The following is a 576,716-nucleotide window of genomic DNA, read 5'->3' on the forward strand; positions in this document are numbered from 1 at the left end:
GATCTTCAGGTGCACCCCGCTGCATGGCAGGGGAGCGGTGTGCTCCTGAAGAAAGAAGATAAAACCCCTTTAACACAAAATACATAAATATTAATTATGAATATCTCTGCAATAACTATTACCAGCAATTACTAAATTACCACCGTGATAAAATAAATGAATCATTGACTTAGTGAATACAGTCTCGTGTTTGAAGAATTTACAAATAGTAAAAAGTAACTAGACAATACTTGAAAGAAATAGGAAATAAAATGTCATTTTATTTTTAAAATCAAACCTTAGAAAAATAATGAGATTCACAGTAGTAACCCCATGCAAGTGAAAGCTATGTAATACTGAATACGATTGAAAGCTTCAAAGGTTTATTTCTAGGAGCATCAAAGTGTTTCAAGAGATATATTACACCATTTGACATTGTTCTGCTTCTACCACAACATCACAAGTCATAATAAGCAGTCCCATAGAATGGAGTAGAAAGCACCCACAATGACCTTTTAAATGGGACTATTGAAAACGGACAAAAACACAGCGAGAGGAGATAGTCATTGTACACAAAGGCTGCACACCTAGGGGAGTTGGGCACCAAAGGCGATTTTGAGTTACTGGAAGACTGTGACTAATAATCAGCAAATTTAGGCACAGAAAGGTTAATCACCATAAATTCTACATTTTTTTTTTAAAACATCACTAAATTGAGGAAGTCACCTACAAGTTAATACAGGAGTAACAAAATATTGATATGACGGAATTTGTAGACAATCCTGTCACCATTTATTGAAATTGTTCTGGAGATATACGGTTATAAATCAAATCTCAAATTAATACAGTATGTGACATTTATAAAGAATTCATTTTCACACACTTGCATAAGGATTATAAAAGACAAGGGTTCTGGGTATTGAGGGAGCTTAGAACAGATTGGTGAATACAAAAAAATATGGGTTGGAGAATATAAAAAATTCAGCAAACAGTATTTTTTTTTTTCCCTAAGCTACAAAGGTTCCTTAACACATTCCTGCAATGAAAACATGGATATGTTGCTAGTTTGTACTTTACATGCACTTGTCTGTAAATTGGGTATTCTGCAGGCTTAAGGACCATGCAAATGACACTATCTGCCTAATCAACTATTGGGACAAAAAATGGACATAAAACATTGGACACTTTATAATTTCGGCATACATAAATTTTTACTCTTTTTCAAAAGTATCCTACAATTTATATGAATCACATAACAATAATGGCCACAGAATTGCATTAATATAAAAGTCAATTTGTGAGAAACGTCAAAACATTTACTTAAATACATCATGGCTATGATCTTATGCATAAAAGTGGTGCCTGTATAACATGCAAATATCATATAACAGCTTTGTTTAAAAATTGCTTTCCCTGCTTGAATATGGAAATTCTACATTATTGGAGTACAAGTATAAATACTTTATACATCTTCACAGTTACAAACAATTTTCCTTCCCCCTTTTGCAGTCTTCAAAAATGCGACAAAATTGAATGGTTTTGATTCTGCAGCATTAAACCTTAAATTGCAATTTCTGTACAATATTGGATGTAAACTTTTCTTAAAGTGCCGAATGCATGATCCTTTTAACATGTGAGCACTGGTATCATCACTGAGCTTTGTGTTTATTGCTCTAAGAGATTAAATCCGCAAAATATGTCTGTCTATTCCATAAATCTTAGGGAAAATAAATTAGGCATATTTACTATTAAAGCACTTTATTATTAGGTTTCTTAAAATTCAAGTAATTCTAAAATATTCCTTACGTATATTCTAAACATATCCTAGACCTCTACACTGAACCACTGAATAATCTTTGGTGCCGAGTGGGCATTTTGACAAATACAGTAAACGCTCTTCATAAAAGGGGTTGTAAACCGCACAATGCTAAAACACACAATACATGTTCGGATACAGCAGCCCATCAAGATGATAACATTTTTATATTTTTTAATATATATATTTTTTTAGTTGATAGTAACGGAAGCTCCTTTACCTGCCAATCAATCCTGCAGCTTCCCTTGTGAACACAGAAGTGTCGGCTGACAGCACAGGTCTGCTGACACCTGCACTGTCAGAGAGGCCTTAGCTGACAGCCAATTGGAAAACAAGGATTTTTTTCCCAGCCATCTGATTGGCTACATGTCTTTCCGCGGATTATTTGGTACTCCATCTCCCGCTGTCAGCCCTTACTTGGAGGAGGAGAGTGGCTTTATTCAGTATTTGGAGTGTGAGATGTTCCCATATTTGCTACATAATCCTCAAACCAGAAAATACAAGTAAATTTATATGGGGCTAATGACCTCCCTCATACAAATGACAAGCCTCATTACCTTATTTTTCATCTAATGACACATTCTAAGTTTACAACCCCTTTAATAATAATTGATATGTATTACGCTAAAACAACAATCCTTAGTATTGTTAAAAGTCAAAATGATCAACAATCTGAAGACAATACATCAGATTTCCTATAATGTATGAATGGCACTGATATTCAGCTGCAGAATTTTCTTACATTTCTGGTTTAGAGACACTTTAAATAATTAGGGACTGGATAAGGAACAAATAAATCAACCATTGTCATTAATGAAGCACTGCAATTAACTTTTTTCTCTCTAAACCCGTGTATGTGTGGGGAGCACGGTGGCTCAGTGGTTAGCACGGAGTTCAAATCCCACCAAGGACAACATCTGCATGGAGTTTGTATGTTCTCCCCGTGTTTGCTTGGGTTTCCTGCGGGTTCTCCGGTTTCCCCCACACTTCAAAGACAGATAGGGAATTTAGATTGTGAGCCCCATTGAGGACATTGATGATAATGTAGGTAAAGCTATCATATAAGCAAAGCATAATTATAGTGTAGTGTTAATATTCTCACCCAGTGCCGTCTTCTCCGGTATCCATGGCCGCTCTGCTCCTCTTCTGAGACACATCACCGCTCTTCAGGCTTGTGGGATCTGGAAGTCGGTATTACAATTTAAGCTTCGTTCTGACGCTCCACAGTCCTACACTGGAACAGCCGCTTTCTGGTCACACATAGCGCAGCGTGACCCGGAGACTCTGAAGAGCGGTGGCGTCACTCAGAAGAGGAGCTGAGCTGGATACCGGAGAAAAAGGCAGTAGGTGAATAATCACACTGACACTACATACACATGGTTAGGAGAAAAAGTTCATGGGAGGGCTTCTTTAAAGTGGTTGCCCAGGACTTATGATGACTAAAGATGAGGGAATAAACTTGCAGAACCCGGGTTCAGTGGTCAGATCAGTATTCCGTGGCAGTTGTGACCAACTTTCCAATAGCTTTCCAATGATGACATTGCGCCAGGCCCCAAAGAGGAGCCGCAGATGTCATCAGGTTCTCAGGGCAGCTAATCAATTTGCCCACCCCTAATGATGACCTATTAGGTCAATTGTTTAATCCTGGAAAATGCCTTTCATGGAATCCCTTAGTATATTATTATGGTTTTCTAAACCAGAGAAATCACAAAACATGAATATTTGGTCTGATGACGTAGCGTATTTCGTTAAGAAAAAATTAATCATATACAATAAAAACTTTCACCCAGTCATAAAATAATAATAAACCAAACCTGGACATGGTTAAAATAAGTCACATATGATAATATTAAAAAAATATATAGAAATCCTGGAGAAGTGAATGATTTTCTTGCTGCCCACGCTAGAACAAGAAAATCACTTGGATACAGCAGGCAATTCAGATTTTCAATCAACAAACACCCTCTGTCTCTCTTACTGCTTTGTTCTCTCCCTCTCCATCATCGAATGTACAATTTAGATGAAATGTTAATGGTCTCCAAGCACAGCTCCTCAGAGCGGGGACGGCCGCAGATTAGAACGCATTGTGCTTGTCGAGTAGAGTCGGCTTTTCTTTCCATAAACTGCGTAATCTACGGTCTGCCTTTTAGGGTTAGGAATAAAATGACTCACAATTCACCAAAAATATTAGGATAAAAGGTGTGAAGAACAAAATACAGCAAGGCAACAGATTTGCTATTGAATGGTACAGTACGATCCCCCATCCCAACCAATAAAATCCTAGTGTAACAGTGTTGTAGCTAGCCGTCAACCGTTTCATTTTGCTACATTGGTGACACCTAATAAAGACACAATAAAATCACCTCGAAATAACATAAAACAAGATCGATTCTCAAACGACGATAAACTATTAACAGATGATTCAACATTAATAAAAATATTCTCTGTTTCTTTATAACTGTATAATTAGACTTCTTCATCATAAATAGTGCAGTGCTCAAAATGTTAAAGGGAAATATGCCAGTCTTCAAATCCTGCCAAGACAACAAGGGAGTAACACGAGAGCACACTTCATATTCAGTGTTTGTGGTCGCTATATTACAGTGTTCTCAAAAGGACAGTGAATTGCTCGACTTCAGTTTGCGTTCTGCAGCTTTACACAACTGTTGCTGGCCTGCGGCCCATCTCGGCTTCCAGTTTGACCATCTGCTGGATTTCCTTTGCCTAAAGTTTAAAAAAAAAAAAAAGTAACAAGGAAACGAGGTTACTATGTTCTACCATAAATGGCTGGTTATGTGCTACAACCATAATGAGGACTGGTGTAACAATGTATCACCCCCAAAACTGTATCTAAACACTTCTCTTATTTAACGGGAGGGTCAGGTATTCCACCCATACGTCAGTGGAAACCATGTCATTCTGGAGAGTTGAGTTCTATTATCTGAGGACAATCTCCGATCCAAAACTGAAGATGTATTTTTGGCAAAACTGAACTTCCATTCCATTTTTTTTCCCAAGAAGAGCATTCTAAAATCATCGGACCTCAGCTTGCTTTATACAGTCAGGAATGAATAGTTCACAGTAATGTGTGAGGTTTAGAAGAGGATTGGCTATGGCCCCCAGTCCTGCAGCCCCGCTCACACTGAGCAAATGCCCTTAGTGCTCCCTTATATATAGGATTTGGGAACATGATGGGAGGAGAGGTCAAAATTTTTGAAAAAAAAAAAAAAAAAAAGAGCTTTAAGTAGGTGGTACAAAATAGACTGTAAAGGGAATCTGTCAGCAGGTTTTTGCTATTTAATCTGAAACTAGTGCAATGTAGGAGCAGAGAACCTGATTCTTGGGATGTCTCACTTGCTCAGCATCTTTCTGTAGTTTCAATACAATCAGTGTTTTATCAGCAGGAGATTATTACTGCAGGACTAGTTGTAATGTGCCAGGAAGCTAATCTGTGTAACTCCACCCCCATCACTGATTGGCAATGTACACAGGAAGCTGCCAGTCAGTGGTGTGGGCGAGGTTATGCACAGCTCAGCATTCGCAGCACTGCTACATGTACAAGAGAGAAAACAAGTATTCATTCAAAACCGCACCAAGCAGCCCAGTAAGTGACACATCACTGGCATCAGGGTCTCTGCCCCTACATTATGCAGCTCTTTATTCCATAGCAAAAGCCTGCTGACAGATTCCCTTTAAAGTATGTTTCTTTAGACATGATAAGAAAGTAAGTTTTATGTTAACGCTTTATGCTCTTCACTTATAGCAACTTTTACCAACTTTCTGTGTGCCCTTGCTCAGCAAGCCGTTAACAATAGTGATGAGCGAGTATACTCACAGCTCGGGTTTTCCTGAGCATGCTCAGGTGATCTCCGCGTATTTTGGCCTGCTCGAAGATTTAGTTTGTGTCTCCGCAGCTGCATGATTTGCGGCTGATAGACAGCCTGAATACATGTGGGAATTCCCTAACAAACAGGCAATCCCCGCATGTACTCAGGCTCTCTAGCAGCCGCAAATCATGCAGCTGCGGAGACACAAACTAAATCTCCGAGCACATGCAAATACTCGAAGGACACAATGAGTATACTCGCTCATCACTAGTTAACAATCATCAAATGAAGTTTTAGCAGTTATATAGGACTTTAGACCTCTGTCATTAGTATAGCAAATGGTACTAAAATAAATCACAATCGCATTTTCCTAAAAATGATGGATAGTGCTATACATTTCTACAAATAAATCTTCAAACTAAGGCTCTGTTCACATTGGTCTTTTACTTTTTTGCTGACAGAAAGAATAACAGAATCAGCAACAAACGGTTATATACTTGTCCAGACTATACTAAGGCAGTATTCACATGGCTGACTGCTCATTTAGGACCCCAGTCTGAATTACTGAAAATCGGCATTGAGAAGTCCCTCGGATGGAGGCAACGGAATCCAAAACATGAAACTACGGACTCTGTCTGATCTTCTTTCCAGCAGCGTTCATCTTTTTTCTTCGGACACATTATGGCAGTAGACTACAATAGTGTCTTCAGCTAAAAAGACAGGTACCACTGGAAAAATGGTGAAACGGAGGCCATAGTTTGGGATTTCGTTTGCCCCATGAATGTATATCCAGACAGAGGCCCCTGATGCAGGGCTGAGCGGGCAGCAAAACGATCCAGCAGTTGCTGTTGCACAACCATTGTCCCCATTTACCCCCGGCCAAAATACATTCATTCATGCATTAGAGTAAGAACATGGCGTTTGTGTTCTTCACTGACAGTAAAAAAAAAAACAATAAATGACAATAAGCAATGAAGGAGCGGCATTACCTTGTGAGTGAGACACAGCGTGACACGATTTCAAAAGCTGTTTGTACAAAAACAACAAACAATGTCAAAATTATGCAGCATGATATGAAGCAACAAAAGTAGAAAATAAAAGTACTGAAAGCTTGAAGAATGCATGATAAACATCGAAATATGCAACACGATGCCAGATACGAGACACTAGTATAAGGTGAAGGACCTTACACAATGTCAGCTACGAGAAACTACTATAAGGTGAAGGACCTTACACAATGTCAGCTACGAGACACTACTATAAGGTGAAGGACCTTACACAATGCCAGCTACGAGACACTACTATAAGGTGAAGGACCTTACACAATGCCAGCTACGAGACACTACTATAAGGTGAAGGACCTTACACAATGCCAGCTACGAGACACTACTATAAGGTGAAGGACCTTACACAATGCCAGCTACGAGACTCTACTATAAGGTGAAGGACCTTACACAATGCCAGCTACGAGACACTACTATAAGGTGAAGGACCTTACACAATGCCAGCTACGAGACACTACTATAAAGTGAAGGAGCTTACACAATGTCAGCTACGAGACACTACTATAAGGTGAAGGACCTTACACAATGCCATCTACGAGACACTACCATAAGGTGAAGGACCTTACTCAATGCCAGCTACGAGACACTACCATAAGGTGAAGGACCTTACACAATGCCAGATACGAGACACTACTATAAGGTGAAGGAGCTTACACAATGCCAGCTGCGAGACACTACTATAGGTGAAGGAGCTTACACAATGTCAGCTACGAGACACTACCATAAGGTGAAGGACCTTACACAATGCCATCTACGAGACACTACCATAAGGTGAAGGACCTTACACAATGCCAGCTACGAGACACTACCATAAGGTGAAGGACCTTACACAATGCCAGATACGAGACACTACCATAAGGTGAAGGACCTTACACAATGCCAGCTACGAGACACTACTATAAGGTGAAGGACCTTACACAATGCCAGCTATGAGACACTACTATAAGGTGAAGGACCTTACACAATGCCAGCTACGAGACACTACTATAAGGTGAAGGACCTTACACAATGCCAGCTACGAGACACTACTATAAGGTGAAGGACCTTACACAATGCCAGCTACGAGACACTACTATAAGGTGAAGGACCTTACACAATGCCAGCTACGAGACTCTACTATAATGTGAAGGACCTTACACAATGCCATCTACGAGACACTACCATAAGGTGAAGGACCTTACACAATGCCAGCTACGAGACACTACTATAAGGTGAAAGACCTTACACAATGTCAGCTACGAGACACTACTATAAGGTGAAGGACCTTACACAATGCCAGCTGCGAGACACTACTATAAGGTGAAGGAGCTTACACAATGTCAGCTACGAGACACTACTATAAGGTGAAGGACCTTACACAATGCCATCTACGAGACACTACCATAAGGTGAAGGACCTTACACAATGCCAGCTACGAGACACTACCATAAGGTGAAGGACCTTACACAATGCCAGATACGAGACACTACCATAAGGTGAAGGACCTTACACAATGCCAGCTACGAGACACTACCATAAGGTGAAGGACCTTACACAATGCCAGCTACAAGACACTACTATAAGGTGAAGGACCTTACACAATGCCAGCTACGAGACACTACTATAAGGTGAAGGACCTTACACAATGCCAGCTACGAGACACTACTATAAGGTGAAGGAGCTTACACAATGCCAACAACGAGACACTACTATAAGGTGAAGGACCTTACACAATGCCAGCTACGAGACACTACTATAAGGTGAAGGAGCTTACACAATGCCAGCTACGAGACACTATAAGGTGAAGGACCTTACACAATGCCAGCTACGAGACACTACTATAAGGAGAAGGAGCTTACACAATGCCAGCTACGAGACACTACTATAAGGTGAAGGACCTTACACAATGCCAGCTACGAGACACTACTATAAGGTGAAAGAGCTTACACAATGCCAACAACGAGACACTACTATAAGGTGAAGGACCTTACACAATGCCAGCTACGAGACACTACTATAAGGTGAAGGAGCTTACACAATGCCAGCTACGAGACACTATAAGGTGAAGGACCTTACACAATGCCAGCTACGAGACACTACTATAAGGAGAAGGAGCTTACACAATGCCAGCTACGAGACACTATAAGGTGAAGGACCTTACACAATGCCAGCTACGAGAAACTAAGGTGAAGGACCTTACACAATGCCAGCTACGAGACACTACTATAAGGTGAAGGACCTTACACAATGCCAGCTACAAGACACTACTATAAGGTGAAGGAGCTTACACAATGCCAGCTACGAGACACTATAAGGTGAAGGACATTACACAATGCCAGCTACGAGACACTACTATAAGGTGAAGGACCTTACACAATGCCAGCTACGAGACACTACTATAAGGTGAAGGACCTTACACAATGCCAGCTACGAGACACTATAAGGTGAAGGACCTTACACAATGCCAGCTACGAGACACTATAAGGTGAAGGACCTTACACAATGCTAGCTACGAGACACTATAAGGTGAAGGACCTTACACAATGCCAGCTACGAGACACTATAAGGTGAAAGACCTTACACAATGCCAGCTACGAGACACTACTATAAGGTGAAGGAGCTTACACAATGCCAGCTAAGAGACACTATAAGGTGAAGGACCTTACACAATGCCAGCTACGAGACACTACTATAAGGTGAAGGAGCTTACACAATGTCAGCTACGAGAAACTACTATAAGGTGAAGGAGCTTACACAATGCCAGCTACGAGACACTACTCTAAGGTGAAGGACCTTACACAATGCCAGCTACAAGACACTACTATAAGGTGAAGGACCTTACACAATGCCAGCTACGAGACACTACAATAAGGTGAAGGACCTTACACAATGCCAGCTATGAGACACTACTATAAGGTGAAGGACCTTACACAATGCCAGCTACGAGACACTACTATAAGGTGAAGGACCTTACACAATGCCAGCTACGAGACACTACTATAAGGTGAAGGACCTTACACAATGCCAGCTACGAGACACTACTATAAGGTGAAGGAGCTTACACAATGCCAACTACGAGACACTACTATAAGGTGAAGGACCTTACACAATGCCAGCTACGAGAAACTAACGTGAAGGACCTTACACAATGCCAGCTACGAGACACTACTATAAGGTGAAGGACCTTACACAATGCCAGCTACAAGACACTACTATAAGGTGAAGGAGCTTACACAATGCCAGCTACGAGACACTATAAGGTGAAGGACATTACACAACGCCAGCTACGAGACACTACTATAACGTGAAGGACCTTACACAATGCCAGCTACGAGACACTACTATAAGGTGAAGGACCTTACACAATGCCAGCTACGAGACACTACTATAAGGTGAAGGACCTTACACAATGCCAGCTACGAGACACTATAAGGTGAAGGACCTTACACAATGCCAGCTACGAGACACTATAAGGTGAAAGACCTTACACAATGCCAGCTACGAGACACTACTATAAGGTGAAGGACCTTACACAATGCCAGCTACGAGACACTACTATAAGGTGAAGGACCTTACACAATGCCAGCTACGAGACACTACTATAAGGTGAAGGACCTTACACAATGCCAGCTACGAGAAACTAAGGTGAAGGACCTTACACAATGCCAGCTACGAGACACTACTATAAGGTGAAGGACCTTACACAATGCCAGCTACAAGACACTACTATAAGGTGAAGGAGCTTACACAATGCCAGCTACGAGACACTATAAGGTGAAGGACATTACACAATGCCAGCTACGAGACACTACTATAACGTGAAGGACCTTACACAATGCCAGCTACGAGACACTACTATAAGGTGAAGGACCTTACACAATGCCAGCTACGAGACACTACTATAAGGTGAAGGACCTTACACAATGCCAGCTACGAGACACTATAAGGTGAAGGACCTTACACAATGCCAGCTACGAGACACTATAAGGTGAAAGACCTTACACAATGCCAGCTACGAGACACTACTATAAGGTGAAGGAGCTTACACAATGCCAGCTACGAGACACTATAAGGTGAAGGACCTTACACAATGCCAGCTACGAGACACTACTATAAGGTGAAGGACCTTACACAATGCCAGCTACGAGACACTACTATAAGGTGAAGGACCTTACACAATGCCAGCTACGAGAAACTAAGGTGAAGGACCTTACACAATGCCAGCTACGAGACACTACTATAAGGTGAAGGACCTTACACAATGCCAGCTACAAGACACTACTATAAGGTGAAGGAGCTTACACAATGCCAGCTACGAGACACTATAAGGTGAAGGACATTACACAATGCCAGCTACGAGACACTACTATAACGTGAAGGACCTTACACAATGCCAGCTACGAGACACTACTATAAGGTGAAGGACCTTACACAATGCCAGCTACGAGACACTACTATAAGGTGAAGGACCTTACACAATGCCAGCTACGAGACACTATAAGGTGAAGGACCTTACACAATGCCAGCTACGAGACACTATAAGGTGAAAGACCTTACACAATGCCAGCTACGAGACACTACTATAAGGTGAAGGAGCTTACACAATGCCAGCTACGAGACACTATAAGGTGAAGGACCTTACACAATGCCAGCTACGAGACACTACTATAAGGTGAAGGAGCTTACACAATGCCAGCTACGAGAAACTACTATAAGGTGAAGGAGCTTACACAATGCCAGCTACGAGACACTACTATAAGGTTAAGGACCTTACACAATGCCAGCTATGAGACACTACTATAAGGTGAAAGACCTTACACAATGCCAGCTACGAGAAACTACTATAAGGTGAAGGACCTTACACAATGCCAGCTACGAGACGCTATAAGGTGAAAGACCTTACACAATGCCAGCTATGAGACACTACTATAAGGTGAAGGACCTTACACAATGCCAGCTACGAGACACTACTATAAGGTGAAGGATCTTAAACAATGCCAGCTACGAGACACTACTATAAGGTGAAGGACCTTACACAATGCCAGCTACAAGACACTACTATAAGGTGAAGGACCTTACACAATGCCAGCTACGAGACACTATAAGGTGAAGGACCTTACACAATGCCAGCTACGAGACACTATAAGGTGAAGGACCTTACACAATGCCAGCTACGAGACACTATAAGGTGAAAGACCTTACACAATGCCAGCTACGAGACACTACTATAAGGTGAAGGAGCTTACACAATGCCAGCTAAGAGACACTATAAGGTGAAGGACCTTACACAATGCCAGCTACGAGACACTACTATAAGGTGAAGGACCTTACACAATGCCAGCTACGAGACACTACTATAAGGTGAAGGAGCTTACACAATGCCAGCTACGAGACACTACTATAAGGTGAAGGAGCTTACACAATGCCAGCTACGAGACACTACTCTAAGGTGAAGGACCTTACACAATGCCAGCTATGAGACACTACTATAAGGTGAAAGACCTTACACAATGCCAGCTATGAGAAACTACTATAAGGTGAAGGACCTTACACAATGCCAGCTACGAGACGCTATAAGGTGAAAGACCTTACACAATGCCAGCTATGAGACACTACTATGAGGTGAAGGACCTTACACAATGCCAGCTACGAGACACTACTATAAGGTGAAGGACCTTACACAATGCCAGCTACGAGACACTACTATAAGGTGAAGGACCTTACACAATGCCAGCTACGAGACTCTACTATAAGGTGAAGGACCTTACACAATGCCAGCTACGAGACACTACTATAAGGCGAAGGAGCTTACACAATGCCAGTTACGAGACACTATAAGGTGAAGGACCTCACAAAATGCCAGCTACGAGACACTACTATAAGGTGAAGGACCTTACACAATGCCAGCTACGAGAAACTAAGGTGAAGGACCTTACACAATGCCAGCTACGAGACACTACTATAAGGTGAAGGACCTTACACAATGCCAGCTACGAGAAACTAAGGTGAAGGACCTTACACAATGCCAGCTACAAGACACTACTATAAGGTGAAGGAGCTTACACAATGCCAGCTACGAGACACTATAAGGTGAAGGACATTACACAATGCCAGCTACGAGACACTACTATAAGGTGAAGGACATTACACAATGCCAGCTACGAGACACTACTATAAGGTGAAGGAGCTTACACAATGCCATCTACGAGACACTATAAGGTGAAGGACCTTACACAATGCCATCTACGAGACACTATAAGGTGAAGGACCTTACACAATGCCAGCTACGAGACACTACTATAAGGTGAAGGAGCTTACACAATGCCAGCTACGAGAAACTACTATAAGGTGAAGGAGCTTACACAATGCCAGCTACGAGACACTACTATAAGGTGAAGGAGCTTACACAATGCCAGCTACGAGACACTATAAGGTGAAGGACATTACACAATGCCAGCTACGAGACACTACTATAAGGTGAAGGACATTACACAATGCCAGCTACGAGACACTACTATAAGGTGAAGGAGCTTACACAATGCCATCTACGAGACACTATAAGGTGAAGGACCTTACACAATGCCATCTACGAGACACTATAAGGTGAAGGACCTTACACAATGCCAGCTATGAGACGCTATAAGGTGAAAGACCTTACACAATGCCAGCTATGAGACACTACTATGAGGTGAAGGAGCTTACACAATGCCAGCTACGAGAAACTACTATAAGGTGAAGGACCTTACACAATGCCAGCTATGAGACTCTACTATAAGGTGAAGGACCTTACACAATGCCAGCTACGAGACACTACTATAAGGTGAAGGAGCTTACACAATGCCAGCTACGAGACTCTACTATAAGGTGAAGGACCTTACACAATGCCAGCTACGAGACACTACTATAAGGTGAAGGAGCTTACACAATGCCAACTACGAGACACTACTATAAGGTGAAGGACCTTACACAATGCCAGCTACGAGACACTACTATAAGGCGAAGGAGCTTACACAATGCCAGTTACGAGACACTATAAGGTGAAGGACCTTACACAATGCCAGCTACGAGAAACTAAGGTGAAGGACCTTACACAATGCCAGCTACGAGACACTACTATAAGGTGAAGGACCTTACACAATGCCAGCTACAAGACACTACTATAAGGTGAAGGAGCTTACACAATGCCAGCTACGAGACACTATAAGGTGAAGGACATTACACAATGCCAGCTACGAGACACTACTATAAGGTGAAGGACCTTACACAATGCCAGCTACGAGACACTACTATAAGGTGAAGGACCTTACACAATGCCAGCTACGAGACACTACTATAAGGTGAAGGACCTTACACAATGCCAGCTACGAGACACTACTATAAGGTGAAGGACCTTACACAATGCCAGCTACGAGACACTATAAGGTGAAGGACCTTACACAATGCCAGCTACGAGACACTATAAGGTGAAAGACCTTACACAATGCCAGCTATGAGACACTACTATAAGGTGAAGGACCTTACACAATGCCAGCTATGAGACACTACTATAAGGTGAAGGACCTTACATAATGCCAGCTACGAGACACTACTATAAGGTGAAAGACCTTACACAATGCCAGCTATGAGACACTACTATAAGGTGAAGGACCTTACACAATGCCAGCTACGAGACACTACTATAAGGTGAAGGACCTTACACAATGCCAGCTACAAGACACTACTATAAGGTGAAGGAGCTTACACAATGCCAGCTACGAGACACTATAAGGTGAAGGACATTACACAATGCCAGCTACGAGACACTACTATAAGGTGAAGGACCTTACACAATGCCAGCTACGAGACACTACTATAAGGTGAAGGACCTTACACAATGCCAGCTACGAGACACTACTATAAGGTGAAGGACCTTACACAATGCCAGCTACGAGACACTACTATAAGGTGAAGGACCTTACACAATGCCAGCTACGAGACACTATAAGGTGAAGGACCTTACACAATGCCAGCTACGAGACACTATAAGGTGAAAGACCTTACACAATGCCAGCTATGAGACACTACTATAAGGTGAAGGACCTTACACAATGCCAGCTATGAGACACTACTATAAGGTGAAGGACCTTACATAATGCCAGCTACGAGACACTACTATAAGGTGAAAGACCTTACACAATGCCAGCTATGAGACACTACTATAAGGTGAAGGACCTTACACAATGCCAGCTATGAGACACTACTATAAGGTGAAGGACCTTACATAATGCCAGCTACGAGACACTACTATAAGGTGAAGGACCTTACACAATGCCAGCTACGAGACACTACTATAAGGTGAAGGACCTTACACAATGCCAGCTACGAGACACTACTCTAAGGTGAAGGACCTTACACAATGCCAGCTACGAGACACTACTATAAGGTGAAGGACATTACACAATGCCAGCTACGAGACACTACTATAAGGTGAAGGACCTTACACAATGCCAGCTACGAGACACTACTATAAGGTGAAGGATATTACACAATGCCAGCTACGAGACACTACTATAAGGTGAAGGACCTTACTGCTTTCATCCAGGTTCTTGTTCCCACTGCGGCCTCAACTTCCCTTATCATACTTGTGATGTGATGCTTGACGAAGCAGAACAAATATTTTTAGATTTTTTTTTAAAGATAGTCATTAGTGATGAGCGAATGTGCTGGGATAAGGTGTTATTTGAGTATGCTCGTGTGCTAACCAAAGGTCTTCAGTGTACTCAAAAAATATGTTCGAGTCCCTGTGCCTGCATGTCTCACGGTTGTTAGACAGCTACAACATATGCAGGGACTGACTAACCAGCCACAAGACATACAGCCGCGGGGTCTCAAACATATTTTTTGAGCACGCCCAAGACACTCGGTTAGCACCCGAGCATGCTCAGATAACGCCTCATCCGAGCACACTCGCTCATCACTAATAGTCGTCTACCTCTCCACCTATCTTGGAATATATTCTGAGCCAACATGAAAGGTAGGAGAAAAGCAGAAATGGAGAATCTGGGCTCTGGACCACTGTACCTGTTCATTCTGCTTCTCCAGAATTTCTAAATGTTCCAGCTGGGCTTTCTTTAACTGATCCATTTCCTTTGATTGTTTCATTGCCAGCTAAAGGGGAAAAAAAACAACAGAATATGTGAATGTCACTGCTATTAACCAAGGTGACACAATTAAGACTTTCATCATTTTCCATTACACAACAATTGCAGCTTGTTATTCTGCAGTCAGAGATGTCAGGGAATAAAGCGTTCCACTAAGCAGAGTAGTGACAGGCTGGAGCGGTTGTCATGGGAATGGTGAGGCTGGCACCGCGCCGGGCGCACCGCTCCTTCCTGCCTGAGATCAACAGTTCGCTTCCATTCTGTGCACAATTCCATGCGTTGCTGTATTGTATAGCACAAGAACATCTACAGCTCTCTACACTATATGGATGGAGAGGAGCCAAGGTCTTCAAATCATTGCCTAATAATTCTAAAAAAAAAGAGTCATTTTACCTAGTTATTTTAAGTGGATTTCCATAAAGTGTGTTGGTGGGCGGTGGGTGTGCTAGGGGAATGAGGGTTTGTTCTTGACCGGGTGAGAAATCGCTATTAATTTGCAAATATGGGGTGACCTGCAGATTAAAGAGGTTATCCACTACTTTTACATTGATGGCCTATGCTTTGGATAGGTCATCAATGTCTGATCAACAAGGGTCCAGCACCTGGGCACCCCTGCCGCTCAGCTTTTATCAGTGGACGCGGCTGCCGGCTGACAGCACTTACTTGTGGAGCTGGCAGTCTACTTGTAGTGTCCGGGGCTTGTTACTGCTTCCTGTTGATTTGTGTAGGAGGCAGATGTTTAGTACCCTGCGGTGGCCCCTACAAGTACACAGCCAGATACCCAAGTAAGAACTTCCGGCTGGCATCTGCCGCCATCGATAACATCTGATCGGCGGGGGTGCTGGACCCCACATTGCTAACCTATCCTAAGGATAGGCCATAAAGGTAAAAGTAGTGGGACAACCTCTTAAATAGTGTTCTGAAGCTGCCGGGTGCCCTGAATGAAAGCTCGGCTACTGGGAGAAAATGAACTTTATTCCTTGTGGAAGCCTGTGGCTTTCAGTCACTGCTCAGTCCATAGACAGCAGCAGCTGTAACCGCGCCCTGACTGACAGCCGCCTCAGCAGTGCATCAGTACAGAGTCGGTTGTCAGAGCTGTGACGCGGTTACTGCCTCCGCTGACGATGTACTGAGCCGCGCTGGCCGCATGACTAAAAGCATATTTTTTTTTTTTTTTACAATTTTTGCATTATAATTGGATTTTTAAATTAATTTTTTTTGTTTTCTACTTTACAATTTATTTTCTTAATAAGCTTTTATTGTTTTTTTTTTTTTAATAATCATTGATTATGAAGATTATTAATGTTTATTATGACTTGTATTGCAGTTATTACCTTCCAATGTTTTACTAAGGGCTCATTCCCACTTGTGATCCATTTGGGCGAGTGCAATCACATAAAAAATTGGTCTGCGCCTCTGGTTGTCTGGATCTTAACCCACACCTGGGATGGAATCAGATGTCTCTATAATTCGGATACTATGCATTGGATTTGTCCTGTCTTCCTAAAATTTTGAACTGACTTAAATAGTTTAGCATTCTCCACCACTGTTAGCTGGGGGGCGTGGACCTGCATGAGGGAGGAATCTAGATTTCTCATTCTTTACCCCACACCACCTACTTCCCTGTCCTCATTCCTCTCCTCCTTTTCTTCTTCTGTCTCCCTCTTTTCTTCCTCTTTTCCTTTTCATCTAAAATCTTATTCTCCATACTTTGAATTGTATATATGTAATTTAGCTGCTGTTGTTACTGTTGAATCTCTTACTGACTATAGTGGTAATAATAACTAATGCTACTGAGCAGAAGAAAGGGTAATTTTTGGTACTAAACATAAAACTACAGAAAATGATATGTGGAAACACAGAAAAAACACAGTATAACAAACGTATAAAAATACTCTGCTGTAAAAAAAAAATATATATATATATATATATATATATATATATATATATATATATATATATATATATATATACATACATATAATAGTAGACAGCAAGTGCTAGTAAGATGATAACAAAAACAGGGAATTTAATTGATACGGTTTTTGAAAAAAATTTATACTAAGCCGCTCTACCAAACGTCAAGGTATACCCATCTCAGAGCAGTCCTAACCAATGTATTTAAAACCTGACCATGTGAATAGTACCTATATGAGCAGGATTCAGAAAGGTAATGCCTGATGTGGACACGCTGTGCAAGACGGCTTTTTATGTGCATGGCTCACAAGAGAGGGGCAGGAGCCTCCCAAAACTTGCAAAAGCAAGAAACTAATAGAATACAAACGCATGAGCCATGCTCAAAATATTTTTTACAACAGAGTATTTTTATGTTTGTTATACTGTGTTTTTTCTGTGTTTCAGTCTTTGGGTGGTGTGAACACTGTCCTGCCGACTTGTTCACTTTGTGCATGGCTCATGCGTTTGTAGAAAATGATATGTTACCTACTTTAAGTTCATGATACAGCTATGCTCTCGCTAAATAGAAAGGATTGTATTTCCATATTGTTTATGCAATTTATTAAACATGATTTACACAAAAAAATTGGTCTGTGCTCACCCCAATGTTCTTATAATGGGGCAGCTCACATCTGTGATTATTTTGTCATGCTGACAAGGCATGCGAAAACAATTGCACCCGAAAATCGGACCGCACACACTTATAAGTCTAAGAGTGCGTGTGAAACATTGCACTGCACTCAGAAATCACCCAAGTGCAGTGCATTTACCGCCAACGCCGGCAGCAGAGGAGATGGAGAAATTACATTCTCTGCCTCCTCCGCAGCTGTGCTCCGATTGTCTCATGCGAGGGGATTGGAGCAGAGAGCACTGATGCTCGGCTCAGGCTCGCAGCAGAGCTGGAGAGCAGGGTCACTAGCATAGTGCATGTAATACTCTCACATGAGAGAATCATCAGATGCTAAGCGCTAATGTGAACCCGACCTATAAGGCCCCCGATAGCCAAACTGTAAATATGTTTCATATTTACATATGTTCACTCTACTCCAGCCCAAAAAGTATGGCTTTAAAAAAGACCTGTCATTTGCCAAAAATATGCATTTTTTCAACCTGGCGTAAATGCCGCCATTTTCCTGTATCTGGAGCTGTTTTTCCTGCGATATGGGCCTCTTTTCCCCGTGTATAAATCTAGCCAAATGGGTGTGTTTTTTTTCTTCTAGAGTTTTCTTGAGGACCCCGCCCAATTGGCTAAAAATACTAGATTTGTACACAGGAAAGAGAGGGCCATCTCTCAGGATCGTAAAGGAGCAGGGACAAATAAATAGCATCATTTACACAGAGTAAAGAAGTTACATATTTATGGCAAGTGATAGGTCATCCGTAAAGGAATTTTGCCATTTTAGACATAGCGACAGGATATTTAAAGTTGTGAAAAAAAGAGAAGATCCCAGCATCCAGATTGTATTTTAAAAACACTCTATCTTAGAAACATGTTAAAATTCACTGTTTCTATCACTGGTATTTATTACGATTTATGTGGGTGATGGAAACTATGGATTTTAATATGTTTCTACAATAAGGTGTTTTTAGAAGGTAGTCTGAACGGTTGGAACCGTCATTTTTTCACCTCTTGTTCATGGCACTTGCTGAATTACAAACCTCCATGCATCGAATCTTATAATTAGGTAAGCTGACCTTTTGTTTCCCATTTTTTAATGTAATTAAAGGTAATTTATCAGAAGGTTTTTGCTATGTAATCTGAGAGCAGCATGATGTAGGGGCAGAGACCCTGATTCCAGTAATGCCTCATTTACTGGATGGCTCAGTGCAGTTTTATAACAATCTTTGCTTTCTCCACTGTAGATCAAGCAGTGCTCTGAATGCTGAGCCTTGTATAACCCCGCTCACACCACTGATTGGCAGCTTTCTGTGTATACTGTTCAGCAAGCTACACAGATTAGCCTGCCTGCCTTGCACACAACACCTAGTGTTAATCTCCTACTGATAAAACACTGATTGTTCTGAAACTACAGCAAACTGCTGAGCAAGTGACACATCACTGGAATCAAGGTCTCTGCCCCTATAGTGTGCTTATTTCAAAATAAATAGGAAAAACCTACTGAAAGATTTCCTTTAAGTTGTTATAGGAGGGGGATATCATCTAGATGCTTCTGTATCTACCATATACTTCGAATAAGCGAGAAATCTCCATTCATTCTGCACATGAACTCTGCCTCGGTCTGCAGAACCTCGGTGAGCAGAGATGGGGTTACCCCCCTGTTTATCTTGGGAATCCAACAAATGAGCCTTTTATTTTTGAATTTCTAAAGAAAGTGGAATCTCGAATATTTCACCATCAACCATTTTTCCAGAGGATTGGATAAAAGAAATGCATCGTCTTCCTCAATGATACGGTGGGTCGGTGACTATGGTTTATGTTTATTTAAAAATAAAACAACCTTTGAAGAACTTGTTGTCAATCCAGCCGGTAGGAAAAGGGCAAGAGAGGAGGCGGAATGGGCTACAAGATGCATTACGTGACTAACAAGCAGCAAGCCATAATGTTCGGCTGCACAGGATGACAAGATAGTGACTCATTTCTACTTACTCTTTTCCTTTCTTCAAGGAATTTCTTTGTGTTGCTGCTGTTCAATTCCCTCACTCGTCTACAAAAGATCAAAGGAACATAAATGGAGACAAAATGAACAGCGCGCAGCTCCCCTTCCTACTAACACAAAGGATCGCGAGGCATAAATACTAACACAGCCGACACAATAACTCACGTGTAATATGCATTTGTATTTAGGCTGATCAAATACTAAATAGTGATTGCAGCATTAGTCATGGTCGCGCTATCTAAGGTGGCAAGGAAAGAGTTGAACCATGCTGAAAGGGTTTCAGGGTGAAGCATATAAATTTAACCCATTACATTGTAAGTAGAGATGAGCGAATATTTCGGATTCCGATCGCCGTATTTTCAATACTCGCTAAACGCCACTGGAATTAATGGGAGTACAGATGAGCGAATGTGCCCAGAAACGATCATCAAACATAAATTCAGCACGGATATGGTGCAAATATGGCACGTTCGGATTTGGCAATCGCTTTCAGAACATATTCGCTCATCTCTAATTGTAAGCTCTTGTTATCATGCTGTAAAGAATCTGCTACCCACCAATGCATAGAGATCTAACTTGTGATACCGATGGAGAATTCACCCTGAGGTCATCAATGAAGCCTACGTTGTCATACTCCATGGTTCCGGCCCCTTTCAGAAGTCAGTTTTTCTCGCGTATGACCAACTATATTACCGTAATAAGACTTAGATAAGAGTGTGTTCCAAGTGTCATCAGTTTTTCTAGCGAGTGCACATTAAAAAACCCTTTCTCTACCTCCTCCTTTCTGACAGTCCATGAGAGTGGGGCCACACTTGGATGTCAATCGAAAGAGGTCTGATTTTTTCATGGACTCAGACTCTCAGATCAAAATTGGACATGTCTCCATGATTTTCCACGGTCCCCCAAAAAATCATTAAAAGGTGAATGTCCCCATAGACTATCACGAGTATGAGTGCTATACTTGAAAAGCACAAGAATATCAGATGTCTAAAAAAGGCTTTAAACAGTTATTCCAATGTGGAAAGGTAGTTAGACGAGACTCGCACAATTCTCATGCGAGTCTCTTGCATGAAAACCTGGCACTGCCACCGGCACTCGGACCGGAGCGTGCGGCTACATGTATTTCTATGCAGCCGCAAGCTCCGGTCCAAGTGCTGGCAGCAGTGCCGGGTTTTCATGCGAGAGAGTCGCACAAGTCTCTCTCAAGTAAGTATGAGCCCTTTCACTGTGCCTCTGTTCTCTTATCTCACCGTTTCTTTTTATTTATTGCTCATTACCGAGTATACTGGCCGCTAATGCCGTCTAGCAGCAGTGGCTGAACATGCGGCGTGCTTACGGAGCTTTCAAGCACTGCCCGGTGACTTCCTGGGATTGCTGGAGAATAATTACTTCCTAATCGCATCCAGCTTCAGCCCCATTGTGTTTCTGATACTACAGAGCAAAGTTGCCTCATGTACCAGAAACAGGAGCACAGAGAAGGATCCAGCTTCAAGACTAAAAACTTTCTTGTTGAATCAAATCAGCTCCAAAAGTTAACATATCATAAAGTCCGAGCACCTTCCATGACCGGATGATCTAGCGACCTACACGTTTCAGGTGTAAGCCACCTTTAATCATGTTAGCATTGCATGTTTCAATAGTTGGTCGTTCTGGTATGCACAACATATACAGTGCAGCCAGTTGGTAAATTCAAAAAAGTTCATTTTTTATCATTAATGTACACTTTGCATCCCATCTTTACTGAATAATACAGAAATGTAGAAATTTTTGTAAATTTATTAAAAAAGAAAAACTGAACTATCACATGGTCATAAGTATTCAGACCCTTTGCTCAGTATTGAGTAGAAGCTCCCTTTTGAGCTAGTACAGCCAACTGACTCCTTCACATTAAAGCAATTAAAAAAAGTCTCTACACATATTTGGCATCACTGCATTCAGAATCTATCAATATATAAAAATAATTAATCCGATCGGTAAACGGTGTAACGAGAAAAAAAAAATCAAAACAACACAATTACATTTTTTGGGCTTTCAAAATGGTATCAATAAAAACGTCAGCTCGGCGCTCGAAAAATAAGCCATCACCCAGCCCCAGATCCTGAAAAATGGAGACACTACCGGTCTCGTAAAACTGAGCCATTTTATTTTTTTGTTACGGACGTTGGATTTTTTTTAAACCGCTTAAATAAAAAAGAACCTAGACATGTTTGGTGTCTGTGAACTCGTAATGACCTGGATAATCGTAATGGCAGGTCAGTTTTAGCATTTAGTGAACGTGGCAAAATAAAAATATGAAATTGCTATTCCAATACAGTATATGGTAAAATCAATGATGTTATTCAAAAGTACAACTTGTCCCGCAAAAAACAAGCCCTCACATGGCCATATTAATGAAAAAATAAAAAAAGTCACGGTTCTGGGAAGAAGGGGATGAAAAAAAGAAAACAGAAAATCCCAAGGTCATTAAGTTAAAACTACAATGTCTACAGTTCTTAATTCTTGAGGTTAGGGCTCATATTTTTTTACAATTTACCGTTAGGTCAATAAGTTACAATTTTGATTTTCCTGTTTTAATAACTAAGCATGAAAATGCTAAAATGTAATAAAAAAATGAAATGTGAAAAAATACATTAACATGAAAAATAATAGTAGTAATTATAGTAATAATGTTATTATTTTTATGACTACTATTGCCATTATTGTTATTTTTTCAACACATACCTTTCACGTTCAGCTTTATTTTTGATAGATTTATCCTGACTTATGGCTTTACTGTTTTCCATGGAAATTTTAGCTTGATTGGCCCTCATCTCCTTGCTCTCGCTGCAAATATACATTATAAAGGAAAGTTTATTCAGTAAAAGCAATATTGTACAAAAGTACACGGTAATGTATTAGGGCTGACAAGAGACAGATGGGCCAGATATGAGAAAGGAGGGGTTGTCAATTTCAGAACTCGGTGTACCCCTATCGATCCATCATTTAATCGTTGCCATTGCTTACCGATCATGGGAGAGCTTCAGCTGCTGTGACTGTTGTTCTTGGACGGTGATCAGCAGTTTTTTGAGAAGTTCGCATTGTTGACCTAGATGTAGATCTTGGAGGTCTTGCACTTCAGCAGCTTGTGTGCTAAGCAGTTCTGACCACTCTTTCGTATGCTGAGCAACAATTTCTTTCACCTAGCGGAACAGAAATGTGCTACCTGGTTAAACATAGACAGTTTGACTTGAAGGACTCTACGGCAGCAACAGGTTGCTGTCATTGGTTTTTGCGCTCTATCAACTCTTTACACTAATTTTTGAAACAATATGGTGTTTTCGTGGAAAGGGATTGAGTCTCATTTAGGAGACCTTCTGAATTCTATTGGAAATGCTCACTGGGTGTAAAGTATAAATCTTAGCGCTCTCTAGTATAATAAAAAAGTCAAAGAGACAAGCCAGGCCAAAGGCCCATCTACCGACAACTGTTTTACTGTGATTGCCCCGCAACAGTGTAGAACAGTATGATGCCTATAGCACTATGTATTGAAATTCATGGAAAGACGAACTCTTGTGTATATGTTGTAGTCATCCATGATTTATATAGCATATAGCCATCAGTTAGCTTTTCGGGGCATGGATCTCGTATCCCTAACGGCGTTCCCTTGACTTATAGCTACTGTATCTTTTGCCCCATATACTTGCACACTTGGTTTGACTAATGGTGTAAAGGGTTTGTTCAGATCTGTGATGAAGTGTGCAGTTACTGTATGTGACTTCAGACTTCTGAATCTTCGCGAGGTGCACTGTCAGGATTCTCCAATGCACGTTGCAAGAGCGAGCGATCATGTGACTGCAAGTATGCAAATTTCTTATTTCTGGCCACATTCCGACTAGACTTGTGTGGTCTCACTCAATGCTAGTAAAATCGATAAGGCCACGCACGGTTAGTCGGCATGTGGCCAGAAGTATGCAAATCGTGAGTGACTGTTGTCGGTTATCACAAACCTGGACAACACCTTTACGTACAAAAGATGGGTTCTATTGAATTTCAACATGCCCAATAGGTTTTTTCCCCATTATAGGTTGAATAAACAATGCCTGAACATCTCATATACTGTACATTATAAAGTCAACCTCTGTTAAACGTTAACTCAAATAAAGTTCTAACTAAATTGTGGGCTATTAAGAGTCACTGAGGTCAGTGCTTAGCTGCAGTGATGATGCACGCTGTGGACGTGACATCGCCGCTGCAGCCAAAATACTGAGGTCTAAGCAGCATAGGGGAGCCAGCACTGGACCTGAGATGGGTGAGTACCTGCTCTGTTTGTTTGTATTTTATAGTATGTGTGGTCCACTTCCCTGAAATTTGAAAACCCCTTTAATCCGAAGTGGAGAAATCACGTAAAATTATTAAATTGCTTTAATTACTTAGACAGCATGACAATAAGAATGTTTGCTTTCTTATCCTGTCTGATGTCATTATTCTGCCATGAGAGATTATCTTTCATAGTGTATAGCTGATTTCCATTGAGCTCGGCCACTAGAGCCTGTGCAGACCCTGGCCGAGTGTGTGCAGTAGGTAAATTCCAGGAGAGGGGTTAACTCTTGACATGTCAGCCACCTCTCTCCAGCCCATTGATTTCTATAAAGCAGTTATCTACTTACCTTCCTGCCCCTCCCTCTCAGCTTTTGACGAGCTGCTGTTATAAGTCCCGTTAAATCACCAGCCTGCAGCTTTCATAGCAGGTCTCATAGTCACTCTGTCAATGTCCAGAGCTCTATGCTTGTTCAAATGCCCTGTTATCTCTTTACGTAAATACAGTGAAAGCAGTGTAACTCAGAACAAGCCACTGAGAGCTGAAAGCGTTACAGCAGAACTTGTGCTGAGCTTTATAGTTCTACTAATACTATAGTTCTACTATTCATCAGAACTGTCACTGAAGGAGGAGAGCCGCCCTACCAGACACCGGGAAGTAAGGAGACTGCATTGCTCTTAGCTGCTCAAGAGACAACTTGAGAATACCCCGTTAAGTAGCTACATTGTAAATGGACAGATGTCTCACAGCACATCTAGACAGTCATTACAAGGAAATACTTCTGGTCATCAGATTACCCTGACATTTCGCAGTGCACAGACAATTTCTAGGACCATCACCATTTAGTATATCTTTTTGTATCAAAACTTTTTAAATATTCACAATTTTAATACGCAATATTTGTAATATGACATTTGGCTGTACCTTTCAAAACCAGCAATTGAAATGACAGACTTCCTTTGCTCACCCACACACATACAGTAGGTGTTTGATTCAATATGAATATTAACAAAAATAAAATTCTTACCAGCTAATAACAGCACGTAACCAATGGAAAAATTATTGCAAAAATGTAAAGTGGGATCTGGGTTTGACGCCACTTTCATGTATAAGTCCCCAATTTCTATAAAGGCAGCAAAGAACTCGGGGCTGATGCACCGCCATGCCACTGACCCACAAGGTCACCAATATCAGCTGGGTATACAGGAGCATGGCATGTGATTAACGGAGAAACTTCACTAGTCTGCTTCACATACATGTCATACATCTACCAATCAAATATACAATCCTAATAAAGACATTGTCTTCTCATATCCAGTTGTAACCCCTCACTTCTAGATGCTGCATATATTGGGTAAAGCCCCAGTCTCACATAACAAGATCGCTAGTGAGATCGCTGTTGTGTCACCGATTTTGTGACGCAACAGCGATCTCACTACGTGTGACACATAGCGGCGATCGGGCCCCTGCTGCGATGTCGCTGATCGTGCTCGAATGTCCTGGGCCATTTTTTGATCCCTGGTGTCCCGCTGGCCAGCATGCATCGTTGTGTTTGACCGGGACAACGACGAACGACCTCAATACTACAGGTCTGAGAGACAGGGTCCCAACGACCGTCGTATCGTTCCATATCGTTGCTGGGTCGCTGTTGAGATCTGACTGTCTGACATCTCACTAGCGACCTCGTAGAGACGCACCAGCGATCCCTACCAGGTTGCATCGTGTGACGGTACCCTAAGGGTCTGGAGATTGGTTTTCTTGTGGTCCTGCAAGTAATGTACAATTGGGACTAATTACAATTCTTTGTCTCAGCCACAGGCTAAATCTTAATCACTCACTTTGAAAACAATGACGACATACAGAATACAGACTAATGTATAATTTCCTCTGCAAAAACCATTAGAAGTACAATCATTTCCATTATTGACACATCTGAAGTCTCATTTAATTAGCAAGCCAGCTTAGACCCACTCATGCCTCCTACACTCTGTCTGCTCTGTGCTTCGAGTGAACAACCTGGGGTACAGTAGGAAGTGTTCAGCCAATAACTCTGCAGCCACATGTACACACTCTGGGATTTTATTATACGAAAACTTTAAAAAGATTTATAGTAACAGAACATCACTTCTCGCACTGAGGATGGATGGGTGTGCCTCACATACTAGGTAAGGGTATACTGAAAAAAGAGAGTGGACCGCACCCCCAAAATCATACATTGATCTAACACCGCTGGGCAAAAATATATATAACTGAACGTGAGGTTCTTAGTTTACCATTCTGATCATTGTGTATGAAGCCCACTGCTAAGTCATGGTGAACCCCTCAGTGACTACTAACTTTTGTTGCCTAAGGGTACGTTCCCATGATCAGGATCTGCTACGGTTTTGATGCTGCCGAATGTCAGCACCATTTCCGCACCTATTATGCAAATTAGCGGACACACATTTACATTTTTTACATATGCGGATTTTCCTCATTAAAGCAAGTCAATGGAGAAAATCTGCATGTGTATTCACAAGAGAAATTGACATGCTGCGGATCTGAAATACGCGCCGCATGTTAGTACATACAGTTAGGTCCATATATATTTGGACAGAGACAACATTTTTCTAATTTTGGTTCTAGAAATTACCACAATGAATTTTAAACAAAACAATTCAGATGGAGTTGAAGTTCAGACTTTCAGCTTTCATTTAAGAATATCCACATTAAAATTGGATGAAGGGTTTAGGCGTTTCAGCTCCTTAACATGTGCCCAGGCCCGGATTGGTAATATGCCCAACTGGGCATTTTCCTGCTGGGCCGCTGTCCTGTGGGCCGCGGGCGGCAGCGCCCGCTCATCTGGTCGCTTGTCAGCTGATGCGGCCACTGGCCTGGCTGTTGTTCCTGCCACCGGCCCTCTGCACGCTCTGCAGGGAGATAAGCCGCCACGCACCCCATCCTCGCCCTAGCTTGAGACACCCCCCCGCGCCGCAGTCTTTCTCCCTCTTTCCCTTCTTCAAAAGTTGGGAGGTATGATAGGGGCGGCATGTGACCAGGGGTCTGGTTGCCCAATGGATAGCAGTTCTGCCAGGAATTCTGTCACCGTGCGTACAAAAGGGGACAGAGCTTTGGGAGGAGTACTGTGCCTAAAAGCAACAAATAGGACTGAGCTGAAATACTGGGCGCAGCTGTGACTACATGTTATATTGTCGTGTTAATCTCCTCTCACTTCTTGTAACCTACAAGTGTACAAAGATATTATATAGTCACCATGTGACTAGTGGGCCTGTGTAACTTCAAATGCCAGGGCTGAATTTTAGTCCCAGTCCGGCCCTGCATGAGCCACCCTGTTTTTAAAGGGACCAAAAGTAATTGGACAGATTAAATAATTGTAAATAAAATGTTCATTTCTAGTACTTGGTTGAAAACCCTTTGTTGGCAATGACTGTATAGAGACACATCTAGAAATCCCATCCACTATGCTGTAACATCCGACTGAGGCTTTTCTGACGCTGCATAAATACACAGTGTCAAAACCACAGAAAATACTGAATGTGGGAACGTAGCCTTAATGGAGCAATATATAGTTTTGTCTGGCGGCATTTGAACAATGTATGATTGTTTGAAGGTACAGCCTATTCTCTTATTTTTAGCGTATTGCATGCTCTGTCCCCTTTCTTGGACCAGTACTCCTCCCATTTGGCACAGATGATATTAAATTACCAAGAGATAGCGAAAGGGGGTCCAGACTATTTTTGCTCTCACTGGAGAGCTTGAGGAAGGTGAGCTTCAATGCTCCTTTTATTTGGTGATGTGACGGCCATTGTTGCTGTGGTTTTGTGCTTGTGGACTCAGTCTTGCAGCATGGACGCTGTGAGGCACTGGGCCATCCGCCCTTCTGGTGCACTGTCACTGTGACGGTGGTTAGCGCACAACGCCGCTCCTTTAAGGCAATTACTCTGAGTGAGTCGCTGTGACAGTGGGCTTCATTCCGTCTGATCAGAATGTTAAACTAAGAACCTCATGTTCAGTTATAGATTTTTTTTGCCTAGCGGCATTAGATCAATGTATTATTTTTTGGAGGTGCGCTCCATTCTCTTTAGCTAGGTAAGGGTATGCCACTCTCGGAATTAACTAAACTTTTTTTTAGCCACATTTCTACAATAATAATACAGGGATACCCAAATACGCAACCCTCATCAATTTTGATGTCTACAAAAAGAAGAGCGATTAATGGGTGTCGTAAAGTGCAATAAATCTATTACAACACACTGGTGTACATGTACTATATCCTAGCCATAAGTTGGTGCAGGACAGAGAATATCTAATGTGCCCGGCAAGGTGCACTAACTGTAATAAGTCATACCCACCAGGTGCTTCCTGTTATTGACCCAATCTCATAGCTCACGAGAATAGCCATAGGTGTGCAGCTGAGAGCCGGGCCCAATAGCTAGTCATAGTGATTATGTGTTAGTATTGTCACACTGTGAGGCATTAGTATTAGTCCGGCACTCGGCTGCACATCTATGGCTATCCTCTTTTGATTACTCACCTCTCGTCCAGACGGCATTGAGCTTCAGAAGAACGCAGCCGCAAAGAACAGCAGCCAACACCTGCAAACAGTTTTTCATTTGTGGTAGTCCTGATGAAGGATTCTGATGGTCTCTGAAACGCGATGACATTAAACCACTTTTCACAATATCCCTCAGATCGTGTCTAAATCAGCAGCGCACATCATAAATCCACTCTACCCTGGCATCTCCCTGAAAACGCCGGTGGATATTGCAGCAGCTGACATTGTTTGCCTGAACAGTGGTTGTGTCTGACACAACCTTATCAGGTGAGTTTATACCTGTTTAATCCTCACCAATTTACTTGGATAACATCCTATTGCACTGTGCATTTTTTTAATTTAAAATTGGGGCTTTGATCTCGACCTATTCTACATGTATGGCACGTGCCCCAGATTTCCCTTTGGGATTCACTACACTTCGATATGTAAAAACCTTAGATGTGGCTCGGACAAGTTACCTACACCTGGAACTGAGGAAGAAATATGTATATAACAAATACACCCCGAATGCATTCCAGCTACATTTTATGTGGACTGCTCAAAGTGAACATCTTTCAAAAGGGAAATCTGGGGAAAGTGCAATGCATCTAAGAATTTATCTATACATGAGTCTAAATACACGGGAGTGTATACATTACCTCAAGTGGTCCTTTTTATCATTTCCCATAGTACTAGTTAATGCACTATTATAAAAATTTTGGTAAAGTCCGGCATGAATTTCTTATAGTAGCCAACGAAGCCCAGAAAAGCTCAGTACTGCTGAATCATTTCAGAAGATCTCAATAATCATAAGTAAGCACACAATCGCTTCCCACCTCCAAGATGATATTAATTTTCCATTTATAAAACTGTAGATATGTGAGCTGTAGTGATGAGTGAATGTGCTGGGATAAGGTGTTATCCATCCGGGCGTGCTCGGGTGGTAACCGAGTGGTGACTCCTCGAATAATATGTTCGAGTGCCCATGGCTGTTTGACAGCAGCAATGTATACAGATATTGGCTGACAAACAGGCGATCCATGCATGTGTTGGGGCAGTCCAGCAGCCGCGCGCCACGGATGTTTACTAACTGAGTTTCTCACAGGTAAAAATAAATTACCATTGTAGTCTATGTGGCTATTCACATGTCCACAAAATATCACGGACACGTCCATTTTTTGTCTGAGTCACGGTTCAAAATTACCCATACCAGTCTACGTGTCCGTGAAGAACCCGGATAGCACATGGATGACATCAGTGTATAATCTGTGTCCAGTCCGTGATTAACATTGCAGTGGATTGGAGAAGTTTTGCATTTTTAGATCACTATTGAAACACTAATGGTAAAATGCGAAAGTCTGATGAAACCTGGACCAAAAACGATGTTGAGAAAAGTTCCATGTTTTTATGTACGATAAAAATCACGGACATCTGAATGAGGCTTTAGTAAATGTATTACCACAATTGGCATGTAACTTTCCATTCATATGTATTTTTTTTACCTGATCTAAGTGCTGATGTTCTCCTGACTCTGGAGAGTATTTCCATCTTTGTTCCTGTACCTCTCCATCCTTCAGATCTAGTCCCATCCTACTTGTCTGTAAGCACCAGATTCAGGAGAACAGCAGCATTTAGACCAGATCAAAGAATTCCATATCACTGGTTGGTGACAGGCCCTCCTTAAGTTAATGTCTGGTCCTTTAATGAGCCTTAACACATGAGCTGTGTCATCAGCTAAACCAGTGACAGTAAAGAGATCCACATCCTTTTTGGGATGGTGAAGATGGCTCAAACAGCAAACCACTACCCTGTCCTGGATTGAAGATTCTGAACTTGTGCTTTCTACACATTATGTCATAGTTCTTGCTATAGGAATCTATACGGCTTGGATTCTCTGTTCTGCCGGGGCCTCAGCATACATTGCCTGTGACAGCACTCCACAAGGGAAATGAAGAGGTCTGGCTGCACTTCATACATAGTTTCTTGCAAACACTATAAGAAGACTCATAATTCATATTTGCATGTGTCAAAAAAAAAAAAACCTTTAGTGATCATATTAACTATGTTTTCATCTATTGCTCTCAGATATATTCTAAAACTTAGGCCGGAGTCACACACAACATATAAAAAAAATCGGTCCGTTTTTCACGGACGAGAATCGAACAAATGTTTCATGAACAGTGATCCGTATGTCATCCGTGTGCAATGTGAGGATGGGATTTTCTCGCATCTAAGCATCCGTGTGACATCTGTATGGCGAGATTTTCTCCCCGGCTTGCAAAATGGATATATAATGGATCCCAAAGACAGGTTAACAGAGAAAAGAAAGAATCTATATCTATGGTTAATCTATGGCCGCAGCCATACACTCCGGTCCCACGCGCCGACGGCAGTGCCGAGTTTTGAGGCGAGAGACTTGTGCGAGTTTCTCACATTGCACTCGCAAGTGTGACCCCGGCCTTAGTGTAAATCTATCATTTAGATCAGTGGCCTCCAGCCTGTGGCTCTCCGTACATTTGACAAAGCCACAACTTTAATCCTTCCTTGAAAGCCTGCAGCAGCCGTGAGCTGTACGTCTTCTGCGGCCATAGATTAACCATAGATATAGATACAAGGGAAAGCAAGTAACACAGACTGAGATGGATATATAGCTTGATGGGAGTGCTCCCCTTGGTTCTTCCTGACCCTCTCCATTAGTGACTAATGGCTGCCATATAAATTTGTAGATACACAGCAGCAGTCAAATCGCTGGTGAGCCAGAGTAGAGGGGTACTTACTATTAGTCAAATATTAAAATATTGCAATAATGCAAATATCCCTATAGTGTGCTGCCCCTAATCAAGGTTACGACTTCATTCCTACAATGAGTATTTGGTGAGTTTTTGATGTTGCAGATTTTCTGAAACATTCATGCTGTGACAAAACTCTATTGGTACAGTCATTTGTAGACTACATACGTTTTTTACCTGTGGATTTTCTGCATTTAATGCAATGTTATGGGAAAAAATCTGCACATAAAACTCGGTGTATCCAAGAGAAATTGACCACAGGTCAGTTGATGCAGAATAAAAAAAAGCCCATCCACTTTGCTGGAAATATACGGCATTGCGTTCTCTGAGCAGCGAAAATACGCAGCGTCAAAAACTCACCAAAAACTCGTGGGAACTTTACCTTAAAGGGAATCTGTCACTCTTTGTATCCCCTATTAGCTGCTGGCATAGACATCGGGGGCTTATCTACAGCATTCTGTAATGCTGTAGATAAGTCTCCGATGTAACCTGAAAGAGAAGAAAAACACATTATATTATACTCACGGAGGTGGGCGGTCTGGTCCGATGGGTGTTGCGGTCCGGTCCGGCGCCTCCCTTCTTCATGCGATGACGTCCTCTTCTCCCGTCCTGAAATGGCTCCGGCGCGGGCGCATTGCTCTGCCCTGTTGAGGGCAGAGCAGAATTCTGCAGTGCACAGGCGCCACACCTCTCCCGATGCCTGCGCACTGCAGAACTCTGCTCTGCCCTCAACAGGGCAGAGCAATGCGCCTGCACCAGAGCCATTACAGGACGGGAGAAGAGGACGTCATCGCATGAAGAAGGGAGGCGCCGGACGGGACGGCGACACCCATCGGACCGGACCGCCCACCTCCGTAAGTATAATATAACGTGTTTTTCTTCTCTTTCAGGTTACATCGGAGGCTTATCTACAGCATTACAGAATGCTGTAGATAAGCCCCCGATGTCTATGCCGGCAGGTGAAAGGCCAAAAAAAGGGTGACAGATTCCCTTTAAAGAATATGGGTACTTTCAGAGGCATTTTAACTTAATGTGAGTACTTTTAGCTAACATTAATTTTTATGGTAGGGTTTTAGCAAATTTTTTTAACTATTTAGCTACCTACATCCTCTGTGTATCGCAGTGCATAGCAGACTGCAGAATGAGTTAGCAGTGACTGGCCATTTTTATAAAACTTAGATGAACCTAATGAGTTTTCCTACCAGAACACGCTTCTGGAAACTCTGTTTTGGTCACCTGTGTTTTTCTCCTGGGTTCTTTTATAGTTTTGGGGAAGTCTTTCTTAGGCCGGTGTCACACTTGCGAGTGTGATGTGAGAAACTCGCACAAGTCTCTTGCATCAATCATCAATACCCGGCAATGACGCCGGCACTCGGACATAGAAATACATGCAGCCACACACTCCAGTCCCAAGTGCCGGCGGCAGTGCCGGGTATAGATGTGAGAGACTTGCGTGAGTTTCTTACATCACACTCGCAAGTGTGACCCCGGCCTTAGTATCATTTTCCGGTCGCTTTTTTTCACTCAAATAAGAAAACCACTAGTGTTTTTTTAAGCAAAATCTAAGTCAAAATGCTCAAAACTGTCCGGGTGTCTTCTGAGATTTCAGATTGACTTGTATTGTAAAGTACAGAATGTCTTCCGAGTGGAAGACACCAGAAGAATGGACGTGTCACTTAATTTAACTTCTTGGCATTTTTATGGACCTAAAGTTGTTAAAAGATGTTCAAAAACCTGAACCTGTGAAGAGCAAGTTGTACTGTGATACAGAAAGGCTGTAGAAGTCTAATGCCAGAAAATATTTACTGAAACACTATTGGAAAAAATATTTTTAGCCAAAAATACATACATCTAGGAGAAAAATAAATTACCCCTGAAATATCCATCAAAAACTGAATATAGAAAAATTGAATTTTTTTTTCCAGACATTGAAAAACTAGAGTTGGAGTAATGTTATACTTGGCATCAATTATTTTAAAGGATTTGTGATCAGTTCCTGAAGTAAATGATTCAACTGATGACAAAAGCAAGAGTTAAAACAGCCTTAAAATATATATTTCTTTTTTTAAATGAAACAAGACTGCTCCACGGACAAAAAACAAACATGCAGAAACAAGCGGATCACGTGTGTAATCGATGGCCATACAGAGCAACAGATAGAAACTGGCACCGGCACATAGAGAAGAACAGAACAACACAAACCACCAAATTGGTTTAAAGCTTTTAATGAATGCCGCATAAACCAAGCAGTAGAAACTGATGACAGAAAGCCACACACTACAGTTTTCAATATAAGCTATATGGACCTAAAAAAAAAAAAATTCTACACATACGTATATATCACAGTCATGGCCAAAAGAGTTGGCACCCTTGAAATTGACCCAAAAAATGAAGTATTTCTCCCAAAAAATTATTGCAATGACACATGTTTTGCTGTACACATGTTTATTTCCTTTGTGTTTATTGGGACAACACAAAAAAACAAAAAAACAAAGAATAAAGGCAAATTGGACATCATTTCACACAAACCCCCAAAAATGGGCCAGAAAAAATTGTTGGCACCTTTCCAAAATTGTGGGTAAACAATTTTGTTTCAAGCATGTGATGCCTGTTCATACTCTCCTGTGGCAAGTAACAGGTGTAGGTAATATGAAAATCACACCTGAAGTCAGATAATAAGGTGAGAAGTTGACTCAATCTTTGCATTGTGTGTCTGTGTCTGCCACACTAAGCTTGGAGAACAGAAAAAGGAGGAGAGAACTGTCTGAGGACTTGAGAACCAAAATTGTTGAAAAATATCAATCTCAAGGTTACAATCCATCTCCATAGAACTTGATGTTTCTTTGTTCACGGTGCGCAACATAATCAAGATGTTTACAATCCATGGCACTGTAGCTAGTCTCCCTGGACGTGAATGGCAGAGAAAAATTAATAAAAGGTTGCAATACAGGATAGTCTGGATGGTGGATAAACAGCTCCAATCAAGTTCCAAAGAAATTCATGTTGCCCTGCAGGCTCAGGGTACATCAGTGTCAGCACGAACTATCCGTCGACATTCGAATGAAATGAAGCGCAATGGCAGAAGATCCACGAGGATCCCACTACTTACGAGGGGCGATCCAAAAGTAATGATAATCGGTTATTTCAATTGCACACAGAAATTAAAATAAAATGTTTTCTTCTCTCTTAGGTACCCACTAGTCCAGGAAAAAAAAAATCACTTAAATAGGCCGCGATTCCCGGGAGCTACATTCATTTGAATATGAACTGCCAAGGAGTGAACATCAAAATGGAAAAAAACGAGCTCAGAGCTGTCATCAAATACCTCTGCTTGAAAAAAGTGTCTACCAAAGACATACACAGCGACTTGGTGGAAACATTGGGGGACTCTTCTCCTCCATATTCCACAGTTGCACGCTGGGCCAAGGAATTTAAGCTGGGAAGAACATCGACGGAAGATGAACATTGCGAAGGACGCCCATCCACGTCCCTCAATGAAGAAAACGTGAAAAAAGTTGAAGAAGTTGTGTTGGCAGATCAAAGAGTGACTATCAGGCATGTAGCTGAGGTCACAGGGATCTCATATGGCAGTATTCAAAGAATCCTTGCAAAAGAATTGCATATGAGAAAGGTCTCCGCGCGTTGGGTGCCAAAAATGTTAACCGACGAGCAAAAGAAGAAACGAGTTGACATTTCAATAGCAAATCTCGAAAAGTTCCAAGCAGACAAGGAGAATTTTTTGTCACGTTTTTTGACCATGGATGAGACCTGGATCCACCACTTTGATCCCGAAACTAAACAACAATCGATGACATGGAAACGAGCCGACGAACCGACGCCGAAGAAATTCAAAGTGTCAAGCTCAGCAGGGAAGGTTATGGCGTCCGTTTTTTGGGACGCTGAAGGAATTATTATGGTGGACTATTTGGAGAAGGGAGCCACTATTACGGGCTCCTACTACGCAGAACAAATAAGAGGATTGCGGGAGGCTATCAAGGAGAAAAGGCGCGGCAAACTGCAGGCTGGAGTGCTGTTTCACCAAGATAACGCACCGGCTCACAAAGCTGCAGTTGCCATGGCTACCATTCAAGAAGCGGGCTTTGAACTGGTGGAACACCCCCCCCTATTCGCCAGATCTAGCCCCCAGTGACTTCTTTCTCTTTCCTCAGCTCAAGGAACACCTCCGGGGCAAGAAATTTGACGACAATAGCGACGTGATAACCGCTGTTGGGGAGTTTTTTGAGGGTCAAGATCAAGAATTTTTTTCGAAGGGAATTCTAAGTTTAGAAAAGAGATGGACTAAATGTATAGACTTGTTAGGAGACTATGTAGAAAAATAATTTTTTTTTTTTTACTATATTCATTGTGTTTATTATTGATTATCATTACTTTTGGATCGCCCCTCGTACATAGAGACATAAAAATATCTACACTGCAGTTTGCCAAAATGTACGTGAGAAAGCCAAAATCCTTCTGGGAAAGTGTCTAGTGGCCAGATGAAACCAAGATAGAGTTTTTTTGTGAAGCACATCCTTCTACTGTTTACCGAAAACAGAAAGAGGACTACAAAGAAAAGAACAAAGTTAGCTACAGTCAAATATGGTGGAGGATCAAAGACGTTTGGGGGTTGATTGGCTCCCTCTGGCACTGGAAGCATCCAGAAATGGATGGAAACAAAGTACAGGAGAGTTCTGAAGTGGCCAGCAATGGGTCCGGATCTAAATTCCATTGATCACCTATGGAGAGATCTTAAAATTACTGTTGGGGAAGACACTCTTCAAATATGAGAGACCTGCAGCAGTTTGTAAAAGAAGAGTGCTCCAAAATTCCAGTTAAGAGGTGTAAGAAGCTTGTTGATAGTATTGCAGTTATTTATTCCAAAGGGTATGCAACCAAATACTAAGTTGAGGGTGCCAATAATTTTATCTGCCCCATTTTGGGGTTTTTGTGTGAAATTATGTCCAACTTGCCTTTTTTTCCCTCTGTTTTTTTGTGTTGCTCCAATACACAAAAAGGGAATAAACATGTGTATAACAAAAAGTGTAATTGCAATAATTTTCTTTCTTGGAGAAGTAGTTACAGTATATACTCGTGTATAAGCCGAGATTTTCAGAACATTTTTTTGTGCTGAAAATTCCCCCTCAGCTTATACACGAGTCATTGTGCAGAAAGCAGGTTGGGGTGGGTGAGTAGCAGGAGTCGGCGGCTGTGACATCATACTCGCCCTCCTCGTGCCATCGCTGAATGTCCCTGCATCTCCATTGTCCCAGCAGGGCAGCTCTTCCTCTGCTGAGCGGTCACATGGTACCGCTCATTAAGGTAATGAATATGCATGCTTCTCCACTCCCATAGGTGTAGAGCGCATATTCATTACTTTAATGAGCGGTACCACGTGACCGCTCAGCACAGGAGAGCTGCAGGAAGCTGGGATAACTGAGACACAGGGACGTTCAGCGGTGCGAGGAGGGTGAGTATGACAGGGGAGGACGGGGGAGCACGGAGGATGAGGGAGCACGGAGGAGGACAGGGGAGCATGGAGGAGCACGGAGGAGGACAGGGGAGCATGAGGAAGCATGGAGAAGGATGGGGAGCACAGAGGAGGACGGGGGAGCATTGAGGAAAACGGGGAGCACGGAGGAGGATGGGGAGCACAGAGGAGGACAGGGGAGCACAGAGGAGGAGAGGGGAGCACAGAGGAGGACTGGGGAGCACGGGGGATCACGAAGGACGGGGAGCACGAAGGAGGACGGGGGAGCATGGATTAAGACGGGGAGCATGGAGGAGGATAGGGGCTGAGCCATACATAGAAGGATAGGACTGGGCGGAGTCGAGCAACGTATAGAAGGATGGGACGGGGGAGCCAGACAGAGCAGGACCGGGACGAGGGGACAATGCATGCCCAGCTTATACTCGAGTCAATAAGCTTACCCAGTTTTCCGTGGCAAAATTAGGTGCCTCGGCTTATACTCGGGTCGGCTTATACTCTAGTATATACGGTAAATGTTTGGAATAATTTCAAGGTTGCTAACACCTTTGGCCATGACTGTGTATACATATACATATATAAACACACACAGTATATTTAACTGTTGGTCTTTACTTGTGGCACAATATTATTCAAGTTACGTATTTTTCAAAATTTGACATTTTCTTATAGCTGCAGATAAACTTTCAATATTTTTTCCAATAATTTATTTTCCAATATTGAAAACTGCATTGTGGTCCATTTATACTGTGATAACAGTGGAAAAGAAAAATCAAGAGAAAAAAAAAAGATTCTTCTTGAAAACAGATATGGATGCAGAATTGAGTTAACCCTTTCACCTCCCTCGTTGCGTGATGAGAGTTTGATTTTTCGAAGAGAATTTTTAGTGCAACAAGTGCGGTTAGTTGTGGTCAAGTCATGTTAATAAACGAGTGATCAGCGTGCGAAGAGTCCGGATGAGAAGCTACGTGAATGATGGTTGACATGTTCTTACCTTGGATTTATGATCTGACGTTAAAACCTGAATTTTATTTTCTGTTTCTTTCTTCATTTCAACACAGTTATTTCCTCTAAACAGTAAAATATTTTGTATAGTTAGATATTTTATGGCAAGACTTTTTTTTTTTTTATTAACCACATATACCAGTTAGAAAGGTTTACGTTAGACCTTATTATATCACATGTGACTAGTTATACAGGATTTACCGGTATTTGACGTTATATTTATAGTTTTTGATTAATGCTTAATTCTATTCATTGACTTAATTTACTTTAAAGCTACGAATCTAGGGAGTCATTTACAACAGAGGTGGCACAGGAATAGAGAAGAGCTCATGGTAGAATTTGCAGTTATGAGTTTCCGCACAAGATTTTTGATGGACAAGAAAGGGAGTGTTAATTGCAGGGTGTTGTGTAAGTGATTGAAGAAGATTCTCAAAAATATATACAAATTTATTGCAAAAAAATGCACAGAATATTATAAAAACACTTAAAGGGAATATGTCAAAAAGTTTTTGCCATCCCATCTTAGAGAAGTATAACGTCGGGAAAGAGACCCTGATTCCAACGATGTATCACTTACTGGGTTGCTTGCTGTCAATTACATAAAATCACTATTTTATCTGCTGCAGATCTAGCAGTTCTCTGAATGTTGAGCTCTATGTACCCCGTCCTCACCACTGATTGGCAGTTTTCTGCCCATGCACAGTGCACACAGAAAGCTGCCAATCAGTGGTGAGAGCAGGGTTCTACAGAGCTCATGAATATGGAGGACCAGCAGTCAGCAGGTTTGCGAGTCATCTAGTGATAATCTCCTGTTGATAAAACACTGATTTGAACAAAACTACATGGAGCAGCCCAGTAAATGACACATTGTTGGAATCAGGGTCTCTGCCCCTTCATCGTGTTGCTTTTAGATTAGATGGTAAAAATCTGTTGACAGATTCGGTGACATAGATTGGGCATGATTTAGGTCCACCAAGTTGAAATCTTTCTCCACCAATTTTGGCTAAGATAGTCCAGGAGTCATAACCACACAGACTCCTACAATAAATATAATTCTTACTTCAAAAGAAATGAGATACATACAACAAAATACAACAAGTAAGCAGGGTGGTATTTTCCCTCTGTCCCCCTTTTGTAGTATTCTATACAGTTGTGTATGGTAGACACTATTACTGTTACTTTTGGCCATGGTTTGTGGTTTTAGAATTGGGCATAGCTTTGGCGATTTAAGTGCATAGTTTAATGAATGATTTAAAAGAACCATCTACCGTAATCTTCTTTTTCCAGTAGCTTGCTGGGGAAAGGGCTGGGCGGTGCTCTCCTGAAAATTAAAGAAAAACGGCCTCTTCTGACAGAATGAAGAGGTGGCTGGTAGTTTAGGAAAACAGCCTGTACCCATTAGAATTAGAAAATCCCTCCTTTTTCTTGAGAACAGAGAGGATTTTAAATAAGAGGTAAGTTGCATTTGTTTTTACAGGTTGTATACTTTGTAGATTTATGGTAAGCTGCACTTGCACTTTAGGTCTTACTATTTAACCTGAGATCAGTATTTTTTTGTATTTTCTTGCAGGTACCTCTTATTAATTTTGAGCTAGGCATTATGTGTACTGTGCAGGATTGTGTGCTTAGGGCTCTTTACTATCTATTTTAAAGGGAACTTGTCACGTCCATAAATGCTATGCAGCAGCCGATATAGCGATAATCTGCAGGTAAACAGCATTTACATCATATCTTGCTGTCTTACTGGAATTGTAGCTACAGGGAGAAACTGAAATCTTATTCTCCCTGTAGCCGCCTGTGTCCAGTCATCGAGGCGGTGCACTGAGCTGCTACAATCACCGCTCACTATTCAGTCAGTGCGCTGTAAGTCAATTCATTTTATTTTTCCCCTTGGCAGATGGGCTTTCAGTGTGACGGGAACTTTAGAACATTGTTCGCCTGCGCATTAACCCCATATCTGCAGATGAATATCATTTTATAAGACTTTCTTTAGCTTTTAACATTTTCTGTGCATGTCTTTTTTTGCATAATAAAATTGTATATACTTTGGAGAATTCACTGCGTTTTCTCGATTGGGATTATTGGCCCTGTTGCAATGTGTTGCCTGTGCAGTCCATATTTTAGCTGTCTTAACCCCTTTATCTTTTGTAACCTACTTTGAATGTCCTATGGTCTCCAGAAATGTAAGAGACACTTACTCAGCCAGCAGCACCTCTGGCAGGTTATGTTGGGCTTGGCCATATTTACTCCAATGTGCATGTGCCCTTGAAAAGGACCATGCCGCTGCTTCTAGCCCAGAGGGGTGCTGGTTTGTAGGGGAAAATAGTCTTAATATAATTGGGGGCTCCTGAGGCTAGACCCTCCACGACCACAAAATGGAACCATATCCCAGCAATATGTGATTACTTCTTAAGACAAGGTCACCCTTTATTCTGATGGTACATTTATTGACCTGGAATAGAAACCCAAAAAGGAGATGCACTTTGTCAATTTAGTATAATTATGTCTACACTTGTCAGTCGTCTCGAATTTTCCTGGACTGTCCTGTGAACCGGAGGTGAAAAATGGGAGGATTAACGAAAAAAAACACACTGTCTTGTGGGCGGATTGGTAATTCCTGGGCATTTTGGGTGAAGTCTTGTGAGGTCCAAAAGGTAGTGCTAAGCATTTTCCCTGTTTTTGCATGTCTTGAGCGTGTCTACAGGCAAAACCTGGAGGATATTTTAACTTTTTTTTTTGCTGCTACTGACTTTACAGATGCCAAAATTTTGCCCAAATTCTGGATGCAAAATTGGAAAGTCCAGAAGTGTCTTTTTGGTTAAAAGTCTGCCCTGTACCATTTATGGAGGTAATCTACCAAAGATGAAGATCTCTCCACCCAAGAGTTAACTATGTGAATAAAGTGCTTGAATTGTTTATTCCCGGCGCAGCACGTAACGCCGTAGAGTACCTCATTACATATCAAAGAATAGTGAAATATACAATTGAAGTAACTATGGAGACTAAGACACTACATCTCATTTTGACAAGAGCTGCTGCTATCCTCATATAAGGCTGCTATTCACAAACTTCACATTAGATACTGGGGAGGATAATAAGGAGATCATCCGATTGACCCATAATGAGTTTACCGTATAAACTAAGGCAAGCAAAGAAGGCGCCTACCAGAGATGCAAAAATGCAAGTATCCTTGTTACAGGCTGGCCGAGCATCTATCCACACATAGTGAGAATGTGTCATCATAAAATGACCTATTAATTCAGGTTCTTGTGTTAAATGTATTTCTTTTAATGTGGCAATTGTTGCTTTTTTAACTTGTCATATTCTGTTTACAATAAAAAAACAATAATCTTGCAATTTTCACAATGGCTACTGGATTTTTAAGACTAACTTCCTATTGTTTCAGGAAACAACACACGTACATAGCCACAATGGTCAGTCTGTGCAAAGGGTAGGGGGCGCAGGGTCATCTGTGACATCGGCTATTGTGATTGGTGAATTCTGTGCTACTATCATCTGTGTATAAAGGCATTACCTGTCATTGTAATCCTGCCTCTGAGGAAATGAAGCCTTCCCTAAAAGTACAGGAAGTATCACCCCAAATCATCACCGCCTATGCGTCTGTTTTTGCCAAGTTTTGAGGGGTTTTGTTCCTTTTCTACTTGTGCCGTTTTCAAAGTTTTTTTTTTTATATCTGCTTGCCTGATTTTTTGTTCTGTTTTCCGCTTTGTGGCCTCAGTCTATGTGAAGTCTAAAACATTCCAGATGTATTTCACCTTCTAAAAAAAAAAAAAAAATCCCTAAATTTGGTGCAACTCCCCTCCTAGGGTATGTTTGAGTATGTAAAACTTTTGGCATAATTTTTATGACTTTTGCTAACAAAAGTCGCAAAAATAGCTCAAAACAGGAAGAAAACCCATGTTTGACTTTGCAGCAATTCATGAATCACGTGTACAATTTTGATGAATTTGGTACCAAAAAATGGCAACTAATACTGCAAGACGAAAAAGGAAAGGGACTTAAAAAATAAGCCTAAAAAAGCCCTAGTGGCCAGTGTGAAAATTGCAGTATTTACTTTTTTTTTAATAAAGAACGTAATATATAAAAATTTCTCAGTTTTTTTTTTTAAATGCATGTATATTATCTGACAATACACTATTTTCAAAGAGAATCTTTCAGCAGGTTTCTGCTATAGAACCTGAGAGCAGTGTGATGTAGGGTAAGAGATCCTGATGCCAGCAATGTGTCACTTTCTGGACTGCTTGGTGCAGTTTTGCTAGAATCCTTGTCTTTTTTCTGTTGTAGATGTAGCAGAGTTCAAATTGCTGAAAGGTGTATAACCTCGCCCACACCACTGATTGGCAGCTTTCTGTGTACATTGTGCATTGCGAGCAAGCTGCCAATCAGTGGTGGAGGCGTGGTTACACAGATTAGCTGGTTTGACAGGTCTAGTCCTGTAGTGATAATCTCCTGCTGATTAAACACTGATTGTATTGAAACTACAGCACACAGCTTAATGAGTAACACATCCCTGGAATCAGGCTCTCAATGCGTACATTATGTTGCTCTCAGATTAAATAGCAAAAACCTGCTGACAGATTCCCTTTATTTCTAATGCATTTACTGCCCTTATTTTTAAGTTGCAGTTTGGGATAACTGGATTCCTTGTTTATATTTTTTCCTCATTATGTTTTCACTTGTTAAGTTTAAGCTCTTATCCAACTGAGTATTTAAATGTAGTAAAATGCACATTTGATTATTTGCAATTTTTTTAACATATGTGAGTTATATATTTTTTCACGATTTATGATACTTCTTTATACTGTATCTATCTTGTATTTTTTTTCGTGGTTATGGCTGTTTTTAAGCTAGTCTTTGGTCTTACCCTTTCTTCTTGATTGCTTTTTCTAAGTTCTTCTCAAGAGACAACTTTTCCTTATCAAGTTGTGCCACTAATTTGTCAGCTTGTGTGCAGTGTACCTTCCGCACAGAACTTTGCTCCTGGAAAACAGTAGCTTTATTTCATTAGGCAATTAAACACTTGGTGCTTCACTTGATGCATTGGAAAATTGTGTATTCACTTGTACGCCGTGACCTACTCCAGACGGACAGTGCCGTTAAATGCCACCACTACCAAGGTCAAGTCATCAAAGCCACACATGTCATCCACTGTTTTGGAAAATGATTAGCTAATAATGAAATATTGTGTTTACTACAATAAACGAGCTGATCCTGCAATTTGAGGAAACTGCTGAAAAATGGCAAAATGAGGCTCACGTTCACTCTGGTTGCTCTCTTCTTCCTAAAACGATCCAAAAGTTATCTGATAGACACAAGTCAGAAAGTCATACGGTTTTTCATCCACCATCCATTATGGTGACCATAATTCCTGCTGAGTTTACAGTTTGGGAAATTAGCATTGGTTGGGGTTCACAGACTTTACTGATTTGCATGTGTTAAGGCCCCATCTCACATAGCGAGATCGCTGATGCGTCACCGATTTTGTGACGCAACAGCGATCTCGCTACATGTGACACATAGCGGCGACCGTCCACCCCGCTGGATATCGCTGATCGTGCTCGAATGTCCTGGCCTATTTTTTTTATTGTCTGCGTCCCGCTGGCCAGCATGCATCGCTGTGTTTGACGCCGACGAGCGACCTCGTTGGCGACGCAGAACTCAGGGACGCAGGCTGGAGTCGTTCAGAAAAGCTGCTGTGTAACAACGCAACAGCAATCCTTACCAGGTCGTATCGTTGTCGGGATCGCTGGTGCGTTGCTATGTGAAACGGGACCCTTAGAGGGAGGGGTTAATGTCCTCAGACCTGACAAATCTCATAGGGTGCGGTAATTCTCATTACTCACTGAAACAAAGACTTGCTGAGTGGTGTGATTAATCTGGGTGGATGCAGGGGGTGTCTTTACTTATTATGCAGCTATGTGTTCTGCTACTTGCTATCATGTAGGAAACGCCTAACTTTATGCATATTATGCCTATATTCATGAACGGTATAAACAAAAAAGATCTTCAGTTCTTTGGTGGAGAGCTTTGGAAATCACGTCTGTGCATTTACTTGTTCCTCGCCAGCCGTAAAATGAATCCCAGAAATTTTTATATTTTAGTTATGTGTCTATGAAATAGCGAGAATTGTATTTTAAAGGGAACCTGTCATGTCAGAAAAACGCTATTAACCTGCAGGTATTGGGTTATTCTGCATGTTAATAGCGTTCTAAAACTCTCCGGCCACTGAACTGAAAGCCCGGCTACAGAGAAGAAATTAACTTTATTCCTTGTGGCCGCCTCCGGCTTTCAGTGATAGAGGCGTGGCTTCAGTTCACAGTGAGTGGTGGCTGTAACCACACTCCTGGCACTGACTGACAGCCGGCTCTGCACTGATGCACTACTGATCCGGCTATATGTTAGTATAGTTACAGCTGCCGGTCAGTTTGTACTGAGAGGTGACTGAAGCCCCATCGGCAGCACCTTTATGACTGAAAGCCGGAGGCTGCTGGTAGGAATAACGTTCATTTCCTCAGGGCTTTCAGTGCGGCAGATGGACAGTTTTAGAATGCTATTAACTTCAGTTTAACCCCATATCTTCAGGTTAATAGCATTTTTGACATGACAGGTTCCCTCTAAGTGTTTTTCTTCTATAAGAATTGTTTATAGATATAGAAATTGCAACTACTATTTTCAGCATGGAATTTATATGCTGCTGAAGTCTGATCTCTGGATTCAGTTGTCAAGGACTGTGCAGTAGGGATGTGTGGTTACATTTATCCAGGTGTCTTTACAGAGGGTCTATGGATGCACTGAGTATCGTATTTAAAGAGGTTGTCACAAGTTCTTAAATGGGTAAAATTGCAAAGTGCTTGTAAAAAGGCACTTTAAATCTTATTGAAAATCCTCTCCGCTCTCAAGAACGGAGAGATTTTTAATTCTATAGTTTAGATTGTTGCCTAGGTTACCAGCCACCTCTGCAGTCACAGAGTAGCCAGTTACCTAAGCAAGAAGCAAGTGCAGATCGCAGATTCTATGCTTTAGACCGGGTGTTATAAAAAAAAAAAAAAAACATATTAGCAGAGGTTCATTCACTACAACTGAACCTTATACAGCAAAGCGACTTGAGAATTTTTGAATGTTTTTGACATTTCCGACCTAATCTAATCTATAACGTACCGTGTACAGAAACAGTCTGTGCAAGACACATAGTAATAAATAGTAAAAAAACGACCCAAGAACTTCAACACACAGAGCCATGGTAGGCAGAGGAAAGTCTAAGCTGCATTCCTTCACTTATGTAAATGGGCGCATGTGAACACTTATAAGGGGACTTTACTCTTCCTTGACCCCCATCATCCCTTGTTTGCTGGTCAGTAGTAAGAAAGTAAAACTTGCCATATGTTAGTTCTGCTGACCGCTATTTCCCCTGGCCTCCCCATCAGTGACTGTACAAGTTTATTTCAATGATGAGAAGAGAATAAGCCGGTGCCAGACGCCTCCAGCAGCAGCTCATCTTCCTCCAGAACATGTCGTCAGGAGATCGCCACACCTATTACACCAAAAGCCGACTCTAACGAAAATCTACTTAGACCTTTTATGTATATTCAACTCAAAACAGATCTTGCACTAGATTTCACAATATAAACTTCATGTATTATTAAATAGATTTTACACCTGATGAGGCTGGTGAACTTTTTCTGAAAAATCTGTGCCAGAATGGCTGTATAAACCTGACATTAAAAAGAGCATTTTAGGAGTCCACATACAGATTTAGAGAGCTCATGACTCTAATTATATTTTAATCTCCACCCACCCGAGCCTGACTGACAGCCACAGTTTGTTCTGAGCAGTGTGAGGTCAGCAGCAGCAGGGAGGAAGGTCATTGAGATGCTGTCAATCTTTTATGTTATTTAAGGAATGTCCTTTGTTTTGGGGCCACATAATCACATTAGCATATTTAACAAGTCAATTAGTAATGTATATGTGAAAAAAGTGGAAACAGAATTTTTGATAATGTATTATATAGCACATTATTGTAGACCATATTATGACAGCATTAGTCAAAAATATGTACAAGAATAAATCTCAAAAGATAGTTTACATGCTTAATTATTGCACAGGTGCAGAAAGTGTTATTAGTTAAAGGGTTTATCCAGGACTTTCTTTTTTTTTTACTATGTACCTAAACACTAACAGGCAGGTAGTTGATACTTACCTGCTTGTTGTGCCCAGTGCCAATCTTTGCCTGCACAGTGCAATCACAGGCCGCTCCTGCCGACAAATTCAACGGCTTCCAACGTCAAGCTGGCAGAGTAGCTGCTTCTCTTCTGCTCTGTTTACGGGGCGTGAGTGCCAACGTCATGCTGATTGACAGCTGGATCCCCGCTAACTGCGGGGAGACGACTGTCAATTAGCATGATGTTGGCTGTCATGCCCCATCAACAGAGCAGCCCGGAAGACTAAGATCTGCTCTGTTGACATAGAGCAACTGAATCGCCGTCAGGAGCGGTCGGTGACCACCCTGGGCCGGGAAGAACAGTTAGCAACTACAGTTTTTAGACCCATGATAAAAAGAAAATACTCCTGGATAATTCCTTTAAATGAGAAGAAGCTGACTGATTAGAAGTACCTACAAAATTAGAAAATCCCCCCAGTATGATATTATGTATGCTAATGTGATTATTCTAATATAAAGTGCTGCTAATCACTGTGTTGACAAAGCCTCAGTAATTTATGAGCTGGAACGTTGCCATGTGACACATCGGCGAATAAACCACTTAGCTTTTTAATTTCAAAACCTCCTGAGTGCTGCCAGCATTTATTCTTCTACAGATGTTGTGACCAATTGCCCTAGAATGCCAAAAGTGGGCATGCACCAATTGTGGCATGTAAACTGGGGCTGCATAGGTTCATTTTTTTATCTATCTATCTATCTATCTATCTATCTATCTCTCTCATCTCTAAGGCCTCGTGTAGACGCCCATATAACTTGAACAAATGTTATCCGTTGTTTTGACGGATAGTACTTGCCCTCATGTTATTTTATGGGGTTTGCCGCACATATTTAATTTTTTCCTTGGTCAAGTCGCTCTGAGAAAAAAAGTCACAGAATGCTTGGTTTGCCCCTGAGAATCGGATGGCACTCGCCCATTCAACTATATGGATCCCTGGAAAAAAATAGGACCGCAGATGACATCTGAGTGAGGTCTGATTTTCACGGATTGAGGTGGTGAAACTTTTTTTTCCCTCTCTCCACCTCCTAGAAAATCAGCTCACACTTTAATCAAACTCTGATCAGAAAGTGATTAACATAATCAAATCAATTTTCTTGGAAGTGGAGAAAATGGTTGTCTGCACCTGCCCCTGCTCATCTCTAGCTACCTCAGTCTATTATAGCTTTACATCTATGTTTGTCTATTGTCATGTTTGGTTGGGTTCATTTAACCATTTCACATCTAGAACATTTGACATTTAGCAGCGCAGGGCCACGCCGTCCCTCAGTACCAGCTGCCGGTTACCGCACTGACACAATCCGTAAACAGTAATGACAATTGCTGAGCGCTGACAGAAGACAGCCACCTACTCTGATCCGCGCCACACGTGCTGAGACCTGTGATCTGCACCCTGCGCTGGAACAATCCATGTCATTTCAATCATAATGGTAGTAATAGAAAAGACTTGTGCGGCTCCCAGATAAAAAGCAATCTCATGGCCCTTATTAAGCTGTAATGATTTCCACCCACAGTGGTGACTCATCAGCAATCTGAAGCCAGCACTTCTCCCCGAAAAACACTTTATTCCAGGAGAACATTTCTATGTAACCCAGTGTTAAATGACTGTAGATAAATTCTAGTAGGAAATGGGGATTAAAGATGCATGACTGCATTGGGTGAAACATGATGTCTGACCCAAAAGACCAATGAACTCTTTAAGGCAAACCTGTCAGCAGGATTTTGCTAAGTAAACTGCAGACATTGTCAGGTTGGTGCTGTTATACTGACTAAAATGATACCTAGGGTGAAGAAATCCATCTTGTGGTTCTTGTGTAATCAGTGTTAGACGTTTTCAGCTAATGATATGCCTGTGCTCTGGGGCAGGAGTCTTATCTTCCTGCTCTATCCAGCTCTAAACCAGAGAAACCAAGGAAAGACCTGTACAAAGGTCGCCCCGAAACACAAACATGTTCCTCATCATAGAGACAGAGGAAGAGAAAGACTGTTCGTGCTTCAGGGCGGCCTTTGAGCAGGTCTTTCCTTGGTTTCTCTGGGTCAGAGCAGGCAGATAAGACTCTGCCTTCAGTCCAGCCCCGGAGCATGGGCGTCTCATTAGCTGAAAACTTCTAACACTGATTACACAGGAACCACAACACGGATTTCTTCACCCCAGTATAACAGCGCCAACCTGATTATGCCTGTAGTTTACCTAGCAAAATCATGCTGACAGGTTCGCTTTAAGTAAGTTATCCAGGACTTTACAATTGAAGGCCTATACTCAGGAAAAGTCAATGTGGGTGTAGCATTCGGGGATGAGTGAGCGGTTGCCTTGGGTGTAAAAATTAGCAGTGACATCACTAAGGCTGGAGACCCAAGGCAGTGCAAATGGCCAAAATTTCTGGTCAGAGGTCCCAAATCACTAGGCTTTATGACGTGTATCATTATTAACATGATGAACAGCTGTATCCTGCGATAGAGCAGGGAGCCATAAGCTGTCCCATTACTCTCTCTTTCATAAGTTGCAGGTTGTTGTAGGCTTTCATCTGCAAGACAACAGCATCCCTGAGCAAGTGGCGTAATAACGTCACATAATTATACCGCCTATGACAACCCACCCTGTGTGCAGGGAGAAGATGGGCTTGCTCAGATTAGGCAACTATAAACTAATTTGTTGGGGTAGGCACAAAGGTGACAAGAACAGAAGAAGGTCCATGTGCAAGAAAAGTCTACTGGCCCTCTGTAGTCCAATAGTTTGTCATAATCCACCGCTTTATGAGTCTATGACAGATGCTGCTTTGGGGGTGGTAGGACCCTTACCTCCAGGGCCCTTGTGTGGCTGCACAGGTTACACCGACGGTATGTCTGCCATGGGTAATTATTTTGGAAGGAGCACTCAGAGGGCATCATTACTTTCTAAGAAAACACCAAGGGGACATTAATATTTTCTAAATTGGTAACTCAATCTCAAAGGGCATTATTTGTTTTAAGGTGTTTAAGGCACTTATGGTTAAAGAGTGCAATACTTGCCTTGGTCCAGATGCCTGCAACCCACAATATGATTTAACCGAAAAGAAAACTTCAGGTTTCTGCACTTAGTGCCGGTAGGGATGTGGCCTTGGGTTTTGTTTGTTTAATGGCCAGTGTGAACATGCTCCTATTTGGCATACATACCCAACCATACTCTAGCTCATTTTTTCAGTTAAGTTTCAGGTTTCTGCATTTAGTCCAGTTAAGGGTGCGGCCTCTCCCTTTTGTTTGACCTGGACATTAAGTTTATATAGCTTCACATTTTCTGGGTGTCCATTCGGACCCCAGTCCTGCCGTTAGTCACATTGACGTCACTTTGACATATGGTAAAGTTTTAATACTAGCGGTTAGGCCCAATCCAATTTGGAACAATTAAGCATTAGGTAGTCATCCACAAAAACAACCGTGCAGTATCCCATTCAACAGTAGTCTCAATGGTTACACACCTCTAACAAAGCGAATGGTATGAGATATAATAAATTAATTGTAGTAAAATAAAACAAAAAAATATCAACAAAATTACAATGCAACACAATCCTATGATAAAAGTGTGTTGGGTGGTCATATAACAGACTTCAAACCTAACATATAGACGAACGAAAAAAAAATAATGACTGCCCATCAAGGAAATTCTATTCCATAAAAAATGGCAGTTTCCAGAAAAGGTAAGATGCCGCTTGCTGTTGACACCATGCTGTCTTGTGTTTTCCCTAAAATACAGCCAGTACACAAAAAATGAAGACGATGGCGACGACCGCACACTCTGCTCCCCATAAGCAAATGTATCAGGATCGGACGCATCAGATATTCGTTATCGTCACCTGTACAAGGTTCCTTGCTGGCTTGAAAATTATAAACATGAGATTTTCTTTTTTGATGAAGAGAGATGTCTAATGTCACGAGTGATGACGGGCGTTGTGTTAGAAATACTAATCCACAGTGTGAGCACCGGCATCTCTCTACCTACGAGCAAGTAAAGCAATCTATACCTTTCCTTATGTCTCCTCCTCATCATTGGTGTAATCCGGGGATGGGGAAGACTAACTATATTATCACTGCAACCATTTAGGCTCTGGCATTTTTCCTAATGTTTACAGCCTAATTTCACTAAATCTCGCACTCAAACACACAGTAGAGACGATCCATCTTGTATCGCTATCACATCTATCTACTGTATATCTCTATCTACGTATCTATATCTATCCATCTATGTATCCCATATCTAGGAATACAAAATGGAAAGCAGCACTCAAGATTTAGCAAAAATTTAAGAGCACCATGCCATGTGGGCCTAATAAAGTCGACTCTTATATTTTTGCTAAATCTGGAGTGCTGCTTCCCATTTTGTATTCCTGCATATTTGGCAAGTAATACATATATGATAATGCCCAATATCAGAGAACGAGACAAGGCGGTGACCATGGTCCAAAAACGCCTTGTGCATGGATTACCACTCCATATGCTAATCTTTAAAAAGGAGAAAACGGAGTAACGGATACAAAATATATGCAAAAGTATAAATTTTATTAATACTCACATCAAGTGCTGACAAGTATACAAGTTGACTAAAATAGGGGGGATAAGCCCCAATGATACAACAATCAGGACAGACAAGGACAGGGTAAATAAAATGATACCAGTGCTCGAAATCTACATGGCACAACGTTCAGTCAGCCCATGGGCATTGCACATAACAGACATGTGTCTAATTTTAAAAGATAGTCAAATATGGCATACTCAATTAAATGTGTATTGTACATAGTTGTACATGTCTAGAGCGCCAAAAAAAAAAAAAAAAACCATCCAGAGGGGTCAATGTGCAAGTCCAATGGACACTGAACATAAATGAATCAATGACATGTGGAAGGATTCTTACATAGTAAATAACATATGTATCAGCATATCAAAACTGCGCAATTGTGCCAGAGAGAACCCGGGAGACGACCCGCCCAGCGGTCCAAATGACCGAAGTGTGGAAACAAGTAAAGGCAGGCTGCTTACCGGGGAGCAGAGGAGGTGAAGGCCCATGCAACGACACCCGACGTACGTTTCGCACCCGCCACAGGCGCTTTATCAAGGGAGTCAAAAAAAAAAAAAAAAATATTTGGCAAGTATATGGATTAGTTTCTGGGAGGCCTGTGCACCCACTTCATTGCATGTGCTGTTCCATCTTTTTTCTAACTATCCCATATCTATCCAGGGCTGTGGAGTCGGTAAGCCAAACCTGCGACTCCGACTCCTCAATTTCCCTTCCACCGACTCCGACTCCACGACTTCGACTCCCACATATATTGCTTATATTTAAGTGAAAAATTTATTGTAGTACAATGTGAACATCAGACATTTAGGCTGTGTGCCCACGATGCGATTTTTAAGCGTTTTTGCCGCGATTTTCGGCGCAAAAACGCTGCGAAAACGTTTAAAAATAGTGTACAGAAGGCCCCCTATGCTTTTTTATGGCATTCCGCACATGCTGTGCTAATGCTGCGCTTTTTTCCGAGGCGGAATCGCATAGCGGAAAATATCGCAGCATGATCATTCTTTTGTGTGGAATCGCAAGGAATTGCCGCGATTCCGCACCCATAGGAATGCATGAGAATCGCTTACTTCCCGCATGTGGCTATGCCCACCATGCGGGAAGTTAAGCGTCTCATGTGCGGTTGGTACCCACGGTGTGGAGGAGAGGAGACTGTCCTCCAGGCCCTGGGTACCATACCCCTGTAAAAAAAAGAATAAAAAATAAAAAATCGGGGTATATTTACCTTCCGACGTCCCGCACTGCATTCCCGGCCTAAGCGTTCCCAGTAATGCCTTGCGGCAAGGTCCTGTGATGACGTAGTCTCGCGTGACTCTAGCGGTCTCGTGAGATCGCTATAGTAACGCGAGACCAACGTCATCACAGGTCTCGCAAGGCATCGCTGGGAACGCTGATGCCCGGGATGGCAGCGCGGGACGTCGGAAGGTAAATATACCCCGATTTTTTATTTTTTTATCATTTTTCACATTCTATCTTTTACTATTGAGGCCGCATAGGCGGCCTCAATAGTAAAAACCTGGTCACACTTGTCAAACACTATGTTTGATGAGTGTGACCAACCTGTCAATCACTTTCCAAGCGATGCTTCAAATCGCTTGGAAAATGCTTTAGAAAATCGCAGCAAAATCGCGAACAGAATCGCGGTGAAATCACGCGGGAAAAAAACGCGCAATTTCTGGGAAGGAGTCCGGTTTTCATTGTGCATTTTAACACGCATCGTGGGCACATAGCCTTAATCATTTTTATGAGGCAATAATCAAGACATTTAGATAGAACATAATATATATTTATTGGAATACAACTTTAGAACACAAAAAACTGTAATAAACTGTAAATATGTAATACACTATGTAATATCGATTACACATATATACAGTGTATATATATATATATATATATATATATATATATATATATATATATATATATATATATATACACTCACTGGCCACTTTATTAGGTACACCTGTCCAACTGTGTGTTAAGACTTAATTTCTAATCAGCCAATCACATGGCGGCAACTCAGTGCATTTAGGCATGTAGACATGGTCAAGACAATCTCCTGCAGTTCAAACCGAGCATCAGTATGGGGAAGAAAGGTGATTTGAGTGCCTTTGAACGTGGCATGATTGTTGGTGCCAGAAGGGCTGGTCTGAGAATTTCAGAAACTGCTGATCTACTGGGATTTTCACGCACAACCATCTCTAGGGTTTACAGAGAATGGTCCGAAAAAGAAAAAAAATCCAGTGAGCGGCAGTTCTGTGGCCGGAAATGCCATGTTGATGCCAGAGGTCAGAGGAGAATGGGCAGACTGGTTCGAGCTGATAGAAAGGCAACAGTGACTCAAATTGCCACCCGTTACAACCAAGGTAGGCAGAAGAGCATCTCTGAACGCACAGTGCGTCAAACTTTGAGGCAGATGGGCTACAGCAGCAGAAGACCACACTGGGTACCACTCCTCTCAGCTAAGAACAGGAAACTGAGGCTACAATTTGCACAAGCTCATCGAAATTGGACAGTAGAAGATTGGAAAAACGTTGCCTGGTCTGATGAGTCTCGATTTCTGCTGCGACATTCGGATGGTAGGGTCAGAATTTGGCGTAAACAACATGAAAGCATGGATCCATCCTGCCTTGTATCAACGGTTCAGGCTGGTGGTGGTGGTGTCATGGTGTGGGAAATTTTTTCTGGGCACTCTTTGGGCCCCTTGGTACCAATTGAGCATCGTTGCAACGCCACAGCCTACCTGAGTATTGTTGCTGACCATGTCCATCCCTTTATGACCACAATGTACCCAACATCTGATGGCTACTTTCAGCAGGATAATGCGCCATGTCATAAAGCTCGAATCATCTCAGATTGGTTTCTTGAACATGACAATGAGTTTACTGTACTCAAATGGCCTCCTCAGTCACCAGATCTCAATCCAATAGAGCATCTTTGGGATGTGGTGGAACGGGAGATTCGCATCAGGGATGTGCAGCCGACAAATCTGCGCCAACTGTGTGATGCCATCATGTCAATATGGTCCAAAATCTCTGAGGAATGCTTCCAGCACCTTGTTGAATCTCTGCCACGAAGAATTGAGGCAGTTCTGAAGGCAAAAGGGGGTCCAACCCCTTACTAGCATGGTGTACCTAATAAAGTGGCCAGTGAGTGTATATAACACTATGTAATAAACTATGTAAGTGGCAAAAAACAGTTTTCAACAAAAACATACTAAATAACATTTGTGCAGTCTATGAATTTGTTCTAAGAAATAGAATTGCCTCCATCAGATCCTCCTTCATAGATGAACTCAAGTCTGACCTAATAATTTTAAGGCCAGAGAACAACCTCTCTGCACTAACTTGGGTTGGAGGCAAAGTCGTAACCACATGGGCAACATCTCTAACAATTTCCAGGTATAAAGGAATTGCCTCATGCACAGTCAGTTTTGATGAACGGTTGAATTTTTCTTTTTCTTTGAGAGCAAGTGAAACATTTTGCTGAAATATGGTCAATCTTCTTGCTATAGGAGACGGAGTGAAATCTTTTTCCTTGCAGCAACGCTTTGCCTGCTCCATGTCATCCAAATACTTGTCAAAGTCACACTCCTCATCTGATGAAGATGAAGATATGGCAGCAGTAGCACTGTCAGGACCCAAGTCCTCTTGCGCCTGGCAGTCCTCCTATAGGCCACTCATCCTAACTGCTACCTCAGTCAGAGCTTCTTTTCCTTTAGTAAGCTGTTGATCATCAAGCAATATACGATAACTTGGGTCCACATAAACAGCTGCCAGAAAATTTTTATTTTCCAATAGCTGTGTCTCTCTCCGTTTCATTGAAGCAGAAATGCCATCTGCGATTAAATCTCCTCTTTGGGACAGTCAAAATAGCAAGTTCTTCCACTCCCTTATGAAAATGCCAGGAGTTAAATCCTCAGCTTGTAATTTTTTAAGCAATTCCTTCAATTCAGCCACCTGTGTCCATTGACCTTCATTTAGGGTTACCAGATCGTTCGCCATATCTATGAGAAACGGTTTTAGCCAGGATCAAAACTAGGGGGGCAGAACCTCATACTGTTCCGCATAATTTCATACTGCACACCTCAGCTGCTGCAGAACCTTATACTGCACACCCCTACACTTGAAAATAAAGCCTGCACCTTAAGATGCGGTGAATGCAGTCTATTTATTCCAACTATCAATTGATGTTGATGTGTTACTGAAGACGAGCAATGCCTGTCCTGGGCGTCCTTTTGGGCAGGTATGAGGTGTACCTGACTGGTGCTAAAAAAAAGGAGTGTTAGTCTGTGTGCTACCCGGCTTTCATTCTTTTTGGTATAGATAAGATATGGAAAGACAGATATGGATAAATGGATAGATAGAGCAGATTTGTAATCTGCTTTTGCTATTGAAAACATTATTTATGAGCTCAAAAACCTTTCAGGTGATGCGGTTTTTTAAAAAGCTGATCTGCTTTTGCAGCTGAAAAACGTATCCTCAAAAAACGCAGGAAAAACGCTGTGTGTGAATGTAGCCTTAGATCAGGAATAGAACAGCCATTTATAGGGCATTTCATAACTTTCCCAAATTCCTATGAAAAAATATTCTGCACATTCTACATTGAACTACTGTACCCAATTTATTATATATTGTCGGAGTCGGACCATTTTATACCGACTCTGACTCCACCAAAATGAGCTCCGACTCCGACTCTGAGACTCCGACTCCACAGCCCTGTATCTATCTATCTATCTTGCTTGACAAAGACCGTGCTGTGAGGTCGACACGTTGCACCACTTGGCGCTGGATTAAAGTCCACAAAGTCCACAATTTTCCCTTTAACTGGAGTGCTGCCTGTTTTTTTTCTATTTATATTTTTGCGTTGGACAACCGCATTATTCAGGACTATTGCACCCAAACTCTGCTCAAGTTTGTGCTGCTATCTCTTTTATCTATCTATCTATCTATCTATCTATCTATCTATCCCATATCTATCTATATATCTATCTATCTATCTATCTATCTATCTATCTATCTATCCATCTATCTCTCTCATATCTAGCTTACTATGTATCTCTAGCTATATATATCATATCTTACTTTTAGGTAGAAGCAATTAGACACTCTACCTTAATTAGACCACTTACTTTGTCGTGTTTCTTCTTCATGGAGTTGATCTCTTTCTGCTGCTTCTTTAGCTGTTTGATGTAGGCCTAAAATCAAATCCAATAAATATTTATAGAAAGCATACCAATAACAATCATCAGAGGATAACAATAAGCAAAAAGCTACAGAGTAAAAAAACAGTGGGTTGAGGACCTGGTATATGGCGACTTTCTGCCTCTGCTTGTAGGTTTTATCTGACACCATATAATAAGCTCATAAAGTCTTGAGCGGGAGTTTATTGGACTGAGCTTTTCAAGTGATCCCCGTCAGCCCATTATAAAAGTGTCTCTAATTCTGATCAGTGTTGATCCTGAAGGCCAAAGCTAAGGAGGGGAAAGTGGCGGTCATCCATCATCTTACCTTCATTTGTTTCAAATCTTCGACTTTCACTTGTGGAATTTGATCTATAGCTGGAAAAATCACATAAGGTAATTGTAAAGACCAGAGTGAGATTTTCACTAATGGGAAGAGTTGTGAGTGAGACCTGTACCTTTCTTAACTTCACTTGCTGTCCCGGAGGAGGACGCAGCTGTCGGCCTGAGCTCCGAGCTTGTTTGGGGAGTCACATTGGCTTTGGCATTATTGGTTTTCCCTTTTTTATCGTTCTTTGTGTTGTCATTTGGCACATCTGCGATGTCACTCTGAAGAATGACAGAAACGTATATAAGTTAATTTATAAAATGTGCACAGACATTGATAGCTAATGTGTGCAACATGCTGGATCCTTTTCTCCCCATACAGCATCTGCCGGAGGACCAATATGCATTAGATTGTCAGCTGGCGGGTTAGGGATCATTACTGGTGATGAGCGAGTATACGCGTTACTTGAGATTTCCTGAGCAAGCTCGGGTGATCTCCAAGTATTTGGTGTGCTCGGAGATTTAGTTTTCGTCGCTGTAGCTGCATGATTTGCGTCTGCTAGACAGCTTGAATACATGTGGAGATTCCCTAACAAACAGACAACCCCCACATGTATTCAGCCTGTCTAGCAAATCAAGCACCTGCGGCGACACAAACTAAATCTCCGAGCACGCCAAAATACGCGGAGACCACCCGAGCAACGAGCATACTCACTCATCACTAATCAGTATATATAATCCGATTTATGTGTACTTACTGTTTCAATACCCATCGCCCTCATCTGATCGGCCCTTTTCTCAGTAATGGACAGGAACTTCTTAGGATCTGATAAAGCATCAACAATATCTAAAGAGAAAGAATCCAAATACAATGTGAGATATGGAGGGGAATATAACAAGGTTTGATATGAGATATAGTGAAGTACATATATAATTAGACTGTGTGAATGTGGCATTATTGACAGGCTCACGTGGCTGACTACCTAAACCTATAAACTACAGAGGTACAGAAGTGTCCACTTATATTTTTCTCTTTCGCCCTTTTGCCTTCTCACATTTCCTTTTTTTGGCGGACCAACCCGTGACATCCTACACCACTGATGCATATGTTGGCTGCTGCTCCAATAGTATAAATCGACATAAATCATAAAAGCCTAACAGATTAAGTTTGGGACTTGTTTTATTTCCTATCTTTCATCTTACCTCCAAATCCATCTGGAACGTAGGTCTTCAGAACAATGCTGCAGAAAATGGTTGGCAGTGAAAGGGGCTTGTTGCCTTCATTCCGAAGTGAAATGTGCCGATATCCAGCCTGGAGACCATCTAATGGCAATATCCGCTGTCCTATCAGTTTATTGTTGTCATCATACACTGCTATCCTTAGCACAGCAAGGTCAGGTAAGATAACCTGGCGGTCAGAGGAAAGTAATAACAACATTGTTTGTACTCTGTTCACATATCCAGTATCTGTTTCCATTTTTGGATCCATTTTTGATTATAAAAACAGAAAGAAACTGCTCCAATTCAGGACCGATGAATGCAAGTGTGCCAAAAGGTCTTCCCTTTGCCTTCTTTCCAGCTGCTACCCATTTTTTAGGTGGGACAAAAAAATGTAGTCTGCACAACTTTTTTTTCCGACCAAAAAAAAATAAAACAGATACATTTTTTTTTTTTTACATAGAAGTCTATCGGAAATGAATCACAACGGACGTGCATTCATGATGTCATCCAATAAAGGATGCGATTTTTAGCATTGCCCATGCCTAAGAAACTATAGGTGTGAAGAAACACCTAGTTAAATGGATCCATTACAAACAAGCAAAATGGAAACCAAAGCGCACGCTCTAAAACTGATCCATTTTTTTTATCGATGGATCCATTCAAAAGCGAATCGTTGATTACCATTTTGTATCCATCATACTCCGTTTGGAACAGATCTTTTTTTTGTTAAAACTGGATCCATCACAAACAGCTTGACATGTGAACAGAGCCTTACCTGTTTACTTTACATATAAATCATTGGAATCAGCTCTCACCTTTCGAAATACAAAAGCCTCCTCATTATACACCGGGTTCAGTCCATTGTTCATGACCATACGAGTCCGGAACTCTTTTCTTATGGTGTCAGTTGGCAACCCATACATGTCCACCTCAACATACGTCCCAATTTTTTTGTCTGAGAGAAACTGTCCAGATATAACCTGCGGGGATATACAAAATTCTCAGTCACCCTGTGTAAATGGTCTGAATTTGGGTAATGCTGCAATAAATCAAATATAAAACCCTCAAAAAACTATATTTACATTATTATGTTTCTCTAGGACTTTATAGAGACATTAAGCCTTCTCAATACCTGAAATATGACTTATAGGGGTCGTCTCGTGAAAACAAGTTATCATCTATAGATAGGACAGGTGATACCTTACTGACTAGTGGGGGTTTGACCACTGGGTCCCACACCAATAAGCATAACAAGGCACTTTCCCCCGCCCTAATTAGAAGTAGCCATACACATGCTCGACCACCACTCCATTAATCCTGTAAGGGGCTGTCGAGCTTTTTGGCAGCCCCATGGAGAATGACTGGAGTGGCGGTCAGTCATCCGACCTGCCTCTCCGTTTTGTAACCGGTATAAGTTCCCACGGGAGATAGAAATTCCCCATTTTGCTGATCAGTGGAGCCTCCAGCGATAGGATTCAAACCAACTAGTAAATTATCACCTATCCATACCTATTTTCACTAAACAACACCTTTTACTCTAGCAGTGTGTTCACACATAGTTTTTTTATGTAGACATTGAAGGGCATCCACCTCAAAACCCACTAATAACGCACTCTCTCTGCACCTATAACTTTGAGATATGGACAGGTGTTTAGTAGGGTCTTTGAGCTATAAAGCTTCTGAAAGGGATTGACAAGTTTAGAAAACCCAGTTTTAGATCCCCTACTAAGGAGTTGGAGATCCATAGAGAACCGAGGAGGTCCTTTGTGCAATATCCTCATTTCTTGGCCACAGAGGAGAGCAGTTACTAAGAATGCTTTGTGGTCTAGAGAGCGGACCCCACTACAGACTATTACTTACGGTACATACGGGTGTATTTCTTTTCCAACTTAAAATAAAATCATACCCAACAATTGCCTGCATCTCAAACTAATGGATCAATGTTGGCGAAATTTGAGAAGAGCAGGATACAAGGGTTTGTCGTAGAGGAAACAGTTTTTTTTTTAGAAAGTCCCAGGCTTATGACTCAATGAGCCTTTCCCATACATCTGGATCCCACAGATCGGATACAGCAACCTCTTTATAAATGTATGAATCTGGATCACTCTGACACCACTAGATTTCCTTTTCATGGCAACAACAAGTTGTATACCTGAACAGAGCAGGTAGCTGCAATCACTCCATCCACTGGAGTCTCAGAGAATGGGTCAAATGTCCTGTCTGGACGTCTCATGAAGTCTGGTTTTAGTAGGAACCTGATGAATGGCAATAAAATATTTAAAAATATTTAAATACAAACTAATATTCATTAAAAAATTAGACAACTGCTATAGATTTACAACCGCTGATCAAAAAAGTCAAAATCAGATCCGCCTACGACAAAGACTGTTACTCTACGCATACAGTAACAGTCAAACAAATCATTAAAGGGAATCTGTCAGCAGGTTTTTGCTACATCATCTGACAGCAACATGATAAAGGGTCAGGATCCCTGATTCCAATGATGTATCACTTAGTTTACTGGGTGCAGCAGTAATGATTCTGTTTTCTGTGCTGCAGATCTAGCAGAGCTCTGAATGCTGAGCTGTGTACAACCCCGCCAACACCACTGAATAACAGATATCTGTGTACATTGTATATAGGGTTGACGAAGAGGTATGAAACACGTTCTCCTCTAATGATAATGTCCTGCTAATAAAACAATGATTTTATTGAAACAGAAAAACACAGCCATCACTGAAATCAGAGTCTCTACCCCTAAATCATGGTGCTCTCAGATTATGCAGCAAACCACTAATGACAGTTTCATTTAAAATGTACCTGTCGTTTCAGGTACGTTTTCCAAATATGCTGCTTTGTGCATAAAAGAGGAATAACACTATGTCTGCCTATTTTATAACTGGTATCCTGCATTATTCTTCAGTTTTACCCTGTGTGGGGGCTCTATGTCAAAAGTTCAGTTCTCTAAGAGTTAATGGATAACAAGCTACTTTGATATCTCCCATACACAGCACACAAAAAGATGAGGGATTCCTTCTCTTCTTTCTCTATAACACACACAAGAAGTGGTAGAAGCATGGAAGACATTTATACAGCAGTACTGAACAATGTGGCTGTGAATCCAGCATCACGATCTGCATATGTCTCCTGGTCTCTCACTCCTCCTCCCCTTTTCCCTCATCAAAGACTTCAACTCATTATGTAACCTGTCACCTCACTGTGGGAGTAGTCAGAGTAAAGGGCCTGTCACACTAAGTGATATCGCTAGCAATATCGCTATAACGTCACTGGTTTTTGTGACGTTATAGCGATATTGCTAGCGATATCGCTGTGTCTGATACTTACCTACGACCGCTCCCCCGCTGGTTATCGCTGATCGCGCGAGAACGTCCTGGACTGTTTCTCGTCATCAGCTTCCTGCTGGGCTTCCTGCTGTGACGACAAGTGACACGTGGACGCGGGCGGGAGGACGTCAGGATCGCCTCGTCTGACAGGTAAGTAGCGATCCCCGTCTCCTGCGATGTCGCTGGTGAGATCTGCCTGTGTGGCAGCTCACTAGCGACCACTTAGCGATGCACCAGCGATCCTGACCGCGTCATATCACTGGTCGGGATCGCTGGTACATCGCTAAGTGTGACAGTACCTTAAGACAGAATTTATCTGTTTTTTTTCAAGTAGATGGTGAGTTCAGGAGAAGGGGGAAGAGGAAGAAGTGGTAATAAGTGGAGAAAGAAGCATATTTCCCTGATAAGATACATTTCTAAGTTTATTATATTCACTTGTACTATTGATTTATGCAAAGTTTGCTGACCATTAAACTATAAGATTAATTTTCTACTTTCTGTGATCTTACCCACAGGATCCGTTGTATTCAAACTTCCCCTGGTTCAGCTGCATTGCCAGATCTATTGAGAGAAAAATATTACTAGTTCATCATACATAACCGATCAGTTCATGCATGTGCATTAGACCATCGCTGTTCGGTCACACCGGCTCATATGATTCACAAGAAGTGATGCGCTTGTCATTGGGTGACATAACAAGTCTATGAACAATGATGTATGGGTGTAGTGATACTCCATAATGACCTCAAAGGCAACATGGAAAGCCAATGGCACATATATCGGCATAAGTCTATTTAACCCATTTACTGACATCATCATAGTCCCGTAGTGATTTAAGTCAGATGCAGCCATGGGAGATCTGGCATTGGGGACATCATGTGGTTGTTAAAATGTGCATATATTACGATTGTGGAGAAAGCTGCCATTGTCTTGGGATGGTTTACACATATTCTGCAAAGGCATGTTTAAAAAGAGCCTGTCTCCTTAGAAAACTGTATTTACCTGCAGATTTCAGGTTAAAAATAAATTTATTTCCACACAGGAGCTGCCGGCTTTCAGTTAGGTCCACAGCATCGCTCACTATGTGTGCCGCAGCTGAAAGCACTTTGATTAACCTGATCCCAGTGCACAGATGCGCTGAGGAGCAAGATGTCAATCAAAGTGTTGGGACGTGCTTTCTGCTGCTTGCTGCTTACAGTATAGATTTCAGTGACTGTAATCCCTCCTTGCTCCGCCCTATGACTGAAAGCTGGCAACTCCTGTGAGGAAATTTGCTCATTTTCTTCTGGTTACCGCACTTTCAGTAAGGTGACCAGGGAGGAGTGTTAAGCTACTTACGTGCAGACAAACCCTATGTCTGCAGGTAAATAATTTTTCAAGGTGACAGGTTCCCTTTAAGAACTATCAAAGAGCACTGTACCACAGTAACATTCCTTTCCCTCAGTCACAGGGGTGATGGCTATAAAGCTTCTCACCCTCAGTTTGGCAATAGCTGTAGATCCATAGCGTTAGAGACCTTTGGATCTACAACTATCCTAGAATGAAAGTGTCGCACTTTCTGCTCTATGTATCCATCAAGTTTTACATCTCATTTCATGAGTAAAGCCTCATTCAGGTGCCTGATTTTCAGGTACGAATGGTATCCGTGGTTTTTACTTGTGACAGTCTATTGGGCCATTCATATGACTGTGATATTTTACAGACTGAGTGGTCTGTGGAAAAATGTCAAATTTTGATCTCAGGGTCCATGAGTCTGTGAAAAAAATCGGACAGTGCCCGGATGACACTCGACATTTTCACGGACTGTCGGAATGGAGAAGGTGGAGAAACTTTTTTTTAAATATTTCCATGTATGAGAAAACTGAGATCAAAGTCTGATCAAAATAATCAGAGCGTTCTTCTCCTATATGTGAATGAGACATAAAGCTTTGTACTGTACATCTTGGTCTTCTTTCTGGATAAAAACAAGACAACGCTGGTGATTTCTATGGGAATCAGGACTGAGGAGCTTTTATGACATGGCGCCATGAGTTGTATCCATTCCTCGAAGGAATCAAAGAGCCTCCAAGATAACTATGGACATGCTGCCATTCTTCATCTACCTACGTCATTTACCGTCCTCCAGGACAATTCTGAAGTTTTCTGTAGGAAGATTATTTGCAGTGAGCAGGGTCCTAGACACATTTATCAGATTCTCCATGGGGTCTCTGCTGCTTTTTTTTTGGCTAAACCTTTTTTGTAAACCCAAATAACAGGAGACAGTCAGGGATCAGATAATGCTCAGATTCTACTTTTCTCTGTATTTCTGCACGACAGTAAATTAGAATTCTTAGCATTTTCCACAACACATTATCCCAGTCCTCATTAATGCCGCATCACTTGTCCATTTGCTAATCACCATGCAGAACACACGGCACTTCTATATATACCCTGACTGCTCGCTGAGTCCATGACTTGTCAGTAAACATCTTAATATCATTTGTGCGGATTCCATTTCCAATATTAAAAGCCAGAGGCGTTTTTGTAGCATCTGTTTTGGAAGTTAGAAAGCAAAGGCCTCCTTGGCTTTCAGCTTGACTGGGCGTCACAACCTACCTGGGGTCTGATAGTTCAGAGAGACCATCTGGCAGCCGGCGTTCCAGAAAATTTGAGGCATATAATTACTGGAATCCACTCGCCCACCCTTGGGGTAGATGCGGCTCATCTGCCGCTTGTTATAGCTGTGAATATTGTTAAGGAAAAAACAAACTGAAATATTCTCCACAACACTACATTTGTTGCAATGCTACATTTATTTATTTTGCTTGCTCATATAGCACCATCATATACCACAGCGCTATTCAGACAACATCAATGTCCCCATTGGGCTCACAATCTAAATTCCCTATCAGTATGTCTTTGGAATGTGGGAGGAAACCGGAGAGCCCGGAGGAAACCCACGCAAACACGGGGAGAACATACAAACTCCTTGCAGATGTTGTCCTTGGTGGGATTTGAACAGAGGGTCCCATTGCTACAAAGCAGCAGTGCGAACCACTGAGCCATTGTGCTAACCACTGAGCCACCCTGCTGTTTCAGTGTGGCAAATGACAAATTCTTAACGAATAGTACAGTAATAAAGCATGTAATGTTCTTAGGCTATGTGCATGTTGAGTTTTTGCAGCTGATTTTGCTGGAGCACAAACCAGAGTGTTAGGCTACTTTCACACTAGCGTCCCCTGCGTCGGGGTGACGTAGCGTCGCACGTTGTGAAAGTTTTGCCCAACGGGGGCAGCGGATGCAGTTTTTCAACGCATCCGCTGCCCCATTGTAATGTCCGGGGAGGAGGGGGCGGAGATTTGGCGGCGCATGTGCAGTCGAAAATGGCGTGCACGCCGCACCAAAAAACATTACATGTAACGTTTTTGTGTGCGTCGCGGCCGCCAAAACACGACGCATCCGTCGCACGACAGATGCGACGTGTGGCAATGCGTCGCTAATTCAAGTCTATGGAGAAAAAACGCATCCTGCGGCAACTTTGCAGGATGCGTTTTTTCGCCAAAACGACGCATTGCGACTTACGTCGGCCGACGCTAGTGTGAAAGTAGCCTTAGCAGTAAAAACACTGCAAAAAATATGAGCGGTTTTGCCACATTTTTATATGTGTTTTGATCTGCGTTTTTTTTCCCTTTTATTTGCCCGGGTGAAAAACGTTGCAAAAATACTAAAAGAACTGACATGCTGCGGACTTGAAAAAATGATTTGGTGCAAAGAAATACCAACAAGAAATGGAAGGAGTTTCCAGCTCTCCACAGCGGTCTGTAGTTCTCTGGAGCTCGAATCAACGCCATTACTCAGGTGGGGAGACAAGTAAATGAGCAGGAGATTTCAGAAATCTCATTCACTTTGCTGGTACTGGAAACCGCTTCACTTTTCACAAGGAACACGTGTGCGGAAAAAAGAGGCAAAAAGGCCAAATGTGGCCCATTGCCACCACTGCCTGCTTATGGTCTCCTTTGGGCCCATATGTATCGGTGATGTTTTGCCTGTAGCACCATGCCACCATAGGTGTCCTAGTGCATCGCCGGAGCCCATCTACAGCCTTGCACCCACACGCTTTCAGTGCTGTTCTCATAGAGTTTGTGCCCCAATATCTTGTACTTCTGTGTGGTTGCACAAGGGAATAGTCCACATTCTCACCTTTAGACCTCATTCACACGTCCGTGTTGCATGTATGTGATGTGTCCCCTTTTTCGCACAGATAGGACATGTACCATTATAACCTACAGTTGTGGCCAAAAGTATTGACACCTCTGCAATTTTGTCAGACAATACTCAGTTTCTTCCTGAAAATTATTGCAAACACAAATTCTTTGGTATTATTATCTTCATTTAATTTGTCTTAAACGAAAAAACACAAAAGAGAATGAAGCAAAAAGCAAAACATTGATCATTTCACACAAAACTCCAAAAATGGGTCAGACAAAAGTATTGGCACCCTCAGCCTAATACTTGGTTGCACAACCTTTAGCCAAGATAACTGCGACCAACCGCTTCCGGTAACCATCAATGAGTTTCTTACAATGCTCTGCTGGAATTTTAGACCATTCTTCTTTGGCAAACTGCTCCAGGTCCCTGATATTTGAAGGGTGCCTTCTCCAAACTGCCATTTTTACATCTCTCCACAGGTGTTCTATGGGATTCAGGTCTGGACTCATTGTTGGCCACCTTAGAAGTCTCCAGTGCTTTCTCTCAAACCATTTTCTAGTGCTTTTTGGAGTGTGTTTTGGGTCATTGTCCTGCTGGAAGACCAATGACCTCTGAGGGAGACCCAGCTTTCTCACACTGGGGCCTACATTATGCTGCAAAATTTGTTGGTAGTCTTCAGACTTCATAATGCCATGCACACGGTCAAGCAGTCCAGTGCCAGAGGCAGCAAAGCAACCCCAAAACATCAGGGAACCTCCGCCATGTTTGACTGTAGGGACCGTGTTTTTTTCTTTGAATGCCTCTTTTTTTTCTCCTGTAAGCTCTATGTTGATGCCTTTGCCCAAAAAGCTCTACTTTTGTCTCATCTGACCAGAGAACATTCTTCCAAAACGTTTTAGGCTTTTTCAGGTAAGTTTTGGCAAACTCCAGCCTGGCTTTTTTATGTCTCGGGGTAAGAAGTGGGGTCTTCCTGGGTCTCCTACCATACAGTCCCTTTTCATTCAGACGCCGACGGATAGTACAGGTTGACACCGTTGTACCCTCGGACTGCAGGGCAGCTTGAACTTGTTTGGATGTTAGTTGAGGTTCTTTATCTAACATCCGCACAATCTTGCGTTGAAATCTCTTGTCAATTTTTCTTTTCCGGCCACATCTAGGGAGGTTAGCCACAGTGCCTTGGGCTTTAAACTTCTTGATGACACTGCGCACGGTAGACACAGGAACATTCAGGTCTTTGGAGATGGACTTGTAGCCTTGAGATTGCTCATGCTTCCTCACAATTTGGTTTCTCAAGTCCTCAGACAGTTCTTTGGTCTTCTTTCTTTTCTCCATGCTCAATGTGGTACACACAAGGACACAGGACAGAGGTTGAGTCAACTTTAATCCATGTCAACTGGCTGCAAGTGTGATTTAGTTATTGCCAACACCTGTTAGGTGCCACAGGTAAGTTACAGGTGCTGTTAGTTACACAAATTAGAGAAGCATCACATGATTTTTGGAACAGTGCCAATACTTTTGTCCACCCTCTTTTTTATGTTTGGTGTGGAATTATATACAATTTGGCTTTAGGACAATTCTTTTAGTGTTTTTTCATTTAAGACAAATTAAATGAAGATAATAATACCAAAGAATTTGTGATTGCAATCATTTTCAGGAAGAAACTGAGTATTATCTGACAAAATTGCAGGGGTGTCAATACTTTTGGCCACAACTGTATGGTGCTATTCACATGTGAATATTTTTTCACAAACCCTGTGTCCATGCAAAACTCATGGAGACTTGTCCGTTTTTTTCAGCAGCATGGATGAAAAGGGCCAAAACAAGTGTATGGGTCTGTGAAATACGCGGATGGCATCAGAAGAAGCTTTGTAAGTCATTTATCCACTCATGACACTGATGGGAAAAACGGGCACACGGACCGTACACTGACGACACGTGTTTAAAGGGAATCTGTCACCTCATTTTTCCGATATGAGATGCGGCCACCTCCATCAGGGGCTTATCTACAGCATTCTGGGCAGTGCACATGAGCGCTTTTTTTCACTGACTGAATCTGCGTGTGAAAATAATCACAGCCTGCACTAGTTTACTTGATAAATCGGACGAGACTCACCCATTCAAAGCCACTTTTCTGGATGAAAGTAACTGACTTTTTACACAACTACCATGAGAAGTGGCAGTAGGGAGCGGATTGTACGCACAAGTGCAGTGGAGAGGGAAGAAAGTATCTCAGGAAGGGCACAGAATACAGGTTATAGACAAGTAGAAAAACACATAGAGCGGAAATAAGCAAAGTATTGGAGCTCTGCTGAGACATTAACACAAGTAAAGACAGCAGCACCCTGGATATACACAGACCTCACATCCAGCCTATATTACAGGGAGAGACACTCCACATAGGAAAAAAAATCTGAAACGTATCAGGCTGAAAACTTCATATCAGGGGTCTGAAAATGGATATGTCAAAGATGTTCTTAGACTTTTATGGTGAAAACCTTTCAATTTTCTTGTTCTTACCCTGATTCCTACATATCTCACATGCCAGCATTTGATCAGGATTTACTTACATACATTATTTTTTCATAAGTGGAGATTTCTGTCCTAAGCTATATTACCTATCCACCGAATAGATGATTAATGCTACCCCGGTGGGGGTTTAGGTTTTACAAAGAAACTGTAAGGATACTTTACAAACTCAATAGCATGGGTCTTCAGATACCCCAACCCCACTGACTCATTGAAGGATGACATGTTGAAATGAATGTTCCGTTCTAAAGAAGGAATAGAAGAGAAAGTAACGTTAGCATGTCATGTTATTCTCCGCTATTATATCTGTTATTGGCATTCACGTCTCTGCACACCAACATGGGTTCTATAAAGGCAGCAATCACACAGGGAATCAAAGGGCATCATTTCCATAACAATCGCATTTGCAGGAAAGGTGAAGCCCTCAGAACATGATATGTTAATCCCTTACTCAACATACATCACATTGATAGTAAATGTGAAACCAGCGGCACAATTTAGCCTGAATAGTGGACAGCCATCTGCTCTCGCTGTTTCGCTGTTATAAAGCTCCCTCTGGTGGATGAATGACTAACTACAATCATAAAAATGTGCGTTTTCTTGGGGAGATTTATTAAGCCCGGTGTACATTATACCATAACCATCTAATATATAAAGCTCAAGTGTATGTATGTGTGTGTATATGTGTGTGTGTGTATGTATGTATGTGTGTGTATGTGTGTGTGTGTGTATGTCAAGGATTGGCATCCGCACCGTCGCAGCTACAGCCATAAAATTTGGCACAGTCACACGTCTGGACCCCGAGAGCGGCATAGACTATGTTGTGAGGCGAAATTTTAACCCCGCGCGTTCCAATTCACCAAATAATTTTGCCCCTATCTACATAATGGGGAAAAAGTGTGTGTGTGTCAAGCCCCGCCCCCTCATTATGATGTCATAATGGTTGCCATGGCGACGCTGATGTCATCATAGGTTGCAAGCCCCGCCCCTCATTATGATGTCATAATGGTTGACTATGGCATGGAGGATGTGTGATGGGTATATGGGCACGGGACTATGGGATGGTCATTGCTTGCGTTGAGAAACATGTGATGGTGTCTCCGCGGCTTCTGTTTTGCATGTTTTGCATATTTCCCATAAGGGATGGGGGCAGTGCTCTAGAATCACTGCGTTGAGAAACACGTGATGGTGTCTCCGCAGTGTTGGATGTTGATCTCCATGAGGTCATTCATCCTCATTTTCACAGTCTTTTACTAGGCATTGCTCCTACCAGCCAGTTTCCTACTCCACACTGATGAGGGGCAATACCCCGAAACAGCTGTCTGTGGATGGATACCATGTTTTGGCACAGGTGGTTTCCTTCATTGGAGACTTCCCTTCCCGTGGTTGTTCCTTCCCAGGGAAAGACCTGGCTAGTCATTGCTTGCGTTGAGAAACATGTGATGGTGTCTCCGCGGCTTGTGTTTTGCATGTTTTTGCATATTTCCCATAAGGAATGGGGGCATTGCTCTAGAATCACTGCGTTGAGAAACACGTGATGGTGTCTCCGCAGTGTTGGATGTTGATCTCCATGAGTTCATTCATCCTCATTTTTCACAGGGTATATGGGCATGGGACTATGGGATGCAGGATATGTATGATGGGTATATGGGAACGGGACTATGGGATGGAGGATATGTATGATGGGTATATGGGCACGGGACTATGAGATGAAGGATGTGTGATGGGTATATGGGCATTCGACTATGGGATGGAGGATATGTATGATGGGTATATGGGCATTCGACTATGGGATGGAGGATATGTATGATGGGTATATGGGCATTCGACTATGGGATGGAGGATATGTATGATGGGTATATGGGCACGGGACTATGGGATGGAGGATATGTATGATGGGTATATGGGCATGGGACTATGGGATGGAGGATATGTATGATGGGTATATGGGCACGAGACTATGGGATGGAGGATATGTATGATGGGTATATGGGCACGGGACTATGGGATGGAGGATATGTATGATGGGTATATGTGCACGGGACTATGAGATGAAGGATGTGTGATGGGTATATGGGCATTCGACTATGGGATGGAGGATATGTATGATGGGTATATGGGCACGGGACTATGGGATGGAGGATATGTATGATGGGTATATGGGCATGGGACTATGGGATGGAGGATATGTATGATGGGTATATGGGCACGAGACTATGGGATGGAGGATATGTATGATGGGTATATGGGCACGGGACTATGGGATGGAGGATATGTATGATGGGTATATGTGCACGGGACTATGAGATGAAGGATGTGTGATGGGTATATGGGCATTCGACTATGGGATGGAGGATATGTATGATGGGTATATTGGCACGGGACTATGGGATGGAGGATGTGTGTGATGGATATATGAGCACAAGTCTATGGGATGGAGGATGTGTGATGGGTATATGGGCACTCGACTATGGGATGGAGGATAATGATAATTTGCTATAACTAACCACACAGTTAGTTACTATGCCTGGGCAGCGCCGGGCACTTCAGCTAGTTCTAAATAAAGCGCACAATGGTGTAATATGTGGGTGATTTACAAGCGGTACATGCTTCTTACTAAATTAGGCTCATCATAGCTTCCAGCATAAACCACTTGAGCAATCTCCGCTGGATCCTCATGAGACAACAGGTGAGTATTCCCCAGTTACTGATTTTAAAGCCATCCGTGCCTAAAGTTAATTTACATGAACTTTTTTACTGGTTTTTTTTCTCCCAATATCCCTTATTTCATCGCTTTACTTTCCTCCATAAAAGGATTTTCAATTTATTATTTTTTGTAAAATTTAATGCATGTACTGTGATATTTCTATGCTTCTGTATGAATGAGGCACAGCATATACCTAAGTATGTCATAACGGTAGGAAACATTGACAGTCTTGTGGGCCTTTAGTGGACCATGGGGACTCTAAGCTTCCAAATCTTCTCTCCACTCATTAAACTCAACCTTTAATTTGGTACATTAAATAGCAATGTTCCCTCACACCCAAAAATGAGAAAGTAAAATAAAGGGCGGTAAGCCCAATTAATTGCGCACTATTAGGGCATTAGAGCCGCACTTAACAAAGGAGACACCAGATGGCGCCATTATCAAATCTGTTCAGTAATCGCAGGTATTTTGCTCTATTTCCAGCGTTTATTAATATCGCTTTGATTTTAACGTCAAGTCTTGTGGTAAAACCTATTAATGCATCTTTGTAGCTCCATCCTTGTGTCTTAATTATTATACATTTGTGTTATTCATCTCATATGTGTTGTTTGCTCCACTAATGCAGTGTAAAATGAGTGCAGTTTTTCCATGGTGCGCTATTATATCCTGGTGTCACTATAAGGACCATATTAATTACTTAGTCGTTAAAAGCGGCTGACTCGGAACTCTGGTACAATTGCTGGTAGGCTTCAGTACTCACCTGCAATACTTTAGAAGTTAATGATTGCAGGGCTCTCATTTCCGGACTTTATAGATTAAATATTTAATAGCTTCCCTGACAGGTTTCACCTTAGCTGTGGCTTGATCAGGGGGTAATGGGCTATGCACTATGGAAAAACTGCACTTATTTTATGCCATATCAGTAGGGTAAAGGGCACATATGACATGAATAACATAAAGGACTATTAATTAAGATGCACAAACAGAGCTATAAAAATAAGAGATGCATTAAGGTTTACAATAAAACGTTAAATGAATTGCTGAAAGATGAAAAATTGCTGGAAATAAAGGAAAATATGCGGATACTGAAAAATTGCGCAAATAGCTCCATCTGGTGTCTTCTTTGCTAAGTGCAGCTCTAGTACATATATCATGTGATACAATTACTTATGCTCACTTCTTGCTCCCTTTTTTTTTTAACTTTTTTACTGATTTAAAAGTTGTTTTAATAATTTTAATGGGTGAGCATTTCTTGACTGAGGTTGGGAGGTTGCCCATTAAGACTCCTTACCAATTCTTCCCTCCCCTCTCCCCCATTTTTTTCCTATCTAATCTTTCTTACTATCTTTTAATCTTCTTCCCAAGATCTTTCTTTGGGGAGGAGCGAGGACTAAACTACAGCTGTCATCCTGCCCCTGATGTCTGACATTGGGGTGGAGCGAGGACCGTGCACTACAGCTGTCACCTTGCCCCTGATGTCTGACATTAAGGTGGAGCGAGGACTAAACTACAGCTGTCAACCTGCCCCTGATGTCTGACATTAAGGTGGAGCGAGGACTGTGCACTACAGCTGTCACCCTGCCCCTGATGTCTGACATTAAGGTGGAGCGAGGACCGTGCACTACAGCTGTCACCCTGCCCCTGATGTCTGACATTAAGGTGGAGCGAGGACTGTGCACTACAGCTGTCACCCTGCCCCTGATGTCTGACATTAAGGTGGAGCGAGGACTGTGCACTACAGCTGTCACCCTGCCCCTGATGTCTGACATTAAGGTGGAGTGAGGACTGTGCACTACAGCTGTCACCCTGCCCCTGATGTCTGACATTAAGGTGGAGCGAGGACCGTGCACTACAGCTGTCACCCTGCCCCTGATGTCTGACATTAAGGTGGAGCAAGGACCGTGCACTGCAGCTGTCACCCTGCCCCTGATGTCTGACATTAAGGTGGAGCGAGGACTGTGCACTACAGCTGTCACCCTGCCCCTGATGTCTGACATTAAGGTGGAGCGAGGACTGTGCACTACAGCTGTCACCCTGCCCCTGATGTCTGACATTAAGGTGGAGCGAGGGCCGTGCACTACAGCTGTCACCCTGCCCCTGATGTCTGACATTAAGGTGGAGCAAGGACCGTGCACTGCAGCTGTCACCCTGCCCATGGGGGCATCGGCCACATGGCGGTGTGACAAATATGCCCATTATAATGTAGAAACTGCCTGCAAATCTTACCCAGCATTCTTTATCCACAGGTTTTAGGGCTGCTCCAATTCCTCTAATTCAGGAAGAGTGAGATTTCAATGACATGATTTGAGAAAAGCGCTCCCTGACCTGAGCGTTGCTGCATGGAAACATCTCACAGACATAGTGTATAGGGTACGGCTTGTGTCTTACCTTCTGCCACCTTGAAACCTTGAAATTTTACTGGCTGCGCATAGTTGATCATTGTAGATAAAAACGGATGTATGTTGGTTGTGGCGCCTACGTACTTATAATTCGCCATCCACGCTTGTTCATCATCTGCAGTTATTGCGCCCTAAAATGACAAATGGGTGTACACCGTCATCACTGCTCACATCCTCATCTATCCTGCTACGTACAGGATCCATAGTCACAGCTTCAACATCTGCAAGGTATAAAAGTCTAATCTCTCACAATCCTTACTCTCTGAGTTCAGCCCAGTGTTATCACTGGGACAAGTGTGGAGCTAAATTATCATTTACATCTGAACTGGCTTCAAAAGGTGCAGCTACACGTGTCTGCTGAAACAGTTTCAAGGGGTTGTCCACTTCTGCAAAGCCTCTTATTAAATGCTCTAGTGCCGAATATGAATTTAAAACAAAGTCTTTTGGCCACGTGCATATGTTGAGTGTTTGGCGAGTTCTTTACCTCAGTTTTTGTAAGCCAAAACCAGCAGTGGGTGAAAAATGGTGACGTGTTTCTAATATACTTTTCCTCTGTTCCACTCCTGATTTTGGCTTACAAATACTGATGTGAAATACTGACCAAATACTGAACGTGTGAGCGTGGCCTTAGAGTTAAAAATTGGCAAATCACAGCAGCGAATACTGGAATTTATCATCCAACAATGCCGCCAGTGCCCTTCATGAGCCTGAAGTACCGTATTTTGCGGTTTATAAGACGCACCAGATTATAAGACACACCACAAATTTTGAGGAAAAAAATAGGAAAAAAAAGTTTTTTTTTTAAATAAAATGGTGGTGCTTCTTACAATCCATGCGTCTTATTGCTTACCGGGGTGGTGGCTGCGGTGAAGCGGGGTCCCAGGGTCGCTGTTGGTGGAGGCAGGAGTGGGGCGATGCTGCAGACCCTAGACTGGGAGAAAGGGGTGTTCAGATGTGCGACACTGCGGGTGTTCGGCGGTGCGGGGGCTCCGCTGACATTTTCTGAAAACCCGGAGCCCCCGTACTTCCATAGTTTACTTTGCGGTGAACTCTGGGAAAATGGCTGCATGCGCAGAAGGAGATCTTGGCACAGAACTCATCTCCCGGAATCTTGGTGCCGAGATCTCCATCTGTGCATGCACTGCCCCCGGCAGTCATTTTCCCGTAGTCCACTGCAATGTAAACCATGGAAGTGCGAGGGTCCCGGGCTTTCACAAAATGTTGGCGGAGCCCACACATCACCGAACACCTGCAGTGTTGCACCTCCAAACACCCCTCATCCCAGCCTGCAGTAACACGCCACTCTTGTCTCCTCCAGCAGCGACCCTGGGACCCTGCTCCACCGCAGCCAGTAAGGTATATCCGCATTATAAGACGCACCCCCATTTTCCTCCCAAATATTGTGAAAAAAAAGTGCATCTTATAATTCTAAAAATACGGTAATTCAATATGTCTGGCAGGTGAATGATGAGGAACGTTTGCTCGTCAAAATGAATTATCGTTGACGATCATGTAACCAGTTGACAATCGGTAACTACGGTCACAAATGGCCATTTTCACTTGAAGGTTTATTAACCTCTTAGTGACCGGACCAAATTTTTTTAAATCCGGCCAGTGTCACTTTATGTGGTGCAATAACTCTGGAATGCTTCAACATATCCCAGTAATTCTGAGATGTTTTCCCTGTACATTGTAATTTATGAGAACTGTTTTTTGGGGCTTTATTTGATAATGCATATGGAATCTATGTTTTCTGTGGTCTATTAATACCCAAAAAGACAAGACTTGCTGCTATCTATTGGTTATACAAGAGGTTTCTCTATATTTGTACAATAATAGCCTGTGTATTATAGTAAGCACTATCTTTCATCTCTTTTATTTGCTTATTGTTTTCCCACCTGTAGTTTATAAGGGTCATTTAGGGTGAGTCTGGGACAGCCGCCGCAGAGTGGGGGCGCCAAATCGTATCTTTTAGGGTGCCAGCCTCCACTGTCAGGAAGGGATAGCAGGCTAGTGTAGGGCTATCGTAGGTTATTATTGTATAGAGTTTGTTAATTGTGTTATTGCACTAGGGGGGTGTTTTTTACCTCAATTTATTAAAGTTTCATATTTTTAATGGGATTATATGATTGCACAACAGCAGAGTTGCTTTATTCTCACCTTTTTGTTATTGTTTTCTTGTTCAGGATCTTCAATGACCTAAAAAAAAAGAAACACAAGTAGAATTATGATTTCTCTGAAAAGATGTATAACAAAGTAGCTTGTTTTTATGTCCGCAATCGATTTACGAGACTAAAAAGGATCATATGATCTGCTCTGCATTGCCAAAAATTAGGGTCTTTCTTTTTAGATGCTGTTTGGGCCATTTAATGGGTGTAATTATACCAACTAGTGAACCCAGTGGCATAACTAGAGTCTGATGGGCCCCAATGCCAGATTTGGATCGAGGTGCTCCCATCCTGATTATATAATGTCCTCCATCCTGGTCTATATATATACTGTATGTGCCCTCCATTCTCAGATTAATGTGCCTCATCCTGATATATGTCCCTTATCTTGGGTCCCATGCTTGTACAGTTGTGGCCAAAAGTATTGACACCCCTGCAATTTTGTCAGATAATACTTAGTTTCTTCCTGAAAATGATTGCAAACACAAATTCTTTGGTATTATTATCTTCATTTAATTTGTCTTAAATGAAAAAACACAAAAAGAATTGTCCTAAAGCCAAATTGGATATAATTCCACACCAAACATAAAAAAGAGGGTGGACAAAAGTATTGGCACTGTTCGAAAAATCATGTGATGCTTCTCTAATTTGTGTAATTAACAGCACCTGTAACTTACCTGTGGCACCTAACAGGTGTTGGCAATAACTAAATCACACTTGCAGCCAGTTGACATGGATTAAAGTTGACTCAACCTCTGTCCTGTGTCCTTGTGTGTACCACATTGAGCATGGAGAAAAGAAAGAAGACCAAAGACCTGTCTGAGGACTTGAGAAACCAAATTGTGAGGAAGCATGAGCAATCTCAAGGCTACAAGTCCATCTCCAAAGACCTGAATGTTCCTGTGTCTACCGTGCGCAGTGTCATCAAGAAGTTTAAACCCCATGGCACTGTGTCTAACCTCCCTAGATGTGGACCGAAAAGAAAAATTGACAAGAGATTTCAACGCAAGATTGTGCGGATAAAGAACCTCGACTAACATCCAAACAAGTTCAAGCTGCCCTGCAGTCCGAGGGTACAACAGTGTCAACCTGTACTATCCATTGGCATCTGAATGAAAAGGGACTGTATGGTAGGAGACCCAGGAAGACCCCACTTCTTACCCTGAGACATAAAAAAGCCAGGCTGGAGTTTGCCAAAACTTACCTGAAAAAGCCTAAAACGTTTTGGAAGAATGTTCTCTGGTCAGATGAGACAAAAGTAGAGCTTTTTGGGCAAAGGCATCAACATAGAATTTACAGGAGAAAAAAAGAGGCATCCAAAGAAAAGAACACGGTCCCTACAGTCAAACATGGAGGAGGTTCCCTGATGTTTTGGGGTTGCTTTGCTGCCTCTGGCACTGGACTGCTCGACAGTGTGCATGGCATTATGAAGTCTGAAGACTACCAACAAAATTTGCAGCATAATGTAGGGCCCAGTGTGAGAAAGCTGGGTCTCCCTCAGAGGTCATGGGTCTTCCAGCAGGACAATGACCCAAAACACACTTCAAAAAGCACTAGAAAATGGTTTGAGAGAAAGCACTGGAGACTTCTAAGGTGGCCAGCAATGAGTCCAGACCTGAATCCCATAGAACACTTGTGGAGAGATCTAAAAATGGCAGTTTGGAGAAGGCACCCTTCTAATATCAGGGACCTGGAGCAGTTTGCCAAAGAAGAATGGTCTAAAATTCCAGCAGAGCATTGTAAGAAACTCATTGATGGTTACCGGAAGTGGTTGGTCTCAGATATTTTCGCTAAAGGTTGTGCAACCAAGTATTAGGCTGAGGGTGCCAATACTTTTGTCTAACCCATTTTTGGAGTTTTGTGTGAAATGATCAATGTTTTGCTTTTTGCTTCATTCTCTTTTGTGTTTTTTCATTTAAGACAAATTAAATGAAGTTAATAATACCAAAGAATTTGTGTTTGCAATCATTTTCAGGAAGAAACTGAGTATTATCTGACAAAATTGCAGGGGTGTCAATACTTTTGGCCACAACTGTATATATATCCCCCATCATGGTACATATCCCCCGTTCTCACTCTGTTCTTTAATGTATAAAAGAAAAAAATAAAACATTAGACTGACCAGGGGAGACCTAGCAGTCATGGGGCCTCAAAGCAGAAGTATAATGCACTCCCCATAGTCCTCCCTATAGTACAATGCACCTCTCATAGTCCTCCATATAGTATCATGCTATAACAAAAAAAAGAACACTACCTTTTTCGAGCTGTTTGCCGCAGCCTCTTTTTGACTCAGGTCGTCCGCTGAGAGCTCACTTCCAAACTTGTATTCGGGGTGTGCTTCCTCCTCCTGATCGGCTGAGATAGAAGAACAAACACATTACTTAAAGGAATGTTTAATGTTTCAGGGAATAATAATATAGTTTTACAATTTTCCAATAATACAAGTTATACTCATCCTCCCTAATCCCCTGCAGATCTCCTTACAACACTTATATAGTCATTGCTGGCCTATGCATCCTGGTCCAGTCCTGACATTTAATTTTTCACTTGATAAAGAAGCCGGCATGGCATTGAAATATGTTGTGAATAAAAAACCTTTTTATCATCATCATTGTTGAAGAATCGTATTACTCCAGCAGCGGAGCACACCTACATATTTCGTCCAACTGGTCCTGTCCTTTTTATCTTGCATTGTTTAATTTTTCACTTTTTACGATTTTATTAGTTTTACTTATTTCTATTTTTTTTTTTATTTCCTATGTCTCGAAGAAACTGAGATAGCTGTGTAATCCGATCATTCCTCTGTGTGCCAATCACCACATTCGTGCACCATATTTTTAAAAAGACATGAACACACTGGAGCAAGTTCAGAGAAGAGCGACCGGTCTGCAAACCATGTCCTATCAAGGATTGGAAATGTTTAGCTTGCAAAAGAGAAGACTGGGAGGACACTTAATAGATGTCTACAATATCTCAAGGGCTGTCACACTGTAGAGGGTTCAGCTTTATTCTCATTTTGACAGTGAGGGTGATTAATGAGTGAAGCAGGCCGCCATGAGAGGCGGTGAGTTCTCCTTCAATGGAAGTCTTCAAACAGAGGCTGGACAGACATCTGTCTGAGATGGTTTAGTGAATCCTATATTAATCGAGCAGGGGGTTGGACACGATGACCCTGGAGGTCCCTTCCAACTCTAACATTCTGTGATTCTATGATCACAAATAATAGTGATCTAATGCCTGCTGTTGACCAATAGATCACTATTAACAGGGATCAACTCAATAGGATGGAGGGGAGGGTATCGATTATGTTACTCCTTCCCATCAGACTTTAGAAAGACCATGACTTCATCCAACCATGACAAGTTTCCATTGCAATGGCCTGAATACAGAAAGGAAGAGCTTCCTGCTTTCAGGTGTTGCAAAACAAATCAAAAAGACACTGCAAAAATATTTAAAAAAAAACACTGTCACACAATGTATTAAGTGAGGTATAAATACCATTTTCAATTTCTTCCTCAATGTCATCTTCAAGGATACTAGCAGGGGCCACCGTCTCCCCGGCCTCCATCACACTTTTTAAAGCCTCCAGTTGTTCTGTTGACACAAATGACAATTGTATAAGACCATGTGGTAAAACAAATAATAATATCTGTATCATACACTTAGGTGACTGTACTACAATGTAGACGATAGAGGGTAATGGGACGCAAAATAATTTTCAGTTTTGGGTTAGTTCAGACTTTACTATTTATGCTTGACGTTTATGTTCTATTAAGTATGTGGTACAATCTAGCAGATATGAAGGCAGGGCATAAATATATTCAGATGAAAAAAAATAAAAAACAGATTAAAAAATATAAATAAGTGCAGGAAAGTATCAGACACATATAGCAAGATGTGTGAACCAAAAATAATCTGCAGCTATAAAATTTGTTAGGCTGTATTGGTATCATTATGCATCTGGGCCCATTATTTTGCTGGTATATTGCAAAGTATGGTAGGCTTTTTATTGTCTTTATGTTGCCAACTAGAGGCTTTTAATGACTCACATACAATAAGTCATAGTGTCCGGAAGGGCTCACAATTTTTCACACTGGGATCATTCGTCCTGAGGCGTCTATATGGGCATGTAAGTAATAAGAAGCTGAATAAAATGATACCTTGATATCTGCGATACCATAAAAGGTTCCTGAAAACTAAATGTTTTTCTTAATATGTAAATGAGCTGTTAAAGATCTATGGGCCGGACACAGATCTCCCTGAGAATCTGCCTCCAGAGCTTGTTTTAAATGAAAGGGGCGTTACCAGTGTGAGACATGTAATGACTGACAGTCTGCTCTCCTGATCTACATGTCTCACGCTGCTAACGCCCCCTTTTATTTAAAGTAAGCTCTGGAGTCAGATTCTCGGAAAGATCTATGTCCGGCCCATAGATCCTAACAGTTCATTTACATATTAAACAAAATGTGGATTTCTCAGGAACTATTGATCAGATTACAGAAATTTCCTTTTCTGTCCCTAACGCTAGGGGCGCCCTAGCTCAACTTGTTCTCTCCTAGCCATGCAGCATGAAGCTATCTCTGGCAATCAGTGCTTGCCAGGGACCAGATAATATAGGAGATGCTAGTGGCTAACAGTGAACACCTAAGAGCCTTAATGCAGGAAAGCTTGCAAGAGCTGTCAACTGAGATTAACCCCTGCACTGCTAAAAGAAATCTGCACCATTTAACATGAAGTTGAAGTGCTTCTAAAAAGTGCAGGAGTAGGAGAAATCAGACACTGCGGTATTCTGGCTCCTCACCATCACAGTAAACCCGTGACACTACATGTCCGTATAGAAGGTTTAGGAGGGTTGAATTTACTGACAAATTCCCTTTAACGAGGGCCTGTTAACAAGTCAAAAGTGTATTCACTCTTACTTTATTCCCACTGCTCCTCTGGGGATTTTTCTATTTGCATTTTTTTTTCTTAAATCGACATATGTTCCCACAGATATGGGTCTTTCTATTTGGTCCTAATTTTTATGGTGTTTACTAAGGGGCACTGGTAACAACGTAGTATTAAGACACATGAGACACCCCCTTGGTAGAGACCATAAAGAGCACTAGAGATGATAAAACCCGAATTAAAAGTTCAGGGTTCGTTCAGGAGATCCGGTGGAAGGTGGTAAACACCGAACATGGACTTCTCCCAGAAATCCTTTGCAAAGTTCGGAGTTCCGAGGTGAGTCCATTGGAGAGCAAGAGAGGGAATTATTTCCAGATCCAAAATTCAGGTCTCCGTTGTTTCAATGGGGTTTAGGTTCGGGTACAGTTCTGGTACCTGAACCAAACTTTGGACTAAAGTTCGGATTAGGTACCAGAACTTCCACAGGTCCGCTCATCCCTAATTGGCACTAAATAAAAAAAGCCCATATCTGGGAAACTGTATTGCGTATACAAAAAAAAACAAAAAACCAAATTGGAATAATTACATAAGCAGCAGGAATGAAATAAGAGCAAAAACTGGACACTTTTGATGTGGCGAGAGGTACTTTTTTAGTGTCCAATTGTGACTTAACTTTTTTTTTGTTATTGTATGATATATTCTATTTATTTAATAATACTGCAGTAATTATCATGCAAATTAATATTTTTTTTAATTTATTTTCTAAATGTGCAATACACTTAGCTTATGGTTATATAGATAACAGAACATATTAGGGAAATGCATTATGTGTAATATCTCTAATATACAGTCATCAGCAAAATCACAGATACAATCTGATAGGGGCTAAGAACAACCACAAGACATCTGATTTCCCAGGAGCTGTCCGGCACTTATGATTTGTGATTTGACTGATGACAATACATTAGGGAATTATTCTCAGCCTAATGGAATTTGCTTATTTTTAAGCCAAGCCGGAGCTGTGCTTTAATGTGGATTTTTGCATTTTTCCCGCAGAAAATAATTCACTGCCGTCACTTCTATTTATATACTGGTTTTGTAGAGTTATGCACTAATTTAACCAAACAATTATCATGGTACAGTGTTTGTGGTAGCAATGCAAAGAGAAGGATATATGGGCACATACTTTTTTCCACTTCAGGCTTTAGACGCTTGTTCTTGATGAGAATTTTTTTTTTCAGGTCATTTGGAGAAGGTAACGATTTCCCAGGATCCAGCTGAAAAATAGGATCAAGAAAAATACGCCAAAAATGCAATTAGTCCGATCTCTCTTGGGTCACCGCGCCCCATGAACGTCAATAACAATAGTGCGAAACATGCAGGCGTGCAGAGCTCCTCATACGGTGGGAATGCGGCTGTGTTTGGTGTACGGTTGCACACTCTTGTACTTGACTACATCCTAGATGTAAAGTGTTGATCACACTGCTTGATTTACTTTACCCACTTTTCCAATAATCAAATGACTTTTTGCAAGAAGACAACAATTGGGTATAAGCCTTAATATACATACTGCACGGTGCTCAATGTGTCGAGAATTACTGTTAAAGGGTTGTCAATTCTAGGGCATTCCTTTTTGGCAGGAACGTGCCCTGACCACAAGCTTAAAGCATTAAATGAGATTTATTACACTAATTGTTCCCTCCTAACCATGCAGCATGAAGCTAGCTCTGGCAAAAAAAGTGTCAGGAAATATCTGGGACTAGCCCTGTCAGACTTCAGACCGGCTCCATGAAATTGTTTCACGGACACGAGGTTCTATACATCTCGGCATTAATTTAAACAAGGCACATTACTACAGACTGGAGAATGTTTCCTGCCTCCCAGACTAATTGTTAATCCCAGGATCACTGGATTTTCCATGCATACCTACATGATGCCATCTTACATGTCAGTTCCAGTTGCATATAATGGGGCTTCAGGGGTTCAAACCCTGAAATCTGAACTCTACCAATAATGGAAGAACAAACGCATATACGTTTTTGGTCATATCTGTTTTCTTACTTGTGTAACATACACTTTTTAACCAGATAACGATCAAGTGCGGAGCTTGTTTGAGGTTTTAGCCTATCAGTATTGTAAATTTACAGCGCGGGGTTAAAACTCCAATAAAGCCGGATCAGTTCTGGTCCCCAGATGTCAGACACAGCTTGGTTTTCTGGGGGTAGAGAGAAGCGGTTTATTACCACTCCTGTATTCTCCTTTATTGGCTAGATAGCACTCCGTGAGTACTATGTAGTGAATGGAAGCACCGATGCTTCTGGAGGACCTGGCGATCACATGATCATCGGGTCTCTGCTGTCATAGCCGAATCGCTGAGTCCTATCAGACCCAGTGCAGCTTTGCCTGTGTCACATGGCACAGCAAGTGACTGTTTTCCCCTGTAACTGGGGCTCCTATGAATGCCCTAGCCACAGTGGGAAAAATGAGCAATAAAAGAAAAAAAAAAATCGACACATATTAGGTATCCACATGGCTGTAACAATTCATTTAACAGGTTATTTGGTATGAAATGTGAAAATTAAAACATCTAAACCAAAAAATTAAATAAAAAATAATTTTTTACTTTACGTGCATGGCGTTTTATACTGCATTGCATTAGATTTGTCTCTTTTTCATGCTGATACAGTTTACCGCCTGTTGTGCCTGAGTTTTCTGCACCAAAACCTGATAAGATAAATGCGTTTTTGCTGCGTTTTTCCACTTACTCGTCGCTTTCTATGGCTGAAAAGACGTTGCAAAAACGCTGAAAGAAGGGACACGCTGCAGTTTTCCAGTTCAGTTGGGAAAATAAACAACGTGTGTGTATGAGATTTCTGAAATCTTTTCCTGTCACTGTAAAACGCAGCTTTTAATTTGGATTAAAAAAAACTGCAGCGAAAACGCAACGTGTGAACATAGCCTTAAAGTGCATCAGTTTTTCATCAGTTTATAATGGATTCAGTTTTTTGATTTACTGGTTTCACTGGACATGTGAACTCAGCCTTATGGCTGTTCTAGCATCCTTCATCACCTTATCCTTCCCCACAGTCTTCCCGCTCCCACTCCCTTACAATTTTTTCTTATATTTTTGTTGAACATTTTTGGTGTCTCTCCCTCTTTTCTCCCAGGTTGGTTCTTTAACATTCTGTTTTTTTATTTTTTTTTTTACATTTTATAATGACTTGAAAATACAGAGGCAGGCCTGGAGCCCAGAGATCTAAGCTCGCTATTACTTTACAGCAAGCAATTTCCAGTTCACAGTTGTGTAATATTTTACTCATTTTGTACTATCATTATAATCCCTTTTTTCGCTTTGTAAAAAGACCCAAAAGCCTGTCACTGTGTCTGATGTTTGGATCTGGTTCCCTCTCTGTGATTCTTTTCCATGCAAAAATTAAGCAAAAATAATAATAATTAGCAAAATGTACTTTGCTAATATAAGTATCTGTTTACATACATATTAAAAGCCTAAAGGACTAAAAAAAAAAAAATAAAGGACTAAAAAAAAAATATCAATAAATCGCCTCCGGTCCGGTTTTAAAACCTACTTGACTATAACTTTAAGCAGGACTAGGAAGTGCGAAGTTTGATGATTGGACTGATTTAAAATTTTTGCAAAGACAGAAATATAGTTGTTTTTTTTTCAGCAAAAAATAATATAATGAAGAAGCAATGAAGTCATACCGTGTAAGAAAAAGATCAGCAACAACAGTAGAAAGCAAGTGATATTACTCCCAGGCAAACCACCCAATGTATAGGCGTCCTTAGAACAGCCAGCCTCATGAAAATGATCAGGTGAGGCATATTCGGAAGAGGGACCGGTCGGCATACCCATAACGGTGTAGCTGAACAAGCTCAGAAAAAATAAAAGGACTCCTACAGCAGGTTTTTGCTACCCCATCTGAGAGCAGCATGATGTGGGGACAGAGATCCTGATTCCTGCAATTTGTCTCCTGCGTTACTAGGTTCTGCAATTTTGATTAAAAACTCTGTATAACTCCACACACACCAATGATCAGCAGCTTTCTGTGTGAATAATCTGTTGCTGAAAAAACAGTGGTTTTGTAAAACTATAGCAAGCAACCCAGTAAGTGACACATCGCTGGAATCAGGGTCTCTATCTCTACATTATGCTGCTCTCAGATGAGACAGAAAAAACCTGGTGACAGATTCCATTTAAGGAGCATTTTCTTGTACTATTTTTATGGAGGAACATTGGGAGATGTGCCCGAGCACCAGCAAAAACTCAACTCCAGGTCAGTGCCCAGGTACCAAAACCATCAAGGCTATGCAATACATGACATGATGCAATAGAAGCAACAATGAGTTCTAAGATTAGACAGACAGCTGAGCAGATCTGGTGTAACCACATAAGAAAGAAGATAACAGTCTATATCATATGCACACATTAACGGATAACACATATGTCAGGCCTACCGAACTGTTAACGTTGCCATACATATCAGATGAATTCTGCCTGGACCCACAGGACCTGCCAACATGTAAAGTATATGGTGGCGTCCCAACTCTTCACTGATGGCAGAAAAAAGTAAAAAGAAAGAAGTGCTGGATTTCAACATACCTGATCGTTTTGCTCTTAAGGGAGATAAGCCACCACCGGAGGTGCCACCACCGGAGGAGCCTATCACCTCCATAGAGAGAGGGGAACACATCTCTCATGTGAACCTCTGGTGGTGGCTGATCTCATCATGAGTGTTCAGGGCAAGGTTAAAGGGATTTGATGGCTTTCTGAAACATATGACTAAGGGGTACTTCACACATAGCGAGATCGTTAGCGAGATCGGTGGAGCGTCACAGGTTTTGTGACGCAACAGCGACCTCGCTACGTGTGACACACAGCGGAGACCGGCCCCCCGCTGCGATATCGCTGATCGTGCTCGAATGTCCTGGGCCATTTTTTGATCGTTGGTGTCCCACTGGCCAGCATGCATCGCTGTGTTTGACGCCATAACAAGGACGAGCGACCTCGTTGGCGACTCAGAACTCACATCTATCGAGGTCTGAGTCGTCAGAATAGCTGCTGTGTGACAAGGTCCCAACGACCGCCGAGGTCATTACACGGATCGCAGCATCGTTGCTGCGTTGTTGAGTAGATCTGCCTCTTTGGCAGCTTACTAGCGACCATGTAGCGACGTACCAGCGATCCTTACCAGGTCGTATCGTTGTCGGGATCGCTGGAGCGTCGCTATCTGTAACGGTACCCTAAGTCCTCCATATTTACTAATGTATAGTTGCTAGTGATGAGCGAGTATACTCGTTGCTCAGGTTTTCCCGAGCATGCTCGGGTGATCTCCGAGTATTTGGATGTGCTTGGAGATTTAGTTAGTGTCCCCGTAGCTGCATGATTTGCGGCTGCTAGACAGCCTGAATACATGTGGGGATGTCCTAACAAACAGGCAATCCCCACATGTATTCAGGCTGTCTAGCAGCCGCAAATCATGCAGCTACGGGGACACTAACTAAATCTCCAAGCACATCCAAATACTTGGAGATCACCCGAGTAACGAGCATACTCGCTCATCACTAATAGTTGCCTCAACTATGAAATTCTATGGAGTCTTTCACCAAGCACCTGAACACAAGATACAGTCCTGCTCTGGCCATCTACTTCTCTACAAGTTTGAGTGCTCAATGTGATGTCTCGATGTTACACCAAATTATCAACTTGGAGACCGCTGTTTTCTTTGGACCTTCGCAAACACAGAAGCCCTTTAATAATCAAAGTGTTTTGTCCCAAAGAACAATAATGTTCAGCTCAGATTTAAAGAGTAACTACCGTAATTTAAATAATTATTTTCTTACTTTATTACCATATTTTACTTCCTTTTCTCCCAAACACTATACTGCAGTGCTATTTCAATACTAAGTTGATGCTCCTTTAGAGGCTGCTTTCAACTGCTGCTCAGAAAAGATCCATGCACTATATTCAAAAAGCCTGTGTAAGGGAATTTACTTGTCTAAGCACTGTCCTAGAGAGCAGAAACGTTCAGCTAATGAAGATCCCGTACACAGACTATTTGAATATAGTGTACAGATCTTGCTGAGCAACAGTTGAAAGCAGCTTCTAAAGGAGCACGACTTGGGCATTGCAGCATAGTGTTAGGGAGAGAAGAAAAAAAAATCTGTTAATGAAAAAGTTTAGCTATTATTTAAAGCAAAATAGACTTCTATGATTAGAACCTATCTGTGCATGACCGTTAGGCCGGGGTCACACTGCGTTTAGGCAGTCCGTTAGACAGACTGCGTTACACCGCGGTATAACGCAGTTCATTAACGCTACCATTGAGCCCCATTGTCGGGCATGCTGTAAAGCGCCACGTATTCACGATCCGCCGTCATTCAGTGACGGAGCCTCGGACGCGGCCTGCAGCGTCTGAGGCTCCAACACCGCTAGCGCAGATGAATCATCTGCGCTAGCGGGTATAGCATAACGTGATTGCGTTATGCTATACCGTTAACGCAGCCCGTCAACGCTATGCGATGAACGGGCTACTTAACGTAATGTGAACCTAGCCTTACAGAGGCGAAAACCTGGCTCAGATAAGTGTGCAAATATTTCCATCTGAAGAGGGTAACTGGCTAAACCTTTGGCAGCAGCAAATCTCGAAGAACCAAAGAATCAGGTATGATGATATCCAACATTTCCGATCTTTCTTTCTCGCTTTCCCTTACCTGCCACCGTGGGGGAGATTAAAAAGACCCTCATACATTATTTAGATAGGTGGGTTCAGCTGATATATACAAAATGAAATGAGGTGACTTGTGGGTGCCAATGCTTTTCTTTGTACTGTGTTCTCGTGTTAGGTTGTATTACGCTTTTTATAGTACAGCAGCACAGTTAAGGCCCCGTTTCATATAACCAGATCGTTAGCGAGATCGCTGAAACGTCACCGATTTTGTGACGTAACGGCGATCTTGCCAGCGATCTCGCTACATGTGACACATAGCGAAGACCGCCCCCCCGCTGGACATCGCTGATCGTGCTTGAATGTCCCAGGCCATATTTTGATCGCTGATGTCCCGCTGGCCAGCATGCATCGCTGTGTTTGACGCCGACGAGCGACCTCGTTGGCGACGCAGAACTCAGGGACGCAGGCGGGAGTCTTCAGAATAGCTGCTGTGTGACAAGGTCCCAATGACCGCCAAGGTCGTTATACGGATCGCTGTATCGTTCCTTCGTTGTTGAAGAGATCTGCCTGTTTAGCAGCTTACTAGCGACCATGTAGCGACGCACCAGCGATCCCTACCAGGTCGTATCGTTGTCGGAATGGCTGGAGCGTCGCTATGTGTAACGGTATATTATAGATGTTAAAAATGTAAATATTTTATAGACCGGGTCTGTAACCTTCCAAACGTTTTAAACCTGATCCGGTAGATAAAGCCCAATCTCCTCCTCACCCCGCCTGCAGGACTCCTGATGAATATGGCTTTCTGTATTGTATATGTAGTTAATATGTGCATAATCTGTTGGCTCCCTACAGGATGGGGTTAGTTTTATAATATTGACTATATTGGAGGAACATTTTTTCGATCCATGAAACTTCACCTGAATGAAATGTTTTCATGTTTCGCCATAAAATGAAGGAATTGGTGACACTCGGACAGATCTATTTGCATCATGTTTTACATAAGCCTCATACTTTCCACAAAAACGTGTCTGTGCAACAACAAGTCCCAGCGTGTAGTGTGTGCGCAACCTCTACCTGAAGACTAAGGGCAGGATTGGACGGTGATCGGATGTCTTAAGATTGGATGTATACAAGCCTGAATCATGCCTTTAGTCTTATGGATTCCACCCAACATCCCATGGATAAAAAAAGGCCGATAGGACACAATTTAAACTAGACAGAATTATTGAGCCGCATGCATCAGCATAGCCTGACACGTCAAAGCCATGGCACTCCTATGGATAGCTGCAATTATTTTGGTGTCAGTAGGTGGCAGTAAAGCTGAGGGTTTTTACTTCATGAGTGAGCTGAGCATGCGTTCCTTTGCCTTGCTTGTTGAATGCAGTGACATATTCCTGTGGGAATGAACGATAGTTCTCAGCTTCATACTCTGCGAGTTCTACAATGAAGTGAACGACAGTACAAGAAGAGAAAAAAAAAAAGGACAACTTTCCGCCCCGACCAATAAAAGTGCACAGTAAATCACATACCGGATGTGTTTCCAGGGCTTGCTTCAGTAGGAGATCCCCAAATATTTCTTCACAGTATTTGGACATCTTGTACTGTTGATATTTGCTAAAACAGAAGTGAAATATTACGTGATGCTTACCAACTTAGTCGCTAAACTTAGGTGGTAAGGACATTTTCAGTATCGGTCTTAGTACGGTAAGTACCATATGCTATTTTCTTAAAGGGAATCTGTCAGCAAGTTTTTGCTATTTATTCTGAGCGCGGCGTAATGTAGGGGCAGAGAGTCTGATTCCAGGGATGTGTCACTTATTAGGCTGTGTGCTGTATTTTTAATACAATAGGTGTTATCAGCGGGATATTATCACTGCAGGACTAGGTGTCACGTGTACGGCAGTCCGGCTAATCTGTGTAACCCCGCCTCTTCCACTGATTGACAATGTAAAATGTACACAGGAAACTGCCAATCAGTGGTGTGGGCGGGGTTATACAGGGCTCAGCATTCTTGGCACTGCTGCATCTACAACAGAGAAAACTGGGATTACAAAATAATTAGATATCAAAACTGCACCAAGCAGTCTAGTAAGTGACACATCACTGGAATCAGGCTCTCTGCCCCTATATGATGCAGCCTTCATAATCCATAAAAAAAAATAGCTGACAGATTGACTTTAAAGGCGCTGTCCGACTGCTAAATAAATGTTCGAATTGGCAAGCATAATTGAAACATATACTGTAATAATATGACGCACATTCATGTTGATTCAGCGCTGGCGGTTCTGTTGGTCTCTGATGACATCATGTCCAGTCACCTGAGTTGAGGCCTGTGACTGGCTGCAGTGATCAGGTGACTGGACATGATGTCACGGAATGCACCTCAGAAGAACAGAATGTCATCGCTTCCTGTGCTTTTGGAGGATAGTGCTGGATCCATGAGGATCATTTTGTTATGTGCAAACCATCCCTAATATCTGGAGTATTCTTGAGGAGTCAGACAGACGATTTAAATTCCCACAATTGAAAATAATCCTTTATCCATTTCTGGCTTTCTCCGGGAGCCCTACAATGAATGGAGAAGAGGTGGCCCATGTGCACCTGTGCTCATTTCAAGACAGGGTTCTACAAGCCTCAATTTCGGGATCCAGATGCCCGGTTTCAGAAGCGCTGGGGATCTCAGTTGTCCGACTTCCAGCGATCAGTAAGTTAACCCCTATTTTATGGATAAGGGATAACTTTCAATTGATACCCCTTTAATTCTAAATGTGACTCCTATCACATCAAAGCAATTAGCACAACCTGCTAGGATGAGTGGGGGAAGAGTAATGACCACTAATACTTGTTAGACAGTGGAAATGGGGCAAATCTATACATATAAAGCTGAGGGTATGTATGTGTGTATATGTATCAAGCCACGCCTACTACACATAGCCCCGCCCACTGGTGGCTGGAGAGCGGGGTTGCAGAGGAAAAGCGTGGAACGGCGCATGGAGAGCGGGGCTGTGGAGGGAGAGCAGGACACAGATGGAGAGCGGGGCTGCGGAGGGATAGAGCGGGACAGCGCATGGAAAGCGGGGCTGTGGAGGGAAAGAGCGGGTCTGTGGAAGGAGAGCGGGGCTGTGGAGGTAGAGAGAGCGGGGCTGTGGAGGGAGAGTGTGATCGCAGGTGGAGAGTGGGCTGTTAAGGGAGAGCGGGACGTGGGTAGAGAGCTGGGCTGCTGAAGGAGAGTGGGACAGCCAGTGGAGACAGGGGCTGCGGAGTGGAGAGTGGGACGGCGAGTGGAGAGCAGGGTTGTGCAGGGAGAGATCGGGACAGCCAGTGGAGACAGGGGCTGCTGAGGAAGAGAGTGGGGCTGCGTAAGGAGAGAGAGTGACGGTGGATGGAGAGCTGGGCTGTGGAGCGAAAAAGGGGCTGCTGAGAGAGAGAGCAGGACGGCCAGTGGAGACAGGGGCTGCGGGGGGGAGAGAGCAGGACAGTGGATGAAGAGAGGGGCTACTGAGGGAGAATGGGGGACGGCAGGTGGAGAGCTGGGCTTCGGAGGGAGAGAGCGGGACGGCAGTTAGTTACTATGCCGGGGCAACACCGGGCTCTTCAGCTAGTCAGTAATAAACATGGAGCTGCGGAGGGGAATTTGTTTCCACTCTTTTAGACATCTGTAATTTATTTGTTGCTTGAGGAAATTCTCTTTAAGCTTTTACAGATTTTCAGAGCTTGCTGAAAAACCTTCATTTTACATTACACTTGGTAGTTGTACTTTCCCATAAATCTTTTTTAACCAAGAGGAAAATCTGACCTCAAGACAGGGAAGAGGGAAAACACTACTCTCATTCTAATCCTCTAGTGATTAGGAAAAAAACAAGCAACTGAGACTGGATCATTCACATATGATGTGAAAGGGCAAAAAGTAGGATATTCCACAACTAGACTGCTGTTACTGTAAAGAATCCATTTTAAAGTTATTTTTTCTTTTTTCAGGCAAAGCACTCCATTATGCTATTTGAAGACCCTATCTTTCCCACTTCCCAGTGGCCATACACCATGTTCACACATCATCCCTGGAGCCAGGTGATAGAGGCTGTCAGGACACCATGGAAGTAATGACAAGGGAGCAGCAGGGAATTGGTTTGTTATTTTTCACCTTTTTGATCATTTTTACACCTAAACCTGCAATGATGACAAGGGGGCATTCTTTACATCTAGTGGAAAGGAAGTTTAATCATCATCACAGACAGAGATTCCTTACTGTAAGAGCAGTGAGACTATGGAACTCTGACAAATGATGGGGTAATGGTTGATTCACCAAAAAAGTTTAATGAGGGTCTGGATGCATTTTTTGATAAATATAATATTACAGGTTATGGGTTCTTGATTCTGTAATGGGAGGATGATCCAAGGAACTAGTCTGATTGCCGTATGTGGAGTTGGGAAGGAAATTTCCACCTTATATGAGGCAATTAGCATCTGCCTCATGGGGTTTTTCCCTTCCTCTGGATCAACATGTAGGATTATTGGCTGAACTTGATGGACTAATGATTACTTTAAAAACTATGAAACCTTTGCCAGCTATTTCTAAAAGATATATTAGAGTTGGAAACCCCCCTTAACGATTAAGTCCTATTCCACACAGTTGAGGCTTTAGCCCTTTTCTTCTATTTGAAAAGAATTCTCTCGTTTCCCCGGATAATCCAGTTTTCCATCAAAGCTGAATTACTCAATGCCTGCTTCTGAGTGGTTGGTCACACATCCCCAAGTGCTGGCATGAGTGCAGCATGGCATTGGTAATGTGCAAAATTTGGGTAATTTACAACATTGTTGGCTATTTGTAAAAATGTAATGTGGCTAGAAATGCTCTGTAAGATTAAGTCCCTGTCGTTTTAGAATCTATCCCATCTTGCCCAGCACATAGTCATCTTCATGATGCTTGGCAACTCTAATTATATTTATCACAAAGCCTGGGGAACTTATCTAAATGCTATGGGCAACACCAGCACTTTTGAGCTAAATGCTATTTCGTTTTAGGCAACACCAGGACTTTTTCATTTTAAGCAACACCATCACTGTTTCGTTTTAGGCAACTCCGACACTTTTGATCTATATGCTATGGGCAACACCACCGCTTTTGATCTATATGATATGGGCAACACCAGCACTTTTGATCTATATGATATGGACAACACCAACACTTTTGATCTACACTCACTGGCCACTTTATTAGGTACACCTGTCCAACTGTGTGTTAAGACTTAATTTCTAATCAGCCAATCACATGGCGGCAACTCAGTGCATTTAGGCATGTAGACATGGTCAAGACAATCTCCTGCAGTTCAAACCGAGCATCAGTATGGGGAAGAAAGGTGATTTGAGTGCCTTTGAACGTGGCATGATTGTTGGTGCCAGAAGGGCTGGTCTGAGAATTTCAGAAACTGCTGATCTACTGGGATTTTCACGCACAACCATCTCTAGGGTTTACAGAGAATGGTCCGAAAAAGAAAAAAAATCCAGTGAGCGGCAGTTCTGTGGCCGGAAATGCCATGTTGATGCCAGAGGTCAGAGGAGAATGGGCAGACTGGTTCGAGCTGATAGAAAGGCAACAGTGACTCAAATTGCCACCCGTTACAACCAAGGTAGGCAGAAGAGCATCTCTGAACGCACAGTGCGTCGAACTTTGAGGCAGATGGGGTACAGCAGCAGAAGACCACACTGGGTACCACTCCTCTCAGCTAAGAACAGGAAACTGAGGCTACAATTTGCACAAGCTCATCGAAATTGGACAGTAGAAGATTGGAAAAACGTTGCCTGGTCTGATGAGTCTCGATTTCTGCTGCGACATTCGGATGGTAGGGTCAGAATTTGGCGTAAACAACATGAAAGCATGGATCCATCCTGCCTTGTATCAACGGTTCAGGCTGGTGGTGGTGGTGTTATGGTGTGGGGAATTTTTTCTGGGCACTCTTTGGGCCCCTTGGTACCAATTGAGCATCGTTGCAACGCCACAGCCTACCTGAGTATTGTTGCTGACCATGTCCATCCCTTTATGACCACAATGTACCCAACATCTGATGGCTACTTTCAGCAGGATAATGCGCCATGTCATAAAGCTCGAATCATCTCAGATTGGTTTCTTGAACATGACAATGAGTTTACTGTACTCAAATGGCCTCCTCAGTCACCAGATCTCAATCCAATAGAGCATCTTTGGGATGTGGTGGAACGGGAGATTCGCATCAGGGATGTGCAGCCGACAAATCTGCGCCAACTGTGTGATGCCATCATGTCAATATGGTCCAAAATCTCTGAGGAATGCTTCCAGCACCTTGTTGAATCTCTGCCACGAAGAATTGAGGCAGTTCTGAAGGCAAAAGGGGGTCCAACCCCTTACTAGCATGGTGTACCTAATAAAGTGGCCAGTGAGTGTATATGATATGGGCAACACCAGCACTTTTGATCTAAATGCTATGGGCAACACCAGCACTTTTTATCTATATGATATGGGCAACACCAGCACTTTTGATCTATATTATGGGCAACACCAGCACTTTTTATCTATATGATATGGGCAACACCAGCACTTTTGATCTATATGATAAGGGCAACACCAGCACTTTTGATCTAAATGCTATGGGCAACACCAACACTTTTGATCTATATTATGGGCAACACCAGCACTTTTGATCTATATTATGGGCAACACCAGCACTTTTGATCTATATGATATGGGCAACACCAGCACTTTTGATCTATATGATAAGGGCAACACCAACACTTTTGATCTAAATGCTATGGGCAACACCAACACTTTTTATCTATATGCTATGGGCAACACCAACACTTTTGATCTATATGCTATGGGCAACACCAGCACTTTTGATCTAAATGCTATGGGCAACACCAACACTTTTGATCTATATGATATGGACAACACCAACATTTTTGATCTATATGATATGGGCAACACCACCGCTTTTGATCTAAATGCTATGGGCAACACCAGCACTTTTGATCTAAATGCTATGGGCAACACCAACACTTTTGATCTATATGATATGGGCAACACCACCGCTTTTGATCTAAATGCTATGGGCAACACCAGCACTTTTGATCTAAATGCTATGGGCAACACCAGCACTTTTGATCTATATGATATGGGCAACACCAGCACTTTTGATCTATATGATAAGGGCAACACCAACACTTTTGATCTAAATGCTATGGGCAACACCAACAATTTTGATCTATATGATATGGGCAACACCAGCACTTTTGATCTAAATGCTATGGGCAACACCAACACTTTTTATCTATATGCTATGGGCAACACCAACACTTTTGATCTATATGCTATGGGCAACACCAGCACTTTTGATCTAAATGCTATGGGCAACACCAACACTTTTTATCTATATGCTATGGGCAACACCAACACTTTTGATCTATATGCTATGGGCAACACCAGCACTTTTGATCTAAATGCTATGGGCAACACCAGCACTTTTGAGCTATATGCTATGGGCAACACCAACACTTTTGATCTATATTATGGGTAATACCAGCACTTTTGATCTATATGATATGGGCAACACCAGCACTTTTGATCTATATGCTATGGGCAACACCAACACTTTTGATCTATATTATGGGTAATACCAGCACTTTTGATCTATATGATATGGGCAACACCAGCACTTTTGATCTATATGCTATGGGCAACACCAACACTTTTGATCTATATTATGGGTAATACCAGCACTTTTGATCTATATTATGGGTAACACCAGCACTTTTGATCTATATGCTATGGGCAACACCAGCATTTTTGATCTATATGCTATAGGCAACACCAGCACTTTTGATCTATTTGATATGGGCAACACCAACACTTTTGATCTATATTATGGGCAACACCAGCACTTTTGATCTATATGCTATGGGCAACACCAACACTTTTGATCTATATGCTATGGGCAACACCAGCACTTTTGATCTATATGATATGGGCAACACCAACTCTTTTGATCTATATGATATGGGCAACACCAACACTTTTGATCTATATTATGGGCAACACCAGCACTTTTGATCTATATGCTATGGGCAACACCAACACTTTTGATCTATATGCTATGGGCAACACCAGCACTTTTGATCTATATGATATGGGCAACACCAACACTTTTGATCTATATTATATGGGCAACACCAACACTTTTGATCTATATTATGGGCAACACCAGCACTTTTGATCTACATGCTATGGGCAACACCAACACTTTTGATCTATATGTTATGGGCAACACCAACACTTTTGATCTATATGCTATAGGCAACACCAGCACTTTTGATCTATATGCTATGGGCAACACCAGCACTTTTGATCTAAATGCTATGGGCAACACCAACACTTTTAGTTAGATCCATTTTTATGCAGTAGACCTAATATATTTGCAGATTTTGCTTCCCTTTATAGAGCACAAATTACATTTTAGGATTACGGTGCAGTAATGGAAGGAAATTAAATATTCCTTTTTACAAACTCACAAAAAATACACAATATTTCCAACGATGGAGAGAATGAAGCTGAGTACCTGCAATGATTCTCAAATGACAGGATTACAGGATATTCCGACGTGACAAATGCTGTCTCCTTGATGGCTTGTATTACATCCTGTAAAAATCACCAGAGAGGTAGGGATTTTTAATGATTTTTTTAATGGCTAAATAATCGTAGCAGGTCATTATGCCGAGAACTGCAGCCAGCAGCTTCTGTTACATAACGTTCAAATCCAGGGACACAATAAAACCATATGAAGTGCAATAAAATGATATTAGAACAGCCGGTCCAAAATCAGCTCTAAAAAGAGACACGGGATTGTATTTACTTATCTGACATCTGGATTTATTTGCCAGCCTTGCTTTTAGGGTTAAAGATTGCAATAAATCACAGTACTACAGTACACGGTTTGGCAGGACCCATCACTTGCCATAAATGTTTTTTTTGTTGTTGCTCCAAATGCCACAGTTCTCCTGAAACTGTTGTTGCTATTTTTTCATTATTGTACCACTCTATTCTTGAGATTTGACTCTTCTTCCTTGTGGACAGATTTAGTCTGATTAGTCAAGGGAGTGTGATTCTGTAATTCTCAATAGGACACCCATAGAGAACAATTCAGGACCATTCCCATTTGGATAAAAAAGACTGCATTTACATACAGGTAAGGTTGGTTTCACACTAGCGTTTTTTAGCGCAGCGCATCGTGCACGTACATGCGCATGCGTCCTGATACCCTATCTTTAACATGGGGGCGCATGGTCTAGCGTTTGCACGCATTCGTATGCGTTTTTGTGCGCATGCGGTTTTTTGTGGTGTGCGCCCAGGCGCGCCGGACGCAACCTATTGCATTTTTGGTCCGTCCGACCTGTCTCAAAAAAACGCATGCGCACGCGTGCGCACGGAATGCGACGAAAAATCACATTACAGTCTATGGGAACGCAGACGTGCGCATGAACATGCACACGTCAGCGTTTAAAATCGCATGCGTTTTAAGAGTCAATATGGCTACAAACTGGTTAAAATGCATGCGCATAAAATAAGAAAACGCATACAAAACGCTTGATGTGTTTTTTGTATGCGTTTTGGACAGCGCACGCTGCACAGCGCAAAAAAACGCTAGTGTGAAAGTAGCCTAAGAGGCGCCATATCTCAGGAATATACAGACACAGGAACAAAACAAAAACAATACCAGATTCAATAGGGCAGCTGGTTTAAAAAAAAAAAATATATATATATATATATATATATATATATAAGTATACATATATATATATATATATATACACAGTATTTATGGCTAGTGACAGGCCCTCTTTAATGAGTGCATCTCCTGGTTGACATCCACTGAGCAATCAAACTCCATAAACCAGTCTGTACAAGGTCTTATGCATATGGTACTGCTATGTGCACGGACCGTGTGAAGAGGTACTTGGAGTTCCTAAGGTTCCATATTCCAAAGACACTATGTGTACTTCATATGGCACCGATTCGCCTCCAAAAACAATGCTCTATGGTATCCAATTTAACAGGGAAGCATTTTTTAGCCTTTTTTCACATTAAGAGCACAAACCTATTTGCCTCCATATTAAAGAGTAGGCACACATAGTTATACTGTGGGCCTGCAGATATCTACAGTTGTGGCCAAAAGTATTGACACCCCTGCAATTTTGTCAGATAATACTCAGTTTCTTCCTGAAAATTATTGCAAACACAAATTCTTTGGTATTATTATCTTCATTTAATTTGTCTTAAATGAAAAAACACAAAAGAGAATGAAGCAAAAAGCAAAACATTGATCATTTCACACAAAACTCCAAAAATGGGCCAGACAAAAGTATTGGCACCCTCAGCCTAATACTTGGTTGCACAACCTTTAGCCAAAATAACTGCGACCAACCGCTTCCGGTAACCATCAATGAGTTTCTTACAATGCTCTGCTGGAATTATAGACCATTCTTCTTTGGCAAACTGCTCCGGTCCCTGATATTTGAAGGGTGCCTTCTCCAAACTGCCATTTTTAGATCTCTCCACAGGTGTTCTATGGGATTCAGGTCTGGACTCATTGCTGGACACCTTAGAAGTCTCCAATGCTTTCTCTCAAACCATTTTCTAGTGCTTTTTGAAGTGTGTTTTGTGTCATTGTCCTGCTGGAAGACCCATGACCTCTGAGGGAGACCCAGCTTTCTCACACTGGGCCCTACATTATGCTGCAAAATTTGTTGGTAGTCTTCAGACTTCATAATGCCATGCACACGGTCGAGCAGTCCAGTGCCAGAGGCAGCAAAGCAACCCCAAAACATCAGGGAACCTCCGCCATATTTGACTGTAGGGACCGTGTTTTTTTCTTTGAATGCCTCTTCTTTTCTCCTGTAAACTCTATTTTGATGCCTTTGCCCAAAAAGCTCTACTTTTGTCTCATCTGACCAGAGAACATTCTTCCAAAACATTTTAGGCTTTTTCAGGTAAGTTTTGGGTTGACACTGTTGTTCCCTCGGACTGCAGGGCAGCTTGAACTTGTTTGGATGTTAGTTGAGGTTCTTTATCCAACATCCGCACAATTTTGCGTTGAAATCTCTTGTCAATTTTTCTTTTCCGTCCACATCTAGGGAGGTTAGCCACAGTGCCATGGGCTTTAAACTTCTTGATGACATCGCGCACGGTAGACACAGGAACATTCAGGTCTTTGGAGATGGACTTGTAGCCTTGAGATTGCTTATGCTTCCTCACAATTTGGTTTCTCAAGTCCTCAGACAGTTCTTTGGTCTTCTTTCTTTTCTCCATGCTCAATGTGGTACACACAAGGACACAGGACAGAGGTTGAGTCAACTTTAATCCATGTCAACTGGCTGCAAGTGTGATTTAGTTATCGCCAACACCTGTTAGGTGCCACAGGTAAGTTACAGGTGCTGTTAGTTACGCAAATTAGAGAAGCATCACATGATTTTTCGAACAGTGCCAATACTTTTGTCCACCCTCTTTTTTATGTTTGGTGTGGAATTATATCCAATTTGGCTTTAGGACAATTCTTTTTGTGTTTTTTCATTTAAGACAAATTAAATGAAGATAATAATAACAAAGAATTTGTGTTTGCAATCATTTTCAGGAAGAAAATCTGACAAAATTGCAGGGGTGTCAATACTTTTGGCCACAACTGTAGAAGCGCCAAACTATGGATTCACACACGTGGGCTTTAGGCATAAGTAGCAGCACAGGTGAATCTGTCCCTGAGCGGTTTCTTTAGTAAACTGTTTCTAAAATCACAATACAATGGTTTTTCCTACAGACCTATGGACATTTACAGATATTGGCCCCTATGCCACATGGCATCACAATGCGAATTTCAGCCTTAAGGGCCTGTCACATTAAGCGATATCGCTAGCAATATGTTATAACTTGTGACATTATAGCGATATTGATAGCGATATCGCTGTGTCTGATACTTACCTACGACCGGCTCCCGCGCTGCTTATCGCTGATCGCGCGAGAACAGGCTGGACCGTTTCTCGTCGTCAGCTTCCTGCGGCGCTTCCTGCTGTGACGACGAGCGACGCGTGGACGCGGGCGGGAGGACGCAGGTTCGCCTGGTGTGACAGGTAAGTAGCGACCCCCGTCCCCAGCGATGTCGCTGGTGAGATCTGCCTGTGTGGCAGCTCACTAGCGACCACTTAGCGATGCACCAGCGATCCTGACCGCGTCATATCGCTGGTCGGGATCGCTGGTACATCGCTAAGTGTGACAGTACCTTTACTGCGCTGTCATCTGTTAAACATAGAAAGGTTATCTCCAATAAATGTAGACAGCTAGAAAAGAGCAAAGTTAAGACCGGCAGTAAAGTTGGCAAGATGACTTGGCACAAATTTCCAAACACTGGAAGTACTGCAGAACGTCGGCCTCATTTTCTCGATTTTTTATAACCCATCATGTCTGTACTCCCAACGTTCAAAAAAATACAGTTCTCTTGTCTCGGTTTTAAATCAAGATGATAAATGGAAATATTAGGTGTTTGCTGTGCGGGGAGACCAGGTTCATGGTTTATTGCCAGTACTATTGGCTAACATCGGGGAAGCGGCGACTGCCCCAAACATTAGATGCTATATGAGCCAGGAGAGCTGAGGAGCGCTCATGTGGGCTAGAAGAAGAGGACCGGGGCAGCACTGTAAACCTGACAATACAGCGATCGGTAAGTCCCCCGATTTCCCCTACGCACCATTAAATACATAATCAGAAGGGTTTACGGAATAAGAATATTGCTAAGACTTTGCTTTAAAAAAATGTATTTACGTAGGGCTGTAGTTCTACAACAAGACACCTTTGGAGGCATTCTTTTTACTTAAATCTATGTATTTTGGCAAATCCATGGCTTTGATTAAAAATTTTGCACCATTTACCTTCTATAGCCCCTGTGCTGCACTGCGTATTGCTGGCTGCAAAATGCGTTAACTAGGAAACCATCGGTCGTCATGTTCTGACGGGTAGTTTGTTACTCTTACGTCTGTATTTTTCTGAGCTGCTCTCATGTAATATATAACCACCTCAAAGTTGAGCTGAACTTTGATGTGGTCAAAATACAGCTCAGAAAAAGACAGATACTATATAGGAAAACACTCTGTGTCAGAACCAGCTCACTGACAGATTCTCTGTTAGCTCATTATGTAGTCAATAAAGTGCCTATAAAAGCCAAAAGGGCGCAAAACTTTTACTGAAACCAAAATGCAAAAATACCACCAGAGGTGTCCATATCTTTTAAACCCACAGGCTTGAGACCACTGTTTGGGACGATCCAATCAGGCAATACCGTACACTTCATAAAATAAGATATAGAATATATTGTTAACACTTAATGTATCAGTACCGTAGACAGTATGGTACACTGCAGATGAATGGATTCACATGCAACACTATTAATACCTTAAAGAGGATATCTGTGCACATCGCCTTCCCGTGTGTTATGATAGGCTCCTGATCTTCACCTTTACCATCCCAGCAATCCAATTCAACGCACCTTCATATGAAATAAAAATATATGTAAAGTTCAAATATGTAAATGTTAATTCCACATTAAACAAGTTTTCCCAGTGATTTAGTGGCTGCAGTTTCTCGGTTATTCCTACTAGAAATCTGTGAATAAATTGGCAACTGGGTGTTACCAGTTGGGGTGTGTGTCCAAACACAACATGATACTGCCTAATCATGACTGACAATGCCAGGCGGTAAGGACACACAACCTCTGATAAGGGGGATGGTAACAGCCTGTAGCCTGTCAGAGGATAAGGGCAGTAAGCAATAGAAACCTCTTAATCAAAGAAAACTTAAAGGGAATCTGTCAGCAGTTTTTTGTTATCTGAGAGCAACATGATTTAGGGGCAGAGACCCTGATTTCAGTGATGAATCCCTTACTGGGCTGTTTGGTGCAGTTTTGACAAAATCCTTGTTTTCTCTGTTAAAGGTCTAGTAGTGCTCAAAACACTAAGCTGTGTATAACCCCGCCAACACTACTGATTGGCAACTTCCTCTGAACACTGTCAGAAAGTAGCCAATCAACGGCGGGGGGCGAGGTCACACTGATTAGCCTGACACGCTTGCAGGTGAGATCTAGTTCTCTAGTTATAATCTCCTGCTGATTAAACTCTGATTGTATTGAAAGTACAGCATACAGCCTAATAAGTGACACATCCCTGGAATCAGGCTCTCTGCCCCTGCAGCAGGCTGATCTCAAATCACATTGCAAAAGCCTACTGACAGATCCCTTTATGAAAATTGCCTACATATGAACTATGATTTATTGAAATGTAGTTTTGTAAGGTATTTGGTTTACAATACATTTACTGCACTTTTTGTTGTGTATCTAGACTTTAAATTACCTTGAAAATCACACGGCTGTTGTGCTCATCAGTACACTCAATAAGATATACAGTTGTGCTCAAACGTTTACATACCCTGGCAAAATTTTTGCTTTCTTGGCCTTTTTTCTGAGAATATGAATGATAACACCAACACTTTTTCTCCACTCATGGTTAGTGGTTGGGTGGAGCCATTTATTGTCAGACTACTGCGTTTTCTCTTTTTAAATCCTAATGACAACCCAAAACATCCAAATAACCCTGATCAAAAGTTCACAAACCCCATTTCTTAATACTGTGTATTGCCCCCTCTAACATCAATGACAGCTTGAAGTCTTTTGTGCTAGTTGTGGACGTGGTTCTTTATTTTCTCAGATGGTAAAGCTGCCCACTCTTCTTGGCACAAAGCCTCCAGTTCCTGTACATTCCTGGGCTGTCTAGCATGAACTGCACGTGTGAGATCTCCCAGAGTGGCTCAATGATATTGAGGTTAGGAGACTGAGATGGCCACTCCAGAACCTTCACTTTGTTCGGATGTAGCCAATGACAGGTCAACTTGGCTTTGTGTTTTGGATCTTTGTCATGTTGGAATGTCCAAGTACGTCCCATGTGCAACTTTCTTGGCTGATGATTGCAAATTTGCCTCCAGTATTTGCTGATAACGTGCTGAATTCATTCTTCCTTCAACGTTGACCAAGTTTCCTGTGCCTTTGTAGTTCACACATCCCCAAAACATCAGCAATCCACCTCCGTGCTTTACAGTAGGAATGGTGTTCCTTTCAACATAGGCCTTGTTGACCTCTCTTCAAATGTAATGTTTATGGTTGTGGCCAAAAAGTTCAATTTTGGTCTCATCGCTCCAAATTACCTTATTCCAGAAGTTTTGAGGCTTGTATCTGTGCTGTTTTGTGTATTGTAGGTGAGATACTTTGTGGCATTTGGGCAGTAATGGCTTTCTTCTGGCGACTCAACCAAGCAGCCCATTTTTCTTCAAGTGCCTCCTTATTGTACATCTTGAAACAGCCATACTGCTAGTTTTCAGAGAGACCAGTATTTCAGCTGATGTTATTTGTGGGTTTTTCTTTGCATCCCGAACAATTTTCCTGGCAGTTGTGGACAAATTTTTTTGTTGGTCTACCTGACTGTGGTTTTGTTTTTATACAGCCCCTGATTCTCCAATTTTTAATCACAGTTTGAACGCTGCTGACTGGCATTATCAATTCCTTGTGCCATGATCCAAGGTAGATCTGACAAGTAAATGGACAAAGTGAACTTTTTTTCCTTTGGCTTGGTGCCAAAGTGGTGTGATTGCCCCCGGTGGCCATTAGAATTATTACATGTGGTGTCGTTCATTCTAAGCTGCCCCGGTGGTGGGTTTCTTTGGTTTAATGTGCACGTAATTATAAATCTGGTGTGAGTCTCTATAAAAGAGTCAGGTGTGTTCAACCACTGTTGGTGATATTGTGAGTTAGTCATTCACAAGTAAGCCTGGGTGAAAGAAGGAGCTGAATGAGAGTCCTGGGCAGCCCAGCCAGAGGGGTTGAGTCAGCTATGGAGTCTGCATGGAGGGCTGGAATGGCGTGGTGGAGTCGCAGTTTATGGTGTCAGCAGGAGGTGCTTGCATGGCTTGGTGGAGTGGCGACGATGGTGAGAGTTGCACTCAGCATGCTGGACTTGGTTGCTGAAAACTGGACTCAAACATGCTGGACTTTTTGGCAGAAGCTGGACTCATCTTTGGGACTCTGGTTACTGGGCAGCTGCAACTGGTGGTGGACTCTGCTCCAAGGCTGCACTATGGTGATGGATCCGGTTATGGTGATGGATCCGGGTGGAGAAGATACACGCAGGTGGTGGCTCTGTTGCTAGGAGCGTACGCAACAGAGCAAAGCTAAGTGGTGTTCCCCCTGTATTGTCACTTTCCCTTGTGTGTGTTTAGTGCAGTGGTGGGATTAGTTTCCGCACCGACCAATTCCCTAGTGAGGGTTTAGGGTCAGGGCGAGTCAGGGTTTTAAGGTTCCTGTGCGTCGCCCGGTGCGGAACCGGCATAGGGAACTTTAGGAGTGCAGGGACTCTGGCTCAGGGGAGTGCAGGAGGTCTCCAAGTCCCTATTTCCTATCGCAGGGCCCACCATTGTTAATGTTACCCAGGTTCCTCTTTATTATTTAAATTTGCCTTACTGGAGACGGGGTTTCCAGATTATTGTATAAATACGTGTAATACCTAAATTTGCCAGTTGGAGGCGGTGTATCCAGGGTCACGTGTGTCATATGGGTTTGCCTTGCGGTACTCGCTGCGTCCAGACACACGTGACCGTGACACCTTGGATATCTTTTTGTATCCCTTTCCTGTTTTATACAGTTCAACTACCTTTTTCCGTAGATCCATTGACAATTCTTTTGCTTTCCCCATGATTCACAATCCAGAAACGTCAGTGGCTGGATGAAAGATGCAAGAGTCTGTCTGGATCCCAGACACTCACTCCGCTTTTATGCACACACACTAATTACAAGCAAACAGGTCACAGATGAGGATGTTACCTTTAGTAGGCATTCAAACCCATTTGTGTCAACTTTCGTGCATGTTATGAGGCCAAAATCACCAGGGTATGTGAACTTTTGATCAGGATCATTTGGGTGTTTTGGGTTGTCATTATGATTTAAAAAGAGAAAACACAGTAGCTTGACAATAACTGGCTTCACCCAAGCACTAACCATGAGTGGAGAAAAAGTTTTGGTGTTATCATTCATATTCTCTGAAAAAAGGCCAAGAAAGTAAAAATTCTGCTGGGGTATGTAAACTTTTGAGCACAATTGTACCACGACTGCATGATGGAAACCATTTAAAACTTTTATTACTGCACTGGCTCTAAGAATAAAGTATAAAATACAAAAAAATATCAACCTGCATCCAGCTAACAGGACCTGTCTGTACATCTCTACTGAAGATTTGCCTCCAAACTGTCTGCCGGTAAGGTACGTATTGTGGGAGGAGCTAATAAAGTAGTGCGCCAGCGGGTGCTCCATCTCCTGGTACAGCTCCAAGCGGTCTAAGAAGACTGGTGCGTTCTCATCAGACATCAAGTATCTGCAAAATCCATCACTAGAAATGTGGCCTGAAAAAAAAACAAAACGAAGAAATGAATAAAGACTTGGTCTTTATTGTTGCAGCACCCATGGCTACCCGTAATTCAGCTAGATTATTCCTGTCTGGCTACATGCAGCCTAATTTTACATGAGACAAGGAGAGGAAAAGGCCAAAGTAATTGAGATTAACATCGCATTGTGAGCCGCGGAGATTTGGAACCTGAGCTCCATTTTCTAGGTCGCGGGGTCAGTACTGTCAAATTTTCAATGAACGGCTTGTTTGTGGTCTACTTGGCCGTTCTGGATTACATTTTGGATCTCCGTTCTTACAGACGAGATGTTTTCACTGTAAATGAAGCTGGCGGTATACGAGTCTGGGCAGGTTATCAGGAAGCCCATATGGCTTATAAATTGCTCTATTATGCATCCCCACTGCCAGGGCTAAAGCGCCTCGCTATTTATTTCGCTGGGGTGCCTTTGGGCATGAGCAAAATAATTACACAAGGGGAATTGTCCTGAGTCCAGACAGCCCTACCTCTTTGCTTCAGTTCTTCATCAGGTTCATACATCTCTACGATCTGCATGGCCCGCTTAGTGTCAAAGAACGGGAACAAGATTTCATTGAGCCGAGGGTCTCTTTGACTCTACATATGAAAAGGAAATTAGGATTAAGCAATGTGCATGCTCCTCACAGAGCGCTACATACCTGTGTCACAACAATGGCTGTACCATAGGTAACTGTCAGCATCATGGTCACTTGCTAACAGCTATTTTTGCCCACTCCCCCATGACCCATAGACATGTATGCTCGGCTGTTGTGAATTCCCTGGCTCAGACTTCTGAGTCGAAGCTCCCTCTAGTGGTTACTGGAGGTAGTGGAGCTGGCCAGATTGACAGAGGTCTGCCACCTGATGATGATGATGACGTTTGGAGATCTGGGGTTACTGATTGGAGTATTTAAGTCTGCAGACTTCCTGCAATCCCTGCTGGTGATTGGTTTCCTGTCCATTCAGAGGTCTGATGTCTCCTGCCGTGATCCTGCATTGTTCAGCTAAGTGGTTCATTTGCTAATCCTTTGCATCGGATCTGGTTTTGTCTCTCTCTGCTTGTTGTGCGGGTTCAGCTTGCTCCTCTGGGGGCTGTGCTGGACCACCGCTCCATATGTTGCAGCCTGTGTCAGTTTGTTCAGTCCCGTTATATTGGTCTCTTTTGCTTTGCTTCCAGTTCATACCGGAGTGCTGATATAGTGGGGGGCGAAGTCGTGTGACTTCAGTGTTTTTTTGTACATCAGATGTGTTGGATTTTTCAGGGTTTTTGCGTGATTGCAGACAGTGCCTTTCCTTTCCTTTCCTGTCCTGTCTAGTCAGTTTGGGCCCCATCGTTTGCTCAGTCTATTTTTCTGCCTGCGTTTGTGTTTTATCTTGTCTCACCGACAATATATTTTTGGGGGCTATCTATTTATTTTGGGGTCTGCTCCAGGGCAGTTAAGATTTCACCTTTCTTGCTTTAGGCTTAGTTAGCTCTCCGGCTGTGCCGAGGCATCTAGGGCATCGTAGGTACGCTCCACGGCTACTGCTAGTTGTGTGGATAGGAGCAGGGGTCTGCAATCCGCTTAGTTACCAACTTCTCTGGTTTTCTAGTGGCTTAGCCTGTTCCTGCCATCCTCCTTGGTGACCCATTCATAACACTCGGCCTAGGGTGCTCTGAATGGGGATGACACTTCTGGTGACAGATGATCAGGAGAGAGTTGGAACAACCCCATATACATTAGAAGGCTTACGGGTCTTGCCAAATTCAGCAGGTATGGCCAATACTTATCTATCCCATATGGGCAACTTAACAGGATTGTCCGACGCTGCACTGTGGATCCAGTGCAGGCCACCCATGGGGTCACCACACTGTCAAGTCCTGTTTGGACACTAAGACCAGTGACTGCAGCGGTCAGGTACAAGGAATGGGATGTCCTCACATGCCTCATCTATATATATAAACGCCTTATCATGTCTGTCTGTAACCGAAATCGCGGGTCGCTGATTGGTCCTATCAGCGACAGGTGCAGCTGTTTGTAACGGTAAGCTGCGCCTGCAGCTGGCGGCCTCGACCAATCAGCGGCGGGCGCAGTCAGGCGCAGCGCTCAATGGGGCGGCAGGCCTTGATCTGTAAAAAAGAGAATTAAAATAAAAAATTATTCTCTTCTTCCGACAACCTCACAGTCCCAGTAATGCCTTGCGCCTTAGACCGGAGATGACGTCACTCTCGCAAGAATGTGACGTCATCAGCGGTGTTTCGCGCAATGCATTACTGGGACCGCGAGGCTGGGTGCGCGGAAAGAAGATCGGAGGCTGTCGGAAGGTGAGTATACAACTATTTTTTTTTTAACAGAGACCACGCATACCAGGAAGGGGGGGGTGAGGGGGACCATGCATACCAGGAAAGGGGGGTGAGGGTGACCATACATACCAGCAAAGGGGGGTGAGGGGGACCATGCATACCAGCAATAGGGGGAGGGAGGGGGACCATGCATACCAGCAATGGGGGGAGAGGGAGGGGGACCATGCATACCAGGAAAGGGGGGTGAGGGTGACCATGCATACCACCAATGGGGGGGTGAGGGGGACCATGCATACCAGCAATGGGGGGAGGGGGACCATGCATACCAGCAATGGGGGGAGGGGGACCATGCATACCAGCAATGGGGGGAGGGGGACCATGCATACCAGCAATGGGGGGGAGGGGGACCATGCATACCAGCAATGGGGGGGAGGGGGACCATGCATACCAGGAAAGGGGGGTGAGGGGGACCATGCATACCAGCAATGGGGGGTGAGGGTGACCATACATACCAGCAAAGGGGGGTGAGGGGGACCATGCATACCACCAATGGGAGGGAAGGGGGACCATGCATACCAGGAAAGGGGGGTGAGGGTGACCATGCATACCAGGATAGGGGGTGAGGGTGACCATGCATACCAGGATAAGGGGGTGAGGGTGACCATGCTTACCAGGAAAGGGAGGTGAGGGGACCTTGCATACCAGGAAAGGGGGGGTGAGGGGGCCATGCATACCAGGAAAGATGGGTGACGGGACCATGCATACCAGGAAAGGGGGGGTGAGAGGACCATGCATATCAGGATTGGGGGTGAGGGGACCATGCATACCAGGATTGGGGGGTGAGAGGACCATGCATTCCAGGATTGGAGGGTGAGGGGACCATGCTTAACAGGATTGGGGGGTGAGGGGTACCATGCATATCAGGATTGGGGGGTGAGAGGACCATGCATATCAGGATTGGGGGTGAGGGGACCATGCATACCAGGATTGGGGGGTGAGAGGACCATGCATTCCAGGATTGAAGAGTGAGGGGACCATGCTTACCAGGATTGGGGGGTGAGGGGTACCATGCATATCAGGATTGGGGGGGTGAGAGGACCATGCATATCAGGATTGGAGGGTGAGGGGACCATGCTTACCAGGATTGGGGGGTGAGGGGTACCATGCTTACCAGGAAAGAGGGGTGAGAGGACAATGCATACCAGGATTGGAGGGTGAGAGGAGAATGCATTCCAGGATTGGAGGGTGAGGGGACCACGCATTCCAGGATTGGGGGGTGAGGGGACCATGCATATCAGGATTGGGAGGTGAGGGGACCATGCATACCAGGATAAGGGGGGAGAGGTACCATGCATATCAGGATTGGGAGGTGAGAGGACCATGCATATCAGGATTGGAGGGTGCATTATTGCATTATTTTTAAAACTTCATAAATAAACTACATGCATATTCTAGAATACCCGATGCATTAGAATCGGGCCACCATCTAGTATGACATAATGAGCTAATGAGTGAAAAACATCCCCACAGCATGATGCTGCCACCACCATGTTTTACTGTGGGGATGGTGTTCTTGGGGTGATGAGCTATGTTGGTTTGACGCCAAACATAGTGTTTACCTTAGTGGCCATAAAGCTCAATTCTGGTCTCATCTGGTCTGAGTGTTTGAAATTTGGGTAGGAGGTAAATTCAGACAAACCCTTTAAGTTGATTTTTCTGTATAATTGTTTTAATGAAAAATGATATCTAACATGCAAGCACCGCTGACAATACATAATCATGAAGCTTTTCTAAAAAAAATAGCTAAATAGTATAAAACATATTTTATATTGCAACAAGTCTAATTGTTCACTATTTTCAGATTTAGGCCGGGGTCACACTTGCGAGAAACTCGCACGAGTCTTGAGTCTCAATACCCGGCACTGCTGCCGGCATTCGGGATTAGAGTGTGCGGCTGCATGTATTTCTATGCAGCTGAGCGCTCCGGTCCAAGTGCCGGCAGCACCGAGTACTGAGACCCGACACTCATGCAAGTTTCTCGCAAGTTTGACCCTGGCCTTGGACATAAATTTGTGATGTAGGTGGATAATTTATAGCAAATCATTAAAGGGAAACTGTGACAAGGTTTTGACAATCTGAGTTCAGCACAATATAGAGACCCTGATTCCAGCAATGTGTCAGATACTGAGCTGCTTGCTGTGGTTTTGATAAAACCACAGTTTATCAAAACCAACTGTCATCTAGACTAGTCCTCCATAGACATGATCTGTCTATAACCCCGCCTCCAGCACTTTCTGCCTATACACAGTGTACACAGAAAGCTGCCAATCAGTGATGTGGTCAGGTTTACACAGAGATCCACAGTCAAAAAATTGGTAGATCTGTAACAGATAAAACAGTGATTTTATCAAAACTGCAGCAAGCAGCCCAGTAAGTGACACCTCACTGGAATCAGGGTATCTGCCCCTACATCATATTGCTTTCAGATAGGGTAGCAAAAACCTGTTGACGGATTCCCTTTAATTGATTTTATTACTGATATTTATTTTACAGTACAGACCAGTACAGTACAGGGACGAAGGACGAGCATCCGAAACGCGCGTCCGGGCACACGCGCAGACCCCTGTAACCCCCACCGTGCCGCTCACTTGAGGTAATGTTGTATTTTATGGCTTGGCAATGCATAATGAGTTATAGCTTTATGACACTTGTCATCTCACCAAACAGGCTAGTAGTGAGCACGGTTCTCCTTGGCAGCTAACTGTGTCCATCAGGTGGTTGTATTTAACCCCTTTGGTTGATGTACTTGTGGCTTTGCCTCTGGTCAACTATACAAGTGACACCGCAAATTTATTGCTATACTATCTTATGTTCCACTCTTAGGTTTTCGGGGGTCTAAGCGTTCTTTGAAATACGTTGCGCGGTTTGTCCGTGCCTGCACTTCCACCTGTCACTGTCTTTACCTGCATAATACTTAATAAAGATTTATATTGTTTTATGATTGGATCTGCAGTCGTTCATTCGTGGTCTTTTCCACTCCCCCTTAAAGTGAGGATCACGTAAAGTTACCCAAGTGCTGAGGTGCAAAGGGCATAAAACTCGCCTGCTGACTCAGTTACTGCAGAGCCAGACCTCTTCTGGTATCAACATCAGCACAAAAATCTGCATGCCCGATGCTTAATGGCACATGTGTCCATGGGCGAGCAGCTGCCTTATATCACCAAGCACAATAAAAAGGTTATGTGTTTGAATTTGTTTCACCAAGTTAAAAGTGTAGGCGGATCAACATTGCTGGCAAGTTGCCCTTAAATATGATTAGTAACTAAAGTTGAGCAAAAAGATTCACAAGATAAATGTCCAACGGCCATTATAGTAGACAGACCACTTTGGTAGTCCGAGGCTGCCAGACCAGTGCCCTGCGAACGTCCTCCTACCTGGCATCTCTTCTGATTGGTAGGCCCATTGCGTCGTCATGCGTGCGTTATGCTACATTGATGACGTCGCACCGGACCTAATAATCAGAATAGGGATCTGGGATCCAGGCTGATTGGAGGAGGTCGTAGGGATCTAGTCTGCACTACCAACATGGCCATTGCTCAACTCCATCTGCAACACATGCTACATCCATGGCCGAGATCTAGGAACGGCGTCAAGAAATGATTATTGTTTTACATAACTCCAGTAATTTTACTTACAGATGTATAAAAGCAAGGACAGAGAAAAACGGAATGTTCTTGAAACATAATAGAAATTGAAGTATTATTACGTTTTTGTACGTAGCAATGATTTATTTTTTCATATAGTGAAACAAGGGATCATTTTTCAGTGTCACCCTATGAAACGCCTGCCTGCTTCACACCCCATCGTGAATTCTCACCGCTGTCACAGATGGCGGTATAGTGCGCGGTGCCAGGCTAAGGGCCACGTAGGAAGGTGAGCAGGTCTAAAAGGAACAACTAAAAAAGGAAAAGCCTTTTTTCATTACCTAACTGGGAGTTGGAAAGTCTGATCTGAGGTCAGGAATCTTGAGGCTTTCTAAGTGAATTTGATTTTGGAAGGAATCCCATAGTCATGATGATCCAAGACTTGTCTTGGCAATGTGTCCGTATTATGGGGATTGCCTGGACTTGTGATTATTTTATTTTGCATTGTCTCTTCGCTATGCAGGGTTTAGATGAGAGATTGAAAGACTGTTTGTCCGTAAAGGAAAAACATATTTTTATTAGATTCCTCAAAAATATATACAAATAATGAACTGTTTAAAACCCAGGAAAATCATATCTGATATATTCTATATGCAATAAGGTCAATACTAAAACACAATATTAAAGGGAATCTGTCACCCATATTTAGTGATATCATGTAAAGATATCACTAAATTGTGCGTCCCATAAGGATTCTATTCGGGCTTTTGACTCCCCCCGACCCCGCACATTTGAGGCATAAATACCTTTTTTAGCTTGGTGATGCATGCAAATCGCTGCGGTCCGGACCTATGGGCGTGGCTTAGTTGTCTTCTCCCCCCCCACCTCCTCGGCTTGCTTCACGTAATCTTCGTCTGTGAATACCACAGACGCCATTGGTTTCCGCACTTGCGCAATGTAAAGGCCCCCGGCGCCTGCCCAGTATGCTTTGCCCAACTGTGGGCGCCGGAGGCCTTTTGCATTGCGCAAGCACGGAAACCAATGGCGTCTGTGGTATTCACAGACGAAGATTACGTGAAGCAAGCCGAGGAGGTGGGGGGGGGAAGACAACTAAGCCACGCCCATCGGACCGGACCACGGCGATTTGCATGCATCACCAAGCTAAAAAAGGTATTTATGCCTCAAAGGTGCGGGGTCGGGGGGAGTCAAAAGCCCGAATAGAATCCTTATGGGACGCACAATTTAGTGATATCTTAACATGGTATCACTAAATATGGGTGACAGATTCCCTTTAAAGAAAAATCTACAAAACAGCCCCCGTCTGATACTGAGAATCCACAGCACTTCCTCCCCGTATGTGTAAGTGCTCTGCTAAAAGGTGAGCTGCAGGGGAAACAAGGGGCTTATCTTTTTTCTCTACTATATAACCCTTTATTTTATGAATTACAAGTTGTGTTTTTTATCATATTACCACCCATCTACAGAGGTCATGGACCCAATTGCTGTTGTACGTACGACCTATTCACCCCCTTGGTATTTTTCATGTCTTACTACCTCACAACCTGGAATTTCACAGGTTTTTTTAGGGTTTGGATCAGTTCATGTATAGAACATGCCTACAACTGTGAACATTTGGTTTTCTTTTGATTGCAAAGCAAATAAATAGGACAAAATAACTATAAACTTCAGTGTGCATAACTATTCACCCCCTAAAATTAGTCCTTTGTAGAGCCTCCTTTTGCAGAAATTACAGCTGCAAGTCGCTTTGGATAAGTCTCTATGAGCTTTTCACATCTTGCCACTGGGATTTTTGGCCATTCCTCAGGGCAAAACTGCTCCAGCTCCTTCAAGTTAGATGTTTCTTTTGGTGATCGGCAATCTTCAAGTCTGACCACAGATTCTCAATTGGATTAAGGTCTAGGCTTTGACTAGGCCACTCCAACACAATTTACCCGCTTCCCATAAAACAACTTCAGTGTTGCTTTAGCAGCATGCTTTGGGTCACTGTCTTGTTGAAGGTGAAAGTTCATCCCAATCTCAAAGAACTGACAAACTGAAACAGGTTTTGCTCAAGAATATCACAGTATTTAGCATCATCCATCTTCCCTTCGACTTAGATTATTTTCCCTGTCCCTGCTGCCAAAAAACATCCCCACAACATACTTCCACCACCATGTTTCACTGTGGGGATGGTGTTCTTGAGGTCATGAGCTGTGTTAGTTTGATGCCAGGCACAGCGTTGACGTTGATTGCCAAAAAGTTCAATTTTGTTCTCATCTGACCACAGCACCTTCCTCCATACATTTAAGGAGACTCCCACATGTTTTTTAGCAAATTCAAAACCAGTCTCACAATTTTTGTGTATAAATAAAGGTTTTTTTTCTGCCCACTCTTCCATAAAGGCCACCACTATGGAGTGTACAGCTTATTGTAGTCATATGGACAGATACTGTAGTCTATGCTTGGGAACTCTGCAGATCCTTCCGGGTTACCTTTGGCCTCTGTGCTGCCTCTCTGATTAATGCCCGCCTTGGCCAGGCTGAGAGTTTTGGTGGTTGGCCTTTTCTTGGCAGGTTTGTTGTGGTACTATGTTCTTTTTATTCGATGATAATGGATTGGGATATTTTTTATAACCCAACCTTGGCTTTTACTTCTCAACAACTTTGTCCGTCACATGTTTGGAGACCTCCTTGGTCTTCATGGTGTTTGGTTAGTGGTGCATCTTGCTTTATGGTGTTGCAGCCTCTTTGGCCTTTCAGAAAAGGTAAAGTATAGACTGACAGACATGTGACAATAAGGCTGCATACAGGTGGACTTCCTTCCACTAAGCATGTGACTTATGACTTATGGGGGGGGGGGGGGCGATTGCTTGCACCAGAAATTTTTTGCACGTCAATTTTTATTTATTTATTTTAGCCCATAAATTTAATTTCTGCCTATATTTTTCTCACTTCACTTTACCAACTTAGACTATTTAGGCTTTTTTTATGCTTATTTTCAGCTGCTTTTTACAGTACCAGCAAAGCTTATGAGATTTCAGAAATCTCACACACACATTGGGTTTTTTTGTCATCAGTATTTTGTGCCTTGCATGTTTTTTTGGACGTAGAGAATGTCACTACTTTCAGCAGGTTTTTAGTGTATTTCATCCATTGACTTGAATAGGTGGTGAAAAAAAACTGAAAAAAACGTAGGTATCAGGTTTTCCAGCGTTTTTTTGTGCCAAAATCTTATTTTTTGGAATAGGAGGTTTTTTTTTCAACACTAAACTTTACCAGCACGAACAAGAAACAAATTTAGCATGTCAAAACCGCCGCTAAAAAAAGCCGCAAAAAAAACGCAAGGAAAAACATGCTTCTTTTACTGCAGCTCCTTTCCTGCCAAGAGATCAGGCTTTGCTGTAGAAAAAAATGACGAAAAATCATCTAATATGAACTCACCCTTAAGCTGGCAAATGCACCAAAATCGGTTTTAACTTATTGTGGAAGGGGGGTGAAGGCAACAAGACCACACTTTTTCAAACGGTTTTATCTGAATTACAGGTATCATTATCTATTCACAATCAGTCCAGAAAAGATGAATGAGGGATTATTAATTTACCATCACTTTACCATGTGTTTAATTACCTAAATCCTTGGTGCTTGTGTATAGATCGTATAGGTCTGCCATGGAGGACGATAACGTACTTAACGACCGTCTGTATTCATTTCTATCAAAGCAAACCTATTATTGAAAGGTTTTTTTTGGACGGTACACAGCACTATATCTTACACAGAAAAATTATGGCTTTAAGGGAATCGGTCAGCAGGTTTTTGCTATGTAACCTGAAGACAGCATGAGGTAGGAGCTTAGACAGTGATTTCAACGATGTGTCACTTATTAGTCTGTGTGCTATTTATGCAATACAATGAGTATTTTATCAGCAGGAGATTATCGTTGCCTGGTGGTGAGACCTGGTCCGACCACACCCCCAGTACTGATTAGCAGCTCACTGTCAATAAACGATGTAAATCGAAAGCTGTGGTGTGGGCGGGGTTAGCTTTCTAAGCACTGCTACATGCTCCATCTAATAACTCTGACTGTGTCACAACTGCTGCACCCAGTAAGCTAAGTGACACATAATTGAAATCAGGATCTCTTTCTCTACATTACGTTGCTCTCAGATGAGGTAGCAAAAAATCTGGTCACAGATTCCCTTTAACTCCTTCATGACCTCTGACATTAATGTTAACCTATTAAGTGGGCTGCTGTCAATTTCTGACAGTGGCATCTACCGCACACCGGCAGGGGACCACGTAATTACACCAACCCATCGGCGCGCCTATAACGTGATCACAGGGCGTTGGTGGGTAGCCATGACACCCAGACGTCTCCTGATGACCCCTGTGCCTGATATTACGATACTCCTGAGAAAGCCAGCGTATAGCATAGGAGATCTGGATTTTTTTTTATACATTGCAGTCCTAGTGCACTGCTATGTACAGTACAAGCGATCAGACAATCGTACCTTCAAATAAATTAAAAAGGTAAAAAAAAGTGTTTAAAAATATAAAAAAATAAAACAAATGCAAAAGTTAAAATCACCTCCCTTTTCCCCCATTAAAAATGAGCAAACAAAACTACACATATTTGGTATCGCTGCGTTCATAAAAGTGTAGTCTTGTAGTTCAAGCAAGAAATCCTAATCGACTTGCATGAAAATCAGATGTTGAGGGAAACTGAAGTGGCGCTCATCTCCTGCAGTGGCAACTGCTGAGAAAACACGGTATTACGGAAGGCTTATTAAAATCAATGGTTGTCCATATTTTACAATATTGTCCAAACTTAAAGGGAACCTGTCACCTCCTTTTTCCGCAATAAGCTGTGGCCACTGCCTTTCGGGGCTTTTCTACAACATTCTATAATGCTGTAGATAAGCCCCCGATCAGACCTGAAAGAGAAGAAAAAAGTTTTATTATACTCACCTGGGATGGGGGGGGGGGGTCCGGTCCGATGGGCGTCGCAGGTCCAGGTCCCCCGCCTCCCATCTTCAAGCGATGTTGTCATCTCCCTTGCTTCGTGTCGTGGCTCCTGCGCAGGTGTACTGATCTGCACTGCTGAGGGCAGAGCCAAGTACTGCAGTGCGCAGACGCCCAGAAAGGTCAGAGAGGCCCAGCGCCTCGCACTGCAGTATTTGGCTCTGCCCTCAACAGGGCAGATCAGTACGCCTGTGCACACGAAGCAAGGAAGATGACGACATCGTATGAAGATGGGAGGCGCCGCAGCTCATAGCTGAGAAAAGGAGGTGACAGGTTCCCTTTAATCAGAACAATGGTCTCACATTTTAGCCAATGTATCCAAGCAAAAGGACATCTATCGTTGATGTTTGCTTTTGCAAAGCCACCAGGGTGATCAATTTATTGACTCGCTTCCCTTTCCCGACATGCCCAGCTGATTTTTAGAGATCCCAATTCGAGGACCTCTGTCTACGATGTACTGTACATCTCTTGCTCAACAGAACATAAGAGACAACCCCATTAATGAAAAACTATTTTCTCACTGTATTCTTTCACTTGACAAAGAATACATGACACACCATGAAGATAGTCAGAAGAAAGTTTAGAAAACAATCAGAAACAAAATAGTAGTCAAAAGATCAATATAGGCCCTATAGTGGTGAAATACACTGACGCACGTTTCGCCATGCTTCACTAGTAACAATGATTTGGATTGGTGGTGAATATTTGTGTCAGGAACACCGCACTGCACTTGCGCACTTAGCCAGTGCGTGTGCCCTGAGTACAAAAACTGTGCACAAAGATACCTGCGGAGCGGGGCAGCAGTGGTGACGATGCATGCTCCAGGCTCAGAGGACCTGAAGCACGTGACTGCTGGGGGCGTGGCCTAAGCTCCACAGAGCTAGGAGCTGCAGGGAAACTCCTAGAGAGGTAACTACTGGACAATATTACCAAGGGGCATAGACAGAGACAGAAACCAGATCAAGCCGAGGTCAAAGCACGAGATAGCAATACAGTACCAAAGGGTTAGACAGAATGGATAGTCAGGACGTAGCAATAGATCAGAAAACCAGAACAGGCAATAGATGGTACAATAGGGGTAAACTGTAACTGAGTAACGATAGCCAAGCCAGGAGGTCAGAACCAGAAAAGACAATAGTACCAAAACGAGAGACGGAGGACAGAGTGAGGGAACAGACTGGGTCATACACGGAAAGCAAACAAGCAATGCAATACACAAGTACACCAGGGGGGGTCAGACACACAGCCAGAATAACAGTATGGCTGACAGAGAACCCTGGTAAAGAGTGAGTATAAATAACCCTCCCAGATCCAGAAAGAGGCCACGTACACTTAACCCTGTGAGTGCAGGGCAAGAACCCTGTTCAAACCATGACAATTTGTTTTGATTATGTATTTATTTATTAGTTTTTATTTATATGTTTATTTTTATTATTTATTTCACATATTGTGCTCCTCATAAGTGGATAAAAGACCTATGCTAAGCATTTCAACATTTATTTATTTTTATTCCATATTCCCCTGAACTGGGGCTGTTATACTGGCCCCAGTTACAGTGGAAATCAGTCTCTTGGCTACATATCAGAGCTGAGTCTTCTATGATCCAGCAGTTGCTGCTCTTTTCCTACACCCAGCGATCACGAGCGCTGGGTCAGAAGGAGGAAGCGCTGTTGGAATTTCCTTTTACTGTATACACAGTGCTTGTTATGTTCTGTGTATATAGTAATCGACGGCAGAGATGGTAATAAACTTCTATGGGAACCTCAGCTGTCCGTGCAGTTGCTCTACTTTGCAGTGACATTTTAGAACATCATTGCAGAGTAGAACGTGGACTACCCGAATGTATACGTTTTATGGGCAGTCTGCAAGTAGTTAATCTTCTGTGCATGCATTATTTATTCTATACAACACTTTGATGGCTTCCTTTGTGTAATTCTCCCAATTTTATACTTTTATAATTATTATTCATTGATAATGATAAGATTAATTTGAATATATTTTTGTTGTCCGCATTGATTTGTGGCTTAGTATAATAGTCCCGAGTTAGACCCAGTAGCCATTGGCAATCTCTCCTATGGGTGCTTGGATAAGTTGTCTTTCAAGATGGATTGGTGTTGTTTTTCAGATTAAATGAAGACGATGCCACTGGACGGGTTGGGGGGAGAAGTGTCTCCTTATAATTGGAGAAAGAAGCAGAACTCTATCATAAGATGTATTACTTATCGTATAATTGCTTCTATTTTTAATTATTCAAAACTTGTTGTAACGACAATGATTATTTAAGGCAGCAAAACTTAAAAATATACAGAAGTGTCCCTTCTAATATTTCTTGATTTCCGACCAATTTCTCAATAAACAAAAAGCATAACTTGCTAGTTAAACCCTCAACAGGGCGCAATACGCATCCCAAACATTGCGAGGCTACAGATAGAAATACATGACATAGACATCTATTGACAGCATATCACAAAATCATTATTTTGATTTTTTTTTTTTTTTTTAAAATAACCGGTAATTTCAGGCTACACACTTCAGGATTTGTTGAGACAAGTGAATGGGCAAGGAAAGACCAAAACCATGCTGAGACGCTGAATACGCATTGAGGGGCCACTATTGTATATATGTATATAATCCAATGCTTTGGATGTTTCATATCTGGACATATGAAAAAAATACAGTAGTAAAGTGAATGGCAAGTGAACATCTGTTTTCTGCAGTTAGGTATAAACATTCCCCAGGCTTCTTATAGATGATTTAGGGCAATTACAATACAATGGCTTAGCGCGGGGACAAGCTGCTGCATCGGGCACAGTCTGCAGCAAATCCTAATGTGTGCCACTGTAACAGAAGCTCTTTAGAACGAATTAATAATATTTTATTGCACATTTCTGTTCATCAGATTGCGCAGCATGACAGGCGGAAGAAAATCGACTGCATCATTACAACAGAGGCATGAGGAATAAATACACAGTCAAAAAAAAAACAAAAAACAATAAAAAATATAACATTTCTGCAGAAAAACAATCACCCAACAAGAGGAGCGCATCAGCACATATATGGAGCCATTACAAAGCCACTGAGGAAGCAAACATGAAATAGGAAAAAAGGGAAAAATGGGGAAGCAATTCACCGGTTGCACCTAGAGGTTCACATAGAACAAGGCTAGGCAAACCTTCAGCTGGACCAGATGCGGCTAAATTACCTTTCCCGTCATTGTTGGTCAGTAATGGGAGAGGTGATTTAGCAATGGCCGACAATGCAGAGGATTGCCTACTCTTGTAGTAAGGAAGGAAGGTCAGCAGACCAGAAACACAGGCTGGTTGATTGGATGACACATGCAATGGTAGGTTGTAAGAGGCAAGCCACGGCAGACAGACTTTCATAGAAGTTAATGTATGAAAAAGCTTACTTCATTTAGAAAGCTCACTAATTGGTCTACCGTTAAATAATCAGATTTGTCTCCATTGCTGAAAAGAAATTTATTAGAATAAGTAAGTTTCCATAGAATATAGATATGTAGCTTTATATATAAATATCTAACGACACACTGATGTAACTGCATTGAAAGTGCTAAACCGTTAGTTTTACAGTGTATCCTGCATAACCTAGGATTGTTACAGTACTTAAAAGAGAACAACCAGACAAACTATACAAAGATCCCTTTAAATCTCTAACAATCCCCATTTTGATAGTAAGAAGTTACTTGGCGTCTACGAGAGGAGCTTCTCTGCCAGTGTTCTGATGTGGTACGTACACTATAAGAAGTCTCGGGGGCACTGTTTCTCCTTGTCAACACCAACAAACTGTTGTAAAAAGATAGGTCAGGCCTTGCCACGTAATTTAGGATATTTAGTCAGATGAGAGTCTTCTCCAAAAAAACTCCATCACAGGAAGCTGTTTCAGGGTTCTTGCCCCTCATCAGTGCTAAGTAGTCTACTAATTAACTGGGTAAGAGACCTTTGACAGAGGTTTAAAGAGTATTGTTTCTCCTTTTTGAGAACTGCCTATCTAGAATAGAAAGAGGTATAGATCTGGCAATGGTCCATGGGAAAACAGTTATCCAAATTATATCTATTCTAAGAAGTAAGTTAGCTCTTTAGAAGTCACGTATTGAAGGTACCCATACAAATGAGTTAAGGTCCATTTAGAAGCCCCTCCACGACTTAGCATATCAATCCTTCCTATTGGAGGAGAGCTTAGGGAAAGAATGTCAATAAGACATTTCATTTCTTAATAATCTGAGAAGTCCACCACTTAGTACAATCAAGGGGTTACATCATGGTGATGCTCCTGACATCTCCTTATGCACTGAACGGAGGACTGTTACCATTCCCTGGTAAGTAGGTGGCTGGTAGTGCTACCTTATATCTCCTCAAGAGACATATGACCCCTTGTTATTGGAAGTGTAGACGTCCAGGAGGTTTGACTCCCAAAGATCAAAATACTACACTAGACATATGCCACACCATTTTAAAAAAGGAATACCCTTTTAATTACGTTTTTCACATCGTGGTTATTATAGGGAGAGAGGAACTCAACCAGTCTTACATTTTTAAGCTGTTCTAAACCGGATGGGGAAAGGAGGAAGTAAGTTGCTATCTTCACGTTTGTGGGTCCCGGCTGAGTCTGAACCACCCCACAAAACAGGATTTGGACGTATTCGCTGATGGGTCCATAGACTATAATGGTGCCGGCAGAGAGAATGTGGCTCTGATGTGCATCATTTTCTAGTGTATACGCCTACTAGAGGACACCCAGACGCTGTCTACTACATCTGAGTGTCTGCCTCCAGTAGGAGTATACGCCCGAAAATGATGCATGTCAGAGTGCACAATCACTCTGTCGGCACCATTATAATCTATGGCACATACATACAAATCCCGTTTTGAGGGAACCGGGCACGTGAATTGCTGCTTCAAGCAAATGTGTTCTCTTCTAATAAGAATAATCATTTTTTTGCCATTTTTTAATATTATTCTGTAATATAATTTTTCTAGTTGTTCTCTTTTAAGTAATATTCATTATAGGTTTAAAAAAAAACATTTAAAGCAAAATTATCATGAATGTGCTTCAGCAAATATAGTCTATTAATTTTGTGTTTAGATTAGTTTACAAGTTTGTTAATATCTAATCAAGCCAGTTAATCTGTAGATAGTTAGTAACAGCCAGACCGAAACAGGTGTCAGGTACATCTGTAGCATGCTGGAGTTAATGGCCTCAATTATAAAGCTCTAATGACATTTACATATTTAACCAAATGAAACATCTGTAGATGTATAAATTACATAATCGTGATCAGTTACATACAATTTATAGGAAACTAAAATCTAAACTACTTACATTTTTTTAAAGAGCTCTTCTATGTCCGTTCTGGGGCAAATCTTTTGCGTAAGTTCATAGAACTTCTCAAATGTAAAAGCAGAAGGCTCAATTTCATCATTCTGCAAAGTAGAAACAACGTACATGACATACACTAAACACATGCATGCTTCATGCACTTTTCAAAGGTTTCACAGTCAGTTAAAGGGTTATTAATACAAAACAAAAAAAAAAAAAAAGTTATCCACTAATCTAAGAGAGGGAAACTGATGCTGATCACTGGGGATCCCAACGGCTGGAACCTACAATTATCCCAAAAAAGAGGCTCATCCTCAATGGAGCGAAGGAGTGCATGCTTGATTTCTACTGTATTCATTATCTGTGCGACTCAAAGGCAGAGCATGCACATCTCCGCTTCATTCTGTACGTAGCTGTGAAGCACCATTGTCGAGATTGCTGGAGGATTAAAAAAATTACTGGGCTAGTGGGAGTCTCAAAACCTATACCCTGTTGCTTGCCTATTTGGCGCTGAACGGCTTTTTTCTGCTTTTCTGGGAGAAGTGGGATTGTATTTGGACCATAGATAAAAAAATGGTTATTCCTATCTTAGTAAGTTATAACCTGTCCATCGGATAGGTGATAATTTGCTGGTTGCTGTGGGTTAGTCAGTAGGGATCCTCAGTTACTATGAGAATAGGACTCTGAATTATCGTCTTAGAGTACAGCGATGGCCACGCATGCGCTCCATCTTTTCATTTTTGTGCTATGTGAGTGCTGGAAGTTACTAATTGTTGCACTTGTGATAACTTGCTAAGACTGCAGTAACCATTTAGGTATAGTTTCAAGGTGCAATTCCCATTCCTTAATGTATTTTCAGACCCCATGATGTAGAGTTTTCCGCTGGATCCAAGTTTTATATCTTGCTATGGTGTAATACTGAATATGAGGTCTGTGTCTTCCGGGTGCTGCTGCCTTCGCTTGCTGTCGTGTAGTATCTCAGCTCTAATTCTTTACGTTTTTTCTCTCCATGTGCTTTCCTCCTCATCTATTACCTTTAGTCTATACCCTCCCTGAGTTACTTTCTCTCCTCTCCACTACAGAACTGTGTACAACCCCTTCAATCTTGCTATCTGTAACACCGAGAGAACTGAGCGAGAGCAGAGAGAGCTGTCAGAACCAGGAACCCTGAAAGACTTGAAGCTTTTTTGTACAACCAAGGAGCCTGATAAGAATTTGCAGTAAAATAAACAATAATTATAGTTTTGTACCAAGGTGTACACAGCCTTTCAACTTCCAATCTAAGCTCATATTAAATAAAAGAGGGCGGAGAAAAATCTGGGTAGAGTCAAACGAACACATATCTTTGTTCTAGAGATGATGGTCACAGACCCCAATAACATCGATACATTTGAAGTCAACATGACACATGAGAATTTTTTTTTTAAACGAGGGTAATTCATTTCCTTCTTTTCTTGCTGCCATCTACTTTTTCTCCTTTTGTGTTGCTAGCCATCATCCCATGTCCTCTCTGCTTCCATAGTGATCATGTAGTCATGGAAGCAAATTGGAAGTCATTTCATTGCATAACATTTGCAAACACCGAGAACTTGCGACTACCAGCAGAATTAAAGGGTAAATACAATTTTACATTTTAACACAAAACAATCTACGGTAATTTACCTCTTAAAACTTCTTTAATATTAGGTGTATTTTTTAGAAATTTAAAGACAGTCCTATACCATCAAAAATGACGTTTTATGGGTATTTGCGTATGGCATTTTTCAAGCGGTTAAAAAATGCTAAATAAACACATAAAAGCATGAACATGTAAAAACAACTTACTGTTCATATATCCAGTCTCTTTCAGCTTTTTTTAACCATTTTAGTTTCACAAAGCGATTAAGAGAAGTGACCGGTCTATTCTTAAGGGGCTTCCAACTTGGAAGACACTCAATATTTTACACACACACAAATAAAATAAAATAGGCACATATACACAGACTCCAGAAAAATAGGGAGTCCTTTCTTTTGGTAAAGTTTTTCTACTTAAATCTAATAATTTATTATCTCCATTTTGGTAAGAAAACAGATTAAATGCAGGAAAGTTTTCTAAACTTTTCACAAATTCCATCCTCTTGTGTTTACAGAGGACCTGATAACACTCCTGACTTATCTGTAAAAGTGAATGAACCGTAATATAATAATTCTTCTATAACTGCAATGTGCCATTCCAAAACGTATGAATAAATTGACAAATGGGTGTTAACCTTCTCTTTTACATAGGGGTGTGTCCCTACACTGCTTGAGACTTGCGGCACTGACTGGACAAGAGTACGTGGCAACACAGCCCTAACTGGTACATTTCTGTTAGGAATAACACAGGAACTTGACAAAAAAGAGTTCTAAGCAAAAAAGTGAATACTAATATGTAAGTATTTACTAAAACTGACATTTCTGCATTTCTAGCAGTTCCAATTTACATATTTGCTAATAATCTCCATTTGGCTGAGTCAACCACATTCCTTGCTGCTTTGAATGTAATTCGGGATGGTCCCAAGAGCGGGCCGAAATGGTCTTACATAGGCCCGCTGGTCTTCACATTTTCTAAAACTTCAAGGGGAGGTCCCAAAGTAACATTAATTTTAATCTTAAATATCTGTCTATTTAATGTCATACTCTAATCTCTTTCATAATATACAGTACATTAATTTAAAATTCCTTATCATTCCCTCACTACGCTATTGAACGGCTTTTCTTTTTTTTTTTACTTCCTGTTTGATGACGCTTTGTTTGAGGACCTCCAGTGCTTGCCGGGATTCTCATGCCATACGTCATCAGGTGACAGAGGCTGAGGTCACTGCTGCAGCCTCTGAACCTACCTTGAAGCGAAGCGTCATCAGTGACGTCCGTTTGTGGGGCTGGGCTCTACTGAGCATGTGTCAGTTGCCATTTCTGACGTATGCTCAGTAGGACCTTGTCACTGTGCAATATTAATTTTAATGCACAGTGACAGTGCGCTCCCTCGTCAAGAAGTGATGAGCCAGCAAGAGAGTGCACTGTCAGTGCACATTGTAAACAGTGACCACCCTTTGCTCAAGCAATATCTGAGTGGTAAGAACTTAGACTCTGGATCTATTGTCTAAATATGTCAGAAAAGAAAAAGAGAACCTTAATCTCAGAAGAAAGGACTTGGATGAAAAAGAAATAAATATGTTAAAATTATGTTAATTATGGGGTTGTGCGTTTGAGTTTAAGGCCAAAAAAATGCAATAAAACTAAATAAATACCTTTCCACTTGGAAGACCTAATTCTTTAAGAACTTGAAAGATCACTTTTTCTGTTTTTCCAGATGCAAATGTTCTTGTAATACTGTAAAATAAAGGAACATATAGATGGGAAATATTCATGGCTTATCTAAAGAGTATCAAAAAGTCTAAAATAACATCAATCAATCCAAGTTTAAGTATTGCTCAGGAGATGTGGAGCGCCCGCTGAAGTTAACTGGCGTAAAACAGGCATGTTCCTTAAGAGTTATTTTCTTGAAAAATGAGAGTGTGAAGGACTTACATTACAATGTCTGCTTGATAAATCCAATGAAAGGTAATCTGCCACCAAGTTTTGGTTACCCTATCTGAGACGAGCATGATACGGGGCAGAGACCATGATTCCAGCGATGTATCAATTACTTTACAAGTTGCTGCAATTTTGATAAAATCACTGTTTTCTCTGCTACAGATCTACCAGTTCTCTGAATACTGAGCTCTGGATAATCTCTCCCATACCACTGATTGGCAGCTTTCAGTGTACACTGTGCATAGGCATAAACCTGACAATCAGTGATGGGGTCTGGTTAGACTACATGGCAGCAGATTCACTAGTCCTCTAGTGATAATCCCCTGCTGATAAAAGTGATTTTATCAAAACTGGTCTTGCAACTTGACTCCTTTCATGCTAATTAAGAGTGAGATGCAATACCAGATACAACCTATTACCAAGGGTGGCGTTGCTTCTGGAAATGGCAAAGACTGTTTTGCTCATCTCAAATAACTAAAGGTCGAATCAAAATCAGCAATGCAAGTCTATGGGTCTGTGAAATAACGGGACTGCACTCAGATGCCATCATAAATGGGTAAAATTGCATTTTACTTATTATTATTATTATTATTATTAATAAAAATTCTCTCCATTCTTGAAAGCAGGTGGATTTTAATTTTATTGTTTACTACTTGTTGCCTAGGTTATCGGCTAACTCTATGCAGTCTATCAGCAGTGGCCAGTCTCTTAAGCAAGGAGCACAGCGCTTACAAGCAGTTTGCTATAAAGCTTGTAAGCGCTGCTGTGAAGCTGGCTGGATTTCTGGACCTGGCCAACTTCACTCCCCATGCACCCCACTGATGCACCAAATCTTCAGGCCAGCGGCACTCGGATGTCATTGGCCCAAAATGTCAATCAACAGGGGTGCACTGTCTTTGGCAAGCAGGACTCTGGGAGGCTGGGAAGTTGGGCGGTCCTGAAGAGTGAACATCAGACAACCCCTTTATAGGGAGGCTGAGAAAATGAAACTATTTAGTATTTTATAGTACTGTAATAGTTAGAATAGATAAAGGTAACAAAGTAACAGAATCTACACAAACGTGGCATTGTGCTGTGCTAAACATTCATCCATAAATGGCCAACTTAGGCAATTTCCTTAACTCAGTTCCGCAGTAAAACCAACAACCGATGAACACTGACTGTGTACTTAGTCCACAATTGAGTTATAAGAGGACATTGTTAAACAGGAGATCTGGAACATCGACAAGTGACCGGACGGTAATTTGTAACAACTAAACAGTAGAGTTGGTGCAAAGTAATTCACAGGAACCAATGTATCATCCACGTCAGGAATCTGCGGCTGATCGACAGAAGCCAGGAGATCCACTTAGTGTTCCCGATCTCAAGGTTCGGGCGCAGTCTGATGGCCTTAAAAGTCAGACCGAGATCGGACTGCAATGCCCGGACTGGCCGGCGGTTCTCCTGACCCAAGTGTGACAGCTACATAGAAATACATGAAGCTGCCACGCTTGGGTAAGGAGAGCCGCCGGCCAGTCCGGGCATTACAGTCCAATCTTGGTACGATTTTCACAGCCGTCTGACTGTGCCATGAACAATGTAGAAGACCAAACCAAAATAATGAGTAAGTAAGTGATGTCAGTGAAGTAAGTGATGCTCTACACGCAGCGGCTTTACACCAGGCAGTCCTGTGCCGCTGTGGTCTTCACATTGCTGTTCATACAGCGAGTTTTTTTCCAGCAAGGAAAACCCTGCCAATCAAAAAAAAAATTGATAATGATTCATAGTAGAATTAACTCAAGACTTGACATTGTCAGGACAAAAAAGGTGGGAAAAAAAGCCTTCAAAAAACTTTTCGAAACAGTCAGGTTTGTTGGTTTTTTAAAAAAAAAAAAGTCCACATTGGGTTTCAGTAAAAAATTTGCACCAAGTTCTTTGTGTCTCTCTACATTAAACTTTGACGTGGTCTTTAGTCATAAATCAGCTAAGAAGAGCTCAGAAAACAGGTGCAGTGAGGCGGCCATACAACGAGGACGATGACGGCATTGCAATGCTCAGACTGGCCGGCGGCTCTCCTGACTTGAGCGTGATAGACTCAGAAATACATGCTGTCACGCTCGAGTTGGAAGGGCTGCCGGTCAGTCGATCAGAAGCATTGTTTGCCGCACTGCCATGCACATGACAGTGTGGCAAACACTAGATGTTCGGGCCCCCCATACAAGTGAATGGTGTCTGAGTTTGGGTACTACTCTGGTACCTGAATCTGACCTTTTTTTTACTGTTCAGCCATACCCAACGGACATGAACATCCAGGGGTTCGCCCTTCTCTACCTGTTAGACCATCCAAGCGAGCTAACTGAAGGATTCTGTTAACTTAATCCTGATCCAGCAATAGACAGTGCAACAAAGAGGCTATAGAAAGCAAATGGGACAACATTTTGAATTAAACCCAATTGCAAAAATTATTTTCCCTACAATGACATGCATTTAGATAAGAAAACAAAAATTCTTCCCAAATGTGAACAACCTCTTTAAACCTCATGTACATATCTGAATTACCACTCTAGGCACTCTAGGAGTCAAGTTCTTACATGTCACCCATAGACATTGGTCTGTGCTGCACTTTCACATGCCTTTAAATTCATGTCACAAATCATGTCATGTTCCATTAGACGGCATACTGCTGATATATACTCTCTGGGGGACAATGCCGCTGTAATAGAGTGGCAAAATATCAGTAGGAGGAATCCATAGGGACCAAGAGAACTGCGGTGCATGCTCTGAGCACGACGGCTCTGTCATATACATCAGCCCTGAAATTGTGATTCTCGGAAAGGGCGAGCAATGAGAGTAAATTACTTCTATCCCAGTGACCGCACCGGTGACGCATTCACCAAACTGTATCATCAAGAACGAAACAAGTCACCATCACTGCTCGCTGTGTTGTATACTGTAGGAACACGATGTACCGCCCATATATAAAGCCTTACCTGCGGACTGGGATTTTTCCATTTACGTTTGTGAGAAATGTGAGTTTCATCCAGCTGAAATACACAAGAATATGTCAGAAGTCTGTAATGTCGAGATAACGTAGATCAACAACATCCCATAAATAATAAAAATCTCTCATTGCCCCCAACTTGGGTGCCCACAATATCTGCCTCTTTTTCTGAATCACTATTGAAAAAAAAAATAGTGACATAGCGCACAAATTAGTGGCATGGAGGCAAATTTCTGATACGGTTCGTTTTTCAAATCCGCACAGTTTGCAAGATCTCGGCTTACTGAGAGAGAGACATGAAGCTGGAGAGATCCCAGGAAACGTGCCGGCTGAAGAAATGCCCTCACTCACTTGGAGAGTTACATGAATACTTTACCAGAGTTGTAAAAAACTTTTAAGCATTCTTTATTGCTGCTATATAAAATGTCTTGAATTATATCTATACCTTATAATACTTTTACAGTGGATAATAGTTTTCAAAACTGATGATGGTTTCTGTTACTATTATAACTCTCAAAATAAAATAAAATTGTTAAAGCCAAAATACCAATTCTAGAGGCCGCAGTACATGGGGACATAGGCTTCACACCCCACAGTCCTCTGGAGTACATGCTTGCACATAGCGTATACATGGACTATACCATGTCTGTACCTCTGACCATCTATCCATGATGCTCTTATATTTAATTTCTATCTTTTTACCTTTAATAATGATTGCCATACAGCTAGCCACAAAAATGAGTGTTACCCCCAGACAAAAATAATGTAAAAAATATTTTTTTCCAAGAAACATATTGTCCATATTTACCACGAAAGGGCCGAAAATATGAAAAACGTCTCCATCAAATTTACCACACAAAAGTAAAAAAAATGTATAAAGATGTAAATGTTGGTGAGAACAAGCTGAAAACAAGGACAAAACAATTAGTGTAGGGTTAACAGTAGTGATGAGAGAACGTGCTTGGACACAAACAGACAATCCCTGCTTGTGCTGCATCTGTCGAACAGTTACGAGACATGCAGCCGCGGGGACTCAGCAATATTATTCCAGCACGCCGAAGACACTTGGTTAGTACACAAGCATGCTCAGATAACACCTTATCCGAGCACGGTCGCTCATCACTAGTTAACACCTTTAGGAGCACTCTCTATAAATCTTTATAAAATTTAAAACTCTGCTTACACCTAGGACAGTAAACATAGCAAAGTGGCATTTTTACTGTATTAGCAGTGAGAATATGGATTCTTTACTGTACTATAGGTGAAGCTAAGGATTCTTTAGTGTACGAGGAGCGATACTGTGAAATCTATACTGTACGAGCAGTGAGACTGGATTCTTTACTGTACGAGCAGTGAGACTGTGGATTATTTACTGTACGAGCAGTGAGACCGTGAATTATTTACTGTGGAAGCAGTGAGACTGTGGATTCTTTACTGTGCGAGCAGTGAGACTGTGGATTATTTACTGTGCGAGCAGTGAGACTGTGGATTCTTTACTGTGCGAGCCGTGAGACTGTGGATTCTTTACTGTGCGAGCAGTGAGACTGTGGACTATTTACTGTATGAACAGTAAGACTGTGGATTATTTACTGTATGAACAGTGAGACTGGATTCTTTACTGTACGAGCAGTGAGACCGTGAATTATTTACTGTGGAAGCAGTGAGACTGTGGATTCTTTACTGTGCGAGCAGTGAGACTATGGATTATTTACTGTACGAGCAGTGACTGTGGATTCTTTACTGTGCGAGCAGTGAGACTGTGGATTATTTACTGTACAAGCAGTGAGACTGTGGATTCTTTACTGTGCGAGCAGTGAGACTGACTATTTACTGTAAGAACAGTAAGACTGTGGATTATTTACTGTATGAACAGTGAGACTGGATTATTTACTGTATGAGCAGTGAGACTGGATTATTTACTGTATGAGCAGTGAGACTGTGGATTCTTTACTGTATGAGCAGTGAGACTGTGGATTCTTTACTGTATGAGCAGTGAGACTGTGGATTCTTTACTGTATGAGCAGTGAGACTGTGGATTCTTTACTGTATGAGCAGTGAGACTGTGGATTCTTTACTGTATGAGCAGTGAGACTGTGGATTCTTTATTGTATGAACAGTGAGACTGTAGATTCTTTATTGTATGAACAGTGAGACTGTAGATTCTTTACTGTATGAGCAGTGAGACTGTAGATTCTTTACTGTGTTAGCAGTGAGACTGTAGATACTTTACTGTATGAGCAGTGAGACTGGATTCTTTATTGTACGAGCAGTGAGACTATGGATCCTTCATTCAACTAATGTTTTGATGGTTGCTTTACTGAACAAGGTCAAGGTGGCCCTATATGCCTTTCATGATAAACGTAAAAACACAGATTATGTGTACTAAACTCTAAGAAGTGACGCTGATACAGTTAAGTAGTCTAATTGCCATACGTGCAGACAGGAAGGAGTTTTTTCTCTAACAAGGAACAATTAGCATCGGCCTTATGGGCTTTTAATTTCTCTGGATTGACCTGTTCTGTTATAGGTGATGGACCTGTGTCTATGAAACTACTATTGCATGCCGGATGAGCCACGTTCACACCAGCTCTGATATTCACTGCACATTTAAGACTGTGCTATAAAAAAGCAGTACTTAGGCAGTATTATGTACATGTCAATATACTGGTTTTCTCTGTAAATAAAAACATTTATACCAATATATCAGTATTTACAATAATAGTCCATAAAGTGTGAACAGAGCCTTCTATGATTTGTTTTTATCTTCAATACATTCTCCAATATATTTGCAGTAAGGTGTTAAATTAAACCCTTCGCTACATTAATATGTTTATTGTGAGGCAGCAGAGGAGCCTGGCAACATATAAAATGCTGTAAACCAATAATGAGATCCTTACATCAAATTCTCAGATTACTTCTCCGGTGTTTTACATTCCTTCCCTCGTCACATTGTAATCAGTTGCCATTGTGCGGCGGGGGGCTTCCTACCCCCAAACATCTGTGACTGCGCATAATGCCGCAGTGGCGCAGTTACCACCAAGATCACCTGTCAGTTGTCACATCTACTGCACCAGGAGATCGGGGAAGATCTGTCGGATGTAAAAGGCCATAAAGGGACATGTGTGCACGGAGGGATAGTTGTAGGAGTAACTTTGGAGGGCTTGACAATTTTATGGATAGCCAAACATGAGATAATCCCTGCTGGTCTAAAAGTTCCCTGTAGATCATGACCAGGGCAGGTACTGTACAGAAATCAAGCTACCAGATGAAAGGGTCAGGCGCAGTCCTGTCTATTGAAAACCAGATGCTGCTACACATTAGTTTATTCTAGACAGGTTTTTTTTTTAATTTTATCTACATGATTATATAGGCGGTCATCTTGTCTGAGCGTCTGTTAACAATATTAAGATATGTGCTTTACAACAGCTACATGGACTATAGCCTGTAATAGACGAGCTTGATTCCTACTGATGACTGTTCTAGGCATGCTCTGTGATCTGTGCAGAGATCATTCTGCAGAGAGGGGGAAAGTGAACTGTGAACGGTGGTTCCCGTGTTATCTATATATAATTAGCTCTCACTTTTCAAATGTATTCCTGCCGGTTACAACAGCAACATGGACTATAGCCTGTAATAGACAAGCTTGATTCCTACTGATGACTTTTCTAGGCATGCTCTGTGATCTGTGCAGAGATCATTCTGCAGAGAGGGGGAAAGTGAACTGTCACCATCTCCTATTGTGAACGGTGGATCCCGTGTTATCTATATATAATTAGGTCTCACTTTTCAAACGTATTCCTGCCGGTTACAACAGCTACATGGACTATAGCCTGTAATAGACGAGCTTGATTCCTACTGATGACTGTTCTAGGCATGCTCTGTGATCTGTGCAGTATGATACTTATGTATGGTATAAGGACTCCAATGGCGTAGGGCAATCACGGCAGAGACACGCTTAGTGAAGCAAGTGATTTATATACAATTGTGTACAACAAACGTGGAAATAAGTAACGGGTTCAGAGCACAGACGTACAGCAGTACATAGCAAGGGTTCAGCGAGGATGGTGAGTTATTAGGAGTCACTGAGTACGGAATATAACTGGGTATTGCAGGCAAAGTCCAGAATCTAACAAATGTCCAGCAGGATAATGTTCAGCGGGCACCGGGTAACAGCTACTAACCAGTGTAGTAAACAGAAGTCCAGTAGTAGCGAGCCTCTGGTATGATGAGTCCAGTGGAGATCCAGTAAGGGGACCTTCAGTGGGCACAGACACTAACCGGGTACGGTAGCCAGAAGTCCATCGGTATCCAGAGGTCCCGAGAGGTAAAGTTTCCAGCAGGAAGCAGGGTTGGTCCAGAGTCACAAGATCTGGGAGAGTGACAGGGCAGGAGCACACCAGGAATCAATATACTCAAGCGATTTGCTTGTGCTTAGGGGCGGGTTTTTATGCAGCTGGAGAGGAAGTGATGTAAACGAAAACTCCATCTTAACTAAGGGCAGCTAAGAGGAAGTGATGCGACAGGGCCAAAAACTCCATCTTAACCAAGGGCAAGGTTCATTCAAAAACAGACCGGAAAGTCCTAGGATCCTGACATGCAGAGATCATTCTGCAGAGAGGGGGAAAGTGAACTGTGAACAGTGGTTCCCGTGTTATCTATATATAATTAGCTCTCACTTTTCAAATGTATTCCTGCCGGTTACAACAGCAACATGGACTATAGCCTGTAATAGACAAGCTTGATTCCTACTGATGACTTTTCTAGGCATGCTCTGTGATCTGTGCAGAGATCATTCTGCAGAGAGGGGGAAGTGAACTGTCACCATCTCCTATTGTGAACGGTGGATCCCGTGTTATCTATATATAATTAGGTCTCACTTTTCAAACGTATTCCTGCCGGTTACAACAGCTACATGGACTATAGCCTGTAATAGACAAGCTTGATTCCTACTGATGACTTTTCTAGGCATGCTCTGTGATCTGTGCAGAGATCATTCTGCAGAGAGGGGGAAAGTGAACTGTCACCATCTCCTATTGCGAATGGTGGATCCTTTGTTATTTATATATAACTAGGTCTCACTTTTCAAATTTATTCCTGGCAGTGATGATAGAGAGACTACTGATACTTCATATTTTGCAGAGATGACTTATCAGCCTAATATCAGGTTTAGTGGTCAGAGTAAAGATTTTTTATCAATAGTAATATTGAAAATAAAAAAAAATACATTAAACAAAAACTTGATTTAAAACAATAGGTAACTTTCTGATGGTGCATCCCTCTTAAACAACTCCAGAAGCTGCTGGAATAGTTGAGTACAGGAATTTTACAACTATCACTACTTCCTTATCACTTACTAGCAACTGCTCTATGTGAAGGGCCAATCCAGCGCCGCACACTTCCACATCGAAAGTTGAGCGCTGACAGTGACATCCATCTACAGACACCTGCCAGGTTGCCGGTGTGTTCAGCAGGTGTCGGTAGGCGTAAAGTCACCAACTCTGCTCACCCACCGATGTGGAAGTGAAGGGAGCAGAGGGCTAATTAATGGCTTAGAAAATGGCATGTACAATGGATCACAAGAAGAGTCAGTAATGAAGAGCCTCATATAATGCAGGCCCCAATTCTTATCACAATTACTGACAGATTTATTGGGCTTTAGTTTTAGTGGGAGAGATATCATAGTGACTAATCGTAGCTTGTGTATATATATTTATAGTGCATATGTCCGTGATATTATTATGTATACACAGATAAATAAATGAAATAAACACATTAATACAAATACATTAAACACATGAACTTACAAACAGTTATGTTTGCATTCCTGATTAAATAATTTTGAAGCATCTTTCGAAACTCTGCATTAAAGGGGTATTCCAATCTCCAAAATCTTATCCCAAAATGTAGTAGGTTTAACAAAAAAATTATAGTAGCAAACACCTCCAATTAGAAACATAGTGTAGTTCTTCTGATTTTCTATGTTGCTCACCCCATGTGCAGGGCATTGCAGCAGCTTAGGTATCCATGGTTACAACTCACATAGTGACAGTTAGATAGCTAGATGCTAGTTTTCGTAACCATAGATACCTGTGCTACTGCAATGACTGCACAAGAGGAAAGACATATAACGAATCAGAAGAACTATACTACATTTTTAATTGGAGGTATTTGCTATTATTATTATTATACCTACTACATATTGGAGGAGGATCTTGGATATGGGAATATCTCTTTAATTAAAACTCTGCACTACGTTCCTCTGTCTTCCCTCCTGGAAATGTAGCAATAAACTACTGGGTGTCACTATTGTTGTTTCCAGGATGGGTCTTTACACACACTGACACTGTCAGTGTAAATTACACAGTCAACCCCTTTGATGTAGCGTATAGTAATACTTAGTTACAAATTTCAGCACATTTCCAGCAAGAACAGCACAATAAGGAGGCCCGATTCATCATTTGCAATTTGTTATTTGCCTATGTTTTTTGCATTAAAATGGAGCAGCGGTTCGTGAATTGGGTGCCAAATCAAAAATGCTCTTTATTTTTGTCTTTGACCGATTTTTTTTTGCAACTTTTATGCACAAGTAAGTCACAAAATCCTTAAAAAGTTACAACTGTGCCAAATCTAAACTTTACTTTAGGTAAGGTCAGAAGTGAAACATTTGAGAAAGACATCTGGATAAGCAAAAGTTGTTGAGAACAAATGGAAAAAATTTTTTTTAAAAAAGAAAGACAACTTCAAAGTGAATCCGTCAGTAGGTTCAACCCTCCTAAGCCGTCAATATGGGCACGCGGGTCATAGGAAGCTGAATAAAATGATACCTTGATATCTGCGATCCGATGTTTTATGACAGAGAAATCCATGTTTTTCCTATATGTAAATGCATTTTTTGGGACTATGGGCGGACATAAATCTCCCTGAGAATCTGCCTCCAGAGATTATTTTACATGAAGGAGGCGTTCCCAGTGTGATGTGTGATGGCCGCTCTCTGCTCTCCTGATCTCTCTGCAGAGCTGTGTGTGATTATACCCGACACATCTGCAGGGTACTCTCAGCTTCAGCTTCCAGCTCACATGCAGATGGGGTTGTATTATTGTTTCACTACAGCAGAGCTGTGAGAGCTGCAGCTGCTAACGTGTTTGCTATGAGACAGAGTTCAGTTCTACTGTACTGTGCTAGTTACTGGCAATGCCTCCTTTTATTTAAAATAATCTCTGGAGGCAGATTCTCAGTAAGATCTGTGTCCAGCCCATAGTCCTAAACAGCACAAATACAAGATGTCCAGAGATCAGATCGCAGGTATCAAGGTATCATTTTATTCAACGTCCTATGATCTACATGCTCAGATAGACAACTGATTCATCCTACTGACAGATTCCCTTTAAAAATGGCAGAAGACTTATAGCGAAAACGGCGCACATACTTACGTCACTAAAAAAAAGAGCTAATTATTCCATAAAAGTGGAAAAACAACAATGATGAATCTGGGCCCAGTGTGGTAAGAAAAAATAAAGTTCTAAAACTGTTAACTGGCAGGAAACCCACAGAAGTCAGGAAAGCTAATAGATCGTTCTAAAGGTGGTAAAAATCCAGTCAGACCCACAAGTCAGATTTATGGAACCATTATGCAGTTTTTTTTAATAGGATAACATAATAAGGAATAAAAGATTCATTAACAGCAGCTTATACTGAGAAAATCAATGTGAGAAGACCCTGAACATATTGAATTAAAAGGGATTTAGTGCTTCCTCCCTGTACTGATACAGTTAAAGAAAATGTGAACAAAGAACAACGATGGAATAAATTAAAATACTATGGTCAGATTATACTTAGTCTTTAATTAAAACAAGCCAGTAGGTGATAATGCAGCCAAATTAAAGGGCTATACAGATCTCAGCCATTTATTGCTGAAGGGGGAATATCCGTCTGTGCCGGCCATACGTGCAGGCTGCATTACACTGCTCCCATAACTCCAATAGAAGTTGATAGGAAAGGCAGAAAAAGCATAGGGCAACCCATCTGACTGTTTACAGAGTCCTGATCTGCAAGGAAACAGATATTTCCATCTCAGCTCTTTAATTCTGTCTCTCAGGGTAGTAAATTGGGACTGTGGCTGTAAGCAGGCGGCCATGTTCCATCATCGGATTAGCGATCCAGTACCACCATCACATCTTTCGTGACGAGGCATCGTGTTTTCTTGGCCAAAATACATAACAGTAACAACACGAATACTGTACAGAAGTTAGAAAACAAGCAGACACATGGAGGACACTTACTGTTTTTTCAGACATGTCATTGGACTGACGTTGTTGGCTCTAAAGTTATGCGTGATAGATTTTAGCCCTTCTACCCATTGCTGAAAGACATACAAACACAGAGTACAAATAAGCAAAATCACCCCATAGAAGACATACTGAGCAACAAAAGATCCACATGCACCGGCCTCTTCATAGCTAAATGGATTTTTATCAATTAATAATCTTTATTTTTATATAGCGCTAACATATTCCGCAGCGCTTTACAGTTTGCACACATTATCATCACTGTCCCCGATGGGGCTCACAATCTAAATTCCCTATCAGTATGTCTTTGGAGTGTGGGAGGAAACCGGAGTGCCCGGAGGAAACCCACGCAAACACGGGGAGAACATACAAACTCCTTGCAGATGTTGTCCTTTGTGGGATTCAAACCCAGGACCCCAGCGCTGCAAGGCTGCAGCGCTAACCACTCAAGACCGAAGAAGAAGAAGAAAGTTGTATAACGGCGCTTCACATGTGGGTGACGACACCAAACACACACACTACACCTCTCCAAAAAGTGATTCAAGCATGATCTGTTCTTGACGGAATGGAGTCATCAACACAAATAAATATCGTGTCTGTCACTTTGGAACCTCCGGCCATCACTTTATAACGATCGGGGCCAAACTCTTGGATTCCAACCATTATCTGTTCCCATCTACTCGACAACCTGCTGAGTGTATGTAAAGCAAAGGAAAGGGACATGGCAGCGAGTCTGACTTTAAGATCAGACCACACCGGGGTTTGACTCTTCTCTGTTAGGGCGCGCCGTTCACAACTATGATTTTTCGTTCACGAGTGCTATTCGTGATGTAACCATGATATTCTATAGGGATGTCCAATTTTATTCCTCGGAGTGAATGGTCTGCAGAAAAAAAAATCTGCTTTAAAGATACATTTATGTTTCACCTAGAAACATTCAAGGGTTTTAACATCACTTATTTTTACATCTCATTGAATATTAATGTAAAAAATATTGGAAAAGTAAAAATATAAATGATTATTATTATTAATAATAATAATAGTAATAGCAATAATGAATACACACATGTAATCTATTCCAAGCTTAAACATATGCATGGTCATTATTGTATATTTCAAATATACATTGTAATTACATACAGCAACAAATTCTACGAAGTGATCGACGAGAACATGAACAAGAAATGGCATCACAGACAATAAACATGTCTACAACACTAGAAGCTTTCACTGTACTGTGACATCATTTTTGTGGGGTCATCGATCGCTAACATAGATATGGTACATAGTATACATCATGCTATTATATATATATATATATATATATGTACACACACACATATATATAGAGTGGCACTTTCATGGCTGGCCCCGCTCCGCTGCACTCACTCCTGTGTTACCCACTGGTCTCAGGGCATCAACTGGCAGAGGAGACAACATGTGACCGCTGCAGCTGGTCAATGGCTGCTGATTGGCTGCAGCAGTTCCTTGACACCAACTGGCCGGGAATACAGTAAATAATGCAGAGGAGCTGAGTGAAGCCAGGAGCACTGCATTTTTTTATTACACCACCCTGGCACCATTGATAATAACTTTTAAAGTAGTGGAAAACCTGTCGAGACTGTCTTTCTGTGTGTCAGGCTGCCTGTTTTTTAACTGGACTCCTCACTCCTCCTTCCCCCTCTACTCTCCATGATAAGAGGGGAAACCTGACTCCTCACTGTACATCTTGTTTGGAGGGAGAACAAGCTGAACTGTTGTTACTGATGAGTTCAGGAGGCAGGGGAGGGGAAGAGATGTCTCATAAGTGGGGAAAGAAGCAGGATTCTCTAATAAGATATATTACAAAGTTTCTTCTTCTATTTTCCTTCAATATTAATTTATGCAAAGGCTGAGTACAATTCTCAATTAATTAAGATAATTTGTTAGGCTTACCGGAAATCCTATGTAAAACAGAACATAACACATTACACCATTATGAAAAGTGATGAATAACACAATGTGCGCTTCTACATTATATATGCATTTCTAACACTACATCTAATGCATTCATTAAAGCTGCCAGTAGGGGGCGATGCAGGGCCAACAAAAAATATTCCCAAAATGAAAAAAAAAAAAAGGTTTGCTATATATTTCGAACTGTGACTATCATCATCATACAAGCAGTTCAGACCCAGAAATACAGTGGGAACGGAAAGTATTCAGACCCCTTAACATTTTTCACTCTTTGTTTCATTGCAGCCATTTGGTAAATTCAAAAAAGTTCATTTTTTTTCTCATTAATGTGCACTCTGCACCCCATCTTGACTGAAAAAAACAGAAATGTAGAAATTTATGCAACTTTATTAAAAAAGAAAAACGGAAATATCACATGGTCATAAGTGTTCAGACCCATTGCTCAGACACTCAGCAAAAGTCAACAGTAAAAGTCAGTGTGATTTTACTGTACACCGCACATGAACTGCCGGCGTTTCAAAGGACACCGGTGCGTAAAAATCGGCCAGCGCTCGCATGATGTAAGTGTTGTGCAATTTTTTTCTCGCACCCACAGGCTTGCATTGGCGAGTCTTGGCCGAACCCCGGTGACAATCGCAGCACGCTGCGATTTTACGCGCACGCAGTATACACCCGAGAAAACACACGCTGCTGTGAGCTGCCCCATAGATTAACACCGGGCCAAGTGCTATACGATGTTTTCTGGCAGCGCACTTGTCCATATTCTACGGTAGTGTGACCCCGGCGTAAGACTCAAACCCATCTCACATTCATCTTTATGTTGATTCTATAGTAGAGTAATATACAGCAGTAGTTTATAACATGGTGTGCAACCGAATGGAATAGGCATTTTTTTTGCCCCATAAATCAATAGTACATATGAAAATAATAAACCGTGTAATATATTTTATCAGAGAAATCTGCTTCATTCTCCACCTGGATTGATCTTTCATTCTGAACATTCTCAATTCGTGGATAAAATCCGTCTCCAGTGAATACAGGTTTTTTTTTTTCATTACTGGAATAGGAGATGACAGTTGGTGCTCATGATGTTCTATGGAGTGAGGAAGGGAGGCGCTATAAGGCAGACACAGACATTCTGCTGCAAGGTTTTCTGAAATGACACACTTTAAATGGTTCCTATCTATAATGGGTCACATTACTTGTATAATAGAGAGGGGCATCATTTTATTCTGGGGTCATGAGAACCATTATACCACTCACGCTGTTTTCGGTACGCCTTGTGAAATTCATCTGTCAGATGCCAATCTGTATTATTAAGCAATGTCACACACTGACAGACTTGGCAATAGTTTCAGTGTATAAAGGAGATTTTCTAGGCACAAGCTTTAAAGGTAAAGTGTGAGTGGGACATGAATTGCACTTACGGCTTTTCCAGTCAATTTTCGCTGAAGATTGTATTGGTTAGTTAAAAATTACTTGTCATAAATATGTCATTTTTTTATCTGGTGTAAATTCGATTCTTCTGTATCTGGTGGTGTGTGCTTTTTGTTCCTGCGCCCCTCCAATCATGAGATTTGGCCTGCACTTCCCTGTATGTAAATGAAGTCTTTTTTAGAAAACTAGGTATGGCTCTCAAGAAGACCCACACAGAAAAGTGTTGAGGACCACGCCCACTTGGCTAAAAGGACTAGACATATATAGGAAAGAGTGGGTCTTTTTCTAAGATCAGAGAGGTGAAGGGAGAAAACAAAAACAAATCTAGATTCACAAGAACAGCGGCATTGAGACCAGCTAAAAAAATACATATTTATGGCAAGTGACGGGTCTCTTTTAAAGGGAAGTCTTACACGTGACTGGAGCAGTGAGTGAAGGGGGTTGGGTTGACTGATTATTTTAATAGTTAGGCCAGGACACTTCTAACTTCATTCACTGCTATGGTCACATGCCAAATGTGTTAAGGACCCCAGTGGTAGTTAACCAGAACCAGAGTGCCGATCGAGCTACGGGGACTAATATTAAAGGGGTTGTCCGGCCTTATGCTACAAGTCTGCGGTATGTGACTGCAGACTTGGGAATAGTCACATTGCACACTGTAAAGATTATCCGGTGTTGGAAGCAAGTATGTGATCTGCATACACGCAGTCACGTGATGGCTAGACATGTGCAGCCTCGCTCAGTGCAAGTGGAGTGGCGAGGCCGGACACGTCTAGTTGGAATGTGGCCGGAGTATGAAAATCACACACTTGTGGTCACATGACCGCCCGCTCCTGGCACCGCAGAATCCTCACAGCACAGGATTAACAAGTCTTCAGTTACATAGAGGAACTGCAGACTTGTAGCCTAAGGCTGGACAACCCCTTTATTTCTACTATTTGCAGATCATATAGACTTACCTTTGGGGGTTAAAAGGAGAATCTTCTTCATACACATGAACTAAATAGACATCCGATACAAAAAACATAATACGCAGTGAAAGTCTTGGAATCTGGTGTTAATCGGGCCTGATAGTTGGCAGATTACAATACTAGGAACTGACGGAATGGTGGAAATTAGAGCGGTGTTCTTACACTAGGACACAATTGGCTCTGCTCTATAGTGTTGCTGTGATGACTAAGGCTGGTTTCACATTAGCGCTTTTTAAGCGCACGCACGGCCGGGGGTAGCTCCGCCCTCGAGCCGGCTCTCTGCCCGGCGTGCCCGCCCCTTGCTTGTAGCGCCGCCTCCTAGCGCACAGCGGCACCTGCGATCGGCACACCCTATCTTTAGCATAGGGTGCGCAGATCGTGCGCAGGCCGTGCGCTAGTTGCGCTTTGACCTGCGCGCTTTTGACGGTGCGCCGTGTGCGCCAAAATCCGAAAAGTTTGATTTTGGCGCGCACGGCGCACCGTCAAAAGTGCGCAGCGCAGGTCAAAGCGCAACTAGCGCACGGCCTGCGCACGATCTGCGCACCCTATGCTAAAGATAGGGTGCGCCGATCGCAGGCGCCGCTGTGCGCTAGGAGGCGGCGCTACAAGCAAGGGGCGGGCACGCCGGACAGAGAGCCGGCTCAGGGGCGGAGCTACCCCCGGCCATGCGTGCGCTTAAAAAGCGCTAATGTGAAACCAGCCTTAGGCTACTTTCACACTAGCGTTTTTTAGGGCTGCGCTTCGTGCGCAATAGAATCGCATACAAAAAACGCATCATCTAGCCATGTTAACTCTTAAAACGCATGTGTTTCCATAGACTGTAATGTGATTTTTTTTTTTTGCGCATGCGTTTTTTTGAGACAGGTCGGACGGACCAAAAATGCAACAGGTTGCGTCCGGCGCACCTAGCCGCACACTACAAAAAACCGCATGCGCACGAAAATGCATACGAACGCGCGCATACGCTAGGCCATGCACCCCATGTTAAAGATAGGGGCGCAGGACACATGCGCATGGGCGCGCACGAAGCTCAGCGCTAAAAAACGCTAGTGTGAAGCCAGCCTTATTAATGTACTTCTAATGGAAAAAAAGCAAATAATCAGGTTTCAAAAACTGAGTCTTAGAGATTAGACGAGGTATAATTCCAGCGGGACACAGAGTGAGATTGCTCTATTACACAGCTACTTCCCGCGGCTTGTCGGCATACCGGCACTACATGTTATGACAAGCAGGTGTAATAGGTAATGAATATTCCCCCAGTCTCATTATTTCTACATTTCACATTTCTATTCTTCCTCCTATTACTGTATCACTGGGGGCTTCAGAGGAAGGGAAATAATCACTACTTACTGTTTTCCAAACCATAAACTACATTCTAGTATGGGGACAGCCATCTAAAGTTAGGACCATGGGTCATAGAGATTAGAAGATGCCACCTAGATTGCACCTAAGGAAGAAGGCCTGTAAAGCTGCCCACAGAGGCATATCAATATCTGGTTTAGTACATTAAATTACCGTAATAGTTTAAAAAACACCCTAATGGGACTTAGGGTTAAAAATGTTAACAACAATATGTGTTAACAATAATAATATTTAAAGGGAATCCGTCAGCAGTTTTTTTGCTATGTAATCTGAGAGCAGCATGGTGTAGGGGCAGAGAACCTGATTCCAGCGATGTGACACCTTACTAGACTGCATGCTATTGTTTCAATAAAATCAGTGTTTTAGCAGCAGGAAATTATCACTACAGCGCTAGCTGTCCCGTGCCTCCTTGTCTTCCTGCTCTGTGGATCTCGCCGCCACCCCTGATCAGCAGCTTTGTATCAATGTCCAGTGTACATAGAAAACTGCCACTCAGTGGTGTGGGTGTGATTATACAGGGCTCAACATTCTGAGCTCTGCTGGATCTGCAGCTGAGAACCTGTGATTGTACCAAAATTACCTCATGCAGACCAGTAAGTGACACTTCGCTGGAATCAGGGTCTCTGCCCCTACATCATGCATCTCTCAGATTACTTTGTCCAAAACCTGGTGACAAATTCCCTTTCAATAATGTCACAAGTATGACATCATTTCGTATCAAGTTGCCCTCTACTTATAAAAACTGGTATGATAAAGTTATGACATCTGGGAAGATACTATCAATGATTTAAAAAATTCCTATTGCAGAATTCCCAGGACTTTATTTCTTTATCTCTATATTCTGCTATAACTAAAAACATATTAATTATACATTAAGATTTCACACACCAGTATACAAAAAATCTACAGCTGAACAGAGATAAGGCATCAAACAGCTGTATGGTCTAAAAAAAATATGACTACGTTTCATCTGAGCATCTGGCCCTGATGCGAGACGCCACAACCACTCATTGGCCAATAAACCAATTAATGTGTGTGTCACTTGCCATAAATATGTGATTTTTTTTTTTTAGCTGGTCTAATTGCTTCTGTTCTCCTGGTTCTAGAATCTGTAGATTTTTCTTTTCTTTTGTTTGTATTTTCACTTTTGTTCTTTCCCCTCTCTGTTCGTGTCTTTATGCAAATCCACACCAAGTGGACGTGATCCTCAGCTCTTCTATTGGGCACCTTCTTGGGCCTTGGCTAACAACACTATATTTACCTACAGGGCACAAAATGGAAGAGGGGGCCATATGTCAGAATCATAGAACAGAAAAAAAAAACAATGCCTGATTAAGGAGAGAAGTGGCATTTAGACCAGGTAAAAAAAAAAACTACCTACTTAAGAGACAGGTCCTTTTTCAATAATCCAGATGAAATTGAAGGAGTGAAACGTACAAAGCCAACATGTACATATTGGCTGCATTGAAGTGATGATCCTGGTGCTGCTGTCCATCTAATTTCTCTTTTTAATGTAGGATATTTGACATAATGACATCAATAAGAATATAATTTTATTTGCAATCTGCTTCTCTGTAGGGATCAATACTAATGTAATACAATACAGGGAATATATTCATTGTATTGAGGAACTGCATTACAGGACCAAGCATATCTACAGTGATTCCCTGAAAATCTTCATAAACCTACGGCATATTGCAAGCAAGAAGTGATCCCAGTAAGAGTGGTAATTCTCAAATATTTCTACTTGGGGCCAATATTAAAATTGAAACCTAACATCTTGCTCACCTGACAGTAATTGAACCCCAAAATATATAATAAAACCCTATTTAGCAGGACACATTCATATGTTTACACGCTTGCCAAGAATGTGTATAGGTCTATGGTTCATTCACCGAAGAGGTTTTCTAGGAATATAATGATGACCTATGGTGAGGATAGGTCATCCATATTAGTTCAACGTGGGTCTGACAACCCGCATCTCCACCGATCAACTGTTTCAGCTCAGGCAATGGTCAGATGTAAAATGTGTATGTTCTCGATTACTGCAGCTCAGCTACAATGGAAGTGAAAAGGAGCTGACCTACAATATTCCTGGTGACTAATTGTCTCTAGCTGCTCAATGCTGCATATCGTTTTTACTAATTAAGCCCATTAACAACTGCTTAAAGGGATTCTCCAGGAACAGAAAAAAAATACACAGAAAATGCCATCATGAATAAATTTGCTAAATATCTTTGATTATCAAAGTGCACTTGTATTGTCTAGGGAGATAATTACTATAGTAGAATGAAAACATCATCAGAAACCAGTCTTAGAATGTTAATAGGACAGGAGACTAGGATCACGTGGAGTAGGACGCTCTGCTGTTGTGACCTGGAGAGAACAGAACCCACCAAGGCCACAGCAGTTTTTCAGCATTTACCGTATATACTATGGACAGTAATGTGAGGAGCCTCTTACCTCAGTAAGATATCTCCAGTATCAGATTAGACAGAGACAGGGTGGACAGCAGTGTAAGCAGTCTCCTCTTACCTCATCACTCCTGGTATTTCCAGGATTAGATCAGACAGGGTGGACAGCACTGTGAACAGACTCCTCTTACCTCAGCACTCCTGGTATCACCAGGATTAGATCAGACAGGGTGGACAGCAGTGTGAGCCGCCTCCTATTATCTCAGCACTCTGGGTATCTCCAGGATTAGATCAGACACATATGATAGACAGCAGTGTGAGCAGCCTCTTTTTACCTCAATACCGCTGATATCTTCAGTATTAGATTAGACAGACACGGTCGTCAGCAATGTGGGGGGTGATTTTGTTACCTTAGTACAGTTGAGATTTCCAGTGTTCGATACAGACATGGTGGACAGCAGTGTAATCAGCCTCTACTTACCTCAGTACCGTTGATATCTCCACTATTAGATCAGACATGGTGGACTGTAGTGTGAGAAGCCTCTTCTTACCTCAATCCCCTGGTATCTCCATTATTAGATCAGTTCGACAGGGCAGACAACAGTGTGAGAAGCCTCTTCTCACCTCAGAACCACTGGTATTTACAGTATTAGATCAGAAGGTATGGTGGACAGCAGTGTGTGGAGGGAGCCACTTCTTACCTCAGTCCCCCTGATATCTTCAGTATTAGACCAGTTAGATAGGGCAGACAACAGTGTGAGCAACCGCTTCTCATTTGAGAACCACTGGTATTTACAGTATTAGATCAGAAGGTATGGTGGACAGCAGTGTGAGTAGCATCTTCTTAACTCAATACCACTGATATTTTCAGTATTAGATCAGCTAGACAGGGTGGACAGCAGTGTGAGCAGTCTCTTCTTACCTCAGCACTGATATTTCCAGTATTATATAGATAAGGTGGACAGCAGTGTAATCAGCCTCTTCTTACCTCAGTACCGTTGATATCTCCAGTATTAGATCAGACATGGTGGACTGCAGTGTGAGAAGCCACTTCTTACCTCAATCCCCTGGTATCTCCATTATTAGATCAGTTCGACAGGGCAGACAAGAGTGTGAGCAGCCTCTTCTCACCTCAGAACCACTGGTATTTACAGTATTACATCAGAAGGTATGGTGGACAGCAGTGTGTGGAGGGAGCCACTTCTTACCTCAGTCCCCCTGATATCTTCAGTAATAGATCAGTTAGATAGGGCAGACAACAGTGTAAGCAACCGCTTCTCACCTGAGAACCACTGGTATTTACAGTATTAGATCAGAAGGTATGGTGGACAGCAGTGTGAGTAGCGTCTTCTTAACTCAATACCACTGATATTTTCAGTATTAGATCAGCTAGACAGGGTGGACAGCAGTGCGAGCAGTCTCTTCTTACCTCAGCACTGATATTTCCAGTATTATCTAGATAAGGCTGACAGCAATAAGAGCACCCCTGGCACTAAACATGCTTACATGCACCTCTCCTATTAACAATTAAGAACAGGTTATTGTCAATGTAACCAAATTATGGTGAATACAATATACTATAGTGATTATCTCCAAAGACAAAATACATTTATTTTGCTAATCACAAGTATTTGGGCATTTATTTAGAATGAGATTTTCTTTATCTATATGTATTTTTTATTCTATTCCTGGAAAATCATATGAAGTTGAAAAAAATGGGTGTCGGCAATTTTCCGTGTAGTGGCACAAGACAAGAATAAATAACTATTACACAAAGCCCAGTGAAATCCATGAGACGTCCATGCATTGACATGCTGGGTAGTGCAGAATGAGAGAGCGGCTGCTCTACCCACCGTCTTACAGATGAGGGTCCTGAACCCCATATCCAGATGGCATGATGGTGGACAGCAGTGTAGAATTGTCTTCACACTGACTAGGAACTTGTATCGCAGAAGTCTGTATACAAAAGTTTGTGCATTCTTCGTAATAATCAGTCCTTGCCAAGCGAAAATAAGTCATGTGGTAATTGACAGGGGCAGATTAGAGTAGTCACAGAAACCTAGTAGTAACATAAGCAGTGTTTAATTGCGGAATACCTTAGCTACTTCGACACTCTCTGCGACCATGTAAGTGAAGTTGATGTTCACCAGGTCTGTGCCGGAACAGACGCACATTACCCGGCCGTCAAGTTCATTCTCGGCTTTTCCAGCAGACTCCAGTGCAGACAATATTTTTGGATCCTGAAACAAAAGAAAAAGTTTGATTCAATATCACAAGATTTCTATTGTTATGTACATCAAATTCCTTACAGCCAACAGCTGGCACATCTAGATGTGGCTCTAAACCAGTGCGATCTACATATGAAGGTCTCTCATTTGGTTGAAAATCAATTTTCAAAGCTCAATAAAGGGCTGGCCTTTACCTGGCGTTATAAGAGTGTTCCCCAACTCCAGTCCTCAAGGCCCACCAACAGGTCAAGTTTTCAGGATTTCCTTTGTATTGCACAGGTGATGCAATTATCTCCTTGGCAATACTAAGGAAATCCTGAAAACATGACCTGTTGGTGGGCCTTGAAGACTGAAGTTGGGGAACACTGCGTTAGAGAGACAGCTTATTTCCTTCTAGAGGGAAGTTATTTGCATAAATATTCTTGGGGTGTATTGATTTAATGACTGGATCTTCACAAAGAAAATACGAATATCCTACGGTGCAACCCGAACAATTGGCAGCGTCATCAGCCATGTGTATTTTACTCTGCAAACACAGTGTTTTGGGGTGTTGCCCCTGTTCAGTGCAAAGCATGATATCGGCTGTCTGATTTGGCTGTATGAAAGACCTATGATGGGATCTACGGTCTATGGTTTCGCAATTTGGATACTTAATTTCACAGAGAAGCATTGCAAGGCTTAAAAAGCCTCCTTACACTGGCATGTCAGGCATGTCACTCTCTAGTCTACAGGGAGAAATGTTACCATTTAGATCTCAATCATAAGCCTCTTATATACAGCCTAATCAGATTTCATGCTTTGTACTGATGAGGGGCATCACCCCAAAACAGTGTCTGCAAACTGAGATTCTGGTTTGGTTTTAATCCTTAGTCTATGGCCAGGTTTGTTAAAGGGTCGATATTGAGTTTTAGGATTGCTTCTCCTAATATGTGGCGCTAGAGTTCAAGTCCTCTTCCTCTCTTAGGCTATGTACCCACGTTGCAGAAATGCTGCGGAAATTCATTTCCGCACTCCCGCCACGGGTAAAACGCATGCAAATTCGTGCAGAAAACAAGCATTTTGCAAGCGTTTTTCGCTTGCGGATTGCTTGCGCATTCCAAGCGATTAGCATCACTTGGAATGTGAAGGCGGGATGTTAAAATAATAAAAAATATTGTTATTCTCACCTTCCGACGGCCCCTGATCTGCTCTGCGGCGCTCCCAGCATCTTACGGTTCCAGTAATGCTTTGCGCGAAGGACCTGAGATGACGTCACGCTCGCGAGACCGTGACATCATCACGGTCATTCGCGCAAAGCATTACTGGGACCGGAAGATTCTGGGAGCGTGGTGACAGGCGGGAAGGACTCCGGGGGCCGCTGGAGGGTGAGTATATCACTATTTTTTATTTTTGCTCTATTTTTTACAGGATTATGGTATCCAGGGCCTGGAGGAGTGTCTCCTCTCCTCCAGACCCTGGGTACCATCCGCACATGATCCGCTTACTTTGCGCATGGTGGGCATAGCCACATGCGGAAAGTAAGCAGATCAATGCATTCCTATGGTGCGGAATTGCCGCGATTCCGCAAAAAGAATGAGCATGCTGCGGATTTTACCGTGATGCGATTCCGCAGCGGTAAAATCCGCAGCATTAGCACAGCATGTGCGGAATCCCATAGGATTGTATGGGATGGGTTTTCTTAGCGTTTTCGCAGCAAAAATGCGAAAAAAACGCAACGTGTGAACGCAGCCTCAAGAGGTAATTTGTATTTTTTACTTTGAAACACTGCAACAGGTCAGAGACGCCATACTATTCCAGCTGGGGAGTGTGGACCCGATTCGTCAAAACTTTTATGTCGTTATTCTTTTGGATAATTATGGATAGAAACATAAAAAATATTTTCCTTTTTCCAGTATTTCAATTTTTTTTAAATTTCCCACATGAAATGATCTCCGTTTCAGTGCAGGGATGTTAGGTGGCATGTACACACTCGGTACAATGCTTCTCTATGACATTTAGTATTTGACATTTCATGCTCATTATTATGAGGTCGCTTACGGTCTGATGTCATTTGCAGTTTGTCACTTGTGTTATCAGCTTGCGGCTGAGCAGGATCTTCTTTCCTTTAACGTCTTATTTAAACCACAGAAAATCTAAAGGATTTTATCTTGAATTTTCACATACAATCAAGGGGAAATAGAAAAGCTCCAAATCAGATAACCTTTTCACAGCTAATTAAAGTAGCGCAACACAGCAAAGAAAGAAGTTTTTGTACAAGAACCAAAAAAAAAAAAAAAAGGTTCAGATGACATTACCTTTGGTATTATGCCATAACGTATACTGTTGATTAGAGAACATTCTAGGACCTGGCCTTCCTATAATGGAAAAGAAGAAGAATACTTATAGTAAGTGAATAATATTTAAAGGGTTCGATCGTGACTTGTAGGATTGCTGCCTCCCACAGGTGGCGCTATATAGTCCTCTTCCACTCTGAAAAGGCAATTTGCATATTAAAATAAACTATAGAATGCAAAAATGAACTGACTACCATACAATCAAGCTACACAATGATGAGAAATGCACGAAGTTTGAAGAGGATACTTGTTTATTTAATTACATGTATGTATAATGAATGAAAAATTTTTTTGCAATTGAGTTTCATTAAAAATTGTACACCTTTTGCCTTCCGCCTCTGTATTGCCCTGTCTACTTCTGGCTGCAGAATGAGTTAACAGTGAGTCAGTCATTACGCTTTGATGGGAGGTTATAAGTGTTACTGATTTATGACCACATGAAAGTTTAGTTCAACTTTGGTGTGGTCATAAATCAGCAGAGAGGAGCAGAAAAAGACTGATAAAAGAGCAATCTCTCTATCTGAACCAGATCACTGTTAAGTTTTTAGTTAACTCATTCTGTTACCCCCAATGTGTAGGGAAATAAAGAACCTGTATAAGCCAAATGGTGCAAAATTTATAAGAAAACTCAATCACAAAAATGATTTTTAACCCTAAATACATATATTTAAGTAAAAAAAAAAAAAGCCCCCTAACGCTATCCATAATCCTTCAAAGGATTTTTATAAAACCAATTACAATTCCCTAAAAAGGCTACAAACTAAGCTTTTCACTCGGGAGGACCTGGGCTATCCTCATTAGGACTCGCGCAGAGTATAACTTGGACGAGTGTTCTCGTCATTTTGATGGGTAGCACTTATCCCCATGTTAGTGAATGAGGCTGGGCACATATCTAATCTTTTCGGCAGAGCGAGTGGTCCGAGGAAAAAAATGGCAGCATGCGCTAGATGCCTCCGATCAGATCACACTCGGCCATTGAAGTCTATGGGTCCTTGGAAAATATCTTAGAACACGTGGATGACATACGAGTGTGGGTTGATTTTCATCCATTTTCAGACTGAATGGAGAAAGTGGAGAAACTTCCTTTCTTTTTCTCCCCTTCCATGTTAATCAGATGACACTGTGACCAAACTCTGATCAAACTGTGATTAGCAAAATCGAGAGAATAGTAGTTGTGTGACCCTAGCCTAAAGAGGGTTTTACACATAGCGATATCGCTAGCGATATCGCTATAACGTCACCAATTTTGTGACGTTATAGCGATATCGCTAGCAATATCGCTATGTGTGATACTTACCTCCGACCGCCCCCTCCGCTGTCCATTGCTGATCGCGCGAGAATGTCCGGCTCCATTTCTCGTCGTCAGCTTCCTGCTGTGACGACGAGCGACGCGTGGAGGCGGGCGGGAGGACGTCAGGATCGCTGTGTGTGAAAGGTAAGTATCGTGCGCTGCGTCGCTGCTGCATCGCTGTGAAGTCTGCCTGTGTGACAGCTCACTAGCGATCATTTAGGCTACTTTCACACATCAGTTTTTGTGCATCAGGCGCGATGCGGCGAAAAGTGTAAAAACCGGATCCGGCGCCTGTTGCCACCGGATCCGTTTTTTTCCCCATAGCGTTTCATTATCGCCGCATCGCGCCTGATGCCTATGCGGCGTATCCGGTTTTTGCCAGATCCGACAAAAACAGCCGGTCCGGCGTCTGGAAAAAACGTTCTCTGCAACGTTTTTTCTCAGCGCCGGACCGGCTTTTTCCACAGCGCATGCCCGGACTCTGTGAATGTTAACCCCACAAGTGCCCGGTGAGAGAGAGAGAGATCTCTCTCTGTCACCCAGACACTTGTGAGAGATCTCTCTCGCCGGGCACTTGTGGGGTTAACACTCACAGTGTCTGGGTGAGAGAGAGAGATCTCTCTGTGGGGTTAACCCCACAAGTGCCCGGCAAGAGAGAGAGATTCTCTCGCCCCGGACACTGAGTGTTAACCCCACATGTCTCTCTCTCTCTCCAACCCCCTCTCCTCTCCCCTCCCCTCTCCTCTCCTACTCTCCCCTCACCTCCCTTTCAGCAGCTGTCTCTCTCAGCGGCTGTCTCTGTCCACCTCCTGCTGTGGCTCCTTTAAATCACGTCCGAGCCGTATCAGACGCCGCACACACATCCGGTGTCACGGCTGCAGGCCGGATCCGGCGGCCCGGCTTTTCGCCGCACGCCGCCGGACCCCACACACCGGATGTGTGAAAGTAGCCTTAGCGATGCACCAGCGATCCTTACCGGGTCGGATCGCTGGTCGGATCGCTGGTGCATTGCTAAATGTAAAAGGGCCTTTAGGGTAGGGTCACACGACTGTTTTCTCCGCTTCTATCTGATTTTTCTGATCAGACTTTGATCAGAGGTTGACCAGGGTATGATCAGAGTGGAATTAGTTTTCTTAAGGGTACTTCACATATAGTGAGATCGTTAGCGAGATCGCTGAAACGTCACAGGTTTTGTGACGCAACAGCGACCATGCCAGCGATCTCGCTACGTGTGACACATAGCGGCGACCGGGCCCCCGCTGCGATATCGCTGATCGTGCTCGAATGTCCTGGGCCATTTTTGATCGTTGGTGTCCCACTGGCCAGCATGCATCGCTGTGTTTGACACCATAACAATGACGAGCGACCTCGTTGGCGACTCAGAACTCAGCGATGCCGGTGTGATTTAGATTTGTCTTTTCAACGCCCCCTCAGCTCCAATTGGTGGTCTCAAATTAGGATCTTTGTAGCGTTTCCTTTTATAGGTCAGCTATCAATTATATGCAATCATAACATTTAACATGTACAGTTATAATAATCGCGTGTCCCCGTGTCAGTGACTGTGGATCCACGAATAAATAGTGCAGTAGCAACTCAGACAGGGACGCTGAAGCAAACCGCGTAGTGATAGCGCAGTAGTGACCACCAATCGGAGCAGAGGGGCGTGGAAAAGGCAACGCTGAAGCACGCCTATCGAGGTCTGAGTCGTCAGAATAGCTGCTGTGTGACAAGGTCCCAACGACCGCCGAGGTCATTACACGGATCGCCGTATCGTTGCTGTGTTGTTGAGTAGATCTGCCTGTTTGACATCTTACTAGCGACCATGTAGCGACGTACCAGCGATCCTTACAGGTCGTATCGTTGTCGGGATCCCTGGAACGCCGCTATGTGTAACAGTACCCTTAGAAGTGGAGAGGGATAAAAAAAGGTTCTATACCTTATACCAGGGTTCCCCAACTCCAGTCCTCAAGGCCCACCAACAGATCATGTTTTCAGGATTTCCTTTGTATTGCTCAGGTGACAATTGCTTCACCTGTGCAATACAAAGGAAATCCTGAAAACATGATCTGTTGGTGGGCCTTGAGGACTGGAGTTGGGGAACACTGCCTTATACAATCTCTCTGTCCATGAAAATCAGACCACACTCAGATGTCATCTGTATGGGGTCCAATGTTTTCCACGGACCCATAGACTTGCATTCCGATTTTTTTTTTTGGATCAATCAGCACATCATTTGAATCGGACATGTGCACAGCAACATACTGTATAATATCTTAGGTATGAGGGTTATTCGTGGTGAAAACCATGGATAGCCTTGTACGAGGAGATCGATTGAGTCCTGGGAACATTTGTTTTCCTTTTAATAGATTGGCTAAACATGAAAAATATTCAGTCATTGGGTGAAATGATTTCTATGCTTGTTTAAAAATCATCCCTCTCTGAAGCACCTTGTGTTGGGTAAGGGTCTGTTCACACGTGTTTTTGCAGTGTTTTTCCATGCATTTTTGGACCATCAAAGTGAATGAGATTTCTGAAATCTCACGTTGCTTGTTTTTTCTTTGCAGATTTTAAGCCGTTTCATATTTCCAGCATGTCAATTCTTTCAGTGTTTTGTAGGTTTTTTTCAACTAATCAAATTAATGGGGGAAAAAAATGAGTAAAAAAAACACGTAAAGACGCACGTATTTTACACACAGTTTTTTCTTGCCAAAAGACAAGTTTTGGTGCAGAAATGTCTTATGCAAATACTTAACGTGTGCACAAACCCTAAACGGGACATTCATTGCTGAGAACAATGATATTCTATTGCACAGAACGATTATAATAATGATTGTCCTGTGCCCATGGAAGTGCAATTAGTCTCAAAGGCTTTTAAAAGTCCGCTGATCGACTTACATGTAGCTGAATGGCGGTCTTTTAATAGCCGCAATTGGCCAATGTAAATGCACCCTTACTTTGAGGCACCGATAGGGAGGCCCCCTCTTAAAGGGTAGTGATTGTCCAAAGCAAAGAACTTCCCCCTATCTGAAAGACAACACAGAAGGTTAAAGGCTTCCAGAATATGTGAGTAACCGAGGTTCTTCCTCTTCGTATATTGAAATCCGTAAACAGAATATGACACAACCATTATGAAACTCCAATTCGAAGTGCACCTGGTATAAAAGCGCACCGCACGCATGCTGGAGAAAGGTGATGGTACCCGAAATGTAGCAAGGGGTGGAATGTGGCTAGCTACCTACTGATGGGAGCTATATGCACCCTCTTTATTCTTTTGGACATTGGGCCAACACTGGGGCTTTCGCAAATATTCAGTGAATGAATGTCTTGCATTTTATCACTTGAATTTTTGCACCTTCGCAAAGACTGTTCGGCTGTGCAACTCTCTATTTGGAAAAAAATATCTGCTCATATCATGGCTTTAAGCGATTATACCTAAAACCAGGGAAGAACAAAAAATAGTATCTTTGAGAGATGTAACAAGTACGTCTGACTTCAGAAAAAATCTTACATCATAAAGATGACAGAGTGCCAAAAAATCAGAACTTCTGAGAAGCCTACAGATGGCCCCGAGAATTTATTGGGTAAAAACGAAAAAGATAAAGCACGTTGAAACGTTCTAAGAGCCCCCCAAAATCACAGATAACTACATCTCACCTATGTGTAGTATTAGGCAAAGAAGAAATTATCTTTTTGTAAATTAAATTAAAAAAACCTGCTAATAAATCAGGGCTGTGGAGTCGGTAAGCCAAACCTCCGATTTCACCTCTGACTCCTCAATTTCCATGACACTGACTCCACGACTCCCTCATACCAGGGCTATGGAGTCAGTAAGCCAAACCTCCAACTCTGACTCCTCAATTTCCAAGACACCGACTCTGACTCCACGACTCTGACTCCACAGCCCTGTAATAAATTAGTAGACTACCTGGACCTACAGTGCACACGATCGGAAATTTAGGCTAAGTGCACACGTTGCAGAAAATTTCTGCACAAAAACCTGAATCCCTTCCCAGAAACCGCACCTATTTTTCCGCGGCGGTTTTTGCGCGTTTTTTGCGCGGTTTTGATGCGTTTTTTACCGCAGCGGTTTCTAAACGCATGGGAGAAGCCAAAACCACGGAAAAATCCGCAAAATTAATGAGCATGCTGCGTTTTTTACCGCGATGCGTTTTTATCGCGGTAAAAAACGCATCAATGTACACAAAAAGTGCAAAATGCATAGAAATGACTGTGCAGCTTATTTTTAGCGGTTTTATAGCGGTTTTATAGTGAAAACCGCGGTAAAAACCGCTAAAAAAACGCTGTGTGTGAACACAGCCATATAGTCAGGGGTTGATTAGTGAAACATGCCTGGTTTCTGCCACAAACACCTCTATATATCGTATTTTCCAGCGTATAAGACGACTTTTTAACCGTTGAAAATCTCCTCAAAAGTCGGGGGTCGTCTTATATGCCGGGTGTCGTCTTTAGTGAAGCAAGCTGCATACATCCGGGACGCCCGGGGCATGGAAAAAAGAGAGCGAGCGGCCAGCGCCGCTTCACTCTAGTCCTTAGGAGTAGAGATGGGCGAACCCGAACAGTAGAGTTCCGCACTGCTTGGGTTTGGCTGCCCGAACACCGGATGTTTGTCGTGCAGTCATGTGTCATTCTTTCAAGTAAAGGACTTTTTCCTGGATGTCTGTTTTCTTACAATGTGACTATAGGATTAGTAATGGATGGGTGTCTTAAAGACGCCTCTACGTTACTAAACCATGGGCTTCATGTCACCCGACAATACAAAGTTGACATCAACCCCACAAATATGAACCCCAGTTGCCACCAAGTCAAGTGGGAAGAGACGGGCAAAGCGCCAGAATTGGCGCATCTTATAGATATGGGTTTTCTGGGCAGCTGCGGGCTGCTATTTTTAGGCTGGAGGGGCTAATATTCATGGCCCCTTACCAGCCTGAGAATACTAGCCACCAGCTGTCAGCTTTAGCAAGGTTGGTTGTCAAAAATGGGGGGGGACCCCATGCCGTGTTTTTTTTAAATTATTTATTTAAATAATAATAATAATAATAATTTTATTTCTATAGCGCCGACATATTCCGCAGCACTTTACATTTCAAAAGGGACTTATAAAGACGATAGACATTACAGCATAACAATAATCACATAGATTATAACAAATACCAAGAGGAATGAGGGCCCTGCTCGCAAGCTTACAATCTATGAGGAAAAAAGGGGAGACACGAAAGGTGGGTGGTAACAGTTACCTAAATAATTAAAGATTGAAAGTTACCCATTACCTGTGTTAAGGCTCATTCACACGTCAGTATTTGGTCAGTATTTTGCATCAGTGTTTGTATGCCAAAGCCAGGAATGGAACTTACCAAGGAAAAAATATAATTGAAAGACTGACTCCTGTTCTTTATTTTGGAGACATTCCTGGTTTTGGCATACAAATCCTGATGAAATACTGATCAAAATACTGATGTGTGAAAGAGGCCTTATAGTGAATAGCTAGTTTCCAGATCGCTGGGGGTCCGACCGCTTCAACCAGGCATCAATTTCACTGAGAACTGGGGCTCTGAAGAACCCCCTTGTAAATGGAGTGGTGGTTGATTGTGCGCACTCTCACTCTTCATTCTTACTGTAATGTCGAGGTCAGCGCTCAGCTATCTATGGTGGTCACATTAAGAATGGATGGAGCAGAGTTGAACATTTACAACATCTGTTCTTCAGAACTTTGGTTCTCGTGGGCAGTTTAGGTCTCAGCAATCAGACCCACATCTATCTGGCCAGAGAATAACATAGATAGGGGATATCTTCAAACTTGAGAAATATCTATTAGAAGCCATATTTCAGTTTTAAAAAAAGGAATAACTAAGAACCTGCTGAATAAAATGTTTAAAAATGATACAATTTTGGGAAGTCCTGTACAATATATTGTGAGACGATAACCCATTAATACAACATACCTTGCCTTCACTTTTCCATGTGAGAAAAAAGCCAAATTCATCCACTTTAAAGAGGCAATTTGGTTCAAACACAAATGATTCCTAAAAAAGAATACAAGACAAAACTGATTAAGAAATATCACTGCAGATATATATATATATATATATATATATATATATATATATATATATATATATATATAAATTGGGGCAACTTGGGGGTCAGTAAGCTGTCAGGATCACTGTCTTCAGATGTTTGGCACAGAAAGACTACCACACCGACACAGTGAATTGGGTTCAAAACAGAGCTGCGACCAACCTTATTATTTTTATGCTCAGCAAACATCTAAATCACAGCACAAAAATATATTCGGGGCCGTCTAGCCTCTAACCTCTTGCTATCAGAGGCTCCTTCCGTACGATCCAATACAACTGAAAGCACTACATGATCCTTAACATATTTCAAAATGGTGACTCTCAGAGGCCTTGGCCCTGTCTGTCCTTCCCCACTGTATGAGCACAAAGCACCTTGGAGCCTTCACAGCTAGCACCTAATGAGGCTTGATAGGCAGCCAAAACCCTGGACCAACCTGAATCTATCTATCTACAATCCAAAAACAAAGAGTGGATTCTAATAGCCATTACGATGTGACGTTTCGACTAAAAAAATAATGATATTTTACCAACCAACATTATATTTAGCCACATATGGGCTAATAAAATCTGCTATTTTTGGAAATATTTTGGAGGGGTTTGCTGTCTATTTTTGGCTTCTATATATTGGAGCCAGTGTTTTGGTGATCGAAGAAGTGCACCCAAGTAGATCATATACTTGTGCTGCTTTAATTCCTGATCTATCTATCTATCTATCATTATAATGTGATATTTGTAGTTACCGTACATCAACCACATTTTTCGCCATCGCATCCTAAAGTGACTATCACCCACATGCCGTTCCTTGGTCCAAAAATGCAACTGGTTTCCCATTTCCACACAGGATCCTCCTTGTAATTCTGTCCTCATTACAGATTTGTCTCAGTAGCAGCAATAAACCATTCTGTCTCTTACCTCTTCATATCTGTCAAACATAGCTCCATCTTGCATGAAAGAAGGAACAGGCTTCTGCCAATTGAATTCATATGGTTTGGCCATGTTTACTTTACAGAGGTCTGGAAGATATAACACAGAAATATGGTGACATCCCATGCGCACAGGTAAAACTGAAGCAAACACATTTATTTGGGATACACCGAAAATATATTTACAGGATAAAATATAGCTACACCAAATGTTCAAATGTCGCCCAGTGGTCACACATCTTGTGGTTTACAGGAGACAAACTGCTAAGGCCTAGTATTTAGCACCTGGTAGATATATTGTGGCACAGCTGGGTCGGTGCTCAAAAGGGGTTTCAACACCAGAGTAATAGTTAAATAAATTTTGCCACTCAACTTGGAAATAGATGATGAATTAATTTTATTTGCAGTCAAGGGTAAACATTTCGGTCAATACATCTGACCTTCATCAATACACCAACTGCTCCTGAGGTGTCCGTATGACCAGAACATGGGAGATACTCATAAGAGCTTGACTCCCGATAAATCTACGTGCAAGGTCCTGAGAGGGCACTGTGAATTAGTGTAGACCAAAAAATGGCCCTCGAACCAGCAGTAGACGCCGCGTTCTTTCCTGGCAGATGATACCACTATCCACCACCGATAGTCTTCTCATTCAGTTGGTCCCTACTGAACACGACTTTGTATGGTCTCACTATTGTATAAACATGCAGACCCAGTGATCCTTATATGAAATTCGTGCTGATCACCATTAATTGATGATTCTATAGGTGGAAGACACCTGTACCACATATAATATTGGTCTCGTATTTGAGTCCTTTTTTGGTCTACACTAATTCACAGGACCCTCTCAGGACCTTACACGTTGATTTATCGGGAGTCAAGCTCCTAATGAGTATCTCCCATGTTCTGTTCATACAGACACCTCAGGAGCAGTTGGTGTATTGATGAAGGTCAGATGTATTGACCGAAACGTTTACCCTTGATTGCAAATAAAAATCATTCATCATCTATTTCCAAGTTGAGTGCCAAAATTTATTTAACTAGTATTTAGCACTTGGCCACTCTCAGACGGGATGTCAATCTGTCCGTATAGTCATTTGTTCCTGAGGTTCCTTGCTCAGCGGTTCCTCAGATCTCAGCAGACAGACCTATTGTGAATACATCTCAGACAGAATGTAGTGCTAAGGACGGGGTCACACTTACAACTGCAATGCGAGAAACTCACGCATAATTACCCGGCAATGCCACCGGCACTGGGGACCGGAGAGCTCAGCTGCATAGAAATACATGCAGCCGCATACTCCGGTCCCAAGTGCCGGCGGCAGTGCCGGGTATTGAGGCGAGAGACTTGTACAAGTTTCTCGCATTGCACTCGCAAGTGTGACCCCGGCCTAAGCAAGAATTACAGAAGTCCATAACATCAAGCTGAGGAATCGGAGCAGAGGTTCCGTACAGCTCTTATCATTGCAGAAATCTCTGACGGGTGATATATACTCACGCTGAAGAAATGTTATTATTATTTTATTATTATTATTATGCTTTGCTTCTATAGCAATATTAATTCCACAGCACTTTACAGACATTATCATCATTGTCCCCTTTGGGGATCACTATCTAAATTCCCTATCAGGAAACCCACGCAAACTCCTTGAAGACATTGTCCTCTGTGGAATTGGAAGCAACAGTGCTAACCACTGGGCCACCGTGCTGCCCATGTCTATGCTGCATGACGTGGACAATCTGCTACAACGAGAGATGCTCTGGCTAAAACAGGAAGGTCCTTTTTGGGGACCTGTTCTGTGACCTCTTATTAGGACGCATTGAACATGGTTGTTGCGCTGAAGTGTGAGGCTGTGATCCCACAATCAGTTTTTGACGCTGTGTATTTTTGCTGGGTCATAAATATAGAAATTTACAGTTACAGCAAAGTGGATTTCATTTATAGAAATCTCATGGCCACTGTGCTTTTTTATGCAGTGTAATCTGATCTGCGGTGACACAAAATGTCAAATTTTATGAATTTTTAGTCCGCAGGTAAAAAAAACGCATATAAACTTTTCATTCCGAAACGACCTAAAAGGCCGGAGTCACACTAGAGAGAAATACGGACGAGTGAGAGGCGCAAAAACAATGCATTGCACTCGGACCAATGTTTCTCTATGGGGCATCTCCCATCAGCCGTATATATTTCTTGGCCGTATTTTATGGGCTGAGAAAATCGCAGCATGCTGCGATTGTCAGCGTATTCCTCCAAAAATACGCCAATGCAAGTCTATGGGGGCGAGAAAAATACGGATTACACATGGACCAGACGTGTGACTTGCAAGAAATATGCACCCGGTGTCCTTTAACAAAAGCCGGCAATTCAGTGCGCGATACAGTAAAATCACACTGACATGTTTAATAAAGAATGGAAAGAATAGATCCAGACACATAGAATACATATATACTGTATATATATATATATATACATACACACATTATATATATACATGTCATTGAGACACACACACACATATATATATATATATATATATATATATATATATATAAATGTAATTACATTTCATAGAGTTCAACATAGCAGAATAGCCGCTAAATCAGTTGTCGGCTTCCATAAAATCATTCCCCAACCCGACATGAAATTACACATGGCTTACATACAGTAAACCATTTCATTTCATTTACAGGGCAATGGGAATAGAGAGGCTAAGTGCCAGAAAATGTGCACCTTTTCTGGGGTGGCTGGGGGCAGACTTGTTTAGCCGGGGGAGGGCAAAAACAATAGTCCCTCTCTAGGTTATCAGGGTGTGTGCACACGCTGCGGATTGGCCTGCGGATTGATCCGCGCGGATTTTGCAAAATCCGCAGGTCAAAAAAAATGCGGTTTATCTGCGGATTAGACTGCGGTTTTGCCCTGCGGTTTATCACCTCTACAATGGAGGAGATGGCAAACCGCAGCGGAATCCGCAGAAAGAATTGACATGTCAATTCGTTCTGCGCATTAGAAACCGCAGCAAATCCGCACAGAAAAATCCACACCATCTGCACTGCGGTTTCCATTTCCCATAGGATATAATGGTACTGTACACCGCAGCAGAAACTGCTGCGGATCCGCAGGGCCAAAACCTCTGCGGATCCGCAGCAGAATCCGCAGCGTGTGCACATACCCTTAATATCTGCCCTCACTCATTGGCTTTCCCTCTCTGGTGGAGAAATTACCGTGGGAGCCCACGCAATTTTTTTCAACGAATTAACCCCTTAATTTAACACCTACATGCCCCAAATTTTACACACATACCCTAATCTAATTATTAGTCAAAGACATATAAAAAAAAATAAATTAAATGAAATGTTTTACTGTATGTACCATACAGTAAAAGTAAAGATCTATTCTTTCATATGTGTTTTAATCTGTCATAGGGATCCATTATATGTCCATTTTGCAAGCCGGTGAGAAAATCTCGGCATACGGATGCCATACAGGTGTCATATGGATGCTTACATGTGCAAAAAAAATGCAGCAACGCCTTGCCAACGGATGACCTACGGATCACTGTTCAGGGAACTTTTCTGCGTATTAAGACCATAAAATACAGACCGTATTTTTATACGTTAAGTGTGACTCCAGCCAAAGGCATTTACTCCACACATGACTGTATCAATAAGGTTTTGTGAAAGGAAGTTTTGATATCAGAAAGTATAAAAAAGGAAGACAGATTTACCTAAAACATGAGATCAAAAAGAGACAGAAAACGCAGCATCAAAAACACTAAGACCACGTTCACACGTTGAGTGTTTGGCTCAGTATTTGTAAGCCAGACCAGTTATGCAAATTGCCTCTTCAGAGAAAAAGAGGACTTGAACTCTATAGCGCTACCTGTTGGTAGTAGCGATCCTAGAAGTCACAATCAACCCTTTAACGAGTCTTGTAATATGACTTAGGATAAAAGCCAAATTAGAATCTCAATTTGCAGACACGGTTAGACGCTCCTAATCAATTTGTTACTTGCATTAAAGACAGCTGTCTTACACAGTCACCTTTATAAAAGACTCCTGTCCACAGACTCAATTAATCAGTCAGACTCTAACCTCTACAACATGGGCAAGACCAAAGAGCTTTATAAGGATGTCATGGACAAGATCATAGACCTGCACAAAGCTGGAATGGGCTACAAATTCATAAGTAAGACGCTGGCTGAGACTGTTGGAGCAATAGTAAGAAAATGGAAGAAATACAAAATGACTGTCAATTGACATCGATCTGGGGAACTATACCTCGTGGGGTATTCATGATCATGAGGTAGGTGAGAGATCAGCCTAAAACTACAAGGGGGGAACTTGTTAATGATCTCAAGGTAGCTGGGACCAAAATCACCAAGAAAACCATTGGCAACACATTACACCGTAAAGGTTTAAAATCCTGCAGCGCCCGCAAGGTCCCCCTGCTCAAGAATGCACATGTGCAGGCCCGTCTGAAGGTTGCCAATTTACACCTGGATGATTCTGTGATTGATTGGGAGAAGGTGCTGTGGTCAGATGAGACTAAAATTGATGTCTTTGGCATTAACTCAACGCGCCGTGTTTGGAGGAAGAGAAATGCTGCCTATGACTCAAAGAACACCATCACCACTGTCAACCATGAAGGTGGAAACATTATGTTTTAGGGGTGTTTCTCTGCTAAGGGCACAGGACTACTTGTCAGGAACACCGCACTACACTCGCTCACTGAGCCAGTGCGCGTGTCCTGAGTACAGAAACAGTGCTAAAAGATACCTGTGGAGCAGGGCAGCAGAGGTGACAATGTGTGCTTCAAACTATTAGTGTCAGGGTCCAGTCAGCGCCGGAAAGTAAAGAGGCACAGGACCTGCGGACACTGAAGTTAGCAAGCTGGCACAGGACCTATAAATACTTATTTCCACCACTGTAGGTAAATTAGTATACTTGCTTTCTTTTACATGAGTTTTTATCACATTTTTGACACTGCATTTTTGTCTCCTTTGGATACGTCATGTATCACATAAAGCTGCTTTGCTTTTGATACTTCCCAGTATTTGGCTTTGACAAAACTTTATTGATACAGTCATGTGCGGATTACATGCAGCGGAAACGCACTAAAACCACATGTGCATTTTTAGCTGTGGATTTTCCGCATCTAACACATGTCTATGGGAAATATCCACACATAAAACTCAGCGTACCCGCAAGAAAAAAGTAACATGTTGCGGATTTGAAACACGCAATGAGGGTCAGTTTACGCCGATTAAAGAAAAGCACCATGGGTGTGAGATTTCTATAAATCCCATCCACTTTGCTGGAACTGTAAGGCGCAGTGTTTTTGAAATAGCAAAAATATGTAGCATCAAAAACTCACCAAAAATTCATTGTGGGCACACAGCCTGAAAGAATATTCACATCTCATAAAGAGATGACATATTGATGATGGGTGGGAGTCAAACCTATGGGAGACAGATCAATCCTAAATATATAGGTAACACCGTACTGGTATACCACTACATCCCTTCTAGTTTTTCCTTGCACAGAGGGGCTACGGACTGCCCACTGTTCTCTAGCCAATAGGCACCGTTGTGGAGGCAAAAAGAGGTGATGGGGATGCAGCGTGCCTCCTTTATTGTCAGGAACAACGGGGTGGTCATAGGGCGGACCTCCCTTCCTGGACTATAAAAATGACGGTAAATCTTAGCGATAGATTGTCAGTTTATAAGATGAGAAAAACCTTTGTAAGTGGCCTGTCATGAAATTGTCCCCAACTGGGGACAGGGACTGTTCGTGTGGATATTGTGACGACAAGAAAACAATTCCTGACGTCAAAATTAATCAGTAAATGTTTTGTGTAACTTGTAAAACCCTCATTGGAGTGTGAAAACACCCAATAAAAACATACAATAAGAGAAAGAAAGAGAAAAAGTCATTATGATTTCTTCGATCGTGTGTTTGTAGCCAGTTACATGGTTAATACTCGGTGATTTAATATTTATGTTAGGACACATCCTGGCAACCAGCATCAGTTTCTTGAAAGCCGCCTCTCTCATAAATCAAAGTAAAGCCTGTCTGACCATAAATCCAGTCTTAATTAGTTTATGTCTGTGGGCGGATGGAGGGATGCATTAGAGAACATTTCCCTTTAAACAGCTTCCTCGCCTGACCTCCTGGATTAGACGAAAGTTGGAGCATTGTTTTCACTTTCAGCCTATGTGCAAAATAGGTCATGATTCTGAAAATGCCCAAAGATGACGGAATAGCGTTTTATATAAAATAGGAATAAAATAATAATACGGAGCCTCATAAGAAACCAGGAATCACACGATGGATGAGAATACAACCTAAGGTTCCTTCAAGGGATCACAGATGAAGTACCCTAAGGTAAGACGCAATGTGATCTGCAGAACACTATGGACGTCATTTTCCGTATAATGTGACAATAGTAAAACAGTGGTTACCATCCTCCACCTCCCGGAATATTACTTACTACACTCATGATGTTTCTGCATGCTCGGCCTAATTGAATGACCTTATCTAAAATGGAATGTGGGACCTTGGAGGAGATGCCAAATTTCACTTCCATGCCAGGGTACTGATTAAGTTATTTATTTTTGCATCCTTACATGACATGAAAGTTTGCAGCTAACAATGCTCACTTTACAAACACAACGTGAACATTTTTATTCTCATGTATTTGCTGAGAAAAGCTTCTAACGTGACTGCAGACTAGTGAATCCTCTTGGCGCACACAAATAGTGACTGCAGACTTGTACTCTAGGGTCGGACAACCCCTTTAACTGGCAGCTGTGGCTGATAGAACAATGTCATTCATCACCAATAAAATCAAATGTGTTTAATGGATACCTTATATGCTTCTCATAACAAATCTATTAAACCAATACAATTACAATCTATGGGTGACGAATGCCACTGTTAGGCATCCATTTAATGGGGTTGTCCAAATTGGTGATATTGATTACCTATTCTTAGGAAAGGTCATCAATATCAGGTCAACACCCAATATCCCCAACAATCAGGTGTTATGAGCTCTGTTGGATAGGATAGGTCATCAATATCAGATCAGTAGGGTTCTGACTCCTGGAACCCCTCCGATCAGCTGTTTTAAGATGTGATGGCAGCCAGATGTAAACAGAGAACAGAGCTGGGAATACCACAGGCCCATGCTCTGACATGAATGGGAGATGTGCTGCAGTACCGAGAATAATCACTAGTCAGCATATGGCGCTGAGGTGTTCCAGATTGGTTTACAAATTACATAATGACGCTGCAAGAATTTAAAGAAGCACTTCCTCCACCTATCAAGGACTTTATCCTGCTAATATATTGCAGTCATCATATTATATAGCACTGTATACTCACAATTGCTCATTTTGCCTTTCTGAAAGTTAATTCTTCTCTGCTCCCTCCGCCCTCTGCCAGGGACTTTTGCAGTGACTTAAGACTCATACAGGGAAAATTGACCTGTTTCTACATAGAGCTTAGAAGGATTCAGCTAATCAGTGTTTAATCATATCATATCATAGGCCTAATGGAAAAGAGAAGATTTAGCTGGGTAGAGAGGCAAAATGAGCAATTGTAAACCCACAGTGCTATCTATATATATAAAATTGAATGTATGTGTGTATCATCAACCAATCACGAAGCATCTTTCATTTCACCAGAGCTGTTTAAAAGAAGCTGAGCTGTGATTGGTTGCTGTGAGCAACAGTTTTCCTTGCAACCAATCACTATCCATCTTTCATTTCATCAGAGCTGTTTAAAATAAGCTGAACTGTGATTGGTTGCTATGAGCAACAGTTTTCCCACTCCATGACAACACCTCAGCAGACACTGACTGGGTGGGAGAAATCTAGCATCCCCGGAAACATAAGCTCCCAGCCATTGTCTGCCCCCAGAAAGGAGCAGAGAGCACATGACAGAAATGAATCACCCCCTCCCGTGCCTATATACCCATCACACATCCTCCATCCCATAGGCACATCTTCTCTCTTAAAGGGATCTTCGGTATGGAAGTTTGGGCAAATCCACTCAGCGTTCTGGTTCTGACCCCAGGCTCTCTTAAAGGGATCTCCAGTATGGAAGTTAGGGCAAATCCCTCAGTACTCTGATTCTGACCCCAGGATTCCATTAAAGGGATCATTGGTATGCATATCAGGGCAAATCCACTCAGCGCTCTGGTTCTATCCCAGGCTCTCTTAAAGGGATCCCCGGATGGAAGTTAGGGCAAATCCACTCAGCGCTATGGTTTTGACCCCAGTCTTTCATAAAAGGGATCATTGGTATGGAAGTTAGGGCAATTCCACTCTGCACTCTGATTCTGACCCCAGGCCCCTCTTAAAGGGATCCCCGGTATGGCAGTGAGAGCAAATCCACTCTGCACTTTGGTACTGACCCCAGGCCTCTCTTAAAGGGATCTCTGGTATGGAAGTTAGGGTAAATCCCTCAGCGCTGATTCTTGCCCCAGGCATCTATTAAAAGGATCATTGGTATGGAAGTCAGGGCAAATCCACTCAGCGCTCTGGTTCTGATGCCAGGCCTCTCTTAAAAGGACCCCCGGTAAGGAAGTTAGGACCGTTCCACTCAGCGCTCTGACTCTGACGCCAGGCTGACAGGATGATGTGGGACATTAGGGGTAGTAGTCCGGGGGCTCTGGCTGACGGGATGATGTTGGATATTAGGGGTAGTAGTCCGGTGGCTCTGGCTGACGGGATGATGTGGGATATTCTCTCGCGCATCACCCCTACTCTGGAACTCTCTACCACAACATATCAGACTCTCACCTACCATCGAAACCTTCAAAAAGAGCCTGAAGACCCACCTCTTCCGACAAGCCTATAACCTGCAGTAACCACCGATCGACCAAACCACTGCACGACCAGCTCTACCCTCGCCTACTGTATTATCACCCATCCCTTGAAGATTGTGAGCCCTCGCGGGCAGGGTCCTCTCTCCTCCTGTACCAGTTATGACTTGTATTGTTTAAGATTATTGTACTTGTTTTTATGTATACCCCTCCTCACATGTAAAGCGCCATGGAATAAATGGCGCTATAACAATAAATAATAATAATAATAATAATAATAATAATAATATTAGGGGAGTAGTTTGGTGGCTCTGGCTGACGGGATGATGTAGGATATTAGGGGTAGCAGTCCGGTAGCTCTGGCTGACGGGATGATGTGGGATATTATAGTGGCTATGTGGAGTGGGCGGGGCTCTACACTCAGCTTTATATATATATAGCTATAATCATTATAATTTGTTATAACTAACCGTAGTTAGTTACTATGCCTGGGCAACACCGGGCTCTTCAGCTAGTGTAATATATTGACTGTAATATAGAAAGAGGAATGAAATTTTGATGGGAGTGCTTCTTTAAAAGAGTTGATCAGCGAGGTACCAGGAACCCCCACCAATCTGATTACCTACCATAAGCCAATATATCCCCTTTACATCATTTTGGCTATACTGATACACCCATTATAGATGCCATACAGTGATGTTTACGACCTAAAAACTGTTATGGTACACCAATTTTGCCAGGTGTTTAAAATATCATAGTCTACTATGCCATTTCATGATTACAATTTTTAGGCATGGTATAATCATATATACTGTACCAGTCAGACATAGGCCACATGGGTTCAGTCTCTGTCAGGCTAGTGGAGCCCTATGGACACATTTAGCATGTGCATCCCAGTTGCAGACACAAAACATAGGGAAACAAAGCAATGTACTATTAAGTCTCAATGTTTGGATCCAGCAGTTACACGGTGTGTCCTACTCCAGGTCGGATACACAATGGATCCCTGAGACACTGGAAAGGAACATGTGCTCGCCGGTGACCCTTGGTTGACATTGCTTGTAATTTGCTGGTGTGTTTGTCCATGTGATACAGCCCTAATTACACTATAATTAAATTATGTAACATTTGCACTTGTCCATATTAGATAATCTTATTGACTATTGACTTTTTGATTAAATATGGCTTAATAAGACTTCCTAGAATATTCAACATTTTTTTTTTTTACTACATTCCTAATTTCTTTACAGAACCAAAATAGCAGATATATTTTACTGCAAGCTGTCTCTATTCAGTGATCTGATTATTCCTAGAGGGATTTTCCTGCTTGGCGTGATCATCACAGCAATATAGTAGCATAATACATAAAGGCATACTCATTGTAAGCTGTACTTTATAAAGAACTAGAGCCTGGCATTGCCCGGGCATAGTAACTAACTGTGGTTAGTTGTAACAAATTATAATGATTATCCTCCATCTCATAGTCATGTGCCCGTATACCCATCATACATATCCTCCATCCAATAGTCCCGTGCCTATATACCCATTATACTTATCCTCCATCCCATAGTCCAGTGCCCGTATACCCATCATACATATCCTCCATCCAATAGTCCCGTGCCTATAAACCCATTATACTTATCCTCCATCCCATAGTCCAGTGCCCATATACCCATCATACATATCCTCCATCCAATAGTCCCGTGCCTATATACCCATTATACATATCCTCCATCCCATAGTCCAGTTCCCATATACCCATCATACATATCCTCCATCCAATAGTCCCGTGTCCATATTCCCATCATAAATATCCTCCATCCCATAGTCCCGTGCCCATATACCCATCACACATCCTCTATCCCATAGTTCTGTGCCCATATACTCATCATAGAATCATAGAATCATAGAATCATAGAATCGTAGAGTTGGAAGGGACCTCCTGGGCCATCTGGTCCAACCCCCTGCTCAAAGCAGGATTCGCTAAATCATCCCAGTTAGATGTCTGTCCAGCCTCTGTTTGAAGACTTCCATTGAAGGAGAACTCACCACTTCTCGTGGCAGCCTGTTCCACTCATTGATCACTCTAACTGTCAAAAAGTTTTTTCTAATATCTAATCTGTGTCTCCTCCCATTCAGCTTCATCCCATTGCTTCTAGTCTTTCCTTTTGCAAATGAGAATAAAGTTGATCCTTCTACAATGTGACAGCCCTTTAGATATTTGTAGACAGCTATTAAGTCTCCTCTCAGTCTTCTCTTTTGCAAACTAAACATTCCCAAATCCTGCAACCTTTCCTCATAAGACAGGGTTTGCAGACCGGTCACCATTCTGGTCGCTCTTTTCTGAACTTGCTCCAGTTTGTTGATGTCTTTTTTAAAATGTGGTGCCCAAAATTGGACACAATATTCCAGATGAGGTCTGACCAAAGAGGAGTAGAGGGAAATAATTACTTCACGTGATCTAGACTGTATGCTTCTGTTAATACATCCTAGAATTGCATTTGCCTTTTTTGCTGCTGCATCACACTGTTGACTCATATTCAGTCTGCGATCTATTAGTATACCCAAGTCTTTTTCACATGTGCTGTCACTTAGCCCTATTCCTCCCATTCTATATATGCTTTTTTCATTTTTATTGCCCAGATGTAGTACTTTGCATTTCTCCCTGTTAAAAACCATTCTGTTAGTTGCTGCCCACTTCTCCAGTTTATTTAAATCTTTTTGAATCCTCTCTCTCTCTTCTCTAGTATTAGCTATCCCTCCTAGCTTTGTGTCATCAGCAAATTTAATCAGTTTACCCTCAATTCCTTCATCTAAATCGTTGATAAAGATGTTGAACAATACAGGGCCCAGGACAGAGCCCTGTGGTACCCCACTTGAGACATTCTTCCAACTGGATGTGCAGCCATTTACGACCACTCTTTGGGTCCGATCACTAAGCCAGTTATGAATCCACCTAACAGTTGCCTTGTCCATTCCATACTTAGTCATTTTTTCAATAAGGATTGTATGAGAGACTTTGTCAAATGCTTTGCTGAAGTCAAGATATACTATATCTACAGCATTTCCTTGATCCACCCAATCAGTAATACCATCATAGAAGGAAATTAAATTAGTCTGACATGACTTATTAGTTACAAACCCATGCTGACTCTGTTTAATCACTTCATTCTTATCCAGGTATTGACATACATGTTGTTTAATAATTTGTTCAAAGATCTTTCCTGGTATAGAAGTCAGACTCACCGGCCTATAGTTGCCTGGGTCCACCTTCTTCCCCTTTTTGAAGATAGGAACAACATTTGCTCTTCTCCAGTCTTCTGGCACTTCTCCTGTTCTCCAAGAATTTTCAAAGATTATGGAGAGGGGTTCAAAAATATCTTCTGCTATCTCCTTCAGTACTCTGGGGTGTAATTCATCTGGACCTGGAGACTTGAATACATTTAGGTTAGCTAAGTGTTTCCTCACTATCTTTCTGTTTATAGATATCCTGGATTCTTCTATTCCCTTAATAGGACAGTGAATAGCAGTTGATGTTACATTTCCTTTCTGAGAGAAAACAGATGCAAAATAGGAATTTAAAAGTTCAGCCTTCTCAACATCCTGTCTTACCATTTCATCATTTTCATCCTGTAAAAATCCTATAGCATCTTTGACTTTTCTTTTACTTTTGACATATCCCCAAAATCCTTTATTATTGCTTTTGACATCTCTTGCAAGCCTCAATTCATTTTCAGCTTTAGCTAATCTGATTTGTGCCTTGCAGGTTCTGCAGACAGCATTATATTCTTCTTTAGATATGCCTCCTTCTTTCCATTTTATAAACATTTTTTGCTTCCTTTTTAGCATGTGCTTAAGTTCTGTGTTCATCCATCCTGGTTTCCTTAAATGCTTCCTATTCTTCCCTCTTTTCGGAATTGTTAACAACTGTGCTTTGAGAATTTCATTTTTCAAGATTTCCCATCCTTCCTGGACATTTTTGTCTTTAAGGATATCCAGTCATACATATCCTCCATCCCATAGTCCCTTGTCCAAGTACCCATCATACATATCGTCCATCTCATAGTCCAGTGCCCATATACCCATCACACATCCTTCATTCCATAGTCCCGTGCCCATATACCCATCATACATATCCGCCATCCCATAGTCCCGTATCCATATACCCGTCATACATATTCTCCATCCCATAGTCCAGTGTCCATATACCCATCATACATATCCTACATCTCATAGTCCCGTGCCCAAATACCCATCATACATCCTCTATTGCATAGTCCAGTGCCCATATACCCATTATACAATAATGTATGTAAAGCGCTGTGGGATTAATGGCACTATATAAGTGAGTAAAATAAATAAATAATACATATCCCCCATCCCATAGTCCCATGCTTATATATCCATCACACATTCTCTATCCCATAGTCAAGTGCCCATATACCCATCATACATAGCCTCCATTCCATAGTCCTGTGCCCATATACCCATCACACATCTTCCATTCCATAACCCCGTGCCCATGTACCAATCACATATCTTCCATTCCATAGTCCAGAGCCCATATACCATCACACATCCTCCCATAGTCCAGTGCCCATATACCCATCACACATCCTCCATCCCATCTATACCATAGTCCCGAGCCAGGTGACGCTGAGCAGGAAGTTCCTGGAGATGTGCTGTTAAGTAACCTGGCAGTGTGGCTCTGTGTGCGACTGATGATGATGCAATTTTCTACGCCGGTAACAATAGAACCTGGCAGTAATAAAGGGGGTGATTCATTTCTGTCATGTGCTCTCTGCTCCTTTCTGGGGGGCAGACAATGGCTGGGGGCTTATGTTCCCGGGGATGCTAGATTTCTCCCACTCGGTCAGTGTCTGCTGAGGTGTTGTGGAGCTCATAGCAACCAAACACAGCTCAGCTTTCATCTTTTAAACAGCTCTGGTGAAATGAAAGATGCTTAGTGATTGGTTGCTATGGGGAACACAGGCAGTGTAATTTGTTGAGGTCAAGAAGATGTGCCTATGGAATAGATAAATTAGATATTTATTATATATATGTATATATATATATTAGATTAGATATTTATTATATATATATGTATATATTAGATATTTATTATACGGGGCTTTGTGTGTGGAGTGAGTGTGGCTATGTGGAGTGGGCAGGGCTATGTGGAATGGGTGTGGTTTGATACACACACACACATACACACAATTATTTTTATATATTCTAGTACCGCCACTCAAAGCTACAAAAAAAGTAAACTTACAATAACATATCACTTAGGCTAAATTCACACAAGCGTAGACAAAAAATCATCCGTTTTTCAGCCAGAAAAACAAAAAAAACAATGATTTTTCATCTGCATTGTCATCAGTATGCAATCTGTTTGGCATATGCTTTTATACATGAGTTGTTATTTAATATTTACAAGGCTGGATACAGTTTCTTTAGTTAATAATGGCAATTTATCCGTAAAAATCGGATGCCTAATGCTTGACCCATATGCAATACGTTTCTTTTTGAGCACCCATAGACTCGAGTAGGCAAACAGCAAATAGTTGGTCTCTGCAAAAAAAAGGTAAACAACCCTACTGAATAACACCGTTAGTTTTTATCCATGGGCAGAAATCAGAAAGAAAATATAGTCATGTGAACTTGGTCTTAGGGCTCGTGTATATGACCGATTTATTCAGACGAGTAATATCAGTGGTTTTGACCCCGTTATTCTATGGTTCAGTGCACATGTCCGATAGTTTTCCTGAGACCGAGTAGTCCAAGGAAGAAATTCGCAGATAGCACAATTTGCCTCCAAGGATCGGATGGCACCTGCTCATTCATGTACACGGGTGTGTGAAAAAAAATCGGACCGCATGGAGAATTTTTTTCTTTCTCTTCACCTCCGAGAAAATCGGATCCCACTCTAATCAGAGTCTGATTAGCATAATTGAACTAATTTTCTCAGAATAAAAAACGGTCTTCTGCACTTGTTCTTATAGTGAGTGATATAAGTGGTGATATAAGCTTGAGCTTGGCCACCAACCACATTATTTCTCCTCTGCACCAAATTTTACCCTAGAATCAATTCTTATGGGGAAGAAAAATGTATAATTAGGCATTCAATTCTATGCACCATGTCCTATGCAACTAGTCTAAAACATCGTAAGTCTAAAATAAGCCGGAGTTTGCACCTTCTGGTGGTACTCGTTAGAAAAAAGTGAATAACCGTACAAAAATAGAAGTTTCGTTAGCACATACTCATATATTCCCATTCCTTTTACCAACCTAAGCAAAGGATGACCTGGATCACAAGTAAGACTTAAAGGAAATGACCTACTCTTTATAAACAGGTTTTTGAGTGGCATGTATTTGCCTCTTCAGAGAGGAAAAGGACTTAAACTCTAATGGCAATGTTTTTTTTCACATCACAATTAGAGATGAGAGAATCTGAACTTAAAAGTTCGGGGTTTATACCGGACAGTGTCTCGCGATAAACGTAGAATTTTTTTTCCCGTATCCAAAGTTCCGATCTCCATTGTTGTCAATAATGTTCGGGTTTTGGTTCAAGTACGGGTACCGTTCTGGAGCCGAAACCGAACTTTGGACTAAAGTTTGGGTCGGGTACCAGAACAAGAACTACCATGGGTCCACTCATCCCTAATCACAATCTGTATTAAAAGCAGGGCTGTGGAGTCGGTAAGCCAAACCTGCGACTCCGACTCCGACTCCTCAATTTCCCTTACACCGACTCCGACTCCAACTCCGACTCCGACTCCACGACTCCGACTCCCACACATATTGCTTATATTTAAATGAAAAATTTATTGTAGTACAATGTGAACCTAAGACATTTAATCATTTTTATGATCCAATAATCAAGATATTTAGATAGAACAGAATATATATTGGTGTACTACCCGGTTTTCATTCTTTTTGGTACAGATACGATATGGATAGACAGATATGGATAAATGGATAGATAGAGCAGATTTCTAATCTGCTTTTGCTATTGAAAACATTATCTATGAGCTCAAAAACCTTTCAGGTGATGCGGTTTTTTAAAAAGATGATCAGCTTTTGCAGCTGAAAAACGTATCCTCAAAAAACACAGGAAAAACGCTGTGTGTGAATGTAGCCTTAGATCAGGAATAGAACAGCCATTTATAGGACATTTCATAACTTTCCCAAACTCCTATGAAAAAATATTCAGCACATCCTGCATTGAATTACTGTACCCAATTTATTATATATTTTAGGAGTCGGAGTCGGTCCATTTTATACCGACTCCAACTCCGACTCCGACTCCACCAAAATGAGCACCGACTCCGACTCCGACTCCACGACTCCGACTCCACAGCCCTGATTAAAAGATATAGATTATTGCAATTTTTACAATAGCCACTGGAGTTTTTTTCATACTCATACTTCCTGTCCTTTCAGGAAGTGTTTTCAGCAGATTCATATTCATCAGAGGTAGGATTGCAATTACACCTCTATTTACAGCTGATAACACAAGATCCACCATTCACATTAGATGATGTCACGGATGACCCTGCACTCCTTCCCTTCAGAATGAAGTAATGTGCTGCTCTTTTATACTTTTGAAGCATTATAACCTAAAGGCAACATTAAAAGAAAAAAGTTTGAACTGAGTAGCTTATTTACAGTACAGGGTGGTCTTTTGTTCAATTTCTTTAAATTTCCAACAACTCAAATCTCTAAAGCAAAAAGGACAAACTTATCAGACATCAAGCAGTGAAAGTGAGGTGTAATGGAGGTAGTGATTCTGCAAAAAGAAACAATATTTGTGGAAATTTTAGTTTTCAGTTTACTAAGGATTGGTGCATTTTTTTCTCTCTGTTGTGAATTGTTGGTTAGGGGCTGAGATGATTACCTTTTATAATATTATAATTGTTGTATGTATTGACAAATGATGTGCAATAAAGCATTTTAAAAGATACATAAATAAAAACGATCCATGCATTGTTAATTTTTTTTAAAGTTTGCATCACGGTTTCATAGCGGACTGTGAGCTAGGAACGCTGTGAGAGCTTTAGCTGCCCTATGGAATCTGAACTGTTGATTGTGTGAGTGACCGTCCAGTCATCCAATCTGATCCTGGGGTGTGCTGGTTTAGTCTGCGGTCGCTTCCTCAGGTGCCTCCTGTCTTTATTCATTTGCTAGTTATTTAGCGGGCTAGCTGTTAGTAGCCAGTGTCAGTTGTAGGTTTTCCTAAGCTGGATGTGTTCGCTTAGTTTTGTTATTCTTTCCTCTGACTGTTGACCTTGGATTTGTTGTTACTTCTCTTGTGGATTCCCCCTTCTTCTTTTGACGCTTTCTGACTTTAGATATCTGATCCTGGAATTGGCCTCTGTCTATCCGTTTGTTGTACTCCCTGGTTTTGACGTACCCTCCTGGAATTTGACCCCGGACTGTTTCCTGACCATGCCTTTGACTTACCCCTCTGTACTTCGAGCCCTCCTGGTATCTGATCTCAGACCTCCTGACTGCCCTGACCCATGGCTTGCCCATGAGTAGTGACTCAGCATCACAGTTAGACATGGCTTACATCACTTCCCCCTTACATGAAAGCTGGCCTGCATTTTATTAGACCGGGTTGCATCAACATCTCTACAGTTGTAAGACATCTATTGATTTCCAAATTAGAAGGGCATAAAGGTGCCTTACACATTAAACTTTTTAATTATTTTGTAGCTGTCAGTAGATTTTCAAAGCTAAATGGTGCTCTCCTTGATGACTTGTTCCTAGTATTGACACAACTTCATGATCATATCTCGAAGAGAAAATGCCGATCATCTCTGTAAAGAAAAATTAATTTGCAAGTATCATTAATAGAAGGTAGCTCCCCTGTAAGTCAATGTTTGCCTCTCGAATGAGCCTTGCAACATAGCTAGAGATATCAGCCAAAGTCATCTACAGACAGCTTTTTCCACTCATAAGTGCAAGGCAAAAGTTTGGCTGGCTGGTCAATTTTTGCAGAACAAGCACTCTCCTTCCTCAAAAATAGTTTGCGACCATTAAAAAAAAAAGTCTTCTTCAACTTTAGTGACTAATACTGAAGAACATAGCACTAACGGCTCCCAACGAAAAACTCCAAAATGTATTGATCAATAGCAATAAAAAAAACAGTTCTCACCCCAGGGCTCCAGCAGATGCCATCAGGGTTTGCTGGTGAGGAGTCACCAGGAGTCAATTTTTATAGTATGAATGGTAAACGGAATTTAGCATCATAGTTACTGACCATTACATTAGAAAAGCAGAGTAGCCAACAGTCCAGAAAGGAATATGAATTACTAAAGGTTCTATCAGATCCTACAAAAATCATGTAGGCTATGTACACACGCAGCACTTTTTTCTGCAGCCAAAACCTGCTCTCTTGGCAGTAAAAATGCTGAGTTCAAAACACCCATTTTGTATAGTTTTTGCTGCATTTTTACTGCACTTTTTATGCTTTTTTTGCAGTTTTTTTGTAGCGAATTACATGTGTGCTTTGTCTACAGTACAAGTTAAATAAAATGAGCTTTTTTTCATGAAAAACACTTAAAAAAAACATTTATTTCGCAATGTTTTTTCACTTTCTCATTTCTTTCTATGGGTAAAAAAAACAAAAAAAACAATGAAAAACTGCTGTAAAAATGCTGAAGAAAATTGACATGCTGTAGATTTCAGAAAACTATGCAGTTGTTGAATTCAGTCAGGAAACTAAAACCAAGCATGTGCACGAGTTTTTTCAATTCTCTTAACTTTTGTACTGTACAAAAAAAAAATTAATATGCATAAAAAGTTGCCACAAAAAATAAAATACTGCATGTGAACGCAACCTTAGAAAGGTAATCCACTACTTTTTAATTGGTGACTTATTCTTAAGATATGTCATCAATGTCTGATTGGCCAGGGTCTGACACCTGGCACCCCCACCGATCAGCTGTTATTGGTGTTGATGGCGTCCGCCGGTCGGGAGTAGTCATTTGCGGAGCTTGCAGTCTTCTGATAATGGCTGAGGTTTGGCACTACTCATCCACCTCCTATACAAATACGGTAAATAGAAGGGGGATGAGTAGTATCCTGCGGCGGCCACTCTCAGAAGACACCCAGCTCCGCAATGAGTACTTCCGGCTGGTGGATGCTGCCGCCGACATCGGTAACAGCTATTCGTCTGACGTACCAGGTGTCGGACCCCGGCTGATCAGACATTGAAGATCTATCCTAAGGAATAGGTATAGGAATCACCAGTCTATGTTACAATTTGCAAACTCCTAAAGGCTAAAGCTTATTGGAAAAAAATACTGCGATATGTAGTGTTTTACATATAAATCAGTGAAAAGAAAAACTCAGTACACCTCGGTAAAAAAACAGAGGCAAAATAAAGTATAGTATAAGCCAACGGCAAGTCATTGGCACTGGATTACAGAAACACAAATCTGTCATACGATCAAGTACATGGGGTATAAAATGTTAAATAAAAAAGGTAACGCTATCAAAGAGGCTAAAACATGAACAAATACTAACAGAAATATATGCAGAGAATTAACAGAAATATGATGAAATAACCAGGGAAAAAATAATTTGAAAAAATTGAAACCATTGAGCCCTGTAATGTCTCGTTATAAAACAATAGCCGACACGGGGAAAGAGAGAAATAAACATCATGGTGCAATATTACACGCCTGCTATAAATATGTCCAGTCCAGCAGGATGACTCACTGTTCGATGGCACAGGTTTATTCGAGACACTTGATAGTGGATGGTGGATTCTCATTAATCATATGACTCACCGTGACACAGACCTTTTGCTGGCGGCATCTATTCGCTTTTGAAATTGAACATGTCACAATATAAACAACATGGTGAATTATCAATGTAAAAATCAATGTGTATGTATGTAGCAAGACATTCTTATATTTGTAGTTTTACTCAGGGGTAGTTAATAATGAATTTTTCAGCTATTACTATATAATGGTATAATAGGATCTAAATTAATTACTGCAAATAAATTACACCATTTCAACAAGGGGGCCAAAAAAGCATGTTCGGACCTCGGTGCTGTAAAGAGATGATTTAATATCAGGTCTAATTTCCAAAAACTAAAGGTACCATAATGTTTGTATGATCATTTTTTTAATTTTAGATAAGATCAAAATTTTGTGCTGATTCACTCAAAATATGGGACTCTTTAAAATACCCCTCTGCCCTTATCTCTCTTTTTCTCCCACTAACATACCTTTGGGGTAACATTCAATTCTTCTTAGGCATTGAATCCCCTCTATCTTTCCACACATACAAGGCAGTGGATATCACTAGGTGTCATCACTTACTTAATGTAGGCAGAGTTATTAATTTACCCACTCTTCAGGAAAAATTCCATCTCCCATACAAAGAAGTGTTTTGATACCTGCAGTTAAGCATTTTATCTCCTCTCTGATGACGGATACAGCTGCCCCCATCTTCCTCACCCAATTTGACTAGAGAGGTAACCAACCCCCCTGCTTTAGACACCATTATTACTATTATTATGTATTTATATAGCGCCATTTATTCCATGGCGCTTTACATGTGAAAAGGGGAAATATAGACAAGTATAATAAACGTGTAAGACAAGGGACACACAAGAACATAAGGAGAGGGGACCCCGCCGCGAGGACAATCTCACTTCTTTATACCCATCTAAACCTCACTACCCATAGGCGGTACCATACCTACACTTCCCGCTGGGAGTGTGATATTGGCACCACTGATAAAGATTGGACTCAGAAATGGTCCTCAACCATGAGCGGCCTTACTCAATAGTCTGATGCTGGAAACAAACTATAAAGTCATGATGAGATGGTATTTGACTCCAGCCAGAGTTGCCAAAGCCGTTCCTAAGCACTCCTTTCAGTGTTTCATAGGCCACTGGTCTGAGGGCGATATGTACACGTAGGCTCTGGATTGGAGTATATTTTCTTATCCTCTAAGTCACAACCTTAAGAAAAAACCCTGGGAGGCCTTGTTAAATAAACATATCCTCAAAATCTGTAAGTAGTCCCATATTCTAATTTCTTTCATTTTCATGGCTACCAAACACATCATGGATTCAACTTGGAGAAAACCAGGTCTTTATATCAGTGAAAAAACAGATCTCCTGTTATAAGATCAATGAGAAATTGTCAGCCATATTATCTGACAAAGTAGATAAATGTAGGAAAATCTGGTCTCCCTGGGCAGAATTTAGTAGTCAAACTCCTTTCGCTATACCACCCCTGCACAATCCTCATCCAATGAGTAGGATTTTTCTACCTCTTAGGCACGCTTCCCTCCCACACAAGTCCCAAAATTAATTAACAGATAATAATGATAAACAACACGTTAGTAAAAAGTTGACATTATATGATTGTTGGTTCGGATAAGTGATGCACATAATGCAACAGTTTCCAAACTTACAGTATTTTTAATCTCATTGCATTAATAATTTTGGCTATGTACACTAAGGGGTACCATATAAGAGCTTTCAGTCAATCCATGATTCGACTGGCAGCTATCTCTCCCAAGCACTGCAGCCTTGCAGCGCTGTGGTCCTGGGTTCAAATCCCACCAAAGACAACGTCTGCAAGGAGTTTGTATTTTCTCCCCGTGTTTGCGTGGGGTTCCTCCGGGTTCTCCAGTTTCCTCCCACACTCCAAAAAACATACTGATAGGGAATCTTGATTGTGAGCCCCATCAGGGGCAGCGATGATAATGTGTGCAAACTGTAAAGCGCTGCGGAATATGTTAGCGCTATATAAAAATAAAGATTATTTTATTATTAACTCCTCCATACATAGGAAGACTGCGTTGGTGGAGGTTTATCTCTCCCTTATCTTGCCTGTTGTCATCTGTAGGGGAAGACTCGGGAGGCCCCCAATACACATGAAACTGTCAGCCAAGCCTGCCGTTATTGTCGGGTTAAGCCAACATCGGTTTAATGTTGTATGGGGGTCTTAATAAGCCAATATTGCGATATTTCAAGATAACTGTTGACCAACTTAGCAATTAGAATGATGCAGGGAACAACCAAAATGTATATTGTGCAGATTTGATCATCTTTATCCATGTAGTACATAACAGGCAATGTGATGTTGGGGTCTAATCCAGAAAGGCTAGTTAGACTGTGCCCAAGACGTTCAAGTTTATGGGATAGGAAGGAGGTCTGGGGGACATATAAGTCACCAATTGTCATTTTATATTGCCAATTAACAAATTAAGTAAGTAGATCCTATAATATTTTACGAACAGCAAGTTGAAGCGGCAAAACAGGTGAATTACGGTAATTTATTTTACTCTGAATCCTGACCAGATCTGAGTTCTCCATTCATTTACCATTCTGGTCCTGTATAGAATTAGTTTTCCGCTCACAATTGGTAGCTCACAAAGAAAAGAATCTCCCCAGATTTTGAGCTCACTCTGCGGGAATAAAAGTAAAAGCTCCACCTGTAATACTTAGGAAAATCATGAAACTTGTTAATGATACGTATTTGAGAATAGTCTTATAATTTTACATACTTTCGCTTTTTAGGTTTTTTTTCCCTTCGCAGAATCAGTAGGTCCTCCTTCTGCATCCGCAGGAAAACTCGCAGCTTTTTAACAATGTTTTGTGCTACTACTATATGCTAACATGTGGATTAATTGGATAAGTAGCAATTTGCTAATGTAGTTGGTGAGGAGATGATAGTTATCTGCAGGCAGATGTCCCTGTAATAGACCTCTATCAACATCACATAAAGGAGATAAAGGTCAGGGAAAAAATACAAAAAAAGGATCTGGAAAACGATGACTCGCCTACCATAGATGATATCTTACTTTTAGTAGACATTTTGGGTGACTTTTGTTCACTGGAGCAAATCTTCACTGAATTGACACAGGAAAGATGTATATCTTTGTACCGTGTTAGCCAGTAGATAGAAAAATATTCAGGATTGAGAGTCCTCAGTAGTTGATACCTTTTAATGGCTAACTGAAAAGATGGTAACACATTGCAAGCTTTCGAGACTACTCAGGTCTCTTCATCGGGCTAGACTAATACAAAATCTGAAGTCACATATTTATGCACAATACAGCCTAGAAAAAATGCAATAGATAAGACAAGTGACGTGAAGCAGAACTATCATTGTGGGAGAGGGAGAAACATAAATATAAACATTGGACCAGTTCATAGATAAGGAGTCCGGATGTTTTATGGTCCTCTGATTGAAGTCTAGTTCTGTGTTGTGATGCCCCCACGCGGTTTTAAAAGGAAATTCCTTAATTGATGTAAAAAGACATAAATCCATGCGACACATTTATTCCAGCACTGAGAGTGTCAAAGTTCGTCATAAATTTGTACTCCCAAACTCGTCTCTCTCTCTGAGAATTGAAGTTACCTTTCAATACCAATAATTTCATATCCACGCTGCTGTGATCAGGGATACAGAAATGTTTTGCCACAGGTAGATCCATTCTTTTTTCTCTTATTGTGTGACGATGAGCATTCATCCTTGTTCTAAGCTTTTGCCCTGTCTCCCCCACATACAGACCCCCAGTTGGACATTTAGTATAAATAATTAAGTACACCACATTAGATGTGATGCAGCTGAACGTACCTGGGATCTTGTGGTCCTGATGTGAGTTGGGGATCTTTATCTTGTCCGTGGTCATTATAAATGGACAGGTTTTACATTTTTTCTGGTTGCAAGGAAAGGTTCCTGCAGCTGTTGGAGAGGACAGGGAGCTTCTGACAATGATGCTTCTTAAATTTGGGGGCTGCCTAAAACACAGCAGTGGGGGGTCTGGAAAAATGGATTTCAATCGGGCATCTTTTTGTAGTAAAGGTTGTAATTTCCGTGCAGCTCCCCTTAGCACCTCCAGATTTGGGTTGTAGGTGACTACTAGAGGCACTCGGTTATTTTCTTCTTTAGCTTTGTAATTTAGCAGGTGATTCCTTGACAATCTGGTGGCTCTTGTAATTTGGTTTTCAATTGTTCATGGATGGTAACCCTGATTCAAAAAGGTCTTTTTGAGGTGACCAAGGTGTTTGTCTCTATCCATGGGGTTGGAACATATACGATTGTATCTGATGGCTTGGCTATAGATAATAGAGTTCTTTATGTGTTTTGGATGGAAACTGTCCCATTTAAGGTATGTTGGACGGTCGATTGGCTTCTGATACAGGGATGTCTCTATTTCATTGTTTTTTAGCTTAATGATGGTGTCCAAAAAATGAATCTCAGTACTGGAGTAGTTGAGTGTTAAATTGATGGTGGGATGAAATTGATTAAACTGTTCGTGGAACGTCTTTAGCTGTTGCTCAGACTCCGTCCAGATGATTAAAATATCATCAATGAAGCGGTAGTAGGCCAGGGGCCTGATGGGGCATGAGGACAAAAAGTCGCTTTCAAGCTTTGCCATGAAAAGATTTGCATACTGTGGAGCCATTTTACTTCCCATAGCTGTGCCAGTCTCCTGTAGATAGATCCTGTTGTCAAATTCAAAGTAATTGTGGGTGAGGATGAATTTTATAAGTTTCACCACAGCAAGATCCCCAACTCACAACAGGACTACAAGATCACAGGTACTTTCAGCTGCATTACATCTAATGTGGTGTACTTAATTATTTGTACTAAATGACCAACTGGGGGTCTGTATGTGGGGGAGACAGGGCAAAAGCTTAGAACAAGGATGAATGCTCATCGTCACACAATAAGAGAAAAAAGAATGGATCTACCTGTGGCAAAACATTTCTGTATCCCTGATCACAGCAGCGTGGATATGGAATTACTGGTATTGAAAGGTAACTTCAATTCTCAGAGAGAGAGACGAGTTTGGGAGTACAAATTTATGACGAACTTTGACACTCTCAGTGCTGGAATGAATGTGTCGCATGGATTTATGTCTTTTTACATCAATTAAGGAATTTCCTTTTAAAACCGTGTGGGGGCATCACAACACAGAACTAGACTCCAATTAGAGGACCATAAAACATCCGGACTCCTTATCTATGAACTGGTCCAATGTTTATATTTATGTTTCTCCCTCTCCCATATTGATAGTTCTGCTTCACGTCACTTGTCTTATCTATTGCATTTTTTCTAGGCTGTATTGTGCATAAATATGTGACTTCAGATTTTGTATTAGTCTAGCCTGATGAAGAGACCTGAGTAGTCTCGAAAGCTTGCAATGTGTTACCATCTTTTCAGTTAGCCATTAAAAGGTATTAACTACTGAGGACTCTCAATCCTGAATATTTTTCACTGAATTGACCACATTGTTTCCAGACTTTCAGATGTCTGAGAAATGTGAGTGCCTGCAGCAGACACACAGGAATGTTGTTGGTATCATCTGATTATATAACATTTGCAAAAATAGTAACTTTCTTAAGCACGTGGTGGAGCATGGAAAGAAAAATGGATTTTTTACATGGCCATCTATGGTATGTGGCTCACTCTGCATTCCACCTCTGGAATATAAACCGTTACTTTTTTTTAACAGTAACGCAGTCTTTTAATTAGGAAGATACTCTACAAAAATAGGTATCACGATTGTAATACAGTATTAGGCTGGCTGTTAAAGGGGCTGTTCAGATATTAATGACCCTTTGACAACCTCTAATAGGTGGAGATTTTGAAATATACTTCATATAATTAACATCTTTTGGGTACAACCTCAAATGTCTCCCAGTGATTTAAGAGCCACTTCTTTCTCCACTCCGTCTGCCACGCTTAGTCTAATTTTTCGATTGTAAGAAAATTATCAATAACTTACTAAACCTTTGCAACATTCCTGTCCTTGACTTTAGTTTAGACAAGTTGAAAAGGGTATGGAACCCCAAACCCTTCCCGAAAATTCCGCTGCCCTAATAAAGCATTGGATAATGTTCATTCTGGGCAGACAAAAAAAATGACAATGTTGGCCCCCTTAAAAATAGTCTGGGTGAAATGGTGGAGGAGGATGAGGAAAAAGCCAATATGCTAAATGACTTTTTTTCAACAGTGTTTACACAAGAAAATCCCATGACGGATAACATGATCAGGGATAAAAATTGTCCATTAAATGTCACCTGCTTAACCCAGCAGGAAGTACGGCGGCGTCTAAAAATCACTAAAATTGACAAATCCCCGGGCCCGGATGGGATACACGCCCGAGTACTGCAGGAATTAAGCACAGTCATAGATAGACCATTATTTTTAATCTTTAAAGATTCCATAATAACAGGGTCTGTACCACAGGACTGGCGTATAGCAAATGTGGTGCCAATATTCAAAAAGGGGACAAAAACTGAACTTGGAAATTATAGGCCAGTGAGTTTAACCTCAACTGTGGGTAAAATCCTGGAGGGTTTTCTAAGAGATACTATACTGGAGTATCTGGAGAAGAATAAACTTATGACCCAATATCAACATGGGTTTACAAGGGACCGTTCCTGTCAGACTAATCTGATAAGCTTTTATGAAGAGGTAAGTTCCGGACTGGACCAAGGGAATGCAGTGGACGTGGTGTATATGGACTTTTCAAAAGCTTTTGATACGGTGCCACACAAAAGGTTGATACATATATGTGTAGGTGGGTTAAGAGCTGGCTCAGGGATAGGAAACAAAGGGTGGTTATTAATGGAGCACACTCGGACTGGGTCACGGTTAGCAGTGGGGTACCACAGGGGTCAGTTTTGGACCCGCATCTTTTTAACATATTTATTAATGACCTTGTAGGGGGCATAGAGAGTAGATTTTCAATATTTGCAGATGACACTAAACTCTGCAGGGTAATCAATTCAGAGGAGGACAATTTTATATTACAGGAGGATTTATGTAAACAAGAAGCTTGGGCTGATAAATGGCAAATGAGCTTTAATGGGGATAAATGTAAGGTCATGCACTTGGGTAGAACAAACAAGATGTATAATTATGTGCTTAATTGTAAAACACTGGGCAAAACAGTCACTGAAAAAGACCTGGGTGTATGGGTGGACGACAAACTCACATTTAGTGGCCAGTGTCAGGCAGCTGCTGCAAAGGCAAATAAAATAATGGGATGCATTAAAAGAGGCATAGATGCTCAGGAGGAGAACATAATTTTACCTCTATATAAGTCACTAGTGCGACCACACTTAGAATACTGTGTACAGTTCTGGTCTCCGGTGTATAAGAAAGACATAGCTGAACTGGAGCGGGTGCAGAGAAGAGCGACCAAGGTTATTAGGGAACTGGGGGGTCTGCAATACCAAGACAGGTTATTACACTTGGGGTTATTTAGTTTGGAGAATCGAAGGCTTAGGGGTGATCTTATTACAATGTATAAATATATGAGGGGACAATACCAAGACCTTTCTAATGATCTTTTTACTCTTAGACCTGTGACGGGGACAAGGGGGCATCCTCTACGTCTGGAGGAAAGAAGGTTTAAGCATACTAACAGACGCGGATTCTTTACTGTAAGAGCAGTGAGACTATGGAACTCTCTGCCATATGATGTTGTAATGAATGATTCCCTACTAAAATTTAAGAAGGGACTGGATGCCTTTCTTGAAAAGTATAATATTACAGGGTATATACACTAGTTTCCTTAGTGTTGCCTTGATCCAGGGAGCTAGTCTGATTGCCGTATGTGGCGTCGGGAAGGAATTTTTTTCCCCAATGTGAAGCTTACTGTTTGCCACATGGGTTTTTTTTGCCTTCCTCTGGATCAACATGTTAGGGCAAGTTAGGATAGGATGGGTTGAACTAGATGGACTTAAAGTCTCCCTTCAACCTTAATTACTATGTTACTATGACAACTCCCTTAAGCTCATAGGTTACAGAATATATTGTGCTATTTGCTTTATTAGCTAAAGTACTAAAAGATAGCCCATCAATATTTTCTCAGTTTGTCATTTCGAAAGTTTTTCCATCTATAGATCTTATATTTGTCACTGATAAGTGTGGCACTGACAGGTACAGAGGTACAGGCATGTTGATGTCATCTAGGAATTCTGAAAAAATGTACACAACTATATGTAAAAATACACAAAGCTTAATTGTAAAAACACATACAGTGGTGCCTGAAAGTTTGCGCACCCTTCAGAATTTTACATATTTCTCCATAAATTTTACTTAAAAGTACATCAGATGTTCACACAACTCCAAAAAGTAAATATAGACAACCAAATCAAACAAGTAAGTCAAAAAATATTAGACTTTGTTTCTTTTTTAAATAACAAAATATCACGTCTGTGAGTTGCAAAAGTATGAAGCTTTAGTATCATCTGACAGTTTGAAGGTGAAATTAAAGTCTGGTGTTTTGAATCAATGGGCTGGCAATCAGATTTGAATAGGCGACCCGTTTTATTTCAAGAACTGGAATCTATCAAAGTCTGATCTTCAAAATACGTGCGTGGAAGCGCAAATGGTGGAAATTCAAGACCATTATTTTCCTCCCCAGGAGTGGTTAACCAACAAAGATCTCTCCAAAAGCAAGGCTTATAATAGTCTGCAATGTCACAAAGGAACCAAAGATAACTTCTAAGCAACTAAAGGTTTCTCTCATATTAGCTAATGTTTATGAGTCCACAATAAGGACAGTGATCAACAATGATGTCTATGGTGGCAGGATTGCAACTGCTCTTCAAAAATAACTTTATTGCTCATCTGTAGTATGCTTGAAGGTGTTGTTGACCATCAGGACAACCACTTTTCAATCCTCATGTTTTCCCTCAGTAAAATAATAACATCTATAATTACCTCCGATGCTGTTCCATTGATCCCTGATGAAGATTGAATTATACAAGCAAAATTTAAAGGTAAATGTCAGGACCTTTGTGAATGAGCGGAACCTCTCGAGAATGTGGAGCAAGTCGTTCTACAAAATAATGGTTAAAAAAGAATAAAGTTTGGAATGAACAAGATAAAGTCTTGAACATAATGCCGTACAAATGTTGTGGAATGACTTGAAGTACACAGCTCACATGAGAAAACCCACAAACATAACAGAGATTAAGCTGTTTTGTAAGGATTGAATGGGCTAAAATTCATCCCAGCCGATGTGTAAGGGCCCCGTCACACATAGCGACTCACCAGCGATCCCGACAACGATATCAACGTGTCAGGATCGCTGGTGAGCTGTCAAACAGACAGCTTCACCAGCGATCAGCACAGCGACGTCGAGCGCGCGGCGTCGCTGTGTTCGTTAGTTACCAGCGCGCTGATGCAGGGAGCTGGTAAATACGTACACATCGGGTATCCAAGGGACGTGCGTCCCTTAGATACCCGATGTGTACATTAGTTACCAGCTCCCTGCATCAGCGCGCTGGTAACTAACGTACACATCGGGTATCTAAGGGATGCCCGTCCCTTGGATACCTGATGTGTACGTTAGTTACCAGATCGCTGGTCTCCCGCCTGTCACACACAGAGATGCGTGCTGGCCAGCGGGAGACCAGCGACCAAAGAAAAGTCCAGAGGTTTCCCAGAGAGATCAGCGATACCGGCAGGGGGGCCGGTCGCTGATCGCTGTCACACACAGTGATCTCGCTGGTGAGATCGCGGTTGTGCCACAAAATTGTGACTCAGCAGCGATCTCGCTAGCGAGATCGCTATGTGTGACGGGGCCTTAAGACTTATCAATATTTACTGGAAATGTGTAGATGAACAAGGGGGTGATTCCTGAAAACAAAGGTTCGCATTCTACTGCAACTCACTGACGTGATAATGGATCATTCTCCTCATTAATCAAAATACAAAGTCTAATATTTTATACTCAATTGTTTTGACTTGATCCTCTTTATCTACTCTTAAGACTTGTGTAAAGTTCTGATACAGCTTTAGGTCAAATTGTACTCTATAGTACATATTTTTGTGGTGTGTCCTTTAATTGAAAAGAGCCGTTGACACTTTTCAGTAGAATTTTAAAAAGAAAATGTGTGCCTACATACTGGCATTAGCATAATCTATAAAGTTCAGAAAAGTTAACGTTAACACACCCATACCCTCCTATAGACGAGCGCATCGCTAACGCATGTCATAATCGGCATGCGTAAGTGATGTGCCGTCATTCTGTGACGGACCCCCTGTCGCAGTCTGCTATGTGAACCTGGCTTAAATGCCACGTATACAATGGCTTGCACACAAGCACGGTGTAAAGCCCCCGTCACACAAGTTTTGTGACGTAACAGCGATCTCACCAGCGATCTCGCTGTGTGTGACACGTATCAGTGACTGCTCCCCCGCTGGGTATCGCTGATCGTGCTCTAATGTCCTGGGCCATTTTTTCATCATTGGGCTCCCGCTGGCCGGCATGCATCGCTGTGTGTGGCAGCGGGAGACCATTAATCAGCGAGCTCCCAGTGCTGTAAGCAGAAGCTGGGAGTTGATGTCCATGATAAACAGCGGGTAACTAAGCGTGCATCGCTTAGTTACCCGCTGTGTACCCTGGATACCAGCATGCTCGCGCTGGGAGCTGGTATCCAGGGTACACAGCGGGTAACTAAGCGACGTGCGCGCTTGTTACCCGTGTCGTCGCTGGTCCTGATCGCTGGTGAGATCTGCCTGTTTGACAGCTCACCAGCGATCATGTAGCGACACACCAGTGATCCTGACCAGGTCATATCGTTGTCGGGATCGCTGGTGCGTCGCTTAGTGTGACAGGGGCTTACATGTCAATAAGATGCTCAGGAAAAGGCATTTTTTCAAAGACCCCTATGGATAAATCAGACGATAGTTTTGGATACGGTACTTCTTTTGGTAAATAAGCTTGTCCTTCAGAAACTAAACTAAAAAAGAATATTGAGAACCTTCTGTTCTTTCGTTCTAGTAACAGAAAAACAAAAATAATGTAAGTGCTGCCCCTGATGGACCCCACTGACTATAATGGGATGCATTTGGCTTCCATAGCGGTGGCCATCATCATTTTACAAGGTAAAGCAGCACCAAATACTAATCTATTTCACCAGGCATTTTTGGTAGAACCAGTAATAGAGGCTTCGAGCCTTCAATGAGAATGTGAATAAAGGGGGGTTATAAAGTAATTTGTCATACCATATAATGTATGATATCTGATGTTTGTCAGTGGAAAACTAAAAAGAGAAAACTTTTCAGAAATGTATCGTATGCTGCAATAATACAATCTGTAAAATGTCTAAAAAGAGCCTGAACTCACCAACCCTTTACTTGTTGCCACATAAATTTCCACACGCCGACATCATTAAGAAGTCTGGAATACCCCCGTAATCTCCCAATAAAGCCCTGGTTTTATCTTGTTTTATTAAAATGAGATCTAGCTAAATAACTTTACATACCTGTGAAATCCAGAGATTATTTTAGAGATTGAAATAATCCTCTAAATAGTTAAGGAAGATTCTGTAATCTAAATTTAATTAAAGTTCACAGCTGGCATTCCGAAAGGAAAACACTGGCACATTAGATGCAATATGAAGCGAGTAAATTAAAGTTTATGCTGCACAAAAATAGAAAGACAATTTATATGGTCACACATATTCCTCTCATTTTGAGTATTCAGCCGCACATTGGAGAACTTTACCTACTAAAGCCACAAATAAATGTAGAATATAAAATGCTATATCCCAGACGTCTATGCAATAACCTTGAGAATCTCCTCAATATACATTCATTACATATTAAAGAGGTTGGCCCAACGTAAAAGCTTACACATATAATTGTCCAAATTGACACAAAATGTTTTCTGTACCCTTGATGAAGCTAGATTAGCAGCGAAACAGGTTGTGGCGAACTAGTGTGTTAGGTTTCAATAATTGTTGTGTCCCACGAATGGAAACAACCTGTAATGCATATTTCTTTGTTTTGTTCTTCCTCCAATCAGCAAAATTCCCTGTTGTTGCTAGGTAGAATTAGACTGTGTGAAAATTGTCCCTATGTCCCTCCTGTAGTTGAGCTCTGTATTAGGTTCCTCCTCCCTTCTTCTTCAGTTTAGCCTACAGCAGCCATTACTCAAGACGCATGTGTATTCCCCTGTACAAATTACCCCTTTTTACCTACTGTCCATTGTAAACTAATACAAGATTTTGGAAGAAATCAGCATTGTTTCTCCTGGTCTTTCTACAGTTGCATTGCCAGTGGAGTTAAAACTATCTGAGGACGTCTGGTTTTGTGAGCACAAGTTATACAATTATCTAAGAAGCTGATAGTTAGAATGCTTGGGACTCGCAGTCATCAGGAGGAGTCGGAATAGTAAAAAGGGGGTAGCTTCAGGAATAGTACACAGCTGTAATCCGAGAAGAGGATGTTTAACATAAGGCTAATGCAAAGCCACAACAACAACAGCAGCTTACACGGCTGCAGACATTCTCTGTGCTCTTCACTTCAGAAAACTGCACAGTGAAGGATTTATCCTGTTACTAAGAACAGTTCACAGCCTGTAATCAAGAGAGAGGATCCATCTATAAACTATTGAGAAGCTGCAGTTTACATAGACTCGTATCATTCTGTGCTCTCCAGCTCAGGCTTGTTGCAACTTTGTATTGGTCTCCCTGACAACCAGGAGCAGAAGAGCCCCCACCCTTCACTGCAGAGACTGTAGCTTTTTGCAGCTCATATTACCCAGATCTCATCTGCCTGTGAGTTACAATGGCTGAAGGAAAGTCTGCAATATCTGTATATGAGGACTCAGCCACTAACAGCCCCAGGCGCTCTGCTAAGCCGTCACTGAAAGCTATAGAGAACCTTGAAATCATTAAACATGAACTTTCTTGTAATATATCCGTCTTATGGCAAAGACTGCAGAGTCACATTAACATCATCTCCCAGTATGCCTCTCATGAGTTACCACCAGAGGGAGCCATTGAACAATTGTACTCTGCATACCAGGCTTATAAAGACATTTGTAAAAAATACATCTCAACGCTACGGAAATTAAATACGCCAGAATCGCTAAAAGAATGCGAGGTCTTCCAACAGCTCAATGCCGAACGAGATAGCACTGTGCGCAACATTGTGAACAAAACAGAAGCAAAAATCCCACAAATGTCAGAAGTGACATCGCCCAGATCCAGGTCTGCTAGGAGCTCAAAACACTCAATCAAGTCAAGCTCATTAAGATACTCAACCCTCAGTGAACAACTCATAAAAGCGAAAGTGCAAGCCATTTTCACCCAAAAGAAAGCAGAGAAGGAAACAGTATCCGCACGCAAGAAAGCAGAGATGGAAGCTGAATCCGCACGCAAGAAAGCAGAGATGGAAGCTGAATCCGCACGCAAGAAAGCAGAGATGGAAGCTGAATCCGCATGCAAGAAAGCAGAGATGGAAGCCGAATCTGCACGCGAGAAGGCGGAAATAGAAGTCCTGCAGAAGGAATATGAACATGCAGCAGCCGTGGCAAAGCTAAAGGTCTTCGAGCAGGCTCTAGGTGGGAGCCAAGGAGGCAGCCTCAATTCATACAAACTCGACACAGAAGACCCACTTAAGCGCATGAGAAATTACGTGCTGAGCCAAACCAGCGAAACCCTGAACATCAACAACCTTCCCGTCAGCACCGATCTCTCTTTAGAGCATCAGGACATTGATCCGCCTGCAGCTTCCAGCTTTCAAGGTCAGTCCAATGGACCACAAACATTCAAACCTGAACCTCCTTCATGTGTCAATATGCTGCCTGACCCTACACCTCACCAAATGCCATACGCTAACGTCTACATGCAACCTAACATGCCGTCAAGGCACTATGCCCCTGATAACTATGTGGTTCCAGTCCCGCATACAACAGAGACCATATGTCACAAACAGGTTGCTGGTCTAAACGCCTACGCCACTCCATATCTTCCCATGTTCTTGAACCAAGAAGCTAATACCCACGCTAACAGCATCACTCAGCCAGAAAAAGTTTCTCCAAAGTCAGAAAGAACAGACATGGCCGATTTTGCGAGGCTCATGATACGCCGAGAACTCACCAACACCGGTCTCACAAGATTCGACGACCAGCCTGAGAATTACAGAAGTTGGAAATATACCTTTTAAGCTGCAATTAGTTACCTTGGCATCACTGCTGCTGAAGAGCTGGATCTGCTAATCAGGTGGCTCGGACCTCAATCCACGGAGCGGGTCAAGAGGCTCAGATCCGTCCACATCAGTAATTCTGCAGCTGGACTCATGGCTGCATGGGAAAGACTGGAACGTAGCTTCGGCAGTCCTGAAGCCATAGAGAAGGCACTGTTTAAGCGTCTGCAGGATTTCCCCAAAATATCTGGCAAGGAGAGTTCAAAATTCCTAGAGCTCAGTGACCTACTCCTAGAGCTCCAGTTAGCCAAGGCAGACACGCACCTACCTGGTCTCAGCTATCTGGATAACGCTCGGGGCGTTAACGCGATAGTTTCTGAGCTGCCATACAATATACAAGAGAAGTGGGCCACTGTTGGGTCAAAGTACAAAAAAGCCAATCAAGTCTCTTTTCCTCCATTTTCCTTCTTCTGTGACTTCATCAAGGAAATTGCAGCGTGCAAAACTGACCCCAGCTTCTGCTATGAAGAACCTAGCGGCTTTGCACCATTCCATAAGTACAAAAGTTCGTGCTCTCATGACAGCAACCACAGTGGTCCGGTGTCTGCAAAAAAGACAGAAGTTCTGCCTACACCGACATCAGCGCCAGACAAAGGCAGTAAAGGTGAAAAGGTTGAAAATCCGAACCGCCAGTGTCCAATTCACAAACTGCCACATCCCCTAAAGAAGTGCATCGGCTTCAGGAAGAAACCCCTTCAAGAACGAAAGGAGCTATTGAAGAAGTTTGGAGTATGCTTCAGGTGCTGCGCCTCTACTGAACATCTTGAGAAGGACTGTGTCATCGCCATCAAGTGTCTAGAGTGCGACAGCGAAGACTGTACAAGCGCTCCATCCATCACAGCACGACTCTGTGTCTACACCTTCTCCCACCACAAGCCATGGCGGGGAGAGTTCAGACCAAGCGACAAGCCAAGTTGCGGTATCTTCCTCATGCACCGAAGTCTGCGGAGAAGGTCTTCGAGACAAGTCCTGCGCGAAGATTTGCCTAGCAAGGGTGTATCGTAAGGGTCATCCAGAGAAGGCAGTCAAGGTGTATGTTAGTCTGGACGACCAGAGCAACAAATCACTGGCCAGGTCAGAACTCTTCGAGTTGTTCGACTTAAAAGGAGACGTCTATCCTTACACTTTGGGCACCTGCAGCGGCGTTATAAAAACCTCTGGAAGAAGGGCCGGTGGCCTCATAATAACTTCTCTTGAGAAGGACGCTATGGAGATACCACTACCCACGCTTGTTGAGTGTAACCAAATTCCATTCAACAGGGAGGAAATCCCAACGCCAGAAGTCGCTCTTCAGCATCCTCACCTCAGAATGATAGCCAAAGAGATGCCACCCCTGGACGACAAGGCAGACATCCTAATTCTCCTTGGCAGAGACATTATACGACTGCACAAGATGCGTCAACAAATCCACGGACTACTCAATGAACCGTATGCTCAGCGCCTCGAGCTAGGCTGGGTTATCATCGGCAATGTCTGTAGCGACCAGACACAGGATCCTAGCAACATCTCCTCTTACAAAACACTTATCACGTCAGATCACCATGACTTGTCCCCCTGCCAGACCCAGGCCATTACTGGACGAAGGAGAAATCAAATGACACTAAATGTCAGCAACAACCATCTGACAATTCAAGTCTGCGTTATCTTCGACACTACAACCTTGAGAGAACAACACTCGGTCTTACAACAAAGGACAACTCACCACCAACAGAGGAAGACAAGGTGATCATAAGGGTCACGAGCATCAAACCCACCAATGTCAACTATAACAGCTGGGTAGCTCCCTCACCTTCCCTTCCCACAAAGACTGAGTTGCCAAAGGATTCACATCAAATATCTGCTGAGTTCTCAACCTTTGACGCCTATCTCCATCACAAACCCCGGTCAAGCCGAATCCATGCTAGACTTCAGTGCTCAGAGTGAGAGCCCCCCTCTCAACAGCCTTCCTTTTACCGATGGTGCTAGCATTTGCCCCACGCAATGCAGCTTCAGCATACTGCCGGATGTCGAACAAGGCACGTTCACTTCCCAAGCATCACCCTGTGTTGAACTTCCTATCGAACGAGGAGCCTCGCCTGTTCAAAACAGCATCCACGGTCCTCTGGGGTTCAAAACACCCATTGCAGTTCAAGGCAGGGCATCACTGAGACAGCTCGCTATTCGGGGCATCAACAGGAACGCTATGTTACCATCTCAGAGACAGCAAAGGTGGGAGATGGGGAAGAAGTCCCTAAAGGCCTTACAGCAACCCAAAGTCCTGCACCGTAGTTCTTTAAAGATTCTTTCAACCGTCATCAAGAGACAAGTCTACGTTTCTTACGATGCATCTATGAAGACTACAGCTGCAGGAACCTCTCCAAGTGTTTCAGTTTGCTGGCTCCTTCGAACAGGAGTCACATGAATGTATCTTAGTCACTGGACTTTGCCACGGCAGGGAGCATACCTTCGCATGCTACTGCTGTGCTAGGACACAGGATTATCAGAACCCAACTGAACTTTCACTTCCCCTTATGGACTGGAACTTCTACTGTTGGGTTGGTGGAAGAGTTGGCATGTTGCGGCTTCCCCAATCCGAAGATGGGTTTCTATTGGACTCATTTTTCATTTTTTTATTCAAGCTCTACGTTTTTACTACACGTATGGACTTGATTTCTGCATTGTATTGCATTGTTTTTCTTTTCTCCTCTCATTGCAGGTTTCACGATGTCGAGGGACAGATTCTCCTTATCTCGCACAAGGACTTATGAAATCTGACGATTTCAGATGGGGAGTGTTGTGTCCCACGAATGGGAACAACCTGTAATGCACATTTCTCTTTGTTTTGTTCTTCCTCCAATCAGCAAAATTCCCTGTTGTTGCTAGGTTGAATTAGACTGTGTGAAAATTGTCCCTATGTCCCTCCTGTAGTTGAGCTCTGTATTAGGTTCCTCCTCCCTTCTTCTTCAGTTTAGCCTACAGCAGCCATTAATCAAGACGCATGTGTACTCCCCTGTACAAATTACCCCTTTTTACCTACTGTCTATTGTAAACTAATACAAGATTTTGGAAGAAATCAGCATCGTTTCTCCTGGTCTTTCTACAGTTGCATTGCCAGTGGAGTTAAAACTATCTGAGGACGTCTGGTTTTGTGAGTACAAGTTATACAATTATCTAAGAAGCTGATAGAATGCTTGGGACTCGCAGTCATCAGGAGGAGTCAGAATAATAATTATGTTGCCTGTCCCTTACTCATATAAGGTCATGCATTCTACAGACACACCACCAACATAAGTATTGAAGCAATAGTAAAGTTGAGAAATAGTGTTCTCAATTAGACAGCTATATTGGAAAACCTATACATTTGAAGGGCTTAGTCCAGTAAGGCTGCATTTTTTTAATGTAGATAGTGTTGGGTATGTCACATTATTTTAATAATCAATCAAAGTAATGTTTTAATGATGCTAGTGGATATGTTTGAAGAAGCATAGGTGGGTTGCAGCTGCTGGGACTACCACCAACAATGTGAATGGGGCTCTCAAGTCCATTGTTCGAATGAAGTGCTGGCTAAGCCTGAATTCCACCGCTCCATTCATTGTCTATGGATTCGATAGAAATGTCCGAGCTCTGTACTTGGCTATCTCCAGGCTGTGAATAGGACACCAGTGCAACTCCATTCAAATGGTAGCATTCATAGATCCAACCTCAGGATTATTGGTGGTCTGATTTGTCATACTCCCGTACCCCCAGCAATCAGCAACCCAGTGGATTGGCGATAAGTAGTCTTGATAGACCAACCCTTAAGATGATGGAATATACTATCTACTATAGTGTTGGTCAACTGGTACTTGATGACCATTGATGTAGGCCTCAACTCTATCCAGGGGGCACACGTCACCTTTAATGTCAGATATCCCAGTAGACAAGTTGGTGCACACAGGGGCATAACTTGAAGCTTGTGGGCCTCAATGCAAAATCTCCAATGGGACCCTCAAATAACACAGGCCTTTAAAGCCTTTTCATATGGGGTCTCCAGGAGCCCGGGTGTGATTGCAACCCTTGCACTTATTATAATCGCGTCCCTGGATGTACATCTAGTAGGTGTCCAGTTCTCCACTATAGTGTAAATGAAGGTATGGGAACAGCTGGATGAGTATTTTACGATATAGTATATTAGTTTCCCTATCTCACATTCTTTATAATAAAGGGTGACAGGACATGTGCAATAAAGGACACTGGAAGCCCACTCTTGGTTTCAGCTGGCGTCTTGCTAATCGGACCACAGATCAAAACATTTATAATGATACCTATCAATATGTCATGAATGTCAATAGTGAGAATAGTAGGAAAACCCTTTTAATAATAAAATGCTCTCTTAAAAGTTTTCTCACTATCCCCTATGATAACGCTGCCGGCCAGGAGCAATTGTTCAGAATTTAAGTTTCAGAGAAATGAGCATCTACAAGACAGCCTGTGAGAGAGACTGTATACTTCACTGAACAAGTACGTGATTAAAACATTTTTTTCACATTTGGGTGAACTCTCCAAAATGGTCTATATGGCTCTTTTGCCAAGTGAACAAGTGAAGCGCTGGTATAATCTGTTACATATATGTGAAGCACAGTAACTCTATACTCCTGTATGTTCGGCCATATATAGACCCAGACAGCTGTTCCTGGGATACCGGATCTGACTCTGTCATATACATCAAACAGATTTGATTAAAAATGAAGTTAGACCTCCCAGGAATGTAATGTCTCCTGTAAACACGCACAGTCCGGAGGATGACTAATTGTATTAAAAACGTAGTAACATCCGTCACGGGGGAGCAGACAAGGATGTACCTTCCATGGCCATCTCCATATCAGTGGATTAAATATTTATCCCGAGTTAGAAAACCTGATCGGCCAATATACGCACAATAATACAAAGCAGTAATCTAATTGTGCAGCATCCAGCTTCACTTCTGTTAAAAGGATTTTATTGCAGCCAAATGTGAAATGATTATTGACAGGAAGATCTAAAACTTCAGTTCACACACTGCAGTTTTATTCCAATATTGCTAGTTGTCAGATTTCTGCTTTTTTAATAATTTATCTAATTCGCCATTATCTTTATGGCACCAGTAAGATCCACGACACCGAACACAACATATAATTCCTGACATCAGTCACAGCTACTGATGAACTGAAAAACAGCCTGACGTATGTCTGTGGTATGAGACAAACATGATTTCTGCAGGATTCGGTGTCATTGTGTCCTCATTATAAAAAATTGATATGAGATTTTCAAGTTAGACAAAGCTCTTCATCCAGTTTCTGTTCCAGTCTCCTTACATCCCTCTCTCGCACAAATAGGAGGACGTAGCTGACCCATTCTCATAGCCCCATGAAAGTCAACTTTAGCTGTCTAAGATCAATGGTTCCAATTAAGGAGTAGCCATGAAGACGATTTCCCAAGAAAAAGGGAAATAGCATCTTCCGGCTCATCGATAGTGGTCTCTCGGCCAAGAAAATTGCCAAACTGCATTATGTGAGTGCCATGACAGTTGGAAGAATTCAAAATGAAGTCCATTCATCCATTCAAAAGCCACGATGAGGAGGTCCAGACAAAATGACAAAATATCGGAGTCAACACGTTGGCTCATCCCAAGGTCTATCAGTTCTGACGTGACTAACACATTACACAAGTCTGGCATGGTGGCCTGAAAATGGGTGAAGAAGCCTTGACTTCAATATCGTCATGAAGTGTTCGCTCGAATTTGAAAAAAGTGGACAGTAGAAGATTGGAAACAGGCTCTGATGGGTGCAAATGGGTCTGAAAGAAACACGGGAAAAAAAGGGCTAAAGGATCGAGAAATTGAAGAAACTGTCAAGTTCGGTGGAGGAAGAATGATGATATGGAATTGTTTCACACCTAAAGGAATTGGATACTTGACTAGGATCAATGGTGGTCTCAATGCTTAGCTTTAACTGAGTATCTAACAAGACAAGTTACTTAGTACACTATGGATATAAAAAGAATGACATAGTGTTCCAGCAGGACAACGACCCGCAGCATACATCGAGATTGGAGAAAAAATGGTTCAATTACAATGAAGTAGAGGTGCTGGATTGGCCCAGACAGTCCTCAGACCTCAACCCAATTAAACACTTGTGGGTACAGTTGAAGAACAATCTGTATACATATCCAAGTGAGTCAACCATTGTACACCAACTTTGGGAACATATAGAAGAGACCTGGTTTCATATTTCAGTTGAGACATGCTTATATATGATTGAGCCATTATAGAGAGTCAGAAGACGCAGCGGAGACCATAGCAGCGTGGAACAGGGAGAAGTGAGTATTGGAAACATTTTAAGGTGTGGTGCGGGGTGGTACCAGCACTGGCACCGGCCACGCTTGACTAATGGGCCCCATAGTGTGCCGGTGTCGCAGACAGCGAGTGGTTTTCCCTGTCTGTCCAGGGTTCTGGCATTTGTCCAGGTGGTGATGCCGGTCCTGTCTCCACTCATAGTGACCCATCGTTAAAAAAAATATGTCAATAGATCATATAGAAAAGTTACACCACCTGTTTGCCCCCTTTAAGGGCAGACACAATCCACGCTGCTGATAAAGCAGGCTACAGAGGTGATCATGTGGCTATGATCCAGTGGACGCCCCAGAACGTTTATCTGGAAGGGGTTACCATTTAAAAAGTATTGTTTCATTATATAATTTCTTATCGTGTGGAATATTGTTCTTTGTCCTTGTTTTCTCGGTTTCTCGGTTACATCTATGCTTACCTTCAGTGAATCTCTTCAAATGTCCCTGACTAGACATATCGCTCCCTCTACTTTAAAGTACTGATTGCAATAATAGGCCATAGCTGTAACACTTATTATTATAATCTTACATTGTTATTACAATCTAATAGTTACTAGATCCATGTCCTATGTAACGAAAATTGTGATTTTATTGACTGGTCAAAGTATCACGTTCATTAATCATTTATTGTCAGATTCTTAATGTGTTAGACTTATCGTATCATCTTGGCCTCCATGAAAAACTTTCATTATTAGCCTGTTTTAAACAGAACGATTCTGTAATGTAAACTAAAGACATGGCCATAATGGTGCTGTGATATAGATTAATTTGGTTCCTTTGGAAAAGAAATCCGATTTTATATTCTTCTTTAATCAGCTTTTGAACTTTTCTTCTAATGAGATTTAGGTGCACAAAGGCCGGACTATGCCCTGGGTCTTCTCCTCCTGTTCCGGCTCCTCCGCCTGCCTCCAGCGTTTGAATGACAGGCCACCAATTCATCAGTGACCTGCCTCTTGTCTGAAATCTGATGCGGCTGTCAATGTCGTGCATGAATGGGCATATTGATTTTCCAGCTGGTCAACAATAAAATGGAGCCGTTGGCGGCGCGTATAAAGTCGTCTCTAAAAAGTCATTCAGCCAAGATCTCTAACTGTGCATGGCTGTATGTGGCACCATGTTATTATAGACTAGCCAGAAAATCAATCTACACATGAGCCGCCCATGGCAATGTTGGAGCCAGATTTAAAACAGGAGGCAGGTCACTGAAAAATTAGTGAACTCTCATTCAAACACTGGAGGTAGGCGTATGGACTAGCATAGGAAGAAAAGACTCAGGGCACAGTCCAGCCCAGATGCACCTAAATCCCATTAGATGAAAACATCAAATCTTGAATGAAGAAGAACCAAAAATTAAATCGGTGTTACAGCACCATTATGGCCATGTCCTTCCTGTACATTTCAAAATCATGCTTTCAGGTTCAGCAAGGAATGAATACTGTGCCTTCTAAAAAGTTTTTAAAAGGGTTTTCCAGGAGAGAAGAAAAATCTGTGGTCCCACTATATTACTGTAGACTGCACATTATCACAATTCCCCTCCTCACTCTGGAGGACTTTATCTGTCCTACATTACACAGACCACACACTGAACTGAATGTCAATATACTCGACAACCCTCTTATCTCAAAATTCTAATATAGGAAATATGAAAATGGCAAACCTACACAGGACAACCTCTTTAATACATAATCTGTTTCCCTTTTATACACGAGATCAACAAGTAACAATATCATAGTGGAGGCCGGACCTTTTGCAGCCATTGCGCACAATTTCCATCCACAACAGGACACTGCATCCAGAGCATGCCCTAGGCTCTTTATTACAAGGCTATCTACATCTCTTTGAGCTAAATGGTTTTTGATAATTTTTGCTACTCTTTAATGAAATGCACATTATGTACTTCTGATGAGCCTATTGGAGGGGAAATGTGTCACGTGTGGCTTACGTGATTGTTGCATACGCTATATGTAGTCAAGAGAAATTTGTGCATATTTTCTTCATACATTTCTGTGCATTCTGTGGGTCTTGTTTGGCAGCATTGGGTGCAGTGCTAATCTTGGGGATGATACCTGTTGATGTCTTATATCTTGCTTAGCTTCTCTTTACTACTCAGCACTTTTTTGTGATATGTCTATTGGAAATTTTGTGATTAAAATTATCTATGGACATATGTGATGATTTATACATATGTTCTTGTGTTAGACGGTATGTGTTGATGGTGTCTTGATATATTCACATTTTTGCTACATTATCTCCATATACAATATTTCATGTGCTGCAGTGTTGTCCAGAGGATTGGTATGATATAATTAATATTGTATTACTATTTTGTGGTCTGTCCCTACAATGTCATCACAATAGGGTCTTATAGGGACCTATAGGGAGAGACATTGTGCAGCGGGTATGCCATTTTCCTCCAAGAGGGTGCCAACCTCTGCTGGCAGGTAGGGACAAAGCTAGGAGACAGAATACGGTGACGGCCCAGTCCTCGTAACTAGTGTCTTATACCACTCTAGATTGTAATTTTTATGGGGATTTTTTGTATGTTTTTTGTATTTATTTTAATAGATACCAGTAAATACAGATTTTATGTGCAAAGTCTGTAAACCTTTTGTACATGCATCTGCATTTTATAATTAAAGGAACCTGTCACCAGACAAATATGCTATAAGCCTGCAGATATGGGGTTAATCTGCAGGTTAATAGTGTTATTATGCTACCCAGCACCTGCACTCAACCTAATGCTGGGGGCAGAAAATGAACTTTATTCTCCCCGGCAGCTTTCCCGTTTCAGTCACGTGGACCACGCGGGTGTTGGTTCAGTCACCACTCACCACTCTAAGTATACAGAGCGGCAGCTATAACCGCAACCTCGGCATTAGAGCCGGCTGTCAGTCAGGGCCAGGGACGCGGTTTCAGTCACGGGGGCCACGCGGGTGTTGGTTCAGTCACCACTCTAAGTATACAGAGTGGCGGCTGTAACCACACTCTCAGCATTGGGACCGGTTGTCAGTCAGGTCTGGGGGCAAAGTTACAGTCGCCGCTCTGTACTCCCAGAATGGTGACTGATCCAGCGCCGTCAATGTGACTGAAACTGGAATGCTGCCAGGGAAAGAAAGTTCATTTTCTCCCCACCGCAGCAGGCTAAGTCCAGGCGCCGGGCAGCATGATAACACTATTAACCTGCATATTAATCCCATATCTGCAGGTTAATAGCATTTTTTCTGGGGACAGGTTCCTTGTAAAGGATAAGCAAACATGGCTCCCACCTTCCAAAATAGAATCACCCTTGTCCACAGTGTGAATCTGGTATTTCAATTTTGCACCCCATTAAAGGGTTATTCTCAAGTTGACTCTTGAGCAGCCGGCAGCTTTCTAGTTTCCCTACTTCCTTGTTCCTGGGGGTGGGGTAGTGGCCACTCCACATTAAGCGACAGTTCTGGTGAGTTGCAGAGGTGTAGTGTTTAGTAGAACTATAAAGCTCAGCAGATATTCTGTTGTAAAGGTACTGTCACACTTAGCGATGTACCAGCGATCCCGACCAGTGATATGACGCGGTCAGGATCGCTGGTGCATCGCTAAGAGGTCGCTAGTGAGCTGCCACTCAGGCAGATCTCACCAGCGACATCGCTGGGGACGGGGGTCGCTACTTACCTGTCACACCAGGCGATCCTGACGTCCTCCCGCCCGCGTCCATGCTCGTCGCTCGTCTCTCCACAGGAAGCACCGCAGGAAGCTGACGACGAGAAGCGGTCCTGAACGTTCTCGCGCGATCAGCGATAACCAGCGGGGGAGCGGGTCGTAGGTAAGTATCAGACATAGCGATATCGCTAGCAATATCGCTAAAACGTCACAAGTTATAGCGATATCGCTTAGTGTGACAGTACCTTTACACTTCCAGCTATCAGTGGTTTGCTTTGGAGTCTACACTGCTATCACTGTATTTGTACTTAGAGATAACAGGGAATTTGAACAAGCACAGATAGAGCCGTGATTAGGCAAACTGAATCAAATGGTGTGTGTGTGTGTGGGGGGGGATTTTGCAAGATTTATAACAGCAGCTTGTCGGGATCTGAGCTGTATAGAAATCAATTTGGCTGGACAGTGGTGACTGGGATGATAAGAGTTAGCTCCACACCTGGAATGTACCTACCGTGCACACACTTTTTTTGTTCTTTTTTTGTTCTAGCCTAGAAGATACCTTTCCATATAAATTACAAGTTCATAACCTATTATTAGAGTTTTGTTTATTTCACTTTAATGCCATTTTTTTCAATAAACGTTATATGGTAGTATTGTTGATAGAACAGTTAATGTACAGTGAACTGAGAGGAAGCTTTTTGGCTCCATGATTCTGTCTTGAGTTTTCAAAGTTTACTTTGGCCTGATATCACATGTACAAGTTATTATTATTATTATTATTTATTATTAGAGCAACAGTTATTCCATGGCGCTGTACATGTGAGGAGGGGTATACATAATAAAAAAAACAAGTACAATAATTCTTAAACAATACAAGTAACGACTGGTACAGAAGGAGAGAGGACCCGGGAGCGCTCACAATCTACAAGGGATATGCAAATAAAGTCCGTGGAGCCGCATTTAAGAGTCTCAAACACGGGACTAGCCAGATCTTCCTCCAGGGAAGGACCCAGCCAAGGGGTGACTCCTTTCGGAAACCACCATTACCACCATATTAAGGGATGGGTGAGGATACAGTAGGCGAGGGTAGAGCCGGTCGTGCAGCGGTTTAGTGGTTACTCCAGGTTGTAGGCTTGTAGATCTGATCACGTCATGAGCACTGAGCAGATAAGATTTTATCACCACTTGACAAAATCGAAGGTGGAAATAATGACAGACAAACTCAAACCATTCAAATAATAGTTTCTCCATATATTTTCTCACATCTTTAGTCTTTACAAAAGTAATTCCTGTAGAAGTCCAATAACCAGTAGTCACTGAGCACACAGTCCTCTCCATCCAGCTGAACCTATGCTGCCTTGTCCACTCGCATTACCATCACTGTCAAACAAGATGTAATAACCTTTAAACTGCGGCTAAATTAATTATGTTCATTGCTAATAATAACATTGCTAGATGAATTAAACCAAGTCTTTTTACATAAAATTGTGAAATCTATTATAAAAGTAGACATTTATAAGGTAATAATTATTTAAAGGGGTATCTCAATATCAGTTTAGGGAGCCTGACAGGAGAACCACGGGCAGCATAAATCAAAGACTGAAAGTGTTACTGCTGTCATGTATGTTTTGCTCTGAAATGTTGCACCGTTTTACAGGAAATATACTTTTAAAAGCTGGCGGGAGACCAGGCAGATTAGATGACTAGTTGAAAAGGCAGGTTTCCAGTCCGCTACCTTAGATTGATAGTTCTGTCTATAGGAGATATCTGTCAGTCGATGAGTGGGAAGAACTGCTGGCATCCTGCCTATAGCTTTGCAGTGAGTTATTCTATTTGCCTATCTCTGGCAGTCCCATAGACAATAAATAAAGTAGCGGCGGGAATGAACGGCCATTTCTCCAATTAGTAAGTTATCACCTCTTCTGTGGATAGATGATGCAAAATTTGAAATACTCCTTTTCAGAGGATGTCTGATCTTTTGCTAAAAATCATTCTTTATGACTGCACACTGTCACGGGGATTCTGCGACAGAGAGGGGACAGAAGATCGCGGCGTCTGGTCACACGTACTCCTGCACTGATTAGAACAACTTCACTATCTTATTAAACAGTAGAGGTTTTTCCTCGCTCTGTCATTGCAAGGGTTAATCAGTTCAGTTGATCTCCTGGAGCTCTCCACCCTGAACTGTGTCAACTGTTCAGTATTTGCCCCTTCCCTCTGTCATATATGCTTGCCACTGGCACTTGGGAAATGCCAGTGATAGTTCACACTTCCTGGTTTGGTGTTCAAGGGGAAATTCAGTATCTAGAGAGTTGTTCAGGAGATTTCTGCTTGGTGTAAGTTTGCAAATTTATCCTCATCCTCTTCCATTTGGTTTCTCTTACTTATTTCTCCCCCATTTTCCACACTGTAGTTTTGTGAGTGTATTTGTATGATTGTAGTTCTATTTTATTCCTGTCTGTCTACCAATCAGTCTGGTTAGTATAATCCTATACACTTCCGCCTCACACCTCCCTGGGTGAGGGAGGGAACAGATAAGGGTAAGATAGGCGCATAGCAATGTATGTGTCCTTGGCATCTCAACCTTTCGGTGTAATCCGAGGGACAGGGCTAGCCTAGAGTATCCCCTAGCTCGAGGGATCAGGTAGGTGCCCACAGTCCCTAATCACTATGTGACACATAGTTTCTTAGAAGAGAGTCACTAAACATTAGACGGCTCTAAAGCCCCCGTTACACACAGCGAGATCTCTAGCGATATCGCTAAAGCGTCACCGATTTTGTGACGCAGCAGCGATATTGCTAGTGATATCGCTATGTGTGATACTTACCTCCGACCGGCTCCCCCGCTGGTTATCGCTGATCGCGTGAGAACGTCCTGGACCGTTTCTCGTCGGCCACTTCCTGCTGGGCTTCCTGCTGGCGCCAACGAGCGACGCGTGCGGGAAGACGTCTTCATCGCCGCGTCTGACAGGTAAGTAACGGCCGCCGACCGCTGCTATGTCGCTGGCGAGATCTGCCTGTTTGGCAGCTCACTAGCGACCATTTAGCGATGCACCAGCGATCCTATCCGGGTCGTATCGTGGTCGGAATCGCTGGTGCATCGCTAAATGTAACGGTACCCTAAGACAATGTAGGAGAATCCAGGTTTAGATGAAAATACTGATAATATATGCTAGAAATTAACTGATTGTACCCAAAACCCACTGAAGCAATCGTAGAACCATAGACCACTAAGGTCACATCAATGCGCCATCCCACAGTAATTGCAGAAGAGAAACCTCAGGAGAACCACATCACCAGTACATGTTAAACACAGATGGGTTCAACCAGTGGAAAGAGATTGGAGCTTGGTTCCAGTGTAGTCAAATTTTGCACTGTTCTCCTTGTAAAGGGAAGATTAATGAACAGCCCTAAATTCTTTTAAAAGGACCTTAAAAAAGATTTCTGGCCAGCAACAGAAGCATGCATTGAGAGATCACTTGTCTGCTAAGAATAAACCTGCACACGTCAATGAGTCAGTGTTATAAGTGTTTCCAGTTGTTCTTAGATTTGTGTTATTATATGATAAGGGCACATGTATAATATGAGGCAAATTCAGATATCAGTGTTTTTTAAGTATGCTGGAACCATTCTGACATCACTGATCTCCATGGGAACCTTCGAATAATGTCTGCAAGTCAAAGACACTGTCATCCGAAAGGTAAGAACAGGCATTGTCACAGCAGAATGTCGCTTTCATGCACCATTACAAGACGCGCTCTTTAGATTCAGCGTCTATCAATTAGCTGCTGATGGCTATGGATATGTAAATGTTTTTGAAAGATGGTGCTCCATGCTGCCAGCGGTTCTTATGTCCTGGATGTCATTAGTGTATAATGAAGAGCTTCAGTCGTGTTTCACACCAGGAGCATTCTTCTTCTGGGGGATAACAGGTTGTAGTCAGCATGTTCCCAAACCACGTGCCAGCTGAGCAGGGGCTGTCTGGGACTTGCTATATTTGGTTTAATATGGCAAAAAAAAATGGAAAGAGTTATATATTAGCCTTTTGTTTGGATTTTACGTAGTTTCCTTGATCCCCACCTCATGCATGCAACCTGAACAGTCGCACAGGGGCCCAAGAGGTAAGGGGGCCCATTTCCACCTTCAAAACATGTGGAATTGTGCATTATGATGAGCTATTCGACTGCAAAGGGCCCATATATTGTTCTTATATAGAGGCCCTCTTCTGTCTGTATCCACCAGTGGCTGTGTATACAGTATAAGAAGCAGAAACTCCGCTTCTTCCTCCTGTCCTGACAATCATGTAATGTATTGGGAGAATAACATAACTTATAATACCCAGCTCAGCTCTGCTGTGCAAGCAGAAGCCTGAATGTGCCCTGTAACTGGGGCTAATGTACCAGCAACAATTACAGGGGAAATCAGCAATAATAAAAATGTACTTAAATGTTGAAATGACCCCCAAAAGTGTTTTATGACCTTATGGGGGGGACACTATGTGCAATAAATGACAAAAAAATAAAGTAAAACCCATAATTTAACCCCTTCATGACCGGAGATATTTTTGGTTTTGCGTTTTTCACTCCCCTTCTTCCCAGAGCCATAACTTTTTTTTATTTTTCCGTCAATATGGCCATGTGAGGGTTTGTTTTTTGCGGGACCAAGTTGCACTTTTGAACGACACCATTGTTTTTAACATACCGTGTCCTGGAAAATGGGAAAAAAATTCAAAGTTCGATGAAATTACAAACAGAGTGAAATCCCACAGTTGCTTTTTGCTTTGCTTTTTTACTATGTTCACTAAATGCTAAAACTGACCTGCTATTATGATTCTCCATGTCATTACGAGTTTATAGACACCAAACATGTCTAGGTCCTTTTTTATCTAAGTGGTGAAAAAAAAATCCAAACTTTGTTAAAAAAAAAAACTACGTCATTTTCCGATACCCGTTTCCATTTTTCGTGATCTCGGGTCGGGTGAGGGCTTATTTTTTGCTTGCCGAGCTGATGTTTTTAATGATACCATTTTTGGGGCAGAAACAATCTTTTGATTGTCCGTTATTGCATTTTAAAGCAATGTCGCGGTGACCCAAAAAAATGTAATTCTGGCGTTTCGCCTTTTTCTTCTTGCTACGCCGTTTAGTGATCAGGTTAATCCTTCTTTTTTTTATTGATAGATTGGGCAATTCTGAACGCAGCGATACCTAATATGTGTATGTTTGATTTTTTATTGTTTTATTTTCAATGGGGCCAAAGGGGGGTGATTTGAACTTTTATATTTTTTTATATTTTTAAAAACATTTTTTTTTCACTTTTGGCATGCTTCAATACTCTCCATGGGAGACTAGAAGCTGCCATAACCTGATTGGTTCTGCTACATAGAGGCGATGATCAGATCACCTGCGTGCAGCAGAATACCTCACTTGCTATGGGCGCCAATCACCGGGTGGCGCTCATAGCAATCCGGCAGTGACAACCATAGAGGTCTCCAGGAGACCTCTGGTTGTCATGCCAACCCATTGGTGACCCGCGATGACGTGACTGGAGTCACCGATGGGCGGATTTCTGGCGCAATTGCCGGAAATGCATGTTAAATGCCGCTGTCAGCGTTTGACAGCAGCAATTAACTGGTTAACAGCCGCGGGTGGATCGCGATTCCACCCGTGGCTGTTCCATGCACATGTCAGCTGTTGAAAACAGCTAACGTGCTGGGAAAGATGTGGGATTAGCGCCAAAGCACACATCAAAGGGAGGGTGTCCGACATCGGTGTACTATTAAGCCCAACGTCGGAAAGGGGTTAATATTTAACTTAGTGTTTGTTTGTACTTGTAAACAAAATTGAAATACAGACACATATTTCCTTTTTTTCCTTAGATCTTCCTCAAAATCATAAAACAGAATATATATATATATATATATATATATATATACATATATAGAAATTACATAAATATCCAAATAAGAAACAATTTTTAGAGCCTTCAAAACCACATGTGAAAAAGAAACCGAACATGTACCTGGTCAGAAAGAGAATGGGGAGAGATGGCATCGGACTTGGTAGTAATTTTTATAATCATTATTATGATTGAACATACAAAACATATTTTTACTACTCACCGAGCAGGCGCCGTAAAACTTGTAAGCAGCGAACAACTTAACTGACTGTGGCAAAGTGTTCACCTGTGAAAACAGGAAGAAAACTTAATAAATCTGCTCCACTGCTATACATTAAACAGCGACACCTTGCAATAATACAAAATCATATAATATTAGGAATTTTTGGCATTAATACCATGCTGCTAAAAAAGCAGCACATAGACTGAAAATCACATTTGGGGTGGTAAAATAGTGAAACAAGTCTCTGTTCACATTCGCGTATCACCCTATATTGCTAAAAAAAAAAAAAAAAAAAGCACAGCATGCAGATCATCCATTTGGGCAGGGCTCTCAAACTCGGCCGGGAAAACGGGCCACACGCAGAAAAAAAATTGAAGTTCGTGAGCCGCACTCCTTGTGTGGCAAGATGACGGCTTCAGTCAATTATTTTTTTTTATCCTTTTTTTTGTATGTCAGTATCATGAAAATGCTACAGTTTTCACGTTTTTTATTTTTTTCTCTTACGATGTTCATCGGATACCAGTCGTATCCTTTTTTGTTGTTGTTGTTTACTTTCATATCTACATAAAACAGAATTTTTAGTGCCCATGGTATTTTTTCATACGTAATATTTATTTATCTTCACATTTTTTCCCCTTTTTTTCAGGTTCTATATGGGACTTAGAGGCTGCATGCGGCCCCCGAGTCGCGGGTTTGAGACATCCTTCATTAGGGTATATTTCATACAGAGTTTTTTTTTTAAAATCAGATCATTTTTATTAAGCAATAGCTGAAGAGCCCGGCGTTGCCTGGGCATAGCAACCAACTGTGGTTAGTTATAACAAATTATAATGATTATATTGCACATAAAAACGTTTCACATCATATATTCAAGACTACAGATTTGCAACACAAATTAACTAAACGATTACCCAAGTACCGACAGTATTTTATTTTCAACTCATTCAAGAGCCTTTTGATAAACAACATTTTTGGTTTTTCCTTTCGGTGCAAAGATGAACAGATTTTTGGCAGTTCCAACTCTTGAACAGATCACGTAAAGTTGACCATGAGAAAAGCATGGAGATTGCAAATCGATCCCTACTACATAAATCGATCCCTACTACTTTCAAGGACTGTCCCTGAGCATTGTTAATGGACATTGCAAATAGCAGTTGAACTGGAAACTGGAGGCCTTTAAAATCAAAAAACAAATCAGATGGAATGAGTGGAATTCTTGGAAAAAAAATGTCCTCTCCTTTGGCACATCCTGTTTCTGAACTGTGTATCTAACCCTATCCTGTGTGATAATGTCTGCTGAGCTGTGTACCTAATCCTCTCTTATGTGATAGTTTCTGCTGAGCTGTGTATCTAATCCTATCGTGTGTTACTGACTGCTCACCCGTGTATCTAACCCTATCCTGTGTGATACTGACTGCTGAGCAGTGTATCTAATCCTATCCTGTGTGATACTGACTGCTGTGCTGTGTAACTAATCCTATCATGTGTGTTACTGACTGCTGAGCCGTGTATCTAATACTATTCTGTGTGATACTGTGTGCTGAGCTGTGTATCTAATATTATCCTGTGTGATACTGTCTGCTGAGCCATGTATCTAATCCTATCCTGTGTGATACTGAATGCAGAGCCGTGTATCTAATCCTATTCTGTGTGATACTGTCTGCTGAGCCGTGTATCTAATACTATTCTGTGTGATACTGTCTGCTGAGCTGTGTATCTAATATTATCCTGTGTGATACTGACTGCTGAGCTGTGTATCTAATCCTCTCCTGTGTGATACTGACTGCTGAGCTGTGTATCTAATCCTATCCTGTGTGATACTGACTGCTGAGCCGTGGATCTAATCCTATCCTGTGTGATACTGACTGCTGAGCTGTGTATCTAATCCTATCCTGTGTGATACTGACTGCTGAGCAGTGTGTCTAATCCTATCCTGTGTGATAACGTCTGCTGAGACGTGTATCTAACCCTATCCTGTGTGATAATGTCTGCTGAGCTGTGTACCTAATCCTCTCCTATGTGATAGTTTCTGCTGAGCTGTGTATCTAATCCTATCGTGTGTTACTGACTGCTCACCCGTGTATCTAACCCTATCCTGTGTGATACTGACTGCTGAGCCGTGTACCTAATCCTATCATGTGTGTTACTGACTGCTCAGCCGTGTATCTAATCCTATTCTGTGTGATACTGTCTGCTGAGCCGTGTATCTAATACTATTCTGTGTGATACTGTGTGCTGAGCTGTGTATCTAATATTATCCTGTGTGATACTGTCTGCTGAGCCGTGTATCTATTCCTATCCTGTGTGATACTGTCTGCTGAGCCGTGTATCTAATCCTATCCTGTGTGATACTGACTGCAGAGCCGTGTATCTAATCCTATTCTGTGTGATACTGACTGCTGAGCTGTGTATCTAATCATATCCTGTGTGATACTGACTGCTGAGCCGTGTATCTAATCCTATCCTGTGTGATACTGACTGCTGAGCCGTGTATCTAATCCTATTCTGTGTGATACTGACTGCTGAGCCGTGTATCTAATACTATCCTGTGTGATACCGTCTGCTGAGCCGTGTATCTAACCCTATCCTGTGTGATACTGACTGCTGAGCCGTGTATCTAATCCTATCCTTTGTGATACTGGGCTCCCCCTGCAGTCTGTGTCAGAAGGTGGTCTGTGTTGGCACGGTAATAAATTGTGTTATTTCCAGCTTTATAGAAGGACGATAAGGCTGCGTGCACACGCTGCGGAATCCGCTGCGGATTAATCCGCACGGATTTTGCAAAAACCGCAGATAATCCGCAGGTCCAAAGACCTGCGGATTATCTGCGGTTTTGCCTGCGGTTTGGTCCTGCGGATTCACTATCTCCACAATGGTGGAGATAAGAACCCGCAGCGGTTTCCGCAGAAAGAATTGACATGCAATTCTTTCTGCGGATTCAAAACCGCAGCAAATCCGCGCGGATTTTTCCGCAGCGTCGGCACAGCGGTTTTTTATTCCCATTCATTTGAATGGTACTGTACACCGCAGCTAAAACTGCTGCGGGTCCGCAGCGGCCAAAAACGCTGCGGAAACGCAGCGGAATCCGCAGCGTGTGCACGCAGCCTAACACCATAGAAATGATAATAGGCCAAATTGTTTGGTGAATTGGAAGGCGCGGGGTTAAAATTTCGCCTCACAACATAGCATATGACACTCTCGGAGTCCAGACGTGTGACTGTGCAAAATTTTGTGGCTGTAGCTGCGACGGTGCAGATGCCAATCCCGGACATACATACAGTACATACACACACACACATTCAGCTTTATATATTAGATTAAAAATGGTAACAAACATTTTGATTTATTTTTTTTTAATTTTGTTATACAAACATTATGGAAGTACAGAAAATAATACGTAAAAAAAACAATACAAAGTGTAATACCAAATAATGTTCAACATTCTCAATCATTAGCGGTGTACATTCATATACATTGAAGTCCTGACTATTCAATCAGTGTTTACAAGATTAATAATCACAAGTTGTAACCAAACCAGAAGAATAACGAAAAATCATATCATTTCTCCTGGCTTTCTGCTCTGCTTATTCTTACGTCACTGAGTACTTATATCTCAATCGTATCCACTCGTATACTGGGAAAGTGTTTAATGTTTAGTTATTCATGTACATGTATTCCATTTATGCCTCATTCTCCAAGAGTATCTTATTTAATGCAAAGCAACCAATGGACGGTCTAGAGCCGGGTTCATACATTTTTGAGTGCCTATCTTTTGATATATGCTCCTCTTTCCAAATGTAGGATATTTATAATGGCTTTTAGTCCTTCCAATGATGTGGAGAATTGGTCTATCAACTTTCCAGCCTGGAAAAGGATTCTAGAGATAGCTATTGCCAAGGGAGAGTGCAACCAAATCCATCCCATCGTCTAAGATACCGAGAATACAGATTTTGGGTCCCAGTCATATTTGTATCCCAAATACTGTGTCTTTCTACTCCTTTCGGGCAGCATGGTGGCCCAGTGGATAGCACTGCAGCGCTGGAGTCCTGGGTTTGAATCCCACCAAGGACAACATCTGCAAGGAGTTTGTATGTTCTCCCTGTGTTTGCGTGGGTTTCCTCCCACATTCCAAAGACATACTGATAGGGAATTTATATTGTGAGCCCCATCGGGGACAGTGATGATAATGTGTGCAAACTGTAAAGCGCTGCGGAATATGTTAGCGCTATATGGTGCCCGGTCTGCAAACCCTGTCTTATGAGGAAAGGTTGCAGGATTTGGGAATGTTTAGCTTGCAGAAGAGGAGACTTAATAGCTGTCTACAAATATCTAAAGGGCTGTCACATTGTAGAAGGATCATCTTTATTCTCATTTGCAAAAGGAAAGACTAGAAGCAATGGGATGAAACTGAATGGGAGGAGACACAGATTAGATATTAGAAAAAACTTTTTGACAGTTAGAGTGATCAATGAGTGGAACAGGCTGCCACGAGAAGTGGTGAGTTCTCCTTCAATGGAAGTCTTCAAACAGAGGCTGGACAGACATCTATCTGGGAAGATTTAGCAAATCCTACTTTGAGCAGGGGGTTGGACCAGATGGCCCAGGAGGTCCCTTCCAACTCTATGATTCTATGATTATATATGAAGATTATTTATTATTACTTTCCAGTAGTTACCTATTTTTGGACAATCCCGTACCATATGCATCAGATGAGCGCCACCACAACCACATCTAGGGCAGGGGGTCATCTATTCTTATTCCTATTTTACAGAGAATACTTGGGGATCTATAAACTCTATGTATAAGAAAAATTTAGGAGATGATAATTTAGGTGCTAACTCCCAAGACATCGCGCCACTGTTCTTTCGATATGGGACCCACATCCCCTTCCCACATTGTCTTAGCTGATAAGGGGTACGGTATTTATATAGATGTATGGTTAGTAAATGCCTGTGTGTGTATATATATATATATATATATATATATATATATATATGAAATGAAGCCTTTTGTAGCCCCGGCAGTGGCCAACGTATCTATTATGGGATGGCATTTATTTTACCTTGTGCATTATATGCATGTCGTATTTGCAGGTATTGGTGACACATTCTAACACAGAGGGGTTTTTTTTTTTAAAAAAAGAAAGGTGGATCTGCTTCAAAATCCATGTAAAAAAAGATTAGCGAACATACCCTAACACTTCAAATGATGGATGCGGCAGATGGTGCAGCTTCTGTTACGGATGGAGGCGAGGATGCAGAGGTGAAGGTGCTTGACCCTTCAGTCCTGAAGGTGTGCTAACACCAACGAAGACCAGGTGGGGAGAAGCACTTACATTTTGGGGACTACCCATTTACTCTCAGGAATTCCCTATATACATACAAATATGGTCTGAACGTCGTCTCCCGATAACAGCATCAACTGTTACCGTTCTACACGGCACTTTGCTTGTGAGGCAGGAGCACTTGTGAATGTCTGGACCGGAATATCTGACACGGTGCATCCCCCTATGTGTTTAATTGACGTGATTTTAAACTTACACTGATCTAATTTGAAAGAAAAGCCAGAGGCATGCCAATTCACATTATGAGTATTCATACACTCTGCTTGTATTCCGGGGGGATTAAAGGCTGTGTTTGGAAACGTTGGCTCTGACAGGCATGCTAATCTTGCCACATGCCATCTGTTATAGAGCAGTCAAGATAAACTCCGGTGCTCGAGAAGCTGAGCAATTCTCTGCAAGTCCCCTGGGAGCAGAAAATGTGTTAAAAGAAATTAAAACGTTTATTTTTATTATCATCTCAGCTTTCTTTACCTAAAAAGGACCAGAAGTGGCAATTAACGAAAGTCAACAAAACGTATATAGTGATGGCGCAGTTAATACAGTAGTTAAAAGGAAGCAAGGAAAAGCTTTCGAATCTCCCTAAAAGCTGAACTGGGGTATTGGAATGCAACAATGAATTGCCTTAGGACAGATGCAGACTATTGTATTTTCGATCAGACAAAACATCGTATCACACTTGGACCAATGTTATTCTCCGGGGCCGTGCACATCCGGTTTCCCGTCCCCCTGAAGAAGCAACCGCGAAACGTGCGTAGGGGCGCGTACTCAGTCATGGACTCTAGCACAGGTAACTGACCATCAGATCGTCTATATTCCCTTTACTCCCCTTTTTTCCCTGCGGTTATTTTCAGCAGTAGAAATACCTGATGGAAGTTGACATACTGTTACAAGTTGCAGGATGGAATCACTGTGGTAGGGATTTAGTATAGCGTGGTCCCCCCCTTTTCCCCTCCCCTCCTCTGTTCATTCAGTGATGTTCAACATGGCACTAGCATTATATGAGATGTGAACGTATCACAATGTAATTACATCTCTGGGTGGGGATTTCTTGCCCATGCTATGGGTCCATGTAGAAGTACATTTTGTTCTTAACCGGTGTACCTTGACCTACACCATCTGACCTCTGTTTTTGGTTATCACATGTATTAACTAATTGTTGTCTACTTTCATACTTTATAGAATCATGCAGACTCTTTATTATGGATTATAGGCTCCATTGCCCTTTTTTGTGTTTCTCAGTTAGGAGGAGCTCCATAGGGTATTTACCCAATCCTAGGTAGTGAATACTAGGAATTTGCCATTTATCATGTGTTCTGTGCTCAGGTCATTGTTTCTTTTTGGGGCCGTGCACATGTCCGATTTTTTCCCTCGGACAGAGTGTGTCTAAGGAAAAAAAGTGCTGCATGCTGAGTTTGATCCAATATCCATATCGCAAACAGAAATGCAGGTAAATAAATGCGTGGGTGACATTGGACTGCACTCTGATGACATCTGAGTTCAGTCCTATTTCCGTGCAATGATAATGGAGAAGATAGAGAAATTTTGTTCTCCATCTTCTCCTCACCTGCGCTATGGTCCTCTGATGTGAGAGAATCAGATCACAATATGCTGACAGTCTGATTTAGAGTTTGATCAGAGTATCATTTGCATAATCGGCCATATTCTCTCAGATGAGAGAATTCATGCCTGTCTGTGCCTGCACTTATAGATGCCATTCTGAAGTCAGCGAATAACTTTATTATGAAAGGCTCCCGGGCATATTTCTTCTTTTGCGCTTTTTTAAAGTGACTTTTCTTTTTGTTGTCTTGCAGGATTGGTGGACATTTCTTTTTACCTAATTATTCAAAATGTTGCAAAAGGGTTCATGATTGCAGGGCAATATAAAAAATGCAAAAAAAAATCTTGATTACTAAAACTACACCGATAATGGGGAACAGACAGAAAAAGAGACGAACAAGAAAAAATAACTGTTTTCTGAGCTGTTTTTGATTGGAGAAGTTGCTTATTTTATATCTCCCGATATCTTCCCTCGCATAATCTCCGGTCCTCACAAGAACTCCTTCTTTCCTCCACATGTATTCATTCTTCAGTCAATCACCTCCAAGACTTCTCTCGAATATCCCCCATCCTCTGGAATTCTGTGCCCCAACACGTCTGATCATCCACCACATTGGGATCCTTCAGACGGAACATGAAAACCCATCTCTTCAAGGAAGGCTTACAGCCTGCAATGACCACATGGCCACCTCAACACCATCGGAGCTACTGCAACCCCCTAAACTACTGTCTCTTTCCCCATAATCCTGTAGCATGTAAGCCCGCAAGCGCAGGGTCCTCTCCCCTCTGTACCAGTCTGTCATTGTTAGGCCTCTTTCACACATCCGTTTTGCGCCGTCAGGCAAGATCCGGCTTTTTTTGTAAAACCGGATCTGGCGAAATGCAATGCCGGATCCGGTTTTTCCTCATTGACTTGTATTAGCGCCGGATCGCGCCGGATGGCATTGCGGTTCATCTATTTTTTGCTGGATTCGGCTATTTGGCTCTTTCCGGCGTCTGGAAAAAACGGCTACTGTAATGTTTTTTGTCTCCAGTGAGAAAGCTGGAAGCGCCGGATCCGACGCTTCCGGCTTTTTGCCACAATGAAAGTCTATGGGCGCCGGAATGCAAAGGATCCAGAAAAAGACGGATCCAGCCACCGGATCCCTTTTTTTCAAGTCTGCGCATGCTCAGATCCAATTGGCCAGCCCCCAGGAAACAGATATAACCTGCTAGACAGATCCGGCAGAAAAACGGATCCGTTTCTACAGTTGTCCAAAATTTACACCGGATCCGTTTTTACTAAAAATAGCCGGATCCTGCCTGACAGCAAAAAACTGATGTGTGAAGGTAGCCTTAGCTTGATCACTTTACGTGATATCTGCATTTTATATGTCACCCCTTCTCATGTGCAGAACCCCTATGGTATAAATGGTGCTATAGAAATAAATAATAATAATATCTACAGAAGCCAAAACGGATGAAATGTAGTATAACGTAGTGATTGAAGTGAATACCTGGGCACATAACACATGCACACAACCAATTTTCTTGGATGAGCGCTATCCGGGGTTCTCATAATAGATGCAGATTGTATTGTGAAATCCGGTAACAGAATTGTTTAAAAAATACTGAGAACAAAATGTTTACAGAAGTTATATTTTTTAATTCATGACCTTAGTTTTATTTTACTGTCTTATATGGCGCCATTAATTACACAGCACTTACAGACATCATCACTGTCCCCACTGGAACTCACAATCTAGATTCCCTATCAGTTTGTCTTTGGAATGTGAGGAAACCCACGCAAACATGGGGAGAACATACAAACTCCTTGCAGATGTTGCCCTTGGTGGGATTTGAACCCAGGACTCCAGTGCTGCAAGGCTGCAGCGCTAACCACTGAGCCACCATGCTGCCCTTTCTACTTCTTTTATCCTAAATTTAAAAAAAATACTGAAAACGATAAGGTAACTCAATACATGCAATAGGTTTGGCTTTAGCCATTTATTAGATTGCGCTCAAAACAATGACCCCATCCGATCATGTGGTTTCGGCAGCTCCTTTTAGATGTTGGCCTTTCTCAAAAAGAACAAGGTGCAGGAAGTGATGGCTCTGTGACCAGACAAAGCGGCTGAACAATACCAATCCTCTGACCGTGGGCTGTGATCATTATTATGTAGATGATTTCTCACATGAAGATACACTTGACACATATGTACAATTATCAAAGGATAAAAATAACACTATTCATCTGGCATTTTATAAAGCACTGTCTTATCAGCTATGCTTCTCAATATGGATCCGAGTGTGCGTGTGTGCTAAAAATACTTCCAATCCCGTGTAATAGAAAAGTCTTCTAATCTATTGCTCTGAGCAAAAACTGCCGTGTCCCTGCTTGGGAACAGGATGTAGCAAGTAAGCCAGTCTTTCAAAAATCAGAATACATTTTTGTGAATCAAAAAAATAGAGGCCTTTGAAGACAATTTATTTTTTTACATAAAGAAACACTCCTCAAATCAAAATGTATCCTCTTAATATATTGCAGTCATCATGTTATACAGAACTGTGTACTTACAATTGCTCATTTTGCCTTTCTACCCAGTAACTTCTTCTGTTTTCCATTAGGTCTATGATATCACGTGATTAAACACTGACTAGCTGAATCCTTCTAAGCTCTGTGTAGAAACAGGAGGTCAATTTTCCCTGTATGAGTCATGAGTCACTGCAAAAGTCTCTGGCAGAGAACGGAGGGAGCAGCTGGGTCAGGAGTTGAAGAACGGAATGATTTCTGCAGGGAAAATAGACTTCCTGTTTCTACATAGAGCAGAGAAAAGAGATGAATTAGCTGGGTAGAAAGGTAAAATGGGCAATTGCAAGTATACAGTGCTGTATAATATGATGATTGCAATATATACAGAACAAAAGTATAAATGCAATGCTTTTGTTCCCATTTTTTATGAGATAAAATAAAAGATCTAAGACTTTTTCTATGTACACAAAAGACCTTTTTCTCTAAAATATTGGTCACAAATTTATCTAAATCTGTGTTAGGGAGCTCTTCTCCTTTGCAGAGATAATGCATCCAAGGCAGAGATGTGGCATACCAAGATGCTGATTAGACACGATTATTGCACAGGTGGGCCTTAGACTGGCCACAATAATAGGCCACTCTAAAATGTGCAGTTTTACAGTATTGGAGGGGCCGACGGTCAGTCAGAAAATCAGTCAGTATCTGGTGTGACCACCATTTGCCTCACACAGTGCAACACATCTCCTTCGCATAGAGTTAATCAGGTTGTTGGCTATGCTGACCATGCAAGAACTGCAATGTTTTCAGCTTCCAGGAATTGTCTACAGTGTTTTGCAACATGGGTCGTGCCAAGTACGGACTGGGGATGAAATTCAGCCCTGGCATTAGAAATCACACAGGCCCATGTTGTCTCCATCCCCAAGCACCAGATGGAATATATTACTAATATTACCCTGGATGGAGGAAAGGAAGATTTACTACAAGACCAATATTTCTAATGATCCCCATGACCTGCTGGGATAAGTGATGGAGTCAGCAACTTTGTGCTCTGTCACAACTCTTAACAGTATGGGTGTCTTGAGAACACCGATTCTGTTAACAATGTAGCAGACAAGGCAGCCAATGACCAGACAGGTCCTTCGGGCATTTGCCGGAATTGCCAGATGGCCAGTCCAGCCCTGGGCCGTGGATTATCATGCAGGAACATGAGGTGATGGTCAGGTATAAATGGCACAATGGGCCACAGGGTCTCGTCATGGTATCTCTGTGCATTCCAAATGGCATCATGTTCCTGGAAGCTGAACACATCCCAGTTTTTGCATGGCTAGAGTACTTACTAGACATGTCACCCATTGAGCAGCTTTGGGATGCTCTGGATAGGAGTACAAGACAGCGTGTTCAAGTTCTTGCCAATATCCAGCATGTTCCCACAGCCATTGAAGAGGAGTGGAGCAACACTACACAGGCCACAATCAACAACCCGATCAACTCTATGTGAATAAGATGTGTTGCACTGCGTGACACAAATGTTGGTCATATCAGATACTGACTGGCTTTCTGACACCCGCCCCCCCCCGGATCACCCATAAAAACTGAACATTTTAGAGAGGCCTTTCATTGTGACCATCCTAAGGCCCACCTGTGAAATAATCCTGCGTCTGGATATGCCACACCTGTGAGGGGGATGGATTATCTCGGCAAAGGAGATGAGCTCACTAACACAGATATAGACAAAATTGGGAACAGTATGTAAAAGAAAAAAGCCTTTTATGTACATAGAAAAAATCTTGGGTCTGTGAGTTCAGCTCACTAAAAATGGGAGTTCAGGACCGAGCCATTCCCCCACCTTCCCCCCATTCCTGACCAAGCACAATTTCGGGATTTAACATACATGGACTTTTAACGGCTCTAAAAAAAATATTCTTTTTTGGATTTTCAAATAACTGTTCACGATGCATGGGGTTTAATTTTTCATTTTTATGGTTTTTGGTTTTTTTATTTTTATTTTTATTTTTTTAAAAGGTATTTATTGTTTATGACCATAAAAGATCACTAAAAACATTTCATATTGCATTCCCCTTTCCAGCAGAAAATAGTGAAGATTCACAATTCAAGTATATAAAATCTGCATCGCGGGATCGTTTACACTGAAGATTTTCCTGCGTACTTAAGGTTCCTTACGGTCTCATTCACAATACTGCTGCTGAAATACACAGAGGACCCCTGAACAGCGTGCAGCTCGTGAGACAGGAGGGCACAGAGTGGAAGACAGATTCAGTAGAAAGCAGAGGCTAGGAAGCACATGGTTTCTATTGAATCCGCAGTCTACTCTGAGGGTGTGTGCGCACGCTGCGGAATTTTCCGTGAAAATTTTCTGCGGATTAGCCTGCGGTTTTCCCCTGCGGTTTGACACCTGTCATGGAGCAGGTGCAAAACCTCTGCGGAATCCGCAGCGTGTGCACACACCCTGAGTGTGCGCTCAAGCAGAACTCTTCTGGGGTCTATTGTGCTTCAATGGCGGTCTCAGCTTTGCAAATATGAAAAAATGCACAAAAGTTTAATTACTCTTCAACACCCCGCTATTAACAATAATGAAAAGCAGATACAAAGCCCCCTATATGGTAGCAGTAGAAAAATGGAATATCTGCAGTTTCCTCCCTTGCAAACATCTAATCACTGGGACTGGATTTCCTAATCAGATGATCTCTTCTAAATCATGCCATTTTTTAAAGCCGATTCTTTTGTATTCTGCTGATTGTGTTTTGGGATCACTTGTAAAGTAAATTGATTGCGTGCTCGCTGCCTGCAACAAAAGATGAATTCATCTCTTTTAACATCTGTCTTGATTGAAGCCGTTTGAAATGATTTTCTGACATAAGTTCAACAATTGGTCAAAACCTGTCATCAAAGTATAGGATTATTGATCACGTAGGCTTAGCATCGCATAAATAGGGCATTGAAATGAAACATCAAAGTTTTATTCTGAATAACCTATGCACATGTGTCCATGGCTAAGGCCAGGTTCATATTGCGTTAACCCAGCCCATTCAACGCATAGCATTGATGGGCTGCGTTAACTGTATAGCATAACGCGATCGGGTTATGGTATACCGCTAGTGCAGATGATTCATCTGTGCTAGCGGTGACGGAGCCTCAGATGCTACAGCCCACGTCCGAGGCTCCGTCACTAAATGACGGCACATCGCAAGCGCATGCTGCTTTACGGCATACGTCGCAATGCGTCCGATAATGGGGGTCAATGGCAGCGTTAACAGACTGTGTTACACCGCGCTATGCCGCGGTGTAACGCAGTCCGCCTAATGGACTGCCATAACGCAATGTGACCCCGGCCTTACTGAGCAGACGACACACTGCGCTACATAAGGAGTTTCCCAACGTGCTATCCGTGGGAAAAACTGACAAATGTTATTCACTTGGGCTGTTCAGATGAGTTTTTAACACTGACTGAAATCTACGCTTAAAAAAAAATTGCAGCACCAGTCTCATCCATAATTAGCTATTCAAGCCTATGGCTTTGCAAAAAAATTGGATCCCGTATAGATCAACCATGTAGGATCTGATTTTTACAGCTACATCGCAGTTCTTAACAAAAAGAAACTGCTTTTGATCTTGTATATTCTTATCCCTGATGAAATATAAAAATGAATGCCATAAAGATGCCGTACGGACTGCATGAGGCCGGAGTCACACTACCATAGAAAATAAAACATCGCATAGCACCTGACCCAGTGTTATAGTGCTGATCTATGGGGCAGATCACAACTGCGACTACTTTCTCATATCGAATCGACATGCGAGAACAATCACAGCATGCTGCGATTGGCACCGAGACTTGGCCGAGTCTCGGCTCACTCGCACCCATATAAGTCTATGGGTGCGAGTGACACAACGCACATCACTCGGATATCATCCGAGTGTGGTGAGATATACGCCGACAGCGGAGGAGATGGAGAAATTACTTTCTCCACCTCCTCCGCAGCTGTGCTCCGATTCTCTCTCGGTGCGAGAGGATCGGAGCACAGAAACATGACACTCGGCTGCCACTCACAGCACATCAGGACCAAGGGTGATTAGCATATCGCATCCGATGCTGTCACATCTCTCAATACCTGGCACTGCCGCCGGCACTAGGACCGGAAGCGCTCCGCTGCATAGAAATACATGCAGCCGCACACTCCGATCCAGATTGCCAGCGGCAGTGCCGGGTATTGAGACACGAGACTTGTGCGAGTTTCTCGCAAGTGTGACCAGGGCCTTAGGATGATCAAACAGATGAAAAATCATCTGCTTTTTTTCTGGATGAAAAATAGATGACTTTTAATACGCGCGAGAGACAAAAGTGAAGTTGACTAGCACTATAGGCTATATCTGTACAATCAGCGATTTCTATGTCGGTAGGTATAAGTATGGGCTGCACGGTGGTAAGGTGGTTAGCACTGTTGCTTTGCAGAGCTGGGGCAATATCTGCAAGGTATTTGTTTGTTGCCCCCGTGTCTGTGTGGGTTTCCGAGTAATCTGCTTTCATCCCAAACACCAAATTGGTGGGGAATGGAGTCCACAATGAGGAGAATGATGAAAAAAACGTGAAGTACTGCAGAACGACATCCAAGTGCAGTCCGATTTTCGCGGCCTGATAGAATTTAGAAGATGGAGAAATCTTTTTTCCTCATTTTCTCCTCATCCAAGAAAATCAGATGACACAGTGATCAAAGTCTGATCAGAGTGTGATTAGCCTAATCAGACCAATTTTCTCAGATGAGAAAAAATATGCTGGTGTGTCCTAGGCCTAGTATAGGCCATCAATATTAGATTGGTGGGGGGTCCGACAACTGTCCACTGTCGCTAGCTTAGCTCTTACAGAAGCAATGCACTCAAGCTGCAGTACTCAAGAACGACCACAACAAAGTAAACAAAGCTGTAACCTTCCATGTACGCTGAGTACATCCGGCGGCCGCAGGAGCTGCTCGGAGATCCACAGCGATCTGATATTGATGACATATCCCAGGAAGTTCTGAAAACCCCCCAAAACCAATACAATGGTTGCTTGCCCTGCACTTGTGTTGCAAATAAAAGTTTCAAACAAACAATATTCCCATGTCATATTCCGGATCCATCTGACTTATAGTGGGTTAAAATGAACGACTTTTATAATGAGCTGAAGAAAGGAAACCAAATCCTCGATACAGACGCAAAGCTGGGATCTGGCAATGCCAGTTACGTTGCCTCAAGTTACGTTGTATGAGTGACCTAGAAATGGAAGAAATCCGCTCCAACTATAAAAGCAAAAGCTTTCTAACAGAAAAACATCTAATTCTTAGTGACAGGCAATTTATACCAGGAAAAGAAAAATAAGAAAAAACAGAAGACAAAAAAAGCAACAAATCTCAGCAAACGTCCTGGGACTATCGGCAATGCAGAGGGTTATTCTGATTTTACGTCCCTGCCCAACAATGAGTGTCAAGGAAAAGAAAGCTCTAACATGTTACTACTGCCAAAGCATCTGACCATGGCTTATCCACACATTTACATACACATGTATTTATACCAGGGAAACCAAAGAAATAGCTGAGTGCTGATCAGTCATTTTCCAAAAGTTCGATATTATGAAATGATGGTGAACCATGAGGCTCTGCTCAACTGAGGACTGGTGTGATGGTTCCTGACAAGATCTCTGGGCCATTTCTCGTCAGCCAATTCCTGCTGGACTTCCTGTGGCGCCGACGAGTGACGCGTGGACGCGGGCGGGAGGACGTCAGGATCACCTCGCCTGACAGGTAAGTAGCGACCCCCGACCACTATGTCGCTGGTGAGATCTGCCTGTGTGGCAGCTCACTAGCGACCGCTTAGCAATGCACCAGCGATCCATATCGTTGTCGGGATCGCTGGTGCATCGCTACGTGTAACAGTACCCTTATTCCCTCCACTAACTTATATGGTGTCCATCATAAGGCTATGTGCCCACGTAGCGTTTTTCAAGCATTTTTTTCCTGAGCAGTAACGCATGCCCTTGCCAGGGAAAACGCATGCGCTTTTTGACACGCGTTTTTGACGCGATTGTCAAGCGTTTTCCTATGCGTTTTTGCAATTAGACTGTGTGCTCACGATGCGATTTTTAAGCGTTTTTGCTGTGATTTTCGGCGCGAAAACGTTTAAAAATCGTGTACAGAACGCCCCCCATGCATTCCTATGGCATTCCGCACATGCTGTGCTAATGCTGCGCTTTTTTTCCGCGGCGGAATCGCATCGCGGAAAAAATCGCAGCATGCTCATTCTTTTATGCGGAATCGCAAAGAATTGCCGTGATTCCACACCCATAGGAATGCATGAGAATCGCTTACTTCCCGCATGTGGCTATGCCCACCATGCGGGAAGTAAGCGTCTCATGTGCGGTTGGTACCCACGGTGTGGAGGAGAGGAGACTGTCCTCCAGGCCCTGGGTACCATACCCCTGTAAAAAAAGAATAAAAAATAAAGAATATTTACCTTCCGATGTCACGCGCTGCCATCCCGGGCCACAGCATTCCCAGTAATACCTTGCGACAAGGTCCTGTGATGACGTAGTCTCGCGTTACTCTAGCGGTCTCGCGAGATCGCTATAGTAACGCGAGACCAACGTCATCACAGGTCTCGCAAGGCATTACTGGGAACGCTGATGCCCGGGATGCCAGCGCGGGACGTCGGAAGGTAAATATACCTCGATTTTTTATTTTTTTATCATTTTTAACATTCTATCTTTTACTATTGATGCCGCATAGGCGGCCTCAATAGTAAAAAGCTACTCACACTTGTCAAACACTATGTTTGACGAGTGTGACCAACCTGTCAATCACTTTCCAAGCGATGCTTCAAATCGCTTGGAAAGTGCTTGAGAAAATCGCGGCTAAATCGCGAACAGAATTTCTGGGAAGGAGTCCGGTTTTCACTGTGCGTTTTAAAACGCTACGTGGGCACATAGCCTTACAGTGTATGTATGCGGAATCGCATGTGATTCCGCACAATTAATGAACATGCTGCGTCTTTTTCAGTTAAGCGTTTCCGCAGCTTAAAAAAACGCACCATTTGCACAACATGTGCGTTTTCCATTCTATTACATTAGATGCTTTTCTTAAGCATTTCCGCAGCAGAAACGCTTGTTTAAAAGAGCTGCGGAAACGCTTAAAAAACGCAACGTGGGCACACAGACTAATTATTATTTCTGCAGAGAGTAGCGCAGAATTAACAGATCATTTTACATATGAACACGTTGTCTTTTTTTTTAGGTGGGTCCGCTCTGAAGCCCGCCTAATATATGCTTTTCTTTGCCGTTCATATATTCAGGCTTTTAAGCATCTTTAAATAGCTTCAGGTTTCCAAAGAAGCCAAGGGGATAAAAAAAAGTGAGCAGAACATTTCTCTGGCACTCTGAATACACTGTATACTTTAGAGTACAAAACACACCTGGGCATCCTATCAGTTTCTTCAATATTGAATGGAGTTAAAAAAGGGGGTCACCAAAATGGAAAAACTGTAAAAAATGTTGAAAAAGCACTTAGGAAACTACTGAAAAAACAAACTCACCAAGGAAAAAAACTCCCGCGTTTCCTGAAGCGTCTTCCTTTTGAAAAACTTCTGAAGTTCTTCCACCAGAAAGAGAAGTTGAAAGCAATGACAAACTCCAAATGTTCTTAAAATATGCTCCACAAAACTTATGCAGCATTCTGTTAGGGTCTTTGCAGTGTCATTGTAGTATAAAATCGCTTTTCTTTACAGAGGAGGATGTGTCATCACAAATGGGGAAAGGAAATTCCAAGTAAACACTGCAAAAAAAAAAATCACAGCAAGAATGCATGGAAAATGCAGCAAAAACAGTGTTTTTCCTGTCAAAATGGAAGGTTTTGGGAGCAGAAAAAAAGTTGCAAAAATGTGAAGTGTGAACATACCTTTAAAGTTAGCAATGGATGCTCTACACAGGGAGAAGAACGGTCATCAACATTGATTTTTAACCCTACATTTTGCTCAGTTATCAGCTCATTGGTGGCTTGTTTATGTGGACTAGAGATTGAAAATTAGTGGCCAATTATCAACCCTTCTAAAGAGGCCATTAGCCAGAATTCAAGTACCGTAACTAATGAACAGCTTCTTCAATGGACCTGTCACGGTCACGTGTGTCTGGACGCAGCGAGTACCGCAAGACGAACCCATAAGACACCCGTGACCCTGGATACAGCGCCTCCAGTGGGGCGAATTTAAATAATAAGACGTGCAGCTGGATACGCCACCTCCAACAGGCGAATTTAGGTATTACACGTAAATCTGGAAACCCCGCCTCCAGTAAGGCGAATTTAAATAATAAAGGGGAACCTGGGTAAAATTAACAATGGTGGGCCCTGTGATAGGGAATAGGGAAGTGGAGACTTCCTGTACTCCCCTGAGCCAGTGTCCCTGCACTCCTAACGTTCCCTATGCCGGTTTCGCACTGGGCGACGCACAGGAACCTAAAAACCCTAGCTCGCCCTGAACCTAAACCCTCACTAGGGAATTGGTCGGTGCGGAAACTAATCCCACCACTGCACTAAACACACATGAGGGAAAATGACAATACAGGCGAAACACCACTTAGCTTTGCTCTGTTGCGTACGCTAATAGCTACAGAGCCCACCACCTGTGCGCATCTTCTCCTCCACCCAGATCCATGACCATAACTGGATCCTTCACCTTAGTGCAGCCTTGGAGCAGAGTCCACCACCAATTGCAGAAGTCCAGTAACAGAGTCCCAAAGATGAGTTCAGCTCCTGCCCAAAAAGTCAAGCATGCTTGAGTCCAGCTCTCAGCAACCAAGTCCCGCATGCTGAGTGCAACTCTCTCCATAGTCGTCACTCCACCAAGCCATGCAAGCACTTCCTGCCGACACCATAAACTGTGACTCCACCACGCCATGCCAGCCCTTCTTGCAGACCACATAGCTGCTACTCGTCCCCTCTGGCTGGGCTGCGCAGGACTCATGTTCAGCTCCTTCCTCACCCAGGTTTGCTTCCCAAATGACGAACACAACATCACCAACAGTGATTGAACACACCTGGCTCCCTTTTATAGAGCCTAACACCTGATTTGTGATTAAGTGCACATTAAACCAAAGAAACTAAAGTGCACTACCGCTCACCACCACCGGGGCAACTTAGAATGAACGACACCACGTGTAATAATTGTAATGGCCACCGAGGGCAATCAACCCACTTTGGCACCAAGCCAAAGGAAAAAAAGTTCACTTTGTGCATTTAAACTGTCAGATCCACCTTGGATCATGACAGGACCAAGCCCATCCATGTACAGCAGTATATGATCAGCCACTCATCATTTCCATCATGTCATGGCCAACTAGAGATTCCATCGGCATTAACAGCTAATCACGTGTTTCGGAAGCCAAAGACTGCCTTGATGTAATTTTTATCTTTTAAGCACATGTATGGCGGCTCTCGTCTGAAAAAAAGCACCACTATTGCCCATGGGCTGTAAGAGTTACAGTATGACGTTTCGGCACCACCTAAGTAAATATCTTCTTCTCTTTTTTATCTAAGATCTATCAATTCATTACTAAGATCTGTTAATTCTCGATAAGAAGAAAGTCAATAACGAGACTTCACCAAATACAAGAAAGCAAAGTGATAAGAGGAGAGCTATATTCAACCACGAGAGTCTCCATAATTACCGTTATTAAAACCTTCCAGTCACGCTGAGAAGATTGGCCGTTCCACTTTATTGTAGGCTTGTTGACTGCTCATAGTCAAAACTGTCACACATCATTTCCACTTGTTTTTCTAACCTCTTGTACTATGGGTAAATTTCTGTGTTATTATATTGTTTTTTATTCTTTCTTTGTCCCTTAAAACAATTTTTTCCTCGTTAGTCCTGATAGCATCTCCTAATGAAATTCCACTACTGTAATTTTCCTACACGGTCGTTTGGAAAAGGAAGCTGGCAGTAAAATTATACAAGTAATTTGTCATTATCATTCTTGGCATCTAAAAATAATATTCCACAAGCTAAAAGCTAGATCAAGATTAAACTTCATTACAGGTCTGTTAAGGCTTTAAAAATAAATTGCGGGTGGCTTTCATCAACCACCGATGATCCGTCACAAGGTGTAGAGCTTCTCACATACTTAAAAGGATTAATCTGATTACATTTCTATACGGTGGCACAGTGATTATTGGCTGAGCGTCAGAGATGTATAATCTGCAAAATAAGGCTCCAGCTATGTGAAGACTCTAGAGGTGGAGAGGTTGAACATCCCTGTCCACATTATCACCTGTTCTTTAACACAAATCTCTCGAGAAGCACGGTTGTCATCATCCCTCACAACAACTTAAAGGGACTGTAAGCACAGAATGACTGTTCAAACCAAGTACAGGCGCTCGATGCGTAACAGCGCGGACAATCATTTATCTGATTGGTTTCCATCTATCTCCGCCCTTCTTTGGCTCTATGAGGCCAGAGCTGTCAATCAAATAAGGGGATGTTGGCGATTGAGGGAAAACAAGCAGGTGGGATGGTGTAGTTAAATGATTGGTTGCGCCATGAAACACCGAGTGGCGGGACTTAGTTTGAACATTCTGTGTGGAGTTCCTTTAAAACTGTCTTTGGTGCACATACCAGTGCAGGAACTGCCCTTACTCTTATACCCTGCAATTTGTTGCATCATTTTTTAAAGGGTTTATCAAAGAATTTTTTATTTTTAAAACTCTATGTGATCTAATGACCTCTCCAAAGTAAAGCTGCGCTGGCCAATAATTAGCAACGAGCCGCCAAACACTCAATGGAGAAGCAAAACGCGCATCTGTGGGATAAAATTATTTTTAAAGACCTGTCACCAGGTCCAAAGTGGGCACTTTTTACACTTGTTTTATTCCTGCTGCTCCCCTGAGTAATCAGGGTTTTTCTTAAAAAATTTTATAATTCATAATATAGTGTAAAGGGAACCTGTCATGTCCAAAAAGGCATCTTGACTTGCAGATATGGGATTAGTCTGCAGGTTAATAGCATTCTAAAATTGTACAGCCACTGCGCTGAAAGTCCGGCTACCAGGATGAAATGAACTTTATTCCTCTTGGGAGCCTCAGGCTTTCAGTTATAGAGGCGCGACTGGCTCTGTGGACTTTGTCTGGTCAAGTGGTAGCAATGGTACTGTTTTTCTGCTGTGTGCTATGTGACTTCAGGCAAAGGAGCCATCGGACAAGCAGGAGGATGCGGCGCTGGGTGGGGAATAGAGATGGAGTGACAGAGGTTTCAGATCTACAACCTCATTTGCATACCAATTCAAAAGCTTATTTCTCAGTAATGGACAAACTTACTGACAGTGTAAATATGTTGCTAGACTCTGGACTCGTCATTGAAAGCGTTAACTGCACATATAAATAGTTTGGTGTGTGAAATCCTGCTGACAGAGTCCCTCTAAGAAGTGATGATGTGTCCTACAATATGTTGGTGGTAGTGGTTGAGAAATCTACTCACCGTGTCATCAAGCCTGGTACATTGAGTCTAGATTTACTGATTTGCTCTAAGTCTCCTCCACTGTTTTCGCTGCATCTGTGTAATAATTATGGGCCCGCCCAAGTGATAACGTTTCTGTTTGCGACCCAAGTGACATGTCAGGCTCGTTAAAGGGTCGTTATTAACTTTTAGGATTGCTACTTCCAATAGGTGGCACTAGAGTTCTAGTCCTCTTCCTCTCTGAGAGACAACTTGCACATTCATGGGGAGCATGGTGGCTCAGTGGTTAGCATTGCAGCGCTGGAATCCTGGGTTCAAGTCCCGCACAGAACGACATCTGCAAGGAGTTTGTATGTTCTCCCTATTTGCGTGGGTTTCCTCCGGGTTCTCCATTTTTCAAAAACCATACTGATCGGGAATCTAAATTGTGAACCCCAATGGGCCAGTGATGATAATGTATATAAAGTGCTGTGGAATTAATGGTGCTATATAAGTGAGTAAAATTATTAATTTGTTATGCAAAATCCTGTAATCCTTTCCTGTGATGACAAACTGTGGCTCCATTGATGTCCTTATGCTTTACTACAGTTCATGAGGTCTGAGGATGAAGGAGATGGTAGCTTTATTGAATGGTATCCCGGAGAAATGTCTGAAGTCATGGAATTATTGAATGAATTCAGGTTCTCGCTGCAACAGTAATTATTTCAAGTTCTGTCACCCCTTCCGCATGCCTTGCCTTCTCTTTGCCCTCATTCATTCTCCGCCCATGAGGATCTGTCTTTATCTTTAGTTGCTTCCCTAGTCTCTAACATGTCGTCTATGTGAGATTTTTTCTTTTGGTGGTAATCATGTTGCGGCTGCTTGACCTGATTTATTCAAATATAACAAGGAGTGAGACGCTTTTTCTTCATGTTCTATCTTCTTGCTTAGTAGCACTCATTAAGAACCTGTCTCACTCTCATCTGGCTGCTGCCCTACACAGTTGACTGTATCTTCATTGTTGCCTTTCACCCACCTTAGCTTACTGCCTTTTGCTTGGCTTTGGTAAAAATTGCATTTTCTGTACCATAAATAAAATAATTTGTTAAGAGAAAAATCCCTAAAACATCAGTAAAAAAATTATACACATTTCCAGAAGTTAAATGATTATTCTATCAAACTCAAGACTTTGGGCGCTATGGCCGATATGGTCATAGTATAACCTTTGTATTCGATTACTCCTCCTCTTAAATCCCTGATATCAATTAGTAAACTTCAGAAGGTTTCGGATTCCTTTAATATTGGCAAAGGGACAAATAATACCAGCAAGTGGCAAGTCTACAGAATGGAAACTACAGTTTATCCCAGTCTCCTAGCAAGAACCCTTAACAGAGTCATACAAGAATGTTTCTCCAGAAACCAAGTGCTTACAAATGTCCCATTTTGGGAACAGCAATCATGCAGCCAGCTAACTGCTAATAACACTAAATCACGAGGAAGAGCTGTCCTTATAAGAAGGAGACCTTAATAATATTTAAAATATAACGTGGCATTATGTGTCTATGTTTATGGCTCGTCCGCACTCTCCTGCGATAATCAAACTCCCGGACGCAGAATGTTTAATTTTCTAAAGAGGATCATTTTAGGGATGCTTGAAGTGTGAAACCATTAGCAAAAAGGTTTATCTCCGCTGCAACATTTTTTTTTCAGACAAGTCGTACGAGTTCACATTTCAACAATCAGCCTATAATATGCAGCAAGGTCTAGAGTCGGAGGTATTACATAAATTGGCCTTAGATGCTCTGATTTGGTAATCTAACTTCTATTTAGGGATGAAAGAGATAATTGGTGATTACATAATATTCTCTTAACAGTAATGTAATGGATCTGTTATAACATTTGTCAGCAGTATTTACGGTAATAATTTATGGTTAATAATTTACAATTTAGGTTAACTGAAACATTAATAGTAGTTAAGAATGACATATAATTATTTTCCTAAAAGTCTGTCTGTGTCAAGTATGGTACCTAAAAGGCATTTTCCACCACAGGGCAAACTTGTTAAGATGAGCCTCCGCTAACTCGTTCGAACGGTCACAAGCCTACAAGCTTCTTAACAGAAGCAGACGACAAACTAGTCGTCAAATGACCGCAAGTATAAAAATCACATACAGCTGATCAAACCGGCTAGAAGAGGCTGATCCTAACACTGTGGATGTTACACACTGTTAGTATTTGGCAAGTTGAGCCGCTTGCCGAAAGTTTGCCCTGGCGTGGAAAACCCCTTGATCTAAGTGTTAACATACCTGTGCAGCTTTGAAAAAAATCTGATAGGTGAGAAAACAAGCTTATACCCCATATACCAGTGAGGGAAGAGCCTAGTGGGCAGTCATAAGATTGGGAAGTGCTCAGACTCTCTCCATGAAAAACAGCAGCCTTCGCAGTTTGCTTTAGAATTCATCACTTTCTTCAGCACTGAAATCTTGTGCATGCTGAGTACTCTGTACTGGCAGACAAAGGGAGAAAACGGCCCTTGTGCATGACCACATATAGTGGGTCCAGTTTTCCCCCCTTTTTCTATTATCCAATACCTACCCGACCCCCCCCCCCCCCCCCCGCAGAGATCCCCATTCCCCCAATAACACACGCCACTACCTGAATTCTTTGGATAATTTGGCCACAGCGGCCAAGTTTTATTAACAAACAATAACATTTAACAATAAGCATTAATATGCAATCATAAAGCAAAATATGAGGGGAGGGTTCTTGGAGCTCAAAGATCTGGCTAAAACCTTTTTACCAAAAACCAATGGTAATAAACTCGACCACCATGTTACCCTCAGCCGTCCATCCCCAGCTCGAGGGCACCGTAACTCCCGTTCCGGGAGACTAACCACCAGAGCTCCAGAGGTAAAAACCCCGTCCAGAGCCCATAACCAAAAAGCCAGATCCCCCATACCATTTGAAAACTGCCGGGAATTTTTCTTCCAAATCCTTCCCCAACCAATCACCGCTAACTCCAAGAACCCCACCCCCCACCCAACTAGCCACTGTGACAACATAAAAACAACGATCCACATAAATCTCTTCATCACATTCTCTTCTCTCTTTTTTTTTATATATATATATATATATATATATATATATATATATATATATATATATATATAAAATATATATATATATATATATCCCTTATCACCTCCTGCCCCGTACTACTGCATCACTGGGAGGGAGGGTGGGTCTTCGGCTCTCCGCTTCTCTGCCTCGAATGCCGATTTCCCGCACTTTTTTCCACTGCCCCCGTGGTGTCCACTCCAAGAACTCCCCCCTTAACCCAGACCAGCCATTCAGGACACCTGGAGACCAAACAATTTTGAAAACCTGCCCGCCCATTGCAGTCATGGGGGGGCTTCCTCTCAGGCTGTGCCCTCCCGCAGCCCCCCTCTAGAACAATATACAGGCCCTTTGCAGCCCAAGGGGTTGTAAAAATACAAAGTTGCACCAGTTTTGGAGCTAGAAATAGGCCCCCTCACCTCTTGGGCCCCTGTGCGGCCACACATGTTGCACCAATGATATGTCCACTCCTGGTACTCTGTATTCTCCTTGTGCTAATCACTAATGACACTAGGATGTGCAAAATTTGCGACTGGAAGTCAGTGAAGACTGCTGGGGCAGCCAATCAAAACACAAGGAGCAGTTCAAGGTAGGTTTAACTGAGGAGATCCTAACCATTAGGATTAGCATGATATGAAAATGTACTTTCTTGCTTCCTAGATCTTTCTAAAAGGAGCTCAATGTGGCACTCGTCAATTAATCTTGGAATAAGTGGGACCGACTACGAGTGCAAGCTCTTGGGGACAGAGTGCTCCTCTGGTAAGGCGCGTTGGCTTACTAATGGGAGGAACATGGAATAACAAATTAAGATAAATTAGTAGCATTGTGTACTTAGCAATTGATCTGTGTCCGCTCAGCATGGTCAAAATGGTGTTTTTTGCTGTGTGTTCTGGCAAAATTGCAGCCCTGAGTGCCTTACATTAATGAAGGGTACTGTCCCCTTATGAGACACTGTCCCTTATTCACTTTATTAGAAAAAAGTTCCCACGCAGGTCCGATGTACTGATGTAGTCCAGTGATTCCCACGAAGTTCCCCAGATCCGTCCCTCTGAGGCTCCACAGGCTTTAGCAGCTGCCACTCTCGGGTCCCGCTGCGCTGCCCAAGACTCGTCACCTCGGAAGAGCATTGACGTCAGTAACATCGCTGCTCTTCAGATGTTCCTGATCACCCTGCACTCTGGGATACATCAGATTAGGTGGTCTATGGCTGACCGGCATGGGAACTTTTCTTTCTAATAAAGTGGTGAACGAGGGACAGTGTATTATTTTTGTTTCTCTCTGTTTATGTTTTTCAGGTTTCCATTTGTGGACTACATCGGATTCGGAGGACTACGTCGGATTCGGTGGACTACGTTGGATTCGGAGGAATACATCTGATTCGGAGGACTACATCGGATTTGGAGGATTATGGCAGACCTGCTTGTGAACTGATTTTTTAATAAAATAGTCAACCAGGGAAAGAGTTGGGGAGTGAACATTTAAATAAAGATTTTTTTTGTGTGTGTTTTTTATTTTTACTTACTGGGCTAGTAATGGGGGTGTCTGATAGACACATCTCCATTCCTAGCACCAGGGCTTGAAGTCAGCTTTGTTTTTGGACAATTCACAGTTGACATCAACCCCAGCTACTATTACCCTGATTGCCAATGCATTAGCTCACTTATTTTCAGGTGGAATCTGGAATTGACATAAAAATCCCCCAAAATCTCATAGTAAGATTCCATATACCGTATACATATTGAACTTGTGAACTTTACGTACCAGTACCTCCAAAGTTTTAGAATGCTTTAGTGTATGGCTTTGCCACAACCTACACATTAGAGGAATCCTCGTTACATCACAGGCCGGTTCTTTTTATAGCTTTTCAATGAATAAACATGCCAGTATGATGGGACGCACACACTTCACCACATCGTTATGTAGTCTCTTCTCATACACAGCCAGGCTTAATCATAAACCTGCGGATATTCATGGGATGTGGACAGAGTCAGCGCTCAACACAAGAGAGGCGAGATGTAATATTCTGTGGGATTTATTTTCTGCTTTCTTCTTTTGACACAGAGTTGACTCCATTACTCTTCCCTGAACTCCGCTGGAAAAACACTAAATTGCAGCGAGAATCTAAGACGCACGAGTCTCCTATTACTTGGTGGCTTTGTCCCCACTTTACCTCTGCAGCCTTTTACGTTGTAGATATCGGACCACCTTTTTACTAGAGTAACACCTGTGACATCATGTTCTATGGAGAAAGGCAGCCGGTTTTTCACTAGAAATATTTCACTTTCTGTGATTACAGTAATCTAACAGTAAAATACAATACGCTTCAAGCTGTTTAATAAATTATTCTTCTTAAAGTGGATCTGTCAACAAATTTCACAGAACAAATTATATGCATTAATATGGTAAGTAATTGTTTTAAACCTGATGAAGCTGGTGTACTTAATTTGAAAATCCATATCAGAATGGCTGTATAAAGTGTGAGAGCTCAAGAAACTAAGGACTCGATAGATTCCCTTTACTTAATCAGCGAGTTTTTGGGTTGTTTCAGGGATGTGTCACTTGTCAAAGTGCGTGCTGCAGTTCAATAATTGTGAAGGATTTATTGTTAAAGGTGCGTTCACATTCTGGCACCCGTTCATTGGTCTCATTGGGGCTTACGTCCGAATCCCCTGCAAAATGGGCAATACACTAAGAGAGCCAACGTGCCCTCTGTCGTGCATCATTTTCGGGCGAATACACCTACTGGATATGGACACCCAGACGTAATCTGCTACATCTGTGTGACTGCCTCCAGTAGGCGTATACGCCAGAAAATGCATGTTCACTCACTCAGCACATGTGTCCAAATACCATTTTGTGAGTGGTTCGGAAGTAAGCCCAGATGGGATCAACGAACGGTTGCCAGAATGCACAGAATGCAGTGTGAGAGCAACTTTAAAGACAAACATTGCCAGACTACACCTCCCCCTGTGATAAGCAGCTCACTGTCTATAGACTTTCTACACTCAGAGCCTGGTGTGGCCAGGGTTAGCTTTCTCAGCTCATTCTATATCTAAAAGCTCAGCCTCTGATTGTGTCAGAACGTCTGGAACCAGTAAACTAGGAGATACATCATCATTCAGCTTCTCTTTGCCTTTATCAAGCTGTTCTTAGATGAGGTAGCAAAGATCTGCTAACAGATTCCCTTCAAGAATCGCATTTGTACACCAGTCATAATGAAGGGTGTGCAGGTGTATGATGTACCTAATTCATTTAGAGGCACAAGTCACTTAAAGGAAACCTCACAGATGATTCATGCTGCCCGATCCCGATTCAGGGTCAATTCTGATTCATCTCATTAAGTTTCTTTCTATTGGGTCTATGGAAGATTCCTTGTCTCAGTTTGTTCACCAGGCAGCGATGTTTCTTTCTGCGTCTAGGACTGGGCCCATAACCTGTTGCGGATTTCAATTTTCAGGAGGATCATTTAGTACTCAGACATTCTGGGAAAATGAAATGCTTTACTTGAGGCCTAGAGCAATCGATATCATCACAGCATGGAGGATACAGAATGGAAACCTACACAAGCGAACCTGAGAGGTCGTACAATACAGCCTGGAGGAACAACTCAGCATGACAAAGACTGCATCACATAACACCGGATCACACTAGTACCGAAGAACTAATGCTGCAGCGGTTCGGTGCTAGTCACAGAAGGCAGTCCCTTATGTAAAGCTTTATTGCGTCAGTCACATGCTTGAGGCTTATGATAGAGGGACTGTTTTCTATATCACTCTACCCTCAATTGGCTCCTGTAAAGCGAGAGCTGTCAATCAAGGAAGAGCAGGTGGAGATAGGTGGGTAGGTGCAGTGAACTACGGGCCACGCCAAACGTGCATCAAGCACCAGATTTAATAGTCATTTTGTGCTGACATTCTCCCTACATTAATTTCTCTAAATGCCACTATGGGTTTGTGAAGAAATGTCCCAACGTGTAATAATTTATGCATTATATAGGACAGTGGTCCCCAACCTTTCTGACCTTGAGAGCCACATTCAGCACTGAGAGAGGGTGGCGAGCCACATCCAGCTCCCACCCCCTTCAAACTAGAGTCAACCAAAGCCCCCATTACAGGTATAATGATGACCAAAGCTTTTCCACAGAAATCACTCCATAGAAGTACACTGAGATTCAGGGGTTGTTCCCACAATACCCCCACTCAGTATTCTCCCAACAAGGACTCCCAACACACTGTCAGATCCAGCTTCAAGAACAGGTAGTACCATCCTCCAGCGTACCATACCTAAGACATCTCTAAGCCACTAAGACCATAATATGTGCAATCAGATCTGCTCCTCTGTGCTGGGCTACTCACAAAATTCACCAATTTGAGATGTGCTCTTCATTCATACCTGTTTGCTAGACTTGGAGCTAATGCACCAAGCTGGCAGACAGTCGCCGAGCCACAAATCATGGGACCGCGAGCCACATGTGACTCCCGAGCTACAGGTTGGGGACCCCTGATATAGGATTTTATTTGTTAGTTATTCTTCAATGTTTGTTTTATGCTCTCTTTACCGTTGCATTCTACATTTTCTGTTTGGGGTTCCAATATTTTGGCCATTATGGGGGAGTCTGCACTGCTTTATCTACCAATAGAAAATACTCACATTATGCACATACGCTTCTGTTTCAATCCAAATATTTGTTTAATGTTGGTAACTTTTTCTCTTTAAATTAAAGAAGCACTCCTCCTCCTCCCATAAAAGTTTTTATTCTCTTAATACAGAATATTGCAATCATCATATTATACCGCGCTGTGCACTTACAATTGCTCATTTTGCCTTTTTACCCAGCTAATTGTTTTCATTTCAATGAGGTCTATAATATCACGAACGGTAATTAAAAAATGACTAGCTGAATCTCTTGTCCCTGCTTTTATCATTCCTTCTTCAACTCCTGACCCGGCTGCTCCCTCCTTCCTCCTGCCAGGGACTTTGGCAGTGACTTATGACTCATACAGGGAAAATTGACCTCCTGTTTCTACTTAAGAGTTTATAAGCATTCAGCTAGTCAGTGTTTAATCTGTTTAATCAAGTGATATCATAGACCTAATTGAAAAGAGAAGAATTAGCCAGGTAGAAAGGCAAAATTAGCAAATGTAAGTACACGGTGCTATATAGTATGATGATTAAGAGGAAAAAAATGTTGATGGGGGTGCTTCTTTAACACACTGTGTCCCCTAAATTTGCTACATCTGTCCCCTCATCATTGTATTTCCTCATAAATACCCATTTCCATTGATTAACAAGTGAATGACAATTATGTTCTGAGTCCAAACAGTTCAGTTGAGGAGCTACAAGAGGAGACCTAAGGCCTCCATCAATGGCCATGGGTATGGAAATGACAATTTTGGACACTGAACAACCGCCTACAAAATGTTAAGATCTAGATATAGAAAGTCCCATGAATTTTCGTTTTGTTTAGCATTGTTTAGCAGTGATTTTGGGATTATTCACTGCTCACTGGAGACCTTGTAATATTAGAAGACATCCGACATGGAATAAATAGACGTGGCTGTAGGCCATCTTGTGACAATCCACTAAATAACAATTGAAGGACTATGTTTACCATGCTCTGCCACTTTCCATTTCAATCCCACACTGTATCGTCTTGCATTCTCCGATATTGTCAAAGAAGACATTGTTAGGGAAGACGTTAGAATAAACATCTCCTCGCCTGGATGTGGCCTGTCTTTTCACATAAAGAAATAATGCATGGAAGGAGAGAACTGCAATGTCTGTACATTTCCTTGAAGCACAGGACATCTGATGATTTGCGTTGGCGAGATATGAGGGAAATCTTCTGTTGTTAATAGTGGCTCTAACCAGGAAGATGTAAAAAAGAAAAAAATTGGTCTGTAGAAAAAAGTGCTGCAGAATATGTTGGTGTCATTCCAAGGGAATAACAGAATCTAGTTACTGCTAAACTTGCCTGGTGGGACCCAAAGCAGCTGCTTTCTTCCCTCTCGTGCATATAAGCTATTTGGAACAGTTCAATAAAGGTTTCAGGTTCACACAGAGAAGTTTTAAATGTAATTTTTCTAAAACCATGGTTGGATTTTTAAAATCTCCTTTTTCCAGATCCAGTCCTGATTCTTGTTTTTTTTTCCTTATCTTAATGAAGCCCTCAACATTGATCATATTATGTTATATGGACACCATAAACAGGGCTCCATGATCCATATGAAAATACTCCCAATTTGGGAACCTCATCTGTCCACATATTACGTTTGGTTCCATCTATTTGAATGGGTGCATGTAATATAACACTTCAGAGGAATGAGTAGCCTACATTAAAGGGAATCTGTCAGTAATATAAATCCACCCCTCTAAACCCCATATGTGGGCGCGTTGATCTTTGAAATGTAAATCCACCAACACTTTTATACCTTCTATCTGTTGCTGCATTCCCGAGAAATCAGGATTTTTATTTATTTGTAAGAGAGGCGTTAAGTGCTTACTATCTCTGACGTCAGGCGCTAAGCAAGCTGTCAATCAAGCTAACGGGGCTGGTGCTGGGTGGGGAAACAACCTTGGAAGGCAGAGGCTTGATAAGAGCTCTGTCACGCCTAGAGCACTTAACGTTTCATTGAATGAAAACACTAGAATGCGGCAATAGATGGAACATATTAAGGTGGAGACGAATTTAGCTTTCAAATACCTGCAACCTCATACATGTGGTCTGTGGGGTTGACCCTACTGACAGACTGCCCTAAAGGCATGATACCAAGTATATAAGTCCTACTCTATCGATAAGATAAGGGTAACTTAATGATCACTGGGGGTCCTGTGCAACTCCCACCAATTTCAAACACAGGTTCTACAGAATCTTATCTGAATGGAGTGGAGGTCACCTTGATTCCATTCATTCTTTATGGGACTGACAAAGAAAGCAAACCCAGAAATTTCAGGTCACAGATTTCTGTACGGTGCTGGGGAATATGTCAGTGTTATATAAATGAATAAGAACACGTTCACACGTTCAGTATTTGGTGAGATTTTTACCTCAGTATTTGTAAGCCAAAACCAGGAGTGGGTGATAAATACACAAGTGGTGACGTGTTTCTATTATACTTTTCCTCTGATTGTTGTACCACAAATACTGAGGTAAAATACTGACCCAATACTGAACGCGTGAACGTGGCCTTACCTAAGGAAACACATGGACAGATATGAACTGATCATTAGGGCCATGTCTACAGACCCACAGTCAAAAGTGGATCAACCACCCGTAAAGGTTCTATCACATGTACAAATTTTCCTCTGTGGATTTTTCCACAGCAAATATGCTTCAAAATCTGCACAGGTTACAGTGCTTTGCCACAGATTTCAACCTAGGAATTAGAAAGGGTAACATAATCTCCAGCATAAATGGGCATGCTGTGAATTTCAATTTTGCACCGCAGGTCAAATTTTATCAAAAATTATGTAAAATCTCTCGATATGGCTGCTACTGTAATATGGCGTGAATTTTCTACCCACAAGGAAAATCTTCAGGGTATCTAGCAAATCCAGCTCTGTTGGTAAGTGGCCCATGAGCATTACTGCCTGAAAGCCCAGATTACTCGCAGTCTGCCTTTCTACATGAACACAAGTCTCTTCAATGTCTCGGCATCGCTCCTGGCGCGCGGTTTGACCGGTCTAATCACAACTGTCTGGCAAGTTGAGTTGAACGCCAATATGCTTGGACATCTTCCTCGTCATATCAGACTAAAGTGACTTAGAAATCCCTTTCCGCTTTAGGTTCAGGGTGAAGAGAGGCGATTCAAAGAATCAAATGTGGTAAAACGGAAGACTTGAAATGAACTGGAAATCAACACTTCACAAAAACAGCAGACATCACTTTACCTTCCATCTGTTAATGAGGAGTAATGAGGATACAATCTGCCATGGTTATATAGTATGTAATGTAAAGTGCTGCGGAATATGTTGGCGCTATAGAAATAAAAATTATTAATATTATTAGCAATAACAGTTTAAAATGCACCTGTCATCTGTTTTGGCCGCTATAAGATGCGGCCGCTGCCATTCAGGGCTTACCTACAGAATTCTATAATGCTGTAGATAAGCCTCCGATCAGACCTGAAAGATAAGAAAAATAAGTTTTATTATACTCAAGGGGAGCGGTCAAGGGCGGTCCGATGGGTGTCACAGGTCCGGGTTCAGCGTCTCCCATCTTACTGCGACGCCATCCTCCTGCTTGCTCCATCGCTCCCGGCATCACACTTCTGCGCAGGCGTATTTCTCTGCCCTTTTGAGGGCAGAGCAAAGTACGGCAGTGCACAGGGTCTCTCTGACCTTTCCCGGCACCTGCGCACTGCAATACTTTGCTCTGCCCTCAACAGGGCAGAGAAGTACGCCTGCGCAGAAGTGCAATATCGGGAGCGAGGAAGCAAGCAGGAGGGTGGTGATGCAAGAAGATTGGAGGAACCGGACCCGCACCTGTGACAGCCATCAGACCGGACCGCATTGGACCCCCCCCCCCAGTGAGTATAATAAAACGTATTTTTCTTATCTTTCAGGTTGGATCAGGGGCTTATCTACAGCATTATAGAATGCTGTAGATAAGCCCTGAAAGGCGGTGGCCGCATCTTATAGCGGACAAAATAGGTGACAGATTCCCTTTAAAGAACGTGATTTTTCTCTGCAGCTGGGCACAATCTAAAGACACAGGAGACCGGTCTGGAAAACACACTATACACCACTGTTAATTGATAAAACTCTCATGAAACTGACAGAGAATATGAATATCCCATATATCATGTAAATTATCTCCCACCCGAGGGGACTTCATCACCTACTTCTTGTTTTAGTCATTTGTTATATTCCATTTCTTTCTACCTGCGCTCATTTACCCCTTGGCATCACAGCTAGACCTTGACCTTTTTTTTTTTTTGCTTGTTTTACATATCTCTTCTCATGAGGGCTTAAGTGTTTTCTTTTTGGCAGGACGAGTTTTATTTTTCATTCGAAATTTTGGCAATGATTTGATAAACTTGTAGAAATTTTGACAGGAGAACAGGAAAAAAAGGACAAAGCAATCATTACCTTTTACTTTATATTTGCATAATAAAGCAATTTCTGTTTTCAAAAAAGTTTTTTTATGTTTTTTTTTTTTATTTAATTGCTACACTCAGCGTGCAAATCTGCTAATCCCTTTTTCAGTACTGCTGCCCACATCTTGGGTTCCCTTGGGTCAAAAAGTACAAATGCTTTATAAAAAATAAAAAAAAATATATATACGGTATATATTTTTCTTTTTTACACCATGTTGAACTCAGAAAAAAAGAGATATGTGACCACTTTAAAGTATAACTGTCATTTTCATTTTTATTTCATAGATCAATAGTACACATGAAAATAAGCAACTTTGTAATATGTCTTATCAGAGAAATTTGCGTCTTTCTCTGCCAGAATTGATCAGTAATTAACAAAATTCTCAATTTCCAGGTAATTACTTGCTCTCCACACTGCACTCTCTACCTGCTATCTATCCTGCATGACTTGCTCTCCACAATGCACTCTCTACCTGCCATCTATCCTGCATTACTTGCTCTCCACATTGCACTCTCTACCTGTATCTAACCTGCATTACTTGCTCTCCACACTGCACTCTCTACCTGCTATCTATCCTGCATTTCTTGCTCTTCACACTGCAATCTCTACCTGCTATCTATCCTACATGACTTGCTCTCGACACTGCACTCTCTACCTGCTATCTATCCTGCATTACTTGCTCTCCACACTGCACTCTCTACCTGCCATCTATCCTGCATCCCTTGATCTCCACACTGCACTCTCTACCTGCTATCTATCCTGCATTACTTGATCTCCACACTACACTCTCTACCTGCTATCTATCCTGCATCCCTTGCTCTCCATACTTCACTCTCTACCTGCTATCTATCCTGCATTTCTTGCTCTTCACACTGCAATCTCTACCTGCTATCTATCCTGCACCCCTTGCTCTCGACACTGCACTCTCTACCTGCTATCTATCCTGCATTACTTGCTCTCCACACTGCACTCTCTACCTGCCATCTATCCTGCATCCCTTGATCTCCACACTGCACTCTCTACCTGCTATCTATCCTGCATTACTTGATCTCCACACTACACTCTATACCTGCTATCTATCCTGCATCCCTTGCTCTCCATACTTCACTCTCTACCTGCTATCTATCCTGCATTACTTGCTCTCCACACTGCACTCTCTACCTGCTATCTATCCTGCATTACCTGCTCTACACACTGCACTCTCTACCTGCTATCTATCCTGCATCCTTTGCGCTCCACACTTCAATCTCTACCTGTATTACTTGCTCTCAACACTTCACTCTCTGCCTGCATTACTTGCTCTCCACACTGCACTCTCTACCTGCTATCTATCCTGCATTACTTGCTCTCCACACTGCATTCTCTACCTGCTATCTATCCTGCATTACCTGCTCTCCACACTGCACTCTCTACCTGCTATCTATACTGCATTACTTGCTCTCCACAATGCACTCTCTACCTGCTATCTATACTGCATTACTTGCTCTCCACACTGCACTCTGTACCTGCTATCTATCCTGCATTACTTGCTCTCCACACTGCACTCTCTACCTGCTATCTATCCTGCATTACTTGCTCTCCACACTACACTCTCTACCTGCCATCTATCCTGCATCCCTTGCTCTCCATACTTCACTCTCTACCTGCTATCTATCCTGCATTACTTGCTCTCCACACTGCACTCTCTACCTGCTATCTATCCTGCATTACTTGCCCTCTACACTGCACTCTCTGCCTGCCATCTATCCTGCATCCCTTGCTCTCCATACTTCACTCTCTACCTGCTATCTATCCTGCATTAGTTGCTCTCCACACTGCACTCTCTACCTGCCATCTATCCTGCATCCCTTGATCTCCACACTGCACTCTCTACCTGCTATCTATCCTGCATTACTTGCTCTCCACACTACACTCTCTACCTGCCATCTATCCTGCATCCCTTGCTCTCCATACTTCACTCTCTACCTGCTATCTATCCTGCATTACTTGCTCTCCACACTGCACTCTCTACCTGCTATCTATCCTGCATTACCTGCTCTACACACTGCACTCTCTACCTGATATCTATCCTGCATCCTTTGCTCTCCACACTTCAATCTCTACCTGTATTACTTGCTCTCAACACTTCACTCTCTGCCTGCATTACTTGCTCTCCACACTGCACTCTCTACCTGCTATCTATCCTGCATTACTTGCTCTCCACACTGCATTTTCTACCTGCTATCTATCCTGCATTACCTGCTCTCCACACTGCACTCTCTACCTGCTATCTATACTGCATTACTTGCTCTCCACACTGCACTCTCTACCTGCTATCTATACTGCATTACTTGCTCTCCACACTGCACTCTGTACCTGCTATCTATCCTGCATTACTTGCTCTCCACACTGCACTCTCTACCTGCTCTCTATCCTACATGACTTGCTCTCCACACTGCACTCTCCACCTGCTATCTATCCTTCATTACTTGATCTCCACAATGCACTCTCTACCTGCCATCTATCCTGCATTACTTGCTCTCCACATTGCACTCTCTACCTGTATCTAACCTGCATTACTTGCTCTCCACACTGCACTCTCTACCTATCTTATCATGCATTTCTTGCTCTCCACACTGCATGTTCTACGTGTTATCTATCCTTCATTACTTGCTCTGCAAACTGCACTGTCTACGTGCTACCTATCCTGCACCCTTTGCTCTCCACACTTCACTCTCTATCTGCTCTCTATCCTACATGACTTGCTCTCCACACTGCACTCTCTACCTGCTATCTATCCTGCATTACTTGCTCTCCACATTGCACTCTCTACCTGTATCTATCCTACATGACTTGCTCTCCACACTGCACTCTCTACCTGCTATCTATCCTGCATTACTTGCTCTCCACACTGCACTCTCTACCTGCTATCTATCCTACATGACTTGCTCTCCACACTGCACTCTCTACCTGCTATCTATCCTGCATTACTTGCTCTCCACATTGCACTCTCTACCTGTATCTATCCTACATGACTTGCTCTCCACACTGCACTCTCTACCTGCTATCTATCCTGCATTACTTGCTCTCCACACTGCACTCTCTACCTGCTATCTATCCTACATGACTTGCTCTCCACACTGCACTCTCTACCTGCTATCTATCCTGCATTACTTGCTCTCCACATTGCACTCTCTACCTGTATCTATCCTACATGACTTGCTCTCCACACTGCACTCTCTACCTGCTATCTATCCTGCATTACCTGCTCTACACACTGCACTCTCTACCTGCTATCTATCCTGCACCCCTTGCTCTCGACACTGCACTCTCTACCTGCTATCTATCCTGCATTATTTGCTCTCCACACTGCACTCTCTACCTATCTATCCTGCATTTCATGCTCTCCACACTGCATGCCCTACATGTTATCTATCATGCATTACTTGTGCTGCACACTGCTCTGTCTACGTGCTATCTATCCTGCACCCCTTGCTCTCCACACTGCACTCTCTACCTGCTATCTATCCTGCATTACCTGCTCTACACACTGCACTCTCTATCTGCTCTCTATCCTACATGACTTGCTCTCCACACTGCACTCTCTACCTGCTATCTATCCTGCATTACTTGCTCTCCACACTGCACTCTCTACCTGCTATCTATCCTGCATTACTTGCTCTCCACATTGCACTCTCTACCTGTATCTATCCTACATGACTTGCTCTCCACACTGCACTCTCTACCTGCTATCTATCCTGCATTACTTGCTCTCCACACTGCACTCTCTACCTGCTATCTATCCTACATGACTTGCTCTCCACACTGCACTCTCTACCTGCTATCTATCCTGCATTACTTGCTCTCCACATTGCACTCTCTACCTGTATCTATCCTACATGACTTGCTCTCCACACTGCACTCTCTACCTGCTATCTATCCTGCATTACCTGCTCTACACACTGCACTCTCTACCTGCTATCTATCCTGCACCCCTTGCTCTCGACACTGCACTCTCTACCTGCTATCTATCCTGCATTATTTGCTCTCCACACTGCACTCTCTACCTATCTATCCTGCATTTCATGCTCTCCACACTGCATGCCCTACATGTTATCTATCATGCATTACTTGTGCTGCACACTGCTCTGTCTACGTGCTATCTATCCTGCACCCCTTGCTCTCCACACTGCACTCTCTACCTGCTATCTATCCTGCATTACCTGCTCTACACACTGCACTCTCTATCTGCTCTCTATCCTACATGACTTGCTCTCCACACTGCACTCTCTACCTGCTATCTATCCTGCATTACTTGCTCTCCACACTGCACTCTCTACCTGTATCTATCCTACATGACTTGCTCTCCACACTGCACTCTCTACCTGCTATCTATCCTGCATTACCTGCTCTACACACTGCACTCTCTACCTGCTATCTATCCTACATGACTTGCTCTCCACACTGCACTCTCTACCTGCTATCTATCCTGCATTACTTGCTCTCCACACTGCACTCTCTACCTGCTATCTATCCTACATGACTTGCGCTCCACACTGCACTCTCTACCTGCCATCTAACCTGCATTACTTGCTCTCCACACTGCACTCTCTACCTATCTTATCATGCATTTCTTGCTCTCCACACTGCATGCTCTACGTGTTATCTATCCTTCATTACTTGCTCTGCAAACTGCACTGTCTACGTGCTACCTATCCTGCACCCTTTGCTCTCCACACTTCACTCTCTATCTGCTCTCTATCCTACATGACTTGCTCTCCACACTGCACACTCTACCTGCTATCTATCCTGCATTACTTGCTCTCCACATTGCACTGTCTACCTGTATCTATCCTACATGACTTGCTCTCCACACTGCACTCTCTACCTGCTATCTATCCTGCATTTCTTGCTCTTCACACTGCAATCTCTACCTGCTATCTATCCTGCACCCCTTGCTCTCGACACTGCACTCTCTACCTGCTATCTATCCTGCATTACTTGCTCTCCACACTGCACTCTCTACCTGCCATCTATCCTGCATCCCTTGATCTCCACACTGCACTCTCTACCTGCTATCTATCCTGCATTACTTGCTCTCCACACTACACTCTCTACCTGCCATCTATCCTGCATCCCTTGCTCTCCATACTTCACTCTCTACCTGCTATCTATCCTGCATTACTTGCTCTCCACACTGCACTCTCTACCTGCTATCTATCCTGCATTACTTGCTCTCTACACTGCACTCTCTGCCTGCCATCTATCCTGCATCCCTTGCTCTCCATACTTCACTCTCTATCTGCTATCTATCCTGCATTACTTGCTCTCCACACTACACTCTCTACCTGTCATTTATCCTGCATCCCTTGCACTCCACACTTCACTCTCTACCTGCTATCTATCCTGCATTACTTGCTCTCCACACTGCACTCTCTACCTGCTATCTATCCTGCATTTCTTGCTCTTCACACTGCAATCTCTACCTGCTATCTATCCTGCACCCCTTGCTCTCGACACTGCACTCTCTACCTGCTATCTATCCTGCATTACTTGCTCTCCACACTGCACTCTCTACCTGTATCTATCCTACATGACTTGCTCTCCACACTGCACTCTCTACCTGCTATCTATCCTGCATTACCTGCTCTACACACTGCACTCTCTACCTGCTATCTATCCTACATGACTTGCTCTCCACACTGCACTCTCTACCTGCTATCTATCCTGCATTACTTGCTCTCCACACTGCACTCTCTACCTGCTATCTATCCTACATGACTTGCGCTCCACACTGCACTCTCTACCTGCCATCTAACCTGCATTACTTGCTCTCCACACTGCACTCTCTACCTATCTTATCATGCATTTCTTGCTCTCCACACTGCATGCTCTACGTGTTATCTATCCTTCATTACTTGCTCTGCAAACTGCACTGTCTACGTGCTACCTATCCTGCACCCTTTGCTCTCCACACTTCACTCTCTATCTGCTCTCTATCCTACATGACTTGCTCTCCACACTGCACACTCTACCTGCTATCTATCCTGCATTACTTGCTCTCCACATTGCACTGTCTACCTGTATCTATCCTACATGACTTGCTCTCCACACTGCACTCTCTACCTGCTATCTATCCTGCATTTCTTGCTCTTCACACTGCAATCTCTACCTGCTATCTATCCTGCACCCCTTGCTCTCGACACTGCACTCTCTACCTGCTATCTATCCTGCATTACTTGCTCTCCACACTGCACTCTCTACCTGCCATCTATCCTGCATCCCTTGATCTCCACACTGCACTCTCTACCTGCTATCTATCCTGCATTACTTGCTCTCCACACTACACTCTCTACCTGCCATCTATCCTGCATCCCTTGCTCTCCATACTTCACTCTCTACCTGCTATCTATCCTGCATTACTTGCTCTCCACACTGCACTCTCTACCTGCTATCTATCCTGCATTACTTGCTCTCTACACTGCACTCTCTGCCTGCCATCTATCCTGCATCCCTTGCTCTCCATACTTCACTCTCTATCTGCTATCTATCCTGCATTACTTGCTCTCCACACTACACTCTCTACCTGTCATTTATCCTGCATCCCTTGCACTCCACACTTCACTCTCTACCTGCTATCTATCCTGCATTACTTGCTCTCCACACTGCACTCTCTACCTGCTATCTATCCTGCATTTCTTGCTCTTCACACTGCAATCTCTACCTGCTATCTATCCTGCACCCCTTGCTCTCGACACTGCACTCTCTACCTGCTATCTATCCTGCATTACCTGCTCTCCACACTGTACTCTCAACCTGCCATCTATCCTGCATCCCTTGATCTCCACACTGCACTCTCTACCTGCTATCTATCCTGCATTACTTGCTCTCCACACTACACGCTCTACCTGCCATCTATCCTGCATCCCTTGCTCTCCATACTTCACTCTCTACCTGCTATCTATCCTGCATTACTTGCTCTCCACACTGCACTCTCTACCTGCTATCTATCCTGCATTACTTGCTCTCTACACTGCACTCTCTGCCTGCCATCTATCCTGCATCCCTTGCTCTCCATACTTCACTCTCTACCTGCTATCTATCCTGCATTACTTGCTCTCTACACTACACTCTCTACCTGTCATTTATCCTGCATCCCTTGCTCTCCACACTTCACTCTCTACCTGCTATCTATCCTGCATTACTTGCTCTCCACACTGCACTCTCTACCTGCTATCTATCCTGCATTTCTTGCTCTTCACACTGCAATCTCTACCTGCTATCTATCCTGCACCTCTTTCTCTCGACACCGCACTCTCTACCTGCTATCTATCCTGCATTACTTGCTCTCCACACTGTACTCTCTACCTGCCATCTATCCTGCATCCCTTGATCTCCACACTGCACTCTCTACCTGCTATCTATCCTGCATTACTTGCTCTCCACACTACACTCTCTACCTGCCATCTATCCTGCATCCCTTGCTCTCCATACTTCACTCTCTACCTGCTATCTATCCTGCATTACTTGCTCTCCACACTGCACTCTCTACCTGCTATCTATCCTGCATTACTTGCTCTCTACACTGCACTCTCTGCCTGCCATCTATCCTGCATCCCTTGCTCTCCACACTACACTCTCTACCTGCTATCTATCCTGCATTTCTTTCTCTCCACACTGCATGCTCTACGTGTTATCTATTCTGCATTACTTGCTCTCCACACTGCACTCTCTACCTGCTATCTATACTGCACCCCTTGCTCTCCACACTGCACTCTCTACCTGCTATCTATCCTGCATTTCTTGCTCTCCACACTGCACTCTCTGCCTGCTATCTATCCTGCACCCCTTACTCTCCACACTGCACTCTCTACCTGCTATCTATCCTGCATTACTTGCCCTCTACACTGCACTCTCTGCCTGCCATCTATCCTGCATCCCTTGCTCTCCATACTTCACTCTCTACCTGCTATCTATCCTGCATTAGTTGCTCTCCACACTACACTCTCTACTTGTCATCTATCCTGCATCCCTTGTTCTCCACACTTCACTCTCTACCTGCTATCTATCCTGCATTACTTGCTCTCCACACTGCACTCTCTACCTGCTATCTATCCTGCATTTCTTGCTCTTCACACTGCAATCTCTACCTGCTATCTATCCTGCACCCCTTGCTCTCGACACTGCACTCTCTACCTGCTATCTATCCTGCATTACTTGCTCTCCACACTGCACTCTCTACCTGCCATCTATCCTGCATCCCTTGATCTCCACACTGCACTCTCTACCTGCTATCTATCCTGCATTACTAGCTCTCCACACTACACTCTCTACCTGCCATCTATCCTGCATCCCTTGCTCTCCATACTTCACTCTCTACCTGCTATCTATCCTGCATTACTTGCTCTCCACACTGCACTCTCTACCTGCTATCTATCCTGCATTACTTGCTCTCCACACTGCACTCTCTACCTGCTATCTATCCTGCATTACTTGCTCTCCACACTGCATTCTCTACCTGCTATCTATCCTGCATTACCTGCTCTCCATACTGCACTCTCTACCTGCTATCTATACTGCATTACTTGCTCTCCACACTGCACTCTCTACCTGCTATCTATACTGCATTACTTGCTCTCCACACTGCACTCTGTACCTGCTATCTATCCTGCATTACTTGCTCTCCACACTGCACTCTCTACCTGCTCTCTATCCTACATGACTTGCTCTCCACACTGCACTCTCCACCTGCTATCTATCCTGCATTACTTGATCTCCACAATGCACTCTCTACCTGCCATCTATCCTGCATTACTTGCTCTCCACATTGCACTCTCTACCTGTATCTAACCTGCATTACTTGCTCTCCACACTGCACTCTACCTATCTTATCATGCATTTCTTGCTCTCCACACTGCAAGCTCTACGTGTTATCTATCCTTCATTACTTGCTCTGCAAACTGCACTGTCTACGTGCTACCTATCCTGCACCCTTTGCTCTCCACACTTCACTCTCTATCTGCTCTCTATCCTACATGACTTGCTCTCCACACTGCACTCTCTACCTGCTATCTATCCTGCATTACTTGCTCTCCACATTGCACTCTCTACCTGTATCTATCCTACATGACTTGCTCTCCACACTGCACTCTCTACCTGCTATCTATCCTGCATTACTTGCTCTCCACACTGCACTCTCTACCTGCTATCTATCCTACATGACTTGCTCTCCACACTGCACTCTCTACCTGCTATCTATCCTGCATTACTTGCTCTCCACACTGCACTCTCTACCTGCTATCTATCCTACATGACTTGCGCTCCACACTGCACTCTCTACCTGCTATCTATCCTACATGACTTGCTCTCCACACTGCACTCTCTACCTGCTATCTATCCTGCATTACTTGCTCTCCACATTGCACTCTCTACCTGTATCTAACCTGCATTATTTGCTCTCCACACTGCACTCTCTACCTATCTATCCTGCATTTCATGCTCTCCACACTGCATGCTCTACGTGTTATCTATCATGCATTACTTGTGCTGCACACTGCTCTGTCTACGTGCTATCTATCCTGCACCCCTTGCTCTCCACACTGCACTCTCTACCTGCTATCTATCCTGCATTACCTGCTCTACACACTGCACTCTCTACCTGCTATCTATCCTACATGACTTGCTCTCCACACTGCACTCTCTACCTGCTATCTATCCTGCATTACTTGCTCTCCACACTGCACTCTCTACCTGCTATCTATCCTACATGACTTGCGCTCCACACTGCACTCTCTACCTGCCATCTATCCTGCATTACTTGCTCTCCACATTGCACTCTCTACCTGTATCTAACCTGCATTACTTGCTCTCCACACTGCACTCTCTACCTATCTTATCATGCCTTTCTTGCTCTCCACACTGCATGCTCTACGTGTTATCTATCCTTCATTACTTGCTCTGCAAACTGCACTGTCTACGTGCTACCTATCCTGCACCCTTTGCTCTCCACACTTCACTCTCTATCTGCTCTCTATCCTACATGACTTGCTCTCCACACTGCACTCTCTACCTGCTATCTATCCTGCATTACTTGCTCTCCACACTGCACTCTCTACCTGCTATCTATCCTGCATTTCTTGCTCTTCACACTGCAGTCTCTACCTGCTATCTATCCTGCACCCCTTGCTCTCGACACTGCACTCTCTACCTGCTATCTATCCTGCATTACTTGCTCTCCACACTGCACTCTCTACCTGCCATCTATCCTGCATCCCTTGATCTCCACACTGCACTCTCTACCTGCTATCTATCCTGCATTACTTGCTCTCCACACTGCACTCTCTACCTGCCATCTATCCTGCATCCCTTGCTCTCCATACTTCACTCTCTACCTGCTATCTATCCTGCATTACTTGCTCTCCACACTGCACTCTCTACCTGCTATCTATCCTGCATTACTTGCTCTCTACACTGCACTCTCTGCCTGCCATCTATCCTGCATCCCTTGCTCTCTATACTTCACTCTCTATCTGCTATCTATCCTGCATTACTTGCTCTCCACACTACACTCTCTACCTGTCATTTATCCTGCATCCCTTGCACTCCACACTTCACTCTCTACCTGCTATCTATCCTGCATTACTTGCTCTCCACACTGCAGTCTCTACCTGCTATCTATCCTGCATTTCTTGCTCTTCACACTGCAATCTCTACCTGCTATCTATCCTGCACCCCTTGCTCTCGACACTGCACTCTCTACCTGCTATCTATCCTGCATTACTTGCTCTCCACACTGTACTCTCTACCTGCCATCTATCCTGCATTCCTTGATCTCCACACTGCACTCTCTACCTGCTATCTATCCTGCATTACTTGCTCTCCACACTACACGCTCTACCTGCCATCTATCCTGCATCCCTTGCTCTCCATACTTCACTCTCTACCTGCTATCTATCCTGCATTACTTGCTCTCCACACTGCACTCTCTACCTGCCATCTATCCTGCATCCCTTGATCTCCACACTGCACTCTCTACCTGCTATCTATCCTGCATTACTTGCTCTCCACACTACACTCTCTACCTGCCATCTATCCTGCATCCCTTGCTCTCCATACTTCACTCTCTACCTGCTATCTATCCTGCATTACTTGCTCTCCACACTGCACTCTCTACCTGCTATCTATCCTGCATTACTTGCTCTCTACACTGCACTCTCTGCCTGCCATCTATCCTGCATCCCTTGCTCTCCACACTTCACTCTCTACCTGCTATCTATCCTGCATTACTTGCTCTCCACACTGCACTCTCTACCTGCTATCTATCCTGCATTTCTTGCTCTTCACACTGCAATCTCTACCTGCTATCTATCCTGCACCCCTTGCTCTCGACACTGCACTCTCTACCTGCTATCTATCCTGCATTACTTGCTCTCCACACTGTACTCTCTACCTGCCATCTATCCTGCATCCCTTGATCTCCACACTGCACTCTCTACCTGCTATCTATCCTGCATTACTTGCTCTCCACACTACACTCTCTACCTACCATCTATCCTGCATCCCTTGCTCTCCATACTTCACTCTCTACCTGCTATCTATCCTGCATTACTTGCTCTCCACACTGCACTCTCTACCTGCTATCTATCCTGCATTACTTGCTCTCTACACTGCACTCTCTGCCTGCCATCTATCCTGCATCCCTTGCTCTCCACACTGCACTCTCTACCTGCTATCTATCCTGCATTTCTTTCTCTCCACACTGCATGCTCTACGTGTTATCTATTCTGCATTACTTGCTCTCCACACTGCACTCTCTACCTGCTATCTATCCTGCACCCCTTGCTCTCCACACTGCACTCTCTACCTGCTATCTATCCTGCATTTCTTGCTCTCCACACTGCACTCTCTGCCTGCTATCTATCCTGCACCCCTTACTCTCCACACTGCACTCTCTACCTGCTATCTATCCTGCATTTCTTGCTCTCCACACTGCACTCTCTACCTGCTATCTATCCTGGACCCCTTACTCTCCACACTGCACTCTCTACCTGCTATCTATCCTGCATTACTTGCTCTCCACACTGCACTCTCTACCTGCTATCTATCCTGCATTACTTGCTCTTCACATTGCAGCTCTACCTGTTATCTATCCTACATCCCTTGCTCTCCACATTGCACTCTCTACCTGCTATCTATCCTGCACTCCTTGCTCTCCACACTACACTCTCTACCTGCTATCTATCCTGCATTACTTATTCTCGACACTGCACTCTCTACCTGCTATCTATCCTGCATTACTTGCTCTCCACACTGCACTCTCTACCTACTATCTACCCTGCACCCCTTCCTCTCCACACTGCACTCTCTACCTGCTATCTATCCTCTCCACACTGCACTCTCTACCTGCTATCTATCCTGCACTCCTTGCTCTCCACACTACACTCTCTACCTGCTATCTATCCTGCATTACTTGCTCTCCACACTGCATTCTCTACCTGCTATCTATCCTGCACTCCTTGCTCTCCACACTGCACTCTCTACCTGCTATCTATCCTGCATCCCTTGCTCTCCACACTACACTCTCTACCTGCTATCTATCCTGCATTACTTGCTCTTCACATTGCAGCTCTACCTGTTATCTATCCTGCATGACTTGCTCTCCACACTACACTCTCTACCTGCTATCTACCCTGCACCCCTTGCTCTCCACACTGACTCTCTACCTGCTATCTATCCTGCATGACTTGCTCTCCATAGTTTCCTGTTTTATGTCACTCCTGCTCTTTTTGTTCGCCATTGCTTTCCATCTGCTTTCACTGAATCAATGTCTCTTGGCTCTGCATACTTCAGCAATTCTTGCTCTCTCCACTATTTCTCTGTTAATGTATAATAGACAATATTTCTTCCCATTTTTGTCTCCTCCTTCACATGCTGTACTAAGGGCTCCACAAGCAAATTATTAGCCTGTACTATAAAAATACAGAACTAAATCTACATAATGATTCCCACATATCGTAGTGCTTTTTTTAAATTATACCCAATAATCTTATTTTCACACATGATACAACCACAAACAGCAGTAATAACCTAGAAATGATAGCACCGCTCCTCCATACATCTTCTGAACAAAAGTATAAACTACATTCTAAAAATATTTAAGCTGGATCTAGAAAAAAAAAGCCAGCGGTGCTGATACGTGAGCGCTGCCGGCAGAAGAAAATCCCCAGATCGCTTGAGAGAACATGAAGACAATTTTAAAGGAATTCAGGAACAAGTATTACAATCCTGGGAGATTAGTGCAGGATCTTCTATGGATCAGCCTCAGCGAATTCCAGCTCTTGATACGTATTGATCTGGGCTGAATTAAAGTCATGTTCCACTTAATTAAGGGAACGGTAGGAGAGTGGCCGGCAATCAGGAGCGGTCTTGGCTTTAGTATTCGGAATACAGAAAACCCACCAAGGTCTCATCAATGAATGTTTGGCCGACAGCTATCTCATGTACCAGGCCAGCTGATGACTGGACTTCTCAATCGAAAAACCAAGGCACTGTACTTTCACCAGTGGGGTTGTGTTACTAAAGTGCAATCTCTCAGAAACTTCAAACCCTCAAACCATTTCTATATCTGTGTAGCTTTTCAAAACAATAATCAGATTTATCTCATGACCCCAAAGTGATACTCCAGAAGCGAGAAATCAAACTTTGAAGTTCTATATACACAGTACTAGATGGTGGCCCGATTCTAACGCATCGGGTATTCTAGAATATGTATGTAGTTTATTTATGAAGATTTAAGACGCGGGATTTCCGTTACAAACAGAGAGACAGACAGACGGAATTAGACAATTATATAGTAGATATTTATGCAGACTTTTTACATTTTTTCTACAATTCTTGTTTTTGGCGACATTTTCTGGCTTCTCTGTTTCCAATGGCACCTGAGGGCTTGCTACGGTTACGCTGGTCAGCTGTAATGATCTATTGCCTGTCCCTGTGAGAAACTATTTTCTGAGGTAGTAAAACCTCTTTTTATTTACATTTCTGTTTTTATGTCATTTGTGAGAAACTCTCCTCTCACCTGAGGATATAACTGCATGGGACATTGGTCGTCATGGTAACGCAGCTCCTACCTACAAATAGCGTTTTTTCATCTATGTAATTTGGCTTCAGGACGTCTACATACACCTTCTTTAGGGTTGCCCCGTGCCAAACGGAGGGTTTTTGCCCTTTTTTTGTCTATGCTATCACTGGATACATCATGGCTAAAGGTCCTGTCACTGAGTGCTGTGGGCGCCATCTTTTTTTCTATTGATGATGTCACCGCTATCCGGTGTTCGGGCGGTGTAGAAAATTGCTTTTGAAAGGCTTCTGGGATCGACTTTGGGATTGCCCCTTGCAGACCGCGGGGGGCTGGACCCTCATCTGACCTTGTTTTCCCTGGGCACACCGCTGGTGAAGGTTCCGTCTCTACCTGCTGCACGCGCCATCCTCCTCCTCTGTGGTGAGGTCACCGCTACCCGGTGTGGGGCGGTGTGGAGATTTCTTTCTGAACAGCATCTGCGTCCTGCCTTAGGCTTGCCCCTTGCCGACCGGGAGTTTTCGCCCTCCTCTGATCAAGTTAAGGCAGGGCACATCGTTGGTGAAGATCCTGTGGAGGATTGCTGTGGGCGCCATCTTCCTCCACCTTCAGTGACGTCAGCGCTACCAGCGGTATCCGGGTCGGTGCTCAAATTATCTTGGATCTTCCTCTGTCACCTTCCTTGGGGATGCCCCTCATGGCCTGAGGGGTCTGCGATCTATTTTGGACTTTTTTTTCACCGGGTACACTGCCCTAGAAGATCTTGCTGCAGACCGCTGTCTCCTCCTGCTCCCCGGCTTCTCCTCCCAGGCTGGTGACATCATCGCTGTGGTCCAATCAGCGAAGCGGGATTTCCGTTACAGACAGACAGAATTAGACGATTATATAGTAGACTAGATGGTGGCCCGATTCTATCGCATCGGGTATTCTAGAGTCTCTGTTAAAATAAACAATAGTTATATACTCACCTTCCGACGGCCCCCGGACTCTTTCTCTCCTCACCACGCTCCCGGCATCTTCTGGTTCCAGTAATGCTTTGCGCAAAACACCGCTGATGACATCGCGCTCTCGCAAGAGTGACGTCATCATCAGCCCTTCTCGCTAAGAATTACTGGAACCAGAAGATGCCGGGCGCGTGGTGAGAGGAGGGACAGAGTCCGGGGGCCGTCGGAAGGTGAGTATATAACTATTTTTTATTTTAACAGAGACTCTAAAATACCCGATGCGATAGAATCGGGCCACCATCTAGTGTATTATACTCCTGTTACACCCGGAGCTGCTGTCACTGTTCTGCTGTTACCTAATGTATTGTACTCCAGTTACAGCCAGAGCTGCAGTCACTGTTCTGCTGTTACCTAATGTATTGTACTCCAGTTACACCCAGAGCTGCTGTCACTGTTCTGCTGTTATCTAATGTATTTTACTATAGTTACTCCCAGAGCTGCAGTCACTGTTCTGCTTTTACCTAATGTACAGTCATATGTAAAAGTTTGGGCACCCCTATTAATGTTAACCTTTTTTCTTTATAACAATTTTGGTTTTTGCAACAGGTATTTCAGTTTCATATGTCTAATAACTGATGGACTCAGTTATATTTCTGGATTCAAATGAGGTTTATTGTACTAACAGAAAATGTGCAATCTGCATTTAAACAAAATTTGACCGGTGCAAAAGTATGGGCACCCTTATCATTTTCTTGATTTGAACACTCCTAACTACTTTTTACTGACTTCCTGAAGCACTAAATTGGTTTTGTAACCTCATTGAGCTTTGAACTTCATAGCCAGGTGTATCAAATCATGAGAAAAGGTATTTAAGGTGGCCACTTGCAAGTAGTTCTCCTATTTGATTCTCCTATGAAGAGTGGCATCATGGGCTCCTCAAAACAACTCTCAAATGATCTGAAAACAAAGATTATTCAACATAGCTTTTCAGGGGAAGGATACAAAAAGTTGTCTCAGAGATTTAACCTGTCAGTTTCCACTGTGAGGAACATAGTAAGGAAATGGAAGAACACAGGTACAGTTCTTGTTAAGCCCAGAAGTGGCAGGCCAAGAAAAATATCAGAAAGGCAGAGAAGAAGAATGCTGAGAACAGTCAAGGACAATCCACAGACCACCTCCAAAGACCTGCAGCATCATCTTGCTGCAGATGGTGTCACTGTGCATCGGTCAACAATACAGCGCATGCATAACGCCTTTTTGTATGACCAAACAACTCAATCAAAAGGTGACTCTGTTTGTGGCGTGCTTGCAGAAACGGCTTCTTTCACATCACTCTCCCATACAGCTTCTCCTTGTGCAAAGTGCGCTGTATTGTTGACCGATGCACAGTGACACCATCTGCAGCAAGATGATGCTGCAGGTCTTTGGAGGTGGTCTATGGATTGTTCTTGACTGTTCTCACCATTCTTCTTCTCTGCCTTTCTGATATTTTTCTTGGCCTGCCACTTCTGGGCTTAACAAGAACTGTACCTGTGTTCTTCCATTTCCTTACTATGTTCCTCACAGTGGAAACTGACAGGTTAAATCTCTGAGACAACTTTTTGTATCCTTCCCCCTGAAAAGCTATGTTGAATAATCTTTGTTTTCAGATCATTTGAGAGTTTTGAGGAGCCCATGATGCCACTCTTCATAGGAGAATCAAATAGGAGAACTACTTGCAAGTGGCCACCTTAAATACCTTTTCTCATGATTTAATACACCTGGCTATGAAGTTCAAAGCTCAATGAGGTTACAAAACCAATTTAGTGCTTCAGAAAGTCAGTAAAAAGTAGTTAGGAGTGTTCAAATCAAGAAAATGATAAGGGTGCCCATACTTTTGCACCGGTCAAATTTTGTTTAAATGCAGATTGCACATTTTCTGTTAGTACAATAAACCTCATTTGAATCCAGAAATATAACTGAGTCCATCAGTTATTAGATATATGAAACTGAAATACCTGTTGCAAAAACCAAAATTGTTATAAAGAAAATAGGTTAACATTAATAGGGGTGCCCAAACTTTTACATATGACTGTATTGTAGTCCAGTTACACCCAGAGCTGCAGTCACCATTCTGCTCTTACGTAATGTATTATAGTCCTGCTACAGCAAGAGATGCAGTCACTGTTCAGATCTTACCAAATGTATTGTATTGTACTCAAGTTACACCCAGATCTGCAGTCACTGTTCGGCTGTTACCTAATGTATTGTACTCCAGTTGCACCCAGATCTGCAGTCACTGTTCTCCTGTTACCTAATGTACTCCTGTTACACCCAGAGCTGCAATCAGCGACGCAGGATTTCGGTTACAGACAGACATGATAAGACAATTATATATATAGATGTGTCTGGAAGTGCAACGGGGCGTGACGATGCACTTACAGCTCCTTTCATGCTATATTCCCTGCCCAGCGTCATTCTCCTCTCGCTGACTGAGAGGCCGTTGGCTTTGATACATGGCAGGGAATCCAGCAGGAGAGGAGCTGTAAAAGAATCATAACGCAACAATGCACTTCAAGACACATACAGAGTTTTAAAATGAGATTTTTTTGCTGATGGAGCATCACTTTGGGGTCATAAAAGATCAGCCTGCTTATCTTTTATAGGGCTACACCGACATATAGTTAGGAAGTGTATACATTTCTGACAGGTTCCCTTTATGAATAAAAATAAGTTAAAAGGGGTTAGCAAAAAATAAAAACAATACATAAGTATACATGAATTTCATTTTAATCAATAGATCTCAGAATAATAATAATTTCCACAATTGGATGTGTTTAAAAAAATGATCCTGTGCCGAGATAATCTTCTAAATGTATATACTCTCTTTGGCTTCCTCCCTTGCCCAGGAGCTGTAGTATGATAAGACCATGTTCCTGCACGGTCAGACACAGCCATTACACAGTACACAGCAGGGACACATTTATAAGATTATCTCAGCACAGGAACATTTTTTTTAAAAACACATCCAATTGTGGAAATTATTATTATTCTAAGATCTATTGATTAAAATACACTTTAAAATTAACTTTAGTCAAATACTATATCATTACAGGGGTTTTCCCACGAACAATGTAGCACAGCACTGGCTTGGATATTTGCGTAGCCATTAATAAGCCAGGTAGGAACACACTGCACATATCTTAGAAGTAGGTGACCACACCGGGTCCCCCTGTTCCTGTGCAATGACAGTGGTCTCCCACTAGTCTGTGTGAAGGCTGCTTGTATAGTATTTAACCATCATTTTGCCTACTGCATTTCTCAAGGGAAGAAGGCAACCGGTCTCCTACACTACACAGCAGTGTACAGTTTGTTGTTTGGTTTGTTCTTCATGAATGCAGATAGGTTTATTATTAGAAAAATACATCTTGGCTGTAGTCCTAACCTGTCAATGACATCGTCTATCACCATAGCTAAAATGCCATTTTGGGCTGTGCCTTCTCTTCCCTCCTCTTTTGTCAATGGCACGGCCTGTCAGACTTCATTGGACAAGCCTCAATCTCACAATATAAGGAGCGGATTTGAATTTTTGCAACAAAAAAAGTAATGTGAACAGAGAAAAACTTTCAAAGTAAGAACTTTCCCTTCCCACATTGGAAACTATTTATGAATTGTGTTATCCCACTAAAGAACAGAAACAAGGAGAAACACAGTACAACAAATGTGAAAAATACTCTGCTGTAAAAAAATATATAACAATAAACAGCAACTGATAGTAAAAAGATGATAACAAAACAGGGTATATAGCTGATACGTTTTTTGCAAAAAAATGTATTCTAAGCTGCTCTACCAAACGCCAAGGTATAACTAAAGAACAGGGGACAAAGTGTATATTTTATGGCATTAATTCCATCCTTTAGTGACCATCTTCCCTAGGACTGAAAGTTGACTATATATTTCTCATGAGTCGTCGACTACCCAATCTGGTGCCCCCAATTTGCCTCTCGCTGCCTCCTCTGCTCAGATTGTGTTCTCTTCCTCCTGCTTCCAAGATGGCCAGTGGTAAGTCTAATCTTTGCCTTGGGATAGGAAAGGTAGGAAAGACAAGCTTTAGACTTATCCAAGCACTGCTCGAGCCACTGTGGTGGCCATCTTGGCAATAGGAGGAAAGGATCTGATCTGAGGAGGCAGTGGGAGGCAAACGGAAGGTACCAGGTAAGAAGACTATACATGAGAAATGTGTACGGTCACTTTTCAATCTCGGAGTGAATGGTCGCTTTAACTAACTAAATTTCATAGACAAAGCTTGATTATGCCTGAGGTTGTATCACATCATTTTATTCTGAATGACAGGCACAGAATAAAGTTCAACTTATCTGTATCCACAAACTACAAGATTTGTTTAAATGGTAGCCGGTCCCGTAGTCGGCTGTTATCACTGGGGGAAAAAGTAGCCATTGAATATTAATGTTGTCTTCATCTGTCCACAAAATAGAGTAAATGTACGATCGCCGAGACCCCCACTGATTACAATAAATGTACGATCGCCGAGAGCCCCACTGATTACAATAAATGTACGATCGCCGAGACCCCCACTGATTACAATAAATGTACGATCGCCGAGACCCCCACTGATTACAATAAATGTACGATTGCCGAGACCCCCACTGATTACAATAAATGTACGATCGCCGAGACCCCCACTGATTACAATAAATGTACGATCGCCGAGACCCCCACTGATTACAATAAATGTACGATCGCCGAGACCCCCACTGATTACAATAAATGTACGATCGCCGAGACCCCCACTGATTACAATAAATGTACGATCGCCGAGACCCCCACTGATTACAATAAATGTACGATCGCCGAGACCCCCACTGATTACAATAAATGTACGATCGCCGAGACCCCCACTGATTACAATAAATGTACGATCGCCGAGACCCCCACTGATTACAATAAATGTACGATCGCCGAGACCCCCACTGATTACAAGCACAGGAGCCCCCATTTCTCAATTTGTCCTAAAAGTGCAATGGCGGTGATGGATTGATTGAATGGTGGGATGATCAAACATGAACCCTGAATTCAAGGCCTGTGGAGTTGATAGAGACATCTGAACACTATGCAACACCAGTCTCTTTCATTGATAACACTGGTAAAATATCCTTACGACAGGCCATGAATATCAGATTGTTGGGGGTCCGACTCTTGGTATTTCCAATGAGCATCTAACTGAAGGGAACTCAAATCACTGGAGCTGGCACAGCTCCGCACATTGTGTTATGGCTGTGACACTTTTCGGCGTGCAGCACCATTTACGGCCACGGCACGCTGCCCAGAGCGGTGGCAGTTTGGGTGGTAAGACCCCCTACCTTAATAACGTGTCATCCAAAAACAACTTTAAAGGGGTGATTTTGTCTACCAAGAAAAATCCGCTGTCACTCCATGTGATTGCAGACTACCAAATGGTCACTTTATTCGATAAGGACACTGTCAAAATTCCCCTGCATTCCCCATGCAGATGGGCATGTATGAGATTTGCAGACTTGCGGTCTCATTTCCACTAATACACTGAAAAGCGGAGGAGAGTCTAGTTGGCATGTGACCGCAAATCACGTGCAGATGACCACCCGCAAAGCTGGGAAATGCTGACAGTGTGCACATTGCACACTGTGATGATTTGGCACTTTTCAGTCTCATGGAATGATTGCAGACTTTTCTGCTGAGACCTGGTAAGCCTTTTAATCCTATACACAAGCATTTTATATTCCTAGGTTATAATTTTTTTTTCTTCTTACTCAATTTGCTCATTGCCACAAGGCATTTCTCATCAGAAAAAAACGTGTATGCCATTGATGTATACAGCCCCTCACATCATATTGTTTCTTCATTTCAGGCTTTCGCCGCCGTCTATTGAGAAAGGATGAGGCAGCACAAGGATGGGAATACGTTTGCATTTGCATGACACAGAAGTGATTTAAACACAAAGCAAAGAGCTTTTACCAGGGGACTCCCTGTCAAGACCCAGAGACTAGCAGCAAGTGTCAAATTATGCCTAACAAGCAGTACAGATTTAAGATGATACGTTATAAAAACAGCAGCCTTGTGGGACTATAAATATCTTACAGCTAGAAAAGGAACATTTGCACCATTCGCTGCTACAAACACAGCATTTATACAAAAGAGCTAGTATTCTTCCATCTTGTGTATTACAAAGTAATGCGGTATTATCAGACTGTTAGGCTGAGTGCAGACGGAGTTTTGAGCCCTGCGGATTTTTCCGTGCAGAATGGAAGAAAACCGCAGGTCAAATGACCTGCATTTTTCCTGCGGATTTCTTCCATTTTTCACGCAGTTTTCATGCGGTTTTTGTGCGGTTTTCCATTGCGGGTTTCCCCCTGCGGATTTGGTGACAGGGGAGATAGAAAACCACACAAAAGAAGTAACATGCTGCGGATTTTGTACCGCAGGAAAACCGCGCGGAAAAATCCGCAGCGTCTGCACAGCGTTTTTTTTTTCCATTCATTTTAAAGGTACTGTACATCACAATGCGGATATGCAACGTTTCTGTGCGGTAAAATCCACTGCGGAAACGCTGCAAATCTGCATCGTGTGCACACAGCCTTAGAAACAGGATGTTCAGTTTTTGTAACCACGTTTTTATCATTCCATTGCATCCAGAAAAAAAAGTCTTCACTACCAAAAAAAATCTTCCACCGTTTTGTGTCTACAGCGTCGATGCAGATCTAAGTGTATCCATGGTTACAGTCCGCGTGTAATAGGATCATGCAGTCGCACCATTCTATGTGCCCCTTACATATATTTGGCAGGTTTTTTTTTAAACTGTAAGTATTTTATTTATCAAAATCCCTCCAACACATCTATTGGAAAGACCTATAACGAGCATGAGTTCCAATTATGGACAAACAAAAAGACAAGACACAAACAAAAGGGGAGGAGAGAGAAAGGAAAAGAGCAAAGACCAGGAGGAGAAGAATCAAGGATCAGGAGTTGATCTAATCCAATCTCTGTGCCCAGAATTAGTCCCAGGGAGCCTAGACCGAGTATACTTGGTAGGTTTTGAAGAAGAAGGGGGCAAATGGAAGGGATTAAAACTATTATATGAATAATGTCATTAATTGGCAAAAAAGCAACAATCAATACCCTGTATTTGTTGCCATCTTTTTACCAGCACTTGCTGATTACTGTCTTTTTTGTCATTCTGTGTTTTCTGTTTGTGTTCCAAAATTGTTTGTGCAACTGATACGTCTAAAAAAATATTCCAAACGTATTCAAAGCATCATCTTGTTCTGCTGTCCATACGGAAAAAAAAGGGAAATAAAAAAAATTGAGTTGAAGATGATTTATGGAGCTGAGTGATGATCCCACTGAATAAAGCCTTGAGAAACAAAGGGAAACATATGTTTTCTTGCGTTTTTTTCATTATTTGTTTTATGTGTTTAGAGTATAACAAAATCAACCACAGGCATGTCACAGCGAGAGCCGATGCATTTCCATTCACAGTGCCAATAGTGGTGAGCATACGTAGTATCAGCTCTAATTTCAAGGAACATGCTAGGCAGCACAAAGGATTCAGTGTTTATAACCCAGAAATCCAATTTATTTCATTCGAAAGCTACAGACTCGTTTACAACCTTTTTTTCTCTTTAAATTGTAACTTGACTTGATTAAAAAACAAAAACACACTATAACAGATTTCTAAAATTTATGGTCAGCCTGATCCGAATTAGGCTTTCCTTCACTTGGGCAATAATAGAGTTGGTTGCCGTAGTCCTGTATCCAAATGCCAAAGACAAGCCACGCGAGCCCTGCATCCGCCCTGCGACAGCCGTTCTCACTTCATCAAGGTGTCATTTTAGCTCAAAGAAAGTGAGAGTGAAGCGGCCGCTGATTGACTGCAGGGCTTGCGTGACATAACAATGTCATGAGAGCCCCGGGAAAGCAGGCGCTGAAATCGCTGGAAAGGAGCCTGCACCAGAGGTGAATAAAGCTGCTATTATTTTACATGGGGTAAATATAGTGACTAAAAAGTGGTTGTTTGAGTAGTGAACAACATAATTACTGCCAAGTACCGTACACAAATTTACAAAACTCTAGACCCAACAAAATCCAACTGTTATATTAAGAAATCTTATAGTATTTGCTATGTTTTGCTAACTGTAGGAATTGTCACAAATGACATTGGTCTATAGCTATTTCCACCTTTTGCCCCTATTTCTCCTCTACCCATTGCTTGTGTAATTAACGGTTTTCACTAAAGCACAGAAGAATGCGCAGTACAATATTATTCTGTGCAGATAGAAGAATTTTTGATACCTTGTGAGTAAAAGAGACAAAGATGCTGTGGATACTAGTAGTAAGTATTGTATTTCCCCTTTATAGCAGCGCTGTTACACACTGTTACATACAATTACATCTAATTAAATTGCGTACCTCCTTCCTGTGATCCTCACCCTTCTCCCTTCTGGCTTCGCACTAAATCGCTTTTATGTGTCATATTAGTAAGAACTTTCAATAAAACATGAATATGATCCAATTGTTTCACGTTAGAAAATATAGAAAACAGAGAGCAGTAAAGTCGCGGAGCAGGAATTTGTGGTTGCTGGATATGACGGTGGAGGCTTTGGGAAATAAGCACAAATTGCTTTGCTGACAGTAAGAACTTCATCTATAATTCAAGCATTTACAGTTGAAAGAAAATACAAATCAAAAATGTGCCAGAAACCAGATGGGAAGGAAGCAGAAATCGGGTGAGTGGTATACTGGCGATAAAGAGCACCGACGATAACGACATGTGCCAAACTGCTGGCAAGAACCCGCTCCAGTGCATGATGTGATAGCTGGAAAGTAAAAGCTACGACTAATCTATACATCACTCTACAAAACCACAATTACATCAATAAGACAACCACATCTGTCCATTGCTGTAATATCACCTTTACTGACCAAGAAGGCCGAGCTAACAAGAACACGACTGGGTATAAAATAGTGTTAGTATGTCACTCAAATGCCATAGACAGGCAGGCAAAAGCTCCTTTCTCTACTTTGCTTCTTTTTTTCTTACTAGGTCGGTCATTTTAAAGGGGTTGACCACTGCTAAGAATTTCTGTCCCGGGTTAAAATAAAATCACCAACACTCACCTCCCATGCCGGCACCGTTCCAGTGGTGTCGGCACTCATATTCCCGTGAACGTCACATGAGCCCTGCGCCCAATCAGCACTGGCGTCACTATCAGGGCTGTGGAGTCAGTAAGCCAAACCTCCGACTCCAACTCCTCTATTTCCCTGACTCCGACTCCCCAGCACTGTCTCACTACTGAGCATGTACATAAAGTGAGGCACAGATTCATCTCCACTAAAAGCCCAGATTCTTAGATCAGGAGCAGATCAGATATTTATAGGATATTTTATAACTTTCTCATTTCACATTTACAGCACATACTGCATTGTACTACTGTAGCCAATTTATTATATATTTTAGGAGTTGCAGTTGGTCCATTTTTTACTGACTTCACCAACCTTCAGCTTGCGTCTTTTGAGTTAGTCTATTGTAGATTTTGACGTGTGTTTAGGATCATTATCCATTTGTAGAAGCAATCCTCCTTTCAACATCAGCTTTTTTAACAGATGGTGTTATGTTTGCATCAAGACTTTGTTGAAATTTCATTGAATCCATTCTTCCCTCTACCCGTGAAATGTTCCCCGTGCCATTGGCTGCAACACAATCCTAAATCATGATTGATCCAGCCCCATTTCTCCACTCATACAGTGCCAGCAAACGAAAACTTTACATGTAAATTCACGTAATGATTTCACTTTTTAAAAGTGCACACAATGGGGGAGATATTTAAAAACTGCTTAATAGCAAAACTGGCTTGGTTGCCTATAGCAACCAATCAAAGCTCAGCTTTCACTTCTCAATACTAATTGTAACAAAATATTCACAATAAAACACTTGTTCAGATCTTTTGGTTTCGTTGAACTTGTAAAGATTTTTTTTTGCCAGCACTGTACGTTTGATTATTGTGGCCAAAGAGTTCTATTTTAACCTCATTGGTCCACAGGACTTGTTTTAAAAATGCATCAGGCTTGTTTAGATGTTCATTTGCATACATCTGATGCAGAATTTTATGGTGAAGATGCAGGAGAGGTTTTCTTCTGATGACTTTCCATGAAGGCCATATTTGTGCAGGTGTCTCTTCACAGTAGAATCATGTACCACAACTCCAGAGTCAGCGGGGGATTCTGATTTGCCTTTCTAGCAATCGTACAAGCAGCTCTCCCTGAAATTCTACTTCGTCTCCTAGACCTTATTTTGACCTCCACTGTTCCTGTTAACTGTCATTTCTTAATTACATTTCGAACTGGGGAAAGGGCAACTTGAAAACACTTTTCTATATTCTTGTAGCTTTCTCCTGCTTTGTGGGCTTCCATAATTTTCAGAGTGCTAGGCAGCTGCTTAGAAGATCCCATTGCTGCAGATTTTTAGCCCATGGTTAGAGGAGGCTGCGTTTTTATAAAGCTGGGAAATTTGCATCACCAGGCCTTTCCTAACGATGATAGTGAACAAGCCATAACCTTAACAGGGTAGTTAAGGTATGAAACCTTGGTCAAAGATATCTGAGAACACAAATCTCTAAGGGTGTCCAAACGTATACATCAGGCCATTTTCCCTTTTATAGTTTTTAAAATGAAAATATTACAATATGTATATTTTTTTGCCCAAAATACAAAGGAAATGTGTCATTTTTAACTTTAGACCTTTTTGAGATCATTTCATTTTTAACTTGCTTAACTGCTCACAATAGCAGTAATTCTGACCACTGGTGCTCAAAGTTTTACATGCCACTGTATATATAAATATACATATATTCTGGTCGATTGGCTAATTCGGCTGCTCTCAGAGGTAGACACAAAGACGTTTTTTCTCCTGGTTTATTTAAACACAGCATAAACCAGTGCAGGATAAACATGGCCTTTCTGGCATAACAGCAAAACAAAAGATAACTTGTAGCATTGTCCATATGCCTGAGGGATTCGCCCAGTCGGGATACAATAAACTTCAGCTCTCACTGGAGCTCCAGATTGGAGACTTCCTTGCCTCCAAACACACAACATAGAGAAAAAACTCAGTGGTCGGTCATTTAACTTCCCGAACTACACCCTTGGGGAGGAGATATGATGAGTGGCCGTCCCACCCATCTCTTACAGCCACTCACAAAAAAACCCAACCCTGTCATGGATTTAGACAGTGGGGGAAAAAAAAGTATTTAGTCAGCCACCAATTGTGCAAGTTCTCTCACTTAAATAGATGAGAGAGGCCTGTAATTACCATGATAGGTAGACCACAACTATGAGAGTGAAAATGAGAAAACAAATTCAGAAAATCACCTTGTCTGATTTGGCAAGATTTATTTTTCAAATTATGGTGGAAAATAAGTATTTGGTCATTAGCAAAAGTTTATCTAAGTATTTAGCTATATATCCTTTGTTGGCACTGACAGAGGTCCAATGTCTTTTGGAAGTCTTCACAAGGTTGGCACACACTGTTGGTGGTATGTTGGCCCATTCCTCCATGCAGATCTCCTCTAGAGCAGTGATGTTTTGGTCAGGTTGTGTGCACAGACTATGCCTCTTCTGACAATTCATATGTGGCACTGTATACACTAGTATTCAGTATACTGTGCACAACTAAAGCTGTCATGGTTTGAAGGGAAAGCATGGTGTCCTTAGCTGCACCCCGCTTTCACACTTTTGAGAATTGATTACATAGGGTAGCTAGGCTGGGTTGATGTGGTTCCTAAATACAAACCCTGCGCATCCCATGGATAGATATGCCTATGTTTATGAAAAAAATATAAATAAGTCAAAACCTGCACAATCATTTTAAATTTAATATATTGAAAAATTTCATATACAGCTCTGGCAAAAATTAAGAGACCACTTTCAAATGTTCAGTTTGACTGATTTTTCTCTTTATAGGTATATTTTTGAGTAAAATATAAATTGTTCTTTTAGTCTACAAACTTGTGACATAAGATGTGTAGAAGCAGCCGACAGCACACAGACTTTTCAGTAGGATGCACGCTCCAAAAGTCCAAGGACCCAGTTGGACCAAAAGCTTAAGCAGACACATGAAAAAGGGCAGCATCCAATCCGGGTGAAAAAAACTCCAAAATTCTTTATTCTGCCATCAGTACATCAGTACAACGTTTCGACCATAGCATGGTCTTTTTCAAGTACAACAAATGACACATGAAGCGGCCTTATATGGTGTGGACAGACCAATCACCATTAAGAAACCGCCCCAAATCGATACATACATATAATAGATAATTTAATACATCCAGTGAGCGTAAATACTAATGCATAATATAATACAAATACCACATATAGAGAAGTACAAAAATTATCCAAAACAACAACAAAAAAATCGCTACATCGATGACATTTTTTGTGTATGGGAAGGCAATGTGGAGGATCTGATAAATTTTCAGGTTGAACTAAATAATAAGCAGCAGCTTTCGGGATCGCAGCGGCAGCCTGGATCTGAGCGGCAGCTGGGATCCCAGCGGCAGTTGGGATCGCAGCAGTGGCCTGGATCCGAGCGGCAGCTGGGATCCCAGTGGCGGTTGGGATCACAGCAGCGGTCGGGATCGCAGCAGCGGCCTGGATCCGAGCGGCATCAATGTGGAGTACTAAAATGGCGGTCGGCGTACTTCCGATGCAGCGCGCTGGATTGTGGGATTCGGGGACATCCAAACCGAAGTGGATGACAGACAATTTAAGGCAATTATATTTATAGATAGATATTGGTGGGAGAAAAATCACTTGGCTCTCAGTTTTTGCTAAATATTATAGTGTGGGGTCAACCAGAAACATGACATTGGCTACAAACTGATTTTTGCTATGTATCTTTATTATGATCAATAGCTTATTTCCAGTGAAGTCTAATGGAGCCATTTCTTGGGGGAGGATGCACTAAAAGTTGCACAAACAATTTTAGTAGTTTCACTAAATCAATACTTAGCACTAGAGATTGGCGAACACCTGGATATTCGGGTCTTACGGGTTCGGACGAACAGTTAAAAAAAAGTTTGGGTTCGGGTACCAGAACAGTACCCGGACTCCATTTACATGAATAGGAGGCACTAACATCCAGTGTGTGCCATGCTGTTATGTACATAACAGCGCAGCAAACACTGCCTCTGATCCGCAGGGAAATCATCAATGCCGGTCAGACAGCCGCGGTTCCCACAATGTCAAATAAACTGTAGTCCCATCAGTCCATGCCAATGACCGGAGGTAAGCTTTTACCACCGGTCAGAGCTGCGACTCACATTGTCATTTGACAGTGTGGGAACCGCGGCTGTCTGACCGGCAGGGATGGTTTTACCGCCGATCAGAAGAGGTGTTTGCTGCACTGTCATGCACAGTGTGGCAAACACACGGTGTTCGGGCAGCCGAACCCAAACAGTAACATGGACTTCCTGGTGAACTCCGTGTTCGGTGTCCGTGTCCAAACAGTAGGTGTTCAGTACGGATGCCGAAGTTTTACTTTTTAGGTTCACCCATCTCTACTTAGCACATATTATTTCTATGGAAAAACTAGCAGGAAGTATTGGGGTTCTTTAAGGACATACTAAGGAAATAATGATTTCCAAAATCTACTTCACGCACTCCCCAATCTAAGACTTTTTACTGAATCCCCTTATGTAAAATAAAGAGACATCTGGATAACAGATACCCAAAATGCTCAGACAACGCTCCTTCTAAACAAGTCAAGGGCAAATGTGTGATACAGGCAGATATCAGTGACCATTTCATCCTCACAAATATTGACAAAACACAGTCTTTGTAAAATTGCTTGGCACAAACTATAGACAGGAGCATTACCCATAATCTCCATAAATACCGACCCATGATCTCCCCTTGAAATAGTTTACATTCCGCACAGCAAGGTCACACCGGGCTCATATCTATGTGCTGCTATAAAATTAGGTTTGCAATCATCCTTCCAAATATCTCTCCTCGATTGTGTGGATCATACCATATGAACAGATTATACGGCTTTAGGCATTTGAGGATTGGAGATTCAATCTCAGATAGATTACCAAAAAAAAAGATTAAAAGATGAAGGCAAAACATTTCTGAAAGTTTGCCGTTGACTATTTTCGGGATATCTAAAGCTCAATTGTGAGTTTACCATCTACTGTATGTACAACCCAAAATAGGTAGCGAACAAAAACTTGGCTGTCGGTCTCCAGAAAAACAGTAGTATGGAAATCTCTAAAAATTATTAGAAAATTTGTGCAAATCGTTCATTAATACAGATCCATCGCCAGATTTAAACGGCGTGCATTATTAAATAGATCTCTTTAACCCAATGACACAGGTATAATCACTTCCATATCAGAATCTTTTTTGAATGTTTAACTCAATCTTCACCCACCTAGTCTGATTGACAACGCCTCAATGTCCCTCCTCCCTGCTGCCTAGATAACCAGTTCAGTACAAGCTGCAGCTGTCAATCAAGCTCAGTAGGGGGAAGACAGAATACACTTGTGCATATGAGCTCTCACTTTACCCTTGTCTTCCTCTTACCCTCTATTTGTGGTGGTCTGCCTTTCCTACAGAGACCCTCTACTTATCAACTAGATGGGCAGCATATAACCCTCTGCTGCCAATTTATGTTACTGCCATCCATTGCTGGTTCTACAACATTCCCATCTAAGTGGTTTGGTTAATTTTTAAGCCTGGAAGGGCAGAGGTTACTTGTGAACAGCCGATCAATATGGTGACTTAACAATGTCTTGTACAAACCATTAGAATAAGAGCAGATTAAGATTAAGGCTGACAACTTTAAGGATAAATATTGACAAGTGTGAAGTAGATCCTAATAGGAAGGTTATTACTGGAGCCAACATTCAGTCTTTGGCATGGTAAGAACGCTTTACATCTTACATGTTCAAAGGGTTGTTTAATTCTAGAGGATTAAAAACTGCTAAAAAAAATGGCTTGGGGGGCTCATGGGGTTCATCTAAACCTGCAGGAAGTCCACGACTTGTGGCCATAATACAGACACTAAAAAAATCACTTATCGGCCTTTCATCCGATTATCTAAGGTCACTATATAATGCACACACATCTTTTTGCCAAATTAGCTGATTGTTCTTCAACAAGGCTTTAAGGATTTGGGCTCTTGTCTAAACTTGTCTACACCTGTCCAGCAAAACAAGCACTTCAGCAATATGATTGTTTGACTTTTACCTGCATCATTTCAGCCCCTCTCAGGTTCTAATGTGAGAAAATTCAGAACTGATTTTTTGACAGATACGGAACAATTAATCAAGGAGAACCATTCTTGTGATAGAAATTACTTCCACTATAATCACTATATAAACTCAGTGCACTTAGTATAATACATATTGCCCAAATCAGCCCCCACTTGCCTATATTTAATCTTGCCTATATTTAGTCTTGCCTATATTTATTTAGGCTGGGTTCACACGTAGCAGAACTCTCGCGGAAATTACCGCGAGAATTCCGGAATTCCATTCCGTGGGAAAATCGCATTTTCAATTCCCGCGATTTTCCCGCGGAAAAACTAGCATTTTGCAAGCGTAATTAGCTTGCAGAATTGCTAGCGTTTTCCAAGCGATCTGTAGCATCGCTTGGAGAACTGATTGACAGGTTGGTCACACTCGTCAAACATAGTGTTTGACGAGTGTGACCAACTTTTTACTATTGAGGCCACCTATGCGGCATCAATAGTAAAAGATAGAATGTAAATAATAATAATAATAAAAAAAATAATATTGTTATTCTCACCTTCCGACGTCCCGCGAAGCTTCCCGCCTCTCTCCACGCTCCAGGTCCCAGTAATCCTTTGCGACAATTACCGCGATGACGTCCGTTCTCGCGGGATCGCGACGTCTCGCGGTCATTAGCGATGACCGCGAGACTTCGCGATCCCGCGAGAACGGACGTCATCGCTCACAAAGGCTTACTGGGATCGGGAGCGTGGAGAGAGGCGGGAAGGCTGCGCGGGACGTCGGAAGGTGAGAATAACAATATTTTTTATTTTAAATTCTATTTTTTACAGAGATATGGTACCCAAAGCCCGGAGGACAGTGTCCTCTCCTCCGGACCGTGGGTACCATCCACAAATGTTCTGCTTACTTTTCGCATGGTGTGCACAGCCACATGCGGAAAGTAAGCAGAACAATGCATTCCTATGGGTGCAGGATCGCCACGATTCCGCAAAATTAATGAGCATGCTGCGTTTTTTACCGCGAAGCAATTCCGCCGCGGTAAAAACCGCAGCATTAGCACAGCATTGCGGAATCCCATAGGAATGCATGGGATGCTTATTTTTCGCGGCAAAATCGTGCGGTTAAAACCGCCGCGGAAACGCGAAAAAAAGCCACGTGTGAACTCAGCCTTAATCTTGCCTATATTTAGTCTTGCCTATATTTAATCTTGCCTATATTTAGTCTTGCCTATATTTAATCTTACCTATACTTAATCTTTCCTATATTTAGTTTTGCCTATATTTACTCTTATCTATATTTAATCTTGCCTATATACGTATTTTTCGGACTATAAGACTCACTTTTTCCCCAAAAAATTTAGGAGGAAAATTGTGGGGGGGTGTCTTATAGACCAAACATATTGGGTGGTAGCAGTGGTCCCTTCCTCAGGATATCGGTGGCGGCAGAAGAGTGGTGACGCTGAAGTGAGGAGTGCATCACTGGTTTCCCTGCGGCCATCTTCCTGAAGCCATGGGCCGCCGGAGGCGGCGCGTGCGTGGATTGAGATCTCGGCTGACCTCTCATTCTCCATTTTCCGGAGGCTGTGGGCTTCAGGAAAACAGCAGAATATATAATCACTGAACTCATAGAGGTTGAAGAGGTTTGCTTCTTCTACAGGCTTCAGGAAAATGGCAGCCGGAGGCAGTGTGTGCGTAGATTGAGATCTCGATGACCCTCGGCTTCAGGAAAATGGCAGCCGAAGGCCGCGCCTGCGCAGACTGAGATCTCAGCGGCCCTCGGCTTCAGGAAATTGGCCGCAGGAGGCTGCGCGTGCACAGACTGAGATCTCAGCAGCCCTCAGCTTAAGGAAAATGGCCGCCTAGAAACCAATGATGCACTCAGCTCTGCTCATCGTGGACACCGGGCCACAGCATCGCCACATTTCTGCCACAAGCATCCTGAAGAAGGGACCCTGCTCCATGCAACGCTCTATGATTTGCCTCACCACCAACACCAGACCTGCAGCATCGTACCGCTGAGATACACCGGGACTGCAGCACTGCCCCACTTCTGCCGCCACCGCCCTCTTCATGAGGAAGGGACCATGCCTCCTGTGACCCTGCTCTACCACCGCCGGCCCTCAGGTAAGATACCTTAACTTCGGACAATAAGACGGACCCCCATCTAATAAAAATCTTTTTTTTGCTATTTTCCAATTTGGGGTGCATCTAATGGTCCGGTACGTCTTATAGTCCGAAAAATACAGTATATATATATATTATGGAAGCAATTATTTTTTTTAGTTCCAAGTTGCTTAGAAAATTTTGAACTTGATTCTACAAGACAACAAAAAGGAAAATACAAATAAATTTGAGAAACAAAATTAAAAAATTAAATATGATGTATCCATGGCTTAAAAAAGGAGGGTCTAGCTATGTTAAGATACTCTAATTAAGTGCAAACTGATTAGGACAAATGGGTATATCCAAAAAACGATATACTCTATTAGAAAACTCTTCATATTAGATACAGCTCATTAGTAATTATACAGGAAAACATTAGTGATGTTCCTGCTATGTCAGGGTGGAGAGGACCCATGAGAAGCATGAAGCCTTAGGGCAGACCCAGGCTAATGGATTCTGGAATGATAAACTCATTTAAATTTGATTGAAATAAAAGTCATAGCCCTTTGGAAACCTTTGAGACTGTTCAATTACTTTATTCCTGTGGTACAGAGACTAACTAATTGTTCTTTGATGAAAAAAAAAAATGGGATCGTAATGTTCTTATTGGTCTAAAAGCAGAAGCATTACCAAGAGACACGAGTGCCACTGTGGATAAGGTAATAGCGAGACACAGGTAGTAAGCAGTGAAGAAATGGGCCAGTGCCAAATGCCTGCCCTGCGTGGTTCAACGCGGGTAAAGGGGTCATCTTAGTGCTTTCGACATTTATGACCTTTACAAGTTACAATATGCCACAATGCGGTGCCAGAATTGAGACGTTGAGGGTCTATGCTTGATTTGAGGCACTGTATTTATTTGCCCATGTAATATGCCTTTACACATTGCAACTGATGCAAAACATTTGGCCTACCAGAACGAAAGCTAATAAGATAACTGTTTGGTCTGATCATTTACATAGTGGGTTTAATATTGACTTAAGGTACAGACACACAGAAACGCTCGTTCAGCCAACAGCCATCTCTCCCGACTGACCCATACGTAGGAAAATTTGGCTCATCCACTGCGTTTTTGCTGCTGGTTTTTTTCTGCCAAGAGATGCAGAAATGGTGCACATACCCATGGGGAGGATTACACGCAAATAGGCGAGGATAGTAAATCTAGAGCTGACTGGGTGCAGGGCTCGCCTGACTTAACGACCTCACGTGAGACCCAGCAACTCAAGTACCGACACCACTGGAATGGTGCCGACACGGGAGGTCTTTTAAATTTAGCAGGGCCAAATATGAGGAATGGGAAGGGGTTGCCATAGTAGTGCATAACCCCTTTAAGATCAGCCTTCTATACCTACAAATCCCAGTTGATCCCAGAGAACCGTAAAACTACTTTAATAGCATGTAGAATCCTTCCTGAAACCTGTGGAGTATATTGCTTTGGTCATGTAGTAAATAGTGGAACTATACCAAGGTTAGCTTAAAAAAAACTTTTTTAAATTTCTAGGAAAAGATACTAATGTAAGTGTATGGACCACATATGGTGGGTCAGCTCCTCAGCCCTCTCCATTTATCCTCTAATCGTTAAAATGAACCTGTCAGCAGATCATGCTACCCAATCCATGGGCATGTATTAACTCAGTGAGGCATGTTTGACTCTGAAACACTGTGGCGTTTGGAGAAAAATATACTTTAGAAAGCCGTGAGGGGCCAAGATTCCAGTGTTGCTGCTGCTCTACTGTGCCCCGATGCTCCAATAACCGGAAAAGGAATGGTGACTGCGGAGTTCTCAGCATAAGACAACTCTCATCTCAGGAGAAGACGCTGAGCCAGGCTGCGTGTTTGTGCTCTGTTGGAGTTTGTTTTTCTCCTCTATGATGCAACTATGTTTTGATTGGACAGCGTTATAGAGGAGAAAAACAAATACCCACAGTGAAGTTCTGTGGTAGACTCCCCGTTGGTTTAAGGGAAAATGTGCATGTTGGGAGGCAGTGGACTTAACTTTGGAATGGAGGTGCACAGAAAAAAATAAACTCTGACAGGGTCTGTGGAGCTGCGGCAATTGGAAAAGTTAGTCACTTTAATTACAAAAAAATCCAGTAAAATGTCCTCTTTAAAGCAACAGAAAATTATTTTAACATTTTTTTAAAAATTATTATTTTTTTTAAATTCAATTACGGTAATATAACTATACAGTGTCTATAGTTCGGAGCTGGACAAGTTCCAGGAACCATATATTCGAGCCATCTAGAAATTTGCTGCTAGAGCCTGAGCTATGTTCTACTGATTGGTTTCTTCTACTTTGCTAGTAAGATATAATCCGGTTTACTCGAAAAATGGTCAGAATGTCTCCTAAATGACTCCCAAATCTACATTTAGTTTGCTACCTCAGCTATAGTTAAATCATAAAAAGGCCTGAACATTCTGTCCCGGTTTTACCAGCCGCTGGATTAATCACATACTTGTATTTGTTAGTGTGAGTGTTAATGAGGTGATAAAGTGGAGATACAAATTACTTTATGTAGTGAGACATATTAAAAGAGTAAACATTTAACACTCATGAGTGATCTGGATAGCCTGTGGATGTCAAATGAGGAAAAATGTTAGCAGACAAGAAAACGAGAAGTCAAGTGAAAACATAGCTCTAAAAAAGCCATATAGTGTAGGGTAGAAAAGGGAATATAGTAAGAACAGTAGTACAAAGAATATGAAAGAAAAAAAAATAGTAAAAAGCAACTAAAATCAGAACAGAAAACGATAGATCAAGAGAAGGATTCTAGATGTAGAGAGAATGTATTAATTTCTTTTAGAAGAAGAATCAGAACTGGTGAAGCAGCATCTAAAAAGATGTGGAGGAAAAGGATCAAGAGAGTGGGGTATAGAGACCAAGAAGAAGCCCTTCAAGCTCAACTTTTTGATTAAAGGGGTTTTCAAGTTTTTTAACTTTGGTAACCTATACTTGGAATAGGCTTTAAAAATATATACCACTAGGGGTCCTATTATCTGTGCTCCCAGGATCAGCTGATGGAGGAGTTGATGGGTTCAAGCGAGCAGCTTGTTCCCTTGGTTTTTGCACAGCAAATCTTCATACTCTTGGTGGTGGTAGAGCTTTAAATTGCATTTCACATTCACATGGGACAAAGCTGTGATACCAGCCCCAGCAACTACAAAAATTAGCGTGTTTTGTTGGAATACAACGAAGAGAACAAGTCAATAGTTTCTTAAATCATCTGATTGGTGTGGGACCCTCCAGCAGAAGACACCAATTTTATAGAATTTGAAATTCTTCGAAGTATCTTTGCAATACTGAATCCGGAGCAGAGTTCCCAAATATCAAGCCTGAGAATACATTTTGAAGTGGAGCCATAGAGCAGTATCTTACAGTACCTTCATGTTTCAACCGCTTTAGTCTTGTTTCAGGCAATATGGTAAAGTCTTCAACCTGGTTCTTATAATGAGATCTGAACAGTTACAGATGATGGAAGGTTTGAGTCAATTCCAATTCACTGGTGGGTAACGGGCTGTGACTGTCGGACAGATCTCTATGATACATTACAGCCTTGGCATTTGTAATGACCAAAAAAATCAATTTCCAAATAAAGCCATCTGCTGATCCATTACTTTCTTTGGACTCTACAAGATGTAAAAGTGGCCATAATCATAACAGTTAGCCGCAAGCTGTCATGAATTGTTCTTTTATGGTACCACAGGAACCATAAGAAACTGGACTCCTTTTTCGAAAGCAACTGGTTGTGTTGAGTATTTTATTCCTGGAGTAAAACTATCAGACAATGATTGCATGTTCAAAGTATTGGTCAACGTGATGAGCATATCAGCACACTAAATTTTGCCTCCACTAATACAATGTAGGAAACAAGCAAAGTCATATTGATACTTATATGCCACTGATGTATTTAAAGGGAACTTGTCATGTCACAAAACACTATTACCCTGTAAATATGGGGTTAATCTGCAGGTAAATAGCGTTTTAAGGCCGTGCAAGAGCCACACTAAAAGCCTGAAAAATGAATTTTATTCCTAAATTTATTCAGTTATAGAGGCGCGGCTTTAGAACACTACTAACCTGAATATTAACCCCCATATCTGAATTTTAATAGCTTTTTTTTACATGGCAGGTTCTCTTTAAAGGGAATCTGTCAGCTGATTCATGCTGTCCAAACCACAGGCAGCACAAATCAGAGCCCGTCTGCATGATTCTGGGGACGAGACCAGTACAGTGCCTCCCCCGGCTGGCTATGGTCCCCGGCTGAATTTTCTAACTTTTTCAGAGAATAATATACCTGGCTGCAGTCATGAAGCCATACTCCCTAAGGTTCCTTACAATGATCCAGGTCTGGAATGGAGTCTACTATTATTGCAGCCACTAGGGGCAGCACACACAGGTAGCATAGTCAGTGGAGAGCCAGAGGTCGGTACACAGGAAAATCAGTAAGATATGGAGAAACAGCAGGTGAGAACGCTAGACTAAAGGCTGGGAGCGCAATAATCTCTCACTGGAGCAGGTGCAGGGCCAGGCTTAATTAGGGTGTCCAATTAGGAATCACAGAGTGGAGCCAATCAGGAAAACACAAGGTGGAACCAGGAAGAAAGAACAGGTACCGGTAGCTGAACTAGCAAGGAGCTGTCCATAAGAGCAGAATAGCTCAGAGGGAAGAGCTGCTGAATGGTGCACATGAAACGCTAGGTTTGAGTCCTGACATTCCCTTTAACTGACAGATATGGGAAACCTTTATACCAAACTCTCAAAATGAGAAGCATACAACAACAATTTCATTATTTAAAAATGACAAACAAGGGTTCTTGAAAGAGTGAGGTACTGAAAGTTACACAACTTATCATTATACAATGATTAAAGGTATTGCTCCACAATCACAACTTGCCACCTATCCACAGGACAGATGGTTAGTGTCCGATCGCTTGGGGTGCCATTACCGGAGCCATCACAGATCATGAGAACTAAGGTCCTTTTAGCACTATATGAATAGAGCGCACGCACTCTAAAACTTGTAAGTGTCATATTTATAGTGCAATAGTTTATCTAAGGGTATGTGCACACGTTGCGGATTTTGCTGCAAATCCGGAGCGGATTTGGCCCTGTGGATCCGCAGCAGTTTATGCTGCGTTGTACAATACCTTTATTCAATGGAAATTGAAAAACGCTGTGTACATGCTGCAGATTTTTACACGCGGATTTGCTGCAGTTTTAAATCCGCAGCATGTCAATTCCTTGTGCGGATTCCGCAGCGATTTGACACCTGCTCCATTACCAGATGTCAAAACGCAGGGGAAAACCGCAGGCTAATCCGCAGCACAATCCGCAACGTGTGTACTTACCCTTAGTCTTTCAGAGTGGACAGTGCTGAGCAACAAAGCTCTGCGATTACAACCTAAATGATCAGCATAGAGCTTAGTGAATACTCTTCAGGGGTGAGGTACAAAACTTGATGGTTACACCTCAGTCGAGGCACAGAGCTTGGAGGAACACACATCAACATGACGAAGTCTCTTAAACTTGGAGTGATTATGATTCTAGGCTCAAACTCTGATCAGACTTTGAGCCGAGTGTCAGTTTACTGTGATCTGATTCTCTCGCATGATAGAATCGTATAACAGATATGGTGAACTTAATTTCTCTATCTTCTCCATTGTCTGTGTAAACTGGACTGCACTCAGATGTAGTGTTGAGCGATACCATCCGATATCGTGAAATATTGGATCGGATTGGATCGGACCGATATCCAAAAAGTATCGGATATCGCCGATTCCGATACCGGAAACTGTTGTGAGCTCATTTTCGGGTTTGCCTCTGGCTTCTGGTGAGGGTTATGGAACTGGCTGTGCTGACAGAGGAGTAGTGAGTTCTCTATCTGGACTCCCTCTGTTGGTGAAGGGAGGTAATGAAGCTGATCTAAATGGCAGAGACCGGCCACCTGAGGAAGAGGACTGCGATTGGACATCAGGAGTTTCTGATTGGATTTAAGGCAGCCGACTCCCTAGTTTCTTGCTGGTGATTTTTCCTGACTGTGGCTCCTGGTTTCCAGTTTGGTTCCTGCCTTCCTAAAGCTAAGTTTTCTCTGCTATTTTTCATATGAGGTTTTGTCTGGTTTACTTAGTTTTTGTGTTCAGCCAGCCCTGGCTGGGACTGGGCTGAATCCCCATTTTTTGTCTCTGATCAGTTGATCTCTTTTGCTCTGTCTTCAGTGAGCTACCTGAGTGCTGATATAGTGATTTGAAGTCTAGCGACTTCAGGGCCTTTTTCTATCAGAGGTGTTGGACATTCTTTTTGGCAGGGTTTTTTGCGTGATTGCAGACAGTAGCTTTTCTTTCCAGTCCTTTCTAGTTAGCGAGGGCCCCATCGTTTGCTCAACCTATCTTTCTACCTGTGTCTGTGTTTTCATCTTGTTTCACCGACAATACATGATGGGGGCTGTCTATTGCTTTGGGGTCTGCTCTGGGGCAGTTTAGATTTTCCCTTTCTTTAGGCTTATTTAGTTCTCCGGCCGTGACGAGGCGTCTAGGACCACCGTAGGCACGCTCCATGGCTACTGCTAGTTGTTGTTGATAGGATCAGGGGTCTGCAATCCGCTAGTTACCAACCTCTCCAGTTTTCTGGGCTTAGCTTGCTTTTTGTTTTTTCCTCCTCGGTGATTCATTCATAACAGGAAACCAATGCAAGTCAATGGGACAGAAATATCGGAATTAAAAAAAAACCTTTCTTTCCTTGTAGGTTAATTCTACATGAAGAAAAACAACTAATAATAATGTAGAATGTATTGGGGGAGGTGGAGGAGACATTAAAGGCATAGAGGTTTAGCCCAATCAAATGGAATAGCAGGAATATTTTTTTTTTTTTTTAAAGACGTTCGGAGTTACAAAGATATTGACTATGCTAACCTTTTTTATACTTTGTCAGATATGTATGTTTCACTACTTCCATGCTCTTCACCTTCTTTTTTACTTCTCCCACACTTTCTCCTTCATGATCCTCAGCAGCAGCAGCAGCATCTTTTTCATCAACTTCTTCTTCACCTTATTCATCTTCTTCTTCACCTTCTTCCTATTATTCTTTTTTTTAACATTCTTCATATTCTTCTTATTCAACTATTATTCTTCATATTCTACTTCTTCATTTGCTTCCTATTCTTCTTCTTCATCATATTCTTATTTGTGACAGGCATTCCTGTAGTTGTTATCTATAAAAGTTGGAAGATTACACCTTCCATTCTGCCTGTCACAAAAGATTTACAACAGGATATGTCCGCATTCAGTTTGGCCTGCAGCAGCAGGCATTTTCCACTGGCACCACGAGGAGGAACGGACTCACCCCCATACACTGCTTAGTCTTCTTCTGCTTATAATTTAGATAATATCTTTTGCTCTGATTTTTAGTCTTATGCTTAATGTTCTTCTGCTTTTTGTTCTTCTGCTTCTTGGTCTTCTGATTCTTGGTCTTCTGCCTCTTGCTGTTCTGTATCTTGGTGGTTGTCTTCATGTTCTTTGTCCTCTTGGTCATCTTCTTCAGGGTCATCATTTTCGTCTTCTTCGGGGTGGTCTTCCGGGTCGTCGTCTTCAGGGTCATCATTTTCGTGGTCATCGTCTTCTTTGGGGTGGACTTCAGTGTCGTCGTCTTCAGGGTCGTCGTCAGGGAGATCCAGAGTGATAACCAAAAACCATTTCCAAAAGCTTGAACTTGGAAATGTAGCAGAAGGTACAAGATGGCTGAGGAACTGCCAAGAACCAGCTGACGGTACTGGAACCTGGATGGGTAGCAGAAGGAACAAGAGCCAATGGCACTACCGAGGACCAGCTGACGGTGCTGGAACCCGGAGGGGCAGCAGAAGGAACAAGAGCCAATGGCACTACCGAGGTCCAGCTGACGGTGCTGGAACCTGGTTACTAAGCAGGAGGTACCTGCGCTAGAAAGCACTACCAAGGACCAGCAGACGTTGCTGGAACTCGGATACCGAGATGGAGGCACCTAAGCCAAAGGCACTGCCGAGAACCAGCTGACGGTGCTGGAACCCGGAGGGGCAGCAGAAGGAACAAGAGGCAATGGAACTACCGAGGAGCAGCTGACGGTGCTGGAACCCGGATGGGTAGCAGAAGGCACAAGAGCCAATGGCACTACCGAGGACCAGCTGACGTTACTGGAACCTGGTTACTAAGCAGGAGGTACCTGTGCTAGAAAGCACTACCAAGGACCAGCAGACGTTGCTGGAACTCGGATACCGAGATGGAGGCACCTAAGCCAAAGGCACTGCCGAGAACCAGCTGACGGTGCTGGAACCCAGAGGGGCAGCAGAAGGTACCCATGAAAAACAAAGTTGCAAGGCCGCGGGCCGGCCGCAGTTACTGAAACCCACAGTCCGACAGGGGGTGCTTGTCCTATTGGCACTACGGAACCAGCCTTTATTGCCAGAACCCGCAGCCCACATAGGTAGCACCTAAACTGCAGGCACCATAGAGTCAGCTAACCCGACCGCAACACGACAGGACAACGTATTGGTGGCAAAGTGACGTTGACACTACCCGGAAACAGCTGGCGTGCTGGAACCAGGCTGGGAAGGAGGGAGTACCCGTGCCAAAGACACTGCCGAGAACCAGCTGACGGTGCTGGAACCCGGATGGGTAGCAGAAGCTACAAGAGCCAATGAAACTACCGAGGACCAGCTGACGGTGCTGGAACCCGGAGGGGCAGCAGAAGGAACAAGAGCCAATGGCACTACCGAGGACCAGCTGACGTTACTGGAACCCGGTTACTAAGCAGGAGGTACCTGTGCTAGAAAGCAATACCAAGGACCAGCAGACGTTGCTGGAACTCGGATACCGAGATGGAGGCACCTAAGCCAAAGGCACTGCCGAGAACCAGCTGATGGTGCTGGAACCCGGAGGGGCAGCAGAAGGTACCCATGAAAAACAAAGTTGCAAGGCCGCGAGCCGGCCGCAGTTACCGAAACCCACAGTCCTACAGGGGGTGCTTGTCCTATTGGCACTACAGAACCAGCCTTTGTTGCCAGAACTCGCAGCCCACATAGGAAACCCATAAACTGCAGGCACCATAGAGTCGGCTAACCCGACTGTAACACGACAGGACAACGTATTGGTGGCAAAGTGACGTTGACACTACCCGGAAACAGCTGGCGTGCTGGAACCAGGCTGTCAGGAGGGAGTACCCTTGCCAAAGACACTGCCGAGAACCAGCTGACGGTGCTGGAACCCGGAGGGGCAGCAGAAGGAACAAGAGCCAATGGCACCACCGAGGACCAGCTGACGGTGCTGGAACCTGGTTACTAAGCGGGAGGTACCTGTGCTAGAAAGCACTACCGAGGACCAGCAGACGTTTCTGGAACTCGGATACCGAGAAGGAAGCACCTAAGCCAAAGGCACTGCCGAGAACCAGCTGACGGTACTGGAACCCGGATGGGTGGCAGAAGCTGCAAGGGCCAATGGACCTAGCGAGGTCCAGCTGACGGTGCTGGAACCCGGAGGGGCAGCAGAAGGAACAAGAGCCAATGGCACTACCGAGGACCAGCTGACGGTGCTGGAACCTGGTTACTAAGTAGGAGGCACCTGTGCTAGAGAGCACTAGCAAGGACCAGAAGACGTTGCTGGAAATCGGATACCGAGAAGGAGGCACCTAAGCCAAAGGCACTGCCGAGAACTGGCTGACGGTACTGGAACCCGGATGGGTAGCAAAAGGTACCCATGAAAAACAAAGTTGCAAGGCCGCGAGCCGGCCGCGAGCCGGCCGCAGTTACCGAAACCCACAGTCCTACAGGGGGTGCTTGTCCTATTGGCACTACGGAACCAGCCTTTGTTGCCAGATCCCGCAGTCCACATAAGAAGCCCATAAACTGCAGGCACCATAGACTTGGCTAACCCGACCGCAACACGACAGGACAACGTATTGGTGGCAAAGTGACGTTGACAGTACCCGGAAACAGCAGGCGTGCTGGCACCAGACTGGGCAGGAGGGAGTATGCGTGCCAAAGACACTGCCGAGAACCAGCTGACGGTGCTGGAACTCGGATACCGAGAAGGAGGCACCTAAGCCAAAGGCACTGCCGAGAACCAGCTGACAGTACTGGAACCCGGATGTGTAGCAGAAGCTGCAAGAGCCAATGGAACTAGCGAGGACCTGCTGATGGTGCTGGAACCTGGTTACTAAGCAGCAGGTACCTGTGCTAGAAAGCACTACCAAGGACCAGCAGATGCTGCTGGAACTCGGATACCGAGAAGGAGGCACCTAAGCCAAAGGCACTGCCGAGAACCGGCTGACGGTACTGGAACCTGGATGGGTAGCAGAAGGTATCCATGAAAAACAAAGTTGCAAGGCCGCGAGCCGGCCGCAGTTACCGAAACCCACAGTCCTACAGGGGGTGCTTGTCCTATTGGCACTACGGAACCAGCCTTTGTTGCCAGATCCCGCAGCCCACATAGGAAGCCCAGAAACTGCAGGCACCATAGAGTCGGCTAACCATCACGCAACACGATAGGACAACGTATTTGTGGCAAAGTGACATTGACACTATCCGGAAACAGAAGGCGTGCTGGAACCAGGCTGGGCAGGAGGGAGTACCTGTGCCAAAGACAATGCCGGGAAACAGCTGGCGGTGCTGGAACCCAGGGAAAATACTACAAACAGAGTGGAGACAGAGGCCTAATTGGAGCAAGTTTAAAATCTGTAGTTGTGTGAGTGTGGACAGAGCAGGAGAAATTGCCGGACACACAGCTGGGGATCAGATGACATTTCTGAACCCCAATAACACTGGAGCATATGTTGACTGTGCAGACGGCACGTCTGAGCAGCAACTGGCGGTGTTGGAGCCCAGGGTCAATCAGGGTGTAGGCTGAGGCCTAATTTCATCAAGTTTAATATCTGTTGTAGACTACTATTGATTTTAAACGTGCTCCAAGTAGGCCTCTGGCTCTACTCTGTCACTGTCATGATCCAGGATGGGATTTCGCTTTGACCCGTCCTGGTTAGACTATGGGTTAATTGTGCTGCCTCTCTCTGGCAGCAGGAGGCTATTTAGTGCTCACTGGACCTGGGTCCGGTGTCAGTTATACTCCTGCCCTCGGCTGAGTTAGTTGACCTCTTGTATACGTGTGCCTTGTGCCTGATATCTTGCTTGCTTGTTCGGTTGTGATCTGGTTCTGTCCCTGTTACGAGTTCTGCCTGACCCTCTTGTACTGCGCTACCTCTCGTGTATGACTCTCTGCTTGTGACCCGACTCCTCTCTGCTCGTCCCCTTGGTACCACGTCGCCCTCTTGTGTATGACCTTTGGCTCTGTCTGACTACCCGTCTGTTTGTCGCTTCTGTGCCTCGTTTGCCCGTACTGTTGTGACCTCTGTTTTGCCTGACTCTGAGTTGTTGTATGGTGTCCTGTCCTATCTGAATACAGGACGCTAAGCCCCGCCCCCTTGCAGTCACATGACCATAGGTCCCGTGCAGACTATTCAGCTTCAGTGTCCGCAGGTCCTATGCATCTTTACTTTCCAGCACTGACTGGACCCTGACACTATTACCCTGAAGCACGCATGGTCACCTCTGCTGCCCTGCTCCCCAGGTAACTCTTAGCACTGCTTCTGTACTCAGGACACGCGCACTGGCTCTATGAGCAAGTGCAGTGCGGTGTCTCTGACATTATAACTGACCCATACCATTTTTTTTTCTCTGCTCCCATTCACCTGTGTGTGTGATGGATCCTGTGCACACTCTTTCTGAGCAGGTTAAGCATCTGACGCAGATGTCTCAGAAACTCTTTGGAGAACAAAGAGTCCTGGCTCAGTCTCAGCAGCTGATCGCTGACACTGTGCAGGGGGTTCTTTCATTGGGGGCTCGGGATGTTACATTAATTTCCCCTGAGTCTCCAGTGAAGTTATCAGATACCTTTTCTGGAGATAAAAATGACTTCAGAGTTTTCAAGGAGGGCTGTAAGCTTTTTTTTCCCTTAAGACCACACTCTTCTGTGGATGAAAGTCAGAGAGTGGGGGTCATTATGTCTCTGTTAAGGGGAGCCCCCCAAGCTTGGGCTTTCTCCCTTCCTACCACGGCCCCTGAGCGTTTGACTGTGGATGCATTTTTTGAGGCCCTGGGGCATATTTATGATGAGCCTGATCGGGTGCGTATGGCTGAGGACAGGCTGATGAATGTTTGTCAGGGGAAACACTCAGCCGAGTGGTTTTGCTCAGAGTTCAGACGCTGGGCTGCTGAGGTCTGCTGGAACGACGCCGCTCTCCGGGGGTTGTTCCGTAGAGGCCTGTCTGAGCATCTGAAAGACGCCTTGGCTCTCCACCCCCACCTGATGCCCTGGAGGAAGCTATGACACAGGCCGTCCGAATGGATCGCAGGTTACGGGCAAGGGGAGTGATACAAACCGAGACATCATTATTCTCCCAAGGAAGGGGAGCCAGTTCTTCATTGAAAATCACGGCGATGGGAACCATCAACCTTAAGGAGGAAGAAAGGAGACAACGGCACGTGAGAAAATGCTGTGTTCACAGTGGCGAGTCTGGACATTGGAAAAAGGATTGCCCCTCCCGGCCACTAACCAGCAAGCGACTGAGCCCGGGTGATTATCGTGGAGGTCACCCAGGCTCTCAGGTACCCTTTTCTGCATTTTCTAAAATGTCATTTCAAGTGGAACTTTGTTGTGGGAGTGTCTCCACATCCACTTCTGCCTTCGTGGATTGCGGTTCATCATTGAACTTTATTGACTCTGACTTGGTGGCCAGGTGTAAGTTAGGGACAGTTAGGTTGGAAACTCCGATTCACCTTGTTGCTATTGACAAAACACCACTGGTTAAGAATGACATTGTGTTTTGTACTGAAGAGTTTCTCCTTAAAGTGAGTTCCTTACACCAGGAACGTATTTCATGTTTTGTAATGAACAACCTGCCTGCAGGACTGGTGTTGGGGTTCCCCTGGTTACAGCTGCATAATCCTGTGATTAATTGGGAATCTCGGGACATTGTTAAATGGGGTCCCTATTGCTCTGAGAAATGTCTTGTTTCTGTGTCTGTGTCGTCCGTGGGTCTAGAAGGCATTCCGGAGTGCCTGATAGATTATACTGACGTTTTCTCCGAAAAAGAGGCTGAGGTTTTACCACCACACCGCCCATTTGATTGTGCCATTGACCTGGTTCCAGGTGCTAAACTGCCCAAAGCCCGCCTGTATAACCTCTCGGGTCCGGAACGGGCTGCGATGAAGGAATATATTTCCGAGAGCCTCCGTAAGGGACATATTCGTCCTTCTGTTTCTCCTGTGGCGGCAGGGTTCTTTTTTGTAAAAAAAAAAAGACGGTGGTTTGCGCCCATGCCTCGATTTTCGTGAGTTAAATAAAATAACTGTGAGGAATACTTATCCCCTTCCACTTATTCCTGATTTATACAATCAGTTGTCCGGAGCTAAGTGGTTTTCGAAATTAGATCTACGGGGAGCGTATAACCTTATCCGAGTCCGGGACGGAGATGAATGGAAGACCGCTTTTCTCACTACTGAAGGGTTGTTTGAAAATTTGGTCATGCCTTTCGGCCTGACCAACGCTCCAGCGGTCTTCCAAAATTTCATAAATCATGTGTTCTCCGATTTGATTGGACGTTTTATGGTGGTGTATTTGGATGACATTTTAATCTACTCGCCTGATAAACAGACTCACATTGGTCATGTTCGGGCAGTTCTCCAAAGGCTCAGGGAGAACTGTCTGTTTGCTAAACTTGAAAAATGTTTATTTTTTTGTTCAGGAACTGTCCTTTCTGGGGTTCATCGTGTCTGCTGAAGGGTATCGCATGGATCCTAATAAGGTGCAGGCCATTCTCGAGTGGGTTCAACCGTGTGATTTGAAGGGTCTTCAACGTTTCCTAGGGTTCGCTAATTATTATCGGAAATTTATAAGGGGGTTCTCACAGGTGGTTAAACCCCTCACAGACATGACTCAAGAGGGGGCCGATATCAAGAATTGGTCAACCGCAGCGGTAGCGGCATTTCAGTTTTTTAAAAAATGTTTCATGTCGGCCCCGGTTCTTATCCAACCGGACCCCTCTGAACCATTTATTGTTGAGGTAGACGCCTCAGAGGTGGGGGTGGGGGCGGTATTGTCCCAGGGACCCGCCACTTTGACCAATTTAAGACCTTGCGCCTTTTTCTCAAAGAAGTTCTCCCCTGCGGAGAGAAACTATGATGTGGGGAATCAGGAACTTCTGGCCGTAAAATTGGCTTTTGCAGAATGGAGGCATTTTTTGGAGGGGGCTGTTCATCCTATAACGGTAATCACGGACCACAAAAACCTAGCTTACATTGAGTCAGCTAAAAGGTTGACTCCCAGACAGGCTAGATGGTCACTTTTTTTTTCCCGATTCAACTTCTCGATCACTTTTCGACCAGGATCCAAGAATATCAGAGCGGATGCATTGTCACGCAGTCTTGATCCGGTGTCCCCCCCGGAACCTCCATCCTCCATTCTTCAGCCTGGGGTGGTAGTGGCAGAGGTTTCTAATGTGTTGGAACGGGAGATTCGAGAAGCCCAGGCTCTTGCACCTCCAGCTAAGCCGTTGGATAAACTTTTTGTGCCAGCTCAGTTTCGTCTCAAGGTCCTCCAGGAGTTTCCATGACTCAGTTCTGGTTGGACATCCAGGGATCTCAGCGACCCGGAAGGCCATTGCTAGAATATTCTGGTGGTCTTCTTTAGCCTCTGATGTTGGGGAGTATGTGTCTGCGTGTGAGTTTTGTGCCCGTGCGAAAACTCCCCATAACTGGCCGGCCGGGGAATTGGTACCACTGACAATTCCTGAGAGACCATGGACTCATCTGTCCATGGATTTCATCACCAACCTTCCCCCTTCCAAGGGTAATACCGTGGTCTGGGTCGTAGTGGACAGGTTTAGTAAGCAGGCACATTTTGTACCTTTGGCAGCTCTACCTAATGCGGAAACATTGTCCAGATTGTTTGTGGAGCATGTGGTGCGGTTGCATGGGGAACCCCTGAATGTGGTGTCTGATAGGGGAGTGCAATTTGTGTCTAGATTTTGGAGAATTTTCCCGCTTGAATTCTGGGTGTCCTGGGGCGGACGAGACGATCCAACGGTTGGGGGAGGTATGGCGGGAGGTCCAGAATAACATTACGAAGGCCCAGGACAAATTTAAATTTTTTGCGGACAAAAAACGATCCGTGGGTTCAGTGTTTCAGGTCGGAGATAAGGTATGGTTATCCACCAAAAATATAAGGCTCAAGGTCCCCTCTGCAAAGCTTGGACCCAAGTTTATAGGTCCCTATGTAATTACCGAAGCAGTTAACCCGGTGGCTTTTCGGTTGAGTCTTCCGCCATCTCTAAGGATCCCTAATGTTTTCCATAAGGCCCTTTTGAAACCTGTGAGGTCCAGTGGGGAGGGATCATCATCTTCCCCGACACCGGTTCTGGTAGATGGGCAAGCTGAGTACGAGGTGGAACGAATTGTCGACTCCAGGTTGGTCCGTCGTGCCCTTCAGTATCTGATACATTGGAAGGGCTATGGTCCTGAGGAACGCTCGTGGGTTCCTGCTCGATCAGTTCATGCGGATCGGTTGATCCGAGCCTTTCACGCCAAGTACCCTGAGAGACCTGGGGGTCCGGTGGCCCCCCATTGAGAGGAGGGTACTATCATGATCCAGGACGGGATTTCGCTTTGACCCGTCCTGGTTAGACTATGGGTTAATTGTGCTGCCTCTCTCTGGCAGCAGGAGGCTATTTAGTGCTCACTGGACCTTGGTCCGGTGTCAGTTATACTCCTGCCCTCGGCTGAGTTAAGTGACCTTTTGTATACGTGTGCCTTGTGCCTGATATCTTGCTTGCTTGTTCGGTTGTGATCTGGTTCTGTCCCTGTTACGAGTTCTGCCTGACCCTCTTGTACTGCGCTACCTCTCGTGTATGACTCTCTGCTTGTGACCCGACTCCTCTCTGCTCGTCCCCTTGGTACCACGTCGCCCTCTTGTGTATGACCTTTGGCTCTGTCTGACTACCTGTCTGTTTGTCGCTTCTGTGCCTCGTTTGCCCGTACTGTTGTGACCTCTGTTTTGCCTGACTCTGAGTTGTTGTATGGTGTCCTGTCCTATCTGAATACAGGATGCTAAGCCCCGCCCCCTTGCAGTCACATGACCATAGGTCCCGTGCAGACTATTCAGTTTCAGTGTCCGCAGGTCCTATGCATCTTTACTTTCCAGCACTGACTGGACCCTGACACTATTAGCCTGAAGCACGCCTGGTCACCTCTGCTGCCCTGCTCCCCAGGTAACTCTTAGCACTGCTTCTGTACTCAGGATACGCGCACTGGCTCTATGAGCAAGTGCAGTGCGGTGTCTCTGACAGTCTCTAGTATTTACCCTGGCCTCCATCACCGCCAGTTGCTGCTCAGAAGTGCCGTCTGCACAATCAACACTTGTTCCTGCGTTACTGGGGTTCAGTAACGTCAGCTGATCTCTGGATGTGTGTCCGGCAATGTCTCCTGCTCTGTCCACATTCCCACTACTACTGCAGGGGAGCAGCTGGCGTTACTGAATCCCACTAACACAGGAGCTAGTGTTTTTCTCTGTGCAGACGGCACTTCTGAGCAACAACTGGCAGTGTTGGAGCCCAGGATCAATCATGGTGTAGGCTGAGGCCTACTTGGAGCAAGTTTAATATCTGATGTAGTTTGAATGTGGAGGGAGCAGAAGACATTGCCGGACACACAGCAGGGGAGCAGCTGGCGTTACTGAATCCCACTAACACAGGAGCTAGTGTTTTTCTCTGTGCAGACGGCACTTCTGAGCAACAACTGGCAGTGTTGGAGCCCAGGATCAATCATTGTGTAGGCTGAGGCCTACTTGGAGCAAGTTTAATATCTGATGTAGTTTGAATGTGGAGGGAGCAGGAGACATTGCCGGACACACAGCAGGGGAGCAGCTGGCGTTACTGAACCCCACTAACACAGGAGCTAGTGTTTTTCTCTGTGCAGACGGCACTTCAGAGCAACAACTGGCGGTGTTGGAGCCCAGGGATTACAGTTCAGGTGGTAGAAACATGAACACAACAGGAGACCTGGATCCTGTTGCCAACCAATTATTTATTCTGGAAGAGGACTGGCAAATTCCGGCGAGATCCAGGCCTTGTTCATTTTCAGAAAAGTAAGCCGGTCGACGTTATCGGAGGATAGTCGCGTGCGACGGTCTGTTAGTACACCACCTGCGGCACTAAAGACGCGCTCCGATAATACACTAGCAGCAGGGCAAGCCAGCACCTCCAATGCATACCGGCTAAGCTCTGGCCATGTATCCAGCTTAGAGACCCAAAACTTGAAGGGGGAAGAGCCGTCTGGGAGTACACTGACAGGGCAAGACATGTAGTCTGTCACCATCTGACGGAAACGTTGCCTCCTGTTGACTGGAGCCATCTGTGATGGTGTAGATATTTGTGGCGGGCACACAAAACTTTGCCACATTTGGGCCATACTGGTCTTGCCTTGTGCTGAGGCGCTGCCTCTGCTCCCTCTTTTGTGCAGAGCTTCCTCCACTGCCTCGACGCACAGAGCTGCTTTGTAAAGCACTAGCAGCACTGCTCTCGGGTGGAATGGAAAACATGATGGAATGCACCAGTGTGTCTTGGTACTCCCGCATTTTACGCTCCCGGTTCAACGGTGTTATGAGGCTTTGTAAGTTGTCCCGGTAGCGAGGATCTAGGAGAGTGTACACCCAATAATCAGCCATGTTGAGAATGTGGGCGGTCGTTTCTCAGGCACTGCAGCATGAAATCAACCATGTGCTGCAGACTCCCAACTGCCCAAGAAACGCTGTCCCCTGCTTGAGGCATCATCTCTGCCTGCTCTGCATCACCCCACCCTCGCTCTACATACTGACTACTAGAGCATTGTGTACCTCCCTCCTCTGGAGAGATGTCTTCATCCTCCATTGACTCCTCCTCATCCTCCTCACAAAGTGTCCCCTGCCTAGGCCTTTGTGAGGAACCACGTTGCGCAGACTGTCCAGAAGCAGATGGCATTTGTGACATCTCATCCTCCACCTCTTCCAAAACCTCCTCCCTTAGTGCTTGCAGTGTTTTTTGAAGCAGGCAGATAAGGGGGACAGCCTAGGCCTTTGTGAGGAACCACGTTGCGCAGACTGTCCAGAAGCAGATGGCATTTGTGACATCTCATCCTCCACCTCTTCCAAAACCTCCTCCCTTAGTGCTTGCGGTGTTTTTTGAAGCAGGCAGATAAGGGGGACAGTCATGCTGTCATGCATCATCTGCACTCGCCATCCGCGTGGAATCATCGAAGGCACGCAAAACGTGGCAGATATCCTTCATAGAGGCCCACTCAGTGGTGCTGAAGTGTGACCGGCGCACAGTGCGACTTGTTTGCGCCTGATGCAGCTGGTACTCCATTACTGCTGCCTGCTGCTCACACAACCGCTCCAACATATGTAACGTTGAATTCCACCTGGTGGGTAGGTCACATATGATGCGATGTTCCGGAAGGCGGAAACGGCGCTGCGGAGCTGCAATGCGCGATCTTGCCATGCTGGAACGCCACAAGTGAGGGCACTCTATGCGGACCTTGTGCAGCAGCGGATCAAGATCCGGATAGTCCCTCAGAAAGCTCTGCACGACCAAGTTGAGCACATGTGCCAGACATGGGATGTGGGTGAGGTTGCCTAGGCCCAGAGCTGCCACCAGATTTCGGCCATTGGCACACACTACCAAGCCTGGATGGAGATTCGCTGGCACAAACCACACGTCACTCTCCTGCTTGATGGCATTCCAGAGCTCCTGCGCTGTGTGGCTTCAATTCCCCAAAGAAATTAATTTCAGTACGGCCTGTTGACGTTTGGCCACGGCTGTGCTCATATCGGTCGTAACAGGCTCCTGCAGCGTTGATTCTGAGGAACTGGAGTATGAGGAGGAGTCAATGTGTACAGACTGGATTCCTGCAACCCTTGAAGTTGGCAGAACACATACAGCACCACTCTCAAGATCTGTACCCGGCTCCACAACATTGACCCAATGGGCAGTGAGGGAAAGTTATCGTCCCTGTTCATGGTTACTGGTCCACGCATCGGTGGTCAGGTGGACCTTGCTACTGATGGCGTTTAGTAGCACGTTTAATTTTTCCCTGCACATGCTTTTGCAGGGCAGGGACGGCTTGCCTGCTGAAATAAAAGCGGCTGGCTGGGCACGGTGTATTGTGGGACTGCAAATGCCATGAAGTTACGGAAGGTGTCAGTCTCCACCAGCCTGAATTAGAGCATTTCAAGGGCCAGTAGTTTTGCAATGCCAGCATTCAGAGCCTGTGCTCGGGGATGGTTTGCCGAGTATGGCCGCCTTTTCTCCCATGCCTGTGGTGTCGATGGCTGTAGAGTGGCCTGGAAGTGTGAGGATGACAGGGAACGTGGTGCTGTGGGTGGAATGTCACTGGGTCTCTGGACAACAGTGCAAGAGGTTCTTCCATGGTGATCCTGTGAGGAAGCCTAACCAGCTGTGTGTGAGCTGGAGGAAGAGGATACAACACGAGCTGAAGAGGTGGTAGGTGGTGCTGTAGGTTGGCCTACGTCTTCAGTGTGTCTTTATAACTCCACCACGTGCTTGGTCCGCACATGTTTCCACATATTTGTGGTATTCAGGTTGCTGACACTTTTCCCTCTTTTGACTTTATGATTACACAGTTTGCATTTGACAAAGCAAATGTCATCTGCAACTGTGTCAAAAAAAGACCACTCACTGCAAGTCCTGGGAGCGCCCGTTTTGGGTTTTGGAAGAGGAATGCTCCTAACAGGTGCCAAAGTGGAGGCTACAGGCAACCAAGTCTGCCCCCTCCCTCTCCCTCCTGTTTTGGCCGTTCGGGGAATCCCTTCCTCAGAGCTGCTCCCACCACCTTCCTGTTCCTCACGAGTGTTTGGTGAACTTTATTTACGTGTTTTTTTTTTAAAAAAACAAAAAGGATGTGACCAAAGATGTGAAAGCGATAGTATCACAAACTTTTTGGAGCTATTACAATGCAGGAAGGTAACCTACAATGCAATAGATGAGGCTCCAAAAAATAGGCTAATACTAATCTGGCTGCGGCTGCAGGGCACAAGCCAGCAAAAAGGCACCTCTATCTACTCCTATATAGTGTTTGCAACCAATCAATGTAGATGGATACGGATGGAAGCACACTAATATGAGAAAAAAAATCAGGAAAAATGAGCTGCAATAAAGCAAAAAAAGGACTATGTATGAGGCAGTGACGCACGCTGAGCGGACTACAACCAGAGGTGGCTGCAGAACACACTATAACGTGAGCTGCACTCACACACAGAGACCTCACAGACAGCCGTGAACAGTGCAGAGAACTGGGCACTAGCACTGAAAGGCTGCAGAAAGGCTCCGCTGTCTACTCCTATAGTGTTTGCAACCAATGTAGATGGATACGGATGGATGCACACTAATAGGAGAATTAATGAAAAATGAGCAGCAATAAAACAAAAATATGTATGAGGCAGTGACGCATGCTGAGCGGCCTACAACCAGAGGTGGTGCAGGACACACTACAGCGTGAGCTGCACTCACACAGACTTTGCAGACAGCTGTGAACAGCGCTGCAAGGCAAAAGAAAGCTACAGTGATTGATAATGTAGCCTGGGTAAAGCACAATATCATTTAGCAAATCGCTATCTCTAACTGTCCCTCAGAGTCTTCAACAGCAGCCTGTCTCTAACTGAATTCACAGCAAAGTGAACCCTAAATGGCGGCAGCGGCTTTTATAGTGTATCATCACATCATTTCAGCAGCCAATCACAGCCATGCCATTAGTTAACATGCCTACATGCCTAACAGGATGTGCCCACACTTCTGAGGATTCCTCATTGGCTGAATCAAATCAAACTGGCTCATAGCATTATGGGAACTTCTGATTACGGTATTCGATATGCAAAAAGTATCGTAACGCAGTATCGGAATTCCGATACCGCGAATATCGGCCGATACCCGATATTTGCGGTATCAGAATGCTCAACACTACTCAGATGTCATTTGAGTGCAGTCCGATTTTGTAAACGCACCTATAGACTTGAATGGGTGAGCGTGAGCCGATTTGAGGATCCAGACGTCGATTCGGTCTGTAGAAAAAAACACTGATCTGCACTGCCCCATACTATCAGATAAAACATGGGATAACCCTTGCCCAAGTTATACACTCTTGTGAGCGAGGCCTAACCATCAGTCCTGAGCAGGTACCAGGTGTAAGTATCGTACCAGAACCACATGCTGGATCTGATGGTCTCTAGTTGCTTTAAAAGAACCCAAAAGTAACCATGGATCTTCTGTCTGCACAATCCGGCCACACCAATGACTTTTTATTAAAACGGACTTTAATAGACGATACTAAAGGTAAGAACTCTGATCTGAACTCTCGAGTCAGACTCCTCGCTGTCGCTTAATAATTTACTCCTGATTCCTGACAGATGACGAGGAGCCTACCGTAGCTCCAGACCGGGAAATGTGCAAATACACACACGAGAAAGTCCAAAGTCTAATGAGACATAAATATACCTTACATGGAGGTAAGCGGAGCAGAAAGGGAAGGCACGCGCTAAAACCTACAATCAAAGCCGTGTCTCACGGTATAGCTTGGAACAAAGACAGTCTGTTCATGTACTACACCTCCCGGCCAGAGATTGGGAAAGCACAGGTGCCGTGCTGCAATGTGCCGAGCCTCAGGTTGGAGGGGGCGGCATGAGAATACATAAATAGAAACAAAAGGAACATGGGGGGAGGTAACACGTCCGCAATCCCATCCATGTTCATTATGACACAGACCTGTCGGCCTACTGCGCTTTAATCAGCATTGCTTTCATCTTCCTATTGAGCCGAACACTCGTCCGTCCAGCAATTCCCAACACATCCACGATTTAATGACTGCAAACGCAAGAAGACATGTCATGCACGCGGCCGTATTATAGGTCTACGCCACGTCTGCTGGGTATGAGGCCTTACTGCAGCTCCGCATGGCTCTAATTTTATATGTGAAGGATTCTGCACAAACCCAGGAGAAAAAGACTTAAATTGGATTTTGTTTAGAGATATTCTTCCCTAAAAATATTGTTTCCTCAAATGAACAGCATCAACAGAGAAGAAATCTAAGATCCTATCCCAATATGTAGTAAGTGTAATAATAATAATAATAATAATACCAAATACCTCAAATTAGAAATGTAGTATAGTTCTTCTGATTCGCTATGTCACTTACCCCATGTCCAGGGCATTGCAGTAGATTAGTTAACCACTCATATACTAATATTTATTTAGTTGTTAGTGATTGTAACCATGGATACCTAAGCTACTGCAATGTCCTGCACATGGGGTAAGCGACATAGTGAATCCGAAGAACTATACCACATTTCTAATTGGAGTTATTTGATAATATTATTATCATTACACCTACTACATATTGAGATAGGATCTTGGCGCTGTTAATACCCCTTTAAAGGTAGCCAAAGAGATGGCTATGGCTGGAAGCAGGGTTAAACCCACGTTAGGCAGACTGACAGATACATGGCTGCTTTAGGCTGGTTTCACATTAGCGCTTTTGTGCGCAGCGCATCGTGCGCACCCGTGCGCATGCGCACTGCGCACCTATGTTTAACATGACGTGCGCATGGTCTTGCCCACACTTGCGTTTTCGTGCGCATGCGTTTTTTTGTCTTTTGCGCCAGGCGCGCCAGACGCAACATGTTGCATTTTTTGGTCCGCCCTGTCTCGTCAAAAAAACGCATGCGCACGCTTGCGCACGGAATGCGCAAAAACAACACATTGAAGTCTATGGGAACACATGCGTGCGCATGGTCTTGCGCACGATTGCGTTTTTTTGCGCATGCGTTTTTGAGGTAAACATGTCTAGAATGTTCTCTAGACAATGGAAAAAATGTCACACCTAAAAACGCATGCGCATAAAGAACGCAAACGCATGCAAAAACGCATGTAAAACGCAAGCAACGCTGCGTTGTTTTGACGCATCAGCGTGCGCATGACGCTAAAAAAACGCGTGTTTGTTTTGCGTTTTTCTTTGCGTTTTTATGCGCCCGATGCGCTGCGCAAAAAAACGCTAATGTGAAACTAGCCTTACTCTCACATAAAACTTTTGGAACAGCCTCCAATAGTGGATTAAAAATTTACGTCCACTAATGCTGCCAGATATCCAGATCAGTGAGAATCAGATTACCAGGACATCCCTGTCCTTTCCTCTATTAAAATAACAGGAAACATACAGAGAAAAAAAATCCAGCTTTGTCAGCTTTAGTTCAATTTCTTAAAGGGGTTGGCGAGATGTAAGAAAAAAAAATATTCTTAAATGTGTTCTTTATATAAGTATATACAACTTACTAATGTATTTGTATTATCAATGTTGGACCGATCTCGAGATATCAAGAGCTTGTTTGTTGTGACTGTCACCCAGCCGCGACACATGCAGCGGCGGCGGCACCGCACAGCTGATTATCGGGTGCGCTCCAGGTATCCGTGCAGCTATCCGGGAAGCGCTATACTCGGGTAAGCATTTATCCAAAGCTATTTGATCATCCCTAATCGATATGTTCACCCCCTCTCTGGCCACAACATAGAAAGAGAAGAGGGATGGTATAGCTACTGCAACCAGGTAGCCGGCTCCCTTCACCGTCAGTCCTGCCATAGGAAACAGTCTCCTGTGTTGGGCACAAGCTGGAAGTGGACCCGAGCCTGCACTGATATATGGAGATCAGGGTGTGTCTGATAACACAAGTACAAGAGTAAGTTCTATATATTTCTACAACATATATTTTTTTCAACTTGACAAATCCTTGACATGTTTGGTGCATGTCAAATGCAGGTGTACGTAGTGGGCGCTGAGCCTGCTCTATACACAATGGATGCCACCTGTGTTATACAGCCAGCACATCTCCCTAATAACAGCGACCATAGCTACCCGGTATCGCTGATTACACACATGAATTCCAGTGTAAATCCCTAAGATGCGATCCTGGTGTGGCGCTGAATTGGGAGTCCATCCCTCATCTTACAAAGCAATTGAGGGGTGACAATGGAGTGACTTGTCAGCTGGAGTTTTACTAATACATTACACTATATACGAGAAGAAGCGATCAAACTATTGCAGGTTCAAAACAAAAAGTTAAAATATTAAAGAATTAAAAAAAAATAAATAAAAGTTTCAATCAACACCTCCCCATGCTTAATCCAATACAAAAATAAATTAAAAGAAACAGTTATGAAACATCTGCAAAAGTCTGGCCAATGAAAATATTAGAAAACATAACCAGTTTGGTAAACGCCCTAAAGGAAAGAGTTACAGTAAATAAAAAAAAAACTTCACAATTGCCATTTCTCAATTGATCCACCTCTGAAAAATAAAGCAATAAAAAAGCAATAAAAAGATCGTATTTATTTATTATTATTATTATTATTATTAATGTTTGCCTATTTAGCGCTATCATATTCCGCATAGCTTTACAGACATCATCACTGTCCCCACTGGGGTTCACAATTTATAGTGGGGAAAAAAGTATTTAGTCAATCACCAATTTTGCAAGTTCTCCCACTTAAAAAGATGAGAGGTCTGTAACTGACATCATAGGTAGACCACAACTATGAGAGTCAAAATGAGAAAACAAATCCAGAAAATCACCTTGTCTGATTTGGCAAGATTTATTTTTCACATTATGGTGAAACATAAGTATTTGGTCATTAACAAAACTTAATATATTAAACTTAATATTTTGTTATATATCCTTTGTTGGCAACGACAGAGGTCAAACGTTTTCTGTAAGTCTTCACAAGGTTGGCACACACTGTTGGTGGTATTTTGGCCCATTCCTCCATGCAGATCTCCTCTAGAGCAGTGATGTTTTGGGCCTGTCGCTGCGCAACACGGACTTTCAAATCCCTCCAAAGGCTTTCTATGGCGTTGAGATCTGGAGACTGGCTATGCCTCTCCAGGACCTTCATATGCTTCTTATGATGCCACTCCTTCGTTGCCCTAGCAGTGTGCTTGGGATCATTATTATGCTGCAAGACCCATCCATGTTTCATCTTCAATGCCCTTGCTGATGGAAGGAGGTTTGCACTCAAAATCTCACAATACATGGCCCCATTCATTCTTTCATATATACGGATCAGTCGTCCTGGTCTCTTTGCAGAAAAACAGCCCCAAAGCATGATGTTGCCACCCCTATGCTTCACAGTTGGTATGGTGTTCTTTTGATGCAACTCAGCATTCTGTCTCCTCCAAACACAACAAACTTTGTTTCTACCAAACAGTTCTACTTTGGTTTCATCAGATCTTATGACATTCTCCCAACACTCTTCTGGATAACCCAAATGCTCTCTAGCAAGCTACAGACGGGCCCGGACATGTACTGGATTAAGCAGGGGGACACGTCTGGCACTGCAGGATCTGAATCCCTGGTGGCATAGTGTGTTACTGATGGTATACTTTGTTACGGTGGTCCCAGCTCTATGCAGGTCATTCACTAGGTCCCCCCCGTGTGGTTCTTGGATTTTTGATCACCGTTCTTGTGGTCATTTTGACCCCACGGGGTGAGATCTTGCGTGGAGCGCCAGATCGAGGGAGATTATCAGTGATCTTGTATGTCTTCCATTTTCTTACTATTGCTCCCACAGTTGATTTCATGACACCAAGCTGCTTGCCTATTGCAGATTCAGTCTTCCCAGCCTGGTGAAGGGCTACAATTTTGTTTCTGGTGTCCTTCGACAGCTCTTTGGTCTTCACCATAGTGGAGTTTGGAGTGTGACTGTTTGAGGCTGTGGACAGGTGTCTATTATACTGATAACAAGTTCAAACAGGTGCCATTACTACAGGTAATGAGTGGAGGACAGAGGAGCCTCATGAAGAAGAAGTTATAGGTCTGTGAGAGCCAGAAATCTTGCATGTTTTTAGGAGACCAAATACTTATTTTCCACCATAATTTGAAAAATAAATCTTGCCAAATCAGACAAGGTGATTTTCTGGATTTGTTTTCTCATTTTGACTCTCATAGTTTTGGTCTACCTATGATGTCAATCACAGGCCTCTGTCATCTTATTAAGTGGGAGAACTTGCACAATTGGTGGCTGACTACATACTTTTTTTCCCCAGTGTAAAATCCCTATCAGTATGTCTTTGGAATCTTATGTCCTCCAAGTCACAGGAAAAGAGAAATGACAGATAAAGGGAGAATTTATACAGAGAAAATCATGAAAAGTGATGTAATGATTTTGGTAACTAATAAAGAAAACAGCCAACAACTAAACCAAACTTAACATTCGAGTCTAGCAGCTCAGTCATTTATTTACTGACAATAAATATTTGACTAGTGTTCAAACACCACGCTAACTCCTGCTGAACAATATCTAGCGCTTTCTGGCACTGGACCAACGGACTGGTAACCCCTCCCCCGGATCAGATGAAAAGTCTAACCTCTCGGCTCATTGTGAAGAAGAATTTTTATTAGAAAACCTTGGCTGTTGAGAAGAAAACATCTTTTGTGCGAAGGGAATAAAAATTCTGCTCACGGAAACTTTTTTTTTGCAACTTGTATTGTTAAAGTTATTTTTAACTTCACTCGGACATTTGTCAACCATAGTGTTCCTGCGCAGCACAATGCATTATGTTTTAGGTGTTGATCCTTGCAAACAGTGGAAGTTAAGCTTTTTGGCCAGTCCCATGCAGCTTTATTAGCTCTTTCTTACATGAATGCTCCTAGGTAACAGAGAATACTACCACGCCCAACTACTTAATCTACACTAGGGCTTAAAAAATCCCTGGAGTCAAGTAGCCAAAGTGATTAGAAATATTAAGCTGGGGATTATTCATGACCATACGGTTGAAAGGGCAATGCTAAGCGGGAGGGGGAGCGGTGCTGGCATTGTGGGCCAAATAGAATCACCCTGCGGGTGAATTGTCCCGCAGGCCAGATTTTGACATGTATGTGTTACTTCATCGATCAGCACGTTACAGAAAATTATCAATAAAGTACATCTTTGTCAGTAGAACTAAGTGGTCTAAGGTGCCAGTTTTCCCTTGTAGAAAGTGCTAAGTCAGTATAAGGAGACTTATATCCCATGCAATGATCCTCTGCAAATTTAAATATCCAAATATCCTCTTTACAAAGGAAGATGAAAAAGAAGATTGGAAGTAGAAATCCTAAAACTCAATATCGAGTTTATGGTCTTTCTTCCCCTCGAAAGAGTCTATTTTCATATTTAAATCCCCAAAGGAGCATGGCATGGCCTATAAGTCTCCATACGCTGTCCTTGTTCTCTCTATAAATAGAAACTGTACCCTTTAGGCCCTTTGTTGGAGACCTCTCACCCAACCAAATCAGCTCTAATGCTTTGTAACAATTAAGGGCCACCAGAGCCTTCTCCCCACACACCAAACACATAGACAAATGGAGTTTCTCGTTTGGATTTTTATCCTAAGTCCTGTAGAATATTTACACTAAAAGTAGCCTCTTGATGGACAAGGAAACTGATAGCAGCAGGAAGGAAAAACAATACAGGTTAGCATAATCTAAAATTTGGGACAAATGTGCACTTTATTTGGGTAAATAGTATGGGACCAAGCTTAGCGACCTTCTCCAATGCCATCTATTTACATGACATCTAAAATGTTCAAAAATCAATGGTATCGTATGCCCTATATGGGAGGTGGTTCACCACTTGGGACACCCCTGTATGAGCTAGACTTGAGAGCTTGAAGTCTTGGAAGCCAAACTGTGATCAGTCAACATTATCAAGTGTGGCTTGATATTTTCTTAAGGTCATCACTTATATAACTAATAACAATACACACTATGTATCTTGACAACATGGTGGCGATAAATATGTACATGTGCATGGTTTATGTATCTTGCTGGGAGGAAAATTTACAGAGGGATAAACTGTACAAGAACAATGGCATACGATTCTTTACCACTACCTTAGGGTTTCTACATGTTAACGAACAACACTAGATAACAATACAGGGTGCAGGGAGGGGGCAATCACACCCAGGACCGGTGTAGGACAGTACCTAAAGGCTCTGTGCCCATGGAAGGACACACCATAAGAGTTAGGGCTGTTACACATTTTACATTGAGACCCAAGACCTACAGGTTATGGTCTATGGTAATAAACAACCGAGATGATTCATGTCAATAGTAAAAGTCTAAAGCCCCCTTTACACATAGCTAGATCGCTAGCGATATCGCTAAAGCGTCACCGATTTTGTGACGCAACAGTGATATCGCTAGCGATCTCGCTACATGTGACACTTACCTCCGACCGGCCCCCCCGCTGGCTATCACTGATCGCGCGAGATCGGCTTGGTCCATTTCTTGTCGTCGGCTTCCTGCTGGCGCCGACGAGCGACTCCATGGACGCGGGCGGAAGACGTCACCCTCGCTGCGTGTGACAGGTAAGTGACGACCGCCGACCGCTGCTGCATCGCTGCTGAGATCTGCCTGTTTGGCAGCTCACTAGCGACCATTTAGCGATGCACCAGCGATCCTTACCAGGTCGTATCGTTGTCGGGATTGCTGGTACATCGCTAAATGTAACGGGCCTTTAGTTGAGACAGGCACTGAATATATTGGTCCATGTGACTGGTTCTGTGTGCGATCTTCCGCATAGCTGCACTAATATGGGTTGTAAAGCAGACTACACTAGCATATTCTGCAGTTTTTTTTCCTTGTGGACCTGAGGTCCATGTGCTAAGTTGCCCATATGCACAATGGGCTACAATCGGTCCATGTATGGCTCATTGTGCACACAGGCCCAAAAAAGTTCTCCGGAGGTTTCAAACATGCAGCTTTAATGACACTTGAAATCACAGCACACCCTGACATTCACAGGATGGAGACCAGTGTATGAATTAGAAGAAGATGATCTGTAAAGAAAACACGTTTCACTCTACTTTCTCGGGAAACATGTATGCCATATGTGGCTTTCCATAGCAATGCAGATCGTCAAGACTTATGGTAGCATATCACAATAATGTATTATTTTTGTATTATAAGCAGAGTTCAGCAAAAACATTTGCAGGACCCTGGTCCATCTGGCAAGTAGTTAGCCTGTGGCCACCGGACCAGAGCACTGTAAACCTCCTACTGCCTACAATATCCTAGGTGACGAATGACATCAGTAGAGACCCTGGCATTTTGCGGCTAGCAGGTGGCTTGTAGTGATCTAATCCGGCAGCTATGCTTTACAATGTGGCTGCTGGACCAGAGTCCTGCGAATATTTTTCTCAACTCTAAACAATCGAGAGTCCTTAATTTAAAGGGAATCTATCAGCAAGTTTTTGCTATGAAATCTGAGGACAGCATAATGTAGGGGTTACAAAACTGAATTCAACGATGTGTCACTTATCAGGCTCTGTGCTGTTGTTTACTTACAATGAAGGTTTTATCTCTAGGACATTATCATTGCCCTGACTAGCTGGCTGGTGAGCAGTAGTCCGACCACGCCCCGTCCTGTGATTAGCAGCTCATTATCAACAGACTATGTACACAGAAAGCTTTGGTGTGGGCAGCTTTCCGAGCTCTGCTACATGCTACATCTAAGAACTCTGATCGTGTCACAACTGCTGCAACCGGTAAACTTTGCAGATGCAAGTATAAAAAAGTATGAAAGTGGAGAATTCATGTGGTATTTATTCCTGCAATACTTTAGGCTGAGCACTTATTAATTTCTCTCTGTTCTGGAGTAAGTAATGTGGAATGGGAATGTCATAAAGCGTCTAATCATTAACAGTACCATGATTTATATAATTGCATAATAGTCCCATTTCCTATGATTAGTAGGAACCAATAAAGCCAAAACTCGTATCCAAACATTTACTCAGTAACTGATTTGTCTAATAAAAACAAATCCCGGAGCCGGTCTCATCCCGTGCCAGCTCTGCGCACAGCCCGTAGAAGCGTCCTGAAAGAGTACCTTAGACATTAGGTTAGCTTATGCCCGGAGATCAGTTTTCTCCCTTTGTGGAATTTCCTCTGCGCCCCTAAACGATGCTATCCCCAGGCAGATAGGGAGCAGCCATCGCGCTGCCCTCCTGCGCTCTCTTCATCTTCACCACAAAGAGCTGTGAATGCAAATAGGTTTTGAATATACAAATTAAAAACACTAGTTTATCACCGCGCGGAGATTTGCATCAGGAAAAGCGGTATTATCAAGAGCGCGAGATTATGTTTCCATTTATCCTGAAAACTGATTCTCATGTAATGAAAACGTCCCTACAATGTCTGTAATTAGCCTGCGTCTTGTGTGACGGCTGTCACAATGCTTAGGTTATGCCATAAAACACTCATTAAGGCTAATCTCTAATCTTCCTATAACCTTCCTTGCTCTTTTCCATTACTGCATAGTGTAATCCTGTCTGCTGTCAATAAATATCTGCACCAAATACCCGGTACATTTAAAAAATGTATTGGTTCACAGGGAAACCTTGTTTTCTATGGAGTAATTCCAAGTGGGTCTAGCAGCAGATTTTAAAATATAAACTGCACACATTATTAAATAGATCTCCTAAACCTGATGAGTCTGGTGTACTTACTTTGAACATCAATGTCAATAGGGCTGTGTAATCCTAATAATAAATGGAATCTGTCACCAGGTTTCCGATATGGAATCTGAGAACACCATAATGTAGGAGTAGAGATTCTGATTCCAAGGATGCGTCACTTATTGGGCTTTTTCCATTTTCAAACAATCAGTGTTTCATCAGCAGGAGATTATCACTACCGGACAACTGGTTCAAGCACACCCCCAGCACTGATTAGCAGCTTTTTGTCACTATATAATGTACACAGAAAGCTATGGTGTGGTCGGGGCTATACACAGCTCAGCATTCAGAGCTCTGCTAGATCCGCAGCAGATAAACCCGAGAGACTATTGTAACTGCTGCACCCAGTAAGCTACGTGATACATCGCTGGAATCAGGGTCTCTGTCCACACTTCATGCTGCTGTCAGGTTACATAACAAAAACCTGCTGATATATTAAGTTAAAGATAAACATTTTAATAGTATTGCAATAAAATGAAATAGCTAATGTGTCCAATGTGCTCAGTCACCGCCCACCCGACCTAAATGAGAGCTGCAGATTGTACACAGCAGTGTGAGATCTCAGCTCCTCAGTGCCCTTCGTTCCTGTTGTTGCTATCAATCAAGCTAGGTTGGTGGAGTCTAACATTTCATAAAGGATTATTCAGCCATTCTACAACAGATTTTCAAAGTAAGTACACCAGCCTCATCAAGTCACGACTAGATATCCGGAAAGTAATGTATTTAGTTTGTGAAATCTGGTGATGGATCCACTTTAATGAGTGATTTACACAAGCTTCTCAAAATATTTTGAAAAGATTGTAAATGTGTTACGGTTTGGAACAAATAAGTTACTACGACTTTTTAAAAATGTCTCCAAAATTCGGACATGCTGCAAGTAAAAACCTGTAGTAAATCGTCTGACTGGAGTAGTTTTTATGGTAACTGGAGATAAAACGTTTTGGTGTAACCTTTGCGTTAGCGTAGCGAGATCCAGACATATTGATTTTGGGATCGTAGCATTCGCTAGGATTGCACGAGAAACACTGTTCATGTGGAGGAATGCGATCGCCCAAAATAGATTCTCCTCAAAATTGAAATTGCAACACCACAAAATAAAAGTGGTGGAATCGTGGAAATCCCAGGATGGATAGACATAATAATGATGTGCAGATGTTGAAATGAAAACAAAATTTTCACAACATCTTGATTTATTTGAGTATGAGAACTGAGTATGAGCGCCATGTGCAGAAATCCTCAGGCTTACACACCTTGGCCGCTATCAATGAGATTATTCATGATTGTTTGAGGAATGTTCTGCCATGCTGAATGCACATGGGACAGCAAATCATCAAGATCCGCCGCTGGCAGCTCCCTTTGGTGATCAATGACGTCACAGATGTGCTTGATGGGAATCTAGTCCAGAAACGCTGCAGGTACATTTTTTTTTACAACATTTTACACATTAGCATATTGGAGGTACTGCAAGATACAAGGTGCATCCTTCTGAATGATAGGTTTCTGGGGGTTACAACTGATGATACTTTCATGACCTATACTAAGCAGGAAAAGTACCATAAAAAAACCTCTCTAAAAGGGAACCTGTCACCAGGTTTGCCCCATAAGATGGGACGCGTCATCCACACAAAGCAGGAGGAGGACGGCATCAAAAGAAGAAGGGAGGGGCCAGACCAAGACCAGTGTCGCCCCTCGGAGCAGACGGCCCCTCAGGAGAGTATTATAATAAAACTTGGTGATAGGTTCCCTTTAAATATTTTGGCATACAAAGAAAACTGGTAATGTATATTATAATTAGTGATAATCGAACGTGCTCGGATAAGGTGTTATCTGAGCATGCTCGAATGCTAATTGAGTGTGTTAAGAATGCTCTAATATGTTAGAGTCCCCTTGACTGCATGTCTCACGGATGTACAACAGTCACAACACATGCAAGGCTTGCCTAACAAACAGGGAATCCCTGCATGTGTTGTGGCTATCGAACAGCTCCTAGACATTCAGCCGTGGGGACTCGAACATATTTTTCGAGCACGCAGAAGACGCTCGGTTAGCATCCGAGCAGGCTCAGATAACACCTTATCCCACCACGCTCGCACATCACTAGTTATAACCTATTTATGCCAAATATTGGAAAAAAGAAGAAAAATTAACTATGTAAGGTGGAATTATTGATCTCTACAACTGAAAAAGTAGAATGGACCTGAGTTGGCCATAAAAGGCGTGTTTACGGCTTGATACTTATGCGATAGCAAGAGCCAAATGTCCATTGGAAAGGAAAGGAACAGCTTTTAAAAAAGCTTACATGCAAAGCAATGTGGCTTTGTGGAGAAGGTTGTGATGTTCTCGTCCTGATACCTTGCCAATTTAATCAACTATTCGCTAAGTAAGACTACAGATTCCTAATCTCTTTTATATTGCCTCCTAAGCTCCTATCTGCTGCAGCCAGATCAGCCGTACTGTGCCGTACAGTACATGCCCCTTATAAAGATTCATAAGGGAAAAATATGATTTTCTTATAGGAATCATAAAGAAGTAAAAAATTATCTGTAAACTCGTAAGTGGCAAGAGCCTGTTCACACTAGTGAAAATTAAGTACAGTCACATTATATGAAGGTAGCACTGGAACCTAAATAAGGCTGTTAGAACTGCCACACATTCAGCGGAGTGAATGGCAAGCAATCTTCTGGGCTACGGGTGCTGCTCAATTTTCTGTACATTGCCATGGCCGTTGCCATTGCTATTTATTAGTAGAGGGGAAGTGGGTCGCCCTCCCAGGGCCGTGGGGTACTCGGTACCGGGCCGGTGCCAGTGGGATGTGTCACAGCAGCGGTGACCCGGACCGTGGCCCTGGGCGCCCAAGTAATAGGGGAATGTAATGGTTTGGATGTATAGTTCGTGACGCCACCTGTGGTGTTCAGCAAGGGAGGTGTTAAGCCGACGCTGCAGACAGATCCTCCGGGACAGATGGTGTGGTGCAGCAATGATGGTATAGCCCTACACAGGCAGGGCTGTTGTCCCAGGGCAGTGTGGATGTGGAGACACTTAGATGGTGTAGTGTCCGGCGCAGGGGATGTAGCAGTGATGGGCGGATGCAGGAAGGAATGGAGGACACCAGGGCATGTAGTTCCAAAGCTTTACTCACAGACTGTAGTGCCCGCTTCTGTGCCGTGTCCTCCGGGTCAGGGACTCAGCCAACCTCCAGGCAAGATGGAAAGCTCCCCTCCACACTCCGCCAACTTATGTGCCTTTCCTGAACGTCTCCTCTATAGCGCCTTTTAGTGTGAAGGTCTCCAGTACCGTGGTACTCTGGAGTTCCTCCTGACAGATGTTCCCCAGAACTCCACTTGTACGGCAGACAGCTGTAGCCTGCTTCGGGGACTCCCTTCTCCTGAGTCCCAGCTCTCTATCCAATTGATGTTGTGCCCCAAGTCTTAGATGGGAGTAGTGCATTTACAGGCAACTACTCCACCGGTGTCTGCTGCAGAACCATAAGTGTCCATACAACCTCGGGGACCAGGTCCCGGCCATGCGCTGAGAACCTATACGCAGGATTCCTCTTCTAACCCACGTCCTCTCTGTGCTCTCTACTCCTTCGTTCCGTACTTGTCTTTCTTTCTTATGGAAGCTTAGGTTTCAGTTCTACGTCTTTCTCCTTCTTTTCCTTTCCCGTGCCAGCTGGCTCAGATCACTGAGGCAGCTGCAGCACTCCTTCCTCCATCCCTTCTTCCAGGGATCCTCACTCCTGTCTGAGTGACTTCCTACCTGACTGACCTTCTGTCATACTGACCTGTCATCCTACACTTTCCCACTCTTTTATCTATCTTAACTCCACCCACCTCCCAGCAAGTCCAGTGTTCCAAGCAGGGAACCACCAAAGGTGCTCTGCTACCCTCTGAGCAAGGAGTCGCAATGTGGTTGTGCAGAACTACCCTGTTTTGTGGGGTGTGAGTGTTTGAGCGTGGAAAGGAGTTCCCACCTTACCCGGATGGTGGGGTACCACACCTTAGGAGAGAGAGGAAGGTGCAGTACCTCTGTGGCGATTGAGCCTCAGGGGCGCAACACAGGAAGAGTTGAGAGAAGCTGATCAAGCTGGCAAACGTGTGTGTACAGCTGCAAGTGGTGAGTTCAGTGGGCATCCCCTGTCTCACAGTCACATGGCCATGCAAGCTTATATCTCAGGTTAAAAATGCAGCTCCATTTTTCCCAGGGATTTATAAGACTAAGAACAAGTGCCTCCATAGCCTTACCACTACTTCCATTTGTAAAAACCTGCTAACAAGTTCCCTTTAATTTTAAAAGTGTCATCAATAAGTACATTGCTGATTGGCTGCTTCTTCCAGATTAAGACGTTTGGTGTATTTATTGGGATCAGGCATAACCATGCTATGTTAGCAGTGACAGTCCTCAACTTATGAACATCTGTCTTACACGACCTCTAGCTATGAACGCCAGATGTTAAAAAAAAAAAACTCTAATACTCACCTCTCGGGCCGCCAAACCTCTCGCCATCCCATTTCTTTGCACGCCACAACACCAGCCTCATCACTATACGCCAAAACTTACAGCGTGTTGTATGTTGTAAGATCGTGACATTGCCAAGACATGTGCCGCGACCTTAAAATGTGCAGTGACCCTTTAGGCCGAAGATGCGGTTCCCAACAGTGGAAGAAGAGGATTGGATGGCGATCATCGTTGTGGCCAGACAGGTCAGCAAAGAGATGAGAATAATTTTTTTTTTTTGTTGACTTTCTCCCATTTACATACAAATTAAGGTTACGAAGGAACCTATAGAACCTGGTTTGTAACCTGGGAACTCCCTGTATAGGAAGGGGGTTCGTAACCCAGGGACTACCTGTAGAGCAGTGTTCCCCAACTCCAGTCCTCAAGGCCCACCAACAGATCATGCTTTCAGGATTTCGTTAGTATCGCTCAGGTGATAATTGCATCACCTGTGCAATACAAAGGAAATCCAGAAAACATGATCTGTTGGTGGGCCTTGAGGACTGGAGTTGGGGAACCCTGCTGTAGAGGAAGGGGGTATGTAAACTGGGGACTACCTGTATAGATAGGGAGTTCGTTACCCGGAGACTACCTGTAGAGGAAGGGGGTTTGTAACCCGGGGACTACCTGTAGAGGAAGGGAGTTCGTAACCCAGGGACTACCTGTAGAGGATAGGGGTTTGTAACCCGGGGACTACCTGTAAGAGGAAGGGGGTTCGTAACCTGGGGACTACCTGTAGAGGAAGGGGGTTCGTAACCTGGGGACTACCTGTAGAGGAAGGGGGTTCGTAACCTGGGGACTACCTGTAGAGGAAGAGAGTTCGTAACCTGGGGACTACCTATAGAGGAAGGGGTTTGTAACCCGGGGACTACCTGTAGAGGAAGGAGGTTTGTAACACGGGGACTACCTATAGAGGAAGGGGGTTCGTAACCCAGGGACTACCTGTAGAGGAAGGGGGGTCTACAAAAAAGGTATTGCTTGCTGTACATAACTATGGTACGCTATGCTGCATTTCTCTACATGTGTTTCCTGCTCCATCCTCCATCCTAAGTAGTTATAAAGCAAATGTGCCTAAAAGAAAAATCTGAAAATTGACAGGGTAAGGGAGTATACAGTAAACCATTTTATGTTGTATACCAAATGAGAGCATAAACAGCATCTCCTCCTGGGGAATGACTGTCCACAGTCCCATAAGCATTTTTTTTTCATACTTGTCATCTTTCATACCTTTCATCTAACTTCTATCTGTGATAATGGCATTAAAATATTCCTTGCAGCAAGGTTATCTGTCCTCCCGCGTAAGTCAGTGTGCTTGATAAAAGGAACACAATTCCTTCATCTGCCTATGAGGCTCCTTACAAGTAAGCCCACTGTGTCCCGGGTGTGATCTGCGCAGCTCCTAATCTCCTGTATATAGATATCTGCTGTATACTCCCGGGGTGCTCTGTAGGATACAGACGGGGATCAGTGTAATGCATTATGCAGCGCAGAATAAATACATGTGACAAATGCATTCTTGTACAAAAAGGGGTCACGATAACTATTAAGCTGCCACAAGGGACTAGATTTAAAGGGCATTTTCTACCCAGACTTCTTGTGCAAAGTCTTTCTCCATTATGTCCACTGTGTCTGAGTTTTATCCAGTTCTGACAAATGCTGATGTCATCCATTACATCACACTTCCTAACATTTTTAACACTCAAAACAGGGACACTTGAGCCCCAAATGGACATTTTTGGGTGCGGTTAGCATAAACTCTGTCCCTTTAGAATTTTGGCTTGCATGGTTGTCCCTATAAAAATATGTTGGGGTCAACATTTTTCAAAAAATCTAAACTGGAAATTTATCCTCTTAATCTGTGATATTTTGGATTTGGGGATGGAACTCGCCAACTAGGAGATTGGGAAATCTATCAGCCCAAATGGGCGCAATAATTGCAGCCAACATTATATCACAGAAATGGGTGAGTACAATGTGCAGAAGGTACAACACGAAAAACAATTACAATCCATCTCTTAAAGTAAAACCCTTTAAACATTTACATTGAACCTGTTGATTCGTCTGCAATGTCTCCCGGTACATGTACAGACATAATCACATGCGTCTTAGTGTAGGATTAGATTTTATTACACCAAGATTCCAAAATATAATCTGAATTGTTTGTAGATCTTTGACATCTGCCGGGAATTAATTCAAGTAGCTAGCTGTGTAAAGATTTACTAATAAATCTATCACAATCCTTCAAGCAAAAACAGCAATTCTTGCATTGTTTTTCCTTTTTTTTTATGATTTGCAAGGCAAAGATCACAGAGAACCTGTCACCAGGTTTTCCCAATATAAGGTACGGCCAGCACCTTTCAGTCCTCTTTTACCGCATACTAGAATTCTGTATATATCCCCAATCCTCTCTGCAAGGCACAAAAAACAGCTTTTATTGTACTCACAGACGGGACGTTCCGATGGGCGTCTCTGCCTTCATCTGGCGCCTTCTCTCCTCTTACAATCGCCGTCCTCCATCGCTGCTGCGTGTGGATGACGCATCCTACGTCATCCACACAGTGTCCCCCATTACTCTCCTTCACAGACGCATTTCTCTTTCACAATTCAGTAGTGCGCATGCGCCAGCTTTGCCTACGGGTCATCGCCTTTCTTCAACCTTTCCCGGTACATGCGCATTATAGTGCTTTTATCTGCCATGCCGAAGTGCAATCGCGCAGGAGCACGATGGGGAACACTGCGTGGATGACGTAGGCCACGTCATCCACACGAAGAAGAGAAGGAGGACGGCGATCGCAAAAAGAGAGGAGGCGCCGGATCAAGACCAGAGACACCCATCAGACCGGACCACACTTTTCGTAAGTATAATAAAAGGTCTTTTTATCCTAGAAAAAAAGGCTAAACGGCAATACCAGACACAGCCTACTATCAAATATGGCGCTGTTGCTGGAAAAAAAGAAAAGCAGAAAAAAAAACAATTCACATAATCTCCTAAATCTCAAAGCAATTCTCATTTTACCTACATTGTTTTTTATGTTATTTCACTAATGTATGCTATATATAGTCACTACCATTTTACAGACTTCGAGACATTTATAGTACAAGAATTGTAATATTTACCCAGCTTGTCATAGATAACGTCTGTTTTGTCTCCAGACCCTATAAAAACATTCCTGGTGCTAATCGACCCTGACCCAGTACTAAAATGACACTTCTCACCATTGACACTAGCAGTTTATGCATCAAATCCTCGGCCGTGGAAAGTTTGATGTAGACGATTTAAAGGAGCTGTTCGGCCCTCGTGTTGGTGGCCACACGGCTTTACTTAATCGCAGTCTGTTATTAGGATACCGAAACGTCGTGAAAGAAATTCTTTCACATTGTCACTGGCGGCACACAATGGTTGAACAAAAACAAGGAATTCCCTACTGAAGTGAAAACTTAAAAGGAAGTAAATAACGTGAAATATTTGACGCCGAAACTTGAAAATCAAGTTTTGACATTCTTCTGCTACTAATTTTAAATCTATTGTCAAAATAGTTAGTTACCCTGACAAATCGTCTGGTTGTATCTTTAGTCACATAATGATGTCACTGTCTGAGCTCTGCTTTACCAGGTAAACTAGTCCAAATGACGCAGGATCACAACATCTACATGTGCGACATGTTCCCAATTATCTTCAGAATGCCATGTAACCGTCTTGTCGTTGATGATGTTAAAGGGAATCTGTCAGCAGGATTTCGGCCCCAAACTATTTATATGCACATGTAGCTCTTTCAAAGACAAGCCCAGCAATACCTTTACATGGCCGGTCTGATCCTCCGTTAATGAGAAATCAGATTTTGAAATGATATGCAAATAAGGCTGAAGGACTATGGTAGATCTGAAGCCTCTGTCACTTCAGCTCTATTTCCCGCCCAGCCATGCCTCTTCCTGCTTGACTGTCATCCTTTATGCTGAGTGACTTCAGGCAAAATAAGTGTCAGTCATTCAGCAGAGCTGGGGGAGGGGAGTGAATAGAGCTGGAGTGACAGAGGCTTCAGATCTACAAATAGCTCTTCAGCCTCATTTGCATATCAATTCAAACGCTGATTTCTCAGTAACTGAAAGACAACTGCAGCAATACCTTTCCATTGCCAATCCATTCCTCTAAGAGCTACATGTCCATAGAAATAATTTGTGCTGTCAAATCCTGCTGACAGATTCACTTTAAGACTATAGCCATTGGCTGCTGTACGTAGAGTGAGCCAACAATAAAACAGAATGCAAAAATAGAGCCATCACTACATGACTTGTAGGAAAAAATGCAGTCAGGCATGACAAGACATCTACCTCCCCAATAGGGTTCACTTTGGCATGAAATTTGGCACCATATCTATGCTTGAAATGCCACAAATAATATAAAAAAGTACAACGTTATTGCCAATCAGAGAACACACACTGGATGTGGTTTACGCTCTTTGTTATTATATGCCATCATCTTAGCATGAGACATTCCCTTATGTTTTCAATATTATTCAGACAAGATGCTACCCGAGCACCAATATTTCTACCCAAGAAAAACAATAGACTCAAAGAAGAAGAAAAGGACTGCAGCTTAAGAGCAAGCAAGAAGGTACAACGAAGTTAAATGGAACTGTGGTCGAAACGCGTTGCTTGTCCTCCAGTGCATTGTGATGTCCGAGGAGCTTTCCATGTTTTTAATATACAGTATATGGAATAAAAAAGATAATTTTTATACTATTTGGAGCTGGAACATTTCTTTTGAATTTATGTATGAGTTATGCACCTCCCATCCGGCTAGTGGGCACAGACTCGCTCTCCATACACTTGGATTGGGCCGAGGCCGCACTTCGTCTAGTGACACTGCTAGCCAGTGGGCATGGCCGACTAGAGGGCACGGCTTTGTTCATGTCTCATCAGGACGGAGTTCCAGGCACCTTCTTTTACATGGTGAGCTGGCTAATTTCTTCATTTTGTTGTGAATAACTCATACATACTCTACGGTCCCGGGTCTGAATCCGGTGAATTACCACAGCACACAGTGCGTGCACTTGGGGAATTCATAAGTCTGCAGTCATACAGAGTAACTGCAGACTTATTGTTTTGGAGTGGAGAACCCCTTTAAGTGAAAGGAGATACACTGCAGTTCTTACAACAGGACAGATCAGAATTGTCATTTTACCGGAGACATCTCTTAAGTGCAGTCCTGGAAGCTCCACTAATCAGATTTGAAGGCATTCCCTACTGATAATGTCAGTGGTGAGAAATACGGTATTAGGACACATGGATGTGACAGTCTTAGATTTCTCTTGGATCTCAAAGCGCAGGTGCCACGGATGGATGCGTAAATGAAACATCAGAAAAGGATTTGAGTGTGAGAGAAAATAATAGATTCCCCCCATGCTAAAACACAAAAATGCCACAATCTAATACAACATATATATATAGACCATGGCAATAACTTCTCTTACCTTGATGACACAGGGAACTAATGTTGCAGAATGTTCATGGTAGAAAATCCATAGTTTCCTACAAGACAGAAACATGATGTCTAAGTGGACAAGATAAAGCTGGTACACGCACCGATATCACACAGTGGCGGGCTAGTTATCCTCTCTGGTTATCAGAGTAAAGCCACACACAGGGCTCCAGGCCATAAAGGAGGTTCCCACCAGAGGAAACATGAGTCCTGTCCATACAATGAAGACATTAAGGATGATCCTGACTCTTCTGCAAAGACTAAGTGAACGACATTCGGATGCTGTAACACGGTAACAGTAATTGGCCTCACTTCATTAAGGTGCCGAATACCAGAAGGTATTGATGCTGAATACATTAGAGGAGACTGCAGTCATTTCACAATTTCCACAGCTGTCATCATAATTTTTTCCACCCAACTATCAAAAGTCGACATATTTCTGATTTGAACCAATAACCTGCAAGTGATTTGTAAATTTATATCTATTAATATACACAAGCATTACATTTCTTGTTTTGGGGGCCATTGTTGGAAACCTAAAGCCCCCATAAACATCAGACTAACTACCAATATCGATGGGTTAGTCCGACAGTTTAATACGTATGGGGACAGATGATTGTCGGGGGGAGTTAAGGATCCAGCAGTGCTGATTTCGCTCTGCCGATCCTTATGTTCTCACTAAGGAAAGCAAGAAAAGTCTGGCAGCGGCTCTCTCACTCGAGAGCCGGCGAGAAACTGCAGACAAAATGATTGTTAGAAAATGATTGGGGGCTTCAGACAACTTCTTCTAATTCAAGAACTGTGTAATGCACACAAGACCCCTTGTTATCTATTAGAACAAGCTCTCAATGGTCCATCGATGAGGTCACCAAGAGCCTAATCATTTCAAACAGAATCCGACCTGGTGATTGTCCTTCTTTTCTGGCCAGATATGTATCCTGCAGTGAAGCTGCAATCAGATTAATAACCAATCACACAATGTATGGATGGACGAAGTCCACCAGAATATGAGAAACTGTTTGCTGTTACGTCCATGTCTGATATAGTATCTTCACAAAGCATTATAGGGTGCAATAGCCTGGTATATTAAGCCATCAATGCTCAAATGTGCCGGTAAACATTAAAGGAATGTTTGCCGGACTCGACAATTTAGTTGGGAAAGGTCAATCATCTAATGAGCATTATTGACTGTTCTGACTTTTCTTCTACACCCGGTATTGGGACAAAGTATGATCACATTTGATGGATTTCAATATGCTAGATGCTTTTATACTCATGGGAGACAGATCACCATCAGAAATGTTTTCATGGGCTTATTTCTTTCTCCCCAATAAGAACACACAATCGACAAGATCAACCATGCCAAGAAATGCATATGTATAGAGGCGTCAGGAGGAAATGCTGTTGATAGAACATTCGGCACGCTAAGGTGTAGATGGATATTAATGACCTTCCCACATGATAGAGCATCAATATCGGTATGGTAAGGGTCCGACACTTGGCACCCCCATCAATCAGCTGTTTTCAGCTTCAGCTCTGTTCACTACGTATTGTTCACTGTTTACATTCAGATGCCACTGGAGATGAAAACAACTGTTAAGTGGGGGTGGCAGGCCACCAGAGGTCTGATAATAGTGAGATTGAATGCCCCATTTAAAAGGGATGTCCAGTCTTAAACTACAAGTCTGCAGTCACTCTATGTGAATCCCCAATGTGCGCGCATTGCGCACTGTCATGATTCTCCAGTGCCAGCAGCGAGAGGCCATGCGATCTGCATTCTTTAGGTCACATTCTGACTAGACGTGTCCGGCCTCACTCAATACATTTGCATTGAACTAGGCCGGATACAGTCTAGTCAGCGAGTGACTGCATGTATGCAAATCGCATTTCTAGGGTCCTCTCCCACAATGCCTGCACCGGAGAATCCTAACAGTGTGCAGTGTGTGCGATGGGAGGATTCACAAGTCTGCAGTCACATAGAGTCACTGCAGACTTGTAGTTTAACACTGGACATCCCCTTTAAGTTAAGTATAACCACTGAAGTAACTGGAAATAGAGACTTGCTATATGTTTAACAGATTTGAAAAATATCAAGTATAAGTGCTTAAAGTTATTGCGGTTAATCGATTGTTTAATCTTTTAAGTACAGTAAAACTCTATATTACACAGCTACATAGAAAGACATGAGAGGTAACCAGAAAAAAAAAATGCAAGAGGCGGCATATTTACACAGCAATTACTCAGAGATCCGTGAGCGTTGTTTGCTTTGTATATCAAACATTTGTGTTCTCGTAAATTAGGGATAGTCAATGAACTACAACCCCCCACCGGCATTTTTTTTTTTTTTTAATCCAATAGAACATTGTAAGAAAATATTTTTCCAATAATTTTCTTCAGAAAAATATATCATATTATTATTACTGATTAATAAGTTAATAAAGTGATAATAGCATTTTTCAGAAATATCTTTTCGGAAAGCTAAAAACAAAAAAAACAAAAAAAGATTAAAAAAATGAATCAAACACAAAGGAAAAATTTGCAGAGGAGCATCAATCACAGGTTCCTGTTCTACTTAATTTATTTACGAAGAGGCAAATTGGATGCGATGTTTGAGAACACGACTTTTCAAGGAGATATTCACAGTTTATTGAAGTGAAAACATCATTCCGTATTTGGCTTTTCACATTGTAAATTGAAGTACATTTTACAGTATGAGGCTTAGAGGTATGCATAAAAAGTAATAAAAGCAGAACAAAAGTAAAACAAGAAAATGAAATATGCGCTCATTAAATAAACAATGTTAGAAAAACAGACCTCGGATGAAAATGCCCTTTGTGTAATAAGTATTCGGTGAATAGCACAGTACATTTATGAAATTATTGGCTGAGCCACTTTGTCGCAGAGCAGAAAGATGTTGCTATGACAAACAGCCAGAAATAAATGACATTTAAGCTTCTGGGATAAGTGAAACAGGCTGCTGTCTATACAGACTGGCTCCAAACTCTGCTGGGTTACAGCTTTCTCAGAAGGTCTCTTCTAAAAATGGACACCACTATTGTCCGTGGACTATGTCTGGTACTGCAGTTCAGGACTAATCATTTGTAAGGAGTTGAGTTGCAATTCCAGACAAAATCTGCAGACACAAGTGGCGCTGTTTCTGGGGAAAAAAAAAAACATATTGTAATCTCCTTGGTGAATATAGTGAAAAATAAAAATTTAAACAAAGCTTAAAGGGAACCTGTCACCCTATTTTTCGCCTATCAGCTGCCGGCACATCAGGGGCTTATTTACAGTATTCTGTAATGCTGTAGATAAGCCCCCGATCTAACCTGAAAGATAAGAAAAAGAGTTATATTATACTCACCCAGGGGTGGTCCGAGACCGGTTTTGGTCCGATGGGTGTCGCAGTCCGGTCCGGCGCCTCCCATCTTCTAACGGTGATGTCTTCTTCTTTCCTTCCCGTCGCGGCTCCTGCGCAGGCGCACTGCTCTGCCCTGTTGAGGGCAGAGCAGAGTCCTGCAGTGCGCAGGCGCCAACAGACATATTCCCTTTAATAGGGTGACATATTCCCTTTAAAGGAAAATTGCTAATATCGATTTTAAAAGCCAGCGTTACCAGCATTGTCCTCCTGCTCCCGGCTACTGATGGAGGGGCACATGAACGGACTCGATTTTCCCCAGCCTCAATTGAATAACACCATGCGTGACATTGTGCATGCGCTGTTTTCCAAGGTCGTGTGCAGTGGCATGTAATGGAGCCACTGATGGATTGGTCTGTCATCAAGTCATACTGCCAGAGGAAGAAGATTGTACTGAATAAGAGCAAGAACTTGTCAGATGAAGACATCAACGATGATGATGTGCTACTCAAACTATACTAGAAGTAAGGTGATTTTTGCGAACATTTGCCAAAGTAAGGACAGAGTGATCACTGTAGAATAAGATGTGCAATTCTATTTGCATCGCTCTGGTCCGCTATCCTGTCTGGTCCTCGATGGCAACCAATTTTCACTTCTGCACCAGGTATCCTCGACCAGGTATTCTGAGTACCTGTGACATTTACTAGGCCTTGAAACATCATGATATCTCTTCAGGAAGAATGAGTGGACCTCACACGCCATAGGTGCCAAGGGTGCTAATAGGACAATGCAAGGAGCAGAAGTGCAAAACAGTTGCCACAAAGAGATGCAATACTGTAGTATCTGGAGAAGAATAACCTCATGACCCAATATCAACATGGGTTTACGAGGGACCGTTCCTGTCAGACTAATCTGATAAGCTTTTATGAAGAGGTAAGTTACGGACTGGACCAAGGGAATGCAGTGGACGTGGTGTACATGGACTTTTCAAAATCTTTTGATATGGTGCCACACAAAAGGTTGATACATAAATGAGAACAATGGGGATAGGTGAAAATATGTGTAAGTGGGTTAAGAGCTGGCTCAGTGATAGGAAACAAAGGGTGGTTATTAATGGAGCACACTCGGACTGGGTCACGGTTAGCAGTGGGGTACCACAGGGGTCAGTATTGGGCCCGCTTCTTTTTAACATATTTATTAATGACCTTGTAGGGGGCATAGAGAGTAGAATTTCAATATTTGCAGATGACACTGAACTCTGCAGGGTAATCAATACTGAGGAGGACAATTTTATATTACAGGAGGATTTATGTAAACTACACTCACTGGCCACTTTATTAGGTACACCATGCTAGTAAGGGGTTGGACCCCCTTTTGCCTTCAGAACTGCCTCAATTCTTCGTGGCAGAGATTCAACAAGGTGCTGGAAGCATTCCTCAGAGATTTTGGACCATATTGACATGATGGCATCACACAGTTGGCGCAGATTTGTCAGCTGCACATCCCTGATGCGAATCTCCCGTTCCACCACATCCCAAAGATGCTCTATTGGATTGAGATCGGGTGACTGAGGAGGCCATTTGAGTACAGTAAACTCATTGTCATGTTCAAGAAACCAATCTGAGATGATTCGAGCTTTATGACATGGCGCATTATCCTGCTGAAAGTAGCCATCAGATGTTGGGTACATTGTGGTCATAAAGGGATGGACATGGTCAGCAACAATACTCAGGTAGGCTGTGGCGTTGCAACGATGCTCAATTGGTACCAAGGGGCCCAAAGAGTGCCCAGAAAAAATTCCCCACACCATGACACCACCACCACCAGCCTGAACCGTTGATACAAGGCAGGATGGATCCATGCTTTCATGTTGTTTACGCCAAATTCTGACCCTACCATCCCAATGTCGCAGCAGAAATCGAGACTCATCAGACCAGGCAACGTTTTTCCAATCTTCTACTGTCCAATTTCGATGAGCTTGTGCAAATTGTAGCCTCAGTTTCCTGTTCTTAGCTGAGAGGAGTGGTACCCAGTGTGGTCTTCTGCTGCTGTAGCCCATCTGCCTCAAAGTTCGACGCACTGTGCGTTCAGAGATGCTCTTCTGCCTACCTTGGTTGTAACGGGTGGCAATTTGAGTCACTGTTGCCTTTCTATCAGCTCGAACCAGTCTGCCCATTCTCCTCTGACCTCTGGCATCAACATGGCATTTCCGGCCACAGAACTGCCGCTCACTGGATTTTTTTTCTTTTTCGGAACATTCTCTGTAAACCCTAGAGATGGTTGTGCGTGAAAATCCCAGTAGATCAGCAGTTTCTGAAATTCTCAGACCAGCCCTTCTGGCACCAACAATCATGCCACGTTCAAAGGCACTCAAATCACCTTTCTTCCCCATACTGATGCTCGGTTTGAACTGCAGGAGATTGTCTTGACCATGTCTACGTGCCTAAATGCACTGAGTTGCCGCCATGTGATTGGCTGATTAGAAATTAAGTCTTAACACACAGTTGGACAGGTGTACCTAATAAAGTGGCCAGTGAGTGTAGAAGCTTGGGCTGATAAATGGCAAATGAGCTTTAATGGGGATAAATGTAAGGTCATGCACTTGGGTAGAACAAACAAGATGTATATTTATGTGCTTAATTGTAAAACACTGGGCAAAACTGTCACTGAAAAAGACCTGGGTGTATGGGTGGACGACAAACTCACATTTAGTGGCCAGTGTCATGTAGCTGCTGCAAAGGCAAATAAAATAATGGGATCCATTAAAAGAGGCATAGATGCTCATAAGGAGAACATAATTTTACCTCTATATAAGTCACTAGTGCGACCACACTTAGAATACTGTGTACAGTTCTCGTCTCCGGTGTATAAAAAAGACATAGCTGAACTGGAGCGGGTGCAGAGAAGAGCGACCAAGGTTATTAGGGAACTGGGGGTTCTGCAATACCAAGACAGGTTATTACACTTGGGGTTATTTAGTTTGGAAAATCGAAGTCTAAGGCTGTGTGCACACGTAGCGATTTTTAAGCGTTTTTGCCGCGATTTACGGCGCGAAAACGCTTAAAAATCGTGTACAGAACGCCTCCCATGCATTCCTATGGTATTCCGCACATGCTGTGCTAATGCTGCGCTTTTTTCCGCGGCGGAATCGCATTGCGGAAAAAATCGCAGCATGCTCATTCTTTTGTGCGGAATCGCAAAGAATTGCCGCGATTCCGCACCCATAGGAATGCATGAGAATCGCTTACTTCCCGCATGTGGCTATGCCCACCATGCGGGAAGTTAAGCGTCTCATGTGCGGTTGGTACCCACGGTGTGGAGGAGAGGAGACTGTCCTCCAGGCCCTGGGTACCATACCCCTGTAAAAAAAAGAATAAAAAATAAAAAATCGGGGTATATTTACCTTCCGGTGTCCCGCGCTGCATTCCCGGCCTAGCGTTCCCTGTAATGCCTTGCGGCAAGGCCCTGTAATGACGTAGTCTCGCGTGACTCTAGCGGTCTCGCGAGATCGCTATAGCAACGCGAGACTACGTCATCACAGGTCTCGCAAGGCATTACTGGGAACGCTGAGGCCCAGGAATGCAGCGCGGGACGCCGGAAGGTAAATATACCCCGATTTTTTATTTTTTTTTTAGCATTTTAACATTCTATCTTTTACTATTGATGCTGCATAGGCGGCCTCAATAGTAAAAACCTGGTCACACTTGTCAAACACTATGTTTGACGAGTGTGACCAACCTGTCAATCACTTTCCAAGCGATGCTTCAAATCGCTTGGAAAGTGCTTGAATAACGCACACGAAAATCGCGGCAAAATCGCAATCATAATTTTTCCGCGCGATTTCTGAGGAGTCCGGTTTTTAGTGAGCGTTTTAAAACGCTACGTGTGCACATAGCCTTAGGGTTTATCTTATTACAATGTATAAATATATGCGGGGACAGTACAAAGATCTTTCTAATGATCTTTTTACTCTTAGACCTGTGACGGGGACAAGGGGGCATCCTCTACGTCTGGAGGAAAGAAGGTTTAAGCATACTCACAGATGCGGATTCTTTACTGTAAGAGCAGTGAGACTATGGAACTCTCTGCCATATGATGTGGTAATGAGTGATTCCCTACTAACATTTAAGAAGGGCCTGGATGCCTTTCTTGAAAAGTATAATATTACAGGGTATATACACTAGTCTCCTTAATATTGCGTTGATCCAGGGAGCTAGTCTGATTGCTGTATGTGGAGTCGGGAAGGAATTTTTTTCCACAATGTGAAGCTTACTGATTGCCACAAGGGTTTTTTTTGCCTTCCTCTGGATCAACATGTTAGGGCAAGTTAGGATAGGATATGGGTTGATCTAGATGGACTTAAAGTCTTCCTTCAACCTTAATAACTATGTTACTATGTATATAGATGTATACAGAACCAACATGTTTGACTCCGAAAAGCTTATAATCATCAATCCGTATTGAATTATTATTTCAGTTGATGGTCTGGGGGCTTAAATCCTGATACACATTAAATGGCTGTTGGCTGAACGATGGTTTGACAGATATCTTGGCCAGATCTCCCATACTCCCTTACTGCCAAGCACTCCTGCGTTGTCTAAGGGAGAGCCACCACCAGACATATCTAGCGACGGCTTATCTCAGGGAGAACAAAAAGATTTGAGGTCCAAAACAGAACATGTAGGATCCTTAACTTGACCAACAATCAATTGTCCTGAGCTACCATACACTTTATACCAGTGTTCCCCGACTCTAGCCCTCAAGGCCCATCAACCGTATTGCACAGGTGATAATTTCATCACCTGTGCAATACTAAGGAAATCCTGAAAATGATCTGTTGGTGGGCCTTGAGGATTGGAGTTGGCGATCACGTCATTAGACTGTTGGCAGATCTCTATTTATTGACTAGTTCAGCCAACATTACTCTATCGTATGTGGGGGCTTTAGACTCTGCCCATCATGTAGGCTATGTCTGAACTCATGTCTGGTTTAAAAAGTTAATCTCTTCCAAAATAAAGTGCAATAGTCCGGAGGACTTCTCCCAGTATCAAGCACTCTATGCAACCTTCCCTTGTCCATCCCTGGTGACCCTTCTTCACTACTATGACGTAGGGAGTAGCTAAATTCCTGAGCCTGAAATATATACATAGAATTGACATATACTGTTCAGCCTATTTATATGTCAAATCTTTCCTCAGGAAGCGTGGTCACCAAAGCCTAAAATATAGAGGAAATTAGGCCCTGACATTGTTGGAGGGTGTAATATATCACTTATTTCTCCTCAACTGTTTAATGAACATTGTCTTTCTGGATATGGCTGATATTTGTTCACAATGCATCAGATATGAAATGTAGTCCCGACAGGCAACCATGACAGCTAGTTACTTATGTCACCTCTGTGGCCAGTGACTGACAGCCGTAGAGAAACGTCACCTCACTATAAACAAAAACTAAGGAGAAAACCATACATTTTAACTTATTTAACCTCTTGTTAGTTCACCTAAATGTTAACCCGAAATGTAAGGGCGACCAATGTTCAGCTTCGCTGAATCCAGAGACGTACGTCTGTTAATATAAAATCCAATTATCCATTCACCTGGTCCTACAGTGAGAACACTGAACGCTTCCTCCCTGACTGCCAGGCCTTTCATTAGCCACCCGCTCACACGCTTTATAGCATGGCAGCTCGGGGTTGAGGACTAAACTGCACAAGCTATCCAACACATTAGGAATTACCAAACAAGTGTTAAATGTACGGAGACGTTGGTACTTGGCTGCATGGATACTGCTTTTATTGCAGCTAATTATACAAAGAGCGGAAACGTGTCTGAGAATTCCAGAAAATGGTTTTAGATTTCTCCAATCGCCAAAATACAATAGACTGGCGGAGCCTATTAATGTCAGTGGGTGCTTCTGACATTAGTCTAAGGTTTATAGAGGGTGGTTGGAGAAGGCTTTAGGCTCAATTTACACTAGATTTTTATGTAAAAATCTATCTAAAACCAAAATCCAGATGTATGATGTACTTCGAATAGGCAGGCATATGCTGCACGTATATCCTTGGCCAGGCAAGCTTAGATCTGGAAACCTTTTTTCTTCTTATAACTGTATTTAAAGTGTTTTTTTTATGTGTGCCTCTGGAGTTCAGCCATGTCGGGGAGCAAATAAGAGTAAATAAGGTTTTATAGGATGATAATATTACTCACCTGATGGTGTTGCAACAATCTCTAGGCATATACCAGCTGCTGCAAACCACGGGTCGTTGGAACAGAAGATTAGCTGTAAGGAAATCAAGCGTTGTTTTTTTTTTTCTTTTGCGCTGCTGGTAAAATCCCACAAATGGACCCGGAGATCCTTACTGCGGTTGTATGCCGAGGAAGACGTTGGATAACTTTGAAAGGCGTAGGTAACATAAAAGCAAAAATAAAAGCCACATTTTATTCATCTACATCCATTCTTGGGACTTCACCAGCAGCAAGAAAAAAACGCTTCATTTCCATACCTGGGTTCAGCCATGTTCTTCCATCTCCCCATCGTCTTGTGTAGGGCTGTAAGATAACTGGCTGCAGCAGAATCCTCCTTGCTCTACTCTCTGTAGTAATAAATCGCTGAGCTCTATCTCCATTACCTAAGGGCAGTGCCGGACTGGCCAGCTGACAATTCTGGCAAATGCCAGAAGTACCTGTCTCTTCGTGGGCTGCCTTGTCTGCTTCATTGTTAACAGAATCGGTGTTCTCAAGACATCCATACTGTTAAGAGTTGTGACGGAGCACAAAGTCACCGACTCCATCACTTACCCCAGCAGGCCACGGGTATTATGGGAACGTAGGCCCTATTAATCCCCTTACTTACTAAACAGGCAATAAAAATACACGAGACCAAGGATGGCATGAAATGGCCGAGAGGCTTTTAATAGGGCTACTTGTATAATTAATCCAAATTATATAATAAATAATTACAAAGTAGGGCAACAAAATTAATAAAGGGGATGGGGGAACTACAATACCCAGAGAGATTAGCAAAATTAGGATTATTTTGTCTAGAATAAAAGACGACTGAGGGGCGATCTAATAACCATGTATAAGTATGTAAGGGGACAATACAAATATGTCTCCGAGGATCTGTTTATACCAAGGAAGGTGACGGTCACAAGGGGGCATTCTCTGCGTCTGGAAGAGAGAAGGTTTTTCCACTATCATAGTAGAAGATTCTTTACTGTTAGTGCAGTGAGAATCTGGAATTCCTTGCCTGAGGAGGTGGTGATGGCGAACTCAGTCAAGGGGTTCAAAAGAGGCCTGGATGTTTTCCTGGAGCGTAACAATATTGTATCTTACAGTGATTAGGTTCTTTAGAAGGTTGTAGATCAGGGGATTTATTCTGACGGAATATAGGCTGAAATGGATGGACATGCGAAACGCGCGTTGGGGTTGCGTAGTCTGACCGCTTACGTGGACCTATTTGGGTGAGACTTTTTTCAGCACTGGACTCTTACTATGTTAGGCTTTTGGGTGCTGACTGGGTTCTAATTAGAAGTGGCAATGTATTTTATGTAATCTAGTTACACCCATAGTGTTATTTTTACTGTCTGGTACTGTGATAGTGCTGCAATATTTCATATATATTTCAATTTTTTCATATATTTTTTCATATATTTCAATATTTCATATATATATATATATATATATATATATATATATATGTGTGTAATATTTCTTGCATTACAATAAAAATAATCTTTATTTTTATATAGCACTAACATATTCCGCAGCGCTTTACAGTTTGCACACATTATCATCACTGTCCCTGATGGGGCTCACAATCTAAATTCCGTATCAGTATGTCTTTGGAATGTGGGAGGAAACCGGAGTACCCGGAGGAAATCCATGCAAACACAGGGAGAACATACAAACTCCTTGCAGATGTTGTCCTTCTTGGGATTCGGACCCAGGACTCCAGCACTGCAAGGCTGCAGTGTTATCCTCTGAGCCACTGTGCATTATGGTATTTTTTATGATCTTTTACCTGGTCCATATAGAATTGTAACTGTGTCGGACTTTTCTGTCTTGTGTCCTTCACTTTGGTTGTTTGTCCACATAACTTTTTAAATAACATATTTTGTAATGGATGTTTATGAAGGTTATTAATAAATTTAATTGTGATCTCTATTTGGGTATTGTTTACTCCTTTGGCTTTTGTTTACAATTTTAATTGTGGTCATTTTATGTATTTAACCCTTTTATTCTGGATTTTTATTCATAAGATTTAAAATAGAATAACGTTAAATTTACTAAAACAAACAGAATATAAAACAGCCCACATTCGGGACATTAAGTCATAGAATCATAGAATCGTAGAGTTGGAAGGGACCTCCTGGGCCATCTGGTCCAACCCCCTGCTCAAAGCAGGATTTGCTAAATCATCCCAGTCAGATGTCTGTCCAGCCTCTGTTTGAAGCCTTCCATTGAAGGAGAACTCACCACTTCTCGTGGCAGCTTGTTCCACTCATTGATCACTCTAACTGTCAAAAAGTTTTTTCTAATATCTAATCTGTGTCTCCTCCCATTCAGTTTCATCCCATTGCTTCTAGTCTTTCCTTGTGCAAATGAGAATAAAGTTGATCCTTCTACAATGTGACAGCCCTTTAGATATTTGTAGACAGCTATTAAGTCTCCTCTCAGTCTTCTCTTTTGCAAACTAAACATTCCCAAATCCTGCAACCTTTCCTCATAAGACAGGGTTTGCAGACCGGTCACCATTCTGGTCGCTCTTTTCTGAACTTGCTCCAGTTTGTTGATGTCTTTTTTAAAATGTGGCGCCCAAAACTGGACACAATATTCCAGATGAGGTCTGACCAAAGAGGAGTAGAGGGAAATAATGACTTCACGTGATCTAGACTGTATGCTTCTGTTAATACATCCTAGAATTGCATTTGCCTTTTTTGGTGCTGCATCACACTGTTGACTCATATTCAGTCTGTGATCTATTAGTATGCCCAAGTCTTTTTCACATGTGCTGTTGCGTAGCCCTATTCCTCCCATTCTGTATATGCTTTTTTCATTTTTATTGCCCAGATGTAGTACTTTGCATTTTTCCCTGTTAAAAACCATTCTGTTTGTTGCTGCCCACTTCTCCAGTTTATTTATATCTTTTTGAATCCTCTCTCTCTCTTCTCTAGTATTAGCTATCCCTCCTAGCTTTGTGTCATCAGCAAATTTAATCAGTTTACCCTCAATTCCTTCATCTAAATCGTTGATAAAGATGTTGAACAATACAGGGCCCAGGACAGAGCCCTGTGGTACCCCACTTGAGACATTCTTCCAACTGGATGTGCAGCCATTTAGGACCACTCTTTGGGTCCGATCACTAAGCCAGTTATGAATCCACCTAACAGTTGCCTTGTCCATTCCATACTTAGACATTTTTTCAATAAGGATTGTATGAGATACTTTGTCAAATGCTTTGCTGAAGTCAAGATATACTATATCTACAGCATTTCCTTGATCCACCCAATTAGTGATTCCATCATAGAAGGAAATTAAGTTAGTCTGACATGACTTATTAGTTACAAACCCATGCTGACTCTGTTTAATCACTTCATTCTTATCCAGGTGCTGACATACATGTTGTTTAATAATTTGTTCAAAGATCTTTCCTGGTATAGAAGTCAGACTCACCGGCCTATAGTTGCCTGGGTCCACCTTCTTCCCCTTTTTGAAGATAGGAACAACATTTGCTCTTCTCCAGTCTTCTGGGACTTCTCCTGTTCTCCAAGAATTTTCAAAGATTATGGAGAGGGGTTCAGAAATTTCTTCTGCTATCTCCTTCAGTACTCTGGGGTGTAATTCATCTGGACCTGGTGACTTGAATTCATTTAGGTTAGCTAAGTGTTTCCTCACTATCTTTCTGTTTATAGATATCCTGGATTCTTCTATTCCCTTAATAGGACAGTGAAGAACAGTTGATGTTACATTTCCTTTCTGAGAGAAAACAGATGCAAAATAGGAATTTAAAAGTTCGGCCTTCTCAACATCCTGTCTTACCATTTCATCATTTTCATCCTGTAAAAATCCTATAGCATCTTTGACTTTTCTTTTACTTTTGACATATCCCCAAAATCCTTTATTATTGCTTTTGACATCTCTTGCAAGCCTCAATTCATTGTCAGCTTTAGATAATCTGATTTGTTCCCTGCAGGTTCTGCAGACAGCATTATATTCTTCTTTAGATATGGCTCCCTCTTTCCATTTTATAAACATTTTTTTCTTCCTTTTTAGCATGTGCTTAATTTCTGTGTTCATCCATCCTGGCTTCCTTAAATGCTTCCTATTCTTCCCTCTTTTTGGAATTGTTAACAATTGTGCTTTGAGAATTTCATTTTTCAAGATTTCCCATCGTTCCTGGACATTTTTGTCTTTAAGGATATCCAGCCATTGGATCCCTCCAATTCTCTTTCTGAATCCCTTAAAATCTGCCTTTCTGAAATCTAACCTTGACGTCTGAGTCTTCACAGGTCTTCCTCCTCTAGTTATCCAAAATTCTAAAATAGCATGGTCGCTACCTCCTAGGGTCCCAGCCACTTTTACCTCCTCAACCATTTCCTCCCTGTTTGTAAGGATTAGATCCAAGGTAGCAGTTCCCCTTGTTTTCTCCCCTACCTTTTGGAAGATAAAGTTGTCAGCAAGAGAGGATAAGAATTTCCTTGATCTGTTAGTTTTGCCTGAGAGAGATTCCCAACAAATGTCTGGATAGTTGAAATCTCCCATGACAACTATGTCATATTTTTTGGAGAACTTGGCCATTTGATGCATACAGAGTTCATCCATATCTTCAGCTTGCACAGGCGGCCTGTAGTAAATGCCTACAATGGTGTCCTTTCCATTGTTCTGTCCTTGTATTCTTACCCAAACAGTTTCCACAGTACTCCCAGTCTCTGAAGCTTCAATCTCTGTGCAGATATACGCGTTTCTAACATACAATGCGACACCTCCTCCTCGTTTATCAAGTCTGTTTCTTGAAAATAAGTTGTATCCTTCTAGTCTTGTATTCCAATCATGTGTATTGTCCCACCAAGTTTCAGTGATTCCAATGACATCATATTTCTTTTCCTGTGTTAGTAGTTCCAATTCTCCTTGTTTGTTGCCCATGCTTTGTGCATTAGTATAGAAACATTTTAGTTTGTGATTGGTTTCTCTTTCTCCAATATTTTTATTATTTAGATTCTTTTGTCTTTGTTCTTCCTTTCCACTTCTAATAGCAGAGTTCTCAATAGCATTTTTCAGATGTATGGCTTTTTCTGGTCTTTTGCTTCCCTTCCCATGTTGTTCTAGTTTAAAGCTCTCCTTACAAGTGTAGCAAGGCGACTTCCAAATACATGTTTTCCAGTCTTCGTAAGGTGCACCCCATCTCTAGCAAGTAGTCCATCGTAAAAGTAATTCACTCCGTGATCCATAAATCCAAATTGTTGCTGATGGCACCATCGACGTAGCCAGTTGTTCACCTGCAGAATCTTATTCCACCTCCTTGTTCAATGGCCATCCACTGGGAGGATGGAAGAGAAGACCACCTGCGCTCCCAGTTCTTTCACTTTCTTGCCTAAGTCTTCAAAGTCTCTGCAGATGGTTTCCAGGTCGTTTCTTGCAGTGTCATTTGTCCCCACATGTAGTAGCAGGAATGGGTAGTCATCTGTAGGTCTGAAGAGTCCTGATATCCTGTCAGTCACATCTTTAATTTTTGCACCTGGAAGACAGCACATTTCTCTTGAAGTTATATCCGGTCTGCAGATAGCGGCCTCTGTTCCTCTCAACAGGGAATCCCCCATGACCACCACTCTCTTTTTCTTCTTCACAACATTTTTCTTTCTCCATCCAGGAGGACTCTGAAGGCGTACAAGGTTGCTGTTTGTGGGCAAAGTCTTATCCTGATGTATTTCTTCATCGCTCTCCTGTGTAAGAGCCTGGTACTGGTTACTGAGAAGTATGGGTGCTGACTGCCTCCTGATCCTCCTACTTCTCTGGGTCACATGTCTCCATTCCTCTGTTTCTTCAGGTGTACTTCGAATTTCTTCTCTTCCTGTAACATGAAGAGATAATTCTGCTCTGTCTAAGAACTCTTCACCTTCGTTAATGGTCTTCAACGTAGCTAACCTCTCTTCGAGATTTTGCAACTTTTCCTCCAACAGGGACACAAGCTTGCATTTGTGGCATGTGAAGTTTGGCTTTTCCACCGGTAAGTCTGTGAACATGTAGCAAGAAATGCAGCTCACCAAATGGCTCCTGGCCTCTTCCATATTGAGATTTCTTAAAAACGCGCGGTTTTCCGATGTCCTCTTTTCAGCTGCAACGGCGAAAACCCATTGATCAAGGAGCTCGCGGAGACTCTTCACTTATCCCAGAAGGCACTGGGAATATGCAAATGATCTCCTCAAGACTCTTCCCCTGGTTTTCCGATGTCCTCTTTTCAGCTGCAACGGCCAAAACCCAGTGATCAAGGAGCTCGCGGAGACTCTTCACTTATCCCAGAAGGCACTGGGAATATGCAAATGATCTCCTCAAGACTCTTCCCCTGGTTTTCCGATGTCCTCTTTTCAGCTGCAACGGCCAAAATCCAGTGATCAAGGAGCTCGCGGAGACTCTTCACTTATCCCAGAAGGCACTGGGAATATGCAAATGATCTCCTCAAGACTCTTCCCCTGGTCGATAGTGATAGCTCTCCTTCCGTCCACTCGGAAGTGTTGTTTCTTCAAACCCTTTAAGAATTGTTTAACTGGAAATTAAAGCAAATAGAAGACGCACCATGCAACTTCAGAAAAAATAATAATCCAGATGCAACTTTGTTAATGGTGGAATGGCCATACCCCTTGGCCACCCAGTCCTTCCAAAAAACGTAGGGTCATCGAAACCCGAGCTGACAGAGGTGCAACCCGTTTCAAGGCACAAAAGTGCAACCATTCAGTCCATGTGGCTGAATATGCAGCACATGTTACAGGAGTCAGGGACCGACGAATGTATTCATAAGGTACCTCGAATATATTTGCCACAGATGTGCCGGGCAAGGAGTGCCTTTCTGTTTGGTGCCCAGCAGAGCGTAATCTGACTCCACCCAATTCTGAGGAAAGAGTCGTTTGCCATAACAGATGTCTTAAGCCAAATATTAGAATTCAAACAGATCAGAACCAACTGCCTTAGTAACTCTGCAATGTCCGGACACTTTGACGACAGCATATTAAAGGCACCCACTATACCTGGGCTGTCTGACAACAAGGTTATTCTGTTATTAGACAATCTCAGATCCCAAAGAGTCACAGCAACTCAGACAGCAAAAACCTTGTTCAAAACCAGACGACTTCTGTCACCTTTGCCGGCAGTATGAACCGGAAATAACTCCGCAACCGAAAGCTGACGGAACCGGAGGCAGAAGCCCGTGTCCGTAATCGTAACTAAATCTAAAAAAAGGCCCAAGTCCGACGAGAAAACGAACGAGTCTTGTATACAGCATATCCTGTTAAAGTCTCGTAAAAATTGGAGCCAGATAAACAAATCCGCTCTCATCGCCTTAGAAAGCCGTATATATGCGCAAAAGGGAACAAGAGTCCCTTCATGCTGTCATACAAGCGTCTACAAAACACCCTACTGATGGCCATAATCTGTAAGGTGAAATTGAGGCTACCCAAGAGCAACTACAACACTTTAAGGGTAACCTTTTTGCTGGCAATAACCTGCTGGATACCAACAATTATTTTGTTCACTTTCTACGCCGAAAGGCACAATTCCAATTTTTGTGAATCAATCACGATTCCTAAGAATTAAAAAACTCGACAGGGACTCAATGTCTTTTTGGTGGCCAAAGGAACGCCAAACGCAGGAGCAATTTCCTGAAAGCCCGATAACAAATAATAGCAGTCAAGGGAATCCGCAACACCAAAAAACAAAAAATCGTCCAGATAATGTAACATACTACCCGACCTTATGGTATATTCCGTAACCCACAGCAGAAATGTAGCAAATGCCTCGAAATAGAAGCAGGATAATACAAAGCCCATAGGCAAGAATTTATCGATATCGAAGAAAAACATCCCTTGGCAGTGAAAACCAAGAGCGTTAAACCCCAATGGAGAAATCGGTAAAATCCGAAAAGCCGACTTAATGTCGGCTTTAGCCATCAGAGAATTCCAGCCATGGGTGCGCAACATGTTAACAGCTACATCAAACGAGGTGTAGGAAACAGACGCATGGGCCACGGAAACCTCATCAATCAATGAATATCCAGACAGATACCACAAATGATGGATTATCCAAACAGTGCCAGCCTCCTTCTTCAGTACTACACCTAAAGGCGAAACCCTGAAATGCAAAAAACGGGGGCAACAAAAGGGGCCATCAATGTGGCCCAGAGATAACTCTTTCTGGATATAATCGTACAAAACTTTATTACAACACACCGACGCCAAGTTGTCGTGGCAGCAACAACCTGGCCCCTGAAATTCCAGCACAAAAAAAATCTTCAGAAAAACTGTCAGTGAGTAAGCGCGCTTTCACCCTGTCTGGGAAGCTGTTGAGACAGGGGAGCAGTGCGGCTAGCCTCACCGGCGTCCGTCTCTTTTGCAACAGCATCTCGGATACCAGGCATCTGTGCACTGGCGTTCTGCTTTTTAAAACATTTGGACACAGGGTGTGTTCCATTACAATAGGAACATTCATGGCGAAAATGGCAACTGTTCGGCCACCTACACCCAGTGTCATTAAATGAGAAGCAAATTCCTTTTTTTCTTAGATGGAAAATGCTTGTATAAAATTGTGGAAGGATTTGAAGGTATTTCTCCTGTCCACATCGGATTCAAACCTATCATCCTTTTTGTCAGTTGAAGCCGCAGGCTTATAATTAGGGAGCAAAGTGAAAATATCCAAATACTCCTGCTGCCAGATTTTCTCTTTAACTGCAGCAGTTAGGTGACATCCCAATGGTGACATTTTACAAACAATAGCTTCCTTTAACATTACCTCAGAAATCCTAGAGGACCCAGCTGCGGTAGGAGGGTGAGGATTAGGTACAGGGTAGACAAAGCTACCAGACAGCGCCTGATTAACAGCTCTTTGAACTAACCCAAAAACCCTCCCTTCATCCCATACATTAGAGCCCTGAATATCAGAGGAAAAAATCTCACCAGATCCAGGTGTGAGGTGGAAAGTCGCGTTCCTGTTATCTCCTCGGGCCCTGGGGACACACTCTCCGTGACCCCCTGTCATCCTCGCTGGATGATCCATCATGGGAAGCCCAGGCCTGGGCTGGGGCAGTACTGACCGCTGATGCAGTCAGCCTGGTACGCTGATCCTGACGATGACTTCTGCTGGCGCGGTCGCTGCGGTGAGGGGTTGGTGCTCGCACTGCCGATGGAGGGGTTCTGGATCGGTCCTTGCCGGCGTTATCCATGACCCCCTCCGCCGGAGCACTCGCTGATGCTGTCTTCATCCACCGCTTACCGGCCGGGACCTGTCAAGAGTCACTCACGGGGCCTTCTCACGGGAGCTGTGAATCCCTGGAGCTTTCAGGGTCTCTTCCTTTCCGGGCTGTTGGCGGTGATTCTCCTTCCTCCACGTCTCCCGGTGCCATGGGTCCCCCTAACAGGGGATGGGTCAGGTGAGTATATCACCTTCGAACGCCTCTTCAGTGGTGCTCAGCTCCAACTCGGCCGTTCCCTCAGCATTGGCTCATTTTCTACTGCCTCACACATAGCTGGACCTGGTTGCTCTGGGTTATCCACAGGGATGGTAGCAGAAGGGGGACCCACAGTATCCTAGCAGGAACTAAGCCATTCATGGCCGCCCTCTCCTGCCACACGTCTCCTAAATTCATCCAGCAATGCGTCCACAGTGACAGTTTATCCGTCTCTTCACAGACAACTGAGGATAATTCCTGATGGAGGGGGTGTAAATAGAGCACCTTCCCGCACTTTTTCCATCCAATCCAAAAGACATCTGACAGACAGCCAAGCCAGCCAATCAGGGCGATCACCTGCTTCTGTTACATGACAACAGGGACTGTTACCCCTTTACCAGATCAATCATGAGGATACCTCATGAGACTCTTAAGGCAACCTATAGTAAAACAAAATGGTTACAGACAGCATACACCTAACCATATCCCTATACACTGGCGGACACAAACATAAAAGTGCCCCTGTTGAAGAACAATACATGGGCCCCTTGCAGCCCAAGATCTCCTAAAAATTGGAGGTATAAATGGGCCCCCTCACCTCTTGGGCCCGTGCGGCTGCACAGGTTGCGCCAATGATATATCCGCCCCTGTCCCTGTATATCATTCCTATAACCCTAAGAGCCACAAGCCCATGCAGCCCCCGCTCTAACTGATGTGGGGGCTTTCCATTAGAAATATTGGTCTGGTAGTAAATCTTGCTTTACTCTATTCAGTGTAATATTAGTAATAATACATCCCATCTGGTGCTTGGAGACATGGACAACATGGGGCCTGTGTGATTTCAAATGCCAGAGCTGAATATCAGCCCCAGTCCATGCCTGCCTACGGGACATGGCTTCAGTCGGCCACCATCTGAAAAAGAAGCTGGTCTGCAGGATTTCTTCAAGACTGATCAAGTAGAAAATTTGGCACACATATAATGATGAGCGAAAGTGCTGGAATAAGGTGATATCTGAGCATGCTCGGGTGCTAACCGAGTGACTTCGGCGTGCTCGTATATGTTCGAGTCCGCGCGGCTGCATGTCTCGCGGCAATCTGTCCTGGTCATGAGATGGACGCCAAAGTGCTCACCTTGAAACAGTAATAAGAGCTGTGTTCTGTGACGAGACAAACGTCTGTATGGCTATCACATAACCAGGAAAGATTATTCTTACAGATTATAAATTCTACTGGAACCACCCCTTAACGACCCATGATGAAAATATATGTCATGGGTGACTGATTACACAACCATCAGGATCAGAGATACCTCTAATCCTGGCAGTTGCATAACTCCAACTTCCTCCTTCAATCACCTGTGATACTGAGCACAACCCCTTAGATACTGCATTCAATAGCAAAGGGGTCTAACAGAGGGATGGGGGCTAACAAAATCCCCCCAGGTCTACCATTAGTGGCTAATTAGCCCCTTTACATTTAGCGATGCACCAGCGATCCCGACCACGAAATGACCCAGTCAGGATCGCTGGTGCATCGCTAAATGGTCGCTAGTGAGCTGCCACACAGGCACATCTCAGCAGCGACGCAGCAGCGTCGTTACTTACCTGTCAGACGCAGCGATGATGACATCCTCCGCCCGCATCCACACGTCGCTCGTTGGCGCCAGCAGGAAGCCAAGCTGGAAGCCGCCGACGAGAAATGGACCCGGCCGATCTCGCGCAATCACCGATAACCAGCGGGGGAGCGGTCGGAGGTAAGTATCACAAGTAGCGATATCGCTGCTGCGTCACAAAATCGGTGATACTTTAGCGATATCACTATGTGTAAAGGCCCCTTAAGGTATGAACGATTAGACTGTCTGTTACTGTAACACTGATAGACAATAATACTTTGGAAATACTATGAATTCGATATCAACATGTGTGCAGTCAAGTGATAAAGTGATAAAAATTAAAAAAAAAATAAGGCTATGTACTCAGAGCTTTTTGAGGCGGTTAAAAAAAAGTTTTCCATTGGAAACCCTTTGGGAAACGCTCTTTGTATGAGGAGTTTCCTCAAATCATTTTTGAAGCGTTTTCAAAGAGTTTTTTTTCATAAAGTGTTTATTTTATTTTTTGCTTTTTTTTTCCAGCCTTTTGATTGTACAGTGCCTAGATTGTATTTCATCAGGAGGTGCTTAAAACCTAAAGCAGAAGAAAAACGCTCAAAAGACTGAACATATGACCAGCAAATTAGTTTTTGAATTGAATAGGAAGAGTCCTTCAGGGGCTTTTTTTTAGTTTTTCAGGAGTTTTTGAAGCTCTAAAAGAATTCTCAAAAAAGTCCGTGTGCACATAGTCATAGAATATGTGCACATGGCTTCTTTTTTCTGTGTTTTCGGGGCAACATCTAAAGGCAAAATATAAGGTTTGGAGAGTTTCCACTCTTTCTGCTCCAAAAAACGCCTCAATAATACTCAGTGTGCACATAGGCTTAGTTTTAAAAAAATTCACAAAAACAGCCGCACTGGTCTCTGCTTTCTAATCCCATTCCTGACCTCACTGGAATTTTTTTTTTTTTTTTTTTTAAAAATAAGCAATTTCAATTGTAGAAAATGGTTAAGTCCTATAAAAAATAAAATGTTTATGATGATGGATAGGTTTCTGCAAAACCCTATGTTTAGTGTACGACCCCACAGTCTATGTGTCATTTTGATAGAGAAAACATAGGTGTCATTCGCAACTGCTATATATATCATAAAGCTCGGAATAACTAATCTTGCATAAGGACTTGAGTTGACAACATAATGATCGTTTATGATTTCTACTTATGAAGCGAAAGTTGAGAACTCAATAAAAACGCCGCCACCCACTTATTATCAACAGATGACAGCTTGGTCGGAATTACAGTGAAGAACAGTGAAACAATGAAAGAGGAAGTTACACATGAAAAATTGTGTTGGAGTTCCCATGGAGGTTCCTGTAACCAGAGGCATGGAAATTTCCTTCAAAATAAACCTACTGCTCCAAACCTGCAGTTAAAGATTAATATAAAAATTTGACATCTTTCGAGAGACATTTCAACAAGTGAAAATACAAAAACACATGGGTATTTTTATGATAAAACTTTCAATTGGCTGAATTTTTGGAAATTTTTGTTACTTATGTGAGGAAAATTAATAAAAAGGCACGTTTCTGTTCCACATTAATGATAAGGATTCTTCATAGGCAGGGTCTATGTCCTGGTGCACAGTGCACACTCATTGGCCAACTGTGCAGCTTTTAAGAAAGGGGGCACAGAAGCTTTTATAGGAAATATCAGGGGTTATTATAAAGGTGAGGCACTCATCAGTCACACTTTGATGGCTCGTAGACATATTAAATTGAAACGCCCCTGTAAGAAATGACAGAATGATCAAAGTTTCCAATAGAACAGCTTTCTCCCCTCATTGTGGGTTGACTTTTAAGGATGGGTCTACACAGTGAATGAAAGGGGTTGTCTGGCCTCACTCTCTATGACAGCAGACTGCTGACTTGTGACAATGGTCTACGGGCACAACTGCCATGTATTCCTGGTGCGGGCTGACGGTACGGAGACTATTTTAATACTTGCGTTCACACGCCAACTAGACTTCAACACTTCTTACAATTATCTTCTATAAAGAAAAGACAAAGACTAGTCAGTATGTGAGAAGGGAGCTCCGTCTGATTGAAGCAATATTCTGGCCATCCCATTGATAATGAGTGGAGCGATGGTGGGAATACTCAACCTGCACTGCACTCATGTTCTTGGGGATCAGTAGGAAACAAAGAGCTTGGACCCCCATCGATAAATAACGGGGTATTCCCACCTATTCCAAAATGTAGTAGGTGCAATAGTAATAATATTAACAAATACCTCCAATTAGAAATGTAGCATAGTTATTCTTATTCGCTGTGTCACTTACCCCATGTGCAGGACATTGCAGTATCTTAGGTATCCATGGTTACGATCACTAACAATTAATAACTGTTACTGTATGAGTGGTTGTAACCATGGCGATGAAGATTGATCACCCCTTTAATGTAAGCCACAATATATACATGAGGTCTGTCTGCATGCTGTGCGATTGGTCTTTGGGAATAAATTAATATATATATATATATATATATATATATATATATATATACACACAGTATATGATACAGATCTCTCTCCCAATCTAGTTATACCCAAGGCTATATCTATAGGCTACACATCTAGTGGAAGTAGGGCTTTTATACCAATATATAAGGGTTCGTTGCTACTATACTATATTCATAATTTTTTACATCCTTACTTACTATTCTTTGAACTCAAAGCGGCAAACACAGGAATCATCGTTCACATTGGTTGTTTATTTTCAATTTGCTATTTTCCACAGAAAAGTAAAAAACATAAAAAAAACTTGGCTAAATAATCAACAACACAACAAGTTCACCCCTGAGGGACAGAGGATTAAATATTTTCACGTTTCTACAGGGACTAGGACTGTCCAAACGCTCCAGTATGTGTCTGGCTCCAAGCCCAGGGCATTCTGTCTATTCCCAAAGACCAATCGCACAGCATGCACACGGCCCTCATGGATTCTTGTACGACTCTGGCCAGATGGCCTTTTTTTTTCATATGAAAGAAAAAGAATAATACAAGTCTTCCCCTCATGCTGAATATAAAGCAGACTAAGAAAATATCTTGACTGTTGGTTTTAGGAGTAGAAATAAACTATATTGCTCCGCGGAGCCCAACATTGTCAGTCAAGGAAACCACAAAGACCACGATGTTCACTCCATGCTTATCTCTGCTTCCTGGACCCTTGTCCACAGGAGATGTGGAGAAGGAGGATAACAAGGTAGGAGATGTGGAGAAGGAGGATAACAAGGTAGGAGATGTGGAGAAGGAGGATAACAAGGCTAAAACTGCAGTCATGCCAGAAGACATTCCAGAAGATCAGATCTCGTGTAGAAGGCAAAGCAGTGTGCACAAAGCCCACACAGACTGCCTACTACAGAGATCTAGGCAGCTCATTGGCCACCAAATGGTGCCTCTGTAGGGCACCGTATTACAAACATATTTTTCTCCAGATAAATATGATCAAGTGGAGAACACATCCTTGTTATGACATCCAACGGAGAATTTCACATTCACACATGCCTCTGTTATGAAATGTGAGTACTGTAAAGTCATGGTTCCCAACAGAGATTGCTCTGATATTTTGGAAAAAAATCCTGCTGAGGTCAACGTTGTCCTAGATCAGGGGTCCCCAATCTGTAGCCCGGGAGCCACATGTGGCTAGCAGTCCCATGAATTGTGGCTCGCGCCTGTCTGCCAGCTTGTTGCATTAGGTCCAGGTCTAGCAAACAGGTATGAGTACATCTCAAAATGGTGAATTTTGTGAGTAGCCCAGCACAGAAGATCAGATCTGGATGCACATATACTGGTCTTAGGGGTTTAGAGATGATTTAGGTATGGTACGCTGGAGGATGATACTACCTGTTAGAGGAGGTGCTCAAAGCTGGATGTGACAGTGTGCTGGGAGTCCTTGATGGGAGAATACTGAATGGGGGTATTGTGGGAACCCCTGGATCTCAGTGTACTGCTTTGGAGTGATTTCATGGAAAAGTTTTGGTTATCATTATACCTGTAATGGGAGCTTTGGTTGACACTACTTTGAAGGGGATGGGAACTGGATGTGGCTCGCGACCCTTTCTCTGCTGAATGTGGCTCGCGACCCTCTCTCTTAGCTGAATTTGGTTCTCAAGGTCAGAAAGGTTGGGGACCACTGTCCTAGACTGAAAAGGGATGGGGTTTAAGGTAAACCAAGAACAAAAGTGGGTGTTCTCATTCCATCTACCCCTTCCTGTGACGTCACCTAGACAGAGAAGTGTCTTCTCTTCCGGTCTGCTCTGTCGATGGGGAGTCACTGCTGATGTCATGCTGATTGACAGCCGGCTCCCTGCTACTTAACTGTGGGGTGGCGACTATCAATCAGCATGACATCAGCAGTTATGCACCACTGCTAGGGCAGACTAGAAGAGAAGGTGCTGCTCTCATGGTGAGAGGTGAAATGAAGCAGGGGAATCACCGACTAATCCAGCAAAGATTGACCAAGGCAGGGTCAAAAACAGGCAGGTAGCTTGCAACCACCTCCCTGTTAAGGCCCTGTCATACATAGCGACTCACCAGCGATCCCGACAACGATATGAACTTGTCAGGATCGCTGATGTGCCGCTACATGATCGCTGGTGAGCTGCCAAACAGGCAGCTTCACCAGCGATCAGCACCAGTGACAACGAGCGCGCGCTTCGCTGTGTACCTTAGATACCAGCGCGCTGGTGCAGGGAACTGGTAACCAAGGTAAACAGCGGGTTTCTAAGCGCCGCGCAACGCTTAGAAACCCGCTGTTTACCTTGGTTACCAGCTCCCTGCACCAGCGCGCTGGTATCTAATGTACACAGAGGGTTTCTAAGCGCCGTGCGGCACTTAGAAACCCGCTGTTTACCTTGGATACGAGCTGGGAGCTCGCTGATCACTGCTCTCCCGCCTGCCACATGCAGCGATGAGTGCTGGCCAGCGGGAGAACAACCAACAAAAAAAAGTCCAGGGCATTCGAGCATGATCAGCGATACCCGGCGGGGGGCCGGTCGCTGATAGGTGTCACACACAGTGATCTCGCTGGTGAGATTGCTGTTGCGTCACAAAACTTGTGACTCAGCAGTGATCTCGCTAGCGAGATCGCTGGGTTAAAGCCCCCGTCGCACACAGCGATCTCGCTAGCGAGATCGCTGCTGAGTCACAAGTTTTGTGACGCAACAGCGAGATCGCTGTGTGTGACAGGTATCAGCGACCGGCCCCTCTGCCCGGTATCGCTGATCGTGCTGGAATGCCCTGGACTTTTCTTGGATCGTTGGTCTCCCGCTCGCCAATACGCATCGCTGCGTGTGGCAGGCGGGAGAGCAGCGATCAGCAAGCTCCCAGCTCATAACCAAGGTAAACATCGGGTTTCTAAGTGCCGCGCGGCGCTTAGAAACCCTCTCTATACCTTAGTTACCAGCGTGCTGGTGCAGGGAGCTGGTAACCAAGGTAAACAGCGGGTTTCTAAGTGCTGCGCGGCGCTTAGAAACCCGATGTTTACCTTGGTTACCAGCTCCCTACACCAGCGCGCTGCTATCTAAGGTACACAGCGACGCGCACTGTTTGGCAGCTCACCAGCGATCATGTAGCGACACACCAGCGATCCTGACAAGTTCATATCGTTGTCAAGATCGCTGGTGAGTCGCTATGTGTGACGGGGCCCTTAGTCCTTAGTCCTATACACAGAAATAATGAAAGTCCGTTTAAACATCACTATCCATCCACTAGTAGTGTTGGTAATAATTCTGTATAGATTGATATAGATGAGATTTAATAAAACCATATACAGCCATGTGCACAGGCCTTTCGAGGTTTCTCACTAACTAACCCAATAGTGTTTTGATGTTATCATTTTATTGATTAGTGGCTAATAAAATAAAACCACTATAACATTTTCAGTGTAGGCTAGATAATCTCCAGGAAATTAGCCCAATAAAATTTTACTTTTTCCTACCGGTTATACTTTAATTTACTTTCAGTCTTAAGAAACTCAAAATCAATAATCAGAGATGTCAGATGTTCTTGCATTTCAGTTCTGCATGGTTGGAATTTTTAAACTACTAGGTTCCAGAGAAAAGGAATTTTAATAAATTCATTAATAAAAACTACTGGAGCCTGGATGTAGTCTCGTTTTCTTTACGCTTTTCATGTGTAATTATTATGCAGCAACATACAAAACACACAATTATTCGCCCAGCATTGTATTGCAAATTCTGTAAGAAAAAAAAATCTAGGAGAAAGCCAACAAAAAAATAAATAAAAAGTACAACATTAAAATATGCAGCTGGCAGCCATCCATCCATCACCGGAAATAACAGCCCAAGGTAATTTAATAATGTCTGCTTGGCAAACACAAAGCGTGCATAATAACCTGACCGTATATGGCCATAATTGCGCTTACAGAACACCACAATTTGGTCGACACGTGGAAAATGGGAAAGGTTCTGGCGTCTGGTCTAACTGTATAGATAATTCGATCATAATGCAGGAAAACATAACAGACATGGTACTCCATAATGTAAAAGGCTATTATAATAAACATAAAAGCAAATCGTAAAAACCATATTCATGTAAGACTCCTACTGACCACAGCTCATTTTTAGCTAAGATTTTTTGGCATTTGTACAAAGGGATTTTCACAATAATCCAAACATCAATATTTGTTTGTAGCAAAAAAACTATATATCTGTATACATTCTGCACACAATCTTTCTACGGTCTGTAATTTTTATTGTAGGTATGTTTCATCTGTGAGAGACAGAATCTAAAAATAAAAAAACAGAAAATCACACTGTTTTATTTTTAAATCATTAAATTGCATTTTATTGCATGAAATAAATATTTGATCATCAACCAACCAGCAAGAATTCAGGCTCCCACAGACCTGTTAGTTTTTCTTTAACCCCTTCATGACCCAGCCTATTTTGACCTTAATGACCTGGCCATTTTTTGCAATTTTGACCAGTGTCCCTTTATGAGGTAATAACTCAGGAACGCTTCAACGTATCCTAGCGATTCCGAGATTGTTTTTTCGTGACATATTGGGCTTCATGATAGTGGTAAATTTAGGTCGATAATTTTTGCGTTTATTTGTGAAAAAAATGGAAATTTGGCGAAAATTTTGAAAATTTTGCAATTTTCAAATTTTGAATTTTTATTCTGTTAAACCAGAGAGATATGTGACACAAAATGGTTAATAAATAACATTTCCCACATGTCTACTTTACATCAGCACAATTTTGGAAACAACATTTTTTTTCGTTAGGAAGTTATAAGGGTTAAAAGTTGACCAGCAATTTCTCATTTTTACAACAAAATTTACAAAACCATTTTTTTTAGGGACCACCTCACATTTGAAGTCACTTTGAGGGGTCTAAATGGCAGAAAATACCCAAAAGTGTCACCATTCTAAAAACTGCACCCCTCAAGCTACTCAAAACTACATTCAAGAAGATTATTAACCCTTCAGGTGCTTCACAGGAACTAAAGCAACATGGAATGAAAAAATGGACATTTTAATTTTTCCAACCAAAATTTTATTTTAGCATCAGTTTTTTCATTTTCACATGGGTAACAGGATAAAATGTATCCTAAAATTTGTTGGGCAATTTCTCCTGAGTACACTGATACCTCATATGTGGTCATAAACCACTGTTTGGGCGCATGGCAGGGCTCAGAAGGCAAGGAGCGCCATTTTACTTTTTGAATGTAAAATATGCTTGAATGTTTAGCGGTTGCCATGTCTTGTTTTAAGAGTACCTGTGTGCCTAAACATTGGAGCTCCCCCACAAGTGAGCCCATTTTGGAAACTAGACCCTCCAAGGAACTTATCTAGATGCATAGTATGCACTTTGAACCCCCAGGTGCTTCACAAATTGATCTGTAAAAAAAAAAAAGTACTTTTTTTTTTCACAAAAATTTTATTTGGCCTCAGTTTTTTCATTTTCACATGGGCAACAGGATAAAATGGATCCTAAAATTTGTTGGGCAATTTCTCCTGAGTACATCAATATCTCATATGTGGTCATAAACCACTGTTTGGGCGCACCGCAAGGCCCGGAAGGGAAGGAGCGCCTTGTGACTTTTTGATTGGAAAATTAGCTCCAATCGTTAGCGGACACCATGTCGCATTTGGAGAGCCCCTGTGTGCCTAAACATTGGAGCTCCCCCACAAGTGACCCCATTTTGGAAACTAGACCCCCCGAAGGAACTTGTGCAATTTTTCCTGAGTACCCTGATACCCCATAAGTGGGGGTACACCACTGTTTGGGCACACGTCGGGGCTCGAAATGGAGGGAGCACCGTTTGACTTTTTGAACGCAAAATTGGCTGGAATAAATGGTGGCTCCATGTCGCGTTTGGAGAGCCCCTGATGTGCCTAAACAGTGGAAACCCCTCAATTCTATCTCCAACCCTAACCCCAACACACCCCTAACCCTAATCATAACCCTAACCACAACCCTAATCCCAACACACCCCTAACGAAATCCCAACTCTAACCCTAACCACAAGCCTAACCGTAATCCCAACCCCAACCCAACCCTAACCCCAATTCCAACCCTAACCCTAAGTTCAACCCTAACCCTAAGTTCAACCCTAACCCTTAGTCCAACCCTAACCCTTAGTCCAACCCTAACCCCTAGTCCAACCCTAACCCTTAGTCCAACCCTAACCCTTAGTCCAACTCTAACCCTTAGTCCAACCCTAACCCTTAGTCCAACCCTAACCCTTAGTCCAACCCTAACCCTAGCCCTAACCCTGGCCCTAACCCTAACCCTAGCCCTGGACCTAACCCTAATGGAAAAAAAAAAAAAATATTTTATTATTTGTCCCTACCTATGGGGGGTGATAAGGGGGGCGGTGATTTACTTTTTATTTATTTTGATCACTATGAAAGTTTATCATAGTGATCAAAATAAATGAATGAATCTGCAGCGTTGCAGATTCGATTCGGCGCACTGCGCATGCGCCCGCCATCTTGCAAGATGGCGGCGCCCATGACGCTGGACGGCAGGACACCGGGACGGATAGCGGGAGGTCGGAGGCACAAAGGAGGGTGAGAGTGGGTGATCGGAGGGGCGATCGGAGGGCTGGGGGGGCGGAGGGAAGGCGGAGGGGCAGATCATGACGACGGCTGCCGATCGGTGCCGTCAGACGGTGGCGGCAGCCGATCGGTGCCGTCAGTCGGTGTGGGGGGGGGGTCGGGTCTCGGTGAAATATTACAATCGCTCTGATTGGCAGTTTCACTTTTAACAGCCAATCAGAGCGATCGTAGGCACGTGGGGGCTAAGCCACATCCCCAGGTGTTAACTCTGAAGGGTCCTTTGTGTGCGGGTCGGGTGAACTTTCAGTGACCCCGGTCACCCGACCCGCAGGGGGGCTATTTATAGCATGACGCCTACGTAGGCGTCATAGGTCTTTTGGGCACTGCTTTTCATGACGCCTACGTAGGCGTCATGGGTCGTGAAGGGGTTAAGAAGCCCTCCTACTCTACACACATTACCTGTATTAATTTCACCTGTTTGAACTCGTTATCTGCATAAAAGACACCTGTCCACACACTCAATCACACTCCAACCTCTCCACCATGGCCAAGAACAAAGAGCTGTTTAAGGACACCAGGGACAAAATTATAGATCTGCGCAAAGACTGGGATGGGCTACAGCCAATAGGCAAGCAGCTTGGTGAGAAGGTAACAACTGTTGGCACAATTATTAGGAAATGGTAGAAACACAAGATGACTGTCAATCTTCCTCAGTCTGGGGCACAATGCAATATCTTGCCTTGGGGGAAAGGATGATTCTGAAAAAGGTCATGAATCAGCCCAGAACTACACCAGTGGACCTGGATAATGACCTGTAAAGAGCTGGGACCGCAGTCTCAAGCATTACCATTAGTAACACACTATGTAGAAATGGATTAATATCCTGCAGGGCACGCAAGGTCCCCCTGCTCACGCCAGCACATGCCCAGGCCCGTTTGAAGTTCACGAATCACCATCTGGATGATTCAGTGGAGGTATGGGAGAAGGTCATGTGGTCACATAAGACTAAAATAGAATTTTATGGTAACAACTCCACTCGCCGTGTTTGGAGGAAGAAGAAGGATGAGTACAAGCCCAAGAACACTGTCCCAACCAAGAAGTATGGTGGAGGAAACATTATACTTTGGGGGTGCTTTTCTGAAAAAGGGACAATGCGACTGCACCGTATTGAAGGGAGGATGGGTCAGGTCATGTATCGCGAGATTTTAGCCAACAACCTCCTTCCCTCAGTAAGAGCATTGAAGATGGGTTGTGTGTATGTCTTACAGCATGACAATGACCGGAAACACATAGCCAGGGCAACTAAGGACTGGCTCCGTAAAAAGCATTTCGAAGTCCTGGAGTGTCCTAGACAGTCTCCAGACCTGAATCCAATAGAAAATCTTTAGAGGGAGCTGAAACTTAATGCTTTGCAGAAACAGCCCCAAAAACTGAAAGATCTGGAGAAGATCTGTTTGAAGGTGTAGGCCAAGATCCCTGCTGCATGCAGTGTGTGCAAACTGGGTCAAGAACTACAGGAAATGTCTGACCTCTGTAATTGCAATTAAAGTTTTCTGTTCCAAATATTAAGTTCTGTTTATTGTATCAAATACTTATTTCATGTAAAGCAATTATGCAAAATTCATGCAATGTGATTTTCTGTTTTTTTTTATTTTTATTTTTAGATTCTGTCTCTCACAGGTGAAGTATACCTACAATAAAAATTCCATACCTCTCAATTTTTTGTAGGTGCAAAATCTTCAGTGTATCAAATACTTATTTTCCTCATTGTATAATAATTTTAACGTCAATAAAAAAAAAGTATTTTGAAATAGTTCTCATTTTTTTCCCAACCTTCCTTCAAAAAGCTGCAGTTTTGGGCTTAGGGCAATCTGCAATTTTACAGAAGAAGTCATATTTAAAGATAAAAAAAATCAACATCAGTTGATCATGTTTTTTTACATGTCAAACCAAATCACAGACTGGTTCATCTCCACGTAACTGCTTACAGGCAGAAAATGGTTTGATGTTGTTGAGTGAGTTATGTAAAGATGTTTTTTTTTTGTTCTTTTATTCTCATTTTATGTCCTTCGAATTCGTATTTAGCAGAAATAGGTACAACTAAATCTAAATTGGGAAGAGCAACATGAAATAAACTGACTTTGGACAATTCCACAAGTCAAAGATCTCATGTGCATATATAACACCTATACAAAACTTTACCTCCAAGTCTCCAATTTTATAGAAATGCATTGGAAGCTCTTAGGACTGACTGCATTTCATATCTGGGCTTGCATTGTTAAGATTTTTAATCTCAGTGTAGAAGATGTTACATAATTGGAAGACGGAAACGCTCTTGGGTAAGACATTAGATTTGGGTTTACATTTTTTTTAGTCTTATTCCAATATTAATATAAGTTTATCCAAATAATCTTACATGTGAAGGATAATTTATCAGACCATGTCGTGTTCTTCTATGCCTCGAGAAGACATTACTTGTGCTTCTTGCACCACTGGCATGGTAATTGCTATTGCGAGGCTTCATGAGTAGTTTGCACAAGGCATTTGGACTGTATCGGCATGAAATGTATTTTAAAAAATGAATTATTCTTTGGATTTTTGGGCATATTTCAAAACATGATAAATATTAAAAATTGTAAAGTGCTTGTAGAAATAAGTGTAGAAATAAGCATCTTTGCAAATTATATGTTATCAAATTTCCATTCACAAGAAAGGAGAGATTTTTAATTCTATAATGTACTGCTCATTGCCTAGATTACTGACCACCCTGCTTGTCTTCTAGCGGGTGTAGGCTCTTTTTTATGGGGCTTGTAAACGCTGCTCTGAAGCTAGCTGGATAGTTGGATCCAGACATCTAAAATGCCGCTACACTCCCTCCATGCTTCCGTTGCAGAAAGTATTCTGCATGGTCATGGGAAGTCTGCAGAATCAGCGAGCGAGCAGTTTGGGTCAGCAGCTCAATGATGCTCCTGGTCTACACTATCAATTAAGCAAGATTGCCCTGCCCCTGGGAAAGAAGGAAACCGGGAGGTAGTGGAGTATTATGCTCAAGAAGAATGAAAATGGGTCAACCAGGGGTGGACCTACCGCCCATGCAGCCCGTTCATTGAACGGGGGCCCCCGGGGGAGAGGGGGCCCCTCCAGCCTCCAGCACCGCATGCAGGGGTGCAGCTATAGTGAGGTGAGTTGAGCCAGCTTGTCAAGCGGCAGGCAGCAGGGGGCGGCATTATGCGCTCCTCTACCTGCAGCACCTACAATTTTGCCTCTTCTGCACGCTGGTGCTGCGGTCCTGCAAGAGGCTTGTAAATGATGAAGTCACAGGAGGGAAGAAGTCAGGGCCCCCTGATCATGTGACCCCTGACTCCTCCCCTCCTGTGACCTCATCACAGGTCCTGTGCGCACAGCCCTTGTTTTATGCAGGACTTTGCTGTGCTGATTGTCATTGTGCTGGATGAAGGAAGTTTACAGGGTGGATGTAGCAGAGTTGTGTGTGTGTACGAGGTGTAAGGAGCGGAGCTGTGTGTGTGCGAGGTGTAAGGAGCGGAGCTGTTTGTGTACAAGGTGGCCGGTGCGGAGCCGTGTGTGTACGTGGTGTACGGAGCGGAGCCGTGTGTGTGCAAAGTGTATGGAGCCGAGCCGTGTGTGTGTGAGGTGTACGAAGCGGAGCCGCACATGTACGAGGTGTATGGAGCAGAGCCGCACGTGTACGAGGTGTACGGAGCAGAGCCGCACGTGTACGAGGTGTACGGAGCAGAGCCGCACGTGTACGAGGTGTACGGAGCAGAGCCGCACGTGTACGAGGTGTACGGAGCAGAGCCGCACGTGTACGAGGTGTTCGGAGCAGAGATGTGTACAGAGCGGAGCCGTGTGTGTGTACGAGGTGTACGGAGCGGAGCCATGTGTATGTACAAGGTGTACGGAGCGGAGCCGTGTGTGTGTACGAGGTGTACAGAGCGGAACCACGTGTTTACAAGGTGTATGGAGCAAAGCCGCAAGTGTACAAGGTTTACAGAGTGGAGCCATGTGTATACAAGGTGTACGGAGCAGAGCCGTATGTGTAGGAGGTTTATGAAGTGGAGCCATGTGTGTACTGAGTGGAGCCGTATGTGTGCAAGGTGTACAGAGCGGAGCCGTGTGCATACGAGGCATTAAAAGCGGAATCGTGTGTGTATGTGGTGTGTGGAGCCATACGTGTACAAGGTGTATGGTGGGAAGCATTCATGCCTCCCAGCGGGACAGTCCCGATTTTGAGAGAGAGTTTGCCACACTGCCCTGGCTGGGAGCTTACTTTTCCCGTGGACACAGGAGTACACGGCGGAGCCCCGAGGAGCACATTAAAATTCGCACATGACGTTCCACTGGAAGTGACGTGCTAGAAGCTGACCGGAAATTAGGTAATTTTGGGAGGAGATTGTGACGGAACCATGGAGGCACTTCAGGGAATGCTTCAGATGCATCATCGTGTCCTCCTCCAACAGCGCAGACAGCAGGATCGCCTTGGCCTTGGGGATGCCGGCCATGTGAGCGGATCATGATATGTCCTGCATCGGGAGGCTCAGGTGGGCACTATAGTGTGAGCCGGGCTGATATAGTATTCTTATAGAATCTTTCTTTCTCTTTCTGTTTCTTTAAATCTCTAATCTTTCTTTTTTCTCTCTCTCTGTTCTTTCCTTCTTTCTTTTTCTTTCCTTCTCTGCTCTTTCTTTCCCCTCTTTCTTTCTCTCTCTCTTCTTTCTTTCTTTCCTTTCCTTCTTTCTCTCTCTGTTTTCTTTTTTTCTCTCGCTCTCTGTTCTTTCTTTCTTTTCCTCAGTACCAGTCAGTGTGCCCACAGTACCAGTAGAATAAGAGGGGTAGGAAACTAGGTGGCACTGGTCACATTGAGCCTCTGTTCCTTTTTACTGGTGCATAATCATATGCGTGAGCACCCCCATAAAGTGGGCCAGCCCCAGACAACAGGGTACAAACAAATCATTATTACTATCAGTCCAAGTGGACAATTATATACGTAAAGTTAATGATGTCCCTGTGCCAAGCAGTGCGGAGGATCAGAATACACTGAGGAGACCAGAGCAGCAGGGTTTTGGGAGAAAAATTATATGGGGCCCATTATACTGTATGAAGCAATATATGGTGCCCATTATACTGTATGAAGTAATATATGGGGAACATTATACAGTATGAAGTAATATATGGTGCCCATTATACTGTATGCAGTAATATATGGTGCCCATTATGCTGTATGAAGTAATATATGGTGCCCATTATACTGTATGAAGTAATATATGGGGCCCATTATACTGTATGAAGCAATATATGGTGGCCATTATACTGTATGAAGTAATATATGGGGCCCATTATACTGTATGAAGTAATATATGGTGCCCATTATACTGTATAAAGTAATATATGGGGCCCATTATACTGTATGAAGTAATATATGGGGCCCATTATACTGTATGAAGTAATATATGGTGGCCATTATGCTGTATGAAGTAATATATGGTCGCCATTATAATGTATGAAGTAATATATGGGGCCCATAATACTGTATGAAGTAATATATGTGGCCCATTATACTGTATGAAGTAATATATGGTGCTCATTATACTGTATGAAGTAATATATGGGGCACATTATACTGTATGGAGCATTATATGGGGCCCATAATACTGTATGGCGCATTATGTGGGGATAGGGGATGACTTTCTGTTTGTTGTGGATCTGACCGCTGGGACCCCCATGATCCTGGGAAACATAGCTTTGAAGAGAAGGGGCCCATGTAAATGGAGCTGTGGTCAATCATACGCACTGTGGCGCCATTCACATGTGGCTCTTCAAATAACTCCTATGAGAGTGATGAGGGGACGACAAAGTATAGCAAAAATTCACTGATTGGGGTGAGGAGTGCTATAGTTTGTGAGCTGGTGGGATTTGTGTGGCAGGGCTGCATTTTTGTCCCAGTCCAGCCCTGTGCCAGGCCTACCATTGCCATTAATGACCCTTGTCCTGGATTCTGTGTTGTTCTTGTATGTGCGTGTGATGGCGCTGACATCCTTGTGTTTGAGCGGATCGGAGCACAGCTGCGGAAGAAGCAGAGAAACTAATTTCTCCATCTCCTCCATTGCAAGCTTCGGCGTATATCGCCCAGCACTTGGATGATATCAGAGTGATGTGCGCTGTCACTCGCACCCATAGTCATATATGGGTGCGAGTGAGCCGAGTTTCGGCCGAGTGTCGGTGACAATCGCAGTGTGCTCCAATTTCACTCGCACGTACAATACGGCCGAGGAAAAAAACGCTGATGGGAGCTGCCCCACAGATGAATACTCGTCCGAGTGCTATGCGATGTTTTATCACATAGCACTCGTCCGTATTAATCGCTAGTGTCACGCCGGCCTTATGCTCAGATCACGAGAACCTTGGCCAGTCCATGCATTGCCATATGATCTTGGATCGATTTGTACAGATGTCTGAACGTGTCCTTCGACAGATTGTGTACTTGATGCTGTACGCTAGGGTGAAGACTCTTACTTACCATATATATATATATATATATATATATATATATATATATATATATAGGCGGAAGCTAAGTTAAAGCCAGGGATCATTATACTACAAGCCTAAAACCCCATTCTGCCTCCATACAGCAGGATTACAGCCAACATTTGCAGACTGGTGAGTGATAACACTGCTTCTTTGCATTGTAATTCAATTCATTCTGTGCAGTTTATAAATATACTACCTGAAGAGCCTGGCGCTGCCCGGGCACAGTAACTAACTGTGGTTAGTTATAACAAATTATAATGATTATCCTCCATCCCATAGTCCCGTGCTCATACAACCTATATGTTTACTCATATTTGTTGCATAATTTGGGGGGGGGGGGCCCGGGAAGATTTCTTGCACAGGGGCCCTCTGCAGTATGTGTCCGCCCCTGGGGTCAACCTTTTACTACTCCAGAAGCCAAAAAGTCAATTGTAAACGAGATATTATGAGCAAAGGTAGAGATGGTGCCTGAGGAAGCCCAACGGCTTCATTGAAAAATAAAACCCCAGCAATATTATTGCACATGATAGGTTGAGGGTCTTTTTCAATTTAGGTTTTAGATTAGTAGTAGTTTTCTGATATGGTAATAAACCAGTTATTTTTCTGTGCATAAAAGACGGTGACATTGTAATGTATGATCGATACAACATGATAATAACTAGGGGTACTCACATAAAGCTGCCTGAACCGGTCATCAGCCAGTATCTGCATAAGTAGAGTTACAAAGTGATATTGAGGTCATGGAGGGTGTAGAAACTGGTAATAGAAGGGACCAGATTCTGAGGCAAATTTAGGAAGGGAGAAGAGGGAGCAGTTAGAAGTATGAGGAAATCTCATAGACCAGTCTACCAATATGTGTTTTTAGAGCACGGTTTAAACTGTGGACACTGGGAATTAACTGGTTTGCCTGGGGTAGTGCATTTCAGAGAACTGGCGCAGCATGAGAGAAGTCTTGGGAGACTTTAGTGTGAGGTTTAGATTATAGAGGATATAAGTCTTAAATCATTTTTAGAATGGAGAGCACTGGTACAATGGCGACCAAGATGAGATAGGAGATGCAGGTATTAGATAGTAATTAGAATATTTCTCATACGTGATATTAGAGAAATTAACTAGAGCAAAAGGTATAATGAGCAGTTCCAGTTCAAAGACAGTTTTACTGAAAAATTCAGAACGTCTTCTCTCTCTAGAAGAAAAGTACATGTTAGGTCAACCCCATACGAGGAGAGAAACTGAGAATAAGTGCACTCCAAATCAGGAAAGAAATGTGCTATCAAACGCCCGGCAGAGTATGACTTATTACTTGATTGACTCCTCTACCATCTCCTCATCCTTTGCCTCAAGTGTTGATTTAGATCATATATATAACGGCAGATGATACTTCCACTGAATCCTAGAGTCAAATCGCAGCTAACTCTGCTGCCTCGTAATTGTGTAATATGAAAGTAATGGGTTGGGCGCCAATTATCTCTCTGGACCTTTTGCTGATTAACCTGAACCTAATGGAAACTCAGATCTCTTCTGCTGATTGCAAAGGAGTATTCGAGCTTAAAGAGACAGGCGGATCTATAAAGGAAAGCGCTAAATTATCTGTTCCTGGAAGATGGTTATTTATGGTTTTAGCAAGCAGTAGCCTGCATTAGTGTGCCCTTAAAAGTCACTCTCATGGCGAGACCATCCTTCATTAAAATATTTATACTGTAAGTCCACATATGTCAATTTATTGCAGGACTCCAATAGCCTCCTATTTTGTAATGGCGTCCACTTATTACTGTGATTTGTTGTCTGTGATAATGACTTACCATACCATAGACGAATAGGCGAGTCTCATCCGAAAAACAGAAGACGCTAGTGTGAAAACCTGACATCTGAACACATTGGGCCAATGCTGTCCATGAAAGGTCAGAAAATACCATCATGTACACGTACCCTAATATTAAAGGATCGACATCAAGATTTTCCATTTGTATCACTGCAAAAAAAAGTCTACAAAATTAGATCACTGAAGTTGATCGCTCATGTTCCAAGTCGAGTAGCACTGCCTACTGTTATTCTCTGGGGCCTCCATCCTCGCACTCCCAAGATCCATTCTTGATAGTCATTTATAAGCACAATGTTTTGCTTTGGTTCATTTTCATCATGCTTGTGGATCAATCTCTCTACATTTTAAGGCTAAGTTCACACCAGGCGTTTTTGCAGCGTTTTTTTTTTAATGTGTTTTTTTATGCAAATTCTCAGCTGCATTTTACAGTACCAGCAAAGTCTATGAGATTTCAGAAGTCTCATGGACACAGCTTGATTTTTTTGTCATCAAGATTTTGCGCTTTGCATGGTTTCTTGCACAATGGAGCATGTCACATTTTTCAGCATTTTCCCCCCATTGAAATGAAAAGGTGGTGAAAATAACGCAGGTATCAGGTTTTGCTGCGTTTTTTTGTTCCAAAACCTGATTCTATAGAAAATTCCTTTTTTTTTTTCAACACTAAACTTTATCAGCATTCACAAAAGACAAATCTAGCATGCCAAAAACGCAGCAAAAACGCACAAAAAACGCAAGAAAAACCAGCTTTTTCTCTGCAGCTTCCTTCCTGCCAAGAGATCAGGTTTTGCGGCAGAAAAAAAAACGCTGAAAAAACTCTCAATGTGAACTTATCTTAAGTGTAAGCAAAAAAAAAAAACATAAAAAACATTAAAAAAAAAAACAAATTAACCAAAAATGGCATATGAAATATCTAAAAGCTGCTGACACAATAAAGCTAGACATAGCAATACAGATTTCTCTCAAACTCTTTATGGTGAAGAAGGCCAATCAAGCAAATAGATTTGGGTCACTTAGAACAAAGTTTTTCCACCATTGTGACCCCAACATTGCATTTGTCAAGCAGGAAACTAGCGACTAATTCCCAACCATATTCTCATTAAACCTATAAAACATTGTAAATAAGAAAAATATCATTGCACTTTGCAAGACACATTTTCTAAAGTCAGTTGAAAACAATTAAAAAATTGCTAGAAACACTTGGTAATTTTGGCTAATTTCATACAGCTACTATGGAGAAAAGATGACATTATCCACTCCAGTGTTTTTTTTTTTTAGGGCTGGAGTGGTGCTACTAATCTAAGATCCCTGACCCTAGTCTTGTATTTACCCACCACCGTAGTCACCTTTTATCAGCGCCGCTACGGTCCTGAGGGGCCATCATGCGACCGTAGCTTCTGACTGATAGGGAGTCACAAATAACGGTCATACGCTCTTAATGTAAGTTTATGAGAGCCAAAACAAGGCCAGGAGGAAGCTCTCAAAGACGTACATTGAAAAGAGACCTCGGGCTCACTACCGCAAACACTAGAGCGATACGGCAGATCTCAACCTGCTGAAAACCGACCAGAACAGCACTGATAGAAGGTGAAGATGGCGACACGTAAGTATAAGACGGGGAGCAGGGACCTTACGTTAGAAGCACCACTACAGTGCTAAGAGATGCTGGAGCAGTGCTTTAAACGCTACCACTGACCACTCCCCTCCAACCCTAAACTTTTGCCAAATAATAGTGTTAACAGTTGTCCGTCAAGGGTTTCTTAATCTCATCAGGCAGACTTCGAGTGAGGGTGGTCATGATGATGCGACAAGCAGTGTAAAATCCATTGACTCAATTATATCTAATTTAATCTAAATACATAAAGCTGAGTGTATGTATGTGTGTGTGTATGTATCAAGCACCGCCCACTCCACATAGTCCCCCCAATGGCAGCTGGAGAGCGGTGTTGAAGAGGGAAAGTGCAGGACGATTGGTCGAGAGCGAAGCTGTGAGGGGGAGAGCGGGATACGGGTGGAGAGCGGGGCTGCAGAGGAATCAAGTGGGACAACGCATGAAGAGTGGGGCTGTGAGGGAGAGAGTGGGACATGGATGAAGAGCGGGGCTGCGAGGGATAAAGCGGGACAGCGCATGAAGAGCGGGGCTGTGGAAGGAGAAAGCGGGGCTGTGGAGGGAGAGAACGGGCATGTGGAAGGAGTGGAACACGGATGGAGAGCGGGGCTGTGGAGGGATACAGCGGGATGGCGCATGGAGAGCAGGGCTGTGGAGGAAGAGAGCGGGGCTGTGGAGGGACAGCGGGACACGGATGTAGAGCACGGCTGCGGAGGTATAGAATGGGACGGTCACGGCGGGTGGAGACCGGGGCTGTGGAAGGAGAGAGCTTGATGGTAGGTGGAGAGCGGGGCTATGGAAGGAGAGACTGTGATGGCGAGTGGAGAGCGGGGCTGTTAAGGGAGACAGTGGGACCCACAGTTTGTTACTATGCCCAGGCAACGTCGGGCTCTTCAGCTAGAATGATATAAACTCAAACATTATTCTGCAATTCAGACCTCTACATCATCATCACGGAGCCTAATTCTACTTTTTTATTGTGAAGATGTGCAGAATTCTGGCAGGGAAAGCGTTGCACTGAGGTCCAGTCACCCTGGCACCTGTGTAATCCTTTCATTTTCTTATCTTAAATCCATTTTCTAATTAGCTCGCTGTGATTTTCAGCATTTGGAGAATCAGAAATCAGAGGTTACAGGATAAAGAATAATGTGGTCAGCTCTCAGACTTTCTAAGATCGTCAAAGCTCCATGTACTCTGAAGTTGTATAGCTCGTTTTCTGACCACATAGTTCTCTGAAGACTACAAAATGTCAATCTTTCCATCTGTGTGTTATGAAACTTTCACATTATCAATTAATGCCTTTAATTTCCACTACCACCTTATATCAAAGATTGTTCTAACTGCATTTCCTCATATTATTACAAGGATGCAAAGAGCTGGAAGTATAAAAAAAAAAAAAAAGAGTATTTTCCATTGGTCTATTGCACGGAAAAGTATCCGAGTGCTAAGTAGTAAAGCTGGCTGTAATCATGAGATAACTGTCACCCGAACATTATCTGGCCAGACAGATGTCTCTCCCGACTCCTCCATACATTCTTGGCTGGCAGTTTCACGGGGAGAGAGGAGAAAGCCACTGCTAGACTCATCTGGCAGCGACTTACCTTCCTTCAAAACAATAGGATTGGCCACTGAAATTCTAACAGCTTCATCCTTCTCTAACCCACCATTATCTGTTGGGGGAGAGCCCCACAAACATCAAATGGTCGTCCGGTCCCGTGAAAATTGGTGGGTTCAGCCAACTTTCATCCAAATGATAAGCCAGGTTTTTGCTATGTTATCTGAAAACAGCATGATGCAGGGGCAAAGACCCTGATTTCAGCGATGTGTCACTTTCTTTACTGGGTGCTGCAGTTTTAATTGAAAACTGTTTTATCTGCTAGTTTTCTGAATACCGATTTCTAAATAACTCCGCCCACACAACTGATTGGCAGCATGGATGAACTACATGGCATCAGGTTTACTAGTCCTCTAGTGATAATCTCCTGCTGATAAAACAATGATTTTATAAAAATTACAGCAAGAAGCCCAGTAAGTGACACATCACTGGAATAATGGTCTCTGTCTCTACATTATGCTGCTCTCAGAATACGTGGGAAATAAATGGTGACAGATACCTTTAAGGTAGAGTTTCCCAAAAAGTGACTTGACAGCATTTCTTTACTGTGTGAACACAACCTATGGATGACAGTTGACATGAGCCTGAGAACCTTAGTTCTTTTATTCAAAGGGGTTTTTCCAAGTTGGGAGAATTGATAGCATATCCTTATTTTACTTATTTTTACTCTGGAATATCCATTTAAAAGGATATTCTAGGGCAAAAGCATATAATACCCATTTACACTACACAGGAGATAAATACCACTAACTGCTAAACATGGTACCCGTGCACTACAGTTAGCGGGCTTTTATAGACAAAATATTCATGATATATTAGTGGGATAGGAACAAAAAGAATTCCCAAGTTCCTCCAGTATATAAAGAAAAATGTGGTGTGGGGTCCTCCTATGAACTATATACACATGAACATACAAAACATATTAAAAAAATTACAAAACATGTGTATATGAGGTCTAATCAGGGGGAAAAGAAACATGAGGGGAACTATCAATAAATAGTATCACCCAGGAAACCCTCTCAATTGTACATATTTCAAATGAAGAAACTGTGAAGGGTACAATATACAAAGTCTCAGTAGATAGTTAATACAAATACTTCCAATAACATCAGAACATACCCATAGTTATTCATATCAGACAGGGACTGTAATAGTCAAAAGAAGAGTAAATTGCTTACCCATGGTGTGTATCTCTCCACACTGCCCCGACGCGCGTTTCGCCTTACTTCTTTCTTAAGGAGAAGTGCACCCCTAATAAGCATCATAATAGGCATCCAGAACTATGTTATACCAGAAATTCCACCAACACCATTACATTTTCTCTTTGGTTATTACCAAATGCCTGACAACATAAACACAAGCCTTAGATACCTCATATCACGAGCCTAGATACCGGTCCTACTAAGTGGCTGGTTATGAGTCCATTACCTCTTAGTCTATAACATTAGTGGAGTAATAGATATCATCCGTTATATAACTGATTACACAGGTCAACGAAAAAAAAATTTTTTTCTGGTGTCCAAAATATTTTAATGAATTTGGGGTATTTTTGGGGTGCTGATTCTGAATATGTCATCAGTTTTGCCAGATTGGCTCAAGTTTTTGAGATTTTTGGTATCTTATTTATAGCACTTGTTGGTAAATGCGACGCATCATCTCATTAATTTCTTTGGATTAGTACTTGAACTGAGCAGTTCTCAATATAGTTTTGTGTTAATTAGTGTTCTAAAAGTTTGTTCATAGCTTGATTTTTGCACTAACTTTATGTTGTTGTCTGTTTTCCAGTGAAAAGCATGAACTCATCATGAAGAAGTTGTCTTAACGATCCAGACTCATTCTGTTACATTTGTGGTGAATATACACTGCCAAAACATAGAAGAAACATAACACACTTCGTAAAAAAAGTGTATTTTGCCTATTTTGGGGTTATGCTTGGGGACCAAGACAAGTTTTGGGCACCACACATAGTGTGCAAAGCATGTATCGAATTATTACGAAAATGGAGCAAAGGACAAAGAAAAAGCTTCAAATTTGGTGTTCCAATGGTGTGGAGAGAGCCAAAAAATCATCATGATGACTGTTATTTCTGTGCAGTGCAAGTGCAAGGATTCAATAAGCATAAGAAACGAAAATGGGAGTAACATGGAATCTGCAAGAAGGCCTGTCCCTCATTGTGAAGATGTGCCTGTACCTGTGTTTACCATAAATAACAGTCATCATGATGATTTTTTGGCTCTCTCCACACCATTGGAACACCAAATTTGAAGCTTTTTCTTTGTCCTTTGCTCCATTTTCGTAATAATTCGATACATGCTTTGCACACTATGTGTGGTGCCCAAAACTTGTCTTGGTCCCCAAGCATAACCCCAAAATAGGCAAAATACACTTTTTTTACGAAGTCTGTTATGTTTCTTCTATGTTTTGGCAGTGTGTATTCACCACAAATGTAACAGAATGAGTCTGGATCGTTAAGACAACTTCTTCATGATGAGTTCATGCTTTTCACTGGAAAACAGACAACAACATAAAGTTAGTGCAAAAATCAAGCTATGAACAAACTTTTAGAACACTAATTAACACAAAACTATATTGAGAACTGCTCAGTTCAAGTACTAATCCAAAGAAATTAATGAGATGATGCGTCGCATTTACCAACAAGTGCTATAAATAAGATACCAAAAATCTCAAAAACTTGAGCCAATCTGGCAAAACTGATGACATATTCAGAATCAGCACCCCAAAAATACCCTAAATTCGATGAAATATCTTTGGCACCAAAAATGCTGTTGACCAGTGTTATTGACCATACTTCTGTTCTTGATGAGAAATGACTGCCTCCATGTGTCACAATAATTCTTCACTTACAAGTACAGAAAAAAAATAAGCAACAGGAATGACATTTTAACAGTTATGTCAAAACCATTAGCCAATATGATTTTTATAATAGCCAGACAATGAAAAGCTCCACAAACATCATCAGAAAACTAGCCAAAATACCCCAAAAGTGACTTCTGGGTGAGTTACCGTAGCTCTATCTAACATATCAATGACATTAAATGCAGTAATGGATGGTCCATAATAGATTAAAAAACTACAAACTTTCCAATGGACAAATGCTTGTGTCATTGGTTCTCATTCCAGACACTTTCCTCGCGTAGAGGGTCCTATTAGGGGTCCTATTTATACGGGTTCTTGTTGCTTTCCCAATTCACCTTAGGCCTCTTTCACACTTCAGTTTTTTGCATCAGTCAAAATCCGCCAAAAGGACGGATGGCGGATCCGTTTTAGTACTGATGACAAAGGATGGCACCCGTCCGTTTTTTTGACGGATCCGACAAATGAAGAATTTTAAAGGAATCGCAGCCTGGAAAAGGAGAGAGAGAGAGAGAGAGAGAGAGAGAGAGAGAATTTTTTTGTCCGGCACCCAGAAAGAATTTCGGGTTAAATGAGTGTCTGGAGGATCCGCCACAGAAAAAAACGTTGCAAGCTCCGTTTTGAAATCTTTGAGGATGGTGACGGACAGGAACTTTTGGCGGATCCGCAAAAAAAACGGATGCAACGGACGGCAATCCGTCACAATCCGCCAATAATGGAAGTCAATGGGGGAAAAAAAAACGGATCCTCAAAAGAAAATTGCGGATCCGTTTTTTTCAAAACCTGGCGGATTGTGACTGATTGTAAAAAACTGAAGTGTGAAAGAGGCCTTACGTTCAACAATTACCGCACTTATCAATTTCACAGTGTCCTTCAATGGTTAAATCTAGGTCCCACACTGCACACAGAATAGTAGATACAATGTCAACTCTTACATGTGGCTATATATTCACAGTAACACTGAGGTGGAAAGTCACTGTATACAATAGGTATGTCAGACCATCCCAAAAGACAAACAATGAGAACTTTCCTACAAAATAAAAATAACCTCCAGCCACAAATCTATAGACTCGCTCCTAACCTGGTTCCTGATGCGGTCTAGACTGATAAGTATCCTCACTGACAAGCACAGAGAGGCCCTCCCGCTGGCTATTTTAGGCTATGTTCACATGTCCAGTAACGATCCGTTAGAACAGATCCAGCAGGAATCCACTGACAAAACACAACTTTTTTATTACGGTATCTAAATTAAAAAAAACTGATTTTAGCTAGATCCTTTTCCTTAACATTGAAATCTATAGAAAACAGAAAGCCATCCGTTTTCTTTCATTTGAAAGTGATCAAGTAAGCAAAAAAATGGATCCTTTCCAAATAAAACGGATGGCTATTTAACGGATCTGTTTTATATAGACTTCAATGTTAATAAAAAAAGATACAGAGGAAATCAGTTTTTTTAGAAGGACGAAAGAGTTGTATCTGCACACCTTCTACGAGATGCGTTCTAACTGATGATCGCTGGACATGTGAACATGGCCTCACAGGTTTTCTTGTCATTTCACTCAGGATAGTACCCTATAAATATGGGCAGTGGTTGCAGTCGCACCAATGCCCTGGAGCCTAGAGGCACCAAAGGTCTCTTTGGCTTATAGGAAAAGACCATTACTATTAAAGTCTTGAAATAACTGGGGCCCTGTTAAAGCTTTTGCACTGGGACCCACAAGTTTCAAGTCAATCCACAGATTTCAGCCTAAATAATACTGCCATGTAGTCCTCAAATCATGTTATAACTACAATTCTAAAAGCCTATGACAATTGCTCAATTTGTTATTCCTAAGGAAGCCTGTACCCATTAGGCTATACTTGAATTAAATAGCTGATTTTGACCATAATGAATGGTCTTTGGCTGGTCGGATGGAACAAACGATCATTCATTTTGACCGACAGATGGACATTTGTATGTTTTCAAATCAACGGTTGCGCATGTTCAATTTTTCTCATCTAATGATCAACAATGGATGCATCATCAGCTGAAAAACACCAATATTAGACTATGCAGTCAGTCATGCATTTTTTGGTCATCGATGAATGAATGTTCATTTGATCCAACATGTGCCGGCCCATTTTCATCTAACATGTATGAAAGCCTTAAAACCGGCTCTCCTTACAATAAACGAACAAATATTATGTCCAGATCTTCCTCTGGGTGTATGCGTCTGACAAGCCTGCTAACTTTCCCAGAATGTCCAGGAAGTTTAGGGAGAAAAGGGAGAACGCCCAAACTTCCAGAAAAGTTGGAAAATCTCGGCCATAAAAGCCTCCTGAAACCTCCAAGAAATCATCGCTTCCGAATGGCTTTCTTGTGTGCCTTTCTTTTCTACAAAAGCACAAGTGTGATGGGACTCATGAGTGTAGGAGAGACTAGGCATGTAAAGATGAGGCAATTTAATGCAAACATATTTTGGAAATGCTCTTTGCACACAACAGAGTCTCCTACATTATCATCTCCAAAGGTTGGCAAGTTTGGTGTCAGGTGGCACCGCAGAAAAAGAAGCCTGGACCTTAGGATCACGGCAGAATCAGTTTATGCACTGGACGCGTATGGTGTTAGAAGAGTATTTAGGTGTCCCCATCCTGTAACACTGGATTAACAAAATCATACCAAAGAGTATTTGCTCCTACAATCATATCTGTAATTGCCCAGAAGACAACCTTTCCACATGTCTTCCCAAGCACCATTTTACTGCATTTTCACCTTGAATAACAAAATAAACTACACAATGTGCCGGTGTCCTGTCATCGCTCCCATCCAGCTCCGAACCTATCCCTGAAATGCTGCTTTGTAATTACATGAAGCGCCGTACAATAGACGGCAAAGCCTGAAACGCGCGGCACCTGCTGAGTTGTGACGGGTTCGACAAACAAACAAAAAAAGAAACACAAAATAATAAAATAAAAAAAATAAAAACTATTATAAAGTGTTGTAGTTCTCCGGTTTGAAAGAGATAGAGGGGAAGACTTGAAAACAGATGTCAGAGTGATTGTACCACGGTAGTAATCACTCATAAAAATTCACACAAAACCTATTCCGTGGTTGTAACACATAGCACACAAAGAATTACTTTCAAGCCAAATTACTGCATCCAGGAGATTTCACAATGCCGAAGTTATAAAAGGTTATAAAAGACGGAAGAACAGATAATTCAAACCATTAAACCATTTGCATCAGTCATAACATTAAAATCACCAAAATATTGTAAAAGTTCCTCTTCTAACACCCAACAAGCTGTGACCTGTCAAAGCACGGACTCTGCAGAACATCTGAAGAAAGGAGGACAACCGTCCAGAAATTCCAGGGTAGTCCGTAAAAATAAGGAACATGTCAAAAAATTTTAAGGCAATTTTTTTAAAAAAAGTGAAGAAACTTGTACAGATTTGTATTTTGAAAGTAATTATCATCATTTTACAGGTTACGGTGAATACAGCTGATGTCTTCTTAGCAAAATTTTGGGCTGTGGGCATTGATCACATATCATAATGATGGTTTTCCAATGTGTCTGTAAAAAATATTGTCTGTCCAGTGTTTTTTTGATAAGCTGTCCAGAAAAAAATAAAAGGTCGAGTTGGCAGCCCTGATCTGACGACGTCCAGCACTCATTTCCTCAGAAATTTACGACAATGTTAGTTACAGAAGCGCTTCTATAGAATTGGTCGGGGTAGCCTTTGCACCCCATGTGCATCAATGAACCCTGAAAGCCCATAACTGTTGCAAATCCACATTTTAACCTTAATTGCACTTTTTTTCTTTTACCAGTGACTAACTACTGTTTCATCCCACAAGATTAACTGTTTTTGAGATTTTTCTGCTTTTAAAACACCCCAGATTGGAACCACCCTCTTGACTGCTAAGCCAGGACCCAAATGCTGCTGTCTCACTCCAGTTTTAAGAAATACTAAATAGTACAAGTTGCGGGGAAAGTGCAGTAGGGTAACCCTAGTTAAGGAGGAACACAATCTGTTGTTTCTTTTTTAACTTGATGAAGACACCTGTCGGAAGTTGAAACGCGTTGACCTAATAAAAGAACCTTCATCGTCCATCTTTGCAGCAAGTGATTCTTTCTCCATCAGTGCTGCCCTTTGGAGTTTTTTACCTTTTTTTGGACAAGAAAAATTAAATTGCATATCTGTATATGCCCCCACCAGATCCACATTCTGGCTAAACTACCCAACCCCTTGTCTGCTAGTTACATTGGTAGTTTTATTGAATCAGACAGTATGGATTATCATTACACACTGCAAAAAGGACTCCTGTACTTTAAAGATACCCTAAAAGCATACTAAGTGGCACAGAGTTTTCTTTGTGGACTAGATACATGCCCTAAGTGTCGCAAAAAAAGTGAAGTCTGCAGTGTAGTGCTGTAACCTGGCCTAGGTAACAAATAAATTACGGTACTTTTTTACAAATCAGCAATGTTCCATGTTTCATTTTAATGCCACTCTATAGCGCTTTCTAGAATTGCACCTTTAAAAAAAAAGAATAATAATATAAATAAATATCAGAGATACCAACATTTTCAACAATTACTACATGTTTTTACTTGTCCACAGGGCAACAAGGTGGCTCAGTGGTTAGCACTGTACTGCTAATTTGCAGTCCTGGGTTCAAATCCCACCAAGGACAATATCTGCAAGGAGATTGTAGATATTGCTTGTGGATCTCCCCATGCTTGCATGGGTTTCCTCCAGGTTCCTCCCACTCTTCTAATACATACAGTGGGGCAAAAAAGTATTTAGTCAGTCAGCAATAGTGCAAGTTCCACCACTTAAAAAGATGAGAGGCGTCTGTAATTTACATCATAGGTAGACCTCAACTATGGGAGACAAACTGAGAAAAAAAAATCCAGAAAATCACATTGTCTGTTTTTTTTTCATTTTATTTGCATATTATGGTGGAAAATAAGTATTTGGTCAGAAACAAAATTTCATCTCAATACTTTGTGATATATCCTTTGTTGGCAATGACAGAGGTCAAACGTTTTCTGTAAGTCTTCACAAGGTTGCCACACACTGTTGTTGGTATGTTGGCCCATTCCTCCATGCAGATCTCCTCTAGAGCAGTGATGCTTTTGGCTTTTCGCTTGGCAACACGGACTTTCAACTCCCTCCAAAGGTTTTCTATAGGGTTGAGATCTGGAGACTGGCTAGGCCACTCCAGGACCTTGAAATGCTTCTTACGAAGCCACTCCTTCGTTGCCCTGGCGGTGTGCTTTGGATCATTGTCATGTTAAAAGACCCAGCCACGTTTCATCTTCAATGCCCTTGCTGATGGAAGGAGGTTTGCCCTCAAAATCTCACGATACATGGCCCCATTCATTCTTTCATGTACCCGGATCAGTCGTCCTGGCCCCTTTGCAGAGAAACAGCCCCAAAGCATGATGTTTCCACCACCATGCTTTACAGTAGGTATGGTGTTTGATGGATGCAACTCAGTATTCTTTTTCCTCCAAACACGACAAGTTGTGTTTCTACCAAACAGTTCCAGTTTGGTTTCATCAGACCATAGGACATTCTCCCAAAACTCCTCTGGATCATCCAAATGCTCTCTAGCAAACTTCAGACGGGCCCGGACATGTACAGGCTTAAGCAGTGGGACACGTCTGGCACTGCAGGATCTGAGTCCATGGTGGCGTAGTGTGTTACTTATGGTAGGCCTTGTTACATTGGTCCCAGCTCTCTGCAGTTCATTCACTAGGTCCCCCCGCGTGGTTCTGGGATTTTTGCTCACCGTTCTTGTGATCATTCTGACCCCACGGGGTGGGATTTTGCGTGGAGCACCAGATCGAGGGAGATTATCAGTGGTCTTGTATGTCTTCCATTTTCTAATTATTGCTCCCACAGTTGATTTCTTCACTCCAAGCTGGTTGGCTATTGCAGATTCAGTCTTCCCAGCCTGGTGCAGGGCTACAATTTTGTTTCTGGTGTCCTTTGACAGCTCTTTGGTCTTCACCATAGTGGAGTTTGGAGTCAGACTGTTTGAGGGTGTGCACAGGTGTCTTTTTATACTGATAACAAGTTTAAACAGGTGCCATTACTACAGGTAATGAGTGGAGGAAAGAGGAGACTCTTAAAGAAGAAGTTACAGGTCTGTGAGAGCCAGAAATCTTGATTGCTTGTTTCTGACCAAATACTTATTTTCCACCATAATATGCAAATAAAATGAAAAAAAAACAGACAATGTGATTTTCTGGATTTGTTTTTCTCAGTTTGTCTCCCATAGTTGAGGTCTACCTATGATGTAAATTACAGACGCCTCTCATCTTTTTAAGTGGTGGAACTTGCACTATTGCTGACTGACTAAATACTTTTTTGCCCCACTGTAGTTGTTGGGAATTCAGATTATGAGCCCCAGAGAGGAGAGTGATGACGTCTGTAAAACGCTGCGGAATATGATAGCGCTATATAAGTGAGTAAAATAAATAGGTGATATCCTATTGGTAAGTTGGGAGTCAGACTGATAGGACTCCCACTGAATAGAAGAACGGGGAACTTTTTTGCCTGTTAAGGTACTGTCACACTTAGCGATGTACCAGCGATCCCGACCAGCGATATGACGCGGTCAGGATCGCTGGTACATCGCTAAGTGGTCGCTAGTGAGCTGCCACACAGGCAGATCTCACCAGCGACATCGCTGGGGATGGGGGTCGCTACTTACCTGTCACACTAGGCGATCCTGCGTCCTCTCGCCCGGCTCCACGTGTCGCTCGTCGTCACAGCAGGAAGCCCCAGCAGGAAGCTGACGACGAGAAACAGTCCTGAACGTTCTCGCGCGATCAGCGATAACCAGCGGGGGAGCGGGTTGTAGGTAAGTATCACACACAGCGATGTCGCTAGCAATATCGCTATAATGTCACAAGTTATAGCGATATTGCTAGCGATATCTTTTAGTGTGACAGTACCTTTAGAATGGATCGGAAGAGCCCATGTTCCACCACCGCTCCATTCATTCCCTCAATTTTTTCCGGCAGCACTGTAGAGAATTAATGCAGCGGCAGTCGGTCACTGCTACTCTGTTCTAAAATGGATAAAAGTGCCCTGTCAGGGATAAAAATGTCCCATTCCGCTGATCGTTGCAAGTCCCTGCATTCTGACCACCAACAATCAATCATTTATTATCTATGTGGTGGATAGGTGATAACTTATTTTCACTGGACAACCCCTTTAAGGACTATGCTTAAGATTTTGCAGCAGCACTCAGAGGCGCACGTTTATTGTTCTCGAAAAAAAAGCTTTTGTACATAAAAACGGTATTTTACACTTTTTGCTAAGTTTATCATTTTCCATGATGTAGGTTGATCTACAAAGACAGTTATTCTTTCCTTACAAAAGAAAGTACTAATGTGCCTAAAAATAAAAACACACGAGGTCTGCACTTGAGAATTTTTTAGAGCATGAAGAAAACAGTCACCTTTTCTGCAATCAAAATAGTAGGCGACCATTTAACTGCAGAAAGATTCGTGCAGAGATTATTTCTGTTCCGGTGGACAACATAAACCGTGATCTAACACCTGGATGGGAGAGATATGTAGTAATAAGATACAAATCTTTCCTTCACTCCTCACATCCGATTCCTCACCCACTCATGTCACCTACACCTCAAAAATATCGGTAGAATTCGGCCTTTTCTTACCTTTAATTCATTTAACGCGACAAAAGCTCTCAGGGTATGTGCCGGCGATCCGGAACTGGCAGCACTTTGGACGCAGCGTATGTTCACTGCATCCAAAGCGCTGCCGCCTGTTGAACGCAGGTAAATCCGAATGTGCTCACTGAACTGTGCAAATTCACCGCGTCCAATAGATTGCATTGGTGAAATTTCTCTTGCAGAGACTCACGTCTCCGCAAGAGAAATTGACATGCTGCGGTCTGGAGAGACACGCCACTTGTCCGTCTCCATGGGTGATCCGCAGGCGTCTCTGGACGCATAGTGGGCAAGGGATTTCTTGAAATCCCAAGCTCAAAAAAATGACTGCCACATCCAAACATAGACTACATTTGGTAGAGCGGCTTAGTATACATTTTTTGCAAAAAACGTATCAACCAAATACCCTGTTTTGTTATCATCTTTTTACTAGCATTTGCTGTTTACTGTTACTTTTTTACAACAGAGTATTTTTATGTTTGTTATACTATATTTTTCTGTGTTTCAGTCTTTTGGTGGTGTGAACAATGTCCTACAGACTTGTTCACTTTGTGCATGGCCCATGTGTTTATATTCATGCTGTGACTTCTGTCTGCTGCCAGCTCCATGCTCTGTGCCTCTTGATTCCTGCCTGCTCTCTGCATGCTTCCTGGCTGTGTGCATAGGGGGGAGGTGCCAGAACTCTCTGGTTCTTATGGAATCAGGCTGCACCTGTCTAATGTATCCCTGGCCAATTACCAAGAGGCCTCTAGTATTTAGGGCAGCTCCACCCTGTGGAACTGGCCTGTGCAATGTCTTAACTCAGTTAATGTCTTGCTACTGAGCTGCCAGGTCCTGTCCTGTGTTTCGCCTTCTCTGGAGGCTTCACTCCTAGCTTTGCCTTGTACCTGTCTGTCCTCCCTCCAAGAGGCAGAATATCCTGGTCTCTGTGCTAATGCTCCTGACCTTGTCTTGTACTTGTCCTTGCCGCCCTCCAGGAGGCAGAATATCCTGGTCCCTGTGTCTTTGTTCCCTTACCCTGTCTTGCATCATTACCTTGTCTGAACTCAGTCCTACCTCTGTCTGTTAGTCTCCTTGTCTGTGCTCCTTTCCTCTGTTGTGTCTATCCTTGTGTCCTCTCCATCTACTTATGCTCCGTACTCTTGTGACTCTGCCTGTGCAGGCAGAGTCACAAGAGTCTAGACCTGTTCCTTCATACACCATTCCTTCCTGCCTGTACCAGTACCAGCACCAGCTGCTTGAACAGGTCTCTACGGTACCTGTTCCTTCTTACACCATTCCTTCCTGCCAGTACCAGTACCTGCACCTGCTGTGTAAACAGGTCTCTACCTCTTCCTTTATTCACCATTCCTTCCTGCCTGTACCAGTACCTGCTGTGTGAACAGGTCTCTACCTGTTCCTTCATACATCACTCCTTCCTGCCCATGTCCCTGTGTCTGAGCCTTGCCCACCTGCCAGTGTCTCAGCCATGCCCGCCTGCCAGTGTCTCAGCCGTGCCCGCCTGCCAGTGTCTCAGCCGTGCCCGCCTGCCAGTGTCTCAGCCGTGCCCGCCTGCCAGTGTCTCAGCCATGCCTGCTGTGCTCACCTGCCTGTCAGTCGCACCTGTCCTAGTGTCCTGCTCCCCAGTGGGATCAGCAGCCACAGCCAGACACCACCCTGGAGAGGCACCTGGCAGCTACGTGCCGCACAAGCCTGACCTCTCCATCAGAGGCTCCAGTGAAGACCAAGGTCGCTGCCTTAGTTATGCCCCTTCCAGGGTAGTCTGGTTTGTGGCACAGTGGGGCCACAACCCCCTTGCTCGCGCCAATCTACCAAGGCACGAGCGTGACAGATTCACAGGTTCAAATACAGATGAAGACTTTAGTCTAAGAGAGGTTTGGCAGTGTTAGGTCCTGGAAAACGAGAATCGTCTTAACGTGACTTTCAGGTACACATGAATTAGCCAATTTATGAGCTAAGCATTCTCAATTTTTCATATTTCTAGTGCAGTAATGCAGTTCAATTTTCATATTTCATGTTTGCAAGCTGTGGAGCTACAGAGTGCTGCCTTATTTTCTTGAAATCCCACCCTTTGCACTGTAAAATCTGGACGATGCGGGTTGGACGCTGCACAAGTACACAACGTCCAAACCGCAGCGTTTACGGATCGTGTGCACATACCCTAACTGTAGCTCTTATTCATTTTCATCTGGGATATTGCACCTCTCTACTAATCGTTCTCCCTCTTACTAAACTCGCCTTCCTCAATCCACCCTGAATGCATCAGCCAGGATCATATTCCTTTCCAACCACTACACCGATGTATCTACCCTGTGACAGTCATTGCACTGGTTTCCCATCTGATACAGAGTTCAATATAAACTTATTACTCTGACCCACAAAGCTCTGCAGGTTCAGCACCACCCTACATCTCCTTCCTCGTCTCATTCTACCACTCTGCCCCTACCCTCCTTTCTTCTAATGACTTAAAATTAGAATTCTCAATTATCTGAATCTACGATTCTCGTATTCAAAACTTTTCACGTGCTGCAACAATTCTTTGGAATGCACTTCCCAGGACAATTCGATTAATTCCCAATACCCACAGTTTTAAAGTGAACCTGTCAGCTGTTTTGGCCGTTATAAGATGCGGCCACCGCCTTTCAGGGCTTATCTGCAGCATTCTATAATGCTGTAGATAAGCCCCCGATCCGACTTGCAAGATAAGAAAAATAAGTTTTATTATACTGACACGGGCGATCCGGTCCCATGGGTGTTGCAGGCAGGGCTGTGGAGTCGGTAAGCCAAACTTGCGACTCCGACTCCGACTCCTCAATTTCCCTTACACCGACTCCAACTCCGACTCCGACTCCACGACTCCGACTCCGACTCCCACACATATTGCTTATATTTAAGTGAAAAATTTATTGTAGTACAATGTGAACCTCAGACATTTAATCATTTTTATGATCCAATAATCAAGATATTTAGATAGAACAGAATATATATTGGTGTACTACTCGGTTTTCATTCTTTTTGGTACATATACGATATGGATAGACAGATATGGATAAATGGATAGATAGAGCAGATTTCTAATCTGCTTTTGCTATTGAAAACATTATCTATGAGCTCAAAAACCTTTCAGGTGATGCAGTTTTTTAAAAAGATGATCAGCTTTTGCAGCTGAAAAACGTATCCTCAAAAAACACAGGAAAAACACTGTGTGTGAATGTAGCCTTAGATCAGGAATATAACAGCCATTTATAGGACATTTCATAACTTTCCCAAACTCCTATGAAAAAATATTCAGTACATCCTGCATTGAACTACTGTACCCAATTTATTATATATTTTAGGAGTCGGAGTCGGTCCATTTTATACCGACTCCAACTCCGACTCCGACTCCACCAAAATGAGCACCGACTCCGACTCCACGACTCCGACTCCGACTCCACAGCCCTGGTTGCAGGTCCGGGTCTGTCGCTTCCCATCTTCATTATAGAATGCTGTAGATAAGCCCTGAAAGGCAGTGGCCGCATCTTATAGCGGCCAAAACAGTTGACAGGTTCCCTTTAAGCGAGCCCTAAAAATGCACTTCTTCAGACTGGCCTATCGCCCCTCCTCACTTATCTAACTATCCCTGTTTTGCCCATACATTTTTTTCAAAATCAGGACCCTCATAGCATCTGTTCACATACCGTCCATGCACTTAATAGCCCCCTGTGCCTGTACTGTACACATAATGGCTGGTGATCGGTTCATGCATTATGTGCTTACCCTATTTAGTATATTATGGCTGGACCGTACAATAGAAGCACATTTTACCATTCATCTTTCATGCGCCCCCCTATTTCCTCATAGATTGTAAGCTTGCGAGCAGAACCCTCACTCCTCCTGGTATCTGAGTTATGTGTTGTTCTGTAATGTCTTTATTGTCTGTACAAGTCCCCTCTAAAATTGTAAAGTGCTGCGGAATATACTGGCGCTATAGAAATAAAAATGATTATTATGATAGTAATAATACAAGGCATGCAATAATATTTCATTCAAAAAATATCTATAGTAAAATGGATGATGGAGGAAAAAGAAACATCAATTATAGAATCTTCATTGGAAATGAGAGAAGCATCTACAGTATATAGATCCTGCATTCATTAAATAATACAAATATATACTTATAATGTAGTAACCACAGCGTTCTCTTACTTTATGTACATTGTATAGCTTTGTACTTTTTATGGCTTTACACCCTTTATATTGTTCTATCTTTCCAAAGAGCAACATAAACATTACAGAATAAAGTTTTTCACGAAAGTAAAAACGCTACAAAAAAAGAGAAAAACATGTGTATTGAACGCAGCATTTTTCCTGCCTCCACTTCTATTTTTGGTCCAAACAAAAAACGCTGCAAAAAATGTAATGTGTGAACAAACCCTTAATTTTGAATAATCCATATACTATAGTTCTGTCTATTGTGGCATCACGTGCCACAGAAAATTCATCAACTGAAAGAAATTAATTAAAAAAAAGATTAAAAACCGCTAAAAATATTCACACAAAAATAAAAATCAGCAAACCGTTGCCAGCTATCTGACACAGAGGACTGCAACAAACAAAACCATTTTGCATGGACCATATGTATCCTTCTGGAAATATGTAAATGTAGGTAATAATCTGATTTTAATCAGCACAGTCATAAATTCTGTATGATCTGCCCTTGGAATAGTGTTACTGCTCGGAGAATGCAGAGCTCCATACAATCGTCAGTATGGCCTACAGGCGCGGATCCTGAATGGGATTATTCGGAAGGTAATTACATTCTTACAGGTAAAGTATCCGGTGTATTGCCGCTATCTGACCATATGAAGCATGCTGGGAAGTGGAGAAAGTTTTGCATTTCTCCCTCAGTATAAAAAATTGTATGTCTGATGTGTCGTTCTTTAAAGGAATAGTGAAATCTTTAGCAAGTAATGCATCAAGCAGAATCCTGAAAGTAATGCACGCTCAGTGTTCGGCTCCTCTTGCCAGTTCCACTGATCGACATTTATTTACCGTATATTAAAATTTTTGTCCCTCTAAACTTCCGAATCTACCGCATACTGTCAAAGAATCTGAAAATAATGTAATAAAATAGGATTTCCCACTATTTGTATCTCTAGAGATTAGCTGCAGCCTTGAGGCAGGTGTTCAATTCTCCTGCAGCGCCGCCATAGGGGAGAAAAATTATTACATGACGTCCAGTGAAATAAATAATCAATGTAATGTATCCAAGAACCTAGCAGGGTATTTTAAATATTTTTCAATGAGACAACTACTTTAAAGTGTATCTGCCACCTACATATGCTACCCTAAGAAATGGCAGCAAATGATAGAGACAGAGCTATTCTCCTGTTGGCTTATTGGAGAGAGCAATATATACAGCAAACTCATAGTATTCATGAGGGGATAATCCCCCTGGCCCTACATAGTGGTGGCTGATAGACTGCTGGAAATATTGACACAAAGCCCATCAGTTCTACGTGGGGCAGAAGGAAGGACAGAGAGAACAGTTCTGGCTTATAGAAGAAAGCAATGTATACAGCAGACTCGTATTAATGAAGGGAGAATAGGGGGATTCCTCCGTCAAGAATACTAAGGAGGGCCGGGGTGCCTCCTTAGTGGTGGCTAATAGACTGCTGGAAATATTGACACAGAAGCCCATCAATTCTAAGTGGGGCAGAAGGAAGGACACAGAGAACAGTTTTGGCTTATAGAAGAGAGCAATATATACAGCAGACACGTATTAATGAAGGGAGAATAGGGGGATTCTCCCGTCAAGAATACTAAGGAGGGCCGGGGGGCCTCCTTAGTGGTGGCTGATAGACTGCTGGAAATATTGACACAGAAGCCCATCAATTCTAAGTGGGGCAGAAGGAAGGACAGAGAGAACAGTTTTGGCTTATAGAAGAGAGCAATGTATACAGCAGACACGTATTAATGAAGGGAGAATAGGGGGATTCTCCCGTCAAGAATACTAAGGAGGGCCGGGGGGCCTCCTTAGTGGTGGCTGATAGACTGCTGGAAATATTGACACAGAAGCCCATCAATTCTAAGTGGGGCAGAAGGAAGGACAGAGAGAACAGTTTTGGCTTATAGAAGAGAGCAATGTATACAGCAGACACATATTAATGAAGGGAGAATAGGGGGATTCTCCCGTCAAGAATACTAAGGAGGGCCGGGGGGCCTCCTTAGTGGTGGCTGATAGACTGCTGGAAATATTGACACAGAAGCCCATCAATTCTAATTGGGGAAAAAGGAAGGAGAGAAAGAGCAGTTTTGGCTTATGAAAAAGAGCAATGTATACAGCAGACTCATAGTATTCATGAGGGAAGAATTCCCCTGGCCCTCCTTAGTGGTGACTGATAGGCTGCTGGATAGGAGAGGAGAGAGAAGGAAAAGGACAAAGAGAGCAGTTTTGTCCTATAGGAGAAGAGGCATGTCCCTGTAATTTGCTTCCTTTAATATTTAGGTGTAAAATTCACTTTGAAATGTTTTATGGGTGAAACTTTGCTTTAATTGTATATAATTGTGTTAGGCAATCTTCCGTGACTAAAGGCCCCGTCACACTATGCGACATCGCTAGCAATATCACTATAATGTCACTGGTTTTGTGACGTAGCAGCGATATTGCTAGCGATATCGCTATGTCTGATACTTACCTCCGACCGGCTCCCCCGCTGCTCATCGCTGATCGCGCAAGAACGTCCTGGGCCGCTTCTCGTCATCAGCTTCCTGCTGTGGCGACGAGCGACGCGTGGACGCGGGCGGGAGGACGTCTTCATCGCCTCGTCTGACAGGTAAGTAGCGACCTCCGACCGCTGCTATGCCGCTGGTGAGATCTGCCTGTGTGGCAGCTCACTAGCGACCACTTAGCGACGCACCAGCGATCCTGACTGGGTCATATCGTTGTCGGGATCGCCGGTGCATCGCTAAGTGTGACAGTACCTTAAGAGTCTCTTCTTTTGTCTTAGAACTTTTTAATGGTACGTGAATAAATTAACAGCTAGGTGTTAACAGGGGAGAGGAAGGGGGAGATGCAGGGTCGGATTTCCCATAAGCTTAACCTAGGCCATGACCTAGGGCGCAACAGTCGGGGGGACGGATATACATATAAGAGAAGAAATAATCAAATATTTACAAATCTTTCAGTATTATTTGGAAAAGGCTAGATATAATGCTGCTTTTTAAATTTACATCCATATACATTAAATAAAATAGGCGGTACATTTACGTTGCCCATCTCTGAAGCTTGCGCTGCTTTGCTCAGTCACAGGCAAAAAGCATTTGCTATTTCTCTCTCACACACTACATAAGTGAATAATCATTGACTTCTTATATATCAATTGCCTTCATAGCTGCTCTGAAATACCTCGTAAGTGACAAAACCCAAAAATCAGGGACTTGAACAGAAGCTGGAGGTATACTCATCAAGCTGCGAAGACTTGAAGCAGCGTTCGCGGCACAGTTTTAGGGAACGGTGCTACTCAGATTACACCAAGTACATCTAAAATGTGGAAATTGATGTTGTGGACGTTGCGGAAGTTCTCCAATCACTAGTAAAGTTCTTGACAGAACTGCGAGAACAGTTTGATTTATACGAGGAAAAATCTCTCAACATTTCTGAAAAGAAAGTATGTGATCGTGAGGAAAAGCGTTTGATTCTCAGGAAACGCCAACATGATGAGACGTGTGATGATGACGTTCATTTCAGCGGGCGTGACAACTTTCCAATCAATACATTTCTTATCAACTTTTTAAGGTGGGGAGGGGTTGCAGAATTATGTTCTTTTGCCTAGGGGATAGAAACATGCAAATCCGGCCCCGGGGGTATGGATGGAAGGGAGGGGGTGTCTGCAAAATTTGACACTATCCAGACTCTGTTGGGACACACCCCTTTGACAAGGTGAGTGGTAAAACCCAGATTTCTATTTATTCATATAATTCAATAAGAAATTACAGAGAAATGGCAAAATGTAGAATAAGGGTATAAGAGGGTAATAACATGTTACTATATGTGAGACTACCATATGGTATATAAACTTTTTCATTGCCTGTTCTACTTTTGAACCCCTATGGTAACTGCCTTTTAATGATTGGAAACTGTTTTTAAATATATTTAATAAATAATTGTTTTATGATTAGTGGATTCTCATTGCACCTTTTTATCCCTTTGAGCTAGCCCAAGGGATGCTGTTTAGTATTTACAACAGGGCTGTGGAGTTGGTAAGGCCTCTTTCACACTTCAGTTTTTTGCATCAGTTGAAATCCGCCAAAAAGTCAGACAAGCAGATCCGTTTTTAACTGATGTGAATGGATGTCACAGGATCCGTTTTCAGACGGATCCTGAAAATGAGGAAATTTAAAAGAAGTGCTGGCCGAGAGAGAGAGAGAGAGAGAGAGAGAGATTTTTTTTTGTCCGGCACCCAGAAAGAATTTCGGGTTCAATTTGTGTCTGGAGGATCCGCCAGAGAAAAAAACATTACAAGCTCCGTTTGGAAATCTTTGAGGATTGTGACGGACAGCAACTTTTGGCGGATCCTCAAAAAAAACGGATGCAACGGACAGCAATCCGTCACAATCCGCCATTAATGCAAGTCAATGGGGAAAAAAAACAGATCCTCAAAAAAAAATTGAGGATCCGTTTTTTTTCAAAACCTGGCGGATTGTGACTGATTGTAAAAAACTGAAGTGTGAAAGAGGCCTAAGCCAAACCTCTGACTCCAACTCTGACTTCTCAATCTCCCTGACTCCACGACTCTGACCCCACAGCACTGCCTCACTACTGAGCATGTACATAAAGTGCAGCACAGATTCATCTCCACTAAAAGCTGAGATCCTTAGATCACGAGCAGGACAGACATTTATAGGCCATTTCACAACTTCACCAAATTCTTATGAAAACATTTACAGCACATCCTGCATTGTACCCAATTTATTATATATGTTAGGTGTCGGTCCATTTCACACCGACTCCACTTCAATGTCGGTTCCACCAAAATGGACACCAACTCCGACTCCACTACTCCAACTCTGACTCCACAGGCCTGATTTCCAATAGGGTGCATTCCTATCTATGGTACATAGGTCAATATAAGAATTGTTGTTTGTACAAATACTAACAGTGTGGAATGATACACACTGTTACGATTGGGCTCTAATACCTGGCTTGAGTGGCTGCCACATGAACCCAATTTGCATACTTGCGATTACATGATAACTAGATTCTCATCCACTTCTCTCAATAGAACATTGGAGATGAGAAAGTAGTTTTCCCGGTCGTGACCACAGGTATGCTTATCGCACATTAGACATCAAGTCACTGATGCTCCATCTTGTTGGCAGAGCTGAATCCTAACAGTGTGTATAAGGCCTCTTTCAAACATCAGTTTTTTAGAATCAATCGTAATCCGTCAAAAGTGTGAAAAAAACGGATCCTGCGCAGATTGTAAAACACTGATGCACCGGATCTGGTTTTTTTTACGGATCCGTCACAGCAGCCATCGTAGGCATTTTAAAGGAATAAAATTCTGGAGAGAGAGAGAGAGTGAGAGATTATGTGCCAGAACGGCTTTTGAGGTTAAATTAAAGGCATAGAAATTTTTCTGGGCATGCTCAGTTTTAAAAAACGGAATCCGTCACCAGATTCCGTCTTTTGACGGATAGCGACGGATCCTGCGCCCATAGGCTTCCATTATAGCGAACGACGGATGGCGCTGGATCCGTCGCTGTCTGACTTTTCATCGTAGACAAAAAACGTTCCTATGTCTGTTGCATCCGCCCGACGGATGAAGAATTTCTGACGGATCCGTCAGAATGATGGATGAAACATGCGGCCACCCGCCGCAATCCGTCGCTAATACAAGTCTATGAGAAAAAAATCAGATCCAGCAGAATCTCTTGCTGGATCCGCTATTTTCACAAAACGACGGATTGTGACTGGTGGCAAAAACTGATGTGTGAAAGCGGCCTAATAAGTGTTCGGCCAACTGCACTGCTTGCAAAAAGTTTGCCCAGGGGTGGAAAACCCCTTTCACACCTTGACAAACCGGAATGTTAAGGTTTTTCATAAAATTATCCTTTACAATGGTTACAGATATTTCAGAGGCTGCTTTTGTTCTGCATCTCTTCATTGACGGCCAATCTACTCTACGCTTATTATGAACACTATTATAAATGCTAGAAGAATGCACAGCCATGAAAAATACTTTTTAGAAACGCTTTCAATGCTGCGCTGCCGGCAGAACGTGTTACACTCTGTATAAAGACATATTATAAAGATCCGAAGGGAGAATCTGAGCTAGAGGAAAAATAACATAGAGCAGCTAAAATGAAGATGCTCCAACCGAATGCAGAACTATATGGAGCAATAATCATTCTGATTAATTATGCTTTGATTGTAATGGTTATTGCTAAATCTTTATCATTTATCAAAACTGATTGTGCACTTATAAAAATCATCATAACCAATACATATGTCAATAGAATCGAACTTGTGCTAAAAATGGCAATAGATGTATGACGACTGTACTGATGGAAATGGCCATTAGCTGCTCAGAATGGTTGTAAAAACCACCAAATGTCAGTAATCTGAATAATGGCTACAGGTAAACTTAGTATGTAGTGACAGCTCTCTAGATAGAGGGTTGGCTGTTATATAACACAGATATGAACATACCACTTGTTTCAGTGCAATATCATATGAACCATCTGTTAGTCAACTTTAAGAGGTTTCCATATTCAGTTATTAATTAGGTTCCTCAGGCTGGTGCCCCTATTACAGTAATCCCTACATCTAAAGGCCCCAATACACATAAGAACAATATGGGCAGACCCATGATTCTTTGATGATGGCCCAAAATATATCACAGACTATCTGGCCAATATTGGGTTATTTCAGCTAGTGCTGATCATCAGCTGCAAAAAAAGCCAACTTGCTCAACCGGTGTCCTGAACAATAATTCATTAATTTTACTCTCTAATATAGAGCCACTAATTCCACTGACATCATTGTCCCCATTGGGGGTCTCAATCTAGATTCCCTATCAGGATGTCTTTGGAGAGTAGGAGGAAACTGTAAAACCCGGAGGAAACCCACGCAAATACAGGGAGAACATACAAACTCCTTACTCCATATAAACTCTAGATGTTGTCCTTAGTGGGATTTGAAGCCAAGACCCCAGTGCTGCAAAGAACATTCATTGGTTGATAATCAGTTGAAACCAAGCCAACCATCATTTGTCAAGGTTGAAATCGGCCATTTCGGTCAACTTTAATCTGATTTTTTTTTTGCTTCCTTAGGCTCAGAGAAGTCCAGTTTTGAGCTTGAGCCCTTTTTGATGATGATCAGAGATTTCTATAGGGAAGCTGTCTGAACTTTGTGGTCTCCCCTACACCTCCACACTTCAACTAGCTAATAAATATTCAGTACCACTGTGTGACCATAAAAAAATGACAACGAAGATCACAGAAAGGAACAATCAATCAAAACCTTCTCTCGGCAATATGAAAAAATGCCCCCTCTAAAAAAACACTAAAAGACTTCCCTATTAAAAAAAAAACACTGAAACTTGGAATCGCTGATGAACAATCTGCAAAACCAGCTCGACAAGGAAAAATAGAAGAGTCTCATGAAAGATTAAACCTCTATTACAAACACACCGAGACGGCATGGAAAGTGCACCCTTCATGACATTACCAGCAGGTTTAGCCTGGTATTAACCCATACAGCTCATTTCCAAGTGTAAAGGCCTCTCCAGGAACTAAAGGGTTGAGTAAGAACGGAGAAAATCAGTCTCCCGTGCTGAATAATACAACAGCTTCCAATGAGGCCGAGCATCATGTGGTTCTTGGGGACGCCTTATATACCAGATATTAAAGTGCATATCATATCTTTATTATACTCGTCTCCAAAGCAAATGTTAAACCTGATTCTACAATAGCTCCTGATTTATGGTGATTTTAGCTGGCAATCAAATGGACCATAATCCCACTATAATCTGAATTATTACATCCCCTGCCAGATACAATCACTATTCCTAATGGCCATTGTTCTGAGACTGCAAATAGCGGCTTCAACAACATCCACCACGGACGCCCGAATAGAGAACTAGAAAATACTGAGATGCTATAGCATTGATTGACAATCTTTTTTAGCATTGAGGATCCCCTGCATAATTAGGAGGACCCCCACCCAACTTTAGGCAATGCACACAAAATTCTTGGCCATTGTTACATTCTGGTTGTGTTTCGCTAACGGATCTGCCTTCCTTTATGTCAAGCATCACTAGATTAAAATCTTTGTATTAGGAACTGTGGGGATAGGGCACACAATAGGGTGACCCAATTTAAGGAAGAAAAGCATGAAACTAAAGAAGTATTGCTCAGCTAGGGGATGGTCGGATGCCCCTATTAATAGTTCTACCAGATGCTGTGTTGTGGTTGATGAAAGTCCATAAACGGAATATAAACACTTGTAACATTAGGCTGCGCTGGTGGAAGAAGATGTCTTGCTGCAAGAAGATACGAAGAAGGTTCTTTTATTGGTACGTCGGACTGGTGTGAAGTAAGAAGTAAAAAAAGTAAGTAAAAAAAAACGACAGTCCGGCGTTGAAACAAGTTGTACTAATAAAAGAAAGAGAATAACTACGGTAGCTCACCCCAGTTAGGCATCCCAGGAGGCATGGATCTACAAGGAACCACGTGTGGAAATTATAAAAGATGATCCAGCTTCCAAAAGTTTATTGGATTAAAAAATATTAATAGAAAAGCTTTGTTAAAGAATACAATGGATGTTCGAAAAGCGTAGCAGTGTCTACACTCTTCATGGAAACTATTAATATTTTTTAATCCAATAAATTTTTGAAAGCTTGGAAGCAGAACCACTAAAAGAACCTTCTTCATATCTTCTTGAAGCAAGACATCTTCTTCCACCAGCGCAGCCTAATTTTACAAGTGTTTTCCTTTCACATATTAAAATCGATTGGCTATTCATTCTATGAATGTAAAAACTCTTGGTCACTCAGGGAACGCTCAACCAAGATCCCACAAACATTGGGGTTTCCTTAGGAGGTAACCTCTGTGTTCATGTATTGATGGATCTCTCACAATTTGGTAAATGATTTATTATTCCAAAACACACACAATAATGTACATTATTCTAGCCTTGTCCCCAAGGTCAATATAACTCATGTATTAAACCACCGAGAAGGATAACTGTGTGACTTGATCTATTGTATCCTACTGCCTGAGGCGTCTCTTCAAGAGGAAAACTAGGACAATCAATGACTCAACTCCTTTGTTAGGGACTTCCAAACGTCATCAATGAACCTAAGTTTTTTATAGAAAGATGTATCTGTATGAGAAACATTTACTGATGTTATGTATCAGCAATGCTCACTAGAATACGTTCCACATTTCATAGTCTTGAAGGGGATCTGTTAGCATTCTTGACAAGTCTATTCTTTGTATTCTTCATTACATACCAATTTTGGGAGACCCTTTTCTGAAAATTCTGTTTTATGCTGTTCCTTCATTATTCCTCCTAGAAATTCAAGAATAAATTAATAAGTAGACATTATAGGGTTTGTCCCTACACAGTCTAACCGTCCGTCCAATCCGTGCTTCCTGATGGTGAAAGGTTACAATCCACGGACAATAGGAATGGTAACACCCACCAACATTTTATATATTTCTAGGAGGAATTACAGAGGACAGCACAGCATAGTTATGAAAAAAAATGCTCCAAAAATCTTTAATTTCACAGGAAATACAAGTATTTCCTCAAACATGTCGTGAAAACTTCCACTTTAAATATATATTTCCTGAATTCACAAAAGGTCCCGACCAACCTGTCTGACACATCTGGTCTTGTCCCAATTAATCTCCCATCCGGAGTTCAAACGAGAATGACAGGTTAGAAAAAGTTCAAAAAGGTAAATCTATAACCAGTGGAGAAAGGAATCAAATTATTACTATATCCCATCAGATAGTCTTTAAAGGGGATGATCAGTGAAAACAAACTTCACTTCTTCATAGCATAGGTGATAATTTATTGATCGTGGGGGTCTAGTCGCTGGAACCCACACACATCATCAGTACAGGGCACTTTTATCCCCCTTATAATGGAGCGGCAGTGCACATGCACGATCATTATTTCCTTCATTCCCTATGGGGTTCCCTATCCCCGACTTTTTCCAGCAGCCAGTAGAGAATGAAGGCAGCAGCAGTTTGGGATCTTACCTACTGCTCCATTTTGTAACAGGGATAAAAGTGCCCTATTGGAGATAAAAAAAAAAATCACTGTTCTGCCATTTGGTGCAGATGTCAGTGGCCGGACCCCCACCGATCATTAAGTAATTACAGTGCCTATCCTGCAGATAGGGGACAACTTGTTTTCACTGGTCAGCCCCTTTAATTTCCGGTTACTATATGAACAGATATTCACCAGAATGTCCTGCCCTCTTAATGGTGGGCTTCTTCATGACATACCCATGATACAAAGAAGAATACTGACTAAACAAAAACATTCTAAATTCCAAAACATGTTTTGTACGTGTTCCTTTATTACTATTATATATTTTATATATATATATATACATACAATATATATATATATATATATATTTATGATTCAAGTGCAGTCAGATGTTCCCTACGGTCCCACGACCAAGTGCAATCCGTTTTACAGATGCAAATTGTGCATGCTGCGATTTTCTCTCTCCGAACACTAACAGAAACCCATCCCATCATAAGGCATGGTGGTCTTCTATCACATCAACTGACCTTGTATGAGACAATAGGTAAATCGCTATTTTACACATTTGCTCAGACCGGAATATTTGAAAGCCTTGAACAGAGAATGAAGTATGAGAACAGCCTCAAAAAATGGATGGATTCAGCCATAAATATGCAATTGAGCAACCTCAAGACCTCAAAAGAAGTCTGAGAAACCCTACTTATAGGGAGAAGACCAAAGATGAGAAACATGGACAGAACTGCTAAACTCTTCTGTATGACGTCTTCTTTTTAATGCTCTACCCTAATATCTAGTCAAACTGTTAGGACCCCAAAACTTTCCAAACTTTCTAAATAGTCTCACAATCACTTGTGTCTCAATCCCGCAGTTAGTAAAATAAAAGTCGCTATTTATGTCACTGTCAGTTTTATCCTCTACTTAGCGTGACTTATTATTGACATTTATTAGTTGAACGTCTTCCAGGCCATATTTTTTCCTCGACTTCATTTTAAGTGACTGTTCTGTAAAATAACAAACTGACAATCAAAAGCTGAGAAAGACGCTTAGCAGGTACCATGTGGCACACTAAATACTGTGACTCACTCACCAGCCATGCACGGCAATAATAATAATGATGATAATGACAGGGAGATCCCTGCCCAACGCCAATACTGAACTCCACGTCTCACTCCAGGAGAAGAGCACTTGTCCTACTGTGTCCCAGGACCCGCCTTCAAGGGTTAAAGAGGCTTTTACTAATATATTACATTATACATTACCATATATATCAGTATATATGTAAATATACATATATTTATATATTAGTTTATTACATATTTATATATTAGCTCATTTTATATATTAGTTTATTATATATATTTATATCAGTTTACTATATATACATTACATGGGCACATTACATGTTGTGTAGTCCCGAAATCCCACCACCCCATACATTGGTGAAAGCTATCAATCCAATAAAAGTGTCCTTTTATTATTTCCACAGTAGCCCGTGTGCGGGAACACCATTAATGCCAGCCAGATCGTCCAATTCACATCTAATATCAACAAAAGTTAAGTCAGACCAATGATACAATACAAAACTGGCATGGATCATTAACTACTTGACAGCCGGGACGCAGGCACCACGCACTGCATTTGATGTGCAGCTGGCAGCGTCGGCCAATGGGTTTGAAGCAGGCAACACATTTTCCCAGCGTATTAGGGAAAGTGGCGCAGAGCAAAAGGGTGAAACTACTACAGCAAAGGGCACAGAGTAACAGTGCAGGTTGGCCAGCAAGGAGGGCCTGCAGGCAACCACCAGGGAAATGGTGGCAGGGCTCTCATCCCAATACATGACAGCCAGGATGCCCCCATCAGTAAAGAGGATGTGCTCTACCTATCTGCCACCCCATGGCATGGCTGGCACACATGCCACCTACCAGACAGGGGCAGGTGGTCTCCCTGCTGTGCAGCCTGGCACTGCTTGTGTCACCACCACAGGATGAGGTGCCCATCGGCTGCCCCATGGCAAGGCTGGCACACCCTCCACGGACACACCGCCCCTGGGGTCTGCATGTGCTGTCCTGCAGGCATCAGGAGCCTGTGCTGGAGCCGGGCAGCTGTCAGCAGGACTGCTCTGCTGCTGTGCGATGCTCTGCCCATCGGCTGCCCCATGGCACGGCTGGCACAAGGAAACTCACCACCGGGAGCTCTCGGTAATGCACGGGCACGAGATCCCGCAGAGATGCACGGAGCAGCCCGGTGCCGGAGGCGATCAGGACCATGCGATTGTCTCCTCTGCCATCAGCTGCTGCAGATGTCACCAAACCATGCCGCGATCCCCCCACCGTCCCCGGCGGCTGCTAACCTCAGTGTCTGCGGCGACTGCTCCCTGCACAGCCGGCTCCCCCTTTATATGCTCCTCTCCTTCTTCTAATTAGGACTTGCCAGGTCCGGGAGAGAGAAGCCGAGACAGCAGTCAGTCCCTGGAGGGGCGGGTGCGCGCGGCTCGTCCTGCTCCTGGAGTCCGGCCCCGGCACCTCCTCCCGGGGCGCGCACCCTGCTCTTCTGCTGCCGCGGCTGAGAGGACCGGGAGCGCGCACACTGCGAGAGGACCGGGAGCGCGCACACTGCTCTCCTACCGCGTCCGCGCTGCCTCTTATGTGCGCAGTTCTCTCCTCTGTCACCGGAGGAACCGGGACCCGCGGCTTCTCTCCAGCGGCCTCTGTCACCTTGCAGAATGGGTTGCGCCCTGTTTCCCTGGGGCAGCTTGGTGCAGAATGTCAGCTACGCGCAATGTATACTTCCATAAGTCCTGTACATTAATGGGAATGTTGTGGTCACACCTGAGGAGATCGCAGTCTATATTCGCATTTGCCATTTTTTTTGTGGAAAGAAAAAAATTCTTGTGGTAAACACGTTAGACTATCTGGCACTATGGTTTGGGGACGTTTAGACGAGCGGGAACGCTGCGGAGAGCGGTACTAGCAGGGCGGAGGAGATTTTTTCGTGTTTGATCTTCACACTGAAAAAAAATCTGTGAAAATCGTCATAATTTTAAATGTTTGACAAATCCACGTTAGGAGGATGCTGACACCTCCCATGAGGACCACTGGCGGACACAGAGCGAAAAGGGCCCCCGTGCAAGAAGAATGTTTGCATAGAGTCCTAAAATGTTGGATGGGACCTCCGGGGTCATCGTGTTCAACCCCCTGCTCAATGCAGGATTCACTAGACCATCTTAGACAGATCTCTGTCCAGCCTCTGTTTGAAGACTTCTATTGGAGGAGAACTCACCACCTCTTGTGGCAGCCTGCTCCACTCATTGATCACTCTGTCAAAAAGTTGTTTCTAATATCTAATCTGTGTCTCCTCCCATTTAGTTTCATCCAATTGCTTCTCGTGTTTCGATGGGCAAATGAGAATAATCATCCCTCTACACTGTTGCAGCCCTTGAGATATTTGTAGACAGCTATTAAGTCTCCTCTTAGCCTTCTTTTTTTTTCTTTTTATCAAGCTAAACATTCCCAAATCCTGTAACCGTTCCTCATAGGACATACTTTGCAATCCGCTCACCATCCTGGTCGCTCTTCTCTGAACTTGCTCCAGTTTGTTGATGTCTTTTTTAAAATGTGGTTCCCAGAATTGGACACAGTATTCCAGATGAGGCCTGACCAAGGAGGAGTAGAGGGAAATAATTACTTCACACAAACTAGACTCTGCTTCTCTTAATACATCCTAAAACTGTGTTTGCCTTTTTTGCTTCTGCATTACACTGTTGACTCATGTGCAGTCTGTGATCTATTAGTTTACCCAAGTCTGTTTCACACATGCGGTTGCTTAATTCTATTCCTCCAATTCTGTAGATGTAATTTTCATTTTTCTTGCACCGGATGTAGAACCTTACATTTCTTCCTGTTAAATACCATTCTAGTAGTCACTGCCCATTTTTCAAGCTTATGAAGATCCTTCTGAATCTTCTCTGTCTTCTCAAGTGTTAGCTATCCCTCCTAGCTTTACATCCGCTGCAAATTGGATTAGTTTACCTTCAGTTTTTTTTCTAGATCATTTATAAAAATGTTGAACAACACTGGGGCCAGGACAGAGCCTTGTGGTACTTCACTTGAAACACTCTTCCATTTGGATGTGCAACTATGTATTACCACTCTTTAAGTACAATCATTGAACCAGTTATGAATCCACATAACCGTAGTTTTGTCATACTTGGTCAGTTTTTCAATAAGGATAGTATGAGATACTTTATCAAATGCTTTACTGAAGTTGAGATATACTACAGCTCTGGCAAAAATTAAGAGACTGTTAGGTGTCGGGTTCCTGTCGCTGCACAGCAGGAATCCCGATCTTTGCTTTCGGCGGTCTCCCATTCCTCTCCAGCCTCAGCAGAGCCTGCTCACACCAGCATTGTAGGTTTGGTTGCTGCTGCCACCTCTTGTTCAGCTATAGCAACGCATGCTGGCCAGCAGCGAGCTACTCTAGTAACTAAGCCCTCGTTTCAGTCCACTGAGCATGCCCGTGAGACGATCTGTCATTGGAGATCGGTGGTCACATGTTCAGGTCCTTCTCCAGGTCCTGATTGGACCATCAGGAGGGTCCCGGAAGGACGCTGCTATAAAAGGTTCGCATGGCCGCCCCGCCATGCACTATGATAGACATTGAGTCTTTTGCTTTAGTTGTGTGATGATGGATGTATGATTCTGGTGACAGACTCATTAAGATCCCCCTTCCTCTGTTGTGTATGAGTCAGGGTCTTAGAGTTAGTCTCAGCACCTAGCATTAGTACTGCTTAGCGCCGCAGTTCACTTAGCTCTGGTTCCATTTGCGCTAGTGGGTGCCAGACAGTGCAGACACCACAACTCCGCAGTTACCGCAGCGGCTATCCGTGCGGCGCCCTGCGCAGTTACTAGCGCTTTCCAGCACCGTTCTCACGCTGGTTAGTGGCGACCGCCAGGGTAGTCGTAGCATCCGCTCCATGCGGTGTACTACTCTCAGTCGTGTCCTGTGAAGCTTAACAGGGCACGGTTATATGCCGGCTAGTGCGGATTCCGTGAGGTAACAGAGTCCGCTCTTGCAAGCACCGAGTCAGTGGTTACCCGCCTGTGTCCGGCTTCCACCTATTATACTGTATCCGTCATTGTCTAGCAGCAGTTTCCATCTCTGCACAGTGGACCCCAGGCTGCGAACACACCTCATTAACACCTTTTATTTGGTGCGTTCCGCCAGCCTAACAGATACCACTTTCAAATGTTCAGTTTGTCTGATTTTTCTCTTTATAGGTATAGTTTTGAGTAAAATGTAAATTGTTCTTTTAGTCTATAAACTTCTGACAACATGTCTCCGAATTTCCAAACAATAAATGTAGTATTTTTTCTGACAAAGAAAAATGATAAAGGAAAAAAAAAATAGTGCTTTCAGACCTCAAATAATGCTAAGAAAAGAAGTTCATAATCATTTAGAAACAACAATACTAATGTTTAACTCAGTAAGAGTTCAGAAATCAATATTTTGTGGAATAACCATGATTTTTAATCACAGCTTTCATGCGTCTTGGCATGCTTGCCACCAGTCTTTCACACAGCTTCTGTAAGCAGTTCTTTGATGGCTTGTGACTATCCAGAGGTTTTCAATGGGGTTCAGGTCTGGAGAATGGGCTGCCCATGACAGGGTTTTCATATGGTGGTCTCTTAATTTTTGCCAGAGCTGTATATCTTCCGCATTTCCCTGATCCACCGAGTCAGTGTTTCCATCATAGAAGGAAGTTAGATTAGTCTGGCGTGACTTGTTTGCTACAAACCCATGCTGGCTCTGGTTAATTACTGTAGTATTATCTAAGTACTTACATGATGTTTATATTTCCTGGTATAGAAGTAAGGCTCTCTGGCCTGTAATTTCCTAGCTCCATCTTCTTTGCTTTTTTGAAAATAGAGGCAACAATTGCCCTTCTCCACTCTTCTGGGACTTCTCCTGTTCTCCAGGATTTTTCAAAGATTCTGGCTAGTGGTTCTGCAATTTCCTCTGCTGTCTCTTTCAGTAGCCTAGAATATAATTAATCTGGACCAGGAGATTTAAATTCATTTAAATTAGCTAACTGTTCCCTCACTATCTCTCTGTTTATAGATAATATGGATTCTCTTATTCCTTCGATGGCACAGTGAAGAACAGTTGATATTACAATTGCTTTCTTAGAGAACACAGATGCAAAATAGGAATTTAAAAGTTCGACCTTCTCAACATCATTTTGGACCACTTCACCCTTTTCATCGTGTAAAAATCCTAAAGGATTTTTTACTTTTCTTTTGACATACCCCCAAAATCCTTTTTTACTGCTTTTGCTCTCCCTTGCAAGCCTTTTGCAGTCCAATAGCTCCTCATAATGCACAGGTCCACCTGCTTTGGATGTAGAATTGGGCCCCCCCTTTTAGGCTTTTGTGTGACTGCACAGGTTGTGCTAATAATATGTCCACCCCTAATGTGTACGTATTCTGAATGTATCACTACTCGAGTTCTTTTAAATAGATTTTTAGGCTGAGAAATTCACGGAAAAAAAAATGAGACAACAAATCAGGCAATTTATGTCATTTCTCTGTCGAAAACCAACTTGAAATATAGCAAAACATTTTTACTAAAGTTTGGCATTTTTATGCCACTTTTTGCCAGTTCCCCCAACTTTTTGTATAGTGAGCACAGCTCGACGTACGGAGATATGGCTGAGCACGCATGATAAATATATGATAATTTACTCCACAAAAGTGTATATATCAGCCGCTGACAATTAAAAGATGTGCCAAATTTATTAAGAGACACACTTCTAAGGCTACTTTCAGACTTCAGTTTTTGTGCATCAGGCGCGATGCGGCGAAAAGTGTAAAAACCTGATCCGGTGCCTGTTGCCACCGGGTCCGGCTTTTTTACCCATAGAGTTTTATTATCGCCACATTGCATCGGATCCGGTCAAAATAGCCTGTCCGGCGTCTGGAAAAAACGTTGCATGTAATGTTTTTTGTCTGCGTTTAAAAACCGGTTGCTGCCGGATCTGGCGGCATCCAGTTTTTTGTATAATGGTATCCTATGAGCGCCGGATTCGAGCGCCGGCTCCGGTTTTCTGGACTGAGCATGCTCAATAAAGTATCAAATTATTAGAAAAACACCTGCCAATCTCCACCCCTGTATAGGAAAGGTAGAGGGCATTCATCCAGTCACACTGAAGACAGCAGCTACTGACTGGATTTCATCCACACAGCCACTGGATTAACCAGATAGCCACCAACCCACTGAATTTGCCAGCCAGACATCCACCCACCACCCACCAACCAACTGGATTTGCCAGCCATCCACTGTATTGGACATCCATCCAGCAGGAGTTTGAGTGTGAGTTTCAACATTTCCATGCTAGCATTGGTTTTCATTTTGTTAGAGTCTATATGTCTGTTATACACTTCTGTCTGCATGTCCTTGATTCACACAATCCACTGCGCCGACTGGAAAAACGTCGACCGCCAAATTGAAATACCCAAGTAATGGGTATTTCAATATGGCACCCACTGCTGGTACTGGGTCGCCCTCCCAGGGCTGTGGGGTACTCGGTACCGGGCCGGTGTCAGTGGGATGTTTCACAGCGGCGGTGACCTGTACCGTGGCCCTGGGCGCCCAAGTAATCGGAAGATGTGAATGGTGAAATGTAGTTAAATGAATAGTTTGTGACGCCACCTGTAGTGTTCGGCAAGGGAGGTGTTAAGCCGATGCTGCAGACAGATCCTCCGGGACAGATGGTGTGGTGCAGCAATGATGGTATAGCCCTCCACAGGCAGGGCTGTTGTCCCAGGGCAGTGTAGATGTGGAGACACTTAGGTGGTGTAGTGTCTGGCGCAGGGGATGTAGCAGTGTCAGGCGGACGGACGCAGGAAGGAATGGAGGACACCAGGGCATGTAGTTCCAAAGCTTTACTCACAGTCTGTAGTGCCCGCTTCTGTGCCATGTCCTCCGGGTCAGGGACTCAGTCAACCTCCAGGCAAGATGGAAAGCCCCCTTCCACACTCCGCCAACTTATGTGCCTTTCCTGAACGTCTCCTCTATAGAGCCTTTAAGTGTGAAGATCTCCAGTACCGTGTTACACTGGAGTTCCTCCTGACAGATGTTCCCAAGAACTCTACTTGCACGGCAGACAGCTGTAGCCTGCTTCGGGGACTCTCTACTCCTAAGTCCCGGCTCTCTATCCGTATTGCTGTTGTGCCCTCAAGTCTTAGATGGGAGTAGTGCATTTACAGCCCACTACTCCACCGTTGTCTGCTGCAGAACCATTAGTGTTCATACAACCTCGGGGACCGGGCCCCGGCCTTGCGCTTAGAACTTCTAGGCAGGGTTCTTCCTCTAACCCACGTCCTCTGTGTTCCCTTTTACTCCTACGTTCCGTACTTGTCCTTTCCCTTCTATGGAAGCTCAGGCTCCAGGTCAACGTCCTTCTCCTTCTTTCCTTTCCTTTCCCGTGCCAGCTGGCTCAGGTTACTGAGGCAGCTGCAGCACTCCTTCCTCTATCCCTTCTTCCAGGGATCCCCACTCCTCCCGAGTGGCTTCCTTCCTCACTGACCTCCTGTCAGACTGACCTGTCATCCTAAACCATTCCACTCATATATATATTCTGAACTCCACCAACCTCCCAGCACGTCTAGTGTTCCAAGCAGGGAACCACCAAAGGTGCTCTGCCTCTCTCTAAGCAAGGAGCCGCAATGTGGTTATACTGAACTACTCTATTGTGTGGGGTGCGAGTGTTGGAGCGTGGTCAGGAGCCTCCAACTTACCTGGATGGTGGGGCACCACACCTTAGGAGAAGGTGCAGTACCTCTGTGGCTACTGAGCCTCAGGGGCGCCACATATCCCCCCGTTAAACACAGCACGTCCGCGGGCTGCAATGTAAACAAAGTTGACAGTACTGGAACATACACATTTTTGCAATGCTGAATAAACATTTCTTATACTAAACTTCCCAATGTGAGAGGCACTCATTCTTGAACGTTGCAAACAGTTATTAATTAACTACCTAAAATTCTAAGTCAAAAAGTGCAATTTTTCCATACCATACTTAATTCAAAGTGCTATTATCTGTTACTCACTATCACTTCAGTATTCTTCATCTTTCCATCTCTAGTACACATTTCTTTTCTCTCTCTAGTGCACCTTTTCTACCTTCTCTCAAGTGACAACCGTGATGCCTGGTTCATCATATACTTTTTCAATTCTTTATTCAAATCTCTCATCTCTGTATCAAAACATTCCTAATTCTATATAAAAGCTATCATAAGACACATTATGAAGTACTTCACATTAAAACTTTCAACAATAATTCTTGTAAGTGCTGGACACCGCTCTCAGCCGGGATCTCTTGCAGTGTCCTTTGATTGGAGTCATGCTCCAATGAGGTAGACGTAATCTTCGCAAAGTGTCCATATGTAAAACCAAGAGAGGGCACCTAAAGAGGTGCAACTATTTACAAGTAAAAGTTTTTGGATCACTCCAAGTTCATGATCGCTAGTTCAATATGAAGGCTGCCAACAACACAGGGCAACACTGGGAAAACAAAAACTAACCATGATGGTCAAAAATAAAACAAAAGGCACAACGGTGCAAATAAACCCTCCTGGGTAACGAAAGTTAGTGCAAATTTTAGTGCTGGTCCCCTCCTGGGGTTCTGGAAGCTGTTGATGGGGTACTGATACCAGATGAAATACTTTGGGTGTCTTCATCCTGCTGGTTACTTGCTAGTCGCATATACTCTGCCTCCCACAGGGAGAGATAGGGACTGGTCGGGGTAATTGAAAGGGCCATAGAAACGTCTACTGCCTGCAGGGACGGCATATCCGCCACCTCCGATGGCTCTTCTGCTGCCGTTGGTGACTCAGCCGGCGCTGTCACTGGTTCCTCGGGGTCCGACTCTTCAGTGTCCATCGGGACCTCGGCTGGCAGCACTGCATCCTGGGGCTGCCAGCGGAGGTCAATTAGGCCATTCCTATCTGTGGGTTCCGTTCCCAAGACTAGGGTCAGGTCGGGGGCGGTGATCGTACCTTGTGCCTCCAGGTGAGGTTCCAGTCCCGGCACCTGGTAGAGGACAGCGGCAGCCGCAACTCCCGGAGTTGTTGATGGGATGGGCCACAGTTGAATCCGAGCAGGGGCAAGGCCGGCCTCGGCTGGGGTTGTTGGTGGAGGCCGGTGCAACAGCGCCCGTTCCAGACGGAGACGTGGTCCTGGCCCTCCGTTCTGCTCCAGAGCCCTCATATACCTCCTCTGGACGGGACTCACCCAATGGCAATATCGGTTGTAAGGTGGTGGCGGACGCTGCCGAGGATGTATCAGCGGTCGCAGCCTCCGCAGGGGCGGCCTGGGGGTGAGTGGCTTCTCCTCCCATTCCTCCGTCTTCTCTTCTCTTTTCATCATGGCGTTCTGGCGTTCTTCTCCCTCCTCTCTCGGCCCCTTTCCCGCCACTGGCTTCTGCCCCTCCTTCTTGGGGCGGTGTCTTCTTCCAGCTCCACCATACCAAGCCAGTATACGAACCCCTCGGGGGGGTGGGCCATGTCGCTGTTACATAGTAATTCAGGCAGGGGAGGCCCAAGACTCTTCGCGGTCTTTTCCTAGGACCTCCCATCTCTTCACGCCCTTCTTCTCTACGCCAACGGCCATTTTTAATTTTCATTTCACAGTATATTAAACTGGGTTTTCTGCACATTCTCACAAGTTTTAAGTCCAACAAATCTCAGGCGCACAGAACCCGATGGCTTCGGGTCTCATCATCCTGTTCGTGACGCCAAAAATTGGGTCGCCCTCCCAGGGCTGTGGGGTACTCGGTACTGGGCCGGTGTTAGTGGGATGTGCCACAGCGGCGGTGACCCGGACCGTGGCCCTGGGCGCCCAAGTAATCGGAAGATGTGAATGGTGAAATGTAGTTAAATGAATAGTTCATGACACCACCTGTGGTGTTCGGCAAGGGAGGTGTTAAGCCGATGCTGCAGACAGATCCTCCGGGACAGATGGTGTGGTGCAGCAATGATGGTATAGCCCTCCACAGGCAGGGCTGTTGTCCCAGGGCAGTGTAGATGTGGAGACACTTAGGTGGTGTAGTGTCTGGCGCAGGGGATGTAGCAGTGTCAGGCGGACGGACGCAGGAAGGAATGGAGGACACCAGGGCATGTAGTTCCAAAGCTTTACTCACAGTCTGTAGTGCCCGCTTCTGTGCCATGTCCTCCGGGTCAGGGACTCAGTCAACCTCCAGTCAAGATGGAAAGCTCCCTTCCACACTCCGCCAACTTATGTGCCTTTCCTGAACGTCTTCTCTATACCGCCTTTAAGTGTGAAGATCTCCAGTACCGTGTTACACTGGAGTTCCTCCTGACAGATGTTCCCAAGAACTCTATTTGCACGGCAGACAGCTGTAGCCTGCTTCGGGGACTCTCTACTCCTAAGTCCCGGCTCTCTATCCGTATTGCTGTTGTGCCCTCAAGTCTTAGATGGGAGTAGTGCATTTACAGCCCACTACTCCATCGGTGTCTGCTGCAGAACCATTAGTGTCAGGGTCGGACTGGGGTGTCTAGGGCCCACCAAGAGAATTAATTTTAGGGGCCCACCTACAGTAATGTACAACTCAACATTTAGGCTTTGAGACCGCGGAATTACACCATGGGTTCTTTTGCCGTATATCCCACGCCAAATCTGCATCATTTCAGCATCCTAATTCTACTAAAAGCTGCACCGTTGTTCATATGCTGCAGATCTTTCCGCACTACGATTCATTTAATCCTTTAGGGCCGCAGGCCTGTTTTCACCTTAATGCCCAGGCCATTTTTTGCAAATCTGACCTGTGTTACTTTGAAGTTAAAAAGTGACCCCATTTTGGAATCTACACCCCCAAGGATTGACGTAGGGGGTATAGTGATCACTTTGTCCCAACAATCGTTCCATGGTAGATGCTACACAGCCCAGCCAATCGAAGCGTTCGTATCTGCAGGGGGGGCTAAAATTCGCCCGGACCAGCCAGGCAGCGTTGCTGCCTGCCGGTCTTAGCGGCGAAAGCCTCCCGGTACCCGTGCGATTAGCTACCCCAATAGGCAGCACAGGTCCCCAATAGGCAGCATTGGTCCCTATAGGCAGCACAGGTTCCCAATAGGCAGCACAACTCCCCAATAGGCAGCACAGGTCCCCAAAAGGCAGCACAGGTCCCCAATTGGTAGCACACATCCCCAATAGGCAGCACAGGTCCCCAATAGGCAGCATTGGTCCCTATAGGCAGCACAGGTTCCCAATAGGCAGCACAGGTCCCCAAAAGGCAGCACAGGTCCCCAATAGGCAGCATTGGTCCCAAATAGGGAGCAAAGGTCCCCAATAGGCAGCACAGGTCCCCAATAGGCAGCACAGGTCCCCAATAGGCAGCATTGGTCCCCAATAGGCAGCATTGGTCCCCAATAGGGAGCACAGGTCCCCAATAGGCAGCACAGGTCCCAATAGGCAGCACAGGTCCCCAATAGGTAGCATTGTACCCAATAGGCAGCACAGGTCCCCAATAGGTAGCATTGTACCCAATAGGCAGCACAGGTCCCCAATAGGTAGCATTGTACCCAATAGGCAGCACAGGTCCCAATAGGCAGCACAGGTCCCCAATAGGCAGCATTGTTCCCTATAGGCAGCATTGGTCCCCAATAGGCAGCACAGGTCCCCAATAGACAGCACAGGTCCCTATAGGCAGCACAGGTCCCCAATAGGCAGCACAGGTCCCCAATAGGCAGGCACAGGTCCCTAATAGGCAGCATTGTTCCCTAATAGGCAGCACAGGTCCCCAATAGGCAGGCACAGGTCCCTAGTAGGCAGCACAGGTCCCTAATAGGCAGCACAGGTCCCCAATAGGCAGGCACAGGTCCCTAGTAGGCAGCACAGGTCCCCAATACGCAGCACATACAGATAGTAACTCACTGACCCGGCGTTGGCCTGTGTACCAGATACACAGGCGACAGGCTGCGACGCGTCTGACTCTGAAGAAGAAGAAGACTGTCACTGTAATCCCACGGCCGCGGTTGAGGCCTCCTGGATGGCCAGGCCCCGCACCGCCCGTCCTGCTCCTCCGGCCTCCGGGTGTGCGCAAATCACCGGTCCGTCACGCTGCCTGGGCTCAGCTCACATTGACTTGACAAGTCTGGGCAGTGGCGGTGACTCCTCCAGCGAGCTCCAGTTACCCGCCAATACCGCACTGCGCGCAGGAATCAGTGCGCGGGGCGGGGGCCTCCGGGGTGTGCTGTTCTCTGTCCAGTAGTCAGAGACAGAGCAGAGAACGACCCGACGTATCAATGCGCGGTATCCGGCGCGGCGGGCGGGACTAGGAAGCAGAGCAAGAGTCCTCCTCTGCTCCTGCTCCTTGCCGGCTGCACTGCAGGAACATCAAAGTACCGGATCGCAGCTGTGAATCTCCCCTGTTCGGGGAACTGGCTGCTTTTTTAACAACCGGTTCCACCGAACCGGGGAGAACCCGCTGAATCCCACCCCTGGGCAGGGCCAGCTCCAGGTTTTTGAGGGCCCCGGGCGAAAAAGACTCAGTTGGCCCCCCCTTAACACATACCACGACTCATGCCGTGTGACATCCGTGGTGACGGCCAAAAACGGACTTCTCTCTGTGTGGATCACACGGACACGCAAGTGATCCACACGGACACTCGCTCTGTGGCAAAACACGTTCATGTGATGGAGGCTACTGATTAGTAGTGTACGCATGAAAGAAAGAGAGGGGAAATAAAGAACAGAGAAAGAAAGAGAAAGAATGGAAGGAAGAACAGAGAAAGATACAGAGACAGAAAGAAAGAAAGAAAGAACATAGAAAGAACGAATAGAGAAAGAAAGAAAGAAAGAAAATAAAGAACAGAGAGAAAGAAAGGAAGAACAGAGAGAGAAAGAAAAGAACAGAGAGAGAAAGAAAGAGGGTAAAGAAAGAAAGAACAGATAGAGAAAGAAAAAAGAAAGAAAAAAACAAAGAGAAAGAAAGAGTGGACAGAAAAAAAGAACAGAGAGAAAGAAAGAAAGAAAGAACAGAGAGGGAGAGAAAAAAGGGGAAAGAAAGAATGGAGAGAGAAAAAGAGTTGACAGAAAAAAAGAACAGGGAGAGAGAAAAAGAAGGAGGGGAAAGAAAGAACAGAGAGGTAGAGAGAAAAAGAAAGAGGGGAAAGAACAGAGAGGAAGAGGGGAAAGAAAGAACAGAGAGAGAGAAAGAGAGGAAAGAGAGAACAGACAGAGAGAAAGAACAGAGACAGAAAGAAAGAAAGAGAACAGAGAGCGAAAGAACAGGGAGAGAGAAAAAAAAGATTAGAGAGAAAGAACAGAGAGAGAAAGAAACAGAGAAAGAAAAATTCTATAAAGATACTATAGAAGCCCAGCTCCCATTGTAGTGCCCACCTTTGCCGCCTGGTGCAGGACATATCATGATCCGCTCACATGGCCGACATCCCCGATTCCAAGGCAATCTCGCTGTCCGCTGTCAGAGGAGGACACGGTGATGGATCTGAAGCATTCCCTGAAGTGCCTCCATGGTTCTGTCACAATCTCCTACTGAAATGACCTAATTTCTGGTCAGCTTCCACCACGTCACTTCCGGTAGAACGTTACGTGCAAGTTTTAAATTGCTCCTTGGGGCTCCGCTGTGTACTCCTGTGTCCCGCGGGGGGAAGTAAGCTCCCGGCTGGGGCAGTCTCTCTCTCAAAATCGGGACTGTCTCGCTGGATCCGGGACAGTTGGGACTCGGGAGGTATAAATGCTCCCCACCATACACCTCGTACACGCACGGCTCCGCTTTGTATGCCTCGTACACACACGGCTCCGCTCCGTACACCTTGTACACACGCAGCTTCACTCCGTTCACCCCCGGCTCTGCTCCGCTCCATAAACACACGGCTCAGCTCCGTACACACAGGGCTCCGTTCCGTACATCTCGTACACACACGGCTCTGCTCCATACACCTCGTACACACACGGCTTCGCTCCGTACACCTCGTACACACACGGCTCTGCTCCGTACACCTCGTACACACACGGCTCTGCTCCGTACAACTTGTAAACCCCTCCTGACCCCACCCAAGAACACACACGGCTATGCTACATCCACCTTGTTAAACCCCTCCTTGACCCCACACAAGTACACACACGGCTCTGCTACATCCACCTTGTAAAACCCCTCCCTGACCCCACACAAGTACACACATGGCTCTGCTACATCCACCTTGTTAAACCCCTCCCTGACCCCACACAAGTACACACACGGCTCTGCTACATCCACCTTGTAAAACCCCTCCCTGACCCCACACAAGTACACACACGGCCCTGCTACATCCACCTTGTAAAACCCCTCCTGACCCTACACAAGTACACACACGGCTCTGCTACATCCACCTTGTAAAACCCCTCCCTGACCCCACACAAGTACACACACGGCTCTGCTACATCCACCTTGTAAACCCCTCCTGACCCCACACAAGTACACACACGGCTCTGCTACATCCACCTTGTAAACCCCTCCTGACCCCACACAAGTACACACACGGCTCTGCTACATCCACCTTGTAAACCCCTCCTGACCCCACACAAGTACACACACGGCTCTGCTACATCCACCTTGTAAAACCCCTCCCTGACCCCACACAAGTACACACACGGCTCTGCTACATCCACCTTGTAAACCCCTCCTGACCCCACACAAGTACACACACGGCTCTGCTACATCCACCTTGTAAACCCCTCCTGACCCCACACAAGTACACACACGGCTCTGCTACATCCAACTTGTAAACCCCTCCTGACCCCACACAAGTACACACACGGCTCTGCTACATCCAACTTGTAAAACCCCTCCCTGACCCCACACAAGTACACACACGGCTCTGCTACATCCACCTTGTAAACCCCTCCTGACCCCACACAAGTACACACACGGCTCTGCTACATCCACCTTGTAAACCCCTCCTGACCCCACACAAGTACACACACGGCTCTGCTGCATCCACCTTGTAAACCCCTCCTGACCCCACACAAGTACACACACGGCTCTGCTACATCCACCTTGTAAAACCCCTCCTGACCCCACACAAGTACACACACGGCTCTGCTACATCCACCTTGTAAAACCCCTCCTGACCCCACACAAGTACACACACGGCTCTGCTACATCCACCTTGTAAACCCCTCCTGACCCCACTCAAGTACACACACGGCTCTGCTACATCCACCTTGTAAACCCCTCCTGACCCACACAAGTACACACACGGCTCTGCTACATCCACCTTGTTAAATCCCTCCCTGACCCCACACAAGTACACACACGGCTCTGCTACATCCACCTTGTAAAACCGCTCCTGACCCCACACAAGTACACACACGGCTCTGCTACATCCACCTTGTTAAACCCCTCCCTGACCCCACACAAGTACACACACGGCTCTGCTACATCCACCTTGTAAACCCCTCCTGACCCCACACAAGTACACACACGGCTCTGCTGCATCCACCTTGTAAACCCCTCCTGACCCCACACAAGTACACACACGGCTCTGCTACATCCACCTTGTAAAACCCCTCCCTGACCCCACACAAGTACACACATGGCTCTGCTACATCCACCTTGTAAATCCCCTCCCTGACCCCACACAAGTACACACACGGCTCTGCTACATCCACCTTGTTAAACCCCTCCTGACCCCACACAAGTACACACACGGCTCTGCTACATCCACCTTGTTAAACCCCTCCTGACCCCACCCAAGTACACACACGGCCCTGCTACATCCACCTTGTTAAACCCCTCCTGACCCTACACAAGTACACACACGGCTCTGCTACATCCACCTTGTAAACCCCTCCTGACCCCACACAAGTACACACACGGCTCTGCTGCATCCACCTTGTTAAACCCCTCCTGACCCCACACAAAGTACACACACGGCTCTGCTACATCCACCTTGTAAACCCCTCCTGACCACACACACGGCTCTGCTACATCCACCTTGTAAACCCCTCCCTGACCCCACTGTCCCACACATAAACGTTACCTCATCCATCCAGACCAGCACCATAATGACAAGCGACCAGCACAGCAGAGTCCTGCAGCCGCCCTGATCATGTGACCCGACTCCTCCCCTCCTGTGACCTCATCACAGGTCCTGTGCTGACACCGCACACAAGATTACAGCCGAAGGAAGCGATGATCATTGCTGGCTGTAAGGGGCTGCGTCACTGCGTGGGTCCCTCGCGGAGGGCGCAGGATGGGGTCAGTACATGGGGGGCGTGGCGGCGGCCGGCGGGTATCCCAGACAGTGTGAGTGGGCCCTCCCATCTCGCCGGGTGCTGACGCCGGCCCTGCCCCTGGGTACGAGCGACCAGTGAGTGACAGTGACATTCGGGGGCGGGGCCCACCGAGGGATCCAACTGTACCTCGGTGGGCCAGTCCGAGCCTGATTAGTGTTCATACAACCTCGGGGACTGGGCCCCGGCCTTGCGCTTAGCACTTCTAGGCCGGGTTCTTCCTCTAACCCACGTCCTCTGTGTTCCCTTTAACTCCTACGTTCCGTACTTGTCCTTTCCCTTCTATGGAAGCTCAGGCTTCAGGTCAACGTCCTTCTCCTTCTTTCCTTTCCTTTCCCGTGCCAGCTGGCTCAGGTCACTGAGGCAGCTGCAGCACTCCTTCCTCCATCCCTTCTTCCAGGGATCCCCACTCCTCCCGAGTGGTTTCCTTCCTCACTGACCTCCTGTCAGACTGACCTGTCATCCTAAACCATCCCACTCATATATATATATTCTGAACTCCACCCACCTCCCAGCACGTCTAGTGTTCCAAGCAGGGAACCACCAAAGGTGCTCTGCCTCTCTCTAAGCAAGGAGCCGCAATGTGGTTATGCTGAACTACTCTATTGTGTGGGGTACGAGTGTTGGAGCATGGTCAGGAGCCTCCAACTTACCTGGATGGTGGGGCACCACACCTTAGGAGAAGGTGCAGTACCTCTGTGGCTTCTGAGCCTCAGGGGTGCCACAGTACCATGCCCTTCCACAGTACCACCAGCAGGACATTGGTGGGACCCCACCACTACCCCCCCGCCGCTGCTGCTGGACATGCTGCTGTTGTTTCCCATCCCCCGCCAGATCTGCCGATGCCTGCCCACCCATCCCCGTCACAGACGGCAGGAAAGACTGTGGCATGCGGCCTTTTCACAAGCCACAAGCTGCTGTCTTTCCTGCTGACTTGTCGCCACCATGACCCCCACACCCGCCACTGTACCCCTCCGCCGCAGAACCCCCACCACTGACGTTACTGCTGGCCACCACGCTGGAGTCCCATGCTGGACCTGCCGCTGCCTGCCCACCATGTATATGTATACATAAACACACACACACACACGTTAATGTTGTTCTTACATTGTACTAGTGTTTTTAAAAAGTTACAGCAGTGGTCATCAGTGTGGGGAGGGATTTTAATTATGAAGGACAGTGTGATGTAGTTTTCAAGGTAATACTTGGTTGGGTGTGTGTATTTATGTGGAAATACTGTAGGGAGAGGTACCGTATATACTCGTGTATAAGCCGCGATTTTCAGCCCATTTTTTGGGGCTTAAAGTCCCCCTCTTGGCTTATACACAGGTCATATACCTGGGGGTCGGTGGGGGAGCGGGGGTGTCACAGATCATACTTACCAGTCCTGCTGCGGTCTCTGTAGTCTTGCTCGCTTCTCCACTGTCTCCCTTCCTGTCTTCAGCGGTCACGTGGTACCGCTCATTACCATTCATGAATATGTGCATATTCATGACTGTATTGAGCAGTACCACATGACCGCTGAAGACAGGAAAGGAGACAGTGGAGAAGCGAGCACGGCTACAGAGACCGCAGCAGGATGGGTGAGTATATCGATATTCACCTCTCCTGGGTCCATCGCTGCTCACCGCTGTCTCTGCTGCATCCTGTGTAAGTGGCGTTTAGGCAGCAGGGGGTGCGGTGACGTGATTAGTGCGCGCCGCCCCTCTGCTGGCTGAACAGTCACTGACACAAGAAATGGCAGACAGCGGCGATGGACCCACGAGAGGTGATATTTTTTTTTTTTGCAGCATATGGGGGCATATTCAATGGAGCAGCATATGGGGGCATAGTCTATGGATTCCACACTCGGCTTATACACGAGTCAATAAGTGTTACCATTTTTTGGGCCAAAATTAGGGGAGTTGGCTTATACACGGGGCGGCTTATACACGAGTATATACGGATTAAGTTGTTAGAATTTTTGCGGTGGTTGGTTGTTCAAGGTGTATTTTTTAGGGTGGGGAGAGTGGAATTCAAAATATCTTATTTTTTTCTTTTTTTTTCTTTTGTTTTATTTTAAAAATCAGTGTTGCACACATAACAATTATTAACTACATTGTGCTTGTTTACTGCAGGAAGTTGCCCAGGCCACCACTGCCAAAACCCAGTGTGAACCCATTGCAACCCATAATGTAAGTATTAAGGCCTGAAAGCTTTAAATATGGTTTGTGTTGTAGGTAACAATTCTTTGTACTTACAGATTTTAGGCCAGACATGTCTTCTTCTGGGAGCCCTCCCTCACATCGCCAGCGAAATGAGGTACATATGTTTTAATTTTTTGGGGGCAGAACATTATTGGTACACATGACCCTATATATGCAATCTTGTTTCATAGAAAGCTGAACAAGAGGGTCTCTCAGAAGGAGACAGACGGAGCGGAGAAATCCCTGGAGTGGGCTCCCCAAGTGTAAGTATCTTTATATGCATTGCACAAAAAGATCTTCATACACATCACTGTACTCCAAAAACAGGTCAACATAAAAGCATTTAATTTTCCTTTTTTTTGTTTGTTTTTCATTAAAGGCTTCTGATTCTGTGGCTCGTCGGAGAGTTCCTCAAAGCGCCTCCCAGAGTCGTCAGCAACCACGTCGGTGCGGTCGCCATAGAGTAAGTAATTTTTTTGGGGTCTTTTGTAAGGTTTGTACTTAATGCTGTGAGTGTTAAGGCCCCGTCACACATAGCAATCTCGCTAGCGAGATCGCTGCTGAGTCACAACTTTTGTGACACAACCGCGATCTCACCAGCGAAATCGCTGTGTGTGACAGCGATAAGCGACCGGCCTCCCTGCCGGTATCGCTGATCACTGCAAGAAACCTCTGGACATTTTTTTCGTCGCTGATGTCCCGCTGGCCAGCACGCATCGCTGCGTGTGACAGGCGGGAGACCAGCCATCAGCTGTAAAATAATCAAAAAAATAAAAAATATTGTTATTCTCACCTTCCGACGTCCCGCGCAGCATTCCCGCCTCTCTCCACGCTCCGGTCCCAGTAATCCTTTGCAAGAATGACCGCGAGACTTCACGATCCCGCGAGAATGGACGTCATTGCGGTAATTCTCGCAAAGGATTACTGGGACCGGAGCGTGGAGAGAGGCAGGAATGCTGCGCAGGACGTCGGAAGGTGAGAATAACAATATTTTTTATTTTAATTCAATTTTTGACATGAATATGGCATCAGCGCTAACGAACACAGCGATGCCGCGCGCTCGGCATCGCTGTGCTAATCGCTGGTGAAGCTGTCTGTTTGACAGCTCACCAGCGATCACATAGCGACTTACCAGCGATCCTGATACGTTGATATAGTTGTCGGGATCGCTGGTAAGTCGCTATGTGTGACTCCAGCTTTATGTTTACCTTTTTTGTCTTTAAACAGGCTTCAGAGCGTGCTCATGATTCCGACAGTGAGGATGTAGCTATTGATGTTGACCTCCTCATTGATATGGTGCGAGATTGTGAGCCGCTATGGAATATGGCTGACCGCTTCCATGCGGATGCTAGTGTAACTCGACGATTCTGGGAGGAAGTGTGCCAGGCTGTAGTACATAATTGGGAGGAACTCCATTCTCGGGCACAGAAAGAAAAGCGTAAGTATTCACATTTCAGTAATGTTTCCGGATGTATTGTGTTTGATGCTAACCATTTTGTGTTTTCACTTTTCAGGGGAAAGAGTTCAGTTGCGGTGGAGGTCAATGCGGGATCGCTTCAAGAAGGAGTTCAACAAAGAGATGCAGGCTCCCAGTGGATCAGGAGGACGCAGGAGCCGCTATAAATATGCGCAGGCCCTGGCGTTCCTCTGATCAACTATGGTGACAAGACGGTAAACGTTCCTACCAGAATTTACAAATTAAAACTGTTAAAATGTCTAACCTTTTTTTCAGCCATGGCTAATCAATAGCATGATATTAATGTCAATTTTTTTTCCACTTTTTTCAACAGCACCTTCACCAGCACGCGGGAGCCTGCATTGAACCCTTCTGGAGCGATCCCCCAGGAGGCCGTCACCGGGGACCATGACATACCCAACCCCTCTGCACCCTCCCTGCCTTCCCTTCCTTGTGTGTGATCCCTCAGCCCCATCAACCTCTGCTGGAGCATCTGTGCAGGCTTCATTACATCAACCTGCTGTTGACGAGGTAGGCTTTCCTTTACCTCACCCCTCTGACACTGCTGCCCTCTATAGAACACCTTTGAGTTCTGGGCGGCTGCATCAGCAAAGTCAGGAAAGGCAGGTTGCAATGGAGTTTTTGCATCTACATGCATCCTTTCAAAACGCTATGAAAGTCATGAGCCAGCAAATGACTGCTGGGTTCAGTCTTGTTAGTCAAGAGGTGCTTGATTTAAGCACACGTGTTGAAAGGATGCATCTAGATGCAAATAAAGCGCCGCATCATTCTTTATTCAAGGCTGTGGTTGAGCACCTTGACAACCTAACTCCTGAAAAGCAGATGCATGTAATGCAAGCCTGCCAGGTGGCCTTAGCACAGGTGACATCAGTAGCCCCTCCAACCGGCCCAGTAGTTGCTCCAGGCCCGGTCCTTCCTACCCCTCCTGTACCATACCATTTTACCCAGTACCAAACTCCTGCCCCTTTCCAGTCTCCTTCCCCTTACCAGTTCCCAGCTGCATCCGTGCCTCCACTCCCTGCGCAACCTACACTCCCTTCCCAACCTACACTCCCTTTCCAACCTACACTTCCTGCCCAATACATCCAGTCTCTTTCCACATCCCAAATTCAACCGTCCGTATTCAACACCCACAGTTTTGTTTCCCCCCAGTCTATTGTTTTCTCCACCCCTTCACCTGCTTTATCCACCCATTCACCTTCTTTCTCCATTCCTATACATTCTACTTTGGTCTCTGAGCCCTCACCAACTCCATCCTCCCTCAATAACGCCGCTGTTGAAGTGGTCCAAACTGAGAGCCCCTCCAATACTATTTCCGCTACACATTATACCAATCTTTAATGTGTTTTTTTCACCCAAAAGTTTACTCCCAAAAATTTTCAGAAAGAAAAACTTTCAGCAAAAGTTGATAAAAAATAAATATTTTTTTGGAGTCAATAAAATCTATTGTGTTTCATGTAGAATATTAAATGACTATGTATAAAACTGAATGAGTGTGTGAGTATGTGAGTGTGTGTAAGAGTACATGTGTGAGTGTGTGTAAGAGTATGTGAGTGTGTAAGAGTACGTGTGTCAGTATGTGAGTGTGTGTGTGAGTATGTGAGTGTGTGTAAGAGTACGGGTGAGTATGTGAGTGTGTGTGAGTGAGTATGTGAGTGTGTGTACAAGTACGTGTATGACTAAACGTACGTATGTGTGGCGGTGGGGGGAGGCCTGCTGGTGATGGCAGTATTGTAGAAGGTCCTGGTATCACCAGCGGGTGCCACCTTGGCATACCCATCACTGGGGTACTTCAATATGGCGGTCGGCATACTGCCGGTCAGGTACTATGTAATAATTGTTAAAAAAAAGGGCAAATAATTGTTTTACATAAAGGGCCAAAGAGGTCAAAAAAGTTTCAATGCTTGTTCCAAAAAATGGCCAATACTGCTTTGAAAAAGGGCCAAAAATGAAACCAAAAAGAGGCCAAAGGTAATATTTTGATAGGATAGCTATAGTCAACATCCATGTCACAAATCCTACCTTCTATACCCCCCCACCTCTTTGTTCACAATTCACATCCCACCATTGTTTCCACGTAATATACGAGAAATCACCAACCCCATCCTCCCTCCATAATACCGCTATATAGCCCCTACATTATTTTCTACACCACACACTACATGAATTTGTACAAAGTGTTTAAATAAATGATTCCTTTTTAGCTTTTAAAGAGCTTTATTGTCTGGAATTTCATAATTTAGAATACTTTGGGTAAAAAAAGGTACTAAAAGAATTTAGAATACTGTTGGTACAATACTTTGACAAAATGTAAGGGAACAAAGTACAATAACTTTACCCTAAAAAATTGTACAATACCACAAGGTACAACATTTCTTTTAATATCTCAAACCATGTCATCCTGCCATTCAACTCTACCTTCAGGTGACATAAAGTACTCGGCAAATGTGTCCCTCATTCTGGACACTGCTAGGGTACTTTGCACATTAACAGTGCGATAATCATGCAATGTGGTTTCGACATCATTGTCTTCTATGGCAATCTGTTCCTTATTAATAACAAAATTGTGTAGCACAACACATGCTTTTACCACCTCATCCACATTTTCAGTTTTCAAGTTAATTGCGGTCAACAGAACTCGCCATTTTGCTGTAAGAATTCCAAAAGAACACTCCACCATCCTCCGAGCTCGTGTCAGTCGATAGTTGAACACTCTTTTTGTTGGTGTCAAGTCTCTGCTTGCATACGGCTTCAGCAGGTGTTCTGACAGTTGAAGCGCTTCATCACCTACGCATACAAATGGCAGTGGTGGGCCAGATGTTTGAGGAAGCGGTCTTGGAGGTGGGAATTGGAATGTGTTTCCATACAAATTACGGCCCATTGCTGAAATTTTAAAAACTTGTGAGTCATTGGAGCGTCCATAGGCCCCAATATCCACCGCAATAAATTTGTACTTGGCGTCTGCAATCGCCATCAGGACTATTGAGAAATATTTTTTATAATTAAAAAATTCAGATACCGATCCAGCGGGTTTTGTGATCCTGATGTGCATGACATCAACTGCACCCAGGCAATTAGGAAACTGACAGATGTTGTAAAATTGGTCAGCTATTTCTAGCCATCTCTCTGTTGTGGGCTGTGGGATAAACTCTTCATGTAGACTGTCCCACAATGCGTGGCATGTGTACTTGATGATACCTGATAATGTTGAAATCCCAATCCTATACTGGTAACGTAGCGAGGAAAGGGATTCGCCTGTTGCAAGGAATCTGTGGGAAAAGTCAAAACAACTAATTAATGCAAAATAACAGCAACAACATTAGATTTACAGGCGGTAATACATTGCTAAAGACAGCTAAACAGGAGGAGACACATTACCAGTATACTGAAGTCTGCTTTGGAGGAGAAACAATAAAAATTGGCTTACCGGAGTGTGACCATCAAACGCTCTGGTGGTGAGATGGAGAAGCGGCAGTAGGTGTCACGTCTCCGGATCAGTTCTCCAACCCTGTCCAGCAAAAAATTAAAAGTTTCCACTTTCATCCTCGTATAATGCAAAACCTTCTCTGGATTTCCTCGCAACGACAGATATAACGTTGCAAAGACTCCCAGTGTCATCCTCTGTGCGGTTATAGGGTTTATCCAGAAACGACGTCGGCGCAGACGCATGATACGATGCCTTTGTCGCTCCTTCTCCATGACAATTGCTGCCAAAGAATTGGCCTCAAAAGTAAAATCAATGTAAGCCTGCACGATGTTTCCAATAATAGCTTCCATCTTGCTCCAAAACATCAGCCTCTCAACAGGGTGTAAAACCAAGGTATATATAGGTTTTCCTTTGAATACCACTAACCAATGGTGGGTTTGGGGCGTTTTTTAAAAACCGGATCCGGCAAAAAACGGTCGAACCGGATGGAAAAACTGATGCGCCGGTTCCGTTTTTTTACCTGATCCGGATACCGGATTAAGCCAGATCCAGCAAAAAAACGGAACCGGTGCATCAGTTTTTCACATTTTAAGCCGGATCCGGCGATGCGGCACGACGCCGCATCACGCCTGATGCAGAAAAACTGAAGTCTGAAAGTAGCCTGAGGCTGGTTTCACATTAGCATCTTTGTGCGCTGTGCATTGTGCACAAGTAGAAACGCATGCAAAAACGCATCCTGCGTTTTTGCATGCGTTTGCGTTTTTTATATGCATTCATTTAAACCAGTGTCTACACATGTTTCCTCATAAATTGCATGCGTACGCAAACGCAGGCGTACGCATGTCCATGCGCACGCCTGTGTTCCCATAGACTGTAATGCGTTGTTATGACGCATTCCATGTGCAAGTGAATGCATGCGTTTTTTTATGCCTTTGGATGGACCCAAAAATGCAACAGGTTGCGTCTGGTGTGTCTAGACGCACACTTTGAAAAAACACATACGCATGAAAACGCAGACGAATGCATGCAAATGCAAGACAATGCGTACGCCATGTTAAACATAGGTACCCATGATGCATGCGCATGGATGTGCACGATGCGCTGCACACAAAGACGCTAATGTGAAACCAGCCTTAATGAACTTGGCACTTCTTATGTTCGCACACTTTTCATCTAAACTGGTGTATAAATTGCCACTCTTGATGAATTGGGGCCTAAGTTTGTAGGTACCATTATTTTTAAAGCTGTGTGCAAACTGTGCATTTTTGCGTTTTTTTTTTCTGCACGGAATTGGACCAAAAATGCTAGGGAATCCTTATGCCAGCAATGTCAATGAGAATCCTGAAGTGCAATGCACTTGATCAATAATTTTCCTTTCCGGATTTATGATGCTTTTAAATCTGCAGCATGTCAATTCTTTGGGCGATTTTACTGCATTTTTCACCCATTGACTTCAATGGAGTCAGCAAAAACACAAGTATAAAAATGTTTGCAGATTTGCTGCGTTTCTGCTTGCGTTTTTATATTGCGTTTTTCTTATCATGTGTTTCCCACGCTGTCATGAGTTCTAATCAGCGGTAACGTTACCGCCAGTAAGATCGTTACCATCGGTCAAAGCGCTGCGGGGTCACGCTGTCACATGTCAGCGTGCTTTCGCAGGTGTGAATGTAACCCACGGTTAAAAGATTACTGCAGGCGACCGGCATCGGCTGATGAGAGATTACTACTCCCATCATCCAACACCTGCTGTCACTGATAGTAGCGGGAGCAGGCGGCGGCTGTCGGGTGTAGTCATCAGCTGGCTCCTATTCTCAAAGTAAAAACAGTTAAAATAAATAAATAAATATTTACATAAAAATAAAAATACACAGTGTACCTGCATACAGATAATCGCTGAAGTCCTTTGAATTCTGTAAAAAATCAAAAATAAGAAAACACTATTTACTCATCTTAACGACTAATCCCCGTTGCCCATGTCACCTGTAATAAACAAAAAATAATAAATCACCATATCCCTCACCTATCCGTCGTAATCCATACTATTCTGCAACAATTCCAATAATTTGTAAAGCAATCACATCAGCTGATGCGACTGCTCTACCCGTCAAATGGCGACACACTGGCAGGAGCATGTAATCACTCCTGCAGTGTTTGCACTGAGCTGTTGTGAGAAATTTCCATGAAGCAGAGGTGCCATAAGTTAGATCACAGGGCTCATCAGCTGATGAACTCTGATGAACTTTCCGCAGCTCGGCGCTATACACTGACACAGGAGTGACTACCTCCTGTGTCATTGTGAGCCTGCTATCACATCAGTGACTGCTCTCAAAGTCATCAAAGTCATGTTTTTTATAATATCACTATGGGGTCACGAATGGGGCGTCTTATAAACGCTTCTCCATTACTAACTTCTGGGATTAATGTCACCTGATTATACAAAGATGACATCTTATTGATGCATAATTTCTGGGGCAGCTGAGAGCTTATGTTTTTAGTCTGGGAGGGGACCAATATCCATGGCCCCTTCCTATGCTATTAATATCAGCCCACAGCTGTCTGCCTAGCCTTTTCTGGTTATTAATTATAGGGGAACACTTCGTCATTTTTTGGGGGGTCCTCCATTTTAATAACCAGTAAAGGTTACCTATATAGCTGTAAGCTGATATTAATAGACTGGGAAGCTCCAAGTGTATTACCCCCTTCCCAGGCTATAAACATCTGCCCCAAGCTGTCAGCCTTCCCTTTGCTGGTTAATAAAATTTTGGGGGATCCAATTTTGGGGGATCCCGCGCCATTTTTTGTAGAAAATAATTTATTTAGTAATAAATACACGTACCGTAAGATGTGACTGACATCTTTATATCTATCTATTCTATGTGTTCATGGCTAGTCTATCTATTCTATTCTGTCGGGTTATGCTGTGATTTTACTGTACGCGACAGATGAAATGTCAGGTTTTCAAGGGCAAGGGTGTGAAAGAATCAAATGGATCAAATAAAGTGTTTTATAAGTGTTTTATAAGTGTGTGTGCTTATTTAACTCTTTACTTATAGATTTAGTAATGAAGGTGTCTGGCTGGCACCTCTTCATTACTAAACCTAGGGCTTTGTGTCAGTGACAGTTGCTGACACCAACCCCTAATCCCATTTACCCGATTGCACCAGGGCATCGGGAAAAGCCTGGCCTAGGTGCCAGAATTGGCTTTTCAAATATGAAGTTTCATTTCTGGGGCAGCTGAGGGTTGGTATTTTTAGCCTTGGACAGGGCAAATAAGCATGAAAAGGAAGGTGTTGAACAAGGAAATTACATCACAAAACTTTTTTCTTTATTTCAAATATCTTTATTTAGTTCCAAAAAGTATTAATAACTGTACAAAAATGCATGCAAATATGCATCCTAGAGATGCGGAAACCTTGCAGAAATTTCTACAAGCAAATACTCAACATATGCACTTAGCTTTATATGAAATATTTTTCTCATTTAGTTGTCGGTATTCAGATTTAGAGCATTTTTGGCAATTTCTCAAGAATTAGCAAGTTGCTTTTTTATATAGAAAATAACACCATTATGTGAACTATAATGACAAGCCGAGATCTTATTCTGTGCATGCGCCACCTCCGGCGCCACTTTCCTGAAGACCACCGAAGGTCGATCTGCACATGCGCAGGTGCCATTTTCATGTAGACCTCCCCCAGCTGAATCCATGACAGCACCAGCTCAAAATTTAAATGATAAAGATAATGAATACAACAGAGGCAGTGGAGGGGCTGTGGCTAAGTCGTCTGAGCCGAAGACCCTACTCACAGTCTCGCCCACAAATCCTGTCGGAAGCACAAAGAGATGAGGAAACTTAAATTGATCATAATGATTAAATCAGTATGACAGTGCCATTCATACCTTTAGTTTAACATGGATATTCCTGCTGACAAATTCCCTTTAAATGGGTGATATGTTATTAAAGTGCCTGTAAAAATAAGCATCTGTGCAATTTACGTCTGTTGAAAACCCTGTCGTTCTCAAGGATGGAGGGATTTTTAATGTGTATAGTTTACAGCTGACTGCCTAAGTTATCGATCACTGCTGCAGTCTGGCACCTGTGGCCCATATTCATGGTTGACAACTTTGTTATTTTTTCTGGTCAGTTTCGCAAAAAATCATGGACAGACAACTTTTTTTTACTGACACATTAAATGACCACAAAAATATAATTACAGTGGTTTTCCAGTACTACGACAACCCCTTATTGATCTAAATGTTTGGCCCTGATAAAATAATAAAGCCTATGTCGGAGCCGTCCCAGTGGTGTCGGCACTCGCGCTTCCACAACTCTTGTGCTGTTGTTATGACACGTGGTGGCCAGCGACCAATCAGAGCTGGTGTCACTGTCCCCTCCTTTATATGAATTGAACATGAAGAGGAAGTCTGGGTGTGTCAGGTGTGACAGACAGTCATTCTGGATCCGGCTGTAGAAGGTCATTGCGTTTGGCTCTGCAATCACCTTCTTGATTTTACATCTCTGTTGTGGAATGATAGCCTTCTCCCTCCACCTTCTGCTGCTGATTGACACACCCTTGCTGAATGTTTAAATACCTTTAGTCTTCTCAGTAAGGTGCTGGTGATAGCTCTATTTTCCTCTGTCTAGGTTGGAAGTGCTAGTAGTCGACTAGTGTCTTCTTGGAGTTCTCTTGGAGGATTGCTGACATGATCACTCTTGTGTCTTCACAAGATATGTGTATTCCCTCGTTTGTTTACCCGTTTTGTCTTTAGTTGTAGTGGGGACTGACTAGTGCTCACCCCATCTCTCCCCTATGCAGGGCCTATCACTAGGAGCAGTCAGGGCCTAGGCTCATGCTTGGCGATAGGTGCAGAACCTATTTAGGGACATTAGGGGAGTAAGGGTTTTGTCAGATCTGCCTATGGGCCTCCACTCCCCCTTTTCCTAGTGTTTGGGCTTCCCCACCCTCTTCCTTTTGTTGTGCACCTAGCTGTCCCTCACCCAGTGTGACAACGGGCTGCAGCTGATCTCTGACTCCCTCTCCATGTTTAATTCATACGAAGGCGGAGACCGTAACGCCAGCACTGATTGAGCTCTAGGCTCACATGCAATAACAAATGCACGAGAGCCCCGGGAGAGCGAGTACCAACACTGCGGAAGCGTTGCCTGCACAAGAGGTGAGTATAAGCTTTTTTATGTTATCGGGGCCAAGCGTGGGGTATGAGGAGAGGTTGTCCAAGCCGTGGGCAAAGTCTTGAAGAGTATAAGTGATACATGCCTATCGACTATAAATCCTAGAGAAGATATCAGCCTTCACTGCAAACTGTGAAAAGGTGATAAATACAGGTATAAAAATCTGTACAAGTCTCTCCTTCTTCCAAAAATAATGGGCACTTTTTTTAACGCACAGAGGAAAAAGTGCCGTAGTTTTATGCACCGTCCAGGAATTTCTGGATGTTTGGCAACTGTAAAATAATGCATATCCTGTAAAATACCCAGGACTAGTTACCAGATAAAAATATAGTGGTTTATTTGGTTTCTTCCATCAAAGAAAGGTTATTACAGAAAAACAGGTGAATAAAAAGAGGTGAGATATTGTCCATTGTTCATAGCAAAAGCTTTCCATCTTCATTCTCTGAGATCCCACATGGAAAAAGCAACATGTATTCTTCTTCTCTCCGAGATCCTGAATAGCAAATGGCTGCTGTGTCTCAGTTCGGCTTCTCACATCGCCGTCAAGTAATATACCAGCTGTTATGTCGTGTCATGGCCCAACACAGGCGACATCTTCGTGTCTGTCTCTCATGATGGTGAGGGAAGAAGAGGAGCGACCTCTACAGTTAGCCATGAATTATATACGTCTCCTAAAGCACGTGGTCTCTACATATATGGAGCTGTCTTTCTACCATGAGCCAAGCTTAAAAATAGCCTATGTCATGTAAGCTAAAGCATTCTACAGAACTGGGTCTTATAAGAAATTAACGGATTATTAATATTTAACAATTCCCCCTTTTGAGGGAGACAGACATTAATTGGAACCCTCAAATATAACGATCTTTTTTCTTCTTTTCTTCTTCTTTGACAAAATAATTTAATATCAATAATAATAATAATAATAATAATAATAATAATATTAGATTACCGTTATAAGTACTTAATGACATAATTGATGTGAATTCATGTTATGGTAAGCCGTGAACAATATTCATATAAAATATGTATAATTATACTTCCCTAAGTCTAAATTGAAGCATCTCAGGTCCAGTCATCATCATCTGGTGTCATCTGGTCTTCATTTTGATGTCTTCTGTCTTCTTCTTGGTTCTTTTAAAAATACAGTTTTCTTATAGCATATAGATGTTGTAGGAATTGTGTGGTGTATCAAATCAAAGTCCATAAATTCAAATGTTGATAAGAAACAAAGTCTATAGATGAAATGCAGCTTTAATATCTGTGCAGTGTCATCTTTAAAAACCTGGGCTTATATTGGCTCGCCTTGGATATTCTGGAATCCTCCATCGGTACTGGTCTTTGAACAGGTGTGACGTCTTTGGTCAGCAAAGCAAGGGTTAAAATGACTCTTCCTTGCTAAACATAGCACCATAACCAGTCCTTGTCCTAATGCACAGGACATATGTCAGGGTTGTAGCCTCCCGACAATTACCTTATTGTTCACCAGCCTTACATCAAAGCTTTACAGGTGATTGAAAACCTCTGGAACTTGATAAGAACGTGATAACACAGTTCATCTCAGCATCATAGGATCATCGTCCTCTGGTTGTCAGGTTAGACACTTTAATTGTGACTGTCGGTGGTGGATACTGCACTTGTGACTGTCAGTGGTGGATACTGCACTTGTGACTGTCAGTGGTGGATACTGCATTTGTAATTAACACAGTCTATTACTCAGTAATCATAGCTTTGTTACCTTCTGGGACTTCTGGATCGCGGCATTCTTCTTCTTGCAACTGATAAAAATCAATGAAGTTTAGAAATGTGAAAAGTCTTTATTAACATAATTTCAGTATCTTGCTTGAAGTCTTCATTCCCTATTCTATACCAAATCTGGTAATTTCCCTATCCCATAATATCACAGCGTACCATAGCAATCAGTAATATCCATATAATTATTATCAGAATTTGTACTGTATATGGATTTCAATATTTGAAATAATAAACCAATAATAAGTGATAATACATTATTATCCATTTTTTTTTATGTGATAGAACATTTTTTATGTCATAGGTGTAATTACCTTTTTCAACCCATAGGTGTCACTGTGTTTTATGTAACCAGTGTTTTCATCTTTATTAATAAGGAATATATTTATTATACTAATAATATGTAGGAATGTATAGCCATGAACCAAAATAAGAATATATGAGTGAGCGAATGAATGAATAAAAGAATTGTTGCATATAACTCAGAAGTGAAACATTTTCCTTAGTAATAGAACCATATAATTGCTATATTTAATGAAGCAATATTCTCAGTAGATATTACTTTACTAAATATTGGTGAAAGAATTAAAAATAATGAAAAATAAGAATAAAAATAAAAATAAGAATAAGGCCTTTATGTTGATGCAGTGTAGTTATGTCTTCAGTAACATATACCCTTAATATTTCCATGATCTGGATTATTTCATAATTGTCATAAACTTGTGTTATCAAAATATTCAAATCATGCAACTTTGCATGTAATTCCTCTTAGTGTAAAGAAATGACTCTTTATAATACTTGTTATTATACCCAATACATATACCATTGTACCTTATTAATATTTTTTTTTCCTATTAAAATGTGTGAAGAAGAGGTATTAATCAAATGTGATTATGTAGTCAGGATAAAAAACATATTTCCCCCTTAATACCAAAAAATATTGTTTCATGAAATAATTCATTTATCAAAACCAAAATTAAAAATAATTAATGTATAAATTATGTGAATTTATACTTGCTTATACCATTATTTGTCTGAAGATGTGTAACCATCAAAATTAATTTGAATATCATAAAATTATCCTTTGGAAAAATTAATTTAAATGTAGTTTAAGATTAACACACTTGGACAGAGAAGGAAGGTCCACTATTCCCAGATGCAGCTGGTGAATACCAGGCTCTGTGCTGGTGCCTGTTTAAAAGAGCTAAAGCTGATAAGGAAAGAATAGATTTTCTTCCTAAACTATTTTCTATTTTGTTGTGCGATTGCACTTATCCACAATTAACTAAATCAAGAAATAATAATTACTATAGAAATATAGAAATATATGTTTGTATAGATAATATTTCATTATGTATCTTAATATTCTAATAATTTCCTAAAGATAAAAGCTTTGGGGTTTTTTTTTTTTTTTTTTCTCTCATGCATTCAGGATCCTGAGGTCTCACAAACGTATCACATTACTCGCTCAGCAGCTGCTCATACACTCAGTCACTGTCACTCAGACTGTGTCACATATTAAGTTTAATACACGTATTTTAACCCAAATTATCCTAATTATCAATGCATTGTAAACTATTTCAATTTAGTCTCTTAATATTTCTTTGAATATTCCCCAAATACACATGACATAAATATATGTATAGCTATACTTGACATTTAGGCCTGGAAAAAAAATTCCATTGCTTTGCAAAAGTTGAGACCCCCTTTAAAATTCTTTTCCTAAGGAACAGGGACATAGTATACTGGTATACTTGTATTATTAGAACAAGGTTCAAATTCCCCTGCTGTGGTTGTCATTCAAACCATGCAGTAAAAAAGCACACACCCAGAACATTTTAAAAAGCAATTAGTTATTTCCTTTTAAGGGTTAGATATATAATCATGCAATTATTGCAACATCCTGTGTAAATAAAGGCATAAATCCTTGGAAGAGAATTTTTCTCGATTAAGTCCTGCTTTGAAATGAAAATTCTAAGGAAACATAAAAAAATAAGGTTAATATCATATTCATATTCTAAATATTATTACTGATGTAGATTTTAATTTTCATTAAAAAAATACAGTTCTACTATTCCTACTTCTACAAACACTCTATATATATACTGTATGACTATGTATATATCCACAAACCATAAAACTACAGGATTATACTCTATAACTCACTAATTGTATAACACTGTTACACAATATATATTACTTTTTCTAGCCAATTCCTACACCCATACTTATTTCTCTGCAAAAAATATCCTGAAAGGTTCTTGCCATTTTAAAGCTGATAGATTCTTGGAGCAGAGTATTCAGTTTACAGGCCATGATGTCACTCACCACCTGTTTCTGTCTGTTAAATTCGGCCATCTTTGTTACAGAAAGAAAATCAGAACTCATCATTTTTCTTAATTCAATTTGTGTCTTTTCGGTGTTCTTTTGCATCATTCCATATGGTTTATAACAAACATGTGATCTCCTTTGTACTTCATATATTTGGGGAAAACTCATTTTAGAAGGTTTTGCTAATACAGGCTTCTGATAAGATTTTACTCTGCCTGTCTTTCCAAAATTAGCACAATTTACTTTCCTTTCACGATTCTCGTGTTTCCTGGCAAAATCAAGAAATTGCGCACATTCAAACAAAGAATCTTTTTGTGACGCAATAACACGAGATGCAGGATTTAGAAACCAAAATTTGCTTACAAAACTCCTTATGAGGGACAGTGTTTTGACATTCTCACTCAGCATTTTGTACAAACGTTCATATATGGACATGAACGTAAAAATACATTCCTTCCGACCAATCCTTAATTTTTGAAGAATATCAATATCTGGATGATTTTCATTTGATGAACAAAAAATGAGAATTTTTAATCTGTCCTTATCAGTTAAATTCTCATGTGTCTCACCAGATAACTTTAAAGACAATCTCCTAGCAAAATTTACAGGGATCCACATTTTGAACAACTGATTCTTCTCCTCATTAGATAAATCAAAGTTACCAGAACAACTTTCAAAGATCTCAGAGTTTCTACAAACATCTATTTTGTTGTCATAAGCAGGAATTATTTGGCATATTTTTATCAAATTCTTCCTCACGCTACTTCGGATTTGGGCCTGTGAGTCTTCTATTTTTAGTGGTACGTCTTTCCCTTGTACGTCCTCTACGTCAGTTCTGAAGTCTCCTCCTACTTCTCCATCTTGTTCCACGTCTGCAAGGTCACCTTCAATAGCTGCTACTACTTGTAACTGTTTCTCCACATTACAGTGAATCTCGGGAATATCACTATCCTCTACACAGGAAAGATGTATATCTTTGTACCGTGTTAGCCAGTAGATAGAAAAATATTCAGGATTGAGAGTCCTCAGTAGTTGATACCTTTTAATGGCTAACTGAAAAGATGGTAATACATTGCAAGCTTTCGAGACTACTCAGGTCTCTTCATCAGGCTAGACTAATACAAAATCTGAAGTCACATATTTATGCACAATACAGCCTAGAAAAAATGCAATAGATAAGACAAGTGACGTGAAGCAGAACTATCAATATGGGAGAGGGAGAAACATAAATATAAACACTGGTCCAATGTTTATATTTATGTTTCTCCCTCTCCCATATTGATAGTTCTGCTTCACGTCACTTGTCTTATCTATTGCATTTTTTCTAGGCTGTATTGTGCATAAATATGTGACTTCAGATTTTGTATTAGTCTAGCCTGATGAAGAGACCTGAGTAGTCTCGAAAGCTTGCAATGTATTACCATCTTTTCAGTTAGCCATTAAAAGGTATCAACTACTGAGGACTCTCAATCCTGAATATTTTTCTATCCTCTACACAATCATTTTTAGATTTCTCTGACACAGATCTATGAAATATATCTACCATCTGTAGAATATTTTTTAATCTCTCTCTTTCTCTATTGAAAAACTTAGAATCTAACCTCTGATTCTCGAGTTCACACTCGGCATATAAACTTAACCATAAAACTTCTGAATTAGAATTGTCTACAGACTTAAATTTCAATTTACTCTGCTTTGCAAGACAATTAATGACATCCATTTTATCTTACCTTGAAATGTCTCAGCTCCTTTGATGGACAACGCTGGGTTCTTGTCTTCACACGTCTGGCTTAGGTCTGGTACTTTTGGCACTTGTAGTACTTCTCAATCTATCTGGTACTTCTTACTTCTAGGTTCTATGTGATTCTTGTAAGTAGTGGAATTCCCGATAACTTGCACATATGATTTGACGTTAGCAAAGTCCAATCCCCCGTGTGTGCAAGTTGAGGGAAATCCGCAAAAAAGTACAAAAATTCAGATCTGGCTGGCTCTCCAATGTAAAATAATGCATATCCTGTAAAATACCCAGGACTAGTTACCAGATAAAAATATAGTGGTTTATTTGGTTTCTTCCATCAAAGAAAGGTTATTACAGAAAAACAGGTGAATAAAAAGAGGTGAGATATTGTCCATTGTTCATAGCAAAAGCTTTCCATCTTCATTCTCTGAGATCCCACATGGAAAAAGCAACATGTATTCTTCTTCTCTCCGAGATCCTGAATAGCAAATGGCTGCTGTGTCTCAGTTCGGCTTCTCACATCGCCGTCAAGTAATATACCAGCTGTTATGTCGTGTCATGGCCCAACACAGGCGACATCTTCGTGTCTGTCTCTCATGATGGTGAGGGAAGAAGAGGAGCGACCTCTACAGTTAGCCATGAATTATATACGTCTCCTAAAGCACGTGGTCTCTACATATATGGAGCTGTCTTTCTACCATGAGCCAAGCTTAAAAATAGCCTATGTCATGTAAGCTAAAGCATTCTACAGAACTGGGTCTTATAAGAAATTAACGGATTATTAATATTTAACAGCAACCCTGCCTATATTCCTAGTCAAAAGGTGCTTTACTGAAGTTGTCTGCATCAGTCTTCAGGACCAGACATGAAGACGGGAGGCAGAGGTCAGAGCGGTGGTGCGCTGCCGAAGAAAAAAGATTATATAAGTCCTTTCAAACATGTTTGTTATGATGATTCCATATACATACAGTATATATCTATATACTGTGGTGTAGTGCCCACTGTGCCCACTAGGGGGTGCTGTATGGATGTCCCAGGAGAGTGGATGAATGGCAAGATACTGAATGACCGTTATGTCTCTCAAGGTGGGTGGCCTTGAGATGGAGATTTATGTGTGTGTTAATCAGCAGTGATACTGCTGAGGTGCTGGTTCAATGTGTCAGGAACTAGTTACCTACAAACCCACCCAGGGTGTGTGTTTATTAACGCTATTGTAAAGTGTATATGTGTGTGAAGGACCTGTGGTGAGGTCATAGTCATGTGACCCGGTGGGCGTGGCTATGGACCATATAATGTGGCCAGGGTAGGTCACATGGGGATGAATGCAGGGACCTGATTGGTCCGTTTGGAAGGTCTCGTGTGGCTACCTTCCTGACAGCACGTGTGGATGCTGTGAGTAATGGCTGCAAGTGCCTGAGAGTTCCCTGGAGGGAATGAATGTCTGCAGTATGGAGAAGCAGCCATGAGAGAACCCTGATGGGGTGAGATATAACTGTGAGGCTGAAAAGCCTGAGTATTAGACATTGCTAACAGAATGAAGCTCTGTCATGGACGCTATGCCGTTTATATATTGCTGGTCATGGTTTTTGATGTTTAATAAACCGCATGGACTATACTGGTTTATGGAAAACCTGTGCCGGATCAGATTTTGTGGCTGCAAAGCGAGTGATCCCCTACTTAAATGACAGCGCTACCTCACAATACATACATATAGATACTTTATTTTATACACATTGGTTTTTACACCTAAATAAAGACAGTTTTTTGTTTTGGCTGTATGCAAAAAAAAAAAAAAATCACCCCTTCAGGGTTGCCAAACGTCCAGAAATTAAGTGATCCATGATTTTTTTTTTCTTAGACAGCTTTTATTGAATATTTTCATATATAACATACAAAAAGTAAAAAGTATTCATGCAAGGACAAGGGAAAGCAAAAAATAGCAGTCAAGTAAAACAGCAAGACAATCAAGTAAAGCATAACCGCCTTACATGAGTCAGATTCACCAATTACCATTAATTGTTTGTCCAGAGAGTTGCCATAATGCTGTCTTGAGTAGCATATTCCTTATCATAAACATCCAATAAACAAAATAGAATGAAAAGAAGAAAACAGTGTAGAGTAGGGAATAGAGAGTACGTAAAAAAGAGAAAGGAGGAAATGGGGGGGGGTCTGATTAAGAGAACGGAAGAAAGTGGGGGGTAGGGAGGGAAGAGAAGGGAACTCAGGAGTGAAGTATGAGGAGAGTTCATTCCCTCCCATTTGTGTTAACTGCCTCAATGTTCTACCGTACTCCACTAATTTGTCTCCAAGAGTGTTAGGAATTCAGGCGATTCACGAAAAATAATCCATTCCTGCCATGTTGTGTAAAACGTATCCTCACGCTGTGACGTAATGGTGGATAGCCTCTCCATCCTACATAGGAAATCCATTTCAACTATCCAATCCCCGATATTGGGGGCTGTCTTAGAACGCCACTTCCTAGGAATGATAGTGTGCGTGGCCATTATGCAATGTTTTACGAGTCCTACCTTGATGCTCCCGAAGGAGGCTGCGATCATTGCCAGTAGGCCCAGCTGTTGGTTACTTTGAATGATGTCACCAGAAACCTTTGAATAACTTTCAAAGACCTTATTCCAAAGTCTTTTAATTGGTGGATAATCCCACAGATATGGAGCATGGTACCCTCAGATGCCTCGCACCTCCAGCAGAGGTCAGATACCAGTGGATATATCTTATGAAAGCGGGCTGGACATCTGTACCACCTAGTTAAAAGTTTAAAGTTCGTTTCCTGAGCCCTACAAGCCAAAGGGAACCTGTGTGCACAGAAGAAAGCTTTTTTCCATTCCTCAAAATAAAATTCTAGTCCAATCTCCCATTCCCAATCCATGGCAAACCTTGACTTATTCTCAGCTCTCTCTGACACAAGAATTGAGTTTACATGTGAGACTGAGTGTGCAGGACTCGTCTCTTGCATTATCAATGTTTCCAGTAGTGTCAGATCTGTCTCGTTTAAAGGAGCCAGGTGGAGGGACAACACAAAGGAACGTAGTTGCAAATATGCAAACCATGAGATGTGGAGATCTGGAAATTCCTCCCTCAGTTCCGCCAGTGATTGCCGTCTCTCTAACGTCCTAGAGATGTGCATCACTCGGAGTTTAGGTGTGTTGGACCACACCAAAAACGACCCTACTCCAACACCCGGGGGAACATGATTATTTTTAAGCTGAATAAACTTATACAGATTATGAATGCTGCTGATGTCTTCATATCAGAATTCTGGACTGTAGACGTGTAACTTATATTCGGTCTTCTGATGTGCCTGTAAAAAATATTGTCTGTGTGATTTTTTGATACGATGTCCAGAAAAATGAAAAAGTCAATATGAGAAACCTGACACCTTTTCCTAATTCCAGGTGATCATCAAATGTACACAGTGAAGTACAAACAGGGAAGATAAATATTGAGGTCCTAGTGTGAACAATGATTGACACATCAGAATGCACACTCCTTATTTCTGAAATAGCCCTTCATTGATTAATCCCATTTTACATACATAGCACCAAAATATTCCACAACACTTTACAGACATTAACATCACTGTCTCGATTGGACCTCACAATCGGAATTATCTATCGGTATGTCTTTGGAAAGAAATCCATACTAACGGATGTAGAACATACAAACTCCTTGCAGATGTTCTCCTTAGTGAGAGTTGACCATTAGCAGAGTCTACGGTAAATCCATGTGACACGTGAACATACCCTAACTAGTGGCATACATGGATGAGAAGAGACTTGATAGCAAAAATCAGTATGGAAACCCATTTACAATGCCACCAAGACCAGAAATTATTTGTTTATTTGTTTCCTACTCTACCCATTTTTATGGCCACCGGGCCAATTCCTCACTCTCTTACTTGCCAATAATTCAGAGGATTTTGCCTCTCACACCCACTTTTAACCCCTTAATGTCCAATGACGGACACAGTCCGTCATCAGACATTTCCCCTGCTTTGAGGAGGGCTCCGGCGCTGAGCCCGCATCAAAGCCAGGACATGTCAGCTGTTATGAACAGCTGACATGTGCCCGCAATAGGCGCGAGTGGAATCGCCGTCCGCCCGCGCCTATTAACTAGTTAAATGCCGCTGTCAAAGCTGACAGCGGGTATTTAAATAGCATTTCCGGCCGCTGGGCCGGAAATGACCTCATCGCCGACCCCCGTCACGTGATCGGGGGTCGGCGTCATGTTGCCTGGACAACCAGAGGTCTCTATGAGACCTCTATGGTTGTTTCAGGCATATGGCTTTCAGCGCCACCCGGTGGTCGGCACTGAAAGCACAGCAGTAAATCTGCTACATATGGGCGATCTGCTCATCGCCCATATGTAGCAGAGCCGATTGGGTTGCGCAAGCTTCTAGCCTCCTATGGAGGCTATTGAAGCATGCCAAAAGTAAAAAAAAAAAATGTTTAAAAATAAAAAAAAATCAAAAAAACCTAAAAGTTCAAATCACCCCCCTTTCGCCCCAATCATAATAAAACAGTAAAAAAAAATCCCACATACACATATTAGGTATCACCGCGTTCAGAATCGCCCGATCTATCAATAAAAAAAAGCATTAACCCGATCGCTAAACGGCGTAGCGAGAAAAAAATTCAAAACCCCAGAATTACGTTTTTTTGGTCACCAAGACATTGCATTAAAATGCAATAACGGGCGATCAAAAGAACGTATCTGCACAAATGTGGTATCATTAAAAATGTCAGTCCGGCACGGAAAAAATAAGCCCTCACCCGACCCCAGATCATGAAAAATGGAGACGCTACGGGTCTCGGAAAATTGCGCAAATTTTTTTTTTTTTTTTTTTTTAGCAAATTTTGGAATTTTTTTTCACCACTTAGATAAAAGAGGACATAGACATGTTTGGTGTCTATGAACTCGTAATGACCTGGAGAATCATAATGGCAGGTCAGATTTAGCATCTAGTGAACCTAACAAAAAAGCCAAGCAAAAAACAAGTGTGGGATTGCACTTTTTTTGCAATTTCACCGCACTTGGAATTTTTTTCCCATTTTTGAGTACACGATATGGTAAAACCAATGATGTCATTTAAAAGTACAACTCGTCCCGCAAAAAATAAGCCCTCACATGGCCATATAAATGGAAAAATAAAAAAGTTATGGCTCTGGAAAGAAGGGGAGGGAAAAATGAAAATGTAAAACCAAAAATACCCCTGGTCGTTAAGGGGTTAACATTGTGTTGGGGCATGTATCACCTAAATGACATTGCAGCAATCCGTTTGTTCCCTATTGCAACCGATTGTTGCAACCTGCCAAAATGGACGAGGGGTTATGCGGCTGGTGTCTTTTTTCTACATTTTTCATTTGTCATTTTAGGATTTGGTAAAGCTGGTTGATAACTCATGTTGGACTTGTAATGCTGCCTGAAACTTTTAAGACCTCAATAGAAAAGTTTATATTTTAGGTAAAACTGCTATGTCCTGTTAGAAGGAAATCAAAGCTATGAAGCGTAATTTTTAATAAAATGTAAATTATTTTTCTACCCAAGATAGACTGTAATTGAGATGGTAACTATGCACTTATACTTCGATCTGATTAACTGCAAGAGGAAAGTATAAGATTAGATGAGCAGTTTTTGGTGTTCATTGGGGGGAAGAAATGTTCCATTATATTGTGCACAAAGTGACTGCCTGGGGCACATAAACGTCCATGGAGCTTAGAAAGAGACAACATCTAATCCTAATGAAAATGCAATAATTAAATATTGTTATGGATGAGCATAACCTGTGTAATGGACAGGGGTGGATTAAGGGTAGCCAGGGCCCGGGGCAGTTCAGACTCTGTGGGCCCCCCTCGTCACGTGACAGGGGTCACGAATCGTAGAACCACACTCTACATAGAGAATAATGGGGCCTCCAGCACCGACCTCCACCCGCAGAGCCGCACTCCACATAGAGAATAATGGAGCCTCCAGCACCGACCTCCACCTGCAGAGCCGCACTCCACATAGAGAATAATGGAGCCTCCAGCACCGACCTCCACCTGCAGAGCCGCACTCCACATAGAGAATAATGGAGCCTCCAGCACCGACCTCCACCCGCAGAGCCCCACTCCACATAGAGAATAATGGAGCCTCCAGCACCGACCTCCACCCGCAGAGCCCCACTCCACATAGAGAATAATGGAGCCTCCAGCACCGACCTCCACCTGCAGAGCCCCACTCCACATAGAGAATAATGGAGCCTCCAGCACCGACCTCCACCTGCAGAGCCCCACTCCACATAGAGAATAATGGAGCCTCCAGCACCGACCTCCACCTGCAGAGCCGCACTCCACATAGAGAATAATGGAGCCTCCAGCACCGACCTCCACCCGCAGAGCCGCACTCCACATAGAGAATAATGGAGCCTCCAGCACCAACCTCCACCTGCAGAGCCCCACTCCACATAGAGAATGGAGCCTCCAGCACCGACCTCCACCTGCAGAGCCCCACTCCACATAGAGAATAATGGAGCCTCCAGCACCGACCTCCACCTGCAGAGCCGCACACCACATAGAGAATAATGGAGCCTCCAGCACCGACCTCCACCCGCAGAGCCGCACTCCACATAGAGAATAATGGAGCCTCCAGCACCGACCTCCACCCGCAGAGCCCCACTCCACATAGAGAATAATGGAGCCTCCAGCACCGACCTCCACCCGCAGAGCCGCACTCCACATAGAGAATAATGGAGCCTCCAGCACCGACCTCCACCCGCAGAGCCGCACTCCACATAGAGAATAATGGAGCCTCCAGCACCGACCTCCACCCGCAGAGCCGCACTCCACATAGAGAATAATGGAGCCTCCAGCACCGACCTCCACCTGCAGAGCCCCACTCCACATAGAGAATAATGGAGCCTCCAGCACCGACCTCCACCTGCAGAGCCGCACACCACATAGAGAATAATGGAGCCTCCAGCACCGACCTCCACCTGCAGAGCCCCACTCCACATAGAGAATAATGGAGCCTCCAGCACCGACCTCCACCCGCAGAGCCGCACTCCACATAGAGAATAATGGAGCCTCCAGCACCGACCTGAACCCGCAGAGCCGCACTCCACATAGAGAATAATGGGGCCTCCAGCACCGACCTGAACCCGCAGAGCCACACTCCACATAGAGAATAATGGGGCCTCCAGCACCGACCTCCACCCGCAGAGCGGCACACCACATAGAGAATAATGGAGCCTCCAGCACCGACCTCCACCCGCAGAGCCCCACTCCACATAGAGAATAATGGAGCCTCCAGCACCGACCTCCACCCGCAGAGCCGCACTCCTCATAGAGAATAATGGAGCCTCCAGCACCGACCTCCACCCGCAGAGCCGCACTCCACATAGAGAATAATGGAGCCTCCAGCACCGACCTCCACCTGCAGAGCCCCACTCCACATAGAGAATAATGGAGCCTCCAGCACCGACCTCCACCCGCAGAGCCCCACTCCACATAGAGAATAATGGAGCCTCCAGCACCGACCTCCACCCGCAGAGCCCCACTCCACATAGAGAATAATGGAGCCTCCAGCACCGACCTCCACCCGCAGAGCCGCACTCCACATAGAGAATAATGGAGCCTCCAGCACCGACCTGAACCCGCAGAGCCGCACTCCACATAGAGAATAATGGGGCCTCCAGCACCGACCTCCACCCGCAGAGCCACACTCCACATAGAGAATAATGGGGCCTCCAGCACCGACCTCCACCTGCAGAGCGGCACACCACATAGAGAATAATGGAGCCTCCAGCACCGACCTCCACCCGCAGAGCCCCACTCCACATAGAGAATAATGGAGCCTCCAGCACCGACCTCCACCCGCAGAGCCGCACTCCTCATAGAGAATAATGGAGCCTCCAGCACCGACCTCCACCCGCAGAGCCGCACTCCACATAGAGAATAATGGGGCCTCCAGCACCGACCTCCACCCGCAGAGCCGCACTCCACATAGAGAATAATGGGGCCTCCAGCACCGACCTCCACCCGCAGAGCCGCACTCCACATAGAGGATAATGGGGCCTCCGGCACCGACCTCCATCCGCAGAGCCGCACTCCACATAGAGGATAATGGGGCCTCCGGCACCGACCTCCATCCGCAGAGCCGCACTCCACATAGAGAATAATGGAGCCTCCAGCACCGACCTCCACCCGCAGAGCCGCACTCCACATAGAGAATAATGGGGCCTCCAGCACCGACCTCCATCCGCAGAGCCGCACTCCACATAGAGAATAATGGGGCCTCCAGCACCGACCTCCACCCGCAGAGCCGCACTCCACATAGAGAATAATGGAGCCTCCAGCACCGACCTCCACCCGCAGAGCCGCACTCCACATAGAGGATAATGGGGCCTCCGGCACCGACCTCCATCCGCAGAGCCGCACTCCACATAGAGGATAATGGGGCCTCCGGCACCGACCTCCATCCGCAGAGCCGCACTCCACATAGAGAATAATGGAGCCTCCAGCACCGACCTCCACCCGCAGAGCCGCACTCCACATAGAGAATAATGGGGCCTCCAGCACCGACCTCCATCCGCAGAGCCGCACTCCACATAGAGAATAATGGGGCCTCCAGCACCGACCTCCACCCGCAGAGCAGCACTCCACATAGAGAATAATGGAGCCTCCAGCACCGACCTCCACCCGCAGAGCCGCACTCCACATAGAGAATAATGGAGCCTCCAGCACCGACCTCCACCCGCAGAGCCGCACTCCACATAGAGAATAATGGAGCCTCCGGCACCGACCTCCACCCGCAGAGCCGCACTCCACATACATGGCTGCTCTCAGTGCAGTGCGCACAGGACCTGTGATGAGGTCACAGGAGGGGAGGAGACAGGGGTCACATGATCGGGGGCACTGACACCTTACCTCCTGTGATCTCATCACAAGCCTTTGCACGCTACTTGTAGATGCTGCTGGTAGCAGAGCACATAATGCTGCCCCCACGGTCACTCACTTTTAGGTGGGGAGAAGATGGAGTGCCATTGCAGCAGCCAGCAGGAATGTGGTGGGGGCCCCCTTAGAAGCTCTTGTGGTGGGGGCCCCGGGGCTGAAGCCCCGCCTGCCCTGCCTATAATCCGGCCCTGCGCGGTGGCGGATTATAATGGGGCAATTTACTGGCCTGGGCTGTGGGCCCCTTAACCCCACTGGGCCCGGGGCAACTGCCCAAATTGACCTCATTATAATCCGCCACTGGTAATGGAATTGTGTCTGCTGGTACTGTGCTTGGTCTCTATATTATACACTGAGGATGGCTCCCAATTTATACTATGGGAGCCTATAAACTTTTGCAATCCAATTGTAGATGAAAAATAAAGTTCTACTGTCAATTTCAGATAGCGTCGACGACACAAACTTAATCAACCCTCGCCATATTTTTAGGACTTGTCCCTGAATGTCTGGGATTATGAGACACTTCCTAAATGTTTATATAATTTAGGTAATCCTGTAGAAGCATAAATCTGTAAATCTTTACCCCTTAATGTTCCAAGACATACATCATAGTTTTACTCCAACATATATAAAATGAAGATTGCACATCAATAATGAGAGCCCAAAGGTGCTTGACAGCAGGGCTCCTACCATAATGAGAAACGAAACCTCAATTCATGGCCATTTAATACCTTTGATGCCAATGACAATAAGAAGGATGGCAATAGTCAACCATGACTATATGACATCTGGAAGTTTAGCAAAGGCCCCTAGGTTTTCCAAAGCCAGCTGGGTTAAACTAAAATATAAGGAAACACTTTATTGGACCACAGACCTAAAAAATAAATAAAGCAGGGAATATTTAATGCTATAAAATGCCTTTATTGAAGTAAATGGCAAAATTAAAATTGTGCAAAAACAAGTGCCTGTACAACACACAACACACAATAACTAAAATCAATAAAAGATATAAGGGGACTCCAAACAGGTCATGACGCAGAAAAAAACCATATACATAGTTGCACCTAGGCTGCAATAAATTTCCTTACCCATGTGGGGACCGGGTGAGACCAGCATGCGGCAGCTTGATTTTTCAGCACTAAGGGGCAGGGGTTACTCCCTTTAGCACAGACTGCATTTGCATGTGCTTCTGTAGGCCCTTCCAAAATACAAATTAGATTTGAAATCTATACCCCACAACCAACTTATCTACATGTGTGGTGAGCACTTTGAACCCACAGGTGCTTCACAGAATTTTACAACGTTGAGCCATGAAAATAAAAAAAATCACATTTTTCCCACAAAAATGTTCTTTTATCCCTAATTTTGTTATTTTCACAAGGGTAATATGAGATATTGCACCAGGCATTTTGTTGTACAATTTCTCCTGAGTATGATGATACCCCATATGTCTTGGAAAACTATTGTTTGGGTGCATGGCAGGGCTAGGAAGGGAAGGAGCACCATTTGAATTCTTGAACGCAAAATTAGCTTGAATCATTAGCGGACACCATGTCGAGTTTGGAGAGCCCCTGATGTGGAAACCCCTGACAAGTGATGCCATTTTGGGAACTAGATCCCTCAAGGAATTTATCTATAGGAGTGGGCAGCATCTTAGCTTAACAGAAGTTTATAACGTTGAACTGTGAAAATAAAAAAAAATAAACTACTTTTGAGGCATAGTACAAAGCTCAGAAGGGAAGAAGCAGCATAATGGAATTCAGATTTTGCTTGAATGGTTTGAGGGTGCTATGTCACATTGGCAGAGCCCCTGAGTTGCCAGAACAGCAGAAATAAACCATAAGTGACTTCATTTTACAAACTGTACCTCTCAATGAATTCATCTAGGGATGGAATGATCATGTTGACAGCACATTTGCCTAACAGAAATTAATACCATTGGTCGGTGAAGAAAGAATAATTAAATTTTTGCTGCTAAAATGTTTTTTTAGCCCCAAATTTTTAATTTTTATAAGGGCTAATAGGAAAAATTGGCCTCTCAGTTTGTTGTGCAGTTTCTCCTGAGTTCGTCAATACCCTACATGTAATTATGAACTACTTTTGAGACATAGTACAACGCTCAGAAGGGAGGAAGCAGCATATAGGAATTCAGATTTTGCTTGAATGGTTTGATGGTGCCATGTCACATTGTCAGAGCTCCTGAGTTGCCAGAACAGCAGAAACAAAACATTTTACGCACCAGCGATCCCGACAATGATATGAACTTGTCAGGATCACTGGTGTGTCATTACATGATCGCTTGTGAGCTGCCAAACAGGCCGATCTCACCAGCGATGAGAACCAGCGACGACGCGGGTAACAAGCAAGGGCGTCGCTTAGTTACCCGCTGTGTACCTTAGATACCAGCTCCCTGCACCAGCGCGCTGGTATCTAAGGTACACAGCGGGTAACTAAGTGATGTGCACGCTTAGTAAACCTACAAAAGACAAAATGAAAAAAACCCTGCTATACTAAAATAAGTAAAAAGCAAAAGTGCATTTAAATCATACAGAGTTCTTAGTAATACTGTATTTGATCAAACATAGCATAAAAGCCGTCCCACCATCGACAAGGTGACTCTGTGGTCGGGGCGTCCTACACTGTCTAGTATTAATAACCTTATCATGTGTCAAAGTTGACGTCTGTGTGAATAAGGGCAGACAAGGACCGGGTCCCAACCACTGGACACCAGTCAGGGGAAACCTTTAAATACAATTTCCAGCTCAGGAGAGGGAGGCCACACCCCAGGTTGCGCAGAATTGCAAAACTACAAAGAAAAAAGCACAAAAATTGAGCTTGGTTTGAGTTGGTACACATGCAGCATGTAAATGCATGTTCACATGGCCATAAAGCATACAAAACCTACAAAAGACAAAATGAGAAAAACCCTGCTATAATAAAATAAGTAAAAAGCAAAAATGCTTAGTAACCCGTGGTTTACCTTGGATACCAGGCTCCAGCACGCTGAGCGCTGGTCTCCCGCCTGTCACACGCAGCCGTGCTGGCCAGCGGGAGACCAACGATCAAAAAAATGTCCAGGGTTTTCGAGCAGGATCAGCGATACCCAGCAGGGGGGGGGCGGTCGCTGATATGTGTCACACACAGCGATATCGCTGGTGAGATCACTGTTGCGTCACAAAACTTGTGACTCAGCAGCGATCTCGCTAGCGATCTCGCTGTGTGTGTGACGGGGGCTTAAGAGTGGTAGACCAATAGATGTGTAGCCAGATCTCTATTCATTTTGGACAAACAGCTGTAATTTAGTTTTCTTTTGTAGTGGGTGAATATGTTAGTGCTTATTACCTAGGTAATCTCATGTAGCATTATATCTATGATGTACTGAATGTATTCACAGCAGAAGAACAATAGGTTTAGATTTGTAGCTTTACTGAAAAGATATTGGTTTACGTACTCAACAGGTGTAGATGGAGGAAATAAAAGATCCAAGGACATAATACTACATGGCATTAGTCCAGACAATGAAAGAAAGAGAGACCTGAATAAATGGGTATCAGATGGGTCATGAGATAAGAGGAAAACTATAATATTCATAAAGTGTCCAAGTGAGGTTATGTGACAAAGATGTGTGGGACGGAGATAGAAAAATTATACATAATTTATTGATCAATTTTTCTGGTCTATGGGAAGGAAACCGGGTTTGTAACTGTTAGATGGAATGGAAATTAATGCCCCAGAGGGAATAATAACGAAAGTAGGAACAATATCAGATGTCAGATGGCTCCTTCTCCTTCATGAGAGATAGTATCAACCACCTTCAAATACTCAGAGGACATCGATTTTTAAGTGTTATGGAATAAAGTAAACAAATCTTAAATTTTAGTTTACATCGGCTGAATTTAATCTTAAAGCCTTATTGCCTTCCCAAGTGGATGTGCCTACAGAACTGCTATGTACTTATTAAACTGAAAGCACGTACATTAGGAAGTGTCATAGAGAAAAAAGTAAATCCATAAGGCATCTCCAGGGAGGGGACATTCACCACCAGACACACACAGAACATCAGGGACAAAGAGTTGACACTTTGGACATGTGAGGAAGAGGAAGCTAGTTATAGCTAGGGGAGAAAAAGTAATTAAAACTAATTAAGATAGGAAGAGCTAACCATTTAAGTTCCCTTTCAAGCCACAGACTCCTTGCAGTTCCTGAGTGATTAAAACAGAGTAACTATTTTGAGAAACAGACAGAGTCTAAGGGTCCCCTCACACGCAGTGATCTCGCTAGCGAGATCGCTGATTTTGTGACACATCAGTGATCTCGCCAGCGAGATCGCTGTGTGTGACGGGGATCAGCGACCGGCCCCCCTGCCGGTTATCGCTGATAGTCGTCGAACGTCTCGGGCCGTTTTTAGATCGCTGGTCTCCCGCTGCCCAGCTCGCATCGCTGCGTGTGGCAGCGAGAGACCAGCAATCAGCGACGCTGGGTATCCTGCATTGTTTTGTCCCCTTTGTAAAATCTTTTGCATATTTTTTATACACACTGCATATCTTTCTGGATTAACCCCTTAAGCCCCAAGGGTGGTTTGCACGTTCATGACCGGGCAAATTTTTACAATTCTGACCACTGTCCTTTTATGAGGTCATAACTCTGGAACGCTTTCATGGATCCCGGTGATTCTGACAATGTTTTCTCATGACATATTGTACTAAAACTTCATTCATATAACTTGCGTTTATTTGTGAAAAAAATGGAAATTTGGCAAAAATTTTGAAAATTTCGCAATTTTCCAAATTTGAATTTTTATGCCCTTAAATCACAGAGATACGGCACACAAAAAACTTAATAAATAACATTTCCCACTTGTTTACTTTACATCAGCACAATTTTGGAACCAAAATTTTTATAAGGGTTAAAAATTGACCAGTGATTTCTCATTTTTGCAACACCATTTTATTTTTACGGACCACATCACATTTGAAGCCACTTTGAGGGGTCTATATGATAGAAAATACCCAAAAGTGATACCATTGTAAAAACTGCACCCCTTAAGGTACTCAAAACCACATTCAAGAAGTTTATTAACCCTTTAGGTGCGTCACAGGAATTTTTTGAATATTTAAAAAAAAATGAACTTTTAACTTTTTTTCACAAAAAAAATACTTCAGGTTCAATTTTTTTTATTTTACCAAGGGTAACAGGAGAAATTGGACTGCAAAAGTTATTGTGCAATTTGTTCTGAGTACGCTGATACCTGATATGTGGGGGGAACCACTGTTTCGGCGCATGGCAGACCTCAGAAGGGAAGGAGAGCCGTTTGACTTTTTCAATGCAAAATTGGCTGGAATTCAGATCGGACGCCTTGTCTCGTTTAGAGAGCCCCTGATGTACCTAAACAGTGGAAACCCCCCACATGTGACCCCATTTTGGACACTGGACCCCCCAAGGAACTTATCTAGATATGTGGTGAGAACTTTGAACCCACAAGGGCTTCACAGAAGTTTATAACGTACAGCGGTACAATTAAAAAATCATATTTTTTCCACAAAAATGATCTTTTCACCCCCAATTTTTATTTTTCCAAGGGTAACAGGACCCTAAAAGTTATTGTGCAATTTGTCCTGAGTACGCTGATGCCCCATATGTGGGTATAAATGACTATTTGGGCGTATGGCAGAGCTCGGAAGGGAAGCAGCGCCATTTGATGTTTTTGGCTGGAATTGAGATCGGACACCATGTCGCCATTGGAAAACCCCTGATGTACCAAAACAGTGGAAACCCCCCACAAATGACACCATTTTGGAAACTAGACCCCCCAAGGAACTTATCTAGATGTGTGGTGAGAACTTTGAACCCCCAAGGGCTTCACAGAAGTTTATAACATACAGCCGTACAATTAAAAAATCATATTTTTTCCAAAAAAATAATCTTTTCACCCTCAATTCTTATTTTTCCAAGGGTAACAGGGCCCTAAAACATATTGTGCAATTTGTCCTGAGTGCGCTGACACCCCACATGTGGGGGTAAACCACTATTTGGACGCATGGCAGAGCTCGGAAGGGAAGAAGCGCCATTTGACGTTTTTGGCTGGAATTGAGATCAGACACCATGTCGCGTTTGGAAAGCCCCTGATGTACCAAAACAGTAGAAACCCCCCACAAATGACACCATTTTGGAAACTAGACCCCCCAAGAAACTTATCTAGATGTGTGGTGAGCACTTTGAACCCCCTAGTGCTTCACAGAAGTTTATAACGCTCGGGCGTGAAAATAAAAAAATCGTATTTTTTCCACAAACATGATCTTTTAGTCACCAATTTTTTTATTTTCCCAAGGGTACAAGGAGAAATTGGACCCCAAAAGTTGTTGTCCAATTTGTCCTGAGTACGCTGATACCTCATATGTGGGAGAAAACTACTGTATGGGCACACGTCGGGGCTCAGAAGGGAAGTAGTGACGTTTTGGAATGCAGACTATGATGGAATGGTCTGCGGGTGTCATGTTGCTTTTGGAGAGCCCCTGATGTACCTAAACAGTGGAAAACCCCCACAAGTGACCCCATTTTGGAAACTAGACCCTCTATGGAACTTATCTAGATGTGTGGTGAGCACTTTGAACCCCCAAGTGCTTCATAGAAGTTTATAACGACCGGGCGTGAAAATAAAAATATCGTATTTTTTCAACAAACATCATCTTTTAGTCCCCATTTTTTTTATTTTCCCAAGGGTAACAGGAGAAATTGGACCCAAAAAGTTGTTGTCCAATTTGTCCTGAGTACGCTGATACCTCATATGTGGGAGAAAACTACTGTATGGGCACACGTCGGGGCTCAGAAGGGAAGTAGTGACGTTTTGGAATGCAGACTATGATGGAACGGTCTGCGGGTGTCATGTTGCTTTTGGAGAGCCCCTGATGTACCTAAACAGTGGAAAACCCCCACAAGTGACCCCATTTTGGAAACTAGACCCTCTATGGAACTTATCTAGATGTGTGGTGAGCACTTTGAACCCCCAAGTGCTTCATAGAAGTTTATAACGACCGGGCGTGAAAATAAAAATATCGTATTTTTTCAACAAACATCATCTTTTAGTCCCCATTTTTTTTATTTTCCCAAGGGTAACAGGAGAAATTGGACCCAAAAAGTTGTTGTCCAATTTGTCCTGAGTACGCTGACACTCCATATGTGGGAGAAAACTACTGTATGGGCACACGTCGGGGCTCGGAAGGGAAGCAGTGACGTTTTGGAATGCAGACTTTGATGGAACGGTCTGCAGGAGGCATGTTGCCTTTGGAGAGCCCCTAATGTACCTAAACAGTGGAAACCCCCCACAAATGGCCCCATTTTGGAAACTAGACCCCCTAAGGAACTTATCTAGATGTGTGGTGAGCACTTTGAACCCCCAAGGGCTTCACAGAAGTGTATAATGCCCAGGCATGAAAATAAAAAAATCGTATTTTTTCCACAAACATGATCAATTAGTCTCCAATTTTTTTTATTTTCCCAAGGGTAACAGGAGAAATTGGACCCAAAAGTTGTTGCCCAATTTGTCCTGAGTACGCTGATACCTTATATGTGGGAGAAAACTACTGTATGGGCACACGTCGGGGCTCGGAAGGGAAGTAGTGACGTTTTGGAATGCAGACTTTGATGGAATGGTCTGCGGGTGTCATGTGCGTTTGGAGATTCCCTGATGAACCTAAACTATTGAAACTCCCCACAAGTGACCCCATTTTGGAAACTAGACCCCCCACGGAACTTATCTAGATGTGTGGTGAGCACTTTGAACCCCCAAGTGCTTCACAGAAGTTTATAACGCCTGGGCGTGAAAATAAAAAAATCATTTTTTTCCAAAAAAATGATATTTTTGCCCCCAATATTTTATTTTCCTAAGGGTAACAGGAGAAATTGGACCCCAAAAGTTGTTTTGCAATTTGTCCTGAGTATGCTGATACCCTATATGTGGGGGTAAAACACTGTTAGGGCGCATGGCAGAGCTTGGAAGGGAAGGAGCACCATTTGACTTTTTCAACGCAGAATTGGCTGGAATTGAGATTAGACGCCATGTTGCATTTGGAGAGCACCTGATGTGCCCAAACAGTGGAAACCCCCCAATTATAACTCCAACCCTAACCCTAACACACCCCTAACCCTAATCTCAGCCCTAACCCTAGCCCTAACCGTAACCCTAGCCCTGGCCCTAACCCTAGCCCTAACCCTAATGGGAAAATGGAAATAAATATTTTTTTTTATTTTATTATTTTTCCCTAACTAAGGGGGTGATAACGGGGGGGTTTGATTTACTATTTGTGGCGGTTTTTATGTTTGGCAGCTGTCACACGCTAAAAGACGCTTTTTATTGTAAAAATAGTTTTTGCATCACCACATATTGAGAGCTATAATTTTTCCGTATTTTGACCCACCGAGTCATGTGAGGTCTTATTTTTTGCGGGACGAGTTGACGTTTTTATTGGTACCATTGTTGGGCATGTGACATTTTTTGATCGCTTTTCATTTCGATTTTTGGGATGCAGAATGAACAAAAACCAGCGTTTCATGAATTTCTTTTGGGGGGTGCGTTTACACCGTTCCGCATGCGGTAAAATTGATAAAGCGGTTTTATTCTTCGGGTCAGTACGGTTGCAGCGATACCTCATTTAGGTCTTTTTTTTATGTTTTGTCGGTTTTATGCAATGAAAACTATTTTATATAAAAAATAATTATTTTTGCATCGCTTTATTCTGCGAGCTATAACTTTTTTATTTTTTCGCTGATGATGCTGTGTGGTGGCTCGTTTTTTGTGGGACAAGCTGACGTTTTCAGAGGTAACATGGATATTTATATGCGTCTTTTTGATCACACGTTATTGCACTTTTTGGTCGGTGGTATGATAATAAATCATTATTTTTTGCTTCGTTTTTTATTTTTTAAGGGGTTCGCTAAAGGGGTTAACTAATGGGACAGTTTTATAGGGCGGGTTGTTACAGACGCGGCGATACCAAATATGTGCACTTTTATTGTTTTTTTTTTATTTTCAAAAAATGAATTTATTTGGGAATATTTTTTTTTTTTTTACTAATTTATTTAGCGATTTTTTTAAAATTATTTTTACACTTTTTTTTTTAACTTTATTACATTGTCCCAGTTGGGACATCACTGTCCCGTGACAGATCGCTGATCTGTCACATCATAGATCACTGTGACAGATCAGCAATCTGTCACAGGCAGTGCAGAAGGCTTCCTCATGCCTGCGCTTTGCAGGCAGTGAGAAAGTCAGCTCCCTACAGACCCCCGAAGGTCCCCGTCGCCATCTTGGATCCGGGGGCCTGTAGGGAAAGAGCCCTCCGCAGCAGCGCTGCACATTGCGCTGCCGTGGGGGGCTCAGGGAAGCACGGAGGGAGCCCCCTCGCTGCCGATGCTTCCCTTTAACCCCTGGTACACCGCGATCGTGTTTGATCGCGGTGTACAAGGGGTTAACGTGTCGGGGGCGGTCCATGACTGCCCCTGACACATTGTGCCGGGTGTCAGCTGTGATAATCAGCCGACACCCGGCCGCGATCAGCGGCGCTCACCACGTGGGCGCCGCTGATCGCTATGACGTACTATCCCGTCCCTGGGAATTAAGTCCCAGGGCACATGGACGGGATAGTACGTCACATGGCAGAAAGGGGTTAAATATCAAATTTAATAGTTCTGTTCTTTTTGCCCAGTAAACCGCACCCTGAATCCATGCGCTAAAGTAATGGGTGTCCAATTGGCCTGTAAAACAATTGGTGGTGGCAGCTAATAATCTTTCTTGGGTTATTGTGGAGTTAACAGTGACTGTACCAAGGTATATATATATATATATATACACACATGTATTCTATGAGTTGGAATCGGTTGTACATGTGTAAAATGCTCACTGTGAGTTCCCCAATAATCGGCCTAGTAGTATAAACAGCCTGTGGCCTCCTCTGTTGATTGTCGGTCTATTGCATAATTGTCCTGACAATAGGGGGCAGCAGAGGGCTTTTTGTGACTAAAAAGGTAAAAGTGGGTTGATCTGCGCAAACTTTCAATGCTTTCCAAAGTGAAGCTAGCATCTATAGTGGTGGAGTTCAGGACACTTACTGTATACCATATTGCATTTGATTAAATTTTCTTTTCTTTAATTAATTATTTTACATAGAGAAATTTATAGCCAATGCAATGCTCCCCTGGGAAATGTAAAATGCAAATAGCCTCTTCAGAGGACTAAAGTAGGAACTCTATTGCTTCCTGTTGGAAGTACAATAAGTACTTTGCTATATGACATAACCAAACCCAAACCAGCAATAGAAGAAACATGTTTTGGAATTTTTTCCCTTCATTAGTGTAAAGCAGGAGATCTGGTTGGCTGGGTGAAATAGTCTATTCATAGAAGAAGAGTGTGAGGACTCTAGTGCCACCTGTTTGAAAGAAAACCACCCAACCAAAAAGTTCTCCTGTTTTTCACTGATGAGGGACAAAACCCTCTAAAAATGTGTCTATTAATGGAGAGTCTGGTTACTGTATATCCTAAGTTATGTGGCATGGCTCTTGAAAGGGACTCTGTGACTGGGTTTTCCCATCTAATTTAAGAGCAGCATCATGCAGAGAGAAAGATAGAGATCTTGATTCCAGTGATGTGTTCACTTACTGGGCTGCATGCTGCAGTTTTGATAAAATCATTGTTATATTTATCAGAAGGAGATTATCACTAGACGACTATTAAAGCTGCTGCCATACAGTTCTCCATATATATGAACTCTGTATAACCCCATCCACACCACTGATTGGCAGCTTTCTTCTTCTGTACAATGTAGATAGAAAGTGTTGCGGGTCGGGTTATACAGAGCTCAGCATTCAGAGAACTGGTAGGTGTGTAGCAGAGAAAATAGTGACACTTCACTGGAATCAGGGTCTCTGCCCCCACTTCAAGCTGGTCTTAGATTAGGCCTGTTTCACATTTCCATTTGCTGCCATCAGTCAAAATCCGCCGTTTTGCAAAAAAAACGGATCCGTTTTTTCCCCATTGACTTGCATTAGTGGCGGATTTTGACGGATGGTCATCCGTTGGATACGTTTTTTGACAGATCCGCCATAATTTTGGCATCCGCTGTCTTGAGTGGACGGACAATGAAACGTTTTTTGTCTGCGTCAAAATAGCGGATAGCAATGGATCCGCCGCTATCTGCCATTCGTTATAATGGTCGCCTATGGGCGGCAGATCCGTTGCCAACCGTTATTTGACTGAATCCGGCAACAGATCCGCATTTTTACACTGAGCATGCCTGGAAGAATTTCCTTGCCAGAAATTTAACCCCAAATTCTGTTCTGGCGGAAAATCTCTCTCTCTCTCTCTCCCCCAGACTCATGTTCCTTTAAATTTCAGTCACTTGCTGCTAAAGCGGATCGGTCAAAAAAACAGATCCAGTGGCATCCGTTTGTGCCACAACGGAAACGGATCCGTTTTTTCACAACCTGGCGGATTTGGACTGACGTCAAATAACTGAAATGTGAAACAGGCCTTAGGTGACAAAAACCAAAAACCTGCTGAAAAATTCCCTTTGAAGAGTCAATAATGACTTCTACGATTTCTATTTTGAACAGATGGTACCAGAGAGCCTATTCTCTTCCTTTTTTGGAGAGGCTATTTAATTAATGTTATGATTGGTAAAAATCCTAAAATTATTACACCTGTTTTAAGGACGAAAGAGAAAGCTCAAAATAATAGATGAATATTAGAGAAGTTTACAGGTTGGGTTTTACTGTCAAACTGTTTTTATGGCTTCATTAAAATGAAAAATATTATAAATACATACTTTGGACTCAATTAAATAACACTAATAATGTTAATAATAATTATATAAGAACAAGCTGTAAGTCCAGTGACATGTGCTATAAAATAGTGTATGGCTCATGATAAATGTATCCAATTCTACAGGCCGTTACAAACAGGCACATGCTCTGCTCCACGGCTAACCTGTCACACATGACTCTGCTTCTAGAGGACACCATTGTAGGACACAAGGCTCAGTTAAGACATTGATAAATATGTTGGCACTTGACCTTTTGAAAGACAAAAAAGAAAAGTGCCTCAAAGTACATGATACCGAATAAAATTTTGTTTCTTCCATCTTCTAAGAATTGTGCTAACTGTTGTTGACTTCTCACCAAGCTGCTTGCCTATTGCCCTGTAGCCCATCCCAGCCTTGTGCACGTCTACAATTTTGTCCCAGGAGTCCTTAGACAGCTCTTTGGTCTTGGCCGTGGTGGAGAGGTTGGAGTATGATTGGGTGTGATTATACAGGTGACAAGTTCAAACAGGTGCAATTAATACAGGTAATGAGTGCAGAGCAGGAGGGCTTCTTTAAAAAAAACCAACAGGTCTGTGAGAGACAGATTTCTTGTTGTTTGGTAGGTGATCAAATACTTATTTCATGCAATAAAATGTAATTTAATTATTTAAAAGTCAAATAATGTGATTTTCTGTATTTTTTTTATTTTTATATAATAAACTTGAGATACAGAGATACCTGAGATGTTATAATGGAGTAACAGCAGACCACCCAGTATTCTCAGTCCACTTTCCTCTTTCTTCTGAGCAGCAACCCAGGGGTCCCTTCCCTACTATTCATCTTTTAGCTTCTTGGTCTGTTGCTGCATGTATCTCAGGCTGAGAGAGCTAAGAGGACCCCTACTTGATGCTCAGAACAAGGCATAAGGCTACTGAGAGGACTGCAAAAAAGGTTTCTGAGTCCAAGGTAAGGCAGAAGCCTTTTATTCAAAGAAAGTGTATGTGACTCTTCTCTTACTCGGTGATTAACCCTTTCCTACAGGGTGATTTTCCATTTTTGCTCTTTCATTTTTTCCTACCATTGTTATAATAGCCACAATTATTTTATTTTTCCTTAGATATAACCTTATGAAAGCTTATTTTTAATGAATAAATTGTAATTTTGATCGGCACTATTAATTTTAATATTCAATGTACTAGAATTTGGTAAAGTGTTGTGTAATTGTACAAAAAATGCAATTCCACAATTGTTTTTTGCGTTTTGCTTACATGGCGTTCATTGCGCTGTAAAAGTTTCCTTCCAATATGATTTTTTAGGTCAGTATGATTAAAGCAATATTGAATTTGTATACAGTCAGTTACAAACATCCAACTTACGTATGGTGTTCCATAGTATATCAAATGGCTTGACACTTTTTTTATATTCTTCTCCTGACTGATGACTATCAAAAAAGAGATTTCTTTGCTGTGTTGTAAGCTGTTTACAGACCATGGCTCTTGCTTAAAAACGAAACTATGAAAATGTCAGAAAAATCCTGTTATAAATGATAAACTTCAATTGGAAAAAAATAAAAAATAAACTTTTGGAATGGATCAATCAGAGCTCAAAACGGAAATCCAATTGAAAATCTATGGATTGACTTGAAGAGTTCGCTACAGTTGTGGCCAAAAGTATTGACACCCCTGCAATTCTGTCAGATAATACTCAGTTTCTTCCTGAAAATGATTGCAAACACAAATTCATTGGTATTATTATCTTCATTTAATTTGTCCAAGGCCGGGGTCACACTAGCGAAAAAATCGGACGAATGCAATTCGATAAAAAATCGCATTGCATTTGTCCCAATGTTATTCTATGGGGCAGCTCCCATCATCCGATTTTTTGTCGGAACGTTAACTCGGACCAAGACAATCGCAGCATGCTGCGATTGTCACCGATTTTCGGATCGGACTCGCCAATGCAAGTCTATGGATGCGATTAAAAATCGGATTACAAACGGACCACAAGTGTGACTTGCGATTAAATCGCAAGACTTCTCCAGGTCAACAGGAAAGAGCATCAGGCATTGGCATTGGATGTCAATTGGATGCAAATAAAATTGGTTCATCGCCGGAAAATGGGATGACAGACGGATCCCTGCACAAGAAATCTTTGTGCGATTTCGTACTGTAAAAATCGGACCAATTTTTTAATCGTTGTGTGTGACTCCAGCCTTAAATGAAAAAACACAAAAGAGAATGAAGAAAAAAGCAAAACATTGATCATTTCACACTAAACTCAAAAAATGGGCTAGACAAAAGTATTGGCACACTCAGCCTAATACTTGTTGCACAACCTTTAGCCAAAATAACTGCGACCAATCGCTTCCGGTAACCATCAATGAGTTTCTTACAATGCTCTGCTGGAATTTTAGACCATTCTTCTTTGGCAAACTGCTCCAGGTCCCTGATATTTGAAGGGTGCCTTCTCCAAACTGCCATTTTTAGATCTCTCCACAGGTGTTCTATGGGATTCAAGTCTGGACTCATTGCTGGCCACCTTAGAAGTCTCCAGTGCTTTCTCTCAAACCATTTTCTAGTGCTTTTTGAAGTGTGTTTTGGGTCATTGTCCTGCTGGAAGACCCATGACCTCTGAGGGAGACCCAGCTTTCTCACACTGGGCCCTACATTATGCTGCAAAATTTGTTGGTAGTCTTCAGACTTCATAATGCCATGCACACGGTCAAGCAGTCCAGTGCCAGGGGCAGCAAAGCAACCCCAAAACATCAGGGAACCTCCGCCATGTTTGACTGTAGGGACCGTGTTCTTTTCTTTGAATGCCTCTTTTTTTCTCCTGTAAACTCTATGTTGATGCCTTTGCCCAAAAAGCTCTACTTTTGTCTCATCTGACCAGAGAACATTCTTCCAAAATGTTTTAGGCTTTTTCAGGTAAGTTTTGGCAAACTCCAGCCTGGCTTTTTTATGTCTCGGGGTAAGAAGTGGGGTCTTCATGGGTCTCCTACCATACTGTCCCTTTTCATTCAGACGCCAACGGATAGTACGGGTTGACACTGTTGTACCCTCGGACTGCAGGACAGCTTGAACTTGTTTGGATGTTAGTCGAGGTTCTTTATCCAACATCCACAGGGAGGTTAGCCACAGTGCCATGGGCTTTAAAATTCTTGATGACACAGCGCACGGTAGACACAGGAACATTCAGGTCTTTGGAGATGGACTTGTAGCCTTGAGATTGCTCATGCTTCCTCACAATTTGGTTTCTCAAGTCCTCAGACAGTTCTTTGGTCTTCTTTCTTTTCTTCATGCTCAATGTGGTACACACTAGGCCACAGGACAGAGGTTGAGTCAACTTTAATCCATGTCAACTGGCTGCAAGTGTGATTTAGTTATTGCCAACACCTGTTAGGTGCCACAGGTAAGTTACAGGTGCTGTTAATTACACAAATTAGAGAAGCATCACATGATTTTTCGAACAGTGCCAATACTTTTGTCCACCCTCTTTTTTATGTTTGGTGTGGAATTATATCCAATTTGGCTTTAGGATAATTCTTTTTGTGTTTTTTCATTTAAGACAAATTAAATGAAGATAATAATACCAAAGAATTTGTGTTTGCAATCATTTTCAGGAAGAAACTGAGTATTATCTGACAGAATTGCAGGGGTGTCAATACTTTTGGCCACAACTGTATATAATGAAGAGTGGGCAAAGGTTGATAATTCTAGATGTGCCTTGCCATGCCACAATAAGACTGAATGCTGTCATAAATTCCAAGGTTACTTCAACAGAGTATTAGTTTAAAGGGAATCTGTCACCTATTTTTTTCAACCTCAAGCTGCGGGCACCGCCATCAGGGGCTTATCTACAGCATTCTGTAATGCTGTAGATAAGACCCCGATGTAACCTGAAAGAGAAGAAAAATTAGTTATATTATATTCACCCATAGGCGGTCCGGGTCCGGTTTTGGTCCGATGGGTGTCGCAGTCCGGTCCGGCACCTCCCATCTTGTAGCGGTGACATCCTCTTCTTTGCTTCCCGTCGTGGCTCCGGCTCCAGTGCACTGCTCTGCCCTCTTGAGGGCAGAGCAAAGCCCTGCAGTGCGCAGGCGCCGGACCTCTCTGAGCTTTCCCGGTGCCTGCGCACTGCAGTACTCTGCCCTGCCCTCATCAGGGCAGAGCAGTGCGCCTGCGCCGGAGCCACGGAGATGGGAGGCGCCGGACCGGACGGCGACACCCATCGGACCAAAACCGGACCCAGACCGGGGGAGTATAATTTAACTTGTTTTTCTTCTCTTTTAGGTTACATCGGGGGCTTATCTACAGCCTTACAGAACGCAGTAGATAAGCCCCTGATGGCGGTGCCTGCAGCTTGAGGTCGAAAGAATAGGTGACAGATTCCGTTTATGGGTGTACATATTTATGCAACCACATTACTCCAGTTCTTTATTTTTCTTTTTCCACCTGAAAAATTTCAGGTTTTTTTAACCCCTTAATGTCCAATGACGGACATCTCCCCTGCTTTGATGAGGGCTCCGGCGCTGAGCCCGCATCAAAGCCGGGACATGTCAGCTGTTTTGAACAGCTGACATGTGCCTGCAATAGGCGCAAGCGGAAACACCGTCCGCCCGCGCCTATTAACTAGTTAAATCCCTCTGTCAAAGCTGACAGTGGGCATTTAAATAGCACTTCCGGCCGCCGGGCCAGAAATGACGTCATCGCCGACCCCGTCACGTAATCGGGAGTCGGCGTCATGTTGCCTGGACAACCAGAGGTCTCATCTATGGTTGTTCCAGGCTGAAAGCACAGGAGTAAATCTGCTACATATGGGCGATCTGCTCATCGCCCATATGTAGCAGGGCCGATCGGGTTGCGCATGCTTCTAGCCTCCTATGGAGGCTATTGAAGCATGCCAAAAGTAAAAAAAAAAAATGTTTAAAAATAAAAAAAAATAAAAAAAGCCTAAAAGTTCAAATCACCCCCCTTTTGCCCCAATCAAAATAAAGCAGTAAATCGCCCGATCTATCAATAAAAAAAAAGCATTAACCCGATCGCTAAACGGCGTAGCGAGAAAAAAAGTCAAAACCCCAGAATTATGTTTTTTTTTATCGCTGTGACAATGCATTAAAATGCAATAATGGGCGATCAAAAGAACATGTCTGCATAAAAGTGGTATCATTAAAAATGTCAGCTCGGCACGCAAAAAATAAGCCCTCACCCAACCCCAGATCACAAAAAAAGGTGATGCTATGGGTCTCGGAAAATGGTTTTTTTTTTTTTTGTTTTTTTAGCAAACTTTGGAATTTTTTTCACCACTTAGATAAAAAAGAACCTAGACATGTTTGGTGTCTATAAACTTGTAATGACCTGGTGAATCATATTGGCCGGTCAGTTTTAGCATTTAGTGAACCTACCAAAAAAGCCAAACAAAAAACAAGTGTGGGATTGCACTTTTTTTGCAATTTCACCGCACTTGGAATTTTTTTCCCATTTTGTAGTACACGACATGGTAAAGTCAATGGTGTTGTTCAAAAGTACAACTCGTCCTGCAAAATATAAGCCCTCACATGGCCATATTGACAGAGAAATAAAAAAGTTATGGCTCTGGGAAGAAAGGGAGCGAAAAACAAAAACGCAAAAACGAAAATAACCCCGGTCGTTAAGGGGTTTTAATTGAATTGTACAGATTATGGGTGACATTAAAGGTGGGAGAAAGTTGTGAAATGATTCTGCTTGGTATGATTATTTTACGTGACAAAAATCTAGCATTTAGAAGTGTTTCATTTCCTTATAGCCGCTGTATACGGAAATTCTACAGCATTGCAATATATAGTGAAAAAAATATTCTCCTATGAATTCCACCCATAGGCTGGGCTTCATATTAGGACCAAATGACAGTGACTGAGACCTTCAGCAATATTGTAGAGATGATATTTTGAAATGCCAAATTCTCCCCCAAATTTTGCCTAGTTTAAAAAGCTTGTAATCACCATCATATTCTATTGCACCCATTTTGAGCTCTGCAATGTAGACAGAGCCTTTTGACTTCAACAAATCTGGCTAGGGAAAAACGGATGGTAACCAGTGGTAAAACCACACAGAAGTGAAGAATTTTTTGTTTTTCAACTAGGAGTGAAAAATTATTTATTTTTTTGGGGATCTGCAACTGGTTTTCTAATCACAAAATGGTTACGCAATTACAAAGGCTTTTTATTATGCGATCCAAAAATTATACACTTTTTTTATGGAGACAAAACATGTATAGTGTGTTGCACCTCCTATTCACGTCATCACATTGCGTAAGGCCTAGTCTATGACTACTGTGAAGACGGAAGAGTACAGATGGCACGTATTAGGACAAAACGACAATCCAGGAAGCTGTGGGAGGTTGGACAGGTGAGAGTTGAGGAGAGGTGGGTAATATATTTTTCGTTGCCTTTCTCAGGATTTTTAGGATCCATCAAAATAGAAAATCTGAATGGTAAATTTGAAGCATAATTGATTTGCTCATTTTTATGAGGTGTTAACAGTGAGTCTGCAGTGGAGTCTCTCTTTTTCTAAATGTTTTTTTATATAAGTTGATTTATAAATGATCTTAGAAGTTCCACCAGTAGAAGAGAGATAAGGGTTATAGCTCCTGTCATTAGATGAGTTCAGTAATCATTTTATGATATATGTTCTGCATATACTGTAGTGATACATGGATGTTATAGAAGCTAAGCAATCCAAATTTTTAAAGAAATTCTATAGTAAAAATGTAGGAGATTGCAAATTTTTAATTCTACAATACTATTTTGCCATCAATGTAAATTAAAGGACATGGATACCTTTAAGGATAATTTATTTTTACCTTTTAGTCCACTTTTTTAGTGGAAAAAAAGGTAAAAATAAATTATCCTTAAAGGTATCCATGTCCTTTAATTTACATTGATGGCAAAATAGTATTGTAGAATTAAAAATTTGCAATCTCCTACATAAATTGCTGATCACTGAAGCTTCCGGTGGGTGTGGGGGACATCTTCTAATTAATTGTCATAGGACCGTTCTAAAAAAAGCATTACCCGCAGCCTGAGGTTGTCGAGACCTGGTGGGAATTCTAGTTTCACGACAACTGAGAAACAAGGGTTGTAGAACTTTGGTCTAGAACAAGAAATTTCAGATACATCTGGCAAATTCAACTTAGGAATATGAAGATTTCTGACAGAAGACCTCAAATAATACATATAATAAGTGTAATACTCAAATGTTACACTTGTGGCTCAGCCAATTGCATATAAATCCACGGAATGCTGTGACAAAGTGCATAGTCCCCTGCTGTGCCGTACCCTTCCTCTATATTCTCCTATATTCATTGTTATAATGAGTTGGACGCTTCCTGCTATTTTTCTGCCGGTACTTTTAAATATTCTGATGTTATGTTTGTTATTCAAGTAAAATTTTGCAAACCAGTTTCTGAAAGTGCTTTCAATGGAGGGGCAGCTCCGAAAGATGATATCAGACATTTTATCCAGAAAATAATGTAAAATTTGTTTCAAATATGACAATAAATTCCGATTTTCTGGGGTTTGGTGGCATCTCATGGAAAATGGGGAAACGACTCCAAAAATAATACTTGTGTTGTTTTTACGGTGCAAAAAATAGGCTGTGTTGCCAAGATAAGTATTTGGTGAGTTTATGATGTTGCGCATTTTCTGCACCTATTAGCTAAATTAGGTCACTTGCTTTTTTTCATTGTGTTTTTTAATTAACTTTTTTACATGCATTTTTATTGCATTTTTTACTCTACCGTGTTTTGTCTCTTAAATTCAGCTGCTTTGTTTTTTATGCTTCCTGGTATTTGGCTTTGAGTAAACTTTACTGATACAGTTGTGTGTGGATTAAATGCTTTTTAGTTCTTTTCCGCGCCTAATGTGATTTCACAAGAAAAATCTGTACATAAAATTCAGCAAGAGAAATTGATATTGTGGACTTGAATCATGCACTGCAAGAAAGCACAGTGGGTATGAGATTTGAAGAAATCCCATCCACTTTGTTGGAACTGTGAGACGATTCAATGCATGTTTTGTGTAATGAAAAATATAAAACGTCAAAAACTCTCCAAAACCTCATTTAACCTCAAAGGGAACATTTTGGCAATATGGACACAGAGTCCATAGAAATATAAGTTCATGTAAACCTGCATGGCCGCAAGTTGTGGTACCTGCACCTGGAAAACCCAAGCAGTCAAATGAGCAAGGAAAATCATTAGAAGCTAGGATAGCTGGTGCATAAGCCCACCCCAAGGCATGTCCAAGCTCATTTCCATAAACTTTCTAACTTGATTTACGTCGCCCAGGAATCACTTCTTTTGGGCGTACAGGCATGCATGGAGCTCTGGGCAAAAGTTTAAGCAGGGGGCCCAAATGCTCACATATTGCACCATCACACAGAAACATTTCTGTTGTATTTACATGTGGTGAGTTCAGGCCGTTAAACAAGCGTGATCCACAATATTGAAGTCATTCAACGCTTGTTTCCTGGCCTCTTTACATCAGCTGAGGAAAAATAATGGGAATAGATAGTTCTCGATACAGTATAATGCAGGTCCTATATAATGCATATAGTATAATGCACTGACCATGGTCCTGAGTATAATGCAGCCCCCACTCAGAGTATACTGCAGCCCCCCTCATAGAGTATAATGCAGCCCCCCCACACAGTTTAATGTAGTCCCCTCATAGAGCATAATGCAGCCCCCTCAGAGTATAATGCAGCCCCCCATACACACAGTATAATGCAGCCTCCTACACAGTATAATGTAGCCCCCCAAACAGTATAATGCAGCCCCCCACACACAGTATAATGCAGCCCCCCACACACAGTAAAATGCAGCCCCCTACACACAGTATAATTCAGTCCCCTACTCACAGTATAATGCAGCCTCCCCGCACACAGTATAGTGCAGTCCCCACACACAGTATAGTGCAGCCCCCACATACACAGTATAGGACTGTCCCCCCACACACAGTATAGTGCAGCCCACACACAGTATAATGCAGCTCCCCACATACACAGTATAGTGCAATCCCCCACACGCAGAATAATGCAGCCCCCCCACATACACAGTATAGTGCAGTCCCTTCACACACAGTATAATGCAGTACTCCACATACACAGTATAGTGCAGTCCCCCCACACAGTATAATTCAGCCCCCCACACAGTATAGTGCAGCCCCCACTCACAGTATAATGCAGCCCCCCACATCCCCAGTATAATGCAGCCCCCACACAGTATAGTGCAGCACCCACGCACACAGTATAGTGCAGCCTCCAAACACAGAATAATGTAGCCCACACACACTATAATGCATATACACACACACAATACTTACCTCTCCTCCTTGTTACCCTGCTGCTCTGGCTTCTGCAGGATGTGTCATTAGCTCCACTGTTGACACACGCTGAGTCAGAGGCCGAGGGGTGTGATGGGAGAGGGAGCATCATCTGACGCTCTGTCCTGCATCACTGCTTTCAACTTTATCGGCGTCTATGATGCCGAAAAGTTGAATGTGAAGGGGTGTGGCGCTGGACTCCTTTTATGGGCCCCATAATGGCCGCATGGTGTGCCACTATTAGCGGCATGCCACTAGCTGGGGGCCCTTGGATGAGCAGGGGCCCTAGGCAGCTGCCTGGTCTGCCTGCCCCTAACGTCAACTGTTGTGAGTTCATTCTCTGGTTCACCAGTTGTGAGTTCTCCTTCCAGACTCCCTCTGGAGGTGACAGGAGGTATAGAGGCTGATTTGATCGGTGGGGATCTGCCACCTGAGAATGAGGATGACGATTGGATCTCAGGAGTCTCAGATTGGATTTAAGACAGGCGACGCCCTATTCAGTTGCTGGTGATTCCTTCTGGCTTGTCAGCTCTTGGTTTTCAGCTCTGTTCCAGTCTTCTAAAGATAAGTTTTTCTGCTAATGTTCACTCTTGATTTTGTTGGTCTATTCTGTTTTTTGTGTGGTCAGCCAGCCCCTGCTGGGGGATGTGCTGAATTTCCACTCTTATTTATCATTATTTTGCCAATCAGCTTTTTGCCCCTTACTAGTTCGGTCTCTTTTTGCTCTGTCTCAGAATATTTCAGAGTGCTGATATAGTGGGAGAAGTCTAGTCATTTCAGGGTTAATTTTGCTATCAGAAGTGTTGGACATGATTTTTGTAGGGTTTTTTGCAGGTTGCAGACAGTGTCTTTCCTTTCCTTTCATGTCTAGTTAGTTTGGGCCCCATCGTTTGCTCAGCCTATTTTCCTGCCTGTGTTTGTGCCTTCATCTTGTTTCACCGTCAATACATGTGTGGGGGCTATCTAGTCCTTTGGGGCCTGCTCTGGGGCAGTTAGTTTTCCCTTTTCTTGCTTTAGGCTTATTTAGTCCTCCGGCCGTGACGAGGCGTCTAGGAACATCGTAGGCACGCTCCACGGCTACTGCTAGTTGTGTGGTAAGATCAGGGATCTGCAATCGCATAGTTACCAACCTCTCTGGTTTTCTGTGACTTAGCTTGTTTTGTTTTTTCTCCTCGGTGACCCATTCATAACAGAATCACCAGCCATACTGCAGATTCTAGGGTACTCAAAAGCAGGAAAAAATTGTTAAAAAAGAAAAAAAATATCAGAATTGTTTTTTTTTGTTTTTTTTTTTTATATTTTTTCCTCTTTTTTCTCTGGGGCCGTAGGAGGATTTTTTTTTCTTTTTCCTAATGGAGATTAAGCAATTGTCTGATCGTGTGGAGCAGCTGGCTGCTGAAGTGCAGGGAATTTCCACCTACCTCATTCAGTCACATGCTGCTGAACCTAAGATTCCTACTCCTGATATGTTTTCTGGGGATCGGTCTAAATTTCTGAATTTTAAGAATAATTGTAAATTATTTCTGGCCTTGAAGCCTAACTCATCGGGGAGCTCTGTGCAGCAGGTTAAAATTGTCATCTCCTTGCTGCGCGGTGATCCCCAGGAATGGGCTTTTTCTCTGATACCTGAAAATCCTATTATGACTAATGTGGATGCATTTTTTCAAGCCTTGGGGTTGTTGTATGATGAACCTAATGCTGTTGATCAAGCTGAGAGAACCCTGTTGGCGTTAAACCAGGGTCAGGATTCTGCAGAGTTATACTGTCTAAAATTCCGAAAGTGGGCAGTCCTTACTACATGGAATGATAGTGCATTGGGAGCTCTCTTTCGGAAGGGTTTATCAGAGACCGTAAAAGATGTTATGGTGGGATTTCCTGTTCCCTCTGGTCTGGATGATTCTATGTCATTAGCCATTCAAGTTGATCGGCATTTACGTGAACGTAAAACTACACGGGAGGCGCTGCCATCTTTTGAACAAATGTCTGAACCTATGCAATGTGATGGGATTTTGTCTCTGGCGCAACGTCAGGAGTTTAGAAGGCGTAATAAGCTGTGTTTTTTCTGTGGAGACGCCTCTCATATTATTTCTGTCTGCCCAAAATGAGAGAAACGTTTTGCACACACATTTGCTGTGGGCAATATACAACCTAAGTTTCTTTTGGCAATTACTCTGATCTGCTCCTTATCCACGTTTTCCACGAAGGCTTTTGCGGATTCAGGAGCAGCGTTGAATCTGATGGATTTGGACTTTGCTAAACGTTGTGGTTTTTCCATGATGCCGCTGCGGATGCCTATTCCTTTGAGGGGTATTGATGCTACTCCTTTGGCGGAGAATAAACCTCAGTTTTGGACCCAGGTGACAATGTGAGTTGCCCCAGACCACCAAGAAAATTGTAAATTTTTGGTGCTGCATAATCTGCATGATACTATTGTTCTGGGTTTTCCTTGGTTGCAAACTCATAATCCAGTTTTGACATTTTGAGTACCTGGTGATGCCTTTTGGGCTCACTAATGCCCCTTCTGTCTTCCAGTCCTTTATGAATGATATTTTCCGTGACCTTGTGGATAAGTTTTTGATCATCTATCTGTATGATATTTTGATCTTTTCTAGTGATTGGGATTCTCATGTAGAACACATCCGGATTGTGTTCCAGATTTTGAGGGAAAATTCCCTGTTTGTTAAGGGATCGAAATGCCTCTTTGGTGTACAGAGGATTTCATTTTTGGGATTTATCTTATCTCCATCGACTATTGAAATGGACCTGGCCAAGGTACAGGCCATTTATGATTGGGTTCAGCCTACTACTTTGAAGGCCCTCCAGAAGTTTTTGGGTTTTGCTAATTTCTATTGTAAATTTATAGGCAATTTTTCTGGTATTGTCAAACCACTGACTGATCTGACCAAGAAGGGCGCTGATGTGCTGAATTGGTCTCCTGAGGCTATCTCAGCATTTCAGGAGCTTAAGCAGAGATTTACTTCAGCTCCAGTTTTACGGCAACCTGATGTCTCACTTCCATTTCAGGTGGAGGTAGATGATTCTGAGATTGGTGCAGGAGCTGTTTTGTCCCAAAAAGACCCTGTGACTTCTAAGATGAATCCCTGTGCCTTCTTTTCTCGAAAGTTCTCCCCATCCGAACGCAACTATGATGTGGGGAATCGGGAATTGTTGGCCATGAAGTGGGCATTTGAGGAGTGGAGACATTGGTTGGAGGGAGCTAGACATCAAGTTGTGGTCCTCACCGATCACAAGAGTTTGATTTATCTGGAGTTGGCCAAACGCTTGAATCCTAGACAGGCTAGATGGGCCTTGTTTTTCACGCGTTTTAATTTTGTGGTCTCTTTTCTTCTGGGCACTAAGAATGTTAAGGCAGACGCCCTTTCTAGGAGTTTCTTTGCCGATTCTCTTAGTGTGACCGAGCCTACTACCATCCTAGGTGAGGGGGTAGTTCTTTCTGCCATTTCGCCTGATTTGAGACGTGCCCTGGAGAAATTTCAGGAGGATAAACCTGAGCGTTGCCCTATGGGAAAATTGTATGTTCCTGACCAGTGGAGAAAGAGAGTGATGTCTGAAATTCATTGCTCCGCATTGGCTGGTCATCCAGGTATTTTTGGTACCAGAGATTTGGTGAGTCAGTCCTTTTGGTGGCCTGCCTTATCTCGTGACATCAGGAATTTTGTACAGTCCTGAGGGACTTGCTCTCGGTCTACCCTGTTCTCATTCTAGTGGGTTGCTGATGCCCTTGCCGGTGCCCAAGAGGCCATGGACCCATTTCTCAATGGATTTTATTTCTGATCTTTCTGTCTCTCAGAGAATGACTGTTATCTGGGTGATTTGTGATAGATTTTCGAAGATGGTCCATCTTGTACCGCTCCCAAAGTTGCCATCTTCCGCCGAGTTGGTGCCCTTGTTTTTACAACAGGTGGTTCGGTTACATGGGATTCCTGAGAATATTGTGTCCGACAGAGGAGTCCAGTTTGTTTCCAGATTCAGGAAAGCCTTTTGTTCCAATCTGGGAATTCAGTTATCCTTCTCCTCCGCATTTCATCCCCAGACCAATGGACAGACTGAGAGAACAAACCAGAACTTGGAGTCTTATTTGAGATGTTTTATATCTGCTGATCAGGATGATTGGGTCTCATTTTTGCCCTTGGCCGAATTCGCACTGAACAATAGAGCTAGTTCTGCCACTTTGATGTCACCCTTTTTCTGTAATTTTGGGTTTCATCCTCGATTCTCTTCAGGGCAAGTGGAATCTTCGTCCTGCCCAGGTGTGGACATTGTGGTTAAGAGAATGCAGCAGATATGGGACCAAGTGGTGGATAAGTTGTCACTCTCTCAGGAAAAGGCCCAGCGATTTTCCAACTGGCATAGGACCATTGGTCCCCGGTTTAAAGTGGGTGATATGGTTTGGTTGTCGTTTAAGAATATTCCTATGAAGGTTGCATCTCCTAAATTTAAGCCAAGATTTATTGTTCCTTATAAAATTTTGGAAATTCTTAGTCCTGTTTCGTTTCGATTGGCTCTTCCAGTTACTTTCAAGATCCATAACGTATTTCACAAATCTCTGTTGAAGAGGTTTGTTGAGCCAGTGCTTCCTATGGCAGCACCTCTTGACCCTGTGTTGGTTGAAGGCAATGTGGAATATGAGGTAGAGAAAATATTCGATTCTCGTTTGGTTAGACGGAGATTCCAGTATTTGGTCAAATGGAAGGGTTATGGTCAGGAGGATAATTCTTTGGTCTCTGCCTCTGATATTCATGCCAATAGATTGGTTCGTGCTTTTCACCGGGCCCATCCTGATCGGCCTTGTGGCGTGGATGAGGGTTCGGTGACCCCTCCTCAAGGGGGGGTACTGTTGTGAGTTCATTGTCTGGTTCACCAGTTGTGAGTTCTCCTTCCAGACTCCCTCTGGTGGTGACAGGAGGTAGAGAGGCTGATTTGATCGGGGGGGATCTGCCACCTGAGAATGAGGATGATGATTGGATCTCAGGAGTCTCAGATTGGATTTAAGACAGCCGACGCCCTATTCAGTTGCTGGTGATTCCTTCTGGCTTGTCAGCTCTTGATTTTCAGCTCTGTTCCAGTCTTCTAAAGTTAAGTGCAGCCCACACACACTATAATGCATATACACACACACAATACTTACCTCTCCTCCTTGTTACCCAGCTGCTCTGGCTTCTGCAGGATGTGCAGTCCCCACACACAGTATAGTGCAGCCCCCACATACACAGTATAGGACTGTCCCCCCACACACAGTATAGTGCAGCCCACACACAGTATAATGCAGCTCCCCACATACACAGTATAGTGCAATCCCCCACACGCAGAATAATGCAGCCCCTCCACATACACAGTATAGTGCAGTCCCTTCACACACAGTATAATGCAGTACTCCACATACACAGTATAGTGCAGTCCCCCCACACAGTATAATTCAGCCCCCCACACAGTATAGTGCAGCCCCCACTCACAGTATAATGCAGCCCCCCACATCCCCAGTATAATGCAGCCCCCACACAGTATAGTGCAGCACCCACGCACACAGTATAGTGCAGCCTCCAAACACAGAATAATGTAGCCCACACACACTATAATGCATATACACACACACAATACTTACCTCTCCTCCTTGTTACCCTGCTGCTCTGGCTTCTGCAGGATGTGTCATTAGCTCCACTGTTGACACACGCTGAGTCAGAGGCCGAGGGGTGTGATGGGAGAGGGAGCATCATCTGACGCTCTGTCCTGCATCACTGCTTTCAACTTTATCGGCGTCTATGATGCCGAAAAGTTGAATGTGAAGGGGTGTGGCGCTGGACTCCTTTTACGGGCCCCATAATGGCCGCATGGTGTGCCACTATTAGCGGCATGCCACTAGCTGGGGGCCCTTGGATGAGCAGGGGCCCTAGGCAGCTGCCTGGTCTGCCTGCCCCTAACGTCAACTGTTGTGAGTTCATTCTCTGGTTCACCAGTTGTGAGTTCTCCTTCCAGACTCCCTCTGGAGGTGACAGGAGGTATAGAGGCTGATTTGATCGGTGGGGATCTGCCACCTGAGAATGAGGATGACGATTGGATCTCAGGAGTCTCAGATTGGATTTAAGACAGGCGACGCCCTATTCAGTTGCTGGTGATTCCTTCTGGCTTGTCAGCTCTTGGTTTTCAGCTCTGTTCCAGTCTTCTAAAGATAAGTTTTTCTGCTAATGATCACTCTTGATTTTGTTGGTCTATTCTGTTTTTTGTGTGGTCAGCCAGCCCCTGCTGGGGGATGTGCTGAATTTCCACTCTTATTTATCATTATTTTGCCAATCAGCTTTTTGTCCCTTACTAGTTCGGTCTCTTTTTGCTCTGTCTCAGAATATTTCAGAGTGCTGATATAGTGGGAGAAGTCTAGTGATTTCAGGGTTAATTTTGCTATCAGAAGTGTTGGACATGATTTTTGTAGGGTTTTTTGCAGGTTGCAGACAGTGTCTTTCCTTTCCTGTCTAGTTAGTTTGGGCCCCATCGTTTTCTCAGCCTATTTTCCTGCCTGTGCTTGTGCCTTCATCTTGTTTCACCATCTATACATGTGTGGGGGCTATCTAGTGCTTTGGGGTCTGCTCTGGGGCAGTTAGTTTTCCCTTTTCTTGCTTTAGGCTTATTTAGTCCTCCGGCCGTGACGAGGCATCTAGGAACATCGTAGGCACGCTCCACGGCTACTGCTAGTTGTGTGGTAAGATCAGGGATCTGCAATCTGCATAGTTACCAACCTCTCTGGTTTTCTGTGACTTAGCTTGTTTTGCTTTTTTCTCCTCGGTGACCCATTCATAACAGTCAACCCTGCTCATACCATTACGATTTCTCACAGACATTTGTAAACTAGTCTGTGATCAGATTATTGAAAGGTGTAAGTCGAAGGATGGGGTTCAAACATAAAATTTTTGCTGAGGTAAGAACAGACTACTCACACTGCTGTCCATCCTGTCTATCTGATCTAATACTGGAGATACCAGAGGATGCTGAGGGATAATAGAGGCTGCTCACGCTGCTGTCCATCCTGTCCATCTGATCTAATCCTGGATATACCAGGAGTGCTGAGGTAAGAAGAAACTGATCACACTGCTGTCCACCTTTTCAATATGATCTAATACTGGAGATAGCAGGATGCTGAGCTAAGAAGAGGCTGCTCACACTTTTTTCCACCATGTCTTTCTGATCTTAAATTGGAAATACCAGGGTTGCTGGGGTAATAAGAGGTCACTGACACTGCTGTCCTCCATGCTATTCTGAATGATGAACAGCTGCTGTGACCTGGAGATAACTAGACAGTGCATGATATATGCAGTGCCGTAACTGGAGACCGATGGACCTCCATGCAAAATTTGGACCTCCCCTCCGCATGTTGGTGAGGTAAATGGCCCCTTGATCTAAACCTTATTAGGACATACATGTTGCCCCCTCTCTCGTATTATATAGAAAAGTCCCCACATGTACTAATGTCCTCTAATCTGGGCCCCTTACTGGTATATATTTCCCCCATGATGGAACATATGTGCCCCATCCTGGTATATATGTCTCCCATCCTGGACTCAAGGTGGTATATAGGTACATCCCCCATCCTGATATATGTCCTTATCCTGGACCCCATCCTCCCATCCTGGTATATATGCCCCCCATCCTGGTATATATGTTCCCCATCCTGAGCCCCTTTCTGTTATATATGTCTCTCACCCTAGTATATATGTCCCTCATTCTGCCTCTGTATGCATAAAAAATAATTCTATTCACCTCCCTGCACTGCGCTGTGCCCTCTTCTCTAACCATCATTGTGCAATGCATGATGTCACTGTCATACCCCGGCATTGACTTGCACACCGACGTCAGCTGCCAATATCTGATTGGCCGACGGCATGTATTGCAGGGACTTGAACGCACATCCAGCTGAAATAGGCGCTGGCGTCAGCGGGCCCTCTCCCTCATGGGCCAGGCCGCAGTTGCACTTTCTGAGACCACGTCGTTATGCCCCTTGATATAGATTATCTCTGGAACACAGACTCCCTGATGAAGCGACAGTGAAACGCACATTGGAGTGGTGTGAGGGGAGCTGCGGCGTGCCCCTCTGGATAGTAACAATAATCAATGTGAATGATTTCATAACCATCCACTATGGGCTTCTTATGTGGCATCGTGCAATAAACTTTGGGTTATATTTTTGTACACCCCATCTTCCTTCCTTATCACTTGATATATATTTACCAATACTCACCTTTATATTATATGAAATATACTCTTTATATATTTATTACAACAGATTATTAAATGTATGCATTACCTTTGTGTATATAACATAATAGTCTGTGATATCCAGCCCATCCTTTCCTTTGGAGCATGCTCCTTCCACCTCCCCTTTATTTTATTTAATTTCATATCTTTTTTTTGTATGCAGTTCTTAATTTGTCTCTCATATTTATTTAATCAATAAAATATTGAATACATTTATTTTGACTACTTCTTGAACACAGTGTTTAGGATATACATCTGTGGATCAATGGCTGGAGAGCTGCTCACTGCACACGCTCACAGGCACTGGTCCTATTAATTTTATAGGATAAGTTTCTGTCAATGGAACAGAGCAGAGTCATTTTAATATAATATAGTGATTAAATATAAATAAAGTAGATTTGAGGGACTTGATAAATAAAACTTAAAGGAACAAATCTACTTAAAGGCAACAATTTTTAAAATTCTACATGTAATTCACATATACAACACACGTTCAAGCATTTAAAGCTCACTTTGTAATATTTACATTTTGAAAGAAATTAAAATAATGTATGTGGCTTCTAGGGGAAAACACAGCATTCCTTACTGCTGGAGGTTGATTGTCTGTAGGGATGAGGTCCACATTCACAGTAAGTCCCATTGTTAACTGTCACATGGAATCATTCAAATATATATTATTAGCTTAAAGGTTCATGACTTCTCTCCATGTACAGAGCTGACACAAGGTTCGACACTAGCCAGAAGGCAGGTTATTTTCTCGCTGGGTTCCATTTTTCATCTCAGTTTTTTTTTTTACACTTGAATACTTTACTTCCTTGTTAAATAGAAACTCTCAATAATTATATATATATATATATTTATATTTATATATATATGTGTATATATACTGTATATAAAAAGACATAGATCCATCAAGCTCAAACTGTCTAAAGAAATTCTAAAAAAAAATGTATAATCCACAATTTAATTTGCTATAAGACAAGCATCCAGCCCGTTTTGACTCTTAAGGGGAATTTGTGACCCCTGAGACGTTTTTAGCCTATTAATATGGACATACAGGTGATAGAATGGTAAAAATATTCATACCTGCATACCTCATATCAGTAGTATTCTTGTGGGGAAATCCTCTTTTATTCTTGTATGGTAATGAGTTCTTACCTCCCACTCCTGACTCCAAGACTTCTCCCGTGCTGCTCCTATCCTCTGGAATGCTCTACCCCAAGATATTAGGACTAAACACAATTTGCATAGTTTTAGGCGCTCTCTCAAAACACATTTGTTCAGAGCGCCTTATCACGTTCACTAATCAGTCATTCTATGTGTAAGTGTGCGTGTGTGGCCTATTCACTATCTCCATCCATCCTTCACTCCCTCAAGATGGCTGGACCTTCATTGTAAATACACAATTGTAAATACACACCTGTACTCTGTATCTCCCTCACCTCATTGTAGATTGTAATCTCTCACTAGCAGGGTCTTCTTATTTCGTCTTATTTTGCTTTAATTATTGTATTGTTAATGTTGTTACTTATGACTTGTGTTTTGAAACTGTTAAACTGTAAAGCGCTGCAGAATATGTTGGCGCTATATAAATAAAGATTGTTATTATTACAGGATCTGGGGCATGCGGTGCCTGGAAGAACACTCTGCCTCTGGTCTTCATGTGCGTTACTCCCGTAAGCATTACACTATCCTGTGACGTTTAGTGGTAGCCCCAGAATCCACCGCCTATGCCCTGCAATAGTGCGACTACACTTGACATTTCCACCCTTCTATGGGCATTGGCTTCTTCTGCGCAGGCGATGGCAAGTCATTGTAAGTGGGGATCACCACGCACGTCGGAGGTCACTGGAGTGGAAGTAGAAATGACTCGCCTGTGCAGAAGAACAAAGAAGCCAATGCCCATAGAAGGATGAATAAGATACGTATAATCGAGCTTTGGCAATTTTCAAGCTTTTAATTTTTATGCCCTTAAATCAGAAAGTTATATAACACAACATAGTTATTAAATAACATTTCCCACATGTCTACTTTACATCAGCATGATTTTTGAAACATAATTTTTTGTTAGGAAGTTATAAGGGTTAAAATTTGACCAGCGATTTCTCATTTTTCCAACTAAATTTACAAAACCATTTTTTAAGGGACCACATTACATTTGAATTGACTTTGAGGGGTCTATAAGACAGAAAATACCCGAAAGCGATGCCATTCTAATAACTGCACCCCTCAAGGTGTTCAAAAGCACATTCAAGAAGTTTATTAAACCTTCAGGTGCTTCACAGGAATTAATGGAATGTGGAAGAAAAAAATGAACATTTTACTTTTTTTCACGAAAATGTTACTTTAGACCCCAATTTTTTTATTTTCACAAGGGTAACAGGAAAAAATGGACCCCAGAATATGTTGTGTAATTTCTCCTTTTTGGAATGGTAAGCCCAAAACTAGATTCAACAAGTGGCCTTACTAGAGATTTGTAAGAGGGTAATATAACAAAGGGATTAGGAGATATTTATACCTCTTTTTATTCACTCTTAGGGTAAATTATGATAAAGGCAATTTGGGTTACCGCCTTGGGGCCCTAGACTCCGAAAGGGCCCAGGTCAGACTGCCTTTATTGTTTATTTTGCCACTACTAGTGGTGTGCATTGCTGGATTTTGTGCAGCTCTGCTTCCTGCAATAGTAGAAAACAGCATAGCTGAAGGAAGCCATTTTCAGCTTCCTGTCTTGTGCTTTCTCTATTTCTCATAGAGAGCAACAGTGTCATCACACCACCTGCGTCACTTAGCAGTTACCCTGAAAGTCCTGCACATCAGTTTGGAGAAATTTTAGCCCATTCCTCCCTCAAAACAGCTTCATCTCTCTTATGTTGGTGGCTTTTCTCCCATGAATGCCTCACTTCAATTCCTTTCACAACATTTATATAGGATTAAGGTCAGGACTTTGTCTTGGCTTTTCCAAAACGTCAACTTTTTAAAGTTAACTACTCTGTTTTAGAACGTCTTGTATGTTTTAGATACGAGTAGTTGTCTTTCTGCATGACCCTTGTTCTCTTGAGATTCACCTAATGGACAGATGTCCTAACATTTTCTTTTAGAACTTGTTGATAGAATTCAGAATTTATTGTGCCATCAACAATGGTAAACTGTCTTGGCCCAGATGTTGCGAAACAGGCCCAAACCAAGGCCACTTCATAGATGGCATGAGTTATACAGTTGTGTGAAAAGGTGTTTCCCTCCTTCATGATTTTCTATTCTTGTGCATGTTTGTCACACTTAAATGTTTCAGATCACCAAACACATTTAAATATTAGATAAAAATAACACAAGTAAACACAAAATGTAGTTTTTAAATGAAATTATTATTAAAGGGAAAAATAAATCCAAACCTACAGGGTCCTGTGTGAAAGAGTGATTGCCCCCCTTAAAACATAAATTAACTGAGGTTTGTCACATGTTTGAGAAGTTGAGTTTAAATTCCCTAGCTACACCCGGGCCTGATTGCTGCCACACTTGTTCTCAATCAAGAAATCACTTAAGCAGGACCTGCCTGACAAATATAGAAATAAAATAATTGAGATGTATCAAAAAAGGTTATAAAGCTATTTCTAATGCTTTGGGACTCCAGCGAACCACAGTGAGAGCCATTATCCACTAATGGCGAAAATATGGAACAGTGGTGAACCTTCCTAGGAGTGGCCGGAGGACCAGAATTACCCCAAGAGCGCAGAGATGACTCACACAAGAGGTCGCAAAAGACCCCAAAACAACATCCAAAGAACTGCATGTCTCATTTGCCTCAGTTAAGGTCAGTGTTCATGACTCTGTAAGAGGAGGGCAGGACGGTAGTCGCAGCCAAAGACACTGGGGCTCTGATGTCCCGTCCTCCTCCCACAGGAATATCTTCAGCATCTACCAGCGTACCTGTTCTGATTGCTAGTGCACAGTCAGGGATTTAACTGCGGTGCGACCCAGCTCCTGCACACTTACTTCCAGTGCATGTAGTTGAAATAACGGACACAGATACCGATTCTGATGCAGAATCAACGTTTTTACTTTCTTCTTCAACGGTCCCAGACACATCAGTTACATTACAGTATACACAGCATTCCTCCTGCACTTTCCCTTGCTTACTCTCTGTATCCTTACGTACATTCCGGGGTAGTAGCACCCTTGGCAGTACAGCAGCTTCACTACTGTAGGACCTCAGTACATAGGGGATCCCGCTCATCCATTTTGCCCCTGGATTTGACAACTTCAGCCCTATTGAGAATCTGCCAGATTGTGAACATTCTGCGCCCTGCACGGCTTTTCGATCACGTTTCCTTCTCTGTTCCTGCTGCTGATGTGTACTGCAATTTCCCGAGTGCTCCGGTCTTATCCCTCACCTGTCTGACTGTGCCCGTGCTTCTCCACTTGAATAACGTTATGTAGCTGCCATGGCGTCCTGTACTTAGAGCCCTTGTGGACTTGTCGGGTGTGCTCGCCCTTCTGACTAATTCCTACATCCTACACTAACTTAACCCATAGCAGCTCCTCCTACAATTAACTATGTGTGTGCTCTTACTAAACCTTCTAGAAACTTCCTACATCTATACCTAATAAGGCCCACTAGTATGCCCCATTTAGTGGCCTGCAACAGTACTACACTTACCAAGTCATAGAACTATGTACTAACAGTGCCCTCCACTAATGAACCCAAAGGATGCACTATCTTACCCTAATCTGTACAGAAATACAATACAGTGCAAAAGACATAATAAAGCATAATGTCTTACAGTATGTACAATATGGTAACACATAATGTGGCAATACCAATAAGACAGTCGGTAATACACAGCCGTGTAGCAGTACCGTGGCATAAAAATATATGTACAACATTTACAATATATGTGAATATCAGAACACCTTAAAGGGGAGGTGGCATTAAAGGGACATTCTGCTCAATCTCCTACAATTCCACCATAAAAAAAAACCGGGCAAGAATGACCTGCATGGCAGAGTTCCAAGACAAAAACCACTACTGAGCAATAAGAAAATAAAGGCTCATCTCAGTTTTGCCAGAAACATCTTGATGGTCCTCATGACTTTTGGGAGGATACTCTGTGGACTGATAAGACAAAAGTTGAACTTTTTGAACGGTGTATGCCCCATTACATCTGGCGTAGAAGTAATACAGCATTTCAGAAAAGGAATATCATACCAACAGTAAATCATGGTGGTGGTAGTGGGATGGTCTGGGACTGTTTTGCTGCTTCAGGACCTGGAAGACTTGCTGTGGTAAGTGGAACCATGAATTCTATTGTCTATCAAAAAATCCTGAAGGAGAATGTCTGGCCATCTCTTTGTGACCTCAAGTTGAAGCATACTTGGGTTATACAGCAGGACAATGATCCAAGACACACCAGCAAGTCCACCTATGAATGGCTTAAGAAAAAAAATAAGACTTTGGAGTGGCCTCATCAAAGTCCTGACCTTAATCCAATTGTGATGCTGTGGCATGACCTTAAAAGGTGGTTAATGCAATTCTGCAAAGATGAGTGTGCCAAAATTCCTCCACAGCGTTGTAAAAGACTAATTTCCAGATATTGCAAATGCTTGATTGCAATTGTTGCTGCTAAGGGTGGTCCAACCAGCTATTAGGTTTAGGGGGCAATCACTTTTTCACACAAAGCCCTGTAGGTTTGGATTTTTTTTCCCTTAATATTAAGGGAATCTGTCACCTATTTTTTCCTCTATAAGCTGTGGCCACCGCCATTAGGGGCTTATCTACAGCATTATTTAATGCTGTAGATAAGCCCCCGATGTAACCTGAAAGAGAAGAAAAACAAGTTAGATTATATTCACCCAGGGGCGGTCCGGTGCGGTCGGGGTCTGATGGGTGTTGCGGTCCGGTGCCTCCCATCTTCTAGCGATGATGTCCTCTTCTTTGCTTCCGGTCCTGCACAGGTGTACTTTATCTGCCTTGTTGAGGGCAGAGCAACTACTGCATTGTGCAGGCACCAGGAAAGGTCATAGAGGCCAGGCGCCTGTGCACTGCAGTACTTTGCTCTGCCCTCAACAGGACAGAGAAAGTACGCCTGTGCAGGAGCCTTGACGGGAAGCAAGGAAGAGGGCATCATCGCATGAAGATGGGAGGCACCAGACCCGGAGCTGCAACACCCATCGGACCCAGACCGCACCGGACCGCTCCTGGGTGAGTATAATATAACTTATTTTTCTCCTCTTTCAGGTTACATCGGGAGCTTATCTACAGCATTCTGTAATGCTGTAGATAAGCCCCTAACGGTGGTGGCCACAGCTTATAGATGAAAAAATAGGTTACAGATTCCCTTTAAAGACCTTAATAGTAATGATAATGAGCGAGTATGCTCGTTGCTCGTGTTTCCCCGAGCATGCTCGGGTGTCCTCCCGAGTATTTTGGCGTGCTTGGAGATTTAGTTTCTGTCAACGCAGCTGCATTATTTGCGGCTGCTGGACAGCCTGAATACATGTGGAGATTCCCTAACAAACAGGCATTCCTCACATGTGTTCAGGCTGTCCAGCAGCCACAGATCATGCAGCTGCGTCGACAGAAACTAAATCTCCGAGCACACCAAAATACTTGGATACTTGCTCATCACTATCACTAGACCTTAATTTAAAAACTGCATTTTGTGATTATTTGAAGTTGTGGTATCTTTGTCTACTATTTAAATTTGTTTGGTGATTTGAAACATTTAAGTGTGACAAGCATACAAAAGAATAGGAAATCAGGAAGGGGGCGAACACTCTTTCATACAACTGTATATGCTGTAATGCAGTGTTTTTCTTTCTCCAAGTATAATACTTCACATTTATACAAAAAATGTTTTAGGACCTGTGGATTCTTCCTTGTTCTTGGAGTGATCCTTGTTGTTCAGCCACTCCTATGTTGTGAAGATGAGACTTTGATAGATCATCACTGTTCTAAATAAGACAAGACACCATCTCACACCTAAGTTGAGTGCCAAGTATTGGATTTTGGTTTGGGTAACCTACTTGTGCACCCTACAGTAGTACCACGCTATATAATACACCATCTCACACCTGTCATCCTATTGAAAACACAACTCACTAATTTCACCTTCAAATTATTTGCTGTTCCTAAAGGTTCACATACTTTTCCCACTCACAGTCAATAATAATTTTCCACAATCAAAATGTCTAACATTTTTTGACTCACTTGTTTGGTTTGGTTCTCCTTATCTACTTATCTACTTTTAGGATTTTCAATAAAATCTGATGTAATTTTATGTCAAATTTATACAGAAATGTTAAAAGTTCCAAAGCGACCACAAATTTACAAGCACGAGTGTTAGCAGTTTTTTTTAGTTTATCTAATGCTATTGCAGGAACTTAGCACAGTAGAACAAACAGAATTGGGACTTCTAATGAATTGGAGAAGTGAGGAGAAGAGTGGGTTGAGAAAAGACACAGCTCAGGGGCTTTCAATGAATTTGTGAGATGCGAGGAGCACAGTGTGTGGAGGACAAGGAACAGTGATATGTAATGAATTGAGGGGCAGGAGGAACATATTCAGCAATGTCATGCACATGCCATTCTATCTGATTTGCACTTTGAGCTATCATTTGTGTTGAAACAAGTCAATGAGACCTCCAAACTATGTAAAGGCTATGTGACCCAGAAGAAGAAGGAAGGATTGGTGCATCAGAGAGATGGCCTTCACAGTCACCCGACCTCAACCCAATTGAGATGGTTTGGGATGAGTTGTACCACAAATTGAAGGCAAAGCTGGCAAGAAGTGTTCAGTATCTTTGCAAACTCCTTCAAGATTATGGGAAAGCCATTCCAGGAAGAGACCTGTCACTGAAGGGCAACGGACTGGGAGAAGCCACCCAAACCCATTTTCTGAATAGTCCCCTTTGCCAGCTTGTTCCTTGATGATTTTAAATTATAGTTTTCAGAGCAAGTGTCTGATACATAATGCCCATGGTTCAAGTTGAATGTATCTGCTTTCAGATTCACTTTAAGTATGAGGGGAAAACCGTACATATGGCTGACCACCCACATGGTCAATCGTTACACAAGGTTACTTCGAACTCATGCATTTCCTGGAGGGCAGAGTTTGGGAATTGTGTGGGTCATTCTTCTCACCCTAAAACAGGAGCTACATAGAGATTTTTCTTATCGGGGCTTTCTAATTTTAAGCAAAGGTCCGATGCTGTTCACATTGCTCAAAGTACTCCTTCGGACTGAAGATGTACATAGATGAATAAATATTATTAACAAAAATTGACATGGCGGAAACACATGCAAGAATATAGATCCCCCGCACCGGGAACTAATTAGAGCAACTCCCTAAAAGTGATGTCATCCTACAAATGGAGAGCAGGAGCACCTAGCTCAGAAGAGAATATAGTACATAAAAATAACAAAGTCAAATGTAAAAATGTGCAACAATCTTTATTATTTAAATATCCACATACAATAAATATGGGCATAAATAGTCACTAATTACAAAAACAGGATGAAAAATGAGAGGGGTAGGAAACTAGGTGGCACCGGTCATAATGGGCCTCTCATACTTAGTTCAAGCGTATAACCATACGCCAAGAGCACCTGCCACGTGGACCCGTCCTGTGTGACGCGACACGCAGGCCGGTAACTGAAACAACCAGACGCGGCACGTGATACTGTCCTGTGTGACACGGCCCGCAGGCCGGTAACTAAAACAACAAGACATGGGGAAAGGGGAAACAGTTACAATGGTGGGCACTGCGATAGGGAAAGGGGACGTGGAGACCTCCTGCACTCCCCTGAGTCAGTGTCCCTAACGCTCCTAACGTTCCCTATGCCGGTTCCACACCGGGCGCCGATGAGGAACCTGTCGCCCTAGCACACCCTACACCTATCCCTTGCTAGGGAGCTGGGTGGCGCAGGCACTGGCCCCACCACTGTACTAATACACACTAAGGAAAAACACAAACAGGGAAACTCCACTTATCTTTACTCTGTTGCTCTTGCTCCTGGCAACAGAGTCCACCACCAGAATGCAGCTCTCCTCCTGAATCGCTGCCACCAAGCTCTGTCAGATCTACAAGGAAATTCCCTATGACTCCTTCCACACCAGGGCTAAGACAGTGCTGCAAGGAACGCTCTCCAGCTCCTTCCTCCACCAAGGATGGTTGAAATGAACACTATCACCAACACTGTGTTAGGAATCTGGTTTCTACAATACCTATGCAGGAACACAGATCCTCCCATTTGTCTCCAGAGGCTAAGTCCTTCGTCACTTCTTCTGAGCATGCTCATGGGATGAGCTCCCATTGGACTTCAGGAGTCAGGTGCTCAGGTCCTGCTCCTGATTCCGTTGGTTATGCTCAGGGCCCTGGAGATTTCCGGCAGGTCTCGTACGCTATAAAAAGTGCGCATGGCCGTTCCGCCATGCGCTAGTATTTCATACTGCTGCTGTGTGTATGGTGACGGATGCTTGGACTGGTGACTGACTCATTAAATAGCCCCTTCCTTTGTTATTACGCATGTGTGAGTGTTTGGGTTAGCCAGGAGCAGTGTTAGCGTCAGCGCGCTCAAGCTTCAGCCGCTTCAGCAGCTAAGCGTCCTGCATTGCGCCAGCGTTTTTTGCAGCGCCTTGCCATCGGCTCTATTCTTGCCATGCTGCAGTTGCAGCACAGTGTGCGTTTGCTGTTGCAGCGTCACTGTACCAGACGTCTAAACGGTAGGTCTAGACGGAGCCTGTCCCTCCTGTCTGGGCGACTCCTGTGACCGTATACCGCGTCTGTGTCTCTGAGTTCTGTGAGGTTAAAACAGACTCAGGGTTATGTTTATGCATTTATGCTTGCAGCTCTGTGGGTGAAACAGTCTGCTTCTGCATATGGTCATACTTGCAGCTCTGTAAGTGCAACAGAGTTTGCTTTTTGTGCACTAGGTGCAGCTAAAACCTGAGCACATTACGGGCTTAAGTGATCTGCCTCTCTCAGCAGCGGTTTTGTCATCTACCGCACGGTGGACCCCGAGCGGTGAGCGCACTTTATTTTAATTTTATTTAGTGCGTTCCACCGCTCATAACACACTGATTGCAAGACCTGTGACTCTTTTATAGCAGAGCCAACGCAATCACACCTGCATTATAATCATGTGCACTTAACTAAAGAAACCAGAGTGCAATGACGCTCACCACCACCAGTGGCAAAAACCAAACTTAAGCACAGCTTAAGAAAAAAAAGGTTGCCTGTGCTTTTTATCAGTCCTGATCCAGCATGGATCATGACAGTACCCTCCCCTTAATGAGGGGCCTCTGGACCCTCAAGACCGCTCCTCAACAGGGAACCACCTACAGCTGGGATGCCCAGACCCTGAGTTCACCCCAGCAACTACCTGCACGTCAGGTTGATGAGAAACGAGCCCGCTGGTATTGGCAACATATGTTCTGGAGGCAACACACATCTACGAAGCGCTGACCTGGTGAACGGGTTGTGTATGTGTATGTTTGGTATGAGCTGGTAACACTCCACAACACACTTCCACTGGATGATTTTTGGTGGCCACCCATACACGCTCGTTCACACACAGGTCCGGACCTGAACGTTTATTGCCACTCGTTCGTTTGTCACCCTTTAGAGAACTCTTTCTGGGATTGACAACGAGGTGTCCCCCTGTGTCACCACACTCACACCCCCCGCACTTCACCAAGGGGTACACCACCCTCCAACCCCTTCCATCACAAGGTCTGTGCCTCCCAGGGTTGGCCAATGGCGAGGGTTGAGACTTGCCCCTACTTGCCCCTACTCTCCTGCAGCACATCTGCTGCTCTCACTGGAGAGGAAGGGGTCCGTTGAAGAGAGACGGCATAGACAGTAGTTCCTAGGCAGCAGCCCTCACACGACTGCCCCCAGCTGACCACTTCCCTCGCATGCCAATCTATTACCGGGTTGTGTCTTTTCAGCCAAGGGAGGCCTAAAACAATAGGTACTGGCATTCCCTCCAAGACGTAGCATGACAAGGACTCCTCATGATGTCCTATACATAGATGGATATTTTCTAGCTCCCCTGGCTCAGTGGAACAGAGTTTATGGCCTGGACGCTTATAGGTTGGGCTAGCGTCCTACACCTCCGGCCATGAGTCTGGACAAAGCGAGCATCCACCAGACTATGGATGGAATATATACAATTGCGCCAAGTGCACACAGTGCGCTTCGGCGGATGCCACTAACCACCCAGGGAGGGGAGGAAAGCGCTAGAGGTGCTCACGGCGTTGCATTGGCGGTTACTGCTTCCTGGCGTAGTATGACAGTGCCCTGAGTAGAGAGGCACAATCGGACGCTAGAAAGTGCAGAGGACTGAGATGCATGGTGGCGTATAGCTTAGCCACTGACAGGCACTGACTCTAACTTCTAAGCCCTAACAACAGACACAACTAAGGGTAGGGGTTTCATAATGAGTCATTGGCAGTAACAAACATCCGTCATCATACACACCATAAGCCATAAGCCTCCAATGAGGGGTTGTCCCACAGGCATGCTCAGTAGGCAAAATACAGGACTTAGTCCCTGGAGCGTCTCCTTGCTGCTGACTCAAACATGGTGTTACAGCAGAGCCTGAGGGAGCAACCAGACGCCTAGCATTATCCTGGGCAAGATGCCTGGACTAACGTCTCTGCTGAGCAGGAATCTCTGTTGCCGCTGAGGAATGGGAGACCGCAGAGGACATGGCTTGAGATTCCCCCTGTGCAGTGGGGGAAACTCGATGCCTAACACCTGGATAACATAGACATGGTGAGTATATAACTGCAGTACATAACATATTCAAAAGCATAATGACACAGTATGATGACATCATAAAGGGGTATATAGGCAAAAGGCAAAATCCATAATAACAGAGGGTTTTCATTCTCCCAGATAGACATCAGGAACCCTATGCTCCAAATCCTCCGTATGATCTTCTTCTGCACCCAGTGATGACATCCATTATCCAATAATGAATTAAGGATGGAGGCAAAGACAAAAATAAAAGGGAGAAAGGAGGGGGGAAAAAATGATGAAAAATAAGGAAATCCCCAAAAGAGAACATCCCGTCAATCAGGCACTAAATAAGATAAAAAATGAAAATGTACAGCATTAAAATGGGAGAAAGAAAACACAGAATCCCTAAGATTTAATGTAATCATAAGAAAGGAACAAAAGATAACTTCTCACTCAGACCATGCGGGGATATCGTACTGAAAGTGACGATCCAGTGACACTCAAGCTGCGTCAGGATGCGTTTCAAATTCCCCCACTGGCACCACACTGTACCTTGTCAATGCCATGAACCCGTAGTGCCGATGGGTCACATCCATGGTGCAGCTAAAATGTCTAGGGATCGTTTTTAATTCCGCATCCTCATCTGAATTTTTAGCGGCCACGATGTCCCTCACATGTTCCCACACTCTGATCCTGAGCTCCCATGATGTGAGACCAACATAAATCAAATTGCAGGTGCAGATGGCATAATACGCCACATGGGTAGGGTTACATCAAATATAAGAGGTAATCCGGTAATCCCTACTTCCGTCCGCAGAAGCAAAGGATGTTGCCCGAACAATATTGCGGCAGGCTATACACGATCCACAGGGGTAACAACCCCATTTTTGTTTACCCGCCCTAAAGAGGTTTGGGGAGTTGGTCACATAATGACTCCTTACAAGTAAATCTTTGAGGCTGCTACCACGCCTAGCCGTCAACTGTGGATGATCTGGAATCACACATTTAAAGATAGGATCTGTTTTGAACACGGACCAATGCCTAGTTAGTATCTTACAAATAGAATTCCAATGATTGTTATATGTTGCAATGAAATGTAATGGTGGATCTTTAGTAGTCTTGGACCGTGATCCACAGAGTAATTGATCTCTTGAAACTCCTCTGGCATGATGGTACCCCCGCTTGATAGTCCTATTGCTGTACCCCGATCCCGGAATCTGCTGGCAAGGTCCCGAGCCTGTGCCTCAAAGATTCCATCCAATGAACAAATCCTCTTCATTCTTAAGAACTGCCCTATTGGGACAGATTGTATAGATGAATACATAGTCTCCTTATAGCTCCACACTAGGGTTTCTTGTACATGAACATGATGCTGCTTCACAGCTGGTGGCAGAAAGGTCACTCTTTAGGTAAGTACAATTCAACTGTGTGTCCACTGGGGGTCCTAAAGATTGGACACCAAATGATCATGATCTCATGACATACTGTATCCTAGTGATGTGGCATGACATTATTAGATGGAAATACAGTGCCTCTTAAGAGTATGTTGCAGCCCACATGAGGTGCTTGCACCTTTGTTATGCTTACCAGTTAATAATGCAAAGGTAGCAGAAGATCTGTATATCTGCTCCATCTGTTGGATGGAAAGTGATTGGAAAGTGGGGGAAGGTTGTTGCGTTTTCCCGCAGACAGTCTATGACCTCTGAGATTAATTTGCTGGTGAGGTGCGAACAACCATAAATGGGTGAGCCGAAATGTAGAGAACAAGTATAGTACCTCATTAATTGAAACACTAGCGTTGTTTATCATTTTGACTGGAAAACCTCATTAACTTTCATCCTATTAAGCACATAAAAAGAATTACAGTCAAGAGCAAGAAACATGTATTTCTATATCTATTCCTTGCATGGTGCGAGTATACACATACTGTATGTTCTGCAAAACGGTGTTTTTGGAGTTGACTATGCACACAAATAAAATGCATTGCTAATATTTCACATAGCTATATGTTTTATTGATTATATAGGATTTGCATATCGATTGATATAGCCAAGATATGACCCCATAGTTGATCTCAGTACTGCAGGTGAAGAATTAATGAACATTCACTTGTAACTGAGCTGAGTTTGTTATTTAAAGGTAAATTCCATAAAAAAATAGGTTTCCATTTTACATAATGGAGTGTTAACAAACCCAACATTGACCAGTCTCTGTTATATGGGTGACCTATATCTGTACATTGATTTTTATGTACAAACTATGTTTATATTCACTGCTAAATACATTCCCTCCTTACAAATACTGAATATTCTTAAAATGCATATTACCAAGTCTGGAAGGCTCTGTTATATATGACTAGCTGAAGCGCCCGCGTTGCCTGGGCATAGTACCTAACTGTGGGTGCCGCTCTCTTCCTTAACAGCCCCGCTCTCCACCCACCATCACGCTCTCTCCTTCCACAGCCCCGCTCTCCACCTGCCATCACGCTCTCTCCTTCCACAGCCCCGCTCTCCACCCGCCGTCCCGTTCTATCCCTCCGCAGCCGTGCTCTACATCCGTGTCCCACTGTCCCTCCACAGCCCCACTCTCTTCCTCCACAGCCCTGCTCTCCTGCTCTCTCCCTCCACAGCCCTGCTCTCTTCCTCCACAGTCCTGCTCTGCCGCTCTCTTCATCCACAGCCCCGCTCTCCATGCACCGTCCTGCTGTATCCGTCCTCAGTCCCGCTCTCCATCCGCGTCCCACTCTGATGCTTCGTGGTTGGTTGGTGTCCCACTCTGCTGCTTCATGATTGGTTGGTGATACACACACACATACATACATACATACATTCACTTTTATATATAGAGATTATCTGTAAATTGACTGAATCAATTAAACATTTATTTATTTTATATGCAAAAAGCCTCTTCAGAAAGGAAGAACACTACAGTTTTACGTATTGAATGTAGCAACCCTTGAATAAGACTTGCCACATGACTTACAATAAGAAGCCAAACCAGAAATTCCATTTGCAGACACAACTTTCAGGGTTTTTGTCACTCATGAGTGAAATGCAGAAGGTCTGATCAGGCTAGCTAAGAGACCTCTGGGAGTCTAAGGAGGAAGGTTTCTCCTTGTGGAGAGTAAACACAAAAGCAAATTATCAGTAGCTACAAATCATAAAACAGAGGTGTGGAAGCCACAGAAATTACGACCAAAGATCCCATATTAGTAATTATAATAATGTTATCTTTATTAGGAAAAGGACAGAAACGGAACAAATGGGGAACATGTGCAAATAACAAACAAAGTGCAGCAGTGCAAAAGACGTGCGGGATTGGCCACGGCCAAAAAAACTTTATCGAGATGTTCAAATATATTTCTACTTAAGTTTAAGGAGGCAAATAATGTATCAAATGTGCCCACAAAGAAAGTTAACAGACATGGCCCACATAAAGGTGAATAATAATGGGACTCAAAAACAGCTCATAACGGCATATACAAAGGAAACCATACTGTCAGTGACATACGTCTATATAAGACTATATCTAACTATATGCTCCAATAGTTTATAGCGGCTATAATGCCAATAAGATCATTTAAACAATATTGTCACAGACATAAAGATATTGCCGGAGAGCCCACGTGATGCCAGAGAGACCTATTTCCCTCCCACTAGGGACATAAAATAACACCCATCCAAATAGGGGTTAATAACCCCGCAATACTACCATTATTACCTCCAAAGAAAATTCGGATGGCCAGGCGGTCCGCACGTCTCCCCGACGCGTGTTTCGGAGCAATACTCCTTCGTCAGGGGGCGTGGAGTAAGACAAGGATGTGAGGTTTGAAAACCACCAGACCGGAAATGCCCGTGACGGGGACCGGAAGTGACGCATGAAGCGCCGTGGTAACCAGAGGACGCCGGATGGCCACCGCGTCAAGCGATGGGAGGCGCCAGAAGGCACTCCCCACCTTCTAGAGACGACAAGAACAACAGGCGCACCCGGGAACAGCGCGCATGCGTACAGGACCGTCGCCACATCATTCCACCACTGCAATGAAAAAAACGGGGGAGAAATCAATATAATACCACCATATTTAAACGGCAGTATATCCCACCGAAGGAAATATCTCCATTGAGAGAAAAAAAAAATATATATATACCCACAGTGCCACATCCATCAAAGATGCATAAAAATCAAACATACACATCACCAACATATAATGACATCTTACATAGAAAATGTTAAAATCTGACAATGTGACAACACAGGCAATAAATCATACCAGCTATCAAATATTCAAATACTAATGCATATAAATATATAAGCATATAAAAAGCACGAAATAATATACAGCCATATGTACATATATAGATAGCTACAGGCTCGACACATATATAATTTCATGTGGTTATCCTTCTCAAATTCTTCCCAGCAGTAAGTAATGGCATGGAATTCTTCCTCCGAAAAAAACACAAACAGTGAATAGAGATGTCCCGAGGAAAATCCGGTCAAAAGGCAATGATAAAACTGAAAAAAGAAGTCAAGTTAAAAACAAATAAAATAAAGCCGCAACACTAATATGTGCCAAGGCACAGTCCCAACGTGGAGAATAGCAATCACAGGAACGGAATGTATGTCAAACTCTCATTTAACCCGTTGGGATGCACCGTATTCAGGGTCCATATCCAACGCGTCTCTTTTTGGGCTAGACGTTGGGATATTCTCCCACCCCGGATACCTACATCTATCTTATCGATACCCTTAACCTTCAGACCACTGCTAACGCAGTTATGATGTATCTTAAAATGTCTGGGTAATGTTTTAAGTAGGTGCACCTCTTCCTCATTAGCAGCGGCTTGCATGCCTAAAACATGTTCCCTGATCCTCACTTTCAATTGTCGAGTGGTGAGCCCTATATAGATCAGGGAACAAGGACATGTGGCATAGTAGATGACACTACAGGACATGCAATTAATAGTTTTAACAATCTTATATTGTTTCTGTCTTGTAGAATCCATAAAGGTGTCATCTTTGATCATATTGACACATGCCACACAATGGCCGCAAGCCGCACTGCCACCCCTTCGATGTCGGGCGAAATTATCCAAAAAAGTCTTAGGGGGATCCGCAACGTAGTGACTACGCACCAGATGATCCCGTAAATTCCTAGCCCTCCTAAAGGTGATTTGAGGTGTTTCAGGGATAATTGGGTCTGTCTTTAAGATATTCCAAGATTTATTTAAAATGCAGCGTACCTGCTCCGACCGAGCATTGAAATTCGTGACAAATCTCACTATATCAGGTTTACCTGGTTCATCACAGACCTTGTAAAGGAGGGAGTTTCTATTACTATGCTTAGCCCATGAATAGGCTCTTTTAACCCCTTCCTGACATCCGACGTACCATCCCGTCCATGGGACCCGGGCCCCTATGCCCATGGACGGGATAGTATGTCTACCACGATCAGCGGCGCCCACGTGGTGAGCGCCCCTGATTGCGGCCGGGTGTCAGCTGATTATCACAGCTGACACCCGGCACAATGTGTCAGGGGCGGTCACGGACCGCCCCCGACACATTAACCCCTTGCACACCGCGATCAAACACGATCGCGGTGTACCGGGAGTTAAAGGGAAGCATCGGCAGGGAGGGGGCTCCCTCCGTGCTTCCCTGAGCCCCCCCACGGCAGCGCAATGTGCAGCGCTGCTGCGGGGGGCTTCTTTCCTCCAGGCCCCCGAATCCAAGATGGCGACGGGGGCCTTCGGGGCCTGCAGGAAGCTGGCTTCCTCAGTGCCTGCAAAGCGCAGGCAAGAGGAAGTCTTCTTCAATGCCTGTGACAGATTGCTGATCTGTCACAGTGATCTGTGATGTGACAGATCAGCGATCTGTCACAGGACAGTGATATCCCACCTGGGACTATGTAATAAAGTAAAAAAAAATTAAAAAAAAGTGTAAAAATAATTTAAAAAAAAAAATCGCCAAATAAATTAGTAAAAAAAAAAAAAATATTCCCCAATAAATTCATTTTCTGAAAATAAAAAAAAACCAAAACAATAAAAGTACACATATTAGGTATCGCCGCGTCCGTAACGACCCGCCCTATAAAACTGTCCCATTAGTTAACCCCTTTAGTGAACCCCTTAAAAAATAAAAATAAAAAACGAAGCAAAAAATAATGATTTATTATCATACCGCCAAACAAAAAGTGTAATAACGCGCGATCAAAAAGACGCATATAAATATCCATGGTACCGCTGAAAACGTCATCTTGTCCCGCAAAAAACGAGCCACCACACAGCATCATCAGCGAAAAAATAAAAAAGTTATAGCTCGCAGAATAAAGTGATGCAAAAATAATTATTGTTTATATAAAATAGTTTTCATTGCATAAAACCGACAAAACATAAAAAAATGACCTAAATGAGGTATCGCTGTAACCGTACTGACCCGAAGAATAAAACCGCTTTATCAATTTTACCGCATGCGGAACGGTGTAAACGCACTCCCCCAAAAGAAATTCATGAAACGCTGGTTTTTGAGCATTCTGCGTCCCAAAAATCGGAATAAAAAGCGATCAAAAAATGTCACGTGCCCGAAAATGGTACCAATAAAAATGTCAACTCGTCCCACAAAAAATAAGACCTCACATGACTCGGTGGGTCAAAATACGGAAAAATTATAGCTCTCAATATGTGGTGATGCAAAAACTATTTTTACAATAAAAAGCGTCTTTTAGCGTGCAACAGCTGCCAAAAATAAAAACCGCCATAAATAGTAAATCAAACCCCCCGTTATCACCCCCTTAGTTAGGGAAAAATAATAAAATTAAAAAAAGTATTTATTTCCATTTTTACATTAGGGTTAGGGTTAGGGCTAGGGTTAGGGCTAGGGTTAGGGCTAGGGTTAGGGTTAGGGCTAGGGTTAGGGTTAGGGTTAGGGTTAGGGCTAGGGTTAGGGCTTGGGTTAGGGCTAGGGTTAGGGCTGAGATTAGGGTTAGGGGTGTGTTGGGGTTCGGGTTGGAGTTAGAATTGGGGGTTTCCACTATTTGGGCACATCAGGGGCTCTCCAAATGCAACATTGCGTCTGATCTCAATTCCAGCCAATTCCGAGTTGAAAAAGTCATATGGTGCTCCTTCCCTTCCAAGCTCTGCCATGTGCCCAAACAGTGTTTTACCCCCACATGTAGGGTATCAGCCTACTCAGGACAAATTGCAAAACAATTTTTGGGGTCCAATTTCTCCTGTTACCCTTAGGAAAATAAAAAATTGGGGGCAAAAATATCATTTTTGTGGAAAAAAATGATTTTTTTATTTTCACGTCTGAGCGTTATAAACTTCTGTGAAGCACTTGGGGGTTCAAAGTGCTCACCACACATCTAGATAAGTTCTGTGGGGGGGTCTAGTGTCCAAAATGGGGTCACTTGTGGGGAGATTCAATAGTTTAGGTACATCAGGGGCTCTCCAAACGCACATGACACCCGCAGACCATTCCATCAAAGTCTGCATTCCAAAATGGCACTGCTTCCCTTCCGAGCCCCGACGTGTGTCCATACAGTAGTTTTCTCCCACATATGGGGTGTCAGCGTACTCAGGACAAATTGGACAACAACTTTTGCGGTCCAATTTCTCCTGTTACCCTTGAGAAAATGAAAAAATTGGGGACTAATTGATCATGTTTGTGGAAAAAATACGATTTTTTTATTTTCATACCCGGGCATTATAAACTTCTGTGAAGCCCTTGGGGGTTCAAAGTTCTCACCACACATCTAGATAAGTTCCTTAGGGGGTCTAGTTTCCAAAATGGGGTCATTTGTGGGTGTTTCCACTGTTTAGGTCCATTAGGGGCTCTCCAAAGGCAACATGACACCCGCAGACCATTCCATCAAAGTCTGCATTCCAAAACGTCACTACTTCCATTCCGAGCCCTGACGTGTGTCCATACAGTAGTTTTCTCCCACATATTGGGTATCAGCATACTCAGGACAAATTGGACAACAACTTTTGGGGTTCAATTTCTCCTGTTACCCTTGGGAAAATAAAAAAATTGGGGACTAATTGATCATGTTTGTGGAAAAAGTACGATTTTTTTATTTTCATGCCCTGGCATTATAAACTTCTGTGAAGCCCTTGGGGGTTCAAAGTGCTCACCTCACATCTAGATAAGTTCCTTAGGGGGTCTAGTTTTCAAAATGGTGTCATTTGTGGGGGGTTTCCACTGTTTAGGTACATTAGGGGCTCTCCAAAGGCAACATGACACCCGCAGACCATTCCATCAATGTCTGCATTCCAAAACATCACTACTTCCCTTCTGATCCCCGACGTGTGCCCATACAGTAGTTTTCTCCCACATATGGGGTATCAGCATACTCAGGACAAACTGGACAACAACTTTTGGGGTCCAATTTCTCCTGTTACCCTTAGGAAAATAAAAAAAATGGTGACTAAAAGATCATGTTTGTGGAAAAAAATACGAATTTTTTTATTTTCACGCCCGGGCGTTATAAACTTCTGTGAAGCACTGGGGGGTTCAAAGTGCTCACCACACATCTAGATAAGTTCCTTGGGGGGTTTAGTTTACAAAATGGTGTCATTTGTGGGGGGTTTCCACTGTTTAGGTACATCAGGGGTTTTCCAATCGCGACATGGTGTCCGATCTCAATTCCAGCCAAAAACGTCAAATGGCGCTGCTTCCCTTCCGAGCTCTGCCATGCGCCCAAATAGTGGTTTACCCCCACATGTGGGGTATCAGCGTACTCAGGACAAATTGCACAATAACTTTTAGGGTGCTGTTACCCTTGGAAAAATAAGAATTGAGGGTGAAAAGATCATTTTTGTGGAAAAAATATGATTTTTTAATTGTACGGCTTTATGTTATAAACTTCTGTGAAGCCCTTGGGGGTTCAAAGTTCTCACCACACATCTAGATAAGTTCCTTAGGGGGTTTAGTTTCCAAAATGGTGTCATTTGTGGGGGGTTTCCACTGTTTAGGTGCATCAGGGGTTTTCCAATCGCGACATGGTGTCCGATCTCAATTCCAGCCAAAAACGTCAAATGGCGCTGCTTCCCTTCCGAGCTCTGCCATGCGCCCAAATAGTGGTTTACCCCCACATGTGGGGTATCAGCGTACTCAGGACAAATTGCACAATAACTTTTAGGGTGCTGTTACCCTTGGAAAAATAAGAATTGAGGGTGAAAAGATCATTTTTGTGGAAAAAATATGATTTTTTAATTGTACGGCTTTATGTTATAAACTTCTGTGAAGCCCTTGGGGGTTCAAAGTTCTCACCACACATCTAGATAAGTTCCTTAGGGGGTCTAGTTTCCAAAATGGTGTCATTTGTGGGGGGTTTCCACTGTTTTGGTGCATCAGGGGTTTTCCAATCGCGACATGATGTCCGATCTCAATTCCAGCCAAAAACGTCAAATGGCGCTGCTTCCCTTCCGAGCTCTGCCATGCGCCCAAATAGTGGTTTACCCCCACATGTGGGGTATCAGCGTACTCAGGACAAATTGCACAATAACTTTTAGGGTGCTGTTACCCTTGGAAAAATAAGAATTGAGGGTGAAAAGATCATTTTTGTGGAAAAAATATGATTTTTTAATTGTACGGCTTTATGCTATAAACTTCTGTGAAGCCCTTGGGGGTTTAAAGTTCTCACCACACATCTAGATAAGTTCCTTAGGGGGTCTAGTTTCCAAAATGGTGTCATTTGTGGGGGGTTTCCACTGTTTTGGTATATCAGGGGTTTTCCAATCGCGACATGATGTCCGATCTCAATTCCAGCCAAAAACGTCAAATGGCGCTGCTTCCCTTCCGAGCTCTGCCATGCACCCAAATAGTGGTTTACCCCCACATGTGGGGTATCAGCATACTAAGGACAAATTGCACAATAACTTTTAGGGTCCTGTTACCCTTGGGAAAATAAAAATTGGGGTGAAAAGATCATTTTTGTGGAAAAAATATGATTTTTTAATTGTACCGCTGTACGTTATAAACTTCTGTAAAGCCCTTATGGGTTCAAAGTTCTCACCACATATCTAGATAAGTTCCTTGGGGGGTCTAGTTTCCAAAATGGGGTCACTTGTAGGGGGTTTCCACTGTTTAGGTACATTAGGGACTCTCCAAACGTGACATGGCGTCCGATCTGAATTCCAGCCAATTTTGCATTGAAAAAGTCAAACGGCGCTCCTTCCATTCTGAGCTCTGCCATGCGCCGAAACAGTCGTTCCCCCCCACAGATCAGGTATCAGCGTACTCAGGACAAATTGCACAATAACTTTTGCAGTCCAATTTCTCCTGTTACCCTTGGTAAAATAAAAAAAATTGAACCTGAAGTATTTTTTTGTGAAAAAAAGTTAGATGTTTATTTTTTTTTAAATATTCAAAAAAATTCCTGTGACGCACCTAAAGGGTTAATAAACTTCTTGAATGTGGTTTTGAGCACCTTAAGGGGTGCAGTTTTTAGAATGGTGTCACTTTTGGGTATTTTCTATCATATAGACCCCTCAAACTGGCTTCAAATGTGATGTGGTCCTAAAAATAAAATGGTGTTGTAAAAATGAGAAATCGCTGGTCAACTTTTAACCCTTATAACTTCCTAACAAAAAAAAATTTTGGTTCCAAAATTGTGCTGATGTAAAGTAAACATGTGGGAAATGTTAGTTATCAAGTTTTTTGTGTGCTGTATCTCTGTGATTTAAGGGCATAAAAATTCAAAGTTGGAAAATTGCGAAATTTTCAAAATTTTTGCCAAATTTCCATTTTTTTCACAAATAAACGCAAGTTATTTGAAAGAAATTTTACCACTAACATGAAGTACAATATGTCACGAGAAAACAATGTCAGAATCACCGGGATCCATGGAAGCGTTCCAGAGTTATGACCTCATAAAGGTACAGTGGTCAGAATTGTAAAAATTTGCCCGGTCATGAACGTGCAAACCACCCTTGGGGGTGAAGGGGTTAATAGACCGATTACTATACCCCCTCTCAGAGAACCGACTCCTCAGATCCTTAGCTTGAATTTCAAACTCTTCATCCGTTGAACAGAGACGTCGGAGACGTAAAAACTGACCTATAGATACCAAACGCACCATATGTGCCGGGTGTAAAGAGGATGCATGTAGGAGCATGTTTGTAGCCGTTGGCTTCCTGAAAATCGTTGTTTGAATGGTCCCTTCCTCGAACCTACTCAATGACACATGCAAAATCTCTACCCTGTCCCTATCAAAAGTGGCGGTGAGATGAATGTTCAGGCCATTATCATTTAGCTCCAAAATAAAGCTCTCTAAAGATGACACGTTTCCCTGCCAGATCAAAAAAAAATGTCATCTATGTAGCGCGTCCAAAAAAGGACGCGCTCCTTATATGACAGATGATCGGCACGGTGGCACAGTGGTTAGCGCTGCAGCCTTGCAGCACTGGGGTCTTGGGTTCGAATCCCACCAAGGACAACATCTGCAAGGAGTTTGTATGTTCTCCCCGTATTTGCGTGGGTTTCCTCCGGGCGCTCCGGTTTCCTCCCACATTCTAAAGACATACTAATAGGGAATTTAGATTGTGAGCCCCATCGGGGACAGTGATGATGTGTGCAAACTGTAAAGCGCTGCGGAATGTGTTAGCGCTATATAAAAAAATAAAGATTATTATTATTATTACATCAGGAGGTCTCTTTCCCACAGCCCCAGGAACAGATTAGCATAGGAGGGCGCAAACGCCGCCCCCATGGCTGTCCCCTGGAGCTGCAGGAAAAAAGACCCCCTGAAAGTAAAAAAATGATGCGTAAGAGTAAATTCCAGAACTTCCAAGGCAAGAGCCCTCAAACCCAGAGACTGGAAGTAGATAGAAAAAATTCCATGGCTTGCAGTCCGTCACTGTGACGAATACTCGTACATAACGATTCTACGTCCATGGTGACTAGAACCGTGTCACTATCCAGGGTGAGGCCATCTGTCTTGCGTAACAACTGATTCGTGTCTTTGAGGTATGAAGTGGCTGGAGTAGAGAATCCAGCTATCTGTTGACACATTCGAAATAGCCCCCCCGCCCCAAAACTATAGGTCTACATGGAGGAGTTTGAATACTCTTGTGGGTCTTGGGGCTTAAGGAGGAATGTTTCTTGTTGTGAGTTCATTTTTCCCTTCACCATTGAGGTCTGATGAACTCCCTCCTCTGGTGAAGGAAGGTAGTGAGGCTGATTACCAAGCACCTGGGCAGCTAGATGATGACTGGGTGGCTGGAATTGAGGACTGGATATAAGGCTGCCGACGCCCTTCTTCCTGGCTGGTGATTTTCCTGCTGGATTCTTGGAGACCAGTCTGATTCCTGCATCTCAAAGCTAATTTTTCTGCTCTTCTTTGTACTCTTCAGTTTTGTTTTTGTTTTGCCTTGTTTTTTGGGAGTTCTGCCATCCCCGGCCTGGGGTGAGCTGAACTCCATTTTTGTCTCTGATCTGTTGATATTTTGCTCTGTCTTCAGAATATACCTGAGTGCTGATATAGTCTTTTGAAGCCTAGCGACTTCAGGGCCTGTTTTTCCTATCAGTTGGTTGGCTCATTTTGATAGGGTTTTTGCGGATGGCAGACAGCAGCTTTCCTATCCTGTCCTATGTAGTTAGCTTGGGCCCCATCATTTGCTCAACCTATCTTTCTATCTGTGTTAGTGTTTTCATCTTGCTTCACCGTCATTATATGTTGGGGGCTGCCTTTTGCTTTGGGGTCTGCTCTGGGGCAGTTTAGTTTTTCCCCTTTCTGTCTTTAGGCTATATAGTTCTCCGGCTGTGATCGAGGGGTCTAGGGCACCGTAGGAACCCCCCATGGCTACTGCTAGTTGTTGTGGATAGGTTCAGGGGTCTGCAATCCGATAGCTGCCAACCTCTCTGGTTTTTCTGGACTTAGCTGGTATTTTGTTTTTTCCTCCTTCGGTGACTCATCATAACAGTTTCTCTTTGTGGAGAGTGCCAAGTCAGCATAAGGAAACATAAAATATGCAAATAACTTCTTTAGATTGAAAGAGGGCAGGAATTCTAGTGGCACCTATTGGGGGTAGGCATCCTAAATGTCAATATAGACCCTTTAACGAGTCTAATATTTTGTGTTGAGCTACAAAAGTGATCCAAAACTACAATGTCATTCGGCTTCTATCATAAAATTTGGCATCAACTGGACATGTTGAATTGTCATAAAAATGCCAAAAACAGCCATCATAATCACACAACCTCAATCTTGAGGTTCTGAGGTCTGTGCACATGACAGTGCCTTGTGCTTGAATGTAAATTGAGATCATTATTCACATGGGGCTTTATAGGGCATTCAAAAAAATATCTAATGCATTTCAGAAATCCTATGACATTTTATGCCAAAAAACACAAAAGAATTCTAGGAGTGATACCCAGTAGCTTAGCTACCGGGGGGCAGAGGGGGCGGTGGCCCCGGGCCCCGCGCTATGAGGGGGCCCACCCGGGGCTACGCTACTATAACTGTATCAGCGTGCGCAGCTTAAGAATTTAGGGGTCACACAGAACCACACAATAGGTGCAGTAATAGGGACACATACGGCAGCAGTGGCTCAGCATTGGGGTATCAGCAGGATGAGGGGTTTGTGCAGGTTGAGAATAGTCCAGTTGGTGACAGTGCTGAAAATATGAGAAGTGAAGCATGTCTTTGTTGTATTCTCTACAGCCGAGTCCTGGCTGGAAGAAGTTGTCATGTCGGTCTGGGTCAGATGGAAAAGACGTGAAAAGTGAACGATTTCATCAGAAAGAACGTCAGCGGTAAGTCATTATCTGTAACTCTGCTGTAATCTATATGTTCTGTAGGACTGGTATTATTTACCACTGACCTTATGGCTGTAATATCAATATTGGTCTTTTTATATATAGATTATTTTTGGCAACAGCACAGTCATCTGCTGAAGTTCTCTGGTTAGGGGCCCACTCAGGAGTTTCACCCCCCCCCGAACCTAAACCCTAGCTACGTCTCTGATACAGACATTACAGTACAGGATCATAAATTCTTTCTTTGAGGTAAATCTTTTTTAAAAAATAGGCAGGGAACTGCTTTATCTCACAAAAAAGAATTAGCGGTGATCCTGTGCTGTACTGTCTCTATACTCTTTTGCTTCCCCCCCTGCTGAGGAGCTGTAGTATGATCAGACCATGTTCCTGTACGGTTAAGGCCCCTTTACATTTAGCAATGCACCAGCGATCCCGACCACGATACGACCCGGTCAGGATCGCTGGTGCATCGCTAAATGGTCGCTAGTGAGCTGCCACACAGGCAGATCTCACTAGCGATGCAGCGACGCAGCAGCGGTCGTTACATACCTTTCAGACGCGGCGATGATGACGCCCTCCATCCGCGTCCACGCGGAAATTAACCTGCACGATATCGCGCGATCAGCGATAACCAGCAGGGGAGCCGGTCGGAGGTAAGTATCACACATAGCGATATCGCTAGCAATATTGCTGCTGCGTCACAAAATCGGTGACGCTTTAGCGATATTGCTAGTGATATCGCTATGTGTAAAGCCCCCTTTAGACACAGCCATTACACAGCAGGGGCACATTTATAAGATTATCTCGGCATAGAAACATTTTTTTTAAAAGACATCCAATTGTAGAACTTATTATTATTCCAATATCTACTGATGTGGGAATAATAATACAATAAGTCTGATATTAAGTCTGATAATAAGTCTGGTCTAATAGTACAGTATTGATTAAAAGTGAGCTTACTGCAGAGACCACAGTAATGGGTGAATGAGGAGGAGAAATTAATTTTTTTTTAATCAGTAAGTAGGGGCTTCAGAGATCTATAAACATTTGTTATATTTCACTGAGGATGTAGATACAAATTAAAAACAACTTCTTCCTTTAGGTCCATGAGCAGAACTGACAATTCACATTTATTCACCAATATGTAGTCTTAATATCAGAATACAGACACCTCTCTGACCACTGTCATTCCTGTACACCTCTGCCTGTGTCCTCTGTCAGGTTTCTCTTTTCCTTTTCTGACAAGAGGTGTCTACCATCCAAGGTGAAATAGACCATCTCTAATTTTTTTTTTCTGCTTTAATGTCTCCTTTCCATGATGATAAATATTTTTTCAATTTGACTTATTGAAAGATTGCGTGAGAGAAAAAAATAAAAATAACAATGATTACAGAACAAAAATACAATTATTTAACAGCATCGTATATGTTATTTTCTCTTCATACACATCTTCATACACACCATTTTAGTCAAACATAAAGATAACAATACACATTACATATTGGCTTATAGCGGAAATACATTTAAAACTATTATCTCCCAGACAGATATAAGGCTAAGCATTAGAGATGAGCGAACCTTTCAAGGTTTGGTTCAGTTTGGCGAACATCTTGATGCTCTCTGAATATGTTCACAGAACGGTTCACAGACAATACCCGAACCCCACTGAATTCAATGGGAGGAAATAACAAACGCATAAACAACACCTTAATTAAGGGGAGCCAAAAAACTTCCCAAACAGCTCAAATTAGGGGCAGGCACCAGGAAAAATGGCATCAGTTGACCCAGATCACAAATAGTATATTTGCGCAGCATTGATGCATGGGACAGGGCTTGTACCAGCATTTCTAGCTGAAACATTGATCAGTAACAGGTGGATGAGTGAGAGGTGTAGGCCTGGTGCTCTTGGAGCCCTGCCAAATTAAGGCAACACACATGAAGGAGACCTAACTTGGAGTCTAATCCTTTCCAAAAAATTAGGGGCAGACACCAGGAAAAGTGGCATCAATTGACCTACAGTAAAAATTTGTTAATGGCACAGGAGCAGTCAGCGATGGGCCATGCATGAGGTATCAGGGTCTGGGCCAGCATTTAGAGCTTTGAATTTAAGTTTAAACTAATATGAGGTGGGTGAGGGTCCGATGTAAGCCTTCTTTTCTGGGAGCCCTGATACATCATGCAACAGCTCAAACTATTTTTTTCAACCACACTCGGGTGGCACAAATATCAGCTTTTTAGACCACAAGTGTTAGAAAAATTTAAGGATAGTAATACAGGTAGTTGACTGAAAGTAAGTGCAGGCCTGCCAGTCTGGGAGCCCTACTGCTACATGCAACACACATGAAGGAGACCCAACTTGTAGTGAAAACATTTTTAAAAAAATATTTTCATACATCAATAAAGTGGCATCAATTTCCCCATAGTAGAAATAGTATAATGGGCTTCTGGCACTCCTTCCACTACAGGCAACCCACCAGATGGAGACTCAAACTTGGAATCTCCACATTTCAAAAAATTATTGTCACACACCACTAAAGTGGCATCAGTTTCTCAGAGTAGAAATAATATGGGCTTCTGATGCCCCTTCCAGTACAGTCAACCCAGCAACCCAATGAAGATCCAACTTGGAGTACAAACATTTATAAAAAAAATGATTGTCATACACCACTAAAGTTGCATCATATTTCTCAGAGTAGAAACAGTATAATGGGCCACTGACACAACTTCCACTATTCCACTACAAGCAACCTACCAAATGGAGACCCAACTTGGAGTCTCCACATTTAAAAAAAATAGTGAACACCACTAAAGTGGCATCAATTTCCACAGAGTAGAAATAATATAATGGGCCCTGACACCCTTTCCACTACAGGCAACCCTACAGATAGAGATCCAACTTGGAGTCTCCGCAACTTTTTGATATCGGGTGCTCTGGTCCACTGTGTAATAATTATATGGGTACTACGGAATCTGATCGTGAGGGACAATATGAGACACAGACCAAAGTTGATGTAAATAAGTATATTTCACAAGAGTGACAAAACTAAACAGAGTACTTCCCGCAACAGTAACAGAAACGCAGCACAATATAGAATAATGTAGGTAAAGCAAAACTGGCAATACACTTTCTGCAATTGTAACGAAAACTCTCCACAATATGGAAATGTCCTAAGTGACTGAAGAGTGGGGTAAGACCGCTAATAACCAGTCCAATAGTACTAATACTCAAGTGCGCACAGGGCACAGAACGTAGGAGTCCAGCAGCAGATATGCAAGCAAGTACACCGTATTAATGAGGCAGTCCCATGATGTAGTAAATCAGCATGCACACAGCACTAGGGTGCATAAGTCCAGCTAACGTAAGGGTGAAATGCACACAGTATTCAAATGTAGAAGTCCAGCGTGACACAGGAGAGGCAAAACAGGAGAAGGTTGCTATATGTACCTATAGGGGTGAAAGTCCCGCACAAGTCCATCAACACAGCCCCAACAGACCAACAGACACAGACCCAAAGGAGATGGCAAAAGTCAGGAATCCATACTGCCCACAGCAGCTCCAAGAGTGATCATCTCCACACCAGCAGTCCACATATTAGTTGAGCACAGCAGGGCAGTAGGCAGCAGAATGTAGAGGGGAACAGCACCGAGTAACGAGCAGCAGCCGCAGCAGCGAGTCCATTAGCAGATGGGCAGGAGCAAGGCAGCATCAAAATACTCAGGCACAGGAGAACACATGACCCGGACTTAAATAATCAGGACAGACAGGAAGTTCCATGACAGGGCGAGATCCAAGACTCCATCTTGGATCAGGGCAAACAGGCACAAGGAAAGTCCAGAATCCTTACACACTGGCTCAAGATTGCATGGACCAGGGATCATCCCACTGAACGCCCACTCTTTTTTTTACCATGGGTATAATACTACTCAGACAACACAGGGTGAGAGTAAAACAGTGTGGCAATAATTTATTCAACCACAGGATCAACATAAGGGTTCACGACAGGCAACTTCTCCTCTGTCCCTGTCCTCTTCCTCTCTCTAAGCTCTCTTCCGGGACGGAACACACCTTTCTGTCCTCCAGCGTTATCTCTGTTCAGCCGCACTTCCATTAGGGACTCCCTCAACTGTTTCGCCCCAGTTCTGATGGTGTCAGCCCATGTAAAAAGCTGCCACATCCTGAGAGACCTGCCCATACTGCTTAGTCCTTGCCGGCAACTACGGTCCCACTAATCTGCACCCCTAGCACTGTGCTCTTGCTTCCTCTGCTGGATTCCCGTCCACAAACACTATATGGCTGGGTTCTAAACTTCAGGAAACGTTTTGTGGTTTCTGCAACTCCTGGGCACTTAAGCCCCATGCAGGAGCAATGGGCACCCCTGGACCGACTGACTATATCAGGAAGTCCTTCCTTACTTAACTGTAGTGACCCCTCCTAAATTAACTATTTACTATATTGACTCCTACCCTTCTATATACACTGCTATACCTCAAACTACAATGTACCCCATCTTGTGGCTAAACTCGGACACTACACTTTCAACATGACAATATTATAATACAAGGCAGAACATATATACAGTTAGGTCCATATATATTTGGACAGAGACAACATTTTTCTAATTTTGGTTCTAGACGTTACCACTAGAGATGAGCGACTTTGCCTTTTTTCGGGTCGAGTCGGGTTTCATGACACCGGATTTCGCAAAAGTCGGGTCGAACGAAATCGGCTGACTATAGGGAAAAGTCAGAGGCCGATTGAAACACGAAACCCAATGCAAGTCAATGGGGAAGCAAAGTCGGCAGGGAGTGGAGGACAGTAAACACACCTACAGTGCCCATTTCAATGTCAAAAACATCAATACTTATTACTGAAGCTTGTCAACCTTAATTTATTTCATAATAATAGTTATGCATTGAAAACTGGGGCTTATTTGGCTAAAGTTGTGGGGGGGTAGGACTGGCTCCAGGTTTTCGGGTGCCCTGGGCCAAAGAGTGTCAGTGCGCCCCTTTAACACATACCACAACTCATGATGCTCCGATATGGCACAGAAATATAGGTATAGTACAATGACAAATACTTGACTGCTTACATGACATGACTGATCTATTTTAAATTGTACAATAGCTCAAAAAAAGGACAGTATATTACTCCATAAAGTATTATGGCCACCACATTGTGCGCCATACAGAATAATGAGCCCTATATATTTCTCCATACAGAATAATTGGTCACATATAATGTTCCATACAGTATATGATGAGCTCCACATAATGCTACAGTATATGATGGTCCCCATGGACGATGCTCCAGTGTGTTATGGGCCCAAATAATGCTCCAAATATAATGGGCCCCATTTCTAATGCTCCAGTGTATCATGTGCCCCATAGATGCTGCTCCAGTGTCTGATCTGCCCCATTTTGAATGCTCCAGTATATGATGGGCCTCATGGATGATGCTCCAGTGCATGATGGGCCCAAATAATGCACCATATATAATGGGCCCCATTTCTAATGCTCCAGTGTATCATGTGCCCCATAGATGCTGCTCCAGTGTCTGATCTGCCCCTTTTATAATGCTCAAGTATATGATGGGCCCCATGGATGATGCTCCAGTGTATGATGGGCCCTAATAATGCTCCATATATAATGGGCCCCATTTCTAATGCTCCAGTGTATAATGTGCCCCATAGATGCTGCTCCAGTGTCTGATCTGCCCCTATTTATAATGCTCCAGTGTATGATGGGCCTCATGGATGATGCTCCAGTGTATGATGGGCCCTAATAATGCTCCATATATAATGGGCCCTTTTTCTAACGCTCCAGTGTATAATGGGCCCCGTAAATGCTGCTCCAGTGTCTGATGTCCCATATTTGGAATGCTCGAGTATATGATGGGCCCCATTTTTAATTAACCCAGGCATGGTATGTGAAAAGAGCTCCATGGAGTAATCTGAAGTATGGGCTGCCGCATCCTTCACTTTTGGTGTGGGTGAAGGACACAAGGAAAGGGGTTGCTCCTGACCAGAAGCCTGCACTTAACGACTCAGTGCTTGCATTTTTTTAAACTTCAGAAGAGGAGGCGATAGAGCTGGAGGCTGTTTCAGCAATGTAACCCAAAAACAGATCCTGATGCTCCGGCTTTAAAAGCAGTCTACCTACTCCCAGAAAACAGAGCCTTACAAGCCTTCCAGAGCTACACCATGACGCAGGCTCAACACCTCCTGCCGTAGCTGCTATTGTTTTTTTGGCACTACTAGCAGATGCACCACCACCACCATCAGTACCAGGTGGCCCCACACGCCCACGTCCGCGTCCTCTTCCACCATACTTCCTCATGTTTTGGAAAATGGACCCAAAATACCAGCAGATACAGTATATGGTACTGTATCAGAAGCGTACAGCTCTATACAGTCTAGGGATAACAGGAAATCTCCGTATATATTTCATGAGTTATACACAGACACTCACAGGCTCAGTATGAATTACCCAGTAAAATAAAAAGTTGAAAAAGGGTACAGTATCACCAGATACAAGGTATATATAGTATAGTGTAAACATTCTGAATCACCGTATACATTTCAGGAGGCAGACACAAACGCTCTCAGGCCCAGTATGGATTACACAAGAATATGAAAAGCTGTAAATGGGTAATGTAACACAAGTGTACAGCTGTATACAGTGTTGGGGTAATCTTAAAGCTCCTAATATATTGCCGGAGTAACAGACATACATTCACAGGCTCATTATGGATTACACCAGAATCTAAATAGCTAAAAAGGTTACTGTATCAGAAGCGTACATGATATGAGCTGGGAAACCAAGGAGGAAAAAAAGACAGCAAGCTAAGTCTCAGAAAACCAGAGAAGTTGGTAACTATGCAGATTGCAGATCCCTGAACTTAACCGCACAACTAGCAGCAGTCGTGGAGCGTTCCTACGTTGGTCCTAGACGCCTCGTCACAACCGGAGAACTACATAAGCCTAAAGCAGGAAAAGAGGAAAACTAACTGCCCCAGAGCAGACCCCAAAGGAAAGACAGCCCCCCACATGTATTGACGGTGAAACAAGATGAAAATACAAACAAAGGCAGGAAAATAGGCTGAGCAAACGATGGGGCCCGGCTAACTAAAAAGGATAGAAAAGGAAAGACACTTTCTGCAATCTGCCAAAAAAACCTACAAAAATATTGTCCAACACTTCTGATAGCAAAATTAACCCTGAAGTCACTAGACTTCAAAACCTATATCAGCACTCTGAAATATTCTGAGACAGAGCAAAAAAGAGGCCAATCTAATAAGGGACAAAAAGCAGATTGGCAAATACTGACTAATAGGAGTGGAATTTCAGCAAAGCCCCAGCAGGGGCAGGCTGATTACACAAAAAACTGAATTGACCAACAAGCGCAAGTGTGAACAATAGCAAAAAACAAACTTAACTTGAGAAGACTGGAAGAGAGCTGAAGTCCAGGACATGAAAAGCAGACTGAATCACCAGCACCCGGATAGGACGTCGGCTGTCTTATATCCAGTCTGATACTCCAGAGATCCAATCGTTATCTTCCTCATCAGGTGGCAGATCACTACCACTTAAACCAACCACCCTACCTCCTGTCACCACCAGAGGGAGAGCAGAAGGGGAACTCTCAACTGGTGGAGCAGAAAATAAGTTCATGACAGTACCCCCCCCCTTGAGGAGGGGTCACTGAATCCTCATCCATGCCACCAGTCCGATCAGGATGGGCCCGGTGAAAAGCACGAACCAATTTATTGGCATGAATATCAGAGGCAGAGACCCAAGAATTATCCTCCTGGCCATAACCCTTCCATTTGACCAAATACTGGAGTCTCCGTCTAACCAAACGAGAATCCAATATTTTCTCTACCTCATATTCCACATTGCCTTTAACCAACACAGGATCAGGAGGTGCTGCCACAGGAACTACTGGCTCAACAAACCTCTTCAACAGTGACTTGTGAAATACGTTATGGATTTTGAACGGAACTGGAAGAGCCAATCGAAAAGAAACAGGATTAAGAATCTCCAAAATCTTATAAGGTCCAATAAATCTTGGCTTAAATTTTGGAGATGCAACCTTCATAGGAATATTCTTAGATGACAGCCACACAATATCACCCATTTTAAACCGGGGACCAATGGTCCTTCGCCGGTTGGAAAAACGCTGGGCCTTTTCCTGAGAGAGTGACAACTTATCCACCACTTGGTCCCATATCTGCTGCATTGTCGCAACCACAGTGTCCACACCTGGGCAAGACGAAGATTCCACTTGCCCTGAAGAGAATCGAGGATGAAACCCAAAATTACAGAAAAAGGCTGACATCAGAGTGGCAGAACTAGCTCTATTGTTCAGCGCAAATTCGGCCAAGGGCAAAAATGAGACCCAATCATCTTGATCAGCAGATATAAAACATCTTAAATAAGACTTCAGGGTCTGGTTTGTTCTCTCAGTCTGCCCATTGGTCTGGGGATGAAACGCGGAGGAGAAGGATAACTGAATTCCCAGATTGGAACAAAAGGCTTTCCAGAATCTGGAAACAAACTGGACCCCTCTATCGGACACAATGTTCTCAGGAATCCCGTGCAACCGAACCACCTGTTGTAAAAACAAGGGCACCAACTCAGCGGAAGATGGCAACTTTGGGAGTGGTACAAGATGGACCATCTTCGAAAATCACAAATCACCCAGATAACAGTCATTCTCTGAGAGACAGGAAGATCAGAAATAAAATCCATTGAGATATGGGTCCATGGCCTCTTGGGCATCGGCAGGGGCATCAGCAACCCACTAGAACGAGAACAGGGTTTAGACCGAGAACAAGTCTCACAGGACTGTACAAAATTCCTGACATCACGAGATAAGGCAGGCCACCAAAACGACCGACTCACCAAATCTCTGGTACTAAAAATACCTGGATGACCAGCCAATGCGGAGCAATGGACTTCAGACATCACTCTTTTTCTCCACTGGTCAGGAACATACAATCTTCCCATAGGGCAACGCTCAGGTTTATCCTGCTGAAATTCCTCCAGGGCGCGTCTCAAATCGGGCGAAAAGGCAGAAAGAATTATCCCCTCACCTAGGATAGTAGTAGGCTCGCTCACATTAAGAGAATCATCAAAGAAACTCCTAGAAAGGGCGTCTGCCTTAACATTCTTAGTGCCCGGAAGAAAAGAGACCACAAAATTAAAACGCGTGAAAAACAAGGCCCATCTAGCCTGTCTAGGATTCAAGCGTTTGGCCGACTCCAGATAAATCAAATTCTTGTGATCGGTGAGGACCACAAATTGATGTCTAGCTCCCTCCAACCAATGTCTCCACTCCTCAAATGCCCATTTCATGGCCAACAATTCCCGATTCCCCACGTCATAGTTGTGTTCAGATGGGGAAAACTTTCGAGAAAAGAAGGCACAGGGATTCATCTTAGAAGTCACAGGGTCTTTTTGGGACAACACAGCTCTTGCACCAATCTCAGAAGCGTCCACCTCCACTTGAAATGGAAGTGAGACATCAGGTTGCCGTAAAGCTGGCCATAAAACTGGAGCTGAAGTAAATCTCCGCTTAAGCTCCTGAAATGCTGAGACAGCCTCAGGAGACCAATTCAGCACATCAGCTCCATTCTTGGTCAGATCAGTCAGTGGTTTGACAATACTAGAAAAATTACCTATAAATTTACGATAGAAATTAGAAAAACCCAAAAACTTCTGGAGAGCCTTCAAAGAAGTAGGCTGAACCCAATCATAAATGGCCTTTACCTTGGCCGGGTCCATTTCAATAGTCGATGGAGACAAGATAAATCCCAAAAATGAAATCCTCTGTACACCAAAGAGGCACTTCGATCCCTTAACAAACAGGGAATTCTCCCTCAAAATCCGGAACACAGTCCGGACATGTTCCACATGGGAATCCCAATCACTAGAAAAGATCAAAATATCATCTAGATAGATGATCAAAAACTTATCCACAAAGTCTCGGAAAATATAATTCATAAAGGATTGGAAGACAGAAGGGGCATTAGAGAGCCCAAAAGGCATCACCAGGTACTCAAAATGTCCCTCCGGAGTATTAAATGCCGTCTTCCATTCATCCCCGTGCTTAATGCGAATAAGATTATACGCCCCCTTGAGGTCAAGCTTAGTAAACCAGCAGGCACTCTTAACTCTGGAGAATAAATCAGACATCAGAGGTAACGGGTAATGATATTTAACCGTCATCTTGTTAAGGGAACGATAATCAATACACGGTCTTAATGAACCATCTTTCTTGGCCACAAAAAAAACCCAGCGCCTAACGGTGACGAGGATGGTCTAATATGACCCTTCTCCAACGACTCCTTAATATAGGATCGCATAGCATCATGTTCGGGTACAGATAAGTTGAAAAGCCGACCCTTGGGATATTTACACCTAGGCATCAACTCAACTGCACAGTCATAACTCCTATGAGGAGGCAAAGACGCAGACTTACTCTCACTAAAAACATCAGAGAAATCAGCCAGATAATCAGGAATATCATGAGACTGAGGAGAGGTGGAGAAAACAGGAGCGTCCCTCAGAACACACTGACAACCCCAACTCACCACAGACACAAATTTCCAATCCAAAACTGGGTTATGAGTTTGCAACCAGGGGAACCCCAGGACAATAGTATCATGCAAATTATGCAGCACCAAAAATTTACAATTTTTTGGTGGTCTGGGGCAACTCGCATTATCACCTGGGTCCAAAACTGAGGTTTATTCTCCGCCAAAGGAGTGGCATCAATACCCCTCAAAGGAATGGGCGTCTGCAGAGGCGTCATGGACAAACCACATCGTTTAGCAAAGTCCAAATCCATCAGATTCAGAGCTGCTCCTGAATCCACAAAAGCCTTAGTGGAAAATGTGGACAAGGAGCAGATCAGAGTAATTGCCAAAAGGAACTTAGGTTGTATACTGCCCACAGCAAATGTGTGTGCAAAACGTTTCTCTCGTTTAGGGCAGACAGAAATAGTATGAGAGGCGTCTCCACAGAAAAAACACAGCTTATTACGCCTTCTAAACTCCCAACGTTGCGCCCTAGACAAAACCCCATTACATTGCATAGGCTCAGACATTTGTTCAAAAGGTGGCAGCGCCTCCCGTGTAGTTTTATGTTCACGTAAATGCCGATCAACTTGAATGGCTAATGACATAGAGCCATCCAGACCAGAGGGAACAGGAAATCCAACCATAACATCTTTTACGGTCTCTGACAAACCTTTCCGAAAGAGAGCTGCCAATGCACTATCATTCCATGTAGTAAGGACTGCCCATTTTTGGAATTTTTGACAGTACAACTCTGCAGGATCCTGACCCTGGTTTAATGCCAACAGGGTTCTTTCAGCTTGATCAACGGCATTAGGTTCATCATACAACTACCCCGAGGCCTGAAAAAATGCATCCACATTAGTCAGAATAGGATTTTCAGGTGTCAGAGAAAAAGCCCAATCTTGGGGATCGCCGCGCAGCAAGGAGATGACAATTTTAACCTGCTGCACAGAGCTCCCCGATGAGTTAGGCTTCAAAGCAAGAAATAATTTACAATTATTCTTAAAATTCAGAAATTTAGACCGATCCCCAGAAAACACATCAAGAGTAGGAATCTTGGGTTCAGCAGCATGTGACTAAATAAGGTAGGTGGAAATTCCCTGTACTTCAGCAGCAAGCTGCTCCACACGATCAGACAGTTGCTTAATCTCCATTAGGAAAAAAATCCTCCTACGGCCCCAGAGAAAAAGAGGAAAAAAAGCATAATAAAAAAAAAAATTCTGACACTTTTTTTTCTTTCTCTAACAATTCTTTCCTGCTTTTGAGTACCCTAGAACCTGCGGTATGGCTGGTGATTCTGTTATGAGCTGGGAAACCGAGGAGGGAAAAAAGACAACATGCTAAGTCTCAGAAAACCAGAGAAGTTGGTAACTATGCAGATTGCAGATCCCTGAACTTAACCGCACAACTAGCAGCAGTCGTGGAGCGTTCCTACGTTGGTCCTAGACGCCTCGTCACAACCGGAGAACTACATAAGCCTAAAGCAGGAAAAGAGGAAAACTAACTGCCCCAGAGCAGACCCCAAAGGAAAGACAGCCCCCCACATGTATTGACGGTGAAACAAGATGAAAATACAAACAAAGGCAGGAAAATAGGCTGAGCAAACGATGGGGCCCGGCTAACTAAAAAGGATAGAAAAGGAAAGACACTGTCTGCAATCTGCCAAAAAAACCTACAAAAATATTGTCCAACACTTCTGATAGCAAAATTAACCCTGAAGTCACTAGACTTCAAAACCTATATCAGCACTCTGAAATATTCTGAGACAGAGCAAAAAAGAGGCCAATCTAATAAGGGACAAAAAGCAGATTGGCAAATACTGACTAATAGGAGTGGAATTTCAGCAAAGCCCCAGCAGGGGCAGGCTGATTACACAAAAAACTGAATTGACCAACAAGCGCAAGTGTGAACAATAGCAAAAAACAAACTTAACTTGAGAAGACTGGAAGAGAGCTGAAGTCCAGGACATGAAAAGCAGACTGAATCACCAGCACCCGGATAGGGCGTCGGCTGTCTTATATCCAGTCTGATACTCCAGAGATCCAATCGTTATCTTCCTCATCAGGTAGCAGATCACTACCACTTAAACCAACCGCACTACCTTCTGTCACCACCAGAGGGAGAACGGAAGGGGAACTCTCAACTGGTGGAGCAGATAATGAGTTCATGACACGTACAGCTGTATACAGTGTTGGCCAAATTTGAAATATCGGTATATATTTCCGAAGTCACCCTCAGTTGCTCACTCAGTCTGGGTTTGACCATAATAAAAAATGTTGTATAAAAGGTACTGAATAACAAAATAGCAAGTATATATATTATAGGGTACAATTGTAATCTCTGTATACATAGTCCCGTAGTCACTCTCAGACGCTTACCCAGTATGGATTTGACCATAATACTAAATGTCTAACAAAGGTACTGTATAACAAGATACAAGCTGTATTGAGTATAGGTTAAAAATTGGTTTCTCCGATTCACCATTTATATAGAAGGCGTAAACCACACACGCTCACTTACTATGGATGATTCCGTAATACAAAATTGTGAACAAAGGTACTGCATCAGCATATACCAGGTGTGATGAAGAAAGCAGGATTTAGTGCTCCAATGTTGAATAGCAAGGTCTTTTAGTATGATAATGTGAGAAGGCCAAAACAGAACTTCAAAGCTTGAGTAGGAGCCACGCCAGCATGGGGCAGGAAGGTGCCTGGGGGGGCTTCAATTAGAATATACCTGTCAGCTAGACACAGAAATACACATCCATTGTCTCTCCCAGCCATTCCGGCTCCATCCTTGGATCATGGATTATGAGCGCACCTTTCGAGCTATAGACTCATAAAAAATATCCGCGTGACCCTGAGGAAATCGTGCATCTAGCAGTGCGACTCCTGAGTCGGTGAGGGCTCTGGGACCTGAGATATAGAGATTGGCCATGTTTGCTCTCCACACGACAGTCAAAATAAACCGCATTCACTGGTACCTCTCGTGTCCTGATCCGATCATGCTGTAGAAAGTTACCCCCTTTCTTAGATATTGGGAATAAGTTCTGCACGGAGCTAAAGGGTGGAGATTATTAGCCCACCCTCTGACACAGGGGGAGGAACCCAGCATGCTTAAGAACTAGCAGCACATGGCAGAGTCTCACTCTCACAGAAGAACCAGACGATGATGATCTAAGAAGGAACTGGGGACAGATCTGCCAAGGGGAGCAGTGGCCCGCGCTTTGGGGTCTGTCCGGAAACTAAGATTCTTATACCTGTGGACTGCAGAGCTCCCGGCATCCACATGCAACCTACAACCAGGTAAATTGACCTCCAGCTTAATATCTCTAAGTCTTGTACCCTTACTGTTATATTTTACTCTGACTGCAAATCCACTGTAATTCCATTGTATAGCTTACTGTATATTTCTGCAATTATCTAGTGCGCCCTTAAGGCAATTAAACCATAAAATTAATCTTGGGCTGATGCTTTTACTCTGACTACGAATCTTAGAATACCCGGCGGGTAACAGGACATCCTCCCCGGAGGCCATTTGCTCTAGGTGCAGTTCCCCTACTGACCTGAGAGACAAAGGGGGAGCCGGAGAGCTGTGCCTGTGTAGTTACATCACATTGGTGACGTGGGAGGAACTGGTCTTTCCTTCACATCAGGTGTAGCCAGTCTAGGGGTAATTGTAAATTTCCATATATACTTCCGTAGTCAGACACAGACACTCACAGGCTCACTATGTATTACACCAGAATTTAAAAAGTAGAAAAAGGGAAAGGTAGTCGAAGCGTACAACAGTCTACAGTGTTGTGGTACTTTTAAATCTTCGTATATATTTCAATCTCAGTAAGCCAGTCCAGACTCTCCGCTACTGGAAACTACATGGATACAAGTACAGACGGAAAGTCGAGTGTTAGCAGAAATTTGGGAATTACTCGTCGCGGGAAAACCTCCTGTTAGATGTTGCAGAGGTGATGCAGACCCTCAATTACTGTGTCTGTGGAGACAGCAAAAACGGTTCTTTGTGAAGAAAAGATTGCTTTATCGCAGTAGCGTGATTCACATCACCGCTACTCGTCTCCATCAAATTGTGATCACAGGGTGAGATGTAGACATGGTCCTCACTGCCTATCATGATGTGTCTGGTCATTTTGGAGAGCAAAGCACAGAAGCCACAGGCCTTAGGCGATTCTATTGGATTGTCATGAGAGGAGACATTGAAAAATGGTGGCAGGAATGTCACACGTCTGTGACTATCACAACTGTGAAAGGTGATCATAAAGCACCACTGCATCTGCTTGTAAGTTGACGTCCATTACAAATGGTAGCCATTGATCATCTGAAGGTAGAGGCCAGCAGGACAGGCCATAGCTACATCTTAACCATCATCGATCAATACTCCAAATTTCTAGAGGCCGTCCCTGTGATGGATTTAACTGCCCAGACTACACAGCGGTGGAGCAGGGAGAGGTAAGTATTGCAACTTGCAAGTGCTGTGGCCATGACCAAGCAGGGGGGGCACACTCGTGGTCGACGGTACTGGCACAGGGCGCCTTATAGTACGCTGGTAGGTCTGACGGCGAGTGGGCCCCCCCACCGTCAGAGACACTGTATTGTACTATGAGGGGCCCTGTGCCAGCGCCGTCAGCCATCAGTGGGCCCATCCACCTGTTCAGAGCAACGGCACTTGACCGGGTGCGCCAGGTGTTGACCCCAGCCATTGGGGGGTGGGTGGGCAGCCCACTTAGGGAGGTTTAAAAAAAGGCATATGTTGATGTGTTGGCTGGATATTCAGCTGCTGCAAAGGGGCAGAATTGGGCAAGTCCGAAGAAGAAGAGGACAAAAGTGAGGCAGTTTTCTGGCAACCTATGTGTCATCAGTGGAAGGTGGGACAAAATCCTTTGAAACCCAAGCATGGTTCATTTTAATGAAGGTTAGATCATCAACATTTTGGGTTGACAGACGTGTCCTTTTTTCGGTCAGGATTGATCCAGCAGCACTGAAGACTCGTTCAGATAACACACTAGCAGCAGGGCAAGCGAGCTCCTGTAAGGCATATTGTGCCAATTCAGGCCAGGTGTTCAGTTTAGAGGCCCAATAGTCAAAGGGGAATGACCTGTGAGGGAGAACATCGATATGGGAGGAGAAATAGTTTGTAACCATAGTTGACAACTGCTGTCTCCTGTCACTTTTAATCGATGCAGGATTAGCAATCGTGTGAGCGGTACTCGAGAAATCATTCCACAGCATGATCATTAAACCCCTGTCTCCAACGCCACTTCGGCTGAGTGCACTACGAACACCTCTTCCATTGTGGCCACTACGGCTCGTGGGAGAACCAGCACCGCTGCTGTGTGCTGGGAAAGCCTCAAACAAACGGTTTACCAGAGTTGCTTGTTTGTTAGCCATTATTATCTCTAGGTTCTCCTGTGGCATAATGTTGTGTAATTTGCCTTTGTAGCGTGGATCGAGGATGCTGGCCAGCCAGTAGTTGTCATCCCTCATCATTTTGGCAAAGCGGGGGTCCCTTTTTAGGATCTGCAAGGCATAATCGCACATGTGGGCCAATGTTCCAGGTGTCAATGTTGCACTGCCACTGCTGGGTGGAGGAGCACTTTCTGGCAAATCCACATCTCTAAAGTTATGCACAAACACTGTACCTGACCTTGGAATGCCAACATTTTCTCTTGCCCCCTGAGAAGCATCCTCCTGCCCAAAATAATCATTCCCCTCATCCTCCTCCTCTTCCTTTTCTTCCTCCACCTCATCCAGGACAGTTACCTGACCAGACAATGGCTGACTGTCATCAGGGCTTCCCTCCTCCTCCTTCTCCGCTGCAGACGCCTGATCCTAAATGTGCGTCAAACTTTGCATGAGCAGACGCATAAGTGGGATGCTCATGCTTATGATGGCATCGTCTGCGCTTACCAGCCGTGTGCATTCCTTAAAACACTGAAGGACTTTGCAGAGGTCTTTCAGCTTTGACCACTGCATGCCCGACAATTCCATGTCTTCCCTCAAACTGCCTGCCCGTGTATCCTCCCACAAATGCATTACAGCCTGCTTCTGTTCGCACAGCCTCTCAACCATGTGCAGGGTGGCGTTCCACCTTGTTGCAACGTCTATGATTAGGCGGTGCTTGGGGAGGTAGAGCAATCGCTGCAGCTTCTGCATACGAGTGGAGTGGACGTTTGAGCGATGGATGTGCGAGCACAGTCTTTGCACCTTATGTAGCAGGGATGTTAACTCCGGATAATTATTAAGGAAGCACTGCACCACCAGGTTCAAAGTGTGAGCCAGGCTAGGTATGTGTGTGGGTTTTGCACGGGCTACGGCTGACACAAAATTACGGCCGTTATCACTGACTACCTTGCCAGCCTCAAGATGTAGACTACCCAGCCATGACTCAGTTTGTCGCTGCAAGTAGTCAGCCAGTACCTCCGCGGTGTGTCTGTTGTCGCCCAAAGACATCATCTTTAACACAGCCTGCTGACGCTTACCACTAGCTGTTCGATAGTGGGATACCTCATGTGCAACACTGGGATAGAGTGCTCGTGCGACTGCGCTCTGTGGACGAGCTTTCGCTAATGAAGGAGGAGGAGGAGGGTCGAAAGCCTACAGCCAACTGTTTCCTATACCGTGGGCTAGGCAGCACTGTTCCACCGCCGCTGTCCCCTGTGGAGCCTGCATCCACCTCATTAACCCAGTGTGCAGTGATGGACACGTAACGGCCCTGGCCATGCCTACTGGTCCATGTATCTTTTGTGAGGTGCACCTTTCGACTCACTGAATGTTTTAGTGCATGGACAATGCAGCTTTTCACATGCCGGTGGAGGGCAAGGATGGCTTTTCGAGAAAAGAAGTGCCGACTGGGTAGGTCATAGCGTGGGACAGCGTAGGCCATGAGCTCGCGGAAAGCTTCGCTTTCAACCAAACGGTAGGGCATCATCTCTAATGAGATTAGTTTGGCAATGTAGGCGTTAAAACACAGTGTATGCGGATGAGAGGATGAGTACTTTCTTGTCCTACTCAGAGTGTCTGGTAGGGTGAGCTGGACCGGAGAGCTGCATATGGGGGAAGTAGCGGTGGACCGGATGGAGTGAGAGGGGGTTGGTGATGATATTGGTGGTGATGGCTTAGATTCAGTGTTGTGTTGCAAAACCATTGTGACTCCCTGAGTGCTTTGACCTTGCGACGACACCTCCACATTTAGTGCTGGTGTGTGCTTAACGGTGGCGGTGGTCTTACAGTGGGGGAAGCGATGGAGCGTTGCTGGATACCTGCAGTCGGAGCTGGTGCACATGTGCTACCTGAGGTTTTGTAGTCCGTCCACGCTTGCAAGTGCATGTTGATTAAATGTCTAAGCATGCAACTGGTATTCAAATTTCTGAGTTGTTTACCTCGGCTAAAGGTCCTTCCGCACTTCTTACAGGTAACCTTTGCCTCATCAGTAGGATCTTGGACAAATAAGTGCCACACTGCACTCTTCCTACTATGGTATACATTTTCTGGCCTTGCACGCTGTGCTAAGTTGACCGTCTGGCCAAGCTGTCCTGCAACTCTTTTAGTTTTTGCTCCACGTTTTTGGACAGCTGCAGACCTGCCAGATAACCACTGCTGCGATGTCAATGCCAGCTGCGGATCCTTCTCCTTATCTAAACTATTGCCAGCGCCACCCTCCTCCCCCAATGGATGCCAATTCGGGTCAAGAACTGGGTCACCCATCACCTCCTCTTCAAAGTCATCTGCACCTTCCTCTTTACCTTCCTCTGTGTCACCATGTAAGGTGGTATAGTATGTGGGAAGGGGCACCTGAGTTTCATCACGGTCAGATTCTGGCTCAATAGACTGCGAGGGCAATGTAGTGCTCTGGGTTTATGTACCGGCAGAATCATCTAGCAGTGGCTGTGCATCAGTGCACTCCATGTCAGATTCATCTTGGACTGCGGAATTCAGGATTTGACTGGATAACCCAGGCATGGTATGTGAAAAGAGCTCCATAGAGTAATCTAAAGTGTGGGCTGCCGCATCCTTAACTTTTGGTGGGGGTGAAGGACACAAGGAAAGGTGTTTTTCCTGACCAGAACCCTGCACTGACGACTCCGTGCTTGCAGGTTTCGAACGTTCAGAAGAGGAGGCAATAGAACTGGTGGCTGTTTCGGCAATGTACGTGAAAACCTGTTCCTGATGCTCCGGCTTTAAAAGCGGTTTTCCTACTCCAAGAAAAGGGAACCTTACAGGCCTTCTTGGGCCAGATGATGACGCAGGATCAACACCTCCTGCCTTAGCTGCTATTTAGATTTTGCCAGAACCAGCCGATGCACCACCACCATCAGTACCAGCTGCTCCCCCCTGCCCACGTCCGTGGCCTCTTCCACCATACTTCCTCATGTTTGGGAAAATGTACCAAAAATACCAGCAGAGTGATGGTACTGTATGAGGACCGTCCACTTGTGTAAGGTGTATAAAAAAATTAAATCTACGGATATATTTTGCTAGTCACAGACGCTCTCACAGTATGTATTTGACCGTAATCCAACAAGCAGATATACAGAACTGTATCAGAAGTGTAGAGCTGTATACGTTTTTTGTGTAACTAACAATCTCCGTATATGTATTTACGGACTGTCACACACACACACACACACGCTGACTCTGACCGTTATCAAACAGCAGATATGCGAAACTGTTTGATGTGACTGTAATGCGAACAGCAGATATACAATACTGTTTGAGAATCGGACAGCTCTACACGGTGTGTGTATGGAAAATTGTCAATCTCTGTCTATTTTTATACGGACTGACACACGCTGTCTCTGTCTAGTTTTGACCGTTATCAAACAGCAGATATATGAAACTGTTTGAAAAGCGGACAGTTGTCTAAGGTGTACATCTGGAAAAACTCCTTGGATTGTTTTTCCAGAGTCACAACCAGATAGCTTCACTGTTTGAAAAGCGGACAGCTCTATAAGGTGTAGGTCTGGAAAAATGGAAAAACTCCTCGGCTTTTTTTTTCCAGAGTCACACCCAGATAGCTTCTATTTGTCCGTGATACCAGCTGGTACAAGGTAGTGTGTGAGGAGCGTACACCGCTATACGTTGTGTGTATGGAAAATTGTCAATCTCCGTCGATTTGTATACGGACTGACATGCTGTCTCTGTCTAGTTTTGACCATAATCAAACAGCAGATATTTGAAACTATTTGAAAAGCGGACAGTTGTCTAAGGTGTAGGTCTGGAAAAATGGGAAAACTCCTCGGCTTGTTTTTCTAGAGTCAAACCCAGATAGCTTCTATTTGTCCATGACACCAGCCGGTACACGGTAGTGTGTGAAGAGCGCACACCGCTATACGTTGTGTGTATGGAAAATTGTCAATCTCCGTCAATTTGTATAAGGACTGACACACGCTGTCTCTGTCTAGTTTTGACCATTATCAAACAGCAGATATGCGAAACTGTTTGAAAAGCGGACAGTTGTCTAAGGTGTAGGTCTGGAAAAATGGAAAAACTCCTCGGCTTGTTTTTCCAGAGTCACACCCAGATAGCTTCACTGTTTGAAAAGCGGACAGCTCTATAAGGTGTAGGTCTGGAAAAATGGAAAAACTCCTCGGCTTGTTTTTCCAGAGTTACACACAGATAGCTTCACTGTTTGAAAAGCGGACAGCTCTATTAGGTGTAGGTCTGGAAAAATGGAAAACCTCCTTGGCTATTTTTTTCCAGAGTCACACACAGATAGCTTCACTGTTTGAAAAGCGGACAGCTCTATAAGGTGTAAGCCTGGAAAAATGGAAAAACTCCTCGGCTTTTTTTTCCAGAGTCACACTCAGATAGCTTCACTGTTTGAAAAGCGCACAGCTCTATAAGGTGTACGTCTGGAGAAATGGAAAAACTCCTCAGCTTTTTTTTCCAGAGTCACACCCAGATAGCTTCTATTTGTCCGTGATACCAGCCGGTACACGGTAGTGTGTGAGGAGCGTACACCGCTATAGGGTGTGTGAAAAAATGAACGCTCAGTAACTCACCAGAACAAAATAATAAAAGTTGCAGTGCTTTGAAAAAAGCAGTTAGAACAGCAGTGTGCACACACCAATGCAGCTATAGGTAGCCTTAAAAAGCAGCCTAATCACCACCAGTGCTGCTGCACACAACAAAAATCCTCCCCTTTCACTGCACACTAACTGGACAGTGAAAAGCGCTATCAGCAGAAGCAATTTTTTTTCCTCCCTGCCTAACGCTCTCCCCATTCAGAATCAGCAGCAGCAGCACCTCTCCCTATTCTAAGATCGGCAGATGTAAGATGGCGGTCGGCGGTCATGGCATTTTATACCCACTGTGATGCCAGACAAAGCCAGCCAATCACTTGAATGCCCTTCTCTAAGATGGTGGTGGCCGCTGCGCATGTCATCGTGTTGCCCACATTGTGCGTCCTCCATCATTGGCTGAGAAAAGGCGCTGGAATCATTTTTTGAAATGTGACTTTGGCGCTCGGCTCGGCGACCTCATGGCCGACCTCACGCTATGGTCGGGTTTCGATCGGCGAAACCAGACTTTAGCGAAAGTCGGCTATTTTTAATTTGACCGACCCGTTTCGCTCAACTCTAGTTACCACAATGAATTTTAATCAAAACAATTCAGAAGCAGTTGAAGTTCAGACCTTCAGCTTTCATTTGAGGGTATCCACATTAAAATTGGATGAAGGGTTTAGGAGTTTCAGTTCCTTAACATGTGCCACCCTGTTTTTAAAGGCACCAAAAGTAATTGGACAATTGACTCCAAGGCAATTTCATCGACAGGTGTGGGCAATCCCTTCGTTATGTCATTCTCAATTAAGCAGATAAAAGGCCTGGAGTTGATTTGAGGTGTGGTGCTTTCATTTGGAAGGTTTTGCTGTGAAGGAAACAAGTGATCAAAGGAGCTCTCCATGCAGGTGAAACAAGCCATCCTTAAGCGGCAAAAACAGAAAAAACCCATCCGAGAAATTGCTACAACATTAGGAGTGGCAAAATCTACAGTTTGGTACATCCTGAGAAAGAAAGAAAGCACTGGTGAACTCATCAATGCAAAAAGACCTGGGCGCCCACGGAAAACAACAGTGGTGGATGATCGCAGAATAATCTCCATGGTGAAGAGAAACCTCTTCACAACAGCCAACCAAGTGAACAACACTCTCCAGGAGGTAGGCGTATCAATATCCAAATCTACCATAAAGAGAAGACTGTATGAAAGTAAATACAGAGGGTTCACTGCATGGTGCAAGCCACTCATAAGCATCAAGAATGAAAAGGCTAGACTGGACTTTGCTAAAAAACATCTAAAAAAGCCAGCACAGTTCCGGAAGAACATTCTTTGGACAGATGAAACCAAGATCAACCTCTACCAGAATGATGGAAAGAGAAAAGTATGGCGAAGGCGTGGTACAGCTCATGATCCAAAGCATACCACATCATCTGTAAAACATGGCGGAGGCAGTGTGATGGCTTGGGCATGCATGGCTGGCAGTGGCACTGGATAACTAGTGTTTATTGATGATGTGACACAGGACAGAAGCAGCCGAATGAAATCTGAGTTATTCAGAGCCATACTGTGTGCTCAGCAGCCAAATGCAGCCAAACTGATTGGTCGTCGTTTCATACTACAGATGGACAATGACCCAAAACATAAAGCCAAAGCAACCCAGGAGTTTATTAAAGCAAAGAAGTGGAATATTCTTGAATGGCCAAGTCAGTCACCTGATCTCAACCCAATTGAGCATGCATTTCACTTGTTAAAGACTAAACTTCAGACAGAAAGGCCCACAAACAAACAGCAACTGAAAACCACCGCAGTGAAGGCCTGGCAGAGCATCAAAAAGGAGGAAACACAGCATCTGGTGATGTCCATGAGTTCAAGACTTCAAGCAGTCATTGCCATCAAAGGGTTTTCAACCAAGTACTAGAAATGAACATTTTATTTACAATTATTTAATCTGTCCAATTACTTTTGGTCCCTTTAAAAACAGGGTGGCACATGTTAAACCCTTCATCCAATTTTAATGTGGATACCCTCAAATGAAAGCTGAAAGTCTGAACTTCAACTGCATCTGAATTGTTTTGTTTAAAATTCATTGTGGTAATGTCTAGGACCAAAATTAGAAAAATGTTGTCTCTGTCCAAATATATATGGACCTAACTGTATATATATACATTTATACAAGTAACGGTATCATGTATGGCACTGGGATGAAACGAGAAAGGCAAAGTACAACATTAACATCTTATACCCCTTACACATGGCCCATGGCAGACTGCTTCTGTGCCATTATAAAATTTCTGCTGTGGGTCAATTGATGCCACATTTCCTTGTGTCTATGGCCGGGCTCTCAGAGCACGAGGGCTATGTCTGTCATTCATTCACCTGTTACTGAACAACGTTAAAGCTAGAAATGCTGGCCCAAGCCCTGTCCCATGCATTCATGCTGCACAATTATACTATTTGTACTCTGGGTCAATTGATACCACATTTCCTGGTGTCTACCTCTAGTTTGAGCTGTTTTGAAATATTTTTGGCCCCAATGAAGGCGTTGTCTATGCATTTGGTTTTGCCTTCTATTGTATTACTTGGGGTTCGGATATATTCGTTGAACCGTACAGCGAACATGTTCGGTGAACATCAGGGTGTTTGTTGATCCGAACCTTGAAAAGTTCGCTCATCTCTACCCAGGAGGCATGACCGCTTGAAGATGCTCAAATTAATCCCCAATTATCATCAGAACAGAGGTCCTAATTGTGTGATATAATGGCTCTCTATCTAGACATATTCATCAGGAAGGACTTCACTGGCCGTTAATCATGTAAACAAAGGCAACCCCAACCATCAGATAGTCAGTATACCGGGTTTCTTTACAGGTAAAGGCAGATATTCAGTGGGAAGCAGAGGAAATATTGAAACTGGGGGTAAGACGAAAGTCCAAAAGTAAGTGGGCCTCCCTAGTTGTAATTGTTCTGAAACAGGACCAGACCATATATTGTGGCTACTACAGAACTTGCGATTATCTGATCACTCGTGCTATGCACAGTATTGCCACAGGATTGCTGTATATAACAAATATCATGGTCCCCTATGAATGGCAGCCACAAACTGATTTTCACAGGAGTACCATCATGACAGGCACGCGGGTCATCAGCAGACTTCTGGCCATAATGGCAACCCATCAGCGAACCACGATCATTTCACTGCGGCACCAATGGACACACAGAACGGTTAGTCCCCCTGCACATTAAATGCTACTGTCACAGATTGACATCAGCATTTAACAGTTTAACAGCCGCTGACAGAACCACGCTCCTCTCGGCTGTTCGAGGCAGATGATGGTTGAATAACACAAGTAGACAACATTGATTGTAATATGTTTATCGTTTATTGACAAGTTATGACTAATAAAGTTCAAATGTCCAACGCCATATCCATTGCTGGTCAGCTCTGAAAAAAAAAACACTTGTAGAGATTCTCCAGGTCTTGGAAACTGCATCTGCTCATGTTCTCAGCGCAGGTCAGTGCAGATATTCACCTTTTTATTCCAAGATGTGTCATGCCTGTATAGAAGTGATAAGTCGCCTTTCTCATTAACCTGAAAACAATTAAAAGGCATGTTTTTAAAAAACTAGACAATATGCACTGGTTATCAAATGAAACAAACTCGGCAAAGGCAACTTCAGCATTATATTTCTGGTCATCAGCTGAAGTTGAAATCGACATGAAATATTGCATTATATATTGTCTGCAAAAAAGGGCCAATCTGGAAATTGAAAAAAGGAAGTTGCCAATATTAGTGTAATGATAGAAAAATGCAATATGAGCCATATGACTGGTGAGAGCACTCACAATAGATCTGTACGGCTTGCAATGTCTGAGGGACTTATCTCGCCCGTCAGATTGTGTGTTGGCGATTCTTCCGCAGCAGTAGGCTGATAACTTTCATTATTTCCTGCTTTTCTCAGCCAGAATTAAAAAATTGTACAGCAAGAAAACATAATTATAAGAAATACAGTAATAAAAACTGTATTACATTTCTTCTATTATTACACCTTGCTTACACTATCATGTCCTCGCTGTTGCTCTTCTTGAAAACAAGAATGATTGTTACTTACAATGATTTAGTATTGACATGAAGAACATATATAAATGGAGGAAAACCACAGAAATATTTACCTGGAAAATACATGGTGGAAGCTTTGTGTCAGTCAGAATAGGTGGATTCTGAACATTTGCTGTTAGCTGCTTGTGATGAAGATGTAAACTGATTGTCTCCGTACGTGGGGAAAAAAAGGCAAAATATATAAAAACATTTAAAGTTTAACCCCTTCACCCCCAAGGGTGGTTTGCACGTTCATGACCGGGCCAATTTTTACAATTCTGATCACTGTACCTTTATGAGGTCATAACTCTGGAACGCTTCCATGGATCCCGGTGATTCTGACATAGTTTTCTCGTGACATATTGTACTTCATGTTAGTGGTAAAATTTCATTCAAATAACTTGCGTTTATTTGTGGGAAAAACGGAAATTTGGCAAAAATTTTGAATATTTCGCAATTTTCCAACTTTGAATTTTTATGCCCTTAAATCACAGAGATACAGCACACAAAAAACTTGATAACTAACATTTCCCACATGTTTACTTTACATCAGCACAATTTTGGAACCAAAATTTTTTTTTGTTAGGAAGTTATAAGGGTTAAAATTTGACCAGCGATTTCTCATTTTTACAACACCATTTTATTTTTAGGACCACATCACATTTGAGGTCACTTTGAGGGGTCTATATGATAGAAAATACCCAAAAATGACACCATTCTAAAAACAGCACCCCTTAAGGTGCTCAAAACCACATTCAAGAAGTTTATTAACCCTTTAGGTGCATCACAGGAATTTTTTTGAATATTTAAAAAAAAAATGAACATCTAACTTTTTTTCACAAAAAAAATATTTCAGGTTCAATTTTTTTTATTTTACCAAGGGTAACAGGAGAAATTGGACTGCAAAAGTTATTGTGCAATTTGTCCTGAGTACGCTGATACCTGATATGTGGGGGGGAACGACTGTTTCGGCGCATGGCAGAGCTCAGAATGGAAGGAGCGCCGTTTGACTTTTTCAATGCAAAATTGGCTGCAATTCAGATCGGACGCCATGTCACGTTTGGAGAGTCCCTGATGTACCTAAACAGTGGAAACCCCCTACAAGTGACCCCATTTTGGAAACTAGACCCCCCAAGGAACTTATCTACATATGTGGTGAGAACTTTGAACCCACAAGGGCTTTACAGAAGTCTATAACGTACAGCGGTACAATTAAAAAATCATATTTTTTCCAAAAAAATGATGTTTTCACCCCAATTTTTATTTTCCCAAGGGTAACCGGACCCTAAAAGTTATTGTGCAATTTGTCCTGAGTACGCTGATACCCCACATGTAGGGGTAAACCACTATTTGGGCGCATGGCACAGCTCGGAAGGGAAGCAGCGCCATTTGACGTTTTTGGCTGGAATTGAGATCGGACACCATGTCGCGATTGGAAAACCCCTGATGTACCTAAACAGTGGAAACCCCCCACAAATGACACCATTTTGTAAACTAGACCCCCCAAAGAACTTATCTAGATGTGTGGTGAGCACTTTGAACCCCCCAGTGCTTCACAGAAGTTTATAACGCCCGGGCGTGAAAATAAAAAATTCATATTTTTTCCACAAGCATGATCTTTTAGTCACCATTTTTTTATTTTCCCAAGGGTACCAGGAGAAATTGGACCCCAAAAGTTGCTGTCCAATTTGTCCTGAGTATGCTGATACCCCATATGTGGGAGAAAACTAATGTATGGACACACGTCGGGGCTCGGAAGGGAAGTAGTGACGTTTTGGAATGAAGACTTTGAGGGAATGTTCTGCGGGTGTCATGTTGCCTTTGGAGAGCCCCTAATGTACCTAAACAGTGGAAACCCCCCACAAATGACCCCAATTTGAAAACTAGACCCCCTAAGGAACTTATTTAGATGTAAGGTGAGCACTTTGAACCCCCAAAGGCTTCACAGAAGTTTATAATGCCAGGGCATGAAAATAAAAAAATCGTATTTTTTCCACAAACATGATCAATTAGTCCCAATTTTTTTATTTTCCCAAGGGTAACAGGAGAAATTGAACCCCAAAAGTTGTTGTCCAATTTGTCCTGAGTACGCTGACACCCCATATGTGGGAGAAAACTACTGTATGGACACACGTCGGGGCTCGGAAGGGAAGCAGTGACATTTTGGAATGCAGACTTTGATGGAATGGTCTGCGGGTGTCATGTGCGTTTGGAGAGCCCCTGATGTACCTAAACTATGGAAACTCCCCACAAGTGACCCCATTTTGGACACTAGGCCCCCCACGGAACTTATCTAGATGTGTGGTGAGCACTTTGAACCCCCAAGTGCTTCACAGAAGTTTATAACGCTCGGACGTGAAAATAAAAAAATCATTTTTTTCCACAAAAATGATATTTTTGCCCCCAATTTTTTATTTTCCTAAGGGTAATAGGAGAAATTGGACCCCAAAAATTGTTTTGCAATTTGACCTGAGTAGGCTGATACCCTACATGTGGGGGTAAAACACTGTTTGGGCGCATGGCAGAGCATGGAAGGGAAGGCGCACCATTTGACTTTTTCAACTCAGAATTGGCTGGAATTGAGATCAGACGCCATGTTGCATTTGGAGAGCCCCTGATGTGCCCAAACAGTGGAAACCCCCAATTCTAACTCCAACCCGAACCCCAACACACCCCTAACCCTAATCTCAGCCCTAACCCTAACCCTAGCCCTAACCCTAACCTTACCCTAACCCTAACCCTAGCCCTAACCCTAACCCTAGCCCTAACCCTAACCCTAGCCCTAACGCTAACCCTAATGGAAAAATGGAAATAAATACATTTTTTTTAGTTTATTATTTTTCCCTAACTAAGGGGGTGATAACGGGGGGTTTGATTTACTATTTATGGCGGTTTTTATGTTTGGCAGCTGTCACATGCTAAAAGACGCTTTTTATTGTAAAAATAGTTTTTGCATCACCACATATTGAGAGCTCTAATTTTTCCGTATTTTGACCCACCGAGTCATGTGAGGTCTTATTTTTTGCGGGATGAGTTGACGTTTTTATTGGTACCATTTTCGGGCATGTGACATTTTTTGATCACTTTTTATTCTGATTTTTGGGACGCAGAATGAACAAAAACCAGCGTTTCATGAATTTCTTTTGGGGGGGTGCGTTTACACCGTTCCGCGTGTGATAAAATTGATAAAGCGGTTTTATTCTTCGGGTCAGTACACTTACAGAGATACCTTATTTAGGTCTTTTTTATGTTTTGTCTGTTTTATGCAATGAAAACTATTTTATATAAAAAATAATTATTTTTGCATCGCTTTATTCTGCGAGCTATAACTTTTTTATTTTTTTGCGGATGATGCTGTGTGGTGGCTCGTTTTTTGCGGGACAAGATGACGTTTTCAGCGGTACCATGGATATTTATATGCGTCTTTTTGATCTCGCGTTATTACACTTTTTGTTTGGCGGTATGATAATAAATCATTATTTTTTGCTTCGTTTTTTATTTTTATTTTTTAAGGGGTTCGCTAAAGGGGTTAACTAATGGGACAGTTTTATAGGGCGGGTCGTTACGGACGCGGCGATACCTAATATGTGTACTTTTATTGTTTTTTTTTTTTATTTCTAAAAAATGGATTTATTTGGGGGAATATATATTTTTTTTCTAATTTATTTGGCGATTTTTTTTAATTTATTTTAACATTTTTTTTTATTTTTTTTTACTTTATTAAATAGTCCCAGGTGGGGCATCACTGTCCTGTGACAGATCGCTGATCTGTCACATCACAGATCACTGTGACAGATCAGCAATCTGTCACAGGCACTGCAGAAGGCTTCCTCATGCCTGCGCTTTGCAGGCACTGAGGAAGCCAGCTTCCTGCAGGCCCCCGAGGGCCCCCGTCGCCATCTTGGATTCGGGGGCCTGCAGGAAAGGAGCCCCCCGCAGCAGCGCTGCACATTGCGCTGCCGTGGGGGGCTTAGGGAAGCACGGAGGGAGCCCCCTCCCTGCCGATGCTTCCCTTTAACCCCCGGTACACCGCGATCATGTTTGATCGCGGTGTGCAAGGGGTTAACGTGTCGGGGCGGTCCGTGACCACCCCTGACACATTGTGCCGGGTGTCAGCTGTGATAATCAGCTGACACCCGGCCGCCATCAGTGGCGCTCAACACGTGGGCGCCGCTGATCGCGGTAGACGTACTATCCCGTCCATGGGCATAGGGGCCCGGGTCCCATGGACGGGATAGTACGTCTTATGTCAGGAAGGGGTTAAATGATAAAACTCAATAACAGACTAAATTAGAGACTCAAGATTCTCAATATTTTAAATATCACTTATTATAGATTGCTGACAATAGTGGAGGCTCCGTTCTTACCTTCATCACAGGTAGATGAGATGACGATATTTAGATAAGTCTCATTATTCAAATAATAAGCCTGAAAATATAAAGAAAAATAATTACATCCAACAAAGCCTAAAGGGGTTGTCCGGACTTTTCACATAATCTCAGTGCATATCTGGGCTGCAAAATGCTGACAATAAGTAATTTACCTTCTGTGGCCAGTTTGCAGGGTTTGCTAGATATGATCTCTTGCTTGTAAGAAAAACGTCCAGGGGGGTGTGTTCTGGCACTAAAATGAGAACTGGTCGTTTCCTCCTCACTAGTTTAACTTTCCATAGATCACTGTTCAGCGTGTGTCTGGGGGAGGAGCAGCTGGGTGGTCCAGCTCTCTGCACTTAGGCTGCTAGAGGGCGAGGATTTGTTACTGTGTGAGGAGGGCTTATTCATGTGGTCGGGGAGGGCCTGTTGCTATGGAGGGTGGGGTTGTTGCTATAGAGGGCAGGTTTTTAGTAGAGTAGGAGGAAACGACCAGTTCTCATTTCAATGCCAGAACACACCCCCCTGGACGTTTTTCTTACAAGCAAGAGCTGATATCTAGCAAACCCTGCAAACTGGCCACAGAAGGTAAATTACTTATTGTCAGCATTCTGCAGCCCAGATATGCACTGAGATTATGTGAAAAGCCTGGACAACCCCTTTAACCTCATAGAAGCTTTTCCAAAGCATTGTAGATAGATGCTGGGAATTGTCAGTCATTCCATATCCAGCAAGTTATGGAAAATGTAACCAGGGTTTATCTGGTAACTTATGAGGACGGATTCTGGATATTTGCTGCTAATTTCTGGTGATGAACACAGATATTCATTGTCTCGCTACTCAGGGAAAATATATAAAATTGTCTGAACTTTAAATTATAAAGAAACAAATTTAGAGACTAAATATTCTGAATAATAGTTACATGTTTAGCTGATGGACAGTTGACGTAATCGGCCTCCCCACCGGCGACAGAAACATTTATGGTCGGCTATTTTTTGAAAACGCCCAATTCTGCAAAGAGAAGAGGAATATTGGTTACCGGACTGGAATGAATGTTCATTTATACCATGGATTTTATTAAAAATAGTGTTGAGCATTCCGATACCGCAAATATTGGGTATCGGCCGATATTCGCGGTATCGGAATTCCGATACTGAGTTCCGAAAATTTTTGCATATCGAATACCGGAATCGGAAGTTCCCATAATGCTATGAGCCAGTTTGATTTCATTCAGCCAATGAGGAATCCTCAGAAGTGTGGGCACATCCTGTTAGGCATGTAGGCATGTTAACTAATGGCATGGCTGTGATTGGCTGCTGAAATGATGTCATGATGCACTATAAAAGCCGCCGCCGCCATTTAGGGTTCACTCTGCTGTGAATTCAGTTAGGGACAGGCTGCTGTTCAAGACTCTGAGGGATAGTTAGAGATAGCGATTTGTTATATAATATTGTGCTTTACCCAGGCTACATTATCAATCACTGTAGCTTTCTTTTGCCTTGCAGCGCTGTTCACAGCTGTCTGCAAGGTCTGTGTGAGTGCAGCTCATGCTGTAGTGTGTCCTGCAGCCACCTCTGGTTGTAGGCTGCTCAGCGTGCGTCACTGCCTCATACATATTTATTTTTGTTTTATTACTGCTCATTTGTCATTAATTCTCCTATTAGTGTGCATCCATCCGTATCCATCTACATTGGTTGCAAACACTATAGGAGTAGACAGCGGAGCCTTTCTGCAGCCTTTCAGTGCTAGTGCCCAGTTCTCTGCACTGTTCACGGCTGTCTGTGAGGTCTCTGTGTGTGAGTGCAGCTCACGTTGTAGTGTGTTCTGCAGCCACCTCTGGTTGTAGTCTGCTCAGCGTGCGTCACTGCCTCATACATAGTCCTTTTTTTGTTTTATTGCAGCTCATTTTTCCTGATTTTTTTCTCCTGTTAGTGTGCTTCCATCCGTATCCATCTACATTGGTTGGTTGCAAACACTATATAGGAGTAGATAGAGGAGCCTTTTGCTGGCTTGTGCCCTGCAGCCGCAGCCAGATTAGTATTAGCCTATTTTTTGGAGCCTCATCTATTGCATTGTAGGTTACCTTCCTGCATTGTAATAGCTCCAAAAAGTTTGTGATACTATCGCTTTCACATCTTTGGTCACATCCTTTTTCTTTTTTTGAAAAAAAAACACGTAAATAAAGTTCACCAAACACTCCACTTGACAGTTGTGTAGGCCACATTAGCTCATATTAAAGTGTAGTCCACACACTTTATAAAATTAGTGTTTCTTATACCTGTTAGCAGCTGTTCAGGAATAAGCACACTAAGCCCCCCCTTTGTACTTTTCTGCCTGTCTTTATCAGTCTACCAAGATGAAGAAGGCAGGGAGTAAGGCACATGGTCGTGGAGTTTCAGCAGGGAGAGGACGTGGGGATTCTGTGCCTGCTGCGGGCACCAGTGACTCAGCATCCCCCAGTTTTACCAGGCAACAGTCCTTTATGCGCAGCTTTGTAGGACCTCGCCGTACCCCACTGCTGCGGGACAAACAAATTGAAGCCGTTGTCGGATGGATGGCAGCTAACGCATCGACTTCAATTACTTCAACATCCTCTCAGGGCCAGAGCACTGAAGAGCAACCATCTGTCTCTTCACCACCTGCCAAATTGCCCAGGCAGTCAGAGAGCCCTGGACAGGAGCCATCTCTACTTCTGTTCTCTGAATCTGTTGGCTTGGAAAGAGGGGGCCAGCCAAGCAGCACTCTAGAATGTGAAGAAGAGGGAGTATGCAGTGATGCGCAACTGCTTTGTCCCTCTGAATCTGAAGAGGTGGGTGGGCCAGTGCCTATGGTCAGCACACCTCAGTACGCATCAGATAATGAGACTCAGGTGCCACTTTCTGGTGCGTACTGTGCTGGCGAGACTACCCAGGAGAAGCAGGTGTTTGAAGAGGGGAGTGTAGATGATGAGGTCCTTGACCCATCATGGCGTGGGGAACAGGAAGGTGGTGGGAGCAGCTCTAAGGAAGAGATTCCCCGAACGGCCAAACAGGAGGGAGAGGGAGGGGGCAGACTTGGTTGCCTGTAGCCTCCACTTCGGCACCCGTTAGGAGCATTCCTCTTCCAAAACCCAAAACGGGCGCTTCCAGGACTTGCAGTGCGTGGTCCTTTTTTGACACAGTTGCAGATGACATTTGCTTTGTCAAATGCAAGCTGTGTAATCAGAAAGTCAAAAGAGGGAAAAGTGTCAGCAACTTGAATACCACAAATATGTGGAAACATGTGCGGACCAAGCACGTGGTGGAGTTGCAAAGACACACTGAAGACGTAGGCCAACCTACAGCACCACCTACCACCTCTTCAGCTCGTGTTGTAGCCTCTTCCTCCAGCTCACACACAGCTGGTTCTGCTTCCTCACAGGATCGCCATGGAAGAGCCTCTGGCACTGTTGTCCAGAGACCCAGTGACATTCCACCCACAGCACCACGTTCCCTGTCATCCTCACACTCCCAGGCCACTCTACAGCCATCAGTAGCACAGGCATGGGAGAAAAGGTGGGCACACTCGGCAAACCATCCCCGAGCACAGGCTCTGAATGCTGGCATTGCAAAACTACTGGCCCTTGAAATGCTCTCATTCAGGCTGGTGGAGACTGACACCTTCCGTAACTTCATGGCATTGGCAGTCCCACAATACACCGTGCCCAGCCGCTTTTATTTCCGCAGGCAAGCCGTCCCTGCCCTGCAAAAGTATGTGGAGGGAAAAATTAAACATGTGCTACTAAACGCCGTCAGTAGCAAGGTCCACCTGACCACCGATGCGTAGACCAGTAACCATGGACAGGGACGATACCTTTCCCTCAATGCCCATTGGGTCAATGTTGTGGAGCCGGGTACAGATCTTGAGAGTGGCGCTGTACCTGTTCTGCCAACTCCAAGGATTGCAGGAATCCAGTCTGTACACATTGACTCCTCCTCATACTCCAGTTCCTCTGAATCAGCGCTGCAGGAGCCTGTTACGACCGATATGAGCACAGCCGTGGCCAAACGTCAACAGGCCATACTGAAATTAATTTCTTTGGGGAATCAAAGCCACACAGCGCAGGAGCTCTGGAATGCCATCAAGCAGGAGAGCGATGTGTGGTTTGTGCCAGCGAATCTCCAGCCAGGCTTGGTAGTGTGCTACAATGGCCGAAATCTGGTGGCAGCTCTTGGCCTAGGCAACCTCACTCACATCCCATGTCTGGCACATGTGCTCAACTTGGTCGTGCAGAGCTTTCTGAGGGACTATCCGGATCTTGATGCACTGCTGCACAAGGTCCGCATAGAGTGCGCTCACTTGCGGCGTTCCAGCATGGCAAGATCACACATTGCAGCTCTGCAGCGCCGATTCCGCCTTCCGGAACATCCCATCATATGTGACCTACCCACCAGGTGGAATTCAACGTTACATATGTTGGAGCGGTTATGTGAGCAGCAGGCAGCAGTAATGGAGTACCAGCTGCATCAGACGCAAACAAGTCGCACTGTGCGCCGGTCACACTTCAGCACCACTGAGTGGGCCTCTATGAAGGACATCTGCCACGTTTTGCGTGCCTTCGATGATTCCACACGGATGGCGAGTGCAGATGATGCACTAGTCAGCATGACTGTCCCCCTTATCTGCCTGCTTCAAAAAACACTGCAAGCACTAAGGGAGGAAGTTTTGGAAGAGGTGGAGGATGAGGAGTCACAAATGCCATCTGCTTCTGGACAGTCTGCACAACATGGTTCCTCACAAAGGCCTAGACAGGGGACACTTTGTGAGGAGGAGGAAGACATCTCTCCAGAGGAGGGAGGTACACAATGCTCTAGTAGTCAGTATGTACAGCGAGGGTGGGGTGATGCAGAGCAGGCAGAGATGACGCCTCAAGCAGGGGACAGCGTTTCTTGGGCAGTTGGGAGTGTGCAGCACATGATTGATTTCATGCTGCAGTGCCTGAGAAGCGACCGCCGCATCGCCCACATTCTCAACACGGCTGATTATTGGGTGTACACCCTCCTAGATCCTCGCTACTGGGACAACTTACAAAGTCTCATAACACCGTTGAACCGGGAGCGTAAAATGCGGGAGTACCAAGACACACTGGTGCATGCCATCATGTTCTCCGTTTCACCCGAGAGCAGTGCTGCTAGTGCTTTACAAAGCAGCTCTGTGCGTCGAGGCAGTGGAGGAAACTCGGCACAAAGAGGGAGCAGAGGCAGCGCCTCAGCACAAGGCAAGACCAGTATGGCCCAAATGTGGCAAAGTTTTCTGTGCCCGCCACAAATGTCTACACCATCACAGACGGCTCCAGTCAGCAGGAGGCAACGTTTCCGTCAGATGGTGACAGACTACATGTCTTGCCCTGTCAGTGTACTCCCAGACGGCTCTTCCCCCTTCAAGTTTTGGCTCTCTAAGCTGGATACATGGCCAGAGCTTAGCCAGTATGCATTGGAGATGCTGGCTTGCCCTGCTGCTAGTGTATTATCGGAACGTGTCTTTAGTGCCGTAGGTGGTGTACTAACAGACCGTCGCACGCGACTATCCCCCGATAACGTTGACCGGCTTACTTTTCTGAAAATGAACAAGGCCTGGATCTCGCCGGAATTTGCCAGTCCTCTTCCAGAATAAATAATTGGTTGGCAACAGTATCCAGGTCTCCTGTTGTGTTCATGTTTCTACCACCTGAACTGTAATCCCTGGGCTCCAACACCGCTAGTTGTTGCTCAGAAGTGCCATCTGCACAGAGAAAAACACTAGCTCCTGTGTTAGTGGGGTTCAGTAACGCCAGCTGCTCCCCTGCTGTGTGTCTGGCAATATCTCCTGCTCCCTCCACATTCAAACTACATCAGATTTTACACTTGCTCCAAGTAGGCCTCAGCCTAATCCATGATTGACCCTGGGCTCCAACACTGCCAGTTGCTGCTCAGAAGTGCCATCTGCACAGAGAAAAACACATGCTCTAGTGTTAGTGGGGTTCAGTAACGCCAGCTGCTCCCCTGCTGTGTGTCCGGCAAAGTCTCCTGCTGCCTCCACATTCAAACTTCATCAGATATAAAACTTGCTTCAATTAGGTCTCAGCCTAAACCCTGATTGACCCTGGGCTCCAACACCACCTGTTGCTGCTCAGAAGTGCTGTCTGCACAGAGAAAAACACATGCTCTAGTGTTAGTGGGGTTCAGTAACGCCAGCTGCTCCCCTGCTGTGTGTCCGGCAATATCTCCTGCTCCCTCCACATTCAAACTACATCAGATTTTACACTTGCTCCAAGTAGGCCTCAGGAAGAGAGGTGAGTATTGGATTTATTATTTTTGTAATGGGGGTGCATTAAAATGCAAAGGCTGCCTATGGGGGTGCATTATAATATAGAGGCTTACTATGGCTTACTATGGGGGTGCATGATACTATACAGACTGCCTATGGGGGTGCATTATAATACAAAGGCTGCCTATGGGGGTGCATTATAATACAAAGACTGCCTATGGGGTTGCATTATAATATAGAGGCTGCCTATGAGGGTGCATTATAATATAGAGGCTGCTTATGGGGGTGCAATATAATTTAGAGGCTGCCTATGGGGGTGCATTATAATAGAGAGGCTGCCTATGGGGGTGCATTATAATAGAGAGGCTGCCTATAGGGGTGCATTATAATAGAGAGGCTGCCTATGGGGGTGCATTATAATATAGAGGCTGCCTATGGGGGTGCATTATAATAGAGAGGCTGCCTATGGGGGTACATTATAATACAGAGGCTGTCTATGGAGGTGCATTATAATATACATTCTATGGGACAAAATGTGGGTACTGTTTTCCAGGGCACTTGCACCAGGCATTACTATATTCTAGAGAGGTCACACAGAACCACACAATAGATGCAGTAATAGGGACACATACGGCGGCAGCGGCTCAGTATTGGAGTATCAGGAGGATGAGGAGTTTGTGCAGGTTGAGAATACTCCAATTGGTGACAGTGCTGAAAATATGAGATGTGAAATGTGTCTTTGTTGTATTCTCTGCAGCCGAGTCCTGGTTGGAGGAGTCGTCATGTCGGTCTGGGCCAGATGGAAAAGACGTGAAAAGTGAACGAATCCATCAGAAAGAACATCAGCGGTAAGTCATTATCTCTAACTCTTCTGTAATCCATTATATGTTCTGTAGGACTGGTATTATTTACCACTAACCATATGGCTGTAATATCAATATTGGTCATTTTATATATAGAATAGTTTTGGCAACAGCGCGGTCATCTGCTGAGGTTCTCCGGTTAGGGGACCACTCAGAACAAACCCTAGCTACGCCTCGTACCTTTATTAGCTAACCAGAAGCAATATATTTGGAGTACAGGATATCATTTATCTTACATCATAGATATACTGTGAGTGAGAATCATCTACTGCACAGCAGTTTATAGACTGAAGGAAAAAGACTTTTTAGAAATTTATAGTGAAGAAGTCTACAAAGGAGAAGGCAGCCCAATTTATTAAAATGGAACTCGTTAAAATAAATTTATACAGTATATGCCCTGATGTTTCTCTTGATTGTATATATACAGTTTACAGACCTTGACGGATTGCTGTGGACATATATTTAATGTGACTATAAATGCAAAAAAATTCTTGAAATCTTCCCTGTTGGCTCAAAAAATGCCCAAAAAGTAATTATTGCATTATCATGAATTAAACACACAAAGAACTACGGTATATCTTGTGCAAAAGGGTTTAAATATTTTATTAATAAATTACATCTCTAAAATATCAGTGAATACAAAATATGAGTCATATATGGTGGAAGTCGGGTGGTCTGGCCATACTGTCTTCCACCATATATGACTCATATTTTGTATTCACTGATATTTTAGAGATGTAATTTGTTAATAAAATATTTAATCCCTTTTGCACAAGATATAGTTCTTTGTGTGTTTAATTCATGATAATGCAATAATTACTTTTTGGGCATTTTTTGAACTCATTTGTTTCTCTAGAAGTGTATCTGATTATAGAGTTGCCCTTTTTTCGGACCAAAGTCCAATAGTCTGATCAATCATAGGTATGATATTCTGTGTTATAATCTTCCCTTTTAGCCAGAAAAACAGATACAGCAGACAGTTCCTGCTTTATACATATCCTTTTAAGTTTTGTTGTGTTAACTGGGACGGAATCAGCAAAAGAGTAAGGAATTAAATGATGGAGGACATCTCTTTTGTTGTTACATGTTCGAGGTATCCCGGAATGCGCTTCCTTCCCCTGGGTCTGCTGCCCTCCTTTGTGCTCCACATCAGGTTTGGCAAGATGCCCGATGTGGATTAATGAAATCATCTCCTTAGACCTATTTAAAGCTCATTGACAAACACACCTGTGTCTTGGGATTGAGACTCTAGTCCTATTTTTGGTATGATCCACCATCTGTGCTTTTTTTTGTTCGGGCTTGCATTCATCCCTGCTGGGTTCCACTTCATTCATCATTCATCACACTGTAAAGCGCTGCGGAATATGTTAGCGCTAGAGTTGAGCATTCCGATACCGCAAGTATCGGGTATCGGCCGATACTTGCTGTATCGGAATTCCGATACCGACATCCGATATTTTTTCAATATCGGGCATCGGAATCGGAAGTTCAAAGTTGATTGACAGCCGAAATGACGTCATCATGATGCGCGGTGTGTGCGCTTCATGATGCGCCGTCATTTCGGGCCTTCCGGGAGTCTCTGCCGGCCTGCCGGGGGGCTGTGCCGGCCTGCCGGGGGGCTGTGTGGACTGCCCGGGGTCTGTACCGGCCTGCCGGGGGGCTGTGCCGGCCTGCCGGTGGTCTGTGCACCCTGTGGGGGTCTGTACCGGCCTGCCGGGGGGCTGTGCCGGCCTGCCGGGGGGCTGTGCTGATGTCCGGGGGTCTGTGCAGGCATCGTCCGATGGGACTACAAGTCCCATCGGGCGATGCCTGCTACCATGACAGTGATTGACACATTAGCCAATGATGGGACAGTAGTAGTCCCATCATCCGGCTAATGTGTTAAATGTTAAAAAAAAACAAACAAAAAAAAACACTACATACATACTACATACATACTACATACATACCACATATATACTATATGCATGCTACATACATACTACATGCTACATACATACTACATATATACTACATGCATGCTACATACATACCACATATATACTACATGCATGCTACATACATACTACATGCTACATACATACTACATATATACTACATGCATGCTACATACATACTACATGCTACATGCATGCTACATACATACTACATACATACTACATGCATGCTACATACATACTACATGCTACATACATACCACATATATACTACATGCATGCTACATACATACTACATGCATGCTACATACATACTACATGCTACATACATACTACATACATACTACATGCATGCTACATACATACTACATGCTACATACATACTACATATATACTACATGCATGCTACATACATACTACATGCTACTTACATACTACATGCATGCTACATACATACTACATGCTACATACATACTACATACATACTACATATATACTACATACATACTACATGCTACATATATACTACATGCATGCTACATACATACTACATGCTACATATATACTACATACATACTACATATATACTACATGCATGCTACATACATACTACATGCTACATACATACTACATACATGCTACATACATACTACATACATGCTACATACATACTACATACATGCTACATACAATACATTCATACAATACATACATAGACATTCAGTACATATAACATAGAGTAACATACTTACCAATACTTGTCACATTGTTCCCCGAAACCATTGTCTTTTACGGAATAAATATTAACATAACAAACCACAAAAATACTCACCCATGATCCGAAGCAGTCCACGAGTGTGTCCCACGACGATCTTGGGTAGAGAACTGCAGCATCAGCTGATGCTGCCGCTCTCTACGGGCTGCAGGAATCCAATGACGGAAGGTAGGTATCCTTCCGCACTGTATTCCTCCGCCACTTAAAAAAAAAAAAGTCCCTAGTCTCACTTTATGGTAAAAGCTGTGTGGGAATTTCCCACACAGCTTTTACCATAAAGTGAGACTAGGGACTTTTTTTTTTTAAGTGGCGGAGGAATACAGTGCGGAAGGATACCTACCTTCCGTCATTGGATTCCTGCAGCCCGTAGAGAGCGGCAGCATCAGCTGATGCTGCAGTTCTCTACCCAAGATCGTCGTGGGACACACTCGTTGACTGCTTCGGATCATGGGTGAGTATTTTTGTGGTTTGTTATGTTAATATTTATTCCGTAAAAGACAATGGCTTCGGGGAACAATGTGACAAGTATTGGTAAGTATGTTACTCTATGTTATATGTACTGTATGTCTATGTATGTATTGTATGAATGTATTGTATGTAGTATGTATGTAGCATGTATGTAGTATGTAGCATGTAGTATGTATGTAGCATGCATGTAGTATATATGTAGTATGTATGTAGTATGTATGTAGTATATATGTAGCATGTAGTATGTATGTAGCATGCATGTAGTATATATGTAGTATGTATGTAGTATGTATGTAGCATGCATGTAGTATGTATGTAGCATGTATGTAGCATGCATGTAGTATATATGTAGTATGTATGTAGTATATATGTAGCATGTAGTATGTATGTAGTATGTATGTAGCATGCATGTAGTATATATGTAGTATGTATGTAGTATGTATGTAGCATGTAGTATGTATGTAGCATGCATGTAGTATATATGTAGTATGTATGTAGCATGTATGTATGTATGTAGCATGCATGCAGTATGTATGTAGCATGCATGTAGTATATATGTAGTATGTATGTAGCATGTAGTATGTATGATGCATATATGTAGTATGTATGTAGCATGTAGTATGTATGATGCATATATGTAGTATGTATGTAGTATGTATGATGCATATATGTAGTATGTATGTAGCATGTAGTATGTATGTAGCATGCATGTAGTATGTATGTAGCATGTAGCATGTATGTAGCATGCATGTAGTATATATGTAGCATGTAGTATGTATGTAGCATGCATGTAGTATATATGTAGTATGTATGTAGCATGTAGTATGTATGTAGCATGCATGTAGTATGTATGTATGTAGTATTTTTTTTTTTTTTTTTTTTTTACATTTAACACATTAGCCGGATGATGGGACTACTACTGTCCCATCATTGGCTAATGTGTCAATCACTGTCATGGTAGCAGGCATCGCCCGATGGGACTTGTAGTCCCATCGGACGATGCCTGCACAGACTCCCGGACATCAGCACAGCCCCCCCGGCAGGCCGGCACAGCCCCCCGGCAGGCCGGTACAGACCCCCACAGGGTGCACAGCCCCCCGGCAGGCCGGTACAGACCCCGGGCAGTCCGCACAGCCCACCGGCAGGCCGGCACAGCCCCCCGGCAGGCCGGTACAGACCCCGGGCAGTCCGCACAGCCCACCGGCAGGCCGGCACAGCCCCCCGGCAGGCCGGCAGAGACCCCCGGAAGGCCCGTACAGACCCCCGAGAGGCTGTACAAGGGCAGGAAAGGGTTTTTCCAATTCCGATACCGGAAGTCTCATAGACTTGAATGGGACTTCCGGTATCGGCATCGGCGATACCGATACTTTTTTTAAAGATCGGCCGATCCATTCCGATCCGATATTTTGAAGTATCGGACGGTATCGCTCAACTCTAGTTAGTGCTATATAAAAATAAAGATTATTATTATTATTATTCATCCTGCTGTTCCTGAGATTCCTGTGTGCGCCAAGTCCTCGCTGCCCATGTGCCTTTATGCTTGCTGCATCCATGTCCAGGGTCCATGTACCCACCCAGACCTGAGCCTTAGAGAGTCCACTTCACCAGGTGAGCCTAACAGTTGCATTATTGAAGGCCTATGTAAAGTAGGGTAGCAATAATATGCACATTAAGAAAATAGAAGCAAGGCTAACGTTTTACCTTCTGGTCTTGGGGAAAAAAACTTGTACTTCCTCACTTCTTGAAAACTGCATTAATCTATTGATATTTTTCCGACCATTAACTTTGATACATGCTGTAATACAGCCCAGTGACTTAAAAAAAATAAAAAAGCTACAAAATGAAAAAATACATTATTTCTCTTTTACATACTCCAATCTAATGCATGTTACATAATACAAGGTGAAAAGATGGAGAACCTATCCTTTTATTTCTGTTGCTGAAGTGTCAGTCCCATTAACAGCAAACACATTTTTATAATATGAAATTTCATACGAAAGCCTTCTACAGAAATAATGGAGAGCAGCCATGATGAAAGCATTCCTGCCCATCGTGTCAACACCAGATTGGCGTAAGTGCCATTCTCTTACATCTAAGCTTTTAAGGCAGTCGTGAGTGTGTGCTATCTGCTTCAACAGCTTTTAATGAACTATATAGTCACTGTTGAGCCCTTCAGCATTTAGAAATTATTTAATTTACAAATCTTTTTCTGTTTCAGCATGAAGAGCGCCTTTCTGACCAATGTTATCCAAAAGGTCCCCCCAAAAGTGCCATCTACAGTGCCTCAAACCAGTGCCAGATCTTTACACCAGTGTAAACCATAAACTATCCCTTTGTCTTATGCTTAGTGGAGTAGAAGCGAGGATGGTATGTCATGGGGCTTAATTTGGGCTTTATGTTGGGTATTTTTGCATGGCATACAGTGTGGTTGGCAATGTTTAAAGGGAATTCTGTGTCTGACAGTGTATGTGATTATAGAAACCGTTGGCACAACTCAGATAGGGGTGGTGGTGCACAAGTAGGGTCCCAATCCGTGAACTAGTGTTTAAAAAACTTGGCACACATTCGTGATTCCAAAGCAAAATGGTGGTTTTTAATAAAGTACACTACATACAGTGATGTTTCGGTCTGTATGACCTTCATCAATGTACCCTATGATGTTACTGTGAGCTTCCAATATATAGGCAAAGCGCCAAAATGACTGAGCAGGCTATTTGTGGTCGGTTATCGGTCTGATGTGCGCAGAAAGGGCGAGCACTGGCACCCGGGACAAGTGGCCGACGCTGTGTCAGCGCTGGCTCGCCCTTTCTGCGCACATCAGACCGATAACCGACCACAAATAGCCTGCTCAGTCATTTTGGTGCTTTGCCTATATATTGGAAGCTCACAGTACATCATAGGGTACATTGATGAAGGTCATACAGACCGAAACGTCACTGTATGTACTGTATTTTATTAAAAACCACCATTTTGCATTGGAATCACTAGTGTGTGCCAAGTTTTTTTAAACACTGAGAGTGTATGTGAGCACAATGGTGGCACTGTAATAACCAATCTTAGCTGCTGTTCAGAATTCAATAGATCTCATAAAAGGGAATCTATCACCTATTTTCCTGCGCAGGCACCAGGAAAGCTCAGAGAGGCCCCAGCACCTGCGCACTGCAGGACTCTGCTCTGCCCTCAACAGGGCAGAGCAGTGCTCCTGTGCAGGAGCCGCGATGGGAAGCAAAGAAGAGGACGGCATCGTATGAAGATGGGAGGCGCCGGACCGGACCGCGACACCCATCGGACCAAGACCGGACCCGGACCGCCCCTGGGTGAGTATAAAATAACTCGTTTTTCTTCTCTTTCAGGTTACATTTGGGGCTTATCTACAGCATTACAGAATGCTGTAGATAAGCCCCTGATGGCGGTGTCGGCAGCTGATAGTTGAAAAAATAGGTGACAGATTCCCTTTAAACTAGTGGTTGACCAATCTTCATTTATCTTTATTTTCTCCAATCCTGAGAACTGTTGCAACAGTGTGATGTACCAGTGTGCTTATACCACAAAAGCACTACAAAAAGTGCTTGATCTCAGTCCCCTGCCACACTACCATATCATGTTGTGGTGGTTGTGGTGGTTAATTACAGTGCCCAAGATGAGAAATTTTCACTTCTAAACTCATTGGAGAAAAATCTTCAATATTAAGCTCATCAGACACCTTTATAAAGAAACAGACCTGTTCTTGTATTATTTTTTACGTGTGTGGGAGAGAGGGTCCCCGTCGAGTGTCCGGGTCGGAACCAAGGGGACTGTCACCTGGGTACCGGGGGAAGCTGTTTCTGGGAGACAGAGTTCAAGGACGGACCATGGAGACTGACAGGTGGACTGGGGGAGGAGCCAATATAAAAGGGGCGGGGAACAAGAGTCACAGTGAGTCAGCAGAACGAGACAGAAGGAGCAGGAGATCGTGGGAGCGACTTAGAGCCAGAACGACTCACCAGAGTCAGGAAGGAGGCCAGAGACAGGAGAGATACTTCCCCTGGAGATCAGTGTGATCACGCCGAGACGACCGTCCGAGAACCGCTGCCCGTGGTCACCAGCGGCCGCCGCCTTCTTCCAGCCCACGGCGGCGGCCTGTCTCCCGCTGCCCGCGGCCGCTCTGCTATCACCCGTGGTCGTGGCAAGCCCAGTGCCGTCGGCGGCCACCACTGTCCAGCTCCGATCCGTGGCAGGGGCTGAGCCTCTGCTTGCCGTGGATTCCCTGTCGCAGCTGCTAGCTGCACAGGTGGCCTGTCACCCGCCACCCCGCATCGTTGCCACTTGCCCCCATCTAGGGGCTGTGGCCTACTCGTCCAAGGACTCCTCCGGGGCCGGAGGCACCCCAGCGCCACAGGAGCGGCGGAACGCTCGAAGACTATGCCAACTCTTCAGCAGCTGGGCCCAGCGGTTGCTCCGCCGAAGAACCACCGTCCAGAATGCCGAGGGACGTCAGGACGGTTAAGTTGACTATATAGTTAAGGACCGTAGTCGGCCATACCGCGGCCCTATAGTGACCGGCTCTCGCCGGATGTAGTCGTGTTCTACTCTGTTTGTGTTTACTGGTAACCCTTGTTACCCCTTTTGGTCGGTCAGGCCGAGCCTGAGGAAAGTCACCTCTAGGCCTATAAATGTTATTACCAAAAGTACCAAACCGTCTCGCGACTCGTCACTGCATCCTGCGTACCTGCTAGTACCACATTTGGCGTAGTCGGAAGGATGCAGTCTCCGAGCGCGGACAACGAGGGCCCCCGGCCCAGCATTTCTTTTGGGGCCATGCTAAGCAATCTACCCAGGTTCTCCGGCAGCAATTCTATGGTGTGGAATTGGACGGATCGAATGCGTGGGTTAATCAGGATGCACCCGCTTACCCCTGACATAGATGGCGTTGGACGGGGAAGCCCGGGATACCGTAATGTTGAGGCCCCGGGGCAGCGAAACACCTTCATCGGGGTGTTACAGATCTTAGAAGAGGCCTATGGGGACCCGACCGATGTGAGGGAACTGAGAACCCAGATGTTTAGACGCATGCAGAAAGAGGGAGAAATAGTGACCCAGTATATGAATGTTTTGCAGGAACTGTTTTTAGCCATTGAAAGGAAGGATGGAGTCGGCGTGGGGACCGTGGATGTAATATTATGTGACCTGTTAGTGACCGAGTTACGAGACACCCTGACAAGACAGGTTTTGTGAGAGCGGGTGCGAGTGGACCCACATCTGACCTTTTCAGAGATAGTGAAGGAGGCACGGGTTCGGGAGCAGGAGCAAGAGGTGACGTTCCCCGTGGGGATGGCTCGGAGTATCGAGGCATCCGTTAGCGCCCTGAGTGAACCCCACTGGGTACAAGAGGTGAAGCAAGAGATACAGAGTATTAAGGGTGAACTGGCCGAAGCCAAGAAAGCGGCCATAAGGAGTCAGCCAGGGCTGGGTAAAGGAGGCATGAACCATGGCGGCCCCCACCCAAGTCGGTCCCCACGACCATTTGCCTGTTACGATTGTGGAGAATTGGGATGCTCCACCCAAGAGTGCCCATGTTCCAGTGGGAACCTGCCCTGCTGGCCAAGAGGAGCAGAGGACCCTGAGCCGTGGGGATGCCGCCCGGATCTGGAGCACATCACACGGGGTGGAGGAAGTCACGAAGACCTGGTCGCGCGGTGCCGTGCGATGCCTAGTAGATATGGGATTGCAAGTTACGACCATGCCAGAGACTTATTTTCGGCAGCATTTTCCCGAAGCAGTGAGACCTCAGTGGGGGACAGTGATAAAGTTGGTAGCCGCCAACCAGCTACCAGTTCCTGTCTTCAGAGTAGCCTGGATGCAGATTTCGATAAGCGGCAAATCACTCGGCCGCCGGGGAGTGGTCCTGACCCAGGGAGACACAAACAGCAAACATCCGGTTATCCTGGGTATGAACATACTACGAGAGTTCGGCAACCTCCTCCTCAATGAACCCACACAAGAGACTCTGAGCCACTGGGGTTCTCGCACGGCCTAAGGGCAGGTCTTCCAGCAGTTGGTGCGGGAGGCGCGAGTGCTCCAGGAGTGCCAGGAGGGTGAGGCGCTGGGCAAGGTCATCGCACCGGCGGCCCCCCCGCTCGTGCTTCCTCCAGGGCAGACGGTGGTAGCTCTGCCGATCTGTGCCCCGATGCCACTGGAGGGCGTGGAGGTGCAGGTGGAACCATGTTACTCGGACCGCCTGCACCCTGGCATACTGGTAGCCCGCTCCCTGGCCACGGTGTGGGAGGGGACCATCCTGGTGCGTTGTGTCAACCTGGAAGACCAAGATATCGCCCTGAAGCCCCGGGCCGAAATGGCCAAACTAGTGAGGCCTTTGGAGGAGATGCTGCCGGACCCTGCGGTCCAGTTGAGGGTGCAACCCGAAGATCCCTGGGCACTAAATGGTACGAACCCAACAGACTGCCGCATCCTCGACTCAAGAAAAAGGTCGAGTCATCCTGGAGAAAATGCGGGCTGAACTTTCCGGCCTAGCTCCAGCCCAGCTTCTCCAGGTAGAGACACTTCTTGGACAATTTTACAGTGTCTTCGCCAGCCACGAGGACGACTTCGGATGTACCACGGCCATCACGCATGGGATCCCCACGGCAGGAGCGGCCCCCATCCGGGAGCGATATCGGCAAATACCACCGCAGCTATACCAGGAAGTGAAAACCCTATTAGCCCAAATGCTTCGGAAGGGGGTCATACGAGAAAGCCAGAGCCCTTGAGCAGCCCCCATTGTCCTGGTTCGTAAAAAAGATGGCACTCTGCGGTTCTGTGTGGATTATCAAAAGTTGAACGCCTGCACCATCAAGGATTCGTATCCGCTGCCCCGCATAGAAGAATCTCTGTCCGCCTTGGGGAACGCAACATACTTTTCAACTTTAGACCTGGCCAGTGGGTACTGGCAGGTGCCGATGTCGGAGGAAGACAGAGCCAAGACGGCATTCATCCTTCCCATGGGACTGTTCGAGTTCAATCGGATGCCGTTTGGGCTGGCCAACGCCCCAGGAACTTTTCAGCAGTTGATGGAGCGGTGTCTAGGAGACCTCAACTTTGAAGCCACATTGATATACCTGGATGATATTATCATCTATTCCACCACGTTCGAGGACCACCTGAGGCGGTTGGGGCAGGTGCTCGGCCGGCTGCAGAAGTACGGGTTAAAGGTAAAGCCTCAGAAATGCCACCTGTTCCGCACCCAGATCGAATACCTGGGGCATACCATCTCGGCAGAGGGCGTCCGACCATCCCTGGAAAAGGTCGCTGCCATCAGGGGTGGCCTACCCCCGAGACGGTGAAGGGCGTGCGGGCCTTCTTGGGGTTGGCCGGCTACTACCGTCAGTTCGTGAAGAATTTTGCACGCCGAGCTCAAGCCCTGCAAGACCTGCTGAAGGGGGCTCCCGCCAGGGCAAATGGACGGAAGGTCCAGTGGCAGCAACCACAAGAGGATGCGTTTCAAGATCTCAAAGCTGCTCTCTCGGACTCCCCGGTATTGGCGTATGCGGATTTCTTGCAACCGTTCATCCTGCATACCGATGGGAGCCTCCAGGGACTAGGAGCTGTGTTGTCACAGGTGCAGGACTGCTGGGAGAAAGTGATCGCCTACGGTAGCCGGTTGCTGCACGACTTAGAACGCAACCCGGACAATTACAGCTACTTTAAGCTCGAGCTCCTCGCGGTAGTGTGGGCAATGACGGAGCGGTTCGCAGAGTACCTGGCGGGCTCTGAAGTAGTAGTGCGGACCGATAACAACCTGTTAGCCCATTTGGAGAGTGCCAAACTGGGGGCCCTAGAGCAGCGGTGGGTGGCTCGGATGGCCAAATTCAATTATAAGATCATCTACAAACGGGGAGCTGAAAACGTGCATGCCGACGCGCTCTCCAGAATCCGACACACCACCCCAGGAAGAAGTCGAGATGACAAATTAGAAGCAGACGAGACGCCGTTCGCCCTCACCACCGCCGCGCCTACAGTCAACAAGCAAGAAGCGCCTCATCCGGGACTCCTAGGAAGGATGCTGGAACAGCCCCGCGACAAATGGATTCAGCAGCAACAGGAAGATACAGAAGTTGGACTCCTGCGCCGATGGGTCGCCACCGGTAAATTGCCCACGGGCTCACAGAGACAGACTTTGACCCAAGATATGTTGCTGATGTTGCGCCAGAGGGAAAAACTAGTCATCAAAAAGGGACTTTTATATCGAAAAGCCATGTCACGAACCACGTCAGCTACGATATGGCAGGTGATCGTGCCCGGAGCCCATCTCAACCAACTGGCCCGGGAAGCCCATGAGAAGGGGGCTCATTTTAGTGCTCAAGAGACTTTACAATGGTTGCAGCAGATAGTGTACCACCCACGCTTGCACGCTGCTGTAGAAGAAGTTTGTCGAACCTGCCGCCCGTGCGAGCTCGCTAATTCCCCCGTGCAACGAGCCCCGGTGCAAACTATTGTGACATCAGCCCCTCTGGAGCTTCTTACGGTGGATAATCTGAGCATAGGTCCGGCCTATCAGGGGTATGAACATTGTCTCGTTATGGTGGACCATTTCACCAAGTTTGCCGTGGTCACCCCCACCCGAGACAAAACAGCGGAGTCGGCCGCCTATGCGATTTGTAAGAACTTTATTCAAGTGTACGGCTGTCCACAACGAATACATTCGGACCAAGGCGCGTGCTTCCTAGGAAGAGTCATGGAAGAACTACATCATCTCTATGGTATCGATAAGTCTCAGACTACACCGTACCACCCGCAGGGAAACGGAGCCTGCCAACGATTCAATCGGACACTAATCCAAATGCTGCGTACCTTGGAGAGCGACCGAAAGGCAGCTGGCTTGAATACGTCCCTGAGCTGGTGTGGGTATATAATAACCAGGTGCACCGGGTGACTGGTTACACCCCCTACTCATTGCTGTTTGAACGGGAGGGCAAAGGAATCACGGAAGTGGAGTTAAACCCGGAGGAACCTCTTCCCTGGACCGGAGCATCCTCGTGGTTCCGGAACCACCGGCACCGGCTGCTGACCCTCCACCGAATCGTCCATACAGAGCTCCAGGATCTCAAACACCCGGGGGGAGCACTGCCCCCACCAATTGACTCCCAGGCTGGAGATAGGGTACTCGTACTAGATCAGTGCCCCCAAAAGAAGTTAGAACCACGGCGGGAGGAGAACCCGTACCGAGTGTTGCGCCGGATAAGCCCCGACGGGCCTGTGTATGAAATACAATCGGAAAGAGACTGTGCACCTCTCACTCGCACTGTGCACTGAAATATGTTGCGCCTTTGTGCGTCCACTGATCCCATGCGACCCAAGCCGATCACTCAGGTCCCCGACCCCCCGTCAACGGTCTGGGACCTGGATGACGAAGAGGACTTCCCAGCCGCATCCGCAGGCCCTCCAAGTAATGACATTACAGCAGACCCAGTCAACCTGCCAGAATCGACCAATCCGCCACCATCCACCACCCCAGAAAGCTCCACCCCGGTCGAACTTAGACGCTCCGAGCGGTCAACAGCTGGCAAACCCCCTGAACGTTACGAACAGGACCAGTTCATATGGCGACAAGAACTGTCATCTCCAAAGACTTACTCGAGTCTACTAAAGCCCTCGCCCGAGGTCTGGCGAGCATACAGGGTGGGGGAGTGTGGGAGAGAGGGTCCCCGTCGAGTGTCCGGGTCGGAACCAAGGGGACTGTCACCTGGGTTCCGGGGGAAGCTGTTTTTGGGGGACAGAGTTCAGGGACGTACCGTGGAGACTGACAGGTGGACTGGGGAGGGAGCCATTATAAAAGGGGGGGGAACAAGAGTCACAGTGAGTCAGCAGAACGAGACAGAAGGAGCAGGAGATCGTGGGAGCGACTTAGAGCCAGAACGACTCACCAGAGCCAGGAAGGAGGCCAGAGACAGGAGAGATACTTCCCCTGGACATCAGTGGGACGGCGCCGAGACGACCGTCCGAGAACCGCTGCCCCGCATCGACCAGCGGCCGCTGCCTTCTTCCAGCCGGCGGCCGCGGCCTGCCCGCAGTCACCAGCGTCCGCCGCCGCCTTCTTCCAGCCCACGGCTGCGGCCTGCCTGCGGTCACCAGCGGCCGTTGCTGCCTCGCTCCTGCCCGCGGCTGCGGCCTGCCCGCGGGACACCAGCGGCCGCTGCTGCCTCACTCCAACCCGCGGCCTGTCTCCCGCTGCCCGCAGCCACTCTGCCCTCACCCATGGTCGCGGCAAGCCCAGTGCCATCGGCGGCCACCTCTGTCTCGCTCTGATCCGCGGCAGGGGCTGAGCCTCTGCTTGCCGTGGATTCCCCGTTGCAGCTGCTAGCTGCACAGGTGGCCTGTCACCCGCCACCCTGCATCGCTGCCGCTTGCCCCCGTCCAGGGGCTGCGGCCTACTCATCCAAGGACTCCTCCGGGGCCGGAGGTGCCCCAGCGCCAACTCTTCAGCAGCTGGGCCCAGCGGCTGCTCCGCCGGAGCACCACCGTCCAGAACGCCGAGGGACGTTAGGACAGTTAAGTTGACTATATAGTTAAGGACCCGTAGTCGGCCATACCGCGGCCCTATAGTGACCGGCTCTCGCCGGATGTAGTCGTGTTCTACTCTGTTTGTGTTTACTGGTATTCAGCCCCTGCGAGGGCAACCCTTGTTACTCCTTTTGGTGGGTCAGGCCGAGCCTGAGGAAAGTCACCTCTAGGCCTATAAACGTTATTACCAAAAGCACCAAACCGTCTCGCGACTCGTCACTGCATCCTGCGTACCTGCTAGTACCACACGTGACTTGGCAGAGTGCTTTAGCCTTAGAAATATGCTTCCCGTGGATCCTGAGAGCTATAATCTTTATTTTGATAACTCGAGCAACCAAGCTTAGAGATGCTAAATACTTCAGGTCCACCCGTTATAAGGAAGAATCCACAGAGCATCTCTTCCATTGGGGAGACACAGGTTTGTGATAGGTCTTCAAAGAATCGGCACAATACTGCATTGCCTCTAGCATGTAGCAAAAAAATTTGAGATTTGGTAGACTTCTCTGAATAATTTAGACACATCTATGTTGTTGTTTTGTTTCTATCCTACATTTAACTAAACTGGTCTTTCAAGGTTTACAGAAGAATCTACTGTAATGCCAGCTTACATTTCCTTGGGCTGTAAATGCCTGGAGGACGCCTCGCAAGAATGTACAGTTGTGTTCTCCATTTATATGTGTTCAGCAATTGTCCTTGTTTGCTTTGCTAACATTATCTTTCTTAAATTTTGTTTATATATTTAAACTATAAATGATAAGTTGTAACAAATAATTACATTTGTCTGCAAATATCAGTGCAATGTAATAGCTCATTAAGAGACTTATTCATAGTCATGTCAAACCGAAATCAGGAATGGTTCCCAACGCAAGATCACAAATTTTCAATGAAACTGTTTATTATTTTCTTTTTCCTTACTTTCTGATATGGAATAAAATGAAAAAAAAAAAGTAGACTAGTCCATAAAAAAGTGTATGTCGTCTTGTCAACAACCCAATACTTTAATAGTAGGCTAATCCCTTTACGTTCTTGGACGTATCCATATGTCGTGGAAGTATATAACTTTCCGACCTTGAAAGTAAGGATACATCATAGCATTAATGCATCACCGTGACCACGGTGATCACATTAAGATGCCCTTGAATCTTGCAGCAGGGAACTGGGATTCGTCATCACGCTCCCCCCCGCAACTCTGATTGCTGTGATTGGCTGTTCAGTTCTGAACAGTCAATCACAGCAATTTCAGTGTTTCATTCAATGAAATTGCCTGAAACACTGATGTTCAGCCTATGGTCAGAGTGCAGAGACGTGGTTTAGCCTCACAAAGACTGCTCTGCACTTCCTCATTCCAGCTGGGAGACATTGCAGAGCGGTCACCGTGTTGTTCTGTCTCACTATGCAGGGTCTTGTGGTGCCACAGACTTTTTCAAGTCTGTGCCATCACTACTGCTGGTTCTGCTATTCCTTTAAGAAGAAAGAAGGCGTTCCTGATCCTTCCCTGACCTAATCCTTTCCCTCTCTCTAATGCCTACCTCACTCCCCCTGCTGCTGAGTGCTGATCAATATTTGATCGCTGATCAGTACTTGATCACTCAATTTTTGGCAGTTTTCTACTTGTGCGTGCACCTTGCAGTCACCGAGCGCTGATCAATGCACCCTTGCTTGCTTTTCTTCGGGAGTTTTTTCCATGCCTATTTTCTTCTTATATAGACTAAATGCTACAAACTATTTCAATGTGACGTCCCTACTGTATGACATTATTAGCAGAAGAAATATTTTCAGTCCCGTGGATGAGGCCTGTGTAACATTGATTAGATGCTACAAACAATTTCAAAGTGAGATGTGCCCTACTGTATGAAGTTAGTAACAGAAGAATTTATTTTTGCCTGGTGAGGACTGTAGAAAATAGACTAGATGCTCCAAACAATTTCAAAGTGAGATCTACCCTACTGTATAACGTTATTAACAGAATAAATATTTTTTGGCCTGTGGCTGAGGCTTGTGTAACATAGATTAGATCTAACAAACAATTTCAAAGTGTGATGTAGCCTATTGTATGACGTTAGTAAGAAAATTTTTTTTTTGGCTTGATGTGGACTGTATAAAATAGAGTAGATGCTCCAAGCAATTTCAAAGTTAGATCTACCCTACTGTATGATGTTAGTAACAGAAGAAATATTTTTTGGCCTGTGGATGAGACCTGTATAACAGAGACTAGATGCTACAAACAATTTTAAAGTGAGATGTCTCCTACTGTATGACGTTATTAACAGAAGAATTTTATTTTTTTGGCTGGATGAGGGCTGTATAAAATAGACTAGATGCTGCAAAAAATTTCAAAGTGAGATCTAAACTACTGTATGATGTTAGTAACAGAAGAAATATTTTTGGTCCTGCGGATGAGGCCTGTGTAACATTGACTAGATGCTACCATCAATTTCAAAGTGAGATGTCCCCTACTGTATGACGTTAGTACCAGAAAATTTTTTTTTGGCTGGATGAGGACTGTATAAAATAGACTAGATGCTCCAAACAATTTCAAAGTGAGATCTACCCTACTGTATGACGTTAGCAACAGAAGAAATGTTTTTGGGCCTGTGGATGAAGCCTGTATAGCATAGAGTAGATGCTACAAACAATTTCAAAATGAGATCTCCCCTACTGTACAACGTTAGTAATTGAATAATTTTTTTTCTTTTTTACCATGGGTGAGGCCTTTATAACAAAGAAGATCTTCTCCAGACAATTTCAAAATTGGATTTATTCTGCTGCATCTCGTTTGTAAAACGAAAACACATTTTTTTTCATGTACAACAGCTCTGCACACACAACAATTTCACCGCCACAAAATTACAATGTGGGAAATGGCAGGCTGTATTGTGGTTAGCAACAAAAATTTTTAATTTTTTTTATGTGCGTGAGGTCTGCAGACAGCTAATTTCACAGCCACAAAATTACAGTGGGGGGATATGGCGGTTTGTATCACCTTTAGCAATAGAAAAAAATATTTTTTTTTAATGTGCATGAGATCTGCAGACAGCTTCATTTCACCGCCACAAAATGACAAAGTGGAATATGGCAGGTTGTATCACGTTTAGCAGCAGAATTTTTTTTAAATCTGCATGAGCTATGCAGATGTGAGCAGGTTGCGGGATGCATTGATGGACAGGAGGCAGAGCAAGAGTTAACAGATTTATTACAGGGAATACTCCATGCAGGGAGGTAATGGGTTAAGCAGGGAGTATGAGGAGTGAGATAAAGAAAAGAACAACTGTTCATGAAAGAAGTAAACTTATCAGCTTCCTTGAAATTTCATGGTGGCGCCCACGGGAGTGACCAAGTCTCTGGCGTGGTTCTGAAGAAGTTGAGGATCTAGCTCCCAACGAAGTCAGCGTCTCCTGGCTGTCCTAAGTGAGGTCCTGTGTTCGCGATTTGTTGAGCGGAATGCGACACAGTCTGAAACACCGCCAGAGCATGACTCAGTTTGGCGGTGGAGGCAGTGGAGGAATAACCCGGTTCAATATGAGTCACCAGGTCAGTCTTAGGCGGCACGCTCGAAGCAATCACCAGGATGGTACGAGTCGGCTTCTCAGTCACAGGAGTGACCGGGCACGCAGCAGCTAGCTGCTCACAGTCAGTGTGCTCGAATGTCGGGTATCTACAGCACGGGACTGCGCTATCATGTTTCTCTAAGGAGGGAGCACAAACCTTCCCCTGCTCCATGCTCTGTCTTCCCGCCAAGACTGTCGCTTTCCCGCGCATGGCCCCTTTTATCCCTGACACACCCCCTGCTGGTGATTTTAGAGGTCCATCTGGGTCAGAAAGATTTCCCTCAGGCAACAATGGTGTCCCCGCATGAAGGAAAGAAGGGAACCATGCGGGGCATCCGCCATAGACGTTACACATTATATATTTGAAGGGGTACTGGTGATATGTATCGCGATTTAATATTTCCATATAGTTCCATTAAACCAAACGTAGATTATTATGGAAGCTTTTGGTGAAGTGTGGGCTGTATGTGTGTAATGTGAGTTTGATGTGTTGTGTGTGTCGATGTATCTGTGTGCGGTGTGTTCTGTGTGAAATGTTTACGTGTGGCATGTGGGTATGTGTTTGTGTGAGGTGTGCATGTGTCTGTGTATATGTGTGTGTGATATGTTGTTTGTGTGGTTTGGTGGGTGTATGTGTTTGTATATGTGTGTGGTGTTTATGCTGTGTGTGGTTAGGTGTGTTTGTGGTGTGTGTATGGTGTGTATGTTGTGTGGTGGTGTGTGAATGTCTACATGTCTGTGTGGTATGGTGTATGAGGGTGTTGTTACCAGGTGTTGGTGCCATCACTTAGATGTTAAGTGTTCCTCTATTACCGCCATGTGATATTGCCTTTAATCTGCATTCCCTACATCTCCACATGAACTGACGCATGTCTTAACGTAAATCCCGTTTAGAAGAGGCATTAAATATTTACTAGACATGAACTGCATGTATGCATTCTTTATAGTTCTTGAAAAAAATGTACATATTTAGAAATTGTCAAACTGGAGACAGGAAAGATACACAGGAAAAAAAAAGTGAAGAATGTCGTGGAAATTACAATTTTTGTACATTTTTTCTTTTTTTGCCAATGTGAAACCCATGTATCCTAATAATATATGCACATCTAATAATACAGTAATAATATGTGAACGCCTGTACAGGTGCAGTTATGTTTTAGAAATTTCTGCGGTGTAGATATAGACAGAAAACACTATAATGTGATTATTAAATTGCAAAATTCCCATGTTTTTCACTTAATTAGAATTTTTTGCTTTATATTTTTCAATAAATTTAAAACAAACCACATTTGACCTGATGATGCATGATAATGGGATACTGTGCATTATTCTTTTCCATGTATTGCATGTGTTTTGTAGCCATATTAATTTATTTTCCACTATTGACATAAGTTTGTATATCTTTATATATAATTCCGGGATTTTATTTTTCTGATTTTATTAAAAAATCCCTACAAGTAAAATACCATCAAAGCAGTGGGAGAAAATGGGGCGAGTATAAGTCCCTTGCTTATTTTGCACCATTTCGTCCTCATATGTTATTAAAGGACATATATCAGTGGGATTATCCATCCTAAGCTGTCTATATGGCCAGGCAGGTCATAGGCAGCGGATTAAAATGATACCTTGATTACTGTTATCCGATGACTTATTCCAGAGAAATCCATGTTTTTCTTATATTATTATTTATTATTATAGCGCCATTTATTCCATGGCGCTTTACATGTGAAAAGGGGTATGCATAATAAAAATGAGTAAAGTAATCTTAAACAATACAATTCACGACTGGTACAAGAGGAACGAGGATCCTGCCTGCAAGGGCTCACAGTCTACAAGGGATGGGTGAGGGTATTGCTGGTGGTGCAGTGGCTTGGTCGATCAGTGATTAATACAGGTTGTAGGCTTGTCGGAAGAGGTAAGTCTTCAGGTTCTTTTTGAAGGTTTCGATGGTAGGCGAGAGTCTGATATGTTGTGGTAGAGAGTTCCAGAGTAGGGGGGATGAGCGGGAGAAATCTTGTATGCGATTGTGGGAAGAGGAGATAAGAGGGGAGTAGAGAAGGAGATCTTGTGAGAAATGGAGGTTGCATGTAGGTAAGTACCAGGAGACGAGGTCAAAGATGTATGGAGGACACAGGTTGTGGATGGCTTTGTATGCCATGGTTAGGGTTTTGAACTGGAGTCTTTGGGTAGTGCAGGGATTGACAGAGGGGAGAGGCCAGAGAATAGCAGGGGGACAGGTGGATTAGTAAAGTAGCAGAGTTTAGAATAGATTGGAGGAGTGCGAGAGTGTTAGCGTGGAGGCCACAGAGCAGGAGGTTGCATGGGCTAGGGTTTTTGCAGATTCTTGGTTGAGGAATGTGCGGATCATTGAAATGTTTTTGAGTTGAAATCAGCAGGAAGTGGAAAGGGCTTGGATATGTGGTTTGAAAGAGAGATCAGTGTCAAGGATTACCCCGAGGCAGCAAGCTTGTAGAACTGGGGAGAGTGGACAGACATTTACTTTAATGGATAGATCCGTTAGGGGGGTCGAGTGAGATGGGGGAAAGATGATGAATCCTCTTTTGTTCATATTAAGTTTTAGAAATCTAGAGGAGGAGGAGGAAGAAATAGCAGACAGACATTGTGGGATTCTGGTTAGTAGGGAGGTGATATCTGGTCCAGAGATGTAGATATGTGTGTCATCAGCATAGAGGTTATACTGAAACCTTTGAGATTCTATGAACTGTCTGAGGCCGAAGGTGTAAATGGAGAAGAACAGGAGCCCTAGGACTGAACCTTGTGGGACTCCGACAGATAGGGGGCGAGGTGAGGAGGTGGTGTGCAAGTGGGAGACGCTGAATGTCCAGTCTGTTAGGTATGACGAGATCCAAGATAAGACCAAATCTGTGATGTCAAGAGATGAGAGGGTCTATAGTAATAGGGAATGGTCCATGGTGTTAAAGGCAGAGGACAAGTCCAGGAGGAGGAGGACAGAGTAGTGTCGCTTGGCGTTGGCAGTTAATAAGTCATTGTTGACCTTAGTTAGGGCAGTTTCAGTGGAGTGGTGTGGCTGGAAGCCAGATTGTAAGCGGTCGGAGAGGGAGCAAGAAGAGAGGTGGGTGGACAGTTCAAGATGGACGTGTTGTTCCAGTTGTTTTGAGGCATAGGGGAGAAGTGATATAGGGCGATACAGAGGATGGGTCAAGAGAGGGCTTTTTGAGGATAAGTTTGATTGAGACATGTTTAAACCTTGAGAGGAAAACATCAGTTATTAGTGATAGGTTGAAGAGATGGGTTAAGGTTGGAATGAAGACTGTGGTGAGTTTTGTGATGAAGTAGGATGGGATCGGGTCAAGTGCACAGGTGGGGAGATGTGATCTTGAGAGTAGAGTGGAGAGTTGATCTCCTGTAATGGCAGAGAAGTTGGTTTTGGAGGAGGAGGGCTGGGTAGTTAGGAGGAAGGGCTCGGGGGTTGTCGACCAAAACTATCTCTGATGTTATATATATGTTGATGCTATATCTTATATATGAATGAGCTGTTAAAATCTATGGACCTGACATAGATCTGCAGGTGAATCTGCCTCCAGAGATTACCGTAAATGAAAGGAGGCATTACCAGTGTGAGACTTTTTGCAGCTCTCTGAGCTCGGCTGTAATGCAATAATATTTTAACCCTGTCTGCCTGTGAGCTGGAAGCTGAGAGGAACCTGCATATGTGTCAGGTATAATCACACAAAGTGCCTCCTTATTGTGCATCTTGAAATAGCCACACCGCTAGTTTTCAGAGAGTCCAGTATTTCAGCTGATGTTATTTGTGTTTTGTTTTTTTGCATCCTGAACAATTTTCCTGGCATTTGTCACAGGTCACTGTTGAGGATGTTACCTTTAGTAGCCATTCAAACCCATTTGTGTCAAAACTTCCGTGCATGTTATCAGGCCAAAATCACCAAGGTATGTGAACTTTTCATCAGGGTCATTTGGATGTTTTAGGTTGTTATTATTATGATTTAAAAAAAGAAAACAAAGTAATTTCACAATAAATGGCTTCACCCAACCACTAACCATGAGTGGAGAAAAAGTTTTGGTGTTATCATTCATTTTCTCTGAAAAAAAGGCCAAGAAAGCAAAAATTCTGCTGGGGTATGTAAACTTTTGAGCACAACTGTATATATCTATTTTAAAAAATAATACGTCTTCTGTTCTTCAACTGTTTACATGTTGTATGCCTACAAATACAACTGAGTAGAATCACATTGACATTGTGCATTGTTTGGTTCGACGGTCTAGTAATAACATCGTCATAATCAACACTACTCAGCATTCCTGAATTGACGTCTTTAGGTGGCGTAGGAATCTAATCCAACAATTTTACTGTGAAAGGTTATTTCCACTTTACTGTGTAAGTTTGTATTACTAATTGTAGGTACTTTGAATGTGGGAGACCAGAGGACTTAAGTATTGTTTAAAGAGGATACTTGAAGGAGAGAAAGGCTAGACTGTTATTGTTTCCATTCTTATCTACTGATCAGAAGATTTGGATGATATTATTTAATCTTTACCAATAATTCCATGAAGGTCACAAGAAAACACATACTGTCATGTCTCCATTCAGTGATTAGTATGATACAACGTATTTATTTTGTTAGGGCACATTTGTCGGGCTCTTTTCCAACATTATTCACCTGCAGATTAATGGCGTTACCCAATTGATAGGTTCTCTATAATTTTCAACTTTTTCTCTTTTGTTTCTATCATCTTGAAATAAAATATGTCTACTCTTGAATTATAGCGAGTCTTTTCGCTAGGCTGGATATTTTTTTTTCAATTTGTATTTTATTTTTATACAGGAAAAATATATCTATGTACCGTGTTAGCCAGTAGATAGAAAAATATTGACATTTGAGAGTCCTCATTGGTTGATACTTTTTAATGGCCTACTGAAAATTAATATTTGAAAGTCCTCAGACACATGGATGTTAGTGGCCTGCTGGAAGTCATTTTGCATGGCTCTGGCACTGCTCCTCCTGTTCCTCCTTGCACAAAGGAGGAGGTAGCGGTCCTGCGGCTGGGTTGTTGCCCTCCTATGGCCCTCTCCATGTCTCCTGGTATCTGCTCTATGCTGCCAGATAAAGCTCCCCTTCTTGCCACAGCTCGCATTGATGTGCCATCCTGAATGAAATGCATTACCTGAGCAACTTCTGTGTGTTGTACTGTAGACAACGCCTCATGCTACTGTACCTATAGGGGTGAGAGCAATGACATAATGCAAAAGTGACCAAAACAACAGCCAAAAAGGATGAGAACAGAGTAATGGTCTGTGGTCCCCACCTGCAGAACCACTCCTTTAGAGGGGCGGTCTTGCTAATTGCCTATCATTTCAACCTGTTGCCTCTTTCATTTGCACAACAGCAGAAGAAATTGATTCACAATCAGTGTTGCTTCATAACTGGACAGATTGATGTTTGACTTGGAGTTGCATTGTATTGTTTAAGTGTTCCTTTCATTTTTTTGAGTACTGTATTTATATAGGCATAACCAACTGCCATCTCTTATCTGCAGCTAAGCTTACTATTTTATTCTTCCTAAAAATATATGGCTTTGCCTAATCAATAAGTAGTGTAAAAGTAGGGAAAATCACCACACACTCTGTTTTTAAAATGCAGTTGAAGGTTCATTTGTAGACGTGCACGTAGACACACTAAAGGTGCAAGGAGTCATGCAACAGAAAATATAAAACGTTTCGACCCTTCCTACGTCTTGATCATAATATCGCTTAATCAAAGTAGTATGAAATTGCTCCCGCACCTAAGTCTGATCCGTCTGATCATCAATACATCAATAAGGAGCACAGGATAGATCTTTCTGATGAAATCCTATAGTTTCCTATATAGTGGATCTTTCTCTAGAATTCAGAATTAAAACTGAATACATAACTAAATAGATCTCTTAGCCCTAATAAGAATGCTGTATTTTGAAAATGTCAATATATAGCTTCATAATCCTTTATAACCCAATGTCAGGATTCGTACCGGGGTCTAGTCTGTGTTCCACAGCAAGTCTCGCTGCCTTACTGGCTGTGCCACACAACCAGTCTGAATATACAGTTTCTGATCAACTAGTTCTTTTCGTTCATCGTTCTTCCCCCGTTCTGGTGATTGGCTGCTTCACTGTTTCCTGTGCTTATGTCCCGCCTTCTTCCTATTTAGCACTCCACAGGGCTTTCACTCCTTGCCGGTGATTCTTCTGTGGTACGGATTCCTGCCTTCTCTACCGCGCTGTCCGGGACAACCTCTGACAGCCTCCCGGTCTCTCTTTCGTTGAGTACCTCTGGACTCCAGCCTTCCGCTTTTGTCTTTGCTGAAAGCTTAGCATTTTTTGTGTTAGTTTGGGGTTTCGTGGTTTTACCCTTCAGGTTCATTCACTCTTTAGTTTCACTTTAGTAGTCCTCCTTGCTGCTGCTTGCCTCCCTTAGGTTGTCCTGCACTCATTCCACCCTCGGTTTACCCTCACTGTAGCTCCCTGCACTTACGCCGAGGCAGGGACCGCCGCCCAGTTGTCGCCCACCGGCTAGGGTGGGACCGGCAAGTAGGTAGGGTCAGTGGGGGGTGGAGCTCAGTGGCACCTTCTTCCCCCACCGTGTGGTGGAATCATAACATAATCACCGGCCTTCCCTATGGACGCTATGACCTCTTTAGTCAATCAAATGCAGGGTCTTACTCAGCTGGTGCAAGATCTTTCTGTGCAGGTCCAGCGTCAGGAGCAAATTCAAACAGCTGCCGTTGCAGGGACAACTAATTCTGAGCCTAGAGTTAACTTACCCGAGCCATTTTTCGGAGATAGAAGCCAATTTGCTTCTTTTAGAGAAAATTGTAAATTATATTTTCAATTACGACCTCTTTCTTCTGGCCCCCCAGCTCAAAGAGTCCGTATCATAATCTCTCGCTTACGGGAGGGACCCCAAGAGTGGGCCTTCTCTCTGCCGCCAGATACAAATCTCCGTGATTCAGTAGACAACTTCTTTCAAGCCTTAGGGAATATTTATGATGAGCCTGACCAAGTCGCTCTGGCCGAGGCAAACCTTACCTCCCTGACCCAGGGTGATCAGGAGGTAGAGGTTTACTGCACCCAGTTTCGTAGATGGAGCTTAGCTACCCGTTGGAATGATCCCGCCCTTCGGAATCAATTTCAGCGGGGCCTTTCACCAGCCCTGAAGGATGAACTGGTACACTACACCCTGCCCCAGTCTCTGGAGGAGCTGATGGCTTTAATGGTCAGAATAGATCGCAGGTTAAGGGCGAGGAGATCGGAGCAGGCAGCAGCACAAGTTTCCGTTTTCTCTAGGGTCACTCCGGCTGTTCCGAATCTGCCTGCTGCCGAACCTATGGAATTGGGAGCCATGCAAGCTACCACAGATCCTAGTCCTTGCCGTCCACGCCACGCACTTGGAACCTGTTTTTACTGCGGGGATCCTCGGCACTGGATAAAGGATTGCCCGCGGCGCCCGGGCACTCCACAGGAATCTTCTCGGAATACACCACCTAGGCCTGTGGGTGGACAGGTAATTCCTTTAAGTTCTAAGAGACTCTTAGTGCCAATTTCTATTGATTTCACCTCCTCTAAGGGAGAAGGAGTTGCCATGATTGATTCAGGGGCTACTGCTAATTTTATGTGTTATGAGTTTGCTGTCTCTTTGGGTATTTCTTTAATTCCACTTGCTCACCCCACTAAATTAGTTGGTATTGATAACACCCCACTAGCAAGTGGGGAGATTAGTCTCTGTACTCCATTGCTATCATTTCAGGTTGGTGTACTGCATGTGGAACAGCTGTCATTTTTGGTTATGCATGACCTCCCAACTAGTGTCATACTGGGGCTTCCATGGCTCCAGCTCCATAACCCCAACATTAACTGGGTTTCTGGTGAATTAGAGAAGTGGGGTGCAGATTGTTCACAGAAATGCTTGAAATGCTTGTTAACACACGTTTGTGGTATCGTCTCCGTACAAGCTTCTCTTCAGAGTCTTTTGGGCCAATTCGCAGATGTCTTTTCTATGAAGGAGTCTGAGCGGTTGCCACCTCATCGCTCCTATGACTGTACTATCAATTTGGTTCCCAATTGTAAATTCCATAAGGGACGCCTATATAATTTATCTCCTCCTGAAAGAGAAGCTTTACGTGAGTATGTACAAGAGGCTCTAAGAAAGGGGCATATCCGTCCGTCCACCTCACCCCTGGCCGCAGGTTTCTTTTTTGTCAGTAAAAAGGATGGAGGACTTAGGCCGTGTGTAGACTACCGAGGTCTTAATGAAATAACTGTTCGTAACCAATATCCACTACCGTTGATTCCGGACCTGTTTAACCAGGTTCAGGGGGCTCGATGGTTCTCGAAGTTGGACTTGAGAGGGGCGTATAATCTCATTCGTGTAAAGGCTGGCGACGAGTGGAAGACCGCCTTCCATACCCCCGAGGGCCACTTCGAGTGTCTAGTTATGCCCTTTGGGCTGTGCAATGCTCCGGTGATTTTTCAAAATTTCACCAATGATATTTTCCAACATGCTATTGGCCGCTATGTAATTGTCTATCTGGATGATATTTTGGTGTTCTCTCCTGACTGGGACTCACATTTAAATCATGTAAGGGATGTACTCCAGGTACTCCGCAATAACCAAGCAAGAAAAGTGTATTTTCGGGGTCCAAAGTCTATCTTTCTTGGGTCATATTTTGACACCCCAGGCCATCACAATGGAGCCGGAGAAGGTAAAAGCGGTTCTTAATTGGGCTCGTCCTGCATCTTTGAAAGCTCTTCAAAGATTTCTGGGGTTTGCCAATTTTTACCGCAAGTTTATAAAAAACTTCTCCATTGTGGTGAAACCTCTCACAGATCTTACTGTGAAAGGTTCCGACTTGGTAAACTGGAGTAAAGATGCAGTGGACGCCTTCACGTTTCTTAAGGAGAGCTTTGCCACTGCTCCTGGTCTTACCCAGCCCGATCAGGAGAGACCCTTTGTTGTTGAGGTTGACGCCTCGGAGGCAGGGGTGGGGGCAGTACTTTCACAGGGGACTTCGTCTTTGACTCATTTGAAACCCTGTGCGTTCTTCTCAAAGAAGTTTTCCCCAGCGGAGAAAAATTATGATATTGGGAATAGGGAACTGCTCGCTATAAAATTGGCCTTTGAGGAATGGCGGCATTTCCTGGAGGGGGCCAAACATCCTGTTACTGTCCTCACCGACCATAAAAATCTTGAATATCTCAAAACGGCCAAACTGCTTAATCCAAGACAGGCAAGGTGGGCGTTGTTCTTTTCACGTTTTAATTTTGTGATTTCTTTCAGACCCGGCTGCAAAAACGCCAGAGCAGACGCGCTATCTAGAAGCTTCTTGCCTGAACAACCGTCAAACATCCCACCTGTTCCCATTTTACCTGATAAAGTATTCTTGGCTGCTAATTCCTCTGATTTGTTTGCTGAAGTTAAGCAATTTCAACATTTGTCTCCGTCCGGCTCTCCTGATAATAAATGGTTCGTTCCCTGTCATTTGCATTTGAGACTGCTGAATGAACACCACAACTCTCCTCTTTCAGGTCACCCTGGTATCTCGGGTACTATGGAGTCAATCTCCAGAAATTTTTGGTGGCCGACTTTACGCCGGGATGCCACTGCCTATGTCAAGGCGTGTGACATTTGTGCCCGGTCTAAGGTTAACCGCTCACGGCCTTTGGGAGAACTATGTCCTCTACCTGTTCCCTCCAAGCCATGGACCCATCTTTCCATGGACTTTGTTACTGATTTACCTCCCTCCCTGGGAATGACTACCTTGTGGGTTGTGGTGGATCGCTTTAGTAAGATGGCGCACTTTATTCCTTTACCCAAATTGCCATCCGCCAAGCAATTGGTCCCCTTGTTTCTAAATCATGTGGTGCGGCTGCATGGAATTCCTTCTAATATTGTGTCAGATAGGGGTACCCAATTTGTCTCCAAATTCTGGAGAGCTTTCTGTAGTAAAATTGGCGTTTCCCTTGCTTTCTCATCGGCCTTTCACCCGGAGACCAATGGGCAGACAGAACGGGCCAATCAAGCCCTTGAACAATTCTTACGTTGCTATGTGGCTGATAAGCAAGAGACCTGGGCATCTTTTATTGCCCTGGCAGAGTTTGCCATAAATAATAGGGTGAACTCTTCCACAGGGATATCTCCCTTCTTCTGCAACATGGGATTTCACCCTAAATCCAGCTCTTTCTCTGAGGACCCCTCGGACAATCCTGAGGTAGAGATTGTTTCCTCTGATCTGCGGTCAGTTTGGGAGCAAGTCCAAAGCAACATCAAAAAGGCTCATGAGTCACAGTGCCACTTTGCTAATATGAAAAGGAGGAGAAGTCCTTCCTTTGAAGTTGGGCAGAAAGTGTGGCTTTCTACTAAAAATCTGAAACTAAGAGTCCCCTCTGGTAAACTGGCTCCCCGGTACATTGGTCCTTTTAAAATATCTCAGATAATCAACTCTGTTTCTGTCAAATAGGACCTCCCCCAGGCGATGAGAGTGCATAGGGTATTCCATGTCTCTCTCCTAAAACCTTATGTACCTCCAGATTGTCCGGTTGACAACCTCCTGCACTTGGTCACCCACTAGTTTTAGGTAATAAAGATCTTGGAATCCAGGAAAGTTCGTTGGGTCCTGCAGTACCTGGTGGACTGGAAGGGGTATGGCCCTGAGGAGAGGTCGTGGGTGTCTCATTCTGAGGTTCATGCTCCCAGGTAAAGTAAGAGGTTCCATATCAACTTTCCTGAGAAGCCTTCCCTGTGTGAGGGTCCAGGGGCCCCTCATAAAGGAGGGGGTAATGTCAGGATTCGTACCGGGGTCTAGTCTGTGTTCCACAGCAAGTCTCGCTGCCTTACTGGCTGTGCCACACAACCAGTCTGAATATACAGTTTCTGATCAACTAGTTCTTTTTGTTCATCGTTCTTCCCCCGTTCTGGTGATTGGCTGCTTCACTGTTTCCTGTGCTTATGTCCCGCCTTCTTCCTATTTAGCACTCCACAGGGCTTTCACTCCTTGCCGGTGATTCTTCTGTGGTACGGATTCCTGCCTTCTCTACCGCGCTGTCCGGGACAACCTCTGACAGCCTCCCGGTCTCTCTTTCGTTGAGTATCTCTGGACTCCAGCCTTCCGCTTTTGTCTTTGCTGAAAGCTTAGTATTTTTTGTGTTAGTTTGGGGTTTCGTGGTTTTACCCTTCAGGTTCATTCACTCTTTAGTTTCACTTTAGTAGTCCTCCTTGCTGCTGCTTGCCTCCCTTAGGTTGTCCTGCACTCATTCCACCCTCGGTTTACCCTCACTGTAGCTCCCTGCACTTACGCCGAGGTAGGGACCGCCGCCCAGTTGTCGCCCACCGGCTAGGGTGGGACCGGCAAGTAGGTAGGGTCAGTGGGGGGTGGAGCTCAGTGGCACCTTCTTCCCCCGCCGTGTGGTGGAATCATAACACCCAACCTCATCTCACCTGGCCTGATTGACAGGTCTTCAACTTCCCTCCTCCTGCTGCTGAGATCTCACACTGCTCACAACAAGCTGCAGTTGTTTATCAGGTTGGGTAGGCTGAGACTAAATACCCTTATGAACTATCTCACACTTTCTGCTGGACTTATAAAATGCTCATTTTAATATTTGCATTATATTGACATTCTGACATGGATTTTCAATGAAGATATGCCAGTCCCATCAGGTCTGAGATGTATATAAGAATGTACATAGTTTCCAATGAGAAATCTGGTTACAGATCTGCTTTACAAAAATGAACATGCACTGGAAGTGGGAGAAACAACCACTTTAAATGTTATATGTTATGGCAAAGGTCATTGCTTAAGAGATCCAGGTGATCCCGATAAACCTGGCACAAAGTAAGGATTTCCTTCTGATAAACCATATTTAGAAATAAGTTATGCTCGTGAATGTACTGCGTTTCCTCCATTTTGACTTCTATTTAGACCTTGTGAGTCTCTGATAAAAAATATGACCGTTAGGGTTAATAAAGCTTCCTAAAACTATAGTGAATGTTTAATGATTCTCCGGCTGTGACGTGTGTGGCAGGGTCAGGATCATGCGACGCTGGAGTACATTTAATCAGAATCATGATCAAAATTCAAATGTATGCAGCATCGGTTTTCATTCATCAGAAGCGAGGCCTCCAGGAGAATCTGTATAATGTGAAAAATATTAAGCGTGATCTGTGCACCATCATCCATCTCATGCGCCTTGGCTTTCTTCAGTAAAAGCAATATTACACCTCCTGACAATGATCCTCTAGAACGTTCACAATGGTAATGTTTACAAATGAAGCATTGATATTTATTAGGTACCAACTGCGGCACGATCTTAAAAAAAGTCATTATAAATCTATACGTTTTGCTTTTTAACTTGTAACATAATGGGAAGACTTGATGTGATCGCATTGCTGTCATTTTGGTATATGTAATTTAAGACAATGCATAAAAAAATTCTGACTGAAAACAATGCAAACAAGTTAGGATATCCTAGCTGTTGTGCTAAAATGAGGTCAAAATACTGAGGGAGAATTATCCAAACTCTCTAAAATAAAATCTGTCTTTCAGAAATGAAAGCTGAATTGTGACTGGTTGCTATGGACAACAATGTCTTTGGACAGGAAAGGGGGTCTCAAACTGTCTCTGGAACTGGGCCCTAACTATCCCTGTTTCAGCGGTACTCTTGAAGGAAGAGAGGCTCGAGTCTCCGATCTTACTATGCTCCTTTTAAACCCTGATCTGTCCCCTGCCCTGCCCCATGAGGCATAGGACAGAAATGTAATGTAAACAAGACACAAAGAGAAAACAGGGATAACAGAAAGCCTCTGTCATACAAAAGCACTAACCAACAATAGGGAGGAGGATAGGGACAGGGAGGAATAAACTAAATGGGAACAGTAACCAGGAGATAAACACACACGTACTACAGCAAACTACAGAACACTTCCACAACAACTCTACTCCAATCACTTACCTTTAGCACACAGCACAGGAAGACGAATCTTTCACTGGCAGGAACAAGAAGGTCTGACCATGAATGACCAGAACAGAAGCAACTGAAATGGAACTGCATGTTTCTGAGGAGCGTAGAAAGGGTTGTTAACCTCTTCAGCAACAGAAGAAATTAAAGGGGGAGTAGAGACACCCAGGCAGATCTGACAACACCCTATCTGCCCTAAAAATCCCTAAATAGGTTCCTCACCTATTGTCGAGCAGGAACCTAATCGCTGACTGCCCCTAGTGGTAGGTCCTCAATAGGGAGGGAACGGGGTAAATGCTAGTCAGCCCCCACTACTACTAAAGATAAAGCAGGAAGATAAACAAAGGAATACTCTTAGCTTGAGAAAACTCAAGAGAGCTCATGCCAGTAATCCTCCAAGAGGCTCCAAGAAGAAACTAGTCAACGTCTAGCACTTCCAACAGACAGATGTAAATAGCGCTAACACCAGCACCTTGCTGAAGGGAATCAGGGTATTTAAACATCCAGCAATAAGCAGCAGACGATAAAGGCTGCTGCTAGGTCCTAAAGGGAGAAGGATATCACTCCATACAGAGATGATGTAAAGCCAAGCGCAAAGACCTTCTATAGCCGGATCCAAAATGACTGTCTGTCGCACCTGGCACACCTGTGACGCCTGGTCTTTATATAGATTGCTTTGGTGTTTGTTGAGTAATAGTAAATTTTGTGCTTTTTAAATGTCTTTAAATTTCCTGTGGTTTTGTCTTGCTTTTGTTGAAACTAATAAATATTTTGTAAAATGAACACTTTTGTCTATATATCTCTTTTTCTTTTGGGATGAGTGGCCTTCGCCACAAATACTACTACGGTCCCTGCTGAAGTAAGATTTGTGGTGTAGTGAATGCTCGTCATGAATTTAAAGGGCATTGATTGCCATGTCCCAGTTCTGTCCGCTTTGGCAAAGTTGGGCAGAAATGGCATGAGAACGCCAAAAGTCGCATTAATTGTGTAAAAGTGTATAAATATAATTAATGTTTTGCTTTCCATTCCACCTCCCAAAAATGTAATAAAAATGTCATTTGTATCACACAATGAAACTACTGTATACCTTGCCATGAAAAAAATAATCTCTCACAGAAACATTTTTTCCAGTATATTTATTGTGGAAAAATAATAAAATGTAAATAAAACAATAAAATGCAGAACGAAATAACGCTTCCTTTTTTGCAGCACAATGGAGGTGAAAAATGTAAACCCCTTTACAACTTTGGGATTTTCCATTTTTGTATTTTTTGTTTTTTGGTCCCTTTCTTCCCAGAGCTATGACTTTTTTATTTGTCCATCAATATGGTGTGAGGTGCTTGTTTTTTTGTGGGATGAGTTATAATTTTGAACGACTCCATTGATTTTACCATATAGTGTACTGGAAAACAGGAACAAATTACAAGTGTGGTGAAATTGCAAAACAAGTGCAAATTCCACAATTGGTTTTTTTTTTACAATGTTCAATAAATGCTAAAACTGACCTGCCATTATGATTCTCCAGTTCATTACAGGTTCACAGACACCAAACATGTATAGGTTCTTTTTTTATTCAAGTGGAGACTCAGGCCATCTCTATTTTTTGGGATCTGAGGCTGGGTGAGGGCTTATTTTTTGTGTGCCAAGATGATGTTTTTATTGATACCATTTTGGGGTAGATAAGATGTTTGATCGCCCGTTATTGCATTTTATTGCAATGTTGCGGCGACCAAAAAATCTTAACTCTCGCATACTGATTTTTCCCCCTTCACACCGTTTAAGATTTGGATTAATTTAGTTCATATGTTGATACATCAGACGTTTTTGAAGGCAGCAATACCAAAATATGTATTTTTGATTTGTTTAATTGTTTTTTTTAATGGGGCAAAAAGGGGGTGGTTTGAACTTTTAAATTTTTTAATATTTTTAAATTTTTTTTAAACTTTTTAGGCCGGTTTCACATTTGCGCTTTATAGCGCTGCGACGGCCTGCACACGGCCGCCGCTAAGCCCCGCCCCTGCCGGCTCCCTGCCCGCCCCATCCGGTCATCGCCGCCTACTAGCGCACATGGACGCTTGCGATTTGCGCACCCTATCTTTAGCATAGGGTGCGCAGATCGTGCACTGGCCGTGCGCAGCGCACGGCAAAATCCTGCTAGCGCACGGCCAGCGCACGATCTGCGCACCCTATGCTAAAGGTAGGGTGCGCAGATCGCAAGCGTCCATGTGCGCTAGTAGGCGGCGATGACCGGGCAGGGAGCCGGCAGGGGGCGGGGCTTAGCGGCGGCCATGCGCAGGCCGTCACAGCGCTATAAAGCGCAAATGTGAAACCAGCCTTACTTTTTTCAGTGGTCTCCTTAGGAGACTTGAAGCTGAAATCGTCTGATCGCTTGTGCTACACATATCAAGGTTTCCGGCACGATCATATTAAATGCTGCTGTAAGAGATTGACAGCGGCATTTAACATATTAGCTGCCACAGGTGGAACACGATCAGATCAGGTGCCAGAAAAGATGTGGGCTCAGTGCCTGAGCCCGCATCAAATGCCGGGACACAACGTATGACTTATTGCAGAAGTTATGTTTTTCTATTTCTTCCCATAAAGTGCTAATAATAGTAATTTAATAAGCTATATGCACCCCAAAATATAGCCACCGGGCATGCAATAAAGACTTCCCTCCTTTGGTTATGTGAAAGGAAAACATTTTTTTTATTGTTTTTTGAATGCAACAGTGAAAAAAATAAAAATGCTTTGTCCTGAAGAACTAAAATTGGTCAACCATGGAGAGTTTAACAAAAGAGGCCCATTGTGTATTGAGAATGCTTTGGACAATACGGTTTCGATCCCGCACTATAAATCACATGTTAGAAGATGAAAAGTATACTGATATTTAGGGCTCGCTGACACTACTGTATTTTCGATCAGAATGCGATCTACTTGGACCAATGCGCGGTTGTGAACATGACCTATTTTTTCATTGGACCGTTACGGTTTGATGAAAAAGTCCCTGTACGCCTGAGTTGGATTTGATTATTAGATTGCACTCAGCCATGCAAGTCAATGAGGGCGTGGGAAATATCAGACTGCACCCGGATGACATCTTAGTGTAGTCTAATATTCATGCACTGACACAATGATGGAGAATTTTTTTCCATCTTCTTCTCATCCAAGGGAATGAGAGCACTATATTGCTCACACTCTCAGAGTGTGATTAGCCTAATCGGACTGATTCTCTCAGGTGAGAGAATATACGCTGGTGTGACCGTTGCTTTATAGCGTAGTGCTGGTCAACAGGACTTATTGTAAGCAACTTCACTGGTTCAAAGGATTTCTGGCAAAGTGGTGGAAATCATGATAGGACCTGACAAATCAATTGTAAGTCTATGAGACCTGTTGAGCAACAGAATATTTGACACACCATGAATTCTGCACTGCTTCATTGGTTCCATTATGAACCGGACAAGTGTGAACAGAGCCTTATAAAACTGTATTTTGCTTAGCTACTGTTTTTTACCTTAAAGGGGTATTCCAGATGAGCAAGTTATCAACTCTCCTTTGGTTAGTTGATAACTTTTAGGTTAGTATTGGTCCTATCGCTGATACCATCACTAATTGCCAGAATGGGGCACTTTTATGCCCGTTACAATGTAGCAGCAGCGAGCATTCATTATGTAAAAGACTGCCAAAGAGTAGGGATGAGTGGACCCGTGGAAGTTCAGTTTGGTTACCAGAACTGTACCTGAAATTCAACCAGAACCCAAACCCCATTGAAAACAATGGGGACCCAAACTTTTGAGATGCAAAATGTTCTTTCTCTCTCCTAGAACAGTGCAACTGACTTCCAAGAGAAGTCCTTGTTCAGCAATTAGCACTGGACACTAAGTGTCCAATACAAACATTATAGCAGATAGGAGACATGGATATTAACCACGCTGCTGTAGAAATCACAATCCCAGTATATGTGTTAGGTGTCGGGTTCCTGCCACTGCACAGCAGGAATCCAGAGCCTTGCACCCAGCGGTCTCCCATTCTTCTTCAGCCACAGTGGAGCCTGCTCATCAGATTTGTAGGTCCTGGCACTCTGCCCAGGTCAACTCCCTGGGTTTGTTTGCTGCTGCCACCTCTGGCACAGCTATGACAATGCATGCTGCTCAGCAGCAAGATTCTACAGGGTCAGTCAAAGAAAAAAGAAGAAACGTCCGGCACTGTCCCTGAGAAAGAAATACCCGTAAAGCCACTTATAACCGCTATCAGTGTGACACCTGTAACCCTTGCTGAACGGGTGCTCTATCCACGTGAAGATAAAACATGAATATCATAGTAGAAAAAGACAGCATGATGGCACTCACCGTTCTCTTGAAATGATTCACTTTATTTCATATTAATAAAGCATAGGCATCGGCACGGGAGAAATGCAAAAAGATGTACGACAGCCGTTTCATGCACAATGCACCTCAACAGGTCCCATGCTCAGGGTCAGTGGGCCTAGAGGGACTCTAACCCCGTGTCCTTGGGGTAGCGTTCTGTGGCCGTACACTGTGCGCTCTTTTAGCCGAGCTCTGTGAGCACAAACAGGCTCCGGCGTTTATATTCAGCGGTAGTGCGGCTCTGTGAAGCAACAGAGTCCGCCCCCGTACACACCGGGTGACGATAACCCGCGTGTGTTTTTATAGTATACCGCCATATAGCATCCGCCATTACTGAGCAGCAGGTTACCACCCCTGCATGGTGGACCCCGGGCTGCGAATGCACCTTATTATCATCTTTATTATTTGGTGCGTTCCGCCAACCCTAACAATAAGGATGAAAAAAAGATGGTATTTTATTCAGTATTCTCTCAACGTGTTTCGAAGTTCACATAACTTCTTCCTCAGGAAACGTGTTGAGAGAGTAGTGAATAAAATACCATCTTTTTTTCATCCATATACTGGGATTGTGATTCCTACAGCAGCGCTGTTAATATCCACGTCTCCTTCTATCTGTTATTGTGAATTGGTCAAATGTTTTGACCTGTGGATCTGTGGCAGCTGGTGGCTCTGTTGAGTCTTATGTGCTTTTACATTGTGGAAGACTAGGTGAGTGCAAACTGAAATTTATTTTGAAACTATCATAGGATAAGACCCTATTTGTGCTTTTCTCTCCTAGAGTGGTTGTGTGTCGGTACAAATATTAAACTTTTAAGCTACAGTTCTTTTATCTCTAATCAAATTATGTCATTAGAAAATTAAATGATTTTTGCAGTTTTACAGAGCTCAAAATCTTCCTTGAGAGATTCCAGTTGTGAAGGGTATGGGCTGTTCCACAGATTTGCCAACTTGCTGGTCCACAGAATATTTTGTCAGTTTTGATTCAAATATTTTTTCTAAAACTCACCCAACTTTTTAAGTTCGCTCATCTCTACCAGACAGCTGTATATGGCTTCCAGGGAGTAAATGGAGCGGAGTTCCAGCATGTTTAATGCTGCTTCAATGTAAAGGGCATAAAAATGTCCCCTTTCCGATGATTGGTGAGGGTTCCAGTGGCCAGACCCCACTTATCTAAAAGTTATCACCTATACTGTGACTAGATGGTAACTACTTGTTGCAATATCCTTTTAAATTTTCTTATATCATAGCAAAACGGATTTAAATCATCTTTAGAAACTCTAATAACACTCCATCAGGACAGATCCTCGCCGCCCTGAACCTGAGTTTACTGATTCTTCAGCATAACTATATAAACATATAAAACGGTATAAACATAATCATTTATCAACGAAAAAGGAATATTGGCAGCAGTGTGTAAGATATAGAAAACTAGCAGATGAAACCAACACAAGAAGACCGACAGGTCTGTGGAAAAGAATATGGCCCCCCCAGCCTAAAAACAGCAGCCCGAAGATGCCCAGAAAAGGCGCCTATTGCGGAGCTTTGTCGGGTTCTTCCCACTTGCCCTGTAGCGGTGGCAAGTGGGGTAATAAGGGGTTAATGTCACCTTTCTATTGTAAGGTGACATTATGCCTGGCCTAGTAATGGAGAGGTGTCAATAAGACACCTATCAATTACCAATCCTATAGTAATTAAAAGGTTAAATAAACACACACAGTAAGAATATAGTCTTTTAATGAAAGAATACACCGCACATTTTTTCCATCTTTATTATGTTGCTAATGCCATATCGAATCCCTTGATCTCCTGTAAAAACAAAAAACAAAAAAAACCCAAACAATATACCAGACCTGTCTGGCGTACAGTGGAAAAATGATGGTACTGAGTCACAGGAGTTCATGCCGGCAGCGAACACAGACTCAGTGACGTCACCGCTCGTCACTGAGCTTTTGCACGATACTTCCCATTCATTCTGTTAGGGACGGCGGAACGCACCAAATATAAATAATAGGAGGTGCGTTCGCCGCCCGGGGTCCACCGTGCGGAAGGTGTAAAGACCGTTGCTGGATAATGGCAAAGTCGCTAGATGGCGAAGTAGAGCACTCGGGTTAACGTCACCCGAGGTAGTTAAGGCAGACTCTGTTTAGGACACAGAGACGCCCTAATATAAAAGAGAAAGGAACGCTGGACCTGTTAACTCCACAGGCTAGCCGACGTGTGGCGTCGCAGCCGCGAACGCCAATAGATGCTGCTACTGCAGCACGGCGGTAACTGCAGCCGTTAAGCGACGGTGCCGGAGAGCCGGACACTGACGGACGCTAGTGTAAGGCACGGTAAGCACAGTAGCGCATAGCTTGCCACTACCTGGAACTGACTATAACCAACACTCTGTCACCATTTGTAAAATCAGAGGGAAGGGGGTTTCAAATAAGTCAGTCACCAGACACATGCATCCATCACCTTTCACACACAGCATAATAGTCTACACTAGCGCATGGCCGAGCCGCCATGCGGGCTTTTTATAGCCATGCGCTTCTGGGACCTTCCAGTACTCTGGGAAGGACCAATCAGATCCGACACAGGACCTGAGCATGTGACCCCTGCTTTCCACTGAGAGGTCATCTTCCGGGCATGCCCAGCAGCACGGCGAGAGGACTTAGCCTCTGGAGCGGTTCCCTGCAGAGCAGGTTGCGCTACCATTGCTGCACCAGAGGTGGCAGCAACTTCCAGGCTCACAGAATAAGTCTGAGCAGGACGCCTGGATCGCCGGGATTGCTGAGCAGGTCCCTGAGCGGTCGGAGGGGAATGGGAGACTGCTGGATGTACGGCTCTGGATTCCTGCTGTGCAGTCCCAGGAATCTGATGCCCAACACATTCCCCAGTAGTTTACAGCCTGAGCAGTCACATTAGCACCGCTCCTGTTGTAAACTGATTAACCCCCAGATATGGATTTATTCTGTGGGACTTACCTAAGCACTGGACAGGTCTGGTATATTGTTGTTGTAGCTGCGCACTCTGGCACGGACTCCTGCACTTCCGGCTCTGGCTCCTCTGGGGAAGGTACGGCTTCCGGTTCACCGGTCTTCTCCAGCTCCTGATGGCATCCCGGCTCTGGCTTCTCTGCAGGTATGGGGATCCCGGTGGACCAATAGGGTCCGAGTCAGGTCTTCTCCACTAGATGTGGCCTACTCTGCCACAGCAACAGGTGCAGGAGTGGTCCATCACTGCCGGTGCCGTGTCTCACAATGACACCGCGCAGCTGCACCTGGGGTTTTCTACTGGGCTCCACCCATTCCAAGGTGGGGTCGCTTCTGGCTGCATTTCTCTGCAATCTGTGGCAAGGGGAGAGGTCTTCTTCTTTTCAATCGCGCCTACCATGTCTGGGCACCTTTCACCAGTTTAGGCCACTGGCTCTGCCAGGCAGATTTTCGCACCATCTCTGAGTCAGGACACCCATGAGGGGTGGGATCAAAGTTGTCGCCCTCTATCTTTGCGCCATTTTCCGCCATCTTCAGAGCAACCATTTTTGTCATAATCCAAGTGTCAGTCACATCCAAAGTATTAGTTACATTAACAGCATTTTCATCCTTCTTTATCGCATCCATGGCATTCCCATGTTGCAAGGCTGTGGGATCCTGCCGCACTACGCCAAGTGTGAGGGGTGCCACGGCCATAGTTGTGGACCACAATGATTGCTGCTTAGGTGTACCATGGCCACCTGCCACATACACATAAAGCCCCTCTGACTCACTTGACTTTTCCTCAGGGTCCTCCCTGAGACGGCAGAGGTTCCTTGCTTCAGTTACTTGCCAAAGACAAGCAGAGTCCAGGTCCACCTTCCAACAGTTAACTTTACTCAACACTTAACACAGCCCGTCCAATTCACACACGGATACAGTACACAATTCCTTATGCAGTTTGACATTCTCTGTCCCTGTACTGTCTCTTGCCTCCATAGGAATGCTGCCAGGTCGCACCATACTTCCCAGCACCACAGCTATCCGTCTGACCTGTCTCACCAGCTTTAGGAGTTCCCAGTCCATTTCGCCCCAGAATCTCAGGCGTCTGCCTATGTAGCCGACGGTCTTCTTGACGTAGCTGTCCTGCATTCCTTCTCTTTTCTGGTGTTTCACTACTCTTAAGCCCTGGACGAGCTGGGCTCCTTGGTTAACATTACTGGGTCCACCCGCCCTGTCCCGCCCTACTGACTAAAATGCCAGGAACTCGCTGGCTTACCCGCAGTTGGCCCCTCCTAAGTTAATTGTTGCCTATCCTAAACTAAGTTTGCGAAAATGCCCCCCCCGTAGTGGGCTAACTAGATAACTACACTTTCCCTAAGCAATAATATACATATAGTAGCATAAAGCCCATAACATTATTTACAAAGTAAGACATTCAGAACTGAGACATGTGTGAGGCTTAAAACAGTTTCTGTGACCCCTTACACATGAACCCCTAACTCTGCCCTCCCTTAGGTCATTGACAGCATGGCTACAGCAGCGCTATCAATCCACTGGAGGGCAGATTTATGCTAAAGGCATGTGCAGACAGCAGTAGATTCTCTCATCCAAAAGAATCAGGCTGATTATGCTAAGCACACTCTAAACATACTCTGATAATAGTTTAATCAGAGTGTTAGCATAGCCTGATCAGATTCTCTCGCATAGAAAATGTCTCCATCCTCTCCATTTTGTCAGAGATCGGAAATCAGACTGCACTCAGGTATCATCCGCTTGTGATGTTTTCCACAGAGTCACTGACTCGCATGGCCAAGTGCGATTCAAATATCTGTCTGAGGAAAAAAAATCGTAACTATGCATGGCACCATAGAATAACATTGGTCCGAGATGTTTTGTCAGATCTCGTTCGGACTGAAAATACACTTGTTAGCACCTGCCTTTAGAGCCGAAGAAGCGGAAGTGGTCTGACCCACCCAGAGCGCTTCCAGCCTCATTTGCATATCACATTGACAGTGAACTTCTCTGCTTTGTTTAAAAAACATGTGGATTCTCCTGTGATCTTATAACCCACACACAGATCAAATTGGTTTTGGGAAGTAGAATGAGCTGACAAATTGCCTTTAAACGTTGTAGTCCACGCATCCAAGGGCTAATGGACAAGATTTCAGATATCTCTGATCTTTGCAGCAGGATAGCTGTAATATGTAGTACATTTACAGAACTATTACATTCTTGTAACATTATATATGTGCTGTAAAATATGAGAAAGCATCAAAAACTCTAGAATTTTTTTTTTAAATCTAGTTTATAGCGATCTACTGTTTCTCTGCAAGTCCGGTTTCCCTGTTCAGAAACCCACCGAAATTCAGATGAGGCTAATATATGAAGGTTGCGTGAATTACCCAACTACAACTCAGTTAAAATGCTATTTGAATACAAGAAAACCCACTTGCTCACCCATATGATCATACGGCTGTCATGTATTCCACAATGGGTCTTGTCTTCTCAGTAAGTGTTCATAGTCCTATGAAGATGACTGATTGCAAGTTGCTCTCAAATATCCAAAATATTATTAACTGCATTACACCTGACGTAAAGATACTGTATTACTATTTGAGTGTGCTTTAAGCACACTCATTTTATTGGAATTACTTAATAATATATTAGTTTAGAAAGTGGGGTTATTTTTAATTAGTTAATGGAAAAACCAAGAAAAACAGAATTGACATGTTGGCGCTTGATATGACAGCATACAGTATGTATGCATTTATACTTGCTACTAATGTGTCATCCATCACTCCAGAATCTGCGTTACAATTACAGAAATCATTTCACCCAAAAATCTGATACTATAAACTCTTCATTCTCTATGATTGAGGATAGTGTTAAGCCCCCATTGCACACTGCGATATCGCTAGCAATATCGCTGTAAAGTCACCGATTTTGTGACGTTGCAGCGATATCGCTGCATGTGATACTTACCTCCGACCGGCTCCCCCGCTGGTCATCGCTGATCGCGCGAGAAGCTCCTGGACCATTCCTCGTCAGCCACTGCCTGCTGCGCTTCCTGTGGCGCCGACGAGCGACGCGTGGAGCCGGGCGGGAGGACGCAGGATCGCCGCGTCTGACAGGTAAGTAGCGATCCCCATCCCCAGCGATGTCATTAGTGAGATCTGCCTGTGTGGCAGCTCACTAGCGACCACCCAGCGATTCACCAGCGATCCTGACCGCGTCATATCGCTGGTCGGGATCGCTGGTGCATCGCTAGGTGTAACGGTACCCTTAGACCATCTGACAGAAGACCGAACTGGGCAGAAAGTGGGCCATGTAACATGACAATAAGTCCAAACTAGAGTTGAGCGACTTATGGTTTTTTAGGGTCGAGTTTCATTTCGTGAAACCCGACTTTTCCAAAAGTCGGGTCGAGCAAGATCGGCCGATTATAGGGAAAAGTCGGGGTCGTCCCGAAACACGAAACCCAATGTAAGTCAATGGGGAATAAAAGTCGGCAGTGAGAGGAGGACAGGAAACACACCTACAGTGCCCATTTGAATGCCAAAAGCATCAATTCTTCTTACGTAAGCTTGTCAACCTTAATTAACTTCATAATACAAGTTACGCACTGAAAAATGGGGGTTATTTGGCTAAAGTTGTGGGGGGGTAGGGCTGGCTCCAGGTTTTCATGTACCCTGGGCGAAAGAGCGCCCCTTTAACACATACCACAACTCATCATGCTCAGATACGGCATAGAAATAGCGGTATAGTACAATGAAAAATACTTCACTTTTTACATCTCATGACGAGGCCCATCTATTTCTCCATACAGAATCATTGGTTCCATATAATGTTTGAAACAGTATATGATGAGCTCGACATAATGCTACAGTATATGTTGGTCCCCATGGATGAAGCTCCACTGTCTTATGGGCCCAAATAATGCTCCAAACATAATGGGCCCCATTTCTAATGCTCTAGTGTATAATGGGCCCTGTAAATGCTGCTCCATTGTCTGATGTCCACCTTTGGAATGTTCCAGTGTATGGTTGGCCCCATCTATCATTCTCCAGAGTATAGTGCTCCCCAAAAATTGCTGTCCCAACATTGAAAACAATCAAATAAGTCTCCTCGCTAGGGAATCCCTGTACTAGTCTGGAGTCCTCGTCGTCCCCATCTTCCATCTCACTGCACAGTATTTCAACCTTGCAAGTGCTGTGATCCTGAGCAAGCGGGGGGCCCACTCGTTGGCGATGGCACTGGCACAGGGCCCCTGATAGTACGGTGGTGTGTCTGATGGCGGGTGGGCCGAACCTGCACTTTCATCTGCAGCTTCCTCTTTGTCACCATGTAAGATGGAACTGTATATGGGAAGGGTAACCTGAGTTTCATCAGGGTCAGATTCAGGCCGTGTAGCGTGCGAGGGGAATGTAGTGGTCTGGGTCAATGTACCAGCAGATTCATCGAGCAGTGGCTGGGCATCAGTGCACTTGTGTCGCCCCCAGGAGTACGGTCGCCACAGTGGCATTACCTTCCTCCTAGGGAGTGTGATGTCATGCTTGGGAGCAACAAAGGATCTCTCTAGCAGGTTAACTGATTGGGAGGCGTTATTCCCACGAGTCATGACCCTCCAAACAGCGTTCATGAAGGCAAAGTGTTTGTTTTACGTGGGCAGTATGGTTGCAAAGCTGAACCTTAAAGGAATGTCCAGAAGGGCACCACCAGGAGTGGAGCCTACGGTTAAATTCGACTCCACCTGGGAAACCTCAACCATGCCAGCTACAGAAAAGATGCACACATTGCAAGCTTAATTCCGTTAACGAGCGAAACTCCGTCATGCCCCGTGGTCCGAGTCCGGCTTACTAGAGGGACACGTGAGGCTCTGGCACATGAGATTGGCCAATAACTGGTGTGTCATGCCCTTACATGTCCGTGGCTGCATGTGCGCTACACTGAAAAGGCCAGCGTTTGTCGCTTACAGGTGCAGATAACCCGCTGAACAACGTTAGTGATGGGGATCACTGATTACAATTATTACCCGCGAACGATGATTTCCCAGTAAGTGCAGGTCAACCGCAGTTCCGGAATTAGGCCTAACCGTCATTCCTGAAAAAATTAAAAACTTACGTGTGCAAGCCACAGGTGCTGTAGCTTGCTTAACAGCTCGCCAGCCGTTCTCACGCCCAGTATGGATTACACGTGATTGCACAAAGGTGAGAAAGGGTACCGTATCCCCGGATAACATGTATGGATAGCGTACACATTCAAAATATATGTCTATACATCAGGAGGCAGGCTCAGACGGTGTTAGGCCCAGTATGGATTGCACGTGATTGCACAAAGGTGAGAAAGGGTACCGTATCCCCGGATAACATGTATGGATAGCGTACACATTCAAAATATATGTCTATACATCAGGAGACAGGCTCAGACGGTGTTAGGCCCAGTATGGATTGCACGTGATTGCACAAAGGTGAGAAAGGGTACCGTATCCCCGGATAACATGTATGGATAGTGTACACATTCAAAATATATGTCTATACATCAGGAGGCAGGCTCAGACGGTGTCAGGCACAGTATGGATTTGACGGCCCAGACTACACAGCGGAGGAGCAGGGAGAGGTAAAGATTGCAAATGCTGGGGCCCTGCCCAAGCAAAGGGGGCCCACTCGTGGGTGTCGGTACTGGCACTGGGCCCCTCATAGTATGGCGGTGTGTCTGATGGCGGGTGTGCACCACCACCGTCAGAGACACTTGATTGCACTATGAGGGACCCTGTGCCAGTGCCCACGCCCAAGAGTCGGCCTACCCACCTGTCCAGGGCAACGGCACTCGCACGGTGTCGTGCGCTAGGTGGTGACCCCGGCCATGGGGGGGGGCAGGCAGCACAGTTAGGGAGTTTTAGAAAGTGGCATATGTTGATGTTGGACATTCAGCTGATGCAAAAGGCAAAATAGGTCAAGTCCCAGGAAGAGGTGGACCAAAGCAAGCCATTTTTCTGTCACCCTATGTGTCATCAGGGGAAGGTGGGACAAAATCCTTGGAAACCCATGAATGGTTCATTTTAATGAAGGTTAGATCATCCACATTTTGGGTTGACAGACGGGTCCTTTTTTCTGTCAGGAGTGATCCAGCTGCACTGAAGACTCTTTCCGATAGCACACTTGCAGCTGGGCAAGCGAGCTCCTGTAAGGCATATTGTGCCAATTCAGGCCAGGTGTCCAGTTTAGCGGCCCAATAGTCAAAGGGGAATGACCTGTGTGGGAGAACATCGATATGGGAGGAAAAGTAGTTTGTAACCATAGTTGACAACTGCTGTCTCCTGTCACTTTCCATCGATGCAGTATTACCAGTTGTGTGAGCGGTACTTGAAAAATCAGTCCACAACATTGTCATGAAACCCCTGTCTCCAATGCCACTTCTGCTGTGTGCACCATGAACACCTCTGCCAAGCTGCCCCCGGCCCGTACGGCTCGTGTGAGAACCATCACCGCTGCTGTGTGCTGGGAATGCCTCAAGCAACCGATTTACCAGAGTTGCTTGTTTATTAGCCAATATTAGGTCAAGGTTCTCCTGTGGCATGATGTTTTGTAATTTGCCTTTATAGCGTGGATCCAGGATGCTGGCCAACCAGTAGTCGTCATCGTTCATCATTTTGGCAATGCGGGGGGTCCCTTTTTAGGATCTGCAAGGCATAATCTGACATGTGGGCCAATGTTCCCGGTGTCAATGATGCACTGCGAGTGCTGGTTGGAGGAGAACTTTCTGGCAAATCCACATCCCTCCAGTCACGCACAAACCCTGTACCAGACCTTGCCACGCCAACATTTTCACTTGCTCCACGAGATGCATCCTCCTCCCCTAAGTAATCATCCCCATCATCCTCCTCCTCCTCCTCTTCTTCCTCCACCTCGTCCAGGAGAGGTCCCTGAGCAGACAATGGCTGAATGTCATCAAGGATTCCCTCCTCCTCTTCCTCCTCATCAACATTGGCTGCAGAAGCCTGCTCCTTAAGGTGCGTCAAAGTTTGCATGAGCAATGAGCAGACGCATAAGTGGGATGCTCATGCTTAGGATGGCGTCGTCTGCGCTTACCAGCAGTGTGCATTCCTCAAAACACTGAAGGACTTTACAGAGGTCTTTCAGCTTCGACCACTGCACACCTGTCAACTCCATGTCTGCTCTCAAAGTGCCTGGCCGTGTATCCTCCCACAAATGCATTATGGCCTGCCTCTGCTCGCACAGCCGCTCCACCATGTGCAGGGTGGAGTTCCACCTTGTTGCAATGTCGATAATGAGGCGGTGGTTGGGAAGGTGGAGCAATCGCTGCAGCTTCTGCATATGAACGGAGTGTACAGGCGACCGGCGGATGTGCGCGCACAGTCTTCGCACCTTCTGGAGCAGGGCTGTTAACTCGGGATAATTTTTGAGGAAGCACTGCACCACTAGGTTCAAGGTGTGAGCCAAGCAAGGTATGTGGCTGAGTTTTGAAAGGGCTATGGCTTCCACAAAATTACGGCCGTTATCACTAACTACCTTGCCTGCCTCAAGATGTACACTGCCCAGCCATGACTCAGTTTGTCGCTTCAAGTACTCGGCCAGCACCTCGGCGGTGTGTCTGTCGCCCAAACACATCATCTGCAACACAGCCTGCTGGCGCTTTCCACTAGCTGCTCAATAGGGGGACACCTCGTGTGCAACAGTGGCAGCTGCAGATGGAGTGCTCGTACGACTGCGCTCTGTGGACGAGCTTTCGCTTCTGGAGGAGGAGGAGGAGGGTCAAATGCCTACAGCCAACTGTTTCCTACACCGTGGGCTAGGCAGCACTGTCCCACCACCACTGTCCCCTGCATCCACCACATTAACCCAGTGCGCAGTGATGGACACGTAACGGCCCTGGCCATGCCGACTGGACCATGCATCAGTTGTGAGGTGCACCTTTCCACTCACTGACTGCTTGAGTGCATGGACAATGCGGTCTTTTACATGATGGTGGAGGGCTGGGATGGCTTTGCGAGAGAAGAAGTGGCGACTGGGTAGGTCATAGCGTGGTACTGCATAGGCCATGAGTTCGCGGAAAGCTGCGCTTTCCACCAACTGATAGGGCATCATCTCAAACGAGATTAGTTTGGCAATGTGGGCGTTCAAACCCAGTGTACGCGGATGAGAGACTGAGTACTTTCTTGACCTACTCATAGTGTCTGGGAGGGTGAGCTGGACTTGAGAGCTGCATATGGTGGAAGTAGCGGTGGACAGGGCGGACTGAGAGAGGGTTGATGATGGTGATGGAGTTGGTGTTCTTTCTGATGGCCTAGATTCAGTATTTCGTTGATATAACAGTGGGATTCCCTGACTGCTGTGGCCTTGCAACGACACTTCAACATTTGCTGCTGTGCCAACCGGTGGGCTTACAGTGGGGGAAACAATGTAGCGTTGCTGACTACCTTCTTTGTGATCAGTTGCACATGTGGCACTTGAGGTTTGGTGTTGTGTCCACGCTTGCAAGTGCATGGTGGTTAAATGTCTAAGCATGCAACTGGTATTCAAATTTTTCAGATTTTTCCCTCGGCTAAAGGTCTTTGCGCACTTTTTACAGATAACCTTGGCATGATCATGAGGATTTTGTTCAAAAAAGTGCCACACTGCACTCTTCCTACTTTGGCAGACATTTTACGGCCTAGCACGCTGTGATCTTTTGACCCTCTGGACAAGCTGTCCAGCAACTCTTTTGATTTTTGGAACCTGTCTTTGGAGTGCTCCGGGCCTGCCAGATAACAGCTGTTGCGATGTCGATGTCTGCTGTGGATGCTCCTCATCTGAGCTTTTGGAAGCAGCACCCTCTTCCCCCAATGGATGCCAATCTGGGTCAACAACTGGATCATCCATCACCTCCTCTTCAATGTCATGTGCACCTTCCTCTGTGTCACCATGTATGGTGGTATAGTGTGCGGGAAGGGGCACCTGAGTCTCATCAGGGTCAGAATCTGGCTCTGTACACTGCGAGGACAATGTAGTGCTCTGAGTGAATGTACCAGCAGAATCATCTATCAGCGGCTGTGCATCAGTGCACTCCATGTCAGATTCATCTTGGCCTGGGTAATTCACCATTTCACTTGATAATCCAGGCATGGCATGTGAAAACAGCTCCATGGAGTAATCAGTAGTATGGCCTGCGTCATCCTTCAATCTTGGTTGGGGTGAAGGACACAAGGAAAGGTGTGGTTCATGAACATGAGCCTCCAATGACGAGTCAGTGCTTTTACTTTTTACAACTTCAGAAGAGGAGGCGATAGAGCTGGAGGCTGAGTCAGCAATGTAAGACAAAACTTTTTCCTGATGCTCTGGCTTTAAAAGCGGTTTGCCAACTCCTAGAAAACTAAGCCTTCGAAGCCTTAAGGAGCCAGACGATGATGCAGGCTCAACACCTCCTGCATTCGGTCCTATTTTGCTCTTGCCACTACCATCAGATCCACCACCAACACCATCATTACCAGCTGCCAACCCCCGCCCAATTCCACGGCCTCTTCCACCAGCCTTCCTCATTTTTTGTAGAAATGTAGACAAAATCCAACAAACTATATAGTAATGTAAAACAAGGTACAAGGTGTCTATAGGACAGGGGAGATTTTGAATTTCTGCACACACTTGTGGACACTGGACACTTATGGATTGTGTGAGGCCCACTGAATATCACAGTGCTATGTCACAGGCTCGATGGCACAGGTGTGAAAAAAGTGACTACAGGATAAGGGAGATTTTGAATTTCTGCACACACTAGTGGACACTGGACACTTTTGGATTGTGTGAGGCCCACTGAATATCAGAGCGCTATGTCACAGGCTCAATGGCACAGGTGTGAAAAAAGTGACTACAGGATCACAGAGATTTTGAATTTCTGCACACACTAGTGGACACTGGACACTTTTGGATTGTGTGAGGCCCACTGAATATCAGAGCGCTATGTCACAGGCTCGATGGCACAGGTGTGAAAAAAGTGACTACATAATAAGGTATCCTCCATTTTGATACAGGAAAGATGTATATCTTTGTACCGTGTTAGCCAGTGGATAGAAAAATATTCAGGATTGAGAGTCCTCAGTAGTTGATACCTTTTAATGGCTAACTGAAAAGATGGTAATACATTGCAAGCTTTCGAGACTACTCAGGTCTCTTCATCAGGCTAGACTAATACAAAATCTGAAGTCACATATTTATGCACAATACAGCCTAGAAAAAATGCAATAGATAAGACAAGTGACGTGAAGCAGAACTATCAATATGGGAGAGGGAGAAACATAAATATAAACATTGGACCAGTTCATAGATAAGGAGTCTGGATGTTTTATGGTCCTCTGATTGGGGTCTAGTTCTGTGTTGTCCCGCAAGGTTTTAAAAGGAAATTCCTTAATTGATGTAAAAAGACATAAATCCATGCGACACATTCATTCCAGCACTGACTCTCTCACAAATTTATGACGAACTTTGACACTCTCAGTGCTGGAATGAATGTGTCGCATGGATTTATGTCTTTTTACATCAATTAAGGAATTTCCTTTTAAAACCTTGCGGGGGGGGGGGGGCAACACAGAACTAGACCCCAATCAGAGGACCATAAAACATCCAGACTCCTTATCTATGAACTGGTCCAGTGTTTATATTTATGTTTCTCCCTCTCCCATATTGATAGTTCTGCTTCACGTTACTTGTCTTATCTATTGCATTTTTTCTAGGCTGTATTGTGCATAAATATGTGACTTCAGATTTTGTATTAGTCTAGCCTGATGAAGAGACCTGAGTAGTCTCGAAAGCTTGCAATGTATTACCATCTTTTCAGTTAGCCATTAAAAGGTATCAACTACTGAGGACTCTCAATCCTGAATATTTTACATAATAAGGGAGATTTTGAATTTCTGCACACACTAGTGGACACTGGACACTTTTGGATTGTGTGAGGCCCACTGAATATCAGAGCGCTATGTCACAGGCTCGATGGCACAGGTGTGAAAAAAGTGACTACAGGATAAGGGAGATTTTGAATTTCTGCACACACTAGTGGACACTGGACACTTTTGGATTGTGTGAGGCCCACTGAATATCAGAGCGCTATGTCACAGGCTCGATGGCACAGGTGTGAAAAAAGTGACTACAGGATCACAGAGATTTTGAATTTCTGCACACACTTGTGGACACTGGACACTTTTGGATTGTGTGAGGCCCACTGAATATCAGAGCGCTATGTCACAGGCAGAAATTGGCTAGTGTATCACAAACTACAAGGTGTATGTAGAATTGGGCAGAATAGTTTTTTTAAGTATACGGACTGACACACGCTGTCTCTCTATAGTTTTGAATGTGATCAAACAGCAAATATATTTAACTGTTTGAAAGCTAGACAAAACTAGTAGGTGCAGGTCTGTAAGAACGGAACATGTCCTCGACTTATTCTCACAGAATGACACACAGATAGCTTCACTGTGGCCGTGATAACAGCCGTTACACGGTACTGAGAGGAGCGTGCACGTACACGGCTGTCCGGTGTACGTAAAATTGTCAAGCTCCTTGTTTTTTAAGTATACGGACTGACACACGCTGTCTCTCTATAGTTTTGAATGTGATCAAACAGCAAATATATTTAACTGTTTGAAAGTTAGACAAAACTAGTAGGTGCAGATCTGTAAGAACGGAACAAGTCCTCCACTTATCCTTCCACAGTGACACACAGATAGCTTCACTGTGGCCGTGATAACAGCCGTTACACGGTACTGAGAGGAGCGTGCACGTACACGGCTGTCCGGTGTACGTACAATTGTCAAGCTCCGTGTTTTTTTAAGTATACGGACTGACACACGCTGTCTCTCTATAGTTTTGAATGTGATCAAACAGCAAATATATTTAACTGTTTGAAAGCTAGACAAAACTAGTAGGTGCAGGTCTGTAAGAACGGAACATGTCCTCGACTTATTCTCACAGAGTGACACACAGATAGCTTCACTGTGGCCGTGATAACAGCCGTTACACGGTACTGTGTGAGGAGCGTACACCGCTGTATGGTGTGAAAAAATGCACGCTCAGTACCTCAGCAGGACAAAAAAAAAATTTGGATTGCTTTTAAAAAAGCAGTTTGCAGAGCAGTGGGTAAACAGCAATGCAGCTGTCAGGAAGCCTTAGAAGGCAGCCTAACAACCAACACCGCTAATCCACCTCCCCTTGCACTGCACACACAGTGACTGGTGTGTTGTACAGGCAAAATCGCTAGCAGCAGAAGCAGGTTTTTTTTCTTCTTCCCTGCCTAACGCTCTCCCTAAAGAATCAGCAGCAGCAACCTCTCCCTATGCTAAGATCGGCAGAAGTAAGATGGCGGTCGGCGTGCACGCCCTTTTATAACCCCTGTGACGCCCCACCAAAGCAAGCCAATCACTTGCATGCCCTTCTGAAAGATGGTGGTGACCCCTGCCTATGTCATCACGTTGCCCACAGTTTCCGTGGATCCTGATTGGCTGAAAAAGAGCGCAAAACAAACTTTTGAAACGCGACTTTGGCGCGTAAGTCGCCGACCTCGTGGCCGACCTCATCCTAGGGTCGGGTTTCGTTTCATGAAACCCGACTTTGCCAAAAGCCGGCGACTTTTGAAATTTTTCGACCCGTTTCGCTCAACTCTACTCCAAACATATCATTGAGGCCTAATTCATGTTACAATTTTTCACATACCAGTGCTTTGTTATTTTCACCGCTAGCACTCATACCTGGGATAATTCTATGGGGCTTTTCACATGTTACATTTTTTCCTTGGACCGAGTGGTCTGCGCAAAATCGTGAAGACATATCCGATATTGATCTGAGCGTCAGATCAAAATTGGCAATGCAAGTCTTTTGGGTCAGTGAAATTCTGTGACAAAAAATGACCGCATTTGAATGCCATTTGTGTGCTGTCCATTTTTCTCTGAATGAGAGATAGAAGAAGGTGGAGAAGCTTTTAATTTTTTAAGTGAAAAAAAATGATGAAACCGATAAAAATCACTGATAAAACTTTTTTCTCGTACGTAAAAGAAAAAATGACATCTAAATGAGGCCTAAAGCCATGTGCACATGTTGGGTGTTTGGTAAGTTTTTTATCTCAGTTGTTGTAAGCCAAACCAAGAATTGGGTAAAAAAATCCAGAAGTGGTGATGTGTTTCTATTATATTTTTCCTCTGAATGTTCCACTCCTGATTTTGGCTTACAAATACTGAAGTAAAAAAAACTCAGCAAATACTCAACGTGTCCACGTGGCCTAAGGTTCCACATACATGGACTGACCTGGAAGCAGTAAAAAACTGCCGATCGGCTGCTTGTTTGCCGATCTACACAGGCCGATCTGCTTCGGCTGTACACTTATTCAGAAAGCTTTTGCAGCGTAACAAGACATTAAAGGGGTTGTCTGGGACTTTTATATTGATGACTTTTCCTTAAGATAGGTCAAAAATAAGCAGTGTAAAAACTCACCAAAAACTCATTGTGGGAATATAGTGTTAGGGTATGTGCATCTAGACGCCAAATTTTCCCGGTGGTCTTGCCGTCGCTCTTGCGGCAGATCCGCTGCCTACAACTTTCACTTTATACTGTCAAGTTTAGACATCAGGTGGCATCCTGGAGGAGGATGCTGCCCAGAGAATCAGCATGTCACTTCTTTTAACCGAGACAGAGTTTCCGACACAAGACAAAATATGTGCACAACAATGTCGTATTAATATTGCTGTGCGTTATATTTATTTTATGGGGTGGTTTTTGCAGAGCTGTGTGTACATACCCTCTTAGGCATCAATTAAAAACCATTTATTTGATTCAACACCAAAGAGAATTTTTTTTAAGAAAAACTATGCTTCCACCAATTGAAAGTCTGAAATCTAAAATTCTTACTGGGTGGAATTATGAATGGAATAGAGTAACTGGAATCAGTTGGCATCCGACATATTTTTCTCCTTTTGGAATAGCATTCGTAATGTAGAAAACTGATGATAAAAAGTAAGACAGCTTTTAGGAGAGAATACTCTTTATATTGGGATGTGATGTAACAATATACGGCAATGAAAATTTATCACAGTCACAGCATGTGCCCGTAGGAGGCCATAGCACATATTCATCATGCTGTAGTATGCAAGAAGCCTTATTGTTCATGTATGTATTTTTCTACACTGTTTTTTTTAATATACCAAGTATAGTTTCTCAAAAAGAGGCAGCTCACGTCCCTCAGGGAATTTATTCTTGCACAGTTAACAACATGCTTTATGTGGCCTGATTTTCAAACCAATGATGATTTTAATGGCTTTTAGCACCAAACTAGGGATGAATTATTTAGTTTGTGCCCAGAGTCTGCTAAAAACAATGAGCGTTTTTACATGTTTTTGTATATTTACTGTATTTTAGACCAGATTTGTGAATTGAAATATAAATAGTTTACCTAATTTTTGAAGTTTTTTTATTGTATTCATGTGTGTAATAGCTCTTCAGTTATTATTTTAATTGGAAATTATGAAATGGGAAAAATTTTTATGCACATACTAATATAGCAGAACTGAATCTTTCTATGCAGGATTAAATTTATTTACTAAAGTAATTAAATATTTAAGTAGTTGTTTGACTGTATAGGTGCTGAGTATCCAATAAAAATAACATTTTTTGTAAAGGTTTTGAAATGTCCAGTCATGAGAAATCTAGAGTAGAAGCTGTCATAGTCAGGTCCTCACACAGCCTACTATGTGACATAAGCTATAAGAGGTTCAGGTCACTTTACAGAACACTCTTATAGTCACCCTCACTTAGGCTACAGATTGAACACAGAGGGGTCCCCCTACCAGTCCACACACCCAAGACACTAAGTGCTGCCACCACTTACCGAAAAGGCAGTAAATCAAAATGCCATGCACTCTATGCATTCACATACCGGAGGGCAAACACAAGTCATATGCACAAACTACCTCTTAGGACATCTTCACACATCCTGGTGATTTTGGTACCGGAAAAACCAGTACTGGTGATATCCGCAGTCCAAGTCCGTGGTGACATCCGGTAACCTTTATGACGTCACCACTAGCACTGTGAGAAATTTATCATGGTGTTAGAGTTGACGACAGAAAGGATAGTGCAGGTCATCGGCCAGTTCACACTGTGAACTGACTGTGTGAACAGCTGGCTATGACATGTGTTAACCTCAATGACGTTACCACAGGTCACTGAAGTTGCGCTCTCACTCTCAGCTCAATGTCTCCTGGATTCACAGTTGAGCGGTTGCATCACGCCACTGCTCAACCATGCAATCCAGATGAAGCAGAGTTGGGCTTTTCGTAAGACAAATGGATTGTCGTCGGACAGGGGAGGAATATGGTGTTTTATTATTTTAAATTTTACATTAGTAAATGGGAAAAATAGGGTGGGAAGTGCTTATTTCAATTAAAGAACTTTACTCTGTCTGTGTCTTTATTACATTTGATTATGGGGTTAGTAATGGTGGTGTCTTATAGATGGCTCTCCATTACTAACCCCTGGGCTTGATGTCAGTGGCCATAAAACAGCTGACATCAACCCCAACCCTATGACATCACTTGCCACCGCAAGTGGTCAAGTGGGAAGAGCAGAGGCTAAACGTCAAATTTGGTGCATCTTTTGGATGTGCCATTTCTGGGGCTGATGGTCTTAGCCTGGGAGGAGGGGTCAATATTCATGGCTATTAATGTCAGCTCACAGCTGTCTGTTTAGCCTTTGCTGCTTAGAAATTATACGGGGAGCCTACATCATAATTTTTCTGGGGTCCCATGTAAACTAACCAGTAAAGGCTAAACAAACAGCTCTAAGCTGTTATTTACAGCCTTGAAACCTTTTGGGATATTGGTCCCTTTCCTAGCTTATTAACATGAGCCCCTTGGTTTCGCTCTGCTGTTTATGAAAATTATGGAGGAGCTCACGCCATTTTAAAAAAAAATATTTATTGAATACACGATGTACAGAGCAAGTGCTGAATACAACTCCTATCATTGTCACCTGGTCGTGCTGATCTCAGAGAGACCAGGTGGCAATGATGAGAGCTTCCAGAAGCACCCAGTACCTGGGAACAGTGTGATCTGTATTGCTTTGTATCTGTGTGAAAAACCTGTCATGTGCGCATCACTGTTGAATAGAATGGGTGTGCGTATGTCCATATTTGCGGTCTTTAAAAAATGGACCACGTATGGACACAAATAATGGATGTGTGAAGGGGGCCTTAAGGTACTGTCACACTTAGCGATGCACCAGCGATCCCAACCAGCGATATGACGCGGTCAGGATCACTGGTGCATCGCTAAGTGGTCGCTAGTGAGCTGCCACACATGCAGATCTCACTAGCAACATCGCAGGGGTCGGGGGTCACTACTTACCTGTCAGACGCAGCGATACTGACGTCCTCCCGCCCGCGTCCACGTTCGTCACTCGTCTCTCCACAGGAAGCGCCGCAGGAAGCTGACGACGAGAAACAGTCCTGGACGTTCTCGCGCGATCAGCGATAACCAGCGGGGGAGCGGGTCATAGGTAAGTATCAGACATAGCGATATCGCTAGCAATATCACTATAACGTCACAAGTTATAGCGATATTGCTATCGATATCGCTAAGTGTGACAGTACCTTTAGTTTTTACAGAGACACTTAGGTGTTTAGGGCAACAAGGCAAGGCTATTAAAGTTTTAAACTTTAGTGAACAAAAGGTACAGTGCTTAAGTAGATGAAAATAGTAAAATAACAGACATATGTGCAAAATCAGTTATAAAATAAAACAAAAACAGGAAAGTTCTATACTTAGCAGTTCTCTGTAAGAAAGTCCTTTTCTGTTCCCAGGGACATGAGATAGAAACTTCACGAGTCCGATTATATTGAGTCCCCAAATTTGGTCAACATTAGGGAGAGCATCCATTCATAATATACATATTCATAATATCCTTGGGGATAGAGTGGGGATCCTTGGGGATAGTGTGGAACATTATTCTCATCCTTGGGTCTGCTCAGCGGAGGGTTCTTCATTACCCATGCACACCGCCTCTTACCCCCTTCAACTATGATATATGGTACACATTGATATATGGTACACATATATGGTACACATTGCGTGATGATTTACCCTCTTTTAAGAGTTTGATAATCCTCTCCTTTGTTTCAATTGACATCTCTCGTGTTGGAGCCATGATTCATATCAGTCCACTTGGTGCAATAGCTCTCTAAGGTGTGCTCACTCCTTTTTAGATGCAGACTAACGAGCAGATCTAATTTGATGCAGGTGTTAGTTTTGGAAATGAAAATTTACAGGGTGATTCCATAATTTTTTCCTCAGAATTGAGTGACTCCAAAATTTTTCCCCTATGCTTGGTTTTAAAAAGTAACCATTACTGACTACCACATTTTTTGTTCTTGATTTCTTTTAGTGTTTCTTAAAGCCAGAAAGTTGCCGTTTGAATTGACTTTAGTTTTGTGCCATGTCTGTGATCTTCTTTTTTTCTACAAAATTAAACAACTGAATGCACATCCTCCAAGGCCAGTGATTCCAGAATTTTTTACAAGGGATTGTATTAGAATGTTCTCATTATATAGCACCTGCATATTCTAAAACGCTATGCAGAGATTATAACCATTTATATCAGTCCCTGTCCCCTATAGGTCTGCCTATTTAATCTCAAACACTATGACTCATTTCATAGAAAATCAAATAAACTATTCATATGGTTGTGAAAATAAAATGATTAATACTACAATGTAAGGACATAGAAGCTTCAGATTTGAATTCAGGATCCTAGTGCTGCAACATAACAGCACAAAACACAGTCTCCTTGCTTGTTTAAAAGATACAGAGTGCAGAGAACAGGGGTATGAGGATCTTTTTATCGTCTAATGGACCATATCCTCTGCACTGACCATCAGTCAGTATGACTATTTGGTCTGATGACCTTAAGAATCTAGTCACTGATCCCAGTGACCTTGTAATTAAGAACATTATCACACGAGGTGGACATTATCACAGTTAAAGAGGCCCTTTCATCAATTTTTCATGTTGAACTGGATACAGGATGTAATAATGCCTGCAGAACGGAATAAAACATTTTTTTTATTTTGTCTCTTTGTTGTGGAGATATTAGCTATCAAAGTATTTGTCACCTAATGAGTTAACATTTTTTAAGTCCAAGGAGGTGTTTTCAGACTGTTGAGGGTGTGTATTTGTGCTCCCTGTATGATGTTGACCAATCATAAGACGGCATCAGCACTCAAAGGAAAGAAGAACACGCCCCCATCATAGTTTAGAGGAATTTGGAAAATCACGCGGATGAAAAATTACAAATTTTTTTTTTTCGGATAAAAAAAGGCAATTTTTCAGATATTTGCCATGGTCAGGCCTAAGGAGCATTTAATAACATGTGAGTTCAAAACAGTTCCTTTATGTCACAGTGCCCACAATATACAGTACAATAAAAGAACTGATATAGCAATCACGAAAGGTTAGGGAATCTGGAAAAAGGTTTATAGAAATATGTCGGTAAAAATAATAGTATAGATTTTGAAAAACTCACATGGGATTAAGCATAATAAATGGAAAGGCTGAAATAAATTACTGTACAGGATTAATTTTTATTAGACAGGATAGTTTACGTTGAGAAACTTACCAAACCGGTTATACTGCCTGTTTTTTGTTCCCAAGACACAAAAGAAATTATCTATGAAGACCGAGTCTCGTCGTGAGTCACAATCTCATTTACGTCCATCGGTTCCAGGCGAAAATGAGGACAGGAGCGGCTGATTATTTAGCTGTACAGTAATCCCGTAGACAAACCTGTTTCTGTTGCCATGTAAATTAAGCAATATTCTGGTGTGTCATTGCTGTACCTACAGTCATATGTTAAAGTTTGGGCACCCCCATTAATGTTAACCTTTTTTCTTTATAACAATTTTGGTTTTTGCAACAGCTATTTCAGTTTCATATATCTAATAACTGATGGACTCAGTTATATTTCTGGATTCAAATGAGGTTTATTGTACTAACAGAAAATGTGCAATCTGCATTTAAACAAAATTTGACCGGTGCAAAAGTATGGGCACCTCAACATAAAAGTGACATTAATATTTCGTAGATCAACCTTTTGCAAAAATAACAGCCTCTAGTCGCTTCCTGTAGCTATTAATGAGTTCCTGGATCCTGGATGAAGGTATTTGTGACCATTCCTGTTTACAAAACAATTCCAGTTCAGTTAAGTTTGATGGTCGCCGAGCATGGACAGCCCGCTTCAAATCATCCCACAGATGTTCAATGATATTCAGGTCTGGGGACTGGGATGGCCATTCCAGAACATTGTAATTGTTCCTCTGCATGAATGCCTGAGTAGATTTGGAGCGGTGTTTTGGATCATTGTCTTGCTGAAATATCCATCCCCTGCGTAACTTCAACTTCGTCACTGATTCTTGCACATTATTGTCAAGAATCTGCTGATACTGAGTTGAATCCATGCGACCCTCAACTTTAACAAGATTCCCGGTGCTGGCATTGGCCACACAGCCTCAAAGCATGATGGAACCTCCACCAAATTTTACTGTGAGTAGCAAGTGTTTTTCTTGGAATGCTGTGTTTTTTAGCTTCCATGCATAACGCCTTTTTGTATGACCAAACAACTCAATCTTTGTTTCATCAGTCCACAGGACCTTCTTCCAAAATGTAACTGGCTTGTCCAAATGTGCTTTTGCATACCTCAGACGACTCTGTTTGTGGCGTGCTTGCAGAAACGGCTTCTTTCTCATCACTCTCCCATACAGCTTCTCCTTATGCAAAGTGCGCTTTATTGTTGACCGATGCACAGTGACACCATCTGCAGCAAGATGATGCTGCAGGTCTTTGGAGGTGGTCTGTGGATTGTCCTTGGCTGTTCTCACCATTCTTCTTCTCTGCCTTTCTGATATTTTTCTTGGCCTGCCACTTCTGGGCTTAACAAGAACTGTACCTGTGTTCTTCTATTTCCTTACTATGTTCCTCACAGTGGAAACTGACAGGTTAAATCTCTGAGACAACTTTTTGTATCCTTCCCCTGAAAAGCTATGTTGAATAATCTTTGTTTTCAGATCATTTGAGAGTTGTTTTGAGGAGCCCATGATGCCACTCTTCATAGGAGAATCAAATAGGAGAACTACTTGCAAGTGGCCACCTTAAATACCTTTTCTCATGATTTGATACACCTGGTTATGAAGTTCAAAGCTCAATGAGGTTACAAAACCAATTTAGTGCTTCAGGAAGTCAGTCAAAAGTAGTTAGGAGTGTTCAAATCAAGAAAATGATAAGGGTGCCCATACTTTTGCACCGGTCAAATTTTGTTTAAATGCAGATTGCACATTTTCTGTTAGTACAATAAACCTCATTTGAATCCAGAAATATAACTGAGTCCATCAGTTATTAGATATATGAAACTGAAATAGCTGTTGCAAAAACCAAAATTGTTATAAAGAAAAAAAGTTAACATTAATAGGGGTGCCCAAACTTTAACATATGAGTGTATATTCAGAGTATAATGAGACCTATTATACTAACACAATTAGGTAAAATAAATTAGTATCACTGAAAGGTATAACAAGGCTTTTCATTCCCAGTTGCAGATATTTGCATGATATTTGTAAAATTCATTAAAAGAGACTGAGGTTAATCTTCTTCGAAATCTAACATGACAGATGATAATCGTAGTAAGAATTATTTGCTTCTGAAGGAAGTAAGTTCTCAGGACGATGGTAACTGTCCCAGTGATTGTGTACTGTAGTCATCCAATATCTTGGTGAGCTACAACATATAAGCTCTGTAGTGTCTGGGTCTTTAGAATTTAGGTGCTACTTTGTACTGTTACACAGATCTCTATAATATACATCATATATTCTAATAAGCAGTATGTCAACTAACATGACACCTTGTAGCCGCATCATTTTCCAAATTATAATATTTAGAATTAGAGAGGAGCGAATATATTTGAGTGGAATTGAATTCTACTTGAACTTTAAAAAAAAAACACATTCACCAAAATATACATTTTTTTGTTATTTGCTTCTGTTCCAACTGTGCAAAATGGTGGCTGCTGGCCATAATTTTTCTTAACTTTAAAAGGTCATCAAATGGTTGATGAAAAACAAAAATACTTATACTCACATTACTGCTCACCTTGTTGGCCCTGGGATTGCTTTGCGCATGCAAGCACAAGGGCACGACGTATATCAACATGTCATGACATCCTCCCGATGATTTTGATGCAAACGGTGGCAATCAGTACATGCGAAGAGCACGGGATAGGTGATGGTGAGGATTTGGAGTGGCCAATGATAGGACTGGAAAACTATTAAGTGACATGGCTCAAAAATGTTGATGGGAATTGGAGTGGATGAATGGCGACCGGCAGGATGGTGTAGTGTTATGAGCTCATTTTCTCCTTCACCTTTGACGTCCGATGAACTCCCTCTGCTGGTGAAAGGAGGTAGTGAAATTGATTTGGATGGTAAAAACCTGTCATCTGAACAGGTGGAGTGTGATTGGACATCCAGAATCTCTGAGTGGATATAAGGCTGCCGACGCCCTGCTGGGTTGCTAGTGATCCTCTCTGCTCTGAGCTCTGGCCTCCAGTTTAGTCCTGTCTACTAAAGCTAAGTTTTTGCTCTGCTATTGTTCCATGAGGTTTAGTCTGGTTTACTTAGTGTTTGTGTTCAGCCAGCCCTGGTTGGGACTGGCCGAACTCCATTTTTGTCTCTGATCAGTTGATCTCTTTGCTCTGTTTTCAGAATATACCTGAGTGCATATATAGTGATTTTGAAGTCTAGTGACTTCAGGGCCATTTCTATCAGACGTGTTGGACATTATTTTTGGCAGGGTTTTTGCGTGATTGCAGACAGTTGCTTTTCTTTCCTGTCCTATCTAGTTAGTAAGGGCCCCATCGTTTGCTCAGCCTGTCTTTCTGTCTGTGTTTGTGCTTTCATCTGTTTTCACCATCAATACATGTTGGGTGCTGTCTTTTGCTTTGGGGTCTGCTCTGGGGCAGTTTAGATTTCCCCTTTCTTTCTTTAGGTTTATTTAGATCTCCGGCTGTGAACGAGGTGTCTAGGACCACCGTAGGAACACCCCACGGCTATTGTTAGTTGTTGTGAATAGGATCAGGGGTCTGCAATCCGCTAGCTAACAACCTCTCCGGTTTTCTGGACTTAGCTTGTATTTTTGTTTTTTCCTCCTCCGGTGACTCATTCATAACAGTGTAGTGGGTGCACCTGGAGCTGGCAAATGGGCCAGTGCTAAGTGCACCTGGAATTTATAAATGGACTCGTTCAAGTGAAATGTTTTGACTGTCTTTCACAAAACTCTGACAATCATTGCACGGTGGTCCAGTAATGGTACAGATGTCTGCCACTGCAGCTACCACTTCATTTGAATACACTCTTAAGTGGATGATTCCCTTGGGATAACATTTCCAGTTGTGGAGAGCGACATGACTGACATGGTAAGGAGACTTATAGGCTATGCAAATTGCCTTTTCAGAAAGGAAGAGGACAAGAATTCTAGTGCCACAAATTGAAATATCAATCCTAACAGAAAATATTGTCCCTTTAACGAGCCTTGCCATATCACTTAGGATAAAAGCCAAACCAAAATCTCAATTTACAGCTACTGTGTTTCTGGGTGTTGCCCCTCATTAGGCATGTCACTCTCCACAGGGAAAAACGTTATCCCTTAGATCCTAGTGCTCACAGCAGCCGGATGTAAACAGTGTATGGGATGGAACAACACCCCTCTGTTTAGTGATTATTCCTGGGAAAGTCCACTAAACATTATGACAGAACTTTCCCCCATCCATCATAGAATGTGGAGTCAGACTGGATTTCATATTCAAGATTTGATTTTACAAGGGATTTATAATATTACATTTGCACATTATCTCTCTTTTACCCATTCTGACATTTTATTTGCTTTGCAGCTGCTGCCTGACATTGAGTACTGCTGAAAGCTTACTTGTAACTAGAAAACCCAAGTCCTTTTCCTGGTCAGTAACATCAGCAAACACTGACATTTCTTTCTCAATTTCCTCCAAAAAGAAAATAATTGAAATTAAAAAAATTGGGCATAACACTGATCTCTGCTATACCTGACTATTGACTTCATCCCATTTAGCAAATGTACCTTTTATAACGACTCTTAGTCCTCAATTCATCAAAGCAATTTAACCAGAATTCTCGCAACTCTTGATGTTTTAACGTTAGTTTCTCCCAACTACTCCAAAATTGATGGAGCTGGGGTGGGAAGGGGGCACAACACCATAGCTTATCTAATTCATGAAGAGCTGTGGTGTTCTTTATGCCAGAAATCTTACTCCAGTTGGTAACAGAAGTAAGATTTCCAGCATGGCACATGGACGATGGCCTACTGTAAATGGTAGCAGGGCATGTGATGGCTACGGTGCCCCACTGAGCGTCATCGCATGTTCAACTGTATTGGTGTCTCAGTGCAGTGGGCACCATGAAGATACTACATGATGCCTGCTATGCTGAGATGTGCAGCACTTCAGAACACTTGCTGCAGAGACTGGAGCAGTGGGGGAATGAGGAAAAGTGTTGAGTGTTGTAATGAGTGTTTATTTAAATCAGTAAATTCAAGTGCATTGTGACGCTAGTCACTTCTCACGGCCAAGCCGTGAGTCAGAATGGTCAAGAAGCCAGGAGAGTACGTAATAAACAGAAGAAAGAGACAAAGCATGGCCAGGTAACGTTCCCAGGTCAGAATACCCGAAGGATAACGGATCCCAGCAGAAGGGGTTAAACAGTCGGATGGCGAGAATGAAGTCCAAGGTCAGGCAGCAACAGATTAAGCATACAGAACTTAAGGCACAGGGAGCACAAACCTCACAAGCTGAATGTAAGTCTGGCAGTGGTCTGGGAGAAGCAGCTCAGTTAAGTAGTATGGCAATCACCCAGGATAGTGAACATTTGGAGACAGCCGACGCCTCCCAGTCACAGACCGGATAGTCTACAGCACGCCCCTGTACCGGATTGGATGGCCGAGCTGTCAGTAACTGCATCCTAGACACACTGAGGGGTGGAACCGTGACATGCCCACTGGTCGACTGACTTGGGTATATATACAGTTATTCCTACAACTCTATCCACACGTGTTTGATTGGGTTAAGGTCTGGGGACTGTGGGGGCCAATCCAGCACTACTTCATTGTCATTGAACCATTTCTTCAACAATCTCGACATATGCTTCTGGTCGTTGTCCTGCTGAAATACTATGAATACTATGAATCTTATCAAGAGCATGACCAGAAGGATTCAGGCAGTGATGAAAGCCAAAGGTGAATTTACAAAATACTAACAAAATAATAAAAAATAATATTTTGATTTAAAGGAGCAAAACAATGCAGTGACATGACAAGAATCTGCACAACCAATCATTTGCAAAATAGTTGCAAGTTTATGAATGAGGTAGCCAAGATCATTGTTTATAAAATGATTGTAGTCTCACGTTCAGAGCAGTAGTGGATGAAGCCTGAAAGTCAAAATTTCAGAACATTGCTACCCTTTTGATTATCAGTGTATACAGTGTAATGGTTTGTGTGGGGTCCATCGACTGTGTGGAAGGCTGTGCGGGGGCCATTATTCTGTTTGTAGGGCTACTGCAGGCCATTATGCAGTGAGTAGACCACTATTTTGCATGGAGGGTTGTCTGGCAATCATAGTTTTGGTATCATACTGTGTTGTGGTCAACATATTTGTATTTTGCTGGGTGAGTTGAAGTAGGGTCATCATACTGTGCATGCGAAGGGTACTGTAGAAGACCTCACTGTGGGGGTATCAAACTTTATGGATGCAAAGAAAGGGGAGTTTAGGGCTTCGGTAAGAGGAAAATTACCTTCCAAAGGCTGCAATATTGTGAGATATGCTTTTCTATGACCCCACAAAATATATTTTTTTAAGGGGAGGGGGAATTAG

The 576,716-nt window shown here is 43.4% G+C and overlaps 1 protein-coding gene and 2 long non-coding RNA genes across 12 annotated transcripts; 1 reads left to right on the forward strand and 2 right to left on the reverse strand.

The window, feature by feature from the left end:
- Positions 1-240: 240 nt before the first annotated feature.
- PLCB4 (phospholipase C beta 4) lies at positions 241-381,231 on the reverse strand. Of its 10 annotated transcripts, none has more exons than XM_073553852.1 (41): positions 381,062-381,222; positions 312,586-312,643; positions 206,481-206,543; positions 156,534-156,634; positions 155,487-155,567; positions 148,197-148,256; positions 145,771-145,914; positions 135,529-135,608; positions 127,239-127,292; positions 123,984-124,065; positions 120,718-120,818; positions 118,787-118,844; positions 104,920-105,028; positions 104,203-104,413; positions 100,370-100,463; positions 95,496-95,575; positions 88,440-88,524; positions 88,245-88,304; positions 81,408-81,498; positions 78,833-78,928; positions 77,589-77,689; positions 75,327-75,365; positions 73,156-73,297; positions 68,221-68,305; positions 63,942-64,066; positions 61,856-61,907; positions 60,155-60,257; positions 58,818-58,982; positions 57,985-58,189; positions 57,540-57,628; positions 56,913-57,063; positions 56,783-56,832; positions 56,404-56,469; positions 43,375-43,490; positions 38,479-38,554; positions 23,383-23,558; positions 23,101-23,202; positions 20,370-20,427; positions 15,726-15,812; positions 6,612-6,648; positions 241-4,519 (listed from the first exon to the last, which is right to left on the reverse strand). In XM_073553852.1, exons 4-41 carry the CDS (start codon positions 156,615-156,617, stop codon positions 4,431-4,433), a joined length of 3,684 nt encoding a protein of 1,227 aa, XP_073409953.1. In that variant the 5' UTR covers positions 156,618-156,634; positions 206,481-206,543; positions 312,586-312,643; positions 381,062-381,222; the 3' UTR covers positions 241-4,430. The 10 variants fall into 10 exon arrangements, with proteins under 10 accessions (XP_073409953.1, XP_073409954.1, XP_073409955.1 ...); XM_073553853.1 differs by lacking the exon at positions 381,062-381,222 and adding an exon at positions 380,895-381,046; XM_073553854.1 differs by lacking the exon at positions 381,062-381,222 and adding an exon at positions 377,939-377,958.
- Positions 29,313-41,383, forward strand: LOC141057308 (uncharacterized). The gene is made up of 3 exons (XR_012222026.1): positions 29,313-29,498; positions 39,777-39,943; positions 41,247-41,383. It is a non-coding gene; the product is annotated as an uncharacterized lncRNA (long non-coding RNA).
- Positions 381,232-417,114: 35,883 nt separating the features above from the next.
- On the reverse strand, positions 417,115-423,295 carry LOC141057214 (uncharacterized). Its single transcript, XR_012222007.1, has 2 exons — positions 423,130-423,295; positions 417,115-417,436 (listed from the first exon to the last, which is right to left on the reverse strand). It is a non-coding gene; the product is annotated as an uncharacterized lncRNA (long non-coding RNA).
- Positions 423,296-576,716: the final 153,421 nt, after the last annotated feature.

Source organism: Dendrobates tinctorius, unplaced genomic scaffold, assembly GCF_039654945.1.
Source record: "Dendrobates tinctorius isolate UK_male_01 unplaced genomic scaffold, ASM3965494v1 ptg000203l, whole genome shotgun sequence".
NCBI classification, from domain to species: Eukaryota; Metazoa; Chordata; class Amphibia; order Anura; family Dendrobatidae; genus Dendrobates; species Dendrobates tinctorius.

Excerpts from the sequence above, each read along its gene's own strand:
- PLCB4 (XM_073553855.1), bottom strand. The coding sequence starts at position 156,617 with ATGGCCAAACCATATGAATTCAATTGGCAGAAGCCTGTTCCTTCTTTC. Across the intron at positions 105,029-118,786 it reads TAGTGAGCTTTCTAAATGAA|AGTCAAAGAGACCCTCGGCT; the intron begins GTAAGCTTTTTC and ends TTTCATATGTAG. Across the intron at positions 6,649-15,725 it reads TGGAGAAGCAGAATGAACAG|CTTTTGAAATCGTGTCACGC; the intron begins GTACAGTGGTCC and ends TTGTACAAACAG.